This window comes from Homo sapiens, chromosome 3 (assembly GCF_000001405.40).
Source record: "Homo sapiens chromosome 3, GRCh38.p14 Primary Assembly".
NCBI lineage: Eukaryota > Metazoa > Chordata > Mammalia > Primates > Hominidae > Homo > Homo sapiens.
Window position 1 is genome coordinate 124,965,355 of NC_000003.12, and position 478,743 is coordinate 125,444,097.

Genomic DNA, 478,743 nt, shown 5'->3' on the forward strand with positions numbered 1-478,743 from the left:
ATTCTCCCCACCAGAGCACACATAGGCTTACTTTCCCCTCTCCTCCAACACATGAAGAGTTGGCATGGAAGGGATAGTGGGAGACATTGAGGAGGGAATTGTAAGTATCTGAATTGGTCACTTATGGTCTCCAATTCACATAAACAAAAGCAGGTGCTGTATCTAAGTTTGGCTTCCTGCCATTTAGGTCTGTTTGTCCATCCATCCATCATCAAAAGTGTACCTCCCCAGTGCTGGGCACTGAGAATACAGAAATGACTCAGCTTCCACATTTGCCATGTGGAAGCTCACTGTACAACTGGTAACTTGTTGCATTCTGGTCTGGTTTTCTTGTTATTAAGAGGAAAACACACAATGAAAATGATATTAATTTTATTGCATCATTTTACTGACTAGAACGCCAGACTTAGAGTGGATATAAGTATAAAAATAACCAAATTCTTACAAATAATACTTTGCTGCTACAGTACTGAATAATTAGTGGAGGTTGCAATTATAATACAACTTTAAATAACATTCTCATAATGGGTTTAACACAATCAACCAGGGGCTAAGGTTTAAAGGTTTACAAAGAGAAATCCAGGACAACATGAAAACTCCCAAAGTTCATATTCCAGCTAAATGCTTCATTTAACCGTCAATCCACCAACACAAACATTAACAAAACTCAGAGCAACTCATGATGAAACAGTCGTTCTCTTTTTAGGACAGGCCAAGGTTAATACAGAAAGGTAAATGATTCGGATTAGTTTCCCAGGCAGAACTGACTCCATCCCATCCCTGGCCTATCCCATCCTCCCTACCCAAGAAATCTGTAATGAAGTATGTTAAGTGCATTTTAAAAATCTGAATATGCAAATTCTTCAAAATGTCCTCTTTGAAAATGCCCAGGTGACAGACCCAGTCTCGGACCTGTCGCTTTTTAGACCTGAATGGTCCCCCTTTGGTTTCATAGGGTTTTCTGTGAGCAGTTTACACCAGATATGATGGAGTATAACGCTAATGAAGATACTTTACTACAACAAATTAATTGGCATTTAATACTTTCATGTTCCTACTATTTTAGTCAGTTCTCTTCCTTGGAGATTTAAGAAAAAAAGAAAACATACCCAAAGGCAAACTCTACAAAACCAGTATCTCTATTTCCAAAAACACACATGAGAACCTCAGAATGACACTTTGTTAAGGGAGGAAATGAAATGTCCCTTCTCATCCACACAAAAGCTTTCAGACAGGAAAAAAAAGATGCTACTAAGGGTAATTTCAAGTAAAATACAAAGTATTGAAATACTGAACTTTGCATTCTTCCTCTTTCCAAAGAAGTGCTGTAGTCTCAAAATTTGTGTATTTTAGAACTATGGGTCAAAACCCTGTGTGTTAGGCTAAACTTAGCCAAGGGCAACTGGAGTGGACAGCTCCTCTTCCTCAGGCAGAGTTAAATCGGCTTACAGGACACCCGGGCATCTCACCAGGGGGCAACACAGTTTCATGCAGGCACCAAAAAGCCACACGTGGTGGGTGACCCAAAGGTGCCTGCTCTGGGAACTTTCACATCTGAATAGGTGTCATCCTTCAATGGCATATTCTTGGGTAGCCATCCAGCCTAGGAGTCCAAAGATGCTGCCTTCTCCCTTGGGCCCACTTTAAGAGTTACCTCTTTAAGAACTCAATCGTCACATCTTAGTTTTTGACCTCAGATGCCATCAGCCAACTTGACTGAACCACCTATCAGCAATTTTGGCTCTAAATGTCTTAGCTGCTTCTGAAAATATACTTCCCCTCAAAGGAGGAAGATGTGTCAGCGTTTAAGACATTCCACTGAATATGTTCCCAATTCTGAAAACAGTTCACAAAAATATGCTTCCAGTATGTGGGAGCCATGGCCTTACCACGGGAACAAGGCAAGCAGCTCTCAGATGGATGTGTATGTCTGACTGCACTTGTCAGAAACCCAGGTCCTTGCCTTCCACTTCCTATACCAAAGCCACGTGCCAGTGTGCTTCTTGCTGAGCACAAGCCAGCCACTATTTTCTTAATGACAAGTGTCTAAGAATTACATATAAAAAACAATCTGAAAGCACATTTTCAAAAGGGTAGTCAGCATTTTTTTTTTTTTTTTTTTGCATTTCACGTCACTAATTTGGTTACTTCTTAAAAATAATATTAAGGTTCCTTAAAAAAATAACTTATCTTTAAAGCCCTTTCTCTCTTGCCCTCTTTGATATTTAAGGTATACAGGATGGTGAGGGGTGTGCCAGGACAGTAAGGCAGGGGGCTACAGTGGGCAGAGTAGCTGGGGGAGTCAGGCAGACAAGGGTTTCAGTCCTGCTTCTACAGGGCAAGCTATTTATCCTCTCTGAAGGTTTCTGTACCTGAGAAATGGGCACTTCCATGCCCACCTCTCAAGGATACTGTGAGGAGCCTTGCCCAGAGCCTGGTCATGGTAGGAGCATGTCAGTTCATCCGCCTAAAGAAACAGACTCCAGGGCCTTAGGCTGGCTCAAGGGGCAGAGGAAAAGACAATGGCAATAAGACCCTCTGGAGCTTAAACCAAACCACTGATGCCAGGGAGCCAGCCAGCCACCCTTCCCTGCTGCAGTGTGTGACGGGACACACAGATGCCCCTGCGCCCGGCTCCTCTCTATGGAGGTTTAAGCATCTCTTGAGCAGTTACACATCACTTGCCCCTTCCTCTCACCTTCCCCCATCTGTGGGATATTGGTGCAGGATTGTGGCATCTGTGCACGTGAATCACACACCCCAGGTGCAGGGGCTGACATGGAGCACTGTGTCTGGGCGGAGAGCCTCGGCGTGCCAGGTGTGCATCCAGGCCTCTTCTGCTATCAGGTGTTTCCCCTCGGCCTAGGCGGGACCCTTCTGCAGCTAGGAACCCCGTGCAGGAGTGCAGCTGGCCTCTCCCTTCCTCACTGGGTCACAGACATGCTTTACTCATGTCCCCTTAGAGCCTCATGCTCTGGAGGTGCCTTCCCCACCCCCAAACGCCTCCTGGAAACTGTGGAGACTGTGTGACCTCAACCTTGTGGGTGCCTCCTTTTTTTCTCAGTTAGAACAACAAAATAAAACACTCTTAATCCACTCCATACGGAAGAAACCCATGAACAAGAAGCATTGTTGGAACTCACAGGACACCGTTTTCTCGATGTTGGGATTCTTCCCAAGAATGTTTTCAGGACAGAACACTTCATTTTGTGGAGCTGAAGTCTTCTGGCTCCGATAGAGGAGATGATTTGTCAGCTGTGACGTCAGCTGAAGGCAGTGGAAGTGTATGCCTGGGAATAGCCTCCCTACATGGCTCTTCCCACAGCTGCGGGTTCTGGGGGTGAGCAGGCATGCTGCGGAAGGAGCCAAGAAGCCTAGTCTGTGGGCTCAGGTGAGCTGCAGGAGCTCAGAACTCTCCAGTTAGGTGCGAGGCCGTGAGCCACAAAGGGCCATTGGTTCTACAGAGAGAGAGGCCCAAGATTTCAAAAAGGCGACACTTTGAAATTTTAGGTTAGCCTCCACTGATAAAAACAGTTCTCCTTTTATTTATCTCATGGATAAGTGCAATGTAACTACTAAAATGCACCTCCCCTGACTAGGACTCTTGCTACAGCAGGGTGATGGTGAGTGGTGGAGACCATGGGACACAGGAGTTCTTGCTTAAAACCATCAGGGCCAAGGATTATGTAAGAATAGGGATTATATTTAGAGGACCTTGAAGAAACAACCATGCCCGGGGCAGAACTGTCCCCAGTGGCTGCACCATTTCCAGAAATGTGAAGCGGGACTCCCCGCTTCAGGGTGGAGACAATTCTTTTACCTCTGTATTCCCCTCACTTCATCCAAAACCAGGATGCCCCAAAGAAGGCCAATAAACACAGTTCCCCAGGTGGCAATTAAAGACACCGAGTACTGGATGTCTCCCTGGCAGGACCCACATCACAGGCATAATAAATAAGATGAGTGGAACTTCCTTCCCGAAGGTCAACCCTCAGTTCCTCGACCAACCGGAAGTCTTCAGTTCTCCCACACTGACTGGAAGTATAACCACGTTTCTGGAGGGTGCGACATAGCCATATGAAGAGGTACAAATGACTGGGTGAGAAAAAAAAGTTATTTCTTCAGCCGAATAAACAGCTTTGAGTGGTTGAAAGTTTACATGGGGTTTGTGGACATGAGATTCTGGGTACAAAGTGCTGCAGTAGCCGGTGAGCAAACTCATGTGTGGCTCCATCTCGGCTCCCTGTTCTTCCTCAGGAATCCACACAGCTTCCCAAAGCACTGTTGATGCAGGAAATCTAACCTGCCTATTCAGCCCATCCCTCTAACCACATCCAGCTGCAGGGGCTCAACAAGCTGCTTTCCTAGAGTGGTGAAACCTGCGTTCAGTTTGACATTTCTCCTCCATACGCAGCTGCCTCTGGCCTCCACAATGGTGATCGAGTCCCAGGCCCCAGGCTGGGCCCTCATGGATGAAAAGTGCCCCCCTGCCTGCAATCTGCCTGCTGAGCCTCCAGCTAAAACCAAATATAAGTTGTTTTGCCCTGATCCAGGCTTGTTTGAAAAAGTGAGATTTAACTGCAAAGAGATTTAAAAAAAAAATCTTAAATACATGTGTCACCTTGACTTAAAAAACACATTGCAGTTGTGTGCGGTGCCTCACACATTTCCTCACTGTGGGGGCTGGCTTGGAAACTGTAGCATAAGACAACCTAGAAACATATGAAAACACTGTCCGTTCAATGGCGACATCTTCAGACTTCAGTGGTACGCTCATCCTCATCTGTTGTTTAGCACGCAGGCGCTGGGCAGGAAAATAATTAACAAGCCAGTATTTTGCTGCAAATGAATCACCAAATTGCTGCCTATGGAAGTGTCTCGGGAAAGGAAGCCTTCTTTCTGGAACAGTCTCAAAACAGATCCAAAAGGAAACCTCCCACCCAATTTACTAAAGTGCAAACGAAGGGAAAACCAGGTCCCTGCACTGAAGTCTAGTGGTCTGCCCTGGCTAATAGTCGCCCTGGTGCCAGTGCCATGGTGCAGTCACTCAGAGAGACTCTCTTGATACTGGCCCACATTCACGTTCACAGTAACAACAAAGGTGCTGAATGAGCAGCCTGTGGTTCCACATCCACCTGTCTCCTCCACTGTGGTCACGCCCCGCATGCCTGTCCCTCTTCCTGCTTGCCACTCAGCGTGGCTCCCGACAAATCCTGGGCGCAGCCTCCTGGTGCGGTCCTCTGAGCAGAGGTCCCAGGTGACTGGCTCAGAGCAATGAGTCCCTCTCTCTCCTGGACTTAAAAGTAGTCTCTTCTTCTGCTTTCATCACTGATGAAAGACGGGTTATACTGTCCGGGGAAAATGCAAGAATGCCGTGATCCTGGCAGTCCAGTGTAGGCCGGGTAGAGTCCGTTTCGTTCAAGTTCTGGATTCCTTACACTTGTAGGCTGGTTGCCAAAGAGAAAAGAAGAAAAGTCAATTTATCATTCTTGGGTTTAAATTGCAGTGTTAAATCCCAATGATTTTAGACCAATGTAAGAAAAGATCTGGGTTTATCCTGTATGATGTGGTTCTACCAATTATTTCTAATTTTTTTAAAGTATCTTTCTCTCTGGAGCACAACCCACTTTAATCCTTCCTGTCCCAGCAACCATGCAGAAGGCAACTGATGCAAACGGAGGAACTGACCTTTATAAGGTCCTACGACCATCTAGTTGCAGGTGGAGTTAGGACCCCAAACCAGGAGGCCAACAGCAATCCTCAAGTGACCAGTTGGATCTCAAAAAAAGGCTCCCTGGGAATAAGAGGGGCTACTTTGAGGAGGCCTTCAAAGTAGCAACAAAGGTAAATTATTTCTTGGCAGAAATAAAATACTAGCTACTATGTATCATAAATAAGTTGCAGGAGAGCCCAATGTGGGAATCACCTGGACGACACCTGAGCCCACTGTGTGGAACAGCTTGTCTACCCAGGTGACAGCTTCATGCCCTAAGCTTAGGCTCTGCCTCTACAGACTGCTCAGCCAGCTATTTTTTTCCTTCTTTCTTTTTCTTTTCCTCCTTCCTTTCCTTTCTCCTTTCCCTTTCTTTCTTTTTCTTTTTTTACCTTTCCCTCTCTTTCTTTCTTTTCTTTTCTTTTTCTTTTTCTTTCTTTTTTTAGATGGAGTCTCACTCTGTCGCCAGGCCGGAGTGCAGTGGCACAATCTCGGCTCATTGCAACCCCTGCCTCCTGGGTTTGAGGTACTCTCCTGCCTCAACCTCCCGAGTAGCTGGGACTACAGGTGCATGCTACCAAGCCCAGCTAATTTTTGTATTTTTAGTAGAGACGTGGTTTCACCATGTTAGCCAGAATGGTCTCGATCTCTTGACCTTGTGATCCACCTGCCTTGGCCTCCCAAAGTGCTGGGATTATAGGCGTGAGCCACTGCGCCCGGCCTTTTTTTTTTTTTTTTTGAGACAGGGTCTTGCTCTATTGCCCAGCCTGGAGTGCAATGGCACAAACACTGTTCACTGTAACCTTGACCTCCTGGGCTTAAGTGATCCTCCTGCCTTAGCCTCCTGAGTAGCTGGATGTACAGGGGTCCACCACCATGCCTGGCTAATTAAAAAAAGAAAAAAATTTGTAGAGACAGGGTCTCACCATGTTGCCCAGGCTGGTCTTGAACTCCTAGGGTCAAGCAATCCCCCGATCTTGGCCTCCCAAAGTGATTACAGGGATTATCGGCATGAGCCACTGTGCCTGGCCAGCCTGCTATTTTTGGAATAAAAATGGGGTTCATTTACATTCTTGACTACGTTTATTTAAGGTAACTCTTTAATACCATGGAAACATGCAGTGAAGTTGGTTCCTATGATGTCACAGGCCTGTTTGTTGCTAGTTATTGAACCGTGCTGGGGCTGAGGAGTCCCGAGTAAAGGATGAGAGTGTGGGGACACACCAGGGTAAAATACCAGCTCAGTTATAGCTTCAGTTAGTAAAGGAAAAGGACTTTCCTGATAAACAGAGAAACAAAGCCCAATGCAGAAATATCAATGGGAATATTTTTGCTAGAGCTAAGTTTGTATTTCTTTATGTTTTTTTCCTTATTTATAACTTTTTGTTCTTCCTCTAGGTTCAAATTTTTCAAAAAGAGTCCATGGAAATAAACAGCTTCTTAGCATGAACAAACTTGTCCCTCCCATCCAAAGTCTGCATCCCCATGGTCAATTGCCACAGCAACCAGAGGAATTATGGTTTCTGTCACAAGATTGTCTAACACCATTAAGTCCCCATGGGGCAAGGTTTCACATTTATTGCTATTCCTCAGACAGCTCCACATGGCACGAGAAGTCACCTGATAACTGTTTACTTTTCAGCTCAGATACGCCTGTTCGTGTTTGCTTTATGGTTGATACAGTGATATGAAATGAGCTGGGCAGTTTACAGGAATATGACACAGGTTAAATTCAATATGGGAGAAAGGCAGCAAGGGTTCAAGGTTGTCTCCTACCTTTCCAAATGATGCAGTCCAGGCTGGACATAGCAAATTATTAAAGGCCTACTGAGTATACAATATTCTAAACCTGAGAAGTGCTTGTTGAGGACGACATTGAATTGTTGTTCTCTTTATACCTTTTCCCCATCCCCTAGTTGGTTTTTTTGTTGTTGTTGTTTATTATTGCTATTATTATTATTATTATTATTTTGAGATAGGATCTCACTCTGTTGCCCAGGCTGGAGTACAGTGGTGCAATCTTGGCTCACTGCAACCTCTGCCTCCCCAACTCAAGCAATCCTCCCATCTTAGCCTCTCAAGTAGCTAGAACCACAGGCGAGCACCACCATGCCAGGCTAATTTTTTGTAGAGAGGAGCACGGTTTCTGTAGAGACATGATTTCACCATGTTGCCCAGGCTGGTCTCAAACTCCTGGACTCACAAGATCTGCCCACCTCGGCCTCCCAAAGTGCTGGGATTACAGGTGTGAGCCACTGTGCCCAGCCACCAATCCTCTAGTTTTAAGTACCTAACCACACAAGGTAAGCATGGCAGACAGGAGATAAAAATGAAAGGGCCAAAGGCTAAATATCACTAAATTCTTGCTCTACCTTTCAGTTTCCATTCCTATAACTTAAAAGCCAAGTTTAGTAACAAGAGGGTTACTGCTACAACCACATAAATATAATGTGCTTTATGGAAATATCCTTCATACCTCAATAGCAACACTGATAAGTACCATGCAAATAGACTGTAGGTAAACTGACTAGTAAATCAGAGGTTCATGCCACTACTCTTTAACCCTTAACTAACTGTAATGCTTTTACTACAACAAAACAGAATTCCTTTACTTCTCAGAGGAACCGGGGGCCCTGGGGTCATCCTGACACAGGAATACACACCGAGTAGTACACATCCGTCATCTGGAGGAGGTTTTTGGTACTTCCATTCTCATGCATTTCAATAGCTTCTCGGCCCCATTCTTGTGAGCGAGGATTTTTGGGGTATTCAGCATACGGGGACATTTGGAAATCTCCACTTTTGAAGATGAGTTTGCTTATGTCATTTTTATTCTTTCTGTGGGATACAAAAATATTTGTAAAGCTCAATTCCGTAAAGAAGTGATACTGTGAAAGCACCAACTATGATTTTATAATGTAAATTCAACTGAAAGCTACCATTATATTTATTTGTAGCTGCCCACTGAGTAGTATTATTATTGTTGTTATTTGGTATTTGCCTACAACAAGTAAATATGCAGTTAGGTGCAAAAAAAGATACAAAAATTCTTCCAACCCAAAGGGGCCAGATTATCAGGGGGTAGGGGGACAAAAACAGCAGCAATAGGGCAGATTTAGACTCTTCTACAGGACAGAGATCACTGTGTCTTGGGGGTGGCCAGGAAAACAAGGGTCATAAATTCACAGAATGCTGGAGCCAGAGGGGCCCTTAGACTCATTCTAGTCCAGTGGATCCCAAGCTGCCCAAGCATCAGAATTTACATGGGAAGAGTCTGGGTCTCCCCCAGATTGACTGAATCAGGAGCTCTGGGGATAGGATGGGGCAGCTCCAACTCAGTAAAGAGACCTGACTTGTCCTCTGGGTCACCTTTTGCTACTAGAAGGTGTGGAACTAGAATTCAGGCCTCCAACTCTCCGGGCAGTGCTCTTTCTACTACACGAAGCAAATATTTCACAAGTCATAAAAACAGAATGGTTTGTTTATGAAAAAGCCCACCTATTTATACACCTGTACAAATTCTCATTTCAGCAGGTTACAGAAATGCTACTCGTGAGATCTCACTGACTGCAAATTGTTGGAATCTGTGTTCTTCACCTATCTAACCGGTCCAGGATCAGAAATTTTAAATTATATTTGTCACAGATAGGATAATCTGAAATCTTTTTCTTTCTACCTCACTTAAAGTACAAATAAGTTTTCTAGGGAAGGCAAAAAGTGACTCAGGGTCATAAAACCAAATGTCTAGCATGTGGCTTAGGTGCTGGCTCTTTGTGGAAGTTGGGAACAGACCTGCCACTGTGTTGCTTCCTGGTGGGTGGGGTACCTGGGCTCAGACAATGACATACTCATGCACAACTACCTTCTCTTCTCAGGAGCCAGCAGGCACAGGCTCCTTCCCCAAATGGGTACACCACACAGTACAGAACACGTAGCAAATATGAGGCTTCTGTCCCTTGAGCGCTCAGGTTATGTCCCTCTAGGTAACCATTCCTAGTCTCATCCCCTGAAGTTTATTTCCACTCATATGGTTTATCTTTGATGATTTGATGGCAATTTGGAAAATAATAGGCAAAGGCTATACCATAAGGGCTGCATTCCTAGTTGGGCAGTTAGGGCACATTGCTCTCTGCTGCCTTTTTGAAGACAGAGGATATCTTAAAATGTCCTTTATGTCAACGGTAGAAAAGATAACTAGCTATTTTGGGAGGTTCCCCCCATCTGTTACATCTAGATAATTCCTGCCATTATTATCATCTAAGTCAGAGGTCATAATTTTCCCTTATCTGAATAGATCATCACAGAGAAGGGGAATCAATTTCCTCCTTTCTCTTCCTTTTCCAATAGAAACCCAATCTCAGTGGCTTCCAGGAAGCCCAAAGCATCCCACACTGCTGCTACAACTTCTCTACTGCAAAAATATTTCATCTTTCTTTGTCTGCTTCTCTTTCTGTACATAGCTTTACTGAGAAACAGTTCACATATCATGCGATTCACTCATTTAATGGTTTCTGGCATATTCAGACTTGTGCAACCATCATCACAATTTTAGAACAGTTTCATCACCCCAAGAAGAAACCCCATACCCCTTAGCCACCATCTTCCAATTCTCCCCTTTTCCCCACCATTCTGGCCCTAGACAACCATTAATCTACTTTCCAACTCTATTAGATTTGCCTATTTCAGATAAGTCATATAAATAGAATCATACAGTAGGTGGTCTTTTGGGACTGGCTTGTTTCACTTAGCGTATTTTCAGGGTTCACCCATGTTATAGTATGTATCAGTACTTCATTCATTTTATGCCGGAATCATATTCCATTGTAGAAATATATCACATTTTGTTTATCCATTGACAAACATTGGTAGAGTTTTCACCTTTTGGCTATTGTAAATAATGTTGCTGTGAACATTGACGTGAAGTTTTTGTGTGAGTATACCTTTTCACTTCTCTTGATATACCTAAGAGTGGAAGTGCTGGGTCCAATGGTAACTCTGTCTTTAACTTTCAGACTTTTTCAAAGCGGCTGCACCATTTTACATTCCCACTAGCAGTGTATGGGGGATTCTGATTTTTCCACTTCCTCACCAATGCTTGTTATTTTCTAGGTGTTTTTTTGTTTTGTTTTGTTTTGTTTGAGACGGAGTCTGGCTCTGTCACCCAGGCTGGAGTGCAGTGGCATGATCTCAGGTCACTGCACCTCTGCCTCCCAGGTTCAAGCAATTCTCCTGCCTCAGCCTCCCGAGTAGCTGGGATTACAGGCATGCACCACCACACCCAGCTAATTTTTTATATTTTTGGCGGAGACAGGGTTTCACCATGTTGGCCAGGCTGGTCTTGAACTCCTGATCTGAAGTGATCCACTCGCCTCGAACTCCCAAAGTGCTGGAATTACAGGCTGAGCCACTGTGCCCAGCAGCTATTTTCTATTTTTTTTTTTTTTAATAGCCATCTTAGTGGGTGTGAAGTGGTGTCTCATGGTGGTTTCGATTTGCATTTCCTAGGTGACTAATGATGTTGACCATCTTTTCGTGTGTGCCACGATCGGGATATAGTTTGTCCCCACCCAGTCTCATGCTGAAATTTAATCCCCAGTGTGGAGGTGCTGGGGGATGGGGCCTACAGGGAGGTGTCTGGGCCATGAGGGCAGATCTCTCATGAAAGGACTAATACCTTTCCTGGGAAAGCTGGTTGTTCAAAAGAGCCTGATACCTCTCCCCTAGCCCCCCACCTCTTGCTTTCTTTCTCATCAGGTGGCTCCCTTCATCTTCTTCCAGGAGTGGAAGCAGCCTGAGGCCCTCACCAGATACAGACGCCCAATCTCAAAATTTGCAGCCATCAGAATTGTGAGCCAAATAAACCTTTTTCTTTAGAAACTACCCATTGATATGGTTCGGCTATGTCCCCATCCAAATCTCATCTTGAATTCCCACGTGTTGTGGGAGGGACCTGGTGGGAGATGGTTGAATCATGGGGGTGGGTCTTTCCCATGCTGTTCTCATGATAGTAAATGAGTCTCATGAGATCTGATGGTTCTATACGGGGGAGTTTCCCTGCACAAGCTCTCTCTTTGCCTGCTGCCATTCACGTAAGACATGTCTTGCTCCTCTTTGCCTTCCACCATGATTATGAGGCTTCCCCAGCCACTTGGAACTGTAAGTCCATTAAACCTCTTTATTTTGCAGATTGCTCAGTCTTGGGCATGTCTTTATCAGCAGTATAAAAATGGACTAATATACCCAGCCTCAGGTATTCCTTTACAGCAATACAAAATGGACTAAGACAATGTGCTTATTGGCCATCTGTATCTCTTCTTTGAAGAAATGTCTATTCAAGTGTTTGTCCAGTTTTAAAATTAGGTTGTTGAGTTGTAAGAGTTCCTTCTATATTCTAGATACAAGTCCCTTATTAGACACATAATTTGCAAGTATTTTCTCATGCAACCCATATTTGCAAGTATGGGTTGTCTTTTCACTTTCTTGATAGTGTCCTTTGGAGTACAAAAGTTTTTAATTCTGATGAAGCCCAGTTTATTTCTTTTTTCATTTCCTGCTTGTGCTTTCAGCTATTCTTTTCTAATAAAGAAAATGAAGTTCCATTTACTCCCCTTCTTTTTCCTCACAGGCACCAACTATCGTGAATTCCCTTTCTCCTTTTTTAAAAATGGGTTAGTCACACATTATGGTTTAATATTGTGAACCATCTCAAGTATCCTGTAAAAGAATACAAACTGACCCTTGTATAGCACAGGCAAAGGAACGGGATTGGAACCTGAACTCTCATCACTTACCTGCAACAGGTAACAATCAGTGCGATGCCTAGGATGAGCAGGAGCCCACCTCCCGCGGCTGCGATCACCACAGTGATAAGCTGATAGGCTAAACGTAAAACAAACAAAAAAGCATATTGGCTGGAGGTAATGAAGGAATGAGTGAGTTCTCAAGAATGGTCTCCCCTGACTCTACAGTCACCACCCTGCCTTGAGGGGTGCCCTCGCCTACAACTTCCTACTCTCTGGCAAGGGATCCTCAATGGCTATCTCCAAGGCTCTCCATATTGAGAAGAGTTTTTTGTTGTTGTTGTTGTTGTTGTTTTCTGAGACAGAGTCTCACCCTGTCGCCCAGGCTGGAGTGCAGTGGTGCAATCTCAGCTCACTGCAACCTCCGCCTCCTGGGTTCAAGCGATTCTCCTGCCTCGGCCTCCCAAGTAGCTGGGACTACAGGTGCGTGCCACCAGGCCCGGCTAATTTTTTGTATTTTTAGTAGAGACAGGGTTTCACCGTGTTAGCCAGGATGGTCTCAATCTCCTGACCTCTTGATCCACCTGCCTCGGCCTCCCAAAGTTCTGGGATTACAGGCGTGAGCCACCGCGCCCGGCCGAAAAGCTCCCTTTTTTAAGCCACTCCTAGGATGGTGGCTCCTAACTTTTACCTGTGCACCAGCCCCGATGAAATTTTCACCAACCCACGGTAGAAAGAGAAAAATAAATGTGAGTTATGAGTTTTTTAAAAACTTAATTTGTTCCTCTTTGATAACTGTTCTATAATCTAAGATTTTTGTCCTTTCTACTTTTCTCTGTCACTTAAGATGGATGCCTTTTATCATGTGTAAATTATGCCTCAGTAAATCTGATTTTTATTAAAGTAATGGATGGGTCCAGGAGACCGAGGTTGCTGTGAGCCGAGATCAAACCACTGCACTCCAGCCTGGGTGACACAGTGAGACTCTGTCTCAAAAATAAATAAATAAATAAATAAATAAATAAATAAATAAATAAAAAAGTAATGGAGATAACGCAGAATCTTTTCTTGGTCACTTCCCACCCTTTGGTGTTGTTTAATTTTTTGAGTTAATGGTGATAGTAGATATAAAAATTCTTTTTTTTTTTCTTTTTTTTTCCGAGACGGAGTCTTGCTCTTGTTGCCCAGTCTGGAGTGCAATGGTGCGATCCCGGCTCACTGAACCTCCACCTCCTGGGTTCAAGCGATTCTTCTGCCTCAGCCTCCTGAGTAGCTGGGATTACAGACACGTGCCACCATGCCCTGCTAATTTTTTTGTGTTTTTAGTAGAGACGAGGTTTCGCAATGTTGGCCAGACTGATCTCGAACTCCTAACCTCAGGTGGTCCACCAGCCTCGGCCTCCCAAAGTGCTGGGATTACAGGCTTGAGCCACCATGCCTGGCCTAAAAATTCTTGATTCAGTTCTAGATTTTTACTTGATAAAATAAAAAGGAGGCAACCCTAGGTTAGACTCCGCAATTTTATAAGGAACATTACTGATCAGTTAAGTCCAGAGTCTGGGAATCACTGCATCAACCATGCTAGGGACTGAGTAGCTCCTCAATAGATACACATCAAATTTAATTACCAGAAATTAGCAGTGATTTAAGCAAGTACATATCATATGTAGAAAGCAATATTAAAAGCTTTAATTAATTGCTTTTATATCTATGTATTTCTGGTAAAATCATATCTTCAATAAATTTTATTAAATATTCCTATTGATTTTTTGGTTGTGGAAATACAAGAAAATTGTGTTCTCTAGTTGTAGGATCCAGGATGAAACACCAGTAGCCGGATTCTCGATAGTAAATTAAGATTGGAGCCTGTAATCCCAGCACTTTGGGAGGCCGAGGCAGGCAGATCACGAGGTCAGGAGATTGAGACCATCCTGGCTAACACGGTGAAACCCCGTTTCTACTAAACAAGGATGTAAACAAGGATGAGGTACAGGGCTGACACCTTCCTCCCCTCCTCACCAAGCTTCTAGAGCACTAGGTGCTGGTTGAGAATGAAGACAGGCAACAGGTAGACTATGAGCAAATACAAGCCATGCAACAATTTTCCTATCCTTTTATTTAAATAAATAGCACAGAAACCTGGCTATTACGTAAAACCATCAGTATTAGGATACAAAAGCCATCAGTATTAAGATACACAGGAAACAAAGCCAAGCCACAGAATAAACACATTCTCTTCCTTACCTCCCAACACATGTATTTGAAAGTTTCTTTTTTAACAAAAGTGAAGACAGAAAACAAACCTCTTGAATTTATCCACTTTTCTTCATCTCCCCCAACATGGCTCTGAGCTACCATCATCCCTTGTCTGGACAACTGCAGCTGCTTCCCAACGCATCCACCTGTGCCCAGTCTTGTCCACTCACTATTATAGAAAGCAAATCTGATCTTGCCATTTCCCTGCTTTAAAAAACCCTCTGTGGCTCCCTTTTTTCCTAAAGACCAGAGTCTGGCTCCTGCTTATCCTGCCACACCAAGTTAAATTTTCTCACTTCCAACAAAACAAGTAAGCATCCATTTTAGAAGTGACCCTTTCAAGTGGCTGCAGCTGTAGCAGGTTCCTGTTGGAAACAAGCAGTTTTGTCTAAAAAGAGACACAGATGGTGTACACCAGTGCTTCTCAAACTATCTGTGGTCAAGGACCAGTTTTTTTATTTTTTTTTTATTTTTACAGACTCTGGCTCCATTGCCCAGGCTGGAGTGCAATGGTGTGATCTCGGCTCACTGCAACCTCTTCCTCCCAGGTTCAAGCGATTCTCATGCCTCAACCTCCTGAGTAGCTGTGATTACAGGCACGCGCCACCATGCCCAGCTAATTTTTTGGCATTTTTAGTAGAGACGGGGTTTCGCTATGTTGGCCAGGCTGGTCTCAAACTCTTGGCCTCCAGTGATCCGCTCACCTCGGCCTCCCACGGTGCTGGGATTACAGGTGTGAGCCACAGCGCCTGGCCTGAGGACCAGTTTTTGCTTGCTTGTTTGTGCTTCTGGATATCCTTTTTTTTTTTTGAGACAGGTCTCACTATGTTGCCCACACTGGAGTGCAGTGGCAAAATCACAGTTCACTACAGCCTTCAACTCCTGGGCTCAAGCAATCCTTCTGCCTCAGCCTGCCAAGCAGCTGGGACCACGGGCGCAACTAAGTTTTGGTTTTTGTAGGGACAGGGTATCACTATGTTGTCCAGGCTGGTCTTGAACTCCTGGCCCCAAGTGGTCCTCTCACCCTGGCCTCCCAAAGTGCTGGGATTACAGGTGTGAGCCACTGCGCCCAACCTGGATATTCTTTTTAAATAAAGAAAATAAAGTCGCATGTGCTCCTCCCCTCATCTGTCCCCACAGGCACCAACTATCATAAATTTCACTTTTTCCTTTTTTTTTTTTTTAAAGTTTTTTTTTTTAAAGTCACAGTCAACTCGACTGTGGACTGATATATTTGTGAAATATAATAAAACTCTTTTCCAAGGCTCCCATGCTTGGATGTCACAGTTATGTCAAGTTAATATAAACATTTCTAAGTGCTCACTCTCAACTTCTGTGTTATCTTGCCATGGTCCAGTAACAGTTCACACGGCAGACCACAAGTTGTGTAGCACTGGCATAGACGAGGGCTTCTCAAACTCCCGTCTGCGTCTCAGTCACCCACAAGCCTTGTTAAAACCCAGATTCCTGGTCCCTGCTCCAAGAAATTTGGTTCAGTCATACTGGGCAGGGGCTCAGAACCTCACTTCTAGAGGCTTCTACGGGATGGTGCTGCTGCCAGCCAATGGACCAGACCGTGGGTAGCACTGGTTTAGATTACACAGGAGAGGAAAGAGCACTGGGCTGAAAGCCAGGAGACCACCCAGCACTCAAGCAGAGAGAAAGAGCCTGGGAGGAACTCACCAAAATGTTTGCACAAGTTAGCACTGCCTCGGGTAATGGTGGATAATTTGCTTTCTTCTTTGTGCTTTTCTGTATTTCCCAAATTTTATTTACATATTTACATATGCACACACACACACACACCCCTCCCTGAAATCTTGACATTGTGTATATATACACATACATATTTTTTTTTTTTCTTTTTGAGACGGAGTCGCCCAGGCTGGAGTGCAGTGGCACGATCTTGGCTCACTGCAACCTCTGCCTCCCGGGTTCAAGCGATTCTCCTTCCTCAGCCAGCTGAGTAGCTGGGATTATAGGAATGAACCACCATGCTCAGCTAATTTTTGTATTTTTAGAGAGATGGAGTTTCACCATGTTGGCCAGGCTGGTCTCAAACTCCTGACCTCATGATCCGCCTGCCTCGGCCTCCCAAAGTGCTGGGATTACAGGCGTGAGCCACTACGCCCAGTCATATACATATTTTTTAAAGAGTACATTTGAAGTTCTTTGGCAGCCATGTCACTGTAACCTTGTAATATCCCCCAGAGATCTTCTTAAAATCATTCTACAACTGATCTTTTGGGGTTAAGTACTGATTTTAGATTTATGATGACGTAGAAGTGCATGGATTTGAATAAGTGCCAACTGAAGTGTTTCCTAGCTTTAGAGGTGCTCTGAATATTTAGGTGAGACAGAGGCAGTGAATGTCATCTTAGGCTTGTCCTATCCTTTTTAGTGCAAAAAGATTTCTGGAATGAAGAGCTTGGAATTCTTAGTCCTACTTTCTTCTTGGCATTTGTTGACATTTCAGTCTTTCTCAAGCAATGGCTCCATGTTTCCCTTATTCTTCACAGCTTGACATTGCTGTCATCACAGTTAGCATCTTTCATCAAACCAACAGCACATTCTGGGCCTTAGCCTTTCCCCAGAGCCATATTTGTTTATGTTTATATGCTTATTTGGATGGGATCTACTGGACTATCTGCTTAGCCACCCCCCTTCTGAAAACTGTGCACCCCCTTCCATCTGCAGCCGGGGGTGGGCACACTCGGACATGTAACACCATCCCCTGGACACAGCTGGCTGGTCCTGGAACAAACCCACCATCCAAAGTGGATCAATTAGTTACTTCCCAGGAATTTGGGAAAAGAGGGCCATCACTTTCACAATTGCTGAGCTAGAGACCTCCCCACCCCCAACCAAGAGCTGTTTGGTGACCCTATTTCCCATCATGTTGTCTGGGAAGGAGAGCCTGCATACAGATACATGGCAAAGAGTGGAGATGAGCCATGAGGATGCAGTCATGGCAACATGTGCTCTCACAGGAAGCTCCTCGCTACCCCCAGCTGCTGAGCTTCCTTCCTCCACTTCCTTGGTTCCTTCCACTCCTGATGCCAGGATTCTTCCAATAAACTCTCTTTGTCGCTTAGGCTAGCTGGGCTCACTTACTCCAGGAGAACCTTAGCCAACCTTCCTTTAAGATTCTTGAACACATTACAGAATTTTCTAGGTAGCCACATTAGTTTTTATCTTACAATGCATTCAGTTCTCTCCATATTTTTCCTCACTGAGCTCACTTGTGATTTATGGTTAGAATTTTGCCTTTTATTTTTTAATCTTTTTTTTGAGACAGGGTCTTGCTCTGTCACCCAGGCTGCAGTGTAGTGGCATGATTACATCTCACTGTAACCTCACCCCCCAGCTCAAGTGATCCTCTCACCTCAGTTTCCCAAGCAGCTGGGACACTAAGTGCATGCCACCATGCCTGGCTGATTTTTTTTTTTTTTTTAGAGATGAGGTCTCGCTATGTTGCCCAGGTTGGTCTCAAATTTCTGGGCTCAAGCAATCCTCCCGCCTCGGCCTCCTAAAGTGCTGGGATTACAGGTGTGAGCCACCGCACTCAGACAAATTTTGCCTTTAAAATCTTTCCATTCCTCCTCCATCTCTGTTCACAGCATTCTTATTTTCTCCCGCACCTTCTGAAATTCACCTTTTGCAAGTCTACAACCAGGGTGTGAACATACCCGGTGCCCACCACTCTCCACTGTGACAGTGCCCCACATGATTGTCACTTTCTCCTGATGTTTTACACAACTCTATCCCTTCCACCTCACCAAATAGTCCTCGCTAGCAGAAGGGTTGGGTACAGAACAACAGTTCCCTCTCCCCAATCCCTGCCTTACCCCGTTTGAAGTGAAGGGAGGCCAGTCAAGACCGAGTAAAATGACTGCTTTTAGCTGAATGAGACTTCCAGCTGCCTTCTGGGTAATATTAATAGATTCTCCCTCCTTCCTCCTAAGCAGTTTAGTGCTGTCTTCCCAGATGTTTGTTCTGAGTGACTTCCACCAACACACAGCATTTCCATTGGTCTAAGTCTTTTATAACCCAAGGCAACAACTGGGTGAACACAACTGAAAGACACCTTCTACACCTGCCATCAGACCGTGGGTTGGGCTGGGAAGACAGTGTAGAAAGATATTTAAGCGGAATGTCTGGCTTCACGGGAAGAGGGCTGTCAGTGGGGAAGGCAGACTCTCACTCCCTGCTGGCTACACTGGGAGGCTGTGAGGCAGGGGTCTCCTCTGAAGAGGTGCAGACCCTTTGAATGAAAGGATGACCTACAAAAGAGACGTGGCAAATATGAAAGAGGGATGGAAAAAAATGTCTGTGGCCAGAAAAAAGTAATCTAGGAGAATTATGTGAGCTCTATGATCACAAAATGACAATAACCATAAAACAGAAAAATGGGGCCAGGCACGGTGGCTCATGCCTGTAATCCCAGCGCTTTGGGAGGCTGAGGCAGGTGGATCACCTGAGTTCAGGAGTTCGATACCAGCCTGGCCAACATGATGAAAACCTGCCTCTACTAAAAATACAAAAAGTTACCCAGGTGTGGTGGTGGGGCCTGTAATTCCAGCTACTCAGGAGGCTGAGGTAGGAGAATCCCTTGAACCCGGGAGGCAGAGGTTGCAGTGAGCCAAGATCGCACTACTGCACTCCAGCCTGGGCAACAAGAGTGAAACTCCGTCTCAAAAAAAACCAAAAAACAAAAAAACAACCAAAAAACAAAACAAAAACAAACAAAAAACAGAAGAATGGCTTAGATGACAGGAATATTTTAAAAAGAGACTTTTGAAAGGCAGTAAGAGGGGAATGGTTAAGGAAGTTACAGTAGGTCCATAGAGCAGAATTTCACAGGACTATCAAACGTAACATTATAAAATTACGTAAGTGAAAACATTCCACAGTTTACTAGGTTTAAAAGCAGGTTACAGAACAGTATGTTCAGTGAGATCCAATTTCTGTTAAAAAGACATACACATATATATCTCTGGAAAAATATATAATACCAGTGTTTCTCTAACTTTAATATGCATATAAATCTGCATATTAACTAAATTTATGGGCCTGGTGAGAATTCAGATTCGGATTCAGTGGGTCTGGAGTGGGGAGCCCGAAGTTGCTCATTTCCAATAAGCTCCAAGGTGACATGGATCCTGCTGGCCTATGCCCCACACTTAGTAGTAAGGAAACATGGTGAACATAGTGTTTAATGGGTGGTGAGACTGTTTACTCTCCTCTTCCCTTAACTTCTATTTATTTTCTAATTAATTTGGGTTAAAATAGGGGAAATTAATGGGCATGTGCTATATTGTTATTTTTTAAAAAAGGAATTTATTTTAAAAATAGAAAAAAGGCTAAACAACCCAAAGTTGTTTAGCAATTATGAAACTGTGAGGAGGAACCAACGTAAACTTCCAGCAACAGAGGAAATGTGCACGCCCTAAGAAAAGGGTGGAGGCAAGGGGAGTGAGAGACACATCTGATGACACATTCCTAAAAGAATTCTGGGGCCATCTGGCAAATGGGATATTTGCTGTTGAAATTGGTGGAATCTGGGATATAAACAGAGAGATATTTTACGTGTTTAAAAAATTAAAAGGAGAGCTGTGATAAGAAAGGTGCAGGCCTGCGCTGCCCAGGAGTGGGGGCCCTGCTCCAGCAGGGGGTGAAGATTTGAGAGAAAGGTTTGTCCTGCCCTTTCCAGATATTTATTCGTTTATTTTTTGAGACAGTCTTGCTCTGTCGCCCAGGCTGGAGTGCAATAGTGCGATCTCGGCTTACTGTAGCCTCTGCCTCCCAGGTTCAAGCGATTATCCTGCCTCAGCCTCCCGCGTAGCTGGGATTACAGGCATGTGCCACCATGCCCAGCTAATTTTCGTATTTTTAGTAGAGATGAGGTTTCACCAGGTTGGCCAGTCTGGTCTCGAACTCCTGACCTCAAGTGACTCTCCTGCCTCGGCCTCCCAAAGTGCTGGGATTACAGGCGTGAGCCACTGTGCCTTGCCCTTTCCAGTTTCTCTGTAAGGAGCAAGGACTGAAATCTGGGCACAAGTAGAAAGTGCACAGAAACTTTTGAGGGGTGGGACATAGGTTATGCCTAATGCCAAAATCTACTGGAGTTGGATGATGTGTGCTTGGCTGGAAAAAGCCAGCCTCCCCAGCCTCATTGGGCTTGGGTAGAGCATGTGCCCTAAAAAGCCTGCATAGAGAAGAAGCATTTCTTGCCTACGAAAAATCCAGCCTGAGTCACAGCCCCAGGAAGGCCCCTGCTGTCTTGGGTGGCAATAATGGGAGTAATAGCGGTGGGCAGTCAGAGCCCTGCTATTTGGCACAAAACGTTGAGTGATGAGTCACAGACTCCCAATATGCTATCACCATAGAGAGGGATGAATTCCCAACTCCTTAACCAACACCCAGGTCTTGGCCCAGACCTCAGAGAAAGAGGCAGGTGGCAAGTGCTACTTATTATCAGCCACTATAATATTAACTGTCTTGCAACACTGAAACTAATAGAGATATCAAAATGATAAAGTGATATTTACATGCCATCACAGAATAACAAAAGTTACCAAACTAAAGATAGGCGGCCGGTTCTAAAAGGTGGCCAGGAGCAAACCATCCAGACAGGCCTCTGCCCTCTGCTGGACACAGTGACAGTGACTTGGACAAATGGGAAGGAAAAGGAAGTCTGAGGAATCAGAGAGAAATCTTGGCTACTTCCAGAACCCCACAAAAATAATGGAGAGGACTTGACTTTTTCCTAACATAAGAACTTACAGAATAGTCAATGACATAGGGAAACAGCATCCCCAAACATGTATAGTACTTAATAATCTCTGAGAAAAAAATTACCAGTGCCACTTAGAATAATGCCCTGCAGCTCACACCCCTTTCCTGCAGCCCTTTATAGACTCATGTTCCCTAGATGGATCACTCTTCCATTCGCTGAGAAACATGAAGCATTTTCTAATAAAACTTATTTAGGGGTCAGGTGTGGTAGCTCATGCCTGTAATCCTAACACTTTGGGAGACCAACGTGGGAGGATTGCTTGAGCCTGAGAGGTTGAGGCTACAGTGAGCCATGATCAGGCCACTGCACTCCAGCCTGGGCAATAGAGAGAGACCTCATCTCTAAAAATAAAAAATAAAAACTAGGGAGCTGTCTGACCAAAGCAGGTTTAAAGTACTAGCTCATTCTATGAGAGGCCTGTCAGGGATGAGAGGCCCCAAGAGGACTGAGCAGGTCATATCTCTTACCTCCTGCTCCCTGGCTCACCCGAGGGGCACACGTGAACAGGGTGGCCACACCTCCACACCTCTCACCTGTCTCACTGGCTCTCTCTTTCTCTGCCATCAGGTGGGATTGCATTCAGATGAGTTTCTTGCACACGTGATACAGGTCTGCTGCACTTTGAGCCTCCTGCTGCTAAGCCTCTCTGTTTCTTTTTTTCTTTTTTTTTTTTTTTTTGAGACGGAGTCTCGCTGTGTCGCCCGGGCCAGAGTGCAATGGCGCTATCCCGGCTCACTGCAAGCTCCGCCCCCCCAGGTTCACGCCATTCTGCCTCAGCCTCCTGAGTAGCTGGAACTACAGGCGCTCGCCACCATGCCCAGCTAATTTTTTGTATTTTTAGTAGAGACAGGGTTTCACCGTGTTAGCCAGGACGGTCTCAATCTCCTGACCTCGTGATCCGCCCGCCTCGGCCTCCCAAAGTGCTGAGATTACAGGCGTGAGCCACAGCGCCCGGCCAAGCCTCTCTGTTTCTAACAATATCTTAGGATCAGGTCCGCAGGCTTGTGATGTAACCTCTACTCTTAGCCTTGAAGCATCTCTTCTGAAAGACTATATATGTGTACACACACACACACACACACACACACACATATATATATATATATATATATACCATGTAGTTCTAGTATTCCAGCATTTGGGAAACAAGACTCAAATATCTTAAATTTCTGTCTGATTATTCAGCCTCCTTTTTCCACATTGAAACGTTATAGATTTTCTTATCTATTTTTGTGCACAGGCTACTCCATTCTCTGATCAGTTTACGAGCTCTCTGTGACTCTGTTCTGGTTTCAAGTGAGAAATGAGATTCACACGAAAAAGTGAACACACACCACTCTGTAGACCAGGCAGCCCCTTTAAGGCATAGATATCCTCCTAAACACAAAAGCATAAAGACCCTGAGCCCAGCTGAGAAACTGGCTTGCCTAAATACTGATCTTTAGAAAGGACATGTACTGCCATCCAGACTGTTTTACATAAGCCAAATCTCCAAAATACTCAAGCCTACCCTGTTCAGCATTGACACCTAAAAAGAATTTTGACTATTCTTTAATTTATTAAATAAAAAAGCCTAAAATATGATAACTTCCTTGCCTTATTAAACTGAGTGCACCAAACACCATTTAGAGCGTGATGACTGGGGTCCATTGGAGTGAAGGGCCGTGCTCACATGGTTCTATGGCCCCACAGTGTCCTCTGGGACTTCTAAAGAGTACAGGGTTGTTTACTACACCACTCAGGGCTGCAGGTTGCTACTTAAAAAACAAACATCGGCCGGGCACGGTGGCTCACGCCTGGAATCCCAGCACTTTGGGAGGCCGAGGTGGGCGGATTACAAGGTCAAGAGATCGGGACCATCCTGGCCAACATGGTAAAACCCCGTCTCTACTAAAAATACAAAAATTAGCTAGGTGTGGTGGTGCACACCTGTTGTCCCAGCTACTTGGGAGACTGAGGCAAGAAAATCGCTTGAACCCAGGAGGCGGAGGTTGCAGTGAGCCGAGATCGTGCCACTGAACTCCAGCCTGGCGACAGAACAAGACTCCATCTCAAAAACACAGAAAAACAAATATCAATTCTGTGAGTCCCTCCCTCTCTACTCATATGACTATAAATATAATTGCTTTTAGAATTGCCTCCCTAGTCTTTCTCTGAGGCTATCTTCTGTAACCTCTTGCTAGTCTGCAGTCAAGATAAATCAGATGACCAAAGTCATCAGTAATCCTAAATGGATATGTAATTCCAAGTCTCTAGACTCTGACCTGAGAGTAGCACCATGCTGGGTGCACCAAGAGAGTTTTATGTCAGTTTTATATTCAGCATTGAATGTGTTTGATTTTTATTTCATTATTTTTATTTTTTAGTTATGCTCAAAGAAAGTCAATAATGAAACTTGCTAATAGAAAACCTTTACGAACAAAGAAAACACCACTGAAGAAATCAGATGTAAGGTATACCACTGGGGAATAGAAACTGGGGGCTTTTTTACACACATTAAATAAAATCATGTCTACTTTCCTTCTAGTAAACTTATAAAATAGTCCACTGGCACATTTGTCTGTAGGATGAGAGCCAAAGCTGTCCTAAACTAAAATCTTCATTGTTAGTATTTCTATTACATCCTATGATATGCTATATCCCCAAATTTAATTTTGCAGATAATTTCAATTTCTAATGTATGAATATAAGAAAATGTCAGTGCAAGCAATCTTAAATGAATCACAACTGGTTTTCTCCAAGAACTGGATTAGGTGCAAAACACGCCCCGCTCACAGTCCCCACCAACACTCTTGGCTGCTTGGCGTTCCACCCTCTACTTCCACCTGGAGCAGAGAGGACTCCTAAGTGTGTCTCTAGCATGCCTGGTGGGACTATGCTGGAAATATCTAAGCTGCACCCACATTCTCCTCTGTCCAGTCTGTTCTCAATGCAGCCCAAATTGCTTTCCTTGATCAAACTGCTTTCCTGCTCTAAGACTTTTGCCAGCTGCCTGACAGTTATTGATTAGAGTCTACACTCCTCAGCCTGGTGATCCCAACCCCAACAGTTCAGACCTCATATACTTTGCCAATCCAAATCCTCTACTTTCTGCCTTCCGATCTTCCTATCTTCCAGCCACATCCACTTACACACTGTCCCCAGAACACCAAGGGCCCATGGCTGCCTGAAGACCTTTGTCTAAGTTGCTCCCTCTGCCTGGGATGTCCTCCCCCCATACCCGCCAGTCTAAATCTTTCCTACTGTTCCTCTAATTCCACTCCCTCCAAGAAGTACTGTCGAGTGTCCTCTCATTCTTCTGTGGGCACAGTCCCTGCCTCCCCGTCCCACACCCCATGTCTGGTTATCACAGTAACACTCAGCACACAGCAGGGGTATTTAGGAGTGAGTGTTTCTCTCCCTGCCCAGCCCAGACCTTGAGCCCCTGAACAGTACCAGTCAAGTCTTTCTCTTTGTTTTTTTTGTTGTTGTTTTTTGGGTTTTTTTTTTTTTTTAAAACGAAGTGTCGCTCTGTAACCCAGGCTGAAGTGCAGTGGCGTGATCTTGGCTCACTGCAACCTCCGCCTCCCAGGTTCAAGCGATTCTCTCACCTCAGCTTCCCAAGTAGCTAGGATTACAGGCATGTGCCATCACACCCAGCTAATTTTTGTATTTTTACTAGAGACGGGCTTTCACCATGTTGGCCAGAATGGTCTCTAACTCCTGGCCTCAAGTGATCCTCCTGCCTCCATCTTCCAAAGTGCTGGGATTACAGGCGTGAGCCACCACGTCTGGCCTTTCTCTTTGTTTCCCCCATGCCATTGGCATAGAACCTAAGAAGACAGCAGGTGTGAACTGAGGGAAGTGGGAGGAGACTGACACCTGTGCACTAACAACAGGGCCAGGCCCCTGCCCACGCATAATGGTCCACTTTTGTACACTTACGGTTTCCACAGTTGAGACCACCAAGGCCAAATGGGCAACTGCAAGCCAAGAAAGAAAAAAGGGCAAGAATTAGTTTCCAATCTCAAAAGAAATAAGTGAGGCAATTTATCTAAATAAGATTTGTAACAAAATTAGACTAAATCAACATGGAGCCTACCTCATGCAGGTTTCATTTTCAAGCCTATATCCATCTTCACATGCTGAAAGACAAAAGGAAAATGCATGAGTGTGTCTATTTACCTCTCCCAAACTCCCAGTTAATTAAACGCCAGCCACCCTAAAGTCCACAAGATTATTCTAGTACCAGAAGGCTGCAAACTGCTTTGGAATGATCCTCACTTAAATACTGTTGCCGGCACAACTCTTTTTTTTTTTTTTTCTGAGATAGAGTCTCGCTCTGTCACCCAGGCTGGAGTGCAGTGGTGCCATCTTGGCTCACTGCAACCTCCACCTCCTGGGTTCAAGTGATTCTCCAGCCTCAGCCTCCCAAGTAGCTGGGATTACAGGCATGTGCCACCATGCCCAGCAAATTTTTATATTTTTAGTAGAGATGGGGTTTCACCCTGTTGCTCAGGCTTGTCTCGAACTCCTGAGTTCAAAGTGATCTGCCCGCCTCTGCCTCCCAAAGTGCTGGGATTACAGGCATGATTCGCCATGCCTAGCCTCAAATCTTAACCTTATCAAAAAACTTTTCTTAACCTCTTTGTGGCTCTCAATCTCCCAGCTATAAAAAGTATTTTATTGGAGGTGATTAAGTGAAATAAGGCAATCCAATGGCTTAGTACAGGTCTGGTACATAGTAACCACTAAATCAGGGTTTTGTAGTTGTAATTATTATTACTTTTTGAGATGAGTAGCTTTGTTGCCCAGGCTAGAGTGCAGTGGCACTATCTTGGCTCACTGCAACCTCGACCTCCCAGGTTCAAACGATTCTCCGGCCTCAGCCTCCCAAGTAGCTGGGATTACAGGGGCCCGCCACAAAGCCTGGCTAATTTTTGTATTTTTAGTAGAGATGAGGTTTCACCATGTTGGCCAGGCTGCTCAAACTCCTGACCTCAGATGATCCGCCCTCCTCGGCCTCCCAAAGTACTAGGATTAAAGGCGTGAACCACCATGTCAGGCATGTAGTTGTAATTATTATATGACCAATGCAATTCATTTAGAAGTTCTCTATAGATGAAGAATGTCCCCTGGGGAAACTCCTTCCATCACAAAGACATATGGCTCCCCTTCTTTAATGTAAATCAAACCTTTAACCTGATAATGGCCCTGCTGACACCCTTCCATGAGAAGGGGGGGAGCTGTAGGTGACATCTTCTGGGGCACAGTCCTGGTGTGTACCCAGGTTTTCGTAACAGAATGCTCACCCTAGAGTCTGTGTAGGGGATTTCGGACATATCTAGATGTGTGCTAATCGGCACCTTGCCCAAGAACAGAACTTTGAACCCTCGGGTGGTGCAGCTCATGGAACGCTACTTCACTGAAGCAGTTGCAGCCTGGCCATTTCCCTGGATCAGCAGTTCCTGAATTTATGTGATCACAGAACATTTTCAACACAACAATAAGATGACAGAACACCATGAGCTATAATGCATGCTTGAATGAAAGCAATGAAAAATGGCCTCACAGACAAATTCTCTGCTGCAAGGAATGATAAAAATGTGATACAGGGTTAATGTACGAGATACATTGCATAAAAGATCCCGAATAAGAAAAGGTACAGAGTGTAGAGCTGCAATACTTGATGGGATGGCAGACGTGCTAATGGTGGGTTATGGGGGCCAGTAGCATGCATGGCTGGGGGTGAGGAGGGGCAGGGGGCTGGCGAGTGATGCCCTGTGGGCTGGGTCCAGCGTCCTTGTGTGTGATAACTTTCCTCATGACGATGTGTTGAATCTTCTTCCTCCTACTTTCTTAATGTTAGCAGCTGAATGCCTCTGGCATGTGCTTTATTGTTACAGACTTTCTATTAACATATCACTAGAGTGTTGTGGAATACAGTTTCAAAAACACTGTTCTAAATCATCTGTAATGTGTCTCACAGCAGATATTAGAGAGCTGTGCACCTGGACAGCACTGTTTTGACCCCACAGTATCACTTTTCCTGAGCTACATTCTCTTGTATTAAGGGCTTTTTGTTATAAGCGGCAGCCATGGGAAAGTCCCTGTGGTATTTATTTGGGGATGTCATGGACTGCTTTGCTACAATACCACTCAGTAACCTCTTGACGAGGATGCCCCAGAGAAATTGCTCTTGGCCCCATTGTTTTAAAACACAGGGATGCTCCTGAACAGCTGCTCTTTATTTTAGGGACCCTGACTCTTTTCAAAGTCATGTTTCCCTTTTTGCCTCAGTGTCCGGGAACCTCAGCACTTAAGTGAGGGGCCTTCTTTTAGCAAGCGTGCAGGACCCTGCTGTGTCTCATTCTGCATATTCACTTTCCTTCTGGCCTCAACAAAACAGTCCGTTAATTTCCCCTTTAACCTGATTTACCTTTTACATATTTTTAAATCTTATATTATCAAATCAGTTTTCACTAGGTGCTTTCACTTTATGCCACAGGTAGAGCATAATTGCATCCTGTTTAGGGAAGGAGTAACGAGGCCCCATCTCCCAATCTTTGATACCTGAGTTCTCTGCTGGCCTCACTCAGGTGGGGCCTTCTCTAAGGAGGCAGCTGAGTGCTCCTGCCTCTCCCATGTCTGGTGGCCCTCCTCCTGTGTATGCCTCTGCTTCATACTGCAGCAGGACGTGGGAGTGGGGGAAGCTACCCTGGATGATCCATGGATGGCTAACGCTGCGGGGCAGCCACCGGAAATTGCTTGCTTCTTCAGTGACTCCTCCCCACCCATCTCGGCACTGAGGCAGGCTGATGTCACACCAGCCTTTTCTATTTTGAACACTTCTTCCTGGAAATGTTTTTACATCCAATCTCCCCACCCAACATTAGACTTCATCTGCTGGGTGGAAGTGCTCCACTCCATGGCTGTCATCCAGGCAGATGTAAGGTCCATCTGTTGTCCTGCCCGCGAGCTGATGGGTTGGGCTGTTTTCATTTTGTATCAGAAGTGACCTGGCTCCCTGATGTCATGATATTTCTCTATTTCAAATGGGCTCATTCCGTTACGCATCAGTGGTTGAGTGCTACTGTGCCGTGGCGCTGTTCTGGGGAAACCTTGTCAGTGAGGTGCTCCTGTGCTCCTTAGGACCCAGCTTCTCATCTCACTCACCCTAGAGCAGCAGTCCCCACGTTTTTGGCACCAGTGACTGGTTTCATGGAAGACATTTTTTCCATGGACCAGCAAGGGGGTGGTCTTGGGAAGATGGTCTCGGAATGAAGCTGTTCCACCTCAGATCATCAGGCATTAGATTCTCCTAAGGACCACGTAACCTAGATCCCTCACATGTGCAGTTCACAACAGGGTCCACACTCCTATGAGAATCTAATGCTGCCGCTGATGTGACAGGAGGCGGAACTCAGCTGTGCAGCCCAGTTCCTAACTGCACCTCCTGCTGTGCAGCCCGGTTCCTAACAGACCACAAACTGGTAGGGTTGGGGACCCCTGCCCCAGAGGTATTCTGACCACAGAGCACTGAAGATGAAATGAATTTGGCAACAGCTAGTATATATTCCCAAACTGGGCTTCCCCTATTGCCATAAGACACAAGTGAATTCAAGTCTTCTGGACTTAAAAATAGAAATAAGTAGATGGTGGCATCTTTTTTTTTTTTTTTGGAGACGGAGTCTTGCTCTGTCACCCAGGCTGGAGTGCAGTGGCGGGATCTCAGCTCACTGCAACCTCCGCCTCCTGGGTTCAAGCGATTCTTCTGCCTCAGCCTCCTGAGTAGCTGGGACTACAGGCATGCACCACCACGCCCAGCTAATTTTTGTATTTTTAGTACAGACAGGGTTTCACCATATTGGCCAGGCTGGCCTCGAACTCCTGACCTCATGATCCTCCCGCCTCAGCCTCCCAAAGTGCTGGGATTATAGGCGTGAGCCACTGTGCCCAGCTGACAGTGGCATCTTAAAAACTCTTTTGTTCCCTTGCAGGAAATTATATCTAGCCATGTCAATCTTTTCCCATCTTATTTGCTGCCTTATCATCCACTCGTTCATTCAACAGACATTTGCTGAACCCTGCACTGCTCAGGACATGGTTCTAGCACTCAAGGGAATGGCAGTCGGATTAAAGAAAGAGACATGCAAACAGGTTGTGAGAATTCATTGCCAGGTGTGGTGGCTCATGCCTGTAATCCTAGCACTTTGGGAGGCCGAAGTGGGTGGATTGCTTGAGCCTAGGTGTTTGAGACCAGACTCGGCAACATGGCAAAAGCCCATCTCTACAAAGAATACAAAAATTAGCTGGACATAGTGGCAAGGACCTGTAGTCCCAGCTACTTGGGAGGCTGAGGTGGGAGGATCACTTGAGCCCAGGAGGTCAAGGCTGCAGTGAGACTTGATTGCGCCACTGCACTCCAGCCTGAGTGACAGAGCAAGGCTTTGTCTCTAAAAAGAAAAAAAAAAAAGAATTAATCATGATGCCTGCATGATGGAAGGAAGCTAAGAAACCTATGAGAGGGATATCTACTTTGATTTTATGTGTAGCTTTGAAAGTCTGGCAAAGACATTTTCTGTGAGACACCAAGCACGTTGTGTGTGCATGTGTGTGTGTGCACGCACACGCTGCAGAGAACATAGAGACTTGCTAATGTATAGCTTGAACTGCAGTGATTTAGAAAACACACACTCCTCTATCCTCTATTTATATTGAGCCTTGATTTGAGGTGTCAGTGCTCCAGCACTGATGGCCAGAAGATGTCACTGCTAACCCATCAGAACCCAGCCTAAAGGGCTGTGGCCCAAGAAGCCCGGAATCCACTCCTCAGAGGCCTGATGGTGCAAATACTGCTGAGAAAGGGCTTCACGGGGTCTCAGCAACAAGCCCAAAAGTGAATCAAGGTTTCCTTATGCTGCTTCTTGGGTCCTCACTTGGTCAACATAAGGTTGCTGGTGCCTGTGTCAGCACACTCGGTAAATCTTTCACAGCTATTGTTAATGCTAGCCTGTAACTGAAACAATTACAAAATTGCTGACTTGGAAACAGAGGAAGTGGCGCAGGCCAGCCAGAAGCAAAGGTGATAGGGCCATTGTTGAGACACTGTTCACAGGGAACACCACAGCACCATGCCCATACCTCTGCCCACCTTGTGTCATCCCCTGTCAGCAGCACAGCGCCCCAACACACATGGATGTTAGCCCAGTCCCCTTCCCATGTGAAGATGGGCTCAACTCCTCATTTGTTTTCTTTTTTTTTTTTGAGACAGATGTTGCCCAGGCTGCAGTGGTGCAATGGTGTGATTTCGGCTCACTGCAACCTCCACTCCCCGGGTTCAAGCGATTCTCCTGCCTCAGCTTCCCGAGTAGCTGGGATTACAGGCATGCGTCATCACACCCAGCTAATTTTGTATTTTTAGTAGAGACGGGGTTTCTCTGTGTTGGTCAGGCTGGTCTCCAACTCCCGATCTCAGGTGATCTGCCCGCCTCGGCCTCCCAAAGTGCTGAAATTATAGGCGTGAGTCACCACGCCCGGCTCAACTCCCCATTTCTAAGAGGTGCAAGGAACACTTTGCATTAAAGCAGATAAGATGGCATGAGGAAGCATCATCTCTTTGTAGCAATGTGGCAGTCTGGCACGGCACTGAGACATGCTGTGTCCTAGTCACACATCAGGACCTAGGCCCAACACAGAGAGTTGGCCCTCCCCTTCAAAACCCATCACAGGTCCCACCTGGAGAGCTGATGATGCGCACTTGAGAAGAACTTTGTATCCAAACCTAACAAAGTCAGAGGGTCTGAAGCTCAGGATAAGAGTGCTGCCCTGAAATATATTTTTATCTGTGATGAACAAGTCCTCTCATGGGAAGTCCTGATGGAGAAAAGTGGCATGTCGCCTCGCCCCAGTATGTGATTTTTATTCAGATTCCAGTAACATCCATTGACATCTGTCACCAGCAAGGTGTTGACTGAGTAGGAAAACTGGCCATCCATGATGGCCTTTATATCGTTAGTTTTTCTGGTGATTGCAAGTTGCAGCAGCCTTTTATAAGTCAGGGTGCGTGGTGCTCTTGGACCTGAATTAATTTTATTTTAAAGCAGTATTCTTGGACTACATTCTTTGAGCAGTTTTTCCCTGAAACTAAATGAATTTAAGCCTCACCTTAAAGGTTAGTAGAATTAGATTTCTGCTCTCAAGCACTTCATGAGACCTTTAAAACCAGAACTCATTAATTCAACAACAACCTGGACCAAATACAAGAGCAGATGCTGACAGCTTACAAAGGGCCTCTATATCCACTGCCTTCCTTAACTCTTAGAATAAATATCCAATAGAGGATCACCATACCCATTTCTCAGGAGAGGAAACCGAGGCTCAGAGAAACAAAGTGACTTGCCCAAGGTGATACATGATCAGTGAGGCAGAGTCGGGCTCTGACTCTGGCCTCAGCTGCCTCTGAAAGATATAAGCCTGACCCCACGCTTGTACTTCCACTTTAAAAGATTAGCAGACAACAGATAAAGCTTTGGGAATTAAAACAATAATTTTTCTAACTTCCTTTAAATGGAAAAAAAAAGAAAAGGCACTGCTACCACAGGCATTCCATTCTGTCTTCCTTTGAATTTAATTGGCCAGACCAGCATGCACCAGTCAAAGATAATGCTATTATTCCAAGGAGATAATGTATTCAATCCTGCCACGAGCAAAATAACAAGAACCAGTTACCCTCAGTTTAGAATGGTCACGCCTAAGCAAAGACAGAGAGAGAGCAAGAAAGAGAAACAGAGCACCAGGCAGAGTCCCAGGACTGGGCACAGAACCCCAGGCGAAGCTGTGGCTACCTCGGCAGGAGTGGTCCATCTTGTTGAACTGAAAGTATCCCGACTTGCACTGGCACAGGGCAACGCCGTCCAGGTCAGTGCAGATGGAGGTGTCTTTGTCACATTCGGGACTCTTCCGCTTGCACAAGCTGCCCGCTGGAATGGAAAAACAAGACAGTGAAACAAAACAAAACCTTCTCCACTTCAAACCTTAAAATCTCCTCCACTTCAAAGCTCATGTGTCTGCATGAACTCTCTATTTCAAGAGGCTGAGAACAGTTTTCCGAAAAGTCTCCACAGAGCAACACTCCTCTCAGGAGTCCATCTGTACTGCCTTCTGCCACTCCTTCTCTGATCAGCCGCAGGCTGTGCACCAGTGTTCCCCGTTGAAAACACCCTCACAGCGTGCCACGGACCCACTGAGAAACGAAATTGGAATAAACAGGCCCTGTTCACTCCTCTGGTGCTCACTGCAAATACAGCCCTTAATGGCCCCGTGTCTTCCAAAGGACTGCGGAGGAAGGATCAGCACAACCAGAAAATACGGCTGAGTTCTTAGGAAGCCGAGACTTGGACTAAGAACAGGAGTGCAGGCCAGACCTGTTTCAAGTGGAAGTACATCTCAGCTCTGTGTGTCTGCATGGCCTAAAAAGGGACCTAGAACCACTCCCTGTGGCAAGGTGGCTTGCTGTCCTGACAGCGTGCTGCCTACAAGAGACTGGTGATGAGGAGAGATCTGAAAGACAATCTGCTTGCCCCGGGCTGTAGTGTAATTCTGCTTATCAGGCAGTTTCCCCCACTCCACTGATGGGTTCTTGAGGCTTCTTCATCTCTGGGTCTTCAGTGCCTGGCACAGGGACTGGTTGGTACACATGGCCGCCTGTCACTGACCAGGCAGAGAGAAACAGAGGCAGGCAGAGAAGGAGCCCATCTTTCAGGCTTGCTACCTTGTTTACTTTAGGGCCTTATTCATCTCATGGATGACAAAGAATCATTTCATTATTATCAGAAAGCATTTCCTGTGGGGCATATGGCCCTCTGTGAAGTTGTGTACAGCAGACACAATGAGGGTGCATAGGCCTCCTGTGTATATGGGGTACACAGAGAACAGAACAAAAATAGGAAACCAACTGGATAGTGGATAGTACCTTATTTACACCCATGTGCAGGGCAAGGCAAGCTAGATATTTGCTGTTGTTATTGGGGGGCAAGCTCAAGTTCAGAATGGGAAGAAAGATGCAAGGGGAAGGGCCATGTATCTATTGTGCAGGGAGGAATGGCTGCCAATTTTCCAGGCATGGTCTCCCATTTCCCACCCAAAGGAGGAAGCCAACCTATTCAGAAGCCAGGTACCCCTTTTAATGCTGCAAAACTGCCCCTGCCCAGGCAGGTTTTGGTGACATGAGCTGCCACCCCACATGGGGTTCCTGAAATCTGCCCCCTTTTGTGAGTCCTGAGAACTCAGGACCGGTAGACAGCCTGGTCACACGAGGTAAGCTTAGGACACAACTCTAGTTCTCAAAGCTGAATTTCCTGCCTTTATCAGTGGAAGCTAGCGTGCTCAATCAGAACCACATTTGTGTGTGTGACAGAATTTCCTTTGTTTATTGTAAAAAGTTTGTATTTAAGGGAGAAAAATTAAAAATGGAAAATCTCACCAGGCAAACACTGCAAAGCTGGCACCAGGGAGGTAATGAACTTCCACAATCCCTCATCTCAACTCTTTGAAGGCTTTGCCAGTCCTCAAGCCTTAATATAAAGAAATTCCTCCAGGGCAGAAACCTGTCCAGGCTGACACTTGCCTTGTCCAGCAGCCAGCCAGAGTTGCCTGGCCTGATTAGATATTTTCTGGAAGCCAATGTCACGTTTTCCTTCCACCCTGCCCATTAATCCAGCCTGCTGGCAAATCACTCTGCTGGAGCAACTGTGCCCTGCACAGAAGCAGATCCATGCAAAAGCATGGGACACAGGCCCTGCCTCTGCAGTGGAGGAGTTGCTACCCTACAAATTCTCAAAGAATATTCTACCATAAATTCATCCAATAGGACCACGTAGAATCCCATTTTCATATAAAGCCTGGCAATGTGATTTTGCTACATTCACAATTCCCATGGTCTTTCCTGGGCATAACATCCGCCAAAACAGACAATGAGACTCTAAGTAAATCTAAAGCTGAGACATTCCATGGGGGATTTCCAAAGACTAAACCTCTGGAGATGACAAGAGCTGCAGTTCTTTGAAAGGCAAGGAAGTGGATATTTTATGAAGTGAAGACAGAAAACCCTCCTTTCCAATGGCAGTGTCCAGAGTAGCCCAGCACTGCCCTTATGCTGGAAACACCCAGATGTCAGAAGCTGTCAAGGCCACCTCTCTAGTACTCAGAAAGGTTAGCATGAGACCAGGCTGGTCTTGGCAAAACCTGGAGAAGACCTGGGAGGAAAAACAGGGAAACAAGCCTGTTTTTTTCAGCTAATATGCATAGCTGTCTTTGTTCTCACGGGCTCTGAAAGGAGAAGTAAATAGGAACTTCAGCAAGGCAGCAAGGGTGAGAGGTACTTTCCCATAAACCATATACAAGCAGTCGGAAGAATGGGAGTCAGAGGGTGGGTAGGGCTGCCATGAGCAGGCTCTTTCAAATCCAAATGGCTGGCACTTGATTTGCAAGGCACTTGATTTGAATGCATTTATGGGAAACAAAAAGTAACCTGGTGCAATGTTGATCACATAGAATGTATTCCATAAATATTTAGTGAACTGAAAGGTGACTTTCCTACCTCACTGGGGAGGACAACTTGGTACCCTTGAATCCTTGTCAAGAGAAACAAAAAAGTAAAACCATAGAGTCTCAAAGTTTCGAGCATGATATAATGGGGCATGACCTTTCTACCTCACTCCCCCATCAATAGTAACTTCAACTTCAGAAAGTTTAGCTTTTTTTTTTTTTCTCAGATTAATAACTAGCCTTAAATGGGCCAAGCTCCAGCTCTTATCCCAGAATGAAGGGCTAACAATCTGGCTCCCAAGCTCTGTAATATACAGGCCCACTCCAGAAAGCTCTCTTGACTGGAAGTTATGGAACCCAGGCCCACTGGGAATGTCAATGTCATGGATCTACCAGCAGACTGTTACAACCTGATATCTTCTACTCATGTCCAGCGTCTGGATGCCAGATGGGTGGTTTAGACTAGATTCTCCATCCTTTGCCAGCCCTACTTGTGTAGTAAAATGAGCTAACTTTGATCATGTAGCACGTGGCAACAGGGACAAGCCCCCTTTGCAAAGAAGTACTTTAGATTCCAGTTGAGTTTTCCTGTCCTGGAGGTGAAACTTCTCCTCTAAGACCAAAACTTCCCTTTTGAACTTGTCTCCAATCCCTTTCTTCATTTGCCTCACACCAGAGGCACTATAGAAGCTTTTGACAAAACAGACAAAGCAAGAATGAGAAAAGGAAAATAATTGTTTATGGCGCCACTGTGGGCATTCTGGCCTCCATTCTTCTGGTTTTGTTTCTGTGCATTTATAATGTGCAAACAAACAAACACAAAGGATGGGTAATACTGCACATGCTTTTTTTTTTTTTAACCTAATAATGTATCATGATGAAGGTTTTGGTGGTGGTTGTTTATTCTGTTTTTTGAGGCAGGGTCTCACTCTGTGGCCCAGGCTGGGGTGCAGTGGTGCAATCATAGCTCATTGCAGCCTCGAACTCCTGGGCTTAAGGGTACCTCAGCCTCCCATAGTACTGGGATTACAGGTGTGAGCCACTGCCTCTGGCCAGATGAAGGTTTTTTTGGGTCATTGACAAGCATGTACATTCTGTTTCCCCAAAGAGAGCAGGAACTTTTCAGTGGAAAAAGAGTGATTTCTGCTTTGTCACATCAGCTCCTATGCCCCTCCCCCTCCCACATCAACACTGGATAAAATAAACAGAAGGAGCTGCATGCCAAGGACCAGGTGTCTTCAAGGCTTGTGTACAGGACTCTGGGTGTGTGTGTGCATGTTTGTACATGCATGCACACATAAAAGAAGATGCATGTGCACAAAGGTCTTTGACTTAACACCCATGCCAAAAATAGGCTCTGTGAGGGCCTTTCCTGGGCCTGAGCCCTGGATGCCTTGCATTTCCATCTTAGGTCTGTGCCTAACTATATGGGTAGGATCCTCCCAGAGGGCTGCCCTCTTACCTCTAAAGATCCGCCTCTGAGATCCCAAGAGCTGGCAGACCTCAGCAGAGGACTTGCAGGAGTTGACACATTTCTGCATCCTATCAGCCAGGTCAAATAGCGTCACATTGGAGGCCAGGGAAAAGGTTGTTTGCAGTGAGATCACCACCGCGTTGGACTCCCTATAGGCAAAGTTTGTGGGTTTTTAACAGCCCTGAAATGACACGTGGGTCCCAAGGCTTTTGGAAATGAATGTCATCGCCATTCACCAGTGACGGGATGGGAGAGCATGAAGGTCAGTGACCTTGGCCCTGGATTGCCCCATGGCTGGGTGAAAACAGCCCGGTTTTGTTGCTATCACCCATGTTAGAACAGCCTCCCCTTTGTACAGACTAGTTCACAAGCAAATATAATTCTGTTACTTACCTAGAGGCGTGAACTGTAGATCGGATGTAACTAGGTAACGCTGAAAAACACATATTTAACTGAAAGGAAGAACAAGCCTGTCGTTAACAGTGAGTTAGACAAAAGCCTTGGACCTAGAACCAGTTTCCTATTTTCAGGATAAAACAGGCATTTTCCAGCCATCAAGTTATCAGCACGCGGCTTTGCACAGAAGTGGTGTCCTTTTTTTGTTCCCCTCTTAAATGCCTTTCTGTTGTTCCATGAGTACAAAGAGAAAGAGGCAGAGAGTAAATCAGTGGGGAAAATCTTGGCAGGAAATGATGTTCAGAATAGCACCCTTGGATGCAAAACATCTTCAAAGAAGCAGCTCTCTTTTAAGGCCCAGGGTTTCAAACAACTCAGAGGCAACTGTTTATTTGGACTCTGCATAGTGAACGAGCTGCACTGGAAAGGCTCCTTTCAGCTACTCTAGGTCTGACAGGCCCTACATAGACGCCTCATAATCTACAATGAGTTGACCTAACTCAAAGACAGGTCTTCTTCAAAAAGGCTCTCCGTGAGAAATTACATTATGTGGGTCAAGAGCCCCTTTGTTGAGAGCAAATTAAGAGCTACTCTCCCTATGTTTGCCTTGTGCCCTTGGAGACGGCAGAAAATCCCTCTACAGCATGAAATATCAGGCCTGCTTCCCTGCTACCCTGCACAATAGGAGCTATCGAGACTCCTTTCCCGGAGTGGAGGGTCTCAGTACTGGGCCCAGTGCAGATCCACCTGTGTTCAAGGCCCATGTATCAGATACATGCCACTCTGCAGAAGATGGAGGCAAACATGGGACATTATCAAACCCTTTCTATGACATCAGTGTATAGCCTAATAGCAATGATTTATTATTGTTGTTTTATTATTAACCTGTTTTTCCAGGTTTGGTAAACAGAACACCTCGGGAAAGAACATTTGAGTGGCTTCCTCAGCCAATGATGGATTAATCTTCACTCTTTCTTGGGGACAGGTATGTTACATCACCAGTAAATTATACATTGATACTGGGCAAAAAATAGCAAGTCAAATAAGTCACTGAGCGCCACGTAATGCAAAGGACTGCACTTCTGCAAAGGGTTCTAAATCCCTGTATTATCTTAGCAGGAGATATCCACCTGCAGCACGACCAACAGGCAGCTGTGGCGAAGGGACAAGTATAGGATTAGTAGACATAAAATTCTGCTGTGTAGTAAAGAATTTAACCTTGGCCCCAGGGAAGTCAGGCCTTTGCTCTTGGATCCTGGGAGGCCATCTCTAAGCCCTTGGAATGTGCTGTCTAATAAAAACTTCTTTGTTTACCTGGGGGTGCTGGGCCATGCCAGAGAGTCCAACAATGTGATTTATGGTGGGGTTGGGTAACATGGTATCAGCTCAACCTCTAGAGGGGCTGGAGATTGAGGTCAGCCACATGACAAAGCCCCAGTCAAGGCTCTGGAGAGCTTCCGTGGTTGGCAGTACTCCCTGCATACTGGACACACTGTTGCCAGGAGGAGTTAACACTGTGCATGACTCCTCAGCGGGACGACAGCTGGAAGCTCTGCCTTTGGAACTCTCCCGGACTCTCTGCCCCGTGCATCTCTTTCCTTGGCTGATTTTAAGCTGTTGACTTTCACTGTAATAAACCGTAGCTGTTAATATAATCGCTTTTAGTAAGCTCTGTGACTCCTCTAGTGAATTATTGAAACTGAGGGCGATCTTGGGGATGCCTGAACTTGAAATTGGTATCAGTAGTGATGGTGGTTTAGTGGACTGTTCCCCAACTTTGCACCTGCTCTGCGTGGACTCAGGCAATGTCATTCACTTCCAGACCTCCCGGGGTTCTATCTGCAGATGTGCTGGCAATGCCTGTTACAGGAGTGCGCCATCTGACATCGTCCCTATCATGAAGTGAATGCTCAGGAGATAGAGAAATAGAACTAGATCCGTATTTTACACAGATAAAGTCCAAAGTCCTGTAGAAATGTATAATTCCTAGCTAATATACTAACTCTTATCCACAAAGAACAAGTAACATTGAGATTGGAAATCAATTCATCTCTAAAGTTTTTTAATGGCAAATTTCAATTTTCTGAACCTAGAGTTTAAGAACTCACTGTATAGATGAGTCAAATCTCTGACTCAGATAGCAGTTGAGAAGCAAAGTTTATTATATGAGCTTCATTTTCCTGTCTTCTTTCTTCCTCTCCATTTTCCTTTTTAGTTGTTTCTGTTTTGGGGGGTTTCTTTTGTTTTTGAGACAGGGTCTCACTCTGTCACCCAGGCTGGAGTGCAGTTGTTCGATCACGGCTCACCACAGCCTCAACCTCTGGGGCTCATGTAATCTTCCCACCTCAGCCTCCTGAGTAGCTGGGACCACACGTGCACGCCACCAACCCTAGCTAACTTTTGTCTTTTTTGTAGAGACAGGGTCTTGCCATGCTGCCCAGGATGGCATTTTTCTTTAAAAAAAAAAAAATTCTGATAAAAAGCGGGCAAAGAGGGAAAGAAGCAGAATCAAAGACCCCTCGGTCATCTATACAGTGAGTTCTCAAACCCTAGGACATCAGGATTAACTGCTGCACCTTTGGCATTCCTTTGAGGAAAAAGAGTATCATTTCCCTAAGTTCCAAAATACAAGAGGAAAGTCACACAGCCTGTTAACAGCAGATGGGACCGTAAGATTTTTCTGGGTCTTTCCTCCTCACCAACAGCTCCTGCTGATGCCTGTCATCAGCATGTCTGTAACTATGAGTTTGCACATGGAAAAGAAACACAAAGGTGCAGATAAAGACTGTGCATGAGGACACATTTGAAGAAACTCTTCTACTGGGCACAAATACCTCACTTCCATTTCTGAAAGGCTTTTTCTTTAACCAAGAAGTTTCCCTTCCAAATATAACAAAAGTGAAGAGCCCAGGAGACACAGCTGACCGCTAGGCAGTCCCCTCTTGGAATAAAATCTGTTCTAGGAAACAAAAGACGAGTAGAAAGATGCCATTCAGGACACTTACCGTTTTGGTGATCTCATTTTCAACTTCTTGTAGGTCTGAATGTTTTTCCACAGTTGTATTAAGAAAAGTTCTCTTTAATTTAAACTCTGTCACGAAGGTTCTAACTGAAAATGAAAATGTAACTTGTTAGATTACACAACAGAAGAACCTATGCAAGGCTGTGTGTTTGCACATCTCTGGGGTGTCCGGCTTTACTCCACCTCACAGGACAATCTCTGCATTTCTTTCTCCTTATGGGTGAAGACTCCCTCTCCCTCTTCTAGATTTTTCTCTAGCAAAGTGAGCATCTACTGGACTGTGCTGAAGGCTTAGATTGAGCAAACTTTTGAGAGAGAGAGAAACTCCAAAGAGCCTTTTTTGTATGTGCAAGGCTGCTAAGAGGAGGAGCCTTAGCAATGTCCCTAGGATGGCCTCCCGCACAATAGATGCCCAAGAAAGCTGCTACAAAGAAGAAAGATGAACAGGTCTAAACAATGTCATCCTAGGAGGAGGGAGGGAGATGTGTTAGACACTAAAAATGCTCCTCAGGCCTCATCAGGCTTTCGACAGAGGAAAGCTCTCGTCCTCTGAGGTCTCCAACTGAGTCATGCCCACCACTTCAAGGGGGTGCTTCAGTTTCCTCTTGTCCTTAGAGCCACACCCATCCAAACCCCATTCCTCTTGGTCAGAGGAAATTCCCATTTTATCATTGATAAAGGGGGCTTCCAGAGGTCAGGCAACTTCCTAAGAAAGCTCACCCAGGCTCCCAAGGGCCACCACTGGCATTGGAGCGTATGCGTGTCCATCTTCAAAGCTCTCCTTTCCCCTATAACCTCTGTGCCCTGAGGAATCTGATATCCTAAGGACACCCAAGGGACTTGAGAGAAAGAAAGGTGCCAAGCATGTGTCGTGGGGCTATACTCCATGGGGCTGCCGACTCCATGATTATAAGCCACATAATGAAAACAGCCCATATTCAAGACACTGTTGGGTTCGGAAATGAAAAAAAGCAGCCTCATTTTCAAGGCCCATTTCACTCATAAAATAAAATTCCAGTTAACATCAATTTGTGCTGATTGAGCCTGAGGGGAACGGGACTTACAAATGGGCAGGCAACCAAAATTTAGTATGGTGTGTTTTATTGCTGGCTCTTATCTTCCTTTATATTAAATGCTTATCTTTCCCTCCGGATGGAAAACAAATAACTCAAGACACAGAAGTCCATGAAGCTGCTCTTTCCCCGAAAGCCTGCATGCCGAATTGAGAAAAAGACCCACAAATGAGCCAGGGAAAACATTTAACATCTTACACTTACTGTCTAAAGCGCTTAATCCTTACTTAACATCTTTTTGCTTGTTCTACAGTTCAGTGAAGCCAGCTGCTTAGGACTCTTTCTGAGCAGCAGGGAGCTCTCTGAAAACATTCTTGGCCAAATGAAAGCATTTCAGCATGCTCTAATTTGCATGTTCCTCTGATGTTTATGAACAATGAAGCTAAATGACTTGAAAAGGGAAAGATGATTGTGAAGGCGATAGTGCTGCTCTCCTCCTGAGCTGTGCTACCTGTGGAACCCTCTGCACGCAGGCTTCCAGAACAATGGTCCTGCTTCTTCACTTTCTCATCTCACGTGTCTAGGCTGATACCCAGACTCTCTGTATAGAAATTCACATCGCAGGCCGGGCGCGGTGGCTCACGCCTGTAATCCCAGCACTTTGGGAGGCCGAGGCGGGCGGATCACGAGGTCAGGAGATCGAGACCATCCCGGCTAAAACGGTGAAACCCCGTCTCTACTAAAAATACAAAAAATTAGCCGGGCGTAGTGGCGGGCGCCTGTAGTCCCAGCTACTTGGGAGGCTGAGGCAGGAGAATGGCGTGAACCCGGGAGGCGGAGCTTGCAGTGAGCCGAGATCCCGCCACTGCACTCCAGCCTGGGCGACAGAGCGAGACTCCGTCTCAAAAAAAAAAAAAAAAAAAAAAGAAATTCACATCGCAAATGTCAGGTACGTAGATCTATTCTGAGTCAGGACAGTAAACGTGGCATCTGCTTTTGGTGTGAATATAAAGATATATCAGTTTCATTCCAAACCCTGCACTCACTCCAGGCAGAGTTTTTTGTTGTTTTTTTTTAAAGACACTTACACCTTTACGCCTGCAGTTACAGCACCTGGCTTTAAGTAGAAGTTTTACTTCCAATTTAAATGTTGATTTCCCTATGTTATCTAAATGATTTTTTTGGGAAAGAGCCATAATTATTACTTTGTATTCAGCACAGTTTATTGTTTTCAATGCTTTCAATTCTGGTCCAAGAGTTTGAAGACTAAAGTTAAATGGTACCTCCCATCTGGACAGCTCTTTACCATTTTCAAAGCTTGCTCAAATATATTACTTTACTTGATCTTCACAATAATCTTGAGTGGGAAGCAGGACAGATGGTAATCTGATTTTACAGATGAGGAAATATAGGGCTCAGAAGCCATGTGCTATAGGTGGTGGCCCTGGAGCTAGAAGCAAATCATTTGAGTCCTGGGCAAATACACTTTCCCCACAATCCTTAAAAATAAAATCATTTCCAGCTTCTCTATTCTTAAACTGAAAACTCCTGGCAATATCTTAGTGCGTGGCTAAATAGTTTACTAAAATGCAAGTAAATTATTAGAATAAAAGAAATTCTTTTTTTTTTTTTTGAGACAGAGTCTCACTGTGCAGCCCAGGCTGGAATGTAGTGATACAATCTCGACTCACCACAACCTCCAGCTGCCGGGTTCAAGCAATTCTCATGCCTTGGCCTCCCAAATAGCTAGGACCACAGGTGTGTGCCACCATGCCTGGCTAATTTGTGTAATTTTAGTAGAGTCAGGGTTTGACCATGTGGACCAGGCTGGTCTTGAATTCCTGATCTCAAGTGATCAGCCCGCCTCAGCCTGCCAAAGTGTTGGGATTACAGGCATAAGCCACTACACCAGGCCAGAATGAGAGAAATTCTTGATTTTGACTGATGTCTCTATTTCTAGATCCTTCTTTTTGAAACAATGTTTTGACTTGATCTTTGTATTTTAAACAATTTTCAAAATTCTACCATTATTTTGGTAGGGTACTTCTTAAAAATTCTCTTCAGCCCACAGGTAATAGCACTTTCAAAGGATACAGACATTTGCTCTCTCAAAAACACTGAGCACTTTTTGTGTGTTAAGTGTCACACTGGGCAATTTAAGATGACTGAAAGATGAGTTATTTTATCTGCCAGTTTCCTTACTTAGCTTAGAAACTCTGTATCTGGCCAGGCACAGTAGCTCACACCTGTAATCCCAGCACGTTGGGAGGCCAAGGCAGGCAGATCACTTGAGGTCAGGAGTTCGAGAGCATGGCCAACATGGCAAAGCCCCTTCTATACTAAAAATACAAAAATCAGCTGGGCATGGTGGTGCATGCCTGTAATCCCAGCTATTTGGAGGCTGAGGCATGAAAATCGCTTGAACCTGGAAGGTGGAGGTCGCAGAGAGCTGAGATGGTGCCACTGCACCACAGCCTGGGCAACAGAGTGAGACTCCGTCTCAAAAAAAACAAAAAACAAAAAACACAAAAACAAAAAACTCTGTATCTTTCATTTCTAACTTCTTCAACAAGTTATGTATTAAACTTGACATTCTAACAAGGGTCACACCCTGCAAGCAAGAAAGCTCCTAAAGTTAACACATTATCATGTAATAGAAAGAGCTGTGGGCTGGGAACCAGGCTTCCCACCAACCCGTTACGTAAGCTTGGCCACTTAGCACCTTGTGAAGGCCTTGGTTTTCGTTTGGTTTGTTTGCTTGCTTTTTAACTTGTAAAATGGAGATTATTTTCAAAATCAAACAGCTTCATCATGAATCTATCAAATTAGTGAACAAAATATGACAAATTGTGTGATACAGTTAGGACAGCAGCTTTCTCAAAATGTATCTGCCTATGAGCAAGAGCATGAAGGTCATTTTTAAAAACTGAAAGAATGTGTGAATGTGGTAGGACAATCAGAGTTTTACTCTCTCTTTTCTCCATCTAAATTGTTTTTTTTTTTTTTATTATGTGGTCAGAATAATCCTTTTGACTTTTTTTTTCCTAGCTCCAGGGTGGAGTGGTTAAGCAAATAATATTATACACAAATGATGGCATAATATGCCGTCATTAAGATGTTTGTACAATGTTTTTAACAACACAGGAAAATGTTTAAGATATAAAGTTTATACAGATATCCTATGATTTCAACTATGTAAAAATATACTGCACATCAAAAACATAATGCAAAGTAGGGTGTTCTATCTCCAAGTATTAGAATAATGGACAATAGCTTCCACTTTTTTCTATATTCCTTAAGTTTATACCTTGGACAAATACTGATTTTGGTTAGCAAGAAAAATAACAAATGTTACCTTGTAAAATATATTGTGGTACGGAATAAAGTCCGAAATAGACTAAGTCTCTTACCCAAATTGCATATCCCTTTTTCCAACTGGTACCCAACCGGGCATTTGCAGATAAAGGATCCCTGAGTATTGTTGCACATGGCTGTGGATGGGCAGGGGTTCGACAGGCACTCATTCACATCTGTAGAGGAGAAAAAAGAAGAACATCTTGCATCTGTAGCAAACAGCAAAACCATAACCCAGTGTAGTAAGTACTTACTAAGGGCCAAATGGTGCTAGGTGTGGTGAGACCCCAAAGGATAAGTATGAGAACACTCTTGCCCTCAAGGGGCTTGCCATCTATTGAGGGTGGAGGTGGCCACATAAACAACTAACTGTAAATACAAGACAAGATTTGCATATACGGGGGAAACAGCAAATTTTAATGGAGGGGAGAATTAAAGACTGTTTCACATAACATCTGGACTACAACTGGAAGGACTTTAATCAATAGATTAGGGTGGCAGTGGGGGGATTCCAGCCTGAGGCATCAGCACAGTAAAGTCCAGGGGCAGGAATAGGGTACAGTGTGGCAGGAGTGTTGGGAACAGACACAGATCAGGAAGTCTGGCAGTGCCACACTACAGTTCCTGACATTCTCCTGCAGATCACAACCTACAAACATGCTGACTCTCAAGTAAGCAGGGTATTAACTAAAACAGTGTATTTGTCCACATTTTGGAGGAAAAAGGAGTTTATTGGGTAGCCCAACGTGGTACTGTGGTGCAGACCACTGGGCGTTACTTTTTCTCTTACCCACACTGCAATCATCCCCTTGCCAGGAAGGCGGGCACCTGCAGTGGTAGCCACGGCTGGTGTTGTCTGCGACGCATTCGCCATTGTGAAGACAAGGGTTCACAGCACAGCTGTTGACTACAAACACATTCCAGGAGTAAAGCAGTTAACCACACAGGAAATGTAAAGGCAGCTTTAGGTAAATATTTAATTCTCCCAGCTAATATTTGATTCTTGCTTATTTCTGTTTACTTGCCCTGAAAGGCCACATTACAAAAGTAAAATGGGTTTCCCAGAGGTGCATTGGGACTGGGTCCTGGTACTAGCTTGTGTCCAGATCTAAGTGTCAGACAATGGGATCCCTGAATGCAAGAACTGATTGTAATCAAATGCTGCTTACAGGTCACTCCATTCAGGATTGATGATTATATTGCCTTTGTGACACTTAAGAAAATTCTACTTGAATCAATGCCAATTGAAAGCACACTTTAGGGGGGAAAAGGATCTCTGATCAACTCATTCCCCCGCTAGAAGATTTACTCTGTATACGTGTGTCTGTGTGTCTGTGCACACGTGCCCTGCCCTTTCTCTTGGGCTTTCTTTATCAAAATCATAGTATCCTTTACTCCAAAATCTCCAAATGTAACTCAGCCTCCACATATTGTGCCATATTTAGAAAATGATCAGAGTTGAGCAGCTATGTAATATGCTTCATACAGGTTTCTGACATACTTAGAGAAGCCGAAGCCTACAACATAACTGCATTGTCTGCAAAAAGGAAATCAGTGGTGGAATGAAAAAAAGAAGGTAAAAGTCAAGTCTTCACTCAAAAAAAAAAAATAGTAACCCTGAAAACAAATGAGCTAAACCTAAAGATGGTGTTCCTATCCTGTATTGCCATGTCAAGTGTTATCTAAAATCACCCATAGAAGCACAGCACTTATATAGCCAAACACTAACCCATGAACACTGGCACAAAAAATATAGTAACAGCCAGTGAATCTGCCCCTAATACTTGCCTACAGTTATCATCAGAATGGCTAATGGCTTTAAGGGAGACTTGTGAATTAGATTTCATCTGGCACTGGAATATATGTGGCCTCTGAAACTGAAGGCTATAGGCCTTGAAGCAAGGCTCCCAAACTTCCCTGGAGAAACAGCCACCTTTCATTTCCCAGAGGTGCTCAGATCACTGATACAAAGGGGCACTGTGGGGCTTGGCATGGGGGTGGTTTGCTTATGAGCCTCCAGCCCAGGTTGATTGTGGCTGACAGGTTGGAACTGTGCTGCTCCCTGAGCTTTCTGCTCCAGCCACTACAAAGCATCATCTCTTCTTTCCTTCTTCCCTAAGACGCCAGTTTCCATTTCACTCCTCCAACAGCAGTTTTCCTTTCCCATGTCTGGACAAGCCAGAAGTGTAACTTTGAACATGACATGAAAAGCTGCATCATCCTACTTCCTTCTACCGTTCCTTAAATGACAAAGGATCATTTGGCTGGCTTTACTTTCCTGGTACCAGCAACTTCAACGTGGCTACAAAAACAACCCTAAGTGTGATGTAAAGGAGCTCTGGCCGTGCGGTCACTGTGGGAAAAGGTTAGTTCACCATCTTTTCATTTACATGTCTCCCCACTCCCATTTATCAACTAGCCACACACTCTTTCGGAGACAAAGGAGCTTGGGCTTCCCTGGATCAAGAGAAGCCCAGTGACGCCAAGAAGCTCCCTGGTGACTGGGGAGCCCCTGACTCAGAGACTCTGGGATCTGATCCAGACGCAGATACCCAGTTGATCCCTGTGTCAGCCAGGCCTCCTAAGCTTCTTTACTTGAGTTTCTCCACCCTACAATCCTGCATCACTGCCCTCCTCTGACCTCTGAGGAGTTAACGGCATGCTTGAAAAGCTCTTACAACTACAGGGCACTAAAAGCTGCAATTGTACCATCTACTAATGTGACACATGGCCAATGCATCCTTTCCTCTTTATTCAGGAAGCATTATACAACACAGGGGTGAGAAAATTAGGCCCACCCATGACCTTCTTTTACACTTTAAGTGTTTCAATAGGAAGCATTTTAGGTCGCAAAACAGAAGCTATTTCAAATGCCAGCCATTTCTACAAATTCACATGAACCCCGAGCCCCATGTAGCTCTCAGTGCTGGACTGGGCCTTGCAGTTAACATGTGCTTGTGTGACTGTGTTTTACCTGAGGCTGAAGAGGACACTGTTGTTGGTGACTGTGTGCTGCTCTGAACAGCAAAGGTGGCAGATTTGGGAGCCAAGTCTTCAGCCGTGGAAACAACTGTGGTTTGGGGAGAAGGAGATGTTCCGAGGGAACGTGAAGCTGGGCTGTACTCTGCTGTAACGCCAAGCTTTGTGGTCATTTCTTTTGCTGATGTGGGTACACTGGTCAAAGGGATCAATCCAGTGGTAGCATCCACAATCACTCGGTTCCTTTCTGTGCTGATGCCACCTTCTGTTGAGATTTGAGGAACTAGTATTTCAGGATGGGTCAGCGAGAGCTGTTTTCCAGCTGTAGTCTGTACGGCTATAGGGCCAGTGACCAGAGATGCTGTGCTTGACAGGGTGCCAGGAGTGGTCATAAGAGGCTGAGAGGTCTTCAGAATGGTAGTTGTGAAAGTTGGAGACATTTGTGCTAAGTTGGTGCTTGTGGCTGGAAGGGTTTGCTCTGTGGAGGACTCTGTTAAGGATGGAGGCAAAGGAGAGTTTGTTGTTACAGCTTTGGTGGACTCTGTGGGCAGAGACACCAGGCTTGGTGACTTTGATTCTGTAATGACTTTCTCTTGGTGTGGGGTGCTCTGGCTCTTAAGGTCTGCAGTTTGACTACTATGGAGCATTGTCATGAATGATGTCATTGTTGATGTCTGAAATGAAGTCACAGGAGTCTCCCTTGCCCTGGGCAGGACAGGGGTAGAAGATGACTGTGGCAAGGTTGTTTGTGAGACAGAAAGTGGGGCAGATGTAGATGTCGTTAAGGATACTGGTAAAGGTGATGGTGAGGAAGACCATGGTGTGGATGCATCAGAGGTAGACTTTAGTAGATGCACAGAGGCCCTGGTTGATGGTAAAATTGATGAAAATAAATGGTGGGATTGTGACACAGAGGGCAGAGGCAAAGGAGGCCCTGAAGAAGAAGAAGAGGAGGAGGAGGAAGAGGAGGAGGAGGAGTCACTAACAAACTCAGCATCAGTGTCCAGAACAACCGAAGTGTTCGGCATATTAATGGTGGGTGTGTAGGACGGAAGGTTGGATGTATGCAGAACTGGCGACTCAGTAGAAGGCTGAGCATATTCCCCGTCATAGGATGAGATGTTACTTCTCTCAGTCTGAGCATGAAAAAAGGAGGAATACTCTGAATGTGAAGAGTTTGAGATTTTAATATAAGAAGTTGAGCTCTCCACAATGTCTGAGGATGAACTGTTATCTGTAATGGACAGTAACGCCCGTTCTCCTTTGGTGAAAGTAGATGACAGGTAGGTGTGGTCTGTGTGGTCGCTGGAAGTCCTTTGTTCAATAGCTGTGCCACGCACTTGACCGTAGCTAATCCCAGCGACTGTAAACGGAAAAGCCAAAGTTAGGTCAAATAAAAGAACAACAAAACTCTGAAATATGCACTATCAAACAGACTTTCAGTGTCATGAAACTCAATGAATTCAAGTGGGTGAAACACTTGCTTTGGAGAGGTGGTTTTCAAGGGTGAGCACTCTGAATAAAGACATTGTGGGCAGGCAGGAGTGGTCAGTGTCTCCTCTGAGCAGACTGACCTCCTGAGAGAAGCAGTGGTAGCGGCAGTGGAAATGGTAACAAAAGAGAAGTGGGGACTAAGGGTCTAAAAATGGAGAGGAGTTGCAAATTTCCTCCACATGCCTTTTTCGATAAAAGCAAACTGGTATCTGAAAAGCTCTTAAGACCCCAAATAGAATAACTGTTATGCCTAAATGAAAAAAGGAAAATCTTCCCAACTTTCCATTCTATAGAATGAGATATTTCTTTCCCAGGAGATTGACCTTAGCCACAAGTGGTTGGTCTCTTATTTTAAGTCTCCCAGCAAACACTATCCCAAATTCCTTAGGTGAGTGTGTGTGGAGGGCTGGGGGTGGGAACTGGGGAGGGGTATTCACCTTCCTGAGGTGGGAGAATCTAGAAAGTTCTCTCCATAAAGAGCTTGTAAGGCACTTTCTGGCTTGACAGCTAACTGAATCATCCCAGGACGGTGAGTAAATTAATAGATGAGCTGAAGGGATGTGTTAAAAGAGACTGTGGAAGACACCCCACCTCCGAGTGCACTGGAGGCGGCCAGTGACCGTGAGACCAGGCCCATGTCGTCCGTCACGTTTACGTGCAGAGAGGCACCCTCTGTTTCTTGGTGCATGGCCGCTGCAGGGCTGCCTGCTTCCCCAGAAGTCGTGCTCATGCTGGTGTTGGTGAGGGTGACAGACCGCAGTGTGCGTTCCCCGTTTCCAGTGACAGTAGCCAAGGTGTGGGTGCCGAGAGAGGGCACCCCAGAAGTCCTGTCCTCTGCATTGGCGGAACTGTCACCTAGTGCTTGGCCTGGCTCTCGGCTGTCTTCCAAGGCTAAAAGTAGAGTGAAAGAGGATGGCTGAAAAATGCAGGGCTGGAGCGACAGGATCGTGCCCCAAGCCTCACTTCCTGGGCTGTGGGAGCCAAGACGCTCCCCTGTACTTTTAGGGTCTTTATCTGAGATGTCTGTTGCCCTTGCAAACATGGCTCAGTGATTGAAACCTCAAGAGGAACTGTGGATCAGCACAACTGTTCAGGCACCCTGGATTTATAGGAGGGTATATTACTTTAGCAAATAGGATCGATACTAGATTTCTGCTCAGTGATACATAATAAATAGAGTTTATGTCAGAGAAATTGGTAGTGGTGGTGAGGAGGTAAACAGTTGGTGAAAGACTAATAATCCTACTGGGGCTTCAGACATTTGCACAAGGCCCAGAAGGGAGGCCATAGTCCTCCTTGGAAGGCTCTTCCTCCCGGAAGGACCAGGAATACATGAATGGCCACAAGGCCAGTCATTACACGGCATTAGTACAATGGCAAAGAAACAGCCTGAGGTGGGGGGTGAAAGGTGGGCTTGTTTTTTTGTCTTCTTTTATTTTTTAAAATGCATGTGTTTTATTCTATTGATGGGGATGGAAGAGGGCAGACGACACATGAATAAATGTCTGTTTCATTCTCTTTTGGGTATGTGTTTATGCTACAAACCTAAAGGGTCTTAGAACTAATTTTAGATTGTTAGATTATCAGATAAACCCTTCTCTTCAGAAATGATGAAAATGAGGTCCAATTCTCCTTGGCCTAAATCCTTCCTAATCTGGCTGTACAAAAAGAAAAAAAAACCCAAAAAACAAAAAACAGGCTCTTTTCTGGTTCTTATTCACATTCCCAGCCCAGACTGGCTGTCAGTACGCCATGGCCATGCTTTGATGGAAAACAGTGTAAAGCTGAGTGTTGGCTAAATTCATTTTGGGATAGGTTTGAATTGACAGAGACAGGAATGAGCACGGGCCACGAGCATCACTGAGAAAGCCAGAAGCCAGACAGAGATGCGACTCAAGCCAGTCTGAAGGGCTCAAGACCTGTGGAGAGCCAACCAGGAGAGGCGCAAGAGCAGGATCTAAGTACGATTTCTCTGGGCAAAGAGAAAAAGGTCTTGGATGGGGAGATCCTAAACTCTCTGTTAAATGAAATTTAGGCCAATGACCACATCAGGGTTACAGGCTTAACAAAGTAGAGAGAGAGTCAGACATGAAATGGAGACTCTGAATGCAGAAAAGGGAGCGGGCCAAGAACTCTAAAAGGCCGGAGTGCAGAACCCCGCCAGCTTTGGGTGACTCTGAGGGAAAAAGATAAAGTATTGTGTTAACCCACAGTGAGATGGTTTCAGGAATGTGGCTACTTTCTATCTAGCTCTTTATAAATGAACTCCAAGATCTGATCACACTGAAATCATATGTTCCTCATGAACCAACTGAGCATTAATTGCAGAGAAGCGGGTACTGAAGAGATGTAAAAGAGAAAGGCTATGAAACTCAAGATCCTGGTTTGAGAAGGTAGAAGTCCTGACCCCCACAGTAGTGAGGGTGAAAAATGATTCCTTTTGCTTAGGACATAGATAATGTGTTTTCCAGGCACAAACATAAAAGAGCATAAATATCCCCCGCTTGTGTGTGTGGTATTCTTTCATGATAAGCATATGCTTTTCCACATCACGTGAGTACTAATAAATGCTAATCTTCCTCATCAATTAGGATTCTTATATGGGGGAAATGAAGCTATAACTAGTGATGGAGAAGTAAGAATTTAAACCTATTCAAAGCTTAAATGATCAGCTAATACATTTTTGCTTTAGTCAGAATATACTTTACATTGATAACAGACTGTGAGAATTGTTTTAAAAAATTATCCCTAAGCATTATTAAAAAGAAACATCAAAAGAAAAATTTTCTCAAATTGACAAATTGGACTTCTTCAAATTTAAAAACTTTTGTGCTACAAATGATTCCATCAAGAAAGAGAAAAGACAACCCACAGAATAGGAGAAATGTCTGCAAATTATATATTTGATAAAGGACTGTATCCAAAATATGCAAAGAACTTTTTTTTTTTTTTTGAGACAGGGTCTGTTTGTCACCCAGGCTAGAGTGCAGTGGCATGATCTCAGTTCACTGCAACCTCCACCTCACAGGTTCAAGTGATTCTCCTGCCTCAGCCTCCCAAGTAGCTGAGATTACAGGCACGTGCCACTATGTCTGGCTAATTTTTGTATTTTTAGTAGAGACAGGGTTTTGCCATGTTGGCCGGGCTGGTCTTGAACTCCTGACCTCAAGTGATTCACCCGCCTTGACCTCCCAAAGTGCTGGGATTACAGGCGTAAGCCACCACAGCCGGCCATAAAGAACTCTTACAATTTAATAATAAAAAGTCAAATAACCCAATTTTAATAGTCAAAAGATTGGACTAGACATATTCAAAGAAGATATACAAGTGGCCAATAAGCACATGAAAAGATGCTCAGCATTATTAGTCAACTGGAAAATACAAGTCAAAACCACAATGAGATGCCTCCACCCCCACTCAGATGGCTATAATCAGAAAAGATGGATAATTACAAGTGTTGGTGAAGATGTAGCAACATCAGAACACTTGTACACAGCTGGTGGGAATATAAAATGATGCAGCCACTTTGGAAAAGAGTTCGGCAGTTCCTCAGAAGGTTAAAAATAGAGCAGCCACAGCCACATAACCTGGCCATTCCTAAATAATTGAAAATTTATGGCCAGGCATGGTGGCTCATGCCTGCAATCCCAGCACTTTGGGAGGCTGAAGCAGGCGGATCATGAGGTCAGGAGATCGGGACCATCCTGGCTAACATGGTGAAACCCTGTCTCTACTGAAAATATAAAAAAAAAAAAAAATTAGCCAGGCGTGGTGGTGGGCACCTGTAGTCCCAGCTACTCGGGAGGCTGAGGCAGGAGAATGGCGTGAACCCGGAAGTCGGAGATTGCAGTGAGCCGGGATGGTGCCACTGCACTCTAGCCTGGGCAACAGAGAGAGACTCCATCTCAAAAAAAAAAAAATAAATTGAAAATTTACGACCACATATACACTTGTACCTGAATGTTCACCACAGCATTATTCATAATAGCCAAAAGGTGGGAACAACCCAAACATCCATCAATTGATGACAATTGATAAACAAAGTGTGGTATATCCCTGCTACGGCATATTATTAAGCCACGAAAAGGAACGAAGTTGTGATACAACGTGGATGAACCTTGAAAACATGACACTAAGGGAAAGACACAAAGGACCACATATTGTATGATTTCATTTATAGGAAATGTCTAAAATGGACAAATCTACAGAGACAGAAAGCACAGGAGTGATTGCCAGGGGCTGGGAGGAGGGGAGAATGGGAGTTGACTGCTGATGAGTTTGGAGTTTCTTTGTGGGGTGATGGAAATGCTCTGGAATTAGACAGTGGTGATGCTGCACAGCTTTGTGACTACACTAAAAATCACTGAATTGTGTGCTTTAAATGGGCAAATACTATGGAATATGAAATATACCTCAATAAAGCTGGTTTTTAAAAAACAGAGAATTTATTTGGATGAATGCCCCGACAACTACTAACGAGAAGGTGATATTTTCACCTTCCAGAAGCTCTGTGACTGAGGCAGGTATGGAGTTATGGGTTGGCTACAGGGAATGAGAGGATGTGGACAGAGAAGTCCCTGAGCTGTGTGTGGGAAGAGGAAGTGGCAAGAACAGCTTCTCAGAGATGTACCAGAAAAAACTGGGGGATATATAGGTGTATCTGTATCAACCAGCTAGAAGAAGGGCCTGGGAAATAAGGAAGGAAGGTGGAGGGGCCTGAGGAGTTATTTCATTCATGCATGCTTTTTTTTTTTTTTTTTTTTTGAGACACTTTCGCTTTTGTCGCCCAGGCTGGAGTGCAGTGGTGCGATCTCAGCTAACTGCAACCTCCACCTCCTGGGTTCAAACGATTCTCCTGCCTCAGCCTCCCAAGTAGCTGGGATTACAGGTGCCTGCCATCACACCCGGCTAATTTTTTGTATTGTTAGTAGAGACAGGGTTTCACCATGTAGGTCAGTCAGGTCTTGAACCCCTCACCTCAGATGATCCACCCACCTCGGCCTCCCAAAGTGCTGGGATTACAGGCGTGAGCCACCACGCTAGGCCCTCATGCGTGGTTTTAATACGCCACAGATTTCATAAGCATCATGAGTCCCTCTCTCCTCTATGGGGCACAGTTGCATGAAATGGAAAAACTCACTCGAACGTTCTCCACGTGGTGCTGATGAATTCAAGCTTTCCGAGGAAGATGTAGATGAAGACTCTGAATAACTCCTATCTCCCAATGCTGTGTGACTTCCTCCAGACTGTACAGTAGAGTCTGAGAACTGGGTCAACACTGAAGCATTCACACCTTCAGGATATGAAGCAGAGCTTCCTGTCACATCTGCAGATGTTGTGCTGTTGGTCAAGAGCCAGTGTGCAGTGATCTCTCCACCTCTCATGGGTGCGACTGACCTAGACACAGTCTCAGTCTGAGACATGGGACTTCCATTTTGCACCTCAGAGCTGCTGGCAAGCTGATGTTCTCCAAAGGCTGTAAGGTAATATAGGAAAAAAAGGCCATTACATAGGTATGAAAGAGATCCCTTGGCAACTAAGAAGTGAGACCTCTCTAGGGAAAGATTCTTTGCCAAGGAACCTGGTATAGTGTTTATTAAATGTATTATGCACTATCATATTCTAAATAATTATTTCAAAACTCTTGGGTGGCAGCAAGAGAGTAATACAAAAAAATATAACTTGTTGAACAGGGGACCTTTGAAATAGCATGTGCAAGTAGCAAAGTAACCTATAGGCTTGAGTGTTTCATTCTCTTTCCCATAAAAAGTGTTCGAGAGAGTGAGTGTGTGGTTATGTACAACAAATACAATGCAAATAAATATAGCACAGTCAGAGCACTTTCCTAAAACAGTTCTCATATGAATAAAGGTTATTCTAAATACCAAAGTATAGCAAAAACAAAAATCAATTATAAGGATTAAGCCAAACCACGAATTTGGGAATAATATTTATATCTGCACATTTATGCAGAAAGATGATCTGTACACAAAATAACTGAAGCTAGTTTGAAGAGTGGGCCAGGCTGTGTGCAGTGGCTCATGCCTGTAATCCCAGCACTTTGGGAGGGCAAGGCAGGAGGATTGCTTAGGGCCAGAGCTCAAGACCAGCCTGGGCAACATTGCAAGACCCCATCTCTACAAAAAATAGAAAAATTAGCTGGATGGAGTGGCATGCACCTGTAGTCCCAGCTACTCTGGAGGCTAAGGTGAGAGATCACCTGAGCCTGGAGAGGTTGAGGCTGCAGTGAGCCGTAATCATGCCAATGCACTCTAGCCTGGGTGACAGAGCCAGACATTGTCTTCAAAACAAAATAAAACATAAAGAGTAGGCCGGCTCTCAGCTTGAAGACCATCCTGTAGAGTGAAAAGAAGATGGAACCAAGAACCCTGAGGCTAAGGTCTCAACTCTACTGAGTGAGCTAAATGGCCAGGCACCCATTACTTAAACACTCAGAGCCGTAGTTTTCTCATCTATAAGAAAGCAGGAGGAATGACACCTGTCTGACTAACTTCACAATGTTCTCATAAGAGTGACCATCAAAATGCAATAGTGCCATTAAAAAGCACACTTTTCTCTGGAGATTACAAATGGTCTTGAAGAGGTCCCCTAAGAAAATTCAATGATTTACAAATGTCCCTAATAGATCAAGTAAAGATGGAATACTTACTTGGGGAATCATTTTGCCAACGCAAAGACGTAAGTCCAAATTCATTTTCTGTGGATGGTTCAATGAATTCCTCATCCCCTGGATTCCCAGTTACTCTACTGTTTCTTCTCGATTCCACTGCAGAGGGTGAAAGAAGGACTGAGGATGAAGTCGTGGCAATTCTGGAGTCCTTGGGGAAGCCTTCTGTCTTGCTCACAGGTCCCAGACTGACCGTCAAAGATCGCAGCGTTCTCGGGCCACCATCAGTGAACACGGTGGCAACATGCATTGTCTTTGTTTGACTGACTGAGGAGCTCTGGAGGCCAGTGGAGTTGTTAAGCTTCTCTGTACTTTCAGAAGCTACAATGGAAAAAGATATGCTTCAAAATTACTCAGGAGTTTAAGAAAATCCGGACTATATTCGAGATACAAATGACGTTTCTTACATTTTGGTGGATACATCTAAATACCATGGACCTAATATAGATACAAACATATCTATACACACGCATGCTACCAGGACACATGCCTGCACTCTCCCCTTACTAGGTCTAATCCTCACAGAGGAAGGTGGAGAACACCGAGATCCCTCACCAGGCACAATGAGAAGCTTATACGTTGTTTGCATTATTTGTTTTTTAAAGAGAAAGATGAAAATGTCTGCTGAATTCTACATTACAGCTTAAACAGGACTGGCCACTGTGATAAGGTTTTTGTTATTTTGTTCTGCTTTGTTTTAGCAATGTAACCTTTTTGTTCAAATGCTATTATTGATTAAAATCTCATAATATAAAATGAATAAAAGTGAAGCTGCTGCAAGGTGCCCCACCCCAGGTCACTGTTGAGGAGGCCGAGGGTTTTGCAGAACACAGCTGGGACACTCATGGCCTAGAGCAGTAATTCCTAGGCTTGTCACCATCAAGGGTTCTTTATTTTTCCCTACCTCATGGCCACCATAAGCCCTATGTTTTGAAAGACTATTAACCAAACTGCATTTATTAAGTAACAGAATTTCTAACCAGCAGGAAATACTTATTATTACCCCACAAATTTAATTCCACCCAAAAGCAAACAGGCTTCATTATCATACTTTGCCCCATTAAGCTTTAGAGACCAGCTCTCAAATCTGCATACTACTCCAATGGGCCCCTCAGAGATCAAGGACTCCAGGAGCATTTGCTCTAATAGATGGATGGCTGCCATGGGGAAACTGTCAAGAGCCTCAAGGAGTGAATCAGACGCTATTGGTCAAAAGGTGTAGTCTGCTCCACATAAGTACGGGTGTCTCCTTTCCACAAATAACTTTCCAAAGGATGCCCTGAGAACTGACCTCCAGAAAGGTCTATTAAAATCTTCATTCCAAACGGGAATAAACTGCAGGAAAGCTTAGGGAATGGAAAGAAACATGGTGGGTAAGACTAAAGTCACAAAAAGAGAGTGTTTTTCTTCTTTTTAGGCTAAAAATAATAAAAAGTACTCTACACTTATATAATAAAAGGCTTTGAGCTGTTAATTATGGCCTAGAAAAGGGAAAAAGGAAGTTGTCATTACAAACATTTCCTTGAAGACCAGTCCTATGTGCAGTTGTGAGCAAAACCACAAATAAATTTTAAGTATCACTACAGCGAGAGAGAGAGAGAGAGAGAGAGAGAGAGCATGCATGGGAAACAAAAAGGTTCCTCTCATTCTTGTGCAAAACCATAAAACCAGCTATATCCAGAACACAGCCGGCAGCTCTGGTCACCCCACCTTAATGGAGACAAAATGAAGATGCAGGCAATCTATAAAACTAGTAATGGAAACAAGAAACAGAAAGACCTGGACACAAAAATAGAGTCCCAGACCACCAAAACCCACCTCTACTTAAAAACATAAACCAAACTAAACAAAACAAACAAAACACACTTCAGTATTAAAAAAAAAAAGAAATAAATAAATAAAAAGAAAAGAAAGCATTATAGATATGCCCCAAATCCTCACTCAACCATGTGACTTCTCAGCCCTAACTTCATTAGAGTCATCATTTATATCCACCAAATTACAGCCTCATTAGCTTGCTAGAGGTTCTTTCAAAACACTTTTATTCCCAGGATACTGCATTAATTTCATCCATTCAACATTCCCATCAAAATCCAGTGGTCGGCCGGGTGCAGTGGCTCATGCCTGTAATCCCAGCACTTTGGGAGGTTGAGGCGGGTGGGTCACCTGAGGTTAGGAGTTTGACACCAGCCTGGCCAACATGGTGAAACACCATCTCTACTAAAAATACAAAAATTAGCCGGCTGTGGTGGTGGGTGCCTGTAATCTCAGCTACTCGGGAGGTTGAGGCAGGAGAATTGCTTGAACCTGGGAGGTGGAGGTTGCAGTGAGCTGAGATTGTGCCACTGTACTCCAGCCTGAGCCAGAGAGAGAGACTTGGTCTCAAACAAACAAAAAAACAAACAAAAACAAAACAAAACAAACAAACCAAAAAAACTCCAGTGGTGATACTGAATTCAGCCTGAAAAACCCAGGCCTGTCCATCTCTAGTGGATTTAGCAAATCAATGGCCACAGAAATATAATTACAAAAGTCACAAATGCTGAAAGTCATGAAAGGAAAACTGCTCTGTTTTTCCCTGACTCTGAGAGCTCTGCAGAACATTGCTTCTTTATCTCATTATCTCATCATTATCATCATTATCAAAAACTACCATTTACTGACCAATTATGACTTGCAAGGCATTGGGCGAAGTACATTGTATACAAATCTCATTTAATCCTCACGGGAAAGCTATGAAATGTGTGTGAATACTTTGGCAGAGTTGGTGACTCTTCGTAAAAAGAGAAAATGTTTGGTCAAACTAATCTACAAACACCACTTATATTACTAAATGAGCACCTGTTAAATAAATCTGGGGGAAATGTACCACATTTCTAATCAACAGGCTGGATTCTTGGTTATTTAATAATTGCCCTTCTTGCTCATTTCTACCCCGAAAGCAGCCATTCAACGACGGAAAGACCATCCATCTGGGAGCAGAAACAAGCCAAATTCCTGATCTTTATAATGGGAGGTTGCAAGAATGCCTACTCGTCTGCTAAAAGTACATGGGTCTCTCTTCAATCACAGCACAAAACACTGGAACCTCAGGAACACATCGGAACGCTCAACCTTGACCTGACTGCTATCCAGAACTTGCCGAAAGTACAGCTGAAGCAGCTATTTGAGAAAGATACGTCACATCTGCAATCTTCTGAGTTATTTATGCTCTCTTTCTTTACAAAGTGAAATCACCACAAAGCAATTTACCTGGACCACAGTAGCTTAGCCACCCACAGAAATACTTTCATAAGTTGAGATACATTATTATATCCTCAGCTCCTATTGAGAATCTATATAAAATATCACCTTTTAAAGAACATTAGCTCAATTTCCACAAAACAGCAATTGAAGGCATTTTCCATTATGATTCTCAACATTTCTTATATAAACAGTCCTCTTAAAATGTACTGCCCCCAAACACTTATGCCTATGGATGAAATTGTATGCTTACTTTATCTGAAAACAATTGCATGCCCCACCCGGTTTCCCTTTGTGCCCTGGTTTCCAGGAAGCTCAGTACTAAATTTAGTGCTCAATTGTAGCCACTCTCACACAATTCAACATACACATATCTCTTTCCACCTTCAAAAGGGAGCTTTTTTCCCTGTTCGTTGCTTTGTTTGCTTTTCCCTCCGATGATCAAATAGTACAATGGTCATTATTAAAAAATATGGAACACATAGAAGGACATAAAGCAGCAAAAGATGTAAAGCAGCAAGAAAAACAATTTCCAATGGTTTCTGATCTCTTTTTAAAAATCTGATTCCATTGCCTAGGCCTATACTTGCTTTAACACTGTAAGGCATACAATTTGGTTTTGGAAGCAGGTAACTCCTGACTATCCCAGCCTCGGAAGAGGTTATGTTGCATGCATGTTTCTGTGTAGCTGAGTGAAGAGTGAAACGAGGCACAGAATACAAAGGCTGAATACACGTGGAATCATAGATGCTGAAACTAGAATCTTTCAGATCATCTGGTCAAATTCCTTCATGTTCCAAATAAGGAGCCACCTCCTCTCCATGCCAGGCTCCTAGCTATCTTCCTTGTGTTCACCTAGTGAGGCGCATCACTCATCGGACTGGTGTAAGCGCCAGGCTTTTCACAGGGTCATATTTCCTAGTGGGTGGAGTGGCCAAGTGTTCACCTCCTTTGCTTTTGTTTTTCCAGAGCTGGCCAGCCAGGCTGAGCCGACTCCAGGTCTCCCTGGCAGGTCCTGCTGGCTCTCTCTCAGCACTCTTGCCTGAGTGCCTAGAGCTCCTGTATCGTGTAGTCAGAAAGGGACAGTAATGTCTCAACATTTAGATTCAAGGGGAAGACTCTGGTTAGTGGGTTACCAGATGCCAGCCCAGCTTTAAAAACAAAGCAGAAGTTTGTTTCCCATGTAACTTCAGGTCTTTGTACATGTACCCTCTGCATCCCCACGGGGAGGAGGGGAGGTTGGCAGGATGGATTCAGACATACTTGGATGCCTGGTGAGAACCCCATTTAACAGCACCCAGAGCCATCTCTAATATCTAAAAGGGTGGTGGGACTCTACCTCGAACTGAACACACAGTTCACTAAAAAGGAAGAGAAGTGTTCAGTAAAAGACTCAAGAGATATGAAAGATACGATGAAACTCACCAGCAGTTAAAAGTATAAGCTTTTAAAAGGATGGATGGTAAAGAATTTCAGGGACAATTAATTTTTTAGTGTTGAAAAATATACGTGAAAAAAATATATAGGTGAATATAGAGTCATAGAGTCAAGTCCAGTAAAGTTGGAAACATAGGCTGATTTTTCAAATATACCACCAAAGTAGGTTGAATTTAAATTATAAATATTAAATGATCCTGACCAGAATCAAAGCATAGCTTCCTAAAAAATACTTCCTTTCTACCGTTTAGTAAAGTTGTAAATCACTGAACCACAGAACTTTGAGGCTGGAAGAATTGCAGCTTTTATCCAATCCAAGCAATGTTTATGAATAATCTTAAAAAGCAATCTTCTAAAAACATGAATCATGAATTATATCCAAATCCAGTCAGCAGGAAACTGTATACAGGGTATGTGGAAGAAGAATTGGCTGCTTTAAACAGGCACTCCAGAAGGGACTCCTGGGTTTAGTTTTTGCTTTGATGACACAAACCCAAACTCCTAGTCTCGCAAGTTACTTCTAAAAACCTCTGACCTGTAAAAATTTTGCAATGGCAATTTTGGAGACAACCTAACCTCTATTTTCCAAGAACATTTCCAACCCTCTCTGTCCTGCTCCCTATGGTACGAGGATGAAAACACAAGCAGCACACACAAACACTGAATAAAACCTCGGAGAAGAAAAAAGATGGTCAGAGTTTCCAATACTCTCTTTGGCCCATGGCATGATGTGCCCTGTGAGGGTATCTGGGCACATGCTAATCCCTATGTCTTATCGGCTGCACCTTGTTCTTGGGCGAGGGGGAACCTAAAGGAAGTAACAGACACAGCCGGTGTCCTCAAGAGGATTACAGTCTCTCTGGGCAGAGAGGCATTAGATGACCTGCTATGATGAGGTGTACAGCACAGAGGACCAGATGGTTGAAGAAAGGCTCAGGAATCCCTGAGCTGAGACTTAAGTGATGAATAGTAATTGGAACAGCAGAGAGAGAGGAGAGCACTCCACAGCTGTAGTTACTAATATCACGCCTTGCAAACTCCTGCATTATATCTGCTTTTTTTTTCAAAATGATGCCTAGAAAAATGTACACTCATGTTTTCTTTACCATCGAAGGAAACATTTTTGCAATAATGAAGAAATAAAAATCTCACTCCTAATCAAATGGTACAATGCTCACCATTTCATGCACCCCAAGGTAAGGTCTCTTGTTTGAGAATAGACACCAATGGCTGGGTGTGGTGGCTCATGCCTGTAATCCCAGCACTTTGGGAGGCCAAGGTGAGTGGATCGCCTGAGGTCAGGAGTTCAAGACCAGCCTGGCCAACATGCTGAAACCCCGTCTCTACTAAAAATACAAAAATTAGCCGGGCATGGTGATGGGCGCCTGTAATCCCAGCTACTCAGGAGACTGAGGCAGGAGAATCGCTTGAACCTGGGAGGCAGAGGTTGCAGTGAGCTGAGATCGCGTCACTGTACTCCAGCCTGGGCGACAAAAAAAGAAAAACTATGTTAAACATGAGGCTCAATACTGAGATAAACTGGGTAGGTTGTACCTACTTCCACTCCAAGTACCTGGCATTAGAGGAATGGCATTTTGGCTTGATGTCTTTTCCCCTTACCCACTATTATGAGTATGTAACTAGCTGGCTATGCACATTGATTTATGTCTACTTTGAGTGACTTCCGAGTGTTAAGCTGGGTATGTGGCACTCACATGAGGAAAGGTCTAAGAGAGGAGAGGAAGCTGCTGTCCTGTAGAAATGCAGCCAGGAGAGATCTGGTCCTGAGGAATTTCTCTTCCTAGAAGGCGTGGTCAGCTCTCCCATCTCCAAAGCAGGAAGAAAGGACGGGCTCCAAGCCGAAGTGGTGGCCTCTTGGCTGTGCACAGTCCATTCTTCTGACAGCCCCATCGCCCTCTCTGTTCCCATCTCCGAGGCTGTTCCACTCTTTGTTTGAAAAGCGGCAATTCTTTCATCGAACTCTGAACTGCTGGATGGCAGGTGAAGACTTTCTGAGGCTGAAAACAGACAAAAACAATTAGAATTCCACCAGCAGACTTCAAAATGTCTTAATATGCTTTTAGGGGGCTCAGTTCTGACATCTACAAAATATACAGACATAAGAAGAAATTAGGAGAATAATTCAGTCTATGAAAAATAAACTCCTGAAAGAGACCACAGACCAAGGTCTGTGTATTAGATCTCACAAAGATTCTGTGTATTGTGGTAAAATTCTCAGAAAAGGAGCTCACTGGAGGTAAGTATCAGACAATATGGAATCAGAGATCAGGGTCTGATCATCAGGACCCAGCATCCACATTCCACCAGATTGGTCCCAGAATGTACCTGAATGCAATATAAACAAAATTCCTAATATCTGGGTGACCAAGAGGACCAGGGAATGTCATGTGCAGAGTTTCTAAGCTCTGTAGGAATCATTTATGAATACAAAAGACTTTCATATGCATCTTTACAGAATCGAGTCCCTCCCAACCAGATCTCCTGCCACTAGGACCTGAAACCATGGAGTCATCTCTGACGGCTTCATCCTTTACTTTCAGGCCATCAACAGGTCCTATCACTTTTCCTTGGTGAAGTCTCCTCTTCATCCCTGTGGCCACTAGGCCACATCGCAGCACCTGGTGTCTGAATTTCTCTGTCTGCCTGGGTGGTCCCTTTGACTCCAGGTTCCCTCCATCCTCCTACCCCCATGCTAGACATCCTGTAACCTGCCTGCCAGGCGAATCCTCCTCAAATTCACTTTAGTTATGTCACTTACTTGCTCAGAAACCTTCACTGACTCTTGTTACCACACCAAATCTAAACTGCCAGGTTTCAAAAGTCCTCCGTGATTGTCCCTAACCCCGTTCACGCAATGGTCCTACCTGTTCCTCCTCTCCTTTGTGGGCAACTGATGCCCTCCCCAAGGGAGCCTGCTGGCCTTACCACCCTACAGAGAGGCCACACCTGTCTTTCTCTCCTCTGCACCTCACTCTCGTTGTCCAGGCATTCCACACCTCAGCACCCCCACCACCTTGCTCAGATACATACACATAAGCTCTAATCCCAGTTCTGAAACCTGTTAACTGTTTGACCTACACATATTGGGACAACTAACTTCTCTGAGCTTCAGTTTCCAAATGCCTAAAAGGAGAATAACATGATCTCATAGGCTTGCTAGAAGGATTGAGAGAACAGACATGGTGGTATGTAGTAGGTCCCTAATTAATGCTAGTTTTCTTAGTCTTCTCTTCCTCCGTGCAATTTTACCCATTGAGCCCCAGCACCTTCTTGACATTCTTTGCTAAAAATAGCAAACCACCAAGCTGTGCACACCAGGGCAAGAACAACCGTTTGGGCCACATCAACACAAACCAAACCCAAGCCTGTCGCAGCTATGCATCCCACAAAACCTACTGCCTCTGAGACCCTCGGGTGTGGCAGGCTCCCTGGAAAAAGAATGAAGGTTGGATTCCACTGGCCATGGATCACAGATACCACAGGACCAGCAAATCTGCACCCTTGTCTGGTCTGTATTGGCAAGCATAATACATATGAGGCCTAAGTCACAGGTCTGACCCACCCCAGCCTAGGAACCTTGGAAGGGCACAATGGCTCAGAATGGGGTTGTGGGGAATGGCAGAAACTTTGTTTTCCAGGACTGGACACACATGCGTGAAATGCGCATCATCAGCACAAGCTCACCTAAGTTGCCACTCTGGGAAGTCAGAGCTGTTGCTATCTCCAGTGAGTACCCAACAGGCAAAATGGTGAAGTTTGTTCTACTTGAAGAGCCGCTCCTTCCTCTAGCATCTGCTGTTTCAGCGAGTAGAGTGAGGTTTTCTGGAGCATCCGAAGCAGCATGGCTCTTCCCAGAGGTCTGAACCATCACGCCCTCTTTGGAGGACACTGTTGAAAAGTCCTCTTGATTCTGATAGAAGGTGATGTTTTCTACATGGGCCTCAGTGTTACTTTCTGGCCAATGTTTCCAGGCAGCATCTGAAAGAAGAAGAGGATGCATCAGGGAGAGTTTGCTGGCTTCTGACAAGAAAAGTAAACCTTCAGAAAAGACACCGTGAAATACATCAGTAGAGAGTGAATTCAAGTAAAAGAATTTTGGCCAGGCATGATGGCTCACACCTATAATCCCAGCACTTTGGGAGGCTGAGGCGGGTGGATCACCTGAGGTCAGGAGTTCGAGACCAGCCTGGCCAACATGGTAAAACCCTGTCTCTATTAAAAATACAAAAAAATTAGCCGGTCGTGATGGCAGGTGCCTGTAATCCCATCTTCTAGGGAGGCTGAGGCAGGAGAATCACTTGAACCCAAGAGGCAGAGGTTGCGGTGAGCCAAGAACGTGCCATTGCACTCCAGCCTGGGCAACAAGAGTGAAACTCCATCTTAAAAAATAATAACTTCACCTTTCTTTTTTTCCCATATTCATTATTCTTATAATCCAGAGGAAGGAATTATGAAGCAACAATATAATACAGGATTAAATTTCATTGTGCATAGAATAAATGATGGAAATTTATTGATAGAAAGAGATCAACATGGGGCTCATGGAAGAGCAACTGAACCTCTGGCACCTGTGCAGGGTCAGAGAGGGGATTAGAGGAGGAAGATTGGGTGTAAGCAAAAGGCAAGAAGCATCTCATATTCGCCAAAGTTGCTAACTGTGCCTCCTGGGGTGGGTGGTAGGAAGCTATTATAAAAGCTGGCAGCCCTTGACCCTGACACCTACTCTTGCAGGTGGGAGCTGTAATGCGCAATTCTGATAAAACATGAAGACTCTGGCAATATTACTGAAACTTGTGTGATGTGAATGGGTTTGAGGCAGCAATTCCAAATTGAATTTATCTGAAGGAGATACTCAAGAATGTGGACAAAGATTTAGCTGCATAGATGTTCATTACAGCATTGTTTACAGTAGAAAGAGGAAGAGAAAGAACAAACCTAAAACTCCTTCAGCAGGTTATCAATTAAATCAGTTACAGTAGACAGTATCCACAAGAAAGAAAACTATGTGGTCACTGAATTGGTGCTATAAAATAAAGATATTCTTCAGGGATTGTTGAATTAAAACAGCATGCTTCAAATAGACTTTATATGTAATGATCTCATTTTGTGAAAAATAATAATAACAGTAAATATGCATGGAGGTAGGTAGCAGACGTAGGTGCCTGATGTGTATTCATTCAAGCATTGCACAAAGATGAAGACAGGTCCTCTTATACTTCCCATTTTACATAGGAAGCAAAGGAGGCATGGAGGGTGGGGGAGGTCATGCATCTTGCCCAAGTCGCACAGTCAAAAAGCAGGAGGGCCAGGCAGCCTGCTCCAAACCCAGGCCCCTCACTCGCCAGCTGTGCTCAGCTGGAAGGGAAAATGGTGGAGAGGAGAATGGTTTCCAGTTGGGAGTGCTGAGGAAATAATGCTGTTGAGTATGGACTGTTACTTGAACCCCGTATATTAGGAATATATTTATATTAGTCAGAAAATATATTTAAATGATAGTTAACTTCCATAACACCCAAGATGGTGGCAAAGAGGGTATTAGTTAAAAATGTTCTGAGGATGAAGTTAAAGTTGGGGGTTAAATTGGGCAAAAGGAAGTCATGTGTAGCATCAAATGCCGTTTGTCAAGGCAGGAGGTTCAGGGTCAGAGCAGGTGCGTGGGATGCCCAAGTCACGTCCAAGAAAGCTGCCCTGTTACTCTGGAAAAGTCTGCACCCAACCTGGCCACTGCTTAGAAGCCAAAGCTGGGCCACTGCTGAGTGCTGGGTCACTGCTGGGTGCCAGGCCCCTAAAAAATAGTACCAAAACCAAACAGCATTCTGAGAACACTGTCCTTTCCCCATACATCCAAACTAATTTGGAATCCAATATCAAATATGGGTGCCAATTGAGGGACACTGAGCAAGGGTGAGGACAGGGCCACATGAAGTTGTCACTGATTACGTGACTCCCTGATAAAACCATTTAATTTTCCCCACTTGGAAATGTTATTTCTCTTTCTGTTTGGGAATGGGGACTGTGGGCATTGGTGAGAAACCTCTGTGGGGATGAATGGAATCACTTCGATTTATATGAATCAAACAAAAATGGCAAACCATCGGACAAGTAGAGGCTGCAGGTAGAACCTACAGTTTGTATCTAAATACCACACACACACACACACATACATACATACACACACACACACCCACATATACCCCCCACACACACACATACACACACAGGCACACATACACACACATACACATGCACACATACACATATACACACATACACATACACTTAAACACCTACACACACAGGCATGCATACACACACACACACGCACACACACATACACACGGAACAAGTTATCTTTCAGATCAGTGCTGCCTAAGAGATACTGAGTCACAAACACAATCCACATGTGTACACTTTAAATTTTCTAGTAGCTGCATTTTTAAAATTAAAAAATGTGAAATTAATTTCAATATTAATATTTTATTTCACTCAACATATCCAAAAGATTATCACTTCAATATGTAACTGATATAAAAATATTGAGATATTTTATATTCTTTTTTTGGTGTTAAACATTTAAAATCCAGTGAATGTTTTAGGAGCCACATCTCAAGAGCTCCATAGCCACACGTGGCTGGTGGCTGCGTCAACCACACGTGGCTGGTGGCTGCATCACTTGCCAGTGCAGTTCTAGATCAATGGTTCTGAACATTTCTCCACTCTGATTCACTCCTTCTAGAAGCAGTGGCTCACTTATTTGGGGTTAGGGGGTGAAGATTATAAAAAACTTCCAGAAGACATTCTGACAGGCTTTCCTGAGGGAATCACTTCCTCCCCAAATCCCTTGAGATAACTGTTTTTATGCCTCCTGTTCTGTTTCCTGTGGGTGATAATTAACAGAGGCTTCCTGGAGGGGGAGGGAAGTTGCCATGCCTCTGGGCTCCTCTGGGGCCCAGTTCCAGACAGGCAAGACCCACATGCAGCTAGAAATGGGATGTGGAAGGGCGTTTCCAGGGGCAGCCACAAGGCCTGTAAGTTCAGCTTGAGAGACTGGGGTTACAGACAACAGTGGCCCACAGGGCATGTCCCTTTGTTCTACCTCTGGGAGCTGCGAAGGCAAGCTGGTCTCCTGGGAGGAGGTGAAAGGTCTGAGGATGCTTTCTGTCTCCTCTTGGCTAACTGTGCACAATGAGACATTATTCTCCAAGGAAGACAGAGAGAAGTGATTGTAGGGAAGCAGAAGGCACTCAAAACCCATGCCCCAAAGCTGGCCAGCTCTGAGCAAAGGGAAGGCAATGAACTTGGCTCCATTACAACCTTCAGACAAGGTGAGACTCAGCCATTGGTGAGTGTGGCGGGGCCTTTGAGGAAGCAGCTTTGTTCCCTTCCTCTCCAAGGACCAGGATTGGAAGTCCCAGAGCCCATTCAGCTCAGGGAACTCCAGTGCAGTCTCCGAGGGGAAAAGAATGGCCACATGCAGACAGGGCAGGACCCACACTGACCTGCGCTCTCTTCCTAGAGGGGTGACTAAAGATGTAAGAAAGAAAAAATGCACACCATAAACAAAACTGAAAGGTAGACAACAGTCCTGCAGTATCCTCCATAACCCTGCCACTATAAACAACTCAAAATGCTGAATAAAATATTTTTTTAAAAAAATTTCTAAAAGCACTGCTGAGCTGGCAAGTAAGTAAAGAATCAAATCTGAGGCCAAAAATGAACCATGACTAGGAATCCAGAGAAGTGAGCTAATGTTGAGGCTGGCAGCTGCCCTGGAGGCACCTGTTCAACATTTGTGACCTTGAATTTCTGTTCTGATGGCTGCCAAGAATCAGGAGATGGGAGCCACGATTCTCAAGGAGGGAATCCAACGGGAAACCACTGTGTAAAGCTGGGACTTTACACAGCTATGCCTTGGGTGTAAGGCAAATAGAAACAAACCGGCCCCGCAGAAGGGCACAGCAAGGAAACCTGGCCCTTCAATCTTGGTTTCAAGTGAAAGAAAAAATAAATCTCACCCGAGTATATATAATCACAAAGCTAGCCCTCGTATGGGTGTGCTGTATGTCACATTACCTCTGTGGTCTAAACTGAGGATGTATTTACGAGTGGTCCTGAATCCTGGGAATGTACTAAAACCCACCGAATTGTATACTTTCAAAGGGTAAACTTTATGGCATGTAAATCAGGGACCTCCAAACCCAGGACATGGACTGGTAGCGGTCCGCGGGCTATTAGGAACCAGGCTGCACAGGAGGAGGTGAGCAGTGGGCGAGCGAGCATTACCGCCTCAGCTCCGCCTCCTGACAGATCAGCAGTGGCATCAGATTCTCAAAGGAGCAAGAACATTATTGTGAACTGCGCATGTGCGAAAGATCTAGGTTGCATGCTCCGTATGAGAATCTAATGCCTGATATGATCTGAGGTGGAAGAGTTTCATCCCAACCCCCGGCCCACCCCACCCCGCCCTATCCGTGGAAAAATTGTCTTCCATGAAACCAGTCCCTGGTGCCAAAAAGGTTGGGGACCACTGATGTAAATTATATCTCCAATACACACACATCCTGTTAATAATGGGGCAGGGGCGGTCCTGATGGATAGTGCCTCCAGGTACCTGTATTGTGTAGACACAAATACAAATGCTCTCTAGATAAACATATCTTCAAACCAGTTTTTATCATTTATTGAGAAAACGAGGCATCCATGAGGAAACAAGACATCCACACCTCTTTGTCTGGTAATTCTAGTAGTTGAAGTCTTTGCTTGTTAAACAATTGCCAACAAATTAGAGAAGCAAAGACTTCAAATGCTAGAATTACCAGACAAAGAAGTATACAAAATTACATTAGAAAAAATTTTTTTAAAAAGAGACTATAAATAATAACCCAAAATATTTGAAAGAAAGCTAGATGGAAATTCTAGAAATAAAAAAAGTAATAATTGAAATTTTAAAAACTCAACAACAGATTAGATATGGCCAAAGTGAGAATTAGAAAATAATTATAATTCACTAGGCATGGTGGCTCATGCCTGTAATTCTAGCACTTTGGGAGACCAAGGCAGGAGGATCACTTGAGCCCACGAGTTCAAGACCAGCCTGGGCAACATAGTGAGACCTTGTCTCTACAAAAAAATAAACAAAATTAGCTGGGTGTGGTGGTGCATACCGGTGGTCCCAGCTACTTGGAAGGCTGAGGTGGAAGGATTGCTTGAGCCCGAGACATGGAGGTTGCAGTGAGCTGTGATTGTGCCACTGCACTCCAGCTTGGACAACAGAGTGAGACCATCTCAAAAGAAAAAAAAATGAATTAGAAAATAAATGATAACAGAATGCCCAAAATGAGATTAAAAAACAGAAAATATGAAAAAGAGGTTAAGAGACAAAAAGAGTGAGAAAGTCCAACACACAACTGATTGGAGTTTAGGAGGAGAAAACAGAGAAAGTAGAAGTGAAAACATTGATTTAATTTTTATTTTTTTATTTGAGACAGAGTCTCACTCTGTCACCCAGGCTGGAGTACATCTCAGCTCACTGCAGCCTCCACATCCTGGGTTCAAGCAATTCTCATGCCTCAGCCTCCTGAGTAGCTGAGATTACAGGTGTGCCATCACACCTGGTTAATTTTTTTTGTATTTTTAGTAGAGATGGGGTTTCACCCTGTTGCCCAGGCTGGTCTCAAACTCCTGACCTCAGGTGATCTGCCCACCTCAGCCTCACAAAGTGTGGGGCTTACAGAAGTGGTAATATTTTAAAAGGTAATGGCTGGAAAATTTCCCAAACTAATGAGAACTATAAATCTTCATTCTAAGGAGGCTCCTTAGAGTAAATTAAAAACGAAACATGTACCTCTATCATAGTGAAACTGCACAAAAACCACAGACTAAGAGTAGGTCTTAAAAGCAACCAGAGGGGAAAAAAATGGCAAATCATCTATACAAGGTGACAATTACAGCTGATTTCTCAACAGTGACAATGGAAGCCAAAAGACAGTGGATAAATATTTTCAACGTGCTGAGAGAGAAAACTATAATCGTATATTCGGCAAAGCTATCTTTGAGAAACATCTTCAGACTATCAAATAAAAACACGTTCAGTCAAAATTGAGTTTTTCAACCATTTCTACTACAGTAAATTATAACAAATTTCTTTCAAGCAGAAGAAAAACAATTCTTAATGAAAGATATCAGATGCAAGGCAATATAATGAGCAAAAAAAATACATGTGTGAATAAATCTAAAGGAACACTGAATTTATGAAATAATAACAATAATTTCTCATTTGTGAAATTAATAAAACAAGTCAGAACAAATCCTAGATAACAATAGTTCGTAAGTCTGGCATGGGATAATTAGAATCATGTTGCATAGCAGAAGCGTAACTTTGAGTTCTGTGAAAAATGCATTTAAAATACCTCTCTAAAGAACAGAAATAGAGGCCTGGCATGGTGGCTCATGTCTGTAATCTCAGCACTTTGGGAGGCTGAGGTGGGAGGATTACTTGAGGCCAGCCTGGGCCTCAAGTAGAGATTCTGTCTCTACAAAATAAAAAAAAATTAACCAGGCATGGTGGCACATGCCTGTAGTTGCAGCTACTTGGGAGGCTAGGGTGGGAGGACTGTTTGAGCCTAGGAGGTCAAGGCTGCAGTGAGCTATGATGGTGCCACTGCACTCTAGCCTGGATGACAAAGCAAGACCCTGTCTCAAAAAAAAAAAAAAAAAGAAAAGAAATGGAGTGTGTCACTTCCAAACTGGCAGAGCTTGGAATGATACAAAATTGTCATAGAGAGAAATCAGTGAATACTGTCTAAAACCAAAATTAAAAAAAAAATCAATAAATAGCAACATAAGCAGGTTAGAGATATGGAAAAAATTACTAAGATAATCAGTTAAAAAAGGGTTGAGAATGGTTAATTCTGGGGAACAGAAAATGATGATAATAGGAGTGGTCAGAGTTTTTATTACAGTCTTATACAATCTATTTGATTTTCAAACTATGTATAAGTCTGATAAAAATAAAAGCTATATTTGCAAAAAGTTGAATGACAAACAAGGGTAAATGTCTGCAGTGCCTGATAAAAATGTTTAGCATCCTTAACACATAAAGAACTTTTTCAAATCCCTAAGATGTACCCCTTGTAGACAAAGAACATGAATGTGCAATTCACAAAAGGAAATATATAAGTGGAGAATAAATACATGAAAGCATTGTTGAAAAGCATGGAAATACAAACCCAAACTAGAAAAGACCTTTTACATTACTTTTGTATTTTTGTGTATCAAATTGGCAAAGACTTAAGAATAATATCTAATGTCATCACAGGTACTTTCATACGATATTGGTAAAAATACAATTAACACAGTCCTTTTGGTGAGGAATTTGGCAATCCATTGCAAAAGCATTAAAAATAGGCATATATTTTGGCCCAAGAATTCCATTTCTGGAAATCAGTTCTAAGGAAATTATTAGGAAGGGTGCAAAGTTTCGGGTATAAGGAAGTTTATCACAGAATTGTTTATAATAATGAAAAGTGGAAACAACCTAAATTTCTACAATAGGGAGGTGGTTAACTTAATTATGAGATAACATTTTAAAGGATTGACCAAAATACATTGTTGATACAGTTTTTCTTATGTATTATGCTCACACTATACTGTCAAATGCAAACATAAATTATAAAATAGTATGTATCATATGATTCCATGTTATTAAAAATATATCTATGACAAATTGTCTCCTAAGAAAAAGAACAAAAATGGTTGGTATCTTGATAAAAGGATCCCAGGTCTACGGACCTGGAGAAGCCACTTAGGAATGGGCTTTCTGGGGTCCCCAGATGGCCTCCTAAGGTAGGTGAAGTCTGTAGACCTTTAATAGAAAGTTGGCTCATGCAACTTGCTACTAACAAAGTGTGTAGGTAGGAGTTCCAGTGACATTTCTGAAACATAATGTAAGCATGTGAGTGGCTTTTGATGGCATAGCTGAAAGACTGATGAGTTTCCTTGTGCCTCAGCTGCTCTGCCCCTGGATGCCTAACTACACTCAGTAACAGTCATGGCCATAACTGGTAGCCCATGACCACCTCTGCAGAGCAGCTAGACACCAAATACACCCTTGGTTAGTGCAGCCACTGCTGGGCCCTGCTGGCCCCAAAGAGCTGCCTTCTGTGGTTACACCTCCACTTCTCCTTAGTCAGTGGGTACCAAAGTCGCCTGCACTGGTGAGAAACTACTGCTTTCCGTGTCTCTAGAAATTCAATTCTTAATAAGAGAGGCAGTGGGGGAATACACAGACTGTGGTTCAAGTCAGACCATGTAGGTTAGACTTCTGGCTCCACCTCTTTCATACCCTATGATCTTAAGTGAGATCCTTAATTGCTTCATGCCCCAGCTTGCCTTCTGTAAAATGAGGATATTAACAGCATCTCCCTCACTGGGTTGTTGTGAAAACCAATGGAATGTAGACATGTAAGAGCTTAGAAAGAGTGCCTGGTACACAGTGAATGCTACATATGTCATAGCTATTAAATGGATTTAGGGTTGTCAACTTTTAAGAAATAGATTTGGGTGGATGACCTTGGCAGGCACTGCTAATCAATCAAAGCTCAGTGTCCTAACCCTTCTTCAGGTAGTGGACCACAGCCCATACCAGAGTGGCCCCAGGCTCCCAAGCCCTCTTGGAAGCTAGGAATCCACTCTGACAAAAGCACTGAGGCTAGACAAATGGCTGCAGGAACAGTTTGGGCCTCGCTGAATTCCACTCCACGACACCTCTCCTAGGAGGTATAGGGAGAGCTTAGGACGCACAGCGTGAGACCTGGGACCACCTCCAGCACAGCAAGCTCTTGAAGTCACTGGCCTGGTACCCCAAAAGAACAATATCCCACTGTCCCCTATTGAACTCCGGGTACCCCTCTATCTCTCTTATTGCCTACTAACTCTTCCTTGGAAAGGGATTAATAAACCACATAGCTGGAGCAGGCAACACCCCCAGCCCACCCCTACTGCCACTGGAGGTCTTGTTTGACTGTGAACATCCAAGCGCTTTACACCATTCCAGGTGGCATCGCAGTGGGGACAATGGGTCAAATGCTAAAATATGTACTGAAGTCCAATGACTGATCCTTTCTGAAGCCCTGAGTTCATCAGGGCCACTGTGGATGAATTCTGTTTAGGGCATGGCTCCCTATTCAGCACCTGTGTACACCCTGAGTAGGAGAGTAATTTGGAATAAACCTGCCACATGGAGGGCGAGGTGTCAAAGAACCTGCTCTTATTCTTGGTGGAGAAGAGAAACGGCCCTGGAGAAATGGAAAGGAGACGGGATTCCTCAAGCTTCAGAGCCTGGGCCCAATGAAGTCAGGAGTAAGGAGAAGAGGCTGTGCCCCCTCAGACATTCATGGGGTGGGAGGGGGCACCCTGGAGGCTTAGTAGGCTGGTGCTGTGCACCTCACCCAGGCCAGCTTCGCAGATGGTCAGAGACAATCATTCAAACCCCATTCACACCAACCCTCCTCATATTGGAGATTAGACATCCCATTTCTCAGGTATCTTTTGAGCTGAAAATACCATCCTTCCCTCTGTACTTAGCCCCCTGTGCTGGGCCATAACTTTCCCTTGTACCATGAATGGAGATTAAATTAACAAGAGCGTTTTATTGCTTGCTTTGCCTGTTTTTTTTTTCCTCCTAATTGACAACTTCCACTTCTGTAGCGTCTTAATGTTCCAAAACATCTGTTTGTGAACCAGCATCATCAGGGATGCTAGCACAGCCCAAGAATAGGATTTCCTAATTAGCAGCTGCTACAGAGTCAACTCCTTGCCACCCCCCACTCCCTGCCAGTGATTTGGGGCTTTTCAGTTTGCATTGTTTCTGAGCAGTGGAGTGAGTAGGAGCATACAGGGAGTGTGCTGTCTTATCCAAAGAGGTAATTTCCTCCTGGAGGGTCCACCCCACCCCCACACCTCAGCCTCAACCCCCGCAGCGGGCCAAATGACAAGCGCTGCCAGCTACAAGCTTCTGGGGCACACAATTGAAGAACAAGCCCTTTATTTTCTTTTCCCTCCATTTGGATTCAGATTTCACTAACATCTATTTAGGGCTTACCACGTGCTAAACATTTTCACATGCATTATCTCATTAATACCCTGTCAAGCGGGTATTATTATCCTCATATAGCACATGGGGAAACTGAGGGTCAGAAAGATTAAGTGATTGTTCCAGGTCACGCACTCACTAGCAGTACAGACACAGTCTGAACCTAGGGCTCATTCCATCACACTCCAGCTTATTCCATGAGGCTTTAAGGCACTGGCCAAAAGAACAGAGCCAAAAAAAAAAAAAACAACAAAAAAAAACAAGTCCCCCACAAAAAGCCAAACTGCAGCTTGAAACACAACTGTGCTGACCTTGTTTCTCTCTAAGAGGAATGAAATGGTGCCTATCACACGGGCTTTGGAATCAGACAGACTTGATTTGACAACAGCTGCACATTATTAGCTGGAAGACTGAGCAAGAGGACTTCTAGATCAGCTTCTAACTCAGAGAGGATTTTTACGCATAACGAAAAGAATAAGAGAGAAAGAGTGGAGCCATAACGGAGAATGAGCTTGAGGAACAAGAAAAGTCTGTTTTTGATATGTGACGTTTGGGGTGATGTTACAACTTCCAAGGGAAAATGTCTGGCAGACAGTTAAAGATTTGGGACCGTTGATTAGGAGAAAGGACAGGATATGACATACGAAGGGAAAAATCAAGGATCAAGGACTGATTCCCGGGAAAACTTGAATGTAGAGACAGGAGAAGAGCCAGTGACAGAGACGCAGATGACAAGGGAAGGATAGGACAAAATTAAAGGTAGGAGCCAGTGAAGAGGAAGGCAGTGAGACCAGCCCTACAGAAAGTCCCTAGGTCTTTCTAGGGTGTCGCCTGGTAGAAGAAAGATGAAGGTCATATTGCTCAAAAGGGAGCGGTTCCAGAACAGTAAGACACTGATGCTCAGCTGTGGAATTGCCCGTTCCTGCCTCCCCGGTAGAGCATTCCTGGGATCCTCAATTTGGGGACTGGTGGACCACAATCAAATGAAAATATAACATTGTCTTAGATACCAGCAATGGATCCTTATACCTATGAGAGTGGGTTTCTTTGTCATTTTAAAACATTTTCCTAAAATTTAATTGTTCACACAGGGAGGGGAGAAAACAGGCTTTTTTTTTTTTAAAGGACTTTTAGCACCCTCCTTTAAAATTCCCCTTTGAGTATGATGGATGGCCACAGACTGAAGAGGGGCAGACTACTGTTCACAGGTCCTTTCCAGGAGAATGAATCTGTGCTTCTCTTCCCACAGATCAAATTAAGAAAAAAATTCCCATGCATTTTACAATCGACAAAGCACTTTTCACAGGATAATTTCATGGCCTAAATTATCCCTTTAGATTCTGACCCTCTGAGTGGCAGGCAGGAGGGTAATTCTTGCCCTATTTTACAGAAGTGGAGACTGAGGCTCAGTACATAAGTCACCTGCCCAGGTTAACCCAGAAAATAGGTGGCAGAGCAGAGACTAGAGCCCAGCTCCTTCATTCCAGTGTCTTTCCTAACTGACCACTTTCAAATGAAAACCAGTGAAGATTGAGCAGAGAGAAGCTCTTGCTAAACTGATTTCCGGCGTGTGGCAAGCTCTACTGACTAGCATCCATACTGCTTTACATCCTTCATTCTGGCCAAAGTTACCTGGATTGTCTCTGGTGCCCCCATCCCTCTCCAAAGGTGACCACTACCCTTAGGGACCATAGCAACCAAATAACCTGACCTTCACAGGACTGAGGTCCAAGAGGTATAGTAACAGTTTCAAATCTGCAATACACCAATGAGTAGCATTTATAAATTCAAAAAATATTTACTTTCATACCCATTAGGAAGGCTATTATCAAAAAGGAAGAATGGAAAAGAAATGCTGGCGAGGATATGGAGAACTCAGAACACTCCCGCAGTGCTGGTGGGAATGTAAGATGGTGCAGCCACTGTGGAAAACAGTATGGCGGTTCCTCAAAACCTTAAGAGTTATGAGTTGATCCAGCAATCCCACTTCTGGGTCTATATGCAAAAGAATTGAAAGCAGGAACTCAAACAGACACTTATGCACCCATTTTCATAGCAGGATTATTCACAACAGCTAAAAGATGAAAGCAACCCAGCTGTCTATCAGTAGATGAAAGGATAAACAAAATGTGGTATATACGTACAATGGGATATTATTCAGCCTTCAAAATGAGGGAAATTCTAACACATGCTACAACATGGGTAAACCCTAAAAACATGATGGTAAGTGAAATAAGCCAGCCACAAAAGGACAAATATTACATGATTCCACTTTCATGAGGTATCAAGAATAGGCAAAATCACAGAGACAGAAAGCGGAATAAAGGTTTATCAGGGGCTGGAAGCAGGGAGGAACAAGAAGTTATTATTTAATGAGTTTCTATTTGGGATGATGAAAAATTTCAGTAAACAGATGGTGACGATGATTGCAACAACATTGTGATTGTACTCAATGCCACTGAACTGTATACTTAAAAATGGTTAAAATGGTAAATTTTATGTTGTGCATATTTTACTACAATAAGAAATGTATGTATTTACTAGGCCAAACGCAGTGGCTCATGCCTGTAATCCCAGCAATTTGGGAGGCCGAGGCGGGTGGATCACTTGAGGTTAGGAGTTCGAGACCAGCCTGGCCAACATGGCAAAACCCTGTCTGTATTAAAACTACAAAAATTAGCCAGGCATGGTGGCACATGTCTGTAATCTCAGCTACTCAGGAGGCTGAGGTACAAGAATCACTTGAACCTGGGAGGCGGAGGTTTCAGTGAGCCGAGATCATGCCACTGCACTCCAGCCTGGGTGACAGAGCAAGACTCTTGTCTCAAAAAAAATAAAAAAATAAAAAAGTATGTATTTACTGAGCACCAACCATAAGCAAGACACTGTGAGGGTTACACGGATGAATCAGGTATAGAATCTACCTCAAGGAGTTCCAGGAGAGCTGGACCATGTTAATAAGTCCCTATGATGCTTCTGGGGTGTGAGAACGGGCCCCCCAGGGGTAGACACTGAGACTGTGCCTGGGAGTTTGGAAGGGGCAAGGTTAGGATTAGAAACTCATCCTCCCTTCCACGGCTGCCAGTCCCAGTCCCCTTCAGACAGCAGGGGCCCTTCCCCTGCAGGCCCTCTTTGCCTCATACCTTCCACCAAGGGTCCTCCGGATGAGGGGGATTTCAGGCCGGTGGCCAGCAGCGGGATATTCTGGGACATGCAAGAACCTTGGGGGCCTGTGGGAAGGTGGCTGCAGCCTCCCCAGAAAAGCAGCCGCCCACTCAGCGAGGCCACTCTGGGCTGTGTTTTGAAATGCTGCTGCGGATGTAATGATTTTGGGTGGAGGACGTTTAGAAGCCAAATGAGTTTGTGTGAACAAAAGACTCAGCCCTCGATCTGGACTGTCCAGGGCTCTCAGGGAGTTTCGTTTCCTTCCTTGTTCTTGCTCTGAAAGAAGCAGCCCTAAGAAAAATCAAGCATGTTGGAAAGTGCTAGACATGAGATTTGACGATCAGATTTTTAAAACGCTTCCCCTGCAAGCGCTCTAGCGATGAAGAAAGTAAAATCTACCTCCCCTCCCTGTGAGGGGTCGGCTCTTGTTCAGCTGAGCATTCTCTCCGGGTGACAGACGTCTGCTGGACTGAACCCAGACCCAGGGGAGGCCTGGCCTGGAGCTCCCAAGTCAGGGTCAGCCTTCCAGAAATAGAACTGGCTCTGAGGTGGCCTCGGGCATGAAGGAGGGATACAGCCTATCCCAGCAGGAGTGAAAGATGAAGGACCTTGGAGTGACCTCAAGCTCTTTGCTTTAAAAGGAATTCTATAGGTTTTTTTTTTTCCAAGGCCTTGAGGAAAAGTCCTAGGGTCAAAGGTCAGAAGATTCCCAGTTGGTTAAATAAGTGAACAAAAAGGCTTTCTGCAGGGAGGAAAGGGGGTCTACCTTGTTTCTAGGGGCACCTTCCTTGCTGCCTCCATTTTCTTTGCCCCTCTCATCCTTTGACAAATAAACATCCAACACAGTGGCTGAAGAGGAGGCTCTTTGGTAAAGGGGGAGTTTCTAGAAAGAAGTTGAAGCTGGTAGCTCCCAGTCCCCTCTGGACGCGAAGGCCAAGGGTGCCAGCGGGGTGGTGCGGGCCTTCCGGGTCTCCTGTGTTGTCACCGTCACATTTGATCACACCCAGAGAGGAAGCTGGGTGGCAGGGCTCCACCAAAGGAGACCTGCCAGGTTAGCGAAACAATAAAAAGGCGAGGAAAAACATCCTGGTTCCGAGGAGGAAGAGGGGGGAGAGGCGGGTGCAGGAGGGGCGGGAGGAAACGGGCCTGCTCCCAGGGGTGTGCACACTGGGCAGCCCGGCCTGGGCCCGGGCCCCGGTGTCCACACAGCTGGCGGCTGACTTTCAGAAGCTCTGCAGTTAATTTACTCGACAGACCTCTGTGAAGTGGCCCAGGACTCTGAGGAAATCATAGAAACATCATTTGTCTGGAGCGTTGACGACTGCTAGAAAATGGAGCCGTGGAGTGATGTTTCAGCACCAAGGGCTCTGAGGCCTGTGCTGGCTGATGGGAGGGAGCTCCAGGGCCTCCGAGGGGAGAAGCTAAAATCTAGTTAAGGGAGAAATGTAAAGTCTGCTAATGCGTTTTGTAAATCAAGATTAGGAAACCTGACATTCTATTCAAATATAACCAGTATTTCAAAAAATCAGTTGTATGCCATAGCCATTTAAGAAAGATAAAACAGAGAAAGAGGAAGCAAGGACGGGGGCTGAAAAGAGAAATAAGACAAAAAGAAATAAAGTTAAGGAATTTTTTCAAAAGACATACCAGAGCAGGACAATAGTAATGATTATTATTGTTATATTGCAGCCAAAACGTAGGTAGCATCCACTCCATGCCAGCCACTGTGCTAAGCATTTCACATAGACTGTCTCAATCCATCCTCACGACAGCCTTATGAGGTCCTCCCGTTATTATCCCTACTTTTCTGATAAGGAAACTGAGGTGTAGTGAGATTAAGTAATTTGTCCAAGGTTACACAGCAAATAGTAAAACTGGATCCAAACCCAGGTCCGTCTGACTGCAATGAAAATCCAGTTTAAAAAAAATACAGAAATAGAGAAAGAATGAAATAAGAAAGGGCAAAACTAAGACTGAGCGCTCCAGAGAAAGGGTAACATGTACTGAAAGCAAAAGCCAGAAAGGACAGAGCTAGGCTTCCTCCTTGTGGGCTTCGGGGATGTCTCACTAAGGACACTGGGATCCAAACTGCAATTTCCTGACACAAACAGGGATATGACATCTTGATGTCCTATGTAACTCACTGTCCAAATGGAATTCAGCGCTCTGATACGATTTAGAAGAAAGGGAGGAAGCAAGGATGGGAGGAAGGGAGAGAGAGGAGTCCATGCTGATTTCATGTAAGTAAGAAAAGGTGGCAAGAGACGAAGATGATGGTTTGAGTGCATTATTGGGAGATTAGTGGGACCATTAGCAAGCAAAGGGAGGTCAGGTCTTAGAGGAGGAAGAGATGATGTGTTTGCATTTATAACTGTTACCTGTTGGTTTAAAGTGAAGCTCACTAAACCTGTGCGAATGCTGGCAGATGGCTGAAGGCACAGAACTGGACTGTAGTTGGAAGCACCCACTCGGAGAAAACAGGGAACTGCCTTTGTCCCACAGTTCTCTCTACCTAGACTGTCCTACTTCCTTCCCCTCGGCCTCCTGGCAAAATCAGCTCAGAGATCACCCCTTCCAAGAAGTATTCCCCAGAGACAACTCTCTCCCTCTGGACTATTTTATCTTGTTACACAATTCTAGCTTATTCTCTCGCAATCCTAGGTCTCTTATGAGAGACTGTGGCTCATAGCAGGTGCTCCATAAATGTTCACTGAACCGAGGGGGAGGCAGAAGGTCAAGGGTAGAGCTGTGAAGGACATCCCACCTGGTGGGAGGCAGAAGAGATGGGAAAGCGTTAGCCATGGCAATCACAGACAGATGACAGGACAGAGACGAACAACTGAAAAGGCTATTGAGATTTCTCAGCAATGTTCTCCCTTTCTCCAACTCCTCTCCAATTTTCCACTCATCCTTCCATGTCTACCTCTTCCTGATGCCTGACTCTCTTAGAGACATAACGCCTGATGTGTTCCCGGGAAGCATTCATGACCAACACGTACACAGCACATGCATGTTTACAAAGCGCGTCCATGTGGATCAGCTCCATTCATCCTTCCAACAACACTGAAGTCAACAAAACAGTTATCGTCTCCATTTTACATATACGGAAGCAGGTACAGAAGTTAAATGACTTGCCCAAGGTCATGGCCAGTTCACTATATCACAACTAAAACATTGCTCTGTCCAGTTACAAGTGCTTTCACAGTCATAATTATATTTGCTCCTCCTCAAAAACCTTGTTAGGAGCAGGAAAGTCTTTATTATCCTCATTTTTAATATGAGGAAATTAAGGCCTAGGGACATTAGGCAGCTATCCAATGCCACAGAGGCAGAAAGCAGAAGGGGTTAAGCACAGTTCCTCCAACCCCCGCCAGAGCTCCACGGCATCTCTCCCCAACTCTGCTAGCAGCTACAGCCAGTAGCACTCCATTACCATAAAGCATGACTGTACTAGAAATAATTCCTAACAAACCACAAGAATTCCCCTACCCAAGTGAGTATGGTCCTCTTCAAAGAGGTCCCAATAAGACAATACTTATTCCATCAATACTGTTATTGCTCAAACCATTTTCTAAAATTTGCTACTTTTCTTTTTTCATATATATGTATATGTATATATATATATACACATACACACACACACACACACACACACACACACACACACATATATATTTTTTTAATTATACAGATGAGGTCTCACTATGTTGCCTAGGCTGGTCTTGAATGCCTGGCCTCAAGCAATTCTCCTGCCTCAGCTCCCAAAGTGCTGGGTTTACAAGTGTGAGCCACTGTGCCCGACCCAACTGGCTAGTTTTCAATAGAGCCTGCAGAATATTGTTCTCTTGAGTTTCCTGAATAATGATACATTTCCATCCCTTGATAATGATGTTGGATTATTTTGGAAACACAAAACTTCAAAGACGATCTGATGAAAGATGCAGTAGATAGAGATCCGCAACCCCATTTTCAATCCAGGAGGTTTGCTGCAAGAAACACAAGGGAGTTGCTCATGTGGCTCACACACACTCTGAAGGTGGCTCTCAACTCCTTCAAACACTTGTGAAGCACGTATTGATAACCCCCAAAGGTTCTGATTTGAAGAACACTCATTGACCACAGAGGTCCAAGTGTGACTGATTTTCAAAGGCTTCTTATTTTGTGGTCACACCTGGCATACTGCTTTTATTCAATCCTAATAGCTTTCTATGCGTTCATCTGGTCTCCTCAGATGACCATAGGTGAGGGCTGTTGCACTTGGTTTTTCTGACTTCAAATCATGAAAGTTGGCTCTTTCCTCTCCATGTTTAAGGCTAAGAAGCAAGAGAGAGTTCTAGGGATACCAAGGGGTGAGGTTGGCAGGGGTCCAACGAGGGGAAGACCAGTTAACAGAGGTCTTTGGAACATGGACTTGAACCCTAGGCAGGGAGCTTGCCCACTGTCCAGTAAAATGCCTGGAAGGCAAGGTGCGATGGGAGGGTTGCTGTCAACACAATGACCAGTGTAAATGGGCACTGGTTTCAGTAGCATCATCATTGCTAGTATTTCTAGAGCTCTCTTGCCCAGGCATCAAGCCGTCTACTTTACAGGTGTTATCTGCACCTCTCCATTCTGCGCAGGGCTCTTTCTACTAATAGCCCATTTGACAGATGATAAACTGACCGCACAGAGAGGCTAAATAACCTACCACAGTCCTACAGCTGGCAAGTGGCACTGCTAGGGTTTGAATTGAGACTGTCTGACGCTTCCAAGCCGGGACCTCTGTGGTCTGTGACTGCAACACCAGCAGGGCTCTCGTCTACACCCTGGCAAAAGATGATCCCTGAAAAAGTCTCACCACATGGCCATAATAAAGGTCCTAGTGGCCAGGGAGGTTGCAGGAGTGAAACCCGTCCCCAAGTTGAAGCTGTTTCCATCTCCTATCACCCAGAAAAGGAAAATGGAGTGGTTTTCAATTCTAGCCCAACATATGATAATCACTAGTCACAGCCCTGCACTAGGAACCTCCCTCCAGATGACAAGCAGGTGTCTCTCTCCTGCCTCTTGCTACTCCTTCCTCCAATTTGATTCTTCAGTTCCAAGGTGGAACTGCAGGGCCACCTGAAGAGCTTCACCTTGGCCTCTGCCCTCTTCTTGTCACTTTTCTTCCTCCCCTATCTTCATTTCCCAGCCTATCAGAGACATCAAGAAGAAACTTGTCAACTTATCAAATCCATTTCTTTGCCTTCAGCACCTTCTCTGCACAGATAGATGGGGGCTCCTGTTATTCAGGGTCTTCAGTGAGGTCAGATCCTCCCTCAAGTCCCCCGAGACATCCCAGGAATTGGGATTGAAGTCTTGTCTGCCTCCCATGCCATCTGACCTGTAAGCTTTCCTCAAAAACGTTTACATGACATGAAAGCTAGAATGAAGTTCAAGTACCTCAGAGCTAAAATATTAAGCAAAAGGAAACTGTCCATTTTTAATAGCCTCTAGACTTTGCAGATGGTCTTTCCAGCTCCTTAAGAGACCTTGCAACCAGAGCCCCATACCATGTGGTGGTGCAGACCCTGCTGCAGGACCCTCCACGGCACCTAGAGGAAAATCGACCTCCTTACCATGGTCCTCATGGCCCTGGGTGATCCAGACACCCTGGCCTTCCTTCTTGCCAATCCTGAGACAAGGCAAGCTGGGTCCTGCCTTAGATCATCTGCCCTGGCTGCTCCCCCTGCCTGGAAGGCTCTTGCTGCTATAGGCAGGGGGATGCCATGTGCCAAGTCTCCAAGACAGGAATGAGTTTGGCATGTATTAACAACTGTCTGGTGTAAGTGGAGAGCAGAGCAAGAGAAGGTGAGAGAGGTGGCCAGTCAGATCCTGCAGGCCTCATATTCCAATTTAGGGGGTCTGGATTTTATTCTAAGTACAACGCAAAGCTCTTTGAGGGTGTTAAGCCTCCGAGTAAGGTGACCTGAGTTACATTTTAAGAAGATCACTCTGGCTTCTGTGAGTACAGATTAGAGAGAGAGCATAAGTGGATGCAAACAACAGAAAAGAGCAGTGGGGAGGAAGAGAGCAGATTCACCATGTATTCTGGAAACAGGATCACCTGGAGTTGCCAAAAAAGAATCACGGTAGTGGGTGAGGAAAGGAGAGGAATGGAGGGTGACTTCTAGGCTTCTAGCTTAAGGAACTAGGTGCATGTTGTTGCTAACTGCCGACATGGGAAGAGGCAGGAGTTGACACAGGGTTAGGGGATGAGAATCAAGGATTCTGATTCTCTCTGATTTTCCTCTTTTATTTCACCATCAAACTTTGCCACAGACAGGCCTTCCATGCCTATCATACGGTAGGCAGGCTTCTTCCTGCACTTTTAGGAGTCCCACTAAACAGTTCAGAATGGAGGCCAGAGGCCTTTCCCCAGACCTCATTCTCCCCAGTCTCCCTCTGCCTTTTAACTTGGATAGTTTCCAGATGAGAGGACAAATCAAGACAGAAAGCAGAAATATGTTAACTTACATGGACCTTCACAGACCTCCACATATGATGCATAAACCATGCTATATTCAGATTATCTGCCAATCCACAGCCAACCTGCAAGCCACCCCCACCTCTCATTGCGCCCTCATGCCGGGCTGGCATCCCTTCCTCCCCACCATCCATACTGGATGTTCTCCACCTGACTGGAGCTGATTTCCTCTTCCTCCGTGGCTTTAACTACTGCCCCTCAGGGCTGAATCTGGCCCCGGCCTCCCTCTAGTTCAGTTCCACATTCTCAACCATCCACAGAATACTTCCAAGGGGACATGCAGTCTTTACACTGAACGGCTGAAACTGAAGGAGCCCCTTTAAAAGCAAAGAGCTCCTCTCCATTCTGTCCCATCATCCCCGTGGCCAGGCAGTCTACTACTCCAGCCTTACTCTTTTAAGTGGCCCTTGCATCTCTCCCTTTCAATTTCCACTACCTCCACTCTAACCCATGCTCTGTCCTCAGTCTTTCCTCCCAACACATCAATACGATGCCCACCAGCATTCCAGTGTCTCTTAAACAACTACGGGGCTGTAGTGAGGGCAGATATGTATGTGGTTCATCTATGAGGCCCCAGCTCCAAGCAGAAATGAACAAGCTAATTATGCTTTCCCTGTTCAGAAGCCATCAGGGGCTCCTTGGTGTGGATGGGATGAAAACAAACACCTTAACAGGCCTCTAAAGCCCTCCACAATCAGGTCTAATCCTCCTTTCCAGTCTTGTCTTCAATGACTAGTTGATTTGGGAGCCTAACTGGCCTCTTCAAGTCCTTTTCTCCAGCCTTACTGACTGTTGATCACCTCCCTTTTGAAAAGTCTTGGGCTTTTCAATATTTGGGATTTTGTGGATGCCATTCATCCACCAACTCTCTTTTTTTTTTTTTTTTTTTGAGATGAAGTCTCACTTTGTTGCCCAAGCTAGAGTGTAGTGGTGTACTCTCGGCTAACTGCAACCTCCGGCTCCCAGGTTCAAGCGATTCTCATGCCTCAGCCTCCTGAGTAGCTGGGATTACAGGCACATGCCACCATGCCCAGCTAATTTTTGTATTTTGAGTAGAGACAGGGTTTCACCATGTTGGCCAGGCTGGTCTGGAACTCCTGACCTCAAGTGATCCACCCGACTTGGCCTCCCAAAGTGCTGAGATTACAGGCGTGAGCCATCATGCCCAGCCCATCCTCCACCTCCCTGTCTATCCACATCCCAGTCAACTTTCAAAGTTAAATCAACTCCCCCCTTTCCCACTGAAGTCTCCCTGGACTATCCAGCCCCCAGTGGTCTCCACGTCTGCATGCAGCAGCCCATTTCCACCCTCACCATTCCTTTGGTCAGTATGATCTCCTGTGGCATTTCTTCAGTTGTGAATCACTCATGCATCGTTATTTCGCTTTTTACAATCTTGATGTGTGTGCTCCAACAAGACTGAATGTTCCCTGGGGGCATCACAGACAGGCACTGCAACCTCATCACCTCACACGGCTCTTCCACATAGCAAGGCTTCTGTAAATATATCTTGATTTACAAATCAGTCCAATGTGACACAAATAGAGGCATCTGCCACACTCCAACAAAAGAAGAGTGAAAAAACAGGATAGAAATGTCTTTGTTTCTGTCTATGCCTGATGAATGGTGAGTGGGTAGAAGAGAGCATAGATGTTCAAATGAAAGCAATTTGACAGCATCTGCATGGAGTACCATTTAACCTCGCCTCCTACTGGGCAGGTATTCATAACAACTGCCTCACAATGTCAGCCACTGCTCCACGTTCCCAGGAGAGGGCCCATTAAGAAAGTCACCAATTCATTTCAGCTTGGCTTATAATTAATGCAGCAACCTCTGGCATCAATAACCTATGGATTGGCATATGAGTAGGGCATAATTTACAATCTCTATATAAAATGTCATTTTAAAGACTTGTGGTCTTGTCTCAGGTAATTTCAAACAAAATTTTTAAAAAATTTTTACTCAATAGGTGTCCTCATTGCCACTGCCATCTCCTCATATTTTCCCCACGCCAATGCTGGCCCCTAATCTCTACAAAAAAGCAAGAGCAAGGAATGGAGGGAGGGAGGAAGACGAATGATGAGCAGGAGAGGATCTTAGAGATCTAGGACAACTGGTACCCCATTTTACAGATGAGAAAACTGAGACCTCCTGATATTGTGGGACAAGCACATGGATTTGGTCAAAATCTATTAAAATCCTGCCGCCTCCATTTACCGTGTGATCTAACCTCTCCAGGCTACTGTTTCCAGAACTGTAAAAGGCAAATAACATCCCTCACGGGCTTGTTTTGAGGATTAAATGGATAAGGAGTGTGAAGGCGCCGACCACACATACGTGTTCAAAGGCCAGGGAGTCAAAAGTCAGACCCCAAAACTAGTTTCCTTCCTTGTTGCCTCCCCAGGATTCTTGGAAGAGAATATTTACTGCAGCTGAAACCTCCCATTCATACAAAAAGGACGCTGGAGACAGAGGGAAGCCACTGAAGAAGGCAGTAAGTGGCTAACAAAACCACAACTGCCATCTGTTCTTTGCTTTCTTTCTGAGTGTCTCTGGACAAGGACAAGTTAAATTCAGGAACACTGTTTTCAGCCAGCTGGGCGGGGCTGCTGGAAGGCAGGAGGGATCACCAGGAGGGCAGAGGCTCCTTCCCCAGCCTCCAGGACAAGGATGCAGAAACTGCCCAGCTGGGCAGCAAATACCTTTCAGTCTCCCTCAGTCCACACCATTCGGGTCTCTGGCAAAACATAACAGTTCAGCATGTGCACACAGGCTGAGGAAAGCAATAAAAGGGTTCTTGCAAGGTAAAAAGGATGTGGCTTTTAAACACTCATGCACCACGGAGAGTCCCTTGCCCCCTCCCGCCTCCCCCCCTTCTATTTGGGACACCCTCCATCAAAGCAAACAGGCTTCTCAGGAATCCCCACTACCACCACCCCCAAGCCTCCGCCAGGAGTGAGGTAGCCGCCTTCTGGAGGGAAGCCACTCTCCCCTCCCTGAGGGGCTGTCTCTTGCCCGCTGCACCTTGTAATGGTTCTCCCAGCAGCCAAGCTAAATGACGAAGTTGGCCCACAAAGTTAGAGCAATTCAGGCGACAGCTATTTAACAGCTCAGACGGGGCTCAGCTCAAAGCGCTTCCTTTCCTCCAGGGAGCTGCATTTTTCTAAGATTATTGTTTCTCGGGCTGGCTGCTCAGCTACTCAGCGTCATTTCCCCTTTGGGTGGGAAAGTTCTTTCCTTCTGCATTGATTTTCATTATGATTTAAGCCTTCTCTCCCTCTCATCTGCAGATCTCACAATTAAAGCATAGCATATGGATCACAAAATTAAGGCATATAAACTTTGCATTCAGCTTAGAACTGTGGCTCGGAAGTCCTGAGTGGTAGAAAAACACACGCAGAAAAAGAAAACCTCTAGGTCTCAGCATCTTGTCACCACTGGCTGAAACACCAGCAATAAACATCAGCTGAACAGCCAGCAGGGTGACGGGTGGGTGCAAAAGCTTAACAATGGCTATATAAACAGGGAGCTGCTCTCCAGGGACTTACAGTCTAATACAGGCAAACAATCCACATAATGGAATGCAAACGCGGTTACTCAGCAGTGAGAAGTTGAACTCTGCCAGGAAGAGAAGAGCTGGAAATGGCCCACAGGGAAGAAAAGGACATCTGTGGCCCTTGCTGCTGACATCAGTGTATTTGGAAGTCCCAGGGGCCAGGCCCTGACTACCAGCATCCCCATGGCACGAAAGGCCTGCAGGAAGCTTCTCCAACAACCAAATGGAGCACGTTACTTGTAAGACTCAGGGCTTGTTAGTGACAGTAGCATGGTGCCTCCCCAAACACAAAAATGCTGAGGGAGAGCCGGGATGACCATCTGTCAGGGGTGCTGGAGGGGCAGACATTTGCATGGGACACATTGCAGACTGGAGGACCTGTGGAGGCCCTCTCAGCATTGAGACCTTGCTGCCTTGTGAAATGAGTGATAGCATCTAGTGATACAGGAGGACCCATCCAAAAGGCTCCCAATCCTGGTTATCAGAAAACTCAGACTCACTGAAATCACTGAACACTGGTTTTCTTATGTGTTGTTTCTTTTTTACCCCTAAATGATACTGTTTGAGCCACTACCAGAAAAAAAAGCACAGGTCATGCCTAGATCCTTGGCCATATGAGTAGCTTCTAGCAGCTTCAACAGGTGTTCATTTCATCTCTTCTAATCGCACCTTCCTAACATCCCTTCAGAGATTGGGCCTTTGAGCCACTGAAGAGGAGGCACTCCTTGGGTGGTGTCTGTGGGGCACCAGGAGACCAAGAGAACCTACCTAGGTAAGAGAAGGTGTACACTATTCCAACTACTCTCTCGCTGCTTTCTGGGATTCTCACATGTATTCCTTCCAGTACCTCATATACCTGAAGCCTCCATCACTCACCTCTGCAAAGGAATCAAACTGGGAAAGCCACAAAACCAAGACCAGCAGTGTTACCTGCCACACCTGTGAGGGATGTTTGGGTCACATAAGGCCCCAATTCTTACCAGCTGAGTCCTCTAAGCTAGCTGCCTCCACTGTCCCTACCTCTCTGTAATACCTGTAATACCTACCTCTCTCTAGAGATCCCGCCCCTAAGAGAAGGAAAGAGACTCATGTGCCTGCCCCATCCAGCCAGGGCCCCTGCAAGTCAGTGTCCCTCCCACCTATCCCCTAACAAGATGGAGGCCATTCAGCTAAGACAGCCTGACTACTACCCAGAGAAATCTGCCTTCGGCTCTTGGGTGTCTCCTCTGAAATGTTCTCAGTTCTCTGCAGTTCACCTTCTGTTTAGAAAAACTCACAAAATACTACACAGTGTTCCTCAGTTACTTTCCTAGTTGGAGAAAGTCGGGAAATATGTTGTTTTATGTTCTTGATTCCTTCCCGTGGAAGTTAGCAAAACAGCGTATGCTGTAAGTAATCTAAAGTCACAGTCACTCCGGGATGTGTCTCCTACACGTCTTCAGAAGCTTATCTCTCCTCTCCCTTTTCTTACTGTTCCTCGGTTTCTCAATCTTATGCCAGTGATTTAAAAATTCACAAAATAAGGCATTTTGCGATAATGGGAATACTGTTGAATATGAAATTGAGTTTTTACAGGAGAACTTGATTTTTAAAAATCCAAACTTTTTCTTATTTAACTCTAAGAAGCACCTCTAGGTTGGAGGAAGCAAGCTAATTCACGTGCCAGAAAGTCTGCATGAGATGAGAAACTTAAATGAATTGTCAATTATGCAGACAAAAAACTCAACTTTCAGGGAAACTCCAAATCAATGTCCAGTGTTGCAAGCAACCCAGCTTATTTGAATAGCCCGGACAGAGCATATGCCCTGTGTCACTCACAGGAAGGCAAAGGCTAACACCACCACGTTGCTGACTTTGTTCAAAGCACTTTCCATTTATTTTTACTTTCATTTTGTCACATCATCACTAGGAGGCTAGAAGGAACAGGGATCATCACTTTCATTTCACAGATGGAGAAAGTGAGCGCAAAGAGACAGCAGTCCCAAGGTCATAATGGTATTATGGTTAGAATTCCACTCAGTATGTGGCATATTTTTCCAGATCATAAGAAAGAACTGGACACAAAGGTAGCAGGGAGAAGAGGTCAGTTCCTTCTCTCTGCGTGGGACAGGCGGTGGCTACCACGGAGCAACAGTTCATTGGGAAAGGAAAGGGGAGGGAGGAGGCTCAGGGATGGTCCTGTATCAGCCTGTGCCTTGCAGGGGTTCAACCATGCAACCCCAACCGCGTTCCTTTGCTTTTAAGTCGAACCAGTAGAGCGTTTTGTTTCAAACTACGTACATCCTTTGTCCTTTACAATATCCCGTCCTAGAACCCCTTAAAAATCAGTTATTTAGATGAGAAAGTCGAGCCCTGTACCTGGAGAGGCCAGTTCTGTATAGCGGAAAAAATGAAACTGGGGACCGGCTGGCCAGATATCGGAGGTGGGAGAGATGCTTTGCAGTCTTTTTCCCTTTCCTTTCCATTTTTTTTAAAGTGGGGTGGAAGAGATACAGGGTACCCCATAGGAAATAAGTTTTCTTCCAAAGGGTTGGAGGAGAACGGGATAGTCACACCCCTCAGTCCAGCCAACTGCGAAAGCGTCCCTCCCTACCCGCCGACCCTCAGGGTCCCGCACACGCCGGGCGAGGAGCCCCCACCCTGGGTCGCGCCGCGCGGAGGGGCCTACGGCTGGGGATGCAGCCCGGGGCGCGCCCACGCCCCCAGCACAGACTGGCCAGGCGCCAGGTTCCCGGCTCTCACTCACCCGCGCTCCCGCCTCTGGGGGCCCGGCCGGAGGGTCCCCGCTGTGTCGCGGCGCCTGGCTCAGGGGCCCTGTAGCTGGGGCCGGGGGTCGCGGGCCCGCGGCGCTCCCGGGGCGGCGTGGGCGGCGGCTCGCGCTCCGGGCGGCGCTCCAGCTGCAGCTCCAGCCCCGCTCCCGCGAGGGGCGCCAGGCTCAGCGCGCGGCGAGCCGGGGAAGGCGGCGGGTCCCGCGTCCCGGGGGCCGCCGGCGGCAGCAGCAGCAGCGGCAGCAACAGCAGCAGGAGCGGCGGCGGCCACCGCGAGGCGCGCGGCGAGGCCATGGTGACGGCGCCCGCCCGCGCTCACATGCCCGGCGCGCGGGGCGAGGGCAGCGGGCAGCGGGCAGCGGGCGGCGGGGGCCGCGCGGGGCCGGGGAAGTGAGCGGAGTGAGGCTGCGAGCGCGCTCCCCGCCTCAAAAGTTATCGGGAGCCGCGGGAGGGCTGCCGGGGGCCGGGCTGGCTGGGCGGAGGCGGCCCGCGGCGCCGCTACATGCTAATTAGCCCGGGCGGGTCGCTGGCTGGCGGGCGGCTCCTCCTCAGTTGACATCACCGGCCCCGCGCGGCGGGCCCGGAGGCGGGGAGAGGGCAGGAAGGGGGCTGGGGCCGGGCGCCTGGAGAGCGGCCCGGCCCGGGACAGCGGGATGAGGTCAGCGGAGCCACGGTGCTGCAACTTTTGTCACACACATGCTCCAGAGTCTTCTGAATCGGGCACCACCTACCCAACTCCTTAAACGCACAAGAAGTAGGTGAAAAGCAGGTCCTGGGTAATGTGATTAGCACCAGACTAGATTATCCCAAGTGCTTTGATAGGAGAGAGAAAGGGAACGGTCCCCTGGTACCCAGCCCGCGCTGTCACCGCCGTTATTGATTTGAAGTGTCCCCACTCCCACCCCCACCTCCCCTTCTTCAGGCCCCAGGGCTGGTGATGAGCTCGTGTTTGCCAAACCTAACACCTCACCCTCCGGCCAACGCGAGAATCCGAGTATCCCCCACGCCCTCTCAAGCTTGGATGCCGTTCCCATCCGACCACTGCCTTTGGCTCACACCAGAGTTCTGCAGAGATGTCACCGCGAGGACACCCAAACAGGCTGCAGGGAAAAGAAAACTGTGAATTCAGGCAGGCTAGGGCAAACTCATCATCAGGAAAAGAACTGCAGATCGCAAATTAAACCAAATGATGCCCAGAGAACACAGAATTTTAAATGGAAACCTATGGGGAAAGATTCAAAGATTTCATGTAAACAAATTTTCTTGGTCAATAAAGTTCCATTTGTTTCCATAACCTCTCCCTCCCCAGTAAATGAATAATAAACTGTCTAAAGTTTAGGACTGTAAGCCACCTCATTAAGTGAAGAAAGAGGGGCTCAAATGGGAAAATAACTTGCTCAAGATTCTGAAGGTAGACCCGAAGACGAAATGATTGATCTGTGAATGACCATGTGATATTATTAATTCTGGTCTCCTAATTCAGAGTTTGCAATAATTCGCAAACGGAAACAAATAGTATTGCAACAGAAACAAATGTTGCAGCTCCTTGGGGTTCTTGCGAGTTCTGTTGGGGGCCCCTGTCTGACAACCAAATGCTCGTGAAAATATGAGTATGCACCTCACTGTCAGGCCTGGCTCTCCATCCTATTTCTCTGCTCTTCTCTTTTTCTCTGTCTCCAGATCTCCATGACCCACCTCCAGGAGAATGAGATCGTAGTGTCCAGGGCAGCTGCAGATGGGCCTAGGCCCACTTTCTGGTGACTCAGTACAAGTGAGTCATTTGGCAGAAAAACATAAAGGAGGCTGTGTATAAACAAACTCACCTTAAATGAGAGAATGAGGAGTAAAGATTTGGTTTTATTTTGTTTTGTTTTTAAACAAACCAGCTTTCCAGGGCTCTAACACAGAACTTCCAGGTCTCTCCAAGAAAGTACCAAACAGTAATCTCCCTGAAACTGACTTGGTTTGCTCCCATGGCCTGAGCTTAACTTCTCTGGATGCTGCTCTCACATTAACAGGCAGGACTGCACAGCTGCCCAGACCCAGCCAGACAAGCCCCAACAGACTAGGACTGTGCTCAGAGGTTCTGGTCACTGCCACTCCCTCCCCTCCAAGGAGACCATGTCACATAGTACTGGTTGCACTCCCAGGCAAGTGGAAAGGTTTAAGGGTAGAATGGCCCTTACAGGCTTCTCGTGTGGATTCAGGGATCCTATGAGATAATCTGCCTTCTCTACTAAGACCCAAGGAGTAAACATGTACCTGCCACCTCCCCCCAATCCTCCCCCACCCCCCAATCCCACCCCACTTTAAGTACCACAGGTTTATCTCTCTCTAATCTTCTCTCTGCCTTCTAAGAGAAATGACCGAGTTCAGGGTAACTGTCAGCTAGAAAGGGCTTAACAAGCAGATTAGGAGAGGGACACACAGGGAGAACTTGGAAAGATTGATCAAGGTGTAGATGGATTTCAGCTCTTTTTCTTCTCCTCCTAAGGCAGAACAAGAGAAAACAGCAAGACAGCAAGAGAGAACTGGATGCAGTATAGAACCTTGGAAAGAACAGTTGACTTGGTCCTAGAGCCCTTGCTTCTTTTCTGGCCTTTACCACTGTTTAATTGTGTGATTGGGCCATAGTTTCCAATCTCTAAAACAAAGATGGTCCTGGATGATTGCTAAGGAGTGTTCTAGCTCTGATGTTTTAGAGTTCAGTAAAGAACTTCTGGCACAGTAGCAAGGAGGTATGAAATAGGTATCTCCCATCCAAGTACTAACCAGACTCAAGCCTGCTTAGTTTCTGAGATCAGAAAATATCAGGCACTTTTAGGGTGGTACAGCCATAGACTAAAACAGTTATCTAAGAACATTTGTAGTGTTTTCTTCCCAGGGATATGAAAATCCAGACAAGATTCTTGATCATCTCAGATAGCTTGAGAGGTCCTATCTGGAGCCAGGGTCATAAATCAGACGACTTCTCAGACCCATTCCAGCCCTGGGAATCTGTTGATCTAGGATAAAACAGGTGGGAAGACAGCCCAGAACAAATTCCAGGACTGAGTGAGTTAACAGGCATTCCTAACCTCTCCACAGGTAGGAGTGGGGGCACCCCAATGTAATTGACAGTGAAATCAGCAGGGAGCCCAGTGTCTTTGCCACCTGAAACTTGATGTAGTCAGAGCTTTCGCCAGGGGTTTCCTGCCTCTACTTGTGTTAATCAGACTAGGCTAGGCTATAGTAACAAATAGGCCACCCAGATGCAGCAGCTTAGCACCATGTGTTTCATTCTTGTTACCTTAACAGCCTTAGACACCGATGTTCAGCTCAGTAGGCTGTGTGAAGAAGCTGTCCATTGAGCTGAACATCAGTGTCTAAGGCTGTTAAAGGAACAAGAATCCACATTATGCATCCACGTTATGGTGGTTCTGCCATACTCTAGTATGGCTTCCAAAGTTGCTCTGGGAATTGGCATCCCAGTCAGCCAGAGGTGAAAAGAATGTGGTGGTGTGAGCAGAGGAGGTTTTGGTGGGCCCGGTCTGGAAGTGCCTCATCTCCTCTTACATTCCACTGGAGAGAGCATGGTCACATGGCTCACCCAACTGCACAGGGGGCTGGGAAATGTAGTCTAACCATACAGGCAAAGAAGGGGAGAAGGGATTTGGGTAGACCGCTAACCATCTCTGCCCTACCTCTAGATATCAGTAGGGCAGGGAAAGAAAGGGAGAGTAAAAAGATTCATCTTTTGGTCTCAGTTTCCTTCTTTATGAGGGTGTTGAATCAAATGATCTCTCAAGGCCCATCTAATCTAACATTCAGTGGTGTGAAGGGGCCATGAAATGTCCTTCCACACCAAAGTGAACAAACTGTGCAGGTTCCTGCCACAGCAGACCTGCAGCTTGAGGAGGCCTCCTCTGCTGATTGGTCTGACTGGTAGACTTGACAGAGAGGACCTTGGGTTCTCTCTAAGTTCTGTTCCAAAGCGATTCTCATTTCTTGGCCAAGTCAGGTGATCTCTATTGATCTGTCTCCTTAGCTGCCTAGCGGGGAGAAAAATCATTTCCCTCTGCTGCCTCTTGGGGTTGTCCTGAGGATATGATGAGATCACTGACCAGAAGGCACCAGGAACTCTTCTGACTAAAGTGCTCTGCATGATGCCCTTATTGTAGCCAGAGCCTTTTATAACACTGCATTCTAACCTGGCCCCACGGTGTGCCCAGTTCCTGAGGATGGTGCCTGTGCAGGATTTCACGTGGGTTGGCATTGCCATGGCTGGGATGCAGTGCCAGATGCACAGCAGTAATATCCTACGGACACTCAGGACTCTGGTGACTACGGGTCCCTGAGGGCTGACAGATCAGTTAATAGACCCCTGGATTGAGTTTCACCTAGGGACAGGTAGGCTGGGCCCACAGATCACTGTCTCCACTGGGGCATCTGGCCGGCTTCTCTGTTATCTGCTCATCACCCTATTAAACCCTGAGTCTGTTTACTCATCCTCTCATCTGCTTGTCCCCTCCCACTCTCAATCTACAAGGTGCTTTCTGGGATGCTCTGTGCTTTATTCATCTTTATATCCTCAAAATCCAACATAAGACTTTCTTTTATTTAGTCATTCAACAAATATTTACTGAGTGACTACACTGTGCCCAGCACTGTGCTGAGTGCTGGGCAAGTCTGTGACATCGTAGAGCTTAAGGGTTTGGAGGAGACAGACAGTAATTAAGAGTATAAATGTAAACTTGTCATGTGTAAGTGCTCGAAGGAGAGCACTCAGGAGGGTGTGCTGGGTTTCCCTGTGGACATGAAATTGAGCCCTGATCCGAAAGCTGTGTAGGCTGTTAACCAGGCGAAGCAGAGTGGGGAGAGTATATGCAAAGCACCTGAGGCAGGAGGAAGTGGGATGCATGGAAAGGACTGGAAGAGAGCCATTGTGGCTGAGGTAGAGAGTGAGGAAGAGCATGGAAGGAGGTAAGCCTGGAGACTTTGATAGGAACTAAATCAGGGAGACCTAACAGCTCATTTTAAGGATTTTTTATTTATTTTAAGAGTTTAAGGAAGTCATTATAAAGTGTTAAGTAGAGAAGGTAGAGTACAGTGAAGGTGGAGGAGGAGGAGGAGGAGTTAAGGGGCGAGGGGTGACATGATTTGGGATTGGAAATCATCATTCTAACTATAATAAGAGGAATAATTTAGAAAGAAACAAGAACTCATGCCCGGACTCTTGGAGTCCAGGTGGGAAGTGATAATTCTTGGATAAGAGTAATAGAAGTGAATTCAGAGGAGAATATGGATGTGAGAGATTGCAGTAGGTAAAATCCACCAGACATGTTGATGGACATGGAGGATGAGGGAGAGAGAGAGAGTGGCAAGGTTTCTCAGGTTTCTGGTTTGCATGGGTTGGATGGATGGTGGTACCATTCACAAGGAGAGGGAACGGTGGACAAGAACTATTTGAATCTGCAGACTTGGAACTGAAGGGAGAGGTCCAAGTTTAAGGTTTGGAGTACAAGGGGATGGAATTAAGTAGGGAAGAGAGTATCATAGTCAGAGAAGACAGGCTGAAAATGAGTCCTGGGGGACACAACATGAAATGGCTGGGAGAGGAGGCTGAGCCAGAAAAAAGACTGGAAAGGAGCCACTGAGAGATAGGAGAAAACCCAGGAGAAGGTTACATCACCCCAGCAAAGGGAAGGAGATCCTGGCTCACAGTGTGCAATCCTGCCGAAAGGTCAAGTGAGGTGAAGACTGAAAATAGCCATTCGTTTTAGCAACATAGAAGTCACTGGTGATCATAACAAAAGTGACTTCAGAGGAGTGTTCAGAGCAGAATCCACATGGAGAACAGTGGGAGGAGCGAGAGCTGAGGAAGCCGAGCTGGTGGAGATAACTTTTCAAGAGAGTTTGGCTCTGAAGGGGGAGAGTGAGCTGGGACAGTAAGTACAGGGGAATGAGTAGAGGGGAGTTCTTGTTTTTAGGGGGAACATTTGGACGTGAAAATGGTCTGTGTGGGAGGGAGAAAGTCAAAGGTGATGGGATAAGGTTTCTGAGAAGCAGGAGGGGATGGACTCCGTAGCCCAGGTGGACAGACTGGCCTGGGAGGAGGAAAAGAGGAGAGCGTGGGGCACTGCAGGGCCTGGACTTCCCTCTGGGGACTTCAGTTTTCTTGGTAAAGTAGGGGACTTGACTTGTAAGAGAGGCTACTTGCTGTGAGTGGAGGGAATGTAGGGGCGGGCCTGAGGGATTTGAAATTTTGAGAAACACCAATGTATTCTTTTCCTAGAGCTGCTGTAACAAAGTCCCACAAACTGGGTGGCCTAAAACAACAGAAATGTATCCTGTCACTGTTGTGGAGGCTGGAATTCTGAAATCAAGATGTCAGCGGAACCATGCTCCCTCTGAAGGCTCCAGGAGAGAGCTCTTCCTTGCCTCTTCCTAGCTTTGGCGGTGGTTGGCAATGCTTGCTGTTCCTTGGCTTGTAGCCCCTGCCTCAATCATCATGTGGTCTTCTTCCCACTGTGTGTGTCTGTCTTCACATGGTCTTCTTAGAAAGACGCTGTTACTGGATTTAGGACCCCTTATAATCCAGTCTGATCTTATTTTATTCACATCTGCAAAGACGCTATTTTCAAATAAGGTCACATTCACAGATACCAGAAGTTAGGGCTTGAACATATCTTTTGGGGAGACATAATTCTATCCATTATCATTAAGACATTTAGAAATGGTTGTAGAGAGGGAGAGAAATGTCCGAGCATGCCCAGCGCTGTCACGGGCCCATGGGGACTGGTGAAGATAAACCAATAGTGAGAGTATGCTGCGGCATCAGCTGCTCTCCCACTTGCTCCTCTCTGCTGACCGGCATCCTTGGGCAGAGCTGGGGCACCCCAGCCCTCTCCTGCTGCAGGGCAGGTTTCCCTCCCACAAGAACAGAACCTTGTGACCTCTCTTGACTCTTCCTCCCTTCCTGCCTCAGCCTCCATCTCTGCCTCCCATTCAGTCCCTTTCTCTGCCCCAAGGTACATGAAGAACTCTTGAAGACAGGAGCTGCAGAGCTGGCCCCACAGCACCAGAGATGTCACAGAAGAGCAGAATTCCAGCCCTCCATGGCACATGGGCTACATCTGCACTATTTTGTTCAGAGCTCCAAGAAGCAGGTGCATTGGGATTTTCACCAAAGAACGAAAGGAATAAACCCATCTCCCTATTTTTAACCCCCCAGAAGAAGCCTTATTCTCTCCTTTCTGGAATGTCAGGACCAGTGTCATTTTGTCCAGGCTGCATTGACCTCTTTGCTGGACCCCGGGCATAGGGAGCCCTTGCTGCTTCTCCACCCACCAGTGCTGAGCTCCGGGGGTGTTTGCCTTGCAGGTCCAAGGTGAGAATGTAAACACTGCAATTCCTCTGAAAACTGGCTGGAACCTCCTCCAGGGAGGAAGGGTTGCTCATGGGCTGGCCAGGCTCCCAAACATCATACACAGCAACCCGGAGCTCCAACTTAACACAGCTTGGGGCAGGTCCTCAAATGACCTTCCGTTTCTTGTCTGCCCATCTGAGAGGACCATTCCATTCCAAACAACATTCCTTTGATAAAAGTGGTTACACACTGTAAACATCAATGAGCCAGGAACATTCTCCGGTGCAACAGGATTCTGATAAAGCAGTCCTATTTTGCAAAACCTTCCAGTGTGAAACATCCTCCCCACAGCAAGCAGGGAAATTCCTGGGATGCCACAACATTGGGCAGAGTGTCCAGGGCCCCAGGGAAGGAGCAGAAAGTCTAGAGGTGGAGCTCCCATTGTGGGCAGAGGGACCTGAGTTTTCAATCATCTGTTCATCAGTCACTCACTCAACAAATATTTGCTGAACATGTCCCAAGCGCCAGGCTCTGATGGAGTCACTGGAAATGCAGTGTTTCCACATGACTGCAAAGCTCCCCTGACTTTCAAAAAGCAGCAATGATTTCCTCTCCCCACACAGTCCAGGTTGACAGTCGGGTGCAATATCCACACGCCTCTCTACCTCACTCCCTCTGTGAGTCTGGATGTGTTCTTCTTCCTCTCCAGCCCCCTGGGCCCTCATTCTGTTGGCTTTTCTGCTGTCACTCTCTGTTCGCAGGTATCTCTTCTTGAGTCTGTTTCTGGGTCTCTCAGTCTCTATTCTTCAAGTCTCCCTTTGTGTCACCAAGTGCTTCCCAGCCTAGCCACTCCTCTACCTCTCCATCAGTCTGCCTTACTTCCAATCAATTCATCCCCATTTTTTTCTCCTTCCCTCTTCTGTTTCTTCTCCTTAAGTGACTGTTGATACAGAACTAGATACATTTTTCTTAGGTTGGTGGAATAGACTTTCACATTCTCTGGTGTTTAGTTCTAAAATTGATTGAAAAATGTTTGTATTCTTTAGTGTTGTCTGAATTTCTTATAAGAGTATGTGTAATTCTTTAAAACTGTTTATTAAAATACGATGCCTATATTAGTCCATTTTCATCCTGCTGTGAAGAAGTTCATGAGACTGGGTAATTTATAAAGAAAAAGAGGTTTAATGAACTCACCGTTCCACATGGCTAGGGAGGCCTCACATTCATGGCAGAAGGCAAAGGAGAAGCAAAGTCACATCTTACATGGCCGCAGGCAAGAGAGTGTGTGCAGGCGAACTGCCCTTTATAAAACCATCAGCTCTCGTGAGACTTACTCACTATCATGAGAACAGCATGGAAAAACCCACCCCCATGATTCAATTACCTCCCACCAGGTCCCTCCCATGACACATGGGGATTATGAGAGCTACCATTCAAGAAGAGATTTGGGTGGGGACAAAGCCAAACCATATCAATGCCCGTGAAAAAGTGCCCATGAAATGCCATGCAGAGCTCCAAGAATCTCACTCACTGAACACACTTGTGTAGCCACATCTTGGACTAAAACTTGCTTATGTTGCCTTTCAATATTCTCCCCCACATGCGTCACCACTGCCCTCACTTCTCTCAGCATGGACTCCTGTCTTTGATAAAAGACCAAATCCCTGGTTTTGTATGTTATGGAAGTGAAATGCAGTCATATGGATTAGTTTGTGTCTAGCTTCTACTGTTCAGGACTTCACGCTCTTTGTTGCATGTAGGCATGGACTCTTCATTGTCTTTGTGAGGTGGTGGCCATTGTGGGGCTATCCCGCAATTTCTCTTCAGTTGTTAATAGGTATTAGGGTAGTTTCCATTTGCAGCTGTTACAAATAGGCTGCTGTTAAAATTCATGTATGTGTCTTTTGATGGCATGTATTACTGTTATAATCAGGAAAGAACAAAGAAAACTATTTCCATTTGGAAAGATGGGGATGGCCAAGTGGGATGTTTTCATAAAAGGGCTCTGGAGTACGAGACAGAACACGAGTCTTCCTTCTGGCTTCTCTATTCTCTAGTTCTACAACTTTAGGCCAATCAGTTAACCTCAGTGAGTCTCAGTTTTCTTATCTGTAAAATATGAACGGTAATGCCTGTCATTGGTAGGCATTACTACCTCACAGGGTAACTGTAACAATCAAATGAGATGATGGATATGAGGAAAAAAATTTTTAAGGTGTCATGCAAAAAATAATGACCAGGTGTGGTGACTCATGCCTATAATCCTAATGCTTTGGGAGGCTTAAGCAAGAGGATTGCTAGAGCCCGGGAGTTCAAGACTAGCCTGGGAAACATAGTGAGACCCTGTCTCTACAAAACTAAAATGAAATAAAAATTAGTCAGGCATGGTGGCATGCACCTGTAGTCTCAGCTACTTTGGAGGCTGAGGCAGGATCGCTTGAGTCCAAGAGTTCAAGGTTACAGTGAGCCATGATCATGCAACTGCACTCCAGCCTGGGCAACACAGCAAGACCCTGTTAAATAATAATAATAATGTATTTATTTCTCTTATTAAAGAAAAAATTAACAGCAACAATGTGATGCTCTTATCTGTTTTAAAATTTTGAACTTTTGACTTTCATTAGACATGAGAGCTCCCGAATCCCTGATCCACTGTGGGCCACAAAAGAGAAATGTCTCAAAATGTCCAATCTCCAAAGGTCTATATTTCACATGAGCAAGTGGGAACATGTGGCCTGTGCCATGTTTTTCCCCTTCCAGGTGGCTCGCATTAGTTGGGGGCTCCTGGTCTAGATGAGCAACAGAAAACCCCACCGAGGATGCACCGAGGATGCACAGAGGAAAAACCCACAGAGGAAAAACCCACAGAGGATGCACAGAGGATGCACAGAAGGCCAGGTCTGGACCTGTCTTCAGACACCAGCCAGTGCCCCATCCTCTACCTTACACTGCCCAACCTCATATAGCAAGGATCTGACGAGAGTGGGCAGGAGACAGGACTCCATGTCTGCTGACCATCAGAGCCAATCTAAGACTCTTCACTCTCCGCCAGCATGGATCATCTGTTAGTTTATGCGGGCTGTTGGAGTCCACACACTGGTGAAGATAGGCAGGGCACCCTCCCACCCAAGTTCTTCCTCCCCATCCACCCAAAACAAACCTTGTGTCCTGAGGCTCATGCCGTGAAATGTGTTGTTTCCTCAGGCCTCACCCGGATGGTTTCTACAAGGGGAGACCTCGAGCAGCCAGCCCACAGATTCTTTGTGAGCACCCACCACACTGGCAGCCCTGTCCTCAGTGCTCTGGGGATACAAAGCTACAGGCTCCCTGCCCTTGGGGCACTCCCACCTGGGTGAGGGGGGAAGTATAGCCTGAATGACGGAGAGTGATATGAGTGAGGAAGGGTCTACAGTGCGAGGGGGCTCTGAGGATGAGCAACATGTGAGAGGGGTTCTGAGGCAAGAGCTCCTGAGAGCCTCCTGGGGAGACGGGGAAATGAATGAGAGCCTTGAAAACTACATGAAACCGGTGATTCTCAGCCCTGGCTGGACATCACCCATGCCAGGGGAGCTTTCACAAAATGCCAGTGCCTGGAACCCCCCTACTCCATCACAATCGATGGCTGTGGGGCCCGGACATCAGTGTTCTTCCAAGGCTTCCCAAGTGGGTCTAATGTGCGGCCACACCTGAAACTGAAACTTACTGCACTAGGAGATAGAGACTCAGTGTAGGCTTTCAGCAGTAGAGGGACATGATCAAAGGGTCACTCAAGAAATATTTATTGAAGGGAGAGGGCCAGGGTTGAAAAACTACCTCTCAGGTACTATGCTCACTAGTTGGGCAATGAGATCCCAAGAAGCCCAAACCTCAGCATCACATAATATACCTATGTAACAAACCGGCACATGTGCTCCCTGAATCTAAAATAAAACGTTTAGAAGAAACATTTAGTGAGCACCTACTCTGGCTATCCAAAGATGAAGAAGATGTATGTAGTGCCTGCCCTTGTCCAGCCAACAGATTAGGAGAAAAAATGGATCCATAAATATGTGTAATGTAAGGGAAGTTATTTCACATAAGTATGAACCAAGTGCTCTAAGGACATTGAGAGTTGCTAGAGAAAGCATTCTTAGAGATATTAGAACTCTGTCCTGAGAGATGTTTAGGAGTTTCCCAAGCAAAGAAAACAGAGGAGAACATTATACATGAAAGACAGAGTACTACACGGGTGCTGAGTCCTGTGGGGACCAGGTGTGCTCAGGGAATATTGGGAGAGGCGGACAGGAGGCTGGAAAGAATGGGGAAGGTAAACGCCAAGGGCCTGGATTTTATCTGAGCTCTCAGTATTTGAACAATGAGACAGAGGGGACAGGTCAGAAAAGAGAGAGGAAGGTAGACCAGTTAGAAGCCACAGTAGTGATTCAGATGTAAGGTGATGATGGGCTGGACCAAGGAATTGACAGTGGGAATGAGGAAGGGAGAAACCCAAGAGAGATCTCCTTAAAAGGCAATGGAATTTGGTAACAGAACAGAGATAAAGAAAGAGGGAGAGGTGAAGATGGCTCCACAGTGACTAATTTGAGGCAACAGGATAGATAACACAGGAATAGCAAAGACTGAGGACGCTGGGTAGATGACTTAAATTTTGTTTAACTCCAAGACATCCACACGGAGATGTGTCCAAAAGGCTAGCAGAAGGACAGAAGCCGGATTGTAGAAGGTGAAGGGGGAAAATATAAGGAGAGAAAGTGGAATATCCAGATACAAACTATATACACCAGGCACTCCGCAGGAGAAGGAAAGAACAGGGGTGGCACCTGGCAGATCAGGTACCAGCGTATTTGCCAGGACTGGCCCGTGTGTGGGTAGAGACCGGAGAAAGGAGGGGGAAACAGGAGTCGCTGAGGAGATGGTCCGTAAGGCACAGGAGCATGGCGTCCAACAGAGGGGAAGAGTTTGCCTTTAGAGAGGACAGGCATGTCTTTTTTTTTTTTTTTTTTTTTTTGGAGACGGGGCCTCACTCTGTTGCCCAGGCTGGAGTGCAGCAGTGTGATCTGGCTCACTGCAACCTCCGCCTTCTGGGCTCCAGCAATTCTCGTGCCTCAGCCACCCAAGTAGCTGGGATTACCAACGCACCACCAAGTCTGGCTAATTTTTGGATTTTTAATAGAGATGGGGTTTTGACATGTTGGCCAGGCTGGTCTCGAACTCCTGGCCTCAAGTGATCCGCCTGCTTCGGCCTCCCAAAGTGCTGTGATTACAGGTGTGAGCCACCACGCCTGACTAGGGCAGGCATTTCTTAATAGAGGTAGAGATGTCTGAGAAAATGTTCCCCAGGGCCCAGGTCCTGTCTAAAGAGAATAGATCAAAATCATCTAAAGCAGGGCTCAGGAAACATTTTCTGTAAAGGGCCAGATAGTAAATAGTTTAGGCTTTGTGGGCCCTATGGTGCCTGTCACAACAGCTGTAGAACTCTGCTGCTGCAGTGTAAAAGCAGCCACCGACAATGCGTGAGTGGGTGTGCTGTGTTCCAATAAAGCTTTCGTTTCAAAAACAGGCAGTGATTACAATCGTTAATTTTATGTTATGTGAGTTTCACCTCAATTAAAACAAAAGCAGGCCATGGGTTTGATTTGGCCCATGGGGCTGTAGTTTGCAAACACCTGTTCTAGACAGTGGGGCAAGAGGGGTGAAGGGCAGGATGGGGAGGAGCACTTGGGGACTTAGAGAAGACAAGGACTGTGCTGGCTTCCATGGGTCCCATGAACAGTGACCAGTGAATGATCTGAGTTCAAATCTGACTCTGTCACTTCCTAGCTATGGGACTTTCAGTAAATTACTTATTTACTTATCCTGAGCCTCAGTTTTCCTCTTCTATAAAATGGGGAAAAAGAGTACCTACATCATTGCATTGTTCTGAGAATCAAATGAGATAATGAATGTAGGTGGCTAGCATAAGGTCAATAAAGATTTTCTTACTTAATTTTAAGGATTGACTATGAATTGCAAGACCCTAGCTGTTCCTAGGGCTCCAAGCCCTGCCTGGGGTCCCTGATCATGGATCAGCTCTTCTCTGGACTGTTGTCTAGGCAGGGCTTGGAGCCCTAGCAGGCAGAGAGGTGAGACTGGAAAGAAGGGAGGAGTTGGGCACTGGGGTGGGAGGTAAAGGAAGAGGCCCTACCAGTCAGTGGCAGAGAGAACAAAATGTATATCCCCAGATCTACGGAGAAATAGACCCCACAGGTGCAAACACAAACTTCATGCACACATGCACACCAAGATGATGCAGCCCGTCTCCACCATGCTTGGTAAAACAAGGTTCTGAAGTGCTTTGTCTCCAGCTCATCAACGTGACCCACAGGGACAGGCCTCATTGCAGTGTGGTTTATTGGACCCCAGTGTGGACCAGTGTGTCTCACCGGCACTAGCAACTGAAGCTCTGGTCTGGGACTCCTGCTGCTCGCTGCAGAGCCTGGAGCTGATGGAGACAGCTAGTCACAGACTCAGGGCAGCCCAAAGCCCTTCCACCTGTGCTTCTCAAGCCTTAACAAATCACCTGGAGAGGGATTGCTTAAATGGAAGGGCCCCAAATCTGCATATTAGCAAGCATCCCAGATGATTTTTTATTTTATCAGTGAGCTGAGGACTACACTTTCAGACATAAGGCTTTACTTCCTCATCTTTGAATGCAGTCATATGATGGTACAAGGAGGTCCCCAACTTCCTTCCTGGACTGTGACTATACGGCAGGGTCCACCCTTATCTCTTATGCTTCCTCCTCATTGCTCATGAGAAAAAGATAATCTGAGGTTGTATTTCTTGGGGTGACATAAGTAATTCTGAAATACATGTGAGGATGTTCCAAGACACTGGGTTTATTCAGAAAAGCAAAGCACCAGTCCAGGGAAAAGCTGATCCAGTGTTCTTCAGCCAATGAGAAAATTTTATGGGTAATCACTCTTCTCAGGACACTTCAGTTGAACCATCAAGTGCAGCCTATTCCAAGACCAGTTTCCTCTCATACTGGCCATCCAAGAGGTCTGTGCCCGATTCTTGCTTCTTCATCCTAGAACACTCTGTTGCTAGCACCTACAAACTGAGCTTCAGGCTGCTAGGGAAGCAGTTGCTGTCATCTAGTATCACAGTTTGTCTGAATCAAGCAAAATAGCTTTGCACACATAGACATTCAATACATACTTAGTGAGTGACGGAACAAATCCATGATGGGTTATACAGGCTGACGGCATGTCAAGAATACTTAAAACCATAAATTGAGATGATTGCTTACAGAAGATACACCTCTACTCCTGTAGATTCAGTTGATTGGGCAAAAAGACCAACATAGATCATGAATAAATGACAGCGTATGAACCTAAACTACAAAGTAATCCACTACACACACACACACACACACACACACACACACAATTTATCAAAATGTATATACAGTCATGTGTCATTCAATGACAAGGATACTTTCTGAGAAATGTATCCTTAGGCAATTGTGTTGTGGTTTGAACATCATAGAGTATACTCACACAAACTCAGAAGGTACTGCCTACTACGCACCAAGGCTGTATGACATAGGCTACAGTTCCTATGTGACAAACCTGTACAGCATGTTACTGCACTGAATAATGTAGACTACTGTAACACAATGGTATTTGTTTATCTAAACATGGAAAAGCTGCAGTAAAAATAAAGTATAAAAGATTTAAAAAGGTACACCTGTACAGGGCGCTTACCGTAAATGGATCTTGTAGGACTGGAAGTTGCTCTGGGTGAGTCAGTGAGTGAGAGGTAGGTGAATGGGAAGGCCTGGGACATTCCTGTGCCTGACTCTGTAGACTTTATGTAGACGTTGTGTTTAGGCTACGCTAAATTTATAAAAGATATTTTTCTTTCTTCAATAACAAATTAACCTTAATGTAACATTTTTACTTTATAAACCTTTAATTTTTTTAACTTTTTGTCTCTTTTGTATTAACATTTAGCTAAAACACAAACACATTGTATAGCTATACAAAAAGATGTTCTTTCTTTATATCCTTTACTTCCTTATTCTATAATTTCTGCTTTTTTCTACTTTTCTACTTTTTTTCTAATTTTCTAATTTTTTTCTACTTTTAAATTTTTTTACTTGTTTTTACTTTTTAAGCTTTTTTGTTAAAAACAAAGATACAAACACACACATTAGATCTACACAGGGTCAGGATTATCACTATCACTGTCTTCCATCTCCACATCTTGCCCCAGTGGCAGGTCTTCAGGGGCAATAATACACATGGAGCTGCCATCTCCTGTAATAACAATGCCTTCTTCTAGAATACCTCCTGAAGGACCTGCCTGAGGCTGTTTTACACTTAACTCTTTTTTTTTAATCTGGAAATACCAGATTAGGTTTACTTTAAATTTTAAAAAGAGATTTTAGCAGATTTATTTAATTTTTCTTTTTTCTACACCACTTCTCTTTTTTAATTAGTAGCAGGTGTACACTCTAAAATAACAATAAAAAGGCTGAGTGTGGTGGCTCACACCTGTAATCCCAGCACTTTGGGAAGCCAAGGCAGGTGGATTACTTGAGGTCAGGAGTTCGAGACCAGCCTGGCCAACATGGTGAAACCCTGTCTCTATTAAAAACACAAAACAAAATTAGCTGGGTGTGGTTGTACACGCCTGTAATCCCAGCTACTTGGGAAGCTGAGGTGGGAGGATCACTTGAACCCAGGAGGCGGAGGTTGTAGTGAGCCAAGATCATGCCACTGCACTCCATCCTGGGTGATAGAGCAAGACTCCATCTCAAAAATGAAAAGAAAAACAAAAAATAAGATAACAATAAAAAGTATAGTATACTAAATATATAAACCAGTAACATGGTTGTTTATTATCAAGTATTATGTACTGTATATAATTGTATTAATATGTGCTATACTTTTATACAACTGGCAGTGAAGTGGGTTTGTTTACACCAGCATCACCACAAGCACGAGTAATGTGTTGTGTTATGACATTACAATGGCTATAACATCACTAGGTGATAGGAATTTTCTTATATAATCTTATGGGACCCCTGTCATATATGTGTTCTGTCATTGACCCAAATGTCATCATGCGGCACATGACTGCATGTAAATGAATGTTGTTCCTTCCAAATCAGCCCCTTGGGAAGCCTCACAGAATTATTCCAGTGACACAGTCAATCCTCAAAATGTGCTGTGTGGGTATCTCATCTTTGGAATTTGCCTCAAGAGTTGGTTTACTTTATGGTCACATCTCATTTTTGACCCAAAAAAGGTGATTTAGCTTGATCAGTCCCCTTATTCCCAGGCTTGGTTCCAAATGATTTCTGGTGCTTCTAGGAATCAAAAGAACTCTCAAAGGATAAAAATTTACCATTCATTAGAATATTCAAAGGCTCTGAAGAGAGTACCAAAAATGGAATCCCAAGCATGATTTGAAGAATGGCAGAATTGTTGGCTGGAGTGTGTGATTCACCACAGGAGACAGAGCTCTGAAGGCACAAACCTAGTCAAGTCAGGAGACTCACTCATTTGCCCTTAATAAGGAACTTCATCCAGCTTTCTCATCCAGCAGCATGGTGGCAGGAACTGGCCAGATGCCCACCAAACTCAGTCCTCTTCTTCCTGAGCACACAGCTGCTCTGTAGCTCCCAGACTGCTTTCAGTTTGACAGATGATATGTCTACTTCTGGCCAACTGAATGAAGGAGAAAGTGACAGGAGCCCTTTCAGCCTTGGCCCCTAAAACCTTTCTGGGTTCCTCCATGTGTCCCTCTTCTCTCACCTGCCAGCTGGTGCTGAGAATTCAGGGGAAGACTCTGGGGTCATAGAAGGTGTTCAAGCCATGCAACTGAAGGAGCCCAGGTCCCTGAATGACAGTGTAAAGAAAAACTCATTCCCTTCTGACTTGCACTGGACTGTAACATGAACTAGGAATAAATTTATAGTGTTCAGTCACAGCAATGTGGGGGCCGTTTGTTATAGCAGCAAGTCTGGCCTGACTGACACAGACACACAAAATTACACTAAGTTGCCTATGTGAGAAGCAGCTTAAGTAGAATAGAAATTGACACTGCCATTTGGAGCATTTATCCTTATGACTTTCAGTTTGGGGTTCATATTTGAAGCCAGTGTTGTTTTCTCCATCGTCAGCCTCTTAATACATATGGTATATGTCACATCGCACAGATCAGCACTCGTCAAGCCCTCCTGCTGGCTGCTGGGGCATGACTGCTAATCCTTTGAAATGCCACCTGCCCTCAGAGCTCCCCAAAGTGAATCTGATGTATACCACATGGCCTGTATTTTAAGCCAGGCTTCACATTTGGTGAGTCCAACCTTCTCTAACAGAAACAAGAAAGTGCACACATGTACACATGCACTGGTGTGTGTTATTTAAAACAAGATACAGCAGAAAAAAAAAAACAGGCTTTCCAATATTTTAGAGACTCTCATTTAGAGAATCACTCTGCACCTTTTAGAAGGTGGCTGTGTCTCCCTTCACGCCAACGAAAGGTGGTGAGTCTGCATCCCCCACTCACCCTTGGCAGGTTGGAGGTTGGGAGCAGGGAGCTGGTGCCAGCCGTGATGCTGCAGAACGGGCTGCATTCCCGGAAGCACAGCCAGCTGGAGACCCCTGATGCTGGTGGGCCTTTCTCACCATCTGCTTTGCCTTCTACTTGAATGTGGCCTTCTTCCCAAGAAGAGTGCCTTATCAAGAGTCAGGGGCTTAAGCCTCTCCTTCCTGCCTCAAGCTGACTAACTGGCATCTGTTGCTGCTGTGAGCCTCCCCAAAGGAGCCCAGGTACATCTCCAAGACACAGGACTGCTGAGCAGTATTTGGTGAGCACAGATTTCCACAGTCCCCCTGCCGATGGAGAAGTGCAAGCAATGTAGAAAAATCTCCAGCCCATGCACTTCCACAGCGGATCCTCCCCTCTTAGATGTCTATGAGGACCTCGAGGGGATAAGACAGAGCAAGGCGTGAGTTGTTTACTCTCAGGTAAGCCACGGTTCAAAAGAACTGGAGAGCAAGGTAGGTTTTAAGTAACATTTCCAGCCAGGTGCAATGACTCACGCCTGTAATCCCAACACTTTGGGAGGATGAGGTAGGTGGATTGCTCGAGCCCAGGAGTTCGAGACCAGCCTGGGCAACAGAGTGAGACCCTGTCTCTACAAGAATAAATTTTTTTTAAAGTTACCTGAGTATGGTAGTGAGTGTCTGTGGTCCCAGCTACTCAGGAGGCTGAGGCAGGAGGATCACTTGAGCTTGGAAGATTGAGGCTGCAGTGAATTATGACTGTGCCACTGCACTCCAGTCTAGGTGACAGGGTGAGCTCCTGTCTCTAAATAAATAAAATAAAATAAAATAAAATAAAAAATTTCCAAAGCTCTGGGAAGGGAGGGAGGAGGCTGGGCAAAGGATTGATATAGGGAAGTGGCTAAATAAATTTGATAGGCTAAGGGGGTGGCTGGGTGGGGCAGTGGGCAGAGCTGAAATGGCAGTTGAGTGGCAGCTCTGCAGCCTCTCCTCTCTCTGATTTGGGCTTGCAGGTTTCCTGGTGCTGGCTAGTGAGGGTGCGCCGCTGTGTCTGTGTCTTACATGATACAGCATGACCTCCTGAAGCAGAACCCCACTGTGCTCCGAAATTCCAGGTGAGCAGGTGCCAAGACACACTGCAGTTTTCATGGCTTTTTGTTTTTTTCCTGTGGTGTTGCCCACACTAAGTGGCATGGAATGAGCAGGGGTGGGAGGAGAACATTCTTGAGATGCTCCTCCACATCCCCCAGCAACACCCCATCTTTATCTCCTCCAAAAAAATGTGTCTCACTTTTTTAGTACTCACAACTCCACGTGGAGGAAGGTAGGATTATAATTCCCATGTTACAGAGAAGGAAACCAAAGCTCAGAGATGAAGAAGGCTGCCCGAGGCCACAGAGCTAGTAAGTGACAGAGCCAAGGTGGAAACAGAGATTTTCTTTCCCAATTCCCATGAATTTGCAGCCACACCAACCTCCTTCTCAGGTGACCTCACTTAAAAGTAAAAGGCAGGAAGAAGAGGCCTGGGTTACAGGTAGGCCTGCCCTCTCCTGCCTGGGGCCTTCTGCCCCATGTGTCTTTGTCCATCTCATTCTCTTGGTTCAGAAGCCTTGCCATGTCCTCTCACCAACCTGGTTTGAAACTCGCTTCCTCCAAGAAGTCTCCTGGGCTTCTTCCTCACTGGTTGTCTCCCCAGCGCTTGTGGATTCATCTTGTCACATGTTGCTTGGCTGCATGCTGTATGCTTTGTGGTTACGCTCCAGCCATTTCCCGCATGCCCCCAAGTCACATATGGCAGGCAGAAGGATGCCCCTCCAAAGACGGTCTGGTCCTAATCCCCAAAACCTGTGAAGATGTCTCTTACAGGACAAAAGGGACTGTGCAGCTATGATTAAATTAAGGATCTTGAGAGGGGAGACTGTGCTGGATTATCCAGGCAGGCCCGATCTAATCACAAGGGTCCTTCAAAGCAGAAGAGGAAGGCAGGAGAGCCAGAGAAGGAGGTGAGATGGCAGAAGCAGAGGCCAGAGGAGATGTGCTTGCTGCCTGCTGGAGCTGAAGATGCAACAGCCTCGATCAAGGAAAGCAGACACTTCTAGAAGCTGGAAAAAGAAAGGAGCAGACTACCCCACAGAGCCTGCAGCAGGAGCCCAGCTCTGCCGCCTTGATTCTAGCCAGTGAGACCCATTTCAGCCTTCTGACCTCTAGAACTGTAAGATAACAAATCTATGTTGCTTTAAGCCACTAAACGTGTGCAAATTTATTGTGGCAGCCACAGGAAAGTAACACTTCAGGGCTGGGTGTACTGTTCAATTTGTTCCTGTCTCTACTCTCCCCCAAGACCACTTCCACAGGCCCTCAGTGCATACAGTGCACTGGAGCTCAGCATACAGTGGAGGCTCTGAGAACTGCAAGTGACTGCCCCCTGCCCCTCCAGGGGTCTGGGCTGGCTCCTCGGCCTCTCCTCCCACTGGCCTAATATCAGGGGTGGAAAGCCCCCTGCTGGCCCTCCCCCAATTCTCCAGTGTATCAAGGAGGGCAGAAACAGGAACCAACGAATGTGTCAGGTAAAGAGGAGATCAGAGGCTGGATTTTTCCTGATCCAGGATCATGCAAATTCATTTAAAAAATAAAACCCCGTAACATTTAGAGGATTGATTTTTGCTATCACTCTCCGGCCTTCCCTCCTCATTCTCTAGGCACACAGGGTGGCCTGCAAGCCCCTTCAGGATCCGACTTAGCCTACCTCTCCTGCCTCAGGCTGCTGCAGGCCATAGGCTCCTGAAAGCCTAAATTATGGCCAGTCCCCATACACTGTGTCTCATCTCCTTGCCTTTGATCACGCTGTCCCTTCTGTGTAGATGCCCAGCCGTCCTCTCTGCAGCTAACTGCTTGAGTGCGGGTCATTTACCTCCTCCCCAGGGAGCCCTCCCTGACCATTGTCAGAGTGGGCTAGGGGCTCCTTTGCCCATCCATGGACCCTGGCTCTGCCACTGTCTCTGCTGTCACCACCACTGGGCTCCTTTCTTCAGTCCTCACTTCCCTCTACTCATGGAAAGGATGGAACTCCCATCCAACTCCCTTCCTCCATGACAAAGAAGAGGGAACACTCTGCCCCCTGCTCCACCTCTGTCGTCCTGTATTTGCTCCTCCCCATGGTGGGGGGCAATCTGATTGGCCAGTGCCTGGACCACCCTGCATTGGTAGGCAGGGCCCTGAGTTGAAAGGTAATGTGTAGCCACCACATGGTCTCTGTCCATCTGTTACTGGGTGACAAGACCAGCTGCCCTTGCCACCCAGATGGGCATTCTTTCTCTTGGTGCCAGCTTCTCATCCATCCTCATGGGGTCTCTGGATTCTTAGACTTAAGAGGAATAAAGGTAGACACTAGAGGACTTGTGTCAATCCTCTGACCTTGACTGCATTCTCCACTACAGCTCTTAACAAAAGCTTTGCACCCTCGTCCTGGTATTAATACATTAACAGACACATTGTTTCCCATCTCCTCAGTCAGAAACCTGGAGAGAAGGAAGGATGATGGAATCCTGGACCTCAAACTCCCACACTAATTTATAATTGTGCAGGATACCCCCTATTATATAGGTGAGAGGACTTGTTAGCATGACTCCTGGAGACAGCTGAGAAAATCACTGCTGTTCTGGTTCCTCACCTGAGTTTAAGAATGCTCTGGCATTGGGCTGTACTCATCCTTAAGGTCTGAGGTTGGTGGCTGGGGAGTCTGCTTATACCTGCATGGCCTGTGATCATATTTTTACATGATAGAGCTCTGAGACTGGTGAGGTGTACCTGACTCTGATGAGGTGGTTTCAGACACCCATCTACAAAGTTATGAGAACAGTTGCTCCAGCCATGGATGGATGGGTGGATGGATTGATGGATGGATGGCTGGGTAGGTCAATGGGTAGGTGTGTGGGCAGGTAGATGGATCATTGGATGGATCAATCTATAGACTGGTCTGAAGGGAGACCTTCATGGGCCCAGAAGGTCTGATACAACCTTCACTCATTCAGACATTATCACCTACAACTGTGGACTTCTTGGTAAAATTCAGGCCAGGAACCTGCCCCTCTCCCTATCTTAGAAAATGTTGCTGGTCTCACTGTCACATATACCGGCTGTACTGACATTTTGGGGGCATCCTTTAGATAAGAATGATCCAGTGACATGCATGTTTTGTCTGACAACCTGTACTTACCACTGACCTCTGTCAATATGCACGTTATTTATAATCCCTCTTAATGTGCCACCTCAGATCCTCTCTGCTCCACCTGTCTCTGGGGCAAGTCCACTTGTTCCATCTCAGCCGCCACTGGAACAACCAGTTCTGGTGGGCTGCAGCCAGTGTCTTCTTGCTGCAGCCTGCTAAGCACTCACGTCGTGCAGGTCACAATGGCAGGGTTGCTGGTGCCCACCCAGAGCTAACTTTTGGTTATGGGAAGCAGAAGCCAGTAGATGAATTCTGATCCCTTCCTACCCCTAGGGTTCCTGTGGTTTCTCAGCAGAGTCCTTTGAGGTGAAGCATCATTTGCATATGATACTAAGTTGTTGCTAGCCCTCCTCCCCTGCTTTACCCCTCTTTCCTCTCATCCTGCTTCTGTGGCTGCACTCTCCAATCAAGGGGTAGCTCATAAGCTTCCGCTTTCTGAGAAACCCAGGCTAAGACCTGGTGTTACTATTACTATTTTCACAATCTAGCTGGAGTGAAATACAAGATTTTTGGACCTCATTAGAAAGTCAGCCTGTGTAGCACCTGCCTCCTACACTAGACCGAGCCATTCATTTTGGCGACCCCAATGTGGAAAATAATGTTTGAATTCTTTATCATGCTCCATTCTTCTCTTATTCTTTTCCATAAAATCAATCACATTAGGAAGGTGCTCTTCCTGGATACTTGGATATTCTACTGCATTTGGTTTTTAACCTTGGTACCATCTTTTTCAAACTGCTGGTTTTCAAACTCAGTACTATCCTTTTCAGAGTGGTTACTTTCTTAAGTGTATGATTCAATGAGTTTAATAAGTGGATATAATCATAAAACCACCACCGAAATCAAGTTACAGAATAATTTCCCCAGCCAGGCGCAATGGCTCATGCTTGTAATCCCAGCACTTTGGAAGGCTGAGGCGGGAGGATCACTTGAGGTCATGAGTTCAAGACCAGCCTGGCCAACATGGCGAAACCCTGTCTCCACTAAAAACACAAAAATTAGCTGGGTTTGGTGGCACATACCTGTAATGCCAGCTACTTGGGAGGCTGAGGCAGGAGAATCACTTGAACCCGTGAGGCGGAGGTCGCAGTGAGCCGAGATCGCACCACTACACTCCAGCCTGGGTGACAGAGCGAGACTCCATTTCAAAAAAAAAAAAAAAGAAGAAGAAGAAGAATTTCCTCACCACAAAAAGTTGTGTCATGCCCTTGGCAATCGACCCCCTCCCAGACCCAGACCCAGCCTTCTGTCATTGTGCTACTGCCTTTCCTGGAGGTCAAACAAATAAAACTTCAAGTATTTCATCTTTTGTGCCTGGCTTCCTTTACTTACCCAGTGCTTTAAAATTCAGCTACATGGTTTCCTGTGTCATTACTTTAATACTCACTAGGATTCCATTGCGTGGATGCAACAGGATGTTGATCCATTCTTGTCAATAGAGAGTTGGGTCATTTCTACTTTCTGGTTATTTTACATAAAGCTACAATAACGTTGCTTGTTACCTCTGAACTTGACTGGAGCTGGACTCCCAGGCAGTCCTGGATAGAGATGAGCCTGGGGGCAGGAAAGGCCGGGACCTGAAGACAACTGGCAGCCACAGGACTAGAGCTCCACCTTCTTTTTGAAAAGATTTCTCTGGCTGCCACACAAAAATGATACCTTGGCCAGGGTGGCATCAACATGAAAGGGGATATATTTGGCACTACAGCAATTCCAGTTGCTCTTCCAGCCCTCAGCCTCCAGGTCCACTCAGTGACAATGAGCAAAAATAGACATATTAAGATTAGTCATGGCCGGGTGGGGTGGCTCATACCTGTAATCCCAGCACTTTGTGAGGCTGAGGCAGGAGGACTACTTGAGCCTAGAAATTCGAGACCAGCATGACAACATGGCAAAATCCCATCTTTACAAAAATTACAAAGATTAGCTGGGTACGCTGGTGCACTCCCAGCTACTTGGGAGGCTGAGGTGGGAGGATGGCTGGAGCCCAGGAGGTTGAGGCTGCAGTGAGCTGTGATTGCACCACTGTACTCCAGCCTGGGTGACAGAGTAAGATCATGTTTCAAAGGAAAAAAAAAAAAAGATTAGTCATAACAGCACAAAAGGAAAGGAGCAGACAAGATAAGGATCTGTCCACTCAAAAGTCAGGGCCGATTGCTGTGATTACCTTAAGCCCTCAGGACACAGATTTGAGGACTGACCCAGAGGTCTTCAAATGGAGAGAATCAAGCTTAGTCTTGATGGACACCATCAGAGATGTCACCTTTAAGCATTTATCAGAGTTACCAGTTTACATTTTTGTAATTTTTTTAGAAATGCTTGTTTCCTAGTAGAATATCATTCCACTTGTATCCTACAGTGAGTGACATCTGATTACTGGTTTCTAGACTTTTGAGACCAGTCTCCTAGGGAGGTGCTGGAGACAACCTCTTCTCAACACTGCTGAGGAGTGTGGGACAACCTCTGTAAACAAGAGACCTTATTCTTGCTGCTCCAGGAACTACTGGAGGCTGTCACGACAACTATGGTCCCTCAGGCTGAGCTCTAGGCCCAACATGTAGTCATGATATCTAGGCCACAAGACTTGGCCCACAGAGCTCTGTACTCTTTCCAGGAAGCTCTTGGGCAACAATGCAAATGAGACCATACCTGAATTTTGACCTATTCCTTACCATTCTGCTGTCCTTTCTGAAGCAAAGTCAGGACTCCCCACAAAAGCCTTCCCTTCTCTATTAAACTATCACCAGTAAATGACTGTGACAAAGCACCAACTGAAGCACACGCCTTGGGAGCACAGGTGGCTCCTGCACTTGGTGCTTAAGGCGAGCAGTGCCTGATACTGTTCTCAATCCATCCCATGCAATGAGCAGGAACCCCAGGATTGAAGTGGCTTAAACTCTTTGTCACACAATCCAGGGCAGTGTAAGGCAGGCAACTCCTGGGCTAGAAGAGTTGGAAACTCGATGAGTCTCATACAGGCATCATGTGTGGGGCCAACAATATCCATGAGAAAGGGCAACCATCTCTGGAAGCCCTGAGACCCCATCTCAGGTGCTCTTGGCCAAGGTTAGATCATGTCCTTACCTAATCCATCAATGGGGAGGCAATGAGGGCTCCCAAAGGGCTTAAACAGAGTGGTTACTTTTTTAGCTTGTTATGTAGAATTCAAAAAAGCAGATTCAGTAAAGGTTCTGTGATAGGCTGAAAAAGGGCCCCCCAAAAGACCCACGTCCTATTCCCTGGAACCTGTGAATGTTTCCTCTTTTGGCAAAGCGTTTGCAGATGTGATTAAAGTACAGCTCTTGAGATGTGGAGAGGATCCTGGATTATCTGGGTGGTCCCTGAATGCAATCACATGTATCCTTACAGAAAGGAGACAGAGGTAGACTTCATATACACAGAGGAGAGGGTGATGTAAAGATGGAACAGAGAGATTTGAAAATGTTGGCTTTAAAGATTTGGGTGATGTGATCACAAGCCACCAGAAGCTGGAAGAGGCAGGGAATAAATCCCTCGTGGAGCCTCTGAAGGGAGCTCGGCCCTGCTGACACCTTGAATTAACCTAAGTGTTACTGATTTCAGATGTCTGGCCTCCAGAACTGTGAAAGAATACATTTCTGTTGTTTTTAAGCCATCCGATTTATGTAATTTGGTATAGTAGCCACAGGAAACTAGAACAGCTTCTTCTTAAAAAGCGCCTGGGTAATATACCAAAAAAATTAGCCAGGCGTGGTGGTGTGTACCTGTAGTCTCAGCTACTTAGGAAGCTGAAGTGAGAGGATCACTTGAACCTAGGAGGTGGAGGCTGCAGTGAGCTATGATCATGCCACTGCACTCCGGTTTGGATGACAGAGTGAGACCCTGTCTCAAAAATAAATAAAAAGGTCCTCCAAGGTCACCCAACTTAGCCCTTCATAGCTACAACCTTTTTCAGCATTTCTCCTTCCTACATGCCTACTGCCAACTCAGACTCTGCTTTCTAATGATGCTCAGAAATCTGGTATTTAACTAAAGCCAGATTGTGAGAACAGTAATAATAAATGAAACCTCATCTTCCAGGAGAGAACATTAGGATCTAGCTGACCCTTCATCCTGACCTTCCCAGCCCTCACCCACACTAAGCCCCTTCCATTCAACAGCTCAGCATTTCTCAAAATGCGGTCCAAGGACTGCCTGCATTGAATCACCTGAGGCACTTGTTAAAGATGTAAAGTCTAGGACTCCATCTCAGACTTGCCAAATAAAAAGTTTAGGGGTGAGATGCAGAAATCTGCACTTTTTTTTTTTTGAGACAGAGTTTCACTCTTGTTGCCCAGGCTGGAGTGCAGTGGTGTGACCTCGGCTCACTGCAACCTCTGCCTCCCAGATTCAAGCGATTCTCCTGCCTCAACCTCCCAAGTAGCTGGGATTACAGGTGCCCGCCATCACATCCAGCTAATTTTTTGTATTTTTAGTAGAGACGGGGTTTCATCATGTTGGCCAGGCAGGTCTCGAACTCCTGACCTCAAGTGATCCACCCGTCTCAGCCTCCCAAAGTGCTGGGATTACCGGCGTGAACCACCAAGCCCAGCCTGAAATCTGCACTTTTGACAAGCATCCCAGGTGATTGTTAGCCCACTGATTCATGAGAACCTCCACTATAGAAGAAGGAGCCAGAAGTGATCCAACAGTACTTTCCTCCATGGCTTGATGGCGAAGCCTCTGACCCTGGGCCAAGTGCTAAACTTTTCTGGGGAAAGCTACTGCCACGGCCCCCGGTACTGGGTGCTTGTGATGAATGTCAGGCAGAGCTCATAAGGAAACCAAAAGAGTCCTGTCCCCTCATGCCTTTCATGTTGCAAAACAGCTGCGAAGGCATTCCAGGAGTTGAGGACCACAAATTCTTTTGAGAATATGAGTCACCATTAGGCAATTCATGTTAATTCTTTAATTAAAAAGACCCTCACTAAACAATAATAGTTTACAAATGCATGTACCTTTTGATCCTGCAATTCCACTTTTGGGAATTTATCCTAGAGATACACTTTATGCTTGCACATTTGTACAAGATTATTCACTGCAGAGCTGATTGTCATTGCAAAAGATTGGAAAGAATCCAAATGCTCATCATTGTGGAACTGGCGAAATAAATTATAACACATTTATACAATGAAAAAAATGAACAAATGGCATATGAATTGATATGAAATGTCTCCAAGATAGATTGTTAAGGGAAAAAAGCAAGGTGCAGAACATGTGTATAACGTGCTAACTTTTGTGTATAAAGAGAGAATGTGAGACTCTACATTCCCATTTGCTTGTATATCCATAAAGAAATGCTGGATGTACGGATGAGAATAGTGGTTACCTCTAGGCCAGGGTAGACAGGAACTGAGCAGGTGGAGAATAAGGATTGGAGGGAGACTTTTCACTCTATATATCTTTTGGGTGTGGAAACATGTGAGTGTATTATTTATTTTTGAATAAATAATACAATAAAATATAAAACATACACTTATTGTGGCCCTCTGCACAAGCAATCTGGTTGTGCAGAGTCTTGGTGTCCCCTGCTAGTCTTAGTACCTGTATAGAGCTCTTCAGACTGGGTGTCGTGTTGCAGAGGCTAGCACCATTCCTGATGTCACCCTGGGTGAGACGTGGTCCTCAGAATCCAGATTTCCTTTTTTGTCTTTTTCCTTCTTCCACATGTTCTAAGAAAACATAGATTTCTGGCCAGGCATGGTGGCTCACGCCTGTAATCCCAGTACTTTGGGAGGCTGAGACGGGTGGATCACGAGGTCAGGAGTTCGAGACCAGCCTGGCCAACATGGTGAAACCCTGTCTCCAGTAAAAATACAAAAAATAGCTGGGTGTGGTGGTGCATGCCTATAATCCCAGCTACTCAGGAGGCTGAGGCAGGAGAATTGCTTGAACTCGGGAAGCAGAGGTTGCAGTGAGCCAAGATTGTGCCACTGGACTCCAGCCTGGGTGACAGGGCGAGACTCTGTCTCAAAAAAAAAAAAAAAGGGAAAAGAAAATGTAGATTTCCATTGTCCAAAGTGACAGCGGGAGGATGGGTCTTGAGTTTCTCAGGTTGGAGAAGCAGCTCCACGAAGGTCCTGAGCTTGGGTCCACTGTACATGGGACAGCTCCAAAAGAGGAAGGTCCCAGCACTGCATCTAGTAGTGAGGCATCAGCTGCTCCCGGTTCACGAGGGAGGAGTGGTGGTAGCGATCCCGAGTGGCGAAGTCTGCATTCTCCTGGGTGAGCTGAGTCATCTCCATGTCAACCTTAGCCAGGGACGGCGCCAAGATGATCTGCTCCTGAGGGGACCGCAAGCTCCTGCAGTGAGAGAGACACAGAGGATGGTGAGAAGGACAGAACAGAGACTGAACAGTAGAGGTGAGTCTACTGGGCATAAAGAAATTATCTGTAAACACACATGTATTTAAATGTTTAAAACATAATTCTTGAAAGGTATATGTACAGGTATATATGAACTCAAAGCATGAGAAATACAAAGTATCAAATAAAATAAAAAGAGACAGAGAGAGTGATATTTACCCTCCCTAAGTAGAAAAGTATAAAGCTGTACCTACCTGATAGGAAATAACCAACAAAGAGAGGTTTTGCCCTCCAAATGGTATCATGTTGGGGCTCTGTAGCTTTTCTTTGCCTTTTTTTTTGTCAAAAATAATGGAATGGAGAGGCTGGAAAATTGAGAAGAGCAGAAAGAGAAAATTCTCGTAGGTCTATTGAAAAGAAAGTTGAATAAGGAGTGATTTCAAGAGCTAAGGCTCACACAGCAAGCAGCTAAGAGGGACTGCAAAGGCTTTTGACACCAAGGTGGCCTCAGGTGAAGAGCAAGTCCCATATGGATCCCACTGTCACTGGAGTCTCTGCATACAGTTTCGGTTGGAATAAACTGGGAAAGAAAAATGTTAGGGATGCATAGGGAAAGTGCTAAGAGGAAGAAAGGAGTGAGGAAAGCTCAGGCTGGCTGTCCAGGCAGCTGCTACGGAAGGCAGACCCAGTCACAGCTCCATCCCTAATCAGCTAGGTGGCCTCCAGAAGCCTCTTTACCTTCTTGTGTCTCTATTTTCTCATCTTCCCGGGTCTCTTCCAGTTCCTATAGTCTGTGTTAGGTCTGTAAGTCATACCTTAGACATGGATTTCCTCTTAAAATTTTTACTCTAAAAGAATCATCTACTTTATGAGTAATAAGTTTCAATTGTTTGAATATGGAATACATTTGAGAGTTGCGAAAAGGTAGAAATCTAATGTTATTGATCTGTGGAACTTAAACAGAAAGTTTCAACGGACTCTGGCCAAATGTCCTGCTATAGAAGTTCAGATCACATGACTATGGCATTACAGCCAGTTGTTGAGAACATGTATAAATCATATAGGTCTCTGAGGGTTCTTGAGAACTGAATTAACTTCTATAAAGGCTGAATCTCCAAAAAGTTTAGGAGGTGACAAAAATGTCACACCAGTCAACATGTAAGTGTTTTTGCTAATGCTTTTGTTTTGATTTTTTAGGTGAAACCATTACATTCTTCTGAGTCTGGAGAAGTAAAATACTTCACTCTCTAGTCTAGAATGACTTTCAAATCCTCATTTGGACAGTTGCTAGTGCTTCAAGAAAGAAAGCCTTCTCAATGACAGGCTCAACTTCACATAGTTCATGGGAATTGTAGGCATAACAGAGGAAGTAACCTAGCCAAATTCTTCTGCCAAAACACACCCTACATTCTTCTTCTTCTTAGGTTTTGAAGAGCATTTTGGGGGTTATAGTTGGGGACTGGGAGGGGAACTCAAAACTACAAAGCAGAAACACAGCTACCAATCTCTATTTTTATTTTTTATCTTATTTTAATTATTTGAGACAGAGTCTCATTCTATTGCCCAGGCTGGAGTGCAGTGGTTGATCTCAGCTTACTGCAACCTCTGCCTCCCAGGTTCAAGCAATTCTCATGCCTCAGCCTCCCAAGTAGCTGGGATTACAGGTGTGCACCACCACACCCGGCTAACTTTTGTATTTTTAGTAGAGATGGTGTTTTGCCATGTTGCCGAGGCTGGTCTCAAACTCCTGGCCTAAGTGATCGGCCTGCCTCAGCCTCCCAAAGTGCTGGGATTACAGGTATGAGCCAGTGCATCTGACCAATCTCTATTTTAAAATAAATCACCATTTTTTTTTCTTTTTTTTTTTGAGACAAGGTCTCACTCTATTGCTCAGACTGGAGCGCAATGGTGCGATCTCAGCTTACTGAAACCTCCGCCTCCCGGGTTCAAGTGATTCTCCTGCCTCAGCCTCCTCAGTACCTGGGACTATAGGCACCTGCCACATGCCTGGTGACAGGGTTTTGCCATGTTGACCAGGCTGGTCTTGAAATCCTGACCTCAGGTGATCTACCCGCCTCAGCCTCTCAAAGTCCTGGGGTTACATGTGTGAGCCACTGCGCCCAGCCTTTCTTGGTTCTTTCAACCTCCTGAATAACCATCCCAAAATATCGCCCAGCAGCCATGGTAAGGCCAATAAGTTTGATGTTGACTTAGCTGAGGCCTCTGCTCCCCACCTCACAGCCCACAGAGCCTGGTGTTTGTGTTATGAATGGTGTGGACTGATTCTACTCCAACCAAAGTACTGTCCTTTTCTAAGAATAATCTCCCCCTAGTACATTCTTCTTTCTACATAGCACTGCTGTGACCTCCAAGGTGAAATCCTAGGAATTCAGAGTACAACATAAGGACTGGTGACCTCCTATGGCATTTTTAGGCTTTAAAACCAGAAATGACTAAAAATATTCCTGTAAATCAGGCAAGGCAAAAAAATAGTCTCACCCACACACCACTTGCAGCTCCAGAATCTGTAGGCAGCTTTTACACAGAATCTATTTCCATTTAAACTCTACTCTTTCTCAGGACTGGGTTGTAGGGGAGAAGAGATCAGTGAAGAAATGTTGTGACCTGGCTCACCCAACCTTGTGCATCGGACAGGACAAGAGGCAGAAAGATCACTCACCCTCTCTGCAGCTCCACATGAGACATTGAGACCAGCTGGCCCAAGTAAGCAGATGACAGGGTGCTCCCCATGCACCCCAGCCTCCATCCCTGGGCCCTGTCCCTGCTGGTGTCTGTAGCCCTTGCTGCTGCTTCTTGTCATCCCAAGCTCCAGCACGAAGGCTTTATTTCTTGTGCCATCTTGAATAGATTGGCAATTATTTGTGAAGAGTTGTCTTAAATAGGATTCTTGGGAATGCAGAGTGTTTAATGGGCATGGTGATGATAGCACAGCAACGTGAATGTCCTTAATGCCACTGAACTGCACACTGCACGTAAACATGGCTAAGATGGTACATCTCACGTTACATGTATTTCACTTTTTTTTTTTTTTTTTTTGAGATGGAGTCTCACTTTGTCAACTAGACTGGAGTTCAGTGGCACGATCCCGGCTCACAGTAACCTCTGCCTCTCGGGTTCAAGCGATTCTCCTGCCTCAGCCTCCCTAGAAGTTGGAATTACAGGCACGCCACCATGCCCAACTAATTTTTGTAGTTTTAGTAGAGATGGGGTTTCACTATGTTAGCCAGGCTGGTCTTGAACTCCTGACCTCAGGTGATCTGCCCACCTTGGCCTCCCAAAGTGCTGAGATTACAGGCGTAAGCCACCACGCCCAGCCCTATTTTACCATAATTTTTAAAATGAGGAGAAAAAAGGATTATGAAGTTACATCTGGGATCAATGGGAAAGGATCCCATGATCCACTAGCAATGTCTGAACATGCAGGGTGGAAATATTAGCAAGTACAACCCGGACATCTAGAGTCTCAAAAACAAACCAACAAAATGCAACCAAATGAACACTCGGTTGGGTTCTGCCTGGATTTTCCTAGCCTGCAGCTCTAGCTCCTCACTGATATTGAAAGGGGACAGAGGGTGGGTGTAATTCCCCAGAATCCCAGGGCCTTAAAAGGTAAGAAGCAGTGATACTGCAAGAGTGGAGGAGAAGGAGTGAGATTAGGGCACATGTGAAATATACCCTCTCTATGAGGCTTCTATTTCTCAGGAAAGTTTTTTTTCTCCTTTCCTGTATATCTGACCATAGAGGTCCCACAGAAATCCTCCAGGATCTCCACTTTATTTCTATACTTGGCCTCTGCACTGTCCCCAACCCAGTCATGTCAACTACCTCTGACTCAGATGGAAGAATGTGCTTCCTGGCGTTACATTTCCCTTGGGCTTTAATCTTGTGTGTGATTATGCATTGATGTGAATGTGTCTTAGACTGTAAACTCACTGAGAGTAGTGACTTATCACCCCAGCAACCAGATTCTAAATAAAGCCTCTGTTCTTGATGACTGAGGATAAGAAGGGAAGAGGACATGAGCCTAGAGGAAGCTTCTGATGAGCCGAATCTGGGGGCCGAGTGTGGTGGAGTGCACGCAGGAGCAACATCTGAGTCTCCCGGAGGTGCCCAGTTGTTAGGTTCCCATGCCACAATCCAGGCCCAAGCCCAGCCAGGAATGGGACACCCTTGGCACCTCCCAGGACTCTGGACACTCATCCATTCTGGTACTGGCTCCAAATTGGCACAGACCTGCAGGAGGGGAGCAAGAGAGACCTCATCCACCGGAAAAAGCTGAAGTTGGAGGCTGATCCTGCAGGGAAGACATATACATAACCATTTTTGAAGGTTCTACATAAGGCATCTAGAAGCTCAGTTTTAATAGGGTGAATGCAAACCCCAATACACACACACGCACAGAATTAACACAAATGTTTTCCTTTTTCAGTCTAAACAAATAATTTTCATTGTAATCTTCCATGACAGCAGCCTACTAAGGACTTTTACTCATGTGAATCCTTCAAAAGTTTATTTCCAAACTCCAAAATCACTCCCAAAAAACTGGATAAAGTGCTATAAAGACAAATGCAGAGACTTGCTAACTTTAGTCTTAAGAATTAAAAAACTTTGATAAATTTTTTAAGATTCATACTGACAAGTGTTGAATACACGCCATAAAATTTTCTACTAGACCATACACTGAGAATTGGGAACATGTCTTTTTCATCCTTATAATCATCACAGTACCTCACAGGATCTGGCACTTAAGAATTTTTTTAACAGGTGTTAAGTGAATCAAATAGTTCCACATGTAGAAATGTTAGAGCTGAAGTTTGAAGTGACATTGTTGTTGATTCTAGCCAAATAATCCTGACATCAAACACACAGATTTGAATAGGGTTTATCAATTGAAAAAAATCCATTCCTCCTTTGGTGTAGGTTTAAAAAAATTCACATAGTAAATTATATATAACTTTAGAGAAACAAATCAAATGTGATTTTAGAAAATGCTTTCCTAAATTATACATACATATGATTGAAAATTGATTGATTAGATAATGTTCAATATATGATCAGGAAAATAGCATTATTTTAAGAGGCTTATGTTAAAATCTCCACAAATATCAACAGTATGCAGCTGATAACCTGTTTCCTCAATATCATTTAGGCCCTTATGGCTAAAGGGAAGATAAATTTTAGATCTGCATTTGCAATTGCAAAGAGAAGATTTCTAATACATTTTGAGATTGTCAGAAGGAAGAAAATAAACATATTTTATTAACTCACCCTACTTAAGTGTGATAATTTAGATTCTAAATTATTTGAATTTTAGATGGACATTGGCCTGAAATTTGATTTCATGTTTTCCTATGAATAGATTTCTAGGAAATAATTGAAATTTCTTAAGATCAAACTACTTTTTAAGAAATAAAGAAGCAATCACTGAAGTAATCACTGTTAATTAAAATATATTCTATCCATGAAGTCAGCTAACATAAGGACCTCTTCTTAACATTACTGTTTTCTAAATCATTATTTTTAATACACACGACTTAAAATGTTTGAAGTGCATTTCTTTCAAAGTGTTTGAAGTGCATCAGACTATTCTAATTCTGAAGAACCTTTTTCTCTTTTTTTTTTTTTTTTGTGAGTCGGAGTCTCACTCTGTTGCCCAGGCTGGAGTGCAATGGCTTGATCTCGGCTCACTGCAACCTCTGCCTACTGGGCTCTTACTTTGGGTTTAATTTGCTCTTCTTTTTCTAGTTTCTTAAGTTGGATGTTGGGATCACTGATTTGCAAATGATCTTCTTTTCTAACGTAAGCATTTGATGCTATAAATTTTCCTTAGCTACATCCCACAATTTTGCTGTTCCATTTTCACCTTTATTCAGTTCAAAATACTTTGTAATTTCACTCTGCTTTCTTCTTTGAATCATGGATTATTTATTTTCTGTATTTTAATTAGGGTTATGTAATATTCTTTAGTTTCTAAATATTTGGGGATTTTCTTTTCTTTTTTTAATTTTTAATTTAGGAGACAGAGTCTTGTTATTTTGCCCAGGCTGGCCTCAAACTCCTGGCCTCAAGCAATTCTCCTGCCTTAGCCCTCCAAGTAGCTAAGACAACAGGTGTGTGCGAACTGTGCCTGGCTTATTCAAGGATTTTCTGATATCTTTCTGTTATTTATTTCTAATTATTCCCCCTCTGGTCAGAGAGCATACTCTGTTCTTGAATTGACTTGAATACTTTTAAATTTATTGAAATATTTTTTATGTACTAGAATATAGTCTCTCCTGGTAAATGTTTCATGTATAATTGAAAAGAACATATATTCTGCTGTTTTGGGGTAGAATGTTCTCTAACTGTCAATTAAGCCAGGTTTGTTGATAGTGTTATTCAAGTCTTCTGTAGACTTACTGATTGTATACTTATTTATCAATTATTAGGAAGGAGGTATTGAAATCTCTGACTATGGTTGTGAACTTTTCTATTTCTTCCTGTAGTTCTATCAGGTTTTGGTTTGTGTATTTCAAAGCTGTGTTTTTAAGTGCATAAATGTTAAGCTTTGTTATGTCTTCCTGATGTATTTTTCCCTTCAGCTTCATGAAATCACCCTCTTTATCACTGTAATATTCTTTTCTCCAAACTCTACTTTGCCTAATGTTAATATAGCTACCCTGCTTTGTTTTTCATTAGTGTTAGCCTGATGTATCTTTTTCCTTCCTTTTACTTTTAACATGTTTGTGTCTTTACATATAAAGAAGGATTCTTGTAGGCAGCATATAGTTGGGTCATGCTTTTTCATTCAATCTGACAATCTTTGGCATTCAATTAGGGTGCTTAGACCACCCATATCTAGTGTGATTATTGATATGGCTGGGATTACATATACATAAACCATCTTGTTATTTGTTTTTTGTTTGTCTCATTTGTCCTTTATTATCTTTTTCTGCCTTATTTTGATTGAGTACTTTTTATCTCCTTTACTGGCTTAACTATAACTGTTGTGTTATCTTAGGTTGCTTTAGGGTTTATAGTATACATTTTAAACTTACCACAATCCGCCATCAAGTGATGTTATAGTATTTAACAAAGTATAAGAAACTTACAACAGTATACTTTCACTTCACTGCTAGCTCTTGGACTATTGTTATTCATTTTTACTTCTACATATCTTATAAACCTCATTTTTAAGTTATTATTTTTATTGGTAATCATTCATGTGCTTGTCACAGTTCTCCTCCTAGACTATAAATTATTTGAAAATGGGATTCACATCTGAATCAGTGTTGGCATTCAATTGATATTCAAAATCTTTTTTTTCCCAATGAATGGTAGAGAGAATGAGGGAACCAGTGGCAAAATGGCTCTGCTGCTTACCAAGGTGAAGCCCTGGACTGGCCCGGCCAATGTAGAAATACACGATGGCAGCAACACCCATGTTAACCAGGGTATACACCCACTGTATCACAAACATGATGAGAAGGGACCCAACAGCCTGTGAAAACAGAGTAGGAAGAGCAAATCACCTAATGGCTTTCTACATGGTAAGCAAGCCACAAGGCTAATGTCTTCAGCAACAACATTCCCTCTCATCAACTTCTGATCACTGTAAAAGTCTGAATAATTGAAGTTTATGAAGAATTCAAAAAACCTCACTTAAGCAGATATTTGGGCAGACACCTTCTGAAAATAACTCTTTAATTAAAACTATCAACTAGATATTCTATCTTATCTCCTTGTCCCATTCCTCCCTATAAGAAACAAATTAGGATGAAAGTATGATAACTTAGCGTACCTTAAAATTTAGTAACCCAGAAGTTATCATAGACAATTATTTAAAAAGGAAATTATTGATTAAAATAAGCAGTCATTAAATGTAATCTTGCCATATGTAGTCTCATCTAAATTCTAATACAACAGGCAAATCACATTGCTTCTAATTAGGCCCTCCATCTTTCCTCCCCCACAGCCCAAGATCACACATGTGTCCACCTGAACTCTGTCCCAAGAACAACTGAGATCAAGATGAAGTTACTCACCCCCAACAGGGAGACCCAGGGGTTGCACATGTGGGTATAGAAAGAAGTGGATCTTCTCCAGACATCTTGTTCTTGGAGCCTGGACTTCAGGAAGAAATCTAAAAAATAGCCAAAGATTTGGCTGCCAAATTGCTATCAACTCTCTACTGTTTTTTAGGAAAATATACCTATGAGCTCCTCTTCCCCAATTTTGTAACTTAGCCTAAAAGACATCTCCCAGGGCTTGCTCTTGCAGAAGGAAGAAAGAAGTGTTTATGGCCTCCCACCAGCCAAGGATCTGAGAAAGAAAGAGAAGAGAGAGACAGAGTGGAGAGGAAGGTCCTCTGATGCTCAAGGCACAACTGTCCAGATATGTCATCTGGGGCAACTGGAAGCTCAGCTCTCCCCTCTTTTTCAGATGTAAGGTGTTAGAGTGGGAGAACTAGACATCTGGTATTCTTGGCTTCCAGGTGTGACCACCGGGACTGCTAGGGCAGGTTGGCTTTTGTCTAATGAGAGATGGTCTTTGCTACCTTCTGACTCTGAAAGTTAGCTCGTGTTAGACCTGTCTCAGGTATCAACCAGAAACTGATGAAGGAGAAAGATGGAGGGAGAATAGCTCCTCTGATTCCTTCCTCTGGCAATTGAAATGGCTGAGGGGAAAGGGGCCTGGCAATAAACAAATGCATGATCCTGCCTCATCCTTTCAGGCACAACAGGGCTTTCAGAGCTATGTCATGTTCTATTCAGCTCTGCATTCTCAGTTTACAGCTGGCTCCAGAAGCGCTCAATTTAAAAATAATAATAATTTTTTAATGTCAGAGTAGTGAAGTTTGGGCTTTTAGTGTAAGCCTCACCCAAATAGTGTACACTGTAGCCATTAGGCAATTTCTCATCTCTCAATCCCACCCTCCTACCTTTCCGAGTCTCCAAAGTCTATTACTCCACAATCTATGTCAATGTGTACACATTATTTAGCTCCCACTTATAAGTGAAGACATGAGGCATTTGACTTTCTATTTCTGCAGAAATGCTCAATTTAACTATGAAAATGCATCTAGATTGTTTAACAATATGGTCTAATCACCATGAACACCACAATAATGTTTCAAATAAATGATATGTTGAATTAACTTCGCAGTATGTTTATACTTCATTTCAACACTAAAACTTCAGGTGTTCTCAACCTTCATAGTTTGTTGCTCAGGAAATATAGTAGAAAGCTCCCTACATAGCCCTTCTCTGTTCTCCAATATCAAATTTCCACTTCAGCCAAACTCTCTTGACTGTGTCATCTCCTCTGCCCAGCCCTTCCTTCTTCACTACGGTCCAAATCCTGTCTCATATACCAGTGTTCTTCCCCATGTCAACCACTCCTGATGTGTTGGTTCCTGGAATCTATCTGGGATCCACGTCTCATGGATCCCCTAGCCCTCTGCTTATCTAACTCCTATGCATCCCTCAGCTCAGTTATCACTTCCTCAGGGAAATCAGCCCCCACAGGAAAATCTAAATATATTCCCACATACCATTAATATTTCCTTATGGCCCATTTCCTTCACAGCACTTACCATCATTTGTAGTTGTATACTTATTTACATGTTTCTATGCCCATTGGATTATATGCTTCATGGGGGCAGGGTCCACATCCATCTTGAGCCTAGGGCTTGGCATGTAGCAGAACTCACTAAGTATTCCTAGCCCAAGTCTCCCATCCTCTCTGGTCACTGTTGCTTTATGACCTAGCCCCTTTGAAGCACATGCCATCAGACTATTTCACACCCTACCCTTCATCATTACAGTCTTTTACCAACTTGTCATTCTTCTCTTGCTTGTTAAATATTTCAGCCCCTGGTTCACCATCTTTTTCTCTATCAGCATCCATTGTCATCATTGGTGACTTCTACAAAAACAACTCATCCAAAGCCCTACTTTCTCGATTCCTTGAAATCCTCATACTAATAATCTTTTCTTTCACTCATCCCAACTGTCAACTCCCTTAGCTGCACTTGCGGTGTGTCATTACCAGTAACCTTACACTTCCTAAATCATGACTTTCAGCAATCTACTCTCAGCCCATAACCTCCTTTAAAAGCAACGTTAAGCTCATTTGCTCTGCTGTTCCTCATTCCAACCATTCATAGTCTACAGAGGGACCTTTAGATAGTTTGCCTTAGTATGTTTTTGATTTCCATCACCTACCTCCCGCTTTCCCTAACCTCTTACCTACATACACATCTGCTCCCATGCTTCAGAATTACTCAGCAGCCTCATACCTAGGCAACTCATCCTCCTACTCTCTGATAGAACAAATTTACAAGCTCTCTTCTCCAAAGAGAACTTTTCATGTTCTCTCATCACCCAATTAGCCAATTCACTTGCATCTATACCCTCTATTCTGCCTTCCTTCCTTTCACGGTGGATGAACAGCCTCTGATCCTAACTAAGGCCCATCCCTCCACTTGTGCCAGGATCCCATCCCTTTTGGCCTGTTCAAGGACTTTGTTCTCACATCATCAATTTTTCTGTCCCCTACTGAATCATTCCCAACAAATACAAATATACTGTCTTCTCTCCCACCTAAACAAATGTCTACAGCTCACCCCTAGTTATTGTCCTATTGCTGTCTCTCCCTTATAGCAAACCTCCTCAAAAGAATTGCCTATGCAGTCTCTATATCCCATTATTTCCTCAACCCACTCTTATGATTGTATCTACTTTTCCACTAAAACTACTCTTACCAAAGTTGCCAATGATTTGAATCTTTTCAAATTCTGTGGTCAACTCCTAGCCCTCATCCCATTTGATCTTTCAGGCAGCATCTGATACATGTGATCACTTTCTCCTTCTTGGAAAAATTATCCTCTAAGATGCCTCACTCTCTTGATTTTTCTATGTCACTGCCCACTCTCTCAGTCTTCTTTGCTGGCTCGCCTCCTCCTTCCAACCTGAAAATATTGGAGTATTCCAACATTCAGTCTTCAGCACTCCTTTTTTCCATGTATACCCACTCCTAAGAGATTTCTTCTAGTCTCATGGCTTTAAATGCTACTGATATATTGATGACTCCAAGTTTACATCATCCTCGACCTCTCCCTTGAACTTAAGTTTTGAATAGCTCATTGTCTTCTCAGTATCACCCATTAGTTGGCTAATAAGCACCTTAAACTTAACATGACTAACACAGAAATCTATTCACCTCAAATCTTCATTTGAATAAATAACACCACCATTTACACAAACATGTAAGATTCATCCTGACTCCCTTCTTTCTCTCACACCTATACTTATTCCATCCATAAACCTTGTTTATTCTACTATCAGAATATATTCTGGATACAATGACTCCTCACTGCCTCCATTGCTCCCATCCTAGTCCAACCCACTTTCATCTTTCATCCATTTACTGCAGCGGGCTCCTGTGGTACAGACCCCAGCTAGAGTACAGTCCACAGGATTTCTCACTGTTAGGTGTAACCATGTGACTAAGTTCTCAGCAACAGAATGTGAACAGAAGCAGTGAGTGCCACTCCTGGCCCAAGGTCTTTAAGAGAATGTGTGCCTCTTCTCTGTGCACTTTCCCCTTCCTCTGCCTGAAATCTGAATGTGGTAACTCAGTCTTGATTCTTCACATGACTAGGTCCGAGGGCATAGTGAAGTCATACAAATGGCAGGAGCCTGGATCCCTGAGTGGATGCATGGAAGAGAGCCTCCCACGGAGTTGGAACACCCTTCTTGCACTGTAAAGCAAGTAAATAACATTTTTTGGTTATTTGTTTAGCCTACCCTAATTAATATACCTCCAAATTGGCCTTGGCTCTCTCTCTTACCTCTAAAAGCCAGTGATCTTCTTAAAGACTGACTCTGGTCACATTGTAGCTGTAGCTAGAACTTTCAGCGCCTTCCATCACACTCACAATGGCCCACATGGCCCTATACAGCACTGCCCCCGCTTTCCTCACTGGACCCCTCTCATCTCTCTTCCCTGGCTCACTGCTCTCCAGTCACTACTGGGCCTCTGCCATTCTTGATGAGTTGCCAGTCCAGTTCCCACCTGGACTTTTTTACATGCCAGGTCCTCTACCTGGAACTCTTCTTCTACTTCTCTGCATGGCTCACTGCTTCATGCAATTCAGTTCTCCATTAAAATATCATCTTCCCAGTGAGATCTTTTCTAATAAACCTACCTGAAACAGTGCATCTTCCTCCCCACCCTGGTCTCTCTTTATCCCATTACTCTATTATTATTCATTATACTTATCACTTACTGACATCACAGTATGGTATTTGCTTGTTTATCATATGTCTTCCCCTACTAGAATGTAAGCTCTACAACAGCAAAAACCTTCTATGTCTATTCAGCATGTTCCCCCAGCACTTGGGACAGTGTCTGGAATGTACGAGGTATTCCATACATGTGGGTGAATGAATAAATCATTCTACACCTTGAGAAGACTTCATCCTCTCAACATCTATTTGCATTCATCATGTGCCTCCAAGTATTATGCTTATCTTTTTTTACATCTGTACCTTCAGGGATAAGGACCCTCTTTTATATTCTAAATGCCAACTCTAGGCATTTAGAAGTTTGTGTATAGGAAGCGCTCAGTAAAAGTCTCCTTAATAATTATGGATTAAAATAAAGTCTGCAAGATTGATCTGAATGGATGGCTCTATTACTTTTCAAAAAATAAATAATTCTGTTATGATTGCCATTAATTAAATTGTATAGTTTTAACAATTTAATTAAATTGGTTATTTGTTTAGTTTTGTACTTATCACTTATTGACATCACAGTGTGTATTTGCTTATTTATCATATGTCTTCCCCTACTAGAATGTAAGCTCTACAACAGCAAAAACCTTCTATGTCTATTCAGCATGTTAAATTGTATAGTTTTAACAATTTAATTAATGGCAATCATAATTATTTAAAAAATTGTTTAATTTTAACAATTTAATTAATGGCAAACATAGGCTTAGTAAAATACAGTTGCCCTCTTGGTTATTAAGAAGGAACACTAGGCCGGGCACAGTGGCTCACACCTGTAATCCCAGCACTTTGCGAGGCCAAGGGGCAGGTGCATCACAAGGTCAAGAGATCAAGACCATCCTGGCCAACATGGTGAAACCCCGTCTCTACTAAAAAAAATACAAAAAATTAGCTGGGCATGGTGGAACGCACCTGTAATCCCAGCTACTTGGGAGGCTGAGGCAAGAGAATTGCTTAAACCCAGGAGGCTGAGGTTGCAGTGAGCCAAGATCACACCACTGCATTGTAGCATGGGCAACAGAGCAAGACTCTGTCTCAAAAAAAAAAAAGAAGAAGAAACACTATTGGTTAAGAACTTATATTTTTGCATCTCTTTGAGATCTGTCACCTGTTAAAGCTCACCCTTTTACAACACTTGATCTTACACAACCTCAATTTTACTGAACCTAAAGGGAATTGTGTGTGTGTGTGTGTGTGTGTGTGTGTGTGTGTGTGTGTGTGTGTGTGTTCTGAGGAACTTGGGCAGAAGTAGTAGGAAAGGTTTGTCCTCTAGGCAGCCACAATGCTGTTTTATATATCAGCAATGTAAGGGAAAATTTATGCAAAGATGCTCAATGACTCTTTGAATAGGTACTGTAAAATAGACAATTATTCATAATTCTGAATAGCTAGGGTTTCAAAACTCTTCCAAAGTGACTAGAGGAATTTTTTTTCTTGTCTCAGATTTTGCTGGAGAAAGCAAGTTGTACAAACTTGTCAGAGGGGCAGGGGACAGCTTCTCATGCTAGAAATACTAGGAAGTTACAACTAGGCAGGTAACTTTACTTTATCAAGCCTCTACTCATAAAACAAACAAGCATGCATCGTGCATGTTAAAAATGCTACACATAACAAATATAAGGCAAAATATTAAATTGACCTTTAAAATCTAGTGATATGTCTAAGTTCTATGTTCACAGCAGATATAAACACTTTAAGCATAAAGGAGGAAACCCCAATTATGTTAATTTTTAAATAATAAATTTAAGTAATTTTATAGAAATTACTTAAATATTAAACCCTCTGTGAAAATTCACTTCATATCTTTATCAGAATAAATAAACACATAGTTCTAATTAGCATGTATAAACTGATAACGTATATTGCCTTAGTCCACACAGAATCATGTTTAAAGTCCACGTGGTATTTTATCATGTTGATGTTATAATTTGCTTAACCACTTTCCAAATGCTGAGCACTTATTTCTAATTTGTCATTAGCACAAACAATGCAGCTATGACAATCTTGTACACATTTTTTGGTTTGCTGTTTGGCTGATTTGGGGTTGTTTCCTTGATAAACAGTTCCCTCAAATAGACTTACTAAGTCAGGGCAATTAAACAGTTTTGTGTTTCTTGTTACATCTTGAAAGATCATTCTCCACAAACAATGAACCAGAGGGACTTCTAGCCATGGCAGTATGAAGAGGTCAGTGAATCTTCTCCACACACACACACACACACACACACACACACACACACACACGTATAAAACTAGACAAAATAGTCCAAAACACTTACTTCAGAGCTCCAGAAATTTACCAGATGAAGAAAACAAATTGAGAAGTATTTATTTTTCAAAAATTTCTAAAGCTGAGGGTAAGAAACATGAAAGCCTGTAGCCTTCTTGCCTAAGCTGCTCCCATTAAGCATGAAGCTGGTCAGAAACCAGCAGTTTGCTGTCAGAGGGGCAAAGTTGATTTGAAGCCAGGGCAAAAGGCTGTGGCTTTATATGCTAAATATGATAAGCACAGTAGAAAAATGAATGGGGAAAATCCTTGCTAGCCTGAAAGTGCAGACCCAGCTAGGGTGAGCAGAAGACCAGCAGAAATTTAATGGGGAGATCCTGGAAATGAGAGCACCATAGAAAGACTAGATAACCTCCCCACATTTCCCTGGATGACTAGAAAACTACGCCCACGCCTGGGGAGGCCTGAAAGAACCTGGCAAAACATAAAACCCAGAGGAGAATGGGGAACTAATTGGATCCAGTTTTGACTATGCTTCCCAAGTGACACACAGATCCACTGGCAGAGAGCAGAGCCTTAAGGGCTATGCAGAGCCTTAAGGGCTATGCAGACACAGGGGGCAACTCCTAGGAAGCAAGGCTAAACACATAAGAATAAAAAGCTGACTAACGATATCAGCAGCCACACACCACGGGGGAGGCAGATGCCACAGTTGAAATCCAGGCAATTTACTAAAATAAACAAAAAACCAAAAACTCAGAAATATATATCAGAATAAAGAGTTGCTACAATACATTATTTAAATTGTCTAGTTTTCAACGAAAAATTACAAGACATGCAAAAAACCCAGAAAACTGTGATCCATGCTCAGGAAAGAAAAACATCAAGTAAAAGAAACTAACTGAGTAGGTTCATGTGTTGTATTTAGCAGACAAAGACTTCAAACTTCAAAGCAGCTGTTAAAAATATATTTAAAGAATTAAAGAAAACGATAATGTTAATGAGAAAAAAATTCGGATGACAATGACTTTAAAAATAAAGAATACCAACAGAGAAATATAAACTAAAGGCCAGGTACAGTGGCTCATGCCTGTAATCCCAGCACTTTGGGAGGCTGAGGCATGCAGAACCCCTAAGGTCAGGAGTTTGAGACCAGCCTGGCCAACATGGTGAAACCCCATCTCTACTAAAAATAAAAAATTAGCTGAGCATGGTGGTGGGCATCTGTAATCCCAGCTACTCAGGAGGCTGAGGCAGGAGAATTGCCTGAACCCAGGAGGTGGAGGTTGCAGTGAGCCGAGATCACACCATTGCACTCCAGCCTGGGCAACAAGAGCGAAACTCTGTTTCAAAAAAGAGAGAGAGAGAAATATAAACTATAAAAAAGAACCAAATGAAAACTCTACAGTTAGAAAGCACAGTAACAGAAATGAAAAATGTACTAGATGCTATCAACAGAAGATTTCAGATGACAGAGGAAAGAATCAGTGAACTTCAAGACAAAAATGATCCAAAGTGAAGAACAGAGGGGGAAAGGTGGAAGCAAAGGAAAGAGAGTCTCAGAGGCCTAATGGGATAATGTCAAGTATATCAATAAATATGTAATGGAAGTCCCACAGGGACAGGAGAAAAAGAAAGGGCAGAAAAAATATTTGAAGAAATATTAGCCAAAAACTTCCCAAATTTGATGAAAAACTTTAATCAACAGGAAAGAAAGAATGAATCAATTGATGTTGCCTCTAGCAATGTGTACATACACCTAATTATCACAAATCTGCTATTTTTATTTAAATTTTTATAGCTTAATAGATATGCAATTATATATATTTATTATTATTATTTTTTAAAAATGGAGTCTCACTCTTATTGCCCAGGCTGGAGTGCAATGGCATGATCTCGACTCACCGCAACCTCCACCTCCCAGGTTCAAGTGATTCTCCTGCCTCAGCCTCCTAAGTAGCTGGGATTACAGGCATGTGCCACCATGCCCGGCTAATTTTTGTATTTTTAGTAGAGATGAGGTTTCTCCATGTTGGTCAGGCTGGTCTCGAACTCCTGACCTCAGGTGATCCACCTGCCTTGGCCTCCCAAAGTGCTGGGATTACAGGCACGAGCCACCATGCCCAGCTTAATGCTATCTTAAAGATGATTTAGGCCGGGCGCGGTGGCTCACGCCTGTAATCCCAGCACTTTGGGAGGCCGAGGTGGGTGGATCATGAGGTCAGGAGATCGAGACCATCCTGGCTAACAAGGTGAAACCCCGTCTCTACTAAAAATACAAAAAATTAGCCGGGCGCGGTGGCGGGCGCCTGTAGTCCCAGCTACTCGGGAGGCTGAGGCAGGAGAATGGCGTGAACCCGGGAAGCGGAGCTTGCAGTGAGCCGAGATTGCGCCACTGCAGTCCGCAGTCCGGCCTGGGCGACAGAGCGAGACTCCGTCTCAAAAAAAAAAAAAAAAAAAAAAGATGATTTAATTTGTGTTCATTTAATCAATATCATGGCCTAGTTCAAAACAAATACCCATTGCAAGTGTTGGCATACACACTGTGTAGTGGTTAAGAGCACAGGTTTGACAGTCAGATTGACCTGGGTTCAAATTCTGACTGTCTCCTATCATGAGCAAGTGTTTAACTTCTCTGAGCCTCAGTTTTATCATCTGTAGAAAGACAGAACAATGCCTAAATCTGGGCTTCAGCGAAATAGCTCATATTAAATGCTAATCTCAGTGCCAGGCACATAGGATGTGCTCAGTAAGTGCTGGCTATTTTTAGCTACTAATAATACTTAACAATAAGAATTCATTTGTTGAATGGACATGAATGAGTGAGCATTAATTTTTCAAATGTAAAACTTTGTATTTATCTCACCTGACATCTTTTCAGTAAAATCTGGATTTTGACCTTCCTGTTTTTAAAAATAATACGCTTTGGAAGGTATGCTTTCATCAGTTGTGTTTTGTCAGAATAATTGTTTCCTTCTGTGACACTGTGTTGTACAAATGTTTTTTATTTCTATTTAATCAGATATCTTGTCTTTGATGATGTCTACGTAGTTAAAAAATCTCTCTTGCACAGCTGTTGTAAATAAATAATTCTTGTGTATATAAGGTATAAAATACAGCCTCAAGTTAATTTTTAAAATCCATGCTTTCAGGAATATTTATTCCATTGTGATTTGATTATTATTATTTTATAGCATCTGGTTTGTCAACGATTAGGTTCTTATAATAGTTTAACTCTTTCTATTTGATCAATGCTTCAATGTTTTAGCCAAAATTTGCTCAATTGCTCATCAATTCAAGTAGGCTTTACTGAGTGTTTGCTACATTATGTGTACTGTATGGGAATATTGTGACGAGTACAGAGGTAAAAAGACATAGTTTGAAAACAAAGGAATCTGACAATCTAGTGGCAAAGAAATGAGTTTAATATTTATTTCCTTAAGATAGACAAATAAACCTAAAGACAAATGTGTGAACAAATGTGATATAAATATGATGTGATATAAATATGAGATAATAGTTTATATTACTAATATGAATCAAATGTTATGGTTGCACAGTGGAAGACATCAGAGAATCCTTCTCCAAAAGGGGTGAAAGTGGGTCTTAAAAGTCAGATGGATTTTAAATGATGTCAGAGTTTTCCAGATGGAGAAGGGGGAGGTGAAGCAATCGGAGGAGGCAGAACAGGGTGTATGAAGGCAGGAAGGAATAAAGAACATGGTGTGTTTAGGACATCAGTTTGGGTGAAAGCGGAACGTACAGTGCATGGGTTGTCATGAGAAGTGTGGCCAGGAACGTAGGTTAGGGCTGCATTGCGAAGAACCTTGCATCGTACACCCTATCTGGGACTTTACACGGAAGGGGTTAAATTCCAGCAAGCATTTTTAAGTAAGAGAGACATGATGAGAGTTTTATTTTAGAAAGATCATTCAGTGGGCAGCATGAAGGAGAAATGGGATGCGGGAGAGTCTTGGAGACTTAGCAAGAGTCCAGGTACAAGATGATGAGCGTCTGCACCAAAGTAAAGGCAGCAGGGAGTGGGAGAGAGGGAATGGTCAGCAACACCTATGACATTTCTAAGACTAGGCAGCTGGACAGCGACCACTTCCTTGATTAAACATTGCAGACTGTCCACGTCTCTCCTGAAAATCCAATGAGAAGACAGAAAAGGAATGAAACAGACATAAACCCACAAACACGAAGAGAATGAGAGAGGAAAAATAAAAACAAGTCCTGGAAGATGGAAAGGTGACCGTAGTGACAGACTGAGCAGAGCAGAGGAGAGTGAACCCTAGGGCCCCCAGAGAGGGTGCTGGCAGGGAGCAGCCCAGTTCATTCTGGCAGACCAGCTTCAGGACCAGGAAGCACCACATCCCATGCAGTGGTAAGGTATAGGGGGCTGTGGGAGGTCTATATTTGTTGTATACCAAGATCCTTTTCTCTGCCTATGAAGCCAAGTAACAACCCTTCTGTTGCCCAATTCCCTCCTCAAGGGGGCTTTCCTTTGAAACAATCAAGCCAGAGAGTGCCTAAACTTGGCACAGCAGGCACAGCAAAGAGTGTGGAAATGGAATTTGAAGGCAGGGAATTAAATGAACATCTATACCCTAAACAGTGGGACCCCTCTCCAACTCACTCACCTCATCCTGTTCCCAGAATGCCCGTACCTATCTGTGTGTCCCTCGGGCAAGGGATTAAAGAACTCTCCTCCAGAGGAAAACGTGAAGAGCCCAAGAGAAAAACCTCTAGATATTCACATTTGGGGGTCCTCCAGTAAAAAGTCTAGCCCACTCCTCCTTATTCTACAGTAAGGTGCCCCAATTAACAAGCCCTGCTAATGTACAAAGCTCTTCTAAACAGTTTTTTAGTACTTCACTTAAAAAAAAAAAAAAAAAAAAAGAGAGACAGAGGCTCACCCTGTCACCAAGGCTGGAGTACAGTGGCGTGATGATGGCTCATTGTAGCCTCAACCTCCCAGGCTCAAGCAATCCTCCCACCTCAGCCTCCTGAGTAGCTGGAACTACAGGCATGTGTCATCACACTTGGCTCATTGAAAAAAAATTTTTGTAGACACAGGGTCTCAATATGTTACCTAGGCTGGAGTGCAGTGATGTGATCACCACTCACTGCAGCTTCAACTTCCCAGGCTCAAGTTGTCTTCCCACCTCAGCCTCCCAAGTAGCTGAGACTACAGGCATGTGCCACTATACCCCCACTAATTTTTTAGTTTTTTGTAGCAGCCGGATCTCGCTATGATGTCCAGGCTGGTCTTGAACTCCTGGGCTCAAACATTCCTCCTGTCTCAGCCTCCCAAAGTGCTGGATTACAGGTGTGAGCCACCGTGCCCAGCGAGTGCTTCACTTTTAAGTACAAAAAGAAGTCAAAAGATCAATGGACATTTTAGTAAAAGCCTCCAAGATTTAAAAAAAAAAAAAAAGAGAGAGAAAGAGAGAGCCCAAACCAAAGAGAAAATAATTAAAGAAAACAGGAACAGTGAAAGGAACAGAAAAACTTTTTAAAATTATTTTTACTTTTATTTTTAGAGACAGGGTCTTGCTCTGTCGCCCAGGCTGGAGTGCGGTGGAGTGATCATAGCTCATTGTAACTTTGAATTTCTGGGCTTAAGAGATCCCCCCACCTCAGCCTCTGGAGTAGCCGGGGCTACAGGCATATGCCACTATGCCCAGCTAACTTCCTTTTTAATTTTTGTAGATATGGGGTCTCACTGTGTTGCCCAGGCTGATCTTGAACTCCTGGCCTCAGGTGATCCTCCTGCCCCAGCCTCCCAAAGTGCTGGGATTACAGGTATGAGCCACCATGTCCAGCCTCAGAAAAAAATTTTAAAGGAGGAAGATCAATAATAGTATCAGAGAGAGAAGATAAGCCATTGTACTCATAGAACAAAAATAGATGATGTTCAAATTAGAAAAAAAAAAAAAAAAAGACAAGGACAAATTAGATCACAACCAAGAGGTCTTGGAAATTAAAAACTGGATAATTGTGGCATAGACTGATAGTTGCTACCTTATCTCTCCTTCTTTCTTAGGAAAAAAAGAAAAAACACATAATTTTATGTAAAGTAGTAATATGACCAGTTAAAAAACAATTTTATCAGCCTTCTTTGCAGTTTGTTGTAATCACATGACTAAATTCCAACCAATGAAATATGAGAAGTTGGAATGGGACTTTTGAGGAAGCCTCCTCCAAATGACTCAGTTTAGAGGCTCACCCTTTTGCCCTTTTTCCCTCCCCTTTTTCTAGTGCCTGGAATATAAATGTAATGGCGTGACCCCAGCAACCACATGTTGGATCACAGAACAATATACTAAGTGATAAAGGAGCATGGGTCACTCAGGACCATGGAGCTGCCATGGCAGCCATGGACTGCCCACCTCTGGATCCTTGTGTATGAGCTAGATGAAGTCACTATTATTTTGCAATTTTGTTATCCTCAGTCAAAACTAATCGTGACTGATACAACAACCAACACTTTAAAAAAAAAATCATTAGAAGCCTTGGGAGAGAAAATCCATGAAATATCCCAGAAAAAAACAACAAATAAATGAACAATAGGAAAGAGAAAAGAAAGAAGATTAGAGAACCATTTAAGAAGATACAAAATCGAGATAATAGAGGGGGGATGGAGGGATGGGGGTGGGGAATTATCAAAGAAAAACTATGTAAAAGCATGACTTTGGTAAGAAATCTCTTGTTTCCTGGATCTGACACAGAAGTGTGGTAACAAGAGGAATTCTAAGACAACAGCTTTGTAGCAGACCTAGCAAACAAACAATCTAGAGTGGAACAGAAGGATGGAGCCATAGGACAGAGGGGAAAAAAGAAAAGAATACATTTCTGAAGAATTGGAGCATTTTGAAAATAACACAAAAAGGCATTTGACAGATCTGCCAGAGCATTTAAAGAAAAATGATGACAGAAAACCAAGCAAAGAAAAAACCAAGGCAATTATTAATTCCAGGAAACAGCAAAAGTTGAGCAAAAAAGGAAATGTAATCATAGTGTAACATATGGCTCAGAACTGAGCAATATTTACTTAGTCATGATAACAAGAATACTAGCTTTTAATTTAATAAAAAACTGTGAGATAACTACTCTGGGGGCATTAAATAAGGAGAAGTCAGAGTGGCATATAAGAGTTAAATCCAGGCAGGGTGTGGTGGCTCACGCCTGTAATTTCAGCACTTTGGGAGGCTGAGGTGGGTAGATCACTTGAGGTCAGGAGTTCAAGACCAGCCTGGCCAACATGGTGAAACCCCATCTCTACTAAAAATACAAAAATTAGCTGGGTGTGGTGGTGGGTCCCTGTAATCTCAGCTACTTGGGAGGCTGAGGCAGGAGAACCGCTTGAACCCGGGAGGTGGAGGTTGCAGTGAGCTGAGATCGCACCAAATCCTCATTTACCATAACAGCAACTCAAAAGATGATGTCAGAAACTGACATATCAAGAAGTAGCAATGCAAATACATTATTTAGTGACAGATTAACAGAAGAAGCATATTTTTGGTTCAAAGTGGGATTTTCTGGGAATGGGACTGGAAATAGAGAAGGGTAAAAGGGGTGGTATAAAAGAGTAGGAACTACTGTTTCTGGTTATGTGACTTTTAATATTATTTGGCTTATTAAATTGTACACTTATTACATTGATTAAAATAAAATAATTTTTATTTTTAATTAAAAGTTTCCCAGAAATTTAGAGGCAAAGAAGGAAAAACAGGTTTCTGGGAGAACTTAAAACACTAGGTTTTTGGGGTTTTTTGTTGTTGTTGTTGTTTTGTTTTGAGATGGAGTCTCACTCTGTCACCCAGGCTGGAGTGCAGTGTCATGATCTTGGCTCACTGCAACCTCTGCCTCCCAGGCTCAAGCAACTCTCCTGCCACTGCAACCTCCGCCTCCTGGGTTCAAGCAATTCTCCTGCCTCAGCCTCATGAGTAGCTGGGATTACAGGCAGCAGCCACCATGCCTGGCTAATTATTTGTATTTTTAGTAGAGACAAGGTTTCACCATGTTGGTCAGGCTGGGATTATAGACGTGAGCCACCGCGCCCGGCCAAAACACTATTTTTCAGACACCTCCTTCTATGTCCCTCATCTCCTCCTCTTTGCCCACACCTGTCTGTATATAGCTCCAGGGAGAGCATAATGTAGAGGAAAGTACATGGGCCTCAAATACAGACAATACAATGCAGGGTGATGTCCAGCTGTGCAAAGAATCAGGTCAGAGTCTTCTCTGTGACCTCATGTGGACACAAGGTCTTACTTGTAAAAGGGAAAATGCTAATATATGTTATATTACACGAAGTAATAGATGTAAAGCACCTAGAATATGGTAGGTCCTTGAAAATACGAGTTCTCATTTTCAGAATTTCTCATGCTCTATAAGCCTCTCTGTGAGTGTCTCTGTGTATCTCTGTGTTTATAGATTTGAGAAAACAAAGCTTGAGCCACCTTCTGTCCATCCCCTCTTGCCTGGTTTGGGAGGTTCATCTTCCACAAAGAAAACATATTGCATCCTTAACAGGTAGTTTATCACAACACATTTCCACTTCTCTTGTAAGGAGAGATTGATTTTACTCACATTGAGGCTTTATACTTCTGTTCATTTTTGAGTGAAAAGAGATTGATACCCAATTACTAGCTGTGGCTCTCAGGTCTAACATACAGGAGTAGATAGAAATTTCTGTTTAAAATTAACTATCTATAACAGAGTATAATTACAAATAATTCAGCTGATACCTGAATATAATGTTTTAAAACAAATATTGCACAAAATTAACAAGGATTTTAAACCCAGTTATAACTGGTTCACAATAACTGGGTAGGTAGGATAATCAGTGGTCATCCCCAAATAAGAGGCCCCAGTGTGATACCAGAGCACTCACCTTCTCCACTGGACTCTGATTGGTTGCACAGCTCAGGAACAAGTTGCTCTCCATATGTTCCCTCAGGCTGAGTCCCTTCGCTCTTGGAAGTCTGCTTGTTCCAGCAGGACTCCTGCCCCTCCCAGGAGGCAGCGGGCAACCTGTCAGAGATCTCGACAGGGAAAGAAGGAGGGGATTTGAGGTCCAAGAGGAAGCTATCTTGTAGGGTCTGCTTGGTGGCCTTCTTGCTTTTCCTCTTCTGACTTTCTGGGGTCCTGTTACCCTCTCCTTGCCTGGGCTGGCTACTCTCAAGCTTCCTGGTTAGCTGGAGGAGCTGATCCATGTCCTTGGTGAATTCCAGTAGCGTGCCCTCCAAGACTCTTTGGGCAGGTCCCTCAGAGCCGTAACTGGGAGCTTTCTCTAAGAGCAGGTGCTCAGAGCAGTGGAGGCCTTCTGCGCCCTCCCTGAGCACCGGCTCAGGCACCGGGGTCAGGCTGCAGGAACACATGGACAGGGAGAAGTAAGAGTAGTCCACTGCAACGTATGTCAGCATGAAGTTGATGGTGACGATGGGGGCCAGAACGTTCACTTGACCCACAAAAACAAAGGCCATGGTCACCAAGCTGGTCAGGCAGATGGCAGCCACGGGTGTTTTGTTTGGCCCCTTCTGCAGGAACAAAAATAACATGCAGGACCATAAAATTTCAGATAGAACGCTTCAGAGATTTCAGAAGTTACAGGCTAGAAACACAACTCATAATGACTCAGCCACTTCTCCCCATGTGATTATTCATCTATAAACTTGAGATAATAATATCCTACTCATGGGATTAGTTCATGCATGCGAAATGCTTCACACAGACTGACATGCAGTAAGCTCCACAGATATTAGTTGCATTAGCAACTTTTTTTTTTTTTTCTTTTTTTGAGACCGGGTCTGGCTCTGTTGCCCAGGCTGGACTGCAGTGATGTGATCTCAGCTCATTGCAACCTCCGCCTCTTGGGCTTAAGCCATCCTCCCACCTCAGCATCCTGAATAGCTGGGACTACAGGTGCACACCACCATGCATGGCTAATTTTTGTATTTCTTGTAGAGACGTGGTTTTGCTATGTTGCCCAGGCCAGTCACAAACTCCTGGCCTCAAGCAATCTGCCCACCTTGGCCTACCAGAGTGTTAGGATTACAGGCATGAGCCACTGTGCCCAGCCATAGGAATAACTATGAACATGGGGCATTATTATAGAACTTTGACTTCCCAAATATTTCCTCCTTTTGTCTTTCATTGGGTTTTAATACCAGCATAGAAAATCAAAGAAATGCAAAGTTGATTCTTCCCAGGGAGAGGCAGATTGCGGAAGACACAGCAGAATCACTGGTGGCTGGAGGAGGGGAATTCTGACACTAATTCTGACACTGAGTATCCGCAAATACTCACACACACACATTACACACACCTGTTATTAATGGAGGTGGGTATGGTGACCTTCAGGTGGACAGGAGTGGAAAAAAGGTGCTAGCTGCCTCTCCTGGGAGCTCTTCATCACAGTCACTGACATAGTTCTTGGGCCAAAAGCAACAGTCACTTCTCAGTCCCTGTCTTCTTTAACCCAGCTGGCTACTCAGTCCTCTTCGAAACACTTTCTTCACCTTACTTCTCCTGATTGGCCTCCCTCTTCACTGGCTGCTCCTTCTTGGTTTCTGTGGCTGGCTTTTCACGTCTCTGAACTCCACATTTAAAGCAGCCCCAGGCTCCATCCTCAGATCTCTATCTGTACTCCCTCCCTTGGTGAGCTCAACTAGGCTCACGGCTTTGAATACCGGCATTATACTGACAACTTCCAAATTTGAATCTCCAGCCTAAAACATTCCCCTGAAACCCAGGTTTACATATCCAACTGCCTACTCAACATTTCCAGTGAACGTCTAATAGGATCTCAAACGGACTATGTCCAAAACCAAACTGCATTTTTGGAGGAAGATAAAGGAAGAAATCAAGGATAAGTTGCAACGATGTGTTCCCTAAACCAGAGAGAGGCTGAAAATTGGAAGCGGCTGGGGAGGCCCTCTGGGGTACCCCAACAAGACAAAAATGAACTCTAGCTTGCAAACCATATTAGTGGGAAATGGGATTCTCTGTTTATGTCTCTTTGGTCCTCCCCTGGACTTTAGGAATGTCTATTTTAATCATTCCAGCCATGTCTCAACTGAGCTGCCCTTTATGTATCAGTTAAGGTTTGGTTCATGATGGTTAACAGGAAGTGTAGACGCCAGAGGTGTAGGAAATCATCAAACAGCAACCCCCAAGGGGCGGTTGAAACTCAAGGGCAGAGTTAGAGCTGCAAGGACCAGCTCGCCTCCTGACCAAAACACGCTTTCTTCTATGCTAAACCTGGAGGATCCTGAATTCATTTTCATTAAAGGATGGGGCACTGCATTTTCATGCTGCTCAGGGTCCAAGATGGTACTAGGACTGGTTAGCTAACCCAGTCCTAAAAGTGCTAAGGGGCTGGGTGGCTGGGACATTTAAGATGCTTCATCTACTTAGCCCTAACCTAAGCCAGCCAGAGGACAGGGCTGAAAGAAATGACCTCTGCATTATTTTCTGTGTCACCCCAAAGAAATTGACCAGAGGCTCTGATCAGAAAAGCTTAACCAATTGATGGGCCAACAGTGAGGTTAGCAGCAAAACATGTTTCAAAAAACAAACCAAAAAAAGAGGATTACTCACCCCTTGTCCCAGACAGGCAAGTGCAGGGATCACTTTCTCCTGGGCAATGCACTGCAGGATGCGGGGAGCTCCATAAAGTCCTCCCATGCAGGAAGCCAGGGACGAGATGTATAAGCCCAAAAGGAACAGGAAGCCCATGAGGGATACCTGTGTGAGAAGCGGTTTCATTCGCCAGTGCCAGAACCTGCTCCTGTGCCTTTCTACCCCCCCAGCACCCACCCACCTGCACCCCATGCAATCATCCACTGAGTCGTCTAGATCTGATCCCTGGGATACAGTTTCCACATCCCCAGCCTCGCCCCCATTCATTCCATGGTTTCAGCTGAATCCACCACCACATTTCATATGGATTGCACAGTGGTCCTCAAATGAAGCGTCTGCCAGACTCAGCTGCAGGGCTTGCTAAACACAAACTTCTGGGCCCCTCCTCAGAGTTCCTGGTTCAGTAGGCTTGGGGTGGGGCCTAGAAATCTGGATTCCGCATGCGTTCCCAGAGACCACACTTTGAGAACAAACTGGCCAACCACAATGCTCATTGGCCTCTTGCCTTTAAGCTCACCCTTAAAGATGAGTTTAAATCTTCAGATGATTCACTCTGAATCATCCCCTAAGCCTCTGTTCTCTAAACTCAAATCTGACCACAATGTCTCCGTTGCAGATATATCAAAATCTCCCCCTGTCCTGACATATAAGGCTCTTCATGGTCTGTGACCTCTTTAGCTCCACACCCTGCACACTGAAAGTCTGATCAGCATGATTTTTCTGTCTGTAGGAAGCCTCTGTTCACACGCCCTAATCTACTCATTGTCTGTTAAACTCCTAATTGTGCTACAAAACTCAGCACCAACCTCACCTCCACTGTGAGGCCATCCCCTCTTCCCTGACTACAGTAGTTGCTTCTCAGTGCTCCATAGCATCCCCAACATGATGTTAGGATAGCACCTATCGTGGTGCCCCCTCCACTAATCTGGAGGCTTCATTTAAGCAGGCCTTCTGTCTTGTTTACCCTAGAATTCTTGGTGCCCAACACAGAAATATAAATGACGAATGAATGAATGAGATCCATGACCCACAAGGCACCAACAGATAGAATAAGAGGGCACAGCTGTTCTTCTTGGTGTCAACTTGCAAAAGATCAGGGTCCAAGATGTTACTAGCTAACTCAGGGCTAAAAGTGCTAAGGGGCTGGGTGGCTGCATGACTGCTTGCCATGCACAGCCAGATCCCAAGCTGTCACTCATGAATTCACCCTCCTGGGCCAGATCTCATCTGTACCCACAGGAAAGCATCTTTGTTTTCTTATTTGAGGTGCCCTTTCCATTCTACTTTCCTTTAGGCACAATGGCCAGAACTGTACATTCCAAGTACTCATGCGTCCAATGCTTACAGATAGGTTAGAGTTAATATTCAGCTTTGTCACTTACACCCTTCTTGATGAAGGCTCTCCTCACCCCATTTTTTACTTCCTTGCATCAGCAAAGCACCGGATTCGTGTCACCAAGCTACATTGAACACAAGCCACTGGCTAGACTTCTTTCCTGGCTCATAAATTATCACTGGAATAATTTGACTGATGGATGAATCAGTCAGGACAGTTGATTGGAAAAAAAAAATTTCTTTAAAAAAGAATATATTTGTAGGACACTGGTGGTTTGTAGAATCATCAGGAGGCTAAAGGATGAGGCTCAGAAAAGGGCAGGACCAAGCCTGGAGGCACACCCAGCCTCTTCCCCAGGAACAGCTTGGCCAGGATGCTGCCAACACCCCTGCTGCCCTGTGGATGGATTCTCACCAGCTCTTTATCTTTACTTCATTGGTTACAATGGGAGCACGCAATGGCCTAGTGTAGGTCATGTGCCCTACCAGGGCTGCAAAGGGACAGGCAAAAGAGGTCTGGTCCATTGGGTTTCTATTACACACAATGGGGGTACTCTCTCCCTTCAAGACCATTGGTGGAATAACCCCCAAATGGTCAGGAAGGTCAGATGCTTGATGAACAAGACTAAGGTCCACTACGGAGCCCACCTTGTCTTTAATTCACTGTTGATTCCTTTCTTTATCATCTCATGCTTATCCCCAAAGAATCTCACCTGTCTCTTTTTTCAATATCGCAGATTTCTTGGGTTTGTCCTGCCCACCCCACTCACCATTTTATTACTACAGGAAATCAATGTCATCTAGTGTTTCCATCACTTTATGTGATCTGATGGCATTTTGTTACTTTCCATCCTGTGGGATAGTTAGTTATGCTCATGGCTTATCCTGCCAGCACCCTGAGCACCTCACAGGTAGAATTGTATCATGCTTCCTGGCCCCCTTCCCCCAGCACCTCATGCAGAATCTGGCAAGCAGAGCTCAACAGCTGAATTCATGCAGCTTCATGACTTTGCTGTAATCGTGCCCTAGGTGCCTTACAAAACTGTTAGATAAGCTGGATCCATTATCAATCCTCAATCCATTCTGAGATGTGATCATTCATCGATAACCTTTATTTCCGTCTTCTCTACCAAATGCAGCCTATGTTGACTGGTTTTTAAAAACCAGATTCTATGATGAAATTTTATCAAGAAAGAGCCTTTTGAAAATTTAAGTCAATAGTTCTCCACTCTGCCTAAACATAAGAATCACCCAGAGATTCTGATTTAATTAGTGTAGAGTGAGACACAGACGTGGTTGAGTTTAAGAAAGCCCTCCAGGTGATTCTAATGTGCAGCCGATGTGGAGAACCCCTGGGCACAACACATTGTAGCCACTGCATTCTCCCCTCAAAAAATTCTTTGGGAGAGTCAGGCATGGCATCTCCTTGCAGAAATTTCACTGCTTCTTACCTAAAAGGTTATGTATATTTGAATTTTTACAACTCTTTTTCATTTAAAGCCTATTTACTCACAGCAGGAATGAGTGGGAATGCCCCAGCCTGGCATCCTCCTAGTGTTGGACTGACCTCAGGAACTGGGTTGAGCCTCTGGCACCATGAGTACACGATATGGTGGCTTCCATCTTTGGCCAGCCTTCCCACAGACACACCCTGGGATTCCTCCAGAGCCCTAGGAGCTGGGGTCAGACAGGGCCAAGTATAGCAACCTATGTCCAGTTTGTCAATTGTGTAGAATGATCTGTTCACTTACCACTTTAAAAAAATATAAAACTATTATTCAGTCTATTTTCTGAGTAATATATGAAATGTTGGTCTCCACATCTAGATAAATTATAAAAACTTCATTCCATCTCTCTCCTGCCTAAATCCTATCTCTTTCTGTCATTTGTCATCCATCCATCCATCCATCCATTCAGGAAGCATTTCCTGACGACAGATTATGTTCCTGGCATGGTGCTAGGCAGAGCAAGGCTTATAGACACGTAGCTCTGCTCCCAGCCCTCACAGAACTTAATTGTTTTCTCTATTCATATCAGACTGAAAATTTGCTAAATGTGCCAGTGGAGGTGGAAGTGAGAATTTATTTGAGCAGAGGTGTGTCAACAGCTCTTTTTAAATAAACAGTGATTCTTTTCTGGCATACACCTGTTTGAGCCATCCCCCCACCCCCAGAGCTCTTTCCAAAATATTACATGGGGTGTGAGCTACCCTGATTTCTTTCTTCAGTAACTACTGATGAAAATAATTACTTCCATCTCTCTGCTCTTAGTATTTTCTCCCAGCTCCCACTTGAGCTTCGGTCATTGAGGGACTCTGCTCATTCATTGGCTGCTCTCTTCTCTCAAAGGACTGGATTTAAAGTCATTTGCAAGGCGCTCATTCTGTCTCATCTAATTGCGGTGACCCCTGACATAACTGGGGAGTGCACCCTAAAAACCTTTACAATCCCAAGTGTATTAATAAGGCCGAGTCTCAACAACGCTTTTTTTCCTCCCACATCTCATTTCTAGAGTCATGAGTTTCCTAACATCTCCACGCTCCATGAATTGATCAACATCTCAACTTTCAGTCAAGTTTTACCTCTCACTTGAGAGCCATTTTCCATAATGAGACCTAGTCTGCTTCCCTTCCTGAGAGGCAGGACTGTGTCCACGATGGAGGGCAGAGGACACTCAGGCTGGCCCACTCCCAGGTGCTGAGTGGCCCACTAGGCTCACTCCCCAGTTACCAGCGCTGTCCCATCCCCATCTTCCCTGTACAGCTTGTGTCATGAGCTTCCAAGGTCCCTCTTGAATATGTGAAACCATGACTATTAAATCCAGGAATCAGAGTTTGCTCTGTGGGATTACCCAGTTTTAGGGGGGTTTTGTATTTTTGAGACAGAGTTTCGCACTGTTGCCCAGGCTGGAGTGCAGTGGCACGATCTTGGCTCACTGCAACCTCCGCCTCCTGGGTTCTAGCGATTCTCTTGCCTCAGCCTCTCGAGTAGCTGGAACTACAGGCATGCACCACCACGCCTGGCATATTTTTGTATTTTTTGGTGGAGATGGGGGTTTCACTGTGTTGGCCAGGCTGGTCTTGAACTCCTGACCTCAAGTGATCTGCCCGCCACGCCCTCCCAAAGTGCTGGGATTACAGGCATGAACCACCCAGATTCCCTAGTCTTAACAATAATACTTTTGGGATATTTTTCCTTCTTAGATTGCTCTTATTTTGCTAGTTAGCAAGCCCCAGGGCTCCTAAGGTATTTGGCCTTTTTTATTTGTAATAAACATCTGTTTCCTGGACTGTATACGAGTTTATTCTGAAACATTTAATCTATTTAATTTCACCCCAACTAACACTGTTTATACAATTCCTTTTCTAACTAAATAATACTGAGATTGACTGTTCTGGCTTTTCTATTAAATATGGTGGATTTGTGGGGAGAAAATGTGTTCCTAAAATAAATGTCTTGATCTGTAAGGGTATGCCCATAAGGAGTGTGGAAGGGAGTTAAAATTTAGTTAGCATCTGCTATGTGCCAGGTAAAATGTATTATAATTAGCACCTACTACATGCTTTCATGGGTTATCTCAGAGCCACCACTGTATACAAGATGTTTAAGAACACACATACACCTGAGAGCTGGGAGAAAGTTCCTCTGCAGTGGGGATAAAAAGTAAAAAGACGTCGCCGGGCGCAGTAGCTCATCCCTGTAATCCCAGCACTTTGGGAGACTGAGGCGGGTGGATCACCTGAGGTCAGGAGTTCGAGACCAGCCTGGCTAACATGGTGAAACCCCGTTTCTACTAAAAATACAAAAAATTAGCCAGGCATGGTGGCATGTGCCTGTAATCCCAGCTACTTGGGGGGCTGAAGCAGGAGAATCACTTGAACCTGGGAGGTGGAGGTTGCAGTGAGCTGAGATCATGCCATTGCACTCCAGCTTGGGCAACAAGAGCAAAACTCCATCTCAAGAAAAACAAACAAAAAAAAAAAGTAAAAAGACGCTTCTTAGAGAAACTGTGAGTTGAGAAGCCAAATAATTAGAAATAGATCAGAGAAGCTGCAGGAAACCCAGAAAGAAACAGATTAACTGACCAGCTGCAGATCAGTAGAAAGGAATCCAGGGCAGCCTGCAGCCATTGAAGATAATTGTTCTGGCAGAAAGCCCCCGAGAGAGAGGAGTGCATTTGGGAGCTGCTTGTGAACGAGCGCCAAGGAGAGTATGTCAGAGACCCACCCTGTCTCAGTGTCCAGAGGTGATGCGCGGGGCACACATACAGAAGAGGCCTTTTTTCAGGCCCAGGAAAGCTCAGAGATGCGCCGGCTCAGAACTGAAGCCACAAGTAAGACAGGAAGCTGAGGTGAACAGGTTATCAGGGTGGCCGGTTGTGTCAAGTGACCAAAGTAAAGAAACTCCGCCCTTGCACCTCCCAACCAGTGTAGGTTGCACCCTCCCATTCTCCAGGTACTGCCAGTAAAAACATCTGTGGCCCAATCTACTGCCTGAGCACGGTACCTGCTACTGCAGCGGAGTCAGTCCCAAGGAGCGACACCAGTGAGCAGGAAAGCAGAAAAGGTGTGGGAGGAAACTCCTGTGTGGTCCCCTTTAGGGGGTGGGTAGTGGGAACCAGAAGACCCAGGTGCTGCTATTTTGAAGTCATCAGGGTCGGTTCCATCACTGCTTACTGACTTGCTGCACCTGCCCATTTCTACTGAGAACCAAGAGCAGTAGCTTTGTTCCTTTATAGGCTTTACAATGGTCTCTTCCAGGGAATGGTCTCTTGTCCTCTCCGAAAACTAAATCTCCACATTTCATCCCAGTGTGTGCATAATTACATTCCCAAGTGTCATTGCTGGGCCTGATGAAGCAGGTGCCCCCAGCTGGCTAAGTGCTTGCCTACCTGCTCATTGTCGGGACAGGTGGCATTCCACAGGAGGCTCCCCCGGTTTGTGTGCCTATCATTAGGTGTGGGATTTCCACCCACAAAGGCTCTCATGTGCTGTCTCTGGGCTGTTTTTACCCTACTGCTGTTTGTGGCCTTCCTTAGATACAAAGCTGCCTGCCCTCCCATATACCTACTCTGATCATTCCCTTGAAAAACAGGGGAAGGAGAGGAGGGAGGAGAGCTGCGGCCCAGGGGATAATCAGATCAGAGTCCCTAAAGGGTGGAAGGACCTCTGTGAAGGAAAGCATGAGAAAGGAACTTTAGAAGCAGGCAGAGCTGGTCAGCCACTGGCAAGCTGCAGATGAGCAGGAAGCATTTCCCTCGGTCAAACCAGCCTCACCCAGTCTGCTCCCTGAGGCCTTCAATTCCTGTAATGCAGCCAAGCTTTTCATTCCACAACTAGAGAACAGGCCCTTGGGAGTGAAACTTCAGACGGAAGCATGCATGTAGATACAAATGAGGGCTATAGATTCCTGCCCTGAGAGCAAACCTTGCCACCTGGGGGTCTGTGACCTTGGGTACTGGAAAGTGGGTATCAGTTCTCTCACTAACTGAACTGTACTGCCTTCCAAAAAATCTGCTTTTATACTAAGGGCAAGACCCTTGAAAACAAATAATCACCTTTGCATGGGTGCCTACAAGCCTTAAAAAGAAACCTGTGCTAATGTGAAAACCAAGCTCAAACATATCTCTCAAAAGAAAATTCAGAGTTTCCTGCCCCAGGTTGCCCCAGGCACTGGCCCTCCATTAAGACCAGCAGGGCTGCTTTGCAAAGCCTCACACCAAGAGAAAATGGTAGTCTATCCTAAAATATAGGGGCTCATGCCTGTAATCCCAGCACTTTGGAAGGCTGAGGTGGGAGGATCACTCAAAGCCAGGAGTTTGAGACCAGCCTGAGCAACATGGCGAAACCCCGTCTCTACAAAAAATTGAAAAAAAAAAAAAAATAGCTGGGTGTGGTGGTGCATGTCTGTAGTCCTGGCTACTTGGGAGGCTGAGGTGGGAGAATCACCTGAGCCCTGGAAGTTGAGGCTGTAATGAGCCATGTTCACGTCACTGTACTCTAGCCTGGGTGACAGAGTGAGACCCTGTCTTTAAAAAGTTAAAATTAAAATATTAAAATTTAAAATACATAAAATATAAGCAGTGATACTCAGGAGTTCACAGAAAAACTCCCTAACCAACTACATTTCTCTGAAAAATGATGGGAATCTCAGGGTCTACTTTTTCTCCAAGAACTTAAAGGAGGGTGGGAGTTTTTGGGGATTTCCAGAAAAATATCTGGAAATCTTATTCATGTGGCTTCTAGGATGCCAAATAAATGTCCTTGATGTCAGATGACCTCCAGCCAATGCCAGGAATTCATTAATCTTCTCCTGGCAGGGTGCAGACTCTAGAAACAAAGATGTTGCAGCCAAATCAACCCAGAATGTCTGAGACTCTCAGGAAAGCCAAAGGGGTCAAGGACCTGAGGGACAAGGAGGGCCTCGGCCCTCACCCTGGCACTGGGCTTCCGCCCGCTCCCTCCACGTCTGCCTGTCCAGCCTCCTTCTCCACTTGCCACTTCTGAGCAGCACATTTGATTCATTGTGGAAGGTGAAGCTATTAGCAAAAGTGAGGCACTTGCTTAACTGGGAATTTGGGGTGAGCAGATTCTTCTGTTTCTGTCCTGATTTTTGACAGGAAGAGATGTCCCCATTATCTAGCCCCTCATATTTGTGAATCCCTCTGGGCATCATTATCTGTTTCTAGAAATCCCTAAGCAGGGCCTGTACCTTTTCCATCATGTCTCTTCCCCACCACAACCCAACACTTCAGTCCTGGGCTAGAGACTATATGAAGGCTGGGCGTGGTGGCTCACGCCTGTAATCTCAGCACTTTGGGAGGTCAAGGTGGGAGGATCACTTGAGGCCAGGAGTTTAAGACCAGCCTGGGCAACATGGTGAGACCTCATCTCTACCAAAAAATTAAAAAAAAAATTAGCCCAGCATGAGGGCATGCCCCTGTAGTCCCAGCTACCTGGCGGTCTGAGACAGGAGAATTGCTTGAGCCTGGAAGGTTGAGGCTACAGTGGGCTGAGATTGCAACACTGCACTCCAGCCTAGGCAACAGAGTGAGACCCTGTCTCAAAAAATAAATTAATTAAATTTTAAAAAGACTATATGGATTCCCAGACAGTACTGCAAGGGGAAGGTGGCCATTTGTTGGTGAGAACAAATAAATGACTCCGGCAGACTGAGCCCTTGGAGTAGCGCAGGCCTCACTCACCTTTTCCGCTATCAGGAAGTCATAGCGAAGGGCCTCTCGAGTGCAGATGGCGCCCAGGAGGAAGACGAAGATGATGTACAGAAACCACCTGCAAAACCCAAGAGCAGAACAGAGCTGCCCCCGACTCACCTCACCCAGCCCCATCCAATTCCCTCACTCAACCTTCTGTTTCCAAAGGGAACTTGTATCAGAATGAGAGAAAGGCCAGTCATGAAGCTTCCCCAGCTGGCTTGGGAGGACACTTTTTGTACTATTTCTCTTCTGGCATATTTCTTACCAAAAAAGGGGTACCATTGTTTTGTTTCTTTTTTTACTTTTAAATATATATAAAAATATGGAACACTTCACGAATTTGCATGTCATCCTTGCACATGGGCCATGCTAATCTCTGTATTGTTTTAATTTTAGTGTATGTACTGCTGAAGTGAGCAGTTTTTTTTCTCTTTCTTATATTAAAAAAGAAAAACATACAAAGGGCATTCCGAGTAGGGAAGTGGGAGGCCCAGTTGCCTCTAGGTTGCCAGGATTCAGGCCAGGGTTGCCCCGCAGCCTCACACCCCAGCCTCCTCCAGCAAAAGAACAAGCTGATGATCCTTCGGGCCTCTAAGTCCTGCTGGTCTGTTATCTTTGGATCAGATAATAAAGAGGGAAACTAAAGTCAAAAGGCAGAGAGCAGAGGCCTGGCTCTGTCCCCAAGATGCCCTGTAACCTTGAACAAGACCCAGGTTCCTGTGGTCTCCTCATTCCCATCTGGGTAATCAGAGGATGGGCCAAGGGTTCCTCCTGGAACCTCCCAGCTGGGGCCAGAAACAAGACAGGGTCCTCATTCAGAAGCCTCTTTCTTTTATTTCCTTCCCAACACTCAACTCTATCTCTGTTGTCTTCATTTTCTTCCCAATGTTATTGCACAAAATACCCTGATGCTGTACGCCAGGCTGATAGCAATGGTTTCACTGCAGTAAGCTAAGAACAAATTCAGTGTTTGTGAAACAGATACATTAATATTTTCTAAATACTGTGGTTAGAATAACACAGGCCCTTTTAACTTCTCAAGTCATTGTTTCTGGTCTCTGATCTCTTTGCCTCTTCACACCTACCCAATGAAGGGCAGAGAAGCTTCTTCCTGTGGTACAGAGAGAAACAATATTCTAAAAGGTCAGAAATAGACCCAAGGTTACCCAGCCTGCTTGTGTGGGTGGCACAGTGTGAACTAAAACCCCAGAGGCCTGACGGCCTGGGGGAGCTGGAGGGGAGGCTCACTGGGGGAAGAAGAAGAGCTGGGTGCTGAGCTTCCACTGTGTGCCTTCTCTCCCCGCCGCAATCTAGGAAGCACATACAGTGTCATTATCCCCATTTCACAAGAAAGGAAATGGAGGCTCAGAGAACTCAGTAAATTGTCCAGAGTCATGCAGCCAATCAGCGGCAGAGCTGAGATGCAGCCCCAATTCGTCTGATTGCAAAACTCTTCATCTTTATGCTCCCTCCAGTGATCCTGGAAACTCGGTGGTTAAAAAAATCCCCAAGTTCAAAATGGGGGTGGGGGAGGGACGGGGGCGGGAGGCCGAGGAAAGGAAAGAAAGGATTCGATCTGTGATCTGGGTCCCGACACTCCTCCTCGGCAGCATTCCCAGGCAGGGCGCATGAAAGGGCAGTGTCTGAACCCACCAGACGTGAATTTTCCAGCCCACCGAGTGTTAAAAGAAGGATCGGAATATGAAATAGATTGGTCACAGTCGGGGCACTCTCAGAACAAAAGGGGCAATCCCTCTTCTGCCTGGGGTTTTCTCTCCCACTCTCTAGCTCAGACTGATTGCCATGAGGGGAACTTACGAGATGCCAACAGCTGCCAGGGAGCCCAGGGGAATGCTGGCGGCAGGCTCCCTGAGGTCGCCCCCCATGTTGAAGCCGGCCATGACTCCTGAAAGACACCCAGATGGGGAATGGGGTGAGCAGCCTCCTCCACGCATCGCCTTCCCCAGGGCTGCCCCTTCCTCTCCTGCGGGACCCTCTCCTGGAAGCTGTCCCACCGCAAGCCCTCCAGCTGCAGCTCTGCGCATAGGCTGCTTTTCAATCTCCCCTGGCAACTAGGGAGGCATCCCTGTGGCGTGAAAGGCACCTTTGTGGGTTGGAGGAGGCTCAGGAGGAAAGCCCTCCCAGCTCCAAAAGCATCCTACCGCTCAGCGCAAAGCAACCAGGGGGGAGGAAAGCGGCTTGCAAGGCACACAGAGGTCCTGCGCTGCCTGCTGAGCTGGGACAATGCCCTGGAGAGGCTCAGCATTACAAAGGTCTGGCAGCCTCCTGCTCAGCAGCTTTCCCTGCCTCTGCTGCCTGCTGATTCCATGGGAGCTTCCTGTGTCCTCGGGGTCAGGTACCATCCTCCAAGCCCCTGAGCTACCAAAGGGCTTGAAATAAACTCCAAAAAAACCAATCCTGATGCCACTGACATGGAGTCACAAGCTCCTTTTCATCATCACCTCTCTTCTGCAAGAACACTAATGAAAATGAATTAATCCATGAGGGACCCACAGCACAGTGCTGCATGGTGAAGTGGGGATGTTGCCTCTTCCCATACAAACAAATATATGAAAGCAACAAGACAGGGTGTTCTGAACATCGGATGAGGATCCAGCCCACAAGTGCCATAACAACTCAGTGTGATGGGCTGCCCTGGTCAGGAAAGACCCGTGGAGGGGGTTGTATCTTGAATGTGGCCTTGAAAGAGGGATTTGAATGGGCTTAGGGATGGGAATGAATCTAACTCCATGATTTGTGAACACTTTCAAACTGCCTGGGCCTGTGTCAAGTGCTTTACATGCATTTTTTTATCCTGTTTAATTCTCATAACAACCTCATCAGAAAGGTAGAATTATTTCCTCATCTTATGGAAAAGTGTTCAAAGAGGTTAATTAAAACAGCCTAAGGTCACACATTTAATAAGCAGCAAAGCTAAGATTCAACCCTGGTCTGTCTGACTCTGAAAATTATGCTCTTAATGCCTCTGCTACAATGCTTCACAGAATCCAAGCGAAGTGCAGTGAAGTGACAGTTTGGAACCAGAAAGTGAAAGTAGGGGGGTGTATTTCAGAGAGAACCCTGAATGCTGGCCCGCGGATGGGGTGCATATACTGTCACCCAGCAACTCCACTATGAGGACTTTACCCATCGTAGGTAGTCAAGGCTATGAGGGAAGATTTAGCCCAGCGTGTTTATAAACGCTTGTTTAGAATAGTGGAAATTAGAAACAACCTAATGTCTAAAAATAGAGGGTTGGTTAAATAAGTGATGATATAGCTTTCAATAAATACTAGGTCTCAGAATATTGTAAGGGATATGTTGTGACATGGAAAGATGTTTAGAAGCTTTTGCTTAGTTTTAAGACGCATATTAGAAAACAGAACACATGGTATGATCCCATTATTATAAAAATATATAGAAAAAGGAACTGGAACATGTTTTAAAACATTAACAATGTTATTTCTGGGTGATAAAAGAACAGGTCATTTTTATTTGACTGTTTATATTTTCTCAATTTTCTACAATGATCATTTTGAAACGTGAAAACTTTTAAGGTTTTGTTGTTGTTGTTTTTGTTTTTGTTTTTAACGGCCTGTTAGGCACATTTTCTTTCCTCTCATTCCCTCCTCTCCAAGATCCTATTAAGAGCATAGTAAAGGGGAAAAGTAGATAAATTCCCATAAGCAAAGAGAAGTTGGGAGGAGGACCCTAAGTAGATGAAAGGTTCCCATGAATGTCTGGAACATAGAACATAGAAAATGGAGAATATAATACCGAGGAAAAGAGAAGGAAAGAAAGCCTCGGAATGCTTCTCTACAAGATCTCAATACACTGAGGAAAACCAGGGCTGGACGTTTGCACCCCAAATAAAGCCCTGCTCAAGAATCAACAGCACTCACAAACTTCTCATCAAGGTAGGGCCCCAGCAGGGAGACAGACCTAACCATGCGACAGCTGGGGAAATCCATGCCCACAACCAAGATCACCCAATGTGTGATGAAAACCAGCAACAAATAAACAAATACACGCATAAATAGAAACAGAACAACCCAGGCTGGAAGAAACATAAATCAGGATACAGAGAGAATTTGGAAGAAAACACTAATTAGTAGCTCCAGGTACATCCAAGAAGAATATTCTATCTATAAAACAAGGTGCTATGAAAAAAAATCCAAGAACAACAAAGAACTTTTGGAAATTAAAAATATGATCATTAAAATTAAAAATGCAACAGATTTAAGGGCCAGGTGTGGTGGTTCATGCCTGTAATCCCAGCGCTTTGGGAGGCCAAGGCAGAAGGATCACTTGAGGCTGGGTGTAATGGCTCACACCTTTAATCCCAGCATTTTGGGAGGCCGAGGCAGGCAGATCATCTGAGGTCAGGAGTTCGAGACCAGCCTGACTAACATGGTGAAACTCCATCTCTACTAAAAATGCAAAAAGTAGCCAGGTGTGGTGGTGCACACCTATAATCCCAGCTACTTGGGAGGCTGTGGTGGGAGGATCACTTGAGCCCAGGAGGTAGAAGTTGCAGTGAGCGGATATCATGCCACTCACTCCAGCCTGGGTGACAGAGATCCATCTCAGGAAAAAAAAAAAAAAAAAAAAGAAGGATCCCTTCAGGCCACAAGTTTGAGACCAGCTTGGACCACACAGCATCTCTTCATAAAATAAAAAAGTTATCCGGGCATGGTGGTACACACATCCCAGCTACTCAGGAGGCTAAGGCAGCTTTAATTGACTCACAGTTCCACATGGCTGAGGAGGCATCACAAATCATGGCAGAAGGGGAAGGAGAAGCAAAGTCACGTCTTGCATGGCAGCAGGCGAGAGAGAGCTTGTGTAGGGGAACTCCTATTTATAAAACCATCAGATCTCGTGAGACTTATTCACTGCCATGGGAACAGCACGGGAAAGAGACTCACCCTCATGATTCAATTCCCTCCCACCAGGTTCCTCCCACGACACATAGGAATTGTTACAATTCAAGGTGAGATTTGAGTGGGGACACAGAGCCAAACCATATCATGACATAGTGCTCTTTATTCCTCGCCATTGTTGTACCTCCTACAGTTTGTCAGGTCATTTTGTACACCTTCCTTCAGATCTTTTATACAGAAGTTAACCCATGAAGACCCCTGAGAACACCACAGCAATATATGCTTCTGTGGAGGAAAATGACTGATTCATCCTAATTGCTTCCTGCTTCCAAACACTTACTGTCTCCATAACAAACCCCCTTTACTCCTCCCCCAGGTTCTGTGTAGGCTGCCTGTTGTGCAGTACATTAGGATGCTGCTCAGTGGGAGGAGAAAGGACTGACCGTGACACAGGAATGAGCCAGGCCCAGATATGGCCAGAAACTTGGCTTTTGAGACAAAACAGAGAAGCCAGAAAGTAGATTATATCACAGACACAAAGAGCCAGAAACAAGGAGATGCAGGCAACTCGGACTGCAGACAAGAAGTCTCACGGGTGATTCCTGCTGGGGCAATGTGGGTGGTTCCCACAGCAAAGTGTACATTTGTTTGTGTTTGTTTGTTTGTTTGGATTTTTTTTTTGAGATGGAGTTTCCCTCTGTCGCCCAAGCTGGAGTGCAATAGTGTGATCTTGGCTCACTGCAACCTCCGCCTCCTGGGTTCAAGTGATTCTCCTGCCTCAGCCTCCCAAGTAGTTGGGATTATAGGCACCTTCCACCATGTCTGGCTAATTTTTGTATTTTTAGTAGAGATGGGGTTTCACCATGTTGGCCAGGCTGGTCTCGAACTCCTAACATCAGGTGATCTGACTGCCTCGGCCTCCAAAGTGCTGGGATTACAGGCATGAGCCACCGTGCCTGGCCTGCACATTTGTTATAGGGGCTCACACACTGTGGCTGTCATTTCCAAAATTCTACCTCTGTGTTACCACACAATTCTTGGGCAATGTTCCCTAGCTTCGGTGAATTATAAATGTCTCATTCACTAGTTAGAGCTAGAAAAATTATTTTGACTTAGTATTTTTTTCCTGTCTGTGTTAAGTGTCACAGAAATTCTCTAGTTTGCTTTCTTTTTGCATCCAGTGCAATTTTAAAACACTATCATTAAGGTTAGAGTTACATTTAGGGTTGGCGTAATAGAACAAATACTATTTCCCAGAGCATTAGTGCCCAGGTGTTTTACAAATATTACATTTTTTAAAAAGTTCCACAATTGAAAATAAGGTTGGGAAAACCTTAATTAGAGAGGTTTTCGGTGCTGGGCTATTGTAGTGCCTATAATATGCTAATATTCATTGTCCATCTCTAAGAAGAGAAATACAGCACACAGTTTCGCAAAACTTATTTGGCATTGAACCCTTTTTTTTTTTTTTAAAGAAATGAAAACTTTCTTCATTATTAAAGTTCCACAGAGCACAGTTTGGGAAACACTCAGTGCCCATTTTATAATTACTATTTGGTCTCGACACTTTTCTTGGCGGGCTTCCAAAAATTGTTTAAATTTGGCTATTTAGGACTGGATGGAGTGGCTCATGCCTGTAATCCCAGCACTTTGGGAGGCTAAGGTGGGTGGATCACCTGAGGTCAGGAGTTGGAGACCAGCCTGACCAACATTGTGAAACCCCGCGTCTACTAAAAATACAAAAAATTAGCCAGGCATGGTGGCACGCACCTGTAGTCCCAGCTACTTGGGAGGCTGAGGCAGGAAAATCGCTTGAATCTGGGAGGCGTAGGTTGCAATGAGCCAAGATCACGCCACTGCACTTCAGCCTGGGTGACAGAGCAAGACTCCGTCTCAAAAACAATAAAAATAAAAAATAAAACAGTTATTTAGAATCATGATTCTTAAATCTAGGTGATACCCTAGCGATCATCTACTCCAACCTTTTATTTCACAGATGAGGCAACGGAGGCCCAAAGAAGGGAAGCCATTTGATTCAAGTGTTCCAAGCTAATTGCTAACAGAACCAGCACTAACCCTCAAGTTTCCTGATTCCAAGTCAGTGTTGTTTCCACTACATCACATAGCCTCTCCATTTCTTCCTAACACCCCTGCTCTTTGTAGATTTCCCCTTCTGAAATAGTAATTGCATGATTAATGTGGGGTTACATACCCACAAGAAGGCTGAGCTTATCAGTTATAATCGGCGCGATGCATTGGTTTCGCCACAGGCACTTGCATCACCAGCTCCTAATCTCTAGACAGTGCTGGATTGATGGCATTTCTGGGTTTTAAACGCCAATTCCAGGAAGCAGTTAATTGCTTTACCCAAAAACATTTTTTCTCCCTGCATCACAACGATGATCTGTCTGGTCTGCACACTGTTACCATGTGACTTAGGTAAACAGCTTCCTTAATATGGGGAAAGCCTTCTGGCTTGGTCTTCCACCCCAGTCCTGGGGCCTTCAGGCACATATTTATGGTCTCAGTTTTGATATGCAAGTCTGAAGGTGTCAGCCATCACTTGACCAGCTTAGGTTTATGAGGCTACACCTCGAGTGGCATCCGTAGCCACCTAGACATTGACATCACACCTACAGTTTCGATGGATGGCACCAGGTGAACAGGGGACTTGGGGTCAGCGCCTACTTCCAGTGTCTGGTCTCACAGAAGACATAGAGGGCCAGAAAATGAATCAACCCCTTATAGCTCTCAAAAATATATCCTTGGGTAAAATAACCAGTGTAAATGTCAATGACCACTTACCAACATTTGCAAGTGGGTAGGTCATCTCTTTTCTTCCCTGCCCCCTGAATCACCCAGTGGCACACATTGATCAAAGTCCTTACTTATCACCAATTACCACAAGCCCGTTTCCCACCCCAATTCCCTTTTCTGTTCCTGAAAATGAAGATTAGTAGGAAAAGAAAATCCCAACAGTTTTTCTAGGCTTTTCAGGTTCCTGTTAGTTCATAAAGGACTACTTACTCTTTCTCAAGGAACTTCCAAGATTCCTCCTGGGGACTTTTCAATCCAAATCTGTGTCCTCAGAAACTCTTCAACTTTTTCTTTCCATTTATAGCTTAATCGTTTCTCTGCTGCCTGTTTTCTAAGTTCATAACTTTATTTTTCTTTCTTATGAAGGTAGACTACACATGCACTAACGTGCCCAAGTCTCATCTGCTGCCTTTTTTTTTTTAACTGAAAAAAGGGATCTATTACTGTTTGGTGGCAATGTGGCTCTGAGCCCTGCTTTCCTCACCTGTAAATGGGGATTATACTGTTTGCTTTGCAGGACTGTGGTGAAGTTGGAACAGATATTCATAAGCACCTAGCACAGTGGCTGGCACCTTGTAGGTGCTAAATAAATGCTCACCCAGGAGAGATGGGCTCTGCTCCTTACTCAGAAATCCCTCAGATTCCTAAAGACTGGTCTGCCTCTCTTTACCTTCCTTCTGATTTCCAAACCCCATTCCTTTCCCATACCTGGCTTGTTGGTTGGTTTGTTCAGCTGTTCCTGCAGAAATCTCTAAACCTGTCTTGCTCTGTTCTTGGAGCAAAACTTGTGAGTTTCCCTCCCTCTCAATGTTTTAGAGATGCTGCTGGGACAGACAGTGTCAAATAATGCAACTTTCCAACTCCAGGACCCAGGCAAGATTTATTGGCTTCTGGATGAGGGGCGGCACCAACATTATGTGTTCTCTCTTTATGGGAAGCAACGGGGTTTACCGCTTACTGGCTGGGAGATGTTGGGGAAATAACCTCTCTAAATCTTTGTTTCCTCATCTGTAAAATGGGTAAATAATAGAACCTGTGGGAGGATCTAGGTTCCATGCGGCCTGAAATTTTTTTGAAAGTACAAAATTATGAATATAAAATTAGGAACAAGGCTTTGGAAGGAGCTCACGCAAGTGAGGGACCTTGAAGCCCAGGCTTCAACCACTTCATGGCAGCCCTGTGTCTGATGGAACCAGTCAGGCTGTGGAGAAGTTTAAACAGAAAACTATACATAAAGTGCTTAGTGGCTGACATAATAGGTTATTGTAATGATAATAAGTATTGTCGATATTTATAATTGTTTTGATAAAAACTGTTGATATGTATAATTATTTTGATAAAACAATTATAAATTAATTCCATAAATAAAATTACAAAAAATAGACATGTATAATAATTATAAAACTTTTTTTTTTGAGACGGAATATCACTTTGTCGCCAGATTGGAGTGCAGTGGTGTGATCTTGGCTCACTGCAACCTCCACCTCCCGGGCTCAAGTGATTCTCCTGCCTCAGCCTCCAGAGTAGCTGGGACTACAGGCATGTACCATGCTTGGCTAATTTTTGTATTTTTAGTAGAGACAGGGTTTCACCATGTTGGCCAGGATGGTCTTGATCTCTTGACCTCGTGATCTGCCCGCCAACCTCCCAAAGTGCTGGGATTACAGGCATGAGCCACCGTGCCCGGCCTAAGCTTATTTTTATTTTTTTTTTTTTTTGAGACGGAGTCTCGCTCTGTCGCCCAGGCTGGAGTGCAGTGGCGGGATCTCGGCTCACTGCAAGCTCCGCCTCCCGGGTTCACGCCATTCTCCTGCCTCAGCCTCCCAAGTAGCTGGGACTACAGGCGCCCGCCACTACGCCCGGCTAATTTTTTGTATTTTTAGTAGAGACGGGGTTTCACCGTTTTAGCCGGGATGGTCTCGATCTCCTGACCTCGTGATCCGCCCGCCTCGGCCTCCCAAAGTGCTGGGATTACAGGCGTGAGCCACCGCGCCCGGCCTTTTTTTTTTTTTTTTTTAAGACAGGGTCTCACTCTGACACCCAGGCTGGAGTGCAGTGATGCAATCTTGGCTCACCGCAACCTCTGCCTCCCAGGTTCAAGCAATTTTCCTGCCTCAGCCTCCCGAGTAGCTGGGACTACAGGCTTGAGCCACTGCACCCAGCCAAAGCTTCCTTCTTGTCTCCTGTTTCTGCCCATAAGTCCATCAGAATGAAGGGAGTGGAGTGAGCCCCCATCTTCAGACTGTCCCTACTTGGGGCTCTCTAGTCCTTAAACATGGGAACCCCATTCTGATCCAGCAGGTTCTTGTCCTCTCACTCACAAGACACATAACTTGTGAGGAGACCCAGGGGACGCCTAGGAGGGGGGAATGGGGGAAGTAGGCCAGAGGAGGGGTGAGCACTAACAGCCGGGCTGAGGGGCCTGGAGACAGCCAGCCAATTGGAGGGCCCAGCAAATTCCCAGAGCTTCCCAGGGTGTGTACATGAGCAGGAGAGAGGAGTCAGGCCCAGGGAGGTCAAAGGGCATCACAGAAATAGCTGGGTTCTTGAAAAGGAAGGTGACTGTGGACATTTCAGTAAAGGCTGTAGGTTTCCTACCACATTTTTTCGTGCTGGGTGTGGTCAACCACAGGCCCATGTGTTGGCTGTGGCCAAAGAGGCCCTTATCCCTTCCAGTAAGAGTTTAGAATCTGGGAACAAGGGTTACAGGACTTCACATGACTGATATTCTTTTCAGTGAATTTCCATTTCCTAGTTCCTCTGTGAATCGTGTTCCTGGATCCCTGGAGTGGCTGCATCCACATGGTATGTGTGAAACCCTGGAGAGGAGATGTCTGCTTCTCAGGGAAAGTTTGGTAGTGGAGCTTGGAGAAGGAATGCACTTTGAGAAGGAATGCACTTTAAGAAGCAAAGCAAGTACAGCATCCACTCCAAGCTCCCCCCACTCCACCCCTGCAGCCACCAGCACAGGGTGTAATGGAGAAGAGTGCAGTGAGGGGGCAGGGGGACAGCTTCCTAAATCCAGAGGAGCACCAGACCGAATCTCCAGCCGCTCTTCCCAGGAAGCTGCCTGCCCTTGGGATAAAATATCTGAAGTAACTTAACCATCATATCTCTGTCAGGAGGATGGGGGGCTGGGGACAGAAGGGTTTGTTCATCAAAACTCTCTCCTCGCCACAGTCTGGAGGTTCTCTTGTTCCAGAAGAGGATGGTGTTGGAGGGAACCCCAGCCATGACTCACTCGGAGCTAATCCTTAGCAAATCTATCACCATGGAAACTGCCAATCATCCATGCTTTTCATAGCTTAACCGAACATCTGCCAGGAGACAGCAAGTCATACAAACCATTCGTCCTGCCTATTGTGTTTACAATTGGGGCCCTGAAAAACAGAGACAGAGACACGGAGGGCAGCTCTCCACAGCAGGGTGACGGCCCAACTCTGGCCACTAATCAGCTTCGTGACCTCTGTCGGGTCCTTCATAAGCTCCTCTGCACCCCTCCTCCCCAGCTGGTAAAATAAAGGATCAGATCAATGATTCTTCACCTCAGTTGGGCCAATGAGAGTGAGAGGGACAGGAAAGCAGGTCCCCTAAGAGGGGTGGGGCAGAGAGGCCTGTGTAGTTACAATCTATGCGCTATTATCATTTTACATTTGAAAGCTTTCAAAATAATACTCATAATTTAAATCACAGAAAATAAATCTTGACTCATCGTCTTAGGTAGCTATAGCTTTTTCAGCGGAAGGACAACGACACTCCATCTCTGAGCCAGAATGTCCAGTGTCTGTGAGGCTTTTAGTATCATTATCAAAAGTGAATATAGGCCAGGCATGGTGGCTCATGCCTCTAATCCCAGCACTTTTGGAGGTGGGAGGTCGAGGCGGGTGGATCACTTGAGGTCAAGAGTTCGAGACCACCCTGGACAACATGGCAAAACTCCATCTCTACTAAAAATACAAAAATTAGCCAGGCATAGTGGCATGCTGTTGTAATCCCAGCTACTCAGGAAGCTGAAGCACGAGAATCTCTTCAACCAGAGAGGCAGAGGTTGTAGTGAGCTGAGATCACACCACTGCACTCCAGCCTGGGTGACAGAGCGAGACCCTGTCTTAAAAAAAAGAAAAAGAAAAAGAAAAAGAAAAAGAAATACGGATTAAAAAGACAAAAGCTTGGGAGTTGGACTAGCTGATCTCACATGTGAGTCCAGCTCATACTCTGGGCTACTGGGTGGCACCTTCAAGCCTCAGGCTGCTGCTAACTCCTGCCTGGAGGGAGAAGCTGGAGGGGAGGCTCACCGCCCCCTTCCCCCACTCACACCAGGCATCCTCTCTCTTAGGAAAGCCAGCCGTGGGAGCAGAGTGGAGGGGCACATCAGGGCCACATTGCCAAGACAAACCCCTGGTGCACCTGAGGACGCCCGAGACATTCCCTGCACAGTGTGACCAGGCAAAGAGGCCTTCTGCCCTGCCTCTAGGGTAAATGCTAACCTGGTATCTTGGCCCAGGGGTCTTCACTCAGTGGGGACACTGCCAGGCTCCAGAGAACACTCAGATGGTTTTCAATTTGTGTGTGGAAGGAAAGAGGAAGAGAGGCTGGGAAACATCATCAGATGTTAACTTTGTTTAATTCCCTCTGTTTTTCCCTTTTCCTTTTCTGTCCATTCAGGAGGAAGCTGACCTATATTCTCTTGTCTTGTGGGAGACAAGAGGCAGAGAGGAAGCAGAATTTGCCTGTGCACTGTTTTGGCTTCTGTTTCTCAAAAGCCTAGGTCCTTAGAAGATTTTGGAGGGAAACAGAAAAGAAACAGCAGAATCGCTGGGGAAAACATGAGGCGACAAGGAGAAAAACTATCACACAGTTTGTGGGGCCACATAAAAATACAAATGCAGAATCAAAAATTATTAAGATTTTTTTTTTATTTTTTGAGACAGAGTCTTGCTCTGTCACCCAGGCTGGAGTGCAGTGGCACGATTTCAGCGCACTGCAATCTCTGCCTCCCAGGTTCAAGTGATTTTTCTGCCTCAGCCTCCCTGAGTAGCTGGGATTACAGGCATGCCCTACCACACCTGGCTAATTTTTGTATTTTTAGTAGAGATGGGGTTTCACCATGTTGGCCAGGCTGGTCTCAAACTCCCGGGCTCAAGTGATCTGCCCACGTCATCCTCCCAAAGTGCTGGGATTACAGGCGTGAGCCACCAGGCCGGGCCCAAGAATTTTAGTAACAGCAAAGCCTTAAAACAAGCATGAGTCCCTTCTCAGGGTGGGGACAGTGTAAATGCATAGGTCACACACCCAGAAAGCTGGCCCTGGACAGGAGTGTCCCCATATTTGACAGAAGATTGGTTCTGGAGTCGGGGGCAGGGAGAGAGAGAGGCTGTTCCCAGGTTCTGGGGAAATGAGGACCTGGAACCCCCACCCCGCCAACTCCCTGGCAGTACTGGTGGGGAGCCGGTAAGACCCCCAGAAGGAAAGGTTTGGGGAGTACATAGACCCTAAGCATAGGGTTCCCAATCTCAGATTTCCAGTCCTTGAACGTGGCTCAGAGGCAGCACAAACCTGAAAGGCCCTATGGACAGGACAATGGGAAGGCCTGGTTCTGTTTACAGATAAGGAATTGCAGAGCCCCCCAAACATGTCTGGGTACTGTTTAAAACCCTAAGCCCCTGGAGCTGGTGCAGAGCATGGCAGGAGCAGGTGGAGGCATGCTGAATTACTGCTCTTACTTTTAAGCCATCCTGGCAGAATGAAGGCTTAGAGTCGGAGACTGACTCTTTTTGTTTTATAAAAATGAAAGCGACGCACTATTTCTGGCAAATCTGGATTTGTAGACCAGGATTCGACCTGCCACTTCCAAGCCCTAGTTCCAGGCTCATTTCCATGGCCGAGCCTTAAGAAAAGTCAGGCAGGAAGCTGACACAGTGATACAAGTGATAGATGAAGCTGGGACCAGAGTGGTCAGGTGGTAGACATAAGGAGAAGTAGAGAGAATCTAGCAACTCTTAGGAGGTAAAATTGACAAGACTTAGAGGGCACTGGAAAGAAAGAGGGAGGTCTGATCACTGGCATAAGCATTTGGCTGGGTGGAGGTGCCATTTACTGACATCAGGAGTACAGGAGGAGGACAAGTTGAGGGGTAGGTGAGATGGGTTTGGTTCAAACTTGTTCGGTCCAAGATACCCAAGAGAAGATGTCACATGGACAACTGAATGTATGATGTGAAGCTTGGAAGAGAAGTCTGGGCTGGAAGTGTAAATTTTGGAGTCACCAGTTTTGAGGGTGGTTATTCAACAATAAGCATGGATGAGACTCCAAGGAAAATAGTTGAGAAAGAGATGTGAGGGCCTAGGAATAGCTTGAAGATCCCCAACATTGGACAGGCAGGTGGAGGGGATGCACCTATAAAGGCAAGTCAGAGAGTAGGAGGGAGCTGAGAAGCCTGCATCGTGGAAGGCAAGAGAAATGCAAGGGGAAGTGGGTTGTTGCTGAGAGTTAAATAAAGTGAGAGACTAAAAATGCACGCTGCATTTAGTAACAAGGAAGTCACTGGTGAAAGAGCCATGTCATTGCAGAGACAGGCTTGCAATTCCCAAAGGAGAGACTGGGAGAGTTGAGTAGGGGATACAAGAATGGACATGGGGAGCCATGTTGTTTGGCTTTGAAGAGGAGAGGGAAAGGCTATTGCTATAAGGAAAAGTGGGATTGAGGAAAATCAATTAAAGATGATTAAAGTTATTGTCTTTTTCATTTTAACAGCTTTATTGAGGTATAACTAACATTCTATAAGATGTACATGTTTAAAGTGTAACAACTTGAAAAGCTTTGCTATATGAATATACCCATAAAACCATCACTATAATCAGGAATACACACACACACACACACGCACACACACACACACAATTTTTTTTTTGATACAGGGTCTCACTCTGTCACTCAGGCTGGAGTATCATGGCGTGACCAAAGCTCACTGTAGCCTTGACCTCCCAGGATCAAGCAGTCCTCCTGTCACCCACCTCCCACCCCTAAGTAGCTGAGAATCACTACAAGTGATTCTCCTGCCTCAGCCTCCCGAGTTGCTGGGACTACAGGTGCATGCCACCACGCCCAGCTAATTTTTGTATTTTTAGTAGAGATGGGGTTTCACCATGTTGGCCAGGCTGGTCTCAAACTCCTGACCTCAGGTGATCCGGCTGCCTCAGCCTCCCAAAGTTCTGAGATTGTAGGCATGAGCCACTGCGCCCGGCCAAAGCTAACTTTTTAATCATGTTTTGTAGAGACCACAGGGTCTCACTATGTTGCCCAGGCTGGTCTCAAACTCCTGAGCTTGAGGGATCCTCCTGTCTTGGCCTCCCAAAGTGTTAGGATTATAGGCACAAGCCACCACGCCAGGCCAGGAATATATTTTTCATCCCCCCAAAGTTTCCTTCTGCACTTTAGTAATCCCTCCTTCGTGCTCCTCTCACTCCCATTCCCAGGCATCTGTCACTATAGATTGCATTTTCTAGAACTGCATATAAATGGAAATTTATACAATCATATTTATTTGCTTTTTTTTTGGTCTGACTTATTTTACTCAGCATAATTATTTTGAGATTCACCTATATTGTTGTGTGTATCGATAGTTATTTTTCTTTGTTTAGAGACACAGTCTCGCTCTGTCGCCCAGGCTGGAGTGCAGTGGCGCCATCTCAGCTCACTGCAACCTCTGCCTCCCAGGTTCAAGTGATTCTCCTGCCTCAGCCTCCTAAGTAGCTGGAACTACAGGCATGCACCACCATGCCAGGCTAATTTTTTTTTATATATATTTTTAGTAGAGATGGGGTTTCACCATGTTGTCCAGGCTGTTCTTGAACTCCTGACCTGAGGTGATCCACCTGCCTTGGCCTCCCAAAGTGCTAGGATTACAGGTATGAGCCACCACGCCTGACCAGTTATTTATTTTTATTATTGAGTGGTTTTCTATTGTGTGGCTACATCATAGTTTATTTATGCACTCACCTGTTGATGAACATTCAAGCTATTTCCAGTTTGGGACTATTAAAATTTAAGCTGCTTGGAAGTTCATGTACAAATCTTCATATGAACACAGGCTTTTGATCCTCTGCAGTAGATAACTAGGCATGGAATAGCTGGATGTAATTTTTAAGAAACTGTCAAACTTTTTTCCAAAGTCACCGCACCATTTTACATTCCCTTCAGCAGTGCATGAGGGTTCTGGTGTCTCCACATCCTTGCTAACACTTGTATGGACAATCTTCTCAATCTTAGACACTCTAGTAGCTTCTCCTTCTTTTTCTGTCCCTATCCCATTTGGGGTGGGGACAACAAGTAAGGAAATGGCCATATGTAGGAGGGCAGAGGGAAAGGAGAGAGAGACAAGGAGACAAGACAGATATCCTCTGGCCATCAATACTCTCTTGATCAAGAGTGAAATGCTTTTCTCTCTTCATTAAGAGTCTGTTCCCTGGGGACAAGCCCAGTCACTAGCAAATGTTATTTTTTATGGAGCATCTGGTCAACATGTTAGCTTATTGCCTTCCAGGCCAGGGACCCAAGCATGGGGCAGGAGCCCTACAGGGACCTTGGCTGTGGGAGGCTCCTCTACAGTCACTGCAGAGCAGGAACTTGGGGAAGGGAGGGTAAGGAGATTCATTCCTCACCCCCGCGATACTGGTTTGGCTCACACCTGATACAGCAAGAAAACAAAAGACAATAGTGTTTCTCTGCCCTCTGGGAGAAGATGTGCTGGTACGGGTAGGGGGAAGGGAAGTTTCGATTCCAGGTATGCACTTATTCCACCTGTGGAAAGAGCGGCTTGTCCTGCTGAGGAATCCGTCCTGTTCAGCCCTATGAGATATGTATCCTTTCTATGAACAAAAGGTGTCAATGTATAAGGAGTGAGGAGGATTAAATCATATCGAAGGCCTTCAGTAAACTCTGTTAAAATAATAGATTTTTATGTTTGAGGCCAGGGGTTCAAGACCAGCCTGGGCAACATAGTGAGACCCTGTCTCTACAAAATACATACATAAACAGATAAAATAACAAAATTTTAGTCAAAGCTAAGCCCATATCTAAAGTTGGATATACATACCAAGAGTACCTGCAGGCCAATGATGATGCTGAATTTTGGAACCAAGAATGTATACCCCTAATTTGAGAGTAAAAAAGAACCCAGATTACAATACCTGTAGCCGCTGGGAAGAAAACCCCAAAGACAGTGAAAAAAGATTCCCCCGGGCTGTAATCGGGCAGCGTGTTGTTCTGTAGCAGTTCGGGTGAATATCCAATGAAACCATGTTCTGAAATAAAGCAATGGAGAGCAACGTAAGCCCAGTGAGAAGACACAGGACACATTTCCCTAGATTATGGTACTATTTCATATATCGCTTTAAATATTGGAAAGGTAGGGGCATGTATGTGACACACAGCGACAGAGCGGGTCTGCAGAACCATCTACCTTCCCACTTCTAGGGTTGACTTTTGTGTGCTGATCCCATAGACACAGATGGATGACATAACATGAAAGGAAGCAGTGGTTACTTCTGGGAAGGGGAGCATTTTCATCTTTTGCTTCATAGACTTTAATATAGCTGAAATATCTTTCAATGAGCATGTATTTATATGTTTGTTTTCCATTTAAAAAATTAATCGATATTTGCAAGTTACTTCCGTACTCGAAAACCTTCCACGGGTCCCTAATAGCTACAGAATCAAGTCCAAACTCCTATCAAAGCCTCCACAACCTGGCAACAGCCACCGCTCCCTACTCATCCCTTGCTTTTTCTCCTCCCCAGCAGCCACACCCTGAGGAAGGCCACCCACACCCACCCCCCTGCCTTCGTTAGGCAGTCTCCTGGCCTTCCAGACTCTTCTCCCACATCTCTAAGCATCGTAGTGGGCCAACTCTTCAAGCTCAGCCCAAATGGTGCTCCTTTGGGCTTTATAAGCACTCCCTAATCAGAATCTATTCCTCCCCCCTCACTGCTGTTGACGCTAGGTCTGGCCACAGTAGGACTTTCCCCAACTAAACTCCTTGAGGCATGAAATCCAGGTCTGCAGATCTCTATCCCCCAGAGCCAAGCACTGCACTGGTGCACAGTAGGTAGGTTGCAAATATGGGTCACGCTGAAAAGAACCTTTCTCTTAGATCTCTCAGCCTATGGACACATCTCGCTTCCACACTTTCAATTTGACTTGTTCACAGCCTACTTCATAGCAGGAACATCTCAGATCTCATTTCCTCAAAGCATTTTAAACATTTTTGTACATCGACTTTAACAAACTTTTTTCAAGTGGTTTCAACCCTGCAGGCACGTTGCTTCTTTGTCAAAGGAGGTCACTTTGAACAGCATCTGTGAACATGCTAGTGGGCTGTGGAATTTTAAGACACAAGTCAAGTGTTGTTGGTTTCAGGAACACCCAGGATATTCAGCCTCTGCTTCTGAATCTTGTCTCTGAGAAGGAGTTGGTTTGTTCCTATTAACTGTCGTCCAAGAGAAGCCAATCCCTGCTCCTTTTCCCTCAACCCCTGTAGTCCCGTAGGATGGGTATTCAGCTGTCACTCCATAGCCAACCCTAGGGTTTCAGGGACAGAATTTCCCCAAGCCTCATCCTCCACCCGCTCGGAGCTTAATTACAGCCCAAGCTTCCATCCACAAAAGAAGGCTCCTGCCACTCTGATGAGTCCAATGAGGTCGCCCGCACTTCACACAGCTTCCAAGATTCATAACTTCATAAGAAAAATATTTTTTTTAAAAAATAATGAAACGAAATCTCAGGGAAGCACAAGGGACCCTTGGGAGTCCAGTCAGGACTTAAATCATTGTCAATTGCTTTATTTTGCCTGAACACAGAATTTGTTCTGGCATATTCAATCCCAAGTGCTGTACAACTTTTCTGAATGGTTTGGCGTTTTTGTAGCTGGCCCTCCCCTCATTAACAAAAAAGCAATAATAGCTAAGTTAACTTTAGCTTATCCGCTGGCTGACCTCACTGATGAGTCTTAAGGAGGAGAAAACCAGCCCAGCCTGCCTTGGAACCGAGCTCAGCCAAGCTGGACTAATGTGCAGGTCGGAAAGCACATCTGAGCGGAGGGCTGTGTGTGCCCGGCAGGCCCGCCTCGCAGGACAGAAAACACTTCATCAGGCATATTCATCTCCAAGGGCCCAAGGGCGGCCCTGACACAGGGGAATATTTGGTCACTGGGCCTGAAGGGCTTTGCCCTGGCCAGCCTGAAGGTTCAGAGGGATTTCAGGCCCAATAGATGAGTCACTGGGAAGCCTTTTCTCTGCCCATCCCTTCAGCAAGACCCACAGGCTGAGATAATGAGTCACTTGGCTCCCTCGTGGGCCTGCCTCAGTTGCCATCTCTTGCAGGGCCAATGAGAAATGCAGCCCTGCCACATTCACAAAGTGCACACTCACGCTGACACACGCTCACGCTCACACGCTCACGCTCACACTCACGCTCACACTCACACGCTCACACTCACACTACTGCTGGCCCAGCCTGCTCTGGGCTGAAGCCAAGCTCAGTTCTGAATCTTGCTCTAGGAAATAGTCTTAACTTTGCAAAGAACGCTATGGACAAAAATATGTGTCAATGCTTTGTTTACAATAATGTAAAATCGGGGGAGGGGTCGGGTGCAGTGGCTCACGCCTGTAATCCCAGCACTTTGGGAGGCCGAGGCAGGTGGATCACTTGAGATTAGGAGTTTGAAACCAGCCTGGCCAAAAGGTGAAACCCCATCTCTACTAAAAATACAAAAATTAGCCGGCCGTGATGGGGTGTGCCTGTAGTCCCCGCTACTCTGGAGGCTGAGGCGAGAGGATTGCTTGAACCCAGGAGGCAGAGGTTGCAGTGAGCCAAGATTGCACCACTGCAGTCCAGCCTGGGCAACAGAGCAAGACTCCATCTCAATTTTTTAAAATTTAAAAATAAATAAAAAATGAAAAAATCAGAGGAGGTTCTAAATGTTTATGTGGAACTGAGACATTTTAAATGCTTATAAAGAGTTTTTAGTATAAGAGAAAACTGTCCATGTTATATATACTATATGCTAATTCAGAAAACTGGATGCCATAGTATAAATACAAAAAAAGGTGTATTAATCTATACATGTAAGAAACAGCTAGAAGAAAACACACCGAAATACTAACTGTGGTTGTTTGTATAATGCAATTACAGGCAATTCTTGTACTTTCTTTTTTTATTTCTACAAAACATCCACATTTAAGTTAAAGGGCTGAGTGCAGTGGCTCATGTCTGCAATCCCAGCACTTTGGGAGGCTGAGGTGGGAGGATTGCTTGAGCCCAGGTGTTTTAGACCAGCCTGGGCAACACAGAAAGACCCCTTCTACAAAACACACACACACACACACACACACACACACACACACACACACACTTAGCAGGGCATGGTACTAGCTACTCAAGAGGCTGGGGTGGAAGAATCACTTGAGCCCAGAAGGTCAAGGCTGCAGTCAGCTGTGACTATGCTACTGCACTCCAGTTTGGGTGACAAAATAATTTTTTTAAATGAACATAATCTACTTGTCATCAAAAAATATCTTTTAGGAAAACAAACAAAACATCCCACAATTGAAAGCCCACTTTCTCGTCAGCTTTTCTATGTATGAAGAGCTTTTCTTTCTTTCCGTTTGTACTCTGTTTCCCAAAATGACTTGAGTGGCTTATGAGAAAAACATAAACAAGACAGGAAAAATAAAATAAGGACCAAAGAAAGAAAGAAACTGAGCAAAAGAGAGAGAGGGTGAGAACACCCCCAGTCGTACCTCCATGACCCACAGTCTGAGGCCTTATTCAGAGAGAATTTTCTAACTCTTTGACCAAGCGCACTGAGGCAGGGCATTGGATCTGGTGGCCCATCCCTCACATGGGCCACTTTCCAGTGGACAACAAGGAGCCCCCAAAGCTGGCACAGTGGACCCTGCCTCATTTCCTCTGCCCCTATTTTCCCAGGCCCTCATGACTTGCACCCCTCACCTATCACCACCCCACCTCACGGTCCCCTGTCCTGAGCCAGTCCCCAAAGAGTCTTGCTCACTGGTCCCCATCCTGCCTGCTGGGGCCTGGGTCTCTTTCCCACACCCTGAACCTGGTGGCCCACCCAGACCTCAGGCATGGTTGACTCTCTGTTGGGCTTATGCAGAGTGGGTGCCCAGGGGAGGCACTCATGTCTCTGACTGGCCGGTACTGGCTAGCTAAGCATGGTGTGAGGTCAGTGGGTCACACCCAGGGTAGGGCTGAGGTCCATGCCGCCTGCCATGCCCTCCGACAGTGGCTCTTAATGCCTGACTTGCTGATGCCCAGAACAAAGGTTCCTAATTCTTTTAGTTGCCCCCATTTGAGAGTCTGATGAATACCATGGTCCCTGTCCCCATAGACACCACATTTTGCATACCATTTTGGGGAAGGGCAGATTTCTGAAGCCTCTCTGGAGAGCATGGACCTTAAGGTTCGAGACCTCTACTCTAGCAGCTACATCTGCACGTGAGATTGTCCCGCCAGGAGGCACCTACAACTTCCCAAGGCCTGACTGCCACCATGCCCTGCCTCAGAGTGGACAGCAGCCCTGAGAGTGACATAGCCAATAATGTCTTCATGCCACAGTCCTTGCCAAGCAATGGCCAAGACTGTGTGCACAGAGATTGTGCAGGTCACTCCAAGGACACCACAGGGCAACCTCACTTCTGAAAATAATGCTGAGCGACCAGTGACTGAACCCTTCCTACGTGCCAGCCACTGAACAACAAGACCTTACAATGTCATACTTGTACGATGACTAACTGAGGACACTGAGGCTCCGGAACGTGAAAAAGCTTGTCCGAGGGTTACATAGCCAGATCTGCCTGTATTTCACCCACTGCCTCTCCCGGTGGCAGAAGCCAGGCCTCTCTCCAGGAGGTGGGTTCCCAGGCCCTGGCACTGCACCCCCTTACAGCACAGGTTGCCTTTCAGCCCCAGGAAACATGCCCACAGAGATCATGGCATCTCCCCCGGCCCCATTTGTGTAGGGCAGACAGGAGTCCTATCCTGTGGAACACCATGTGCCTACCGGTATGCAACTGGCTGGAGCTTACACAGCTGGGAGGACACAGCCTGTCCTGGACCCCACATCTGAGTGAATTCAGGCCTCCATCTACCACACTGACCCTCTGTAATCCATCCCAAAGTCATTCCCCAGGAATTTCCTTTTTTTTTTTCTTTTCTTTCTTTCCTTTTTTTTCTTAAAGAGGCAGGGTCTCGCTCTATCACCGAGGCTGGAGTGCAGTGGCACTATCGTAGCTCACTGCAACCTCAAACTCCCAGCCTCGAGCAACCCTCCCACCTTGGCCTCCCAAAGCACTGGGATTACAGGCGTGAGCCACCACGTCTAGCCTCCCCAGGGATTTCCAACACTTGTTTTTTGACCTCAGAAGAGTCTCTTTGCCTCTCTGTTGGGCTTTCAATTCCTCTGCTGGTGAAACTGAGTCTTGTGGTCTGGGGTCCTGTCATCTGACATCTTTCAACTCTCGAAGGCCTGGGATGCATGGGGCCTGCAGCTGCTGCGTGTGAATGGATCTGGGTTTGACCTGAACATCTGTTTCTCTATCCACGGAATAAAAATACTTTGGTCCAGTTTGAGCTGTATGCTTTTAGGAAGAACAAAAACAAAAAGGGGGGTGGGGTGGGGTGCGGGTAAGACAGAGAACAAATGACAACAAGACCCAGGCAGGAACAGGCAGAGGGAAAGTCCTTGAAGCTCTGTCTGCAGAAAGGCTTGATCTTTCCACCCGGAATTCGGGTAATTCAGGCTTCTTGTGATGCGGCCAGTGGGCTGTGGCTCTTCAGGGCCCACCATCTGCTCCCAAGGGGTGCTCGTGGGAGCCTACCCTCCTCCCCTTAGCCAAAGGCAGGCAGCGGGGGTCACTAGTGGGACTGAGAACTGCTCCAGCAGGGCTGCTTGGGGTGCCCAGCAGCCGGGCATGGGACCCTTGCCCTGGGTAGGCGGCTGCTAGGGGCTCTGGGTGGCACCTGCGGTGCCCCCGACATCCCCTCCCCCTACGCCGCTGGGGGCTGCTGAAATTAGAAGAGGGAGTCGGGAAGTCATACCCCTCCCTGTGGGCGTCGGGTTGCACTGTTGACTAACTTAGAAAGCGAGATTTCTAAAAATGATGCTGGGGCTGCAGGCTGCGGGCTGCGGGCTGCGGGCTGCGGGCTGCTGCCGCGGCGGGGGCTTCCGGCGGCGCTCTCTTCTGGGTCCCCCACCCCTGGACCAGCGACCGACGACCAGCCAGACAGCCCTTTCCTGCGAATGGACAATGGGAGAGGCTGGCGCAACCGAGAATAGCCAGCGCGGAGGAAGGGCTCCGGACGGAGCTAGGAGGGTGGGGCTCGGAGGGCGCAGGAAGAGCGGCTCTGCGAGGAAAGGGAAAGGAGAGGCCGCTTCTGGGAAGGGACCCGCACGACGACGCCCGAAGGGCGTCGGGGGAAGTGGTAGGCCCCGGAGACTGCGCGAGGCTCCTCAGCAAAGGAAGTGGGCGCGGCGCGCACGCAAGACCTCGCACCCGGCCTCGCGCGCCGCCTCTGGACAGCCCAGCGCCTCTCAGCACCTGTACCTCGCCAGACGCGGCCTCACGGAGACGGGGATCTGCAGCCAATCCGAAACTGCCTGACCCAGGGGGTCCGCGGAAAGGGGAGGAAGGGGAGTGTCCACGGGCCCCATCCTGCCACTTGTCACCCACAAGAGTTCCTTCCCAAGCAGCCCCATCCTCGCCCGGACACTCACTCAGATACTGCCCAGCCCCAGATGGGCTAAGAGGCACAGAGATGGGCAATTAAACACAGCAGGCCTGGCCTCCCTGGGCTGGGGATGGGGTTTTTCTTCTGGGAGCTGCAAAGGGTGAAGCAGTTACAGGTTATCAGGGAGGAGCCCAGTCAAAACTGAACTCAAGGAGGATAGATTTGGGAGAAGTCCCTGCCATGCTTATCCTCCCTCGGCGTGAAGCACAGGGCCCCCTTCCAGGCACAAGGACCCTGAAGATCTCTGGGTGGAGGAAGGCAAGAACAGTGGCAAAATCAGGAATCAGGAACCAGGGTTCGGGCCCTGGTTATGCGAGGACTCACTGTGGGACTGTAAACAAGCCCTTTTCCCTCGGAGCTTTGAAACGCAAATTTTGAGTCAGCGAGACCGGCATGGGCCAGAGACCCAGCCTTCCTAATGAGCTCCCCGGAGATGCCACGCTCCTGCCTGCAGATCGAACTCTCAGTAGCACAGTACGAGATGATTTTTCAGAACCCTTCTAATTCTGAAGTCTTCCCAGCCAGAAGCCCACTCTCAGGCCTCTCAGGACACACTGTCCAAATACACAGTTGGTTTCCAATGGCAGAGGTAAAATCCCAAACCAGCTTCCATAACATGCCCTCCTCCCTTCCCTGACTCTGTGATTGTTGATACAGGATGTGCTCCAGAACCGTGAAACAAGCTCACTACCACAGTTCCATATGTTAATAAAACCTTACTGGCCGATAATGAGAGATTACATGGAAGGGCAGAGAGATGAGGAAACCTTCATGGTCTAATTCATTGGCCTGTTTTAACAACTGAGGAAACTGAAGTGCAGAGCTGAAGCCAACTGTTCAAAAGACACGCAGAGTCAAAAGGGGAACAGTAACCCTAATTGAGAGTACAGTTTGGAGTCCAGATAGTATCAAGTCCCAATCTGTTGGGCTCTCCCATTGAACTGGGTCATAACAATCCTGGTACAACTATTGGTGTTCAATAAAAGTGTTTTGAAATAGAACTGAATCGGCTGTATTGCGTTGGACTGTTTTGAAATTAAACTGAATCGGGCTGTATTGCTTTGTATTGATCACTGCCTGGAGATTTGGAAGAGGAAATAATGATAGGTTTCGAAGAGGCCCCCAAAGAGTCCTGGGCGTGAGCCTGGAGTCTTCCTCGGACCACAGTCTCCTCTCTGGCTTCAGCCCTATTGACTTTGGTCCTGCAAAGAGAGGGTGGAGAGAGGATGTGCACAGGGTTTCCAGCCTAAGACCCCACCCAGAGAGAAAATACACAGAGGGAGGGCTGGGCATTCCAACAGTGGCCAGAAGGGAAATCTGAAGTGGGGCTTGACCTGCCCAGAGGGCCAGGGGAGTCCCGCCCAGCCTGCCTAGAAAGGAGCAGCCTAGAGCCCTGCCTGGCCATGGGGAGAGCCTCCACCCTGTGGGAGGACTGGCTGTTGTGAAACAGTGGGAAGGACCCCCAGGGCTGGGCAACCCAGGGGATGAAAGGCCAGACTGGGGGATGTCAGGGCAGCCTCCCTGGCCTGGGAGGGAAGGGGCTGAAAGTGTCCCATAACAAGAGCAGCTCCTGCCATGCCCTGCGGTCTAGGAGGGCAGTCCCGGGGCTCTTTCTGAGCTAAGGATTCCTCATTTGTGAAAGGAAAGATAAGCCTTTTCTTCATGAAGAATGGTTTCTAATAACCAAGAAATTGTTCCATCTGCTAACACGGGCTCTATTTTAAATGCTTAATGAACCTTTTCTCATAATGGCCTTGGGGTCAGTAAGCTGAGATGAGATTTTTGCCTAGAGAGGCCTACAGCGGAAAGAGCTGTCAAATGCCCAAGAATGTGAAAAGAATCTGACTTGAGGAGACACTAGGTTCTCACCTGGGCCCCAGGAAACAAGAGGCATCTTGGGGTGAGAACAGTGCTGTCTACTTCCGCTGCATACCACTCATTCCAAGTGCTTTACCGTATTAACTCATTGAAGCCTCACAACTACCCTATGAGGTAGATGGATTTTTTTCAGGGAAGGAAACTGAGGCACAGAGAGGCAACTGGGATTCAAACGTTGTGCTGCCACTGCTGCAGCAGTGCTTGTCCAAGGCTGCAGGGAGTCTTGGATGAGTGCCAGGAGCTCCAGCTGCTCCAGCTGGGACCCTGCAGAGGGGTCCAGAGGGACCTGGCCCCAGCCCAGCCCACAGAGCCCCCACTAGCCTACCCTAGAAAGGAGCCCTGAGAAAGGAAAATCTGGCCTCCTTATCTCCTGGGGGAAAGGAATGCACTCTCCCTCCTGCCAGGATAACGGGCTGTTTTAACGGGAAGTCTCCACCCTGGCTGTGGGTTCCTCCCAGCCACCACTTATTCCTTCTGGCTGTCTCTGCCTCTGGCATCCCACTTCCCATGCTTCAACTCCTGACCCCTGACACCCCCAAAATAATCCTAACTCAACTCATGGCCCCCTCAAATCAGCTGCCCCTGCACAGCTCCAAGCTGGTCAAGAAGTCTTCCCTGCCCCACTGTTGCTTGGATATCCTCGCCAGGCAGGCAGCTGAGACGGGGTGGGAGGTCAAGTGACCCCTGCAGGGAAGGGGCAGTCAGTATCAACACACCGATATGTAAGCAGAGCCCCCCTCCTGCCAAGCACCAGGCTGAAAATATTCACATGCTCAGACCCCTTCCCCACCAAGTTCTGAGGCCATGGGCAGCTCTCCCCCACCCCAAGTCCTACCCAAGAAACAAAGCAGGGCCTCCCTCAGAATGCCATGGCTAAAGATTCAGTATCATAGAACTGTAGAAAGTTAGCATCACAGCAGTCTTTAGCCTCAAATCCATTTTACAGATGGGAAAGCTGAGGCCTGAGAAAGGAGATGCCCACGTCACAAAGTTAGCAGCTGCTCAGGGGAGACCAGAACACAGTGTGGCCAAGCCCTTGTCCAATATGTCCTATGGGTCCCCATCTCTCTGCTGTTACTGGCTGGCTACTTGCCTGTTTTTTCCACTAGACTATGAGCCAGGTGGGGGCAGGCACCACGCTCTCTTATTTTCTGGGGTGTCTCTGGCACCTAGCCCCAGGGGACATGCAAAAAATATAAAACATTAATAATAACAAACAATGGAAACAACCCAAATGTCCATCCACAGATGAATGGATAAACAAAATGTGGTATATCGATACAATGGAATGTTATTCCACCATAAAAAGGAATGAATTTCTGATACATGCTACAACACAGATGAACTTTGAAGACCTCATGCTAAGTGAAAGAAGCCAGATGCAAAAGGACAAATGTTGTATAATTCCCCTTACAGTAGCTCCCCTTTATCCACAGGGCATCCTTTCCAAAACCCTCAGTGGAGGCCTGAAATGGCAGATAATACCAAACCCTATATATACTATGTTTTTTCCTATATATACATACCTGTGATCAAGTTTAACTTATAAATTAGGCTCAGTAAGAGACTAGCAACAATGACATAATAAAATACAATTATATTATAATAAAAGTTTTATGAATGTGGTCTCTCTCCCTCATCTCAAAATATCTTTTTTATTCTTTTCTTTCTTTCTTTTTTGAGACTGGGTCTTGCTCTGTCACCCCATCTGGAGTGCAGTGGCACGATCACGGCTCACTGCAGCCTCCACCTCCCACGGCTCAAGTGATCCTCCCACTTCAGCCTCCTGACTAGCTGAGACAACAGGCTGGCGCCACCATGCTCAGCTAATTTTTTATATTTTTTGTAGAGACAGGGTCTCACTTTGTTGCCCAGGCTGGTCTCAAGCCCCTGAGCAGAAGCAATTCTCCCACCTCAGCCTCCCAAAGTGCTGAGATTATAGGCATGAGCCACTGCGCCTGGCCCAAAATACCTTATTGTACTATACTATTTTTATCTATTTTTGGACCACTGTTGACCGTGGATAGCTGCAACTGCAGAAAACAAAACTGTAGATAAGGGGAACTACTGCCTATGAAATATCTAGAATAGGCAAATTCAGAGAGGCAGAAAGTATCATAGAACAGAAGTTAGTGGGGGCGGAGTTTCTGTTTGGGGTGATGACAAAGTTTTGGACGCAAATGGTTAGGATAATTGCACAACAGTGTGAATGTAACTAATGCCACCGAATTGTACAGTTAAAAACGGTTAAAATGGCAAAGTGTGTGCTATGGATATTTTACCACAATAAAAAACAAAACAAAACAAACAAACAAACAATCAAACAAAACCTCAAGCCATTTCTTTCCACAGCACCCTCCCCAGGGATCCTCAGAGATGGCACCCTGCATCCTTGCTTAAGGCCTGGGCTCCTCCCTGCCGTACAGATGTGGGAATAGAGGACAAAGGGGGCTTCCTGGCCAAGGATGGTGGAAGGTGAGGACAGAGCCACAGGCCCTGCCTACTAGTTGTGGCCTCCCTCGGAGTGCAGCGGCATGATCACGGCTCACTGCAGCCTCCACCTCCCATGGCTCAAGTGATCCTCCCACTTCAGCCTCCCGACTAGCTGGGACTACAGGCTGACGCCACCATGCCCAGCTAAGTTTGTACATTTTTTGTAGAGACAAGGTCTCTGTTTGTTGCCACAGGGAACACCTCTTCCCACCACAGGGAGGCCCTTCCTCCACGAGAAGCAGGGCGGGGAAGCTGCCCAGCAAGCCATCTGACCACCAGTCACCAATGTAGGCAGAAATCACTGTGTGCTCAGGGGTTTAGGTGGAAAGGACCGTTGTGCTCGGGAGTTTGCCGACGTCTGGAATCCTTGGGGTTTTACTCAAGGGCAAGGTGTGTGAGAATTTGCAGCAAAGCCGTCAAGAAACACAAAGTGCAGCGTCTCAATATCAAGCACGCCCAACTTCCAGGGAAGACTTCCGCAAAATCAAGGGCGCTGTTGTCCTAGTCCTAGGGTCAACACATGTTCTCATTTTCAAAACTTTCCTGGTCACTGGGACCCAAGGCCTGGGAGCAGCATTTAACCTGCGGTGCCACTAAATGAGAGCCGGCCTTGAGTGAGTGTGCCTTTAACCCGGGCTGCCCTGGGCTACTGCCATATCACCTGACCTTGCAGCTTCAGGCTGCACTCCGCTTCCCTTTGTGGGGCTGGCAGGGGCACTCTGCTCTCAGCCTTCTAGCTCTGAGAGGAGAAAACCAGAAGTGGCCCCTTCCTGTGCCTCTGTGTGTTCCTTTGCAAGCCGTTGTGTGCCTTTTCTGCAGGCGCTTATGGAGAGTGAGGTGTGTTTGTACCATCTCCCCGTCAGATTAGGAATCCTCAAGGTCAGAGACAAGTTCCCTCCTCCCTCCGGATCCCCTCCTCATCCGCAGGTGGCTGCAGTCACTGGGGTGCTGGATGAGTCCAGTGACCATACATCCTGCCCTACATCCTGCCTGGACAGCCTGGGAAGTGTTTTGATGACTGATCAACCCAGAGAGCACGAGGGGAGAGCAAGAGGAGGAGAAAGGATGCTGCTGCTCCTGACTGAACGTGATTGAGGTGCCCCAGGAAACTACCTTGCTATGCAAAGTATGGTCCCCAACCTGCGGCATTGGAACCTTCATTTTAACAAGATCCCCAGATCCTGAAGCACTGCCTTAGAGTATAACCCAGGGCCTCCAGGGACCTACTCTTCCAGGACAAGCAATGATAATGACAATGATTATTTATTGAGCACCTACTTTGTGCCAGGCATGACACTAGGCCTCTTATAAACATTATCTTATTTTATGCTTTGGCAACCTAGCGAGGCAGGCGTTATTACCTGCTTTTCAGAAACAAAGAGAGCAGGTCAGAGAGGTTAACTACCTTGACCAATTCTATGCAGCAAATTATAGCTGAGCTGGAGCTTGAACCTGGAGGTCTGACTCCAAAGCCATGTCTCTGACAACTGTAGTATATGTGATGCAATCTTTCACATTAGGCCAACAAGGACAGCCACTTGCCAACTCGCTATGGGGCCCAGAGATTTAAAGGCAAATGCAATCCCCAGGGAGATGTCTAGAGGCTGCCCCATTGCCTAGTGCTGGCCTGGGGTGTGGGCACCTATGTGTTGGGGTTAGGTCAACCCTGTGGCAGAGGCCTCAATATTTCTTCAAAACACGTCCCTGAAGATGAAGGTGCATGCCTCAGTCCCCAGGGAGCATGAAGATCCAGGCAAGAGGGACATGTAAGTTGGATTGCGAGCAGGCCTGGAAGCTCTAGCACTGGCCTTGTCTGGGCCCTGGAGTGAGGGTAGTGGGGAGAAGAGTGGGGTGGGGGGCCCACGTGGGTCCTTTGTATATTATTTAACTTTCAAATTTGCAATTTGGGGCATCATCTCCTGCCAGCCTCAGGAGGCGGCACTCTCCTGCCAGCTCCACCTCTGGGTTCACTCCCACCCCCAACCCTCGGCCAGCACTCACAGGCTGCTCGCACCACAGAGCCCACTCTCTGCATGCCCACTGTCAGCCCAGGACTTCCTGCCTTGTTCTCTGGGTCTGTAGCTGGCTGCCTTGCTCCCCACCCAAATGTGAGTGACTTGAGGGCACATATCCCACTTTGTGCTTTATACAGACCCACCATCCTGCCTCCTACCCCAGGAGGTACCCCCAAAATGGTGAAGCCAGAAGTGCCTTCAGGGACGCTTCTACAGTCACATGGAGAGTAATCTGCAAATTCCCCACAGCCAGGGGACACCTGCCACGTGCAGTGAGAGGAACACAAACCAGCAGCGGGGGGGCACAGGCAGGATGTGTCGGCCCACCCCTCAGCGGTCACCCATCGCTTCCTCGGAACTCCCAGCTGCTCAGGGCTGAGGCGGGCGAGGCTCAGAAGTGTGGAAGGGCCCTCCCCAGCTGGTGACTGCATGTGGCAGGCATCCATACCCGGAACGCCCAGCCAGGGAGTCGGGCCAGCCCATCCCTCCTGCTCACAGAGTCACAGAGTGGGAGCAGACTCGGGGGTCGAAGCTGGGCAGCGCTCGCTCGCACTTCCTTCTGCAAACTTGACCAGGTCCCACGGCCTCTTCAGCCCATGGCTCCTTTCTCTGATCCCCAAGCCAAAGCCAGCAAATGAGAATAATCCAGTAGAGACAGCTGGGTTTTGGGATCAGGGTAGGGGCTCAGAGCCAGGGGTCTGGGATTCTGGTCAGTCAGTTTTTCTTCATCAGAATCAATCTCAGAACAAGAGGGAGGCCTAAGGCATGCCTGCTGCTGGCCAGGGGTGATGGGGACCACTGCCCACAGAAAGCCTTCTAACAAGGGCTGGATCCAAACAATCAAGGAACAAGGATGCCTAAAGCATTAGTTTCTCATCTAGCCAGAGAAATATTAAATGTGCAACTCACATAATTTTACAAACAAGAACCACCAACATAAAATAAGTGGAATATTGAAAATATTCAACAGGTAGAACAAGTCAAAGAACATGCTTTGCTTCCTATTCAGGCCAGGAAGGGAGAGAAAGAGAAGAAATGGAAGGTGAGGAGGGATGGGGAGATGGCAAAGTGGGGGCAGAGGGGAAAAAGAGAGACAAAAGGATTGGGGAGAAAAAACAGAGAGAGAAAAGCATAAAGGAAGAAAGGATGAGGCACAAAGAAAAGAGGAGGGAGAGCAGGTGGATTTTGGGGAATGCTGGACAATTGGTCAGGCTTGGTCTGCAGAGGCTCAGAAATCCTTACCTGGACATGAGCCTTTGTTTATAATTCTTCACTGTTCTAACCCTGAAAAGTACCTCTGTTCTAATCCTTAATCTTTCCCCCTTCAGGTCAAGAATGCCTTTGAGAATCTGGCAGTAGTTCTGAACCCTGTCCTAGAAAAATACACTTATTTACATACAATTTTGCATGCAACTTCAGGGGCTCAAGGACTCTATGTTAAAAATACTTATTCTAGAAGCTCCACTCTGATTGGGAGACCCATAATGGCCAAAGCAAAAACACCTCAATTGCCAGATGAAACTAAAATGAGGGTGGGATGTGTTGTATTCAAGTCTTCACATTGAGCTTTAATCATACCATTGGCTTCAGTGACAGAATTTAGGGCCTAAGCACCTTCTCCTGGTTACTACCCCAACAGTCATATTGGAAGCAAGGCTGGTTACTCCAAGGGGTCCATTGTGTACATGGATGGTTATTTCGCAGTAAGGGGCCTGTCAAAGACAGGTAACAATGTGTGAGTCAAATTAACCCTTTACAGATCAATAGGATTAGTAAATCCCATATACGTAGTAGTTTCCAAATCTGAATGTACATAAGAATTTCCAGTATGCTTACCTAAAATGTAGATTACTAGTCCAAAATTTGAGAGTATGGATCAGACTGTTTTTCTAATGAGTTTCTAGATAATTCCGATACAGGAAATCTCCAAACCAAACGCTGAGACACACTGTTCTCAGAGAACATTGCAAGCCTGAGAGGCTGAGCTTCTGGTCCCACAGGTCAGCTGATTATCTACTCCTTGCAGTGCGATTCTTGTACACTAGGGGGTAGGACTGAGCACATATACAAGGGCACCGCAAGACGAGGTTTGGACTACTGCATCAAAAAGGCTACCTTTACAGGGGAAAATAGAATGAGCAATGCAGAACATGAAAGGTAGAGTGCCAGGAGAAACCTTCCAAGGGCCTCGAAGACAGTAGTTCCCAGAGCTGACTTAAAAATCATGATAAAAAACTACCTGGAGCACTTCTTACAATCCAGATTCCCGGGCCTCAGGCTATTAGGAAACGCGCTCACACACACACACCAAGTTTCCTCAGGGATTCTGATACACACGCAAGTATCACAACTTGTTTGTTTATGGCACTTCAAGCCCAAGGGTATTTTGATCACTATACCAGACCATTATCATAAAGACGCTTCGAAAAACTAAAGTGCCCTTATAATTCTAAAGCAAAAAACAGTGAACATTACCAGGGTTTTCTTCTTCTTTTCTCTTCCTCTTCCTCCCCCTCTTTCTTTTTCATTGAGGAGGCTAATTGGAGAAGGTGGGCCACGCTGGAATGCCCTGAATGGGTTCCAGATGGTGAAGTCATTGGCCTCTTGGCCCAACTGTTCCTCCCTTTTCCCTGGAGTGCTGTACAAATATTATCATTTTCTGGCTGTGCAGTGACATAAAAATGGTTGAGAGGCTCTAGGTCAGGTGTAAAAGAAACTCATGGAAAGGGAAGAACAGCTCGGTCCAAAAGAAATTGTGGAGATACTTTCCGATTCTCTGCAAGGTGGAGAATCCCAAATCAGATGCCAAGCTCAGCGTGGATTGGTTTGGGCTCATCATGTTGTCCAGTCCCCACTGGCTTTGGCATCTGATCTGGGATTGTGAGGGGGTGCGGTAGGTCTCAAGAGAAATGCTGAAGGGGCAGCCCTGCTTCCGGCTGCTTAGCAGAGTGGTGGCGACAGGGAAACCCAGGCACAGATTGCAGATCCTCCGCCCAGGGAGGATGACCACGATAACAAGACTGTCTTACGTTTATTTAGAATCTTCCTTTGCCAAGGCAATCGTATTTATAGTAGTTGCTCATTTTGAGTATAACTTTTTAAAAACATTTTGATTTTCTGAAATTTGGATGTCTTACAAGCAACATGAGGACTTAATGTAAGGCTTTTTTCCACCTGAAAATTTGGTGTGAATTAAAATTGATGGTGACTTGGAATTGAGGAAATACGTTTTATTACATCATTTAATCTCTAAATAATCTGTGAGGCAGATATTATTATTCTCTATTTTCTAGAGGAGGAAACTGACGCTTAGGTGATTTCCCCAAGGTCAAGGATTGAGAAAGTGGCAGAGCCAGGACTAAAATCCAGGTTCCAGTATTTCTTCCCTGATAATGTCTGAGCAGATTTGTTCATACACTAGGAATTTGGGATTGCAGAGTAATTGCTCCAGAACTGCTCCAAAAACTGGCTGCCACCCACAGTTACTGGGGCAGAGAAAGCAAGAAGTGACTTTCCTTTTGCTTCAAGTAGAAATTTGAGGGAAAAGAAATAGAAATGTATATAGGTTTGTATGGTGGCTGTTTGTTTGCTTTAGGCCATAACAGAAGTCCCTTGATTACTTCAGGAGCTTCAGAATGTACCATGCTCATTCCTCATACCACGATCACCTCTGGTACGTGTGAGTTTAAAATGGTGCTCATTCGGTCATTACAGATTTACTGTTTGAATTTGTTATTTTATTTACTTTAGAATGCTTTTCATTTTTAGCAATCAGGATTCTAGAGTGTCATATCTTTAAAAGTCTAGCATTTTTATTTCTGCCAGTTCAAGAGGATGCAGGAAGAAGTTTAACAGAAGAAACCGTCTTCAAAATAATAAAACCCCAAAATTATTCTCTACAATATCCAGTAAGTGCTGATTTTCTAGAAAACAGTTGGCAGGGGGAGAGAGAGAAGGAACCACCCCTCCCCCCAAACTCAAAGAAAAAATAACTACTTTGGACATATTATTTCTAATCCTTTAAAAAACACTCTTCCAGGAGGGTATTTCTTTCCATTAGACAGATGGACAAACTCAAAGGGTTTCGGTGACTTGCCCACAGCCACACGGCTAACAAGAAGCATGTGTTCTGATAGCATTAATCAGAAAAGCATATATTGCTGACATGGATTCCCTGTTTCATGAGGGCAGGGACCATCGCTATCCTATTCTCCGCTGTATCCCAAAGCCTACCTCCTGGCACCCCGTAGGCTTTGATGACTACCTATAGGGTGGGAGGATGGGAGGAAGAAAGAAAGGGAGGCGGAACAGGTGTGTGTGCAGCCAGGCGCTCCGTCCACCCTGCCACTCCTCTTCTTTGGAGACAGTGCTCTGACAATCTGTTCCATCAACTCCATTCTCCTGCAACTCTCATCACACTTTCACAAGCTGCGCAGATTACGTTTCCTAGGACTGTGTCCATCCATCTGCCTCACTGGATGCTGATCCACTCTGGTGTGTTTCCCAGTCAGTCACTCAGCAAAGTGCAACCGAGAGCCAACCATGTGCCCGGTACTTTCCAAGATGCCAGGATAAAACGGCAATAATATGGGATTCCTGTGCTTGAGGTTTTTACAGCCTGAAAAACAATGACCTCTGCATTTCCTACTCAGCACCGCGTGCCATCAACATCCAAGGTATGGGGATTTTCTGTAGCTGCCTATCAAACTCTCTCAGCTACCACCAGTGCTTCTTTCTGCTATATCTGATGCCTTGTTTTGTTACTTTCAGAAACACCAAAGGATGGCCGCAATTGAGGGACTCTTCTCAATAGCATGTTCTTGTGCTTCTTCATTTAGGACACATCTCCCATGCTGGGAAGTACAAGACAAATACGAGGAGTTGGGCAAGTGTCGCACTAAGTTCTGCCCCTGGCTGGGCAGCCCACTGACTTCTAAGAGATAATGAAATTTATGTATTTATTTATTTATTTATATATTTTTTGAGATGGAGTCTCACTGTCTCATCCAGGCTGGAGTGCAGTGGTGTGACCTTGGCTCACTGCAACCTCCACCTCCCAGGTTCAAGCGATTCTCCTGCCTCACCAGGAGAATCTTGTGATGCTGTAAGATGATAAAATGCCTATGTGACGAGACAATGTGGGGCGGATGACGCAGGCATCGTGACATAGCACTTGGCTATTATTGGCCTTGAGCTCTGGACTAGCTGGGGTTACAGGCGCGTGACACCACACCCAGCTAATTTTTGTATTTTTAGTAGAGACAGGGTTTTACCATGTTGGCCAGGCTGGTCTCGAACTCCTGACCTCAGGTGACCCACCCACCTTGGCCTCCCAAAGTGCTGGGACTGCAGGCATGAGTCACCATGCCCGGCCAGATGATGAATTTTAAAATCAAGTTTTATTATGGGGAAACTGAAGACCCACAGATATTGGGGTGCTGGCCTAGGGTCCCACAGACAGTGGTAGAGAGAATGCTGGCTTCAAGTCTCCCAGTGCAAAATACTTTAACTACCGTCCCCTTTCACTTCACTAGTCAGCAGCTTCGCAAACTGCATTTTCAATGCCATGCCCTACATGGGACTTATGTGTCCTGCTTGTTTTCTAATTCAGTCAGTGAAGAGCAGGCGGCCCCAGCAGCTGGAAACAATGTGAGCTTGATGGTTAAGGACATGGACCCTGAGGTCAGAAGCCAGGGCTCAAATTCTGGCTCCATTGCTTACCAGCTGGATAACTGCTGGGCAATCTAACCTCTCTGAACATCAGTTATCTCATCTTTATCATGGGGACAATAACACACAGGGACTCCATAGATAGGATATAGTGAGATGTATAATGCTTAGTATAGCACCTGGCACAAACAGAATGCTCAATAAACATTAGCTATTACAGTATCCCCCCTCCCTTATCCATTAGGGGTACATCCCATGACCCCCAGGGGATGCCTGAAACCAAGGATAGTACCTAACCCTATATACACCACGTTTTTTCCTATATATGCATACCTATGGTAAAGTTTAATTTATAAATTAGGCACAAGAAGATATCAACCACAATAATTAATAATAAAATAGAACAACTCTAACAATATACTATAATAAAAGTTATGTGAACGTCTCTCTCTCAAAATAGCTTACCATGCTGTATGCACCCTTCTTCTTGTGATGATGTAAGATGATAAAACGCCTACGTGACGAGAAGTGAGGCGGATGATGCAGGCATCGTGACATAGCACTTGGCTATTATTGGCCTCGAGCTCAAGCCCTCTGCTACTTGACAGTTGACCTGATAACCAAGCCAGGTACTAAGTGACTGATGGCAGGCGGTGTGTACGGTGTGGCCACACTGGACAAAGCAGGGTTCATGTCCCGGGTGAGACGGTGCAAGATTTCATCATGCTACTCAGAATGGCGGGCAATTTAAAACGTATGAACTGTTTGTTTCTGGTATTTTCCATTTAGTATTTTCGGACTGTGGTTGACTACGGGAAATGGAAACCATGGAAAGTGAAACCGTGGGTGGCGGGGTGGAAGCTACTGTGTTACTTCCCTTGCTCACCGCACCACCTTCAAATCTTAAATTCAAGAAATGTACAGCAATGTGAATTGACCCAGGACTTTTTTCTCATCTTAATAAATTATTCCACCTTACTTTCTTCTCTGCTTACAAGCAGAAATATACTCAGTGTTTCAAAAAGTATTAATTTCGGCGAGGCTGTTTGGTAAAGAATGTCTGATAAGGACACTGTGAGATTCTGATGCAGGAATTGATGTAGACATCTGACATAATTTTCTGATGGCTTATTAGAAATAAGTTTGAGCCGGGCGCGGTGGCTCACGCCTGTAATCCCAGCACTTTGGAAGGCTGAGGCGGGTGGATCACAAGGTCAGGAGATCGAGACCATCCTGGCTAACACGGTGAAACCCTGTCTCTACTAAAAATACAAAAAAGTAGCTGTAGTCCCAGCTACTCGGGAGGCTGAGACAGGAGGATGGCATGAACCTGGGAGGCGGAGCTTGCAGTGAGCCAAGATCACGCCACTGCACTCCAGCCTGGGTGACACAGCGAGACTCTGTCTCAAAAAAAAAAAAAAAAAAAGAAGGAAGTTTGAAAGGACTAAGAGCAGGGTAACAGTTGATGAACCACTTTTCTTAATCATTATTGCTTACTCTTGCCAAAAAAAAAAAAAAAACCCAACTTCGTAACTCCAATTATTTTTAATTTTTCAGAAAAGTGGCACATATTCTCAGAGAAGCAAGGGAAATTTCCCTTCACATCCCTAGACCGTATGCTCAGGGTGAAAGAGACTATTGTTTGGGTCACAGACTTGTGAGCCAGACGTGATTTTCACATGCAAATGGTGGCCACATACAGAGATAATCCAGGCCCCGGGCCAGGCAGAGACCCCAGCCGGCTGCCTCATCATGCTCTCACGGGGCATGTGGCTGAGCTGTAGTGCTGTGATGAGGGAGTGTGCCATCCAATGGGAGAGGCCATGTGTGGAAAAGGACTAAAAATACAAAGCACGCTAGAAACCGTGCAAATGAATTTAGTTCAGAGTGAGAAGGCATTTCGTCACTGAATCATGGATGGGGCTGGCCAAGGTTCACCAGAGGAAGTGAAGTGTTTGAGTTCATGTGCCAGACATGGTGCCGGCTGCTTCGTCTCCAGTATCTCAGGGCCAGGCCATCAGTGTGTGTGATCATGCATGGGTCTATGTGTGCACCCACTCATGTAGCCAGTGGCGCGAGAAAAGTAAATACTTATGGCAGGATCTTGGACCCTTTTAAATGTTTTCATCATTGTTTTGGATTATAAACTAACGAGACAAAAAATCAATCAAAGTTCTCATTGGTTAAAATAATTTTGTTTGTGTTTAACAAGTATGTGGATGTTCCCGATGGCGGTGGTGGACCAAAGATGGGATGAGAGGTGGGATGAGAAGGGCGGGAATGGAAACAATTAAGAGGCATGTACAAACAAATCAAGAAAATGAGATCACGAAACTGTCTCCCAAACTGCATCTGGTCTTCATCTCTACCCCACCTCGACTGCATCAGTCCAGGCTGTGTCTTCTCTAGACTGGACAATTGCAACCACGTTTGAAGGGCCCCAGCCTCAGTCCCTCCCCATTTGTGCCTACCCTAACTCCAGGCAGGGCTCCAAAGAGCAAATCTGATTCAACCCCTTCCCTGCTTCAAAGAAAAGCCTATTGACCTTTTGCTCAGCTTTTATGATTTCCGTATCTTTAAAACGCATGTTGAATTTTAAACTTATTTCTGGTTATTTTGTTTGTTTGTTTGCTTGCTTTTCTAACTAGAGAGACTAAGAAAATTCTCAAGATATGTCATCAAGCCTCTGTTTATAGTACATTCCATCTGGGACTTCTGAATGTTGCTACATTAGTTTTAACTTCAAAAATATTATATACTATGTGAGCTCAATTATGCTTTAAAACGAAAAAGGATGAAAAAAAGGCTATAAGGAAATAGCTTTTAGATATATTTTTAAATTAAATATGTATAGTTCTTAATAAAAATAAGTTAAAATTATAATTTAGTAGGTACTATCTACTCACATATATGAATACAAATATGCAAGGCAAGAATACTGGAAGGAAATACACTAATTATAAATACAGATGCTCCTTGACTTTCAGTGGGGCCATGTTCCGATAAACCTGTCATAAGTGAAAAATAACGGCTGTGATCTGAACAGAGACAAGCTACTGTTCTGCTTTTCACCAAGACCTGTGATACAAGCCAATCCTGGAAGCCCTAGAAGCTGAAAGTTCCCTGAGCTTCCCTCTGCCTCCTCGCTTTGAAGCACCATCACCTCAGGGAACTGGGAAGAACTCTCTCTTGAACCTGAAAAGGCTCTGTACCCTTCTGGCCCTCTGTCCCCAAACCCTGTCCCAGCACACTCAGCTCCAGCACACCTACCTTCCTGCACTTTCTGAACTCTTCCATGCGCGCTGAGTCTTCACATATGCTGTTCCTGTTCCTTGGGATCACCATCCCCAGTTTACTACCAGGTGAACACTTGTGTGACCTCTGGGGTACACTCGCATCACCCTCTCCTTGAAGACATCTCAGAAACCCCAAGGTCAAGGTTCTTCCACTCTCCTCCACCTGCAACTTGCATATTTTCCTTTAAAATACTGACCCAGGAAATGGTGATTGTTTGGTTAGGGGAGAGCCTGTGCCTTATTCTTGTGTGTATCCTCAATTTCTAGCTTTGGTTCTGCACATAGTGGGACTCAGGAAAAGTTTTTCAGTGAACTGATTAGAGTGGAGGAGAGAGGGAGATCTAGGTGGGGAGGAGACAAAGAAATACAGAGATGAAGAGGCACATGAGCCAAGGAAGGATGGCGGAAATGAAGGAATCAGGGACCGAATGTTAGCAAGACACAACTTGACAACTCACTGTGGAAAATCTTTTCAGGAATAAATACATTTTCTTGTTTCAATCTAAGGTTTCATTTCTAAGTAGGCCATTTCTCTGCTTATATTTGTTCCTAGTAAGCCCCAATGTCAAATTAGCTTTTCCTTTTTTTTTTTCTTTTTTGAGACAGAGTCTCGCTCTGTCACCCAGGCTGCAGTGCAGTGGCGCGATCTTGGCTCATTACAGCTCCTGCCTCCCAGGTTCAAGCAATTCTCCTGCCTCAGCCTCCCGAGTAGCTGGAATTACAGGCATGTGCCACCACGCCCAGCTAATTTTTGTATTTTTAGTAGAGACGGGGTTTCACCATGTTGCCCAGGATGGTCTCCAACTCCTGACCTCAAGTGATCTGCCCACCTCGGCCTCCCAAAGTGCTGGGATTATAGGTGTGAGCCACAGTGCCTGGGCCCCCAGTGGGCTTTTCTAATTATAAGTGTATCCAACTATTATAAGATCCTCTTTAGACAACTTAAGCTTTTTCTTTAGATATTGTTCCCACATATTTCAAGCATGAAATCACTATTTTCCCTGGAGTGATACCTAAAAACTTGCTTCTCTGCTGTTTGCAAATCCTCAAAAGTCAGGGAGGAAGGCTCTTACAGTCACTTTGGAAGGGTGTCACCATGCAAATTCACAGTTTCTGACTGCTGTGATTAAGTATCAGCCCATAAGGTAACACCTACTGAAGATAACAAGTAGTCTCAAATATTTATGATGACACTAAGTCAGAAATCATATTGCAGCAACCCACCAAGAGAAAATACCTTCTTCATATCTCTTCCATGATACCATCCCAAATGGCTTCAAAAAGACTCAGAAATCTGTTTACAAAGCACTATTCAGATTTCCACAAATGGTCCCTAGAATCAGGGGTAGAATTCACAGTGATCACAGTCCTGAATCTAGGACTGTAAAGTTTGCCAGAGCAAGACAGACAATGATCTCTCACAAAGAGATATACGAATACACCTTTCTAAATGAAAAATGATACTTTTTGGAGAGGAAATAATAAAATTCTCTAATTAAAAATTTTTTAAGTATGGTTAGTTTGTCATTGAAAAATATTAATACCAGACTTATCAGTTAAGATGGCAGACTGAATACATGTACCTAATTTCGTTCCCTCCCCACATCCTGCTAATATATATCAAAGAACTTTTTTTTTTAGAGGTGGGGTCTCACTATGTTGCCCAGGCTAGTCTCAAACCCCTGGACTCAAGCAATCCTCCCCCCTTGGTCTCCCAAAGTGCTGGGATTAGAGGCAAGAGCCACCGCACCCATTAAAGAGATTTTTAAAAGGATATAAATCCATAAGAATGGGGAAAACAGTAGAACACAGCAACAAAATTTCAGAAGTTAAAAAGTAGATAGTCCAGTGGTACAGATATCAGTCCCAAGAAAATGGAATGTCAAGTCAGCAGAGAGAAAATCTGAGAACCAATCTGATTTAGCCCTCCAAATGCTCAGAGGTCTCAGGAGCTGGCAGCACCAGGTATTTCTGGACATGGGTGTGAGAGATGGAGGCCTTGGCCTCCCAAAGTGCTGGGATTACAGGCGTGAGCCACCAGCCCCCAGGCAGTGTTCTGGTTTGACCCACTCCTGAGACCTAGAGGTAGGCAATGAGGAGCTTAGAGGAAAAATACAGAGCAGCTCGCTCTCCCAAGCACTCCCTCTGGTCATCTAGAACCCCAGGCCTATGACGGCCCCTCCAGCTGCCCAGACACATGCCCTTTTCTGGGACTCAGATTTGACTCTATGAACAGAAAGTAGGTACATAAATAACCAAAAGTCTAAGAGTGACTGCTGTGGAGATGCAACTGGAAAGAAGCAATGGTACTGGTAATATTCTTTCTTTCTTTTTTAGGGTCAGGGTTCTCGCTCTGTCGCCCAGGCTGGAGTGCTCACTGTGACCTCGAACTCTTGGGCTCAAGTGATTCCTCCTGCCTCAGCCTTCTGAGTACCTGAGACAACAGGTGTGCACCACCATGTCCAGCTAATTTTTAAAATGTTTTCTAGAGATGAAGTCTCACTGTATTGCCTAGGCTGGTCTCGAACTCCTGGGCTCAAGTGATCCTCCTACCTCAGCCTCCCAAAGTGCTGGGATTACAGGGGTGAGCCACCGCACCCAGTGCGACTTGGTTCTCAAATCTACCTATGGTAGGTGAGGTACTCACCTCTCACCACCTCTGTTTCCCCACTGTAAAATGGGAATAATAGTATCTACTTCTTTTGTAAGAGTTAAATGAATTAATACATATAAAGTACAAAAAATCAGTGCCCGGCATATAGTAATGCTCAATAAAGGTTAGCTACCACTGTCCTCACTATTACAGATAAGCAGCATCTGACTACACATGATAACTATCTGCAAGTGAAGTTCTTTCCATCCAAAGGTCCACAAGTCCTGACCCTTGCTGAGGGGGTCCTTCTCCTCATGGCTTCCTGGTGTCCACAGCCTTTGCCATCTCTCAATCAGCCACTGGTTGCAAATGCGAGTTTAGATGAAGCGGGTGACGCTTATAACACCTTAAGTCTTTTCACACTCAGGATTAAGACATGGATCCCTAAAAGTGGCAAACTTAGCCTGCTGGTGGGCTGTCAAACAGCATAGCTGCCTCCTCCACCAGCCAGTGCCATAAGGGGCCTCTTTGCAAGAGAATCGATACACAGATGTGAGTGAGGACTCATCATAAACACAGGTGGTCACATGGGACTCGGAGGGAGCTGCACGGGGGCACAGGGCACAGCCAGAGCACTGGCTGGGGAGCTGGGAGAACTGGGTTCCAACAGTGGCTATGTGTGACCCAGCGAAGGTCACTCATCCAGATTCCACATGCCCGGGTTCCGGGACTCTTAAGTGGTTTGTTGGTTTGCCTTTAAATACCATGTAATTAATGCAGGGAGAGAGGGAGGTCAGTCACAGGGCAGTGAGTCTACTGAAAAACACAGTCTATCATCCCAAACTGACTTCAGAGCCAGTGCTGACCTGCTTGGGCTTCCCATCCTCTTGTCTCGGCAGGGCTCATAACAATGTTATCATTTTTTAAAACATATGCCTAAGCTAGTTCCTATTCTAGACAATTGGCAGGTGCCCAGTTAATAGATTATTCCACCAGACAGTTGAATGCATTGGCCATTGATCAAAAATGAGGTCACTGCAATCCTATGTGCTAGAACTGGAAAAGCCTGATGAGAAACAACTGTATCTTTCTTAACAAATAGAAATCCATATTCCTATTTCCCTAAATTTGTCTTGCCTGGCGTGTAGCTCAGAAGCAAAGGAGGATTTTGTTTAAGGTCAAGTCGGTCTTGCTTTCTGGCCCCATATGTTTGGTTTTGTGACTGTTCATGAGTGTTTCACATCAGCAAATCCCCAACTGGATTCCAACTGACCTGCAGGAATATCTGGCCAACACTGCCAGATCCCTGGTCTTTCTCTCAAACCTGCACAGTCGGAAAGAACAGGTCAAGAGACTCTTCGTCCCAGCTATCTGGATCCTTGTTTAAATTTTACTCACTTACATCTGTGCTGTGGACACAGGTAATATGAAGCACATGTACTTTTCTCAAAAAAAAAAAAAAAAATCTAAGGAACACAGAGCTGTTGTATCAGAGGCTGCAACGTCTTCCCAGCACGTGGGCATTCGCAGACAAAGCTATCCCTGCTGACCTGCTGTGGGAAAGACATGCACTCTGATTTCACCACTGACCCGGCCGCACTCTTTTGTCCAGTATATAACGCCTCCCTAAGCATCTCCTTTCCTTGCAAACAAAAAAACCCTGGAGGAAAACTTTCAAAGCCACAGTTTCTTCTCAGTTGCAACCCTTCCTTCCTTCCTTCTTCCCAAGAAGGTCTGACTGGGCTTGCAAGCTGGCCCCACCCTGGGCTGGGCCTCCACACAGGCATTGTGCGATCCTCTGCCATTCTGTGTAGACGGAATACCTGCGAACTGCTGCCAACACAGGAAGGTTGGCGCCTCTCTGGAGGGAGGCCTGGGGAGTATCCATCGCCCAGGCGACTGCAGATAAGCAGCTAAGGGGCTAGGGTTCTCCACACCTCCATGTGGGTTCCAGAGCCTTTCTCTTGTACTTCTTTTACTGTTTTTGATTCATCCTTAATTCATTCACTTAGCAAACCTATTGAGCCCCTGCCCACAGCAAGCCCCGTGCTGGTGTTGGAGGACACAGAGTTGACTGAGATAGATTCCAGTCCTCAAGGCTCTCATGTTGCTGAGACAGGCCACTCATGGAGCAACCCTGGCACCTGGGACTCCTGGAGCCCCCAGTGAAACCACCTTTCTGCGATCCCAGTATCAATCCCATCAGCAGGGTCCCTTAGATCACGTCACCAGAGACAAAGCCAACGGAGGGTGGAAGCAACAGGAGCGTGGTGCAGATCCACCAGCCCCAACTCCACCTCCTGGGTTTCATCCCTCCCTTAGCACCAGCGAGGACTTCCAGATTCAGATTGTTTTTGGTCTTAAGAACTTTCTTGTCACAGCCAAGTGGCAGGCGGGACATGGTAATTGGCCTATGTTGCGCTTGGACCTAGCAAATGAGTAAACTTTTCAAGACTAAATCATCAATGCTACCCACTCTGGATCCTCCAAACACCTGCTCATTATCAGCATCTGCAATACAACAAGTACCTACCTAGGTAGTAACTAACATACATAATGGTGATTCACAAAGAGGAATGAGGGCAGTAAGAGGAAGGATCCCAGGCCTGGCCAGAAACCCCTATCCAGTAGCTCATACCAAGGGTCCAGCTAGGGATACAGGCAGAGGGAAAGAGATCAGAACCAGAAAAAGAGGAAGAGGAAAAAGAGTCAGAGTCAGAAAGGGATGGGAAGAAAGAAAAAGAAAAAAAGACAGGAGAAACCTAATAAAGGTTTGAAATGGTCCTTGGGGCCAGGTGCGGTGGCTCATGCCTATAATCCCAGCCCTTTGGGAGGCCAAGACAGGTGGACTATTTGAGCCCAGGAGTTCGAGACTAGTCTGGGCAACATGATGAAACCCTGTCTCTACAAAAGATACAAAAAGATACAGGTGGTACACACCTGTAGTCCCAGCTACTCAGGAGGCTGACAAGTGGGAGAATCGCTTAAGCCTGGGAAGTTGAGGCTGCAGTAGGTCAATATCACACCACTGCACTCTAACCTGGGTGAGAGAGCAAGACCCTGTCTCAAAAACAAAAATAATAAAAAAAAGAAAGCCGGGTGCGGTGGTTCACGCCTGTAATCCCAGCACTTTGGGAGGCCGAGGTGGACGGATCACGAGGTCGGGAGATCGAGACCATCCTGACTAACACGGTGAAACCCCGTCTCTACTAAAAAAAAATAGAAAAAATTAGCCAGGCGCCTGTAGTCCCAGCTACTTGGGAGGCTGAGGCAGGAGAATGGTGTGAACCTGGGAGGCAGAGCTTGGAGTGAGCTGAGATTGCGCCACTGCACTCCAGCCTGGGCAACAGAGCGAGACTCTGTCTCAAAAAAAAAAAAAATTAAAAAAAAAGAAAAAGAAATGCTACTTGGTGCTTCCCATGTCTTTCATTGTGGCCACAAATTCCAGCAGGTCTGCTGCCTCTTTAGGGGCCCTGTGATCCCTTCATACTGCTGATTAACACAACCTTCCAAGGAATCATCCAAGAAAGGGGCAGAAATTCTCCCTGATGCTGGGGTCAGACTGCCCAAGGCCAAGGATGCAGAGGGCTGGGGCCGAGCAGCTGGGCTCCCAAGCTGGCCTCACCCTGTGTGCTCCAGGAGGTGCTGCTGAGGCCCTGTGGGCTGAGCTGGGAGCGCCCCTGCCTGGCCGGACACCATTCCCTGCCTGACGTGGGACTTGAGTTTGGTCCTGAGCTGAGCGTGTCTATGGCCTCTGTTCCTGGTGGCACTGGGGAGGTATGTTTTAGCCGCCTCAGCTCCTGGTCCTCACAGTCCACATCTCATTTCCTGCTTCCCCTTAAAGAGGCTCACCTCTAACAGTTTTAACCAGGCATGAACGGGCCCAGCGGAGACTGGCAGGTTCTCAGACCCCCTTGATCCGAAAGGAGAAAGGAAGCAGTAAGGAGTTCACCAACTTCCTCCAAGGGCACCCCAGAGCCAGCGGGTGCCAGGGGGCACCAGGGAATCACGCTTTGGAGTCAGGTGCCTCTGGGTTTCAATCCTGGCTGAGCCACGGACTATGCAAACTCAAGAAAGTTGCATAACCTCTCTGTGGCTTTGACTTCCTTGTCTGTAAAACTGGAATAACCATCTCACCCATCTCACTCAGTTGTTTCAAAGATAAATAGAATAATCTATGCAAAGTGCCTGACACAGAGTTGGTGCTCCTTCCCAGTTCGTCACACACATCCACACCCACAACTAAGCAGGTGTTTGCTGTACTTGTGGCCCTCAGCTGAGTGCAGGTCGAGTGGGAAATGCAGGAGGAAAAGGAGCCAGTCCTTACGTCAGGGGCTAACTGAAGAAGAGTTCCAGTCCTGGCCCTGAGCCTGTGCCCAGTGTAAAGGGGATGACAGTCTTGTCTCCAGGGTCTTGCCGGCCTGAGCGCTGAGGTACTTGGCCTGGATTGCCTTGGTTTCCTCCACTGAGCCTGGGCGCCCATCTCTGCAGATAACAGAGCAGAGCCTGCATGAGTAGAGGCTGAAAGGCAAAGGTTCTCAACCCTGGCTGCACAGTAGCACCAGGAGCACTTGAAAATACAGACCAATGGGCCCACCCCAGAGTGCTGATTTACTCGGTCTGGGGTGGAGCTTGGGATTCTTCTTTCCACACCTGAGGCTCCCCTGGTGCTTCTGATGTGCAGACAGGGTTAAGAACCCCAGGGATGGAGGCCAGGCTGTGAGGCTGGGGCCCCCACTTAAACCGCTCATCAGCTATTCTGAGACTTTCTTCCTCTCTGCTGGGCCAGGAAGGTGGCTGGAGACTGAGGCCTGGGCTTTGAAGTTACTTCACCTCTCTAGGTCACTGTTCCTGCATCTTTGAGGAGGGGAAAGCAACCCAGCCCACCTCCCTCCCACCATCATCATGAGGGTCACATGAGAGAGTGCGGAAGGCCATGCTGTGTAGCATCACCCACCCCACCAGCCCAGAAGGAGAACGTGAATGCCAGGATCCCACAGCCATTTCACGCAAAAGAGTGTTTCCTCTTAGTACCTCTGTGGGCAGTGAGGAAGGGTTGAGCCCGCTGTCCTGGGACGAGCCTTTCCAGCCATGAGAGGCCAGAAAACAAACAGTCAGAATCACAACTCCACACAGAGGCCATCCCGGGCACTGCAGGGCCCTTCCAGGCTGCCCTAGCTCACTGGAGCCCAGAAGACCCTTCCTGGCAAAGACATGTAGATGCCCTTCCACCACATGGCGAAGGGAGCCACAAAGGAGACTCGGGGACACGCCCTGCTGGGAGGACGATTCTACAGAATTTTGGTGGTAGCTAACTGCTGGCTCTTCATCTCAGGAGGATAACAGAGCCCCATCCAAGGGGGACCCAGGCAGATGTTCCCCATGGGGGCATGGAGGGCTCCCTCCAGGCACCCATGGATGAGCCATCCTCACCCGTCCGGGCAGAAAAGGCCACTGAGTCAGGCATCACAACCTTCCACGCAGTGTGTTCGTTCTTTGCACAAGTATTTCCTGAATACCTATAATAGGCCAGCACCGTGCATCCTAGGAAGACCCCAGGCCTGGCCCTCCGCAGACACAGTGCCAGGCCAGCTGCGAGGCCCAGAGAGCAGCCAGAACATCCATGTGTTCCCTGCATCCCGAGTGGAACAGCCACCTGGGGAGATTCTGGGTGTGTTTCTGGGTAAAGAATATTGATTTTTAGCTTACCCACTTTGTATGTTTGGAATTTTGTCAGAAAGGTTTTTTTAAAAATATATAGAACAGTGAAAATGCCTCTTCTGGTAAATTAAATTCACTCAACAAATATGGCTCTTTCCGCTTCCAAACCAGCACAGGCTGCCCAAGCGTTTCGCCCAGCCCACCGCTTCTCCTGCTCCCATGCTGCGGGGCGCTTTACCCCAGCCCTGACCACACCTCCGAGATCTGGGCCACTGTCTTCGGCTGACCTCTCACACTAGCCTCGCCATTTCCCCCACACCTGTTCCAGCTGCCATGTTCCTCCCGAGTCCCAGAACGTGAAGCCACCAGCCAGCCAGTCAGGTGTCAGCCTTATCCCTTTTCTTGGCCTCACCCCATACCCCACCCCCATCTCGTCTCTTTTCCACCCTAGAGGCCCTGCCTGGCTCTCTTGAGTTGCCGTAGCAGCCTCTCAAGTGAGTCCTGCCTCCTTTCTTCATCCCTATCCTGGGCCAGTTTCCGTATTGGGACAAGAGCAATCTTTCTAAAATATGAACTTGAGTCAGGTTTCCCGCTGCCCCCAAAATAAAGCCCAAGCCCCGCTGGGTGGCAGACAAGGCCTCTGCGTCCGTCTCCCTTAACACTCAGCTCCCAGACAATCTCCTCTAAAAAGTCTTTCCTGACTCTCCGACTGTACGGGGAGCGCCAGGAGACCCGGGTGCCCTGTGCAAACCCCTCTCACACCACTTTCACCACTCAGTAACTCTTCTGTGTCTCCCTTGCACGAAGAACAGTTAAAATGAATGAAATGCCATGACATGCATTAACATGGATAAATTGCGAAAATATGTTGGCTGAAAGAAAGCAAATTGCACAATCATTCACTCACCATTCAAATTATTTATCAAGTGAAAGGATCCATGCGGTATGATACAATGTATATAAAATTTTCAAACGCTGAACAATAGCCGACATCACTTAGGGCCAGCTACATATGGTAGAAAAATAAAAACACATGGGGAGGATGAGCCTCCGGACAGTGGTCCCTTGGGGAACAGGACGGGGTCGGTGAAGGTACAGCTTAAACTGCATCTGTAATGCTTTATTTATTTTTATGTTAAATAGAGCTCTGAAGCAAAACTGGCAAAATAATATCCATTAAATTCGGGTGGTGGATAAATGAATATCTGTTATACTCTTTCCTGTATACTTGAAAGCATTCATCAGTACATTTTTAAAACTTTTTTTTTTTTTTGGAGACAGAGTCTCCCTCTGTCACCCAGGCTGCAGTGCAATGGCACAATCTTGGCTCACTGCAACCTCTGCCTCCCGGGTTCAAGAGATTCTCCTGCCTCAGCCTCCCCAGTAGCTGGGACTACAGGCATGCACCGCACCTGGCTAATTTTGTATTTTTCGTAGAGATGGGGTTTCACCATGTTGGCCAGGCTGGTCTCAAACTCCTGACCTCAGGTCATCCACCCATTTCAGCCTCCCAAAGTGCTGGGATTATAGACATTAGACACAGCACCCAGCCTTAAAAATTTTAACAAGGAACCAGAGTCCCAAATGCCCTCATTAAAGTCCCTGGGGTCCTGAGCAGACTGTTATAGCCCCTCACCCAAAGGATCTCCACGGGCCTTGGGCCTGGCAGCCATGCTAAGACAGGCAGGAAGGCAGCCTGGAGATGTAAATATGATTTTCATCCTTGTTTTTAACCAATGAGAAAACCAAAGCTGAGAACATCTAACATGGCTCAAGACCACACAGGGGATCCTGGATTTCAGACCATGCCTTCTTCATGTACAATTTCCTGAACTACTTCATCCAAGAGCAAGAACTTAGGTCTAATACGGCATGGTGAAGAGAATTCCAGAATTAGAAGGAGAGCTGTATTCATATGCTTCATAAATCAGTGAATAAACACGTTTTGCGGAGAATTGTTCAGAAAGGGGCAGAATTGGAGATACAACCAAATGGGAAATTTAGGGATAGCCCATGTGGCTCTTTGAATGCAAACAGAATGGGTTTGGGTTTTGTCCAATAGCAATAGAAAGCAACTGATGCTGCTTAAGCTGGAGAGTGACCGAGGCAAAGCACTGTTTTACGAAAAGTGATCTGGCTTCAGTGCATAGGAGGTGTCAGTCGCCCTTAGGAAATGGCTGGGGACAACCAAAGGGAAGATCCTCAAGGGATAAATTCTGATTTGGACATTATCTAAATGGCCCACAGAGGAAATGACATGTGCTAATCTAAGGTGAGAACTGTGGGGTTGTAAAGGATAAAAGAGCTTAAGCTAGACAGAGAAATAAAAGTTCTTTTCCAAGTTTTCCAGGCTTGGGGAAATGGTGATAGGCATTCAGATGATAAGCTGATTATTGGCTTGTTGATTAATTGGTGGAAAGGGCAGTGGGGGAAGAAAAGGCTAACTAAAGAGAGGAGTGAGAAATTGAGGGCTTTCGCTTTGTCTGCCTTTAATTCAAGATGGTGCCCAGACAGCCAGGTAGAGATCCGACAGGAGCTGGCGATATGAGAGCTATATTGAAGAAAGCTGGAGAAGCAGGGGAGAGCCACTGGTGCAGCGATGGTGGAAGTTTATTTCTGAGGAAAAAGGCACAAAAACAGTGACGTGATAGCAGAGGACTGAGCCCCGTGGCCTCCCTGCCCACATCAGGGAACAGGAAAACCAAGAAGAGAGCTAAGCCAGTGTTGTATTGTGGAAGAAGTAGGAAGAGACCATTTCAAATTAGCATAGGTGGTCAACAGTGCAAAAAGTTTCAAGAATAAGAAATGAGTCAAGGTCCTGGGGTTGAAGATCAGGAGATTATGGGAGCCTGAGATAAAGGAATCTCAGCAGACAGCAGAGGCAGGCATGCTTGCCCCATCCCTTCTACAGCTCCAAAGGAGTGACCTTGTCCTCACAGCCAAGCACAAGCCCCCTCCCTCACCCAGCAGAAGCAGCTCCCGTCTGCTACATTCAGCGTGAGATGGACCTGTGCCTGGCCTGGCCCAACTGATCCACCTCCCACAGATGGCAGAGGGCCATGGCAGGACAGAGAGTGTGCAGTGCAGGCTCTGGAGTGGAACCCTGTAGAGACCAGGCTACCGTCTTCCTAGATAACCAAAAAGCTTCAGCTTGGAGAGGCATGAGTTCATTTCTAAATGCAGAACATAGGATTCAAATGTGCCACATGTCACTTTATTTTCTAAAATGTATTTTCTCTATATTTGCCTGACTTCTATGGCAATAAAATCATTTTGGCATGACACTCATCTTACATAAATGAAAATATGAGCCAACAGAATGGCATTTTAGTAGCTTTAAGCCAAACAAATTCCTGAGAGGGTCTTGTTTAAATTAAGTTATCGTGCTATTTAGCTTTTTACAGTGAAGAAGCTCTGTGTCTTCAGAGAGCCTTGTGCAGTGATGCTTGTTTTTGGAAGGATGGGACAGGAGGTGAAGAAAGGAAGAGGGGCCCAGGCTGCCAGGCTGCAGATCAAGAAGTCAGGAGGTGAGGAAATGAGGACGATGAGAAGGACCCACTGTTATTGGAAGTTTGGAGATGAAATGAGAGACAAGACATAGAGTGAGGGTGACAGGGGAAGACAACTTGAGACGGAAGGACACAGTGGAGGGAGGGGTGTGCCAGGGGAAAGCATCTGACGAATGACACTCTGCACCTGAGTATGAGGCTGCCAGCCCCTTTGCCCACCTCCACTCTGCTCCCCGAACTGATGCAGCCGGGCATGTCCCTGGCAGGAGATGAGAGAATTCTTCTCTGGAGAATACGAACTATACCAGAGAAAGACCTGCAGAAACGAACATTTGGGGGACTTCCAATGAAACAACGCAGTTTGCCACCAATCACCCTACTGTGATGCCCACCTGTCACAACTGCCACCCACTTGGGTTGTGGATGGAACTCCCGATCAGCTCTGTGGTGCCTCATTACCAACAATGGATGGACAGCGACTACCAGACATTTGGAGAAAGCTGGCAGCATCTGACAGGGAGAGCAGAACAAGATTGTAGAAAAAGAAATCTGGAAAAGAAAATAGGGAAAATAGAAAGCAAAAACAGGGAAAGATTATAGACAATTCAAAGAAAAAAATACAAGTGGGAATAAAATACAAAAAAAAATCCTCATTAATGATTCAAGAAAAGCAAATTAAAAGAAAAAGATTACATTTTTTTGCCCATCACATGACAGAAACTTGAAAAATTGAGCCTCTTCAATATTTTCCAAGGTATGGGGAATCAGTAACTCTTAGCTACTGTTAGTGATCGTTCAGAATGCAACAACTTTATTGGAAGGCAATCTGGTAGAACCTAACAAAATTTTTAAAGTGTTTGACCTTTGTCCTGTGAATTCTATTTATAAGCAATGATCCTGCAGAAATTAGCTCAAACTTTTGTGCAGGATGTACACATCAGCAATATTTATGATAGCAACAAACTGGAAAAATCTAAATACTCATCAGTAAGCTAATCTTTAAATATAAAGTATTTTAAATCTCTAATATGGAATGCTATGTGGGTGTTTTAAAAGAATGAGGACATCCTAAATGTACTGACATTGAAGGATATCCATGATATGTTAAAGAGTGGGGAGTAGCAAAACAATGTGGAATTTAATTACACTTTTACAAAGAGCTGTGCTGTGTGTGTTTATGTACATGCACATGTGCATGTGAGCTTGTGCATGTATACAAAATAGACTGGGGGCCGGGCGTGGTGGCTCACGCCTGTAATCCCAGCACTTTGGGAGGCTGAGGCGGGCAGATCACGAGGTCAGGAGATGGAGACCATCCTGGCTAACACGGTGAAATCCCGTCTCTACTAAAAATACAAAAAAATTAGCCGAGCATGGTGGCGGGCGCCTGTAGTCCCAGCTACTCAGGAGGCTGAGGCAGGAGAATGGCGTGAACCTGGGAGGCAGAGCTTGCAGTGAGCCGAGATCACGCCACTGCACTCCAGCCTGGGTGACAGAGCGAGACTCCGTCTCAAACAAAAAAAGAAAGAAAGAAAGAAAATAGACTGAGAAGCTATGTGCCGATCTCCCTCTGGGGAGTAGGAGTGGGAAAATGGAGTGAAGGGAAGAAACTTTCACTTGTCACTTGATAAATTTCAGGATATTTTATATTTTTATGAAACAAAGACATTGATTTTGTCTTTAAAATAAAAATAAAGAGAAAAATATAGTTTGACTTAAGTGTATTTATAACTGTTTTCTGATTTTAAAATTAACTATTGTGGTTTTTAAATGTGACTTCAAATTCTTTGACACTTCTCCATTGAAAGATATCATCTCACACCAGTTAGAATGGCAATCATTAAAAAGTCAGGCAACAACAGGTGCTGGAGAGGATGTGGAGAAATAGGAACACTTTTACACTGTTGGTGGGACTGTAAACTAGTTCAACCATTGTGGAAGTCAGTGTGGCGATTCCTCAGGGATCTAGAACTAGAAATACCATTTGACCCAGCCATCCCATTACTGGGTATATACCCAAAGGACTATAAATCATGCTGCTATAAAGACACATGCACACATATGTTTATTGCGGCACTATTCACAATAGCAAAGACTTGGAACCAACCCAAATGTCCAACAATGATAGACTGGATTAAGAAAATGTGGCACATATACGCCATGGAATACTATGCAGCCATAAAAAATGATGAGTTCATGTCCTTTGTAGGGACATGGATGAAATTGGAAACCATCATTCTCAGTAAACTATCGCAAGAACAAAAAACCAAACACCGCATATTCTCACTCATAGGTGGGAATTGAACAATGAGATCACATGGACACAGGAAGGGGAATATCACACTCTGGGGACTGTGGTGGGGTCGGGGGAGGGGGGAGGGATAGCATTGGGAGATATACCTAATGCTAGATGACACGTTAGTGGGTGCAGCGCACCAACATGGCACATGTATACATATGTAACTAACCTGCACAATGTGCACATGTACCCTAAAACTTAGAGTATAATAAAAAAAAAAAAATTAAAAAAAAAAAAAGAAAATTAAAAAGTAAAAAAAAAAAAAAAAAGAAAAGAAAAGGTGAAAATTAGGCCGGGCATGGTGGCTCAAGCCTGTAATCCCAGCACTTTGGGAGACAGAGGCAGGCGGATCACCTGAGTTCAGGAGTTCAAGTCCAGCCTGGCCAACATGGTGATACCCTGTCTCTACTAAAAATATAAAAATTAGCCAGACATGATGGCAAGTGCCTGTAATCTCAGCTACTCAGGAGGCTGAGGCAGGAGAATCACTTGAACCCGGGAGGTGGCAGTTGCAGTGAGCTGAGATCCCGCCACTGCACTCCGGCCTGGGTGACAAGCACAAAACTCCTTCTTAAAAAAAAAAAAAATTCATCTTCTCTGTTCTCTCTCTCTCTCCCTCTCCCTCTTTCTCTCTCTCTCCCTGTCTGTCTCTCTCTGATTGTTTGCTCTGGGAGAAGTCAGTTACCCCTTGTCTTAAGGATACTAAAACAGCTCTCAGGAAAGAACCACATGGACCACTGAGGCCTCCTAACAAGAAGAAATACCAACTTGCCAGTGAGATCCTCCAGCCCCAATTAAGCCTTCAGATGACCACAGACCCTGAGGACATCTGACTGAACCTCACCAGAGACTCTGATCCAGGGCCGCCAGCCAAGTCACACCCAAATTACTGGCTTACAGAAAAGGCCAGAGATAACAAATGTTTATTGTTATCTTATGCCACTAAATGTTGGGGTAATTTGTTTGACAATAATAGATAACTAATACGTGGACCAATCTCCCTCTGGAAAGAAGTGGAGAAACTGAGTGAAGGAGGAGACTTTCATTCTTTACTTTACTTTTTACATTTTTACATTATACATTTCAGGATTGTTTGGAATTGTTTCGTTGTTTATATTTAAAGAAATGGGAAGAAATAAAGTTAGGCTTAAGTGTACTTTAAAAAAACTTTTTTTCTGATTTTAAGAGTAACACTGGTCAGGCGCAGTGGCTCACACCTGTAATCACAGCACTTTGGGAGGCCAAGGCAGATGGATCACCTGAAGTCAGGAGTTCGAGACCAGCCTTGCCAACATAGTGAAACACTGTCTCTACCAAAAATACAAAAATTAGCCAGGTGTGGTGGTGCATGCCTGTAATCCCAGCTACTCGGGAGGCTGAGGCAGGAGAATTGCTTGAACCCAAGAGATGGAGGTTGTAGTGAGCCAAGATTGCACCACTGTACTCCAGCCTGGGCAACAAGGGTGAAACTCCATCTCAAAAAAACAAACAAACAAAGAAACCACTGGTGAAAAGGGACAAAGTTGGAGGATAGATGCTAACCAACTTTAAGACTTACTATAAAGCTGTAGTAATCAAGACGGTATGGTATTGGAGACAGAATAGACAAACAGAGCAATGGAACAGAAAAGAGAACCCAGAAACACACAAATACAGTCAACTGATATTTGACAAAGGCACAAAAGCAACTCAATGGAGACAGGAGAGTCTTTTCAACAACTGGTGCTGGAACAACTTGATATTCATGAGCCAAAAAAAAAAAAAAAAAAAAAAACCAAAATAACCTGGACACTCATCTTACACCCTTCACAAAATATTAACTCAATCTGGATCATAGACCTAAATGTCAAACAAAACTTCTAGAATGAGAAAATCTAGGAGTTTGGCAAAGAGATTTTAGGTACAGCACCCAAGGACCCAAGGCATGATCCACGGAAAAACACTGATAAGATAGACTCCATTACAGTTTAAAACTTCTGCTCTGCAAAAGACACTGTTAAAAGAATGAAAGAACCAACCACAGACTGGGGAGAAAAAATTTGCAAAACACACATCTGATAAAGGGTTTGAATCCAAAATATACAAAGCACTCTTAAAACTCAACAGTGGCCGGGCGCAGTGGCTCACGCCTATAATCCCAGCACTTTGGGAGGCTGAGGCGGGTGGATCTCTTGAGGCCAGGAGTTCAAGAACAGCCTGGCCAACATGGTGAAACCCCATCTCTGATAAAAATACAAAAAATTAGTCGGGCGTGGTGGTGCATGCCTGTAATCCCAGCAACTTGGGAGGCTGAGGCATAAGAATTGCTTAAACCCGGGAGGCAGAGGTTGCAGTGAGCCAAGATCGTGCCACTGCACTCCAGCCTGGGTGACAGAACAAGACCCTGTCTCAAAACAGAACAAAACAACTCAATGATAGGAAAACAAACAAACAAACAAAAAAACACAAGTTTTTTAAAAGGGCAAAAGATCTTGACAAACACTTCACCAAAGGTGATATACAGATGGCAAATAAGCATACAAAAACACGTTCAATATCATACGTCATTAGAGAATCGCAAATTAAAACAATGATGAGATATTACTATGCATCTACTAGAATTACTAAAAAACAAAAACAAAAAAACTGACAATACCAAATGCTGATGAGGATGTGGAGCAACAGGAACTCTCATTCATTGTTGGTGGGAATGCAAAATGGTACAGCCACTTTAGAAGACAGTTTGGCAGTTTCTTACAAACATAGTCTTACCACATGCTCCAACAATGATGCATCTAGGTATTTATCCAAATGAATGAAAAATGTATCCTCACAAAAACCTGAACATGGATGTTTATATCAGTTTTATTAATAATTGCCAAAAACTGGAGGCAACCAAGATGTCCTTCAGTAGGTGAATGGACAAACAGTGCTACATCCAGTTTCTTTTTATTCAGTGATAAAAAGAAATGAGTTATCAAGCCAGAAAAAGACATGGAGGAATCTTAAGTGCATATTACTAGTGAAAGAAGCCAAGCTGAAAATGCTACATACTGTATGGTTCCAACTATACAGCATTCTGGAAAAGGCAAAACTATGGAAACAGTAAAAAGATCAGTGGTTGCCAGGAGTTGGGGAGCATTAAAAGGCAAAGCACAGGGAATTTTTAGGGCAGTGAAACTCATCTGTATGATGCTGTAATGCTGCATACGTAACATTGTACATTGTCAAAATCCATAGAATGTATAATACTGAGTGAACCCTAAACTATTAGCAATAACATATCAATATTGGTTCATCACTTCCAGTAAATGTACCACATTAACACAGGATATTAATAATAGGGGAAACTGTGGTGGGGGAGAGAGAAAAGGGGTATGTGGGAACTTTTGTACTATCTGCTTAATTTTCCATAAACCTAAAACTGCTCTAAAAGTGAATTAATTTTTTTTAAAAAAGTAACACTGGTCATTTGAAGGAAAAGTAGAAATAAGATAATTTAGCCACATATAATCTCAACAGAAAGATAGTTGCTATTATGCATAGTTCCTTCCAGTCTTTTTTTCAAATGTCTATGTATATGTCCTCATTTTTTAAGAGTTGAAATCACTCTGTTAAATTCATTTTGAAGGTTTATAGTTTGGTTTCAGTTTGGATTTTTAACCACAAAGAAAATATCCCATATGAAACATCAGTGATACCAAAAACAGATTCTTGAGGAGCCAGTTGCTATGGGAATGATTGAAAATAAATTTCATCTCACACTACACTCTACTAATGTATTGACCAGAAGGAAGGAAAAATATTTGGAGTAACTTAGAAGAGCAGCCAAGAACTTCTAATCAAGAAGAAGGAAAATACATCAGGCTAGTGTGAGGTTTCAAAGAAGCCAGTAGCACGGCCTTGCAATTTCACTAATTGAGCTCTTCCAGCAACCGTGTCACTGGAGGGGGAAGTACAAGGAATCAGGGACCTGAGTGGACTCTGTCTTTCCTTCACTGACAGTTTGATGAGCCAAAGGCCAGCAAGTCTCCCTCCATATGCGGGCCATCTCTGCAGGGTGGTACATGGCCAGGAAAAAAAAAAAAAAATCACTGTTTCCTTCCTGGAGATGCGTCAAATATTTAGCAAGCTGCAAAGCCTGGGCTCCAGGTGATCAGTATGGACATCACATTGGCCCTGAGCATTAGAGTGGGCCCTGGGGTTAACCCTTTAGGTGCCGGATCGTTGGGGCATCTGAAGGTTCCTGGAGAGGGACTAGGATGCCAGAGGGTAGGGGATACTCAGGGAGTTCAGGGGAGTGACAGTTTTCCAACAGAAGATTTTAACATGCTCAGAAGTAGTAAGGCCAGATCAGTGGATGCCAACCGAATGCTGACCTTCCCACAACCAACATTTTTCTAAAAGGCAGGACTGTGTAGGTGCACATCCGGGCTGGCCTCCAAGGGGAAAAGCAGAGTTGCTGTCACAAAAAGACAGCATATCATCGTGCAAAAACAGGCCCCACTTCTCACCTCAGGCAACAGCTTTAGCATCAAACAGATCTCGCTAAATAATTTTTTTTGTATTTAGTAGAGACAGGGTTTCACCATGTTGGTCAGGCTGGTCTCAAACTCCTGACTTCAGGTGATCCACCTGTCTCGGCCTCCCAAAGGGCTGGGAATACAGGCATGAGCCACTGTGCCTGGCCTGGTTTTTTTAATAGCAAGAAAATAAAAGGACACATAGGCATGGGCAAGGACTTCATGTCTAAAACACCAAAAGCAATGGCAACAAAAGCCAAAATTGACAAATGGGATACAATTAAACTAAAGGCTTCTGCACAGCAAAAGAAACCACCATCAGAGTGAACAGGCAACCTACACAATGGGAGAAAATTTTTGCAACCTACTCATCTGACAAAGGGCTAATATCCAGAATCTACAATGAACTCAAACAAATGTACAAGAAAAAAACAAACAACCCTATCAAAAAGGGGGCAAAGGATATGAACAGACACTTCTCAAAAGAAGACATTTATGCAGCCAAAAGACACATGAAAAAATGCTCATCATCACTGGCCATCAGAGAAATGCAAATCAAAACCACAATGAGATACCATCTCACACCAGTTAGAATGGCAATCATTAAAAAGTCAGGAAACAACAGGTGCTAGAGAGGATGTGCAGAAATAGGAACACTTTTACACTGTTGGTGGGACTGTAAACTAGTTCAACCATTGTGGAAGTCGGTGTGGCGATTCCTCACGGATCTAGAACTAGAAATACCATTTGACCCAGCCATCCCATTACTGGGTATATACCCAAAGGATTATAAATCATGCTGCTATAAAGACACATGCACACGTATGTTTATTGCGGCACTGTTCACAATAGCAAAGACTTGGAACCAACCCAAATGTCCAACAATGATAGACTGGATTAAGAAAATGTGGCACATATACACCATGAAATACTATGCAGCCATAAAAAAGGATGAGTTCATGTCCTTTGTAGGGACATGGATGAAGCTGGAAACCATCATTCTCAGCAAACTATCGCAAGGACAAAAAACCAAACACCGCATGTTCTCACTCATAGGTGGGAATTGAACAATGAGAACAAATGGACACAGGAAGGGGAACATCACACACCAGGGACTGTTGTGGGGTGGGGGGAGGGGGGAGGATTGCATTAGGAGATATACCTAATGTAAATGACGAGTTAATGGGAGCAGCACACCAACATGGCACATGTACACATATGTAACAAACCTGCATGTTGTGCACATGTTATCCTAAAACTTAAAGTATAATAATAATAAATAAATAAATATACATTAAAAAAAGAAAATAAAAGGACACATAGAAAATGTGCTAGGCGATGTCTGTGTGAAGAGGAGCTTCTAGCCTCATGAAGCTGCTCCAAGACACACCTGCTCACCTGATCCAGGAACAGCTCACACCAATTGTAGGTAAAGCCTATGGGGGTTAGGGGGAGATGGGGTGGGCAAACTCACACCTACAAACATCTCTAAAGCAGTGAAGATCCATAAGGCCACATACTGGACTCTGAAAGGCTTACCTGGGTCCAGGTGGGTGAAAGAACCCACCACAAAGTCCAGTGTGGACACGGCCAGCAGGAACAGCAACAGCAGCTGGAGGCGGATTATCCATTTGACACCTGCGAGGTTAATGCCCAGCAAGGCCAGAAGCACCGCAACTGAAATTCCTCGCACAGCCCAGATATTCCCGAGGCCCAGCAAATCCGAGATGGATTCAGCAAAGCCGGTGATATACATGGCACCTGCAACACACTGACATGCGATTCCAGGTAGAAGAGTCAGCAGGACAGAAAGCCATGGGCCCATGGGCAGAACCGCCCAGCGCTGAGAACCCTGCACCCCCATCGGACACACTCACTGGCACCAAGGCACAGTGCCTGGGACCAGTGCAGGGTTAAACCAGCCCTTCCCACCCGTGAACCTGCCTCAGGCCCCATTTCTACTTGTCTACATCTCAACTAAAGAATGAAGGAGGAACCCAAGCTGAGAGCTGGCTGTCAGTGATAACAAAGATGAAAAGACTATGGGAGGAAGAAGATGGGACACTGGGCTAAAGAGGCCTCCGGATTTCTCAGTCCGAGTTATTCAAGAACTAAATATAGAACAAGAACACACAGGGGGTCCCATCTACAGAGCCTTAAAAGGACACTGCAGTAAACCAGATTTTTCTTCATTTCTCTATAGGTCAGTATTATTTTTAAAATTATCTAAAACTTAGCAAAAAAAAAAGTGAGTGGCACGTCTTTTTCAACGTCATATGTGGCAAAGGCTACCCAAGGACTATCTAGGTGAATGTACTTCATTTTACTCACTATTTGCTGTTGATTAAATGCATTATATGCCCCAGATTTAATAAAGTTACATGTTACCTTATGGATTTTTTTCCAGTACAGATGCAAATAACTTCTGTCCAGTGGAACATATAACCCAAAAGATTAGGATTTGTTGTCCTGTAAGACATTAACTGATTTTCTATCTAACCCAGCAATCTTATCCTAACATTTATTTATTCAACTGCCTAGTTATGAATTTACTAATCTGACCTCTGTCCACCCAGCATCCTTTGCAGATGCTCTTTAACATCTTACTGGCTCCTCCATTAATTCATAAATTAAATAAAATCCCTGCTCCAGGTTAGGCTTCCTATGAGTATTTGTTATATAATCTTTTTTTAAAAAAATGAAATGAAATCCTTGGCACATGTTTTTCTTATATTTGCCTGAGAATCATGATTTTATCTTTTGGGAAATATTTGAAAGATCATTTCAAATTAAATTGTTGAAAATAACATCAGTCTCACTTTTCCTAATTCCTCAGCCTCAGCCTTCTTCTCTCCTCAGGTTTGTCCTTCACTGCCCCCAGGGCCAGCTGGTCACTCTAATCACTGTAGCCCTGCCCTTGCCATTCTCTGGGAACAAATTCTATTAGGGCCTCATTCGTTCAAGTCCCTCCTTTTCCATGAGGCCTCTCCTCAACCTCTTTTTCTGAATAAATAGTAAGCTAACTGCTAAGGCCATACAATTAATTATCTGGTTCCATATTCTATTATCATGTCATGAACGTAAGTTTGTCTCCCCACCCCACCACCAAGAATGCAAATATCTTAAAAAATTGTTTATGCTGATTGTACCTCTTCAAATACTTGCATTTGCTAAGTATGTTGCAAGCATTCAATAAATACTTTGTGATATGCTGATCATATAAAAGGTGCTCTGGGAAGCAGGCTCCATGAGTTCCAGCCATTTTGTGTAAAGGCAAAAGGGTAATACAACTTCTGGATTTGAAAGGAGCTTGTGAACAAGGCCCCATTCTTCAATGAGATCAGCTCACTTTGCAACTAGGCACATATCATGTTTGTCAGCATCCCCCAAATTTACACTTAGCTTAACAGTTATTCCAGCATCCCATAGTGGTAAACATTTCTGTCCATATTAGGATGAGGTGGAAAGCCCAAGAAATGTGAGGGAAATACAATCATTTCTGAGAGAGAGAGAGAGAGAGAGAGAGAGAAAGAGAAAGACAGAGAGACTAATGTTTTCCTGCATTCATCTCAGAACTCAAACTTCCTCTTTACTAAACACCAAGAGTGTGATGTGTGATAGTGACGTTATTTCATCAGTATTTGGCCAGGTCAACAGGACTCTTCATGGTCAAAATTATCTGAGCAAAATAAAAGTAAATAAAATAAATGACAAAAATGTAGCAATGGATACCATTTATATGGGCACCACTTTCCCAGGTACCTGATGTCTCTGACATGCAGAGGATGATGCCATGGGACCATCTGCATCCAAAGCTTCCAAACTGTTTTTTTTTTCCTAGCAGTAGAACAATTTGCTCACGCAATGTGAGCCAAGCTGTAAATGCTGCCTTTTGTTCCCAGTAACTCCAGTGGATCTCATCCTTCTGGTTTGTATCTAAAATTGCTTTTTAGCCCAAAGATGCCAGCAACAGGGGATGGGGCAGGGTAGGGGGTGGGGGAAGCTCCTCAGGAGGCTTGTAAGGGCATGGTGGTTAGGAGCATGAATTGCGAAGCCAAAATATCTAAGGCCAAATCCTGGCTGACTTGGGAAAGTGTTTTAACCCCTCCGTGAAATACAGATAATGATAGTAACCTTCAAAAGGTTACTGTGAGAACTAAATGAGATGATTTATGTAAAGACCTAGAACAATATCTGGCTCATAGAGTTGTAGAAACAATAGCTACCACCTGTAATCCCAGCACTTTGGGAGGCCAAGGAGAGCAGATCACTTAAGGCCAGAAGTCTGAGACTAGCCTGGGCAACATGGTGAAACTCCATCTCTACTAAAAATAAAAATAAGCCAGGCACGGTGGTGTGCACCTGTAGTCCCAGCTGCTTGAGAGGCTGAGGCAGGAAAATCCCTTGAACCCGGGAGACAGAGGTTGCAGTGAGCTGAGATCACGCCACCGCACTCCAGCCTGGGCAGAAAATAATAATAATAATAATAGCTACCGTCATTATTATGACTTTGTTATTATTCGCTGCTGAAGAAGAGGAAACAGTAGCTAGCTATGAATATCATAAGATACTTTGTTGATGCTAAATAGATGATGGTACCATCACTGGAAATTTGCAATATAAGTTGTAAATAAGGATGCTTGAAACCAAAGAGACTTACTTTAAGGAAAGCAATTAACAGTCCAAAATTAAACCGTCTTCTCACAATGAGTCTGGGGGTAGAAGTGGGGGTGTTTATGGAGAGTAGGAAAGTAAATGTATCATAGAAGTTTAATATTTTGTTGGTAGAGGAGCTAGTAAATAATGTGTCTTGGTTGAGAAGTGTAGAAAATTATGATAGAAAAGGATAAGTTTAATTATGACTTCTGAGGGTAGACTGTCACTACTAGAAGAACTAAAAGCATAGTAGAACTTCCAAATCAACCAAAATGCAATAGAAAAATAACTGACACATGTTGCCAAAGTCAAAAGAAATGAAAAATAAAATTTTATATTTTTTACAAAGTAATGAAAACGAGAATGTTTTATTCAAAAACTCAAGAGGCATAACTAAACTTGGGTTCAGAAGAGAAAAATGTATAGTCTTAAATGATTTTATTAGTTAAAAAGAAAAATAGGCCAGGCGCGGTGGCTCACGCCTGTAATCCCAGCACTTTGGGAGGCCGAGGCGGGTGGATCATGAGGTCAGGAGATCGAGACCATCCTGGCTAACAAGGTGAAACCCCGTCTCTACTAAAAATACAAAAAATTAGCCGGGCGCGGTGGCGGGCGCCTGTAGTCCCAGCTACTCGGGAGGCTGAGGCAGGAGAATGGCGTGAACCCGGGAAGCGGAGCTTGCAGTGAGCCGAGATTGCGCCACTGCAGTCCGCAGTCCGGCCTGGGCGACAGAGCGAGACTCCGTCTCAAAAAAAAAAAAAAAAAAAAGAAAAATAAAGGAACGAAGAATTAACTTCAGTCACAAAAATATCAACATAAATAAAAAGATAATAGAGAGAAGTATTTTATATAAAGAAATATGAAATTAATGAAATAGAAGAAAAAATAACAAAAGAAAAATACAAGAAACAAAAGCTGATCTTTTAAAAAAAAATTAAATAGATAAGCCTCTGGTAGCCTGATTACAAAGAAAAGAGAAAATGCAAAAATATAGACTATTAGGAAAAAAACTACATATACAGAGGAGAGTAAAGAATGAATAGAGGGCCAGGCCCAGTGGCTCATGCCTGTAATCTCTGCACTTTGGGAGACCAAGGTGAGAGGATCACTTGAGTCCAGGAGTTCAAGACCAGCCTGGGCAACATGGCAAAACCTTGTCTCTACAAAAAAATACAAGGCTGGGTGCCGGGTGCAGTGGTTTACGCCTATAATCCCAGCACTTTGGGACACCAAAGTGGGAGGATTGCTTAAGCCCAGAAGTTCAAGACCAGCCTGGGTAACATGTCAAAACTTTGTCTCTACAAAAATAATTTAAAAATTAGCTGAGCATAGTGGTGCACGCCTGTAGTCTCACCTACTTGGGAGGCTGAGGTGGGAGGATCACTGGAGCCCAGGAGTGCCAGGCTGCAGTGAGCTGTGATGGCGTCACTGCACTCCACCCTAGGCAACAGACTGAGACCCTGTCTCAAAAAAAATTAAAAAAAGAATGAATGGAGAATAGAAATGAGCCATAAATTATGGTATATTTATACTATACGATATTAAGTAACCATTTAAAAAGCATTGGTTTAAAACATTGACCAAGAGATATATCTATTACTTAAAGTGAGAACTACAAGCCATGGAATAATGTATGAAATTTGTCCCCATTTTTTTTTTTTTTTTGAGACAGAGTCTTGCTCTGTCGCCTAGGCTATAGTGCAGCGGCGTGATCTCAGTTCACTGCAACCTCTGCCTCCTGGGTTCAAGTGATTCTCCTGCCTCAGACTCCCGAGTAGCCGGGACTACAGGTGTGCATCACCACGCCTGGTTAATTTTTTGTATTTTTAGTAGGGACAGGGTTTCACCATATCGGTCAGGCTGGTCTCGAACTCCTGACCTCATGATCCACCCGCCTTGGCCTCCCAAAGTTCTGGGATTACAGGCGTGAGCCACCGCGCCTGGCCTTGGCCTTGTCCCCATTTTTGTAAAAACAAGCAAGCACTTCAAAAATCCATAAATACATGTGTATAAGCCGAGGGAAATGTTCCAAAAGAGAACACTGGGATCACCTCAAGGGTGTGGGGGAAAGCTCTTTATTTTCATTGTCTCCAATGTGTTAACTGACTACAATGAATATCATTATGTAACTGTCAAAGAATTTTATTAAAAAATACAAGCAAACATATTAAAAGTACCCTTATGTTTACGCAAAAACTAAATCAGGGTATATCATCACCCTGTCTGCCCAGGTTTAGGGAAGCAGCCCAGGACTCAAGGCCTTCGTCCACACACTCAGCAACTGCCCAGCCTTCCCTAGAGCAATCCAGCCACCCCAGAGGCGGTACCCCTTCCAACCTGAATGCTGCTTTTCCTTGGAAAACATTCCTGGTGGTTTGTTTAATGTGTAAATGTCTTAAGGGTTTGTTATACGTTAAACGTATTCTATTTCCTCCTAAATCTTAGACCAGGCATTCCTTTTCTTTTTCATTCTCCACAGAGAAAAGCCTAATTCCTTCTCACAAGACACAGTGGGTGTTGCTCACCATTTTAAAGAGAGAAGGTGGCCTATTTTCAGGGTGTAATGCTTCCATTCCAAGGTAATTCTTTTAGCAAAATTGCACCTTGACAATCACAGGCATTTTCCTTCCACCTTACCTGGAGGACCAGCGCTGCCCCTCAACACCCCTCCCCTTCTGACACAAACTTCCAGGTTTAAGGTTAAAGAGTTGGTGGATTAACACATATGTCCTGAATATGCGTTAACACCCATAACAAAAACTCCAGGCCTATATCAGGTCCATAAAAACTTTCCAGTCATTCATTGTTTTTATACAGAGTCCAGCACAAAGCATGTGAGCCACTAATGAACGTTCTTCCACGTGTCAGCACAGGCTGAAGCTAGACATTTTGGTGTTCAGGGTAAACAGTCACCAAGAACCCTCAGGCCCACACAGGTAAGTGGAGCAGGGAGTGAGGGGAGTCTGTAGTCCATCGTCTCCTCCCCTGACAAAGAGTTTGGTCCCACAGAGCAGGCCCTGCCACCAAGGCCTGAGAGGGATGAAGGGGGAAGGGTTTTGTAGGATGCAGGGCAATGACGAGCCTTTGCAAGCTTTTGTTTTACTTTTTATTATTATTATTATTATTATTTTGAAATGGAGTATCGCTCTGTCACCCAGGCTGGAGTGCAGTGGCGCATTCTCAGCTAACTGCAACCTCTGCCTCCCAGGTTCAAGCAATTCTCCTGCCTCAGCCTCCCAAGCAGCTGGGATTACAGACGTGCGCCACCACGCCTGGCTAATTTTTGTATTTAGTAGAGACAGGGTTTCACTATGTTGGTCAAGCTGGTCTCGAACTCCTGACCTCAGGTGATCCACCTGCCTTGACCTCCCAAAGTGCTGGGATTACAGGCGTGAGCAACCACGCCCGACCTGCAAGCTTTTAAAATCATTACTTTAAGTGTTAATATCTCCTCAGTTTTGATGCTCTAGGGAAGGGATTGACAAACTGGCTCACTGGCCAAATCCTTTTTGCTGATTATTTTGGTAAATAAAGTTTTATTGGGACACAACTATACCCGTTTTTTGTAAGCCATTTATCTGTGGCTGCATTCACACTACAGTGGCAGGGTTGAGTAGTTGTGACAGAGCCATATGACCCTCAAAACCCAAAATATTTATGATCTGGCCCTTTATAGAAGTTTGCTGACCCCTGCTTGGGGGTAAAATCAGGGAATCTGTTTTGACAATCATTAGAAATAAATGAATGCACACATGCCCTGGAATGAGGGCTGAGGGAGTTAATAAGAACAAGGAATAGGGAGCCTCAAAACCCCAACCGCACCCTAGAGGAAGGAGGAGCTCAAATCAATAACCCAACCTGTCACCTTAAGAAACTAGGGAAAGATGAGCAAAGTGAACCCAAGCAAGCAGAAGAAGGAATCAATAAAGGTCAGAGCAGAAATGAATTAGGGATCAGAAAAACAATAGAGAAAATCACCAAAACCAATAATTAGTTCTTTGTAAACACACCTTTATCTAAGCTGATCAAGAAAAAAGAAAGAGAAGACATTATTTAAATTAGGAATGAAAGGGGAGACATTACCACCAAACTTACACAAATAAAAAGGACTATAAGAAAATCTATAGACAATTAATATGCCGATGCATTAGATAACCTACGTGAAGTGGACAAATTCATGGCCGAGCACAGTGGCTTACGCCTGTAATCCCAGCACTTTGGGAGGCCGAGGCGGGCGGATCACCTCAGGTCGGGAGTTCAAAACTAGCCTGACCAACATGGAGAAACCCCATCTCTACTAAAAATACAAAGTTAGCCGGGTGTGGTGGCGCATGCCTGTAACCCCAGCTACTCGGGAGGCTGAGGCAGGAGAATTGCTTGAACCCAGGAGGTGGAGATTGTGGTGAGCCGAGATCACGCCATTGCACACCAGCCTGGGAAACAAGAGCAAAACGGCGTCTCAAAAACAAAAAACAAAAAACAAAACAAAATTCCCAGATTAAAAAAAAAAAAAGAAATGGACAAATTCCTAGGAAGATATAAACTATCAAAACTAAATCAAGAAGAAGTAGAAAATCAGAATATGCCTATATAAGTAAAGAGATTCCATTAGTAACCAAAAAACTTTCTATCAAAAAAAACCCAGGACCAGATGGCTTCATGGCAAAATTCTACCATATGTTTAAAGAATTAACACCAACCCTTCACAAACTCCTCCAAAAAATAGAGAAGGAGGGAACACCTTCCAACTCAGTCTACGAGGCCAGAATTAGCCTGACACCAAAACCAGACAAAGAATCACAAGGAAACTACAGACCAATATCCCTCATGAATATATACACAAAAATCCTCCACAAAATGTTAACAAACCAAATTCAGCAATTTATAAAAAGGATTACACACTAACCACACCCTGATCAGGGACTCCTGGCCCGCGCCAGCGACAAACAAAGCACAGGCACTCCAGAGACAGTGACCAGGGGGACTCTAATGTTTGGGACCAGGGCCCAAGTGGAAAGGCAGGAAAATAGCTGGGATGCTGGTGCAGTGGCGTCTCAGGCCGTGGCTGCCAGCACTTAGAAAACATCTTATCTGTGAACATCTTTTTTCCAAATCAGCCCATGTAAGTGGGACTCTCAGCAGCACAGATGCCTGTCTTTGTCCAGGGGTGTTCACACCAGTGCCCATCCATGGCATCTGCCTCTAGAGGCTCACTTGGTGTCTGTACCGAGAGGGGGAAAGCAGGATTTTGCCTACCTTGCAGCCTGGTTGGCTATAAAATAGCAGAGAAGTAAAAAAAAAAAAAAAATTTATATACCAAGTCCCCAGGGTAATAAAGTAAACTGACCATTTATTACTCCCCTCTCCAACTACTATACTTAAATAACTTTCTGCAGTCAAGGCAAGTGCTTTTTAAGAGTGCAGAGGCCATCTGTTTGCCTTTCCTGCACTGTCTTAGACACACACAGGCACCCCCACCGCCCACACATGCACACACGCAGCTCTGTGCTGTTCGAGAATCAGATATATTTATGCTGAAACACCCTGCTCCTGCTGCCTAAAAATAAAAGAAACAAAACCGATGCTTTCTCTGGGGAGATTCTTGCACACTCTAACTTAGACAAATTCTTCTCTTTAAACTGTTTTTTCAACCACCCACCACCATTTGCACTCTCATAAAAGCCTTTTTCAATCCAAGAAATGCTGACAAAGAACTGCTTCTTAATGTCTGTACTTTGTTCCCTCAGCATTAAGTCACCATGCCTGTGTTTTAGCTAAAAAAGCCTTAGGATTTCCCCCTACTCGCTCGTTTTCGGAGTGCCTCCGTCCATTCTGATGAAGCACACTCCTCATTAACATTCTCCCTCTCAGACAGGGCGTCCACACAAGAGGCTGTCAGCCTCCCTGTGAAGGCCACCCGAGCTATCAAATGCTCCCGGGAGCTCCTGCTCATTTGAGAAGTGCCTGCTTCTAGGAAAGCCCTTTGGCACAGGCAAAATACCCATCTTCAGTAAAAAAGCGTCCCAGGGCCCAGGCCACCTGGCTGCCACCTGGCTGCCACCTGGGCTTCAGCCACTGTCATGCAATCTGGTCCCCAGATTGAACAGCAAGAATGTGCTGGCCAGGCCCTGCCCTGCTGGTCACATCAGGCATCCAGGAGGCGGGAGTGGCAGAGGGAAAGGAGTGCTGGACTAAGAGGTCAGGCCCTGGATAGTGACTTGACTCTCTGCTGAATTCCCTTCAGAGCCCCAACCTGCTCGTCTGTCACATGCGGCAATTGTCCCCACCCTCGCTTCTCCCCAGGTCAAGTGAGGAAATGGACAAGAAGAAAGTGGCAGAGGGCCAGGCAGGGGAAGCATCCCGGGCGCAGGCCTCACCTGTCCAAACACATAGAGCAGCCCGATGGTGCCTCCCGTCTGCCCACCCAGGACCGAGGAGATCATGGAGTAGACGCCACCGCTGCCGATGCTGCTGCGCTCCCCGACGCCAATGCCAGACAGCACCGTGACGAGGGCCACCAGGATGACGAAGGACACCAGGAACATGCCCAGGAGCACTCCTGTGTTTCCCTGCAGCAGAATAGCAAGGAGCAAGGTTGGATTAGGTGAGGAGGCCCCGCCAGCTCCCTGCTGGGGGCATTGACCACCTCCCCTCCTCCCACAGCACTGGAATAGGGGCCAGGGGTGGGGGCACAGAGTCAGGACAACTAAAAAGGACAAAGCAAGCACCACAACAGCCAAGGCCAGGAAGAAGTTCTAAGTGAAAGGAAGCGTCCTGGCTGCAAATTCTTCAATGACTCTCCCACCTATAGGGTACAGTCAGAGCTGCTGATGCCCTCACGAGGTGCCTCCTAATCTCACTTTGTGCCTGACGTGCAGCGACAAGTTCTCTCCCCACCCCCACCCCTCCTCATGCTGATTCCCCTGCCTGGAAGGCCTCTCCTGCTCATTCTGTACCTTTGTCAGGTTAACTCCAGCATATCCTTTAGGCCTCAACGTTTAGGATTTCTCACCAGGAAGCTGGCCCTGTAACCCTTTCTCTGGGCTCCTCCAGTGCCAGGGCTTAGTACTTTTCACAGGACTTGTCATATTGAGTCTGTTTCCAAGCCAGTTTTGACCTCTAGGCTGTGAGCTCCAGGGGAGGATGATATGGTTTAGATGTTTGGATTTGGATCCCTTCCAAATCTCATGTCGAAATGTGATCCCCAATGTTGGAGGTGGGGCCTGGTGGGAGGTGTTTGGGTCATGGGGGTGGACCCCTCGTGAATGGCTTGGTGTCCTCCCACAGTAATGGGTGAGTTCTCACTCTGTTCGTTCACAGGAGAGCTGGTTGTTTAAAAGAGCCTGGCATCTCTCTTGCCTTCTCTCCGGCTACGTGGCACGCTGCTCCCTCTTCACCTTCCCCCATGAGTGAAAGCTTGCTGAGGCCTCACCAAGTGCAGATGCTGGTGCCATGCTTCTTGTACAGCCTGCAGAACTGTGAGCTAAATAAACCTCTTTTCTTCATAAATTAGCCTCAGGTATTCCTTTATAGCAATGTAACATGGACTAATACGGAGCAGGATCATGTTTTCTTCCCCTTCATATTCTCAGTGCTTAGCATAACCTCCACAAAATAGGTGTTCATTAAATGCTTGTTGAGCGAATAAACAAACCATGCATGGCTGGAGATGAACACATGTAGACAGACACATTTCAGTGTGAAAAGCAAGAGTCGCAGAGAGGCAGTGGACACAGCACTTCTAAGAAGGAGATGTAATGTCACATGTTTTGCAATAGAAAGCAAGGAAGACTCCTGATAGTCAAGACTTCATGTGTTGTGAGTGCTGGAGAGGGTCCTAGGAGTGGGCAGAGCCAGTTCAAGAGCTGAGTGGCCTAACATGAGCTGGAAAATTGTCCTGGAAGTCAGTTGTACTCTGTTCCAGTGTTTATAATATAATGCTCAAGGGCTCCACTGCTGGTCTGAGACCCACCCTGGCTGTGGCTAAGGCCGAAACCTGAGCTGAGGATCTGAGTGTGGTGTAGAATGAGAGCTTAGGAAGGTCTGGTCTTGCCCAGACTTCTTATGGGGGCTAAGAATCCTGTACATCCCACTATAAAGGAGCTTAAATCTCCCCAAATTTGCCTATGTAATGGTTAATTTTATATGTCAACTTGGCTAGACTACGGCAACTAATTGTTTAGTCAAACACTAGTCTAAATGTTGCTGTAAAGGTGATTTTCAGATGTGATTAATATTTACTATCAGTTGACCTTAAGTAAAGGAGATTACCCTCCATAGTATGGGTGGGCCTCGTCTAATCAGTTGAAGGCCTTACAAGCAAAGGCTGGTTTCCCAAAGAGGAAGGAATTCTGCCTCCAGGCTGCAATACAGAAATTCTTCCTGCATTTCCAGCCTTCAGACTCAAGACTGCAGCATCAATCCTTACCTGCTAATATATACATGACATACTTACATCTCCTGTTGGCATTGGCCTGTTTCTCTGGAGAATCCTGACTAGTAGATTCTACACCTTGAATGGCCTCCTCTCTTTCACCCATCTAGTCCAGCTCACCCTTCAAAGCCTGGCTCAACTGCATCTCCTCCAGGAAGGCTTCCTGACACCTCAGTGACTGCAGCACTCATAGCCTGTTCCACCCCAAGGGACTTAATGCTGTTTTCAGAACTCTCCTAATGCAATATCTACCCACCACAGCTGTTAGCTCATAGGGCGGGGCGGGGAAGAGAGGAGGGGATGAGGGCCCAGGCCATGTCTTGTCTTTTGTGATCCCACTGGCACTAAGTAGTGCTTGGCCCACAGCAGGTGCTCATCCATGTTTAGATGGTGACTGGCTTGCCTTTTGTTCTGCGCACCTGTGTGGTCTACTGAAGTCCCACTGCATGAGATGGCACTGTGTGTGGGACTGAGAACCCCTGCCCCAGGCACACATCTGCTTGGAAGGTCCTAGGATGCTTTGCATAAGAATTAAAGAAGAGGCCTTTTGTTCCTTCTACAGGGGGAGATGAACTGACCCCCAGGATCTCACACAGCAGAGTCCATCCTAGGCAATCCATCCCTAGAGGTAGGCGGCCCACACCTCTGACCAAGCATCCCCATGCACAGTCTTACCTACAGGGTTGCAGTGTGGTGGGGGAAGGCAACCATGTGGGCGGGCCCAAGATGAAGTGAAGAATACCGGGAAAACTACAGAGGGCCACAAGCTGGAGGCAAAATTGCCATCAATCTGATCTCTCTGACCCATCTCAAGTCCGGCTCATGATGAGCCCTGACTTCTGTGCTCCTATTCTGCAGTTAAATCTATGGTGTGAGGTTTCCATTAGAAATTCGGAAGCCTATCTTCACAGGATGCTCATTTAACAAGCAATGCTAGCTATTCATCGTGCTTGCTTCTGTTTCGTGTTTCAGGAGCATCTGTGCTTCAGGAATCTGTGGCCTGCACTGTAGAATGCAAGAGTGGCAGAGCTTTCCTGTCTTGGGCCCGTGAGAGGCTCCAGGCCACCAACTCAGCACTCACCACCAGCCAGCCAGTCCTCAGGAAGAGCACAACCCCAAAGATGTTGATCATGCAGGATGTGAACACACCATCCCAGGTCCCAAACAGCACAGGCTCCCACATGAACAGCTGGGTCTTCCACCAGGGCTGGGGCTGGGCCAGGGCATCCTGCAAACAGAACACACAGAAATCAGCTGAGGGGCCATTGGGAGGGCCAGGGATGGCATGAGAGTGGAACAGGAGGAGGGAGGTAGGAGAACTCAGCTTAAAAACAGTCCTGTCTTATTGTGCCAGGGCAAGTGTGTGTGTATACACACATGCATGCACATACACACACATGCGCACACACACATCTTGAAGCATACCTCTACAAAAGGATCACTGTTCTCTTGTAACAACAGTGATTCCGTATCCATATGTAGCAGAGACTCATTATTCACAAACGTAGTCCTTTTCCTCTGGTCATCACTCAAGTAGTCAGGGAGTCAGGTAGACTCCCAGCCTCTTTGCAGCTAGAAGTGGCTGTGTGACTGAGTTCTAGCCCATGGAATGCAGGCAGAAGCAATAGATGACACTTCTAAGTGAGTGTGAGATTCTGGGTTTCACCTCCTGGGGCTCATGGTCATGAGCCCTCTTCATCCTCCAGTCCTAGCAGGGACAGCAGCTTCCGGCAGTTGACATTTGGCCAACCTTACTGAAGCGCTCTTTGCTCCTTCAGCCCTTCTAACACCTCTGCAATCAGCCCTGTGGATGAGATTCCCTGTTTAAAATGACTGAAGTTATTTCTGTTTTCCTTACTGAGCACTAATACAGTGATCTCTGCTGATACCCCAGGATTCTTCAGCATTACTGGACAATTGTTTGGAATCAGAGGCGAATAATGAAAAAACAGATTCCTTGCTCATTTTTCCAATTCACAAATAACAAAGGCACTTATAAACACTCAAATGGAAACCCTTTACTAAAAAAACCATAACTTCGTGGATATACTAAAATGATCTTAAACAAAACCAGTAGTAACTCACACTGTGAATGCTCTTATGTAGGTTTGGCAATTAATCTAAACTCAGGCATGAACAGAGTCTTCCAGTGACCACAAACGACTACAGCAGTGATTACGGTTCTCAGCTGGGTGGGGTGGGTGGGGAGAGAGAGGCATCCAAAGCTAGGAGTCACTGTGTGCAATGAATCTGGACCTGGTGAGCAAATGTTATCCATAAACACAATAAAAAGGCAGAAAAATCAAGAGTTTAGGGAAAAATCCAAGATCCAGAGTCCACGGGGCATGGCTCCTGAATGGCTGAGAACAATGGGTGCGCCCAGGATCTAGAACCAAAGGCTAAGGCCAACGGCATGTGCTCAAAACCAAAAGGGAGGATCCCAGCTCCTCTTCCACCTCCTGTATCAGACATCCACAGATCAAGAAGGGGCCTCGAGAAATACTCAGGGATCTCAATTCAGCCACATGGGACTGATGGGCCAGGGGACCCCTTGTGTCTCCGTCAGTCTCCAACTCCGTAAGCTTCATTTATGCATGTACATGACTGCTTGCCTGTCCTTCACAAACCACAAATGAGCAATCTCCTGAAAGTCAATAATTGTCAGAACAGTCCTCGTGGTTCGGAACAAAGACTCTGCCAATCTAGGCTTGTCCTTGAGCAAATGGTACCAAAGGACCTGTCTGGGGAATGCAGGAGTGTTTCCCAGGATCCTCATCTCGAAATTCAGGATGGGTCCCAACTTCCTGTCTCTGCTTGTGTTCCACTTCCTATCGTGGCTTGCTACAGGCCGACTGTTCCTCAGTAATAACAGTGACTCTCAGCAACAAAAAGACTAATACTGTAGAGAGTGCCATCAGCTTCCACAGGAGCTCTCTGCTCTGCTCCTCACGGCAGCCCCGTGAGGCAGGCCGGGAGGGGGCCCCACTGAGGGCTGAGGAGATGGAGGCTGAGAGAAGAAACCTGACGGCCCAGTCTCACAGCCAGGGCTTCCCCCAGCACTTGTAAGATCTGTGCTTTTCCCTGCCCCACACTCACCTAAACATTACTTGCCCTTTTTGCCCCTAAATTTAAGTCTTTCAGGTTTCAAATTCTAACACTCTGGACTTTGCATAACTGCGAATACATCTGCCTTACCCATGAATGCCTTTGTGATGACAGAAACCTTATTCCTCTTTCACGCGTGCCTTCATTTTCCCATTCTGAAGGCTGGTTTGCATATGCGTTTGTTTACCTGCTGGTGTGTGAAATGCCTTTCATTTCCTTGATCTCACTGGACTAGTCAATCAGCCTCAAGGGTAGAAACTTAGAGCAGGTAGAAACTTCAGGAAACCCTTTACCCTGAGAATGAAAATATAACTGGTTTAAAATGGGTTTGGTGACTGAGCCCTGGCAGCTTGTTTCAGGATATTGAGGGGTGTGTACCTACCTTTTCTCACCACATGACAAAAAACTATAACTCAGTCTTCCCACAGTCTGCTCATCGGAGACTGGGTGGGAAGAGCGTAGGTTTGACTCCAAGGGAGTAACCCTGATGTTCTTGGAGAAAGAGAGAGACACTACATAAGCCCAGCAAGAGACAGAGAAAGAAGGAAAAGGACGAAACCAAAACAGAGAGAAAGGGGAAGAGGATGAGATGGAAAGCCCCAGAATAAAATGCCAAATAAAGCCCCCGAGGGATATTTCCCAGATGCCACGCTGCCTCCCAGGCATCCATGTAGAAATAGCAGCTTGGGGCTGGGCGCAGTGGCTCATGCCTGTAATCCCAGCACTTTTGGAGGCTGAGGTGGGTGGATCACTTGAGGTCAGGGGTTTGAGACCAGCCTCGTTAACATGGCGAAACCCTGTCTCTGCTAAAAAATACAAAAATTAGCCGGGTGTGGTTGTGTGTGCCTGTAGTCCCAGCTACTCGGGAGGCTGAGGCATGAGAATCACTTGAACCTGGGAGGCTGAGGTTGCAGTGAGCCGAGATTGCACCACTGCACTCCAGGCTGGGTGATAGAGTGAGACCCTGTCTCAAAAAAAAAGAAGTAGCAGCTTGTGTGTCCCCGCTCTTCTCACAGATCCCTTGTCCAGGCTCGCCACATTTGTGATGCCATTCAGACTTTAGCTAGTGCCCAGAGCTCGCCTCTTGGGAGAGGACTGGCTGGAGAACTCAAAGCAGCTCCCTTGCGTCGTGAGAGCTCTTGCTCTGTCCTGCGTGCTCTCCCGTTCTCTTCAGCTCCTGCTCTGACAGGCTGAGGGGCAGGACCACGGTCTGCAGTACGGGCAGACATGTAACATGAGGACAGAATGTCAGCTCCCGTCCACATACACACAAAGTACTGGATTCTCCTGAGTCTGCATCCCCAATTCCTTCCCCTGAGGCAGAAGGAAGGAACCCCTCAACCCAAATAGGCCCTCCCACAAAGTCCACGCTAAGATTCTCTGAGTGCCACCACCCAGTCATTTCTGTTGCCCAGGGGAGGAGGGGGTGGAAGCGCTGGGGTGATGGTTGCTGAAGCTTAGGCCAGTTCCAGGCTCTCTTGTTAAACACCAGGAGAGAGGTCTGGTCCCAACCATGGGTAGCTCTCTTTAGGACCTAGTGTCCCAGATTTGGGCCCCAGTCCTCAATTCCAGCATAACATGAATCCCATTCAACATCCTATTACATAGACATAATGGGCTGGGGAAAAGGAATGTACCCTACACCCAGGATTGAGTCTACAGCAAAGTAGAGATAGAGGATGAGGGGGATAAGAAAAGCAAGGGGCAAATCAATCCCTCAGAAAGGGCAGCATAAAACATGCCTGAGGGCAAGAGTCCTCTCCTCCCTGAAGACCCTCAGCCTGGCAGGGGCCAGCTTGACAGGTTCCAGGGGTGCGGCGACTTGGCGCCTGGCCCAGGATGATCCCTCTGCCATGCTCCTCATTGCTAGGGTCTTCCTTCCCAAGCCCCCAGGACAAGAAGCCAGACTCCTGTCCCTCTGAGCCCAGGGGCCTGCGCCCCATGCTGGAAAAACCATGACTGCCTGGTGGGTGTTTTTAGTTCAGAAGGGGAAGTCGTTCTCCTGTGAATAATCTCCATACTTGAGCGAGGTGGGGGGCAGATTGGTGGGGGTAGGGGGTTGTCTAGAAAGGTGGGGAAGTTGCACCTGAGTAGGAAATACTCTCAATCCTGCATCCAGCAAGCAGAGCTGAGTAAGAGGCTGGAAAGTTCTGCCAGAGGCAATGACATGAGCTCAGCCCCAGAAGCCTTTTGCCTCAAACAGTCACCAGCTAAGTCTTCATGAATGCATCTGCAATGTCAGATGACACCTTTTCTCCTTTCTGGGAGCTGGAGGAAAAGCAATCAGGTGAGAAATTCTGCTTCTGTCCATTCAGGTCAGGGGTGTAGGTGGAAGCAAGACCCAGCCTGCCCCTTTCTCCCAAAGTGCACCTGCAGAGACTGGTTCCACCTGGATTACATACACATGCGAACCAGCAGATGGCTTTCTGAAAGTTAATATTGGATTATTAATTAAACATCAGAGAATATACCCAAGCTGCTGCTGAACTGCAGTCCAATGGGCAGACTGAGGAGCCTCATTCCTTTCCCCTGCCTCTGAACCGGCCCCATGTGCTGGACCACAGGGGTTGAGAGCTGGGCCGGGCGCCAGCATGGCTGTGGGTTCCATGGGCCACAGTCCACATGTGCAGCTACATGCCTGCCTCAGGGGGGTTTTGTAAAGTTTAGATGAGATGATAGTTGTGAAAGTTTGTGTAAACACAAAACACAACAGAGGATTTTAAATATACATGAGGATTTCTTCAGGGAAGTTGGAAGGAAGACAAAGAAGTCTTTTGACTGCATTTGCTGCTTTCCCCAGCTAACTTGTCTTCATGTTTAAAGTGGAATCCTTGCTCTACAGCTCAGCCCTGAAAGCTGCATCTCTAACCCCTGCCCAGCCCAGGCATTCTGAGTAAGAGAGAGCCCATCCCTTCTGTTTTGTAGTGGGAGTTCCAGAATGGACCTCCATTGAGTGCTGCCCCATGTGACTGATGCTGGAAATGGAAATGGCTCTGTAGCCAAGGAAGCAAGGATCCAATTGGAGCCGTCAAAGTCTGATTTCCCTGGGTTAGGATCTGGGCAGCACCCTTGGTCTGTATAGATTTAGTCATTCCTAGAAATGTGAGGTCTTCGTGGCTGTGTCAGTCTCTTCTACCACAGAGCTGGTATGAAAGCTGGGGTTGAAATCTAGTCATTCCCACAGACTCAATCTGTTGTTTTTTTTTTTTCTCCATATCTGTGCATCTTCACACTTGTTCAAGGCTGGGATTCTCACAAGGGCATGACCTGGTCACACATGGCTCAGCCCGCAGAGTGGCAAGACCATCAGAGGCTGTGAAAACTTTGATGCCGAAGTTCTGCCTCCCAGGACCACACAGCAGCCTCAAAACTCAGAGCCCAGAGATGAGCTCTGGAAATCTGATGTCGTCTGGCAAATGACAAAACCCCACAGCAGCCATGTCAAGGCCACCTAAACAAGGGCTTCCTCTGCCCTTCCCAACCTCCTTAGCAAAAGGGCAGAGCTTTTCCTGCTGGACACAGGCTGCCGCTAGGAAGTCTACCTGGATTTAACACAAGGAGGAGCAAAATAGACCCTAATGCCCTCCCCCTAATAACAGGCGAACCAGTGAAACATCAGCTGCAAAAAGGTTATCATTCCAGGTGCTTCAGTGGATCAGCCACTATTCTATCCATTTAAGAATTCTTATGTAGTGAGTAGACCCATTCATATAGTTAAAATTTTTGGAATCATGTTAATATTTTACATATACTCAAAATCAAATACAATTAAATCAACAAAGATGAAAGTTAAAAATCTAAATAGAATGCAAAGAGAAACAAATTATCCTAGCTGTATTTCAAATGAATGACGTAACCATACTTAAAGCGGAAAAAGAACTAACCAGAGTAACTTATGAACACAGTACTTTGACTATGTATCACATTCGAAAACAAAAATAACTGCAATTAATATTAAATGCCAGATAGAAAATTTGGGTATTTGTAGGAGTATGAATTACCAATTCTAAATCTGCTTTCTGTGAATTATAAGCAAATAACAAAATATATTGAATAAGAGTCAAGTTTCTCACAGTTGGAGAAGGAATTCCAACTAAGGAAATAAGAGAAGAATAACCCCCATACTGAGGAATTGGAGTTAGACGTATTAGTATGAATTTATGGTTTTTAATATATAGAGACCTAGATAGATCACTGTACATATTTATATTTACATTCTTTCCCTCTGCCCACTTAAAGTGTCTATAAGGCCAGGCACAGTGGCTCACACCTGTAATCCCAGCACTTTGGGAGACAGAAGCTGGATAATTGCTTGAGGCCAGGTGTTTAAGACCAGCCTGAGCAACATAATGAGACCACACCTCTACAAAAAATAGAAAAAGTAGCCAGGTGTGGTGGTGCATGCCTGTAGTCCTAGCTACATAGGAGGCTGAGGCAAGAGGATTGCTTGAGCCTAGGAATTCAAGGTCACAGTGAGCTACGATCATGCTGCTGCATTCCAGCCTGGGCTACAAAGGAGACCTTGTCTCAAACAAACAAAAAAAGTGACTATAAGCCAAGACATCCCAGTGGCAATGAACATACCTAGCACCCAGATCTTGATTTCTAAATATCATTCTTCACTTTAAGGAACCAGGGCTCCTTGCAGAAGTTGCTAATTCAAGGCTAGGGCAGAGAACGTACAAAATGAGTCTGGAATATCTTGTACCAGAAAGTAGGGAAGTGCTAAAAAGAAAAAAATGACAAGGATGTGTCAAAAGGACACAAGAGCCACTTGAAGGGGCTCCCACTAGCCAAATCTGGCACAATTTGGCCCTGAAAGTAAATAATAGCAATAGAATATTCAAGGAATAGAATAAGAATCTGAGTCCATACAGACATAAATAAATTAATTAACCGATTTTTTTCTTTGAGACAGGGTCTTGCTCTGTCACCCAGGCTGGAGTACAGTGGCATGATCACGGCTCACTGCAGCCTCAACTTTCCAGGCTGAAGCAATCCTCCTGCCTAAGCTTCCTGAGTATCTGGGATTACAGGTATGCATCACCATGCCCAGCTAATTTTTGTATGTTTTGTAGAGACAGAGTTTTGCGCTGTTGCCCAGGCTGGTCTCAAACTCCTGGGCTCAAGTGATCCTCCTGTCTCAGCCCTGCAGAGTGCTGGGATTACAGGTGTGAGCCACCCCACCTGGCCATGACTAATCATAATATATCTATTTCTGCTCATTGTCACTGAGTGGACCTGGAGGCTGAGGGCTGGAAGAGCAACTGGAATTGCTGTAGTGCCAAATATATCCCCTTTTATACTGATGTGGCTCTGTCAAGGGTATCACTCCTGTGTGGGAGCAAGAAGAGAAAGCCCTTCCTTACAGTGGAAAACCAAATGATCCATGTGGAAGGAATTATGGGGTTAGAAAATCACCATTTTGCAGCCATCACAGCAATAGCCAGCTCTGCCAAGAATCATCAATGGATGCTAATGCTAGTGAGTGAGGGATTAATGAGGAAGAGGGTATTTCTATAGTCTCAAAGCATCTACAAATTACTTATTAACAAAAAAGAGAAATTAGTAACTTTAGAGGGGATTAACCTAGTGGACACCACCTTAAATAAATAGCCAAAGTTAACATCACCAATAATGGGACAAATGGAAATTATGTAGCTCCTACTATGATGTCCTGGGAAAAGTACTGCATCACTGCTATGGTGTTCCTGCCAAAAATAGAAAACCTAAATCTACCTGTGACAGGTCATGCCCCAAACTGAGGGACATCATCCCCAATTCTGCCTATAAAATACAAAAAAACAAAAATAAGAAAACCTGAGGACATTCTACAAAATAACCAACATGTGTTCTTTAAAAAAAAAAAAACAAAACAGTCAAGGTCATAAAAGACAAAGAAAGGCCAAGGGACTATTCCAGATTAAAAGAGACTAAAGAGATTGTCACAACTGGCCAGGTGCAGTGGCTCAGGCCTATAATCCCAGCACTTTGGGAGGCTGAGGTGGGTGATCACCTGAGGTCAGGAGTTCGAAACCAGCCTGGCCAATATGGTGAAACCCCACCTCTACTAAAAATACAAAAATTAGCTGGGTGTGGTGGCGGATGCCTGTAATCCCAGCTACTCGGGAGGCTGAGGCAGAAGCATCGCTTGAACCTGGGAGGCAGAGGGTGCAGTGAGCCGAGATCTCACCACTGAACTCCAGCCTGGGGGAGAATAGTGAAACTCTGTCTCAAATAAAATAAAACGAGAGAAATCACAACTAAGGGTCATGTATGATCCTGGATTGGATCCTGGAAGGAGGTCTTGGGGAGAAGCTGGGGGATGTTAGTGGGATAACTGGTAAAATTTTAATGTAGAGCTACAGATTAGACAATAGGATTTTTTTTTTTTTTTGAGATGGAGTCTCGCTCTATCACCCAGGCTGGAGTGCAGTGGCGTGATCTCGGCTCACTGCAAGCTCCACCTCTCGAGTTCATGCCATTCCCCTGCCTCAGCCTCCCCAGTAGCTGAGACTACAGGCACCCGCCACCACGCCCGGCTAATTTTTTTGAATTTTTAGTAGAGATGGGGTTTCACCGTGTTAGCCAGGATGGTCTCGATCTCCTGACCTCGTGATCCACCCTCCTTGGCCTCCCAAAGTGCTGGGATTATAGGCGTGAGCCACCATGCCCGGCTGACAATAGGATTTTTCTATGTTAAATGTCCTGATCCTGAAAAAGATACTGTGGTTAGGTAAAAAAACATTCTTGTTCTTAGGAAATAGACACTGAAATATTTATGGATAAAAGGACATGATGTCTGCAAATTGTTTTTATATGGTTTAGAGAAAATATATACATATATATAGAGAAAATGGTCTAATGATAAAGCAAAAAGGCAAAGTGTTAACAAGTGGTCAATCTGAATCGACTGAGTCAAGAGTATGTGGGGTTTTTTATTGTATTATTACAACTTTTCTGTAAGTGTAAAATTTTGTCAAATAAATAAATAGGTTGCAAAACATTATGAATGTATTTAATACCATTGAACTGTACACATAAAAATAGTTAAGATGGTAGGCCTGGGGCAGTGGCTTATGCCTGTAATTCCAACACTTTAGGAAGCCAAGGCAGGAGGGCCACTTGAAGCCAGGAGTTTGAGACCAGCCTGGGCAACATAATCAAACCCCTTCTCTAGAAGAAGGAAAAAAAAAAAAAGGCCAGGTGTGGTGGCACATGCCTGTAGTCCCAGCTACTTGGAAGGCTGAGGTGGGAGGATCGCTTGAGCCCAGGAGTTCGAGGCTACAATGAACTATGCTCACGCCACTGCACTCCAGCCTGGGTGACAGAGCAAGACCTGGTCTCAAAAAAAAATAAAATAAAATACATTTTTATAACCAACTATAATAAACATGAAAATACAGTTCCAGAAAAAAATGGTATAAACCTTGACAATGTAAAAATAATAAAGCAACTATTAAAAAATGGAAATGAAATGAGAGAAATGGAAGGAAGTGTATGTGTGCCAACGTCCTATTTTTCATATGGGAAACAGGAAGTAAAATGATAACAAATTGGTAACCTAAGAAACTGAGGTATAAGAATATTATTTAAAGTTACAGTGAGAACAATTAGAAGACATGAAAACCAGAAGCCATTAGCAATGACTGCCACTGGGGAATAGAAGTGAAGGAAGAGGGAAGGAAGGCTTTTCATTTCATGTCATGCTGTATTGTGTGAATCCTTCTCACTTCATGCATGTAGTACTTCTATGATAAAAACCCTAGACCAGCCACAGTGGCTCACACCAGTAATCCCAGCACTTTGGGAGGCCCAGGCAGGCGGATCGCTTGAGTCCAGGAGTTTGAGACCAGCCTGGGAACATGGCGAAACCCCGTCTCTACTAAAAATACAAAAAATAAGCTGGGCATGGTGGTGTGCCCTTGTGGTCCTAGCTATTTAGGAGGCTGAGGAGGGAGGATCATCTGAGCCTGGGAGGTTAAGGCTCCAGTGAGCCATGATCGTGCCACTGTACTCCAGCTGGGAACAGAGCGAGACTCTGTCTCAAAGAAAAACAACAACAACAACAAGAACTAACTTATTTTATGTTTAAAGAAAAAATTACCACATTATTAGAAATATTTTAAAAACAGAATGGGTTTTTTGGCTGACCTGGCATTAGGGATACCATTTATGGCTATATGTCATTTTATTCAGTGGATGAATTCACCAAAAGATTCCTGTGATTTCAATCACATTTTAAAATGTATTGAATACATGGAATACTTAAAGATGGTGAATCCTTTTGTAAAATCAATGTCTACCTCAAAATTCTTTGTGTATCTCTAAGTTTTTAAATTTGTTTTTGCTTTGTGTTATTCTTTACTAATAACTACCTAAAATTAAAAAGGAAAGTGACTCAAAAGGAGTCATGGCTTTCGGTTTTAAGTTGAATTCTATGAACACGGAGACTCATGGTAGAGCAGGAACGCAACTATTTTTGGCTTAGTGAGGGTTGCTCAGCCACCATTGCCTCAAGTTAATCAGTAAGCTCCTAAAGCCTGTAACCAGGGACAGTGACCATGGATGTGATTTACCGGATATCTGCAAACTGGGAAAAGAACATGCTAGAATTTTTACACAGGTGAGTGGTTTTTACCACACTACCCTTTTTTCTTTCTTTCTGACTGTTCGTGTGGGGAAGAAGACATTCACACAACAAATCAAAAACAAACAGGCTGGACACGGTGGCTCACATTTGTAATCCCAGTGCTTTCAGAGGCTGAGGCGGGAAGATCACTTGAGGCCAGGCAAGGAGTTCATCACCAGCCTGGGAAACATAGTGAGACCCCATCTCTACAAAAAATTTAAAAATTTGCCAGACATGGTGGCATGTGCTGTGGTCCTAGCTACTTGGGAGGCTGAGGTGGGAGGATCCCTTGAGTCCCAGGAGTTTAAGGCTGCAGTGAGCTATGATCACATCACTGCACTCCAACCTGGGCAACAGAGTGAGACCCTGTCTCTAAAAACAAAAAACAAAAGGAATGTAAATAGGACCTTTCTCCCAAGCAGTGGTAAATGTTAAAGCATTATTGTATTAGAAATGCATCAAAGCCGGGTGAGGTGGCTGATACCTGTAATCCCAGTACTTTGGGAGGCCCATGGGAGGATTGCTTGAGCCCAAGAGTTCAAGACCAGCCTGGGCAAAATGGCAAAACCCTGCCTCTACAAAATATTTTTAAAATAACCAGGCATGGTGGCATGCACCTGTGGTCCCAGCTACTCAGGCCCAGGAGGTTGAGGCTGCAGTAAGCCATGATTGAAAAAAAAAAAAAAAAAAAAGAAGCATCAAAGCTTAAATAGGTACTACCTCTAAAGACTTTTCACGTCAAGCGCACCCACCCTTTGATTAAGGTGTTAAAATTCAGAAAGAAAAAATTTAGGAATTAGATTAAATTATACTTGATAATTATTGAAGAGCAAAAAGAGATACTGAATTGAATTATACTGAAGTATGTGTATTTCTTTTTAATTTAATTTTTTTTGAGATGGAGTCTCACTCTGTCACCCAGGCTGGAGTGCAGGGGTTTGATCTCAGCTCACTGCAACCTCCGCCTCCTGGGTTCAAGTGATTCTCCCACCTCAGCCTCCTGAGTAGCTGGGATTACAGGCACCTGCCTCCACACCCAGCTAAACTTTTTTGTATTTTTGTAGAGACGGTGTTTCACCATGGTGGCCAGGCTAGTCTCGAACTCCTGACTTGAGGTGATCTGCTCACCTCGGCCTCCCAAAGTGCTGGGATTACTGGCATGAGCCACCTCGCCCAGCCGTATGTGTATTTCTCTTAATCCTACTACAATTAATTGATAATGTTCTAGGAATATAGAACTATCTAATGTTTTAACTGTTATTCTGAAGAGATGTGTTTTGGCCAGAGAAAGTATAAAATGAATGAAAAGGTAAGCTAAAACTCAGTTACTCTCCCCTACAGGAAGCCAGGGTGTTCAATCAGGCCAGGCGGCCAGAGTAAAAGCACCACCTAATGGCACCTTATTCAAATTACAAGAATAGTACTTCAGAGGCATTACCATAGCATCTAGGCTTTCCTTGCAAACCCCAGACGATTAAATGATGGCAAATGCAGTATTTTGTCTATATCTGACCATGGATGAAATTTACCTTAAGGCAGTAAGAAGGTTTGAAGTTACCTAGTCCCTCTATTCATAGCTAGGCGGAATGTATTAACCATGTTTTTTTTTTTTTTTTTTTTAAATCTGTATCTAATGATGTTATGACAACTTAAAAATCTTGCTGACCAAGGACATGAAAAACCTCTACAATGAGAACTACGAAACACTGATGAAATAAATTAAAGAGGACACAAACAAATGGAAAGACATCCCATGCTTAGAATTATTAATGAGAAGCCGGGCACGGTGGCTCAGGCCTGTAATCCCAGTACTTTGGGAGGCCAAGGCGGGCGGATCACCTGAGGTCAGGAGTTTGAGACCAGCCTGCCCAACATGGTGAAACCCCGTCTCTACTAAAAACACAAAAATTAGCCAAGCGTGGTGGCAGGCACCTATAATCCCAGCTACTTGGGAGGCTGAGGCAGGAGAATCGCTTGAACCCAGGAGGTGAAGGTTGCAGTGAGCTGAGATCGCATCATTGCACTCTAGCCTGGGGGACAAGAGCGAGACTTCATCTCAAAAAAAAAAAAAAAAAAAAAGAATTATTAGTGAGAAGAATTACTATTGTTAAAATGGCCATACTATGCAAAGCAATCTACAGAGTCAATACAATCCCTATTGAAATACCAATGACATTGTTCACATAAATAGAAAAAAAAAACCCTAAAATTTGTATGAAACAACAACAAAAAATAAGCCAGAATAGCCAAAGCAATCCTGAGCAAAAAGAACAAAGCTGAAAGCATCACACTACCCAACTTCAAAATATACTACAAAGCCATGGTAGCCAAAACAGCATGATATTGGTATAGAAACAGACACATAAACCAAAGGAACAGAATAGAGAATCTGGAAATAAATCCACATATTTACAGCCAACTGATTTTCAACAAAGGTGCCAAGGACATATATTGGGGAAAGGACACCCTCTTCAATAAATGGTACTAGGAAAACTGTATATCCACATGCAGAAGAATGAAACTAGACCCCCATCTCTCAACCTATACAAAAAGCAACACAAAATGGATTAAAGACATAAATGTAACACCCAAACTATAAACCTGCTAGAAGAAAACATAGGGGGCATGCTTTGGGACATTGGTTTGGGAAAAGGTTTTATGGCTAAGATTTCAAAAGCACAGGCAACAGAAACAAAAATAGACAAATGGGGTCATATTGATCTAAAAAGTTTCTGCACTGCAAAGGAAACAGTAGAGTGAAAAGACAACCTGTAGAATGGGATAAAATATTTGCAAGATATTCATGCAACAAGGGACTAATATCCAGAACATACAAGGAACTCAAACAACTCAACAGCATAAAATGACTAATCCCATTAAAAAGTGGGCAAAACATCTAAATAGACATTCCTCAAAAGAAGACACACAGATGGCCAACAGGCACATGAAAAAATGCTCAACAGCACTAATTATCAGGGAAATGCAAATCAAAACCACAATGAGATACCACCTCACACCTGTTAGAATGACTATTATCCAAAAAATGTAAAATAACAAGTGTTTGTGGGGCTTTGGAGAAAAGGGAACCCTTGTGCACTGTTGGTGAAAATGTGAATTATTACAGGCATTATAGAAAACAATATGGAAGCTCATTAAAAATTAAAAATAGAACTACCATATGATCCAGCAATCCCACTGTGGGTACTTATCCAAAGGAAAGGAAATGAGTATATCAAAGGGATGCCTGCACACCCATGTTTATTGCAGCCCTATTCGCAATAGCAAAAGGAGTCAACCTAAGTGTCCATCAACAGATGAATGAATAAAGAAAATGTGGTAAATGTATACAATGGAAAACTATTTAGCCATAAAAATGAATGAAATCCTGTCATGTGCAGCAACGTGGATGGAACTGGAGGTCATTAGGTTAAGTGAAATTAACCAGGAACAGAAAGACAGATATCACATGTTCTTATCCATATGTGGGAGCTAAAACAGTTGACTTCATTGAGCTAAATAGTAGAATGATGGTTATCAGAGGGTGGGAAGGGGATTGGGGGGATGAAGAGAGGTTGGTTAATGGGTATAACTGCATAGTTAGATAAAAAGAGTAAGTTCTAGTGTTCTATAGCAAAGAAGGGTAACTATAGTCAACAATAACTTATTGTATATTTCAAAATAGCTAGAGGAGAAGATTTGAAATGCTCCTAAGACAAAGAAATGATAAATATTTGAGGTGATGGATACCCCAATTACCCTGATTTGATCATTACACATTGTATATATGTACCAAAATATCATATGTACCCCCATAAATACGTATAATTATTATATATCAACTTAAAAATGTTTTAAAATCTTGCTGGCCTAGGAAAGACTGACCCTCTCAGACCTAGTCAATTCTCAGAGAGAGCAAAAGGCTTAGCCATGAACACAGCTTTCTTAAGCAAAACAACCAATGCTGAGTCTATACCACCAAAGACCACCTCCTCATCTAACTCACACACCAAGCCAAGATTTCTCCTGACCCCAATCATCCCAGAGCCAGACACCCGGCAACCAGAGGCCACCCCTATAACCCAGAGCCCACTAGAATTGTTCAAACTGCCAGTCCTAAGCTGTCCACCGTGCCCTGCCTTTCCTCTCCTGCAGAAACCCCAATAAACCCTCACTCCTGTCTTCAGCCCCCTGAGCATCCCTGGTGCTTCCCTGTGACCCTGCGTGGCATAGTGTATTCTCTCTTCTCAAGCAAGGTAAGTAACAGAAATCTTTCAGTGGCATCGACCTCTGCATGTTCTCACCTCTGTAAGTTAAAATACGGCGGGTACAAATGAGTCACAGAACCCTGCCTAACTCATTTCAGTGAAGAACACTTTCACTCCAGTTTCTAGGTGGGACACTTTTATCCAGAAAATGTCCCCACTCTATTTTTTACAAATATGCAGCATTTGGGGCCCAGTTGTCATTTTCAGGCAAAGTAACCAACAGGTCTTTAAAGTGGAAAGGGGGAAAGACAGAGGAGAAAGAGGAAAGGATGTCAGTGTGCATATGAAATGCTTCCGCCGCATCTCAATCCTGAGAACAGGATCTGCTGTTACTTCTCTCCAGCTCCAGGAGCATAAGCCTCTTGTCTTCTGCTGCCTTTAAAGTTGCTTCCGTCCATTGACCAGAGGTGGTTTTATGGTGAAGCTAACAGCTTAAGCCTTAGGACGCATCATTTGGCATTTGGTCCCTTCCAAAGATTATGCCAAATTTTCTATTTGCAATTTGTATCCTTTTTACTAGAGAGTCCATAAAAATGGTATAAGCTTCATGCCCTACAAGACCTGGGATAGTGAGGGGGTCATGGCTCTAGGAATCCCAGAATTGAGCCCTGCTCTTCCACCCAACCATTTGGGCCCCAGTGTCCTCATCTTAAAAAGAGGGGCTTCAAGAGATATAAATATGCTTAAAGAAAAAAAAGAGGGGCTAACAAGACTGTCTTGTCTGAAGTTCCCTTTTCCTTCCTCCTCAGCTGCATTCATTTTTCTACATCTACTAATAAAGCAATATGCTATTGCCTGGCACATGGCTGCTGAGGCTCACATAGCTTTTTAAAGATGCTAAAACAGCCCTGAAAAATGCATAGTAAAAATAAAAGTCAGTTCTTAACCATACACTGGCTAATGAGCACTCAGAAAATATGAGCCAAGCTTTTGCAATGAAGCCTGACACCCATACTCAAAATTGGATATGTCAGGGTCAACTCAGGGCTGTGTTCTGGGGCCAGTAGCCTTGCTTCTAACCTGGTTCTGCCTTCTAACCTTGCTCTGGGCAAGTCACTCAATATTTACGTCCTCCTGGACCCACTATTGCTGGAACTCAAGTCTCTGGGCTTGCTTCTTGACACGACAAGCAAATGGACTAGGCCAGAAGATCTCTGAGGACTCCTCCATGTCTTGATTGTTTGGTTCTATTTCTATCTACCTCTCTTGCCAGTGCCACTTCTCTATTCACCATTGCCCCAAAACTTGACCAGGCTCTATCTTACCACACCAAGCTAACTCAGGTAAGCCATCTAATTGAAGAGGAAAAGACAGAGAAAAAGTGTGTATTAGTCCGTACGTGCATTGCTATAAAGAAATACTTGAGACTGGGTAATTTATAAAGAAAAGAGGTTTAATTGGCTTATGGTTCCACAGGCTGTACGGGAAGCATAGCAGCTTCTGCTTCCAGGGAGGCCTCAGGAAACTTTCAATCATGGTGGAAGGCAAAGGCGAGGCAGGCATCTTATGTCACCAGAGCAGGAGCAAGAGGTCCTGGGAGGTGCTGCACACTTTTAAACAACCAGATTTCATGAGAACTCACTCACTCACTATCAGAACAGCATCGAGGGAATGGTGCTAAACCATTGGTGAGAAACCACCCCCAGGATGGAATCATCTCCCACCAGGCCCTACCTCCAACACTGGGAATTACAATTAAACATAAGATTTGGTGGGGACACAGATACAAACCATGAGAGAGCAAGAGAGGAGAGGACACAGAAGGGAAAGAGCTGGGACGCTGTACAAGAAGACGGAGCAGAGTCAGAACCCAGGCAGGTCTCAGCGACCTGGAAACTCCTCCTCCTGTGCTTGGGCCAGTCACAATGGTTCTGACGGGGAGCCTGCTCCCACGGCCTGCAGCGGGTTTTTTCTAGAATAATTAGCCAGACTTTGGCCTGCAGACCTCCTAGAAAAGGGTCCACATGGACCCACTAGTGCTACACTTCAAGTCTCTGTGGTAGAGCAGAATGCAGAAAAGCATGAATCCAGTGTACTAGTTATATTGGTTTTTGGTGACTTATTCTCAGGCCAGCTTCCCTTTTAAGTTCCTGTTGAGACCCTCCAACCCTGAGAGAAGAAAGACAAAAGCCTCAGGCTAGCTGGAGGCACTTCTTATTCCATAAGAACTAGGAGATTGCTGTTGGTTTTGTACTTGTTTTAGTATATCCAGCAGGAACTGGGGATCCTGGCAAGAACTGTCATTCAATAAACACCTGGTAAATGAAACCGAGTTTTCTCCCTATTCCCAACGCTAAGAGCATGAGATTCTGCAGGACTTCAGACCTCCACACAGCTTGTCAGCTTGCCATCTGTTTTTGTCTCAGGCTACCTGCTTTCTCCTGCCAACGCAGTCTTCCTGAAACACCCAGATCGTCACAGTCCTGTCTGTCCAGTACCTGGCACAGACAAGCACCCAATCATGGCTCATTAGCCTTCTGTTCACCTCCCTCTGCACTGGCTGTTTCTTTCTTAGTTTTCAAGCCCCAAGTTTCACAGCCTACTCCGCTGGGCTTCTGTGTGCGATCGGCTTCATCCAATCATCAAATGAGCATTTTACTTAGTGCTTGTCATGAGAGAGGCACTGGCCCAGACCCTTCCACATATGGCATCTCCTTTAATCTCATAAAAACCCTGAGAATCAGGTCCACTCACCCCATCACATAGTTGTGGAAATAGACTGGGAGCCTGTGGGTAACTTGCCCAAGGGCCCAGCCTATCCAGCAGCACAGTCAGAATGGGAAACCCAGAACCCAGGTTTGAGTCTACCACCAGAGCACACAAAGTGCCTCCAGACAGAGGCCCCTGGAACAAGGCTTGGCCTGCCAGAAGTTCGGTGGGTCTCCAAACACACACTCACATTCCCAAACCACTCCAGACTCACCCAGGCCTAGAAAGCACACATCATCCTCAATAGACTGCCCACCCAGCAGGTTGTCTGGAACAATGTCCCACATTCTGGTGTTGGCCCAAGGTATGATTTTGGGTTTGAGACTCCTGCCTTATGTCTTCTGCCTGACTCAGCTGTGCTGAGTCATGCATTGATTTGCCAATGGATCCTTCTGCTCATTTATACCACTACCCCCTGGATTAAATACATACTCCCCTTAGTTTAATTATTAGCCATTTATATAATATAAGCTGAATGCTGACCAGGAACCAAGCACTATACCAAATATTTACACAAATTATCTCTTTTAATTGTCTTCATTCTCTATGGTAGTTTCAATCACTGGGCAGTCATTTTGTAGGTGAGGAAACGGAGGCTTAGTGAGGTTACGAAACTTGTTCAAGGTCACAAAGTATTAGAGCCAGGACTTGACCCAGGCAGCACATGCACCCTCGACCACCACACCATTAACACTCAGATCTACAGCTCCTTCCCAGCTGGTTCACTTATTACTGACCAATCTACACACACACACACACACACACACACACACACACACACACACACAGAGAGAGAGAGAGAGAGAGAGAGAGAGAGAGAGCTACCCTATCTGGTCCTAAAATGATTAAAGCCAAACCAAGAGTCCATTCATTCACCCTCCACCTAACTTCCAAGTGTCCCCACCCTTGCCAAACTTCCTGTGAGCCACTTTCTAATCACCGTGACCAAGAGAAGAGCAGGTCAAGACTGAAGGTGGCATGACACCCACTAGCCTGTCTTCCCACTGGGCACTGCCTCCTAATCTTGTGTTCTGCAGGCCCCAAAGCTCCTAGCAGAATTTCTGATCCCCAAGACTGGAATAAAATTGTTCAAAGGTTCCCAGGAAATTTCTTGAGGGCTAGCCACTCCTAGAGTTCAGCTTCCAGCATTTTAGCCACCTAACTTACTCTCTGTTCCCACGCAGAGGTCCTTAATTTGCCATCTGGGTGGCTTTGCTTATACCATTTGGAGCAGGAGGCACATAGCAAAAAGGATGAAAGCTTGGGACTTGGCATCAAACATGCCTGGCTTTACAGTGCTACAGTTATTCTTGTGTCAAACCAAAATAATCATATCAACTTCAGAATGTTGTAGTGGAGATAAATGAGGTAATGCATATTAAGTGCTCAGTATACAGTAAGTGCCCACTAATTGGTAGCTATTATCATTTTCTCACCCTCCCACCTGGAATATGCTTCCCAAGTCCACCATATGTTCCACTTCCACCATTACTTTAAGACTTAATGCAAATGGCAACTCACCCAATTCCTAGCCAGGTAAGTTCAGTTCAGTAGAACCAACACTGATGGGGCAACTTCTATACACAACACACCATGCCAGGTATTGGGGATACAAAAATAAATAAGACATGCCCCTGAATTTAAGTTCACAGCTTTAAGGGAGACAGAAAAGAAGCAGCTCATTTCAATGCTACATGGTAAGTGCAGTGACACAGGATGCTGTGGAACAGAAGGGGTGAGTTAACCATCACGGAGGGCCCTGGCGGCCAAGATGAGGAGTCTGAGCTGAATTCTGAAGGCAGTGAGAAGCTATTGAAGGAATTTAAGCAGAGGGGTCAAATGCACAGATCTATGCTTCATAAAAGCATCACTTTAGTAGCAATGTGGAAAAAGAACTTAGGAGAGTATGAATCATCCAATCAAGAAATGGTACCTTAACAAGACAGTGCAGGGGAGGGAGAGAGAAAGAAAGGATGGATTTCTAAATCATGAACACCAAAGGCCTTAAAATTGGGCATTGGGCCATGTCCAATCCTTCGATGTTTAGCTATTAAGGGAGAAGGAGGCAACACAGAGGTCATTGTATCCATCACATTTTAGAAATCAACTCTCTCTTAGGGCACTTATGACAATTTAACTTGCATTGTGGTTTTCTGTTGTTTGTTCATGTGATCAATCAACTAAAATTTACTGTCCACTTAAATACCAATTTAAATACTTAAATACCACTTAAATACTTGGGTGAAGGTTTCAGTGACAAATTGTTGATAAGAAGCATCAGCAAAGATCAAGGGAAAGATATAAGCTCTGGGGAATGGTGTGGTTCAGCTGGAAGGTGTGGCAGGAAGAAGAAGATGTGGGGAACTCGACTTGAGACTCAGGTGGGGTCAGACTGTATAGGGCTGAGGCTGAAGAGTTTGAGCCCTGAGTGGTGCACATGAGGAGACACTGAAGGTTTTAAACAGGGGAGAGAGGAACAGATGCCATCACAGGGGAGATCTCAGAATGTCTTATTTGTCTCTCCTTTGGGAATTCCTGGGCCTCACATTTTCTGTCTGGGTTTCTTGTTCATTGTTGATTCTCTCCCCTCTGATGGGGCTTGTCCCCCTGTTACAAGGCTGGGAAACCCTCCTGCCACTCTCTAGAAGCAGGAAAGAAACCCAAGGGATGGTGAAAACTTCATGTTGAGTGATCATGGATGGCAAAGACCCTGGGTGCACATAGTTTCTGGATAAACACTTTAGTATGGTTTATTATTATTATTATTTCTTAAGGGATCAGCTCTCCATTTCTGGGTAGAGCCACTTCAATTCCATATCTACAGAATGCATGTAACTAATGATCAGCAGGGAGAAGATAAAGAAAAAAGAAGAAAAAAAAATAGCAAACACCAGGGCATTCAGAAATCCTTTTGGCTTCAGAACATAAGAGTTTTTTCAGAAATAAATTTACCTTCTTACATTGGTTTGATTCAGAATTAAAATGAGTTCATATTATCTGAGTCCTCACTGTGACTGTCTGTGGAAGACCTCTCAGGATGGAGTTTGGAGTTGTGGGGGATCCCAGGATTCAAAATCCACCACAAATAATGCCAAAGGTTTTCTGTATATGAACAGTTAATAATGGCTATAATATTTTGGCTATAATATTTTCTCATTGAACTGGATGACCAAAATAGACTTTGGAGTTAATTACATCTAAAGGGTGCGCTGTAATGTTTGCATCCAGCCCACTGTCTGGGGATCCCCGTGCTCACAGGCCTCCATCACAGACCCTGGCACATCCTGAGCCTACCTGCTGGGCTGCCTCATGGAAGAGCTCCTGCACCTGGGACATCTGGGTCATTCTCCAGCAAGCAGGGATCCTGGTGATCTGGACAGGGAGACTGCTCTGGAAGGTAACAGCATCCTTGGTCAGGCTGGCTTCTCCTCTCCTCTCCCCTTGTTGTCCATCCTTTCTCTCTACTAGAATTGTTCAAACTACCAGGCGAGGCCCTGGCTGAGGAAGAAACCTTGTCTACCTCATCTGGAAACTTGGCCGGGTTACCTTTTTGGTACCCAGGTAGATCCCGCTGGTCCTTCAGTGCCCACCTGTGCTCAAACCTTGCTGCCCTAGAACCTCAGGCACTCCCAGCTCTCTCCTTCCCTGAGCTCCTTAAATACGTGAGGGTCAGAGCCAGCTGCCCTGCTGCCCAGCCCTTGAGGACACAGAGTCACACTCCTCTCCCACCCTCAAGTGCCTCGTGAACCCCTCTCTCCAGGAGGAGGGCATCATGACGCACTAGACCTGGCTGCAGGTGGTGAGTGAATGTAGCTGCGCCCTGAGCAGAGGGGAGAGGGGCCATGAGGAGGCTGTTTTGGGGCCCTTCTGGAGCAGGGCCGGAGAAGGGTAGGAGATTGAAGAGGGTGAGTGAGAAAAGGCTGGACAGGACTAGGGCAGCTCCTCAACCCACCCCCAGGCACCCTCCCCTTCGCGCTGGACCTGGCTTTCCTTGAGGGGAGGAGGGAGTTTGTCCCCTTGATCTGTGTGGCGCCTCTCCCCAGCACAGTGCTGCAAGGTAGACGGGGCTCAGGACCCTTTGGTAGAAGGAGGAAGGGGGAGGAAGAGAGCGAGGGGGAGGGTTAGAGCTGATCTTCCTGGGAAGAAGGCGACTAAGGACAGCAGCCAGCGCTGGCGAGGAGGGAAGGCGCCCGGAGCACTGAGTGGGGGGTTGGGAGAGGAGGGTTAGCCCAGTGGGAAGCTGGGAAGGCTGGGGGACTTGGTGGGCTGCAGTCCTGCCAAAAGCCGGGTGACAGGTAGGGAGCCAGAGCACCCGGGTGTCCCCGGCTGCCCGCGCCGCACAGAGCAAGGGACCCCAGGCCTCCGCTCGCCCTTCCCGCCGCCCCGCGGCCTCCGCAGGCCGCCCCGCAGGCCTCCGCCCACATTCACCTGGCTCCTCCGCGGAGCCCCTACCCTCACGTTTGGGCCACGCTGGGACCCGGGCCCCTTGGCACCCCACGCAGACGCGGACCCGCACCCCAAGTACTGGGGCCAGGCCCGTGTGCCGGCGCGCGGGTGACCGGCGGTAGGAGAGGATCCACCTGGGCGGGGAGGTGGGGGCAAAGGTGACCCCAGGCCTGGCTCCTAACTGCGGGCCGGGGAGAGGAACTGTCCCGAGACCACCCTCTCCACCCCCCACAGCCCTTCCGCCCTCACCTGCTCCTGGGACAGCCAGCTCCCAGCGCCCGGCCCGCCCGGTCCCCGCCCCGCCGCCACGTGGCTGCCCCGGCTCGGCTGCGCGGGTCCCAGCTGTCCCGTCCCGGCGGGGGCACCCCTGCCACGCCAGCACCGGGAGTCTCGGGCCCAGGTGGCGAGGAGGCGCTGCAGAGGCTTTCCCTCCGCAAGGGTCGGGCCTTCGCGCCTACCTGGACAAGAACATTCACCTGGGTAGGGGCAGGGCTGGGGGAAAACAGGGAGTAGGGGCCGCAAGCCCACAGGCTCGAAGTGACCAGCCACTGCCTCTCCCCCCTCGACAGTGCAACCAGCGGAAATGCCCAGCCCCGGGACCAGGGGACTAGGGACAGGAGCCTACCCTGTGCGGCTCTGAGGAGTGGCTGTGAGCACTGCACGCAGGACTGAGAAAGCCCGGGATAAGCCCGGAGTGCAGGGAAACCCGCAGCCCCCTGGGCAGATGTGGAGAAGAATCTGGACAAGCTGACCGAGACCCCGGTACCGGGGGTCTCCGTGTGTGCCTGGCTGCGTGATCAGGTGACCCCAGACTCTGAGGGCGTGGAACTGCTTTTGCCAGGAAAGCGCTCTGGGCATGCTGTGTAGGGGTGAATTACCCTTACCCCCTTCACCAAGACCCAGAACTGCCTTTCCTAGGGGTGAAGTAAGGTTTCCAGGGCCTCATGTTGCAGAAAAAAAGAACCCTAAATTAACATACAGAGAGATTAAATTATCTCCATTCCCAATCTGGCATATTTCCTAAACCTTAAATAATTTGAGAGGCTTCCATGTGGGCTTCTGAGAAACAGGAGGGCAGCTGGGAGAACTTCCCACGCCCACAAGCCTTTGTGTGAAAATCCCTAAAAATAGAGGTTGTTCTTCTAAAAACAAAAGGGAAGGCTAAGCCATGGGAACACTGACAGAACCTAACCTCTCGCTTCTGCTCCAGCAAAGACGCGTGTGAAGATATAGAACATCATATTTGCCATTTTTACCATTTTAACTGTACAGTTCAGTGGTATTAATCACACACAATATTGTCCAACCATCATCGCTATTTCCAAAACTTTCATCGTCCCCAATAGACACTCTGTACCCACTAAGTACTAACTCCCCGTTTCGTCTACCCTCAGAGGTAACTCCCCTCATCTACTTCCCGTCTCTATGGATTTACCTATTTTGTGTATTTCATGTAAGTAGAATCATACAATACTTGTCCTTTTGTGTCTGGCTTACTTCACTCAGCATAATGTCCTCAAGGTTCATCCATGTTGTAGCATGTGTCAGAATTTCATTCCCAGCAAAGAAATTTTTAATAACCCATCTCTGCCAGAAAAAAAGACCCCCCAAAAGTTACAGATTAACCATCTGTGAACAAAGGATGAATGGGCGGACAGGCTGACACAGTCACGTTACTGGAATCCATTATGCAGTCACCGCTTGGCATCTGCAGGAAATTAGTTCCAGGCCCCCTGACCAATACCAAAATGCGTAGATGCTTAAGTCCCTGATATAAAGTGATGTAGTATTTGCATTTAACCTACACACATCCTCCCACATACTTTAAGTCATCTCCAGATTACGTATAATACCTAATTCAAGGCCAGGCACAGTAGCTCACACCTGTAATTCCAGCACTTTGGAATTACAAAAATTCCAAATCTCCAGGCCAAGGTGAGAGGATCACGTGAGCCCAGGAATTCAAGACCAGCTTGGGCAACACGGTGAGAGCCTATTCTTTTCCCCACAAAAGAAATTTTAAAAATTAGCTGGGCATGGTGGTGCATGCCTGTAGTCCCACCTACTTGGGAGGCTGAGGTGGGAGGATTGCCTGAGCCCAGGAGGTTGAGGCTCTAGTGAGCCATGATCATACCACTACATTAAAGCCTGAGTGACAGAGTGAGATCCTGTCTTAAAAAAAAAACAAACAAACAATCAAACAAAAAAAAAAAACTATGTAAATTGTTGTTATACTGTATTGTTTAGGGAATAATGACAAGAAGAAAACTTTGTACATGCTCAGTACAGCTGCAACCATGCTTTTTTTTTTAACCAAATATTTTTGACCTGCCTTGGTCAAATCCACAGATATGAAGGGCTGACTGTATTTCCACAGATTCATCAGAATGATCAGCAGAGTCATTTTTCTTATTCACTTTTGGTGGGTCATACATGACACTGCTCTTTTTTTTTTTTTTTTGCCTCAAGCTGGTTTCCTGTTTGCTGTCACCTTCCGATGAGTCTCCCTCTAAGTGTCAACATGAATTTTGAAGAATCTGCATTCAATTCCATATCAGCCTGAGTTAAAAACTTTAGAATGGGGAATCCACCTCTCGCTTTATAACCACCTACTTCCTGTCACTCGTCATTTTCTAAATAAATGAGAAGTTCCCTTCAAAGCTTATAAGCATCTTCTAAACCCAGAAACAAATATAGTTGTTTATTTTCTTCATGTTAAGGCTACAGAAACCTGCCCTTTGCAAAGAAAAATATATATATATCCTGCTTAATGTAGATTTTTCTTATAACAATAACACTAACCTTAAAAAAACAAAAAAACAAAAACAAAAACAAAAAACCTCATGTTGAAAAATAGTATCCTGGCTGGGCGAGGTGGCTTGCACCTGTAATCCCAGAGTTTTGGGAGGCTGAGGCAGGTGGATCATCTGAGGTCAGGAGTTCGAGACCAGCCTGGCCAACATGGTGAAAAACTGTCTCTACTAAAAATACCAAATTTAGCCAGGTGTGATGGTAGGCACCTGTGATTCGGGAGGCTGAAACAGGAGAATTGCTTGAACCTGGGAGGTAGAGGTTGCAGTGAGCTGAGATCATGCCACTGCACTCCAGCCTGGGCGACAGAGTAAGACTCTGTCAAAAAAAAAAAAAAAAAAGAGAGAGAGAGAGATAGTATCCTGCATATCCTTTAAACATTGCCATTTTGAAGATACTGCCCTACATGAACTAGGAAAAGCATGTTTGTTGCATCATTACTTTGTAATACTTTAAACAATGAGAACAACCTAAATGTCCATCAACAGAAGACTGCTTAGATAAACGGTACAGCCATACTATGACAGCTGGCATTAGAAATAATTAGGTGTTTCTGGGCTGGGTGCAGTGGCTCACGCCTATAATCCTAGCACTTTGAGAGGCTGAGGCCGGCGGATCACCTGAGGTCAGGAGTTTGAGACCAGCCTGGCTAACATTTGTTTTTTTTTTTTTTTTTTTTTTGAGACAGAGCCTCGCCCTGTCGCTCTGGATGGAGTGCAATGGCATGATCTCGGCTCACTGCAACCTCTGCCTCCTGGGTTCCAACGATTCTCCTGCTTCAGCCTCCCGAATAGCTGGGATTACAGGCGCCTGCCACCATGTCCAGCTAATTTTTGTATTTTTAGTAGAGACGGGGTTTCACCATGTTGGCCAGGCTGGTCTCGAACTCCTGACTTCGTGATCCGCCCCCTCAACCTCCCAAAGTGCTGGGATTACAGGCATGAGCCACTGTGCCCAGCTGCCTGGCCAACATTTCTCATAAAAATACAAAAAATAAAAACCCCATTTCCTTTTTTTTTTTTTTTTTTTTTTTGAGACGGAATCTCACTCTGTTGCCAGGCTGGAGTACAGTGGCATGATCTTGGCTCACCACAACCTCTGCCTGCCAGGTTCAAGTGATTCTCCTGCCTCAGCCTCCCGAGTAGCTGGGATTACAAGCGCCAGCCACCACACCTGGCTAATTTTTGTATTTTTAGTAGAGACAGGGTTTCATCGTGTTGGCCAGGCTCGTCTCGAACTCCTGACTTCAGGTGATCCACCTGCCTCGTCCTAAAAACCTCATTTCTAATAAAAATACAAAACAAATTAGCTAGGTATCATGGCGTGTGCCTGTAACCCCAGCTACTTGGGAGGCTGAGGCACAAGAATTGCTTGAACCTGGGAGGCGGAAGTTGCAGTGGGCTGAGATGGTGCCACTGCACTCCAGCCTGGGTGGCAGAGTGAGACTCCATCTCAAAAAAAAAAAAAAAGAAGCAAAGAATTAAATGTTTCTATACATGCTATCATGGAACTCTGTTCATCACATAATAATGAATAAACACAGCAAGTCGAAGAATAATGTATAGTGTTGTTTTAAAAAGCAGTGTACACACACACACACACACACACACACACACACACACACACACACACATATATGTGGTTTGTATAGAAAAATATGGCCGGGCGCGGTGGCTCATGTCTGTAATCCCAGCACTTTGGGAGGCTGAGGCGGTTGGATTACCTGAGGTCGGGAGTTCAAGACCAGCCTGACCAACATGGAAAAACTCCGTCTTTACTAAAAATACAAAAACATTAGCCGGGCATGGTGGCACATGCCTGTAATTCCAGCTACTCTGGAGGCTGAGGCAGGAGAATCGCTTGAACCAGGGAGGCGGAGGTTGCGGTGAGCCGAGATTGCACCATTGCACTCCAGCCTGGGCAACAAGAACAAAACTCCATCTCAAAAAACAAAAAAAGAAAGAAAGAAAGAAAAGAAAAAAAAATACACATCAATCTGTTAATAGTGGTTATCTCCAGGGAGGGATTGAGATAGTGAGTATAGACTTTGGTGTATAAATTCTGAATTTTTGTTGTTGTTGTTCTGGTAGAGACAGGGTCTCTGTTGCCCAGGCTGGTCTCAGGCAATTCTCCTGCCTCAGCCTCCCAAAGTGCTGGGATTATAGGCATGAGCCGCCAAACCAGTCAATTCTGGATTTTTATTTATTTATTTTTTCTTGCAACAAGCATACGTTACTTTGGAATCTGGAAGGGGTGGGGTGGGAGATGAATAAGAAAATTAAAAAACAAACAATGTGGGGTAGATTGTATTTCCCATATGCTCTTCCTACAATATGATGTTGGGATTCCTTCAAAAGGAGTTAGGGTCTATGTTACCTCCCACTGAGCCTGAGTGGACCTTTTTAAGTGCCCCAGCCAACAGGAGAAATGGCAGAAATGACACTACATGACTTTGTGGGCTAGGTCCTAAAGGCAATACGGAGCCTGGCTTCCTCACTGTCAGTGCACTTACCCTTGGGATTCAGCCACCATGTTGTGAGGAAGCCACATGGAGAGGCCACATGTTGGTGTTCCAGCCAATAGCCAGTGTCAACCACTGGACATGTGAGTGAAACAAGCCTGCAGATGATTCCAGCCGCCCGCGGAGGCTCCAGGCATTGTAGAGCAAAGACAAGCTGTGCTTGCTGGGCTCTGTCTGAATTCCTGACTCACAGAACCCATAAGAGAAAATAAATCATTGTTGTTGTTGTAAGCCACTAAGGTTTGGGGTAATCTGTTACGCAGTGATAGTGAATACCTAGAGCATCCAACCAAGGTTAAAAAAAAAACATTTTATTTCCCTTCAAAGTATTTCTATTTATTTCATTGTTTGAATTCACTGTTTTTGAAGCCCGGTTATATATATAAAAAGAATAATATTGCTATTAAAACTCACTTTTTTTTTTGAGACGGAGTTTCGCTTTTGTTGCCCAGGCTGGAGTGCAATGGCACAATCTTGGCTCATGGCAACCTCCACCTCCTGGGTTCAAGTGATTCCCCTGCCTCAGCCTCCCGAGTAGCTGGAATTACAGGCATGCACCACCATGCCCAGGTGATCTTGTATTTTTAGTAAAGATGGGGTTTCACCATGTTGGCCAGGCTGGTCTTGAACTCCCGAGCTCAGGTGATCCACCTGCCTGAGCTAGGTGAGACACACAAAGCAATAGGCTCACTACTGTGTGCTTCACCTTGACCTTGAGTTGTTACTGAATAGAAGAAAAGGTGAATTTAAGGCCGGGTGTGGTGGCTTAGGCCTGTAATCCCAGCACTTCGAGAGGCCAGATGCTCCCTCACCTCTTTCCTTCCAGTGGCTGGCACTGAGAAATGCCATCTGTGTGAAGGCTGGCAACAAAATCATAACCTGAAAGATAGCGTCATTTGTCAGAAAGTCTGAACCCTGGAGGGAGATCAGGGCTCCGAAAAGGTCAACCAGAATAGGAATGGGAAAGCAGGTTGAAAACATTAAGTCATGATGTGAATAGGTATGTACACAAAAACATATCTATCTCACAGCCTAGGCCCTGGAACCACAGTCAAAAGTGCCTCGAGAGGTGGCTCACCTAGTGTGGTGCACATTTTACAATCACCTAGGGGTGGTTTCAGAAAATACCAATACCTGGGGGACCCACCTCCAGATATTCTGACTTAATTACTTAATTGGTCTGGGGTGGGGCCTAGAAATCAGCATTTTCTTTAAACTTCTCAGATGATTCTAATGCTCAGCCAAGGTTTGAAAATCATGAGATTTCTAGCCCGATAGTATTTTTTCCCCTCTTCAAAACACCTGAGAGATGGAATACATCTTGTTGGCAGTGGTGTCTTATTGTAGTTACAATTTTCAATGACAGGGAGAAGGTGGATATATCACTAAGGCAGCACAAGTAATTTACTATTTAAAGAGAGTAATTATATAAACTGCATATATATGTTTTAGTTGGTCATTGTGATGCACCTCCCTGGGGCAAGCCTGCGTATTTAAAAAAATCACAGGAATTCTGCACACACTCACAAGGGTTTGCCGGCTCTGAGGGTGGAGCCGAGATTGGAACATAGGTCTCATTCCAATGCCAGGCTCTCTCCTCTGCACAATGCAACCTCTTTAATCCAGGTGAAGAGATAAAACAGAAAAAAGTTTTCCTTCTTCATGGACTTTGACATGCAATTCCAAGAGCCCCAGGTCCAAGAGGGTGTCCTGCCAGAGGGCCACCCAGCATTCCGGGGAGCTGGGAGGGGGTGACTCGGGAGATGCAGGCCGGAACAAAGCACAAGCCCTCACACAGGCTGAGAGAGCCTGGCTCCCAGGGAAGTTGGGGCAGGCCAGTCTCCTCCTCTGGCTTCCCTGGTAAGACTGAGTGGAGAGGGAAGGGCCGCAGCTTTCCTGGTGTCGGGTGTTCAGCTCCTGTTGGACAGGTCTCTCCTCCAGGATCTAGGCTATTTGTTGATTCTGGGGGTTTGCCCTGACAAGAGAAAGTCATTCTGCCTCTATCAGCCACCTGGCATCTGTCATGGGCTGGGACCTGGTGGGAGCACAAAACAAAATGTAGATGCAGAAAGGAGCCAGAGAAACAGGGTCCAGATTATTTTATGATGACAGTGGCAGCCTCACTAGACTGTGACAACAAAGTGATTAGCATTAGCTTTTCCTCAAATACCATCTACGGCAGACCCAGTGACAGGCTGTCTAGAGTGTAGATGAGAGAAGTCAGGTCTGGATCTGAGACCTGATTCTCCCTCTTCACTCTATGACCTTGCCCACGGTCTCCAATGTGTCTAAGCTTCCATTTTCTTACTTGTAGCATGGAGTTAATGATTAAGACCTGCCGAGCCTACCTGGCAGAGTGGTTATGAACATTCTAGAATTTTACTGGGGACTGAAATCCAGATCAGCTATCTCGTTTTCACAATCCACTATTTTCCCTCCCATTTTGAAAATCACATGTCCAGTTTTCTGGTCTTACGGCAGTTATCCAGAGCCTCAAACTCCCTGCGAGTGATTCTTCTGCCGGACCGGCAAGCTTCTCTTTCCATCCTTGGATATAACTCAGGGGCCTGCATCCCCTCCTTCAACCACATTCACCAAACATCTGTTGCTCACCGACTGTGGCCAACACAGAACACAGAGTGGGAAGCAAGACCGCTCCAGGCAGGCGGGCAAGACAGACTTTCATCAAATGCTCACACATTACAAACAGCCGTCTAGAGGCTAGAGAAACTGTACAGAGTGATGAGAGAGATTCTGAAATGGTTAATGTGACCTAATCAGGAAAATCAGGATACGCTTTTCTGGGAAAGTGATGCTAGGGCTGAAATCCAAGGGATGTATGGGGTGGGAGTAGGAGGTTTAATGGAGTGTAGAGAGAAAATAGTGCCTTTGTAGCCCAAGAGGACATGACCAAGTATCCGAAGCTGAAAGCAGTCCAGTGGTGAAAGAGGAGAGAGGATGAGAGCCTTACTGTAGGGAAGGCGGGGGCTACGAGCAGCAGATGACCTCACAGGGCCAAGGTAAGGAATGCCATGTTTCTCCAAGTAACAACTGGGAAGCTTCTGACGCATGGCTGTTATGTGGAGCAAGAACCAGAGGCCAAGAAGAATGCATGTACAGGAACTTACAGAAACCCAGGCAAGACCTGAAGGTGGTTTGGGCTGTGGTAGTAGTAAAGGGAGGGAGGGTTCCAAAGAATTTGAGAAATATTCACAAGCCCTGCCCTCCAGGAGTGGCCTGATTGATTAGATCATAGAATACTTACTGAACCCCATCCAGCAGTGAGCATTTTCCATTACTAAGCCTCACATGTGGACATGTCTCTTTTTTGCTTCTTCTTTTCTTTGCTCCTATGCAACTGGAGCAGTGAGAAAAGGGCTGGGGCCCACCTGCTCACTGATGAGTCCTGGCCATCCTACTCCTTATTCATTCGATTCTCATATACTGAGATGCCCCGGTCAGCACGAGGTGGTAAGGTGCCAAGGGGAAGGAAGTGGCTCTAGAGGCCTTACAGTTCCAGCCACATCCTCTAGCTCATTTCTATACTAGGGTTTGGGAAATGGGCATAGCACATATTGTATTAAGAGGGTGCCTTGTTTCCCACTGGCCATTGATTCTTGTGTGCCACTTTACGGAATTTTTTTTGAAGGTTATGGCAAGTGCGAGTTGTAATTGAGTGCAGAATTCTGGCATTTCCAGGCTCCTGGATGACAGCATCATCTTAATGCCACTGAATTTCCACCACACTTCTAATACCTTCAAATAGCCCTCCGAATGCCTCCTGTACCCCCTAGCATTGTTCATTCATTCACACTTGCTCATTGTGTGAGGTAGCTTTATGCTCTCTGAACTTAATGCCTTTAAGAAGCTTACAATCTAATCCAGGGGGTCTCACAATCTTCTCCTGATGATCAATTTAGTTTTGAATGTTCCTGAAATATGAATACTTAAAAAAAAAACAAATAAACCTAACCTGCATGAGAGGCAGGGCTTCAAAACTCATCACATAGCATCTGCTGGTTGTTTCTATTCGATGTATACCTGTGATTATGGTATAGACACTCAGGAGAAAGAAATAAAAAGAATAGCAAAGAAGGGGCAGAAATAGTGAAAGAAAAATAATGTAAGAGAAAAAAAGGAAGAGAGAAAAAAGTGGTTCCAACATCCTAACCTCATTGTCCATAATTTTGCTTTTGCCTCATGGGTCAGCCAGGTTCCCGTTCCTGACTAACCAATAGCTTAGGAGTGAGAAAGTGGGGACTTCCACCTCAGTATATTCCCTTACTTTTGTAGGATGACACTTCTGCTTATTGTTTCTCATTTGTGGCAATGTATGTCAGTGTTGTTTAGACTTCGTCCACAATGTTCCATCCCGTTCAGTGTATGTGATAATGAAATCATACTTTTTTTGAGACAGGGTCTCACTCTGACACCCAGAGTGGAGTGCAGTGGCACAATCACGGCTCACTGCAGCCCCAACCTCCTGAGCTCATGATCCTCCCATCTCGGCCTCCTGAGTTGGTGGGACTTCAGGTGTGCACCACCACACCTGGGTGTTAAAAGTTTTTTTGAGAGATGGGGGTCTCTGCTATGTTGCCCAGGCTGGAGTCATAGTTTTTTAATGAAGTTTTTTGATTATGCGTTTCTAAGGTTTAGGGCATGTGCTTTATAATACGCTGTACTCCATTTCCCAGTGAACACAAATTATGAGATAAGTAATCACTTATTTACAAAATTCCTATCACTTCTGCCTCACTAACTAGTTATTCCTTGTTGGTCAATTAAATCCAGACAGACTCTCATATCTTCTTCAGTCTTTTGAAAGATAATATTGTCTGCAAGTGAAAGTTATTACATGTTCTGCTTTACATGAGATGAAGCTTCCAATTGTGAGGAAGCCAGGCTCTCTATTGCCTTTAGGACCTAGCCCACAAAGTCATGTAGTGTCATTTCCACCATTTCTCCTATTGGTTGGGGCACTTAAAAAGTCCACTCAGGCTCAATGGGAGGTAACATAGACTCTACTCCTTTTGAAGGAATCCCAACATCATGTTGTAAGAAGAGCATATGGGAAATACAATCTACTCCACATTGTTTGTTTTTTTAATTTTCTTATTCATCTCCCACCCCGCCCCCTCCAGATTCCAAATACTTTGGAATCTGTATTTACTGAATACAGTAAATACAGTAAATACACTTGTCCAACTCTGCTCTATCTTGCTTTTGTGCTGCTTCAAAATCTGGATAGGCTGGGCACAGTGTAATCACACCTGTAATCCCAACACTTTGGGAGGCCAAGAAGGGAGGACTGCTTCAGTCCAGGAGTTCGAGATCAGCCTGGGTAACATAAACAAACAAACAAACAAAAAAACCCTGTCTCTATAAAAAATAAAACAAAGATTAGCTAGATGTAATGGAGCAAGCCTGAAGCCTCAGCTATTCAGAAGGCTGAGGCAAGAGGATCTCTAGAGCCCAGGAGTTCGAGGACACAGTGAGCTATGATCATGCCACTACACTCCACCTGGGCAACAGAGCGAGACCTCCTTAAGAAAATAAATACATAAAATCTGAATAGGGTATGTATTTAGCACTTTACAGTTTACAAATTATCTCAAGTGATTTGACATTCACAGCAATTCATATAGGCATTCTTTACCCTTAATTTGCAGATGAAAAAGTTGAGGTTCAGAAAAATATGTGACTTGAACGAGGCTACACAGATAGATCAAGGCAGAACAGTGATTTAATCCTCTTAAGTCCTCTGCTTATTTCACTGCCCCTTATTTGCCCATGCAGCCTATAGAATATTATCAAACTACAGCTCTACTGTCTCACAATCATCCCCAACAAAAAACATGCATAGCTCATTTAAAGCTGTCCCATGCAGCATTGGATATACTGCCTTGGAAGTATTTTCTTGAAGGATATTTTTAGTCCGAGGTAGGGTGATCACTTGAGACCAGGAGTTCAACAGCAAGCCTGGGAAACATACCAAGACCCTGTCTCTACACAACATAATAAACATAACGGGGCATGGTGGCACATGCCCGTAGTCCCACCTACTCAGGAGGCTGAAGCAAGAGGATCACTTGAGCCCAGGAGTACAAGGCTGCAGTGAACTATGATCATGCCATTGCATTCCAGCCTGGGCCACAGAGCAAGACTCCATCCCCCTCCCCCCGAAAAAAACATAAAACAATCCACAAAAAAAGGAAACCCTATTTTTTACACACATATTACTAGACTCTGTGTTTACTCTCCCCTTCCCCCCCACCCCCGACAACGCACAAAACTGCTCTCAGCCATCTTCTGTGAGGTCTCAAATCACTCTGCATGCATTTACTCTGCTGTGTCCTCTTTCAGCCATTTCGTGATCTAGCAATCAGGCTTAACCCTCATACTGTCTTCACAAAAGTTGCGTTAGGGTGATGGTGCTGAAACTTCCATAGTTTTCCCATAGGGAAAACTACCATATCGGAAGTTTAAAAGGTAAGTTTGGCAGAGGCCAAAATACCTTGAAGGAAATGGCCAAGGAAGAGAAAGAGAATCATACAAAGGGACAGCTGGAAGTTATTTAACATGAAGTACCATAAACATAATCGTAGTCTGGGAGGATTGAACAAGTAGCATATGACTTCAAGGTGTTTAAAATATTAATACCTTTCCATGAAGACTGCTAGAATGACGAATCAGCCTTGGTTTAGTTATTTCTCCACTTCCAGGAAACCATCTCTCACCACCCATTTCCAACCCCGCAGTGGGGTACAGGTGACCCTCTAGTGTATTTTCACTCTAATGTGTGTGAACCTCAGTCCTGTGGTAGGTCAGTTCCTTCAAAACAAAGTCTGTTTCTCATTTCCACAGTCCAGGCTTGAATCCTATCCCTAACTTTGTTACTTTAGGTAGAGTATAATTTTTGACAATGTTCCCTATTTCCACTTTTTTAGTCTGTATATATTTTCTATCTTGTGAAATTTATTAAGATTATATTTTCTAATCCTATCCTAACAAAGGGAATAAATGTACTTACAAGTTTGAGGGATGATATTACTCAGCATAGCACTCAACACATCTTAACACTCATTGTTTGCTTGAATAATCTAAAGTACAATACTGCAACCTGCAATTGATAACACTATAAATACCTTTCACATGGTCAAATAAAGATGCTAATGGCCTCAACCACCTATTATTTGCATGGAGCACAATGCCTGTTATTAAATAGATGATTGGTGCTGAATGAACGCAGGGTCAAAGAAGTCGGCCCCAGTAAGACTCAGATCAATAGAAAACACAGTTCCTACCTTGGGCAAGGCATTTCTTTGGCTCCCTTCCCCACCTTGACACAACATCTTATTTTCAGAACCTTATTAAGAATGAGAAGCTAGGGAAAATTAAGGTTACAACTTTAAAAGTTCATCTGTATTAGTAGGTAAATATGCAAATGCTCAAATGTTCTCTAACAATTCAAGTCCATTTCTAAACTTGAGTTTTCCCAGTCACTTGAAAATCACTTTGAAATGTCATTCTAATTTACAATATCACATTTCACATCCCAGCTCTTACACATATGCATATGCAGCTGTGTGAATGTCTGGGTAAAATGTTCCTTTTAATTACACTTGAAAATGACAAAAGAAAGAAAATTATGAGACCCAAATTTTAGCTTTAGTTCACTTAAAACTTTTCACCTCCATTCATTCTTTATGCATCATATGAATATAATTTATATCCTATCAGGTTCACCAGAGAAGAAATAAAACAGAACAGCCAGCATTCTGAAAAAAAAAATTTTTAAATTCAATCCAAACATATAATCAGGAAAATCTTCATAATCACTTTGTGCATGATAAATTGTCGAGTAAGACTCAATGACAACACATTAATTCAAGTGACTTCAATTTTTTATTTTTTCTTATAATCTTTAGAAGATTGGAGAAGTATCATGTAGAATATCTCCCCTCCCCTCTCCCCACCATTCCTAATCATTCAAGAAAAACTGGGATCTAGGAAATGCATTAGTAGACTATCAGTGGTATTATTATGTACAATTGGTTAAAGCACCATGCTAATAATAAGGCCAGGGTCCTAGGACTGATCATTGCGAGGGCCAATTAGTTTAAATTTGTTCCATGGACCCAGACTGCACTCCTAACCACAGACAACTTTCTTACAATGCATCCCGCTGGTCACAAGCTAGGGTACTGGCAAGGTGGTAGATGGATGAAAACAAATCTCCACTAATGAAAGAAAAAAGAAAAGAAATCCCACGTATGCTGACAGTGGGTTAACAGAGTCTTATCTGTAAAGAAAAGAACACATATTTTCTTCGCTCTATGATAAACACGTTTCAAGTCTAAAATATTCAATGACAGTAACATTTGACTCTTGCATTTTAGAATAACATTCCACATAAAGCTATAATAAAGGCCCTGATAATTGTTACCCAATTTGTGTAACTGTTAATTCCACACAGAAATTCTTTTCTCTTTACGGTTATATCTATGCACCATGATTTTTGCATATTTACCATTCGTTATTTGGTTCAGAATATTGTGAAAAATTCAGCTCGAAAATTATCCATAAAACTGTATTCTATATTTTATTTTTCAAACAGCCAGTGTCCACATTTAAAATGCAGAATTTGCAAATATTAGTCTAATAATTCAATTTAAAGTAAAGCAAAACAACTTCCTTTAGTATCACAATACATAAAATGGTTTTATAAACTCCAAATGGCAAAGATAACTATATGACAATAGTGTTGAAAGCCGTGAAACTCATTAAACCTCTTATCAATAGGTCAGTTTAAAGAACATCTCTATGTTCCATGACTATGCATGAAACAAGCTGTCACTGTATTATAAAGGCTCAGCAATTCATTCATGGCATAATATAGGGTCAAGCAAGATTTTGTTTTTACAATGACAATTAAAACATATTTAAAGAAACAAAAAACCTCCCAATTGTTTAAAAACAATTCTATTTGGAGAGCAAAATATTTTAAAATATATCGACTTACCAAATTTCAATTGTCAGGCTGCTGACTACTGATGTAAAAGTTTATATTTAAAAATATCACAAATCTCTTTTTATTTAACACTGAAAATTTCAATGTGATAAGTTTCATTGCAAAGCAACTGTCACCTGAGTAGATTTTAAAATTTAGTGCTCCTATTTTTTGGGGGAGAGGGGAAGGAAAGACCCATTTTGTATCTGATCCCGAGTTTGCAGTTGAGTCCTTCCCAATGATTTCTTAGGGAGTTGAAGAAACAACCTGCTGCAACCTTCCCAAGACACACGATGCCCCCCTTTCCCTCGGAAATTTGCTCTAGCATTTTAGGAACTCTCAGTATTCATCAAATATTTCCATTTCACTACCCACTCAAGCATAGCAACCCAATTCATTTAGTTCTATACAACAGTGTCTATATTATGTACATATTTAATTATCAATAGGAAATAGAAAATAAAAATTTACAGTGATTGAGAAAAGGTCAGAAAATGGGATAGGAATAGTAATACTGTATAATCAGAATATCCTATTATCTTACCAGTTTTAATGACAGGGTTTTTCCTTTATTAGTTGAAATACAAAGAAGGCATAGGGGATCCCAGGAAAATAACACTATATATCAGAAAATTCAACGTGCTCCACCATCAGGATTTCCATCACACACATTTAATTTCTTCTGTACAATGTTTATAAACTTGTTTTTCTTTTCAAAATCATCAGATTTTCAGATTAAATTCAGCACTACACAGTATGCCCTTGAAGTAAAATGAGGTTACCTGCTTTATTTGGATACCAAGTTCCCTTCAGACAGCATTAAAATAAAGACAAGTAAGACTACACAGATAAAATCCAGTATAATTCAAATCCAACAATGAAAAATTTCCCCCATATTGTTGCAAAATTCTTTCTACTGAAATGCTTTGCTACAATAATAAAAAGCATACATTACATATAAAAGATACCAGTGTACTAAAAAGTGACAGAAGTGGACTAGCAAATCCTTCAAAGCACATTATATAAATGACTAGCATTTAAAAACATTTTTTCCTATAAAATGTAGGTCATATACATTTATAAATTGGCGGTTTTATTTCTAAAGCAGTGATGTGTGTGTTCAAATAGCTGTCCTGTACAGTATAATATCTACTCACTTGAAACTATAATAGGTTTGTCTTTCTTTGTATTGAAGTTGAATAAATTCATCTGATCAGCTGAGAAACCAAGCTTGAAAAATAAGTATCTAAAAATCAATGTAGAAAGTTTAGAATTATTGAAATGTAGTTATGAAATATGAAGAGAACTATCTATTTCACAATGGAGCTGAAGTCACCTCAAAACTTACGGGCTTGAATCTAAAACAGAAACAAATATTAAAATCCAAAGCAAATCACAAAGTTAGGTAGCAGTACAGAAGCAGGAAAAAAAACCACATCCCTTCCTTCAGTGTGATGGGCACTAAGTTTTGCGGTCTTCCTCCATCTTGCAGAAGAGTGGTAAGGCCATTCAATGCTTAGTGAAAGTGAGTACAGATGAAGTCAGATTTAGCCTGTCTCCCCTGCAACTTCAATTATGCTGTGTAAACAGTGTTACGTTCCAATAGGAGGAACAATGGAATTTGCTTATAAAAACTGATTAAAGATAATCATTATTAAATGAAATAAGGATAATTAATAACTCTGAAATGTTTTTAGAACTTTCCTGATGCTACTTGTAAAGTTAGCACTGCTATGTATTATTGCTTACATACAGTACAACATCATATGCCTTCTAACATAAAGCAGTACTGTGATTTGTTTGTACATATTTACAGATTCTTAAAAACAAGCTGTAAAAACATTACATACTTTCAGACAATACAAATTAGCACATTGGTACTCACTTCAAAACAAATGGAATGCATAACATTAATAAACATCATAAAGGAAGACTCACATAAAAGTCCTTGATTGTCAAGACACGTTTATATATAAACTCTAACTGTGCAGAATTAAAGATTCAATCATAGGTACATCCTTATTTGATGAACCATATTTACAGCATGGTATTGCATAAAAAAATAAAATAATGTTTACAGGGTTTTACTTTTTTATCCATTGGATTAAAGAAAGCAACAAACATAACAAGAAATGTTTGTCTGCTTTAGTTTGTTTCCTACCAAAGTTTAAGTGAAAAAAGGAAACACGGTTTTTATTTGCAGAATATAGCAAAACAACTGGAAAATTATTTCCCTGAAATAAAGCAATTTGAAACGGAAAATTAAATTAAATTTCAGACTCAAAATACTTCTCAATGATTATTATAGTGCTTCTTCAAGTAAATATACTGTGAAAAAAAAATGAGTTCTAGTTTAAAATGTTCTAAGAAATGCAGTACTACAGTAATGCCTACTTTTAAAGTTTCCCGGCCTTTTTTTTTTTTTTTTAAACAGCCCTTTAAAAACCCAAATTAATCAAATGAAAGAAGCGGCAAAAGATCTAACCTAGCTGGCACTCTGCAAGTGTCTCTCCTCTGTGGAAACGAAATCCTGCCCTGAGCACAATTCTTGACATAACTGCCTTCTGCCTCTTGAGATAAAAATGACCTGACCGATGGCTGGCACCCTCAGCCAGAGCTAAGAAGATGGATTCCTACCTTGTTAAGTACCACATTTGCATGTAGACCCAAAACGTTTAAGAGCCACTTAAATATTCAAGACAAATGAAATATGTGAGAATAAGGTTTTAAAAAACCCTTTAGAAGATGTTCAAGAGATACTGCCTCGCCTAACGTGATGTTTCCAATCTTCAAACGTGAGTAGGTCCCAAGAGGAAAAGCACACCTCACTCAGATTGATCAAAAGTTTAAGGGTGTACCAGCATGTTTTTATAGAACAATGTGCTCACTTTGAGAAATGAGAAACATGAATTGCAGAAGAATATCTCATATCCTCCATGTTTCAATCTGAAGCAGCACACAAGGCTACTTATTTTCTCCATTAATGCCCAGATAGAAATTAAATAACCTTCTGAACCAAAGTGGGGAAATCCAAAACTGTTGAGATGTTTGTCATATTATGATAGAACAAGGTAACTCTGGTAGGCATTTGGAATTTCACAGTAAGAGAGTGATGACTATACGTAAATGGTAAGTCAATAAGTTATGCTGGCTGAGTATCACTTATCTAAAAACTGCTTATAACCTGGTAGAAAAGTCTGCCATTATGTAGATTTAAAGAAATGTGTTGAAAACAGGAATGCAACACCTGAAAGTCTGCTTGCATAACTACCATTTTCAAAGGCCTTCCTTCCCAAGCTCACCCTAAATGCTCAGCAAGAGTCACATTCTAAAAACTATGCTGGTGATGTTAAAACAACCGAAAAAAACCTCTCCACTGTATCAAAATTGCATCAAGTTCTCCATGAACAAAATTTTTGATCAGGCTCCAAAACAACTCAAGAAATAAATGCCTACTCTCACCAAAAGAGAAAAATACCAATGCCTATTTAGGGTGAGCACAGTTCCATTTTTAACGTATCACCTGAATGAAGCCTTTTTGTAATTATGTAATGCACAACACAACACACACAATCTTAAGAGTCAATAATGGCAGAACTTAAATATTTACTTCAAAGAAGTCTTAAATTCTTGAAAACTTTGGCAGCAAAGAAAGCTGTCAAACGGGAAAACTACTATTTCAAGCAAAACTTAATAACCAAAGTATACAGGAAACCACATTAAATATAATTTATATTCCTTATCATAAAAACACCAATATATTCAAAATAAATGAAGGATGTTAAGGGTGGATAGTTATTTCTTCCCTTTCTTTATGAGAACAGTCTTGGGATAACATTAAATAAAAGAAAAAATAATTTAAATGGATAACATATTCTATATTGAAACAAAGACTGCAGAGCTATAGGGCCAGTATAAGAGTCAAAATGGAAATTAAGAATATTTTCATTTTCCAAGGGTATTAATTTTAGATTTTCACTGGTGCTATATCAGGATGTGCATTGTGACAACGATGGCAGAAAATTTAAAATGTAAAAATGAAAAAGTTGTAACAAAGAGTCAATAACTAATATAACTTCCAAAAATCAAAACTGCCCAACGCATAACTCAAACCATCATTCTTCAGAAAAGTGTGTGTGTGTATATATACATAAAAGCACTATTTATTGTACCATGCTGTATTATTTTAAGACAGAGTATTAAAAAAAAACATTCATGGTATAAGGATAAAGTCTGTAGTTTATTTAGATTTTGAAATGCAACAAAAATTTTCCGATCACTCATCTAGCTGAAAAAGAAATGGTAGTTACTGGAATTAGTAAACACTTTTGGTTTGTAAAGTTGTAATGAGCAGTGTTCATTAAAAAGTAACTCAAGATAAAATATGCAATTAAAATGCCCATTTCTTTAGTTTCTCTGGATACTGTTTAATTATCCAATCTATCAAGAGTCTAGAAAGAAAAAGATTAAACCAGGTTTTACAGTTCCAAAGATATCCCAATTTCCTTTTATTGCCAAAAGTTAAAATTGTCAATTACGAGATGATTATGACACAACCATATCAAACCTAAAAATCTAATTTTTTTTTTACTTTGAGAAATCAAAAATACCAAATAGATTCTAAGTGCTCTATGTTAACTGAAGTGTATATGTAAAGTAAAATACAATTAAGCTTTAAAACGTGGAATATACATTTTGTGTAAGCATTATGTTCTTGGGAATGTAATCTACAGAATTTCTTTTACTAAAACTTCAAAACCTTGATACCTGCACATGAAAAATCATAAAAAATATCTAAGTACAACTGTACAAAGAAACTGACACCAATATGCATACTTCCATAGAGAAGTGACTGCTTCAACAGTTGTGTGTTTTGGTAAAAGTTCTGAAAGTATGCATATTTTTAAAGTAATTAGGCTTTTAAATAGTGGAGTCTTAGACTATCAGATTTTTATTACTTTTTTTCCTTCAAAAAAACACGTCAATATAATGCAAAATGAAAATCAAGGGTATATGGCATATCATTCTTTTTAAAAGGTGGTTTCTTGGTTTTTTTCCCCCTATAGGACACACTAATTTATTTAAGCCATAATCTCTTGACATTAAACTTTTAAGTTCACTCTGTCTGTAAAGTATACTCAGATTCCCTGCTGAAGTGCAATGACTATGCTGAAAAACTTAGAAACAGTATGAGTAAATTTCACACAATTACTAATCTCCTAAGAATGTACAATGTTATCAGTTAGGAAACAATTGTGCGAAAGTCTTTTTTTTTTCCTTTTTAACTTGGTGTGGGTGGAATAGCAAGTTTCTGATCTAAAACAAGTAATGCATTGCTTCTATAAAGGTGACAACATGTAAGGCAGTTCAAAGAATGCTGACTAACCAAACGAAATGCAGTTATTGGATTATCTTGCTATTCATATCAGCTTAACTTGTTATTACGCATTGCTCTTAAATCTGTACAGCACTCCATTTACACAGAGTAACCCCACTCTTGATTAATCTGTTCTAAAGTGCCAGTATTATTTACACTTTTTTTTTTTTTTTAGCCAAAAGTCTGGCCAGTTGTGGCATCAGGTGAAGATGTCATCCCAGCTCTATTATCATTTACATTCACCAAGGGAAATTCTGAAAATTCAGCACTTGTCCCTGGTCCCCGAAGGTTCACCTGTCCATTGGCAGTGCTAAATTGAGTAGCTATTCCAGCTCTTGATCCATGATAGGGAGCACGGAAGGGCTGTTCAAAGGAGCTCATTTGGTAAGCTTGGTGGACAGGCTGGGCCTCAGCTTTCTTCTGAGAAGTCACTTGATCCAGAAAGTCCTGTGTTGATGTGGCAGAAGCATGGTTTGTCTCATCACCTGAAAAGGGAAATGAGTGCTGTGAATCACCAACTATTAGTCCAAAGTGGGACTTATCTGGAGTTGTTCTTAGTGGAGAATTCATTCCTGATCGAAAGCTATTGATGGGCATGGTGGCATAGACCTGCTTGTCTATGGAAGAGAATGCTGGCTGATTTGGGAGGGTCTGGTTATCAGTCACAAAGTTAAGGCTCGGGCTATTCAAATAGGCATCATTTTGGCTAGTTCTGTCCAAAGCCTGCTGCAGAAACTTGGAGTATTCCTGCAACATGTTGGCTTTATCTGATGAGGATGCTTGGGAGCTTGATCCAACATTCTCTGACGGGGTGACCTCTGGTACTTCTGAAGAATTTATTGATATGCTAGAAGTCACTTCAGTATCTGCAACACTGAAGGATATCTCATGCTGTCCATTAGCTTTGTGGGAATAATGATCCAACAGAGTCTGCAGTACCTCATCTGGAATAACATTTTTGTCATGATTACTCTTAATCTCCACATTCAGTGCCTGTGACTCTAATATGGATGCCGTGGTACTTTCATCAATGACACTTGCCACAGCTGCTTGTGTTACAGAAGGCTGAGAAGCTATGGTACCCACATTCAGCGCATATTCCCTGCTGTTGTTACTTGCTGCTTGAAGATACCGCTTCTTCTTCAAAAACTGCATGGCATCATCATAATTAGTACTACTATGCACAGGTTTACTGGGCCCCTCCTGCAAATTATCAACCTGATCAATGTCAGCATTGCCTTCTGAGTCCAGTAAAGCCTGTTTATCCACAAGTTCAAAAGCATACTTTGAAACTTTGCTCTCTTCATATGTGGATAAAGGTGAAATTGTTTGATTTTGCTCCAGTGGCTGTTTCAGACTTCTCTTACTATTAATTTTTTTGAGAACTAACTTAGGTGGGTGTATTTCTCCTGACGCATCTTCTAAATGCGAGCCCCCAACTGACGAATGTGGCATTTCAACAGCATATTCTGCAACCATATACTCATCTTTTACTTTAGTACTTGAAGAATAAAGAGGCAAGTAATCATTTTTGTCTTTTTTCAGGTCAGATTTGTCCAAAGCACTCTCTTTGTCCATTCCAGATGATTTTTTCTCCGTTTTCTGCCTTTTCTTTTTTGGCAGTGAGTTGTCTTTTGGTGATGTAGAAAAGCCAGAATCTTCCTCAGATGTCAGAAGGCCACCTTTGATGGCACATCTATTTAGTTTTTTGTCATGATTTTCATGGCACATACGTTTATGTTTCAATACACGATCTGTTCTGGAAAAATACTGTTGAATTCAGAGGATGGTAGTGGGTTGTTTGTGGTTTTGGTCAACCAAGAAAAGAAAAAGTGAAACAAAACAATTAATATAAAGATATATTAATGCAATAACATACATAATTCCAAACAAATTCACTGAGCCAATTTTCTATTATAAATCTAATCTGTAAGAGTTAGAAGGCCCCTTAAATAGCTCTAAGTTGTAATATTTTCTAATCTAATTTATAATTATTGTATAATTTAATTACAGTAGAAGAATTTCAAGCCATCTCTCTTACCTGTAAACAGTATTCACACTGGTAAGGTTTTTCTCCACTATGAGTTCTCTTATGCCTTTCCATATGATATTTTTGTATGAATCTCATACCACATTCATCACAGCGAAATGGTTTTTCACCTAGCACATAATATAGAAAGTTTAAAACAAAACAAATATTGTAAAATAATGAATTGCTTTGCCATAAGAATCTCTAAAATAAATGGCTTTTGAAAGTTGTAACTTCCAATTTCATTTGTCAAATATATTTTGCTTTATAAAAATGAAAAGGATTAGCATATGCTATTGGAAAGAAAAGGATGAATACAGGCACAGTCCATTTTCCTGTCTTTTTGTTATGTGCGTATGTAATACCCTCTTTCCAAGGAGAACAGCAGTGCCAGGAATTTATAGCAATATGAACAGACTAGCTGATGTTTCTAATCTTTTTTTCAATCATATAAAATATTGTATAACAGTAAAAAACAAAAAGTTACCCATGCACAATACAACACAATTCCTGGAGACAGTTTTTTAACTCAATTCCTTTTTTAAAACATTTGTGGTTAAATAAAATCTGAATCCTGAAAATATCCTTTAAAATCTAATTTAATAAAATACAAAAAGAACTTAGAGTCTTAAGTTTGTTTATATTTATTCTTTTCCTCAACTCAAGCCAGCACTTCCCATATCATTTAGGGAATGAATTAAACTGAGTATTGTTAATTGGACACATAACACATAACCCCCATTTTTGAAAATCCCCTAATGACTCCTAGAATCTTCTGATTCATAGTCAGGTGTGTTATCCATTGTGCCACTGGCCCCCGCAATGATTTCTAAGCTGTAAAGAACCACTACTATGAAGCTCTAAAATAGTTTTTACTGATAAAACCACAGTCTAAGTAAACAGAAGGGTATGACAAGAAGTTACCTTGAATAATGCTTGTTGGGGAAACTACTGTTTCTCCCTTTCATACATTTAACAAAATTTTTACCAAATACTACTACTATATCCAAACCCCTTGTTGTAGGAGGTTAAAAGTATAAGACATACTACTTGTCTTCAAAGTTTATAACATAATTGGGAAAACAAGATACACACATTTTAAAAAGACAACTAACAACACTATGTCTATTCTGATTTACTTTTACATCTTTATATTTCACTCTTTCTCTTGGTAACCCTTTCAGACAAACCGAAATACCTACCATCTCATGCTTTCCTACTTTTGCCCTGATTCACGCTGCTCCTTCGATTGGGAATGTCCACCTTTGGGTGTTCAAATACTATATTCCCTTTGAGACCCAACCCATCTCCTTTGGGATACTCTGTCCTTTTCTCCCAGGTGAAAGGTATCTTTAAGTTTCCACAGAATTCTATCTGTACCTCTTCTATGGCACTCAGTACTTTCAACTCAATAATCATTGAGTTAAACTTTTTTTAAATTTCAAATTACTGAGTTGTTTACTGCTGCACTATTCACAATAGCAAAGACTTGGAACCAACCCAAATGTCCAACAACGATAGACTGGATTAAGAAAATGTGGCACATATACACCATGGAATACTATGCAGCCATAAAAAAGGATGAGTTCATGTCCTTTGTAGGGACATGGATGAAGCTGGAAACCATCATTCTCAGCAAACTATCACAAGGACAAAAAACCAAACACTGCATGTTCTCACTCATAGGTGGGAATTGAACAATGAGAACACCTGGACAGAGGAAGGGGAACATCATAAACCGGGGACTGTTGTGGGGTGGGGGGAGGGGGGAGGGATAGCATTAGGAGATATATCTAATGTAAATGACGAGTTAATGGGTGCAGCACACCAACATGGCACATGTATACATATGTAACAAACCTGCACATTGTGCACATGTATCCTAAAACTTAAAGTATTAAAAAAAAAGAAATAATTATATTTAATTATTTTGCATATCTCTATTCTTCTACTAGATTATATTTCTTTAGGTCAGAATCCAGGCCTAAATTATACTGATGTAGTTCAAAGTACCTTACACAATTAAAAAAAAATTTTTTTCTTGTACAGATGGGATCTCACTATGTTGCCCAAGGCCTGTCTTGAACTCCAGGCTCAAGCAATCCTCCTCCTGCCTTGCCCTCACAGAGTGTTGGGGTTACAGGCATGAGCCACTGCGCCTTGCCCCTTGTGATAATTTTAAGTGCCAAATGAAAGGCATAAATAGTGACCATTACAGTGGATTATTAAGGGGAAAATGTTACTATGAGCTAGTATGATTTGGAATGGTTTCTTAGAAGTGTTGAAATTTAAGCTGAGTAGCAGAGAGATTAAAGCCAAGGGGAAAAAAATGTTGGGGGTGGGGAGGGAAATAACAGTACTCTAAGTGTTTAGATACTATAAAATGTGCAGGAGAAATGGTGTCTAAGAAGAGAATTTAATTTGGCCACAAGTAAATTGTTTAAAACTTTCAGGAATGTAACTTCAGTAATTACTGCAGAGCTACCAAATTTTAGAGCTGAAGCGTTTCCCGTGGCTTTTGAGCTGTGCTCTTTCAAGCTCGAGAGGCCCACACGGACGGCTGCTGATGTGGCAACAGGCTCAAAGCTTGCCACTCAAAATTAGTACAGAATAGCTCACTTGTATACAATGGGGCTCCAAGTAAGGGTTCCAAAGATTCAGACTAGAAAGACAGCTTACTACAATGAATCCAGACCAATTCACTCATTTTACAGAAAGGAAATATTGAAGGCCGAAAAGTTAAGGCACTTGGTCAAGGGGTAATGAATGCATTAACTAATGAAGCAATGGAAGCTGGGAGAGAAAGTCACTTATAAAGGAAGTTTGGAAGTGAAAGAAATGAGAAGATGGAGATGGGAAATAATAGTTAAGAGGCAATCCATTCCAGAATAAGCACTGTTTAGGACAGGGAGACTGAATTGACTGAAGGCAGAGGAGCCAGTGAAGAGAAACTGATTATCAATACTGAATACCGCCGAAATGGTGCACAATCAAAAGAACAAAATCCAGAGGAACCAAGATGGGAAGGGAAGGAGATTACAGGCAATGTTGTTGGACAGGGGAAGAAAGAATACGTGCAAATTTTGAAATAGAGCTGGTAAAGCTGGGTGCAGTGGCTCATGCCTGTAATCCCAGCACTTTGGGAGGCTGTGGTGGGTGAACTGCTTGAGCTCAGGAGTTCAAGACCAGCTTGGGCAACATGGGGAAACCTGTTTCTACTAAAAATACAAAAATTTAGCCATGTGTGATGGTGTGCACTTATGGTTCCAGCTACTCGGGAGGCTGAGGTGGAAGGATCGTTCAAGCCTGGGAGGTGAAGGTTGTAGAGAGCCAAGATCGAGCCACTGTTCTCCAACCTGGGTGACAGAGTGAGACCCCATCTCAAAAAAAATTAAACTAAATTTAAAAAAGAATGTAGATGATAGAGCTCATTAACGTCAGAAGTTACAGTTATTTATCAAAAGTGATAATGAAAGAGAAAAATCAGTAAGTTGATTACAATTCAATTAATTCTATATATTTGTGGATTGGAAGACTTAACATTAAGATGGCAAAACTCCTCAAACTGATCTACAGATTTAAAACAGAAATTGACGAACTAATCTTAAAATTCGCATCTAAAAGAGCCAAAACTATCTTGAAAAAGAAGAATGAAGCAGGAGGACTTATACTTCCAGATTTCAAAATTTACTACAAAACCACAATAACCAAGATATTGTGATAATAGCTTAAGGACAAGACATACATATCAAGGAATAAAATTCAGAGTCCAAAAGTAAATCCTTACATTTATGGTCAACTGATTTTCTAAAAAGGTGCCAAGGTAATGGGGAAAGAATAGTCTTTTCAACAAATTTGATACCCACATACAAAAGAATGAAGTTAGACCCCCCCCAACCAACTCCCACACCTCTCACATCATAAACAAAAGTTAACTGAAAATGGATTACAGGCCTAAGTGTGAGACCTAAAACTATAAAAATGGTAGAATATAATATAGGAATAAATCCTTATGACCTTAGTTAGGCAATGGTTTCCTATATAAAATCAAAAGCAGCACAAGCAAACAAAAAATAAATAAATTGGACTTAATCAAAATTTAAAACTTTCATGCTTCAAAGGACACTATCAAAAAAATGAAAAGATAGGCCAGGCACTGTGGCTCACACCTGTAATCTCAACACTTTGGGAGGCAGAGGCGGGTGGATCACTTGAGGTCAGGAGTTCAAGACCGGTCTGGCCAACATGGTGAAACCCTGTCTCTACTAAAAATACAAAAATTAGCCAGGCATGGTGGCACACTCCTGTAATCCCAGCTACTCAGGAGGCTGAGGCAGGAGAATCACTTGAACCTGGGAAGCAGAGGTTGCAGTGAGCCGAGATCACACCACTGTACTCTAGTCTGGGCGACAGAAAAAGACTCTGTCTAAAGGAAAAAAAACGCACACACAAATGAAATGACATTTAGGAAATATGTCTGCTGTTGGGACTGAGGAAGAGTTTGGCACTTCCTCGAAAAGTTTAACAGAATTATCACATGACCCAGCAATTCCATTCCTAGGTACATATCTAAAAGAATTGAAAACATGGATTCAAACAGATGCTTGTATGCCAACACTGATCACAGAATTATTCAAAATAGACAAAAGGCAGAAGTAACCCAAGTGTCCATCAACAGATGAATGGATAGAAATATGTGACACATACAAAGAATGAAGTATTATTCACCTAGAAAAATGAAATTATGATACATACTACAACATGAGTGAATCTTGAAGACATTACGCTAAATGTAGAAGCCAGATACAAAAGGGCAAATGTGGAATGATTCTGCTTATATGCGGTATCTAGAACAGGAAAATTCAGAGTGATAGAAAGTAGAACAGTGGTTATCAGGACTGAAGAAGAGGGGAAAAGAGAGTTATTGCTTAATGGGTACAGAGTTTCTATTCGGTTACACAACATTATATATGTACTTAATGTCACTGAATTGCACACTTATGATAAACTTCATGGTATGGTTGTAAAAAAGTGAAGACATAACTCCAGAATGGAATAAAAAATATTTACAAATCATGTATCAGATAAGGAACGTGTATCCAGAATATAAAGAGAACTCTTACAACTCAATGGGAAACACACAACTAATTTAAAAATAGGCAATGGATCTGAATGCGCATTTCTCCAAAGAAGATATACAAATGACCAATCAGCACATGAAAAGATGCTCACCATCATGATCATCAGGGAAATATAAATCAAAACCACAAGATTTCACTTGATTTCACCACTTCACACCCACGAGGATGGCTAAAATAATAATAACAAAAGCATGGATGTAGAGAATTGAAACCCTCATACAAGGCTGGTAGAACTGTAAAATGGTATTAAGTGCTTTGGAAAACAGTTTTGCAGACCATGAAAATGTTAAATATGACCCAGCAATTTCACCCCTAAGCACATACCCAAGACAACTAAAAATGTGAAGTTCACACAAAAACTCATGCACAAGTATTCATAGCGGCATTATTCACAATGGCCAAAAGAGGAAACGGCCCAAATGTCCCTCAACCAATAAGTGAATGAAAATGTGACATATCCAACTATAAAAATGGAATGGAATATTACTCAACTATAAAAAGAAAGAAAGTGCAGGCTACACACATGCCCCAAATAGGCAAATCCACAGTGACAGAAAGTGATTAATGGTGACCCAGGGCTGGAAGGGAGTGGAGAATGGGGAGTGACTACTAACAGGTATAGGTTTTCTTCTGGGGGGTGACAAAAATATTCTAAACACCAGATAGTGGTGATAGTTGTACAACTCTGTGAACATACTAAAAACTAATGAATTATACATTTTAAATGGGTGGGTTTTCTGAAATTGTGAATTATATCTCAGTAACGTTATTTTTAAATATGCATGGTAATACAATTGATACTATGCAAAGTGAGAAGTTATTTTTTTCCCTCAAGGAGCTCAAGATTAATTAAAAAGAAATTAACTGGAGAAAGCCGAGTGCAGCGCCTCACGTCTGTCATCTCAGCACTTTGGGAGGATGAGGCAGGCGGATCACTTAAAGCCAGGAGTTCAAGACCAGCCTGGCTAACATGGCGAAACACCCCCAAGCCACCGTCTCTGAATGAATAAATACACACATACATACACAAACTGGAGAAAACCCATGTTTAAATTACTTGCTACATTCTAATAGATGAACCAATAATTAACAGTTTATTTAACTAAAAGCAACACTACGGCATTTCCTTTAACAAAAAAGTCAACCAGGTGTGCTGCCTCAAGCCACTGATCCCAGCACTTCGAGAGGTTCAGGCGGGAGGATCACTTGAGTCTAGAAGTTCAGGACCAGTCTGGGTGACACAGTGGACCCTGTATCTACAAAAAATTTTTTAAAATTAGCAGGGTGTGGTGGCACATGTCTGTGGTCCCAGCTACTCAGAGGTGCAGGCAGCAGGATTACTTGAGCCTGGGAGGTTGAGGCTGCAGTGAGCTGTGATTGCGCCACTGCATTCCAGCCTGGGTGACAAGTGCAAGATCCTGTCTGCAAAAAAAAAAAAAAACCAAAAACCAAAAACCAAAACAAAACCAGAAACATTAACGCCTTAAAAGTAATTTGTACAAATGTTCTTTTGTTGCTAAAAACAATCCTCCTCCCAACTAAATAGAGCAATTATGATGGCTAACTCAGTCAAAAATGAATGCAAACATAAATTCACCTTCCATGGTCATTTATTATTTTTTGATTGGTTCTCATTTTTTATTCCTGTCTCTTGTTCTCCTTTAGTACATATTTCCTTCCTTTTTTACTGTACCATCTTTTTTCATATCCCTTTTCCTCCCTCCCATTCTTATACTCATCTCCATTCCTTTCTTTTAAAACTAGCCATTCTAGATATTTTTAAAATTTAAGTTTTGCCACTTAAGGATCCCTATTTATGGATTAGGGAATGTATTTACAGAGTTAAAAAAAAATCAAAACACTTAAAAAGAGTATACAGGAAAATGTCTTCCTCCTATCTTTGGCCCCGACAAAGGTAACTACATTTATTTGTTTGTGCGAGTTTCTTTACAGAGTTTCTTTCTTTTTTCTTTCTTTCTTTTTTTTTTTTTTTAAAGACAGGGTCTCGCTATATTGCCTAGGCTGGTCTCGAATTCAGGGACTCAAGTGATATTCCCACCTTCTGAGTAGCTGGGATTACAGGCATGCACCTGGCCAGGTTTCTTGACACAACATAAGTAAAAATGAATACATAATCTTTTCTACTTTTCCCTCATTCTTTTACAAAGATAGCATATTTAATTCACTGTTCTTATCTTTTCTTTTTCCTTCAGTCAACAATGTATTTTGGAGATCTTAGCAGCAGAAAGAGAATTAGCTCATTCTTTCTGACAGCGGATGTTATTTATTTTTCACTGATGGAAAGACATACTACAATTTATTTAATCAATCCTCTATCATTTCCCAACATTTGCTATTATGATTTTGTACTGGATAACTTGTAAATGTATTAATTCACATATATGCAGGTATATTTGTGGAATAAACACTCATAAAAAGAATTTCTGGACAAATAAAACATATGTTCATGATTTTGAAATGTATTACTAAACTGGTCTCCACAGGAAATGCTATGAATCTGTACTCCCATACCAGCCATGGATGTGTTACTATTTCCCTATAACTCACTATGTTGTCAAACTTTCTGATGACTACATATCTAATAGGTGAAAAAACATTATCTCAGCAGGAGGTGGATGGAGCCATCTTATATTTCATCTTCTGCGAACTGTCTGCTCGTATCTTCCACCTACTTTTTTGTAGTTCCAGGTTTTTTGCTTGATGACTTGAAATAGCTTTATTAAGAAGGTTGGTCTTTTGTCTATAATGAGTTTCAGGATTTTTTCCTGGCCTTTCCCCTGCCCTTGAATGGTAGGGGTAGAGTTGTTTGCTAGTAGAGATTTTCATTTTTATGTAGTTGAATGTATCAATCTTTTCTTTTATGGATACTGGATTTTGAGTGTTATTTAGAAAAGACTTCTCCACTCCGATCTGCTCATATTTTCAGACACATAAGTTTAAACTGTTAAGTTTCATTTTTTACATTAAATCTCTCATATGGCCGGGTGCAGTGGCTCATGCCTATAATCCCAGCACTCTTGGAGGCCGAGGCAGGTGGATCACCTGAGGTCAGGAGTTTGAGACCAGCTTGGCCAACATGACAAAATTTCCCGTCTCTACTAAAAATACAAAACTTAGCCAAGCGTGGTGGCACACGCCTAATCCCAGCTACTTGGGAGGCTGAAGCAGGAGAATTGCTTGAATCTGGTGTCGGGGAGCAGGCAGAGGTTACAGTGAGCCGAGACTGCGCCACTGCACTCCAGCCTGGCAAAGGGGTGAGACTCTTGTCTCAAAAACAAAAACAAAAAAAACAAAAATGAAAAACAAATCCTCATATATTTGGAGCTTATCTTGAGGCAGAATGTGAGGTATGGACAAAACTTTTGTTTTTTCAGATGGCTATCCAGTTTCCCCAACACCATTTGTTGAAAAGTTCAGCTTTTCTTGATCACACTTACCATTCCTTTATCATAATCACACACTAATTAAGTTCCATGGGTCTATCCCTAGACCTGCTCATCTGTTCCACTAGTGTGACTGTTCATAAGCCAGAACCAAAATGTTTCAATTCATAAGCCTTTATAATATCCTTTATTGTTGGTAAGGCTAATCTTCCTCATTGCTTTTTCTGCATTCTTCTCGTTTGTCCTGCTGGACCACTTTCCATATAAATTTCAGAATTAGCTTATCTAGAATTAGAGGGAGGAGAGTTCTCTGAAGTGTTTATGTTAACTTATGAACAATTTGATATTATTTACCATGTTTACTCTTTTCACCTAGGAAGAAAAAAGATACGCCTTCCCATTTCACAAACCTTTGTATCCTCCGTAGTGCTTTGAATGATTTCCTCATATGGGATTTTCTACATCTTCTTAAATTCATTCCTGGGCTTGTCTTCTCATTGATATTGTGAAAAGAGTGTTTTCTTCTGTTATATCTTCTATTCCCTGCGTATGTGTGTGTGGCTATACAAAGGGTATGGTTTTCTGCTATTTTAATGAATTTACTTATTTGCAGTAATTTTTCAGTTGAACCTCTTGGGTTTTCCAAGTTTATAATCATATTGCTTGCAGAAAATATTTTTTAACTTATTTTTCTCATCCACTATTCTCAAACAATTAAAAAGAAGTAGTGATAATGGGCTCTACATCTTATTCCTGATGTGTGTACTTTCGTATGTTTCTGATTCTTTTTTTTGAAGAGCAGGGTCTCACTCTGGCACCCAGGCTGGAGTGGAGTGACACAATCATAGCTCACTGCAGCCGTGAACTCCTGGGCTCAAGTGATCCTCCCCAACTTCAGCCTCCCAAGTAGCCAGGACCACAGGCATGCACCACCATGCCCAGCTAATTAAGAAAATTTTTTTTATAGAGACAGGGTCTTGTTACGGTGTCCAGACTGGTCTCGAATTCCTGGCCTCAAGTGATCCTCCCAACTCAGCCTCCCAAAGTATTGTGATTACAGACATGAACTACCACGTCTGACCTGTTTCTTGATTCTTGAAATAAGAATAAAATGACTGATATCTATTTTTCCTGAGAAAAATAAAAACACTTAAATGAAAAATTCCCTTATTGAGAAAATCCCTTTATCATTTTTCCCCTTGAGGGCTAAAGCCTCTCTACTGGAAAAGGAAGATAAATCTATACAGCACTTGAGTGATTTCAAGAATGACACAAAAAGCTTATCTGAAAAGTATCAAGAAATTTTAAATGTTTTTTACATCCAGGAAAGCAATAACACGGTAAGGAAAAAAACAATCTCCAGGTGTCCCACAAAATGATAATTTTCCCCTACCCAAGGGCCCTAAAGTTTCTCTTCTAACAGTTTTCCAGTGAGACTGTTTCCCCAATGTGATGTTTCTCCCTGGTAACTCTGACATTGCACACAATCAGCTGTTTATGGATAAAAATTTTTACTATAATATATGGGTAACTGTTAAGGTAAACTATATATGAGAGAGTTATAAAGACATAAGATTTATGTATAATCTAGCTCACTATGGTTTGACATACTAATCTGATTTTTGGCAACTGCAAACCTTCCTTTCCCTCTTCAAACCATTCCATCCGGCTGCTGCAATGACCCACCATATCAAAATGGTTCTTGTAAATCACACTCAGGTCACCAATACAACCAAGTCTCTTCAGAAATCTTTTTTGTTTTTTTTTTTCTGAGACGGAGTTTCGCTCTTGTCCCCCAGGCTGGAGGACAATGGTGCCATCTCGGCTCACTGCAACCTCCACCTCCCTGGTTTAAGTGATTCTCCTGCCTCAGCCTCCTGAGTAGCTGGCATTACAGGCATGCACCACCATGCCCAGCTTATTTTTGTATTACTAGTAGAGATGGGGTTTCACCATGTTGGCCAGGCTGGTCTTGAACTCCTGACCTCAAGTGATCTACCCGCCTTGCCCTCCCAAAGTGCTGGGATTACAGGCATGAGCCATCGCACCTGGCCCAGAAATCTTACTAGTCCTCTCAACAAGCATTCAACTCAAAGTGATCCCTTTCTTTTTCTTGAAACTCACTTTTGCCTTGGCATCTATGACATCCATACTCCTTCAACCTCTCCAACTGCTCCTTCTCAGTGGTCTTTCCAGCTCACCCTCTTCCTTCCAAATGTGAAATGTTTTAGTTCTTCAAAACAAGCTTTCTGCTTATCTCATTCTATATTTTTCTCTTTGGCATGAAGGGAAGCCCATCTATCCATAGCTTTAATTACTCTCAAGATCTCCAAAACCACATATCCAAACTGCTTATGTAATATATCCACTTCTGTAACACTTAAGGATCTCAAATACATCATATCCCACAATAAACTTAGGGACTGTGACATGGTTTGGCTCTGTTCCGCACCCAAATTTCATCTCAAATTGTAATCCCCATAATCCCCATGTGTCAAAGAGGGACCAGGTGAGAGGTGACTGGATCATGGGGGCATTTCCCCTCATGCCGTTCTCCTGATAGTGAGTTCTCACGAGATCTGACTGCTTTCTAAAACAATTTTCCTGCTCTTGCTCGCTTTCTCTCACCTGCCACCACGTAAGACTTGCCTCTTCCCCTTCCACCATGATTGCAAGTTTCCTGATGCCTCCCCAGCCATGTGGAACTGTGAGTCAATTAAACCTCTTTTCTTTATAAATTACCAGTCTTGGGTATGTCCTTACAGCAATGTGAGAATGGACTAATACAATCTTCAACTTACAGCTTATGCCACAAATGGCACTCCTCTCCCCTCTAAACTGCACAAATGAGAGAACTGTACAGCTTTTTTCTTCTTTATCCTCTCTCCATATTTGGACAATTGACAGGCCCTACTGATTCAGCCTACTAAATACCTATCAAATCTGTTCACTTCTCTCCACTTCCCACTGTCATCACCCAAAGGTCAAGACACCATCATCCTGTGGTCTAGCCTATCACATAATATCCTCCTAAGGAGTAGTTTCTCTGGGATCTATTATCTTCTTCTAATTCCACATTACAGCCAGCCTCTGTTTATTTAAGTAAATCTGATCATGTTTAAAGCATACTATTGGTCTTCTGCTGTTCTAAGAATAAAAATTAAAACAGGGTCCTCTATTCTTCTGGCCCCTACCTTTCTTGTGTCTGACCTGTCTTCGCAATTCCCCACTCTGCTTTCTGAGCTCTAATCAAAGTGGCTTTCTTTCTATTCCTAAACTACCATGCTTTTTTCTTACCTCCATAATCATTTTCTGCTGATTTTTTTCTACAAAACTTCCCCAAATCAATTCTTTGTTATGACAGCAAATGTAAAGCACTTAATACTCAAAAAATGGTATCCACTGTTGTATTAATCAGAATATATGTGAAAATTATTTTAATAATAAAGGGTCTTCATAAAATCTGGGTGAAAAATAATGATGAGACTATGACAAAGTTAACATGGCATAATAAACACACTTGACAACACAAGGAAACATCCATATTTAATAAATTACAAAGGGTAGACAATAAAATTTTCAAGCATCATAACTATTACACTAACCAAAAAAAGATCATGTACCATTATGTGATGCAACATAAAATAGTACTTAAGAGTACAGGTTCTACAGCCAGATGAGCTGAGTTTTAATGCTGGTCTCAGCATTTCTTACTGTGAGAAATAAGCATGTATTTAAACTTCTACGACTTTATATTCTCATCTGCAAAATGGAAATAATAGAATATACCTCAGAGCCAAATGTTAAATGAGATAATTAATGTGAAGTAGGAATTTAAGAAAGAAGCCTAGCACAGTAGTATAACAGCTCAAAAAATGTTAGCTATTAAGAACAGGAATGAGGAGGTTGATAACAAATGATTACTTACATATTGATTATACGTACATACTGATTATAATTATAACCATACTTACATATTGATTATAATTATAACCCAGTGTCTGGGCTATATATCCTAAATGAAAATATCCTTAAGCTGAACAATAAACTTGAGAAAAGGTGAAACAATGACAATTACTAAAATAAATCCATGGACTAATAACTACATACCCAATAATTTTCCTTAAAACTTTAGAAAATATCAGAATATCTTTGGCATATAGTGCTTCCAGGAGGTTGGAAAGATCATTTATCAGGCTAAGTAGAACCCATATACTATGCAGGAAATTACATCCTATAGGAAATCATCTGAGACTAAATTACAACCAATGAAGTAGAATATAAAAACTGAGAAGCTGCAACACTAACACAAAGACATGTCAATGTCAGTTAAATCAAAGTGGCAAAAAACTCACAGGCATTATGGTAACTAATGAAATAATTAATTTTTCTGGGTATCAAACTTTTTAAATAACACCTTTCTAGTATAGAATGGTTTTCTTTCCCTAGAACGCAGGGCAGTGAGAAACTTCAAATTCTGCATTTCAAACTTCAGAAAGATTGGCAATGTTTGCCCATTTTGTAAAATAACAGATTGGGGTCACTAACTCCTCCCTCCCCAAAAAGAAAGTTTAAAAAATTATTTTTTCTGGGTTTTCTTTTGCAGAGTTATGAAATTACACATTTATATACACTGTAATATTTAAAGTAGTCTATTTCTCAAGTTTCTTAGGATGAAACAGCAAATGAGAGCAGGAAAACTTTTTTTTTTGAGACAGAGTCTCACTCTGTCAACCAGGCTAGAGTGCAGTGGCGCAACCTCAGCTCACCACAACCTCTGCCTCCTGAGGTTCAAGCGATTCTCATGCCTCAGCCTCCTGAGTAGCTGGGATTACAGGGACGTACCACCAGGCCAGGCTAATTTTTTTGTATTTTTAGTAGAGACAGGGTTTCACCATGTTGCCCAGCTGGTCTCAAACTCCTGACCTCAGGTGATCTGCCTGTCTCGCCCTCCCAAAGTGCTGGGATTACATGTGTGAGCCACCATGACTGGCTGAGGGAAACTGTTTCGTGGCTTCCACAGATTAGGTTTTAAACTTCCACTTTATGAGGGAGCCATCAATGAAAACTGATCAATTACCTCTAGTAAGAGCAACATCCTCAGGAAGCCCTATGCACAAATTAAAGATCTGAGAGTTGATCTAGGAAGTATACATGAAAAATACAAAACAAAACAAAAAAACCATTGTCCTAATTCCAAAATAAGCTGAACACCATATATTTATGACACTTCCACATCTCACTTTTCTATCAGCCAGTTATACACTCGGTACACAACTGGTACTAGCATCTAAGCATATTAACACTAAATAATTGATGTTCCAATGATGGCACCTATGCAGTACAAGACCTAAATTAAAGCAACAGCAGTTACTGTAAACACCATCTAAATATGACGTATGTAAAATTAGTAAAATGGCTGGATATGTAGGCACCAGTGAATTCTTACCAAACACAAATGAGTTAGAATCCCAAAACGTACAACAGATTTTTAAAAACAATGTTTACTAAAAAGTATCCTGACTTCTAACATTTTAAATTAGTCATGTCTATTTCTGAACTTGATATAAGCCCCCCAATTTCCAGCTACCTCCTGAAAACAAGTGCCCTATAATAAGAGCTCAGCAGTGAAGGCTACATTAAGCCCATAATGGACTTACCAAATCTGATAACTCTATGTTGAGTCCCCTTAAAAGAAACCCATCATCAGCTTACTCTTCATATAGAACTGTAAAAATGCACATCGGCTTTCTTCCCTTTAAAAAAATTAACTAGGGTATAAAAGATGAAGGACCATTCTCTCAGAAAGCATACTTTTTTCATGACTAAAATCATTTTCCTAATCAGGGTCCTGTGGCTTTTTGCCCACCCATACGATGTCACTATTATTCTGCCACAATAAAATGATTTGCTTTTTTTATACTAGCTGCAACTTACACTTTAATTTCATATACACTGTATTTCAGAAACATGGTTTAGGTGCTCTAATTTGAGCACAGAGCATTAACACTACTTTTATGCAAAGAAACGAGAGAATCAGACTCAGAATTAGTGACAAATTCAGCAGCTATCTCTTCTGGATTTGGCTGTCAATTAAATATCTAAAAAGAATAAACAAGCACTACAGGTTCCAGGAACACGAAGTGTTCTGCTGCAAGAGGTCTATTTCTTAAAGTGTCATCTTAAAAATGCAGGTGTAATTTGCATTTCAATCTAGAATACCTGTCTTATTTCTCTCTTTAAAGCTTAAATCTCTATTCTTGTACACCATACACGAAAAAACAACTCAAAAAGGATTAAAGACTTAAACATAAGACCTGAAACCATAAAAATCCTTGAAGAAAGCATGGGAGAAAGCTCCTTGACATGGGTCTTGGTAATGATTTTGTAGATATGACAACAAAACCATAAGCAAATAAAGCAAAAATAAATGAGTAGGACGTCAAACTGAAAAGTTTCAACATGCTCAACAAAATGAAAAGATAACCTATGGAATGGGAAAAAACATTTGCAAGCCATATATTCATCAAGAAAAGCTAATATCCAAAATGCAAAAGGAACTCATACAACTCAATAGCAAAAACCTACAAATAGCCTACTTTTAAAATGGGCAAAGGACCTGAATATACATTTTTCCAAAGAAGACCACACATTTTTCCAACAGGCATATAAAAATGTACTCAACATCACAAATCATCAGGGAAATGCAAGTCAAAAGCATGAGATGTCATCTCAAACCTGTTAGGATGGCTATTATCAAAAAGTCAAATGATAACAAGTGTTGGTGAAGCTGTGAAGAAAAGAAACCACTGCACACTGCTGCCGAGATTGTAAACTGACAGAGCCATTATGGAAAACAGTATGGAGGTTCCTAAAAAAACAAAAAAAAACTAAAAATAGAACTACCATATGATCCAGTAATTTCATTTCTGGCTATATATCCAAAGGAACTGAAATCATTATCTTAAAGAGATATCTGAACATTCACTGTAGCATTATTCACAATAGCCAAGATATAGAAACAACCCAAGCGTCTGTCAATGGATGAATGGATAAAGAAAATGTGGGGGGTGTGTGTGTACATAATGAAATATTATTCAGCTTAAAAAAGGAAAGCCTGTCATTTGTGACAATGTGGATGAATCTGGAGGACATTATATTAGTTGAAATAAGCCAGACACAGAGAGACAAACATGCATGATCTCATTTATAGGTGGAATCTAAAGAGGCAGAATTAAAAAAACAGAGTAGAATAATAGTCACCAGGAGCTATGGTAAGGGGGAATGGGAGGATTTTGGTCAAAGGTTACAAACTTTCAGTTGTAAGATGAGTTAGTTCTGGAGATATATAGCATGGGACCTATAGTTAATAATTTGTAAACATGGAATTGTTGAGAGTAAATCTTAAGCGTTCTCACCACACACACAAAAGATAGTTATGTGAAGTGATGGTTATGTTCATTAGTTTGACTGTGGCAATCACTTCACAATGTATACATATATCATGTTGTATACCTTAAATATATACAATTTCCATTTGTCAATTATACCTTGATGAGGCTAGGGAGAGGAATAAATTATCCTCACCAGGTGATGAAAGTTTTGCCCAGGTCATGATGCTAATAAACCAAGCCTGGGAATCAACGCTGGCTGGCTGCCTTTCATCTCCAGAAAAGCTGCTTCAGTGCCTTATTCATCTGACATAGCTTATCTCAGAGCATCCCTGAGTGTGGACCTCTGATTACATGTACATACTTCTTTCAAATAATCTGTAACTTACCTGTAAGAAACTCATGATCAATATTTTCTATAGTTAAAAAAAATGTAGACCAATAATATGCCAAATGGCACCCCAGTCATTAATTTATTTAGCAAGTATTAAGTTGTTACTAGTGTCTGGTCTTCTTCCAGGTAGATGACAGCAGTTGGAATAAGTTGAACCTAAGTTTTCTGGGGTTTTTTGTTTGTTTTTGTTTTTTGCATTATTTGACTATTTGGTTAGTTCTGAAAGCATCATCACAATCAAGACAATATATTTATCTTAAACCACAAAATTTCCTTTTATTCTCTATATTTCCTTTCTCCTGCTCCTCTCTGTCATCCCCATCCAGGAACAAATTGTCTGCGTCTGCTTTCTATTCCTATAGTTTATCTTAATTATCATTATGGATCTTTTCAAACATACACAAAAGTAGAGAACACATAAAGATCCCTCGCTTATCACCCAGCTTCAATAATTACCAATAATCAGCAAATTTTATTTCGTCTAACCCTTCTCATTATTTCTTTCTTTGCTACTTTCTTATTTTAGGCAAACTTTTTACTAGAGTGTAACAGTCATAGAGAAAAGTAAATAAATCATAATCATAGCTCATTAAATTTCCACAAAGTCCATCAACTCACGTAACCAGCACTCATAATCAAGAAATAGAACATTATGAGCACTTCCTAAGTGCCTCTTGAAGCCTCACCTGATCAGCATGTCTAACTTCTCAAAAATAACCACTATCCAGGCTTCTAATACCACAAATTAGTTTTCTCTTTTAACTACCTTTTTATCAAGGAAAATTTAAAGCATATAGAAAGTACACAGAAGGTACCCTCACTATATTTTAGAAGTAAACATACTGAACTGTAATAGATGTACAGAAAAGTATACAAACCGTCTAAGTGCCGTTTGAGGAATTTTCTCAAAGTGAACACACCTGTGTAATTAGTAGCTCAATAAAGAAAGGGAACATTAGACACTGCAGAAGCACCTCCACCCCTTTTCTCCATCAGTGATCACTATCCTAATTTCTAACACAATTAATTTTGCCTTATGAACTTCACATGAATGGAATTATATAGTATATATTCTTTTGTGTCTTTTAGTCAATGTTATGCTTGTAAGATTAACCCACAATGATGGGTCCAATATTCATTCCATTCATATACCACAATTGATTCATTGTGGTAGATTCTTGATGGAAATCTGGGTTGTTTCCTCAGTTTTTGGTGACTACTAACAAGGCTGCTTAAATGTTCTTATCCTTTGGTGAAAATATGTATGCAATTATATAGGGTATATAGCTAGGAGTGGAAATGGCAGATCATAGGGTTTGTGTATGTTCAGTCTCCACAGATTACCGAAGTGGATGCACCAATTTACAGACTTGCCAGCAGTATGAGAGTTCCAACTGTTCCACATCCTTGTGAGTACTTTGTACCACCTGTATTTTTCATTTTGGCCATTCCAGGGTATATGCAAGTGGCCTCAGAGTACAGTTTTATGTAATTTTCCTGATGGTTAATGAAGCTGAATACCTTTTCATACATCTAACCATTTAGATATCCTTTTTGTGTTTCTGTGAAGTGTCTATTCAAGCACTCTGCCCACTTTTCTACTAGCTTGTCCTTTAACAGATTTGTAGAAATTCTGTACATATTCATCAGGCTTGGTTTTTCACCTTCTTGATGGTGTCTTTAATGAACAAAAGGTCTTAACAATAATGTGACCCAAAATACCAATTTTTCCATTAAGATTAGTACTTTCTATATCCTGTTTAGGATTTTCCCCCCATTCCAAGTTGTGACATTATTCTCTGAAGTTTTCTAATAGAAGTTTCATTATTAAAAAAAAAGAAGTTTCATTATTTTACCCTCGTATTTAGATCTACAATTCATCCAGAAATGATTTTTGTATATGGTGTAAGATAGAAAGTCAAGATTAATTTTTCCCCCTAGACCTAGCAACATTCATTAAAACATCATCCTGCCAGGCCTGGTAGCTCACGCCTGTAATCCCTGCATGAGGCGGGTGGATCACGAGGTCAGGAGATCGAGACCCTCTTGGCCAGCATGATGAAACCCCATCTCTACTAAAAATACAAAAATTAGCTGGGGGTGGTGGCGCATGCCTGTAATCCCAGCTAATCAGGAGGCTGAGGCAGGAGAATCACTTGAACCAGGGAGTCGGAGGTTGCAGTGAGCCGAGATTGTGCCCCTGCACTCCAGCCTGGCGACAGAGCAAGACTCTGTCTCAAAAAAAAAAAAAAAAAAACCCACAAAAAAACACATCACCCTTTCTCAGCCACACTCCAGTGTCATCTTTACTGTACATCAAGTGAATGTAATATATGTAGGTCTGTTTCTGGAGCAACTGATCTCTGTTTCTCCCTGTGCCAATTATACAATGTTTCAAATGATTATAGCTTTATAATATATCTTGATATCCAGCTTAGCTCCATGCTTTTCCATATATGTTTTAAAATCAGTTTGAAAGCTCTCCCCTCCCGTTCTCTCCCCTCTCTCTCTGACACATACGCATCTGCTGGTATTTGATATTTTAACTGAAATTGCATTTAATTCATAGATCAGTTAGTAGGATAGACTAACATTAGTCTCATAATCAATGAATACATTATATCATTCCATTAAGTTTTTTCATATCTCTTTATAATGTTAATTTAGAAGTCTTGCACATCAGGTCAGATTTATTCCTGGCTATCTGATCCTTTTAAGTTATTTTAAGTGGTATCATCATAACATGTTCATGTTCTATTCATTGGTATACATAAAAACACAATTTTTGAATACTGACCTTGTATACAGTGATAACTGATGAATTTACTATAAATTATCTGCAAGTTATTTTGAATTTTCTATGTATTTAAAATAATTTGTGAGTGATAGTTTCCTTCTTTCTTTACTTTTTTTTTGTTCTGGCCTTACTGCACTGACTAGGACCTCCAATACCATGTTGAACAGAAGTGGTGATACCAGGCATCAATCTCAGGGGGAAAAATTTTAGTATTTCACCATTAAATAATTCAATAGTTGTTATAGATGTTTGCTACATAGTCAGATAAAATAAGTCCCCTATTATTCTAGTTAAGATGTTACTAATAGGAAGATGTTAAATTTCACCAAATGTTTTCTACCTACCTACTGAGATAAAATTTCCCTCCTTAATTTGTTAATTAAGGGTGAATTTGATTTGCTGATATGTGAATATTAAGCCAGTTTTGATACTTGAAAAGTTGATGTTGTCATGATAAATTATATTTAAATACTGCTGGATCTGACAGTTAATACTCTACATAGAACTCTTAAACCCATGTTGATAAGACAGAAATAGGTCTGCAATTTTCTTTTCCTGTCATTTCTTTCTTGGGGTTTGGGTCAAGTTATGATGGTTTCATAAAACAAACTGAAAAGTGCTTCCTCTCTTTCTGTTTTCTGGGAGAGTAAGACTAGCATTATTTTTTCCTTAAACATCTAGAAGAATTCCAGGGAAGCCACCTGAGCCTGGAGATATGTGAAAAAAATTTAAATTTAGATTCAATGCATTTAGTATATACAGAATTAGTCACAGAATTATTTCACTTTTGGTAAACTGTATTATTTTAGGAACATCCATTTATCTTATTTTTCAATTTTTGAAACAAAGTTTTAATCTCTCTCCCCTTTCTTATGACTATGTAGATCTAAGTGATGTACACATTTATGTTCCTAATAATTACCATTTATATTTGATAGTGGGCTGAGGTTTGCTTTATGGCCAAATGCATGATCTCTTTTGACAAATGTACCTACCATGTACACTTGAAAATAATGTGTACTTGGTTACTGTTGGGTACATGGGCTATATATGTCACTCAGGTCATGGTTGTGTTATTCAGATCTCACAGATTATTCTATCTCACAGATACTTTGGTCTCTTGTACTACTGATTATTGATAAACACATTATCATAGGTAACCACTATGTGAATCTGTCTACTTCATTTTGTTCTGTCCATTTCTGCTTAACAGACACACGTTTAAAATTTTTTGAAAAATCTTCTAATGAAGACAACCCTTTATCATTATTAAATGTTTCCTTCATTTCTAATAATGCTTCTTGCCTTATTCTCTTCTGTCTGACATTAGCTTAGCAACACTTGCTTTTTGTGGTTGTTTCATACACTGCATTTTTTTTTCATTATTTTATGTTCTGCCTTACTAATCCTTACATATAAAGTGTGTCTCTTGTAAGAAGCATGCCATACGGTTCTGTTTTGATATGAATCTAACTCTTTACATGAAAGTATTTAGATTATTTGCATTTAATGTACTTTCTGATCTGTTTTGGATTAAATCTTTATTTGTTTTCTGTTTGTCCCATCTGTTCTTTGTTCTTTTTATTTTTCTTTACTGCTTTAAGACTCAATCAAGTATTTATTTTTCCATTTTTCTGCCATTTGATCTTGTTAGATTTTATAATCCTTTTAGTGATTATACAGAAATGAATTATTACTCTCTAATTTCAATGATTACTATTACCACTTCCACGACAATACTAGGATCTTGGAGCATTAATTCCATTTACCCGCCTCACTATTTTTGCTATTGGTGTTACACATTTTCAGACTACAAATATTTTAAGCCCCACAATAACATTATCAATGTCTGGTCTGTAAATATTCATTTACGTTTAGCCACATATTTAGTGATTTAATGTCTCCACCTGCTTTTTTTTTTTTTTTTTTTTTTTTTTTTGAGACGGTGTCTGGCTCTGTTGCCCAGGCTGGAGTGCAGTGGCACAATCTTGGCTCACTGCAACCTCTGCCTCCCAGGTTCAAGCGATTCTCCTGCCTCAGCCTCCCAAGTAGCTAGGATTATAGGCATGCACCACCATGCCTAGCTAATTTTTGTATTTTTAGTAGAGACGGGGTTTCCCCATGTTGGCCAGGCTGGTCTCGAACTCCTGACCTCAAGTGATCCACCTGCCTCCACCTCACAAAGTGCTGGGATTACAGGCATAAGCCACCATGCCTGGCCCACTCTTGACTACATTTCCATGTTTTCATATGGGATCTTTTTTTTTCAACCTAAGGAACTATGGTTTCTTTTAGTGTGAGACTGCTGGGAACAAATTTACTCAGTTTTTCTTCACCTGAAAACATTTTAATTTTACCTTCGTTTTTTATGACTAGTTAGGGAACTAGTCATAAAGGGACAGAATTCTAGGTTAGCTTTCAGCATTTTAAAGATGTCATTCCATTTTTCTCTGACATTCCATTTTTTTCATTTCTAATGAAAAAGCAGCCACTCTTCTTACTGGTTCTTTGAGGATAATTTGTCTTTTTTTTCCCTGCCTGTCTTTAAAATCTTCTTGGTCTTTAGTTTTCAGCTGTTTCAAATGATGTGCCTCCTTGGTTCGTTTTTTAAAAAAAATTTAACCTGCTTGGGATTAATAGACATGGCTTGATATTCTTCATCAATTTTGTAAAGTTCAGCCACTGTTCTTTCTCGTATTTATCTGGGATTCCAATTATAAATATGCCCAGCTTTCCTCAATTAGAATTCCATTTAAAAAAAAAAATCGGCGGGGCGCAGTGTAATTCCAGCACTTTGGGAGGCCGAGGCGGGTGGATCACGAGGTCAGGAGATCGAGCCCATCCTGGCTAACACAGCAAAACCCTGTCTCTACTGAAAATACAGAAAAAAAAATTAGCCGGGCACGGTGGCAGGTGCCTGTAGTCCCAGCTACTCGGGAGGCTGAGGCAGGAGAATGGCGTGAACCCAGGAGGTGGAGCTTGCAGTGAGCCGAGACAGCACCACTGCAGTCTGGCCTGGGTCAAAGAGCGAGACTCCATTTCCCAAAAAAAAAAAAAAAATTAAGCCCTGGCTAGGTGTGGTGGCTCATGCCCGTAATCCCAGCACTTTGGGAGGTCAAGGCGGGCGGATCACCTGAGCTCAGGAGCTCAAGACCAACCTGGCCAATATGGTGAAACCCCATCTCTATAAAAATACAAAAATTAGCCAGCCATGATGGCAGATGCCTGTAATCCCAGCTACTCGGGAGGCTCAGGCAGAAGAATCGCTTGAACCCAGGAGGCAGTGGCTGCAGTGAGCCGAGATCGTGCCACTACACTCCAGCCTGGGCAACAGAGTGAGACTCCATCTCAAAAAAACAAAACAAAACAAAACAAAAAATTAAGCCCTAATGCTCTAAGACATCCATTCTATGCAGTAAATTATCCTTTCCTACTAGTCATGTACTACCCTTGAGAGAAGTGAGGAATCCCAGTAAAGATTGTGTCCCATGTCTCTTTCTCTGTTTTCATTTTCTCTGTGATATTTCCTACTGATGTCTTTCAATTCATTAATCTTCTCTTTTGTTGTCTCTAATCTTCCATTAAACTTATGTGCAATGTTTTTTATATCAGTTATTATGTTTTCAGTTCCAGAACTTCCAGTTTTTTTTTTTTTTTTTTTTTTTTACAAACTGCAATTCTCTGGTAAAATTATTTCTCTTTTCATCTATTTTCCATACCTTTTCCACTATTTTCTTAAATGTCAGTAACAGTTTAAAAACTCTACTCTGATAACTCTAATCTCTGAATCACCCATGAGTTTGTTTTTATTATCTATTTTTCTCTTGGCTTTCTGTCATTCTGTTCTGTCACTTAGCATGGACTGTAACTTTTATTGGATGAGAAACACTGTATATGAAAAATTACAGGGACTGGATTATAATTTCTTCTTTTAAAATAGGTTTGGCCGGGCACGGTGGCTCACGCCTGTAATCCCAGCACTTTGGGAGGCCAAGGTGGGCAGATCACCTGAGGTCAGGAGTTTGAGAACAGCCTGGCCTGAACATGGCGAAACCCCGTCTCTACTAAAAATACAAAAAAATTAGCTGGACGTGGTGGCGTGCACCTGTAGTCCCAGCTACGTGGGAGGCTGAGACGAGAATCGCTTGAACTCGGGCTGCGGAGGTTGGTGGTGAGCTGAGATCACGCCACTGCACTCCAGCCTGGGCGACAGAGCGAGACTCCGTCTCTATTAAAAAAAAAAAAAAAAAAAAAAAGTTCACCCTTTCTTCTCCAGAGCACATACAGGGGATTACGCCATTTTCAGACTAGGTTATTTGTGGCAAATCCACAACTCTGTGGTTTTTCAAAATAAGGAAATGCTTCTTTTCCTTCCCATTTCTCTCTACCCTCAAAAATTTTTATTTTTAATAAAAACTGCTTCCGGATGTCTAATGTTCACCATGACTTCATAAATCCCTGAAATATTTGCAGAAGTATTATACTCATTGTTTTTTCATCTCAACTGTTTCCTCCTCTTCTGAAAACTGCTCTTGTCTTGTTACTCATTTCCTATTCTGCCTCCTTCACCTTCCCTACCTTTATAGTGTTCCTTCTAGTCAGTGACAAGCAAAGTACCAAAAACTGTAATACAATTACAATAGTAGTTCTAAGACTTTATATAACCTATTCTCTCTAATAGCATCAGGTCCCTTAATTTTACTATGGACTTTTAGATTATTTAATGTGAATGAGGGTCTTCACTTACTGAGATCATACTGTTAATTTCATATATACTGTGGTAACTGCATTTTTTTTAAAGAGATAGCATCTTCCAGCTGGGTGCGGTGGCTCACGCCTGTAATCCCAGAACTTTGGGAGGCCAAGGTGGGCGGATCATGAGGTCAGGAGATCGAAACCATCCTGGCTAACACGGTGAAACCCCATCTCTACTAAAAAATACAAAAAAAATTAGCCGGGCATGGTGGCAGGTGCCTGTATTCCCAGCTACTCGGGAGGCTGAGGCAGGAGAATGGCGTGAACCCGGGAGGCAGAGCTTGCAGTGAGCCGAGATTGCGCCACTGCACTCCAGCCTGGGAGACAGTGAGACTCCATCTCAAAAAAAAAAAAAAAAAAAAAAAGGGGGATAGCATCTTCCTATGTTACCCAGGCTGGGCTCAAACTCCTGGGCTCATGATATGATTCTCCCACCTTATCCTCCCAAGTAGCTGGGTCTACAGGTGTGCACCACTGCACCTGGCTGTAACTACATTTTAATTGCTACAAGCAAAGCATGAATCTGAAAATTAGTAAGAATAAATACAAATTAATCATATGTTAAAATATTTTCCAAATGTAATTTATTACCCATATGATATAAGTTAAATCTTTTAGTGCTTCAGTTTGGTAGTAAACTTTTATTTTAAGTAACTTATTTTACTTAAAACAGTCTAACCCATTTTTTAAGAAATAGATGTTATGTAAGAATACTTACATTACCCATTGAATATTTAAAAATTCATAATGTTCTTTAAAATATATAATAAAACTTAGGCTCCAAACTCAACAAAGAAAAATCAAATCTAACTGATATGCCAAATTTTTGGTTTTGGATTTCTGCCTATTTCAAAAAAATATGTTAATGTAAACTCATTACCCTTTTACTTTTTATTTTATATTACAGTTAGAAATACGAAGTTAATTGTATATTGCACAGAAAAATAAAATTAAACATGATGTTATATCTTGGAAAGTACTAAGAGGCCTTTTGAGAAAAAAATACTTCATCAATTTGAAAAACAATCTATGGGAAAAAAATTGCAAATCACATATCCAATAAATGAAAAACTCTCAAAAATCAACAATAAGGAAAGAAAGAATCCAATTTTTTAAATGCGTAAAATAGCTGAACAGACACATTATTCCTCTACCCAATATACAAATAAACACATGAAAAAATGCTCAACATGTTAGGTCCTTATAGTAAAACCACAGTGAGATACTAGTACACACTTATTAGAATGACTAAAATGAAATATAGCAGTGCCAAGTGCTGTCAAGGACACAGATCAACCAGAAATCTCATAAGATACTGTGGAGATGTAAAATGGTATAGTTGCTTTGGAAAATGCTATGGTGATTTTTCATAACATTAAACATACAGGCATACCTTGGAGATATTGCAGGTTCAGTTCCAGACAACCACAATAAAGCTAACATCACAATAAAGCAAGTCACACAAATTTTTTTGTTTCTCAGTGCATGTAAAACATGTAAAAGTTATGTTTACATTATACTATAGCCTATTAAGTGTAAAATAGCATTACGTCTAAAAAAAACCAATGTACATTATCACAATTTAAAAATACTTCATTGCACTGGGTGCGGTGGCTCATACCTGCAATCTCAGCACTTTGGGAGGCTGAGGAAGGCAGACCACTTGAGGTCAGGGGGCTACAGTAGTACTTTTAATTTCCTTTAAGAACTTTTTCCTTTGCATTCACAACTTGGCTTACTGGCACAAGAGACCTAGCTTTTCAGCCTCTCTTGGCTTTCAACGTATCTTCCTCACTAAGCTTAATCATTTCTAGCTTTTGACTTAAAGTGAGAGGTGTGCAAATTTTCCTTTCACTTGCACACTTAGAGGCCACTGCAGGGTTAACTGGCTTAATTTCAATATTGTAGTGTCTCAGGAAATGGGGTCACAGTAGAGGCAGAGAAATGAGGGAACAGCCAGTTGGTGGAGCAGTTGGAACACACACAACACTTATCGATTAAGTTCACTCTCTTATGTGGGTGCAGTTTGTGGTGCCCCAAAACAATTACAATAGTAACATCAAAGATCACCGATCACAAATCACCACAACAGGTAATACTGAAAAGGTCTGAAATATTGAAAGAATTATCAAAATATGACACAGAGATAGAAAGTGAGTGCACGCTGCTGGAAACATGATGCTGACAGACGCTCAACACAGGGTTGCCATAAACCTTCAATTAAAAAAAAAACACTGTAATTTGCAAAGTGTAGTAAAGTGAAGTGCAATAAAATGAGGTATGCCTGTCCATCTATCATATGACCCAGCAATATCACTCCAAGGTATTTTCCCAATGGAATACTACTCAGCAATAAAAAGCAATGAATTATTGGTGCATCAACACAGATGACTTTCAAATGCACTATACTAAGTGAAGTAAGTCAGATTCAAAAAGCTACATACCATATAATTCAATTTATATGATGTTCTGGAAGAGGCAAAACTACAGAGACAAAAATCTTATCAGTGTTTGTCATGGGGTGTTGGTAGGAGAGGGGCTCACTTCAAAAAGTGCAAGGGACCCTTGGGGAGTGACAGAACTAGTCTGTATCTTGACTGTGGTAGTAGTTACAAAACTGTCAACACGCACAGAACTATACACTAAAAATGGTAAAGCTTATTGTATGTAAATTGTACATTAAAAGAAGTCTGAGGTCAACAACACATATTTCCCTTCATGGAAAACGAAGATTTAAACTACCTATACATACCTAAACATACTTAAACAAAACATTGGAAAAAATCCTGAGCTTTTTTGCAAAATAAAATAAATCACTATTTGCCCATGTTTCTCCAAAAGATCAAAACTTCCTGATTTATTGATAAGCAGAAGTACTACAAACTTACTGAATTTCTCGTCTGATTACTTCAATTTGCTCAGTGATTGATACAGGGTGGGGGAAGTGTTGGAGGTTTATGGAAAGGAGAATGTATGAAACACCTGTTTAGGAGAAAGACTGACAAGCTTTTAAAAGGGCCACAAAGTAAATATTTTAGGCTTTCAGGGGCCATATGATCTCTGTCACAGCTACTCAGCTTTGCTGTGTAGCCATAGATAATACATTAAGGAACTGGTAAGGCTCTGTTCCAATAAAATTTTAATTACGACAATAGACAGGTGGAGCTGGCCCATTGTTTGAACTAAAGACCCAATCTGGATGAGCAGGAGAATGAAAGGACTAAGGAAATCATTTCCAGAAGTCATTATGGGCCCTCTTAAAATCTAAAGTGACCCTAATTCACTGTGGCTTTCTGTTGGAGTAACACAGTCAGGTGAATAAAAAGATCATTAAATTTACTTATGGCTGTAATTTAGCCAACGTAAGTACTATGTATGAGAGGGCAAGGGTATGAATGTAAGCAAGGTAGTGAATATGATAAATGTTGACAATTTAAATTAAATAAGGAAAATGAAGATATGAGGAAAATGAGGGATAGTGAAAAGGAGGTAGAATCACTGGATTGTGGGTCCTTGTGAAGACAAAGGACTGTTGAAACCTAAGTACTAAACGACATGAGGAGGACTGATAGGAGAGAGTGCCTGGGAAATAAGAAACTACAGTCACAGGAAGACTAAAGCTTGGTGAGCACTAGTCTAACATGACCATGACAGAGGAAGAATAAATGACAGTGTCACCAAGAAAACAGAGGTCTAAGAACTGAGAGGGTGGGGCATTCAAAATAACCTGACAGGGGTTGACAAGTTTTTTTTTTTTTTTTTTTAACACAAAGGGCCACAGAGTAAATAATATTAAGCTTTGTAGACCAAAAGGTAAAATCAAGGATACTGTATACAAACTCATATAAGAGAGAAAACAATTTCCACAAAAATTTTATTAATGAAATTCAAACTATGATAATAATAATGCATAACTTTTCACCATACAGTTCTACTAATGAAAACGCTGGAATTCTCTTTTATAGGGCTTCAAAATTAGCATTCCCTATCATTAAAATCAATTGTAAATGTATGTTAATGCTGATCTGCAATGAGATTTTATGCATTTCATCTTTGAAACCGTCTTGTCACAAAGACAGATACTGATATCAATCCATGAAAATGTGATTTTATCAAGCATTATTCACCACTTGGAAGGCATTTACAGAAAATTTTATTAGATCCCTGATATTTGCCTTTTATCATGTATTACACTGGACATTAACTACTTCCAATTAAAGAGTAGGCAGAGTTGCACAATTAAGTGGATTCTGAAATATGAAAACTTTCTTTGCACTTGCATCAAGGTCCAAAATCTGACGAAATTGTAGTTTGAGCTTGGAAAATACATCCACTGCCTATTTGTGTGAGAGTGGAGATTTTGCTTCTTGTTCTAACTGATAGCATAGGAAGTACATAAAACAGCATTTTGTGATTCAATATTAGGTGCTGTCAAGATAACTTTATCATGGGAGAAATTTCACATATAAACACTGGTTTCCCTTGTAATAACAGGCTGAATTTATTAAGAAACATTTTCAAGTCTTCAGCAGAAGCTAATTTCTAAAGCTATTCTTCAGTGATTGAGATTGGTGATATTAATTCAGAAAAAGTTTAATTTTGGCTTTACATTCAAAAGCTCCCAATAAGACTTTACCACTTCTAAGATATTAAACTGCTATATAATAGAGTAAATCAGAACATTCAGCTTCCATAGCTGACAGAAATTCATGGAACACTGATAATGGTTAAGCCCACCAGAGCAAATGAAGTTCACTATTGACACTATTGGTTCAATGACACATAATGTATTCAAATGTTTCTCACAAAGTACTGGTCACAAATACTAACATGAAAGGCCATAAACTTTAAATGCTTTGTATTTCTCAAGCTTTGTAAATTAGTTCAACTAAACTATTCTGTTCCACATGTATTTTTTTTCCCACCATTCGCTGTAACACAACTTAGCAGATCCACTTCAGTTTATATTAAAATGTTTTGTCAAGTTCTTTACTCATTTTTTTGAAAACATCTTGACATTTAAGTTGCATACCATTCCATTCATCCATTTAAAGTGTATAATTCCATTTTGAAACTATTCTTGCCTATAGTTGTTGCACAGAGATGAATTCTTTAGTCACTTCAAACCTAGTATTGACTTCTTGAGTAAATAACAGGGTAATATTGTAGTATAAGAAATATATATTTAGGCTGGGCACGGTGGCCCACGCCTGTAATCCCAGGACTTTGGGAAGCCAAGACGGGTGGGTCATCTGAGGTGAGGAGTTCGAGACCAGCCTGGCCAACATGGTGGAACCCTGTCTCTACTACAAATACAAAAATTAGCCGGGTGTGGTGGCATGCACCTGTAATCCCAGGTACTCAGGAGGCTGGGGCAGGAGAATCACTTGAACCCGGGAGACTGAGGTTGCAGTGAGCCAAGATTGTGCCACTGCACTCCAGCCTAGGAAATAGAGTAAGACTCTGTCTCAAAAAAAAAAAAGAAATATACATTCAATTTTTGTCCCCAGGTCCAGACAAAGAGCTCCTAAAACTCTAGTAATTTCCTGAGTGATCGGGGTGATAAAAGCATCTTTTGTTCTAATATTTGGTCTTTGTCCCTGATTCCTGACAGAGCTCCTAAAATCCTTTCAATTTCCTGAGTGATAGCAGTGTCTTTTATTCCTGACACAGAACTCCTGAAACCCTAGGGATTTCCTGGGTGATAGAAGCCTCTTTCGTTCTAATGAGGCGATCTTTCTGGGACCCTAGATAGCTTCAGGATAGGGGCTGGTCACCAGAAAGACAAGGCCTTGAGTAGAAGCCTAGAAATTTCAGCCCCATTCTCCTCAACCTCCAGGAAGGGAAGAAGGGCTAGAAACTGAGTTAATAATCAATCCATCATGCCTACATTACTAACCTCCATAAAAGCCCCTAAGTAATGAGGTTCTGAGAGCTTCTGGGTTGGTGAACACATCCAAGTGCCAGGATGGTGGCACACCCTAAATCCACAAGACAGAAGCTCCGGTACTTGGGACCCTTCCAGACCTTGTCCTGTGGACCCTCTTCATCTGGCTGTACAACTGAATCCTTTGTAATAAAATGGTAAATGTAAGTAAAGCACTTTCCTGGGTTCTGTAAACTGTTATAGCAAATTATCCAAACTCCCTCCCCCCATGATTTATAGCCAGTTGGTCAGAAGTACAAGAGGCCTAAACTTGTGATTGGCATCCGAAGAGGGGGCAGCCTTGTGGGACTGAGCCCTTAACTTGCAGGATCTGATGCTAACTCCAAGTAGTTAGTGTCAGCATTTAATTAAACTGTATAATAGGACAGCCGGCTGGTGTCCAAAGAGTTGGAGAAGTGTTTGTTGGTATGAGGAAAAACCCACACACTTGGTGTCAGAAGTGGGTAGAAACAGATCATAGTAATTGGTACCATCTGTCAACTCATCAATAGCCAAGGAAAACCACTTGAAATCATCTGCCTTGTTTTTTAATTGACTATTGATGTTGATACCATGTAGGATTTCATTTGAGAATCAGAGTTCCATCAAAAAAAGTTTAAAAGCCATTCTCCTATATTAGTTTCACTCCAATTTCTTCTGTTTAAACAACTATTAAATTTCATCTGTAATTATTTTTCCTCTGAAATGCCTTTCATGTCCATTTCATTCAATTTTCAGTCTTCAGGTCTTTTTCAGAACCTCATCACTTAATAAAATATACTTTGCTAGAGTATGATAGTAGTATTCCTGAGAAATCTCATCATTAAACAATCATTTCAATGAGGCAGGGGAAAGAGAGACTGAGATTAGTTTCAGAAGTTAGTTTCCTTCAGGGGAAAAAAATTTAATGGCTAATTAATTAGATCTACAACCCAAACGCTGCTGAGTGAATATATCCAGGCTGTTATAGAGTAAGTAGCTTTAACTCTCAGTTCAAAAGAGTAATGATTTCATGTAAACTTCAAGTTTATACACAATATTCCAAGAACAGCTTTCGAATACAAAATACCACATAAAATACAAGGTGGAAAATGAACAAAAATACTTTTATTCTGCTAAGATAGTCTGTTACTACTGCTTATTTTTTCACTGCAATCTTTTACTTTTTAATATCAGAAAAGGCCTAGATAATGTTAGACACTGAGCAAATTCTCCTACTAAATAATCTAGCTGAAGTCTGGATGATTAAAGCATAGCATCAAGTATTGCTTTTAGTAGCTAGCCTCCACTCACCCTGTAACAATCAAGAGCTTCTTCAGCCTTGCCTGGCATCGCATCTCCTTAATAACAGCACCTCAAAAGTTTCCCAGCCAGTCTCTAGCATTTTTGTCAAAGGCTTCTGCATAAGCCAAACTCCCTTGGATTTGTCACGGAATCCTAACATTTTAAAATAATACCTTTCAGGTTCCTATAAGTCCATTGTCTATTTCTCCTAAATATCATTTAAGAAAACAAAATGTCTGCAGAACAGGTAGAGCACAACAAGATTTTTCTATTGGGATAAAGTTAGACTTTCTCAGGACTCTAGAGTTAGAGTGGATCAAACTCCACGTCCTCCCCCTCTATCCATTGATAAAGAACTAAAAGTTAGATGAAGTGGGCAAGACCATATATGATTGATTTTTAAGGTGAAGAGAGATGAAGTGGGAAAGAATATATATGATTGATTTTTAAGGTAGAGTTCCTCCATTATGTAAGTACAATAGGCCCATATAGAATACTGTGTGTCTTCAAACAGCAACAAATAGGTTGTTCTTTTTGTGTTTGCAGTCATTTTGTTTTTTTAATTAATGCACTTGTCTCTTTAATTTTAACTAATCACACAAATGTAAAACAAGAAAGAGTAGGGGTCATTATTCTTGTATCAGATAAAACAGACTTTAAACCAACAGTAAAAAAAGACAAAGAAGGTCATTTTATAATGATAAAGGGTTCAATTCAACAAGAAGACTTAACTATCCTAAATATATATGCACCCAAAATTGGAGCACCTAGATTCATAAAGCAAATACGTCTAAACCTAGGAAAAGATGTATACAGCCATACAATAACGGGAGACTTCAACATCCCACTGACAGCCTTAAATAGATTATTGAGGCAGAAAACTAACACAGAAATTCTGGACAAGTGTCTAATTTCTCACTCGACCAACTGGACCTAATAGAGCTCTACAGTATACTCTACCCAACAACCATAGAAAATACATTTTTCTCATTTGCACACAGAACATATTCTAAGATCAACCTCTTGTTGGGCCATAAATCAAGTCTCAATAAATTCAAAAAAATGGAAGTCATACCAAGCACATTCTCAGACCACATTGGAATAAAAATAGGTATCAATACCAAGAAGAACCCTCAAAACCACACAATTACTAGAAACTAAACAACTTGCTCCTGAATGACTTTTGGATAAACAATGAAATCAAGGCAGAAATCAAAATATTCTTTGAAACAAACGAAAACAGAGACACAACCTACCAAAATCTATAGAATGCAGCAAAAGCAGTGTTAAGAGGAAAGTTTATAGCACTAAACTCCCACATCAAGAGGACAGAAAGATTTCAAATTAATCATGTAACATCACACCTAAAGGAACTAGAAAAACAAGAACAAACTAATCCCAAGGCTAACGGAATAAAAGAAAACAGAGTAGAAATGAAACTGAGACCCAAAAACCATACAAAGAATCAAAACAAAAAGTTGGTTCTTTGAAAGGATAAACAAGATTGACAGACCACTAGCTAGATTAACAAAGAAAAAGATTCAAATAAGCACAATCAGAAACAACAAAAGTGACATTATAACTAATCCCACAGAAATACAAAAGCTCCAATGAGATTATTATGAACACCCCTATACACACAAACTAGAAAATCTAGAGAATATAGTTAAATTCTTATAAACACACACCTCCCAAGATTGAATCAGGAAAAAATTCAAACCTTGAACAGATCAATAACGAGTTCCAAAATTAAATCACTAATAAAAAACACACCAACCAGGAAAGAAAAAAAAAAAAAAAGCCCTGGACCAGATGGATTCACAGCTGAATTCTACCAAATGTACAAAAGACAGCTGGTACCAATCCTACTGAAACCATTCCAAAAAATCAAGGAGAAGGGATTCCTCCCTAACTCATTCTACGAAACCAGTATCATCCTGATACCAAAATCTGGCAAAGACACAACGGGGAAAAAAAAAAACAAAACTAAAGGCCAACATCCCTGATGGAAATAGATGCAAAAATCCTGAACAAAATACTAGCAAACTGAATCTAGGAGCACACCAAAAAGTTAATTCAGTTTGATCAAGTATGCTTTATTCCCGGGATGCAATGCTGGTTCCCCATATGCAAATCAATGAATGTGATTCACCAAATAAACAGAATTAAAAACAAAAATCACATAATCATATGATCATCTCAATAGACACAGAAACAGCTTTTGATAAAATCCAGCATCCCTTCATTATAAAAACCCTCAAAAAACTAGGCATCAAAGGAACATACCTCACAATAATAAGAGCCATCTATGACAAACCACAATCAACACTATGCTGAACAGGCAAAAGCTGGACACATTCCCCCTAAGAACTGGAACAAGACAAGGACGCCTATTCTCATCACTCCTCTTCAACATAGTACTGGAAGTCCTAGCCAGAGTAATCAGGCAAGGGAAAGAAATAAAAGACATCCAAATAGGAAAAGAGACACTCAAATTATCTCTCTTTGCTGACCATATGATTCAGTATCTAGAAAGCCCTAAAGACTCTGCCAAAAGGCTCCTAGACATGATAAACAATTTCAGTAAAGTTTCAGGATACAAAATCAACAGCATTTCTATACACCAATAACATTCAACTGAGAGGCAAATCAAGAACATAATCCCATTTACACTAGATGCACACACACATACCCATACCCTAGGAATACATCTAACCAAGAAGGTGAAAGATCTCTATAAGAAGAACTAAAAAACACTGCTGAAGGAAATCACAGATGACATAAACAAACGAAAAAAAGTTCCATGTTAATGAACTAGAAGAATCAATAACATTAAAATTGTCCATACTTCCCAAAGCAATCTACAGATTCACCACCATTCCTATCGAACTACTAATATCATTTTTCACAGACATAGAAAAAACTATTCTAAAATTTATATAGAACCAAAAAAAAAAAAAACAGCCCCAAAAGCCAAAGCAATCCTAGCCAAAAAAGAACAAAACCAGGACTTCAAACTATACTACAGGCTACAGTAACCAAAACAGCATGGTACTGGTACAAAAATAGATACACAAACCAATGGAACAGAATAGAGAACCCAGAAAAAAAAGCTGCACACCTACAACCAATTGATATTCAAGAAAGTTGGCAAAAAATAATCAATGGGGAAAAGACCCCTAATAAATGGTGCAGTGGAAACTAGCTAACCATATCCAAAAGAATGAAAGTGGACTTCTACCTATCACCATATGCAAAAATTAATGCAAGACAAATTAAAGACTTAAATGTAAAACAAAAACTATAAAAATCCTGGAAGAAAACCTAGGAAATACCCTTCCAGACATAAGCCTTGGCAAAGAATTTATGACTAAGTCCCGCAATTGCAACAACAATGAAAACTGACAGGCAGGACATAGTGGTTCATACCTGCAATCCTAGCACTTTGGGAGGCCAAAGTAAGAGGACTGCTTGAGGCCAGGAGTTCAAGACCAGCCTAGGCAACATGGCAAGACCTGATCTCTACAAAAAAAACTGCAACAAAAACAAAAATTGACAAGTGGGACTTAAAGAAACTAGAGTTTCTGCATAGCAAAAGAATCAGCAGAGTAAACAGACAACCTACAGAATGGGAGAAAATATTCACAAACTATGAATTCAACAAGAAACTAATATCCAGAACCTGTAAGGCAGTTAAATCAACAAGCAAAAAACAACCCCATTAAAAACTGGTCAAAGGACATGAGAACAGACACTTCTCAAAATAAGACATACAAGCAATCAACGTATGAAAAAGGTCAGGCACAGTGGCTTATTCCTGTAATCCCAGTACTTTAGGAGACTAAGGCAGGTGGATCGCTTGAGCCCAGCAATTTGAGACCAGCCTGGGCAACATGGTGAAGCCCGGTCTCTACCAAAAAAAAAAAAAAAAAAAGCAAAAATTAGCTGCAAGTGGTGGCGTGCACCTGCAGTCCCAGCTACTCAGAAGCCTGAGGTGGGAGGATCGCTTGAGCCCGGGAGGTTGAGGCCACAGTGAGCCCAGATCATGCCATCGCACACCAGCCTAAGTGACATAGCAACATCATCTTTAAAAAAAAAAATGAACACCACAATGAGATACTATCTCACATCCCTAAGAAGGGCTATTATTAAAATGTCAAAAAAAAAAAAACATGTTGGCGAAGCTACAGAGAAAAGGGAACACTTATACATTATTGGTAGACGTGAATTATTTCAGCGACTGTGAAAAACAGTCTGGAGATTTCTCAAGGAAGTAAAAACAAAACTACCATTTGACCCAGCAATCCCATTACTGGGTACATACCCAAAGGAAAAAAAAATTCTACCGAATGACACATGCACTCATACGTTTATGGCAGCACTATTCACAAAAGCAAAGACACAAAATCAACACAGGTAACCATCAGCAGTGGACTAGATAAAGAAAATGTGGTACATATACACCATGGAATACTACACAGCCACAAAAAGAGCAAAATCATGTCTTTTGCAGAAACATGGATGCAGCTGGAGTCAATCACCCTAAGTGAATTAACATAAAAAACAGAAAACCAAATAACACATGTTCCCACTTATAAGTGGGCGTTAAATCTTGGGTACACACAGACGTAAAAAATGGGAACAATAGACACTAGGGACTCCAAAAGGAAGAAGAGAAGGAATGGGGGAAAGGCCTGAAAAACTTCCTATTGGGTACTATGTTCACTGTCTGGGTGACAGGATTAATAGAAGCCCAAATCTCAGAATCATGCAATATCCCCTTGTAAGAAACTTGCATATGTACCCCCTGAATCTAAAGTAAAAATTTTAATTAAAAAAAGTTTAATAATTAACCTATGACCTCGTCAATTCACTCCTAGGTAATTAAGAGTAAACTGAGTATATTTTCTGGAATAATTAAAAATGCACACTGAAGCTAGGCACAGTGGCTCAGGCCTATAATCCCAGCACTCTGGGAGGCCAAAATCGGAGGATCACTTGAGCCCAGGAGTTCCAGACCAGCCTGGGATACATAGGGAGACTCCATCTCTAAAAAAAAAAAAATACAAAAAATTAAAAAAGATTACCCAGGCATGGTGGTGTGCTTCCAATATTCAAAAATCCTGAGGTCTTCAGGAGTTTGAGTTTAAAGAAGTAATTGAGTATTTTTCCAAAAGAATATGGTGTGAAATAATTTGTAAAACAAAGCATTATATCTAGACCCAACTGAATGAATGTTTCATCTTCTGTAGAATGTAAAATAATTTTTCAGGGGGCCCTACATTAAAGGAAGGCAGGTTAACAAGTCAAAGAGTAGAGAAACTTATCTTGTTTCAGAGTACATTTTCTACAGTTTTTGAAAATATTTTAAAAAGGCAAACCAAACCATACTATGGACAAATAAGAAAAATAAGAAACTACTGTGAAAAATAACTTTAGCCAGGCATGCTGGTGCACACCTGTAGTCCCAGAAACTCAAGGAAGCTAAGGCAGGAGGATTGCTTGAGCCCAGGAGGTGGAGGCTGCAGTGAGCTATGATCATGCCACTGCACTCCAGCCTAGGCAACAGAGGGAGACTTCATCTCTGAAAACAAAAAAAGTATTTAAGTTTTGCCTACTTCTCAAACTGACCAAAGCTAAAGTAATATTACATTCCTTAAAGCTTAACTATGTTGTTCCATTTGTTTTAAAAAAATTTAAATACCTAAATTTGATTAATACATTTGTAATTATGAGTAAATATTTTAGCATAAAAATATTAAATATTATACAATTTTCTTCATATTAGTTATAATTAACAGTAACTTATTTTCCAAATTTCCAACTTTCCTCACAAAACAGTATTTTTTTAACATGGCAGTTAAATGCCTTGGTATCTTATAATGCTTTACACGATAAATCTGACATTCCTTAGCTTAGCATCAAGGCTAGACAATGCAATTCCAAAATCAAGCTTTCTAGACTTATCTCCTCACCCCCACTCTCCCCGTCCTTCCTGCTTTCCTCAGAATGGCCATTTACATGCACATCTTGCCTCTGCCCACTCCATTGTGAAATCCGGTCTTACCCCTACACCCACAGACTTCGTTTCAGCGAAGCGTAGAAGGCTACATACATACAGGCTACAGGCCAGGTTCAGTACTGGCTTTGCCCTTACCTGAACAAAATAAAAATCTCCCTGGTTAAAACCAAAAGTTGATGTCACTTCGAAATTTCCTTGGTGCTTGATCTACCCTTTCAACAGCATATTGGTTAAGGGCACAAACTTCGAAGAGCTAGATTGTTATTTACCAGTTATACGCACTGAGGGAGGTGACTTAATCATTTTGAACCTTATCTGTAAAACAGGAATACCAGTACCCTCCTCACAGGACTGCTGTGTGGATAAAGTGAGATAATTTATGTATTGGGTTACAGTGCTTGGTGGAGAACAGGTACTCAATAAATTTACTTAAGTATCACTAGGTCTATGATAATCATGAATTCTTAGGAATTGCTAGGTTTTTTTAAACTGCAATGAAGTACCTGCCTCCTTCTGGTTCTTTTAAGCCAGGATATATGACACACTGCTTGGCCTCCTGTCCAGCATCTGCAACTGTCTGGGTGTTTGCCGGTCTGCCTCAGTTTTAACTTGCTACCCTGTGTGTGTTTCTGAATCGATTATCTGAGTATCTGTTTACCTCTTCTTGCCCAACGATTCCCAGCTTCCTTCAGTACACTGTAGATTTTCTTTCTGGTCCTGGCTTCCATCATACCTTTGCTTTACTACCTATGGTTCCTGTGATGACACTTGACTCCCATGCAACACATGGATTACAAAGCCTAAATCAAATTCACTCTTGAGATCACTTAAGTTCTATCTCTTCCATGAAGACACCAATCTGAATTGTCTGGTCTATTTCAATGAAATTCTAAAGCACAGGTTGTCTGCACCATTGTGTTGGAAATCTGACATATGCTTCATCAAATTGTGAGTCACATGATTCACATGTTCATTCATTCAATGACTATATGTAAGAATGAGACCACTTCAACCAAGTCTCAATTTGTTAAAGACTTGTTAAAACAAATGCTACACATCTTTTTTAAATATAGCTGCTATGAACTAACAAAAACATTCTATATAGATTTGAGGGGTAGGGATACTCATACATAAAATACATACACTTAATTGAAAACTGGGCAACTTTCATTATAAAGCCTCTGATTTGCCATATTTCTGTTGTAAGACATAATAATAAAATGGAATCAATCTTCTGGATGACTTCCCCTATCCTCCTAAACAAAAAAAATTTAAGTATGGTTTAATATTTTTATATATATCAGGTTTTTATCAATTTATATATTTAATTACACCATACTTTAATTATATACATATATACACACATATAAATGATCTCTTTTATGTCTTTATTGGGATATTTTGATATATAGTGTTAAGCTTTTATATGTTTTATGTATAACCAATCTTTTAGTATGAATTATTAACAGCTTTGCAGATAAAAAAAAATTGGTTTCTAAAAGCTTTGTTAAAGCAGAAAATGTCAGTCCCAGCAATCCATACTTCTCTGCTTAATACTTCCTTGGCAAGCTCTGTCCATGCCAGTGCAGTCTGGGCTTCAGCAATCACAATGCCAGGAGCTTGTAGTGCACACAACATTCTCAGTTACACAAACAGTATTCATTTCCTTCATCCTCACAAATTAAGAGTTAAACTCTAAGTAGGTCTTTAACATTTTCTTTCATAAGACTTCTCTATTAGAGCTAATTAACTATAAATTAGGGCTTGAAAAATGTGAGCAGAAAACTAATTTTTATCGATAACTGAACCATACTAAGGGAAATATAAAGGGTTAAGCTAAGTTAGTCAAGAGTAAATCAACATTCTCTCTAACCCCACCCCATTAGCCCAACTGGTTTACAAAAATAAGATGCTGTTATTATTCAGCTATTTAATACAGCTATTTAATACAGTTGTGAATAAAAGTCATAGTAAAGAGAAAAAGAGGACTGCTGTGTTTTCAGGCATGAAGAACACTAACTTAGATGACAGGTTTTCCAGTGTTTTTATATTTTTACAGAGAGAACTGTATACATCTAAGAACTAAAGGCTTAAAAAAGAACCTTATGGAAAAAGAAACCTAGTGAACATATATAATTCTGAGTGATTTAGTTTTTTCAAAAATCTCTTTTTTTTGGGAAGAGAATCTTTTTTTTTTTTTTGAGACGGAGTCTTGCTCTGCTGCCCAGGCTGGAGTGCAATGGCATGCTCTGCTCACCACAACCTCCGCCTCCCAGGTTCAGGCGATTCTCCTGCCTCAGCCTCCCGAGTAGCTAGGACTAAAGGCATGTGCCACCACGCCTGGCTAATTTTTGTATTTTTAGTAGAGATTGGGTTTCACTATGTTCTCAAACTCCTGACCTCGTGATCCGCCTGCCGTGGCCTCCCAAAGTGCTGGGATTACAGCGTGAGCCACCGCACCCGGCCGGGAGGAGAATCATTTATAAAAACTTCCCTATAGAAATAGCTTCGTAACATTTTTACTAATTGAAATAAAAAATAAATTATGAAAACTGGCATAACTAAAAAGCTACCATAATTTGTATAACAGAACATCAGGATAGGTATTCTGTGGCTTACTATTTAGAGGAATTTACAAAAATAAAATTAAAAATTGTACTTAAGTTTTTTACTCCTCAATCCCTCTTGGTGATAAGACTGGCAGTTTCTTAGAGTAAAATGCTCACGGGGTGAGAAGAAAATAACACAACTATGGATATATGCCATTCTAACATTTATTCTATATATGCATTTTTAAAATAGGCACCTTAGACAAGGAAAGGGCACGTCAGACAAAAGTACTTGATCCACAAGGAAATCTGCCAATGATGATAAATGTTTAACCTTGATATGCGCTTGATCAGTAATCCTGGCCCTAAACAAAATGATCAATTATAATTATCTTCGACCTTAGCCTCAAATCCTCATCTTCTCTCTCACATCCAAAACATCACCTAAATAAAGGATCTGTAATATTCACAAAAAATATAATATTCACAAAAAAGGTAAATCTCCCATAACTGCCAAAAATAGCAGTCCTGAGGATATTTACAATGTGGCAGTTTTCAGTGCCATAGTCTAAAGGAATAAAGCTTAAACCAGAATTTCAGGGACCAGCCTCTGGATGAAAAAGTACTCTCCCCTAAAATGGTGTTTCATAGACAAGCCCAAATGTAGGAAATGGAATTAAATAATAGCCTGTCTAGAGCACATTAAAAATTTTTCCTTTTGAACCCAAATCAACTATGTTCTTGGTTTTAATAAGACACAGGTTTCTTTATTGTTGGCCACAGCTACCAAGCAAGTAATGATTTTTAACTATGTTGCAAAGGGGCAGAGAATGGGCTTGGAGGCCTGAGGGACCAGGAGAAGACAGTATAATGAGACCTAAAGGGAGAAGGAAGGATGTATGGAAAATGGAGCCTTTAAGGGCAGATGGTTTTCACCAACCTTTGAGGGTCGGTTAGGTGACTCATTACTCATTTGACAATTTAAAAATGGATAAAAATATGGAAAATCTTTTTTAATGCCGTAACTATTTAAATGCATTCTTCTAAACTAAGGGCCTACAAATAAAGAAAGCCTTCACATGGGCAAACTTCAGGGCACTACCCTCCTCCAAAAATAAAAGTCACTTAGAAAATGAAAGGAAGAACAGTAAGAACAGAATAATAAATGATGGAGACCTATTTGTGGTTCTAGATATATATTCCCAAATAGGTTTAACAAAAAACATTTTACTGTCTTTAAAAAGAATCTATAAAAAGAATCAAGAATACGAAGTAAAGAAGGGAAAACTATCCCCTTATATCAGTTCCACCTAGTAGGGAGGGAACAATAGGGCAGAATTGATTCTCTCTTCAAAAGAACTTTTCTTTGTTAAGGAACCCTAGTGATTGCTTTGCCCTGGTTCCTCTCAACTCCTTATCTTCTTCTACACTGTTCTCTCTAACATGAGAACTCCAGCCTTTGCTTCTACCACTTTTAGATGCTACTATACCTATAGGAAGGCTAAGCCATAATTGGCTTAGTGACAGAGCAAGAAAAACTCAAAAAGGCCCAAATATAACTTTCTGCTTCTAGTCCCATTCTGCATAGCCAGTGATTTCACATGTGTACTCTGGACTCACAGAGGCTTGAGCTGAAATCTTGGTTCCATCATTTACTAGATATATACATTTGGGAAAGTTCCTTAACTTATGTGCACTTCTTACTACCTCCTCATCTATAAAATGGGGACAGTAATAACTCCTGCCTTTCAAGATTAATGTGAGGACTAAATGAGATATTTAACACAGTTTTCTGGTACTTAGTAAATTCTAAACAAACATTAACAACCCATTATACTCTGCTTAAATCCAAGATTCCCCATGGTCTAGTGCAGTTGATTACAGGATTGTGACCAGCACTTTTTTAAAAAAAGAATTCATACTCACACACAAAATATCACAGTGCAATGAAGGTGAGTATTGTTTCAAAAATATTTTTTTCAGATACACACCCACCCACACACATATATTCTTAACTTAGCCTCATGTGGCTTTTCTGTGACACCTGCCCTAAGAACGGACAGCACATGTGTCTCTTCCTCAGGGCACAATAGTATCTTGAGAATTTTGTATAAAATTCTACAACACTTAACTGCACTGTGCTTGCTTATATGTGTGTTTTTCCACGTCTGTTTTTCCACAAGAACGTAAACTCCAAAGAAAGAAACTGCCTTCTGTTATCTATTTCTGGTGCTTGAAAAACACTGGATGCTCAATAAATTTTTGTTGAATGAATGAGTAAAATATCAAAACCTATTAGGTATTAAGAACACACAAAAATAATCACTTTCATTTGTATCTGATCAGGTTTTATTGTTATATAGGAATTTAAATTTAGCTATAAGTCACACAAAATCTATAAATTTTTTTCTCCCACAGTGCCTAGTATAGCCCCTTCTAATAAAAAGAGATGAATACGTTTACTTAAAAAACTGAAACTAGTAATGTGCAAAATGATTGTTAAAAAGTAGAACATCCAAGCATACAGACATGTTGCACAGTTAAAGTTTTATTTATTTATTTATTTATTTATTTTATTTATTTATTTTTGAGACGGAGTTTCACTCTTATTGCCCAGGCTGGAGTGCAATGGCGCGATCTCGACTCACCGCAACCTCCGCCTCCCGGGTTCAAGCAATTCTCCTGCCTCAGCCTCCCGAGTAGCTGGGATTACAGGCATGTGCTACCATGCCCGGCTAATTTTGTATTTTTAGTAGAGACGGGGTTTCTTCCATGTTGGTCAGGCTGGTATCGAACTCCCGACCTCAAGTGATCCGCCCACCTCAGCCTCCCAAAGTGCTGAGATTACAGGCATGAGCCACTGAGCCCAGCCCAGTTAAAGTTTTATTTAAGCAGACCAGACACATTCAGGCTTCTTTTTGGGGGCAAAGAAAATTGAAAAAAAAGTTATCAGACAGAAAAGGTTGTTTCTATATGACAAACTGTCCTTTCACAAATACTGCAGGTCCCATGAGAACACATCAAAATAACAACACTGGGCAGGTACTTGCTTGAGTACTTAAAACAGAAAAATATGAAGAACTTAAATATTTTCAATATTCTCATATTATCACAATTCTCAATTCTATTCAAATGTAAAATTCAAAGTTATACAAATTTACCAACTCTGCTTTTATTCCATCACAAAAAGCAAAACACTGGAAATCAATTCTAAAGAAACACTTTTCAACATGCTTAGAGGCAACAAAGGCAAAGTCAACAGACTACTAAATCAAAGTTACTTATAAAAGTTGGTTTTACCGTTGGCAAAAATAGATGCAAATAAATATTTGCTCTAAAATGAGACTTAGGTTTTTACGGTATGTGTTCCTTTATAGTAATCCTCTAGAATATTTAATTTCTAAATCATTAATAACTTGACTGAGAAATTGGCAGTTCTCAACTTTTTAAGATTACATGTCTAAGGGTAAGGTATATACATGAAAGGGAAAGAAAGAGAATGAATTGTACTGCTGCTTTAGGAGTCAGGAATTTGCTTCCTACCCCAGACTAATTAACGATAATTTTGAGTTCAGTAAACACCTAAGGAAATAGCAATTTCAGAAAATCTTCCTTCCTTTTGTGACTTTAAACATATATTTTAGGTTATTATGCAACTCTATTTCAAAGTAATTTCTTGGGCTTGGACATTAAAGTTAAGTCTTAACAGTTAACATTGATTTATTGAAGGGAGAAAAAAGATAACCTGTGATTTATAGTCTAAACCAATGGAAATGGCAGCAAGTCACTGCCACTTATTAAAAATTCTTCCCTCCATTTGAAATAATCATTTTAATGAACCTAGTAAGGGTGGTTAACACTCACCAGTATGAATCTTCTCATGTCTCTGAAGCAGGTACTTCTGTATGAAACGCATGTCACATTGACTACATTGAAATGGTTTTTCACCTTAAAATAATTTCACATCCACAAATTAGTTACTGAATAAAACAACGGTTTTTAGTTACTGTTTCTGAGGAAAGAAAAATCTTAGATGCCCAAATTTTGGAAAATTACAAAATAGCCATACAAATTTTTAATGTTATTAACAGAATTTTATGTCCTCTCAATTTTTTTCCCAGGATTTAAAAATTCATATTCTCACAATCACAGAAAAATAAGATTAAATTTGATCTATATATTCAAGGGGGGGAAGGAAATAAATAAAACAATTTAAAATTGAATTTTAACATCATGGGGTGAGAAAGAAATACAGGTTCTCACGTGTCCTAAACATCTTTTCTTCCTTTTTATCTGGAAGAAGGTGCGCCCATCCTGTTTTCTCCCTAGTTAACCATCCATTTATGCCCTTTTACATATTTTCTTCAGAACCTTCAGAACTTTCTAAACATCCCTTTTTTAAAAGATCCTGTCTCTTCAAACTTTCTCTCTCTGCTGGGGCTTTTCCTTTTAAGGAAAGTATTCTCTGGCCTGCTCTATGCTGAGAAACCTTGTTTCAGTCCTGAAACACTTCTACCTTAGTACTTTCTCTCCTTCTCTTTCACTACACCTCCTTAAAAGAGTAGTCTACTCTAAGTCAAATTCTTCACTGCCCACTTGCGGTTTAACCCTTATACTCTGCTTTCTGAAAAGCTACTTGTGATCTCCTTGCTATTTATTCCAAAGATTTTTTCTTGGTTCTCTAACCTCTATCCTCCTAGGGCACTGGCACTGTTGGTCACATCCTGCTTGGAATTCTATCTTCTACTAGCTTCTGGGACACTATTTTCCTAGTTCAATGAATCTCCCTTATAACTGTTTTTCTTCCTCATTTCATCTTACATGTCTAGTTTGTTTACCCAAAGGTCTGTCATCTTTAATACTGTTCTCTACAATTTCATTATCTTAGCTATCATTTATTTATATTTGATTTCCAAATCCATGTTTTAAACTCTGCCTGGACATTTTGCACACACAAAAAATGAACACTGATAAACAGGCTTTTAATAATACATTCTTTAATCATTTCTCTAGCTAAATGGAGCACATTAAGCCAAACAGGTGTCCAATTAAGACTATTTAATTAATTTTACACATCCATGCTAATTGTTTTCTCACTTAAGAGTTTTTCCTGGTTTCCTTCTGACATTCTGGCCTACAAAATCTCTGATTTGGAATGCCAGATTAGCTATGGTCTTAGGAATGAATGACAGTTACACGAAGATGAAAATAACAAAGATAATAACTTTAATGGCCACAAGCCCATTTTAATTCAAGAAATACCTGTATGAATGAAGACATGTCTCTGTAAGTGATAGTTCGTTCTAAAGGCAGCATTGCAGTGCTCACAAACGTGAGATTTAGGGGTTTTCAAACCAAGTGATCCATCCTCATTTATTGTAAGGATCTAGTTCAAAAAAAAAAAGGCAAAAACAAAAGAAATAAGTTTTTAAAATGTAATTAAATAGTAATTTTAAAAAAAAGATAATGCAAACAACGGTCACCACAGATTATGAAATATTTTGTTCTTAAATGATCTTGAAAAGACTATTAGAATAATGTTATCATTAACTGTAGGAAAGTACAATGTGACTCAGAATGAGCAAAAATCACTAATAAAACCTTGGAAGCTGGTTAAGTAAGATCTCATCACGGCCTTCTCCTCTGTAATGCTTATGCGTGATGGAGTTCCTAAGTCTTCAGTTAGGGTGAACACAGGTATATTTTCAATTTCAAATTCTCATATATGCAGGAAAAAAGCCTTTAGACATGATCTAATATCAATCAGTATGGGGCTAATTAAATAAATCATGGAAAATGAATACAATTTAATATTATGTGGTTGTGAAATAAAATGACAAAGCTCTCTATATACTTATATGAAAAGCGTGTCAGGATTTGTTAAGTTAAAAAAAAAAAAGGCAAAGTTTAGAACCCAGTGTATAGTTTTGCTAACTTTTGTATATAAAAGGTACATATAGGAATATATATTTGCATAGGCATAAAAACTACTTGAGAAGGATATATATACAGAAGTATATAACCTTGATTGTGATGGCTGGGGAACTGGGCAGACAAGAGATAAAATGGGAGGGAGGTTTTACACTGTCCACTTAACACATTTTTTTGAACCATGTAAGTGGTTACCTATTACTAAAAAAAAAAGAGAACACTAACTTTTCAAGTTACAATATGGTAGAATTTATGGTCTGTTTCAGTCTAGGATCACTAAGGTTATTCTAGAACTACTAAATTATTATTAAACATATTCCTAAGAATATTTGTCAAATAAATAAATTAGAAGTGGGTATGGGGTCCATCTGGGGCATAAGTACTGAATAAGAAAATTATTCAGCACTTATAAATTCAGTTTTTTAAAAAATAGAAGTGGGTAAAAAGAAGGAAGACAAGAGACAAAGCAACCTTGTCTTTCTGGGCTTATTGAGATTAAGAGTATTGCAAGCCTGGTTTGGATGGTACCACAGAGAAACTCACCTTAGGCTGCATGTATTCCAATTTATCAACAACTTGTTCAATGTGCAACATTAAGCTGCCTTTTGGCCAGGCATGGTGGCTCAAGCCTGTAATCCCAGCACTTTGGGTGGCTGAGGTGGGTGGCTCACTTCAGTTCAGGAGTTCGAGACCAGCCTGGGCAAAATGAGGAAACCCCGTCTCCACTAAAATACAAAAATTAGCCAGGTGTGGTGGCACACACCTGTACTCTCAGCTACTTGGGAGGCTGAGGATGGGAGGATCACTTGGGCCAGGAGGTCAAGGCTGCAATGAGCCATCATCATGCCACTGCACTCCAGCCTGGGCAATACAGTAAAACCCATCTCAAAAAAAAAAAAAAATTGCCTTTCATCAGACATGTGGAAGAGTGAAAATAATGATTCCTTTTTCATTATTGACGAAAGCAAAAAAAAAAAAAAAAAGGCACAACATTATGCTGAAACAGCAAAGAAAACTAGAAGATCTGATCAGGAGGGGTATGGCCAGTGAGAGGGAAACAATGCTGTAGGTGTGGGCATACAGAATGGGAGCTAAGAAACTGTCCAACAAAGGTAGAGAAATCTGGGAAATAAATATAAAGAACTGTGGAAACTGATTAGGGCCTGCAAACACACAGCTATGACCCCTTCTCAAACCTAGAAAAGGGCAGTACGTAAGGGAAAAAAGCTTTAATCCTTAAAACATTTTTACTTTAAATTCAAGAAGACAGTTCAGCCTATACTATATGCAGATCAGTGGTAATTATTATGCAAATTATACAGGGCATTTGGATTCTGGGCAAACAGCCAATGTGGTCAACAATGCTTCAAAGTCTATGCACCAAAGTCATGGAAGGGAAACATTTGGCAGGAGAATGGAAGTGGGTGTCACAGCTTCCTGAGGAGAGTCAAAGAAAGTGGAAAGCTTCATCTCTGGGCCAGTCAGTTTTGAATTTTTTCAACCCCTCCAAGTCACATAATAATAAGCAAGTTAACACTGTGCAAAAGGAAAACACACAAAATCTTTTAAAATATGACTCAAAATATTTTATACATAAAACAAACAAAAAGATGTTAAATACTTATATAAAATGGAACTAAAAACAAGACAGCACCAGGTATTTTTTTTCATGTATGTTGATAACAAATAAGAAAATCCAACTGCCAAAAAACATGGCACTTCAATAGCTTTCTGTGGCATAGCAACTGCAAGGAAAGGCTTTGTAAAGAACAAATCTGGCCCAAGTTGCTTAATGTGAAACGGATGTAATCCTTGACTGTACAAAGCCCTTTTATGAAGAGTTAAGGAGTTCTAGGTCATTGTTTTCTGGCACTGGAGGTACTGCTGCCTTTCATTGTAGATTCAAGCCTTAATTCAAGGTGAATTTTATGGATGAAACAGCTACCACTGCCTTGTGGATAAACACACAGGAAAATCTAGCTTTTTTTAAGTTCAAAGACAGAAACACCAAATTCTTGGACATTTTATATTTTCCTTACTTTCTTTTTAGGCCAGAGTAATAAAGGACATAGAGTAAACTCATCTTGACTCAGATGAGCATCAATGGCCCTTCCAATTTGTAACCTGTTTTAAATATATCCAACTGATTTTTATTCACCCTTATAATCTCAGTGTTCAAAATGGTATCTGGAGCATAGTGGAGACTCTATACCTGTCAAAGGACCTGGCTGCCTGCTGTCCATAACAATTACTCCTCCTAGCTTACCACTTTCTTGTTTTTTAAATTTGTTGCTAAAAGCAATACTTTACTTTTCAATTTTTTAGTCTTCAGATAACTGAGTAGTGAGAGAAGCGGGTAGGCAAAGAATAAAATCCCTTAGCAGAACACAAATAGCACACTAACGCAGGCAAAATTTTCTTCCCCGGTATAGACTTGCCTTCTTTTCTTGCTCACACCTTTTCAAGATCTTTTAGTAGAATGTGATCTACCAGCTGAGTGTGTTTGCCTTAGAGATTAGCAGTCTTACCTGCAACTGGTTCCATAAAACATCTTTGCTTTTCTTTTTTCCCCAACATATGGACACCATTACAACTGAAGAATTTTATGTTTAAAATTTTGAATTCTAAGATGCCTGCTAGACATCTTCAGATGCTTTATCTTGCCCCTTGTCATTGCTACTTCAGGAGAAATATGGTATATTACATAGACCAAGCAATCAGGTTTTAGCAAGTGGAGAAATTAGTAATACTCTAATTCTCAACACACTACATTTTTTTTCTTATCTGTTTAGTAAATTTAAAACAAGACTTTATAGAAAAAAATTGAGTATCAAATGGAATTTCTCAGTTAATCTGCTTTCTTAATCTCATATCCATTATGACATATTTTCTGTTTTAAGACAAATCTATTACCAGCCAGCTACCTAAATATACACATATGGTAAAGGTTATCTTAAATAATATACCCATTTTCATCAGGCAAAGCCCTAAGGTCTGCCTATTCAAATTCAGAGATTTTTCACTCCATAAGGATCACTGCCACTGAATAAATGAAACCTGACACCCCTCACTGAGAAAAAGTTCTGTTTTCTTAAAAGGCAGACATGATTTTTCACATTCAAATGTGTACTACTAAAATTATTAAAGCATATTTTAAACTAAACACTATAGGTTTTTATCATATATTCCTGAATCAATCAAAATCAACTTTGAAGCCACCAAAACTCAAAAGACTAATTAGATAAGAGAGTTTACATTTCTCACCTATTATGAGACGTTCTACTGCAACTGGGGATGGAGAATGACAGCTGTGACAATTCTCTTTACTCTCCAAATCCAATGAGAAATGGAAAATAGTGCAAGTCCAAAGATATACAAATAACAAAGTCACCCTGAGTAATACCCATCACGGCAACTTGACTGTCCTGGTCATCGTTAATAACCTACTCTAACATTGTCACTTTCTTTCATTCATCAAGATTTTTTATTGTTTCTCAGTACTAGATTTTTCTCATCACCAAATTTCCTTTTTAAATGGTAAGCTTTTGACAGCACCAGAACAAGAAATTCACTGTATCATAAGCATGGCACAACAACTATGTTCAGCAAAATGACCCTGGGTTTTAGAAAAAGGCTGTTTCTTCCCTGTTTCCTGAATATTAGGCAAAGAAGTAGGTGATATTTTCTAAAGAAAGATTTACATCAGATTTTTTTTCAAAGTTAGGGTTCAGTTCTATGGAAAAACAATTTATACAAGACACACAATTTCCTGGGAAAATTAGATAAATAAAACTCTATTATTTTGCCAATCTTCTTCCTTCATTTTCTTACTATTCCATACTTCCTGTTTGCATCCTCCGTCTTATAATCAGTTCATCTTTAAAGCTACTTCTTCCTAAATCAAGGTAACATGTAGAAGAAAGCATGGCAAATGTCTGGTATATCTACTTCTCTGTTTCTTTTCATTAAATTTTCCTTATTTTACATAATTCAATCTTTCTGATACCAAAGTCTAAAATCTTTTCTGGGAACCAACAATATATAATAAATTGCTGGGAAAGGATTCTCTATTATATAATCTATCTGATGTGTGAAAAGTGCTCTTCCTCAGTTCAGCATAACTTTGAATAATGAATTTTTATTCAGATCACCTAAAGTGTTACAACAAACCCAGTTCCTTTTTTCAGTACCTGATGAGAGATCCTGGCACATAACAGGCACTCAAATTATTTGTTGAATAAATGAAAAGAGAGATACATTTCAGAATAAAGAGAAGGAATTAAAAATATCCTCTCTCTCATTCAGTTACTAAGGAGGTGGAAAAGACCTATATAATATATACAACATGGGATTTAGATAATATTGTTATATTTTACTGAAAAAAATTCTTAGATTTCATTAATGTTAACCCAACAATCCTCCTAAAACCCTTCTGAGATGGAAACTGTTACCTTCTAATTCATGTAACAAGTGAATACCAAAGTCCAGTAGTAATACCTCATTTATTCAGAAACTTCTAGTGTCAAGATTTGAAGTTTTCAAGCTTAAGAGTATAACAGTCACCAAAAACAGACTCAAAGGGGCAAAGGAAAGTGATGTTAAGTGGCCACCCAGATATACAGCAATGTAAAAATGAATAGCACGTCACCAAGGAATGAGAAGTGAAGTGATTATAAGCAGTATAACACTTAAAGTCTAGCAGTGTGGATTTGCAGGGTCAGGTGGATGGGGGAGAGCCCTAAAATCTCTGTTCTCCTAGAGGGCTTCAACTGCAATACGCAATTTTAAAAAATGTTTATGTCAGCTTCAAGACATTAAAAGCTGAATTATGTTCAAATACACTAGATTTAAAAGGAAAACAACACCTTAAAGATTTCCCCCAAAAAATGGTGAAAATAAAATGAAATTTGATATTTAAAAGGTGTAAGCTTCTATTATGTAGAAAACTTACTTTCTTAAAACAGCTAATTCCACAACAGATGCAAATAGCTTGACCTAGATGATGTTCCCTAGCTCAGTTACCCTCTTCATCAGGCATGCTGCCAAGTGTATTTAGGCAAATTTCAAGTGTCAAAACCTACCTTAAGATGATCAGGCTTTCCCATTGCATTTAAGTTTTCCAAAAAAAAAAAAAAAAGACTCAGCTTTGCCATATGAGAAAAGTTCAGAAGGCAATTATTGCTTAAAATCCATGGCAGCTAAAGATGGAATAACAACACAGTACTTTAAGGCAGCCATAGTTACATGGATGTTTATAAGCTCTGATGTTTTTACTAAAACTCTATCACATTAGTTATACTTCTTGTGCAGATCCCCAATCTAATACTACACAATGGTGACACAAACTCAAAATATTCACAATGGCAAGATTTTAAGATTTGGAAAAGGTGCTGGGGGAGAGTGGAGTCCTCTAGGCATAATAAATCATAATTCTTTGAGGAACTTAAAATTGTTTTTAAGGAATTTAAAACAAGTAACACTTACTGATTTACAAACATGGGTAAGTTTCTCTTTCTCTTCATACCAAAGAGCAGAATGAATTATTTTAACAGAAGTTCTGAAGCATAAATTTTTATATACACTCCTGAGAAAATGTAAAATTACTCACTGGTTATATCTTAAAGTTCTAAGACTCCAGACACAAAAAACCCATTCACCTGGAGATGGCAGACCAGTGGTTAAAAAACAGTCCAAAACCATTCCCTGTCCCATTACATGTAACATGCCAGGACAATTGAAAAATAATTGTTTGTTCTTTATTTAAAAAAAAAAAAAAACAAAACCAGAGACAGGGTTCCACAATGTTGCCCAGGATGGTCTTGAACTCCTGGGGTCAAGCAATTCTTCCGTCTCAGCCTCCCAAAGTGCTAGGATTACAAGTGTGAGCCACTGTACCTGGCCTGTTTGTTATTCTTACACCTCTGTCTGCTGTATATTGTTTCTAGTCACTTCATCTTCCTAAGAATTCTCTAAAGGGCTACCCTAAAACATTCTCTTATACGCACTATACTTAGAATAGGACAACTCCGTCATCTGGCAACTACAGAGGTATATAAATACTTAAATAATACCTTTAGAAATATTCTAAAATGATACATTATAAATGAGTTTATCGCAAATTAGACAAGCAAAATAGCTTAAAGCCTGTAAATACCTAATCTATATTTACAAATACCTAGAACATATCACCAAATACAGAGTCCAACACCCAATAAGAAGATAATCTGGGTTTTAGTCAGAATTTCAAGAAGAGAGTACACTTGAAATAGATACCCCATAGATCAGCAATGAATCCGAAGTAACAACCAATCACTATCACAAATGATTTTAGAAATAATTTTTTACATAAAACCTAGTATTATTCTATATCTGAAGAACTTGATTTGTTCATTAATGTAAAGAACCCCCAAAAATGATATAAATTACTGAGAAAAACATTAAAGCCCCAAAAAAAGAAGTGGAGGGAGAGGGAAGAAAAGAAGAAGGGAGAATTTCACAAAACATGAAATATAAAATGCCAACAAAAATTTTAGAAGTTTAGTGTGACCAGAAACTAAAGAAATTCAAATTTAAACTATAATGAGGCTCCCATCTTAAGCAAAGTCAGACACTCAAGACCAGTGAGAATGCAGACAGATACACCTCAGGTCCACTGCAGGTAGAAGTGTAACTGGTATAACATTTCTGAAAAGAGTAACATTATCAAGAAATCTTTCCAAAAGTTCACACCCTTTGATCAATAGTGCACAAAGATACATACTCAAACATTTTAAGTGCAGCATGATTTAAAACAGAAACAAAAGGACTACAACTTTCAAACAACATAATAATGTCCAATAAAACAACCATTAAATATAACATGATCTATTAAGAAATAGATTATGTAGCTAATAAATGATTACAAAAAACATTAAAAACTTTAAGCACAAAAGTTGCTTACATTTCAAGTGTTAAAAATCAGCTAATTTATTCTATATTATACCTCCATATCTATCTGCACAAATTTGAAAAAAGAAAGGGAATATGGCAGAAAATCCAAGTAGTTATCTCTAGGAAATGTAACTATGGGTTATTTTAGTCTCTATGTTTTTCAAAATTTGCTATTGTAGGCATATTTATATGTCCCCAAAATAGTGGTATGCTGGCAAATATTTAACCACCAACTAAGGAATCAGGAGGTATAGAAACATTTGCTGATTTCCAGGGTGTAAATATTCCCACCATAGCTAATTATAAGCTACCAATGGTTTTGGCAACTAATTTGCAAATGAAATCTTGCAAGCCAGCTCAAGCTGGCTCCAACACACTAATAAGTCCAAAAGTATACAAAAATATAAATAATAATGATGATTATGATTTCAAATCACAAATTTTTAAAAAGCCATCAAAAAAATCATATTACAGTATGATCTTTTTAAAAAGGACTTTCTCACCACATGAGGGAAGAAAAAAATAAGAGTTAACTATAAAAATGCAAATATGCTGCAGAGAGTTCAGAGAATTTCTAGGAATACCAAAAATGCTGTATACATTCAGCTATCACTATACTAAAGAGAAAAAAACAGGCCAGGAGTGGTGGCTCACGCCTGTAATCCTAATACTTTGGGAGGCTGAAGTGGGAGGACGGCTTGAGACCAGGAGTTTGAGACTAGCCTGGCCAACATAGCAAGACCCCATTTCTGTAAGAAATTCAAAAATTAGCCAGGCATGTTGGCACATGCCTGTGGTCCCAGCTACTCAGGAGGCTGAGGGAGGAGGATCCCTTGAGACTGGGAGACTGAGGCTGCAGTGAGCCATGATCATGCCACTGCACTCAGCCTGGGTTACTTGTTTATTTACTAACCCATTCATTAACCCATAAAATATTTACTGAGGATCTATTATGTCTCCTATTCCAGGCTCTTAGGATACAGCTGTGAACAAAATGAAGTCCCTGCCCTCATGAAGTTTACATCCTATTAACAGGGATCCTATATCTTTTCCTGATGAATAACTGGTATTACATTTTCCTGAAACCTTAATATAAAGATAAGGAAAACTAATACAAATGAGAAGAAAGGGCAATGCATGCCATCCGATAGAGATATGGAAAAAGAAAAGTTCACTTTTAGACAAGTCAGGAACATGGTGAAAGAGAAGCAGAAAAATTGAAAGCAAGGCCCACCACCTCCATGCAGGCACGCACCCCCTCCTACTAAACCACACAAGACTTCTACATCTGCCTTAGGGTCCAGCCAGGTTCTTGCCTATAGAATTAACCAACAGTTGGAATTAAGAGGTTGTGATTACCACCTTAATACATTGTCTTACTTTTGCGGGAGAACGTTGTTTCCGCTTCTTCTTTTTCTGTAAGTCTACTGGCTCTCTGATTTGTTTTTTGTCTCTCATCAGTTGCTCAGATACATCAGTAAAAGTAATTTCCTGCTTTACGCTTATCTGTTTAAAAAAAGAAAAGCCAATTTTAGACATAAATAAAAAGTTCATTGTGACAAAAGGCCATTTTATGTTTAATCCTTTGCTAAACCCACATACAGGTGCTTCCAGAATGATGATCTATGTGTGTGTGTCCTAACTATATACAGTGCTATAGAATTCATTAATAGGCAGTGGGTAATAAGAATTGAGAGTACATAAATTGAGGGATAAACAGATTTTTTTTTTAATCTACCTGAGAAAAAAGATCAAAGACGTCCTGGGAAAAGATGATCATAAGACCAAGCAGAAGTCAGGAAATCGTAACATCAATTTCATTCCCACATTTAAGGAAACTGATACTGAAGTTAAAAGCGCACAAAAAAGGTTAAGGTCCAAAATTCAACACAATACTAGGGAATAAAAGAGGTATTTAGACTTCTAGATGGGCTCTGTATTTATAAAATATCAAGTAAACCACACAAATTCTAAAAGATAATTTGTCAAAAGAAAGACAAATTAACAATGAAAATCTAATTATCTTCATGCTCAACAGTTTTGTCATATGACTCAAGATCTCAGCCAGTACTTTCCTGGGCTCTACAACAGACCATCACCAAATATGTGTTTATAGAAGCAATTATAATTTTAGGCTGCTACACTGTACAAGACATGATGCTAACTACATAATAGAGAAATACTAGAAGAAACATTAAGATTTCAACAATGTTCTTCAATTTTCAGATCTTAATTCTCAGAGTTACTTGTCCTTAAAGAAAGAAAAGAAAAACCAAGGTTCTAAGATCACTAACAGTACCATCGTCAGTTCTCATCAGATTTGATGGTGTTCAGTCATCCCCTCCTCACTGCTACATTTTCAATCTATCCTTGAAGTAAAACAAGAACCTTAAAACTAGGAAACTTTCAACTCAGGCTATAAAATACAGTAAAGATCCTTGAGAATAATTCAGTAAGTACAATGTGCTAATGGCTACATTTTCAAGAAACACACTAAAAAGCATGGTGCAAAAGATGATGAACATCTTACAGATTCAGTGTAAAGGTGGAAAACAGCTATGTAGAAGAGGTTCACGAGAAAAAATGCAACCTAAGCCAGGAATTTCATACTGACAAAATAAAAAGTGGAAGTTCTCATGAATTCCTGAAATGCAGGCCATGTGAGAATCACAAATCAAGAACCCTGGCACAAAAACATGATGTAAATGATTATTTATTTAGCTAGTAATTCTACCAAGTTACAGAAGGGTACAGTGACCACTCTTCTGGCTTCGTTGGTATCAATTATTTTGACTACAAAATACGATGGTAAAATCACCACCTACAAGACTTGGGAATACAGACCTCTTATCACCTCTGAAGTGGTATTTACTGAAAAACAATAACTGGGAATGGGTATGAGACAAGAAGAGATAACAGACTATGTAAGCAGCTGTGGAATTTCTCTGCCCTATTTTGAAGGAGTACCAAAAAGTAGTACAAACATTTCTGTCAGCGTGTAAATTCCAAATAAACCATGGAAATGTAGCATGTGGCAACAAAAAAGAGGAACTCTTTTTAGCAAGTGTCAAGAAGAGTGTAAGATAAATTCATAAATAAGTTCTGCTGTTAACTGCCATTCACAAACCAACCAAGAGCCTTTAAATGCAAACAGTAAAAAAGATTAACACGTATATCTGAACCTGTTATTTCCACATATATGGAAAGTGATTATATTAATACTGTGATTTTCACCTAGTCCCATTAGTACCCTCATGCTTATTTGCAGGCCTGAATTTCAATGCTGTTCTTATTACCAGTCCAGATATGCCACCACCACCACCATCCACCACCACTCTACCTGCCCTTCTTTCTTCAGATTTGACTAAACTCAGACATTTCTCCTAAAACTCTAAAGCCCCTGCTCATCCACTGAGTCAGTCTCCCTCTGGGCTTCCCACTTTGATACTACAGAAGCGGTCAGACATGATTTCCTTTTCATATCTCCCTTCTATACTCATCTAACTTCTTCCCCAGGTTAAGACAGAAGTAGAGACCTATAGTGTCATGCTTCCTCTCCTCTTGCCACTCCCTATGCCGGTTCTTTCTTGCAAGTTCTAAAATATCTCTTAATTACCCTTTTTCTCATTTTCAATCTTTCCCTCTTTATTTTCCTGACTTTAAAGAGTCCTCCCTATACTGAAAATATTCTTCCTTTGATTCTAATCATTAACTCAACTCCAGAATGACTTGCTTTATCAAGACTTATTTCTCACCCCAAAATAAAGTCTTACTTTTATATTTAACTATTTCATGTACATGTATACTGTTTTGATATTTTAAAGTAAGATACTCTTTGTTGGTATTTCTTATAATAGCTGTCATTCATTTTCTCATTCAACAGCTATTAAGTGCCTGCTCTGTCAGGCTAAAATACTATAACAAAAACATTTACTGAGATTGTAATATGTGCAAAGTGCCATTCTAGATACTAAGCACATTCTAAATATCAGATTTCCTTTTCAAAGGTCTTAAAATGTACGTGCAGGGTTCTGATGCATTACCAAAAAAACACCTAATACAGACAGCACATGTGTCATACTCTAACTGAACAGAACAGAGAATAAGGGTAGAAATTCAAAGGGAGAAATAAAGACAACGTGAAATAACTGCATCAGGCTTTGGGGATGAAACAACAGACAATGACAGCTGCAAGTTTAGCACATATATCCCCCCTTTTAACTTTTTCTTGCAAATCTGCTACTCTTCTTAACTTCACCTAGTCTCAATAATGATAATAAGCGATGTAACAAATATAAATTGTACCTAAAATAATGTTGCCAGACACAATGTGATGAATAAATGTTTCACTACAGTTGCAAATTTTGGTCTACCCCCTCTCCCCACCTTCCAAACAAGATGACTGACTCCTTGGAATCATTTTAGACTCTTCTCTTCATTCTCAACATCCTGCACCCATACCCAGTGACATCCACTTCCCTCCAATTAACCATACCAACCTCACTGACTTAGAGCATTATCATCTCCCAATGTATTCTTCTACAAATAAATGAATATAAAACTATTTCCTTAACATTTCCTCAGTGAGGAATTGGCAACAGACTGTTGCCTATAGTATTCATTATCAGCTCCCCAGCTCAGCTTTCAAAATTCTATATGATCCACTTTACAGAAAAGACCTAAGGTACTTGGCAGAAGGATATGACCTTACCATCACTCCTCTCCATTTCTGAAGTCACATGTTCCTATCAATTTTCAATTTCAAATTTTGGTATTCTCACTCATCTTCCAACCCAGTAGAGTAAAAGGAAGGTGGTCTTTCTGTTTTCCCCTATACTCCTGATTCCATTCCCACCCATTTTCATAGCTCTGCTGCTTCACTATCTATTTTATAGTCTCCCTGACACTACTAGCTACTTCTTCTCTTCTTAAAAGCACACTGAAATTTCCCCTGTAAGTTCTTGTGGACCAAAATTTTTCCAGCTACTATATTCCTTCTTTTGGCCAAACATTTTAAAAGAATAATCTGTAGTCAGCATACAGAGATAAAATAACTGTGCCCAAATTTAGAGAAATGGTTGTTCTGAGAGTAAAAGTAGTATACACAGCCATATAAAAAAAGATGTGTTTAACTATCACTAGAAGGAACCTGTTCCAAAATATTGCCTAGGAAACACCCAAGTTAAATCAAGGTGACTAAAAGTATAACTAGTTTAAATGTAAAAGGAAAGGTATAACACAATTAACTGTACTGTAAACGTACTGTCTAACGAATGTCAGCAATATTTGGGGGTATTCATGGAGTCCAGAAAAGGAGAAATTTAAGATTTAAATTTAATTTGCATGTATATTTCCAAGATAGAACTGCAAGAACAGTTTGATGTAACCAGACAACAGGAAGACTTCAAATTCCAAGCTCACAAAGTCACAGAACAGGACAGGGAGGTGAAGCAGTACACTGATGGATAGGCCTGTGTGAATCACGAACTATATCTGTCCCGTTTGCCTGATCCATGACCGCATGCAAAATTTTGAAAGGAGCTACATTTGTTAGGGGAAAGTCCACAGCTATCCTTTGATTTTCGAAAAGGTTCAGAGAGCCACAGTTGGAAACAAACATTCTGATCTATTTCCCTATTACATTTCTCACTATAAATGTAAACTCTGGTTACTATATCAGCATCTTATAGTTTACATAATTAAAGATTAACTAGATGAACTGATCAAATCAAGTTACCTTACCTGAAACAGTGCTGACCATCCCTATCCTACTTGGAAATTCTAGTCTTCCAAGTTCCATAAAATCACCTAATTTAAGTTCTCTCCTTTTCTTCATAGCAGTTCTTCTGGATCCATCCTTCCAGTAATATGTGCCTGTATTTTGTAACAGTTTCAGTAAATCTACATCAGTGGTTCTTAACTCTTTATGTTTAAAGTCGGGAGAATAAAAAAGGAAAGACTGAAAATGAGAAAAAGGTCAGGGTAATTAAGAGATGTTTTAGAACTTGCAAGAAACAGCCAGCATAGCATGGGGACTCCTGAAGGTCCCTTATGCCCTTTCAGGTCATTCATGACATCAAAACTACTTTCACAATAGTAGCTGCTTTTTAAAACTCTCTTTCCCTTAAAAGTATACAGTGGCATTTTACAGAGGCTAATTAAAATGTGATATCATCACAGACTTAATATATGTCACCACAGATATGCATTATATCCAGTTATATTAAGCCAGATAATAAAGAGATATCAAAAAAATGTAAAACAATTTCCCTCTTCTCACTAAATTTTTTGTTTTGGAAAACAGTTATTTTTTATTTACAAATGTTACATGCTAACATGTAGTAAGTTTTATTGTGACAAATTAATACATAAAACTTTAAATTTCTCAGCTTTAGTTTTGAATATGGTAAATACTGATACATATAACCAACATAAGCAAAAGCTCTGAGGAGTCCTCAGTATTTTTTAAGAGTATAAAGGGACCCCACGGCCAGAACATTTGAGAGCTGCTAATCTAGATACATCTTAACTATACAATCCCTTTCTCTCTTTCACTCAATCTCTTTTAATACAGATGCCCGGGCCCTACCAATATAAAGAAATTACTATAGATGTTGTGTGCATGTGTGGGTTAGTAGACATACATGTATTTTCCTAGCTTGTTTGCTGAGGTCACTGAAAAGCAACGACACCCAACACACCTAGCATCCAGAACTTAGTTTCTAAATGCCATTATCCAAACAAAAAAGAACCAGAGTTCTCTGAGAAGTGGTTGAGCCCAGAGCTGGGTCGGGGAAAAATATAAGATGACTCTAGAAAATCATAATGTCAGAAGCTAAAGTGTTCAAAAAAGGATCAGAGGATGTCAAAAGGACATAAGACCCAGACTGAAAGAGCTCCTAATGACCAAAGATGGAATCTGAGCAAGAACGTAAGCAACAACAGTACTGGATTATAACCCACAGAATAAAATGCATATCCACAGATACAAAATGAAACAGTAAAAACAACAAATAAATGGAGGAAATGGGACAGCTACAAGGAACATCAATATAGAAGGAATGCGGAAAAGACAAAAATCACAATTAGGTAAACATCATGGTAATAACCATTACAGGCAAGGCCCACCAATAGATGCTGAAGTTAGTGGGCAAAATTTTGAGAGAGAGGATATTTAAACGGTCTCAAAGTATCTCCTCCAAGATTATCTGTCAATTATAAAGAAAAAAACAGTAACTCTACAGTGGGGAAACCTGGCAGATAATCACAGTAAAGAAGGATCAAGGTTACTATCACCAGTTTTAAGACCTATCCACATTATGTGCCCCCGATATGATGCACTGAGGGGGACACAACATCACTTCTGTGGGTAGTCAAAAATGTAGAGCATCAATCTAACCATGAGAAAACACCAGAGAAGCTCAAATTAAGAAACAGTCTACAACACAACTGACCAACACTCATCAAAGTATAAAGGTCATAAAAGATGAGGAAAAGTCTGCATTCAACTGAAACAGATTGGAGGTGGCTAAAAAAACAGGATAACTCAATGAAATGTGGGTCCTGAATTGAATCCTCAAACAGAAAAAGGGTATTTGGAGGGAAACATAAAATTCAAACAAGGTCTGTAGTTTAATACTATTTCACCAATGTTAAATTCTTGGTCTTGACAACTGTACCATACGGTTACATAAGTTTTAACATTAGGGGAAGCTGTGTGAAAAGTTCATGCAAACTCTACTATTTCTGCAACTTTAAGTATAAAATTATTTCAAAATGAAAAGTTAAACTAGACTCTGATTTTTCTAACTACAAAAATACTCAGCATTTACATGGCATTTTTATGAGTTTGTGATTCTGCCTCCTCAGCATATACTAAGATTTATCAGACATTCACTACCATGCACTGTCCTAAGTGCTGAAGATATTAATACAATACATGGGGAAGACATGGTCTCTAGCCTGTATAGTCTATTGCATTAAATCCTACAGTAACACTATGTTAAGAATTTTCATTAAAAAAATAGAAAACTAAGGCCCAGGAAGGTTGAGTTACTTGCCTAAAAGCACAGTAATTAAGACAGAAAGACAAAATTTAAACCAAAGTCTTCTGAATCCAGTGACTAAGATCCTAATGATTGTGATCTGTGAATTCTTTCTTATCCTCATGTTACCAATAAACAAACTAAAATTTCAGGGAGGTAAGTGTCTTACCCAAGTTATTAAGTTGTACAACTAGGACTTAAGATCAAATACCTTTCAGTCCAGGACTGCTTTTCAATAAATCTAAATTATTCAAACTTATTTAAAAATGCTTTTTATAGAAACATACTGTATTTTTCCACATATGAACTATAGTTTGGTTGCTTTCAAAATAAGAAAAAAACTTCTAGTGGTTTTAGAACACCTAGTGATTATTACTAAAGGAAAATAAAATGTTAAAAAAAAATTGGCCAGGCACAGAGGCTCATGCCTGTAATCCCAGCACTTTGGGAGGCCGAGGTGGGTGGATCACGAGGTCAGAAATTCAAGACCAGCTGGCCAAGATGGTGAAACCCCGTCTCTACTAAAACTACAAAAATTAGCTGGGCACAGTGGCAGACTCCTGTAATCCCAGCTACTTGGGAGGCTGAGGCAGGAAAATAGCTTGAACCCAGGTGGCAGAGGTTGCAGCGAGCCAGGATCGTGCCACTGCACTCCAGCCTGGGCGACAGAGTGAGACTCCATCTCAAAAAAAAAAAAAGACAAAATGCCAAGAATATTTAGATGAAACATTAGAAGACTTGGATTTCAATACTATCTCTTCCAATTATTAGCTAGGTGAACTTGGCTTCCAGAAGTAGTATGGCAAAACAAGAAAAGCACAGGCTTGGGAATTCAAAGAAATAAAATCCAGTTTCAAAGAGTAATACTAACAGTGTGTGAGGTTGAACAACTAAAATTGGGATCATGCCGAACTTTGCTCACCTGTAACCTGGAGGGGAAAATCTCATAGGATTTTTACAGAGTTAAATAAGATAACTCTGTAAAGTACTAACTACAGTACAGAGCAGTATGAAGTAGTTCTTGATGCTACTTAGTATCATAATAAACTCATCTGTTAATTGGCAGTAGTAATAATATCCATCTTACATCAGAAAATCAAAAGAGATTACATGAAAAGCACCTTGAACACCTTAAAGCACTAAACGAATATACAGTTATTAATTATCATACAATTAATAGGTGTGTAACTGCTTGGATACACAAAGGATTAGCAATTTCTATAAAATATCTCTACGTAGACATCTTGATATCTAAAACTCAATATGCCAAAAAAAAAAATCTTTCCTTTCACGTTAGATCCTCCTTCTAAATTCCCTGCCTTTCAATATATCATCCCAGTATCCTATCTAAAGATTCTTTTTTTTTTTTTTTAAGACAGAGTCTCGCTCTATCACCCAGACTGGAGTGCAGTGGTGCAATCTCGCCTCACTGCAACCTCCGCCTCCCAAGTTCAAGCAATTCTCATGCCTCAGCCTTTGGAGTAGCTGGGACTACAGACATGTACCACCACGCCCAGCTAATTATTTTGTATTTTTAGTAGAGACAGGGTTGGCCATGTTGGCCAAGCTGGTCTCAAATTCCTGGTCTCAAGAGATCCACCCGCCTCGGCCTCCCAAAGTGCTGGGATTACAGGCGTGAGCCACCATGCCCAGCCAATGCTATTTTTTAGTTTTCTTTTCTACCTTCCACCCAGGACAAAGTCCAGTTGTTGCTGTTCTTCCTAAATATAATATACAAATCTAGAAATTATACTTCATATTTCCTTCTTTAGATTATTTATAATGATACTAAGTTGGGACTCTCATACACTACTAGAGGGTCATCTTTTGTAGACTACAATTTGGCCAATATACAATAAAAGCCTTAAGAGACCTATACTGAGGAAATACTTTCTCATGACAAAAAAGCACATATACAACACCACAGTATTATTTATAACAGTAAGAAAAGGGTGCAAATGTCTAATACCCAATAATAAAGAAATAGGGAGATAAATTATAATACAGCTATATGGCATTATACAAATATTAGAAATCTGACTTTTAATGACCAAGATGAAATGCTCATGGTTTAAGGTAAAGTAATAAATATAAATAGGCATGTAGATAAATACATTTTCACAATTTTATACAAACACAAATATAGACACAGCAAATTTTATGCAAACACACCAACTACCTACATAGAAAAAAAAACAAAAAAAGAAACATTAAAATGTTAGCAATGGTATGTCAAGAGCAGTTTTCCTAAAGTAGTAAGATTATAACAATTTTTATTTTCTTTATAGTTTTAAAATTTATACATTTTTCAATCTTAAAAAGATATTAAATCTAGTCCTAGCACAAATCCTTACCATTAATTAAAAAAAATATTATTATCTTAATATACTAAGTTGTTCTAAAAACTGAAACACTAACCCAGCAAAGTAAAGTGAAAGGAAATCTCTATGGGTAAGTTTGAGAAAGAAACCAGAACTATCAACTAAATCTTAATCTCCACAATTCACATCACCAGCAAAAATCAATTCCCAGTGGATTACTGATCTAAATGGGAACGGAAAACCATAAAGCCTCCAAAAGTTAAAAAAGGAAAATATCTTCACAATGTTGGGACAGGCAAAAATTTCTTAAGAAGGACACAAAAAATACCAAAAGGAAAAGACTTATACAATAAATCGAACCTTATTAACTCCTGTTTACCAAAAAAGTAAAAAGACCCACCAGAGTCAGAAATGATCACTGCAATACATGCATCCAACCAGTGGATAAAGAACTACTACAAATCTGTAAGAGAAAGAAACAACCTACTAGAAAATTAAGCAAAAGATGAACATCTACCTTACTAAAAAATAATATTTAAATTGTCAATAAACATGAAAAGATAATCAATTTCATTAGTTACTAGTGAAATGAAACATTAAGTCATATTGCAATTCCACTATCATACCACCAAAACAGCTAAACTTAAAAGGACTGACAAGATCAAATAGCAAGGATATAGAGCAATTATTATAAATTGGCAAAACCAATTTAAAAAACTTCTGTCAGTATGTACTAAAGCTGAACATAGGCATATCCAGTAAATTCAATTCTAAGTATATAACCAACAGAAATGAGTACATACACACACAAGTGACATCCAAGAATATTCACAGCAGCACTTAATACCAAACATCTAGAAACAATCTAAATGACTATTAGACTAGAATAAATGAAATTCACCCAACTGATGATTCTACAGAAATTACATGCAATAACATGGGTATATCTCATAAACAATGAAAATAAAGAAACCAGATACCTAGTATATAGTGCCTATGATTCTGCTTATTTCGAATTCAAAGTCAGGTAAAACTAATAGACTATGACAAAAGTGTTGGGGTAGTAGTAATCTTTAGGAACTAGAGGAGTGCTGTGACCAAAAGGGATTCTATATCTTGATCTTGATAGCAGTTACACGAGATGTTCACTTCAGAGAAATTTAATCAAGATGTACTCTTATGATTTGTGCGCTTTTCTGTATAAATGTTACATTTCAATAAAAAGACATATACCTAGAGCAATGTTATAAATGTGCATACACACACACACACACACACACACACATGCTCCTTTCCAATTATTTCATTCAAACAAACCCAGTAATAACAAATGTCAATCAACAGAGGAATGTGATTAAATAAATTATGGCATATCCTTTAATCACTCATTAAAATAGGGCAGTTTTACATGCAATAACATGGAAATCTCCACAAGATGCGTCATTAAATGAATAATGTAAATTTCAAATGCATACAAATAGCATTATCCAATTTATGTAATAAAACAAAATATTGTACATTTATATTAAATTTTTTTTTTTTTTTTTTTTTTTTGAGACAGAGTCTCACTCTGTCGCCCAGGCTGGAGTGCAGTGGCGTGATCTCAGCTCACTGCAAGCCCCACCTCCCAGGTTCATGCCATTCTCCTGCCTCAGCCTCCCAAGTAGCTGGGACTACAGGCGCGTGCCACCATGCCCAGCTAATTTTTTTTTGTATTTTTAGTAGAGACAGGGTTTCACCATGTTAGCCAGGATGGTCTCAATCTCCTGACCTCGTGATCCGTCCGCCTCGGCCTCCCAAAGTGCTGGGATTACAGGCGTGAGCCACTGCACCCAGCCAAATGTATGTATTATATATCCAAAATGTATTAGACATAAATGCATGCACACAATATGTTTCTTTATAAATGTAAAACTTCCAGAAAGGTATCAATATTAGTAGCTATTTCTTTGGAATTAGAGTAGTAGACAGACATTGGAAAGAAGGAAATTTTACTTTTCACTTTATTATTTCTTCTACCTTGTTTTAATATTTACAATGACTATGTAGTCCTTTTATAATAAAATGCAAATATAAAAACACCAAAGTAGACCTCTCTGAAACTGATGTAGCTAGGCTGACTCTACATACCCTGTCCTAAATGATTTCCAGTTGGTGTACTACTAGTTTAAGAGCATAACTCTCCTTCAGTACCACTGTCTCACAATTCCAGATGAAGCAATTAGACATCAAAGGTCAGACAGAACTATATTAAGAGTGTTAGGAGACTGGTTATGTTATTAAAGTCAGCTGGAAACCGGCTGTGGTGACTTACACCTGTAATCCCAACACTTTGAGAGGCTGAGGCAAAAGACTGGCTTGAAGCCAGGAGTTCAAGGCCAGCCTGGGCAACCTAGCAAGTTTCCATCTCTGTAAAAAATTTAAAAATAAAAATAATAAAGTCATCTATAAAGAAATCTTCTACCAACAATTCATGTCTACTTAAGGGGGAAAAAAAGGATATAAACTGGGTCAAACAACCTTAAGAACAAGTGAGGATACTGAAAAATAGACCATGTTGGGTCAACTCCCTAAAACAATCTACTGGAAGAGATAATCTGATTCATCTACTTGCCTGTTGAGTTGAAATCATTAATAATAAGCAATAAACACGACTCTCACCAGGAAAGGAATAGCACTCAGTCCATGCTTTCTGCCCAAATAATGATTGCTGTTAGATAATACACTTTTTTAAAGAGCCATGTGGTATGAGAGTAAAATCTTGTGAAAAAACTAGAGTTGAAGTTAGTTACCATCTATTCTCCTTAAAACAAGCTCAATTAAACTACTTGTGAAAATGATATTCAAATAATACGCTGACGTAAAAAGGATTTGAATGTTTGTTTTGTTGTTGTTGTTTCTGAGGCAGGGTCCCACTCTGTCACCCAAGCTGGAGGGCAGTGGTGCCATCTCGGCTCACTGCAACCTCCACCTCCCAGGTTCAAGCAATTCTCGTGCCTCAGCCTCCTGAGTAGCTGGGATTACAGGCGCCCACCACCATGCCTGCCTAATTTTTGTATTTTTAGTAGAGACAGGGTTTCACCATGTTGGCCAGGCTGGACTTGAACTCCTGACCTCAAATGATGTGCCCACCTCAGCCTCCCAAAGTGCTGAGATTAGAGGTGAGAGCCACCATGCCTGGCCTGAATGTATTTTTTGAAGCACCTCTTGAAACATATATCCCCAATAAAAGACAATGCAATCACTTCAAAAGGTAAGGACCCAACAGCCAGTGCAAAAACCAAAACTACTACTGAATCCCTCAAATAAACTTTAAAAGAAATGCAATGGTAATTAAGAATTGGGTATAACTAACGATAGGATTCAAGGAAATTTAAAAACTAAAAACCAAAACAGAGGTCTTATACCAATGGCCAAATATGTTTTGAGTTTCCTGGGTCATTAAATGAATTAATCATAAACACGAAAATGCGTAACAGTATGCCTGCAATTTTACACATGCTGCTTTATAGCACAAAAATTCATGACTAACAATGTTACATGAATGCTAAAGCATTTTTTAAGGAATTACACATGCCTGAAATATTTCATATTTTATTACATCATTATGTGACTAGAGCATGATTTTTTAGATAGTTCCTACTTTATAAAATCTTTTCACTCAAGTGATACAAAGCAATAGTTTTCTAGAAGATGAATGCAGCATACATCACTGTGAATTACAATTTGCTCTGTTTTGCTAATACAGAACATAAGTCCTTCCTCTTAACATGCTTGCCACCAAACTGAAAAAATAAAGACCATAAAAATTTATGATTTGCTAAATCCTCCTGAATGGGTCTGATAAGTGTAAAATGGATAAGCCAAATAGTTTTTTTAATTGCTGAAATAAATTTTGTTTCTGAGTTGAGAGGCTTTCTAATATAGTGCTATCTAATAAAATATTTTGAAATGATGAAAATATCCTTTATGCTATCCAATACAGAAGCCATTAGCTACATGTGACTACTGAACACTTGAAATGTGACTAGTGTGACCAAGGAACTGAAAAATTAATTTTATTAAAATCTAATTTAAATGTCTAAAATATTAAAAAACAAAGTTCTAATGAGAAAGATGTAGACGTTCAAAAGTTGGCCTAGGCCAGGTATGGCAGCTCATGCCTGTAATCCCAGCAGGATCACTTTTGAGGCCAGGAGTTTGAGACCAGCCTGGGTAACACAGCGAGACCCCATCACTATTAATAAAATTTATTAAAATAAGAAACAGCTGGCCTATATTTTGCTGTTGAAAACATAGTGCCATTGAGCTAAATCTGAGTGACTTAGAGAGCCAAAATAAATCCTGAAAATTGGCAGTTATCACACATGATGACTTATACTTCAAATGTCACCAAACACTAGCGAGTTTACATAGGCTACAGAACTTAAATAATTTTAAAACACTAAAAACTCATTTTTTTGCTTTGAACTAACCAAAATAAGTTAACATAAAGTTCTTTGTACCTTCCACATGAATGAGCAAATCAAAGAAGAAAATCATTAACATGCTCAATATCAATTTTTAAAAGGCTTTATTTAGCACAATCTAGAAAAACACTTGAGTAAAGGACTGTTAAGTTTCTACAGTTTTGGGGACCTGTATCATACTATTCTAGATCAATGTTCTCTCTTCAATTCAAAAATGTACATTCGGCCAGGCGCAGTGGCTCACACCTATAATCCCACCACTCTGGGAGGCCGAGGTGGGTGGATCACCTGAGGTCAGGAGTTCAAGACCAGCCTGGCCAACATGGTGAAACACTGTCTCTATTAAAAATACAAAAATTAGCCAGGCATGGTGGCGGGCATCTGGAATCCCAGTTACTTGGGAGGCTGAGGCAGGGAGAAATGCTTGAACCCAGGAGGTGGAGGTTGCACTGAGCCAAGACCATGCCACTGCACTCCAGCCTGGGTGACAGGGCGAGACTCCATCTCAAAAAAATAAATAAATAAAAGTACATTCATGGCCAGTTGTGGTGGCTCACACCAGTAATCCCAGCACTTTGGGAGGCCAAGGTGGGAGGATCGCTTGAGCCCAGGAGTTCAAGAGCAGTCTGGACAACATACTGAGATCCCATCTCTGAAAAAAATTGTGAACATTAGCCAGGCAAGGTGGCACACAACTGTGGTGCCAGCAACTTTGGAGGCAACAGTGAGAGGATCACTTGACCCAAAGAGATCAAGTCTGCCATGAACCATGATCATGCCACTGCACTCCAGCCTGGGTGACAGAACAAGACCCTGTCTCAAAAAAAAAAAAGAAAAAAAGAAAAGAAAAAAAAAGTACATTAATGAAACCCAGACCTGCCCTTTACCTCCCTGCCTTATCAACAGGAACCCATAAGTAAGAAGTAAGGGATAGAATTTCTCATGTCTCTTATGTTCTACTATAAACCAATGTTATGCAAACACTTTGCAAATTCTGCCCATCTGGTATATCGCATAATACAGCTTTTCATTGATTCATTTTCAGAATGGACTCAAATTTATCATTATCTATTAGGAATAAAAGGACTGAATTATGGGTTACCATAAAAATGGAATTATCAAGCAGACACTGAAGTTGTTTTAGAAGAACACACAATTGAGAAAAATTCAAAATATACTGTTAAGTGAAAAGACTACATAAAAAGCAATATGATCTTATGTATGGCATGCTTATCAAAAAAGCATAAAGCACATACATTAAAATGTTATGAGTGACTGTATCTGGGTGATAGGGGTATGGTAGGGTATTTATTCTAGAGATGAATACCTATATTCACAGAAAAACCTGCACACAAATGTTAATAGCAGCTTTATTTTTAATAACCAAAACCTGGAGACAACTAAAATGTCCCTCAATAAGTGAATGGTAAACTGCGGTACATTGGTGCTATGCAACACTACTACAAAACAAACAGTAAGAAATTACTGATACATGCAACAACCTGGACGACTCTCAAGAGCATTACGTTGAGTGAAAAAAATAGTCAATTCCAAAAGGTCACATCCTGTAGGATTCCATTGATACAACATTCTCAAAAATGACACAGTTCTAGAAATAAACAACAGATTAAGGATATTCAGGGGTTAGGAATGATGGAAGGAAGAGAAGAGGTGTGACTATAGGGGGTAGCACCAGAGAGATCTTTGTTATCCTGGCTTAGTTCTGAATCTTGATTGCTTTGGTGGTTACACAAATCTACACATGCTGCAAGGGTCCCCAACTCCCAGGCCGTGGACCAGCACCAAGCCGTGACCTGTTAGGAACCCGGCTGCACATCAGGAGGTGAGCGGCCAGTGAGCAAGCAAAGCTTCATCTGTATTTACACACTGTCCCCACTGCTTGCATTAATGCCTGAGCTCTGCCTCCTGTTAGGTCACCGACAGCATTAAATTCTCATAGGAGCTCAAACCCTATTGTGAACTGCACATGCAAGGGATCTAGGTTCCCTGCTCCTTATGAGAACCTAATGCCTAATTGATGATCTGTCACTGTCTCCCATCACTCCCACATGGGATGGTCTAGTTGCAGGAAAACAAGCCCAGGGCTCCTACTGACTCTACATTATGGTGAGTTGTATAATTACTTCATTATATATTATAATATAATAATAATAGAAATAAAGTGCACAATACATGTAATGCTTTTGAATCATCCTGAAACCATCTCCACCCCCACCCCATTCGTGGAAAAACTGTCTTCCACAAAACTGGTCCCTGGTGCCAAAAACGGTTAGGGGTTGCTGCATAAAGTACTCAACATGGGATACACTGTCGCAATGTGAATTTCTTGATTTTGACATTGCAGTGTATTTATATAAAATGTAACAACTGGGAGAAATTGGATGAGGGATGGAGGGGGTCTTCTCTGTACCATTTTTGCCACCTTCCATAAATCTATATAATTTTAAAATAAAAAAATTTTTAAGTAAAAGGATAGATTTTTGTCCTTTTCCCCTTCCTGCTCTTGCCTATCCTCTTATCCTCCAGGAACCAGTCAGGTCTAAAGCCATAAGCTGGGGCCAAACAAGGTGTCAGATACCAGACAGAAGGAAGAGGGCTTCTACATGGGAGGATGGCCCAATATAAGATGTCAAAGACCAAGCAGGGTGAGGTGGTTCTCCATATAGAGGGGCAGCTCAGCATGAGGTGCTGGAGCCCAAGCAGCATAAGGAAGAGTCTAGATTGTGGGAAAAGGGCAGCCTGGACCACCATGTCAAAAGCTAAGTGGGGTGAAGAAAGTATCAAAGAGTGGATGTAGACCAGTGCAATGTATCTAAGTAAGAGTGCCATAAGGAGGGGGTCTGCTTGGTGCTAAGGTCTAGTTCAAGTTGTCAAAGCACATGTAGGAGGAGAAAGGTATCCACGCAGGGCAGGGGTAGCAAGTACTCCTGTGAGGCTTACAAGCCTAGGAGCATCTGCATTAGGGGTTAGGATAATAAGAAAATAAGTAAATATGCTGAGATAACAAGCCAGGTTTCTCACCGTCTAATGTACTCTGCTGGACTTGTAATGGGAGGTAGCAGTAGGAACTCATGGTTTTCAATATTGATAGATATGGAAATTATAGAAAGGAATATGTGCACTATATGTAAATGTACATCATTATATACATACATACATTCTCTAGCTCTGTCCATTGAGAGGCCTAGGAGCAGCTATATCCCAACTGCAAGGAGCAGCATGTTCAGCACCCAGACCTTGGCTTCTAAATACCATTCTCCACTAAAATGAACTAGGGGGTCCTTGGAGAAATGGCTGACTCCAGAACTAAAGCAGAAAAAGGACAAGATAAGCCTAGAACATAATGTGCCAAAAAGCAAAGAAGTACTCAACGACTGACGAGATATGTCCAAGAACATAAAACCTGCTTGAAAAGGCTTCTGTTAGCCAAATCTTAAACAAACTGAGTATTAAAATAATCACAGTAATAGATTTTAACCCAGCAAATTTTTAAAAACCCTAATTCCATATTGATAAATAAAGTGTGATAAGGAATAACTTTATAGCAGCAAAGCCTGGAAGGTATCAATTGATCAAAGTGAACCATCATCTGAATGACGGCAAATAAAACTCAGGTGCTGCCTGTCAGAATGCAATGGCGAGAAAACACAGCATTATTTGTACAATATTCCTGCCAAAGATGCTTAACTTAAATATCCTAAGGAGGAAAAAAAATCAGGTAAGGCCTGAGGGACATTCTACTAAATAAATGTAAAATATAAATTCCAAAAGTGATGAATTAACCCAGACTAACAAAAACTGAAGAACATGACAATTAAATTCAACATGTAATTTTGAACTGAGTCTTTTGGCTAACAAACTTTAACTGCTGGACTTTAGCAGCTCTCTCCCAGTAACTAACAGAACATGTAGTTCAGTGAGTACATAAAAGAGTTAAAGAATACAATTAGTGGCCGGGCGTTGTGGCTCACACCTGTAATCCCAGTACTTTGGGAGGTGAAAGCAGGAGGATCGCTCGAACCCAGGAGTGTGAGACTAGCCTGGGCAACATAGTGAGACTCTGTCTCTACAAAAAAATTTTAAAATAAGCCTGGCATGGTGGTGTGTGCCTGTAGACCAGGTAGCTCAGGAGACTGAGTTGTGAGGATTACTTGAGCTCAGGAGGTGAAGGCTACATTAAGCCATGATCACACCACTGCACACCAGCACGGGCAAAAAAAAAAAAAAGAAAAAAAGAAAAAGTGAATACAACTAAACAACTTGACCTAACTGACATTTATAAAATAATCCAACCAACAATAGCCAGAATACACATTCTTTTCAAGTACACATAGAACACTCACCAAACAGATCATATGCCAAGCACTGAAACAAGTCTCAATAAATTTAAAAGGGCAGAAATCATACAGCATATATTTTCTAACCACACTTACTAGATATTAATGATGAAAAGATATCTGGAAAACTTCAAAATATTCAGAAATTAAGCAAAACACTTCTAATTAACTCATGAATCAAAAAGAAATAAAGGAAGTTAGAAGTATCTTTAATTGAATTAAAATGAAAAAATATATCAAAAGCTATGCTGAGAAAAAAGTTTGGAGCTTCACATGTTTAGGTCAAAAATGAATATCTAAAATCAGTCACCAAACTTTCTACTTTAAAAAGCTAAGATAAGAAGAGCAAATGAAAACCAAAGTAGTAGAAAGAAATAATAAAAAGTAAAAATGAACAAAAGTTAAAGTGAATAGTGAAAATCGATAAAACCGAAACTTCACTATTTGAACAGACAATGAAAACAAGTAAATCTCTACCCAGTCTAATTAAGAAAAAGAAAAATTATTATACCAATATCAGGAATGAGAAAAAAGAAATCACCATTGATCCTTAAAACAACAAAAGAAAATATTAATAGAACTTTGGTCAATTAAACAATTAAGAAAACACAATTTACCAAAACTTATTCAAGAAAAAATGTTTAGTATGAATAGCCTACTTATGTTTTTTTAAATAAAATTTGTAATTTAAAACCTTCCCACAGGCTGAGGTGGGAGGCCACTTGAGCCCAGGAGTTCAAGACAAGTCTGGACAACATAGTGAGACCCTGTCTCTACAAAAAAAATTTTTTCTAATTAGCCTGATGTGATGACATGTGTGTATAGTCCCAACTACTTGGGAAGCTGAGGTGGGAGGATCATTTAAGCCTAAGAGGTTGAGATTACAGTGAGCTGTGACTGTGACCCTGCACTCTGCACTCCAGCCTGGGCAACAGAGCAAGACCTTGTCTCCAAAGAACAACAAAAAACCCTTCCCACAAAGAAAACTCAACTCTAGATTAGCTTTACTGGTAAAGCCTATCAAATATGTATGATAAAAATATCAATCTTACACAAACTCTTTCAGAAAACAGAGAAGGAAACACTTCCTAACCCATTTACAATGAGGCCAATATACCTAAAAACGACATAGCTATTCCAAAAAAAAAAAAAGAAAACCATGGACTAATATCTCTCATAAACATACAAATGTTTAAATTAGCAAACTGAATTCAACAAGAAAAAAGGACGATACATCATGACCAAGTGTGATTTATCCCAGGAACGCAAGAGCTGTTTAATATTTGAAAATCAGCATAATTCACCATATTAAGAGAATAATGACAGGATATTCATATGATCATTTCAATCGATGCAGAAGAAGTACTTGATGAAGTTAAATATCCATTCATGTTTTTTTTTTTTTTGAGACGGAGTCTCGCTCTGTCGCCCAGGCTGGAGTGCAGTGGCGCGATCTCAGCTCACTGCAAGCTCCGCCTCCCGCATTCACGCCATTCTCCTGCCTCAGCCTCCGAGTAGCTGGGACCACAGGCGCTTGCTACCACGCCCGGCTAATTTTTTGTATTTTTTTAGTTGAGACGGGGTTTCACCTTGTTAGCCAGGATTGTCTCAATCTCCTGACCTCGTGATCCGCCCGCTTCGGCCTCCCAAACCACTCACGTTTTTTAAACAAAGTCTCAGCAAACTAGGAAGAACACTTCAACCTAATAAAAGTAATCTATGAAAAACCTACACCTAATTCTTTTTTTTGAAACAGTCTCACTCTGTCACCCAGGCTGGAGTACAATGGTGTGATCTTGGCTCACTGCAACCTCTGCCTCCTGGACTCAGGTGATCCTCCCAATTCAGCCTCCCAAGCAGCTGAGACTACAGGTGCACACCACCATGCCCAGATAATTTTTTTTTTTTTTTTTTTTGGCAGAGATGGGGTTTCCCCATGTTGTGCAGGCTGGTCTTGAAGTTCTTAACTCAAGCAATCCCTTGCCTGCCTCGGCCCCCTAAAGTGCTGAGATTACAGGCATTAGCCACTGCACCCGGCCCCTAACATAATTCTTAATGATGAAAGAGTAAATGCAGTCCCCTTAAGATCTGGAACAAAGCAAACATGTCTACTTGCATCGCTTCTATTCATCATTGTTTTGTAGGCCCCAGACAGTGCAATAAGAAAAAGAAATAAAAGAGATACAGATTGGAAAGTAAGTAAAACATATGGACAATACAATAGTGAAGAAACCTAAGGAATCTACAACATAACTACTATAACTAATCAGTAAAGATAACAAAGTCACAGAATACATAGTCAATATAAAAAGAATCAACTGCATTTCTATATTCTAGAAAGTAACAATTAGAATTTGACATTTTAAAACATACCATTTATGATAGCATCCAACCAAAACCATGAAATACTTAAGGATAAAATTAACAAAATGTGCCCAATAACTTTACACTGAAAACTACAGAACAATGCTGAAATAAAGAAAACCTAAATAAAAGTAAAGGTGTACTACATTCATGGACTGGGAGCCATTATTGTTTAGATGTTGGTTTGTCAGTCAAGTCAATATACAGAATCAATGCAATCTCAATCAGAATCAGTTGACTTTTCTATAAAAAAAAAAAAAACAAAAACCTAAAAGGTGGATTCCATACTTTATATGAAAATGCAAAGGACCTAACATAGTCACTACAGTATTACAAAAGAACAACAAAATTGGAGGACATACACAATTTGATTTCAAGATTTACTATAAAAGATACAGCAATCAAAACAGTGTGACACTGATTTAAAGACAGACACTAGGTCCATCAATGAAAACCCACAAGAAATAAGACTTACACAAACACGTACCAAGAGAAATGAAAAAAGACTTGTACAACAATTTTCCTAACCACTTTATTCATAGTAATTGAAAGCAAGAGACAACACAAGTAACCACAAAAAGGAGGATGAATAAACAAATTTTGATATTAATTAAAATGACTAAACATTAATCAATAGGGAAAAAGAATGAACTGTTGATACATTCAACCAACATGGATGAATCCCAAAACATGTTGTGCAAAAGCAGCCAGACACAAGAGTTACATGTAACTCCATTTACATGAGGTTCTCATCAAGGACAATGACAATCTATGAAGAAAAAATATCAGAACAACTGTTGTGGAGGAATTGACTGGGAAGAATTACAAAAAAACTTCCCAGGATTACTAAAACATTTGGTATCTTGATGGATTATGGATTATACAAGTTTATGCAGTTGTCAAAACTCTGAACTACAAACTCAGAATCTGAACATTTCACTTTAAACTTTTCCTCAATTAAAAACAGAATGTATATTTTCACTCAAAAAAAATCTGATTGCCTACTATAACCCAGGTATTGAGAACACAAAATTTAAAGGCAGGATACAGAAAAAAATACCTTAAAATATAATGACAAGACAGTCTTGCAAGCAAAGAAATGCAAAGTTATTATAGTTACCATAATGAAAAATCACAAGAAAGAGACATCTTTTAAGGTGAAACATGAGTAACAGTAAATTGCCAAATAAATAATATTATAGGCATATACGACATGAACAAAAGTAACAGAAAAAACCCATAGTGGACCTAGGCAACTAAATTAATTTGATATGCTTAAAGCATAAAATGGTGGCGAAAGGGGCTGAACTACAGTTAAAAAAAAAAGTTGGATAAGGGACGGGATTATGACGGCTATTTCCGCCCATGCAAAAAAGTACATTTTAGCTGTTTAGTAATGAGGAACCACTGGGGAAGTTTCAGTAAGGGAATGACATGTATACATCTCGTTTGGAAAGATCACTGTAGAAACTATCTGAAAGATACACTGGAGAAGGCGCAGGCTACTGTCAGTCCAATAAAAATGCCAGTCTATTGCAATCTATAGACTACCTCATCCAACAAAAACAGAATGCACATTCTTTTCAAGCTCGCACGTAACATTTCACCAAGGTGGACAACATTCTGGGCCATAAAATACAATCTAACAAACTTAAGAGAATAGCAATCATATGGCGTCTGCTCTAAGACCACAACAGAATTAAACTACAACTAATAACAGAATGGTAGCTAGAAAATATCTCAAAATACTTGGATATTAAACAACACACTTCTAAACAATAATGGTTCAAAGAATTTTTTTTTTTTTTTTTTTTTTTAAAGACAGAGTTTCACTCTGTCACCCAGGCTGGAGTGCAGTGGCACAATCTTGGCTCACTGCAACCTCTGCCTCTGGAGTTCAAGTGATTCTTATGCCTCAGCCTCCCACATAGCTGGGATTACAGGTGCATGCCACCATGCCCGGCTAATTTTTGTATTTTTAGTAGAGATGGGGTTTTGTCATGTTGCCCAAGCTAGTCTCAAACTCCTGAGCTCAAGTAATCCGCCACTTTAGCCTCCCAAAGTGCTGAGATTATAGGCGTGAGGCACCACACCCAGTCCAAAGAAGAAATCTTAACAGAAATTTTAAAATATATTGAACTAAATGAAAATAAAAATACAACTATCAAAATCTATGCAATGTAGCTAATGCAGTGCTTAGAGGAAAATTTATAGTATGAATGCATATATTAGAAACAAAAAATCTAAAATGAATACGCTTCCACTTTAGGAAAGTAGAAAAAGAAGAGCAAATTAAATCCGAAACAAGCAGAAAAAAATTATAAAAATTAGAGCAGAAATAAATGAAACTGAAAATAGGAAATAGAGGGAAAAAAATCAAGAAAATCAAAAGCTGTTTCTTTGAAAATATCAATAAAATAAGCAAGCCTCTACCACTGGGCAGGGGGAAATGCAGAGTTGTTCGAACATGAGTTTCAGTTTCAGTTTTGCAAGATGAAAAAGTTCTAGAGATCTGTTGTACAACAATGTCAATATAGTTTGCACTACTAAAATGGACACTTAAAAATTGTTGCTCTCTCCTCTGCTCGCATTTTCACTCTGCCATGCCCTGCTCTGAAGAGACACCCACCGTTACCCCCAGCAAACAGGCTGGTTTGCAGAGGAAGGCAGCATGCAGCTCCGTTTTGCCCCATTCTCTGAGCAGGCCACAACCCTGACTCAGGGATCCACACAGGCCACAGGCTATGACCTCAACGGTGCCTATGATGATACAATACCACCTATGGAGAAAGCTCTAGGGAAAATGGACATTCAGATAGCTCTTCCTTCTGGATGTTACAGAAGAGTAGCTCCATGGTTTGGATTAGCTGCAAAACACTTTATTGATAGATGAAGATTACTGAGGAAATGTTGGTGCTGTACTGTTTAATTTTGGCAAAAAAAAGTTTAAAGTCAGAAAAAGTGATCGTATTGCACAGCTCATTTGTGAATGAATTTTTAATCCAGAAATAGAAGTTCAAGCTTTGGATGATGCTGAAAGGCATTCAGAAGAGTTAGGTTCTATTAGAAAGTATTAAAATTTATGCTAAGAATAGAAAATGAGAACTCATACCTTTTTCTTAAAAGAGTTTTTGCTTAAAGCATTTTGGTAAAACTTCTGTAATCTTAATAGCTTTACCTTCTAAAAGTACTGCATTTTCTTATGATCAAAGAAAAGAGTACCTCTGTTCAGATCACACAGAAATTTTTTCTGCTGATAGTTGTATGTAAATCTGCTTTGTCCTGATATAAGACAGTGTCTTTTTAAAATCAAATGTACATCAATTACAGACCCCAAAAAACCCTATATAATTTAACTTAGTAAATGATACACCAAAAAAAAGGGAATTGTTAAGACAGTAATTTTTTTAAATTACTGTCTTAAGACAAGAAAAAAAGAAAAAAAGAGAAAACACAAATTACTAATATCAGAAATCAAAGAGAGGACATCACTATAAACCCCTGGACATTAAAAGGATAATAAAACAATACTATGAACTTTGTTCCCACAAATTTGACAACTTTATCAAAATAGACCAATTCCTTGGAAGACACAATCTGTCAAAACTCACACAAGAAGAATCAGATAATCTGAAGAGACCTATATTTATAGGAGAAATCAAATCAACAATAACTTTCCAAAACAGAAAGCACCAGACCCAAAGCAGTTCACTGGTGAATTCTACCAAACATTTAAGGAAGAAATTACATCAGTTCTCTACAATCTCTTCCAGAAGATATAAGCAGAGGGAATACTTGCTAATTTATTCTATGAGACCAGCATTACCCTAATACCAAAAACAGACAAAGACATCAAGAAAACTATAGACTAATATTTCTCATGAACACAAATGTAAAAATCCTCAAAATATGATCAAATCAAATCCAACCACATCTAAAAAGAACTATATACCACAAACAAGCAGGATTTATTCCAGGTATGAAAGTTGCTTCCATATTCAAAAATCAACTAATGTAATCCATTACATCATCAGGCTAAAGAGGAAAAAGTTACTGCAATGGGCTAGGTAAAGCTGGTGAATGTATGTATCAGAGCACAACTACAAGTAGTTATCCGCTCATTCACACCATGTGCCAACACCTGGACTACAGTGAAAAGTAAGACAAAACTCCTGTCCTTATGGAGTCTACAATCCATCAGAGAAGCATCGTACAAGTAAATCACAAGTCCCTATCACAGGGACTCAACCTAGAGTCAAGAGAAGTGACAGGCTGATGATGATGGAGCACTATCTAGAGGTTATAAAACAGGTATGAAGTATGACTGAGGGTAATATCTCAAGCAGGATATATTAAAGTCCTAAAGCAAAAGAAAAAGTACATGTTAGATGAACTGAAAGGAACCCAGGTTTGATATCATAGAAAGAAGAGACAAGAATTTACATGATGGTTGTGGTTTCACTGATTATTGGGTAAAAATAAAGGTAGAAGAAGGAAAAACATATGGGTGCTTATGAAACATCTTAAATGACGTCTGAGGTAGATAGGAAAGAGTAAAGGGCTGATATACTTTAAAAAGATAAACAGATCAAGCAAGCGGAGGATACAAAGAGAACAGAGAATAGGAGCATATTAGAAAAATTTAAGAAGGCAAGAATTACAGAATTTGTAGGAAAAACCCTTGAATGTGTGATATTTTTCTAGTTACGTTGAAGATTCAAATGTTTTACTCTTTAAGGAGAAACCTAGAAGTTAGATAAAATATCTTTTAAAATTAAGCATTTAAAATTTAATACCAAAATAATCCTGAGAAATATTGTTATCCTGAAAGAAATAAGCTTCTAAAATAATATAATACAAGAACTTAATTTTGCCTTTCAAATATGATTTATGTCAATATTTTAGTATATCTATTCAAGAACACTATTTAGCCCTGAAACATTTTCTGAAATTTCTTCGATGACTTGCAGTATTACGTAACAAAAAATTATGTTTCTAAGTTTAATATCTTATAAAGGAATTACTTACAGGGACATTAAGTGCATACTGTAGTCCTTGAGGAAGTCTTTCATGTGTTTCCATCTGCTCTTCATCATTTTTCACTGTCTCCTCATGGACCATGAGTTCATCATGTGATATCATATCCTGTTGTCTCATTTCACTTTCTTGTAACACTTCATCTGCAGCAAGGATCTCCTGGTGAGGCATACTTCGATCTTGAAGTACTGAATCCTGTAGCTCTCCAGACACAGTAGACTGGCCAGACACTCCACCCATTACAACCATTGTCCTGGAAGACTGCATTTCGTCTATGCCGCCACATTTAAGAAACAATCCTTCCAGTTTGTCGTCAATGTTCATGCTTAAGTATAACTGCCTAGAAAACCAAGTTTGGCAACAAAACATAGTAAATTAGTTTTATATGACTACTTCATTTTAAATTTTCAAATTAAGAATTTGAACATTCAAATACAAAGATTTTATTGATGTACTTTGGAACTGCCTCCAATTTTAAAATTATAATACCAATATCGGTTTCCAAAGGCTGGTAGAATAAAACACAAATTTTCATTTTCATATAAAGGCATCAAATCCTAACTACTTTATTATTGAAAAATAAGCCTGACATAAAAACAAATTAGGGAAAAGTATTTGTAACATCAGTCAAGGGATCCATATTCTTTAATATATTAATAATATATTGAAATGTGTTAAAAATAGAGATGAATTCAGTAAGGAATAAACTGACAGAACATCATCAAGCAAATCATTTTTAAAAATTTAGAAATAGTCATTAAGCATATAAAAAAGAGTCTCAGCAGTAATCCAAGAAATTACCATTAAACAGCACTATCATATTTCATCTACCAAACTGATAATGACTCTTAAAAAATACATCCAATGTTGAAGTATTAAAAAAAGACACTCATCTACTGATAATAAAAGTATGTATTAGATCAACTATTTTCAAAAGCCATTTGGTATCAAATGCTATGAAACGTATCAAAAGCTATAAAAATGTACATATTCTTTGAACAAGGAATTCTACATTTTGGAATTTATCTTGATGAAATAAAAAATGTAAACAAAGGTAGACACAGAAAATCACTACAGTAGTCAATACCATAACGAAAATGTTAAGTATATTTCAGTTTAGTCACTTCTTTCCCAAATTAATCACCTAAGTAATGACCAACTTTGATCATAGTTTTCAGCAGTCAAATACCTAAGTTAAATTCCAACACACTACTGAAATCAAAATACTCTTTCCTTTACTAAGGTTATCATTAACAGAGAAAACTTTACTGAAATGAACAGCTCAAAAAAACCTTATAAACAGCAAAATACACAAATGTGTAATTCATAACTTGCTAATCTTTCTTCCCTGGTACCAGGTATTATCAACCTAGAATATATACAGTATATCTGTACAAAACATCTGATTTCACTTTTCAAAATCTTTAGGTAGTAAAGTTAAAATCTAAAGGTCAAAGATTGCTGGGTATGGTAGCTCACGCCTGTAATTCCAACACTCTAGGAGGCCGAGGCGGGCGTATCGCTTGAGCCCAGGGGTTTGAGACCAGCTAGGGCAACAAGGCAAAACCCCATCTCTACAAAATAAAAATACAATAATGAGCTGGGCATGGTGGCACGCACCTGTGGTCCCAGCTACTTGGGAGGCTGAGGCAGGAGGATGGCTTGAGCCCAGGATGTTGGGGCTGCAGTGAGCTGTGACTGTACTACTGCACTCCACCTAGGTGACAGAATAAGACCCTGTCTCAAAAATAAACAAATAAAAATAAAGGTCAAAGATGTTACATACATCACCAAATAGCTGCTCTCTTCAAAAATTTCATTTATCACATTTCTTAGAAAACAAACTAAAACTAAATGAAACAAGTCTCTTAATGCTAAAATTTCATTATTCTGTCCATTTATTTGGAAATCCTTAAGAATCAACTGGTGAAAAGTATTTGTAACATCAGTCAAAAACTCCATATCCTTAATATATTAAAATACCTTAAAAATTAGAAGAGATCAATAAACTGACAGGAACACTATCAGACAAATCACTAAAGAAAACTTAGAAACAACCATTAAATATATAAAATAACTATATTTTTATGTTTTAAATATATAAAACATTGGCCGGGTGCAGTGGCTCACGTCTGTCATCCCAACACTTTGGGAGGCCGAGGCGGGCAGATCAGCAGGTCAGGAGATCGAGACCATCCTGGCCAACATGGTGAAACCCTGTCTCTACTAAAAATACAAAAAAATTAGCTGGGCATGATGGTGCATGCCTGTAGTCCCAGCTACTCAGGAGGCTGAGGCAGGACAATCATTTGAACCCAGGAGGGGAAGGGTGCAGTGAGCCGAGATCGAGCCACTGCACTCCAACCTGGTGACAGAGCAGGACTCCATCTCAAAAAAAAAAAAAAAAATGGAGGGAGTAAATATATACATAAGTATATACATTTATGGGGTACATGAGATATTTTGATACAAGCACGCAACGTGAAATAAGCAAATCATGGAGAATGGGGTATCCATCCCCTCAATAATTTACCCTTTGAGCTACAAACAACCCAATTACACTCTTTATTTTTAAATGCACAATCAAGTTGTTATTGACTATAGTCATCCTATTGTGCTATCAAATAGTAGGTCTTATTCATTTTTTCTATTTTTTTGTGTGTGCCCATTAACTATCCCCACCTTCCCCTTCTCAGCCTCTAGTAACTATCCCCTTTTACTCTCTATATCCATGAGTTCAACTGTTTTGATTTTTAGATCCCACAAATAAATGAGAACATGCATTTGTCTTTCTGTGCCTGGCTTATTTCATTTAACATAATGATCTCCAGTTTCACCCGTGTTGTTGCAAATGACTGGATCTCATTCTTTCTTTATGGCTGAATACTACTCCATTGTGCATATGTACATTTTCTTTATCCACTCATCTGTTCACAGACACTTAGGTGGCTTCCAAGTCTTAGCTATTGTAAACAGTGCTGCAACAAATACAGGAGTGCAACTATCTTTTAATATACTGATTTCCTTTTTAGGGGAAATATACCCAGCAGTGCGATTGCTAGATTGTATGCTAGCTCAATTTTTAGTTTTTTGAGGAACCACCAAACTTTTCTCCACAGTGGTTGTACTAATTTACATTCCCACCAACAGCATAGAAGGGTTCCCTTTTCTCCACATCCTCACCAGCATTGGTAATTGCCTGTCTTTTGGATATAAGCCATTTTAACTGGAGTGAGATGACATCTCATTGCAGTTTTGATCTCCATTTTTCTGATGATCAACAATGTTGAGCACCTTTTCATATGCCTGTCTGCCATTTATATCTCTTCTTTTGAGAAATGTCTATTGAAATCTTTTGCCCATTTTTTGATTGAATTACTAGATTTTTTTTCCTATAGAGTTGTTTGAGCTCCGTATATATTCTGGTTATTAATCCCTTGTCAGATGGGTAGTTTGCAAATATTTTCCCCCATTCTGTGGGTTGTCTCTTCACTTTATTGACTGTATCCTTTCCTGTGCAGAAGATTTTTAGCTCGATGTGATTTTTTTAAATTAATCTTATGCCTAGCATCAAGCCAAAACAATAAATATTGAGGAAGTAGTAGTACTCTGGGGACAGATAATATTTTGGAAAAAAGGCATAAAGTACTAGAGTGAGAGACTTGGAACAGGAAGAGAGCACACCTTGATACAGAAGTAGTAAAGTGAAGACAAAGTGGAAATACTCCAAATGAAAAACAAATGACCTCTTCAAAAATATTCCTGAAAACCAACCACATGCAAAGAAAAAGAAATCTCACTTCCTTTTTACTAAGTTCCTTATTCCTATGGCCCCAAATTAAGGCATATATTTGGAGTTAAACTGTCTGGCCTAGAAACTGTTTTTGAAATACCCTGAAATTTCCCCAAAATACCAGCAAGTACTAAGATACCAAAACAGACTCCAATATCAATGGACACAAGGTTTTAAATAAGACAAAGTTTTAAAATGAGCTTTGGAAATATCTATCAAAATGAAAACTGTATGTACTCTTGATCCAGCAATCTCACTGCTAGGGATATACAGTATACAACCTTATGGGTTTATTCATAGACATTCACCAAAGAAGTAAGTATAAGGATGTTTGCTACAACCCTTCAATGGGAAAAGACTGGAAACAAATTTAAGCATCCATAGACAGGTGACTTGTTAAATTAATTATGACTCAGCCATACAATGGAACACATGCAGCCATTAAAAGGAATGACGTTAGCATTATGTGCTGATTCTCCAAGATACATTAAGTGAAAAAAAATCAAGGAGAACTATGTAGATAGTAAGATCTTTTATATATATATATATATATAGAGAGAGAGAGAGAGAAATACATATACACACACACATATATATATATATATTTTTTTTTTTTTCTGGTAAGAAACTTACCTGGAATTTGGAAAATGAAATAAGAAAGGATCTTCATGAAGAAGACTAATTTTGACTTTTTATTATTCCTTTTTCATGTACCAACATCTTTTCTTTCTTTAATGTTACGGCAAGCTAACAGGGTATGAGTAACAGAATTGACTCTAGGTCTTGTTTTTCTTCTTTATTTTAAAACAAAGACTTAGTGTTATTTTAAAATATGTTTCAAAGACAAAGTGAGTCATACCTCTATCATATACCTCAACCTGTCTCTGGCCAGGAAATTTTACCAGGCCCATGGAAAAAGGGAATAGGATAAAGCTACACTTAATAATGAAAGATAAAAGTACAAAAAAAAATACATTTTTATTGTCCTTGCACCTCCCTTCTATGCCATTATGGTTTTAACCTTTCCCACTTAAACTCTTAAGTGGTCTCAGTCAAAGCTCTCATGTGCCTCACTGCATATTCAAAAATCCAAATACAACAAAAGGTCCCATGCTCAAAAGCTAACACATGCCATATCCCTCCTCTAATTTCATTATTTTTAGGGAGGATCAGCCAAGTGTAAAGAAAGAAAACTGAGGTAATCAAGCCACACTAATATGTAAATAATTAACTGTCTCTTCCTGTTAACTCCTCAAAAAGCCAACTGCTTTCTAATCCAAATGTGTGTATAATTAATGGAAAGTCAGGGGCTAGGGATACTACACAGAAGAGAGGAGGAAAGAAAGAATGCTTCCTTTAAATCTTATTACTCACATGGAAGACTGATTTGGAAGGGAAAAAAAAACTAAACAATTAATTTCAGCTTCAAGGAACCTCTATCCAACTGGAAAGAAAAGAAAATACGTGGAGTAATAAGCCACTCTGAGCTCCCTGTGAAGACCCTTTATCTTGTAGAGACCTTAGGCAGCTGACACCACAGAGTACAAAATGGCAGCGCTGTTAAGAACCAAGACAGACTGGAAAATGATGTCCAAGGGCTAATTCAGCTAAGAGTGAGAGGCAATCCTTCCTCTGCACTGCAAGTTACCCAGAGCAGAGAATGATGAAAACTACAACGGAGCAGGAAAGAGAAAGGAAGGAGACCAACTCAGGCCAATTTCTCCTAAATCTCCCTTTCGCAGATTACTTCAAATTCTGCATTCTTCCCCCGCTTCCATGATTTATTCTTCCCTCATCACCATCCCTCTGCGAGAGAAACTGTCTACAGGGGTATCTAGGGGGCCACAACACAACTTCCAGTTCCATTAAATTTCCCCTCCCTGCTCCCACTCCCAACCCCCCCACACACCTAACATCCTTCCTATTGACACGTGTTTAGTTCAGCTGTGTAAAAGCCTAACTGCAGTGGCTTAGGTAACCCTCTAGTCATTTAAGCCTAGTGGCAGAGGGCTACTTAAAAAGAACGTAAATTATCTGCCATTACCTTTCTCCTGTCTACCAGAAGAAATAGCTGACTCTTCTTGTGGTCACCTTCTAATTTAATGTTTCTAATCAATTATGTGTAAGTAATTAAAAACTAAGCTTTATAGATTTATATTAAGTTGAAACAGAGTAAACAGTTTTCGGTCGGGGCTTTTAATAAGGAATTAAATACATAGGCTTTTAATACAAATGTTTTTGACAATTATGTCCAAAACTCGGGGAACTGTCTGGGCTCATCTTCAGAGGACAAAGTTAACAGAAGCATTACAAATGGACAAGTTGGGCACTACTACTCATTTTTAATCAAATATACAAGGCTCTTAAAAATGCTTGCTTGTTCTACAAGGGTCAATTAAAAACTGGGAAAAAAATGCTTGCTGAGGTTTTTTGTAATGGGAGTTTTATACAATTAATGAGGTCTTTCCAAATTAATATGTTTATGTCTGTATTCTAAAATTCAGAAATTATGAAAACCTGGAGAGGAAAGACAACTAATGTGTGCTGAGATGTAAGACACTGTGCTGGGCACCTTTAAATATATTACCTTACTTAATATTTACAATAACCCTCAAGACAGTAACAGCATATCCCCATTTAACAGACAAATTGGGGCTTACCCAAGGATACATAGCTCAGAAGTAAACTGGGATTTCAAACCAGACTTACCTGACTCAATGCACTTTTTACCTTATCACACTATTTCCTGACTTTAAAAGGCCCTGGACACATTAGGAAGTAGTTGAACTCTCATTGTCCTCTCACCACCTGCTCTTAAGGCCTTCTGTCATCATTGCTTGGCTTGGCAAAGCAATCAAACTGTCCTTAGCTGACTACTCCACCTCATGGCTACTATGGGAGAACTTTCCGACACAGAATCCCCTTTTCTCCTGTGGGAGGATTCAACACTTTCCACGTTTTCTATTTTCCAATTTTCTATCTGTTACTCATATCTCAGTGAATTTCTCCTCAGCCATTCTTTCTTTTTCATGTGTTTAAATGTATCTTCTTAAGCTACCTTCCTCCCTCTGTTTTCTCAAAGCCTTACCAGGAAAATCTCTCTACCTTCCCATTCCAATTGAAAATTTAAAAATAATCCTAAATATGGCTAATAAATGTAAAACCAGTCAGTCCTAATGATACACCTGTATCAAAAAAAGAGGGCTGTACATTTTAAAATGAAAACAGATTTGAAGGCTTGTGCTATATGCTCTAAAATTTTTTAAAGCACCAAGTTCCCTTTCTGAATGTATATGAACATCCATGTGTCACTTATTACCTTTAATTAATCTGCATTTGAGCATGAAAGAAATAAATATTTCTCACTTAGAGATCCTACGTTTCTGTTTCATTTATTGAGTTTGGTAGTAATATTATTTTCCATAAACTTTTTTGAATAATATGGAACTTCAACTATGAGTCAAAGCAGGTTATAATAGGCAAGCTTCTGAACCTAATCATCATCGTCTTTTGTATAAAAAGAGTAATTCCCAACTTAAAATATTCTCACAAATTCAGTAATACCTCTTCCCCTGACTTTGTAACAGAACCCATTCAATCTAAAATGAAACTTCACTTGTAAGCCAAGAGAAGCACTCAAAGGAACTTGTTCTGAAAACAGGTAAAAGAAAAAAGCTAGATTTCACAAATTACTTCTGATCCAAAGCACTCTGTTATTTGGAGGATGCCAGTTACATTAACTTGGATATTAACATTTCTAACCTATGTTTCTAACCGTGAGAAATTATACCTTAAAAATATCAGCATTAGAAATACAAATATCAACCGGCCTCCAGATCATTTGGTGAGATGAAACCCATGATTAATACCAGAACCTTTAACAAATTTGCTATTTGTTATTCTGAAGAAGTTTTGTATTTGCTTTCATCCTTGAAAAGTATAGTTTTGATCTAAGCAGAAACTACTTCATCTCTTATTAATAAAACAAAATCTATTTCTTGTCTAAGTACATTCAAAGACCTCTTCAGATATACCTCTGTATAACTACCATTTTGTATCTATAAAACATATCTTCTAAACCATGTTAATTTTTAAAGTACTACTATTTCAAAATATCCTAATAGGAACATCATTTATAATAATGGTAACTGGACAAAATGGTCTCTGATCAGTGCTAACAAGAAAGGATGTTTAAACAAATATCTATTTCAATAGCTGCTAACACAAGTATTAATCAGAAAACTTACACGTTAACAATAATCATTTTATATGACTTTAAAAACCTAAAAGCTTTAAAAAAAACTCTATTTTTTCACCACAGAAAAATAATTTATAAATATTTGAATAAGTCAAAGTTAACAGGCATTTCTATACCACACTGAAGCCCCTCTCAAATAAAACAGAATCTAGGCATATTCTGCATTCCAAATACTTATCATCTGTTTTGTAAAACAATGTAACATCAAGAAGATAGTAGTATTTAGAAATACTAAAACATCAAATTTATGGAAATCCAAACAGTTTAAGAAACAGCTATAATTTATCTTAACAAGGAGAGGGGGAGGGAAAAGGTAAAAAAAAAGTTCACGCAAAGCAGAATCTGACATTCTGTTGGATCTAGTCATTGCATCCATTACATTTTATGCAAATATCAATAATTCAAACATTAATATTCAAACTATAGTTTCTGTAATCTTACATAATAAATATTTTAAAAAAACTTCTTAAAACAAAATTTCCCTGTATACTATGAACAAATGTTAAACACCTAATTTTTTTTTTTAATTACATGAGATGGGACTGTGCACATACCACTATGCCTAGATTGCTAATGGTTATTTTTAATACATACTATACAGTAACCAAGACTCATTCCAGAACAACAACAAAAAAGTTAACTGTTTAAATAATCAACGGCTTTTTTTTTTTTTTTTTTTTTTGAGAGAGAGTCTCGCTCTCACCCAGGCTGGAGTGCAGTGGTGCCATCTCAGCTCACTGCAAGCTATGCCTCCCAGGTTCCCGCCATTCTCCTGCCTCAGCCTCCCGAGTAGCCGGGACTACAGGGGCCCACCACCTCGCACGGCTAATTTTTTTTGTATGTAGAGACAGGGTTTCACCGTGTGAGCCAGGATGGTCTCGATGTCCTGACTTCGTGATCCACCAGCCTCAGCCTGCCAGCCTGCTGGGATTACAGGCCTGAGGCCATTTTTTTTTTTTTAATGAAAATAAATCTGACTCAAACCTTAATGTGACAGATAGCTGGCTATCTCCCCAGAATCTGTTCTCTCCTTCTTATGCAGTAATAAAAATTAAGTGCAACATATGGCTGCCTAGGTCAGAGTCACTCACTTCCCAGCCTCCTTTGCAACTGGTTGTGACGTGACAAAGAGCCAGAGGGATCTGAGTGAAAGTGATATACACAAACTCCTCTTAAAGGTAAAGAGAATGCCCTTCTCTTTTTCTTCTTATTAGCAGACACAATGGTAACCATCCTCGCCCACAATACAGAAACTGCATAGAAGAAGAGCAGAGCAAGACAAAGGAGCCCTGGGACACAGTGATTTTGCAGCCTCCATTTAATCTCAAGATAGTTTACACAGACTTTTCAAGTAAATATAAATATATTTCTACCTTTATAAGCCTCTGTCACAGTAGCCAAGTCTATATACTAATATATCAAACTTAAGTGATTACTGAATTATCTATAAGACTGCTTCCTTATATTAGTGCAGGCATACATACAACATGTATAGATGTATAAAAACTGATATGTTTTCTCACATTTTAAAAATTATATAGCAAACATCATTAAATTTGACTAACATGTCTAACTTTCCTCGGTATGAAAACAGTTTCTCTGAAAATTCTGGGAAACTTAATGAGTGTATATGTGTTCAGGATAGGGGGTAAAAAATGCTATACCCTGTTGAGAAAAAGTGTTAAACCAAGAAAATAACTCTCAATTAAATTTCACTTAAGACTACACATTTTTGTTGTGTTAGAGTCTAAAATGACATCATTATTCATCATTTAAATTTCTTTTCTCAGGAAAAAAACTAGTTTCTTCCAAATATAAATACCAAAACTTTAAGAAACTATTATATAAATTCAGTATAAAATTCTAGCAGCTGAACACAATGACTTCATATTTGAAAAAACTTATTTATTCAAGATTATGAAAAATAAGTATTAAAATTACCCGAGACTAAGGTAAAAACGAAGACTTCAAGGAAAGGAATGCTGTAGAGTTGAAAAAGAAATCATGGTTGAGTTTCTACCTTTCATAGGCTTCAGAAATCCTCAATACCACCTTAATCACTTATGCCATCCGATTCCTACAATAAAACACACACACAACAAACATTATTTATGGTAGGAAAAGATACTATACAAATATAATATGTGCAAATTGGTATGAATACTGAAGTGAAAATTCTTTCTAAATACAGTAAGTTATGACTGAATGACCAATGTACTGACTTGTTTTTATGTTTGAAATTGGGAAAATACAATAGTGGTAAGTAGACAGTAAATGAGAAATAAACTTGGCCTTATAAAGAACAATTGCCGGCCAGTCGCAGTTGCTCACGCCTGTAATCCCAGCACTTTGGGAGGCCGAGGCAGGCGGATCACGAGGTCAGGAGATTGAGACCATCCTGGCTAACATGATGAAACCCCGTCTCTACTAAAAATACAAAAAATTAGCCAGGCGTGGCAGCCGGCGCCTGTAATCCCAGCTACTCGGAGGCTGAGGCAGGAGAATGGCGTGAACCCAGGAGGCAGAGCTTGCAGTGAGCCAAGATTGCGCCACTGCACTCCAGCCTGGGCAACAGAGCGAGACTCTGTCTCAAAAAAAAAAAAAAGGAAAAAAGAACAATTGCCTAGATGTGGAGTCTACAGCCTCAAAGATACAGGATATTCAAGGAAATTCAGATAATTACAAACCTAAAAGGTTAGAAAAAACAAAACTTAAGAAACTACTTACAGGGTGCAGTGCACCAGCATGGCACATGTATACATATGTAACTAACCTGCACATTGTGCACATGTACCCTAAAACTTAAAGTATAATAATAAAAAAAATAAAAAGAAACTACTTACAAACAGTAATCATACCTGCTTTGTTAAAGTCTATGAAGTGAAGAGAGAAGAAACACAATGGCAGGCCTTACAAACAAACAGAACTAACGCATGCCAAAACTTAAAAGAAACTATTATATAAATTCAACATAAAATTCTAGTGGCCAAAAACAATAGAAACGATTATGGTTATAAAATCAGCAAGATTCCCAGCAAGATTACCAGTGACAGAGAAAAGCTGACAAAAAAGATAGATAAAATCATATGGAAAATTTTTAGCACACTCAAAACAAAAACAGAGTACAGGCTATACACAGGAAGAAAACTTCCTGACAGTAAGTATTCTGAGCATAGTTAACAAACTAAAGATTTTATGGAATTTCCTACCCTGGAGGTTCTTAAAATATTAGATTCCTATCTATCAAGAATAGTTCACATACACTCCTTCACAAGAAGTGTGGAGACCAGATGATACATGAAAGATCCTATGATTTTACATTAGCTTATGATGGTACAAAGGCAAAAAGAATAAATAGTCTTTCCCACCTACATCCATATCACTAATGATTTCCTCTTTGAACTTCAGAAAGTATAATATTAATTCATTTTTTAAAAAACATTTCAACAGTTTATATATTTTTTTAAGAGCTCAAATTCTTGTAGAACTATTCACCTCTCAGTACTCCTGCATTTCAGAATTTTCCTGGATATTCATGTATATCTCTTTTGCCAGATACACTTTTGTGCAAAGTAAAATTTATTTTTCTCAGTAGGATTGTATCATATATAAACTATAGTGAAATGACAACAGTAACAATAAGAGGGGAGGGGCTCATCACAATCCAGAGTTGTTACAATATATTATGTAAAATATCTATTATACATATGTTAAATATGTTAAAAGGAACTCATGTTTTAAAGTTTTTTAATTATGAAAAACTGCAATCAACAAATAAGAGATCTTCAACAAAGATGCAGAAATTATGTAAAAGAACCAAATGGAAATCCTGAAGTTTAAGAATACAGTAACAGAAATAAAAAATTCATCAGAAGGGCTCAACAGATTTATGGCAAAAGAAAATCAGTGACCTTTAAGATACATCAATAGAAACCATCCACTCTGAAAAACAGAGTAGAAAAAGATGGAAGTAAAATGAACAGAGCCTCAAAGACGTATGGAACAACATTCAGCTTACCAACATTTTGAGTACCAGGAAAGAAGAGAAAGAGCAGAAAAAAAAAATTAATAAAATATTGGCCAAAAACTTGCCAAACTTACTTTTACTTTTTTTTTGAGACAGAGTCTCACTCAGTTGCCCAGGCTGGAGTGCGATAGTACAATCTTGGCTCAGTGCAACCTCTGCCTCCCCGGTTCAAGCGATTCTCCTGCCTCAGCCTCCCGAGTAGCTGGGATTACAGGAACCCTCCATCATGCCTGGCTAATTTTTGTATTTTTGTAGAGACAGGGTTTCACCATGTTAGCCAAGCTGGTCTCGAACTCCTGACCTCAGGTGATCTGACCATCTTGGCCTCCCAAATCCCCACCTGTGCTGGGATTATAGGTATGAGCCACCACACCTGGCCCCAAATTTAATTTTTCTAAGGAAAATAAATCTACAGATCTAAGAAGCACAATGAATTTCAAGTAGGAAAATATAAAGCAACCTACACCTGGACACAACATAGTCAAACTTGTTGAAAGCAAACCCAAGGAGAAAAATCTTGAAAGCAGGAAGAGAATAATGATTCAGCATATGCAGAGATTAGTGGCTAACTTCCAGTTAGAAACAATAGAGGCAAGAAAGACAGGGAAATCACATATTCAAAAAGCTGAAAGATACAGCTGTCAACCAAGAAGACAGCAAAACTATCCTTCAAAAATGAAAAAATATTCCCAGATAACCAAATATTGAGAAAATTTTTTTTGCTAGTAGACCTGCCTTAAACAAACACTAAAGGAAGCCCATTAAGCTGAAAGGAAAACACATCAGACTTAAATCCACAGAAAGAATTGAAGAGCATCAGAAATGGCAAATATGTGGATTAATTCAAAAAACACTCCATAAACATATTTTTCTCATTTCTTCCTCCCTTTAAAAGACCTAAGAATGTATAAAGCAATGATCACGACACTGTACTACTGGGTTTATAATATATACAGATGTATATTACAATAGCAGTACAATAAAGAAGAGAAAATGGACCTACATTGGAAGAAAGTTTATCTTACTGATAATAAGCAGCCTGTTAAAATGCATAATCCTGACAGCAACCACAAAGAAAATATCTTTAAAAATATAGTTAAAAAAATCAATGGAGTAATTAAAATGGCACACTAAAAAGTATTTAACACAAAAGGCAATAGAGGAAACAAAGGAACAAAAACATAGGTGATATCTACCTGTATCTATGCAAAGATACATATATATATAAAGGATCATATCATATATAAACCATAGTGAAATGACACTATATATATGAGTATATATATATATACTTGCTTTATATATGTATATATATCTTTTTATATATGTATATAAATATACATATTTATATGTATATATACATATAAAGATATATATATCTTTATATACATACATCAAGATATCTTTTTATATATGTAAAGATATATATCTTTTTATATATGTATACAGATATATATGTATATAAAGATATATATATATATAGTGTGTGTGTGTAGCAGATACCAAAATGGCAAATGTAAATCCAACCATATCCCTAATTAAATATGAATGGTCTAAATAGTCCAGTGGAAAGGCAGCGACTGTCGGAAAGGATAAAAACACAAATTCCAACTATATGCTGTCAACAAGACATATCCTACATTCAAAACTGAAAGTAAAAGGATGGGAAAAAAAGGATATACTATAGAAGCAGTAACTGTAAGAGACAGAATGGCTATATTAACATCAGACAAAACAGACTTTAAGACTATAGAGACAAAGAAAGATATTTCGTAATAATAAACAGTCAAAACATCAGGAAGATATAATAACCGTGTATGCACCTAAAAAGAGTCCCAAAATAATGAAGCAGTAACTAACATTATTGAAAGGAAAAATTAAAAATTCAACAATTATATTTGGAGATCTCAATGTCCCACTCTAAATAAGTGACAGAATAATTAGACAGAAAATTAGCAAAGACAGAGAAGACCTGAACCACACTATCAACCAACTATACCTAAGTGGCATATATAGAAAACACTACCAAACAATACTAGAATACATACAGTTTTAAAACATTCTCTAGGACAGGCCACACGCGGGGCCATAAAATAAGTCTCACTAAACTTAAATGGATTGAAGTCATAAAAATATGTTGTCTGAGCCGCACAACGTGGCCCATGCCTGTAACCCCAGCACTTCGGGAGCCTGAGGTGGATGGATTGCTTAAGCCCTGGAGTTCAAGACCAGCCTGGGCAACACAGCAAGACCCTGTCTTACAAACAAATACATTTATATGTTCTCTAACCATACCAGAATTGAATTTGATATCAACTAAAAAACTGGGAAATCCACAAACATTTGGAAATTAAACTTCAAACTTCTAAATAACAAAGACAAAATGTAAAGGGAAATTAGAAAATATTTTTAACTAATGAAAATGAAAACAAATATCAAAATTTACAGGATGCAGCAAACGCAATACTTAAAATATACAGCTTTAAATATATATTTGAAGAAGAGTCTCATATGTATCCTCCTATCAAAAAATGTAACTGATTCAAATACTCATTCTTCCATACAGTTTCAAATTTTTTTTTAAGTAATATGCTCTCAGGCATTTTATCTTTGTAGTTGTCATTATGAATGTATACCTATTCTTCCATCATGAGTCCCAATACCTATTATTTATATTTTAAAAGATAATTATTTATGTATATTTCTTTTTCTTCCTAAAGACACCTGGCCAAACTAATTTAAGAAAAAAAAGAAAAAGAAGCAAAAGTCAAAGTATAAGTTAGAGACTCATGTCATTCAGAGATGCTACAACCTGGAGCGAAAAGTGAGCCCTATAATCAATGATAAAGACCTTTAAATCTAACACAGAACTGTTCTTCACTGCCCACCTCAGCCATGGAAGATGAGATTACTATATTCAACAATAAAAAATGAAAACTTCTATTGGGCAAAATAATAAAATCAAAAGATGAGCAAAAGTAATTTGTCTAATAAATGACAAGAGGCTCACAAAGAAATGGTAAATATTTGAAGTGATGAAAATACTCTAATTAGCCAGATTTGATCATTACACAATGTAAGCATGTATCAAAATATATAAAGTGTTTATTTTGAATATACAGTAATTTTAATAGTGTGTAAAATTTAAATATACACTATGTATGTTACCATAAATATACACTATGTATGTGTCAAGCAAAAATAAAAAACATTATACCCTCATAAGTATATACAACTGTCAATTGGAAAACTTAAAAAAAAAATGACAAGAGGCTCCTTTCCTTAATATACAAGTATATAAAGAGCTCCATAAAAGGGCAAAGCACATGACCAAATTGGTAACTGAAAACACACATTATGGCCAATAATAATGGAGAAAATCCTCAAACTCACTCATAAGAAAAGAAAAGCTAATCAACAAAAAACTGACAAATATTAAAAAGTTTGACACTAGCTAGTGTTGTCAAAGAGATAGAGAGATCCCCTCTCTCATAGACTACTGATATTTGGCCTTCTTTTTAGAGTTAGGCAATTTATCCACCAAATTGTTAAATGTACATAATCTTTGGTCCAATAATTTTTCCCTTCGGAATTTATACTACTGATATATATATATATATATATATCTGTACATGTATAGAAATTGTCTGGAAGGATATACAATGATTATACTGAATGGGGAAGGGTTGGAAAGCCTTTCTTCGATGTTATAACATTCTCTATTGCCTAAGTGTATACACCTATCATAATAAACATGAGTAAAGAAGTGAAAAATGTTGAACATGACAATTATCAGAAGATATGGAAAAACACATATATATCTGTAGTATAAATATATGTATAGATATATATATCTGTAGTATATACATATGAATGTATATTTATATGTATATGTATATATGTATATTCATACTACAGATATATATATAATTTTTTATATATATATAAAATTTTACATATATAAAATTTTTTTTTTTTTTTTTTAAAGACAGAGTCTCGCTCTGTCGCCCAGGCTGGAGTGCAGTGGTGGCATCTTGGCTCAACGCAACCTCCGCCTCCTGGGTTTAAGCGATTCTTCTGCCTCAGCCTCCCGAGTAGCTGGGGTAACAGGCACCCACCTGTCTGGCTAATTTTTGTATTTTTAGTATAGCTGGGGTTTCACCATGTTGGCCAAGCTAGTCTCGAACTCCTGACCTCAAGTGATCCACCTGCCTTGGCCTCCCAAAGTGCTGGGATTACAGGCATGAGCGATCGCGCCTAGCCAGATATATTTTTAAATATGTGCAAAGGTGTACCCAAGAATATTCACTACATCATCATTTATAATAGCAAAAAAAAAAGCCTAAATATCCATAAGTAGATGACTAATTAGACAAATTATGATATGTCCAAATATCAGAATACTATGCAGCATAAAGTGAAAAGGAATGATTTGCAAAAATGTGGAAGTTTATTTTTTAATATTACTGAATAATATGGTGTGATCTCATTTGTGTAAAAAAATGTGTAAATATAAGCACACATATAAATACTTGTATATGTATAGAAATTGTCTGGAAGGATATACAATGATTATACTGAATGGGGAAGGGTTGGAAAGCCTTTTTTCGATGTTATAACATTCTCTATTGCCTAAGTGTATACACCTATTATAATAAACGTGGGTAAAGAAGTGAAAAATGTTGAACATGACAATTATCAGAAGATATGGTAAAAACAGGAAAATCCTAAAATATGGCTTCTGAAACTCCAAATAATTTCAATCCACAAGGTGAAAAAGAATTCTCAGGCTGAGCGCAGTGGCTCAGGTCTATAATCCCAGCACTTTGGGAGGCCAAGGCGGATGGATTGCTTGAGCTCAGGAGTTCAAGACCCGCCTGGGCAACATGGCAAAACCCTATCTCAAGAAAAAACACAAAAGTTAGCCAGGTGTGGTGGCATGTGCCTGTGGTCCCAGCTACTTGAGAGGCCTGAGGTGGGTGGATCACTTGAGCCCCGCAGGTAGAGGGTGCAGTGAGCCAAGATCACACCACTGCACTCCAGCCTGGGCAACAGGGCAAAACCCTATCTCAAAAAAAAAAAAAAAAAAAAAAAAATTCTCAAAAAACAAATTTTAAAATGCACAGAGAAATTTTAGAATTTTTATGATCAGGCCGGGTACAGTGGCTCACACCTGTAATCCTAGCACTTTGGGAGGCTGAGGCAAGAGGACTACTTGAGTTCAGGGGTTGAGGACCAGCCTGGGCAACATAGTCGAGACCCTGTCTCTATTAAAAAATTAAAAATTAAAAATACAACAAACAGAAGAATTTTTATGATCATTAATAACTGACATGAGTATGTGCCACTGACATATATGTAAACTCCTTGAAAACTGTTAGATATCTTCTTTCATGTTGTGTGAAAGATAAAAGCATAGGTTTAATATATGCACCAACATAGGCCAACAAGAAAGGAGAGGATCATTTGCCTTCCTAACATAAAGGAAATGAGGCCTAAAAGATATGCAAGTAATCTTAAGAGAAGATAATTGACTTCATCTTATAAAATTAATAATGTTCTTTTCTATGTACATATGTCCATATCTACATATTATTTATAATATTTATAATAGTGATACCATGTTATTTATATGAATATAAAAAGAAAAGGGATTGGCCATAAATGCACACTTATACCCAACAGTTATTGTAAGTATGTGTAGTAACATGGGCATCCATTACAGGTAAAAATTAAAGATTGACTCAAAGAATGCTGAATTACCTCCATTAAATACGTTAGGCAAACGCCCATCCCGCCAGATCACGTGCTTGAATTTCCAAGCTGCTGATTCCTCCCTCTATCCTACAAAAGTACACAAATACAGGTTAACCCCCAAAAGAATCAGGATTAAACATAGTCTTAAAGAAGTCAGGTAAAACTGTTACATTTAAGTGTCCTAAGTCTACCAAAATTCTTTCCATGGTAGATACTGTTAGAGTAAATAAAATTAGTAACAACTAACACTTAGTCTGAGTGCAATGAGCCATCAAATGCTAAATGATATCACAACAATGACTCACATACAAATTGGACTTTTTCAAACTTAACTTCCAGTGAAGGATTAAGATTTCTTTGAAGTCAGGACAATAAACTTGACTATCATCTTAAATATCATAACATAGGAAGGAAAGCACAAATGTGTTTCACTAAAATCATATTTTGATACTCTCCAACACTCATATAGCACTATTTCTTGATAAACTCTTACAGTAACATTTCCCTCAGCTGAAAAAATCTAAATATATTAAGGATGCAGTTTTTGAAAACACAAACAGCATTTTAAAAGTTCAAAGCAAAAGGTATTTAATAATGCTAAAATGGTCCATCGATATTTTTTAAACATCATGCTATAACTAACCTTTTAGCAGAGACTAACACAGAAAATTAACATTCCACATTGGTACTGCATTGATGCCGACCACAGATCACTTTATTCATGTAACTGGGATTTTTCTGAGGTATATTAAATGAAAGTAATGAAGACTGAAAGTTGAATTATCAGAAATAAAGAACAAGCCAAATATAATTTTATTCAGAAACAATAGATAAAGCATTTTATGTAACAGTCCTAATACAAGTTTAGGGATCCATAAATACCTTGCACATCAATAAAAGCCATAAATGTAAAAGCAGAATATTTTCTAGAAATTGATAATCTCTAGAAAATAACCAAGTACATCAATTCAAGGCTGTATTTACATATGCTTTATCAAGGACTACAAACAGTACAGTCTTTCTGATAATTTAGCATTTTCCAGTATTTAGCTAGTCAGTAGCTTTGTTATTGAGGTAGTTACAAACAAAAAAAATCTATTTTAAAATACTTGATTTCTACTAAGCTCCTAATTGCTTGCCTCAATGTTTTGCAGCCAAGCATTCAAAAGCATATACATGTCATTCCTCTCAATTATGCAAAGTTATTTTAAGTACATACTCCTATAGCAATAGTACCAAAAGGATAATAAAAGCTATAAAACTATACTACTGTTAGACACTATTAAAAATGGGTAAAGTAAAGCTAAATTATGTTAAATTAAATTAGGTTTAAAGTTGCTTCTCTAGGTAGCCAATTAAACCTAACTTACTATGTAAACAAACTGCTACCTAATTTAAGAGTATATTTTTGTAACAAGTAGCTGAGTCTCAGCAAATCACAGTAGCCAAGCCTCAACCAATTACAGACTGCCACCTGATAAGACCATGTCCGTATAAGGCAAATGCCAAGCGGTAACCAATCAAGCTATTTCTGCTTGTCACTTGCTTTTTCTGTGTATAAATACTGCCTGCCTATGTTGCTGGGTGGAGCTCTCCAAACCTCTCCTGGTTCAGAGTGCTGCCTGATTCATGAATAGTTCTTTGCACAGATACACTCTGCTAAATTTAATTTGTCTAAAATTCTTCTTTTAACAACTGTTTCTGCATTGCACTGCTTGTTCACTATTCTATTAGAATATTATATATTCTGTACACATATTGCTACATACATTACTATATTCAACTTTTAGAATTGCTAATTACAAGAATAAAATTGAATAGAAAAGGACACTGCAAAGCCTATAGACAGGGAAAAAAATGTCTTCACATTATGCATTTTAACATTGTGAGTCTTTAAAAGTTGATGTGATGTATCTAATCCACAATCAGGATATTATTACACATCTCATCATGAGCTAGTAACATCTATAGACTGGACAAATGTTTTTGAAATCTTAACATTCCGTTGAAAACATTTTCACAAAAAGCATACTCACCTTCTTGCATCACATTTTATTGAAAGCACTAAATTACTGCAGCTACACATCACAGAATATAACTTAGATATGTAAAAAGAAAACAAAAATAAAATAGTGAAGCAAGAAGGAAAAGGAAACGTGCATACACACAAAATAATATAACCTCAAAGTATAAATTTATAAACAGAAATTCTGGAATGTCTTTCCCACACAACCACTCCTCTACCATGTAAACCCACAATTTCCCCCAAGTCACCTGTCACATAGTCTGTCTCTGGAACCCTAATTCATTTAGCATCATCTACTAATTTCATTTCTTCAAGCCTCTATCCCCCTTTCTTCTCTTCCACTCCTCTCAACCAAGAAGGGGGGAAGAGAACCTACTAAGATGGAAACGGAAACCATGCAAATACAAAAAGACAGATAGAAAATTACTTGGACAACCACCCAAGTCAGTTCAGATCTTCCTCTTTCCTTGCCCTACTCCCCCACTTCAGCAGTCAGTGAATATTCCTCCTTAGCAATTCTTTTAACATTTTTCTGGCTAAATAATCTTTGATTATAAACACTTGGGCAGATATAAACAGATTAAGACTAAAAATATACAGATATTCCTTGACTTATGATGAGGTTATGTCCCAATAGGTCACAAGTTTATGCCTATAGCTAAACGCCTATGCCTTCTGCATCATCATAAAGTCAAAATATCCTAAATCAAACCACTGTTAAGTAGGGAACTATTGTATTTTAAGGTAGGAGTTTTATTGTATCTATGCTATCAATCAAGGTAGTATTTGTTTCCTATCAACCAATGACAGCAAATGTTAATAGATACACAATAATATACATAAAGACTTTTCATTTTACATGGTACAAACTTGTATACCTATATAATATTTAAGGAAATTTTCTACTAATACCAATTTGAATAATTATGGCACAGAAATAAAATGCACAAGTATTTTGCAGAAGTCATTAGCTACCACCCTTCCGCTATTTAGTTTTGATAGACTGGCAATGTTCCAATATACTTACTAGCAGGTGGTCCAATTTATTAATTAAGCCAACATTTTTGTCATTAACTCAGTCAACATTTTTTATCACATGATATATTTTTACAACACATTAAGATTCCTAAGACATAATAAAATACCCTGGTCTCTGTCCAAAGGCATTCATAATTTAGCAAGGATGATAAGCACATACAGAGTAAATGTTTGTGATAATAATGTGATATAATTGAAGCATAAGAAATTTATCATAGAAAAATCAAAGCAGGGAGCAATTAACTCTCCCTTTGCTACCTTTTCAAAAGAAAAGGAAGAAGGTGATCTCTTAATGTTGATTCCACATGTAAGAATATATGCAATATGTAAGCAATGAATATATGCTTTGGACTCTGCTCAGTAGTGTTCCTAGGACACTACAGGTATTAAATCACTTAATCAAAACAACAAACCTATGAGATAGTATTGTTATTATTCACATTTTACAGATGACAAAACTAAAAGGTTATATAATTTCCCAAAGAATACAAAAGTAGTAAGAGGCAGACCCGAACTCCTTATAAGGGTCTACAAGGCCTTACATGCACTCCTGTGCTTATCCCCCACCCATCAACGACCACCTCCACCACCACCCACCCTCATCTTTCAGACCTCATTTTCTAGCCTCTCCCCTTGTTCACTCCACTCCAGCAGCAGTGACCTGACCTCCTTATTGTCGCAGAATCTCCAGCATACAGCAGAATCTACTGCACTGGCTGTTCCTCTGTCTGGAACACTCTTCCTTGAGAGATCCTCGTAACTAAATCCTTTAGCTACTACAAGTCTAGCTAAAGTCTTGTTAATGAGGCCTCTTCCAGTCACACCATTTGAAATTGCAACATCCCACCACATACACTCAATCCCCCTTTTATTGTTATACATTTTGCACTGTACTGCCCACCTCCTAACATATTACACAACCAACTTATTCATGTTTTTTTCTGCCCTAACTATAAGCTCCACAAGAGAAGAAATTTTTGTCTGTTTTATCCACTGACATATCCCAGTGCCTAAAACAGTGCCTTACACATAAGAGACTCAGTATTTTTTTAATTATTAGTAAAGCTGGAATTTCCTCCCAGGAAATCAGGCTCTAGAAGCTTAACCACCATACAACACTCTCTTTCTAATTATGGAATCACAGATAACAAAACAAAGGCATGTAGAAAAGTCACCCAAGGTCACATAAACCTAATAAAATGGCGAAACTTGGTCTCAAAACCAGCCTAAATGGGGTTTGGCAACATTACCTTACCTAGAATTTCCAGAAAAAGACTTGACTGTCTTAACAATAAAGAGATTCAACCTATTGATAAGTCCACTATAAACTTTATGAAACACTGTATCAAATGCACCATGGTAATTCTTAGCAACATAAATAGGTTAGTCCAATCTAACTTAATTTCCATTCTGTGTTTAAAAATAATGCTAGTAACAAATTTCAGAAGTACTCCTTCAGAAAAGCTACAAAAACTGCATGCATGTTGCAACAGATAGGAAGAGCTTCTTTCGTATTTTCAAATATTTCACATTTCATGTTTTCAAATATTTCACATTTCATGTAGACAGTTTCTACTGATACAGTATTTTCAAAGTATATCTTTACGTTGTTTGCAGAGTATACTTTTAGCCCACCAAATTATGTTTTAACTGTCATCTTTGCCTAGAAAAGTAAGATTGCTAAAGATGAAGTTTTATGAATTAACGTAGCAAGATCCAGATAAGAGATGTGTTAGAAGAAACTCCCACAAAAATTCTGTCAAGAATATAAATTTCTGAAGCAATAAATAAAACCTTAATGTTACTCCTAAGTATGATCATCCTTTGAAAAGCCATTCATTGATAAAGAACATAGTTCTTGGTTAATTAAGGTAATCTTTCTAGAAAATCATTTTTAAAGTTTCAATGAAACGTGTAATGCTTACACATTAACTGTTTATGCTCCCATGAGCACTACCAAATAAAAAGGCTACCTCTGCCCTTTAAATCAAAAGCCCAAAGCAATGAAAGGATAAATTACAGCACACATGGCATAAGAATCTGAAACTAAAAATGCTTACAGTCCTTTAGCATCTTTTAACTAGAGCACATTTTACACATTATACATTTACACATTAGTCAAGTTATATTTTTAAATTAGTTCTTACTTTTATGATTTAATGAGCCTTTCTGAATGATGTTTTAAAAAGAATAAAAACTTGTTCCAGGCAAGAGATTTCTATGAATTTGGTTTGAATCTCTATAGAGTGACAATGCAAAGAACAGACGTATGTGTTCTTTAAATTTATAGTAACTGCTTTCAAATTTAAATTTAAAGTTATTAAGATTCCCTCTAAGGAGTTATACTTTATATATTTTGAACTAAATGATATCTGAATGGCCTAATAGTATATTTTTTATAACCATATCTATCCCAAGGATAACCAACCAATAAACTCAAACCAACCACCCCAGAAATCACCTTTTTTTTTTTTTTTTTTGAGATGTAGTCTTGCTCTGTCACCAGGCTGGAGTGCGGTGGTACAATCTCAGCTCACCACAACCTCCACCTCCCAGGTTCAAGTGATTCCCCTGCCTCAGCCTCCCACATAGCTGGGACTACAGGCGCGTGCCTCCATGCTCAGCTAATTTTTTGTATTTTAGTAGAGATGGGGTTTCACCATGTTGGCCAGGATGTTCTCGATCTCCTGACCTCATGATCCACCCGCCGTGGCCTCCCAAAGTGCTGGTATTACCAGTGTGAGCCACCGCACCCAGCCAGCAATCACCCTTCTTAAGCCATTTTCCATTTCTACTCTCACAAAAAAAAAAAAAAAAAATCAAGCCAAAATCTTTAAAACTTTGTAATTAGTGTGGTTACTGCACTTAGCTGAGAAAGAAAATCCTACAAAGGAGCACTCAGATATATAGAAGCTGGCTGAGCAAAATGAGTAAAATAAAGCCATCAAGTGAAAATTTTCACCTACCCTTGACCTTTTCAAATCAACTACCCAATACACATTTGTCAAACAAGAAACCAACTGTCCATCTATGTTAGAAAAAGTGATGCTACAAAAGCATTGTTATAAACAATGCTACAAAAATAAGCATTTTATAAACTTTAAACTACTAAAGAGATAGAACTTTTAAATCTAAATCACCTGCTTCCAGAAGAAACATTCCAAAACTAACCTATCACAGTGAGGATGCTGCACTAACAAGCAACTATGTAATCCTTCCCCAGATAATGTAAATGAGTTTTTAAGGTTAGTAAGCCACCAAACTTAAGGAAAAGCTGTTTAATTCTTACATAAGTTTTTACTGAATAAACATTAATTTTGTAAATAATCATGATACACTTTGTACTATGATGATCAAGATCACCCAGGCAAACTTTGAAACAATCTTCTCAAAGATGAAACCACCATATTCTGATAAAGTACTTTAGAGTTTACAAAGTGCTTTCACATGCGACATTTCATTCCACACCCCCTAAACACTCACACACAACTATCTGAGCAAGTATTATTGTTTGTCTCAGTTCTTTAGATGATGAAACAGGTTCAAGAGGTTAAGTAACGAAGATTACACACCATCTTAGTGGCAAGACAAGGACTTCAACTAAGGCCAGGCACAGCAGTTCATGCCTATAATCCCAACACTTTGGGAGGCCAAGGTGAGAGGATCACTTGAGCCCAGGAGTTTGAGACCAGCCTGGAGAACATAGTGAGACCCCAGCTCTACAAAAAAAAAAAATTTTTTTTGTTAGCCAGGCATGGTGGTGCATGCCACCCAGACACTAGGAAGGCTGAGGTGGGAGGATTACTTGAGCCAAGGAGTTTGAGGCTGCAGTGAGCTAGGATTGCACCACTGCACTCCAGCCTGAGCAACAGAGTGAGACCCTATCTCCAAATCAAAAACAAAAGCCATCAACCAGATCCTCCACCTCCTAATAAATGTCTACTCTAACATAACACCACAGGTAAGGTCATTTTCAAATTAAGATATATTTAACATTACTCTTAGCAATATTCTAGGAGTCAGAAAAAAAGTAAACATCTTCAAAGTTCAATGTAACACCAATAGACATAAATTTTGAAATGAAGATGCTATTTACAATGATAGGTACATATGTATATAATCAGAGAAAACTCATCATTTTTATTACATAAAGTTACTGTAATAATGAAGGGAACCCTAGAAAAGAATATAGAAATGCCCACTTAAAAATTAAAGTTTAACACTTCATTTAACTTTGATTTTTAAAGTGTCAATTCTTTGTCATCAAAAACATGTTAAAATACTATTACAAGTAATTAGCCAGGCATGGTGGTACACGCCTGTAATCCCAGCTACTTGGAAGGCTGAGGCATGAGAATCGCTTTAGCCTGGGGGGCAAAGGTCGCAGTGAGCCGACATTGTGCCACTGCACTCCAGACTGAGTGACAGAGTGAGACCCTGTCTCAAAAAAAAAAAAAAAAAAAAAAAACTATCACAAGTCAAAAATAACAAGAATGGAATTACTAGTTTTAATATGAAATATAATTAAATATGGTCATTTAAAAACTTGTAAGTGGGCCACAAAAAGCCATACTCCATTTCCAGTCCATCTTTTGATATTTTTCACCTTATTCAATGCCAGAACCAATCCGATCTACTCTGTCTAGAATACATGCCCAGAATTACACTAGGCACTGAACACAATGTAGAGGTGTGCCTAAACATAAAAGAAATCATACAGTCACTGAGCGAAGGGAATCATTTTTAATCTGATTAGGAAAACTGAGATTTGCCATAAGAATCAATTAGAGAATACTAAGAAGTAGCTGCAAAGGAGCCCAGTGATTCCGTTGTTGTTGTTGTTAGTGATGGAGTCTCACTACATTTCCCCAGGCTGATCTCAAACTCCTGACCCTCAAGTGATCCTCCCACCTCAGCCTCCCAAGTTGCTGAGATTACAGGTGTGAGCCACCATCCCCAGCCAGAAACACTAGCTTCTATTAATGTACGGTGAACATGTTCTTATTTTGGGCCAATTTATTCTCCATTGGAAAACTAGGCAATGTAAAAGCACGACAATTTATCTTACCTTTTCCAATCTATTAATTAGAATAAATCAGTTGCATAATACAAGATTTTCAGTCTTTTTTTGAAAAATGTTTAAGAGTGCTAAAATGCAGTAACGTATTACGGGAATAGTTGAAACATCTTAAGTACAATCTATTAAACACATCTTTGAAGAAAATGCTCAGAATTCAAAAACTCACTTTAATTAACTAAATAACAAAATTCTGTTTATGTGTAGACGCACAGTAAAACAGTATGCATCTATTCCCTAGCAACCTCTTGAGCTGGATATGACTGACCTCACAAAAACCTTCTGAGTGTCAGATAGTGTGGTTTATAAGTGAAGCACACATTTTATATAATGCTTAGAAGTAAACAAGGCTGTACATTTTTAAATAACTAAAATAATATAATTGGATTGTTGGTAATACAAAGGATAAATACTCGAGGAGATGGATGCCCCATAATCATATTATGCCTGTATCAAAATATCTCATGTACCCCATAAACATATACACCTACTATGTACCTACAAAAATTAAAAATTAAAAATAAATTTTAAGTTCACAAAGCACATAATTATATACCATTATTTTCAGACGAGATCGGGTGCGTTCAGGGTGGTATGGCCGTAGACAATATATACCATTATTTTCAATGCTGAAATAACTGCCTGGATTGAGATGATGCAGGGACTTCAACTTCCAGTTCAGATAAAATGGCCTAGATCTGTTCTCCTACTGCCCCTACTCACGAAGCACAACTGTAAACCACTGAAATAATAAGCAAAGGAAAATCCAAAGGTGGTAAAAAGGCAGTAAACCAATTTGGGACCCAAGGAATGGAGAAACAAAAGAGCAGCAGAGTGTTTCATGTCCTCACACCCAACAGAAGAAGACAATCCAGACCTGGCATTTCCCAACCACCAATCTAGCAACAGAAAGCAGCTCAGATAGTCACATTCCTCCGCCAAAACAAATGGCAACAACTCTCTGATGTTGTCCTGAAAACATCAGGAGAAGGAGATCAACTTGAAGCCCAAATGACAATAAAGACCACAGGAAGCACTCTTCTTCCCTATTTGGCCTGAGGCTGTTTTCCACCTAGAGACAGAGAGGCAAGTAGGCAAAATTCAGGGACCCAGCCATAGCAAGTGGCTCAGGTTGGGCCAAGAACCTCTTCACTTGCCCAAAGTTACCAGGACAGGCGAGAAAAGAAGAGACCAGTAGGTGGGTCCCACCATAATCCTCTCCCATCTGTAGACAATCAGAAACCCAGCATGGGGAAACCCCTTCCAGTGGGAGCTCCAGTAGGATCAAACAAACCAAGTAGACTGCAAAGTCTCTAAAAATTAAACTGCCACTAGAACCACAGCCCACTCCTAAAATAAAAATTTAAATAGGGCCCAGAGCCTCCTAAGGTAACAGATAAAATGTCCATGATGGCCGGGCGCGGTGGCTCATGCCTGTAATCCCAGCACTTTGGGAGGCCGAGGCGGGCGGATCACGAGGTCAGGAGATCGAGACCATCCCGGCTAAAACGGTGAAACCCCGTCTCTACTAAAAATACAAAAAAAATTAGCCGGGCGTAGTGGCGGGCGCCTGTAGTCCCAGCTACTTGGGAGGCTGAGGCAGGAGAATGGCGTGAACCCAGGAGGCGGAGCTTGCAGTGAGCCGAGATCCCGCCACTGCACTCCAGCCTGGGCGACAGAGCGAGACTCCGGCTCAAAAAAAAAAAAAAAAAAAAAAAAAATGTCCATGATGTAACAAAAAACACCTAAGAAAATCATACCATAAATGAGAAAAGAAAATCAACCAAAGCCAAAGTAGAGGGTAAATCAGATGTTGGAATTTGACAAGAATTTTTAAGCAAAAGTTTCAACAATATATTAACAAATTCTACTGCAACAAGTGAAAAAAAAAACAGCCATAATAAAAATGTTTCCACAATTATACATTATCCAGAAATAAGTGAAAAAATGGAAAATCTCAGCAAAGAAACAGAAGTTATTAAAAAAAGAAGCATAGTCTTCAGATACCTACTACAGAAAAATTTAAAAAAAAAAAAAAAAGCAAAGCCAGCTGCAGTAGCTCACACCTGTAATTTCAGCACTTTGGGAAGATGAAGCAGGAGGATCACTTCTGCTCAGGAGGGTAAGACCAGCGTGGGCAACACAGTGAGACCCCATCTGTACAAAAAAAATTTACAAATTAACTGGGCATGGTGGCACACACCTGTAGTCCCAGCTACTTGCCAGGCTAAGGTAAGAAGATTGCTTGAGCCTGGGAGGTCAGAGCGGTAGTGAGCTGTGATCACACCACTGCACTACTGCCTAGAAAAAAAAGTAAATAAAATAAATAAGCAAATAAATAAAAACTAAAAAGAAAAAAATTAAGACAACTAAAAAGTACAATAAATTTTTAAGGTGGGCTCAATAAAAACATAGAGATGGGCTAGGCATGGTGGCTCGTGCCTGTAATCCCAGCACTTTGGAAGGCCAAGGCAGGTGGATTACGTGAGCTTAGGAGTTCAAGACCAGCCTGGGCAACATGGCGAAACACCATCTCTACAAAAAATATAAAAATTAGCCAGACATGGTGGCTTTACACCTGTAGTCCCAGCTACTCAGGACGCTAAGGTAGGGGAATGACTTGAGCCTGGGAGGTGGTGGCTGCAGTGAGCCAAGATCGTGCCACTAACTCCAGCCTGGGTGACAGAGCCACACTCTGTTTCGGGGCGGGGGGGGGAATGGAAATCATGGGGAAGAGAATCGTTGAACTTGAGGACAGAAAAGTAGAATTCACCCAATCTGAACAAGAGAAGAAAATAAATTGAAAAAAGTAGTAGCTTTAGGGAACTACAGGGCAATAAAAAAAAAAAATCCAACATTCACACCATCAAAGTTTCATAAAGAAGGAAGAAAGGGAGTGGGGCTCAAACACTACTTGAAGAAATGATAACTGAAACGTACTCAAATTTAGGAACACTAACTTGCAGATCCAAATAGCTAAGCAAATACAAAGAGGATAAGCCTAACGAAATTCACTCTAACATCATAATTAAACATTCAAAAACTAAAGACAAAAAAAAAAGACAAAAAAAAAACCTTGAAAGCAGCCAGAGAGAAACAACACATTACCCATAAGGGAACACCAATTCAAATGACACCAGATTTCTCATCTCAAACCACAGAGGCCAAAAATAAAAGTGGCACAGTATTTTTCAAATATTGGAAAAAATGCAACTGCCAACTGGGAATTCTATATCCAGTGAAACTGCCCTTCAGAAATAATAAGGAAATAAAAGTATATTCTCAAATGAAGAAAAGTTAAAAAAAAAAAAGTCTCTAGCACACCTATCCATAAAAGACTGGCTGAAGAAAATTTGCTGAACATAAAGAAAATGATTTTTTTAAAAAGGAATGTTGAAATATCAAAGAAGAAACAACAGAAAGAACGGAAATATAGGTATAAACAAGACTTTTTCTTGGTTAGTTTTATAAATCATATTACATGATGGAAACAAAAGTTATAACACCATCTGATACTCAAGACAATTATATTTAAAATTGGAGAAGGTGAAAGGTAAAATAAAAGTGAGGTTTCCACACTTCTGTTGAAGTATAAAAGTTGATATTAGTAGACTAAGTCATGTATGCATATAATAACCAAAACAGCCACTACAAAACTGAGATAGACTCAAAACAACATTATAAATAAGTCAAGATGGAATCCTAAATAAAGGTTCTAGTAATCTGCAAGGAGACAGGAAACAAACATTCACGCACTACCAGAAAAATTCTTAATTTATATTAAACCAGAAATGTAACAATTTCTGTAGAAGATTCATCCTGGCAATGCTAACTTCACAGCAGACTAACACTACATGACTCACATTTTAAACACGATGGAAAAGTAGATCCATGCTTTTACGTGTTTTGGTTTAGTATGCAATCTTTTCCTACCATTGACGTGTCAAGGCTCACCTTGGAGTACATTTAGTAAAAATGCAAAGTACACATAGAGATTTACAATTTTAAAGACAAAAAAAAAGGTCCTATTATGTGGTCCCAATGAGAGGTGAAGCCAGCTGGACTTCCTGGGGACTAGGGACTTGGAGAACTTTTCTGTCTTACAAGAGGATTGTAAAATGCACCAACCAGTGCTCTGTAGCTAGCAAGGGGATTGTAAAATGCACCAATCAGCGCTCTGTAAAAACTCACCAATGAGCACTCTGTAGCTAGCAAGAGGATTGTAAAATGCACCAATCAGCGCTCTGTAAAACACACCAATCAGCGCTCTGTAAAACGCACCAATCAGCAGAATCCTAAAAGCAGCCAATTGCAGGGAGGATTGAAAAAAGGGCATTCTGATAGCACAGAAACAGAACATGGGCAGGGACAAATAAGGGAATAAAAGCTAGCCACGCCAGCCAGCAGCAGCAATCCGCTCGGGTCCCCATCCACACTGTGGAAGCTTTGTCCTTTCTTCAAAATAAACCTTGCTACCGCTCACTCTTTGGGTCCGTGCCATCTTTAAGAGCTGTAACACTCACTGAACGCAAAGGTCCATGGCTTCATTCTTGAAGTTAGAGAGACCACGAACCCACCGACAGGAACCAACTCCGGACACACCAACAATAAACTGAAAAGTCTATGACAAATGGGGACTCTGTTGAGCTGTCTATAAATACTTTAGATTTGGTACAATTATACTGAAAGTTGAGTTCATTTGAAATGTTCAAAAAAAATGTTCCTGTTAATCTTCAAATGGTGCTTGTTATAGTTTAACAGTTCTGTTAAATGCACGCATTAAATTACTTGAGTTACCCAAGTGCAGCAGCTGCTCCTAACCCTGTATGGTTAAGGACTTTAACTGGCCATCTTCCTCAAATTCTATTCCTTCCTGACCATTCTCAACAATTCTCTTTGTAGTGATTTTTCTGCCATTAGCCATTTTAGTAGAACCTGATATCAATTTGGAAGTGCCCATCCCACTACCACCAAACGACACGAAAGAGAATGAAGTGAAGCCCCCATGACCTAGTGACCTGAATGAAACAAATCTTGTATCAAAAGAAGAAAATCCACTTCCAAAAGATGGAAATCCACTGAATGTGGAAAAAATGACTCTGTCCCTTGGCCTCCTCAGGGACCCCATTCCAAAAAAAAGTCCTCAAAAGGGTCTTCAAAGAAGTCAAATAAAAATGGGTCCCTTCCACCAAAAAAATTCCCTGAAGACATCATCTGGGTTACAAAATGTGAAGCCAAACTCAAATGGACTGTCAAAATGACTTCCACCTCCTCCTCCACCATTTAATCCTTCTTTGCCACCATTTAATCCTGTCATAGATGTACCATCTTTTAGCATCTTACAGCACCTCACATGCCTCAGCCACTTGTTTTGATTTTCTCTCTGCTTCTTCTTTATTCTCAGGAATCTGGGTGCCACTTCAGTGCCAGTTTCCATTATGCTTTTTTAATATCCTTGGGTGAGGTATGTCTCTGCACACCTAGAACTTCATAGTAATCCATCATGTTTTAGCAGATAGTTGGAAGAGGACTGAGGATGCAGGTGGCAGGCGATGGGACACAGGGGAAGTGGGGCAGTGGCCTGGATGCTCTGGGCTCTGGATCTCCTCTCAGCTAGCCTGAGTAGATTTTTTTTTTAATGGCCCAATTATATGTTGCTTGCAAGAAATTTAAATTCAGCAACATAACAAGTTAAAAGCACAAGAATGGAAAGACATGACAATAAATTTTTTAAAGCAGAGTGGCTACATTAATAACACAATCAACCAACATGGTCTTCTTGACATATGTAGAGAATATTCCACTCAATAACAGCAGAATACACATTTTTCTTAAGTACCCATGGAACATTCACCAAGGCCATAAAACAAACCTCAAAAAACTTAAAAGAACTGAAATGGTAACAGTGTATTTTCTAACCAGTAACTAGAAATCAGTAACAGAAAGACAACAGGAAAATCTCTAAATAGAGCAATAAACAACACACTTTTAAAAAGTCCATGGATGAAAACAGAAGTCTCAAAATTTTTAAATATACATAAAAATAAATGAAAATAAAAACATAATACACATCAAAATACATGGGATGCAGCTAACAACAATCAGACGCACTAAATGCTTACATTAGAAATGAGGAAAGATGTCGAACCAGTAATTGAATTACCAAAAGAAACTAAAAAAGAGCAAAATGAAGCCAAAGCAAGAAGGAAGGAATTATTAAAAGAAGAAATAAAAGAGGAAAATAGAGAAAATCAATTAAGCAAAAAATTTGTAAGCCTCTATCAAAACTAACAACAACAACAACAACAAAAAAAGACAAACAGAAGACACAAAACATCAGGTATGAAACAGAACATCAGTACAGATCCTATAGCAGTTTTAAAAGAATATAAGGGAATATTACAAACAATTTTATGCTCTTAAATTTGACACCAACTTCACAAAACCACATTAGCAAAACACAACCAAGATGAAACAGAGAATATAAATAACCCCATAGCCATTAAATAAAACTGACTTCTTAATTTAAAAGCCCCCCCAACTGCTGCCAAAAAACAAAAAACAAAAAAAAACCTGCAGGCTCAGATGGCTTCACTGGTGAATTCTACCAAACATTTAATGAAGAATTAATACCAACTGTTCACAAACTCTTCCCAAAACTTGGGGAGAATATTCTTCAACTCATTTTATGAGATCAGCATTACTGTTACCAACACAAGACAAAGACATCACAAGAAAAGAAAATGACAAGCCTATAACTCTTACAAATGTAGCTGCAAAAATCCTCAACAAAATACTAACCAAATCTACCAACACATAGAAAGGATTATGCATGACCATGTAGGATTTATCTCAGAAATGCAAGGTTGGCTTAAGATTTGAAAATCAATATAATACACCACATCAATAGAACAAAGTCCAAAAACTTTTATTTTTGGCAGATCATCTTAGATGAAGAAAAACATTTGATGAAATACAACACCATTTACACAATAAAAACACCCAACTAGGAAAGGGAACTTCCTCAACCTGATAAAGGCCATCTATGAAAAATCAAAGCTAATATCATATTCAAAAGTAAAATAAGTGCTTCCCCCTAAGATCAGAAAGAAGACAAGGATGTCTACTCTTGCTACTACTTCTATTCAACACTACAGTAGAGGTTCTAGCAAGGTAAATGATATGATTTGGTTCTGTACCCCACCCAAATTTGATCTCGAATTGTAATCCCCACATATCAAGACAGGGACCTGTAATCCCCACATGTCAAGGGAGGAAGATGATTGGATCACACGAGCAGTTCCCCCATGCTATTCTCATGATAGTGAATGAGTTCTCAAAAGATGTGATGGTTTTATAAGCAACTGGCATTTCCACTACTTGCATTTCTCTCTTCAGCCAACATGTGAAGAAGGTCCTTATCTCCCCTTCATCTTCTGCCATATTTGTAAGTTTCTTCAGGCCTCCCCAGCCAATTAAACCTCTTTATAAATTACCCAGGCTTGGGTATTTCTTTATAGCAGTGTGAGAATGAACTAATCCCCAAAACTTACTGTAAATTTTGCTTAATTTACAGTAAATTAAGCAAAAAACTGAATTAAATGGCATTAATATTGGGAAAAAAAACTGTCTCTATTTCCAAATGACATGATCATATATATAGAAAACCCTATGGAATCCACTAAAGCTACTAGAATAAACAAGTTCACCAAGGATGCAAAATTTACAAAAATCAATTATATTTCTGTACACAAGCAATGAACAATTCAAAAATAAAATTAAGAAAATCATAAGCACTTATAATAGCAGGAAAAAAATAAAGTACTTGGTAATAAATTTAACAAAACAGGTACAAGACATGTACACTGAAAACTACAAAACATCCCTGAAAGAAATTAACAAAGACCTAAACAAACATCTAATGTTCATGGATTGAAAAATTTCATATTGTTAAGAGGAAAATACTTCACCAAATCACCTACTGATTCAGTGCAACTCATATCAAAACCCCAGAACCTTTCTTTGCAGAAATGGACAAACTAATGCTAAAATTCATATGGAATTGCAAAGGACCAAGAAAATCCAAAACGATCTTGAAAGAAAAGAACAAAGTTAAAGGATGCATACATTCTGATTTTAAAACTAACAAAGCTACAGTAATCAAGACACTGTGGTACTGGCATGAAGATAAACATATAGATCAAGGAATAGAATTTAGAGTCCAGACTTAAATAACTAAATTTATGGTCAATCTTTTTTGTTAAATTTTATGTATTATTTTTTTTTTTTTTCTGAGACAGGGTCCCACTCTGTCACCCAGGCTGGAGTGCAGTGGCACGATCTCAGCTCACTGCAAACTCCACCTCCTGGGTTCAAGTGATTCTCCTGCCTCAGCCTCCTAATTTTATGTATTCTTTTTATAGAGGTGGGGTCTCATTATGTTGCCCAGGCTGGACTCGAACTCCTGGGCTCAAAGATCCTCCTATCTCAGCCTCCCAAACAGCTGAGACTACAGGAGTGTGCCCACTGCACCAGGCTAAGTCAACCAATTTTTTGACACCAAGACAATTCAGTAGAGAAAGAAGTCTTTTCAACAAACCAGTGCTAGAACCAAGGAATATCTACATGCAAAAGAATGAAACTGGATACCTTCATCATCCCATATACAAATATTAACTCTAAATGGATTAAAGACCTGGCTCAGTGGCTCATGCCTGTTATCCCAGCAAACGCAGGTGGATCATTTGAGCCCAGGAGCTTGAGACCAGCCTGGGCAACATGGCAAAACGTCATTTCTACCAAAAAAAAAATACAAAAATTAGCTGGGCGTGGTGGCATGTGCCATAGTCCCAGCTACTCGGGAGGCTGTAGCTGGAGGATTGCTTGAGCCTGGGAGATCAAGGCTGCAGTGAGCCTTGATCGTGCCACTGCACTCCAGCCTGGGTGACAGAGCAAGACCTTGTCTCCAAGAAAAAAAAAATTAGTTAAATGAATTAAAGACCTATAAGTAACAGGTGAAGCTTCAAAAGTGTCACAAGAAAAGTCTAGTGTGGTGGCGCATACCTATAGTCCCAGCTACTCAGGAGGCTGAGACAGGAGGATCACTCGGGCCCGAGACGCCAAGGTTGCAGTGAGCTGTGATAGCACCACTGCACTCCAGCCCAGGAAAAAAAGCAAGACCCTGTCTCAAAAAAAAAAAAAAAAAAAAAGCTATCCAACAGCAACAGCATCAAAAACAATACTTAAACTTAACTAAGGAGGCAAAGACTTGTATGCACTGAAAACTACAAAACACTGATGAAAGAAATTGAAGACACAAATAAATGGAAACACATCCCATGTTCATGGATTAGAAGACTTAATGTTAAAATGTCCATACTACTCACAGCGATGTACAGATTCAATACGATCTCAATGAAAACCCCAATGGCATTTTTTACAGGAATACAAAAACAATCCTAAAACCCAAACAGAACCACAAAAGCCCCCGAATGTAGCCAAAACAATCTTGAAAAAGAACAACAAAGCTAAAGGCCTCACACTTCCTGATTTCAAAACACATTAAAACAGTATGGTACTGGCATAAAAACAAAACATACAGACCAATGGAACAGAACAGAAAGCCCAGAAATAAACCCAGGCATACAGAGGCAACTGATCTTCAAGAAAGGTGCCAAGAATCCACAACAGGAAAAGAACAGTCTCTTCAATAAATGGTACTGGGAAATCTGGGCAGCTATATGAAAAAGAATTGAAGTTTGACCCTCATTTTACACCATACATAAAAGTCAACTCAAAATAGATTAGAAACTTTAATAAGGCCTGAAACTGTAAAACTCCTAGAAGAAAACATGGGAGAAAAGCTTCATGGCACAGCCATGATTTCTAGGATTTGACACCAAAAGCACGGGCAACAAGCGTAAAAACAGACAAGTGAGATTACATCAAACTAAAAAGCTTCGCAGAGCAAACAGATCAATCAACAGAGCAACTAGGCAACTTATGAAATGGGAAAAAATATTTGCAACTACACATCTGCTAAGGGGCTAAAATCCACAATATACAAGGAACTCCTACAACTCAATAGCAAAAAATAACAAATAGCCTGCTTTTCAAATGGGAAAAGGACCTGAAAAAATATTTATTCAAAGACAACATACACAAGGCCAACAGGTATATAAGCAGATGCTCACCATCAGTAATCATCAGGAATATGCAAATCAAAACCACAATGAGATACCATCTCACACCAGTAAGAATGGCTATTATTAAAAATCATAAACTAACAGATGTTGGTGAGGCTGTGAAGAGAAGGGAACACTTAAATATTGCTGGTGGAAATGTAAATTAGTTCAGCCACTGTGGAAAACAACTTCAAGATTTCTCAAAAAACTTAAAACAGGCCAGATGTGGTGGTTTACACCTGTAATCCCAGCACTTCAGGAGGCTGAGGCAGGAGGATCACTTGAGTCCAGGAGTTTGAGGTTGCAGTGAGCTATGATCTCACCACTGCACTACAGCTCAGATGACAGAGCCAGACCCTGTCTCAAAAAACAAACAGACTTAAAACAGAGCTACTATTTGACCCCACAATCCCATTACTGGGTGTATATCCAAAAGAAAGAAATCATTATACCAAAAAGATACATGAACTTGTATGAACAACCATTATCCAAAAATAACAATAACAAGTATTGGCAAGGATGGAGAAATTGTAAACCCTGTGTACTGTTCATAGGAATGCAAAATGGTGCATAATATTTTTTTTAAAGTTCAGAGGTTCCTCACAAAACTAAAAATAGAACTACTGTATGTTCCAGAAATCCCACTTGTGCATATTTATCCAAAAGAATTGATAATGGGTTTTGGTTTTGTTTTGTTTTTTGAGACAGAGTCTCACTCTGTCACCCAGACTACAGTGCAGTGGCGCAATCTCGGCTTACTGCAATCTCCCGTCTCCTGGGTTCAAGTGATTCTCCCAACTCAGCCTCCCAAGTAGCTGAGACTACAGGCATGTGTCACCAGGCCCATCTAATTTTTTTTTGTATTTTTATTAGAGACAGGGTTTCACCATGTTGGCCAGGCGGGTCTCAAACTCCTGACCTCAAATGACCCGCCTGCCTTGGCCTCGGCCTCCCCAGGTGCTGGGATAACAGGCGTGAGCCACCACCATGGATTTTTGAGGAAATATTTGCACTCATGTTAACTACAGCAGTAGTCCCCAACCTTTTTAGCACCAGGGACTGGTTTCACGGAAGACAATTTTTCAATGGGTCAAGGATGGTTTCAGGATGAAACTGTTCCACCTTAGATCATCAGGCATTAGATTCTCAAAAGGAGCATGTAAAACAGATTCCTCACCTGCGCCGTTAAAAATAGGCTTCACGCTCCTAAGAGAATGTAAGAGAATCTAATGCCACTGCTGATTTGACAGTGGGCAGAGCTCAGGCAGTAATGCTCACTCACCTGCCACTCACTTCCTGCTGTGCAGCCCAATCTGTAACAGGCCTCCGACTGGCAGCAGTCCATATATATATACACACACACAATGGAACATTATTCATCCTTAAAGAAGGAAATTCTATAACGTTGACAACATGGATGAACCTTAAGAACATTATAAGTGAAACAAGCCAGTCACAGGAGGCCAAATACTGTATGATTCCACTTTTTATGAGGGATTTAAGATAAAGTAGTCAATCTCATAGGAGCAGAAAGTAAAACAATGGTTGCCAGGGGATGAGGGGAGGTAGAAATGAGGAGTTGAGGCTGGGTGTGGTGGCCCACACCTGTAATCCCGGCACTCTGAGTGACCAAGATGGGAGGATCGCTTGAAGCCAAGAGGTCGAGACTACAGTGAGCTGTGATTGCACCACTGCACTCCAGCCTGGGCAACAGAATGAGACCCAGTCTCTACAAAAATAATTTAAAAATTTAAAATTAGCCAGGCGTGGTGGCAGGTGCCTGTAGTCCTAGCTACTCAGAAGGCTGAGGCGAGAAGCTTGTTTAAGCCCAGAAGGTTGAGACTGCAATCTGTTACCGTGCCACCGCACTCCGGCCTGGGCCACAGAGTGAGACCTTGTTTCTCAAAAAAAAAAAAAAAAAAAAAAAAAGCGCAGTTGCTATTCAATGGGTATTGTTTAAGCTATCCAAAATGAAAACGTTCTAGAGATCTGCTGTACAACATTGTGCTTATAATTAACAATACTGTATTGCACACTTAGAAATTTGTTAAAAGGATAGGTCTCATATTATGTATTTTTTATTACAATAAGAAAATTTTAACTGTTATGCTTCAAAAGACACTATCAAGAAAGTGAAAACAACCCACAGAATTGGAGAAGATATATGCAAATCATTTACCTGATAAGTCTAACATCCAGAACATATAAAGAACTCTTAAAACCCAACAATAAAAAGACAACCCAACTAAAAAACAGGCAAAAGATCAGAAGACATTTCTCCAAAAAATACATACAAATGGCCAATAAGCAGATGAAATGATGCTCCACAGCATTAGCCAACAGAGACATGCTAATCAAACCATGAAATACTGCTTCACACCCACCAGCATAGCTATAATCAAAAAGACAGTATGAAGTGTTATCAAGGATATGGAGAAACTGGAACCCTCATATACTGCTGATAGAAATGTAAAATGGTAAAGCTGCTTTGAAACATAGTCTGGAAGTTACTCAAATGGTTAAACAGAGGTACCACATGACTCAGCAATTTTTCACTCTTACATACACATATACACAAAAGAAATGAAAACAAATGTTCACATAAAAACTTGCACATGGACGTTCACAGCAGCATTATTCACAATGGCCAAAAAAAAAAAAACAAAGTGGAAACAACCCAACAACTGATGAATGAATACAAAAAAAAGTGGTAAACCCATATAATAGATTACTATTCAGCAATAAAAAGGAATGAACTGCTGACACATGCTACATCATGTAACATTACACTAAGTAAAAGAAGCCAGACAAAAAAGATCATCTACTTTATGATTCAATTCATATGAAATGTCCAGAACAGGCAAAGTCCTAGAGACTGAAAGTAGACTAGTAGTTGCCAGGGACGGGGAGGAAGAGGGAATGGAAATTGACTGCTAATGGGTAGTTTCTTTTTAGGGTGATGAAACTGTTCTAAAATTGATTATGCTGATGGCTGTATGCCTCTGTACACTGAAAACAACTGAACTGTATAGCTTAAGTGGGTGAATTGTATGGTATATAAGTTATACCTCAATAACACCGTTTAAGGAAAACTATATGATGGCTGGAATTTGCTTCAAAATAACATGGAAGATCTAAGTAAACGGAGAAATATCCTGTGGTCACGGACTGAAGGACCTCTATCTTAAAAAAAAAAAAAAAAAAGATCTTCTCAAATTCAACTATAGGTTTATTCAATTCCTATCAAACTCCCAGCAAGATTTTTTTTGTAGATACAGATGTGATTATTCTAAAATTTATATGGAAAGGCAACAAAACCAGAAGAGCTAAAACAATCTTGACAGAGAAGAATGAAGTGAGAGGAGGCACTCTACTCGATAAGACTCACTATAAAGCTATAATAATCAAGACAGCGTGGTACTGGAGGGAAGGCAGACACACTTATCAATGGAAGAGAATACAGAACCCCAAAACAGACCAATACAAATATGTTCAACTGATTTTTGAGCAGTTTGGAAGTTTTTTAAATAACTAAACATGTACTTGCCATACAACCCAGCAATCCCACTCTTGGGCTTTTATCTCAAAGAAAGGAAAACTTTTGTTTACAAAAAACGCTGTACACAAATGTCCATAACCTCTTTATTCATAATAACAAAATACTGCAACATACTAAAAGTTCTTTAACAAGTGAATGGCTAAACAAAGTATGTATGTATACAAAGTATACATACATAAACAAACTATGTCATTCTGGAAAGAACAAAACTATAGATAGTAAACAGTTTGCCAGGGTACAAGGAGGAGTGTTGGAATGGGGTGGGAACATAAAGGGATAGCAAGAGGAGTTTCCTTTGTGATGAGGCAATAGTTCTGGATCTTGGTCTTGGTGGTAGTTACATGAATTTATATATGGCATAAAATTGCTAGAACTGTGAACACACAAAAATAAGTGCAGGTTTAAAAAGCAGTGAAAATGATATAAATTCTGTAGTGTGGTTAACAGTAATATACCAATGTCAATTTCCTAGTTTTGATGTCTTACTAGAAATTTATTAAGATGTCTGGGTGAAGGGTACACAGGACTATGTACTAATTTTGCCACTTCCTGTGAGTCTATAATTTTTTCAAAATAAAGGTTTTTTCCTTTTTTTATATAGTAGGGACAGAGTTTCGCCATGTTTCCTAGGCTGTTCTTGAACTCCTGAGTTCAAGAGATTCACCTGCCTTGGTCTCCCATAGTGTAGGGATTACAGGCATGAGCCACTGTGCACAGCCCAGAATAAAGTTTAAAAAAAAAAAAATTAACATGTGAGGCCAGGTTCAGTGGTTCATGCTTGTAATCCCAGCACTTTGGGAAGCCAAAGCGGGAAGATCACGTGAGCCTAGGAGTTTGAGACCAGCCTGGGCAACATAGCAAGACCCCATCTCTATATAGAAACTAAAAAAAGAGAGAGGAGAGAGGGGTAAGGTGGAGGTACAGATGACATAAGCTTAGCCATTAATTGCTATATGAGAGTTCATAATATTCTATTTTTCATCATTTACGTTTTTCCATAATAAAAGGTTAATAAAAATATAAGAAAGCCATATACCAAAATATTAAAAGCAGTTTCTCTTGATTCCATTTTTCTTTATGCTAATATGCATTTTAAGTTTTTTCTATTAAATAAATTTCTTACATAAAATTTAAATTTTAAATTTCAAAATTTTTTTAAATTTCAATGTCATATATAAATTTTTAAGGAAATCTTTGCTCATATTGTCTTTTTGGAGATGTTCACTGCTCCTGCGGCCACACAAATCACACTCAGACATTCAGAGCCTGGAAAACTCAGTTCACTTTTTTTGTTTTGTTTTTAGGAAAAAAAATTAAACATAAAAGAACCCCATTGAGGGAACACTTATTCTATTTTATGGAATTGTTGCCCAATTCTTTAAAAAATTAATTTAAAAAAGAACCCCATTGATACTTCTTCTGACAATACACTGCTTAAGCAATCTGAAAATATTTCATGTAAATATCCAATTTGTATTTCCCCAATTACATTTCACCTGAAGGTTCCAGTTATCTTTTTCTAAAATTAACTAGGGGGTCTTGCTATAACAGATTTACAATCAGCACAATAATTCACCACTTTAGTGATCCTCACACAACAGAACAAATGTGTTAAGTTCAAGATACCCTAAGATGTTTCAGTAATTCTGGTTGAGTTTGCATTCAAAATTTTGCCTAAGCTATCATAACTAACTTTAATTGTTTTGTTTTAAAAATTGTATGTGGTCTTTTTAAATTTTTCAGACATTTTCTTAAAAAGCAGCCACTGAAAAGTTTACAGTGGTAACAACACCATGCTGAAGAATTCAAAAATATGTGTGAATCTGAAAAAGTAACTAATTCACTGAAAGACAATATTTCTCACAATGCGATTATTTAACATTGTAATTTGATTAAATTTATCTGTATCAAGCAAAAGTGATGCCACACCCTTTCCCTCAGCAATGATTTAAACTAAGAAGTAGAGGTAATAAGAGACCTGAGCTCTGCATTATCTGTCCAACCTTGGGTAAGTCACCATCTCTCCATAACTCAATGTCTTCATCTACATACTGAAGGAGTTATACTTGTTAATCTTCCAGCTCCACAATCCTGTGTTCTAATGTTCTAATATATACTTCATAACCTTTGACCCATGATCATTCTAATGACAACATTGGAAAAAGATTTATAATATACATGATATAGAGATATCAATTAGATTACAAATAACTTTCATAGGTTTAAATCATTTGGGAGAATGTTATTCTCAATACATCAGATCAGGGTTTTGTCAACATCAGCACTACTGACATTTTGCAGTGGATAATTTCTTTGTCATGGGGACTGTCATATGCATTGTAGGAGGTTTATCTACCCACTAGATGCCAGTGGAACCCCCTCAGCGTGCTGACCAAAAATGTCTCCAGACGTTTGACAAAATCACCTCTGGTTTGAGAACTATTGCATTCGATTTAAAATGTCCAGGGTTTCCAGACAAGGGAAAAAGAAGAAGACTGTTTTTGTTTTGTGATATAGGAGGAATGGCATAAGAAAAGACAGGAATGTTTTCCAGCAAAACAAAAGGTCGGGCTGGGCACAGTGGCTCACATGTGTAATCCTAGCACTTTGGGAGGCCGAGGCAGGAGGATAGCTTGAGGCCAGGTGTTTGAGACCAGGCTGCTCAACACAGTGAGACCCCAGTCTCTATTTAAAAAAAAAAAAAAATTGCAACTCACATACTAGAAAAAGGTACCCTCTTGTATGAGGCCTAATGAAAACATTAATTAAATATTGTTGTGTGTGGCTAATGTAGTAACAATGAGAATAAAAGTATATAAGCTATGGGGAAATCCATAGGTATTCCATCCATGCCTTGTAAAGAATCCTCAATAAAGAGGTCCAAACGTTTTCAACAGAGATTAATGACATTAACTTAATTCCTCTTCTCCCTAGCATTTCAAGGAGGCTAAAAGTGCTCAAGTTACTTACTCCCTATTCTAACCACTGAGAACACTCGCATGAAAAATATATCTTCCCCCCGTTAAAAACCATAAGCATCTGCCTGTTGTAATCAAATGTAAATGTGGTACAAATCCCACTAGAAGTACCACTGGGTAATATACTCAAGTCCTCTGTTTTTAAAGAAAGGCCAAAGAAATCCAGTGTGGAGAAATTACTTTTAAATGTTTTAACAGAAAAGTAAACGTTCACACGTTCATTTTTTGGCTCAGCCCTATTTTCCACCAAACAGACAAACACCCAGTTTCCTTAGTCTATTCTGGGATTGGTCACCAGACTGGGCATAAGAGACCCAGAGTCTATTCCAGCTCCAAAACAGACTGGTAATCTCAAGCAAATTATTCACTCAGGTTAAGGTTCTATACCTGTATCATGCTAACAATACTGAAAATCTGCCCAGAAACAAGCACAGAGAAACCCAGGACTTCCTCCTGCACCCAAAGGACAACTGCAAATATATTTTTAGATTTATTAAATCTAAAAATCTGAATAGGATTTTATTTATAGCAACATTTCAACATACTTGAAATTTCCAAACTGAGTGGTGCCTTTACCACTGCCCTCTATAAAATTAAGAAACGCTCTTGTTTAATCACACCATGCCTAATTTTGCAAAATTCTTCATGTAAACTCAACAAATCACAATTATTATATAAAACAAAAAGCTGTTTTAAATGCAAGCTGTTGGAAAGAGCTTCAACTTTTGCATTTCCAACTCTAGCTTTCATTCTACTGCACAAGTAGTTCTTTCCTGGCATCGTAAAAGGTGTTTCACAAAGTCTGGAGAGCAAAAGTTTGCCCCACAGCCCAATTCTGGAAAGGCCTTAGGATTGTTCTTACCACTAGACAAGCAGGGTTTTTTAATATAAGGATACAGGTGTACATTTTTTGCTCTTAATACCCAGTAAAAAGCTGTCTAGTAAAGCAAGTTACCTGCTGACCTTTTCACAGACGTGAAACTGTAAACACAATGCAGTTCAACAGAAGATTTGTAAAAGAGGAATAAGAAGAAAAACGGGTGTCCATCATCAGCCTTCGGCGGCCCCCCCGCTGTCTGGCGGACACTTGTTAGTGGCTGCGGAGAAGCCACTCACAAAGTTTCCCATCCCGTTGAGGGAAGGGGTCCTGACTGCGCCAGCGGGGCAGGCCCAGAAGGCGCGGTATCTGGGAGGTCCGGCCGCCGCAGACGACCCCGCCGAGGCCCAAAGTGCGCCAGCTTCTCCGCGCCCCTCCGCCTCCTCCTCCTCCTCCTCCCTGCAGAGGGGCGCACGCGCACAGACACACGCACGCACGCACGCACTTACACACAAAAGGAAGTCATGGAAGGTGCTGGTCCCTGCATACAGGCACACTCGCGCGGGACACACACACACCCCCCAAAAAGAGGCGTGCGGGGTTCGCCAGACGGTGGGCAAAAGCCCGTCCTCCCCCCCTTCCAGGGCCTGCTCACTTCAGGGAGCGCCCACTCGCCCAGCCACGGGCCAAGAGCGCACGGACCCAGGCGGGCGGCAGCCCACCCGCCACCACGCAGCTCCACTTCGCTGTTCCACAGCCACCAACCGCACAGCCGGCACAGTCCCGCCCGCGCAGCTGGCCCAATCGGGCCTGGGCTGCAAAAGCCCAGGGAATATGAGGGCTCCCTACTTCCAAGTTTCTTTAATAAAAATATTACATTTAATGATGCTTGTCAATATCCTCACCTCTACAAACCAAGGCCTGTTTAAGCCCCTTTCCTTAAAGAACCAGTTATCAATAGTATCCAACAAAACGCTGCAGAACACAGCTTTGTATTATCACACAGCCTGACAGTAAGAAATCTCTTTCAGTAGCCTCCGCCTTAATCCTTCCTCTTACTCTAACTTTTCCACACCCTAATTTACTCATTTTAGTTTTTTCTTGCCTTGCTTGTTTTATATTGTTCCCAAAAGAAATCTTCTCTAAACCATCTTTCCATTTTACTTTTCTAATACTTGAAGTAACAAGCTTCATAAATCGGACCGGCGCGGGGACTCAGGCCTGTAATCCCAGCACTTTGGGAGGCTGAGGCGAGCGGATCACGTGAAGTCAGGAGTTCAAGACCAGCCTATCCAAAATGGTGAAACCTCATCTCTACTAAAAATACAAAAAATTAGCCGGGTGTGGTGGCGGGCACCTGTAATCCCAGTTATTCAGGAGGCTGAGACAGGAGAATCGCTTGAACCCAAAAGGCAGAGGTTGCAGTGAGGCGTGATAACGCCACTGCACTCCACTCTGGGCAACAGAGCAAGATGCCATCTCAAAAAAGAAAAAGAAAAAAAAAAGCTTCATAAATCACTTCCATGATATCTCCCACTTTAGCTATTCAAAATCTCTCCACAACTTTTATAATTTTTTATCAGCTCCTACCAAATCAATACATAAATAACTTTCTCAAACACTGCGTTTTTCTTGTCTGTTCTCATTTCCTCAAAGCTAACACTCTCCAACTTACACAAATTTGCCCCAAACTGCCATCAAAGTTTGTGCATCTATTCCAGAAGCCCCTATGGCTACAGAAAAATCTGTTTCCTAGGCTCGTCCCCAAAACCTTGAAAATGACCTTTCCAAATATTCTGTAACAATTCATTTAACTCATTCATAACTCAAAACTAGTTCCACTACTAGTCCCACTTCCCTTAAAACTAATTATACAACCTAATCAAATAAACAAATTTTAATATTATATGTATCTACACATACAGGTGTGTACATATGACAAGTACACATATACAGGGGCCTGCAGAACAGCAAGTGTGCATTTCATTCTAATCTCTTGGATATTGGCTCTTCTCAATTTTACAGGGAAAACTTCTCCATGCCACCCTAGATGTTCAAAGGTCAAACCCCTGTATTGTGAAGACATTTATCTATGTTGAATTAATATAGTTATCATTTAAAACACACTTCTCTCCATGTCTACTATAATCCTTCCCATCACCTTCTTTAAGATACTCATCATTGGCCTAACCCACACAATCCACCCAAATATTCAGAATATGCTCTCCCTCAACAAGGTCCAGTCTGAGGCACATCCTAAAAACAACTCTAGACTGAATCAGGCAGGGCTGCTACATGATGGTACAGCCAAGTTTCATGAGTTGAGCAAAGTGAGAACCCTGGGCCCTCTCAGGCCTTCAACACTCTGAGTCTCCAGAGATCTTTCATTATTAAATTTGGTGGCTAAACAGATGTAGAAGTTAAGGCAGGAAGAAAGTGATGAAAGCCCAGGGCTAAATCCTGGAACTAATCCTGAAGCAAAGCTACACTAGGATGGAACACCAATACTACGTATTTTGTGCCTTGTCATATTTTTCTCACTGCCATTTCATGTTTCTACATTAAATATGCTTTCTCTCTCTCTCTCTGAAACATGAACATCAAAAACTCTGATATGGGCCATGCACAGTGGCTCATGTCTATAATCCCAGCACTTCAGGATTATTAAAGTCATTATAGACAAAAAAGAAAGTAAAGAGTCCACTTTAGTTCCCTTAGGACATCTCATTCTTACCATGTGCCCCATTCTTCCACATTTTACCCGAATCTCTTTACTTATGCAAGTTTTTGCCAGTTTTTGCAAACAGAAAACATGATGTGGTTCTCAAGCACACAAATAGAGATCTCAATGTCTCTATCACTGACAATATTTTTTTAAAAGCTGGCATGACATACTGCCACCTTTTATCATGGGTGGCATAGACTGTTCTTATTTGCACAGAGAAAGAATAGGTTTCTGACATCAGTTATTTCCTGCTCACTTCAGCGAGCGCCCACCTGCCTGCCCTGCCATGGGCCAAGAGCACACAGACCCAAGTGGGCGGCAGCCCACCCGCCACCATGCAGCTCCACGCCGCTGCTCCACCAGCTGCTAAGTGCACCGCCAGCACAGGCCCGCCCATGCAGCTGGCACAACTGGGCCTGGGCTGCAAAAGCCCAGGGAATACAAGGGCTCCCTACTTCCCAGTTTAATAAAAATATTACACTTAATGATGCTTGTCAATATCCTCGCCCCTACAAACCATGGCCTGTTTAAACCCCTTTCCATATGTTCTCTCCATATTTTCTCTGCTGCAAGCTACTCTCTCCTCTCTTATGCCTACAACTTCAACTTCCTCATTCATTTCCAGTCCATCTATTTACCAGATCCTATCAGCTTCTCCATGTTCTATTGTCAACAAACAATAGAACATCTTTTGTCTTTTACCTTCATCTTTTTTTTTAGACAGGGTTTTTGTATTTTTTTGATTTTTTTAGACAGGGTCTCACTCTGTGGCCCAGGCTGAGCGCAGTGGTGCAATCATGGCTCACTGCAGCCTTGACTTCCAGGGCTCAAGTGATTCTCCCACCTCAGCCTCCTGAGTAACTGGAACTATAGGTGTGCACCACCATGCCCAGCTAATTTTTTATTTTTGTGTAGAGACAGGGTTTCCCTATGTTGCCCAGGCTGGTCTCGAACTCCTGAGCTCAAGTGATCCTCCTGCCCCTGCCTCCCAAATCACTGGGATTACAGGTGTGAGCCATCATACTCAGCTTACCTTATCTTTAATACACCTCCACCTCATCTTTTGTTTCCAATGTCTCATTTCTTAACCCACAAATATCTTTCAGCTAAATTTATATCAGCATATTACACATGAATGGTTATGATTTTGCAAGTATTATTTATTTTATAAACAAACTGTTGGGAGGCCAAGGAGGGAAGATCGCTTGAGACCAGAAGTTTAAGACCAGCCTGGGCAACATAGGAAGACCACATCTCTTTAAAAAAAAAAAATTAAAATTAAAATTAAAAAATTAAAAAATATATATATACATATATATAGAAAAGAAAAGCCAGGTATGGTGGTACACATATGTAATCCCAACTACTCAGAAGGCTGAGGCAGGAGAATTGCTTGAGCCCAGGAGGCAAGGCTGCAGTGAGCCATGACTGGACCACTGCACTCCAGCCTGGGTAACAGAGAAGACCCTGTCTGAAAAATTAAAAAATAATAATAATAAGAGAACTGGTAAATGTAACAAATCTAGCTATTTTTCTCAATTCCCGTGGCTCAATGATTCCAATCACTATCAACTCTTGCCCAATTATTGTGACCACCTGTCTCATCTTACCTGGCTTTTCCTGGACAATCTGCTTCTCTCATGACTAGCTATATCATTCTCCTACTCCTTCAGCTTGATAAAAAAGGACTTGCTGCTTCTTGCTCCCCAGGACCACTCCCTGTTATCCTATCACTAAAAAATCGCTTGGGAGTCACATTACTCACTGAAACCATTCCTTCTGCAACATCTACCAACCTCCAGAACACCCTCCTATTTCCCCTACCCAATAACTTCAATTCTGCTTGCTCCCAAATTCAGCCATTATTCTCAATGACTTCAACAAAGATGCTCAAGAACTTTCTACACCCTGACCTTCAAAAACTCCTAAGACCTTCATCTGCACTTCAGCTAGCCACAAAGAAACAAAACAGAGCCATCAACTGAAAAGTGCTAGGCCGGGTGTGGTGGCTCACGTCTGTAATCCCAACACTTTAGGAGGCCAAAGCAGGTGGATCACTTGAGGTCAGGAGTTCGACACCAGCCCTGGCCAACATGGTGAAACCCTGTCTCCTTTAAAAATACAGAAAATTAGCCGGACATGGCGGCTCATGCCTTAATCCCAGCTACTTGGGTGGTTGAGGCAGGAGAATCACTTGAACCTGGGAGGCAGAGGCTGCAGTGAGCCAAGATTATGCCACTGTACTGCAGCCTGGGTGACAGAGCGAGACCCTGTCTCAAAAAAAAAAAAATAGTTACAATCCACTAGGATTGTAACTTCAGAGACCACCCCCCTTTTCTTTATCCACAACTACTTTATGTTCTAGTTGTAGACCTGCTCTTTACCTCCACTTGGCTTTATTGTCTCCCTATATAATTTAAACCTGTCCAACAGCCATTTTAACACTGTCCTCTCCAGAATATCATGACCTTCCATTATTCTCACTATGCATCTCCCCAGTGATAGACAATCCTCACCATCTGTTTTCTCCATGCCCACGCACTGGGTGTTAAGCACCACCAGAAAGCTATGAAATCTTCCACAACAGATTTATTCTAAATACAACTCTCCGTCTCATTGACTAATCCAAATCATTTTCATATTTAAATCCCTAATTCCAACAAATACTCGAACCCTTCTATAAAATTCCCTCAAATCACACCTTCTCCACCTGTAATCAAATCCTCTTCACAGCTTCTAAAATGCTGTAACTTCATCCATCTGTTACTTCTTGCCTCCAGTTTTAGAATAAGAGTTGTTGTTCTTCCTTCTCAAACTAAACTTCTTTAATCAATTCCTGTATTTATTGCTTCCATATTCTTCCAACCCACTCAGTAAACCACCATGCACCCTGGTCTCTGAACTGCTCTCTTGAAGACCACAAAAAAAAACAAAAACTAAAAAATCTATGTTCCAAATCATATGATCCCCCACCAAAGTCCTTACCCTTTTTTTGTTTTTGTTTTTGTTTTTTTTTTGAGACGGGCTCTTACTCTGTCACCCAGGCTGGAGTGCAGTGGTTCAATACCAGCTCACTGCAACCTCCGCCTCCCAAGCTCAAGTGATCCTCCCACCTCAGCCCCCCAAGTAGCTGGGACTACAAGTGCGCGCCACCACACCCAGCAAAGTTTGTTATCTTTGGTAGAGATGAGGTTTCATCATGTTGCCCAGCATGGTCTCGAACTCCTGAGCTCAAGCAATATGCCCACCTCAGCCTCCCGAACTGCTGAAATAACAGGTATGAGCTACCATGCTTGGCCAGTCCTTACCCTCTTTTTGGCAATGACACTTAAGCTACCCACCTTGCTTTATGTCACTGTAATGATTCTACTCTGACCTCTCTGGTTGTTTCTTCTATCTGAAATCACTGCTGCTCTTCCTAGCCCAAATTGTGGATATTTTCCCAAGGTCTGACCTGGAGCCTCCTATAATTCTCAGCCACTGAGGGTCTCATCCCTCACCACTGTTTCTACATTTTCATTCTTCATATGGCTGTCTTCCCCCAGCTACCCAAAATAATCTTTAAACCATCACCCTCTCCTACAATCCAATTTACTCCTGAGGAATTAGAATATATAATGATTTCTTTTTAACTAGAATTGGAATGCATAATGATTTCTTTTTAACTAGATTCTTCAACTATTACTTCAATTAACACTTCAATTATCAGTCCAAATAATTTCATAACCGTCAGTGCCCTAACTAAATCCAAAATTAGTAGCTATATAATTATCAACTCTATGTATGTATTCCCAACTCTATATTGGACTTCTTTTCTTAGCTCCAATCCAGTACTGATGCCTCACACACAGGTCAATGTGTCTTAAAACCCCAAAACAGTTCTGCTAAGTGATCTAATAATTTCTACTAATGGCACCATCAATCTCAGTCACCCAGATTAAAAGCCCTAGAGCTTTTCTTCAGTTTTCTTTTTCTCTACTGTTTCCCAAAAGCCTATCTGCCATCAAACCTTCCCATTCTTTCTTTGAGGTATTTCTTATAGCTATCCCTCTCCTTTTATTCCCACTATGACTACCCAACTTATACCCTCAATACTTCACACTTTTTTTTTTTTTTTTTGAGACAGGGTCTCCCTCTGTCACCCAGGCTGGAGTGTAGATTTCAGCTCACTGCAACCTCTGCCTTCTGGGTTCAAGTCATTCTCCTGCCTCAGCCTCCCGTGCACCTGGAACTACAGGCATGTGCCACCATGCCCCGCTAATTTTTTTATCTTTGCAGAGACAAGGTTTCGCCATGTTGCCTAGGCTGGTCTCAAACTCCTGAGCTCAAGCAATCTGCCTGCCTCAGCCTCCCAAAATGCTGAGATTACAGGCATAAGCCACTGTGTCCAGCCTACTTCACACTTTTTCCTAACTTTGTCTCCCAGTCACCAGGTTCTCTTCATTACAAAAAGAGAAAGGTCACCAGATTAGTATTCTTAAATAGTCTCTTATTTACCCGTTCAAAAATCAACACTGGTTCTCCACTGCATACTGACTTAAGTTAAAACTCCTCAGACTTCAGCCAGGTATGGTGGCTCATGCCTGTAATCCCAGCACTCTGGGAGACCGAGGTGGGCAGATCACTTGAGGTGAGGAGTTTGAGAAAAGCCTGGCCAATATGGCAAAACCCTGTCTCTACTAAAAATGCAAAAATTAGCTGGGCGTGGTGTCACATGCCTGTAATCCTGGCTACTAGGGCGGCTAAGGTAGGAGAATAGCTTGAACCCAGAAGGCGGAGGTTGCAGTGAGCAGACATCGCACCACTCCAGCCTGGGTGAGTGAGACTCTGCCTGAAAAAAACAAACAGAACACCTCAGACTTCAAAAAACTTGAAACCATCCAATAATCATGGAATAGATAAATACACTGTGGTATATTCATATGATAGAATACCACACAGCAATGAAAAAAGAATAAACAGCCAAACATAACATGGATAAAACTCACAGACATGCTCCTTGAGAAAAAGGAACTAGACACAGAAATTGGGTTCCACTTATACAAAATTCAAAAACACACAACACTACTCTGTTATGACAAAAGTCAGAATAATAGTTATTTTTGGTTGGATGAGATATCAGCTTGGAAATGGCACATGAGGCATCCTTCTGGAAGTCGGAAATGTCCTGTATATTGAACTGGGTGGTGGCTACATAAATTTATACCTAAGTGCCCTTAAGATTGGAGCACTTTACTGTATTTATCTCAATAAATACATTTTCAAAATCCAAGTTAGCCTGAATTTTTGAGATAGTCTGCCTACTTCCCAGCTTTATTTCCCTCCATTCCTCAACATGAACCCTAAATTATAGCTAATCTAGACCACCAACCCCTAAACATGTCCTGAACTTTGCTCACTGTCACTCATATCACTCCTTCTTCTAGGAAAGCCAACCCTCACCTTCTTGCCTATTATCTTATTTATCCTTCAAGGTCTAAGCTTCGCACCAATTTCTCCACAAAGCCAACCTTGAACAAACCTGCCACAGTACTTGTGTCATAGATGGATGTGTATGTTTTGTCCCTGGATAAATTCCTGAAGAACACGGACTGTGTCATATATAAACATGTATCCTTCACACTCCCTACCATAGAACCTTGCACATGGTAAATATAAAAATATACCCTGAATGAATAAATTCTGGCAGTCCATTGCATACAGTAAATATAAAAATATACCCTGAACGAATAAATTCTGGCAGTCCATCAAAGTATCCTCCAGTCTAACCCTCCTTCTCACATCCACCCATCACTGCTTCTACTCACAATTCATCCCACAGTCCACGTATTTAGTTTCTATCATTCAACAAATAATTGAGCACCTACTACATGAAAGAAACTAAAATTATACTCTAATGTACTGCACTAAACTACCCAAAAATATAATCCAATTTCAGCTGCTGCCATTTGAATATTTCTACAACTCTAAATTTCCAGTCAGCCAGGCATGGTGGCTCACACCTGTAATCCCAACACTTTGGGAAGCTGAGGGAGGGGATCACTGGAGCCCAAGAGTTTGAGATCAGCCCAGGCAACATGGTGAGACCACATCTCTACAAAAAAAATTGAAAATTAGCCAGGCGTGGTGGTACATGCCTGTGGTCCCAGGTACTCGGAAGGCTGAGGCAAGAGGATCACTTGAATCCACGAGGTAGAGGCTGCAGTGAGCTGCTGCGTTCACACAACTGCATTCCAGCCTGGGCAACAGATCAAGAGCCTCACGTTCGTTCATTCAATAATAAATAAATAAATAGCATATTTCTAGTCATCTTCCCCTCTTCCCTACCTCCAACTGCATTCCACTTCCATATTCTAATCCTACTGCTATCAAACTAATTCAAGCCCTTCTTAATATCTCCAGTAGCCACCTAACTGGTCTTTTTGTTTTCTAACTGGTCTTTTCACATACAATCTTACTCTACCACCACATTACCCGCAATCTACCCAGTAAGGTATAGCTATTGCCAGCTATCTAATATACGGTCCTTGGCTCAATTCTCTACTCAGAAAAGTTCAACAGCTATACACTAATGATTTCTGCTAACATACTTTAATCATATGTTAACATACTTTAATTCTCACATCCTCACCATAACCCTTGCCAGGAAAGTATGATTATCAATTTTATGAGAAAATGGAAACTCAGAAAGGAAATAATTCTCCATAATCATACAGTGGGTAAACAGAAGAGCCAAGACTAAAACCCAGCTTCTGTTTGCTTACCAAGCACAACACTACATCATATCAAATACAAACTACTTAGCTTAGCTTTCAAGGCCATCCATTTTCAACCCAACCCCAACTGACTCTCCTACCTTGTATTATACCTTATTCATGAACTCTCTGCGTTCCAAACTATAGATTGTGATTAATTATTTTGTCGGTCATGAAATCAGTTTAATGAGTGACAATCAGCTTTTTTTTCTTCCCCCTTGGCCAGCTTTTTTTCTTTTTAGTCAAACAAAATAGATAACATCCAACTGCACCTGCCACTGTTAAGGACAGTTACTGTATTATGAAACTTCTTGTTTTACCCACACACAAACATTCATACATGCATATATTAGATAGAAGTGTGACATGTATTTCTTACTATAGGTCATAGTTTAAAAATTAAAACCTAACTCACCATTCCCCACATCTCCTGGGCTTCTCACCTCCAAGCCTTTGCTTACGCTAATCTCTCAGGCAGGAATGCTCTCTTTCAGTAATCTTTGCCAATCAAAATCCTATCAATCCAAAACTTAAAAAAAAAAATCTTATCAATCCCTTCAAAGACTAGCTAAAATTCCACTTTTATGCCTTTAAAGTTCTGTCTCAGGTTTTCTCCTAATCAAATGCATTTTCTGCCTTTTAAATTCAGTAATATTTGGTATATTTGTGACTCACAGATATATTTGTGATTATAGTACAGGTATTTGTGCACAAGTCCAGCTGCCCTACCACAATATAAATCCCAAAGGTTTTATTCCTGACAGCAAAGCATTATATGCTTTTGCATATAACAAATGTGCATTATCTGTTAAATAAAGCTCATCCCATCATTTTCTGAAACCTTGTTATAAATCAACATAATTTAATAACTTCTACTATATTCCAAACTTCTGTTGACTCTTATCCTTCAAATAGCCTTACCATCTTCCTCCTCAAAACAGCCGTCTCAAATAATCCTCTTTACCCTCCATCTTCTCATGCTTTCCTCCAAAGATAGCCTGTCATATTTCAGTAATCTTTTCCCTCCTTCAGAATCATGCTTTCTATCAGATACCACCTTTCCTTCCCCATCTGCTTATCTTCTACCTTATTCCTAGTTCTCTAACACCGATACACATTGATCTATATTCTTTAAACAGATTTTTCTTTTCTTCATCATCTCTTTAACCAGATTTATTGAATTATTTCAATTCATTGCTAGTGCATATAGTTTGGCAGCCCTGTTAAGTCCTTTGTAGAAAAAGGCAGGTTATGAATAAATGAAAAAGAAACATAAAACATATAGACAATTCAGATCTCCTAAATTATCTCAAATATCTCATTCATTCATTCATTCATTCATTCAACAAGCTCGTGTCTACTGGACACATGCCCTCAGTTCTGTCTATTCTATTCCGTAATTCAGAAAGCAGCTTTGAGAAAAGCATGCAGGAAAATGCCAGGATAACAGGGCCAAGTTGACTCATGCTCTTCTCTCATGAAGGCCAAGTAATTTGTGGGGTACAGGCTCATAAAAGAACAACTAAAAGTTACACTATACGAAGACGGAAAACAGACCCCATAGTTGTTTCAGGGGGCTCAACATCTACCAACAAATGTGAATCTGAAAGGAACAAACCAGTAGGAGTAGCTAAAATGAAACAGGCAGAAAGCATTCAGACAAAAATAGATCCAGACTCTAGGTTCACTTTAGGGCTGCAAGAGGAATTTGGAGTCATTTAGTTCCTCTCTGAGATCCCTAAGGAATCTTTTCAAATATAAGTATGGTTCACTTAAATCATTTCACCAAACCTTAGCCAATGTTCATTTCTCCATTCCCTGAACTCCTACAGCACTTACTGTCTGTAAAACTCATTTGTGAACTTAAACTATCTTGCTCAAGGTAATAAAATTATTAACAAACATACTCAGAATTTATTTCATCTGAGAAAAATGAGTTTTTAAAAAATTTATTTACACATTCAAATCAGTATGGTCCTCTTTAAAATAAGTTACTTTGGAAGGCTACCACTTACTCATTTATTCACTCCATCCATCCAACCATCTGATGCACTCAACCAACATTTATGTAGTGCCTAACTAACTACATGTGAAGCTATCACCCCTGTTCAAAATATTTCCAACTTCCTCCTTGGGAGTGTTTTCAAAATCAGCTAATAAGTCAACCAAGAAAATTATTCCCGTTTCTGTGATTAACTGGATTTAAGGCAAAACTATTTTTCATTCACTCTATTTGATATTGACTAACCTTCAGCATTTCTAAAAATCAAAATTTCAAAGTAAAAAGATCTGTCATCAATAAGACCATTCAGAATAAGATTATACCATGTATTATTTAAAAGTGTGCCTCTTGGCCGGGTGTGATGACTCATGCCTGAAATCACAGCACTTTGGGAGGCCAAGGTGAGTGGATCACTTGAGGCCAGGAGTTCGACACCAGCCTGGCCAACACGGCGAAACCCCATCTCTACTAAAAAATACAAAAAATTGCCAGAAGTGGTGGTGCACGCCTGTAGTCCCAGCCACTCTGAGACTGAGGCAGGAGAATCGCTTGAACCTGGGAGGCAGAGGTTGCAGTGAGCCAAGATGGCGCCACTGCACTCCAGCCTGGGTGACAGAGAGAGGCTCCATCTCAAAAAACAAACAAACAAACAAAAGTGTGCCTCTTGGGCTCGGCGCAGTGGCTCACACCTGTAATCCCAGCACTTTGAGAGGCTAAGGCAGGCAGATCACCTGAGGCCAGGAGTTCGAGACCAGCCTGGCCAACATGGTGAAACCGTGTCTCTACTTAAAATACAAAAATTAGCTGGGTGTGCTGGTGTGTGCCTCTAGTCCCAGCTACTTGGTAGGCTGAGGCACGAGAATCAGTTGAACTCAGGAGGCGGAGGTTGCAGTGAGCCAAGATCACACCACCGGACTCCAGCCTGAGTGACAGAGTGAGATCCTGCCTCAAAAAAAAAAAAAAAAAAAAAAAAAGCCATAGAAGCCTAGAAAGAACATTCTAGGGTCATTTTAATACATTTCCAGATTTCCCACACTAAAACTCTCCAGAAGACAAAGAATACTGCAACCTCAAAAAAAAAAAAAAAAAAAAAAAGTGTGCCTCTTGAAGGGATTATGAACTCCTAGCAAACAGGGACCATGTTTCGCTCACCTTTATAGACCCCTTCCCCCAACAGCACACACTAGATACTCAATAAATAGGTAAATTCTATAGAATTGTACTCAGAAGTTAATTCAGAAAAGGTGTTCTAAAAACATTCTGAACACTGCTACTGAAAATGACCACCGAAATATAAAAGTTCTTATCTGGAGATATAATTTTGATATTTGTTTTTAAAAATCAACTTTCTGAAATCTTATACCATTACTGAATTATTTCACAACTGTCTTTCTCTCTCAAAAGAATGTAAATACTACTTTGGGATGCCAAGGTGGGAGGATCACCTGAGGTCAGGAGTTCAAGACCAGCCTGGCCAGAATGGTGAAACCCCACCTCTACTAAAAATACAAAAATTAGCTGAGCATGGTGGCACGCTCCTGTAATCCCAGCTACTTGGGAGGCTGAGGCAGGAGAATTGTTTGAACCCAGGAGGCGGAGTTTGAACCCAGCAGTGAGCTGAGATCGCACCACTGCTCCCCAGCCTGGGCAACAGAGCAAGACCCCGTCTCAAAAAAAAAAAAATTGTAAATACTACAAATTCCTTGAGAGAAGAAGCTTATCTGTTATTTTTACTATCCTAAAAAAGAATTAAATCAGACAGTCCTAAAACAGTCATTTATGCCTGAGGTAAAAAAAAAAAATCTAAATTAAACCAGCACCCTGCTACAGACCAGATTTTACTCCAGATTAAACTAGCTTCAAATTTAGAAGAGACCCCTTGGTCCCACCTCTTCCAAGTTGTTACAGAACCACTGCAATTCCATTCTAATCCAGTCTGTCTTCTTCCCTTAAATCTAAAGGTCCTCTCCAGATATCCCTTTTGTCCTTCACGCTGTCAAACACACACACACACAGTTTTGCCTACAATACCCCCAAAGTACTCAGCAATTTCATACAATCCCACTATTATCACTAACAGTGAACACTACTTTCTATCAGTCATTCAACAGGTATTTATTAAGCACTTAAGAATCAACCTGCTGTTAGTTTCCCTAGAGACTACAGGAAGTCTCTGCTCTAGAACAGGTTACAATGTACCATTTGCAAAACAAAGAGAATAATTGTCACAAATACAAAATTTAGCAATACATAAACTACATGTGAATACTGTTACTACTGAAAGTAAGGAAGACTCTCAAGAGTTGCCATTACTTAGACTCCCAAAAAGAAGTGGAGTAATTATCTTTCTAATCTCCCAACATCCACCATAGTGATTTGCACCTCATACACAAATTTCAAAAACATTAATATTTTATGACTCTAACCTAACAGAGGAGATTGGGCCCAGTATAGTTTTTTCCTACCACATTCCCAACATATTAGTGACTTAAACATGCTAATTTCCTTAAAAATGACAAAAATTTTAGTCTCATCACCATAAGGTAAACCTCCTTCACATTAACTATATCCAAATCCCCCTCAAAATTCTTTACCTTTTCTTCAGCCTCCTCAAAATGTATCACCACCTCCATCAAACCCTGTTCCTCATCCTCATCCTCCTCTTACCACATTTCCCATCTCTCCCTACTACATCCCCCCAAAAAACACATGTATATGCCAATCCATTACCTCCTAAAAATAAAAACATAAGAATTGTGGCCGGGCACGGTGGCTCACGCCTGTAATCCTAGCACTTTGGGAGGCTGAGGCAAGCAGACCACTTGAGCCCAAGAGTGCAAGACCAGCCTGGGCAACATGACGAAACCCCGTCTCTATAAAAAATACAAAAAAAGTTAGCTGGGAGTGGTGGCTCATGCCTGTATTCCCGGCTACTTGTGGGGCTGAGGTGAGAGGATTGCTTGAGCCCAGGAGGTGGAGGCTGCAGTGAGCTGGGAACATGCGCACTGCACTTCAGCCTGGGTGACAAAGTGAGACCCTGTTTCAAAAAAAAAAAAAAAAGGGGGGGGGGGGGGCAGGGCGAAGTGGCTCACGCCTGTAATCCCAGCATTTTGGGAAGCCGAAGCGGACAGATCATGAGGTCAGGAGATCGAGACCATCTACAGTGAAACCCTGTCTCTACTAAAAACACAAAAAAATTAGCCAGGTGTGGTAGCGGGCACCTGTAATCTCAGCTACTCAGGAGGCTGAGGCAGGAGAATTGCTTGAACCCAGGAGGCAGAGGTTGCAGTGAGCCGAGATCGTGCCACTGCACTTCAGCCTGAGCGACAAAGCTAGACTCCGTCCCAAAAAAAAAAAAAAAAAAGAATTGCCACAGAACCCTAGAAAAAACATTCAAGGGTCATTTTAATGCATTTCCAGATTTCCCACACTAAAACTCTCCAGAAGACTGTCAAAGAATACTGCAATCAGGCCGGGCGCGGAGACTCATGACTGTAATCCCAGCATTTTGGGAGACGGAGGCGGGTAGATCACGAGGTCAGGAGATCGAGATCATCCTGGCTAACACGGTGAAACCCCGTCTCTACTAAAAATACAGAAAATTAGCCGGGCGTGGTGGTGGGAGCCTGTAGTCCCAGCTACTCGGGAGGCTGAGGCAGGAGAATGGCGTGAACCTGGGAGGCAGAGCTTGCAGTGAGCCGAGATCACACCACTGCACTCTAGCCTGGGTGACAGAGCGAGACTCCGTCTCAAAAAAAAAAAAAAAAAAATACTGCAATCTGGTAACTAATTCCAAGATGAACAACTATCATTGTCAAGCAACTCCTCTTCATCTCTAACAAGCAAATCTTACACTGCAAAGATGGTTCCTACAACATGGTCTTTCTGATAGGTCCATCCAAACTTCTCTTTATCATCTCATCCAGCATTTTTAGTCTAATTGTCAATGTTCTTTCTACTTCAGGAAAGCCATACCTAGGCTAAATCCCTAAAATACAATGGGGAAATCAAGAGATACAGCCTAAGATTGTTGGATTCTAAAATCAAGGTTTAAGCATATTATTTAAAAATATAAACACACTGAATAAAATAACTAAAATAAATATCAAAGGTCAGAAAGGAGGAGAAAGGGGATAATGTCAATGACACATTCATAAACATCTTCTGACTCCGATAATGTCATTTTGATAAATCAAGAAATAATATTATATGCCCATTACTTGGAGACATGGAAAAAAGCATGGTAAGAAATACAAAATTAATGCTTAAAAGTAGCAGCCTCAGTAAAGTGGAACTGCAATAGGCAGGTGAGACAGGGGCTGCTGTTTTTCATTGTAAGTTCCCTCAGAACAATTTTATAATAAAAGAGTAGAGGCCGAGCACAGTGGCTCACGCCTGTAATCCCAGCACTTTGGAGGCCAAGGCGGGTGGATCACTTGAGGTCAGGAGTTCGAGACCAGCCTCACCAACACGGAGAAACTCCATCTCTACTAAAAATACAAAATTAGCCAGGGGTGGCGGCAGGCACCTTTAGTCCCAGCTACTTGGGAGGTTGAGGCAGGAGAATTGCTTGAACCCGGGAGGTGGAGGTTGCAGTGGGCCGAGATCACGCCATTGCACTCCAGTCTGGGCAACAAGAGTGAAACTCCGTCTCAAAAAAATAAATAAATAAAAATTTTTTTAAAAAGGGTAGAAAGACAATAATGACATATTTAAGTGCATTCTGCTTACAAAAATTAAAAGAACAGATAATATACAGTGCTGGTGAGGGAAAAGGGAAGGAAGACTAGCCTTCTCATGCCATGATGACAATAAAATTGAGTACAGCATACTATGTTTAAAAAAGACCTGGCCAGGCATGGTGGTTCACACCTGTAATCCCAGCACTTTGAGAGGCCAAGGCGGGCGGATCACTTGAGGCCAGGAGTTCGACACCAGCCTGGCATGGTGGGGTTTCACATAGTGATGGGGTTTCACCATGTTGGCGAGGCTGATCTTAAACTCCTGACCTCAGGTGATCCGCTCGCCTCGGCCTCCCAAAGTGCTGGGATTACAGGTGTGAGCCACCGCGCCCAGCTGTATATAGTTTTTTCTTAATAAAAGGTGAATAATATCCGGGTAGTTTTTAAGAGTATGGTTCTAGCCCAGAGTTCCCTCTTGGAAATCTGGTCTGGTGTGAGCTCAGCAAATCCAGAGAGAGCTTGGTTCATTTCCTGACATAGAGATGCTAATCCTCCCTCCAACCTGGCTCTAGAGTCGTCCAGTCTCCTAGGTTCCCCTAGACCTTCTGATAACTAGTCCTGACCTCCTTGCAACCTAAAACCAAAACAGATATTCTAGCTCCTCCATTCTGCAGGCCCACACTTTGCTGGCTGATACGTTTTCTTCAATGCCATCATGCCTGAATGAGAGTATTCTCTCACTGGAGAACTCCCTCACAGTTCACTTCAGGAACTGTGAATGGCAGAAGATCTCCCACCAGCCACAGATTTATGGAACCAATCCAGCCAACTAATTTGAGCTACAAATGAAGTATCTAAAGAAGAGCCAGCAAGCATGTCTTCCCCCCGACCATTAATTATAATCTTGTGTACTGCAATCCAGGCTGAATAATACGGCACCAATTCTCCTGGACCAGATAAACTGGGCAGTGAAGAAAACCACCAAGTCAATTAATTTCCATTCCAGCGTTTGCCAGGATAGTATTTACCCAACCTCGGGTAAGTGTTAATACTTCAAATTTTCTAAAATCGAAGCTCCATAGCCTAAGGAATCCCCACAGGCCAGACCCTTTCTCAAGGTCTGCTTCAGAGGTTCTCATACTCATTGGTGCACGTCTAAAATGTCACAGACCAAACTACAGACTAAAATCTAATTCTCAGTGACCCCAACCACGGCCCAGACCCACACTTACCAGATGTCATCTACTGAACAGCCCACACAGGTTCGGAACTAGGCCATCCCGGCCCATCTGGAATAACTCTTCAGTACTTAGGCCAATATTTATTAATTATACTACATCTGTCTATTCTATTATGCATTCCCTGCATCTTCTCTACTATTTAGCACTCCCTCTTGCTTCAAACGCGATCCTTTCTATTCACGGGAACTCCTATCTCCCTTCTTTCCTTCCCTGAGAAACGCTTCAGTTCTTTCCATAATGAAATACCTAACGTATCTGCACAATGAACACCCCCCAGAATCCTCAAGACTCCTCCACAGCCACCTCCCCGCATTCCTCCACCTCTCCGGCATCTTTCCTCCGGCCCCTCGCCCTGTTCGCACTCCCACTACGTTTCCTGCAAGCATTCCCTTTTCTCCAACCCCTGCCCTTCCCTTCTCCCAAAGAGCACACTCCGGCAGCAACAGTGACTGAGGCCTGCGGTGCATAAAGCACTGCACCAGGCACGGTGGACAGAGCCCTGGTGTCTCCCTAGCCTTTTCACACCCACACCCAGCACCCTCCGGCCTCCCCGTGCAAACATCCCACCTCCTCCCCTACCTCTGACACCCGCCTCCAGCCTCGGAGGCCGCCTTCTCGCCTCCGCCACCCCCGTCATTATCCCTCCTCAACCCCCCAACCCACCCTCCGCGCCCTGCTTCCTCACGTCCCCCAGCCAGCCCCAGCGTTTCCCTCGGCCTCGGCTGGCCCCCTGGCCACCCCCAGCCTCGCCACGGCTCGCTCCCCCCGGGGTCAGGCCGTTACCGCCGCGCGCTCCCCCCGCGCGCCGCCCCCTCCCCCTCCCCCGCCCTCCCCCGGGCCCGGGCCTGCCAGGCCGAGCGCTTTACCGCGGGCGGGCGCCGAGTCGCGCGGTCACCGACTGCAGGCGGCGGCAGCTCCAACCTTTCTAGGGGCCTTGAGAGGAGGGGAAGGGGGGAGGGGGGAGAACTTTTGCTGTGGCAGCTTCGGCAACAGCTCCCACCCCTGCGCCTTTCTCCTCTTCCTCCCCCTCCTCCTCCTCCTCCTCTTCCTCCTTCTCTTCCTCCTCCCAGAGCAGTAGAGACGCAGACATGCCGCAGCTAGAGCGCCGCCGCGGTCGCCGCCACTGCCGGCCCGGTGCATTGTGGGAAGCCCCGCACACGGGAAGCGCTCCGCGGCGCCCGCCCTCGTCTGGCGCAGAGACCTGGCTGGAAAGACACAGCGTGGCTTCGATTCCGGCGCCTGCGTGTCACCAGCCCAGGGTGGCCGTGGAAGCTGGACCCGAGCCGCAGGCCCCCCAGGCTGGGCCTGGGAGGAAAGCGGTTTGAAAAAGATCGGAACTGAGGAACTCTCTTAGAGCGGGGGACTCCCTGCTCCTACAGCCTTAACCAATGCCCAGCGCTTGGAAAGTGGAGGACTCGGGGATTCGGGAGCGTTTCAGGCCTGGGGAAATGGAAGGGTCGGGGACCTAGGTGAAAGGTTATTTGCCAGAAATGTCTTGGCTTTTTCATTTATTCTGTCTTACCTAGCCCTTCGCCGCCACCTCCAGTCGTTGGCCTCTTACCACCTTCAAATGCCACCTTTTCCGGAAGATGTAGCCCTGCGCCCTTGAAACTGGCAAACCCTATTAGTGTCTGCAAGCTGAGATGCAGGGTGTGGGCATAGACACAGATCAAGAGATCCGGCCCTGGACCCTCTTGGGCAGAACCTTGCCCTTCTCATTTCACCTGAAGCCCAAACTTTGTATGGCAAAGACTTGGTAATGATCTCTATAGAGCTAGGATTACACAGTTGTCTCATCCTTTGGGGGCCCTTTAGCCAAACTGTGACCTCCTTAATGGTGCCTTCGTCAGCTAACATTAGGCGCCCTGAGGTGCTTCTGCATACTGCCATCGTTTACAATTACTCATCTTTGTGTACACACCCTAGCACAAGGTCAGCCATATAACATAAAAGATGCTCAGTGAATGTTGAGTAATTGTGAGCATCTGGAACTTGCCGTGGGATAAAACGCGTTCATTGGGATTTCTTCATAATAATATGAAGATTCCATTTAGCGCCTCTCTGCAATACTTAAACGTAACCTTTGAGGGGAGAGGGAAAAGAAAAGGCATGAAAATATCTATAGAGCCATTTCTGGTGTTCTCCTTCCCTTTTCCACACCCGCCTTCCCACCCCTTGCCAACTAAATGTTCATTTGAATAGTGCTTTTTGGCAAAATTCCAAACTCCTGCATTATGCACTTGTGATGACACTGAATTAGATTAGTGTCTGCAAGGTTAATGTTCCCTCAGGCATTAACCTTAGTAAATCGTGATGCCTGTTTAGAAATAGCTAAGGCCCAGAGGTTCAGCTTAATTTAGACACAGGTAACTAAGAGCAAGAGTAAACCACAGCTCCACAATCAACTCTCTCTGTGTGCTTTCTCCATTAAAAAATATAAATTTTAATAAGATGACCGCACATATTCTGAATGTTAATTGCAACAAAACAATGACACAAGTTAGAGCCAAGGGACAGTTATCTGGAGGACAGCCTTCTGGCAACTTCTAGCACCCGCAGTGGCATCAAATTCAGACGTCATAATGAAAAACACCTCTGGCAGCAAGAAAGCCGACTCTCAGTATTAGGCAGTGGGAAAACTAATAACTGAAAAGGGCTCAAGGCCTGGAGGTTACATCCAATGGGCTAGGATTGATTGGTTTGCTATTAGGAATAGATCTAGTTCTCTGCTCAGCAGCCTAACAAGCGATAGAGAAACAGCTGTCTAAAATGGGCAGAACGAAGAGCACTACAGGGATAGTAACAGCAAAAGCGATGGTGAGGAGCAAGCTTAGGTCCTTTATAAGTTAAACTGGAAAAACTTCTCAGCTTCAGGTTGGCTCTCCATGCTCCTCTTGCTCACTTCCCTAAACACCACCCGTAGGTACTCAGCCTACTTACTTTTCCTTTTTTTTTTTTTTAACTTTTTATTTTGAAATAATTATAGACTCACAAGAAGTTGCAAAAATAGTCCAGAGTCCCATGCTTTCCCCAATGGTGACATCTTACAAAGCTCTAGTAAGACATCAAAATCAGTGTCAACCTAAATAACAGAGAGGCTTTCTAAAAGAAAATAATGTTTATTTGGGAATAGAGCATTGCAATGAAAATATACACATCACAGTTAACCGCATATTCAGGGATGTAAAGGAAGACAAAGGTGTTTAAAGGAAAAAATGGAAAGGATTACATAATTGTTTTGAAATAATTATCCTTGACTACAAAGATCAATAACAAGGGTGACGCCAGTCCGAGGTTGGACAGGCATTTGCTGGGGAGATGTCCTTGCAGAAGTATTTTTTTATGTAAGGTTGTGATGGCCTTTGTGCAAGGTTGTGGGTTTTGCAGTCTTTTTTTGATAGTTTTTGTTATCAGGTATACAAATGTAAGAACCCTCTCTTCGTAGGCAGCCTTCCCTAGCTCTGTTTGTCAGGGTTTCTTAACATTAGTAACTCCATTTTGATTGTGACAACTTTCACACCAGGAAATCGACAACAGTACATTACTGTTTACTATAGACTTCAGAACTTATTACTTGCCATTTTCTTAACCTGTGTTCTGTTTTGTGTGTGTGTGTGTGTGTGTGTGTGTGTGTGTGTGGTTCAATGCAACTTTACCTCACTTACAGATCCTTGTAACCACTCCTATAATGAAGACATAGAACTGTTCCATCACCACAAAAGAACTCCCTCATACTACCTTTTGGTATTCACAAATCCCCTTCCGCACTGCAACCGCTCACCCAACTCCATGCCTGTCCTCTAGTAACCACTAAACTATTCTCCATCTCTATACTTTCATCATTTCAAAAATGTTATCTAAGTGGAATCATACAGCATGTAAACTTTTGAGATTGATGTTTTAACCTAAACATAAAGGTCCACAGCTCAAGCAAATCTAAAGGGCACAGACACTTCCAGCTGATGGTTTCCAAGGGGGAATGTAATATTTAGGAAATCAAGAGAAGTCAGGAATCTGAGTTTTGGGGTGAAACCTCACAAATATTAAATGTTGACAACTCATTCTGTTTTTTTTTAAGAACACAAAAGCATGTCAGACAAAACATGCCTGTGGGCCAGATTAAGTCCATAGCCCCCGGTATATCTTCTCTGATGTGACCTAACCCATAGAGGCTGGCACCGCTGTTCTGACAGGTGAGATTCTCAGGGACTCCCAAGGCCTCTTTCCTCTCTTCTGGCTCTGGAATTAGTTCTGAGGCTTGGTCTTTGCACTCCTTCCAGGAGAAGAATGTACTTCCATCTCTTTCCTGCTTCACCAGGTCTTCAGACCCTCCTCTAGTAATCTCTTTCCTTCCTTTTTTCTAGTATTCTCAGACTCAAGACTAGATGGAAGTTCTGTCTTCTCTATCCTTATGGCTCCCTGCAGCACTAGCCATTCGTCAAAGCTGGTTCTACCTTAAGGATAAACTTGTCCTTTTCTTTGCAAAACTCTAAATTCATAGCTTTGCTACAGATTAATCCACAAGAACCTGCCTCTACTGCGTCACTCCTACTGTACCCAGAAAAATATGGCTTTTCCTGTTCCTAAAGGAGTTCTTTTCCTGGGACATCCTGGGACCCCCTGAATTCCTGCTTCAGATATGCTTCAGGCCTGGGGAAATGGAAGGGTTGGGGACCTAGGTGAAAGGTTATTTGCCAGAAATTTCTTAGCTTTTTTGTTTATTCTCTCTTACCTAGCCCTCCGCTGGAGGGCAAAGGGCATCCCAGATAGCTGATATATTCTAAAACTAATGAATAGTCTACTGTCTCCTGCTGAGGATATAGAGTGGAGGTAATTTCTTGAGTTTGAGACAAAAAACCCTGCACCTCTTAGAAACATCTAAAGAAGGTACTAGGTTGCACTAAAGTTCATCAGTTGTGAGATAACTATGGTTTAGAGGGGCACAAGGGAAGACACCACTGAAAGGCCAAGATACATAAGAATGAATGAAAATGAGGTCTTGGGCCAGGATGATATTTGTGGGTAAGGAAAAAATAAATAATATGAGGATAATATCTACTAGTGCCTAGAGGTTAGTCTGGTGATTAAGTCCACAGATTCTGCAGCTGAAGCCAGGGTTTGAATCCTGACTCTACCACTTACTGGCTTTGCAATCTTAAGTTACTTAACCTCTCTGTGCTGTCAAGTGCCCCATCTAGCAAATGGAGCTAAGAATAGTACCTTCTTTTTAGGGATATTATGGCTATTAAATATTAACATAGAGTAGTTTAGTGTTTGTTTATTTATTTATTTATTTTAGAGACAAGGTCTCTGTTGCCCAGGCTGGAAGGCAGTGGTACAATCATAGTTCACTGCAGCCTCAAACTCCCAGGCTCAAGTGATCCTCCCACCTCAGCCTCCTGAGTACCTGGGACTACAAGTGTGCACCACCATGCCTGGCTGATTTTTGTATTTTTGTAGCAATAGGATCTGGCAGTATTGCCCAGGCTGATCTCAAAGTCCTGGCCTCAAAGCGAGCCTCCCAGCTCGGCCTCCCTAAATACTGGGATTACAGGCATGAACCACCACACCTGGCAATGTAAAGCAGTTAGAACAATAACTGACACATAGTTAAATGTTCTATGTGGTGTTGATATTGTAGTTGCTATTATTACTATTTAAAATAACCTAAAGGTAACACTGAACCAAATTTCCTAAAAATAAAATTCAATAGAGAAAAGACATCAGTTTCTACAAGTGGATTGGGGTGAGGAAAAGAAGAGAAACTATACAAGGACAAAAAAAAAAAAAAAAGAACATGTTGAGAGAGGTGATTTAGGTGGGAAAATACCTTTCAGAATGTTTTCCATGGGGAATAAAAAGGGTATGCAATAGGTAGATGGCACTAGGAAAAAAAATTAACCTGCAAAAAAAAACTGCCATTTTTCAGATATTTTATTTCTGAGCATAATCTTTGCCTCAACAATTTTATAAGGCTGATGACATTGGTCTATTTTAAGGATGCTTGCTACTTTCTATCCGGCCAACACCAGTGAATCAAGTGCCTATCTCTTCTTTCCCAAAGTTTAACCAGAATGAAGACAAGTTAACTATTCATGTATTAAAGTTGTGGGTTTTCATAAGAGAGAAATAATAACAATTTTTACCATCCCAGAGTGTTCAGAGATCTCACAATTTGCTTATTGCCAAGATGGTGCAATATAATGCAGAAATGATTTTTTTATTTCTTGTTTTTACTCTCAATATGATTTGAATTAAAAAGCATGTGAGAATTCTGGGCTCATCAAAGTATATCAAAACTACCCTGTTATATGTAGTAATTCAACACAGAGAAAAAGCGTCCATTTTCCCTCCATTACTATCTTTCTAACTTGCCAATATTCGGCTTAAATATTTATTTAAAACCCACATGCCAAGAGCTACAAATGGCACCACAAAAGGGATAAAACAGATACAGGATTGCACTAAAGCCTATCAGCTGTGCAGTAACTGTGGTTTGGAGGGACACAGGGGAAGATATGGGGAAAAGGTCAAAACAGGCAAAGACACAAGAATTAAGCATTGGGGTTAACTCTGTTTTACCTTTTCTTTCCTACTTGATTTTTCACGAAGGCAACCATTTTACACTTCCTGAAGAAAAGTATGTAGCTGTGTAAGAACACAGTGTTAAGGTTCAAAGAAGACTAAGACACGTTCTAAGTTCATGAGAAGCTGTAAACTAATGGAGGAGGCCGGGCGCAGTGGCTCATGCCTGTGATCACAGCACCTTGGGAGGTGGGAGGATCGCTTGAGCCCAAGAGTTTGAGGCCAGCCTGAGCAACATAGTGAGACGCCATCTCTACAAAAAATCAAAAAATTAGCTGGGCATGGTGGCACATGGCTGTAGTCCCAGCTATTTGGGAGGCTGAGGTGGGAGGATCACTTGGGCCTGGGAAGTCAAGGCTGCAATGAGCTATGATCACACCATTGCACTCCAGCCTGGGCATACAGAGTAAGACCCTGTGTCAAGAAAAATTTTAAAAATGAAATTAGCCGGGTGTGGTGATGCATGCCTGTGGTCCCAGCTACTTGGTGGGCTGAGGTAGGAGGGTTGCTTGAGTCTGGGCAGTTGAGGCTGCAGTGAGCTATGATCACCATTGCACTCCAGCCTAGGTGACAGAGCAAGACTCTATCTCAAAAAATAAATAAATAAGTAAATAGATAATGTAGCTAGGGTGAGAATGAGCCCTCACTTCTTTCAATTGCTCAATCGTGGTTTTTGAATACCTAGTATGTGTCAGGCAATGAGCTGAGTGTCAGGGATATTCAGTCCATTGAGAAATCCGTACATCTGTTCTTTTATTCATCAAACAAATTGTTATTGAATGTCTGGGACTATACTAAATACCAGAAATACTGTGGTAAATAAAATACTCTTCTAGGCCAGAAGCTTACAACCATCAGTTGGTGGAGTAAAACAGGTGAATAAACTGCTTCACTGCAGGGTGATACATTCTAATATAGAGATGAGCACCGGACGCTGGAGGAGGACACTGGAAGAGGACCTGTGCAGCCCCGGGCCAGGACAGCTTCCCCAACATGACATTTTAGCTGAGACATGAAAGGGGGTGGTACTGGTGGAGTCCTGAGCAGAGGAAGGAGATGGCATATGCAGAGTCCTAGTGCCAAAAGGAGCTCAGTGTGTTCAGGCACCTGCGAGTCATTCCGAATGAATGCATGCAGGAAGTGGTAAAAAAGAAAAAAAAAATGATACTGCAGTGGAAAGCACCAGCAAGCTCCAGAGTGCCTTGTGGACTTAGTTGAGGTATCTGACCTTCCTTTATCCCAAGAACAGTCTTTCCCAAAGTGTGGCTGGATGATAAGAAGATCTTAGATGGTACACAGAATACTATTTTTTTTAATTTTTGTAGTTAATGGGGTGAACACGCATAGAAAATATATAGATAGATAGATATAGATCTATTTCATACATGCAACACATTGCTTATCTTATATTTTTGCTTAGGATGAGGTTGACTGACAAAAGTAATTCAACTGACAGAATACTACCTAGATTATAGTTGGTACATGAACAACCATGAATGACTGACGTTTGGGCAAAAATGCCTGAGGCTGACAGATTGCCATGGAAAGCTTTTATGTAGGGAAGTCACATAAGAATACTTCTAGGTTAGAAAGAGCACTCTGGTTGTGGAGAATAGATAAGGACAGTATTTGCCAAACTTCTGGTTAAGTCACATGAGTGGATTCTGAAATCAAATTTAAAGTTGTGCTGGGTGCAGTTGTGCAACCTGCAATCCCAGCTACTGGGAAAGCTGAGGTGGGAAGATTACTTGAGCCCAGGAGTTCAAGAGCAGCCTGGGCAACACAGTGAGACCCCATCTCAAAAAAAATTTTTTTTTTAATTTTCTTTAAGTTGTAACTGGCAGAGTTTTTTTTCAGTAAAACATAATAGGATACAATAAATATTATCAGACGGCTTCACATACAATCAGATGGCATCACATGTAACAATACTTTTAATTTTACATATGCATCTATAAGCATGTATGCATGTGTGTAAGTGTTACTAGGTTACAGCACAAAATATTTTTCTTACTGTGGGTCAAAGTCAAAGAAAGTTTAAAAGTCACTGGAAACAGACCAATTAGGAGTCTGTTGCAGTATTTTGTTCATTCAATTAGTGTTTATTGAGTACATATTATGTAACAGGTGCTATTCTACGCACTGAGAATATGGCTGGTGAACAAAATTGATAATGTGCCTGATCTCACAACATTTACACTCTGGTGAGGAGAGGATACAATGAGCAAGTAACCAAATAAGTTCCTAAGACAACTTAAGTGAAGTTCTTTAAAAAGCAATAAATCTGAGGGAGAAATGTAGGCTCCACATAGGCTGGTCTCTTCTTTTTTCTTTTCTTTTTTATTTTTGTTCATTGCTGTGTTCCAAGCATAGAGAATAGGAATAGTGCTTAGAACATAATAGCTGCTCAGTAAGTATTCGTTGAATGACTGACTGAATGAATCATTCAATGAAGGCTGCTGTTGGCTTGACTTAGGTAGTTAAAATAGAAATTAAGAGAACTAGATGGATTCAAGATATATTTAAGAGGTAAAATAAATGGGGTTTAGTGAGAAAAGTAGGATTTGGGGGCTAAGAGATAAAAATAAGAGGAATAGTTTCTCTACAACCTACTCTAAAGATAGTAACCAGAGTGATCATGTGATTTCTCCATTGCAAACCCTCCACAGCTTCCTATTGTACTCGGAGTAAAGCCCAGGCTTCTTACAATGGCCAGGAATGCTGTCCATGACCTGGGCTTGGGTGCCTCACTAACCTCATCACTAAAAATCTCCCTCTGTCTCGCTCTGTTCCAGCCACACTGGCCACCTTGCTGTTCCCCAAACCCCCAGTTAAGGCACTGGTCAAGGCATTTGCACTCACTGTCCCCTCTTGAAATGCTCTTCTCCCAAATATTCACATAGCATAGACCTCTCTTTCTTCAAGTGTCTCCTTCTTGGAGAGGTCTATTCTCACCACCTAATGTTACAACTCATGTACTGTGACATACATTCTTCTGCCTGCTCAGTTTTTCCCCACAGCACTTACTGTGAGACGTGTGTATGGGTGTGTGTGTGTGTGTGTGTGTGCAGCACTCTAACATACTATTATAGTCGATTATCCTCATTGTCTGTCTCCCACAGGAATGTCACTATCCATGAGCCTAAAGCAGTTTGGCACATTGTAGGTGCTCCATCAATATTTGTTGAAAAAACAAAGACAACTCTCAGGTTTCTGGTTTGAGCAACCGGGTGATTGTGGCTTACTGAGGCAAGAAACACAGAAGGATACAGAGTCCGATGGGAAGTGACAAGTTCCTTTTTTGACATGCTGAGTCCGTGTCTTGTGAGAGCAATGTCCAGGTGGGAATTCTCTTTAGGCAGTTGAATATATGGGTCTGGTCCTCCAAAGAGCCACAGATATAAACTTGAGGGATCACTGGCTTATAGATGGCATTTGAATGGATGAGACCAGCAAGAAAATGTATACAGAGATGAAGAGAAGACCTTGGGGAAACAGCAGGAGCTGAAAAACAGCAATAGTAGAAGAGCCCACAAAGGAAAGAGAGCAATTGATGGAGTTAGAATGAAAAGCAGTTGTGCAAATTCATGGGAGAGTAGTTTTAAGAAGGGAGGTATATTTATTATCTATTCCTGTATAAAACTTATTCCAGCCTCATAACTATATATAATTATTATGTGTCAGTTAAAAATACATTTTAAGGCCAGGCATGGTGGCTCATGCCTGTAATCCCAGCACTTTGGGAGGCTGAGGTGAGAGGATCACTTGAAGTCAGGAGTTCGAGACCAGCCGGACCAACATGGCGAAACCCCAACTCTACTAAAAATACAAAAATTAGCCAGGCATGGTGGCGGGCACCTGTAATCCCAGCTACTCAGGAGATTGAGGCAAGAGAATCGCTTGAACCTGGGAGGCGGAGGTTGCAGTGAGCCAAGATCATGCCACTGCACTCCAGCCTGAGTGACAGAGAAAGACTCTATCTCAAAAATAAATAAATTTAAAATAATTACCCCAAAATTTAGTGGCTGAAAGCAAAACACATTTATTATCTCACTGTCTGATAAAACAAACTCTGTCTCTCTACACTGTCACACAGAACACTGCTAACACCAGGTGTACAGGGTTTTTTTCCACACTGAAAATGCTCTGACACCAGTTGGGTGTCCCACAATTCAATTCTGACACAATCTACCTGGAGTTTGGGTCAGATCCCACAAGTTAAGGGCTCAATCCCACAAGACTGCTCCCACCTAAAATGCCAATCTCAAGTCCAGGCCTCTTGTACTTCTGATCCACCCACTATAAGTTGGGGTTTCCCATGACCCTCTCCTCATGTGCAATAATTTTCTAAAATGGGGCACAGAACTCAGAAAAACACTTTATTTACGTTTATGGTTTATCATAAAGGGTACTGTTAAAGCAAACTAAATATGGCCTGAGAAAGATTCCATACTTCTATATTTGAGTCCTTGTGGATGAACTGTAACCTAGCTTAATAGTCAGACAAAATTGAAAACCTAACTTAGGAGTGGCCAGCCGTGGTGGCTCACGCCTGTAATCCCAGAACTTTGGGAGGCTGAGGTGGGCAGATTACTTAAGGTCAGGAGTTTGAGACCAGCCTGGCCAATATGGTGAAACCCCATCTGTACTAAAAATACAAAAATTAGCTGAGCATGGTGGCGTGCGCCTGTAGTCCCAGCTACTCGGGAGGTTGAGGCAGGAGAATTACTTGAACCGGGGAGGCAGAGGTGGCAGTGAGCCGAGATTGCTCCATTGCACTCCAGTCTGGGCATCGTGGCAAGGCTCCATCTCAAAAAAAAAAAAAAAGAAAGAAGAAAACCTAACTTAGGAGTATGTGCCTGTTACAATAACTGAGTCTTGGCCAATCCCAGTGGCCATACTTCATTCATAGCCTAAGTGTTCAAACTGGGTTCCAATAAGGCAAACGCCATCCTGTAATCAATCCAGCTGTTTCTGTACCTCACTGCCGATTTCTGTATGTCATTTCCTTTGTTTTTGTTTGTTTATTTGTTTGTTTTGTCTATAAATCTTCTTCCACCATGTGGCTGCACTGGAGTCTCTGTGAATCTGCTGTGATTCTGGGGGCTGCTCGATTGGTGAATCGTTCATTGCTCAATTGAACTCCTTTAAATTTAATTTGGCTGAAGTTTTTTTTTTTTTTTTTTTTTGTTGTTGTTGTTGTTTTTGAGATGCAGTCTCGCTGTGCGGCCCAGGTTGGAGTGCAGTAACACAATCTTGGCTCACTACATGAAGTTTTTTTTTTGTTGTTTTTTGTTTGTTTGTTTGTTTTTTATCAGAACAGATGAACAGCCAGATGAAGGGATACATGGGGTGTAGTCTGGAAGGATCCCAAGAACAGGAGCTCTGTCCCTGTGGAGTTGGGGTCCACCACCCTCCTGTCATCCCACTATTATTGTTGTGCAAGAGTTTTCAAAGAGCTTAATCTCTAGCCCCTTCCAGGAAGTCTGTTGGTAGGCCTGAAAGTTCTAACCTTGTAATCACTTGGTCTTTCTGGTGACCAGCCCCATCCTGAGGCTATTAGGGGCAAGTTACCTCATTAATATAAACTCAGATGTGACCAAAAAGGGTTCATTATGAATAACAAAAGAAACTCATGAAATACCAAGGGCTTTAGGAGCTCTGTGCCAAGAACCAGAGACCAAGACCAAATACATTTCTTGTTACACCACATGCTATTTCTGTGGATACAGGGTCCTGCGCTACCTAACTGGGTCCTCTGTTTTAGGGTTTCTTACAAGGCTGTAATCAAAGTGTCACTCAAGGCCGTGGTCTCATCTGCAGGCTTCTCTAGATAGTGATCCTCTTTCAAACTATTGGCAAACTGTTTCAATTGTTGACAGGATTCAGTTTTCTAAGGACTGCTGGACTGAGGGCCTCAGATCTTTCTCATGGGGATTTCTCCATAGGGCACCTCACAACATGGGAGCTTGCTTCATTCACCAGAGCAAACCTGAAAGGAGAATCCATGAAAGAGTGTGAGCAAGTCTTCTATAACCTCATCTTGTAAGTGCTATGTCATTCCATCTCACTTTTGTCTTATTCTAGTCATTAGAAGCAAGATACTAGGCTCAGCCCACACAAAAGGAAGGGATTAAAAAAGGGAGTGAATACCAGGAGGTGGGGATCACTGTGAGCTGCTTTCGAAACAGCCTCCTACAGAGGATGTGTCGGTAGTGTTAAAAGTCATAGAGTGGTCAAGCGTCCAGGACATTTGGCAACAAGGAGCAGCGTTTGTTATTTTAGAGAGAGCTGGCTTAGCAGAGGGTGGAGGCAAAGCCAGATGATGAAGGTCTGAAGAGTGAATCAGAATGGAAGAAGTAGAGGTGGAAAGCACAGACAATTCTTTCAAGAGGCTTAGATATAAAGGGAAGGATAGTGATAGAGTGGCTGCAGGAAGGAATGGACTCAAAATCAGATAGCGGTTTATTATTATTATTATTATTATTATTATTATTATTATTTGAAAGAGATTTAAATGCATTTAAAAGTTATCAGGGGCCGGGTGTGGTGGCTCATGCCTCCCAGCAGTTTGGGAGGCCAAGGAGGGAGGATCACCTGAGGCCAGGAGTTTGAGACCTGCCTGGGCAACTTAGCAAGAACCCTGTCACTACAAAAAGTTAAAAAAAAGTAGCCAGGAATAGTGATGCCCACCTGCAGTCCCAGCTACTTGGCAGTCTGGAGTGGGAGGATCACTTGAGCCCGGGAGGTGGAGGATGCAGTAAGCCAAGATTGTGCCACTGCACTCCAGCCCAGGAGACAGAGTGAGACCCTATCTCTAAAGAAAATAATAAAAATAAGAATAAATAAAAGTTATTGGATAGGCATTTATAGAAAAAAGAGATTAAAGAAAGAAACTGGATCCCTTCCTTACACCGTATACAAAAATTAACTCAAGATGGATTAAAGACTTAAATGTAAGACCTAACACCATAAAAACCCTAGAAGAAAACCTAGTCAATACCATTCAGGACATAGGCATGGGCAAAGACTTCATGACTAAAACACCAAAAGCAATAGCAACAAAAGCCAAAATAGACAAATGGGATATAATTAAACTAAAGAGCTTCTGCACAGCAAAGGAAATTATCATCAGAGTGAACAGGCAACCTACAGAATGGGAGAAAATTTTTGTAATCTACCCGTCTGACAAACAGCTAATATCCAGAATCTACAAAGAACTTAAACAGATTTACAAGAAAAAAATAAACAACCCCATCAAAAAGTGGGCAAAGGATATGAACAGACTCTTCTCAAAAGAAGACATTTATGCAGCCAACAGACATATGCAAAAATGCTCATCATCATTGGTCATCAGTGAAATGCAAATCAAAACCACAATGAGATACCATCTCACGCCAGTTAGAATGGCAATCGTTAAAAAGTTAGGAAACAACAGATGCTGGAGAGGATGTGGACAAATAGAAATGCTTTTACACTGTTCGTGGGAGTGTAAATTAGTTCAAACATTGTGGAAGACAGTGTGGCAATTCCTCAAGGATCTAGAACTAGAAACACCATTTGACCCAGCAATCCCATTACTGGGCATATGCCCAAAGGATTATAAATCATTCTACAATAAAGACACATGCCCACGTATGTTTATTGCTGCACTATTCACAATAGCAAAGACTTGGAACCAACCCAAATGTCCATCAATGATAGACTAGTTAAGAAAATGTGGCACCTAAACACCATGGAATACTATGCAGCCATTAAAAAGGATGAGTTAATGTCCTTTGCAGGCACATGGATGAAGCTGAAAACCATCATTCTAAGCAAACTGTCACAAGGACAGAAAACCGAACACCGAATGTTCTCACTCATAGGTGGGAGTTGAACAATGGGAACACATGGACACAGGGTGGGGAACATCACACACCGGGGCCTGTCGGGTATGGGGGGCTGAGGGAGAGATAGCATTAGGAGAAATACCTAATGTAAATTACGAGTTGATGGGTGCAGCAAACCACCATGGCACATGTATACCTATGTAACAAACCTGCACATTGTGCACTTGTACCCTAGAATTTAAAGTATAATAATAATAATAATATTTTTAAAAGGCAGTAGAGTGCGCACTTCAGCAGCACATATACTAAAATTGGAATGATACAGAAAAGATTTGCACACCCCCTACTAGGCCCGGCTGGATGTGGTGGCTCATACTTGTAATCCCAGCACTTTGGAAGGCTGAGGAGGGAGGATCACTTGAGCTCAGGAGTTCGGGACCAGCCTGTCAACATAGTGGGACCCCATTTCCACAAAACAATAAAAAATTAGTGGGGCATGGTGATGTGAGCCTGTAGTTCCAGCTGCTTGAGAGGATGAGGTGGGAGGATGGCTTGATCCCAAGAGGTCAAGGCTGCAGTAAGCTATGATCATGCCACTGCACTGCAGCCTAGGTGACTGGGTGAGACCTTGTCTCAAAAAAAAAAAAAAAAGCTGTATGGGCGGTCACAGGACTGAAAAAGGGGCCCCAAGCACAATAGAAGTATTAGGCAAAGGGGCAGAAGAGAGGACAAGAGTAGATAGAGGTCAATCCATGGAAGCAGTGGCAGGAAGTCAATAGACACTTTTATTTCCTCTGTAAACCACGAGATCACCTGCTGAGAGGAAGCGGGAAGGTGTTGTGGTAGGAAGTCGGAAGAGTTTGGAGAAGGTTTGAAATGGCTGCATTCAAAAGGGAAAATAAAGAGATTAAGAGCAGCTCGAGGACTCTGAGATTAGACCCATAAGGAGCAGCTTGTTACGTCACTTTCTCCAGCAGCATCCAGCAGGTCAGGTAGAATATGGGAAGGCCAACAAATACCCGCAATAAGCTCAAGGTTTCCTAAGGTCAGCACTGCAAAGAATATGGGTCAAGGAAATCAATGGCACTGGCAAAAGGGACAGACCTGTGGTCTAGCCAGAGAGGAGAGAAATCCCATTCAGAGTGCGGGAGCAGATGGGGCTAACGGGAGATAATAAAAGGGCCAAAACCTCAATACAACTGAAAACCAGGCACAGTGAGCAAAATGAAGTAAGAGAGCTGAAAGTTAGATAGTTGGGGTCAGAGATAGAAACGAATCACTTGGATGGGATGATCAGGGATGGAGAAGACCAGTAGTGAGCCCAGGAGAGAGATGATGTGGGCCTAAAAAACTACCCTTTATTAAGCCCCTATTTGTCCAGGCTTAACATGCTAAAAGCTTTACCTGTATAATCTCAGGTAATACAACTCTCAAAGGTAAGGCTTGTATCAGCATTATACAGAAGAGGAAACAGGCCAAGAGAAACTGCATACTTGGCTAAGCGCAGTGGCTCACGTCTGTAATCCCAGCACTTTGGGAGGCCAAGGTAGGCGGATCACTTGAGGTCAGGAGTTAGCCTGGCCAACATGGTGAAATCCCATCTCTACTAAAAATACAAAAATTAGCCAGGCATGGTGGCACATGCCTGTAATCCCAGCTGCCTTTTAAACAGAACCCTTAACTTTCTTTTTTTGAGTTGAAGTTTTGCTCTGTTGGCCAGGCAGGAGTACAGTAACACAATCTTGGCTCACTGCAACCTCCATCTCCCGGGTTCAAGCAATTCTTCTGTCTCAGCCTCCTGAGTAGCTGGGATTACAGGTACCCACCACCAAGCCGGGCTAATTTTTGTAGTTTTAGTAGAGATGGGGTTTCACCATGTTGGTCAGGCTGGTCTTAAACTCCTGACCTCAAGTGATCCACCTGCCTTGGCTTCCCAAAGTGCTGAGATTATGGCACGCCCAGATCTCTTTTTTTTTTCTTCTTCTTTTTTTCTTTTTTTTTTTTTTTTGAGACAGTTTCACTCTTGTTGCCCAGGCTGAAGTGTAATGGCGTGACCTCAGCTCACTGCAACCTCTGTCTCCTGGGTTCAAGCAATTCTCTTGCCTCAACCTACAGAGTAGCTGGGATTACAGGTATCTGCCACTACGCCTGGCTAATTTTTGTATTTTTAGTAGAGATGGGGTTTCACCATGTTGGCCAGGCTAGTCTCGAACTCCTGACCTCAGGTGATTCACCCGCCTTGGCCTCCCAAAGTTCTGGGATTACAGGCGTGAGTCACCGCACCTGGCCCCAGAGCTCTTAACTTTCTAAATAATTCTCCGATCTGTCTTCTGCTTTCATCTTTAACACACCTGCCTTAGTTTAGGCTCTGAGTGGCAGTATCACCTAGCACAGCGCAGTGCTTCTCAAACTTTGGCTGCTTCAGTTATCTGCAAGGCATATTGAAACACAAATTCTAGGCCCCACCCCAATTCGAGAACCCCAGAATATCTGATTCAGTAAGTCTTGGATAGGATCTGATAATGTGAATTTCTGTCAAATTTCCAGGCGTTGCTGATGCTGCTTGTTGCTGGTTGAGACCCAGTGGCCTAGAGGTTGATTTCAAATGTTACCCCTCTTATTTACTATATGACCTTCAGCAACTTATGTAGTTTCTTTTTTATTTATTTTATTTTATTTTTGAGATAGAGTCTTGCTCTGTCACCCAGGCTGGAGTGCAGTGGCACTATCTGGCTCACTGCAACTTCCACCTCCCAGATTCAAGCAATTCTCCCTGCCTCACCCTCCCAAGTAGCTGGGATTACAGGCGCCCACCACCACACCTGGCTATTTTTTTGTATTTTTAGTAGAGACGAGGTTTTGCCATGTTGTCCAGGCTGGTCTTGAACTCCTGACCTCAGGTGATGCGCCCGCCTTGGCCTCCCAAAGTGTTGGGATTACAGGCGTGAGCCACTGTTCCTGGTCCCAATTTATATGTTTTTAATTGCTTATGCTCTAAGTGTCGTATCTAAGAAATTATTGCCTAATCCAAGGTCAAAAAGATCTACACTGATTTTTCTTCTAAAAGTTTTATGATTTTAGCTCTTACATTTAGGAAGTTCATGATTTTGAGTTAATTTTTGTGTATGGTGATAGGTCAGATAATTCTTATGATTCCATGAGATGAATATTGCAGACTACAGGGCACATTGTAAGTGCTCAGGGACTGGTAGTTAGTATTATTATTGTATGATTTGTTTAAGGAAATCACCAATGTACAATAATCATTGAATAAACTTCACAGAAAGATCAATCTTACTTCTTCACGGTCATGTCTTCTTTGGGGGAAAAACCGTAACATGATCACCTAATTTGATTGTCCACCTTGCTCATCTCCTTGGTAACTTCTAGTTGTTTCCAAAAGGATGAAGACTTGCCACAGGTAGAGAATTCAAAGCAGAGGTTGGTCCCAAAGGCAGGCCTGGCACCATCCTGGGGAATGAGGTACCTCTGGCAGAAGCATAAAGCCTCCCAGGGTGACTGCAAAAGAGGAAAAAACATGCATTTTGGCATGGGTATTTTTCATGAAACATTATAGTTTCATCTTTGTGTTTCTATGTCCATGTGCATAAATATTTATTCACATAAGCTTTACACAGAGTTAATTAACTTCTAGGGATTTACCAAGGACCCAAGCGCTACAATTAAGTCATCAACCCAGCTACCCAAATATACCATATTTATTATCTGGATCTTCCGTATTCTCAGTGGTTCCATGCGAGTCTTCTCTTGGGAAGTCCTGCACCCTAAAATCTCAGTGTTTTTAATTGGGTGTGGAGACTGCTTTGCCGCATCGTATATTTGGCAAAGTCTGGAGATATTTTTGGTTGTTACATCTGAAGGGGCATTACTGGCATCTAGTGGGTGGAGGCCAGGGATGCTGCCAAACATCCTGCAATGCACAGAATACCCCCCATACAAACAATTATCCAGCCCAAAATGTCAACAGTGCCAAGGCTGAGAAACCCTGACTAGCTATATGTGAGTTGTCTATGCTTACACTTTGAACTAAGGCAGCAAGCTGTGATGGCTCTGAAATCAGAGAGACTGGGCTCAAATCCCAGCACTGTCACTTACTGCCTCTGTGACCCAGAGCAAGTTACTCCACCTTTCTGGGCCTTAGTTTCATCTGCTAATCACTGTAATATCTATCCATGTGTATATAAAATAATCTAATATACATAATAATCATCTAACATATTTTAAATCATCTTATGTGTAAACACACACACATGTGTCTGTGTTATATGCTGCCCAATGACTAGTACATATTAAATACTCAATGAATATTAGCTGACATTAATATAGGTGACAACAATATTATATAAAAAAAAAAACTTAGGGCCAGGCATGGTGGCTCACACCTGAAATCACAGCACTTTGGGAGGCCAAGGCAGGAGAATTGCTTGAGCTCAGGAGTTCAAGACCAATCTGGGCAAAATAATGAGACCCCCGTCTCCACTAAAAATAAAAAATATTTGCTGGGCGTGGTGGCACAAGCCTGCAGTCCCAGCTACTTGGAAGGTGGGAGGATTGCTGGGGTCAGGGAGATCAAGGCTTCAGTGAGCTATGATTGCACCACTGCACTCCAGCCTGGGCAACAGAGCAAGAACCTGTCTCAAATAAATAATACCTTAGTTTTTTTTTGTTTTGTTTTGTTTTGTTTTGTTTTTTTAAGTTGAGTTCATTGGCTGGGCACGGTGGCTCATGCCTGTAATCCCAACACTTTGTGAGGCCAAGGCAGGCAGATGCCTTGAAGTCAGGAGTTTGAGACCAGGCTGGCCAAAGTGGCAAAACCCCATCTGTACTAAAAATACAAAAATTAGTAGGGCATGGTGGTGCATGCCTGCAGTCCCAGCTACTCGGGAGGCTGAGGTATGAGAATCGCTTGAACCTGGGAGGCAGTGGTTGCAGTGAGGCGAGATCAGGCCACTGCACTCCAGCCTGGGCAACAGGGCAAGACTCTATCTCAAAAAAAAAAAAAAAAAAAAAGTCAGGTTTATTGAAGTATAATTTACACAGAATATAATTTATCTTTTTACAGCATACATTCAATGAGTTTTGGAGGATACCGTTCTATAACCGCCACCACAATCAAGATATCAAAGTTTCATCACCCCACAAAATTCCCTCATACCCCTTTGTAGAAAATTCTCGCCCACACCCAGCCACAGACAACCACTAATCTGCTTTCTGCCCCTATAGTTTTTTGCCTTTTTCAAAATATTGTGTAAATGAAATATCGCCTTTTATGTCTGGCTTCTTTCATTCACGTGATACTTTTGAGACTCACCCAAGTTGTTGCATGTATCAGTAGCTTTGTTCCTTTTCATTTGAGTAGTATTCCATTGTTTAGAGATAACACAATTTGTTTATCAATTTACTAGTTGAGTTGATGTACTTCTGGGTTATTCATCCAACAGGGGTGGGATTTCTGGGTCCTATGCTAACTGTATGTTTAACTTTGTAAGAAATTGCCAAACCCCTTTCCCAAAGTAGCTATCATTTTGCATTATTGATCCAAATCCTCGTCAGCACTTGGTGCTGTCTGGTTTTTTGTTTGTTTGTTTCGTACTTTAATTTTAGCCACTGTAGAAGGCAGATAGTGGTATCTTGTTGTGTTTTAAATTTGCATTATCCCTAATAACTAACAATGTTAAGCTCTTTCATCTTTATTTCATTTCATAAAATACAGGACATTTTGGATGCTTTAAATCTCTAAAACTGTATTAGGTAGAAATAAACATGTTCATGCTGATAAGAATTAAATGTGTGCCTTCTCTCCACCCCATCATCTCCAAAGTGACTGCTTCCCCGCTTCCCATAAGAAAAGAAATGTCTGATTTTGTGTACTCTCTAGCAACCCAAGCTGTAGCCAATCTGCGTCATCCTCCCTGTGTAATTAGAGGCTGGAGGTGCCCACGTGTCTCATTTTAGGATCCTGTGGGCTACATTTGGCCCAGATTAGGTTATACTTTAGGCATTTCACTGCATATCTCTTCTTTTTCCTCTCAATGTTCCATTTCTCAGAATGTTTGTTCTTCAGAGAACAAATAGATCTGGGCTGGCATGAAAAGTCTCATTCTCTGAGGACAGTGGGGTGAAAGGGACCTCTGTCAGGCACGATCTCAAAAGCAGAAAAGAAAAGAACTCAAAATCCACCAGCCCTCAATGGCACAGAGTCTTGGACTCAAACCCAGCAAGAGTGCACTGCTTCACTTACTAAAATCGTCTGTCCACAAAAATCCTGTTTATTTCACAAGTGGGCACTGGCCCTGCCCACGTAGTCCACGTTTTCCTCTCCCTTCTTCTCACACAGAACCTATCACCACCACCACTTTTCCTTGCTTCCTAGTTATAGTTGCCAGATAAAATGCAGGATGTCCAGTTAAAATTGAATTTAACATCAACAATAATTTTTTTTTGGTATAAGTACACCTTGTACAATATTTGGAGGCTACCTCCACTGCCAGTGTAGAGGGAGCTAGTTTATTTTTATTAAGGAAGTCATGCACTTATTTGGTGAAAGAGACAAGAACCTGTTTGACTTCTTTTGGATCTATGCGTGGTTGTTTTCAGAGGCAACTGCTTACTTTCCCCACTGAAGCATCGGTCATGAGACTTCAGAAGCATGAAGAAACAGAGCTAGATGACAGTGACCTACCTTTCAGGAACAATCCCTATAAAAAAAAACAATGAAAAAAGCAAAGCTCTTTCTGGGCTGGCTCTGTATAACCATATGAAAAACTGACTACCAGCCAGGTGCAGTGGCTCAAGCCTGTAATCCCAGCACTTTGGTAGGCCGAGGCGGGTGAATCACCTGAAGTCAGGAGTTCGAGACCAGCCTGACCAACGTGGTGAAACCCTGTCTCTAATACAAATACAAAATTAGCTGGGTGTGGTGGCACACACCTGTAATCCCAGCTACTCGGGAGGCTGAGGCAGGAGAATTGCTTGAACCCAGGAGGCAGAGGTTGCAGTGAGCTGAGATTGTGCCACTGCACTCCAGCCTGGCGACAGAGCACTACTCCGTCTCAAAAATAAATAAATAAAATAAAAATAAATTAAAGGGCCACTTCAGCTCATTTCTGCCCAGCGCTTTGGGAGGCTAAGATGGGAGGATAGCTTGAGGCCAGGAGTTCGAAACCAGCCTGGGCAACATAGCAAGACCACACCCACCCACCCCCACCCCCGGGTCATCTCTACGAAAATTAAATTAAATTAAAATTTAAAAACTCATTTCTGGAGTCAATTTGATATAAATTCATTCATTTAATTTCAATAGTTTTGGGTTGCTGCACTGTATACCAAACCTGCTAAGGTTCACTTCCCCTACAGGTACGGGCAACAAGCAAATTGGAACCCTCTGGCCCCACATGTAAGTTTTAGAGGAAAAAAAAATGCAAAATATAAGTAAATGTAAACAGAACAAACATTACTTTTTAATAGAAGAGAAAAAATTTATTTAATGCCTCCTATGTGCCACGTTTCCTGTGTGCATTATCTACGTGTATCTAATTTTTGCTAACATATTTGTGAGTTGTGTGTTATGAGACTCTGAGTACAATAATTTGCCCAATACTAGTGGGTAGCTTGGACTTGAATTAAGGTCAGTCTGATTCTGAAACCTAAGGTCTCCCTCCTAATCTATACAAGTCCGATAACACCATCATCCAGGAGAAGGAAAGAAACGCTTCCCAGTAAAAATGCTCAGTGGCGTGTGGAAATTATCTCGAGTCAGCCCCACAGTCCAAGGCCTGCGAATCCACCAACCAAGCAGAACCCATCTGGACAGCTCTGACAGTGATGCAAAGGAGAGGTTTGAGGTGCCATGGCCATGGATTGTTTGAGGCAGCAGTGGGGCTTGAGTGAAGGGTCAGGACTAGAGATGGGTAATCGTCTCCTTCCAATATCACCATCGTCTCTGGAAATGATCTGAAATACAGAGTAGACATGAGAAGCAACTACAAACACTGAGGCATCCAAAAGTCATTGAAACAGAGGGGAGGAAAAGCATCTTGTAATTGCCAGAGGCCAGAGCAGCGAAGAGATCAGGAATCAGGCAGGCTGAGAAATCCAATCTCATTTCTAGCCGCCAAAGCACCATGACATGACTGTGCCTCCAAGGTAACGTCTGGGCCAGCCACGTTCAGGGACTGGGACCTGCGTCCTCAGGTGTGAACACCAACAACAGCAAGAGCTAACACTTTACATAGAACTTTCCAGGTGCCAGGCTCTGTTCTGAAAACTGTATATCCATTAACTAATTTACTCTTTACAACAGCCATTTGAGATTAGTACTCTTATTATCCTCCCTTTATAGATGAGAAAACTGGGACAAGGAGAGGTTAAGTAACTTGCCCAAGATCCCACAGTGGTTAGGTGGCAGAGCCGGGATTCAAGCAGGGCGGTCTGTGCTCTTTGCCATCAGGCCATACTGCTCTGGTCTTTGCACTGGTCCAGGAGTAGTGCTAATAAGTTCTGAAGAAAGGATTGAAATGATGAGTTGAGGCCAGGCACGGTGGTTCATGCCTGTAATCCCAGCACTTTGGGAGACCGAGGCGGGTGGATCACCTGAGGTCAGGAGTTCGAGACTAGCCTGGCCATCATGGCAAAACCCCATCTCTACTAAAAATACAAAAGATCAGCTGGGCGTGGTGGCACGCACACCTGTAATCCTAGCTTCTTGGGAGGCTGAGGCAGGAGAATCACTATAACCCAGGAGGTAGAGGTTGCAGTGAGCCAAGATCGCACCACTGCACTCCAGCCTGAGTGACAAAGTGAGACTCTGTCTCAAAAAAAAAAAAAAAAAAAAAAAAAGAAGAAGAAGAACAAATAATGAGTTGGGATCAGCTTACCAAAGAGGGCCATGGATAAAGGAGGGATGGCACTGGGGTAGCCACTGAAGGGAATCGGATTATGCAATATCAGGAGAGCAGCAGGAAGAGGAAGGGAATCCACAGTGTCCAGTGCTGCAGGGACAGGAGGGCCTAAGAAATGGTCATTGCAACAGGCAATCAGAAGCTTATGTTGAAGATATGGGTTACTCTATAATGATACAGATTTGGCTGCTGTAATAAAGACCAAAATAACAGTGTACAGTATATCTTCCTCACACAAGAGCCCAGCATAAATAGTTCGGGGATAATGTGGAAGTGCCACATTGATGGGGACCCATACTCCTTCTATCTTGTTGCTCTACTATCTTCAGCACATGAGGTTGCTATTTCAGGTCAAAAATGACTGTCCCTGACATCCTTCTACATTCTAGCCAGGGTGCAGGTGAAAAGCAAAAGTGAATAGCATGCCCCCTTTCTTTTCAGGGGACATCCCAGAAGTTACATACATGGTAACACTTAGCTGCAAGGAAAACTTGCAAATGCAATCTTTAACTGGGCAGTCTGGTATGCAGCTAAAAATAATGGGTTCTATTTCTAAAAGAAGATGACAGATGTTGGGACATAACTCTCTGTCACGAAGGTCATTGGTCACCTTTGGAATTACAGTTTTGTGTGAACCTATAAAGTTTGCAGGGAGATGATGGAGTGAATAAGGGGGAAGAAGTACCATCTGAGGAGGCTGGTGTTGCTGGAAATAGAGAAACTCAGGATAGTTTGAGAAGTAACAGAATAGAGAGTTAGTTTGTACAAGAGAAACAGGGAAGCAGGTTTGTTTGTGGAGAGCAGGAAAAAATAAGAGGTGATGCTGGAGAGGTGAGGACAGTCGATGGGGCAAGGCTTCAAGGATATTGGGTGAGAAGGGATTGAGGTTCAGTTGGAGAAATTAGCCTTGGGCACTTCTTTTTTTTCTTTGGGACAGGGTCTTGCTCTGTCACTCATGCTGGGGTGCAGTGGCACGTTCATGGCTCACTGCAGACTCAAACCCCTAGGCTCAAGGCATCCTCCTGCCTCAACCTCCAAAAAGTAGCCAGGACTACAGGCGTGTGCCACAATGCCCAGCTAATTTTTTCATTTTTTTGTAAAGACGGGGGTCTCACTATGTTGCACAGGCTGGTCTTGAACTGCCAGCCTCAAGTGATGCTCCTGCCTCAGCCTCCCAAAGTGCTGAGATTATAGGCATGAGCCACCATGCTTGGTCAGCCTTAGGCATTTCTTTCTTGAAACAAGAGAGAAGAAGGCAATGAGTAAAGATACAAAGACATTTTTATGTGAAAAGCAGGAAAGCTGGCCAGGTGCAGAGGTTGAGGCTGCAGTGAGCTATGATTGCACCACTGCACTCCAGTGTGGGTGACCTGTCTCAAAAAAAAAAAAAAAAAAAAAAAAGAGAGAGAGAGAGAGTAGGAAAGTTGAAGAAACCTGGATTCAGGTGTCCTCAATCCCTGCCATGTAGGTGAGATCATCTCCCTCCATAAACTGTGTTTCCAAATGTGAAGGCTGCTGAGAGCTTATGAAATCTAAGAATGAGGCTCCATCTGCCTCACTAGCATCTGATCGCCTGGGGGCACCCTGCCTCCCAGGAGGAGGTTAATGAATATGCAATATCTCCCTCCTACAGAGTTAGAACACCTGACAGAGCTGCCTCTAACCTGGGAAGCCAAAGAGACACTGTGGGCACAGAGTTGGCCCTCAATAAATATTTGTTATGTGAATGAATGCATGAATGAATGAACCAACACATTTCCTACTCCATGATTTTGGATAGTTGCACATGTTCAGAACATTAAAATTTCTCTTGAGCAGTACAATTTCCTGAAGGCTGACATTCATTTCAACTGATTCCATTTCCAAACCTGCTTCCTTCTTCTCTAAAACATGAGAATTATGTGTTCCCTGGAATTTCTGAGATGTGGATTTTACTAGGCAATGTCTGGATCTTCTGTTTTGAGTTGTCAGAGGAGCTTGTAGGGATCCACTCAAGCTAAATGTTGACTTCCTCCAGTTTAAAAAAAATAGCATCACTAATAGGTTGGTTTTTTTTTTCTCTAAAAGGAAAATATTCATTCATGGAAGTCCTTCGTGTGTATTTGTTTCCAACTGCCATAATGTCACATCATTTCAGATGCCAGGCAAGCCATGAGAGAACTCAAGAATCCAGATATTTCAGACCAAGAAAACAAAACAACCTCCCCTCACCTCCACTTCCAGCCCTCAGTTTTTGTAGTTGCTTCTCATGTCTGCTCTGCATTTCAGATCATTTCCAGAGAAGATGGTGACATTGGAAGGAGAAGATCAGATCAGCCATCAACCACCCACAAAATCAGGATTTTTTTTTTTTAGAGACAGCATTATCTCACTTTGTTGCCCAAGCTGGTCTTGAACTCCTGGCCTTAAGCCATCCTCCTGCCTTGGCCTTCCTAAGTGTTCAGATTATAGGCATGAGCTATCATGCCCAGCCAGGAAGTCTTTTATCATAGTCATTGTATGTGGTGATGTGCTGAGACTAGACAAACCAAATGACAAAGAGCTAGTGGCTGCTGCCACATAGGCACAAAGGCCCCCTCTCGTGAGAGAGTCCCCTCCCTGTGACAACTTGCAACCTTGACCCTCCCCTGAGCTTCTTGCTGAAAGAAGCCTATTCTGCTGGTCAGACACACAGAAATGATTTTCGAGCAAAATGATTACATCACTTCTAATTATGATTCTTATTTTCTGGCCTCAACATGAGGAAGTGATGTGCTTGCTTTTATCCTCACCTTCAGATGCCAGCTCTCCAAGTAGCCTTCACCTTCTGAAGGGCAAAGCTGCCTCTGGTCTGCTACCCTTGGAAATCTCTCTGAACTTGTCTCTTTCCAGACACGGTATTCTGCAGAGCGTTCTCTAAAGCCCTGACTCTATAACACAAGAAAAGAGCAGGTGTGCAAGGGAGCTGAGACAACTATCCCCTTCCTTCTCCAAGCGGGGCGGCTTTTGATGAATATATTTGGGTCACTACCTCTGCCTCTTTTCTATTCTCCTAAGAACACCGAGTTTCCCAATGTTCTGGGCAAGGAAACAGGGCACCACTTTTGGTCTCAATCCCACCCTGCCTTCCAGATTATTCCACTAACATCTGTCTGGAAACAACCCAGGGCCCCCATATCACTTATGTTTGACATGAGAGCCTCCAACTTCTCAGCCAGCATCCTCAAGTGGCCAGTGGGGCTCTTCCTGCCAGAGCACTAAAATTACAAGGTTGCATTTGTGTCCAATCCTTGGTTAAACATAATCAAATTGGTGCTAAAGCTTGTCTGTCCTTTTCTGACCACATGGTTATGGTCACGGGTGATTTGTGCCTCTGTGAGGTCTATCTTAGCCCATGCCAGGGTCCCCACGCTGACCTGGCCAGGGCCCAGATCCCTTTCTAATTACAGAGCAGCTAGCCTGGGTTCTTCTGTGTCTGAATCTTGTCCCAGCCCTTCTTGATGCATTTGATATTTCATACTCAGTGTTTGGTTCTGGGTATCATATTTAAGAAGGACATTGACAGATTTAGGAGAACACCCAGCTGGTGAGGAATCTGGAAACCATCTTATACCAAGAATGGTCAGAGAAACTGAGGACACAGGCTAGAGAAGAGAGAACTGGTGAGTGGACATGGCTAGACATGGTTGTTGTAGAAGCTCCAACTCTGGATTAGGGCAGAACAAGGACTGGTGAGATACATGTGTTGTTTTCAACTCAACAGAAGGGATACCTTTCTTTTACTAACCCAGCTACACTAAAGTAGTGCAGACTGTTCTAGGAAAATGGTAAGTGCCTCTTTACCTAAATTGTTCTAGCAGAGATTATCTGGCCCTCCAGCAGAGATGTTCCAGAAGGAATTCTTTTGTTGGTTAGGAGGCTGGCCTTCCAACTGCATAATTGCCTATTTCTATGAAGAAGACACAGAGAGGGTCTGGAATTTTTTGGTGACTATGATCCTGTTAAGCCTCGCTGCTTGCTTGGCTCTAGACATCAGTCAGCTTTCAACTATTATTATTATTATCCTTTGAAATTCTGACATGCTCTCCAGGAATTTAAAATATTCCCTTCTGCAGGGTGACATAGCCTGCCAGCTTTCAATTTCAAACTTCAAAGCTGCTTTGGACATGAAGGTTTGCTTTGACAATTTTAAAGATTTCTAGCCATAGGAAAAATGACTTGCACTTTGGAAATTTGTTTTTGAAATGTAGACCTATTGACCAATTTACTGGTTAGATTGAGAGTCCTCTCAACATGGACAAGCGCCTGTTTAACTTACCTTTGTTCTCTGAAATAAAAAGGCCTGCCTACAATCTAGAGCTGTCTGGAGCAGCGGTTCCCCACCCTGGATGCACATCAGCATCAAACAGCCTCCGAAAAAAATAAGGTAATTGCCCAGGCCTCACACTCATACGCACTGATTTAATTGGTCCGGGATTGGACTCCTGCATAATTTCTTTTTTTTTTTTTTTTTTTTTTTGAGACAGGGTCTCACTCTGTCACCCAGGCTGGAGTGCACTGGCGCAATCATGGCTCACTGTGGCCTTGACCTCCCAGGCTCAGGTGATCCTCCTACCTCAGCCTCCCAAGTAGCTGGGACTACAGGCGCATGCCACCATGCCAGGCTAATTTTTGTATTTTCAGTAGAGACGGGGTTCTACCATGTTGCCCAGGCTGGTCTCGAACTCCTGGACTAAAGCAATCCACCCACCTCAGCCTCCCAAAGTGCTGGGATTACAGGAGTGAGCCACCGCACCCGGCCATCAATAATTTTTTAAATGCCATGGGTCATTCCAATGTGGAGCCAGGGGTGAGAAACTGTTCTTGAGGAATTAAGAGTCGCAATAGTCAAATATGCCCCATGTTCCTCTCAGAAACTATTTCAGATCAAGCCAGTTTACTTGGTTTCTAGAGGATTCATAGTAATATCATATTCCAAAAGATCGTTCCGGAACAAACGGATGAATTCTTGATAACCTGTTGTTTTGATCCTCAGTGAACCTTGTGTCTCAGGTCTACTGGACCCAACTCTCACAGTGGGATGAGAGTGGGGTGGAGTTTGAGGGATGTTTTTACATCTCTAATGACAAAAGTAGGATTTTCTGCTCAAGCTAAAATCAACTGCAGGTGTTTTGAGTTTCCCTTGGATGCCCCTTGCCAAGACACAGTTTCCTTCTGCCTAGACAAAAACATCTTTCTCTGAAGCTTTCAAAGTCTCAGCCAAGAGGCAGCACTCCATTAGGGAGGCTTTTTGATATGCTGATTGCAGCTGCTTATATTCCAGAAGAGCTGTCAACCGGGAAAATCACACCCACATGACTATTGAAATATAACTGCCCGCAGGAACCCATGAGCCAGCAGATTCACCATTTTGCATGCTGCTAGACCCTTGTCACCCCCAACAAAAAAAAACCCATGAAGACAGAGGCCTCATGGATCTTGTTCATCTTTCTAATTTCAAAGCTCAGAAAAATGCCTGACACAAAGTGGATGCTCGATAAATGTATTCATTGGATGAATAAATGAGTAAATGAATGAAATGATACTCAGGGCCCAGATAGAACTCCAGTGACTATCAAGATCACTTAACAACTAACTAAAAGATTTATGTCCACATTCTGGTTTCCCCAGAGCTTCGAAGAAGAACTCAGATACCAGCGGAAGGCCTTGCAGACATCTTCACACATTGACCCTGGGAGGAACAAGGTGGCCAGAACAAAGACAAGTCAATCTATAAGAAGCCTTGGATCTCCTTCTAAGTTAGCAGCCTCTCTCATTGGCAGAGTCCTCTAACCTCCACTCCCTTCAGCCTGAGCATCATCAAAGTCCCCTTCTGCAGAGCTGCCTCCCAGAACCCAGGAATTCGCTGCTACTAACCATATTAATGTCCCTACTAACCAACTTCCCTCCAGGGAGAGCCCCTCTCTAATACATTTATTTTGCCCAGATTTCAAGGCCAAGCCCCATCTCCTTGCACAATTCCAGTTTTACCGGTCATATAGCACCCTGCTCTGCCCAGCTGGGTAAGGCATCATCAAGCCCCTCTTATCCTCAAAGAAGGCAGCTCGGCAAAAACATTCTATTGGTAACTCAAAAAATTAGAACGAGGCTTGTCCAGCCTTAGCAGTATTAGCAATCATCTGCTGGAGAAGCATACAAATTTGAGTTTAAAAAAAGCCAAGCAGCTGCATTCTCCCAATCCCCAGGGCCCTAGAACACACCCCATGAAGAGTAGAAATCCTTTCTAGAATATAGAATGTGGGCTTTCATGACAAGATTCTGCCTTGGTCCTCTTTCTCCTCAGCTGTCACATCACCCGCCTAGAGGGGCCTGGTTACAAAAGGGGAAGCTACACCCAGTGAATTGTAGCTCCCCCTGTAGCCTGGCACTAACTGTGTGACTGGGCAGAGCTGAGCAGTTCTCCCTGAGTCTCTGACTGGTACAATAAGGAATTTTTACTTTGAGGCTAAGTCAGCTTTCTGATGAAAGGAATTCACTACGGCTCAGTATAAGTATTGCCTGTGTCAGTGTGCACATGGAAAGATGAGATGCTAGGACCCAATAGTTAATGTGTTCAGTCTCTTATATTTATCACAATCTCTGCCCGAGATTCAAAATGAGGAATTAAATGCCGGAGACCTGAATGCTAGCCTCGTGGGTGGCTCTAGAAAAGTCCCATCCATGCATTAATTCAACTAGGAAGATTGTTTCCCTATGGATCACTCCTCTAGGGATATGCATCTTGATTGAAGAGGGAAATATTCAATCAGCTTGATTTCCAACAATAACCTGTGATTGTTAACTGCAAGTTAATGTTTTAAGAGGAACAGCATTCAAATTTCTAATCAAGGGGCCATTGTTATTGGTATGATTATTCCCTCCCTGCTTATCCCTAGCTCTGAAATCCACATCCTACATGGGGTGGAAAGTGATCACTTATTTAGGAAACTTCAATGTGTTCCACATTATCACAACCCCTGGGAAGTTCAATCCAATGGGATGATAGATTAGGGACTGAGAGGCAAGGCTGAGAGACAGACAGTACATTTAAAGTAGCATCTGGTTAGCAGCCGCCTGAGGCAGCTTTTCTCAACTTCCCCCTAGCAGACGCAGAGTATTGAAAACTCTAAGTCATTCAAATACTTAAAACATATTCATCTGACAAGTGCTGAGTAAACAGTTACTGCTTGCAAGGAACTTATGGTCCAGTCAGTAGACCAAATTCTGTATTAATTAAGTATTGCTACCTAACAAATTACCCCAAAACTTAGTGGCTTAAAACAACATACAGGCCGGACACAGTGGCTCACATCCATAATCTCAGCACTTTGAGAGGCCGAGGCGGGTGGATCACCTGAGGTCAGGAGTTCAAGACCAGCCTGACCAACATGGAGAAACCCCGTATCTACTAAAAAAACAAAAAGGTACAAAATTAGCCGGGCTTGGTGGTGCATGCCTGTAATCCCAGCTACTCGGAAGGCTGAGGCAGGAGAATCGCTTGAACCCAGGAGGCGGAGGTTTCAGTGAGCTGAGTTCGCGCCATTGCACTCCAGCCTGGGCAACAAGAGTGAAACTCCATCTAAAAACAACAACAACAACAACAACAACAAACATACATTTATTATCTCCGATTTCCAGGGGACAGGAATCCAGGTACAGAGCAGGTGAGTCTCCCAAATGAATTTCTCAAAAAGCTGTAGTCATCTCAAAACTCAACTAGGAAGGACACGTCTTCCTCCCTCACTCAGGTGGTTGTTGGTAAGATTCAGTTGTGCAAGGGTTGGGGTGAGTATCCCTTGTTTCTTGCAGTGTGGACTTCCCCATAGAAAGTACCACAACATGGCAGCTTCAACCTGCAGATGAGCAAGAACACTTCCAAACTTCCCACCCATCACCCATCACTGCTGCGATTCAGTGGGTATCTTAAATGTTTAGTAGCTACCCATTTGCATTTAGGCTTTCTTCTTGTTCCTTCCTGTATTCGTCTATTCTCACGCTGCTAATAAAGACATACCTGAAACTGGGTAATTTATAAAGAAATAGAGGTTTAATAGACTCACAGTTCTACATGGCTGGGGAGGCCTCACAATCATTGAGGAAGGTGAAGGAGGAGCAAAGGCATGTCTTACATGGCAGCAGGCAAGACAGTGTGTGCTCATGAACTATCCTTTATAAAACCATCAGATCTTGTGAGACTTATTCACTATCACAAGAACAGCATGGGAAAAACCTGCCCCCATGATTCAGTGACTTCCCACTGGGTCCCTCCCTCGACACGTGGGGATTACAGGAGCTACAATTCAAGATGAGATTTAGGTGGGGACACAGACAAACCATATCACTTCCTTCATCAATTTACCCATTCAATAAATATTTTGGGGCTCTCTCTACATGCCAAGCACTATTTTGGGTAGTGGGAATACAGCAGTGAACAAAACAAATTTCCTATTCTTAAGGACTTTACACTACAGTAGAGAAAAAAGATAATAAATAAATAAGAAATGTAGAGTATAGCAGAGGATAAGTGTTACAGAAAAAAATAAGGCAAGGTAAATGGGAGGGGAAGGGCTGAGAACTGTGTGTGTGTGTGTGTGTGTGTAGGTGTAAGTGTAGTTGTGGGCGATGGGAGGTTATAAGGTGACGTTTGAGCAGAGGAGTGAAGAAAATAGAGGTATTGGGGTGGGAGTGTTCTTGGCATGTTCAAGGAACAGCAGTAAAGTCAGTGAGCTGAGGAAAGTCAGTGAAGCAGAGAATAGCAAGGCACATGGTGACAGGGGTAGTTTGTTGAGGGCAATGGGGTTCACTGCACAATAAGTTGAAGGGCTTTGTAAATCATTTTAAGACTTTGAATTTTACTTTAAGATAGAGTAAAAATCTACATGGGCAGATTTGGAGAAGAGGAGCAACATAATCTGATGTAAGATCACATTTGTTGCTAGGTTTTTTTTTTTTTTTGGTTGTGGGAGGGTGGTTTTGGTGTTTTGGTTTTTTTTTAGAGATGAGATCTCCCTCTGTTACAGAGGCTGCAGTGCCATGGCATAGTCGTAGCTCACTGCAGCCTTGAACTCCTGACCTAAAGGGATTTTCAGCCCCTAAGTAGCTTGAGCCTCCTGAGTAGCTGGTACTACAGGCTCACACCACCATGCCCAGCTAATTTTTTACAGACAGGATCTCACTGTGTTCCAGGCTGGTCTCAAACTCCTGGTCTCAAGTGATTCTCGCACTTCAGCCTCCCAAATTGCTGGGATTAAAGGTGTGAACCACCACACCTGGGTTGCTAGGTTTGAGTGCCTGTCAGTGGAGGCAACAAAGAAAGCCCAGGAGACCACTTGAAAACTGTTGTTTTGTGTGTGGGTTTTTTTGTTTGTTTGAGACAGGGTCTTACTCTGTCACCCAGGCTGGAGTGCAGCAGCACAATCACAGCTCACTGCAGCCTCAACCTCCTGGACTCGAGTGATCCTCCCACCTTAGCTTCCTGAGTAGCTAGGACCACAAGTGCATGCCACCATGCCTGGCTCATTTTTTTTTTTTTCAGAGATGGGATCTCACCAAGTTGTCCAAACTTAGTTGAAAACTATTGAAAAAATTCAAGGCCAACGCCAAGCACGGTAGTTCAAGCCTGTAATCCCAGCACTTTGGGATGCCAAGGCAGGCATATTGCATTAGCTCAGGAGTTCACGACCAGCCTGGGCAACATGGCAAGACCCTGCCTCTACAAAAAATTTAAAAATTAGCCAGGCATGGGAGCGTACACCTGTGGTCCCAGCTACTCAGGAGGCTAAGGCAGAAGGATTGATTGAGCCCAGGAGGCTGAGGCTGCAGCGAGCTGTGTTCCTACCATTGCACTCCAGTCTGGGCGACAGAGCATTTATAGGAAAAAGAAACACTCAGGGAGGAGCAAGTTGGGGAATGTGCAGAAATTAGGAATTCCTTCAAATGTGTTAATTTGAGAGCCTATTAGAATCCCAAGTGGACATGTCAAGTAAGCAGTTAGATAAATGAGACCGCAGTTCATGGATTGAGTCTGGGCTAAAGATATAAATCTGGGACTCATCAGTTTAAATCTGGGACTCCTAGGATTAAACCCTGGGACACTCCAGCAGTGAAGAAGTGGCCAATAGGTAAGAGGAGAATCAAGAAAAAGTTGGCCTGGCATGGTGGCTTATGCCTGTAATCCCAGCACTTTGGGAGGCCAAGACGGGAGGATCCCTTGAGCCCAGGAGTTTGAGACCAGCCTGAACAGCATAGTGAGACTCGGTCTCTACAAAAAAATACTACTAATGAAAACAGAAAAAATGGTGCCAGGAAAACAAGTGGAGAAAGTATTCCAAGGTATTGCATCTTCCTTTAGTTTATCTAAGTGTTATTCAAATGCTAATGTATGTAAGAATCACTCTACAAGGTAAATACATAATATCTTAATTACTTCTTTCATGGGAAATATAAAGGATTTTCAAGGCAATTGAAGCGCTGAATGAAGAACGAAACTGTGGTCAAATGGGAACCGAACCCACTGAGGACATGGAATGTAAGCAGGATTCCATAGTACTAAAGGGACAGAAGCAGTGTTTCATCGGGAGTCAGGTGTTAAGGGTTTACTGTATTTTTTTTTATAAATTCAATTTTTAAAACTTTTTATTATAGAGAACATCAGGGATACAAAATGAGCAGAATAGTATAATGATCCTCTATGCTGTCATCACCCCATTCAACAATTATCAACTCATGGCCAATCTGATTTCTTTTAAATCCAGTTAGTACTCCTCATTCAATTTGAAACATACTGCAAACATTGTACCATTTATTTCATCTGTAAATAGTTTTGCAGTTATCTTTAAAATTTTTTTTACATTATACAATACCTTTATCACCCTAATAGTTAACATAATTTCTTTTTTTTTCTATTTTATTTTATTTTTTATAGAGACAGGGTCTTGCCATGTTGCCCAGGCTGGTCTCAAACTTCTCAGCTCAGGCGATCCACCGGCCTCAGCCTCCCGAAGTGCTGAGGTTACAGGTGTGAGCCACTGCACCCAGCCACATTTCTTAATATTATTAAAAACAAACAAACAAACAAACAAACAAACAAAAAACCACGAGCTAGCACTAGGTTAATTTTTTAAAAAAAGAAAAAAAATCCAGTCAGTGCTCAAATTTTTCACTCATTTAATAACTATACTTTTTAATCACTTGAATCAGAATCTAAATAAGTTTCATACATTGAGAATCTTTTTTTTTTTAAAGAGTCTCGCTCTGTTGCCCAGGCTGGAGTGTGCTGCACGATCTCCGCTCACTGCAGCCCCAATATCCCAGGCTCAGGAGATCCTCTGACCTCGGACTCCTGGGTAGCTGGGACCACAAGTGTGCATCACCACACCTGGCTAATTTTTTGTATTTTTGTAGAGATGGAGTTTCACCATATTGCCCAGGCTGGTCTCGAACTCCTGGGCTCAAGTGATCTGACTGCCTTGGCCTTCCAAAGTGCTGGGATTACAGGTGCGAGCCACTGTGCCTGAGAATCTTTTAAGTCTCTATACATTCCCCTTCTACCATTTCTCTCATATATATAGAGAGAGTTCTTTTTTCTCCTGGCAAATTATTTGTTAAAGAGAGCAAGTTGTTTGTCCTGTAGAGTTTCCCACAGTCTGGATTTTGATGACTGCATACTCATATTGCTAGTGGTGAAATGTTTAACGTGTTCCTCTACCTCTGAATTTCCTGTAAAATGGGAGTGGAATCGAGGGGCTTGATCAGGTTTGTCAGATATTTTTGGCAAGACTACTTTATAGGTGCTGCTGTTTTCTTCCACCAGGAGTCCCTTAATGTCTAGTTATGTCTCTTTTTCGTGATGATGGTAGCTGTTCATGATCAAAGCCTAGATTCATTATACATTAGGGGTTGCAAAACGGTTCTAACGCTATCCTTCCTTCTTCATTTATCACCTGTAATACTTCTATAAGGAGAAATTTCCCCACAATCTGTATATGGCTTCTCAGTGATAAAGTTCTCATAGGAAAGGCAATGTAAACACTTGCTTTCTTACCTTTATCTATCAATTTTCAAAATAATGAGTTGGCCTCTAACATGTTCTCACAGAACCTGACTAGGGCTTTTGTTTTGGGAAGGGAATAATGATGAATGCATAGACTTAATTATTTTATGTTTCAATCCATTGCAATTATCTCACTGACACTCAAATTATCTGTCATTGGCCAGTGGAAGCCCTTCAAGTTGGTTCCTGCGTCATTTTGATGAATAATCCTCACTATCTGGTATTCAAAGACATTCAGGTTTATCTTGTGTATTTCCTACCCAGACCTGGAATCAGCCATTTCCCCTAGAAGCCCTGATTCCTTTTAATGGAAAAGGAGTTGAAGTCGTTATGCACGATATGGGGTCACAGAATCAAAGAGCCAGGCAGTAGGTGTCAAAGGAGATGCCACCTCTGCGAGCAAAGCTGTATTAGAGTCCTCTAGAACTCAGAGTTTGACTGGGAACCATTTACACCAACCTCCTCTCAAGCTGTCGATCTAAGAAAAGGATGCTATTATCTCCCAAGCAGAGAGTGAGGGGCCAAGCTGGACAATTTTGTTTCATTCATGCCAAGTAAGTAAAAAGAGAAAAAAAATTGAGCCCACGACAAAATGCTACTGAATAGGAGAAAGGACAAATCCCTTCCTCCTTGAAGAGCAAGAGGAAGGGGATAATTCCTGAAAATGCAGACTACTGCAGGATACAAGAAAATGTTGGAAAATTGTTTGACATCTTCAACAGAATGGAAGAAGAGATGTCTTTCATAAAACATGAGCAGTCAGCCATATGAAGAAAACAAGCAGAGAAGAAAAAGAACAAAATAAATCGAACAGTAGTAGATGGATAAGATGAAGAATTCTAAGGGATATTCAAAACACAAGAGCAAAAATAGAGCGAAATTATACATATACATTTTTATATACAATACTGTTGTTTTCTCCCAGCAATAGATGAGAAACGTCTTTCTACACGTCATTAACTATCTGTTTTCATGATATTGCTATGACTGGACTGCATGGACAATTCAACATATGAAGGATCACTCTTCACTTACCATATACACCCTCTTGTTAGAAAGTTAAGCATTTTCCAGACTTTTTTCTTTTTTGCCATTATGAGCAATGTGAAAAGGGTGCATCCTTGTGCATGTGCCCATGAATTCAATAACTTTTTTTTCTTTTTTTTTTTTTTTTTTTTTGAGACAGAGTCTCACTCTGTCACCCAGGCTGGAGTGCAGTGGTGCAATCATGACCCACTGCAGCCTTCCCCTCCCAGGCTTAAGCAATCCTCCCACTTCAGCCTCCCAAGTAGTTGAGACTATAGGCACGTGCACCTGTATGGCTTTTTGGTTTTTTTTGTTTTGGTAGAGAGGGGCTTTTGCCATGTTTCCCTCGAACTCCTGGCTGGGCTCAAGCCGTCCGCACAACTTGGCCTCCCGAAGTGCTGGGACTACACCCATGAGCCACCGTGCCCAGCCCAAATTCAATAACTGTTTATTGAGCACTTAATGATTACCAGGCACAGCACTAGGTGCCAAGGTACATGGTGATGAAAAAGATGGACACAGTTCCCATCTATATGGCCCTTGTGGTCTAACAGGGAAAGACAATTAAGTATGAAATTTCAATACTTTTGTGATGGGTGGTAGAGAAAAGAAATACAGGTGATAAGGAAGCACATGGCCAGGAAACCTAACCTAAGAAAGTGACATTTAATCTGAGACCTGAAATGAGAGGAGTTAAGCTAAGAAAAGAAAAAGCAGAACAATATTTTAAGGAGGGAGAACAGCATGTTCAAAGACCTGAATGTGAGAGAGAGCAAGGCACACTCAAGATGAAAGAAATTCAGTGGCAGCTCAGAAAGGGCCTTGCCACTGAAGGATTTTCAGCATGGGAGGGTCATGGTCAAGTTTTTTTGTGATAGATCTCTGGAGCACAATGGACGTTGGATTATAGCCTAGCATAATTAAAGGTAGGGAGACCATTAGGAAGTGAGTCAATAGCCCAGGCGTGGAAGGGTGGTGGGCAAGAAGAGGGTATTGGCAATGAGAATGTAAAGAAGCAAATAGACTAGAAAAATATATTTAGGAGAGGCTGATTCATTTGACGTGGGTGGCAGGGGAGAGGGGAGTCAAAGCTGGCTCTCTGGTGTCTGACTTTAGAAAACCAGGTGGTGCCATTTACTAGTAACGGCAGAAACATATAGAAGAAATTATGAGTTCAGCTGGGTAATGCTGAGTTTGAGGTTCCTACAAAACTCCTAAATGAAAATATCCATTATGCATTTGGCTATACAGATCTGGAGCCCAGGAAAGAGGTCTGGGCTGGAATTCTAGACTTGGGATACATCAGTATATGGGTTATAATGCAAACTTTGAGAATGGTTGAGAGCTTCCAGAAAGCATATATACAGGGAGACAGAAAAGCACCTAGGAGAGAACCCTGAGGAGCAGCACTAACATTTAAGGGATGGGCAAAGGAAAAAGACTTTTAAAAGACTCTCCAAGTCTAGATGAATAAATTGCTTCTTTCCAATTGCTGCTTTTCCAGAGAAAAGAATTCCAGAGAGCATGCAACTTTAAGAAGCCAGTAAGGCTGAGTACAGTGGTTCATACCTATAATCCCAGCACTTTGGGAGACCGAGGCAGGCCAATTACTTGAGACCAGGAGTTGGAGACCAGCCTGGCCAACATGGTGAAACCCCATCTCTACTAAAAATACAAAAATTAGCCAGGTGTGGTGCCTGTAGTCCCAGCTACTTGGGAGGCTGAGGCAGGAGAATCACTTGAACCCGGGAGGCAGAGGTTGCAGTGAGTCAAGATTACGCCACTGCACTCTAGCCTGGGTGACAAAACAACACTCCATCTCAAAAAAAAAAAAAAAGAAGAAGAAGAAGCCAGGAGAATGGCTTGCGTTAAGAGGAAAGGTGTGGCTAATAGCATCAAATATTTTCCAAGAGGTTAAGAAAGACAAGGGCTGAAAAGATTCCACTAGATTTAGTGACCACCTAAATGACCTTGGTCACCATGATAAAAGCAGTGAGTGGCCGTGGTAAACTGGGTGTGGTGACCAGATATTATGGTAAATAATTAGGGGGTTTTGTTTGTATTTTTTAGACACAAGGTCTCACTCTATTGCCCAGGATGGAGCAATGACATGATCATAGCTCATCACAGCCTCAAACGCCTGGGCTCAAGGGATCCTCCTGCCTCAGCCTCCTGAGAGCTGGGTCTACAGCCATGCACCACCACACCTGGCTATTTGTTTTACTATTTTCTTTTGATTTTTGTAGAGACAGGTTCTTGCTACGGTGCCAGGGAGGGCTGGTCTCGAACTCATGGGCTCAAGTGGTCCGCCCCAAGCTTCCCAAAGTGCTGGGATTACAGATGTGCCCAACTGCACCTAGCCATAAAGAGTGAGTTAACTGAAGGTGAGAAAGCATTCAGTCTCATTTGACTTTTGACCCAGTTTGAGAATCATTGTCTTTTACTAGGCAAGTTTAACTCATCTACATTTATATTCATAATGGTTTTATTTGGGTTTGCTTCTTTCATTTTCTTTTATGCTTTCTAGTTTTTATATTCCCTTGCTCTTTCTTTTCTATTCTACGTTTTGCTGAGTAGATTCTTATATTTACCATTAGCTCCTGAGGTGAATTCGAGGGTAGACAGTCTGCTTTTAAATCTACTCAGTAGTGGAACCAGAATTTGCATCCAGGCAGTCCAGAGTCCACAGATTCTAGCTACTGTGCTACGCTGCCTTTCTTGCAACTCACAGCATCATAACAGACATGGAAAATTAATTTGTCCTTGGAAATAGTCACACCACATGGGCAATAATTTCACTTCCAGAAATATATCTTAAAGAGCCAATCAGAAAATTATGCACATAGGTACTCACTGCAGCATTAAAAAAGTTTTTTTCCACTCTGTCACCCAGGCTGGAGTTCAGTGACACAATCACAGCTCATTGCAGCCTCAACATCCTCAGCTCAAGCAATCCTCCTGCCTCAGCCTCCCAAGCAGCTGGGACTGCAGGTGGCTCGAGCCACCACGTTCACCTCAATTTTTTATTTTTTGTAAAGATGGTGGTCTCACTATGTTGCCCAGGCTGGTCTCGAACTCCTGGGCTCAAGTGATCCTCCCAACTCAGCCTCCCAAAGTGCTTGGATTAGGGTGTGAACCTCCTCCAGCCGGCATTTTTTAAAAATAGTAAAACAATGTAAATTTGCATAGATTTTCCTTTCTTAAAAAATACTGGCCGGGCGCAGTGGCTCACACCTGTAATCCCAGCACTTTGGGAGGTCGAGGTGGGTGGATCATCTGAGGTTAGGAGTTCGAGACCAGCCTGGCCAACATGGTGACACCCTGTCTCTACTAAAAATACAAAAAAAAAAAAAAATTAGCTGGGCGTGGTGGTGGGCACCTGAAATCCCAGCTACTCCAGAGGCTGAGGCAGGAGAATCGCTCGAACCCAGGAGACAGAAGTTGCAGTGAGCCAAGATCGTGCCATTGGATCGCAGCCTGGGCAACAAGAGTGAAATTCCATCTCAAATAAATAAATGAATTAATAAATTAATACATAAATAAATCAGCTGTTTCTCTTTAATGCTTGACTTGTCTTAGAGTCTGTGTTAATAGTTTTTTGCCTTGTTTGTGAATTTTGGTTGTAAATTGGTCATGGTCATTTAAAAGTTGATTGAAAAAATATATATGTTAAAATGTGTGCCCTGCTTGCTTCCTGGGCTGGCTATTTACAGCCCAGAACAGGACATGACATACAGGAGTGGGAAAGCAGAGTCCATCTGAAGGTGACAGAAGAAGCAGGCATTTTCCAGCACCAGGACCAAACATATTAAAAGACTAAGAGATTTGCTTCTAAGATGTCTGGCAATGAAGCACAAAGAAACACAGTAAGTTACATAATTTTTATTGTCCAATATGACAAAGAAATTCTAATTCTTCTGCGGGAGTAGTTTTATCTGGGATCTAAAAGTCAAGCAGGAATTTATTCTGTGTATCCTCCTGGAAAGGGTATTGAGGGACGCTAAAGACTCTCTTTAAACAATTGATAAAGAAATCCCATTAAACCCATTCGTGTGGATGGCCTCTATGAACTTGCCATCCAAGCTCACAGTGAGGCATCAGCTCCTAACCAGGGGAAGGCGTTTATGCCTCGCAGCTGAACGGGGGTTCGGGTGCGGTCTTCTGGTTCATCTGCAGAGCTCTGCCTCCAGCAAGGCCCTTCACATCCCGTGCTTCTCCAGCTTTGCACAAAAGCACCCTCACGTGAACACCAGCTGGGGGTGGGTGAGAAGAGGTTGTAGCCCAAAAAGGCCAGCTGTAAGCTAAAAATTTCTTTGAAAATTTGCAATTTATATTTAAAATTCATGTGAATTTTACAGTCTGTTTCATAATGTGTTTATAGATAAAAATGTGTTTTCCCCCTTAAAACTTCTAAAAAATTGGTGCTCCGGGTGGATGGGCTGTATTTACCCTATTTGAGTATCTCTCGGCAAGCTACCCTGGACCTCCCCACCTAATCCCCACCCTTCACAGACATACCATGATTTTAATTTGATGTTGAGCCAGACTCTCCAAGTCTAGATGAGTAAATTGCTTCTTTCCAATGTTATACGTCCTGGAATAGAAAGAACATCATATATTCTTCTAACATATAGAGAAGAGGGTCTACGTAAGCTTTGGTTGACAGGTGTTTTTGAAATTGCCTTGCGAACATTTGTGAGTAGGACTTCCTGTACAGACAGGGGTGACCACATTAGGCAAGAGCTAAAGGATCTTTTAAGCTCTAGGGCTCATGATTGGTCATGACCTACCTAAAGTCCCAGGGAGAGCATGTCTGGGTGGCAGGCACTTGGCAGGGCTGACCTCACTACAATCACAGGGCTCTAAATGAGAGGTTTGAAACCCCCCATTTGCCACAAGTTCCCTGAGAGAGCAAGCATCTCTAGGAACTTCTGCACATTGAATCATTTATCCTGGAAACTCAGTCCCTATTCAGTTGGCCCTTTCTCTGGCTAGGACTTTTGGCTTTCAAAAGTCCAGGGTGGGTTAAGGCAGCTCTAAATGGCAGAGGGCTGGTGTGCAACTCCTCTGGCTAGATTTAGGGCTGGGCCAGGCTGTCCATAGGTGTTTAAGGTTGGATGGAAGGCACAAGATCATTTGGGGAAAGATGTATTCTCCCGAAATTGGAGGTCACATCCTTCATGAGCAAGACTTGTAGAGTGCTGTCCGTGGGTGTGATGAAAGGGGGCTCATTAAGAATAACAAAGGGACCAGACTCAGTGGCTCATGCCTATAATCCCAGCGCTTTTGGAGGCCAAGGTGGGAGGGTCCCTTGAGCTCAGGAGGTCGAGACCAGCCTGGACAACATAGAGAAACCCCATCTCTTCAAAAATACAAAAATTAACCAGGCATGGTGGTGTGTGCCTGTAGTTCCAGCTACTTGAGAGACCAAGGCAGAGGGATTGCTCTAGCCCAGGAGGTCGAGGCCGCAGTGAGCCATGTTCGTTTGTGCCACTGCACTCCAGCCTGGGCAACAGAGCAAGACTCTGTCTCAAAAAAAAAAAAAAAAAAAAAAAAAAAGAAGAACAAAGGAAAAAGAAAAGAAATAAAGAATAACAAAAGACACTCCTGTTAGGAAACTCCAAGGGTTTTAGGTGTTCTGTGACAGGAATCTAGGCAAAGACCAAGGATACTCTATATTATACCACAGAACCCCCATCCAGAAATCCTTGGGGGTGGGAACAGGGGCAGCCCAACCTGTGGGACTTCCCTGAAGTGACGTCATTCCCGGACTAATACCCTGGTAAGAGGAGATCCTTCACCTAAGGACCTGGATCATTAAATGAGGCCCTCAGCAAGTTGCAGTGGGGAATCCACTTCCTTCTACTGGCCTCATTGTCCCAACTTTCGACTGCCTTAGTAGAGGGAGTCAAGGTGGTGTCAGCCTGTGGATTTTGGAGGTACAGAAGAGAGAGAGGGACCTCTGGAGAGAGTCACAAAGCAAGCCCTGCCTTGTGAGCCAGATTTTCCTTTTTTTTTTTTTTTTTTTTTGAGACAGGTTCTTGCTCTGTTGCGCAGGCTGGGGTGCAGGGATGTGGCCATGGCTCACTGCAGCCTTGATCCTCTGGGCTCAAGTGATCCTCCCGCCTCAGCCTCCCAAGTAGCTGGGACACCAGGTGTGTGCCACCGCACCTGGCTAATTTTTTTAATTTTTGGTAGATGGGGTCTCACTATGTTGCCCAAGCTGGTCTTTTAAACTTCTGGGCTCAAGCAATCTTCCCACCTCAGCCTCCTAAACTGCTGGGATTACAGGCGTGAGCCACAGTGCCCAGCCCAGACTGCCACTTTCGTATCACTGTGTTCTCTTCTCAGTTGCATGTCTTAAGCTTTTGTTAAAACCTTGTTTAAGTAGGGTAGCCTTGTCTCCACTATCTGGATGGTAAGAAAAAAGGTTACATATTCACCCTTGGGACAGAGGATCAAAGCAGGAAGCAGGTGTGGGAGCCTGGGGTTGGTGAAGAGAGACTCCTAGGGAGAGGATAAGGTTCCAGCTCCACGTTAGAGCCACATGTTCCAGCTGCCCCTTCCCCTCAAGAGATTCTGCTCTCATGCCAAGGAATAGATTCTGCTCTCATGGGTATTTTATTAACATATCTGGCATTTCCTTACTACCAACTACCCTCAATCTGCTTGACCCCATAACCACAGCTGTCAATACAGCAGCCAGGAATCCAGATCTTGGCCTGTGGGTGCAGCTGCCCACAGATGGAGGTGTGCAGTTATTTCAGACCTGAGACCCAGGCAGGCAGAAATGTAAGAGACCTCCAGGCCAGGGAGAGACTCCAGAGGGCTGGAGATCGTTTCTATCTGATGGACACAAGGCCCTCGGGGAAATTAAAATCCTTTCCACCTTGAATCCTGTCCCAGGATCTTGGTGAACTTTCTGGTGAGCCTCTCCGCCCTCAGCAAAGAAGGGTCAGAGGAACGAATGACCTGCATAATCCTAGGGTTTCATGGGTTTCACATTGTGGCCTTTGGGTCTCTGGGGTGGTGGCAGCATCCCAGCCGTGGGGGTGCAATGCGCTGTCCTGGGTCTACAGTTTGCAGTAGTACCATTCCTTGATCATATCTGTATGCTGAACAAGCATGGCTTGTGATGAAATAAAAAACTATTTCTTGCCTCCCATTACCTTTTTTTTTTTTTTTTGAGACAGAGTCTCACTCTGTCACCCAGGCTGGAGTGCAGTGGTATAATCTCGACTCACTGCAACCTCCGCCTCCTGGGTTCAAGTGATTCTCCTGCCTTAGCCTACCGAGTAGCTGGGATTAGAGGCACATGCCACTGCACCTGGTTAATTTTTGTATTTCTAGTAGAGACAGCGTTTCACCATGTTGGCCAGGCTGGTCTTGAACTCCTGACCTCAAGTGCTCCGCCCACCTTGGCCTCCCAAAGTGCTGGGATCACAGGTGTGAGCCACCACGCCTGGTCTCCCACTACCCTTTTTAACGTGAGTCAGGGTGGGAAGTGTTTCTTCTGCTACAGAATGAAAGCTCAGCAGGCTCAGTTTCAGGTCATAGAGAGGCTTTCAGTCACTTTATATCAGAAGGACAGTCTCAATTCAATAGTTACATATAAATAACTCTTGAGTATTCATGTGAAGGAAAGGCTTCTCCCTCTCTTGCTGCAGACACTTGTAGTTGATGCTGCTGTCTCTGAGAAAGGGGTGACGATCACCTTCTTCCTCCAACCCAATCTCCTCCTCTCTCCCTTCCATAGCACTGTTTCCATCATCACCAGGGGAGGGAAAGGGCAGGAGATGAGGTAAGGGGCTGATCACATGCCACTTGGCCAGCTGGCTTTGCTCTCTCTGGGTTGGCAGAGAATTCAAACTGACTTTCTGTTTGGATGCTTTGTAGATTGTTCAGAGACTCCCGTCCCTGGGATCTTTCTTCCACAATTCCTTGGCCAGGGTGGTGCATCCATTTCTGAATGGTTTCTTGTGACATCTTTAATCCCAGCTTCTTGCTACGTGGGCCTCAAAGGTTCGCTCTTCAGCTTGATCTCACGTTATTGCCCAGGCTGGAGTGCAGTGGCGTGATTAATATCTCACTGCAGCCTAAAATTTTTGGGCTCAAGTGATTCTCACGCCTCAGCTTCCTGAGTAGCTGGGACTATAGGTGTGTGCCACAACATCCGGCTATTTTTTTTATTTTGAAGAGACAGAGTCTTGCGATGTTGCCAAGGCTGGTCTCAAATGCCTGGCCTCAAGCAATCCTCCCACCTCAGCCTCCCAAAGTGCTGGGATTATAGGTGTGAGCCACCGGACCTGGCCTTTGCCCACTTTTTGACCCATGAGAAACATTCACACTACCCTTTTGTTAAATCAAGTTTACCCTAAAGCTGCCTCCTTACATATTTTAAATTCAGCCTAAAGGTTTCTCTGTACATAGTGAACAATAACCTAAAGGAAGGTGTAAACAGAATGTATTCTACTCTTGTGCCAATCACCCAGTTTTGGCCATCAAAGGGGGCCAACTGTTCAAACTGTGTTCAAATAAGGCAAATGCCAAGCTGTAACCAATTGGGCCATTTCTGTACCTCAGTACAGAATGTCACTTTCCTTTTTTCTGTCCCAAAATCTTCTTCCACCACATCACTGCGATGGAGTCTCTCTGAGTCTAGCTCAAGAGGCTGCCCAATTCGCAAATTGCTCTTTGCTCAATTAAATCTGCTAAATTTAATTTGGCCAAGGATTTTCCTTTAACAGAGGGTGTCAGAAGTGGGATCTGATGTAGAGCTTCCAGCAACCCCTAGGAGCACTGAGTGACCAAGCGAGGTACCCCCTGGGCCCACTATGTCCATTGCTCTCTCTCACAGCAACTGGGGATCGTGGTAAGTTCTCCCTCAGATTCAGAAGCTCCATGAACTTGTGTTTTGAGCTCTCTGAGTCTGAGCAAATTTCTGATCCAAACTGGGTTTGGAAGTCATGACAGAAATTGGACTGGGTCTAGGATTGAATTGGATCTGGTCAATAACTGGCTTGGATCCAGTTAGAGGCCTTTTATAGACGTCTGACTGGGTCAGAAAGAAACTGGTAGTAAGTGGCAATATTGCATGTGGTGTAAACTTCAGCTTTTGGAAATTTGTGGGGATTTTTGTGTTCTACCCCCTATGTTTCTTTCTTCTTGCATGCTTAGGTAAGGAAAAATCATTGACAAAGTTGGTTGAGAGAATCTGAGAGCCAAAGCCAATATTTTAGGTAAAAATTGGATCCTTAATTTTTGAAGAATTGAGTACCTTCCAGCTTATACATGCATAAGTATTAGGCCCCGAAAGCAACAAAGGCTTAGGAAATGGTGAAATCTTAAGCTAAAGATAAGTTACAGTGGAACATTCCAAATAAACAAGGCTGGGCCAGGAGTGGTGGCTCAGGCCATAATCCCAGCACTTTTGGGAGGATAGCTTGAGTCGAGGAGTTCGAGACCAACCTGGGCAACATAGTGAGACCCCATCTCTCTAAAAAACAAAAAAGAAGAAACAAATGAACAACACTGCACTGGAAGAAGTGCATTTGAAAATGAGGCCTCCCAAAGTAGTCTCATCTAGGGGTGCCTACTGATATGCAGAAACTACTAAAGAGTTGGGGTTTTTTTTGTTTGTTTTGTTTTGTTTTGAGACAGAGTCTCTCGCTCTGTTGCCCAGGCTGGAGTACAATGGCACGATCTCGGCTCACCGCAACCTCTGCCTCCCAGGTTCAAGCAATTCTCATGCCTCAGCCTCCCGAATAGCTGTGATTACAGCTGCACGCCACCACACCCAGCTAATTTTTGTATTTTTAGTAGAGATGGGATTTCGCCATGTTGGCCAGGCTGGTCTCGAACTCCTGACCTCAAGTGATCTGCCCGCCTCGGCCTCCCAAAGTGCTGGGATTACAAGCATGAGCCACCTCGTCCAGCCGAAAAGCTTCTAAAGAGATTTTAATATTTGTATTTAAAGACTCTTTATAAAAAGCAAATACAAGCTTAAACAACTAGCTGATAAGAAAAATTAAATCTGCTAATCTGTTAGCTTAGTTACCATCCCACCCCAAAGGTGAAAAGAAAGCTAATCTAGATAAAATGTTTATAAGAGGCAAGGCTACTTTTTCAGATTTATTCACACTGAGTCCAGATATAGAGCATGCTTTTTTTGCCTTATACCTTAATGGGCTTCACCCTGAACTCAGTTAATTTTAGCTAATAAACAGTGGCTAAATTAAAAAGAACACTTATTGAACTAAAATCCACCTTTCTGGGCCGGGCGTGGTGGCTCACACCTGTAATCCCAGCACTTTGGGAGGCCGAGGCGAGTGGATCACATGAGGTTAGGAGTTCAAGACCAGCCTGGCCAACATGGTGAAACCCCAACTCTACTAAAAATAAGTAAATTAGCCAGTGTGGCAGCGCACACCTGTAATCCCAGCTACTCGGGTGGCTGAGGCATGAGAATCCCTTGAACCCAGGAGGTGGTGGCTGCAGTGAGCTGAGATGGTGTCACTGCACTCCAGCCTGGGTTACAAAGCGAGACTGTCTCAAAAAAATAAATAAAATAAAATAAAATAAAATACAGCTTTCTGGAATTTAATTGGCTATCATGAAACCCTTTTGTAAAAAAAAATTACATTTATTAAGGAAATCTCAATTTTTGAGGGTGTCTGCCTAGGTACATTAGAAACTCTTACCATTGTTTTAAGTTTACGTAATAAGTCATACCTTTGTGTAAGGTGCTTTTCTGGCCGTCTTGCCTGGATTGAACTTTTACATGAGCACTGTTTTTTCCCTTGGTTTAAGCAAATGATGATATAATATTTAGTCCTAAAATCTTAGCTCTGTGCTTATGAAATATAATTTTTTTGTTTTACCTAACAGTTGTCTCTTTAGAAATGCAAATTTATTGCCTGGTTAGTAATTCCTTAGGGCAATGAAACAGATAATTGGAAGATTGATAGTCTGAATGGGGAAAAGAAAAGCTATTTAAAAGCCAGCAAATAAAAAAAAGACAGCTTTATGACAGCTCTAAGACTGTTTCTATGTGTTTGTGTGTCTAGATGTGTTATGGACGTGTGATAATATTTGGTAAATATAGTTTTAAAATTGTTGGTAAAATAAAAATGGCTTCAAAATGATCAGTTAAATATTATTAGATGCTTGATTTGACTGTGAGCTTGTGTTTCTGGTCTAGAGCCTCTACGAGTCTGGATAGCGGGCCATTCTGAGGTCTGGAGGGGTGCTCTTAGTGCCTGGACCAGCAGCTACAAGTCAGAAGCAAGACCAGTATGCGCCTTCTTCCTTGCTTCCCCTGATTGCTTACCAGCTATTTTGGGAGAGGTTGGATCCCTTAGGTATAGTAGCCAAAAGTGATGCCTCATGCCTGTAATCTCAGCATTTTGGGAGACCAAGACAGGCAGATCACTTGAGGTCAGGAGTTCAAGACCAGCCTGGCCAACACAGTGAAACCCTGTCTCTACTAAAAAATACAAAAATTAGCCAGGGGTGGTGGCGGGCACCTGTAATCCCAGCTACTTGGGAGGCTGAGGCAGGAGAATCACTTGAACCCAGGAGGAGGAGGTTGCAGTGAGCAGAGATAGCACCGTTGCACTCCAGCCTGGGTGACAGAACAAGACTCTGTCTTAAAAAAAAAAAAAAAAAAAAAGGGCCGAACACAGTGGCTCACGCCTGTAATCCCTTAATCCCAGCTACTCAGGAGGCAGAGGCACAAAAATTGCTTGAACCTGGGAGGTGGATGTTGCAGTGACATTAAAATATTAAAATATGAATTATTATATGAATTATTAATATGATACAGAAAAGTGAAATATAAATTTAGATCTCTTAATAACAATTCAAAGAAGCATCTTTCTAAAAAATTATAAAATGGTTTTTCTCTACAAATACTGATATAAAACAGTTCAAAATTACTTTCTAGGGGCCAAGCACGGTGGCTCATGCCTATAATCCCAGCACTTTGGGGGGCCGAGGCGGGTGGATCACCTGAGGTCAGGAGTTTGAGACCAGTCTGACCAACATGGAGAAACCCTGTCTCTACTAAAAATGCAAAATTAGCTGGGCATGGTGGCGGACATCTGTAATCCCAGCTACTTGGGAGGCAGAGGCAGGAGAATCACACTCCAGCCTGGGAAACCAAAAAAAAAAAAAGGTTTCAAATTAAAGGAGTAAAAAATAGATAAAGCTAAATAAGTAAAGAAAGTTTGGAGGGCAATGTAAAATGTAAAACGTTTATAAAAATCTTGTATGGTTAAAAGATAATAGATTTGATCAATTTATTTGTAAGGTTATATTAAAATTAGCTTTAGTATTGATAGTTTACTAATACCAAAGTAAAATTTTGTTTTCTCTTTTGAACAAAAATGTCATGTAGTATTAATAAGACAATAAAATATTTTTGTTCATCCTTTGAGTAAACTGCAAAAAGAATAAAGAAAGAAGAGAAGAGACAGATTCTGTCTCATACAGTCTTTTTCAGGTCTTTTGATTGTTCAGAAAACTGAGTCTCCTGTATCTAAGACTACAGGTTTTGGGTTTTTTAAGAAATCTTTTAATTATCACTTTGGCTAAATAAATAACTATTATTTTACGGTGACCTGTGATGCTATTTTGGTCAAGTGTTTTAAACCTTTGACATATTTAATAGGCTTCCCAAAATCAAATATCAGCTTCAAAATTAAGTCTTTTTTGACCTCTAACTTTGGGATGCTACAGTTGGTTCCTGAAATATCCAAAAGAGAGAGAAACAGGATTATTTTCCATATTACATTACATGGGAAGCACTGTCAAATAAGAAATGATGTTTAAAAAAAGATGTTTAATCTTCTTCAAGTTATATTTAAATGAATATGCTATTAATATCTGTTCCAAAATTATATGGGATTTCTAAAATTCTAATATGTCTGGGTATATGCTATCAGTCATACTTATGGTCATCATGTTAAGTTTTTGTAGGCCACAGATATAACCAAATTTCCGTATCAATTGTGTCTTTAACTATGACCATTTAAAGTCATTTCCACAGTTAACTGCTTACTTCTGGTGCAGTTTTCCTGAAAACTTCAGAAGCATGCAAAATCCTAGACTACTGAGTCTTTTTTTTTTTTTTTTTTTTTTGAGGCAAGGTCTTGCTCTGTTGCCTAAGCTGGAATGCAGTGGCATGATCTTGGCTCACTGCAACCTCAGCCTCCCAAGTAGCTGGGAGTACAGGTGTGAGCCACCACACCTGGCTAATGTTGGTATTTTTTAGTAGAGATGGGATTTCACTATGTTGGCCAGGCTGGTCTCAAACTTCTGTCCTCAACTGATCCGCCTGCCTTGGCCACACAAAATGCTGGGATTACAGGCATGAACCACTGTGCCTGGCTGAGTATTGAGTCTTTAAGGAGGTTCATGAAAGGATGGAAAGGATTGTGAAAAGCACTCTTGAATACAGATTTCTGATAACTTTAGATCATATCATTTGGACTGAGTAAGAATTCCCAGAACTCTAATAAAGAGAGTGACTGGTTCATGAAGCTGCCAAACCAAGCAGGACAAAAACTAATTGAATACCAAGAAAATACTTTGCCAGATTTTCACACTAAATCAGAAATTATTTAGATATACAATTTGAATGAACTACATGGTCCAAGTCAAATTACCTATGATAACCCACCAGTTATCAGTGCTATGCACCTAAATTGGAAAAATAACTGGTAATTAAGAGGACCTAAGACCGGTGTTAAGTATGGACTCATGGAGACTCTGGATAGCTTCCTTGTCCTTCCTGAGTCCTTAAAGCTTTCGTTATTAAAATCTCTGCATTTTGTGACTCATCATGGAAGAGATAAAATGATCCAAATTAAATATAGATATTGGTGTGGTGACTGTTCCAAATTTCTAAAAAAAGGCTGGGCACAGTGGCTCACACCTGTAATCCCAACAATTTAGGAGGCCATAGTGGAACTATCACAGGCCCAGGACTTCGAGGCCAGCCTGGGCAACATAGTGAGACCCTGTCTCTATAAAATATAAAGAATAAATAAATTCCAGAAATAGCTTATAACCAATATTTGGTTTGGCAAACCCACATTCCTGGTGAGACAATCAAAACTTCAGATACATTTCTGCTATCTGATGGGCATTTAATCATTTATAGCGGGATTTCATTCAATTGCCATTTTCTTATTATTATTATTAACAGCATCTCTTACTCTGTCACCCAGGCTGGAGGGCAGTGGCACAATTTCAGCTTACTGCAACCTCCACCTCCCAGGTTCAAGCAATCCTTCTGCCTCAGCTTGCTGAGTAACTGAGACTACAAGTATGTGCCACCACGCCCAGCTAATTTTTTTTTTTTTTTTTTTTTTGTAGAGACAGGGTTTCACCATGTTGGCCAGGCTGGTCTCAAACTCCTGAGCTCAAGCAGTCTGCCTGCCTCAGCCCCCTAAAGTGCTAGGATTACAGGCATGAGCCACCATGCCCAGTCTGATTGTTATTTTCTTTGTTTTTCGAGATGGAATTTCACTCTGTGGTCCAGGCTGGAGTGCAGTGGCATGATCTCAGCTCACTGCAACCTCTGCCTCCCGGATTCAAGCAATTCTCCCACCTCAGCCTCCTGAGTAACTGGGATTACAGGCGTGTGCAGCCATGACTGGATAATTTTTGTATGTTTAGTAAAGATAGGATTTTACCATGTTGGCCAGGTTGGTCTCAAACTCCTGACCTCAGGTGATCCACCCGCCTCCCAAAGTGCTGGGATTACAGGTGTGAGCCACTGTTCCTGGCCTGATTGTCATTTTCAATGCATGTCTTCTGGTTATATTAAAGCTTTCCCATGCAAGAGGGCTGTTATAACAGCAGCTCATTATGCCAAAGTGTATTTTCACCAGGTAAAGAGAGCTTTTCATGGTCCTCTGACTAGGACAATCAACTTCTTCACAATATAGGACCTGAAGATGAGTTCAGGTTCTGAGAACATCAGAAACAAACCGCCCTTGCCATCTACACTGCAGCAAAACTTCAGGACCTTGAACCTTGGATTCATTATCTCACAACTCAGAAAGGCCCTTCTACACTCTTGGAACTGTACGCCCATTGGAAACCTTAAGGTAAAGCTTACCAGGGAAGTTTCTCCCCAGAAGAAGACAGCATCCTTGACTTGGACAGCTTTTCCCCAAGATCATGAATCAAGACTTCTCTGCTATCATGAGGCTCTTATCTGTCAATTTTTCCCTTTGCTTTGCATCTATGAACAACAAAAGTGAAAAGGTGGTCTATTGTATGCACTCATGGGGTATACTTTTATTTGTGAAGGATTTTGCAACCAGCTTTATACATGCACAATCTTATGCCTCGATAGATGGAAGATGAAGGCCCAAAGTAGAGAGAAATTTTAATGGTACATTTGTTGCCTCATCAGCAGTCAGAAACATAACATTGATCCACTCTTCCTAACCTACACCATGGGTTAAAGAGGACATTGCCAGGAGGTCTTTGTTTTTCTAGATGGGCATCATTTGTTAGGTCTCTTTTCCCCATGGTTTAGAGTAAATGAAGCAAAGATTAGAAATTTACCCTTCATGATAGGCTCTATAGCAGATTCTACTGGAAAGGCTATTGTATTAGTCCATTCTTGAATTGCTATAAAGAACTACCTAAGGCCGGGTGCGGTGGCTCACACCTGTAATCCCAGCACTTTGGGAGGCAGGGCGGATCACGAGGTCAGATCGAGACCATCCTAGCTAACATGGTGAAAGCCTGTCTCTACTAAAAATACAAAAAATTAGCTGGGTGTGGTGGCAGGCGCCTGTAGTCCCAGCTACCCAGGAGGCTGAGGCAGGAGAATGGCGTGAACCCAGGAGGCGGAGCTTGCAGTGAGCCAAGATTGCGCCACTGCACTCCAGCCTGGGCAACAGAGCGAAACTCTGTCTCAAAAAAAAAAAAAAAAAAAAAAAAAGAACTACCTGAGACTGGGTAATTTATAAAGAAAAGAGGTTTAATTGGCTCACAGTTCCACAGGCTGTACAGGAAATATGGCTAGGAGACTTCAGGAATCTTATGATCATGGTGAAAGGCGAAGAGGAAGGAGGCACATCTTACATGGCCAGAGCAGGAGGGAGAGAGAGAAGGGTGAGGTGTATGGCACATACACTTTTGCCATACACTTTTAAATAACCAGATGTCATGAGAACTCACTCTTTATGATGAAAACAGCAAGGGGGAAGTCTGCCCCCATGATCCAACCACCTCCCGCCAGGTCCCTCCTCCAACGTTGGGGATTACAATTTGAACATGATATTTAGACAGGGACACAAATCCAAACCGTATTAGCTATGGTTACACACCAGATTTTTTTTTTTTTTTTTTTTTTTTTTTGAGACAGACTCTCACTCTGTCACCCAGACTGGAGTGCAATGGTGTGATCTAAGCTCACTGTAACTTTTGCCTGCCCGGTTCAAACAATCCTTGTGCCTCAGCCTCCCGAGTAGCTGGGACTACAGGCACGTGCCACCATGCCTGGCTAATTTTTGTACTTTTCGTAGAGATGGGGTTTCACCATGTTGGCCAGGCTGATCTCAAACTCCTTGGCCTCAAGAGATCTGCCTGTCTTGGCCTCCCAAAGTGCTGGGATTACAGGCGTGAGCCACCATGTGGCCAGACTTTAAATTCTCTTGTGTGTACCCCCCGAACTTAAAAGTTAAAAAAATTATCTTGTGAAAGTTCTGCTAAATAATAGAATTGCTCCAGATTACCTACTAGCCAAACAGAGTAGCATCTGTGCCATTACTGGCATTTCTTGTTGCCCATGGAGAAATAAATCAGGTATTACAGAGATTTAGTTGTAGGGGATTAATGAACAGGCTGCTTGGTTAAAGTGAGTAGACTCTTTATCTAGCTCATTCTTTGATCTATTTGATTTTAATTGGTTTGGTTCATGGGAACATTGGCTAGGGAGCATACTCTAAACTCTTGGTATTATCCTCCTGACAAGAGCTGAAATAACTGTGTGACCATGAGGGCACTGTAACCTACGAATGACATGCTGAGACCAGAAACCCAGAATGACTGGTCACAGAGTGGCGCTAAGGCCCTAAGTTTTGGTCACACTCTCACCTAAGTGAGAACCTGACCAAAAGCAGGGAAATTTTAAACAAAATTATGGGAGGCCATTGTTTTGGACTAAGCTCATGCACTGGGCCCCATCAGACCAGATCAAACCAAAATGGAGTTATTCATGCTAAATGTGATATAATCAAACTAAGACTTTAAGGAAACATGATAGACCCTAGAACAGACCAGATTTTGTTTTTCTCCCATAAACAGGACATTCCAGCACAAGGAGGTATCCTCTACTCTAAGTCTTACAAAAAAGCCTGAAGTCCTTGTTCCCACCTTATAAAACCCACTGTTCTACTAATTCCCAGTAGGTTTCAAAACCAAGTAAGTACAGTTACAATAGTGATAGTGACATCAATGACTTAAGTTTTGGCCATCCTCTCCCAGTTGAAAGGATGACCAAAAGGGAAGATTTGTTCAATCAAGTTTAGCCTCAAATTGCCTCGTTACATATTTTAAGTTCAGCCTAAAGGTTTCTCTGGACATAGTGAACTATAATCTAAATGAAGGTGTAAGCAGACTGTATTCTACTCTTGTGCCAATCACCAAATTTTGACCAATCAAATCAAAGGGGGCCAACTGTTCAAACCATGTTCAAATAAGGCAAATGCCAAGCTGTAACCAATCCAGCTATTTCTGTACCTCGCATCTGTTTTCTGCATGTAACTTTCCTTTTTCTGTCCAGAAATCTTCTTCCACCGCGTGGTTGCACTGGAGTCTCTCTGAGCCTACTCTGGCTCAGGGGACTGCCTGATTCGTAAATCATTCTTTGCTCAATTACATTCTGTTAAATTTAATTTGGCTAAGGATTTTCTTTTAACACTTTGTTCCAATGAAATGAAATGAAATCTGAGACGATCCTAAGATACCAGCAAGCTTCTGGCTGTCCTACAAAGCTTAAGTCAGCTCATCTGTCTGTCATACTCTGGAGAAGGGAATCAGGCCCCAGGCTCCTGTGCACCCCCTCAACACCAGAGGCCTCCTGGTGTGATCGTGTGATCACTGTTTCCAAAGAGAGCCACCATCAGTTCTTCCCTCTGTTACATGCATGGCACCCAGCTATCCAGAAGTGGAGTCTATAACACCCCCCCTTGAATCTGAGCTAGACCGTGGCTGCTTAACCAACAGCGTGTGGTGGAAGTGAGTCTGCACCACTTCTAGCCTTTAAGAGTGTTGACCTAAAGGAAGAGGCTGATGCACAAAATATGATCTTTTATTTTATTTGAGCTAAGATGAGAACCTCGAAGACTCAGTCCCAAGAAACCGTGGAGCTGAGCTCTGTTCAACCTTTGTTACAAGCAGGCTTTTAAAGGCAAAAAAAGGTGACAAGGAGTGAGCTGATACAAAGCTGCTTGTCAGGAATTCTCATTGGTTTACAGAAATAAGATTGATTGGTGTTTGGACATACATTGTTGAGCCATAGAGTATGAGTGATGGTGTCCAGTGTGCCAAATTGTTAGATTAATTTATAGCTACTTTTAGGCCAGGCAGGGTGGCTCACGCCTGTAATCCCAGCACTTTGGGAAGTCGAGGTGGGTGGATCACCTGAAGTCAGGAGTTCAAGACCTGCCTGGCCAGCATGGCAAAACCCCATCTCTACTAAAAATACAAAAATTAGCCAGGCGTGGTGGCACATGCCTATGATCCCACCTAGTCAGGAGGCTGAGGCAGGAGAATCGTTCGAACCTGGGAGACAGAGGTTGCAGTGAGCCAAGGTCGTGCCACTGCACTCCAGCCTGGGCAACAGAGTGGGACTCCCTCTCAAAAAAAAAAAAAAAGAAAAAAGAAAAAAAAAAGATAAAGAAGTTTATAACTACTTTTGGTGACAGGCAGTCTAGAGCCCACACTACAAGCAGCTTAGCTCAAGGGGGATGTGGGACACAACGGCTGCCTCATTCCTATGCCTCTCTGGGCCTGACAGTTTAGAGGAGATTCACATTCCCCAGATTAAAAGTTTGTTTTCATTCTCAGGAGGGTTGGCAGCTTCTCACTCCTCCCGGTTGGAAGCCAGCCTCCATGTTGTGAGGAAGCCCAGGCAGCCACATGTGGAAGGGCCAAGCCCCTCAGCCAACAATCCCAGCCAACCTTCCAGCCATCAGCCAGCACCAAATGTGAGGTAGCCATTGTGGAGCCCACACCATGTGGAGCAGAGACAAATTGTCCCCACTGAACCCAATTGTAAAATTGTGAGCAAATCAATAATTGGTGGTTGTTTTTTTTTTTTTTTTCTTTTTTTGAGATGGAGCCTTCCTCTGTTGCCCAGGCTGGAGTGCAGTGGCATAATCTTGGCTCCCTGCAACCTTTGCCTCCTGGGTTCCAGTGATTCTTGTGCCTCAGCCTCCCAAGTAGCTGGGACTACAGGGGTGTGCCACCATGCCTGGCTAATTTTTGTATCTTTAGTAGAGATGGGGTTTCACCATGTTGGTCAGGCTAGTCTAGAACTCTTGACCTCAGGTGATCTTCCCGCTGCCTCGGCCTCCCAAAGTGCTGGGATTACAAGCGTGAGCCACTGCACCTGGCCAATAATTACTGTTTTAAGGCACTAATTTTTGTAGTTGTGTGTGTGTGTGTGTTTGCAGCAACAGGTAACTGAAACACTTGGTAAGCTCTGCAAGTAGCCCCATATGAGAAATAAAATTCCAAGCACCCCCAACTGAATGAACCATCTCTTGGCCAAGGGAACCCCAGAGAAACTTTGGAATCTGAGTTGCCTGCTCTGGCAGGATGGGAGGTTGAACACGCCTTGTTATATCCGCTTCCCCACTAACTGCCTAATGGTTTTCTTCCCTAAGGGCTAAACTGAAGCCAGCCCTTTCAAAAGATTCCATCAATTTTTTTCTGGTTTTTCTAGAGGAAAGAAAAAAAAAGGCTCCTCTACTGATATTAACCAACCGCCTGACACTGCCCCTCCTTTTCTGTTTAATAAGGGACCCCCAACCTTGCCAGTCTACAGAGGACACGCACAGAGGGTTTTTGTGTCCTCTGCTTCACATTTTGATATCAGAGGACCGTAAACTCCACCCTCAGGTCATGCTAAGGCTGACATTTTTTGTACAAGGGACACATGAAGGGGCATGAAGCTCAATTGAACATGCATACACTTCTCCTTTCATAAATATTCATGACTCCTCCTATAGCTTATTGAATATGTAGATTTGGCCACCTTGGTCAGCATAAATCCCTGTCTTATTCTTCCCACCCTCAAAGTGTCTGTTTCCAGCTTCTGGTTGGAGGCTACACTTCCCGGCCTGTCAACATGGCCACTCTGCAGGCTGCAACACTTTATGAGAAATGAAATTCTCCTTTCCAAATGTATGAATCTCCATTTTTCAGTTGACACTTGGAAGCCTTTCCCACTAGGTTTTAGGCACAGTAGATAGCACCTCCCTTCCGTCCCACTAGCGGGAACGGGGGATTCAGCATGGCCACAGATCTCTCCAAGGAAATCTCTCTGCAAGGCATTCTCCCTCTCCACAGTCTACTGCCTTTTTATATCCCCGATATGCCTGCAAAGTACAAAAGATGTGGAACTGGTTCTTTAAATTTTCTTTTTAAAATTTAAGGTGTATTGGCTGGGCATGGTGGCTCACGCCTGTAATCCCAGCACTTTGGGAGGTCAAGGCAGGAGGATCACTTGAGCCCGGGAGTTTTAGACCAGACTGGGCAAATAGCAAGACCTTATCTCAGTTATTAAAAAAAAAAATGTAGGAGGTATGGGAACTCTGTTTCATGATCACTTAGATGTCAAATATCTTTCACATTAGTCCTCAGTTAAATCTGAAGTCCCAAGAACCTCACATTCAGATCGCATGACACTGAGTCCAGGATTGGCTAGACTTCAGGCATATTGCACAGAGCAATAATTTTTCAAAATTTTTTTCAATACTGAAAAATCCTGGCAGAATTTTATTTGAAGGTTTAAACTAGCTAGAGGCTATGCCCCAGTTGAAGAGACCTGGGGACTGTTTCCTGCCTCCCATAGTGACCCCTAAAATGACATAAATGCCCTGGGTTCTGCAGAACACGATTTGAACACCACCAGTGCAAGGCAAAGAACCTGGCTTTGGAGCAGGTGAGCCACTCTGAACCTCAGTGTCTTCATCTGTAAAATGTGGAGGACGATAATAAATAATTATACCTACTTCACAGATTGTTAGGAGAGTTCAATGAAATGAAGAGCGTGAGTGAATCTGTGCTGAGCTGGTATTCCACAAATGTTTGCTCTCACTCTCCTTTCATTTTGACTCATGTTTCAAGTCAACAGCAACACTGACTTTCCTGCTTGGGCTTGGTGGACAGCCTGCACTGTATCCCTAGGCCTCTGTAGAATGTCATTAGGTCAGACAACTTGAAGCTTCTCTTCTGGAGAGGCCTCAGACCATCCCACCTACCAAAGGAATCTGAAACCAGATTCCCAGTAAGAAAAGGGTTGCCAAACCCTCACACCTCCTTGCCCACAGGCTGAAAGGCTAAGGTGGATCAAGATCACAAAAATGCTGGGATGAACCCAGGCCCTTTTGGCAGCCCCACACTACAACCCAGGGAATTCCTCCTGAGAAAGTTATAATACAGGGTGGTCGCAGGAGAGGAGAAAATTCCAGGCAGCAATTTCACATGACTAACCAAAAGGAAACTGTTGAAATAGCTGCAGAAACTAGGGACTGATAAAACACTGAAAACCAGCATGTGGACCAAGCTGGCTAAGACTGACTGGACCCAACATGGCGCTGGATTTGACCTAGATTTCTCCTAGAACCTCATTATCTGCTCATTAACACACAAATCAGACACCCACCAGTGCCATGACAGTTCCCAGAACACCCATATTTAGTATAAAAATGGGTAGCACCACAGTTTCAAAAAATCTCCACCTTTTTCCAGGAATTTTCATGAATATTCCACCGCTTGGTTAAAGAAACCCATAAAGGTAGAAATCCCAAACCTCCTAGTGTGACCCTTTTGAGTCTGCCCACAATCCCCTTTCTTGAGTGTGTACCTTCACTTTGCAATATATCTCTGTATTTTCACTATTTTCTGACTCATCCTTGAATTTCTTCTCGTGATGGTATCAACAGCCCAGACACTAGCTGGGGACGAGATCCCACCAGTATTTGGGAGACTCCCCCAGCCCACTGGTTATTGCTCCCTTGCAATCACTGTGGAATAATGCTAAATGCCGTACATTCACTATTTTATTTAACCCCAAAACAACTCCCGGGGGGTTGTTACTGTCGCAGATCAGTGACTATCTGGGCTGGCGGTGCGGGCAGTAAGAAGAATTTAACAAGTCAGTTGTAGGTAAAGAAAGGCAGATTTATTAGAGAAAGTATGAAAATACGCTGCAAGAAAGCAATGGGCAAGTTAGCAAGAGAGGAACTGACTGCAAGGAGATAAAGGCTTGCTGCAGACTTTATAGGATGGTGCTTGTGCTGTGTGCTGAAGAGGGCTTGTGCAGTGCTGATAACACCAACGTTGCAGTGAGCTAACTTGCAGGTGTCTGGTGATAGTTGGGTGCAGCAAGATTGTGAGTTATCTGCACAGGAGGGCTGTGTGTCCTGGTCCATGAAGAAAGGCAGACTCATAGCTTATCTGCTTTTTCTTTTTGCTTTCCCCTGATCCCGCCAGCCTCATTCCTTTTCCCTAATTAGTGCTTTACAGATACCCCTTTTTACGTTACCCCTTTTTACAAGTTAGAAAACGGAGATTCAGAGAGGATAACTCAGCAATTTCCAAGGTTGGCGGATCAGAATAACTGGGGAGCTCTTAAAATGCACATTCCCAGGCCCCGCCTGCAGAACAACAGAACCAGACCTTAGTTCTGTGGGGTCCAAGGTCACACACCTCTCCAGTAGGAAGACAGGGCTGGGACTGGGATGAGACAGGTGAGGCCCTCGCTGTCGGGTGCCCATCTGTCTGTGTGACCCAGAGAGCATGGGCCTCCTTCCAGTCTGCACCCTTGGTCTCACCCAAGACCCGCCCAAAGCAAAGCCAGCATTGGGATTACAGATCTGTCTGCGGAAAGTCCACACCCTTAGCCACAAAACTATTATTGTTAATACTACAGCCCCAGGATGCCTTAGGGCAGAGATTCTCAAACTGGAGCCTGCATCCAAATCACCCAGAGTGCTTGTTAAAACGCAGAGCGCTGGGCCCCACCCCATTTCTGAGTCAGCAGGTCTGGTTGGGGCTGAGCATTTACCTTTCTAACAAGATCCCAGGTGGAGCAGATTCTGCTGGCCCAGTACCACACTTGGAGTACCACACTTGGAGATTCACCGCCTGAAGGTAGAAGGAGCTGGCACCTCAAGCAACAGCTCTCTTCTCTAGATTTCTTCTCTCAGAGTCTATGATGAAATGCTCTGGGCAGCTGGATTGCCTGACCCTGCAACCCCGAGGCACTCCACTTCCAAGTTGTAGTAAATTCCCTCATTGCTCACCTGTATCCAAGCATCTTGATGCAGGTATTCTACGCTGCTCCCCGTTCCAATCAGGAAAGAGTATCCTAAGAAAGGGTCTAAGATTTTCCAGGAGTGAGGGGTCAGGCCTTAGCAAGGTCAGCACTGATAGCATATTGCTCTGTTGGCCCCATCATCTGCATGGGGGCTTCTGGGATGGCGTTGTTGAGTTCATGTTCGTCTTTGGGCTTTTTGTAGCCCCACATTTATGCAGCTGTCTGGGAAAAGGAGAACTTGGTCTGAAAGTTACTAGGTGTGCTCCCTCCGTGAGTGATCACCCTGAGAGCAGTTGCAGACATTTGTGTTAATTAGTTAATTTAATTTTATGTGCACCTAGTTAGTGCTCTAAAAGAGAATCTACAAATTAATGGCAGCTCACGTGCAAATGACTGAAATTCATAGCCCGGGCTTTATGGTTTTGGTTTTCGTTTTTAAACAGCCCTACAGCCTGTGGGCCAGCACTGGGTATTTCCTTCTAATCCTCAAAAAAGTATTTCTGATTCATTGAAAACCTAATTGCACAGCTCATAAGGGAAGTTCCTTCTAAAATGAAAACCCAGCATCCCGGGGGCATCGGCCCTTACTCATTTCCACCCGTTACCAATTGCAGACTCACTCAGCTGCCAGCACCACTCTCCTCAACACCCTGATTTTACCCACCTGTCTGACCCCTGACCTCTAACCCCTGACCCATACCTCTTCCTCCCAATGTCCCTATTTGAATCTGGGCCCACTATGGTTGGGGAAAGTGCTTAAAGTTGGTGTCAGGACATGTGGTTTCACCTGCTAACCAGCTGCGTGCATTTGGCAAAGTTACCTTTCCTCTCTCAGGCTTCAGTTTTCTCATCTAAATACCTATGAGGGTAACAGCAGGGTGGTTTCTCCTCAGGGAAATGGGAGGCCCTGCTGGGAAGAGGAATCAGGACAGGAAATGAGACGGCCCTTGGGACAGGAGAGGAAGGACCCGCTCTGGGGCTTTGGGAATTGGACTTGGAGGTGCTGGAAGGACAGGAACCAGCTCTGGCCTGGGGTGAGCTGGTCCTGTTTAGTTAGAAGGGAGACTTGTGGCATCACTGAGTGGCCATTTTGGTTTTTGCTGGCAACTGCAGTGAGGGACAGCCTCTCACTTCAAGGTGATGCCAAGAGTTCTTGGAGCTCCTTCTCCTGAATCATGGGGAGAACTGGCTCAAGCTGGTTGGGGCCTGGCTTGTGACCCATTGTGTGTGCATGAGTTCAAAGAGCTCAGTCTCCAAAACTCTGTGGCCATGGAGCCCAGGCTAGGTCTAGGCTAACTACAACCGTGCAGAGGAGTCCTTGTCCCCATTTTGAGCCCCGAGAAACCACTGTGGCATGAGAGGCAGGTCTCAGTAGCCTGGAAGCTTCCTGCGGAGACAAGGTCCCCGCCCTCAAGACAGTTCCCAAGTGGACATGGTGCACTATTGGCCAACTGCTTGTTGGCCGCAGCCACGACAAAGAGTGGCCTTTTAGGCCTCTTTGTTTCTTCTCAGGGAGGTGAAGTAACCATGACTAGGAAGCACCCAGGGTTCCCTAGATTGACTATGGGAGGAGTTCCAGTGAGGACTTTTTTTTTTTTTTTTTAACAGAGACCACTCCTTGTAAAAAGGACATTTTAAATAATTAGTGTGTTGGGAACATGGAGTCACTTCTTTAGACCTTAAAAAATAATTTGTTGTTTTCATTCAAGTGGGTAAAGCAAGCTATTTGGTTATTTAAGAGAACTAGCCTATGATCTTATGGGACCACCAGCAATAACATTCCATGATTCTGTGAGATGTCCCAGATCCCTTACTCCATTGAACAATAGCCAACGTTATTTACCTAGCACATACCTACCAGGCACACTTGACATGCATTTATTGTCATTATTGTATCTAATATAACATTTCTTTTTTCTTTTTTTTTTTTTTTTTGAGGTAGGGTCTTGCTCTGTCACCCAGGCTAGAGTGCAGTGACGCAATTTTGGCACACTGCAACCTCCACCTCCCGGATTCAAGTGATTCTCCTGCCTCAGCCTCCAGAGTAGCTGGGACTACAGGCATGCGCCACCACGCCCAGCTAATTTTTTGTATTTTTAGTAGAGATGGGGTTTCACTGTGTTGGCCAGGCTGGTCTCGAACTCCTGACCTCAAGTTATCCGCCTGGCTCAGCCTCCCGAAGTGCTGGGATTACAAGTATAAGCCACCACACCTGGCCAATTGTATCTAATATAATAGTTCTGCAAAGCAGGTGCTATCCACACTTTGCCCTGAAGAATCTGAGGCTCAGTAAAGGTAAGTAACTGACAAGTCATGGAACTTGTAAGAGGTGGAGCCAGGAGTCCAACCAGGCCTGAATGTGACTTCAGAATCCCCTGATTTGCAGCCTAGAGCCTCAGTCTTGGCTACTGTTCTAGGACCAGCCCCACCTGGAGGTCCCTAACTCTGGTGCCAGTCAGGAGCTCACCTTTGTGCATGGAGCAGAGGGACCCTCCCTTCAGTGTGAGGACAGGGCACTGGGAGGCAGTCAACTCATGCCTGGGACACTGCTGGGGGAGGGCTAGGGGGAAACACTGGTCCATCCAGGCAGAACCAAAACATGGTAGGATGTTTTAAAAGTCCTTTTCAATTGCTGGGCACGGTGGCCCACATCTGTTATCCCAGAGCTTTGGGAGGCCGGGGGAAGAGGACTGCTTGAATTCGAGACCAGCCTGGGCAATACAGTGAAACCCCATCTCTACAAAAAATGAACAAAACTAGCCAGGTGTGGTGGCACGTGCCTGTAGTCCCAGCTACTCAGGAAGCTGAGGCGGAAGGATGGCTTGAGCCCAGGAGGTGGAGGCTGCAGTGAGCTATGATCCTGCCACCACACCCTAGCCTCGGTGATAGAGCGAGATGCTGTCTCAGACAAAGAAAAAAAAAGGCCTTTTCATATTCCAATTCCATTGAAATACAATACCCACAACATGGTGAAACAATTTGAATGTATGTTCAAATGGTTTGAAAAAGATGCTGCCCAGCAAGAGTGGAAAATGGACAAGCAAAGCACCAGTGTTTGTACAGACAGGAACGCTAAAAAAAAGGAAAGGGGAAGAGTTTAAAAAATAAAACCTTCTTTTTTTTTTCTAAAGTGGAGCAGAAAAATCTCAAAATGTGATGGGGAGATTGAAGAAAAGAAAGAGGCACGTCCTTCCTCCCAGGCTGGAAGATTGAAGGGTGCCTGGATAGATGGTGAATCTGAGATTCTCTCCAGAACCAGGAATGCCCACCTATGCCCCCTAGAAGGGTATATTCGAATCTCCTGGGGACCATTCACTGCCCACCAACATCCCACTCTCTAAATTTCTTGCCTCAAATTCTGATACGCTTTCCCAGTTGAAGGTCTTCCTATAGCTTTGATTACTGCTAGGAGTGTGCTAGTGCAGAGGGCAGAGGCAGCAAAGAATGGGCAGAAAATCAGGGAGAATTGCCCAAGTGTGGGTGACTTAGAAAAAGAGATTTTCCCCTGAGGAATTATATTGATGAAATCTAGGCTTGAAAGGTCCAAGTTCAAAGGTCTGCTTACTTTATTATCGTTTTACCCAGAGGAATGTGCCTGTTAGGTTAATATTTATTTTATTGAATAATCTAGTTTTAGTTACTGTCAATAAAAGTCAGCGCTACTTTTTATAGGAAAAAAAGGCAGTTTTGTGGCTAATTTCAGATCTCAGAGAGGTTGTTCCTGGGCCCATTGGCTCTACCGCCACCTGGTGGTAGATTCCTGTAGAACAGGGCTGGCCATTTGGGTTTCGGACCAGAACCCAAGTCTGAGAGGTTGGAATCCTGATCTGCTCACCCAGTAGCAGGGTGACCAGTTGGACAGACTTCCTCTCTCCCTGAATTTCAATTCCCATATCTTAAAATAGAGACCATAATATCTACTTTTGGAGTTTGTCGTAACAATCAAATGAGTTAACATATATGTAGTGCCTAGTGCATAGTAAATGTTTAATAAACTATTAACTATTAGCCTCATTGAAAAAGAACTTGATATCCCCATGGGCTTGTTTCCAGTGGTTTGCCATGGAGTTCTGTTCTCACTATTTCCATAACTGACTGGAGCAAAGCTACAGAAGACACGGCCCCTGCATCATGGCCGACACTCTGCTGGTCAGAGGCTGGGAGAGACTTACGGTTTGGAGGGACGGGCCCAATCTAACGGATTAAATTGTAAGAGGAGTAATGCAAGTTCCAAATGACACATAAAGTCTGCCAAGTGCACACATATTGGGTGAGGGACAAAAAAAAAAAAAAAGACCAAGTCAAAAACACTGAGGGATTTTGGGAACAGATAGCTCAACAGGAGCCAATTGGGTGACACAGGCACCAAAAATTCTAATTTCATCAACAGCCATGAAGGAACAACATATATGAAAAGTCTTTAAAATGTTCATACAGCCTAACCTTGTAATTCCACTACAAGAAATCTACCCAGAGGAGGAAATCATCAGAAACAATTGCATACAAAGATGCTCACTTCAGTGTGGTTTATAAAAATGAAAAATTAGAAACAATGTCCAATAATAGACAAAAAGTTAAATTGTGGTTTATCCATGCAGCCCTTTAAATTTTTCAAAGGGAAATGCACATGAAATAAGTTGAGGGGGGTGGTGAGAATCGGGCTCTCATTACAAATAGAGGACACATTGATAAAAGGCAGAATTAGATAAGATATAACAAAAGCCTATATGCAGCTGATAAGATAGCTTCAAAATTTATAATGCAAAAACTGACAACCCTGCAAGGAGAAATGGACAAGTTCAACTTTAGGAGACTTTAATACACCTCTCCCAGTAATTTATAGATCAAGTCAACAGTAACAACAACAACAAAAAGTCAGGAGACTGATTTGAGTAATAACTCCGTTTACTGCAATACCTCAGTCTCAGTGAATTGATTTTGTCTGTGCACTTATCAGGCAATTACAATAATTTGTTAGAATGACTCACAAACCCAGGGAATGCTTACTTATTATTCCTGATTTATTACAAAGGAAAATTTAAAGGATGCCAATAAACAGCCAGATGGAAGAGACGTGAGAAATAAAAATAAAATCCTGAGTACCTCCAACAACAACAACAACGACAAAAAATCAGTAAGAAAAAAAGAGGGCGGGCGTGATGGCTCATGCCTATAATCCCAGCACTTTGGGAGGCTGAGACGGGTGGATCACCTGAGGTCAGGTGTTCAAGACCAGCCTGGCCAACATGGAGAAACCCCATCTCTACTAAAAATATGAAAAGTAGCCGGTCGTGGTGGCAGGCACCTATAATCCCAGCTACTCAGGAGGCTGAGGCAAGAGAATCGCTTAAACTCTGGAGGCGGAGGTTGCAGTGAGCTGAGATTGTGCTACTGTACTCCAGCCTGGGTGACAGAGTGAGACTCAGTCTCAAAAAATAAAAAAAATTTAAAGAAGAAAAGATTTGAACAATAGAATTTAGAAGCTTAATATGAGGGCCCTGCATAGTACACTGCACCCTACAGCTGGAGAATACATGTTCTTTTCAAACACATCTGGGATGTCTGGGCACAGTGGCTCAAACCTGTAATCCCAGCATTTTGTGAGGCTGAGGCGGGCAGATTGTTTGAGCCCAGGAGTTCCATACTAGCCTGAGCAACATAGGGAGACCTCCAACTCTACAAAAAATTAGAAAATGAACCAGGTATGGTGGTGTGAGCCTGTAGCCCTAGCTACAGAAGCTGAGGTGGGAAGATCACTTGAGCCTGGGAGGTCGAGGCTGCAGAGAGCCGAGATCACACCACTGCACTCCAGACTGGGCGACTGAGCAAGACCCTGTCTCTAAAACAACAACAAAGACAGATAGAAGATTTATAAAACTTAACTACACACACACACACACACACACACACACACACACACATAAACGCAAATCAACTATTTCAGTATGTGGGGCTAAATTCTAAGGGGAAGTACAGGGAGTTTTGGGAGTCAGAGGCTCAGGGACGATCTCCCAGAGAAGGTTATGACTGGGCTGAGTTTGTGAAGATAAGTTATCCAGCTAAAGGAGGTGGGGCTGGAGGCTGAGCTATCTCAGGCAGGGCATACAGCAGGTCTGAGGGCCCCTAGGCAAACAGAAGTGAGTTTAGGGAACTGCAAATCCCTTCCCAGAATTCACCTCTTGCTTCCAGGCAGGGGCCCTGACATGCATCTGCAGGGGCCCCACTAAAAGCTATCGGTCAGTTTCCATCTCTAACAGGAGATGGGGGTCTTCAGTTACCATCCAGCCAGGGCATGTCCCCCAGAAAGGAACATGAGCTGGGCCCGAAAAGGAGCTGCCCAGAGCTCCAATGTCAGGCAGGATTGGGGAGCTCCCTGCAGGTGGGCAGGATGCAGGACCCCTGAGGCCCCACCACCTCCTAAGGAAGCCCCCTCCCCATCCTCTACTACTCCTAAAAAGCCTGGAGGGCCTCCCTGCAGGCTGGCTCAAGCAACATGGACTCCCAGCCCTTGCCCCGCCCAGGCTCACACATAGTTTCTCTGGGGCTCAGGCAATGTTAACACAGCTATCACTGGCTTCCTGCTCACCATGCCAAGCTGTCACACACGTGAGCTCAGGTCTAGGAAAGAACTCTAGAGGGGTTTGGAACACTACCTGTCCAAAGTCTCTGAGTAAGTGAAATGCAGTGTTTAGCCCAAACCTTCATTTTAGCTAAGTGCCTTCCTGTGTCCTCCCCAAGAACCACTCTCAGGGTACCCTCTCACCTGGTGTGGGGCCTCACTTTACCCTCCTTTCAGTCTCTCCTTCCTGACTACTGAGCAGGCAGGGAGATGTGAGAGCCAGAGAGATTTGGGCAAGCCACACAGGCCCATTAGCTCAGCAGCTATGGAGAGAGAAGCCATAAAGAAGGAGTCTTGTCTGGAAAGCAGAAACCTGGACGGACTGGCTGTGTGGCCAAGAGCAAGTCACTTCCCCTCTCTGGTCCTCAGTTTCTTCCTTTTTAAAATAACAGGAAATCATCTCTAAGCTTATTTCTAGCTGAAGATTCTGGGATCTTATTTAAAGAATTGGGTCTATTTCAAAAGTCGACTTAGTTTTTTTGAGGTGGGGGACAGGGTCTCCCTATGTTGCCCTGGTTGGTCTCAAACTCCTGGACTCAAGGGGTCCTCTGCCTCAGCCAGCTTCAGGAAGTTCGTAATTGGAGGATATTGTCCCTTTTGTTGCTTTTCTGGGGCTGTTGCAAGGTGGAAAGAAACAGAGGTGGGCATCCTTGAGCCACTGCTGAGCCATGACTAGGAATTAGACTTCGCAAGGGAGCTGCGTGCAGTGGCTCACACCTGTAGTCCCAGCACTTTGGGAGGCTGAGGCAGGAGGATAGCTTGAGCCCAGGAATTCAAGACCAGCCTGGGTAATGTGGCAAGACCCTGTATCTACTAAAAATAAAAAAATTATCTGGGTTTGGTGGTGCGTGCCTGTAGTCCCAGCTCCTAGGGAGGCTGAGGTGGGAGGATCGTTTGAGGCCAGGAGGCAGAGGCTGCAGTGAGCCAAAATTGCACCACTGCACTCCAGCCTGGTGACAGAGGGAGACCCTGTCTCAAAAAACAACCAACCAACCAACCAACCCAAAACACCCAAATGATGATGCAGTGAGTATCTCAGTGCTCGAATGAGAGCATATCTGTAGGTTAAATTTCATGGGAATGCTTTAAAATAAAGTTTTATGTCTTATTTTAGGGTAAGTAATCTCCCAAATAGCTGAGACTACAGGAGCATACCACCCAGCCTGGCTAATTTTTAAATTTTTTTTATAGAGATGGTGTCCTACTATGTTGCCCAGACTGGTCACAAACTCCTGGGCTCGAGCAATCCTCCTACCTTAGCCTCCCAAAGTGCTGGGATTATAGGCATGAGCCACCATACCTGGCCATCATCTGTGATAGCCCCAAACTGGAAATCACTGTCATTTCCATTACTACAAGGCAAATGAAATGAATTATGGTCTGCCAAAAAGAGACTGGGGTATCTGTACTGACCTGGGCCGATCTTCCAGATATGTGAAGTGTGTACTGTATTCCCCCATTTGTGTGTGCTGTTGGGGAAGGTGTACGTGTCGGTATATGATAGGTAATTTCTGGAAGGATGCATAGGAAACTGGTAACAGTGGTTTCCTCTGGGGTGAAAACAGGGGGACTGAGGGGCAGGGAATGAGCAGAAGGACACAACTTTTCACTTGTAGGCCTTTAGCACCATTTGAATTTTTGTTTTTCCATCTCCATATATTAACTTCAAAATTTTTCTTCTGGTAATATAGTAACAATTGACTTTAAATGCAAAAACAACCTTGCATTCTGAGATACTCTATTGGGTCATAATGCATATTGCTGGATTCAATTAGCTAATAGTTCAGTGATTTTGCATCTATGTTCATGATGTATTTAGGCAGTCACTTTCTTTTCTTGAAATGTCTTTGGCCAGTTTTGGTATTGTGGTGATACTGTCATCATAAAAAGAGGTGGGAGGGAAGTGTTCCCTTTTTCTTTTATTTTCTGAAAGTTTGCATATAATTGGAGCTTTTTCTTTCTTAAATGTTTGATAGAACTCACGAATAAAGCAATCTGGACCTAGTTTTCTTTGGAGTTTTTTTTTTTTTTTTTTTTGAGATGGGGTCTCACCTTGTTGCCCAGGCTGAACGCAAATTCCTGGGCTCAAGTATCCTCCTGTCTTAGCCTCTCAAGTAGCTGGGCCTGTAGAAAGATTTTTTTTAATAACACATTTCTTTGATATAGGGCTACTCAGGTTTTCTATTTCATCTTGTGTACATTTTAGTAAGTTCTATTTCTCAAGGAATGTGTTGATTTCATCTATTGGTTTAAAGTTGTTCATAGTATTTCCTTATTATCCTTTTTTGTTTTGTTTCGTGTTTTTGTTTTTTTGAGACGGAGTTTTGCTCTTGTTGCCCAGGCTGGAGTGCAATGGCACGATCTCAGCTCACCACAACCTCCGCCTCCCGGGTTCAAGTGATTCTCCTGTCTCAGCCACCTGAGTAGCTAGGATTACAGGCATGCGCCACCACACTGGGCTAATTTTTGTATTTTCAGTAGAGACAGGGTTTCTCCATGTTCGTCATGCTGGTCTTGAACTCCCGACCTCAGGTGATCCGCCCACCTCAGCCTCCCAAAGTGCTGGGATTACAGGTGTGAACCACAGGCCCTGGCCCTTATTATCCTTTTAATGTCTGTAAGACCTATAATAATATCTCCTAGTTTGTTACTGATAGGAATAATTTATTTATTTTTTCTTACAGTTTTGCTAGGGGTTTATTAATCTCCTCAAAGAATCAACTGTGGCTTTGTTAAATGTATTGTTCATCTGTTTTCAATGTCGTTAATTTTGCTTCTATCTTTAGTATTTCTTTTCTTCTTAGTTTGTCCTGTAGCTACTTTTTTTCAAATATATAGATATTTAAAGCTATTAATATATCATTTAGGAAGCAAGTACAACCTACTAATTTAGCCTTGTATTATTTTATTTCTCTGGGTTACTCAATCTTGAAATACATTTCCAATTCTTTTTTTAGAGAAAACTTTACTTTTTATTTTTTTAAAGGCTACATTGGCAAGAATTTAGAGAAAACTTTCTAGGAGAATCAGGAAATACTACCCATGGTGGGTGGAAGGGAGTATATGTAAAAATCTAGAGAATGATTGTAAGGATAGAAAAAAACTAATATTCCTGTTCTTTTTCATTCCATTCCAAGCTGTGTTTATTCTAAAGATACTTGAATTTTAGGAACCCTCAGTTCCTTTTTGAATGCTATGTTGTAATTACCAGTGACTCATTCATCTGTACTCAAG

General features: G+C 42.4%; 3 protein-coding genes, 4 long non-coding RNA genes, 1 other non-coding gene and 5 pseudogenes across 21 annotated transcripts, besides 51 other annotated features; 4 read left to right on the plus strand and 9 right to left on the minus strand.

Moving 5' to 3' along the window:
* Positions 1-355: 355 nt before the first annotated feature.
* HEG1 (heart development protein with EGF like domains 1) lies at positions 356-90,643 on the minus strand. The gene is made up of 17 exons (NM_020733.2): positions 90,221-90,643; positions 63,841-64,134; positions 61,851-62,153; positions 55,438-55,776; positions 53,908-54,243; positions 47,269-48,636; positions 45,085-45,201; positions 44,351-44,470; positions 39,911-40,014; positions 36,903-36,961; positions 36,498-36,658; positions 32,335-32,469; positions 25,590-25,632; positions 25,433-25,470; positions 12,505-12,592; positions 8,377-8,551; positions 356-5,447 (listed from the first exon to the last, which is right to left on the minus strand). Exons 1-17 carry the CDS (start codon positions 90,534-90,536, stop codon positions 5,298-5,300), a joined length of 4,146 nt encoding a protein of 1,381 aa, NP_065784.1. The 5' UTR covers positions 90,537-90,643; the 3' UTR covers positions 356-5,297.
* Positions 30,051-30,345: a silencer, noted in NCBI's record as "tiled region #13474; HepG2 Repressive non-DNase unmatched - State 14:Gen5', and K562 Repressive DNase matched - State 24:Quies". NCBI's record gives its function as "represses a minimal TATA promoter and a strong SV40 promoter by Sharpr-MPRA in HepG2 and K562 cells {active_cell/tissue: HepG2 | K562}" and the evidence as "EXISTENCE:reporter gene assay evidence [ECO:0000049][PMID:27701403]".
* Positions 35,977-37,176: an enhancer, noted in NCBI's record as "MED14-independent group 3 enhancer chr3:124720175-124721374 (GRCh37/hg19 assembly coordinates)". NCBI's record gives its function as "activates an origin of replication core promoter dependent on BRD2, BRD4, P300/CBP and CDK7 cofactors, and independent of MED14, by STARR-seq in HCT116 cells {active_cell/tissue: HCT116}" and the evidence as "EXISTENCE:reporter gene assay evidence [ECO:0000049][PMID:35650434]".
* Positions 49,291-49,585: an enhancer, noted in NCBI's record as "tiled region #1791; HepG2 Activating non-DNase unmatched - State 15:Elon". NCBI's record gives its function as "activates a minimal TATA promoter and a strong SV40 promoter by Sharpr-MPRA in HepG2 cells {active_cell/tissue: HepG2}" and the evidence as "EXISTENCE:reporter gene assay evidence [ECO:0000049][PMID:27701403]".
* Positions 78,519-79,032: an enhancer, noted in NCBI's record as "H3K4me1 hESC enhancer chr3:124762717-124763230 (GRCh37/hg19 assembly coordinates)". NCBI's record gives its function as "activates a minimal SCP1, AML or CMV promoter by ChIP-STARR-seq in primed H9 embryonic stem cells {active_cell/tissue: H9 hESC(primed)}" and the evidence as "EXISTENCE:reporter gene assay evidence [ECO:0000049][PMID:30033119]".
* Positions 86,484-86,613: an enhancer, noted in NCBI's record as "active region_20408". NCBI's record gives its function as "activates an Ori minimal core promoter by ATAC-STARR-seq in GM12878 lymphoblastoid cells {active_cell/tissue: GM12878}" and the evidence as "EXISTENCE:reporter gene assay evidence [ECO:0000049][PMID:35858748]".
* Positions 86,754-86,803: a silencer, noted in NCBI's record as "silent region_14657". NCBI's record gives its function as "represses an Ori minimal core promoter by ATAC-STARR-seq in GM12878 lymphoblastoid cells {active_cell/tissue: GM12878}" and the evidence as "EXISTENCE:reporter gene assay evidence [ECO:0000049][PMID:35858748]".
* Positions 90,137-90,296: a silencer, noted in NCBI's record as "silent region_14658". NCBI's record gives its function as "represses an Ori minimal core promoter by ATAC-STARR-seq in GM12878 lymphoblastoid cells {active_cell/tissue: GM12878}" and the evidence as "EXISTENCE:reporter gene assay evidence [ECO:0000049][PMID:35858748]".
* Positions 90,357-90,446: a silencer, noted in NCBI's record as "silent region_14659". NCBI's record gives its function as "represses an Ori minimal core promoter by ATAC-STARR-seq in GM12878 lymphoblastoid cells {active_cell/tissue: GM12878}" and the evidence as "EXISTENCE:reporter gene assay evidence [ECO:0000049][PMID:35858748]".
* Positions 90,527-90,906: a silencer, noted in NCBI's record as "silent region_14660". NCBI's record gives its function as "represses an Ori minimal core promoter by ATAC-STARR-seq in GM12878 lymphoblastoid cells {active_cell/tissue: GM12878}" and the evidence as "EXISTENCE:reporter gene assay evidence [ECO:0000049][PMID:35858748]".
* Positions 91,157-91,206: an enhancer, noted in NCBI's record as "active region_20409". NCBI's record gives its function as "activates an Ori minimal core promoter by ATAC-STARR-seq in GM12878 lymphoblastoid cells {active_cell/tissue: GM12878}" and the evidence as "EXISTENCE:reporter gene assay evidence [ECO:0000049][PMID:35858748]".
* RNA5SP137 (RNA, 5S ribosomal pseudogene 137) lies at positions 92,950-93,084 on the minus strand (annotated as a pseudogene).
* Positions 96,057-98,719, plus strand: DAGARR (differentiation and growth arrest related lncRNA). The gene is made up of 2 exons (XR_007096044.1): positions 96,057-96,169; positions 96,517-98,719. It is a non-coding gene; the product is annotated as a differentiation and growth arrest related lncRNA (long non-coding RNA).
* Positions 98,720-104,441: 5,722 nt separating this feature from the next.
* On the minus strand, positions 104,442-116,712 carry LOC124906278 (uncharacterized). Its single transcript, XR_007096045.1, has 3 exons — positions 109,781-116,712; positions 108,811-108,954; positions 104,442-107,306 (listed from the first exon to the last, which is right to left on the minus strand). It is a non-coding gene; the product is annotated as an uncharacterized LOC124906278 (long non-coding RNA).
* SLC12A8 (solute carrier family 12 member 8) lies at positions 117,290-247,394 on the minus strand. Of its 2 annotated transcripts, NM_024628.6 has the most exons (14): positions 247,346-247,394; positions 245,945-246,040; positions 225,021-225,167; positions 221,883-222,074; positions 212,389-212,620; positions 170,315-170,428; positions 155,245-155,332; positions 153,415-153,502; positions 144,835-144,981; positions 142,127-142,772; positions 126,747-126,844; positions 126,085-126,202; positions 122,956-123,016; positions 117,290-118,698 (listed from the first exon to the last, which is right to left on the minus strand). In NM_024628.6, the coding sequence occupies exons 2-14, from the start codon at positions 245,993-245,995 to the stop codon at positions 118,536-118,538; spliced, it is 2,145 nt and encodes a 714-aa protein (NP_078904.4). In that variant the 5' UTR covers positions 245,996-246,040; positions 247,346-247,394; the 3' UTR covers positions 117,290-118,535. The 2 variants fall into 2 exon arrangements, with proteins under 2 accessions (NP_078904.4, NP_001182412.2); NM_001195483.2 differs by lacking the exon at positions 247,346-247,394 and having other exon boundaries at positions 245,945-246,045.
* Positions 142,058-142,558: an enhancer, noted in NCBI's record as "H3K4me1 hESC enhancer chr3:124826256-124826756 (GRCh37/hg19 assembly coordinates)". NCBI's record gives its function as "activates a minimal SCP1, AML or CMV promoter by ChIP-STARR-seq in naive H9 embryonic stem cells {active_cell/tissue: H9 hESC(naive)}" and the evidence as "EXISTENCE:reporter gene assay evidence [ECO:0000049][PMID:30033119]".
* Positions 142,559-143,059: an enhancer, noted in NCBI's record as "H3K4me1 hESC enhancer chr3:124826757-124827257 (GRCh37/hg19 assembly coordinates)". NCBI's record gives its function as "activates a minimal SCP1, AML or CMV promoter by ChIP-STARR-seq in naive H9 embryonic stem cells {active_cell/tissue: H9 hESC(naive)}" and the evidence as "EXISTENCE:reporter gene assay evidence [ECO:0000049][PMID:30033119]".
* Positions 142,834-142,883: an enhancer, noted in NCBI's record as "active region_20410". NCBI's record gives its function as "activates an Ori minimal core promoter by ATAC-STARR-seq in GM12878 lymphoblastoid cells {active_cell/tissue: GM12878}" and the evidence as "EXISTENCE:reporter gene assay evidence [ECO:0000049][PMID:35858748]".
* Positions 142,894-142,963: an enhancer, noted in NCBI's record as "active region_20411". NCBI's record gives its function as "activates an Ori minimal core promoter by ATAC-STARR-seq in GM12878 lymphoblastoid cells {active_cell/tissue: GM12878}" and the evidence as "EXISTENCE:reporter gene assay evidence [ECO:0000049][PMID:35858748]".
* Positions 143,544-143,623: an enhancer, noted in NCBI's record as "active region_20412". NCBI's record gives its function as "activates an Ori minimal core promoter by ATAC-STARR-seq in GM12878 lymphoblastoid cells {active_cell/tissue: GM12878}" and the evidence as "EXISTENCE:reporter gene assay evidence [ECO:0000049][PMID:35858748]".
* Positions 143,644-143,813: an enhancer, noted in NCBI's record as "active region_20413". NCBI's record gives its function as "activates an Ori minimal core promoter by ATAC-STARR-seq in GM12878 lymphoblastoid cells {active_cell/tissue: GM12878}" and the evidence as "EXISTENCE:reporter gene assay evidence [ECO:0000049][PMID:35858748]".
* Positions 145,273-145,482: an enhancer, noted in NCBI's record as "active region_20414". NCBI's record gives its function as "activates an Ori minimal core promoter by ATAC-STARR-seq in GM12878 lymphoblastoid cells {active_cell/tissue: GM12878}" and the evidence as "EXISTENCE:reporter gene assay evidence [ECO:0000049][PMID:35858748]".
* Positions 145,773-145,822: an enhancer, noted in NCBI's record as "active region_20415". NCBI's record gives its function as "activates an Ori minimal core promoter by ATAC-STARR-seq in GM12878 lymphoblastoid cells {active_cell/tissue: GM12878}" and the evidence as "EXISTENCE:reporter gene assay evidence [ECO:0000049][PMID:35858748]".
* On the minus strand, positions 153,743-153,846 carry RNU6-230P (RNA, U6 small nuclear 230, pseudogene; annotated as a pseudogene).
* Positions 155,097-155,146: an enhancer, noted in NCBI's record as "active region_20416". NCBI's record gives its function as "activates an Ori minimal core promoter by ATAC-STARR-seq in GM12878 lymphoblastoid cells {active_cell/tissue: GM12878}" and the evidence as "EXISTENCE:reporter gene assay evidence [ECO:0000049][PMID:35858748]".
* Positions 155,149-155,655: an enhancer, noted in NCBI's record as "NANOG-H3K27ac-H3K4me1 hESC enhancer chr3:124839347-124839853 (GRCh37/hg19 assembly coordinates)". NCBI's record gives its function as "activates a minimal SCP1, AML or CMV promoter by ChIP-STARR-seq in naive and primed H9 embryonic stem cells {active_cell/tissue: H9 hESC(naive and primed)}" and the evidence as "EXISTENCE:reporter gene assay evidence [ECO:0000049][PMID:30033119]".
* Positions 155,656-156,161: an enhancer, noted in NCBI's record as "NANOG-H3K27ac-H3K4me1 hESC enhancer chr3:124839854-124840359 (GRCh37/hg19 assembly coordinates)". NCBI's record gives its function as "activates a minimal SCP1, AML or CMV promoter by ChIP-STARR-seq in naive and primed H9 embryonic stem cells {active_cell/tissue: H9 hESC(naive and primed)}" and the evidence as "EXISTENCE:reporter gene assay evidence [ECO:0000049][PMID:30033119]".
* Positions 156,367-156,586: an enhancer, noted in NCBI's record as "active region_20417". NCBI's record gives its function as "activates an Ori minimal core promoter by ATAC-STARR-seq in GM12878 lymphoblastoid cells {active_cell/tissue: GM12878}" and the evidence as "EXISTENCE:reporter gene assay evidence [ECO:0000049][PMID:35858748]".
* Positions 172,357-172,466: an enhancer, noted in NCBI's record as "active region_20418". NCBI's record gives its function as "activates an Ori minimal core promoter by ATAC-STARR-seq in GM12878 lymphoblastoid cells {active_cell/tissue: GM12878}" and the evidence as "EXISTENCE:reporter gene assay evidence [ECO:0000049][PMID:35858748]".
* Positions 176,227-176,456: a silencer, noted in NCBI's record as "silent region_14661". NCBI's record gives its function as "represses an Ori minimal core promoter by ATAC-STARR-seq in GM12878 lymphoblastoid cells {active_cell/tissue: GM12878}" and the evidence as "EXISTENCE:reporter gene assay evidence [ECO:0000049][PMID:35858748]".
* Positions 176,470-177,293: an enhancer, noted in NCBI's record as "H3K4me1 hESC enhancer chr3:124860668-124861491 (GRCh37/hg19 assembly coordinates)". NCBI's record gives its function as "activates a minimal SCP1, AML or CMV promoter by ChIP-STARR-seq in naive H9 embryonic stem cells {active_cell/tissue: H9 hESC(naive)}" and the evidence as "EXISTENCE:reporter gene assay evidence [ECO:0000049][PMID:30033119]".
* Positions 176,907-176,996: an enhancer, noted in NCBI's record as "active region_20419". NCBI's record gives its function as "activates an Ori minimal core promoter by ATAC-STARR-seq in GM12878 lymphoblastoid cells {active_cell/tissue: GM12878}" and the evidence as "EXISTENCE:reporter gene assay evidence [ECO:0000049][PMID:35858748]".
* Positions 177,007-177,236: an enhancer, noted in NCBI's record as "active region_20420". NCBI's record gives its function as "activates an Ori minimal core promoter by ATAC-STARR-seq in GM12878 lymphoblastoid cells {active_cell/tissue: GM12878}" and the evidence as "EXISTENCE:reporter gene assay evidence [ECO:0000049][PMID:35858748]".
* Positions 177,807-178,760: an enhancer, noted in NCBI's record as "H3K27ac-H3K4me1 hESC enhancer chr3:124862005-124862958 (GRCh37/hg19 assembly coordinates)". NCBI's record gives its function as "activates a minimal SCP1, AML or CMV promoter by ChIP-STARR-seq in primed H9 embryonic stem cells {active_cell/tissue: H9 hESC(primed)}" and the evidence as "EXISTENCE:reporter gene assay evidence [ECO:0000049][PMID:30033119]".
* Positions 181,817-181,886: an enhancer, noted in NCBI's record as "active region_20421". NCBI's record gives its function as "activates an Ori minimal core promoter by ATAC-STARR-seq in GM12878 lymphoblastoid cells {active_cell/tissue: GM12878}" and the evidence as "EXISTENCE:reporter gene assay evidence [ECO:0000049][PMID:35858748]".
* Positions 182,297-182,356: an enhancer, noted in NCBI's record as "active region_20422". NCBI's record gives its function as "activates an Ori minimal core promoter by ATAC-STARR-seq in GM12878 lymphoblastoid cells {active_cell/tissue: GM12878}" and the evidence as "EXISTENCE:reporter gene assay evidence [ECO:0000049][PMID:35858748]".
* Positions 183,487-183,576: an enhancer, noted in NCBI's record as "active region_20423". NCBI's record gives its function as "activates an Ori minimal core promoter by ATAC-STARR-seq in GM12878 lymphoblastoid cells {active_cell/tissue: GM12878}" and the evidence as "EXISTENCE:reporter gene assay evidence [ECO:0000049][PMID:35858748]".
* Positions 183,687-183,876: an enhancer, noted in NCBI's record as "active region_20424". NCBI's record gives its function as "activates an Ori minimal core promoter by ATAC-STARR-seq in GM12878 lymphoblastoid cells {active_cell/tissue: GM12878}" and the evidence as "EXISTENCE:reporter gene assay evidence [ECO:0000049][PMID:35858748]".
* Positions 183,897-183,966: an enhancer, noted in NCBI's record as "active region_20425". NCBI's record gives its function as "activates an Ori minimal core promoter by ATAC-STARR-seq in GM12878 lymphoblastoid cells {active_cell/tissue: GM12878}" and the evidence as "EXISTENCE:reporter gene assay evidence [ECO:0000049][PMID:35858748]".
* On the minus strand, positions 186,111-186,198 carry MIR5092 (microRNA 5092). Its single transcript, NR_049815.1, has one exon. It is a non-coding gene; the product is annotated as a microRNA 5092 (primary transcript).
* Positions 188,789-189,290: an enhancer, noted in NCBI's record as "NANOG hESC enhancer chr3:124872987-124873488 (GRCh37/hg19 assembly coordinates)". NCBI's record gives its function as "activates a minimal SCP1, AML or CMV promoter by ChIP-STARR-seq in naive H9 embryonic stem cells {active_cell/tissue: H9 hESC(naive)}" and the evidence as "EXISTENCE:reporter gene assay evidence [ECO:0000049][PMID:30033119]".
* Positions 189,526-189,575: a silencer, noted in NCBI's record as "silent region_14662". NCBI's record gives its function as "represses an Ori minimal core promoter by ATAC-STARR-seq in GM12878 lymphoblastoid cells {active_cell/tissue: GM12878}" and the evidence as "EXISTENCE:reporter gene assay evidence [ECO:0000049][PMID:35858748]".
* Positions 199,028-199,097: an enhancer, noted in NCBI's record as "active region_20426". NCBI's record gives its function as "activates an Ori minimal core promoter by ATAC-STARR-seq in GM12878 lymphoblastoid cells {active_cell/tissue: GM12878}" and the evidence as "EXISTENCE:reporter gene assay evidence [ECO:0000049][PMID:35858748]".
* Positions 235,741-235,820: an enhancer, noted in NCBI's record as "active region_20427". NCBI's record gives its function as "activates an Ori minimal core promoter by ATAC-STARR-seq in GM12878 lymphoblastoid cells {active_cell/tissue: GM12878}" and the evidence as "EXISTENCE:reporter gene assay evidence [ECO:0000049][PMID:35858748]".
* Positions 246,515-247,114: an enhancer, noted in NCBI's record as "H3K27ac-H3K4me1 hESC enhancer chr3:124930713-124931312 (GRCh37/hg19 assembly coordinates)". NCBI's record gives its function as "activates a minimal SCP1, AML or CMV promoter by ChIP-STARR-seq in naive H9 embryonic stem cells {active_cell/tissue: H9 hESC(naive)}" and the evidence as "EXISTENCE:reporter gene assay evidence [ECO:0000049][PMID:30033119]".
* Positions 247,006-247,055: a silencer, noted in NCBI's record as "silent region_14663". NCBI's record gives its function as "represses an Ori minimal core promoter by ATAC-STARR-seq in GM12878 lymphoblastoid cells {active_cell/tissue: GM12878}" and the evidence as "EXISTENCE:reporter gene assay evidence [ECO:0000049][PMID:35858748]".
* Positions 247,066-247,285: a silencer, noted in NCBI's record as "silent region_14664". NCBI's record gives its function as "represses an Ori minimal core promoter by ATAC-STARR-seq in GM12878 lymphoblastoid cells {active_cell/tissue: GM12878}" and the evidence as "EXISTENCE:reporter gene assay evidence [ECO:0000049][PMID:35858748]".
* Positions 247,326-247,475: a silencer, noted in NCBI's record as "silent region_14665". NCBI's record gives its function as "represses an Ori minimal core promoter by ATAC-STARR-seq in GM12878 lymphoblastoid cells {active_cell/tissue: GM12878}" and the evidence as "EXISTENCE:reporter gene assay evidence [ECO:0000049][PMID:35858748]".
* ZNF148 (zinc finger protein 148) lies at positions 260,315-410,000 on the minus strand. 13 transcript variants are annotated; one of them, NM_001348429.2, is made up of 10 exons: positions 409,748-410,000; positions 365,804-365,879; positions 357,955-358,090; positions 349,583-349,699; positions 347,954-348,302; positions 322,749-322,874; positions 313,770-313,893; positions 312,372-312,455; positions 268,857-268,975; positions 260,315-268,585 (listed from the first exon to the last, which is right to left on the minus strand). In NM_001348429.2, the coding sequence occupies exons 5-10, from the start codon at positions 348,284-348,286 to the stop codon at positions 266,987-266,989; spliced, it is 2,385 nt and encodes a 794-aa protein (NP_001335358.1). In that variant the 5' UTR covers positions 348,287-348,302; positions 349,583-349,699; positions 357,955-358,090; positions 365,804-365,879; positions 409,748-410,000; the 3' UTR covers positions 260,315-266,986. The 13 variants fall into 13 exon arrangements, with proteins under 13 accessions (NP_001335358.1, NP_001335354.1, NP_001335356.1 ...); NM_001348425.2 differs by having other exon boundaries at positions 365,804-365,884; NM_001348427.2 differs by lacking the exon at positions 349,583-349,699 and adding an exon at positions 373,468-373,557 and having other exon boundaries at positions 365,804-365,884.
* Positions 266,477-266,677: a silencer, noted in NCBI's record as "peak4809 fragment used in MPRA reporter construct". NCBI's record gives its function as "represses an SCP1 promoter by STARR-seq MPRAs in K562 erythroleukemia cells {active_cell/tissue: K562}" and the evidence as "EXISTENCE:reporter gene assay evidence [ECO:0000049][PMID:32103011]".
* Positions 266,477-267,810: a biological region, named in NCBI's record as "P300/CBP strongly-dependent group 1 enhancer GRCh37_chr3:124950809-124952008".
* Positions 266,611-267,810: an enhancer, noted in NCBI's record as "P300/CBP strongly-dependent group 1 enhancer chr3:124950809-124952008 (GRCh37/hg19 assembly coordinates)". NCBI's record gives its function as "activates an origin of replication core promoter dependent on BRD2, BRD4, P300/CBP, MED14 and CDK7 cofactors, with strong dependence on P300/CBP, by STARR-seq in HCT116 cells {active_cell/tissue: HCT116}" and the evidence as "EXISTENCE:reporter gene assay evidence [ECO:0000049][PMID:35650434]".
* On the plus strand, positions 345,509-346,143 carry DUTP1 (deoxyuridine triphosphatase pseudogene 1; annotated as a pseudogene).
* Positions 374,688-375,286: an enhancer, noted in NCBI's record as "NANOG hESC enhancer chr3:125058886-125059484 (GRCh37/hg19 assembly coordinates)". NCBI's record gives its function as "activates a minimal SCP1, AML or CMV promoter by ChIP-STARR-seq in naive H9 embryonic stem cells {active_cell/tissue: H9 hESC(naive)}" and the evidence as "EXISTENCE:reporter gene assay evidence [ECO:0000049][PMID:30033119]".
* Positions 378,785-379,443, minus strand: DNAJB6P7 (DNAJB6 pseudogene 7; annotated as a pseudogene).
* Positions 403,050-403,550: an enhancer, noted in NCBI's record as "H3K4me1 hESC enhancer chr3:125087248-125087748 (GRCh37/hg19 assembly coordinates)". NCBI's record gives its function as "activates a minimal SCP1, AML or CMV promoter by ChIP-STARR-seq in primed H9 embryonic stem cells {active_cell/tissue: H9 hESC(primed)}" and the evidence as "EXISTENCE:reporter gene assay evidence [ECO:0000049][PMID:30033119]".
* Positions 403,551-404,051: an enhancer, noted in NCBI's record as "H3K4me1 hESC enhancer chr3:125087749-125088249 (GRCh37/hg19 assembly coordinates)". NCBI's record gives its function as "activates a minimal SCP1, AML or CMV promoter by ChIP-STARR-seq in primed H9 embryonic stem cells {active_cell/tissue: H9 hESC(primed)}" and the evidence as "EXISTENCE:reporter gene assay evidence [ECO:0000049][PMID:30033119]".
* Positions 409,706-409,755: a silencer, noted in NCBI's record as "silent region_14666". NCBI's record gives its function as "represses an Ori minimal core promoter by ATAC-STARR-seq in GM12878 lymphoblastoid cells {active_cell/tissue: GM12878}" and the evidence as "EXISTENCE:reporter gene assay evidence [ECO:0000049][PMID:35858748]".
* Positions 409,866-410,135: an enhancer, noted in NCBI's record as "active region_20428". NCBI's record gives its function as "activates an Ori minimal core promoter by ATAC-STARR-seq in GM12878 lymphoblastoid cells {active_cell/tissue: GM12878}" and the evidence as "EXISTENCE:reporter gene assay evidence [ECO:0000049][PMID:35858748]".
* LOC105374080 (uncharacterized) lies at positions 410,072-421,505 on the plus strand. Its single transcript, XR_924427.3, has 3 exons — positions 410,072-411,698; positions 418,589-418,807; positions 421,415-421,505. It is a non-coding gene; the product is annotated as an uncharacterized LOC105374080 (long non-coding RNA).
* Positions 410,246-410,295: an enhancer, noted in NCBI's record as "active region_20429". NCBI's record gives its function as "activates an Ori minimal core promoter by ATAC-STARR-seq in GM12878 lymphoblastoid cells {active_cell/tissue: GM12878}" and the evidence as "EXISTENCE:reporter gene assay evidence [ECO:0000049][PMID:35858748]".
* Positions 423,580-423,643, plus strand: RNU6-232P (RNA, U6 small nuclear 232, pseudogene; annotated as a pseudogene).
* Positions 435,598-436,797: an enhancer, noted in NCBI's record as "CDK7 strongly-dependent group 2 enhancer chr3:125119796-125120995 (GRCh37/hg19 assembly coordinates)". NCBI's record gives its function as "activates an origin of replication core promoter dependent on BRD2, BRD4, P300/CBP, MED14 and CDK7 cofactors, with strong dependence on CDK7, by STARR-seq in HCT116 cells {active_cell/tissue: HCT116}" and the evidence as "EXISTENCE:reporter gene assay evidence [ECO:0000049][PMID:35650434]".
* LOC105374081 (uncharacterized) lies at positions 449,485-460,777 on the minus strand. The gene is made up of 3 exons (XR_924428.4): positions 460,443-460,777; positions 449,834-449,909; positions 449,485-449,568 (listed from the first exon to the last, which is right to left on the minus strand). It is a non-coding gene; the product is annotated as an uncharacterized LOC105374081 (long non-coding RNA).
* Between the last annotated feature and the right edge of the window lie 17,966 nt (positions 460,778-478,743).

Bases quoted from the DNA above. Each gene is read 5' to 3' on its own strand.
- ZNF148 (NM_001348426.2), bottom strand. From the start codon at position 348,286: ATGAACATTGACGACAAACTGGAAGGATTGTTTCTTAAATGTGGCGGC. The intron at 313,894-322,748 runs GTAAGACAATGT...TTTTTGAACTAG, and splicing joins AACAACGTTCTCCCGCAAAA to ATCCTTACAATAAATGAGGA. The intron at 312,456-313,769 runs GTATTTCTTGAA...AATTATTTTAAG, and splicing joins ACATGTCTTCATTCATACAG to GTGAAAAACCATTTCAATGT.
- SLC12A8 (NM_024628.6), bottom strand. From the start codon at position 245,995: ATGACCCAGATGTCCCAGGTGCAGGAGCTCTTCCATGAGGCAGCCCAG. The intron at 222,075-225,020 runs GTGAGTGCTGAG...ATTCTGCTGCAG, and splicing joins TGAGGACTGGCTGGCTGGTG to GGAAACACAGGAGTGCTCCT. The intron at 118,699-122,955 runs GTCTGTGCCAAT...CTCTCACTGCAG, and splicing joins CTCTTGCTCCCCTCCTGCAG to GAGCTTGCGGTCCCCTCAGG.
- HEG1 (NM_020733.2), bottom strand. From the start codon at position 90,536: ATGGCCTCGCCGCGCGCCTCGCGGTGGCCGCCGCCGCTCCTGCTGCTG. The intron at 55,777-61,850 runs GTGAGTGCCACA...TTTCCATTGTAG, and splicing joins TCTCTTAGACCTTTCCTCAT to CTTCTGAAAGTACAGAGAAG. The intron at 32,470-36,497 runs GTAAGAGGGCAG...TTTCCATTCCAG, and splicing joins TCAGAGGCGGATCTTTAGAG to CGGGCAGCTTGTGCAAGCGG.